This window comes from Ascidiella aspersa, chromosome 2 (assembly GCF_963924565.1).
Source record: "Ascidiella aspersa chromosome 2, kaAscAspe10.2, whole genome shotgun sequence".
In the NCBI taxonomy this organism is placed as follows: domain Eukaryota; kingdom Metazoa; phylum Chordata; class Ascidiacea; order Phlebobranchia; family Ascidiidae; genus Ascidiella; species Ascidiella aspersa.
In genome coordinates this window covers 243,621-774,743 of record NC_139448.1, presented here as the reverse complement: position 1 = coordinate 774,743, position 531,123 = coordinate 243,621, and the positions used below count along the sequence as shown (strand labels likewise).

The 531,123-nt window shown below is 36.2% G+C and overlaps 12 protein-coding genes, 2 long non-coding RNA genes, 1 other non-coding gene and 2 pseudogenes across 21 annotated transcripts; 2 read left to right on the top strand and 15 right to left on the bottom strand.

The window, feature by feature from the left end:
• Nucleotides 1-28,058: 28,058 nt before the first annotated feature.
• LOC146162972 (uncharacterized) lies at nucleotides 28,059-39,637 on the bottom strand. Its single transcript, XM_083382768.1, has 8 exons — nucleotides 39,461-39,637; nucleotides 38,727-39,159; nucleotides 38,324-38,443; nucleotides 35,795-35,998; nucleotides 31,091-32,488; nucleotides 29,611-29,676; nucleotides 28,956-29,035; nucleotides 28,059-28,743 (listed from the first exon to the last, which is right to left on the bottom strand). Exons 1-8 carry the CDS (start codon nucleotides 39,554-39,556, stop codon nucleotides 28,600-28,602), a joined length of 2,541 nt encoding a protein of 846 aa, XP_083238894.1. The 5' UTR covers nucleotides 39,557-39,637; the 3' UTR covers nucleotides 28,059-28,599.
• A 37,904-nt stretch (nucleotides 39,638-77,541) lies between these two features.
• On the bottom strand, nucleotides 77,542-77,616 carry Trnaa-ggc (transfer RNA alanine (anticodon GGC)). The gene has a single exon. It is a non-coding gene; the product is annotated as a tRNA-Ala (tRNA).
• An 11,132-nt stretch (nucleotides 77,617-88,748) lies between these two features.
• LOC146162970 (amphiphysin-like) lies at nucleotides 88,749-102,319 on the bottom strand. The gene is made up of 9 exons (XM_083382766.1): nucleotides 102,312-102,319; nucleotides 100,292-100,472; nucleotides 94,124-94,204; nucleotides 91,228-91,282; nucleotides 90,812-90,906; nucleotides 89,959-90,039; nucleotides 89,672-89,794; nucleotides 88,871-88,993; nucleotides 88,749-88,754 (listed from the first exon to the last, which is right to left on the bottom strand). Exons 1-9 carry the CDS (start codon nucleotides 102,317-102,319, stop codon nucleotides 88,749-88,751), a joined length of 753 nt encoding a protein of 250 aa, XP_083238892.1.
• Nucleotides 102,320-102,662: 343 nt separating this feature from the next.
• On the bottom strand, nucleotides 102,663-113,839 carry LOC146162969 (amphiphysin-like). Its single transcript, XM_083381506.1, has 8 exons — nucleotides 113,622-113,839; nucleotides 110,896-110,976; nucleotides 107,404-107,458; nucleotides 106,987-107,081; nucleotides 106,122-106,202; nucleotides 105,835-105,957; nucleotides 105,034-105,195; nucleotides 102,663-103,415 (listed from the first exon to the last, which is right to left on the bottom strand). The coding sequence occupies exons 1-8, from the start codon at nucleotides 113,703-113,705 to the stop codon at nucleotides 103,392-103,394; spliced, it is 705 nt and encodes a 234-aa protein (XP_083237632.1). The 5' UTR covers nucleotides 113,706-113,839; the 3' UTR covers nucleotides 102,663-103,391.
• Nucleotides 113,840-122,053: 8,214 nt separating this feature from the next.
• Nucleotides 122,054-356,235, bottom strand: LOC146162961 (myc box-dependent-interacting protein 1-like). Of its 4 annotated transcripts, none has more exons than XR_014494516.1 (7): nucleotides 356,054-356,235; nucleotides 353,335-353,415; nucleotides 137,295-137,349; nucleotides 136,882-136,976; nucleotides 136,053-136,133; nucleotides 134,601-134,723; nucleotides 122,054-122,214 (listed from the first exon to the last, which is right to left on the bottom strand). XR_014494516.1 is itself a non-coding variant. In XM_083381516.1 (6 exons), exons 1-5 carry the CDS (start codon nucleotides 356,135-356,137, stop codon nucleotides 136,098-136,100), a joined length of 351 nt encoding a protein of 116 aa, XP_083237642.1. In that variant the 5' UTR covers nucleotides 356,138-356,235; the 3' UTR covers nucleotides 122,054-122,214; nucleotides 136,053-136,097. The 4 variants fall into 4 exon arrangements, 2 of the variants coding, with proteins under 2 accessions (XP_083237642.1, XP_083237643.1); XR_014494517.1 differs by lacking the exon at nucleotides 122,054-122,214 and adding an exon at nucleotides 132,338-133,585; XM_083381516.1 differs by lacking the exon at nucleotides 134,601-134,723.
• Nucleotides 152,405-184,129, bottom strand: LOC146162968 (ribonuclease inhibitor-like). Its single transcript, XM_083382580.1, has 4 exons — nucleotides 184,124-184,129; nucleotides 183,772-183,927; nucleotides 163,667-163,822; nucleotides 152,405-153,018 (listed from the first exon to the last, which is right to left on the bottom strand). Exons 1-4 carry the CDS (start codon nucleotides 184,127-184,129, stop codon nucleotides 152,701-152,703), a joined length of 636 nt encoding a protein of 211 aa, XP_083238706.1. The 3' UTR covers nucleotides 152,405-152,700.
• LOC146162967 (uncharacterized) lies at nucleotides 190,904-191,549 on the top strand (annotated as a pseudogene).
• On the top strand, nucleotides 203,216-203,861 carry LOC146162966 (uncharacterized; annotated as a pseudogene).
• LOC146162965 (uncharacterized) lies at nucleotides 222,365-224,320 on the bottom strand. Its single transcript, XM_083381513.1, has 3 exons — nucleotides 224,163-224,320; nucleotides 222,885-222,964; nucleotides 222,365-222,661 (listed from the first exon to the last, which is right to left on the bottom strand). Exons 1-3 carry the CDS (start codon nucleotides 224,280-224,282, stop codon nucleotides 222,502-222,504), a joined length of 360 nt encoding a protein of 119 aa, XP_083237639.1. The 5' UTR covers nucleotides 224,283-224,320; the 3' UTR covers nucleotides 222,365-222,501.
• LOC146162964 (NACHT, LRR and PYD domains-containing protein 3-like) lies at nucleotides 224,323-229,335 on the bottom strand (the record flags this gene model as incomplete). The annotated part of the gene is made up of 3 exons (XM_083382572.1): nucleotides 229,305-229,335; nucleotides 228,916-229,161; nucleotides 224,323-225,602 (listed from the first exon to the last, which is right to left on the bottom strand). Coding segments are annotated over exons 1-3 (1,557 nt in total), but the record flags the coding sequence as incomplete, so codon positions are not given.
• On the bottom strand, nucleotides 254,193-262,835 carry LOC146162963 (uncharacterized). The gene is made up of 3 exons (XM_083382570.1): nucleotides 262,583-262,835; nucleotides 254,821-254,981; nucleotides 254,193-254,306 (listed from the first exon to the last, which is right to left on the bottom strand). The coding sequence occupies exons 1-3, from the start codon at nucleotides 262,659-262,661 to the stop codon at nucleotides 254,193-254,195; spliced, it is 354 nt and encodes a 117-aa protein (XP_083238696.1). The 5' UTR covers nucleotides 262,662-262,835.
• LOC146162962 (uncharacterized) lies at nucleotides 343,175-344,659 on the bottom strand. The gene is made up of 2 exons (XR_014494519.1): nucleotides 344,503-344,659; nucleotides 343,175-344,035 (listed from the first exon to the last, which is right to left on the bottom strand). It is a non-coding gene; the product is annotated as an uncharacterized LOC146162962 (long non-coding RNA).
• Nucleotides 356,236-360,597: 4,362 nt separating the features above from the next.
• LOC146162959 (uncharacterized) lies at nucleotides 360,598-477,912 on the bottom strand. Of its 3 annotated transcripts, XM_083381492.1 has the most exons (16): nucleotides 477,649-477,912; nucleotides 476,927-477,368; nucleotides 476,397-476,642; nucleotides 474,097-474,258; nucleotides 400,857-400,973; nucleotides 383,653-385,092; nucleotides 382,511-382,576; nucleotides 381,858-381,937; nucleotides 381,537-381,634; nucleotides 381,101-381,209; nucleotides 380,388-380,487; nucleotides 377,595-377,651; nucleotides 376,808-377,040; nucleotides 369,945-370,100; nucleotides 367,213-367,374; nucleotides 360,598-362,742 (listed from the first exon to the last, which is right to left on the bottom strand). In XM_083381492.1, the coding sequence occupies exons 1-16, from the start codon at nucleotides 477,742-477,744 to the stop codon at nucleotides 362,716-362,718; spliced, it is 3,591 nt and encodes a 1,196-aa protein (XP_083237618.1). In that variant the 5' UTR covers nucleotides 477,745-477,912; the 3' UTR covers nucleotides 360,598-362,715. The 3 variants fall into 3 exon arrangements, with proteins under 3 accessions (XP_083237618.1, XP_083237619.1, XP_083237620.1); XM_083381493.1 differs by lacking the exons at nucleotides 400,857-400,973; nucleotides 474,097-474,258 and having other exon boundaries at nucleotides 360,599-362,742; XM_083381494.1 differs by lacking the exons at nucleotides 474,097-474,258; nucleotides 476,397-476,642; nucleotides 476,927-477,368; nucleotides 477,649-477,912 and adding exons at nucleotides 401,259-401,646; nucleotides 401,948-403,020 and having other exon boundaries at nucleotides 360,601-362,742.
• Nucleotides 467,211-471,324, bottom strand: LOC146162960 (protein NLRC5-like). Its single transcript, XM_083381505.1, has 4 exons — nucleotides 470,166-471,324; nucleotides 468,677-468,742; nucleotides 468,013-468,092; nucleotides 467,211-467,789 (listed from the first exon to the last, which is right to left on the bottom strand). Exons 1-4 carry the CDS (start codon nucleotides 471,310-471,312, stop codon nucleotides 467,646-467,648), a joined length of 1,437 nt encoding a protein of 478 aa, XP_083237631.1. The 5' UTR covers nucleotides 471,313-471,324; the 3' UTR covers nucleotides 467,211-467,645.
• An 18,751-nt stretch (nucleotides 477,913-496,663) lies between the features above and the next one.
• On the bottom strand, nucleotides 496,664-500,771 carry LOC146162958 (uncharacterized). The gene is made up of 2 exons (XM_083382762.1): nucleotides 500,190-500,771; nucleotides 496,664-500,080 (listed from the first exon to the last, which is right to left on the bottom strand). The coding sequence occupies exons 1-2, from the start codon at nucleotides 500,769-500,771 to the stop codon at nucleotides 496,664-496,666; spliced, it is 3,999 nt and encodes a 1,332-aa protein (XP_083238888.1).
• A 10,974-nt stretch (nucleotides 500,772-511,745) lies between these two features.
• On the bottom strand, nucleotides 511,746-521,655 carry LOC146162957 (myc box-dependent-interacting protein 1-like). 2 transcript variants are annotated; one of them, XM_083381509.1, is made up of 9 exons: nucleotides 521,602-521,655; nucleotides 520,778-520,858; nucleotides 519,136-519,258; nucleotides 517,878-518,039; nucleotides 515,871-515,925; nucleotides 515,453-515,547; nucleotides 514,599-514,679; nucleotides 514,315-514,433; nucleotides 511,746-511,897 (listed from the first exon to the last, which is right to left on the bottom strand). In XM_083381509.1, the coding sequence occupies exons 3-9, from the start codon at nucleotides 519,247-519,249 to the stop codon at nucleotides 511,882-511,884; spliced, it is 642 nt and encodes a 213-aa protein (XP_083237635.1). In that variant the 5' UTR covers nucleotides 519,250-519,258; nucleotides 520,778-520,858; nucleotides 521,602-521,655; the 3' UTR covers nucleotides 511,746-511,881. The 2 variants fall into 2 exon arrangements, with proteins under 2 accessions (XP_083237635.1, XP_083237636.1); XM_083381510.1 differs by lacking the exons at nucleotides 519,136-519,258; nucleotides 520,778-520,858; nucleotides 521,602-521,655 and adding an exon at nucleotides 518,569-518,927.
• A 374-nt stretch (nucleotides 521,656-522,029) lies between these two features.
• LOC146162956 (uncharacterized) lies at nucleotides 522,030-529,779 on the bottom strand. Its single transcript, XR_014494518.1, has 3 exons — nucleotides 528,395-529,779; nucleotides 525,535-525,614; nucleotides 522,030-522,072 (listed from the first exon to the last, which is right to left on the bottom strand). It is a non-coding gene; the product is annotated as an uncharacterized LOC146162956 (long non-coding RNA).
• Between the last annotated feature and the right edge of the window lie 1,344 nt (nucleotides 529,780-531,123).

The following is a 531,123-nucleotide window of genomic DNA, read 5'->3' as shown; positions in this document are numbered from 1 at the left end:
ACTTGAATGTTGGCCTAAAAATGACCTTGAATATTTGAATAACCCTGTAGCGTACTTTATGCGTTTTACGATGGAATGTTTATTTTGCAACTGAACGCTCTTAATGGAAATTGCAAACCAAATACACATTAGTTGCTCGCTTAACAGCATTTGTTGGACACTTTATGATTATAGGCAAAAGGGTATCGGTAAGTAAAAATGGCCGGCCCGAAAAAACGCTGACGCCGCACTGCATGGCTATGTATGAAGCAGCACAGTAATTACAGCGACAGGCCTTTAACCAAACTTGCCACACGCGAACGGCCAATTAGGCATAACTTTCCACGATAAAACGATTAAAAATGATCTAATATTCTACTTTTAAACATCCCTATACTGACGAGTCAAGCACGTGCCAGAAAATGGGTTACAAAACGTTACAAGCAAGGTTTACAGTCATAACAAAAAACACAAAATTAAGTTAGCTGTAAAATTTTAAAAATAGTGACACTTTGGTTTTTGTAATGTCTAGCTAGAGAGTTATGCCTGTGGCCCCTCAATGACCGCTCCGTGGCCCCCCAGGGGGGCCGAGGGCCACGGTTGAGAAAATCTGTTTAAACAATAGCTAAGAAGAGGCACAGTGAATAATTATATTCAATACGTAATGTATACTGAGCTAAATAATGTACATTATGTAGTGAGTGATGTTACTTTTCACAATTTACATAAGAAAGGTGACAAGCGAAAAATAATTTAAGATAATATAATAACTATGTATTCTAGGTTTATTCCGCAAAATCTATTTTTTTTTTTTGTAATGAAGGCTTTTTATAATTTTTTACTGGCAACCCCACATTGAGTGACTTTATAAAAAGTGCTACCAGACAAATTGTTTGTCAAGATGCTTTTTAACATAGACCGTTGTTATTAAAAGTACATGATTAGGAAAATATATTACTTTTGCATTATATTTCTGTATTTTGTTGTCTAAATTCCAAATATATATATTTTATCGTATTTGCTGTAACCTCCTAATCACCATTGTAATAGTTTATTCGCATTATTACTAGTTTACTTCGGATATTCAACAACTTGTCAAAAAATATTTTTTTAATTTGTTTCTAATATCAACGCAAATAATATCCCGGATGTTATTAACATGAGCTCGCAATATTTTGTTCAAGTTGTTTCGTCTCATCAATGGACCTACTGTTACGTCATAAGCACACAATGCACATTTTGTCCGAGGTACAAACGTCATAAATGACGCGAATTGAGCCGAAACCGTGTTTTTATTTAGTTGCGCATATTTTTGTGTTAATCCTGATATTCTGGGCGAATTTGGTAAAAAAACGTCAATAAAGTGCGGCGCTGTGTTAAAATAATAAGCTTTACTTTCAAGTAAGATTTCTTTTATAAACGCCGAAAACAAAAAAAGTTTATTTCCTTGACTTCTGTTGAAACATTAATTTGTTGTTGTATTTGTTGTTGTTACTCACGTCAAGTCCAAGTTCTCTCAGTTTCGATCTGATCACCTCCTTGCCTTCCTCAGTGATGCCACAATCACCGACATTCAACTCCTCGATGTTTGGGAGGACGCGAGAAAGCTCAAGAGCTCCTTCGTAGCCGATGCGGTTCCCACTCAGAACCAGCCACTTCAACTAAAACAACAAATTGACGAGCGAGGTTAGATTTTGAAAGTGAGCCACAAATGGCGTCAAGGCACCAAATAGCTCCAGGTGATAATGTTCAGCACCTTAATGTCGGATTTCATCACTTACCGAAACGGCAACTAACTGATAAATTTGAGTTTTTTAGATATGGCAGTGAATGTTAATATATCGGGGAAAGAGAAGTGGAATATGATTCAAAGGAAAATAAATATTCAAATAACCAAGTAGATAGTTTAAATATCATGAATGTGAAGTGACATACCGAGTGGTTATAATATGTTACAGACAAAAACAGGTTTTGTGTGGCCACATAAAAATAAACACTGTTGTATGATATTTGTTTTATCAGTTTGGTGGCTTTGGCAAATTATAATTTTTGTGTTTGTTGCAAACTTAAATGGCCTCGAAAAATCACAATTTGACAACAGCAACATTTTCTTACTGTGTTCCCACCTAAGCATTTAAGCAAATACTTTTTATATTGAGACATAAAACTTCAGCAACTGCGAAGTTCCTATTTTCTTGAGGTCAACGAAGGCCTAATTGAAATCATATTGTGTAATTTATAAAAAAAAAGAAACAAATTTTTCAAAAGAACAAACTTAAATTAAAGAAAAATACTTTTTTGTTAAATGCATTTATAATTCATTTCAGTTTGACATTTGTTGAAGTGAAAACAGCAGGTTTAAGTCCACTTTGATTTATGAACTCATCAAGTAATTGGCCGCCCGAAAAAACGCCGACGCCGCACAACATGGATACATATAAAGCAGCACAGTTAATGTTTCGCCACAGCGACAGGCCTTTATCTAAACTTGTCACCCACGTAAACGTAACTTTCTGCGATAAACAAATAAAAATTAACCGATATTCTACTTTAAACATCCCTATACTGCCGGGGCAAAAAACGTGTCTAAAAGCAAAACGTCACAAGAAAGTTTTACAGTCATAATAACTGGCAATTGATAACAGTGGTGACATTTTGGTTTTGCAATACCTAGCTAGAGAGTTGTGCCTGTAGCCAGCCTAAAATGTTTTGTGTGGTCAAATATTTTGAACTAGTGAGAGTATTTGGTTTGGTGCACCGCCTATCGATGCAGAAAAAAACAAGACACGCTGAGTAGGTGAAAGTTGAGGCTGAAGCTGTTACCTCACAGCGATAAATCGACTGTATATAAAACATAAACAAACAACTATTTACTACGAATCCGTAATTACACTACGATTAAAATTCCATTATTCGCTTCCCGCCAGCGAGGCTCGTTACAACTTGATCGCTTTTTCCAGTCCAGTGCATCAAGTGCCGTATCGAAGACAAATAAATATGAAAGCTCAAACCGTTTTGAGCAATAACTGACTGAGTTTTAGCGCAATACTCAAAAACCATTCAGATAGCAGAAACAAAATGACTAAAAATATTAAAGCTACATTACTAAAAGTACAGCAAACATAATAACTATGTTGTCTGTGACGTAACAGTGCATGACAATTGAAGGTGTGGCGTGCCTGTGATTGTTGTGGAACTGTTCATAAATGCTACCAACAAATTAATTATTAGGAGTACAATATTTATATTTTTCGGGGGGAGGGTTTTAGGTATTTTTTTCTTGGCCCCTGTCACCCTCTGGCTACGCCTATGCCCGTGGCCCCCCAATTATCGCTACGTGGCCGAAAACCCTGGGTTAGTTACAAATATATTTTAATTAGTTAATGCAGTATTAATAAACTTCACAGCATTAAGATATTAAAGTTGTTACCCTTGGGCTACACGGCAGTGGATACATATTATTGGTGAATTTGACTCATTAATTAATTATTATTATTTATTTAGGACGGTCTATTTATTTAGTGAGATGTTTATCACAGCTGACACTTTGTGGGTGAATCGGTCGACACAAAACACATTTACAATTAAGGGCACTAAAGCGGTGGAGGTAAAGTAGCAATCATAATAACATGCCACACATTTTTCGTCACGTTTGTTTGGCTAAGGTACAGTTTAAATTATTATCTGCATGCTGAAGGTGCAGTAGCTAAAATCAAAATTGTGACATTAAAAAAAAAAATTAAGAAATTTCGTTGGAAAGGTAAAGTAGCAAAACGTTTCAATGTTTGATTTAAAGTGACATGTGTAGGTACAGTTTAAAATCACTACCCACGTATCAAAGGTGCAGTAGCAAAACACAAGTATATATTATCTTTGATAAAAATTAACAATATTATCATGCCAAATTATAAATTTATCATTTAACTTTCTGAATTTGCTTGTTCGGCAACTGTAGCAAAAAAATGGATTTAATCTTTGAATGAATTAACAAATATTTTTATGGAATGAGCTATTCACTCGGCTAATAAAGTTGTTTAAAATAATGTTTAATAACTAATGGGTGTATGTGCACCTAAGAGAACCGAAAAAAAAAAAACACATTTGTTTTTACTTTTTGCTAAATTTTAAATGGAATATTTCTACTAAATTGTTTGGCTACTGTACCTCTGACTGCTTATCGATACTTTAAAAACAACCTACTTTGCAATCTTTGTTCTTGATGGCGTCGATGAGTGGACTGATGTCTGTGATGCCAGAATTCTCCAACCACAACTCCTCCAACTTGTGAACAATCTCCGACAAACTTTTCACTCCGGCGTTTTCGATTTGGTTGCGGTTGAGGTTAAGCTCCTTCAACTAATTCATAGAAACATAACGTCGTGAGTTTAAATATTTCCATTCAATGTTTCGTTGAAATAAATTATTTTGTAAAGAAACAAAATTTCAAGCAATTTTGGACGAAAATATACAAGTGCTAAAAACACCGCAAAAAGTTTTATTGTTTGTTTCAAGGTGACGTCAGGGAAGGTACAGTTTAAATTATTACCCGCGAATGTATTAGATATTTGAATCAATTACCAAATGTTTTTAATAATGCAGTAGTTATAAACTTAAGCTATTTCCCCGGCTAAAAAGTATTTCAAATTAATGTTTAATCACTACTGGGTGAGGGTGTATATGTTCGCAAGCAAGCCAAAAAAATATTTTTACTTTTATTTCGAAAAAATTCTCTTAAGTTTACAACAAAACAAATTTGAAGTAATTTTGGCTAAAAATTAGAGGTAAAGTAGCAAAACATAGCAATGTTTGATTTACTGCAGAGGTGTGCATGTTAAAGAAAACACAAATGTTGGTGCGCGGCACGTTTTATTGCGGTATCGATATTTCAAGCAGAATGTAAACCGCGGTCTCGTTTGAACTCGTAATAATGACTCTTTGTCCCGTTTTAAAAACATCGCCATTGCTGCAGTGGTAAATAGTTATGAGGTTTATTTTTTAACCTAAACGTTGTTAATTAAAAAAAATGTTTAACCCAGTCGTTGCCTTTGAAAAGTTTATTGGACTTGTGATGTACCCAGCCATAAAAAAATTAACTTTTTTGTATTTATTTAATTGTTTGTATTCGAAAATTATACGCAATTACTGAAGTTTTTTGGTAACAATAAGTTCAATTGTAAATGTCTTAGAATAATGTTTTTAAGCAGTGTTTTTTAAGATGTTTTGAGGGACCGAAACGGTCCACTGAACAATGCGGTATTTAAAAATATCGCATACTTGTGCTACAGCCGAGAATTAGCAATTAGTATACGTAAGAATGTTGTTGCGATCTCTTAAGTTCATAACGGTCAGCCAAGTCAAAGCTTAAAAACTAACTGTCTGTGAATATTTTGTATTGTAATTATGTTTAGATAAGAAACGAAACCATTGCGCACGCCCTTGGAAAGTAGAAACGACCCACTATGGGCGTCACGCAACACAGAACCTCTGTTGCATATGGTTAACTTTGTAAATGGTTTAGTTGTTAATTTAGAATTATTTTGTCATTATTTGCGGTTCAGCCATATAACTGAACAAGTCAGAAAAAATTTTGTGTGGAAAAAGTAATTTATGCGCTACTAAAAAGATTTTCTGTTGGAACTGACAGCTTCGTATCAGCCACAGCGAATACAAGCTTCCCAAGATGGCCTTCATTTGACAAAGTAGAATTAAAAGTAACTGGTTATGGAATAACTACAGTTTTAAGTTTTGATTATTTGTCATATTTTGCACTATTTGGAGATAAAGAAGTGCAAATGATCTGCACACACTATTCCACATTGCTCGTAAGCGCTGGAATAGATAGTGTTATCGTGGCAGAAAAATGGCATCTGCTAAAGATGCATTTATGCAGACGGTATCAGCGTCAATCTAAAAATATAATCTATTTTAGTAATTGCAGTATTTTATTTAGATTCAAGGAATCGGTCGCGAAACTATCTTGGGATGAGGTTGGTCGTTCATTTGGTGACGATTACAGCAACATTTTTGCTCTTATTGATGTACTGCTTTGTTTGCCGGCTAGTTCTTCCGAAAACGAGCGTGGATTTAGCCACATGAAATTGACGAAAACTTGTTTGAGGAACCGTCTAGCCCAGTGGTTCTCAAAAGGAGCCACTTGGCTCACTTTGGGGGAATTGAAAATTTTTGGGAGGAAAACTATAAGACTTAAATTAAAGTATACGTGAAGACTAAATGCTGCTTTAACGGTGACGCCATAAGGAGTCTGTCTGGTTTACAATATCAATATTGTTTCGTCACAGTAAGTAAAGTTTAGTAGCACCAGGTGTCTGTTTCACACTGTTTAAGCAAACACTTCTTCTATTTCCCACTATATATTGATTGCTTGACATTTGCTAAACGCGGAGAATTTTGTGCATAAATGAAATATTGTGAATATTCCTTTTTTGATTTTTGTCGGGGAGGAATTAACGGTGTTTGAGGGGGGGTGGGGTGGGGGTTCGGACCCCCCTTTTCGGAAGTGACATTAACGTGTTTTGTTCGTTTTTGTCAGGGTTTACCTCACCGTCCGAAGCTGCGTGTTTTTTTTCAGTGTAATTGGGTCACACGTCTTGCTCATAGGCGCCGAACGTGGGTGTGCAGAGCGTTTTTTGACGCCCTGGATTTCTTGCAGGGTGTCAAAACGCCCTGAAATTCGACCAGGTTTCATGTGCAATTAGTGTGAAACTCCATCTCTGTAAACACTATATTACAGCTAGCGCAATGTACACCGCTAGTAGCACAATCGTGGTTCACTAACAGTATGCGCGACTTTCCTGAATTGCATGGGGAGAAGTACCATCTGTGAAAGTGTTCGTTCGCACGTATTAATAAACTGAAGCGCTGAAAATACGAAATACCAGGTCGCGCTAACGTAGGTCAAGCTTAAGCTGATGCGAAATTTATGTTTAGTGAAAAATCTTCTGTCATAAAAGATGCGTCAAGCCAATTACTGAGGCTAAAATATACAAGTGTTAACCTATTTCCTAAATTTTAAACGCCGGATAACACACAATGCTTCGTCTAGAGCAGGGGTTCCCAACCTGTGGTACGTGAAGGTTGTTCAGGTGGTACGCGAGTAGTTTTTCGTTTTTAAAAACCTGGATTCACAACTTTTATATTTTGTTTATTTGTTGTTTTACAAAAAAAATCCTGAAGCCTATTCATTGTTACGTAACTATCCCCGTTATTTTGTACCATTATACGATCTTCGAAATACAGGTCATGTCAATAAGTAGCACAGTTGCTTTAAAAAGCCATACAACGCTGTGGGACAGTGGGTCCTAGGGGGCGCCAAGCAATTCTTAGGTAGGCGCAAGGTCTACCTTCCAGTATTTAACTTTTTATACTGATTTATTCAGTTCCATGTTGCGATAGGTATTAAATATGCTTGTATGCCGCCCTATGCATAACATCAAAATTACACGTTTAGAAAAGAAACTGAGAAAAAAATCGAGTTGCGAACTTCGAGGCTGCTTATGTTTAATATAGTTTCTCGAATTTTGGAAGAATATTTGCTACTTATTACCGCCTATTGGGCTGTGTTTAGTCAGAACTGTGTTTAGTCAGCCTATTGGCTGTGTTTAGTCAGAACTGTGTTTAGTCAGCCTATTGGGCTGTGTTTAGTCAGAACAGTATGATATAGTTGAAGAAGATCCACCTTCTCCACAAACTGTGTTTTGTCAATTTTAACAACAAAACTACGTAAACATTTAGCGTTTCGCGCGAACTACGAATTACTTCTTTTTGCGCAACACTAATTGGGGGGAACTCAGACATTTTTGCGCCAATTTTGAATGTTATTTGCAGTAAATAGCCTTCGCATTGTGTGTCATAACACTTTTTAAAACACGATTACCGCAATATGTCTGTCAAAATCAGCTCGATGTAAACCAATATATCGAGCACGAGCAACTTTTGTGTGTCTCCCAAATTAAAGTTTAGCCAATACAAACCAAATGAACGCAATTTATTTCGCTCTTCGCGCCACGAAGAGTTAACTTTTACAGAATAAACACGGGACAATTACCAAAGGGGCGCAGCAGAAAAATAGGTAAGAACCACTGTTCTAAAAAAAGTGGTACGCGTGGCAGTACAGAGTGCCCCAAGTGGTACGAGATCGTAAAAAGGTTGGGAACCCCTGGTCTAGAGTCATAATTCCTAGTGTTCAATATGCTGAGACGTTTGGTCACTCAAATCGATAAATAGACGTAATATTCCGAACAAAGCTTTTCAACGCCAAACTTATATAAAAATAAAAAAAACACTGCTTGTGTGGTCGACCGTAAACACGGAATGCTTTTTTTCTTTCACGTTTCGTTCAGGTTGGCTGATTAGCAAAAATGTATTCGACAATTGACCACCCTAAGTTAAGCCTTTTTTCTTTTCTCGCCAAAAACGTCGAGTTAGGGTACTGTTTAACACTGTTCGCTGTCTGCGATAGTATTCGATGTTGGTGTAACAACGGAATTTTTGTAACTAACGCAATTCCCTTGAAAAGGTAGTCTAACTGTGTTTGTTTAAAGTCGCCTTTTTTATGTAATGATTAGGGCAATTTTTATTTTAAACAAAAAAAAATATTTAACTTTATTTTTATCAAATTTTAACTTTATTTTAACCTAACGAAATTGCTTGTTTCTAGAGGCCACAGTTCTTCCTTGAATTGATGCCAGTTACCCAAACATAATATTTTGTCGATTTCAGACCCAAACGTGATATTTTGTTGCAAAGTCAAGGTGTATTATGGATTTTAAAAAGTGCATCGTTTTTTTTGGGCGATAGATTAAGCTTGCTTAGGCATTTTTGTATTACAGAATGTCAGTAGGCTATTCCTAAAATTCAAACTGTTGATCTTCGAAAAGACCACGTTTATGAAGTGTTTTGTAACAACCAATAAAAAAAATGGACAATTTGCGATAAAAGTTACTGCAGATCCAAATGGTCATTTTGACATTTTGCCTGCTTTTACGGGTTAATATGGTTTAATTGTGTCGCAGTTCCTGATTTACAATGTTTCCACAACGATATTTACATAAACTACTCTCAAGAAACACAAAAACTTTGTCAAAAGCCATAATTTGACAAATTTTGACTTTATTAAAAAATTTTACTTTTATTGTAAATTTTAACTTTATTTTAACCTATAAACTTCTTAGAAACAGTCCCCTAGGTGCTGAAAACAACTTTATTCTTTGATTCGTGGACAGACGAGGTCCTTAAAAATTTTTAACTTTATTGACTTTTGCGGGCCCTAGTAATGCCGCAAAATTATTTTCATATCCAAAGACCACGTGCTTGGTGTGCAATTGACACAACTTATTTTCTCTAAACCGCAGCTTGTATTTAGCTAACTTGACACACTTCTCGGCGCAGATGTGGCATATTTCAACCCGGAAAAACGATAATCGTTTTGCAGGATGCGAAAGACGTGCTTGTAATTTAGCGTGGTCCCTTACATGAAACTAAACTTGGGAAACTGCACTGCTGATAGTCGAATTATGATTCATCCAAAATCAATCACACATACTTACCGTCTTGGTCTAGTTTCTCGCCTGAAGTAAACGATTGCACACTGAGCTGTTTCGACGCACGTGTTCGCTTTACGTCTTAAAGGTTCGCTTTTGCTGGACGTTTATTGGCTGTGTCTGGTTGTATGAGTCATTCTCTTTACTATTTTATAACGTCATTCCCGTCACTATTTTATGACGTCATTAGTGATTAAGCAGACAAAAATTAGGGGAATTCCCTAAGTTGAAATTTCGGGATTCACCTTTTCAAAGACTGTTTCAAAAGACGCCCTGGGATTTCGAAAGTTCGGCGCCTATGGTCTTGCTAATGGAAACCAAAATCAAACGCAAAACGCCGTTTTCCGTTTCTTCTTTGATCGACCGTGAACGCAGGATATTTTTTCTCTTTCGCCTTTTGTTATTCGTTCGGGTTGGCTGATCAACAAGTGTGTGTTCGACAATTAATAACATCAATCAAGCGGTCGCTGTAATTCATCGGGCCCGCTGCCTCTTTAACAAACTATACACGAGTCCATTTTAAATACTTTTTGACTATTTTAACTACGTAAGTGCGAAAAATTTTAGCGCATCGCGCGAATTTTCTTTTTACGTTTTGATGTTGTCTATTGATATAGATTAGCGCTTCTCTATCCTTGCGCCGTGGAAGGCTGCCAAGTGCGTCGCGGACAAACGGAAAACGTATTAAAAAATATTGGACACATATTTTTTAACATTTCTTTTATTTTTATTTTCGACAATGTAATAAAAACTTGCAAGAAATTTTTAAAAATGCCGTTTTCCCCCCAAAAAAATCGCGATCGCTTCGCTCGCCAGGTCTACACCTAGTTTAAAAGGTTAAAAAACTGAACTAGATTAACTATTGAAGTGGCGTTTTTGCAGACGTCGCGCTAATCAAATAACACCGGGGAAAAGCGATCTTCGTTTAGTATTGCAGGTGGCGAAAGACGTGCTTTTAATTTAGCGTAGTCCCGTAAATGGATTTACCAAAATCGATCACATATATTTCTCCTGAAGTTAACGATTGCACACTAAGCGGTCTCGCAGCTGGTGTTACGTGCTTAATCAGCACTACAAAATTATCACCGGTTGCTAATTACGCCGACTGTAAATTCGAACATTCATTATTAATTTAGCGCCTTTGTTCTTAAATGTAGGGCTATAGGAATTAGGTTTTCGCATTTCGGGACATGTATAATGACGTAATATTTTTGTGCGCTCTGGTGTTCGCCGTTAATTGGACTCTAGACATGTTTTTTCCTGTCTCCAAACATTTCTGCAAATCTCACGATCATTTATCGCGTGTTTTCCGCCGCGGTTTAACTTCTCACGAAAAGGTCCGCCCAATGTTATCTTTCCACGAAACGGCCGCCCTGTAAGGCAGGCCTGGGGTTTCCGGGAGCGCGTCGGTTCCCGTGAAAAGGAGTTTTGTTTTAGCGTATATTACGAGCGGCTGACCGCCTAGACCTCAGTAGACGTCTGGGTATAGCCTTGTGAAATTAGCGAGTAAAACTTTAAGTGTCATTATGCTCTGTCTGTCGGTTTTTTGTAAGTAATTGTGTGTGTCTAAGTGTCATTATGGTTTGTGGTGTGGTAATATTCTACTCTTGCAACCAATTCATCTGTACATTGGGTTTTCTTGTTGTGGTCTTTAATATAAGTTCTCTTTGGTAGGTTATCTAATGCCCGAAAATAAGGACTCACTAGCGACTTTACAGAAGGCCGAGGTAATTTTCTAGAATTACTAGTTAAAGTCGTAACACTGGCGCCTGGCAGGATTGTCGGCGACGCACGTGTGTGTTTTGCGTCTAAAAGTTTGCTTTTTGCTGGACGTTAATTGGCTGTTTCTGATGATTTTTTTACAATCGCTGATTTATGACGATTTATGATTACAATCGCTGATTTATGACGTCATATCTGTCACTATTTTATGACGTCATTAACGTCAGACGGAAAAACGGGGAATTCCCGAAGTTGAAAATTCGGAACCCCCCCGTTTTGGATTTCTGGATACGCCCCTGGCTCGGATGAATACGACAAGGACAGTGATTGTGACCAAGCTACAATCGACAAATGTTGAAATGAAAAGCGCTCTCATTAGCTCGTGTAGCTCTCATATCAGCTTGTTAATATTGTCAGTGTTATTTTTTCACTAAAGATTGTAGAAAAAACATATTTAAGAAATTGTTTACATTCTTTACATCGATGTTTTATCGCTTTTATCTCCACTTGATTTTTACACTGATGATGGCATGAGTTATTGCTGAAACGTCTGTAAATTACGAAATGTCGATTTTATCGAATATTATGGCTTTGATATTTTTATTAAAATTACTAAAAACCCGTGTATTGTGTTCCAAATGTTTACATTGTTTTAAGCGTGAACTGCTTTATGGTTCATTAATTTGTTTATCCATGCTTGGAAATAAACGAACAGACTTTTATGAAAACTAATGTTTACGTATAGAAACCACAAGACAGGTTAACGATAACCCAAGAAATGACCGCGCTAGGACGGAAGTTTGCAGACGGCTTGCCAACGAATTTGGCGAGTGTTATTTGGCCAGGCGGGCGAGTGCTGATTGATAGCCGCTCGCCCTTAAATTTAATGAGCGCCAAAGCGCTATGCATACTTTCGCATGTTGCGCCGCGGTGATTCATGAACTCTATAATAGCAATTTATGTTAAATCCCACTATTAATGGCGTTATTGCAAGGAAAATTCGAATGGTGTAAAACGATGAAGGGAAACATATTGTGGCGATCTATTCTGATCCTAACAAAGGTATACTTGCTGTCGTAGGGCCACAAATATTTAATATTTCCGTCATTTAGCAGTTAAACTTTAACTGGTGGTTTTCATTATGACATCACAAACCTCTCCTGTGACAATAACATATTTTATATTTATATTTCTTAAACGTGAATAGGGAACACAAAGTACTTTATAGGTCTTATTGTGTGTTTCCACTCTTACTTCACTGGGCAGTGCTTACATGTTATATTATTGGCGCGATGGTGGGTAAAGTAGCAAGTTTGGGTATAAGAAATAACTTTATTTCTCTTCAAGAATTTTCTGTGATTGAACACATTTTTTATTCTAATTTCCCATATGAATTGACAACTCAAACTTGTACTAATAGGAACGAAATAACTTTGATAGGTTAGTTCAGTGGTTCTCAACCTTTTATGCTTCGTGGCCCCCTTTGAAAGGCTCTCAACCCTCGTGGCCCCTGCTTAAAAATATCTAGCATTGTATTTACTGGTTTTCACTTATCCAGGTTAATAACAAATATAGCCATTAACCAACAAATAAAGGCAGTTAGTTGGAAAAAAATTTAATAAATCAGTTATTTTAATTTAAGTTAACTAATTACTCATTACAAAGCTGGTTCCTGCCAAGGTATTTTTTATATTTGGCGTTATTTTGTACTCAGCCAAGCGAATGATTTATGGATTTTTTACTTTTTTTACATGCATAACCTAGCTGAATATTAGGTCTCGACCAACGCCATTTGACCGACAATTAATATTATCGGCAAGTAATTGGCCGCCCGAAAAAACGCTGACGCCGCACTACATGTCTACATATAAAGCAGCACATTTAATGTTTCGCCACAACGACAGGCCTTTATCTAAACTTGCCACCCACGTACGTAGGATAAGGCGTAACTGTCCGCGATAAACAAATGAAAAGGACCCAATATTCTACTTTAAACATCCCTACACTGACGGTTCAAAAAACGTGTCTGAAAAATGAGTTACAAAACGTTACAAGAAAGTTTTACTGTCATAATAACTGGCAATTGATAAAAGTGGTGACATTTTGGTTTTGCAATACCTAGCTAGAGAGTTGTGCCCGTAGCCAGCCTAAAATGTTTTGTGTGGTCCAATATTTTGAACTAGTGGGAGTATTTGGTACTATCGATGCAGAAAAAAAAAACAAGACACGCTGAGTAGGTAAAAGTTGAGGCTTAAGCTGTTACCTCACTGCGATAAATCGAGTGTATATAAAACATAAACAAATAACTATTTACTACAAATCCGTAATGACACTACTATTAAAATTCCATTATTCGCTTCCCGCCAGCGAGGCTCGTTACAACTTCGCTTTTTCCAGTCCAGTGTATCAACTGACGTATCGAAGACAAATAAATATGAAAGCTCAAACCGTTTCGAGCAGCAACTGACTGAGTTTTAGCGCAATACTCAAAACCATTCAGATAGCAGAAACAAAATGACTAAAAATATTAAAGCTACATTACTAAAAGTACAGCAAACATAATAACTATGTTGTCTGTGACGTAACAGTGTATGACAATTGAAGGTGTGGCGTGCCTGTGACTGTTGTGGAACTGTTCATAAACGCTACCAAGAAATTAATTATTAGGAGTACAATATTTATCTTTTTCGGGGGGAGGGTTTTGGGTCTTTTTTCTTGGCCCCTGTCACCCCCTGGCTACGCCTATGCCCGTGGCCCCCCAATTACCACTCCGTGGCCGAAAACCCTGGGTTAGTTACAGAAATATTTTAATTAGTTAATGCAGTATTTATAAACTTCGCAGCATTAAGATATTAAAGTTGTTACCCTTGGGATACACGGCAGTGGATACATATTATTGGTGAATTTGACCCATTGGTTAATTATTATTATTATTTACTTAGGACGGTCTATTTACTGGTGCGATGGTTTACCACAGCTGACACTTTGTGGGTGAATCGGTCGACACAAAACACATTTACAATTAAGGGCACTAAAGCGGTGGAGGTAAAGTAGCAAACATAATAACATGCCACACATTTTTCGTCACGTTTGGTTGGCTAAGGTACAGTTTAAATTATTATCTGCATGCTGAAGGTGCAGTAGCTAAAATCAAAATTGTGACATTAAAAAAATAAAACAAAACAAAATTTTAAGAAATTTCGTTGGAAAGGTAAAGTAGCAAAACGTTTCAATGTTTGATTTAATGTGACATAGGTGTAGGTACAGTTTAAAATCACTACCCACGCAAAGGTGCAGTAGCAAAACACGACTATATACAATCTTTGATAAAAATTAACAATATAATCATGCCAAATTATAAATTTATTATTTTTGTTAAATTTTCAAAATTTGCTTGTTCGGCAACTGTAGCAAAAAATGGATTTAATCTTTGAATAAATTAACAAATATTATTATGGAATAAGCTATTAACTCGGCTAATAAAGTTGTTTAAAATAATGTTTAATAACTAATGGGTGTATGTGCACCTAAGATAACCTACAAAAAACACATTTTATTTTTACTTTTTGCTAAATTTTAAAAGGAACAGTTCTATTAAATTTCACGAACTTGCTTGTTTGGCTACTGTACCTCTGACAGCTTCTCGATTCTTTAAAAAACACCTACTTGGCAATCTTTGTTCTTGATGGCGCCGGTGAGTGGACTGATGTCTGTGATGCCACATTTGTTCAACCGCAACTCCTCCACATTGTGAACAATCTCCGACAAACTTTTCACTCCGGCGTTTTGGATTTGGTTGCCGATGAGGTAAAGCTTCTTCAACTAATTCAAAGAAACATAACGTCGTGAGTTTAAAGATTTCCATTCAATGTTTCGTTGAAATAAATTATTTTGTACAAAGAGCGAAACAAAATCTCAAGTAATTTTGGACGAAAATATACAAGTGGCAAAATACCGCAAAAAGTTTTATTGTTTGACTTAAGGTGACGTCAGGCAAGGTACAGTTTAAATTATTACCCGCATATGTATTAGATATTTGAATTAATTACCAAATGTTTTTAATAATGCAGTAGTTATAAACTTAAGCTATTTCCACGACTAAAACGTAGTTCAAATTAATGTTTAATCACTAATGGGTGAGGGTGTTATATGTTCGCAAGCAAGCCAAAAAAATATTTTTACTTTTATTCCAAAAAAAAACAAATTCTCTTAAGTTTATAACGAAACAAATTTCAAGTAATTTTGGCCGAAAATTGAAGGTAGAGTAGCAAAACATAGCAATGTTTGATTTACTGCAGAGGTGTGCATGTTAAAGAAAACACAAATGTTGGTGCGCGGCACGTTTTATTGCGGTATCGATATTTTAAGCAGAATGTAAACCGCGGTCTCGTTTGAACTCGTAATAATGACTCTTTGTCCCGTTTTAAAAACATCGCCATTGCTGCAGTGGTAAATAGTTATGAGGTTTATTTTTTAACCTAAACGTTGTTAATTAAAAAAAATGTTTAACCCAGTCGTTGCCTTTGAAAAGTTTATTGGACTTGTGATGTACCCAGCGATAAAAAAATTAACTTTTTTGTATTTATTTAATTGTTTGTATTCGAAAATTATACGCAATTACTGCAGTTTTTTGGTAACAATAAGTTCAATTGCAAATGTCCCATAATATTATTTGTAAGCAGTGTTTTTTAAGATGTTTTGAGGGACCGAAACGTCCCACTGAACAATGCGGTATTTTATCGCATACTTGTGCTACAGCCGAGAATTAGCAATTAGTCTACGTAAGAATGTTGTTGCGATCTCTTAAGTTCATAACGGTCAGCCAAGCCAAAGCTTAAAAAATAACTGTCTGTAAATATTTTATATCGCAATTATGTTTAGATACGAAACGAAACCATTGCGGACGCCCTTGGAAAATAGAAACGACCCACTATGGGCGTCACGCAGCACACAACCTCTGGTGCATATGGTTAACTTTGTAAATGGTTTAGTTATAAATTTACAATTATTTTGTCATTATTTGCGGTTCAGCCATATAACTGAACAAGTCAGCAAAAATTTTGTGTGGAAAAAGTAATTTATGCGCTACTAAAAAGATTTTCTGTTGGAACTGACAGCTTCGTATCAGCCACAGCGATTGCAAGCTTCCCAAGATGGCCTTCGTTTGACAAAGAAGAATTAAAAGTAACTGGTTATGGAATAACTACAGTTTTAAGTTTGATTATTTGTCATATTTTGCAGTATTTGGAGATAAAGAAGTGCAAATGATCTGCACACAGTATTCCACATTGCTCGTAAGCGCTGGAATATATTGTGTTAGCGTGGCAGAAAAATGACAGCTGCTAAAGATGCATTTATGCAGACGGTATCAGCGTCAATCTAAAATTATAATCTATTTTAGTAATTGCAGTATTTTATTTAGATTCAAGGAATCGGTCGCGAAGGGATGAGGTTGGTAGTTCATTTGGTGACGATTACAGCAACATTTTTGTTCTTATTGATTCACTGCTTTGTTTGCGGCTAGTTCTTCCTAAAACGAGCGTGGATTCAGCAACATGAAATTGACGAAAACTTGTTTGAGGAACCGTCTAGCCCAGTGGTTCTCAAAAGGAGCCACTTGGCTCACTTTGGGGGAATTGAAAATTTTCGGGAGGAAAACTATAAGCCTTAAATTAAAGTATACGTGAAGACTAAATGCTGCTTTAACTGTGACGCCATAAGGAGTCTGTCTGGTTTACAATATCTATATTGTTTCGTCACAGTAAGTAAAGTCTAGTAGCACCAGGTGTCTGTTTCACACTGTTTAAGCAAACACTTCTTCTATTTCCCACTATATATTGATTGCTTGACATTTGCAAAATGCGGAGAATTTCGTGCATAACTGAAATATTGTGAATATTCCTTTTTTGATTTTTGTCGGGGAGGAATTAACGGTGTTTGAGTCTTTAAGGGAGGAATATGAAAAAAACTTGGAGAAGCACTGGTCTAGCCACTGACACGATGAACGACTTGACGGTGGTGCAAATGTGCTCCACTAATCTTACACAATTCGACCCACAACCAGCCATTAACGTGTGGCTAAATGGAGCTAAACGCCGCAGAAAAGTAACACAAAAAGAATCGCCATCAAGATCTGTGGTCGTTGACGCTGATTGCAGCTCGGATGAATACGACAAGGACAGTGATTGTGACCAAGCTACAATCGACACTGTCCTTTTTTTAAATGTTTGTAACATTTTTAAAAGTGAAAATAAATTAGTAGGTGCTTGAAGACTTAGTTTTAATTGAGGGTCGGTGTTTAAGTACAAGTTATTTACGATCTACTGTTTGTAAGGATTCTCCCGCATAAAATCAAGGGTAAAGTTTACCGAATTAAATATTTAGACCGCAAGTTTCCAAGAAATAGGCATATTAAACATATTTACTGCAAAACATTTTGCTTATTTCGCGGCCTTTTTAATTTTAATTGAGCAAGTCGGCCTACATGTTTTTGTGAACTTTGTTTTTAATTTACTTTTTCAAATAATAGTTAGACGTAGAATGAATATCAATGTCTATTTACTCTGGGCTGCAAAATATCGGTGCAAAGTCCAAACTACACCAACAAAAGTTGATTCACGTCAATTTATTTTTCCTCTCTATTTGTTACAAACTGCTGCTTCAAACTGTTGTTACTTTCTGTCAAGGGCTGTTCCTATTATTTGTCCTGAAATTTTATGAGGTACTTCAATTACACTGTCCAAACTCGGCTAATAAAGTTGTTTAATGTTTAATAACTAATAGGTGTATGTGCACCTAAGAGAACCGAAAAAAAAAACATTTTATTTTTACTTTTTGCAAAATTTAAATGGAACATTTCTATTAAATTTCACGAACTTGCTTGTTTGGCTACTGTACCTCTGACTGCTTATCGAGAATCAACTTTAAAAACAACCTACTTTGCAATCTTTGTTCTTGATGGCGTCGGTGAGTGGACTGATGTCTGTGATGCCACAACCCTCCAACCACAACACCTCCAACTTGTGAACAATCTCCGACAAACTTTTCACTCCGGCGTTTTGGATTTGGTTGTGGCCGAGGTTAAGCTCCTTCAACTAATTCATAGAAACATAACGCCGTGAATTTAAAGATTTCCATTCAATGTTTCGTTGAAATAAATTATTTTGAACAAAAAGCGAAACAAAATCTCAAGTAATTTTGGACGAAAATATACAAGTACCAAAAACACAGCAAAAAGTTTTATTGTTTGTTTCAAGGTGCATCAGGGAAGGTACAGTTTAAATTATTACCCGCATATGTATTAGATATTTGAATCAATTACCAAATATTTTTAATAATGGAGTAGTTATAAACTTAAGTTTTTCCCCGGCTAAAAAGTAGTTTAAATTAATGTTTAACCACTTATGGGTGAGGGTGTATATGTTCGCAAGCAAGCCAAAAAATATTTTTACTTTTATTTCGACAAAAAATCTCTTCAGTTTATACCCAAACAAATTTCAAGTAATTTTGGCCGAAAATTTAAGGTAAAGTAGCAAAACATAGCAATGTTTGATTTACTGCAGAGGTGTGCATGTTAAAGAAAACACAAATGTTGGTGCGCGGCACGTTTTATTGCGGTATCGATATTTTAAGCAGAATGTAAACCGCGCTCACGTTTGAACTCGTAATAATGACTCTTTGTCCCGTTTTAAAAACATCGCCATTGCTGCAGTGGTAAATAGTTGAGGTTTATTTTTTAACCTAAACGTTGTTAATTAAAAAAAATGTTTAACCCAGTCGTTGACGCCTTTGAAGAAGTTTATTGGACTTGTGATGTACCCAGCGATAAAAAAATTTAACTTTTTTGTATTTATTTAATTGTTTGTATTCGAAAATTATACGCAATTACTGCAGTTGTTCGGTAACAATAAGTTGTCTCATAATATTATTTGTAAGCAGTGTTTTTTAAGATGTCTTGAGGGACCGAAACGTCCCACTGAACAATGCGGTATTTTATCGCATACTTGTGCTACAGCCGAGAATTAGCAATCAGTCTACGGAAGAATGTTGTTGCGATCTCTTAAGTTCATAACGGTCAGCCAAGCCAAAGCTTAAAAAATAACTGTCTGTAAATATTTTATATCGCAATTATGTTTAGATAAGAAACGAAACCATTGCGGACGCCCTTGGAAAATAGAAACGACCCACTATGGGCGTCACGCAGCACACAACCTCTGGTGCATATGGTTAACTTTATAAATGGTTTAGTTGTAAATTTACAATTATTTTGTCATTATTTGCGGTTCAGCCATATAACTGAACAAGTCAGCAAAAATTTTGTGTGGAAAAAGTAATTTATGCGCTACTAAAAAGATTTTCTGTTGGAACTGACAGCTTCGTATCAGCCACAGCGATTGCAAGCTTCCCAAGATGGCCTTCGTTCGACAAAGAAGAAATTCGAAGTAACTGGTTATGGAATAACTACAGTTTTAAGTTTGATTATTTGTCATATTTTGCAGTATTTGGAGAAGTGCAAATGATCTGCACACAGTATTCCACATTGCTCGTAAGCGCTGGAATATATTGTGTTAGCGTGGCAGAAAAATTGCAGCTGCTAAAGATGCAATTATGCAGACGGTGTCAGCGTCAATCTAAACTATAATCTATTTTAGTAATGGGGACTTGACGGTGGTGCAAATATGCTCCACTGATGTTACACAATTCGACCCACAACCAGCCATTAACGTGTGGCTAAATGGAGCTAAACGCCGCAGAAAAGTAACACAAAAAGAATCGCCATCAAGATCTGTCGTCGTTGACGCTGATTGCAGCTCGGATGAATACGACAAGGACAGTGATTGTTACCAAGCTACAATTGACAAATGTTGAAATGAAAAGTGCTCTCATTAGCTCGTGTAGCTCTCATATCAGCTTGTAAATATTGTCAGTGTTATTTTTTCACTAAAGATTGTAAAAAAAAATATATTTAAGGAATTGTTTACACTCTTTACATCGATGTTTTATTGCTTTTATCTTCACTTGATTTTTACACTGATGATGGCATGAGTTATTGCTGAAACGTCTGTAAATTGCGAAATGTTGATTTTATCGAATATTATGGCTTTGACATTTTTATTAAAATTACTAAAAAAGCCGTGTATTGTGTTCCAAATGTTTACATTGTTTTAAGCGTAAACTGCTTTATGGGTCATTAATTTGTTTATCCATGCTTGGAAATAAACGAACAGACTTTTATGAAAACTAATGTTTACGTATAGAAACCACAAGACAGGTTAACGATAACCCAAGAAATGATCGCGCTAGGACGGAAATTTGCAGACGGCTTGCCAACAAATTTGGCGAGTGGTATTTGGCCAGGCGGGCGAGTGCTGATTGATAGCCGCTACCCAGACTGGCGAGTGTAAATTTTTGCTCATGAACAACCCTAGAGAACTATACTTTTTTCGCGTCACGAGCGAACTTTTATCCGTTTTAATTAAGTTCAATGAGCAGTTGAGCACTAAAGCGCTATGCATACTTTCGCATGTTGCTCCGCGGTGATTCAAGAATGCTACAATTAAAATTTCAGTCAAATTACACTATCAATGGCGTTATTTCAAGCAAAATTCGAATCGCTTTTCCAAACCTTTTTTACACTAGTGCCCCTTGCGCTCCATATTGTTTCATATCGCCCCCCCCCCCATCTTGCTTTACAGTTTTTAGGTTGACTAACATGCATTCACTATAGGAATTTACGTGAGCATGTGTATAAATTGAATTAAATTAATGGCGTAACTTAAAAAATAAGGCATGTAGGTAACAGGACAAGAGGACATAAAATTTACATACAACAATATTTTTTTTTATAAGATTTTAAGGAGCTGAACGGGCCATGTTCGAAATTTTATGAAAAAAATATAAATATTGATTAAATAAAAGGTTTATTTTTTATTTTTTAGATATTTCAATATTGAGTTGCTGTTTTTTAATAAGTCACGTAACTTAGATTAAATGACTTACAATTCAAAGATTATTCCCTACATTTATTGACCCACATTTTTAGATTTAACGCAACTTATATTGGATTCGAACCGGAACTTTATGAACCGGTTTTGAAATAACGATGGTCGAACCGGAGCTGAACCGGAACGACCGGCGTTATTTCACAAGGTTATGTTATTATCACGAAAAATTCAACTTTCTGCACCAAGATTTAAATCAGGGGTCGGCAACCTTTTATAGTCGCGGGCAAAACACAAAATGTTAACTGAGAATTGTGTGATTGAAATGTTAGAACAACTGTGAATCAGCCGGGCCTCGGATATTTTTTGCGCTTAAAAACGTGTTTAATTACATTTAAGTGGCAGTAAAGTGTTGGCGCAAAGCGAGAAAAAAGCGTTTGTTTGGTTTAAAATTCGAGTCCACATCATCCATACTACTAATGTTAGTGTAATAAAACTACTTTGAGGAAATGCGACAACCTTTATAGTTTATCTAGTTGAGTGTTTGTTAACCTTTTTAAGTCCGGGCGCACCTGGCGAGCAAAGTGTGCGTGATTTTTTTTGGTACCGCAATTTCTTTTAAATTTCTTTAAAGTTTTTGTTACATTGCCGAAAATAAAAAATAAAAAAATGTTAAAAAATATATGTATATATGCATAACATTTTTGAATACGTTTTCCGTTTGTCCGCGACGCACTTGGCAGCCTTCCACGGCGCAACGGTAAAGAAGCGCTGATATATGACAGCATCAAAACGTAAACAAACCGGAGGTAGAAAATAAAGCACATTGAAATTTTTCGCACTTGCATATTTAAAATGGACTGTGTCTAGTTTGTCAAAGAGGCGGTGGTCGAATGAATTACATTGCCGACCCCTGTTTTAACTATACAAACATTTTCCCGCGTATAAAACGGTTAAGCGCAACAACAACCTTACATAAGAACAATACCCTTACATTGTTACGTCAGAAGTTAAGAATGAGAGAGGGGGGGGGGGAACTTCTACAAGTTCTTAGAACGAAATTTGCCATTTAAGCTCAAATGTTACATACAGTATTACAGTGCTGTTTGTTACTGTTTATATGGGAACTTTTTGTAAAGTTTTGTGGAAAGTACTTTTATGTAACGCCACCTTATGCGTGTTCGGCGCCCCCCCAAACGAGAAAAAAAAAACACCCCCTTGTAACTCGGTACCGCCCACGTTGGGAACTTATGATCTACATGAAGCACATGATGCGCGTCAAGTACAAAATGGCGGAAACCCAGCGAAGTTTAATCCATGTTAACCGTGAACTCCCAGGCACCAATTATCGGATTTTGTTGATTGTCATCATAAATTTGTGGCGATATGTTGTGACCACATCTCTAAGGATACTCTATAACAGGGGTCGGCAACCTACGGCCCGCCGATGTAATTCATCCGGCCCGCCGCCTCTTTGACAAACTAGACACCAGTCCATTTCACATACTTTTTGACCATTTTAACTATGCAAGTGCGGAAAATTTCAATGTGCTTTATTTTCTACGCCCGGTTTGTTTATGTTTTGATGCTGTCTTTTGAACTAGATCAGGGCTTCTTTGCCGTTGCGCCGTGGAAGGCTGCCAAGTGCGTCGCGGACAAACGGAAGACGTATTTAAAATAATGGACATATATTTTTTATCATTTTTTTATTTTCGGCAATGTAACAAAAACTTGCAACAAATTTAAAACAAATGTCGGTTTACCAAAAAACAATCGCGCTTACTTTGCTCATCAGGTCTGCCCTAACTTAAAAGCTCAAAAAACGCTGAGCTAGATTAACTATTAAGGTTGTCGCGTTTCTCAAAGTAGCTTTATTAGACTTTTCATTAGTAGTATGGATGACGATACTACTAATATTAGTAGTATGGATGATGTGGACTCGAATTTTAAACCAAACAAACGCTTTTTTCTCGCTTTGCGCCAACACTTTACTGCCACTTAAATGTAATTAAACACGTTTTTAAGCGCAAAAAATATCCGGGGCCCGCCTGATTCACAGTTGTTCTAACATTTCAATCACACAATTCTCAGTTAACATTTTGTGCGGTCCGCAAAGATCTTTCTGAGTTTGGTTTTGGCCCGCGACTAGAAAAAGGTTGCCGACCCCTGCTCTATAATATGCAGTACTATTTTCAATAAACCTAATTCAAATGGTTAAGTTGTGTAGAAACGATAACTGTCTAAATATAACAATAATTATTTTGTGCAAATATTAATAAAAACACCCATTACCTAATGTGTCCAATGTCCATATACCTATTCTAGCCTAATATGTATATATATATATATTAAAATATTGGTGAAAATATATTTAATAGATAACTGTATGCAAGTAGATGAAATGTTATAATTTTAACAACAAATCGCGAAGTAAACGCCAACCCAAGAGATAGAAATTTGCTGAACACACTTGTTAAGCGACTAACCTACCTCTTACAAACCACCGTATTTAAAAAGTTACCACCGTCTTAAGAATGGCTTGTATTTTTAAATTTTGAAAAAAAAATAATTATATTAATATTCAATATTAATATTCGCCATAAAAATAAAATTACAAATTTTAAAAATGTACACAAATTAACACAAAATAACACGTTTTTTTAATGGTAACAATGGGACGGGTGCACTTGCTTCTTTGCTATCAGCTCGGCTATGTTAACCTCTAACGAATCATTTATTTGAGTGAAGCAATCACGAACAGTCTTAAAACCGTGACCGTATACAGCCCACAGTGTCAGCGCAGCAAGCTGTAAAAACGTAATTCTTATTAGCACAACGCAACACTATGACGTCACAATGGACAATTTAACTTGAAGCGTGCAATGACGTCAATGGACAACTAATAATCAACTTGGTTTGGAAAAGTAAGCTGCCTGAAAAGTTAATTAAACAAAATAATTCTTCTTCAGGAGCGTCGTGTTGATTTTTTGTTAGGTGCTTCGCGGTCCCAGGAAATTGTCTTGCGGCCCCCAAAAGGACCGCGGACCCCAGTTTGAGAACCACTGTCTTAGGCCAAAGCGTCATAAGGATTTCAACTCCATAAAAATATAATTTAATAGATCAATGCGTTTTTGCTTAAAGCGCAATTCCTGTTTAGTCTTTGTAATACAGTTTTAATGTTTTCGAAAAAACGCTACAAACTAACATTCGTAAACCAATCGTTTAACATGTTTGTGGCCCCTGAAGTAAACTAATAAGTTGTCCCGGTAATTAATTTCATATTTATTCTGTACCTTTAAAAACAGGGGGGGGGGGGCGCGATTCTGTTTTAACATGCTCCCTTATATGGGAACCACGCTACAAGTAACTGTTAGCCAGGGTATGGCATTGAAATCTTTATATCAATAATGTAACAAATACAAATTATCTATAAATAAATTAAACGAGACAACATGCTGATAATTACATGAAAGCACTTTACCTTGTGAGTCATTTTCCCGATTCCTTCGCAAATGTGTTCGCAACCTTGACTTGTCAGTTGGCAGTTCCACAGATCCAACACCTCGATTGTTTTGTCGACATGCTGGAGCATCCGCCCCAAAGCGTGGCATGAACTTGTACCGATGGTTAGGCCGCTAAAATAAGCCTTCACAGGGAAGTGCTTTGCGAAAGACTGGATCACTGCTTCATTGCATTCTTGCAAATCAACAATCATTCCAATATCTAAACACAGTTTTTAACAAATATTAAAAAAGCAACAAAAATAACATTGTAGGTTGAACCAGCAATTGGCACTGTGACGTCACAAGTGTGAATTGTTCTAACAATGGTTGTTTAAAGCAGAAGTTTTCAAATTTTTTAGACGAACTGATTAAATAAAAATATGTTCACAGACCGCCAAAAAATCACAATAAATAAAAGAGATAGTACTTGTGTAAGATATTGTAATATTTCTGCCATGTAGGCGGCATGTTTTATGTTGTTGGACAACTAACTTTCAAAATCGTACTAATAGAACTAATAGTAAAAAGTTTACGTGAGTAGATCAACCCGGAGAAGAACTTGTTTCTAACGAAGTCATTTTTACACGAAGATATTTATTTAATGCTAGGTTATCCATAGATTGATGATTTTATATTTTTACCGCCATCTACTTAATGTGTTTCTTTAATCGCGTTCACGGCTAAAGCTTGTAGCGCCTAATATGCTCACGTGTGTTTTACTTGTTTGAATATATATGTCCAGTGAAAATATAGCACAAAGTAAAATAAATGTTGTAAACTTACCTTCGGGCTTTCGCTTGAATTGCTTTAAAGTGCGTTTGTAGAACATCTCAGCCTTGCCTGGAAATATATCAGGAAAACATATTTTACAAACATGTAAGTTTTTTTGTTGACAAACTTTCACTTTTCACACTTTTAAGTCGCCCATCAAGCTTAATTAGATGCTGAGCAGGCGCGGATCTAGGATTTCACTTTGGGGAGGGCCATGAATTTTTTTCAGATATGACGTCACAATTTTTTCAGATATGACGTCACAAAAGTATACCATTGCGTGACGTCATAATTCAGGTAAAAATAACATCGGCTGGCCGAATAAACTAACTCCTGCAAAATAACGCGAAAAACAGACCTTTTGAAAGCACGAAAAAGTAATAAGTTTAGCCTCTACAGTGGGCCGGTTTCCTAGTTTGACCCGGTATGAAGAATATCGCTGAAAGACGCTACCATGTCTATTGTCTACACATCTTGCTTTTTCCCGAAAAGGCGAGGACAACCGCACATGCCACCGAAAAAGCGCCGAGGCCACGTCGCAATAAAACCATAGCGTTGTCTGCTGCGGTCAGCTGTGGTTCTTTCATGACACTTCTCTCAATTTTTAAGTTACTGTAGTTGGTTTTTGCCAAATAAGGTTGCTGAAATGATCAAAACTCTATGCAGAGTTAATCCTAACATTGGATAGTTTATTCAAATCTTTACACAAGGGTCGGCAACCTTTGTGTAGTAGTCGCGGGCCAAAAGCAAACTCAGAAAGGTCTCTGCGGGCCGCACAACATATGTTAAATGAGATTTGGTGTTATTACAACTTTATAACAATTGTGAATCAGGTGGGCCTCGGATTTTTTTGCACTTTAACGTGTTTATAATTACTTTTAAAGAGGCAGTAAAGTCTTGGCGCAAATTCGCTAAAAAAGCGTATACTTGGTTTAAAACTCGAGTCCACACGTCGTCACCCCCTACTACTATTAAAAAGTGTAATAAAACTACTTTGAGAAAACGCGATAAATTTTATAGTTAATCTATTTTAGTGTTTGTTAACCATTTGGGGCAGACCTGGCGAGCGAAGCGCGCGCGATTTTTTTGGTACACCGGTATTTCTTTTAAATTTCTTGTTTTTGTTACATTTAAAAAAAATGGTTAAAAAATATTTGTCGATTATGTTTGAATACGTTTTTCGTTTTTCCGCGACGCACTTGGCAGCTTTCCACGGCGCAACAGTAAAGAAGCGCTGATCTAGTTCAAAAAGAGCATCAAAACGTAAACACACTGGATGTACAAAGATCATTAGCGCGAAGCGCGAACATTTTTCGCATTTACACACTTAAAATAGTCAAAAAGTATTTAAAATAGACTCGTGTCTAATTTGTCAAAGAGGCGGCGGGCCGGATGAATTATATTGGCAGGCTGGTTCTGATACAGATTTGCATTAACAACAAAAAAGCTTTTAATTGTACTTGGATACAAGTTAGTTATTATATAGTCGAGGTCTCTACGGTCACTTAAGCCGTCTCTGCAAATCTGAAAAACGCCGCTTTGCGCGAGTGCGCGAAACGAATTTTACCATTTTTTTGAAATATTCATTATATGGCGCCATAAGGTCGTACACCACTACAAAGCTTGAAAATATGGTTTATTTTGGCGAAAATAGGCCATACTACCTAGGGAACCGCGAAAATAAGCTGCCTATTAAGTAAAAAAAATGTACATAGTTTTTAGTTTTTTTTGGGGGGGGGCCATGGCCATATCGCCCCCCTCTAGATCCGCCCCTGATGCTGAGCATTTAATGATTTCCAAATGAAGGATAATCTGAATCATTGCCAGGTGTAAGTTCATCAAATGGTCGCTTACCTTTATTTGTTTTGTCCGTTCTGCTTTGGTCGACATAGAGTTGGTTTGGTTGATTGACAGGTGGTGCAGCTGCTTGTTGCTTGGCAACCTACATACACACATAGCTGGTGAACAAACAGAACAACTCTTATAATTATAAATGCGTATCAAGCAGAAGCATGGGCGCAAAGTGTGAGGTTACCTGGGGTTTGAAGGGGTGTTACTGGTGACGTCATAGTCACAGTGACGATGACAGCGCTGGAGTGTAAATGATGTTGTCTCACACAACTGATATTTAGTGCTTTAATTTGAATACTGGTTTATTTTCGTCCATTGTAGAAATCTTAACTTACGATGAGTTTGGTTTTCGATATTTGTTATGCGAAATGTTGCTCAGAACTCAAGTTTAACATTTGTTCTAAAATGACAATGTTGTGGCTTAAATTTGACTGGGGTTGGGTAACTAACGACTTATACTTGTTATTTGTTAAGAAAGACTTGAATTGGACTTTAGTTGCTTGCTAATGACTTGACTGGGATTTAGTCATTTTAAATTATCTTGTTTAGAACACTGGGTGTGATGCGACCCCGATGGCGTCTAGCTACAAAACGTTCCCAGATGCCAACCAGTAGGCTATATTTATCCCATTGTATTCATATGCGATCAAACTAAACTGCTACTGATATCAATCACACCAAATTATAGAAAGAAAATAGCAACCTGTTGGTCAGTTTGTTGATGTGTCGCTCGTACAGAAGATGCTTGTACAGCAGTCGGTTGTACTGCAGAGGAATCCTGTGCCAACTGCGACTGGGCTTGCTGTGGGTGGAAGCTCCCGGGTCCCAACTGGCTACAAACAAATAAACTTTCACGTCAAGTAGTTTATTAGTAATTAGTTTTACCAAAGAACCATGATAAAGTGTTGCTACATATCCACACAAGGGCTTACAGGTTTTTTTTAAGGTTTGGTTTGGGTGACGGCAAAGTAGTTTTATGAGACCGCAAGTGTTTCATTTAAATACCAAACAGTTGCAAGTCCAAAATTTTGGAAACCGCTGGAGAAATTTGACCGTTTCGGTCCCCCAAAACACCTTAAAAAAACACTGCTGGCCGCAATCAATACATTTGTCGCAACGTTGTTTTCATTGGGCTTAGGTTACAGACTCCTGATGAAAGCGATTAATCCAATTAAATAAGACCTGAACAACTATGATTTCTATGGATAAATGGGCCATGTCTTAGTCGAGGTGAAATATTCTGGCACGACCAAATTCTAAATATGTTTAGCGTTACACAAAACTTGTGGCAATAAACAGGTTGGTGGTGATAGCAAACCCGTAGCTTGAAGTTGATTGCGCTTCTCTTGGAGCCACGCTTGAATGTTGATCGAGCAGCAAGGAGCTTCTCTGTATCTTCTCCTCACACACAGATGCCTGAAAGAATTCCATTTCAATAAATCACAAAAATACTAAAACTATTCCAAACATCCAAAACAATTTCTTTCATTTTCACTAATTAGTTAGCTAAATTAATTTATATAAAACTTTTAAACAAAAAATTGCACTACTTAAGCAAAACAGTACAAAATGCTACTAAAATTTATTTGTTATAATATATTTTTGTTTGTAAACATCAACTGCAATACTTGTAGTGTGGATGGTGCGCCATCAAGTGGTTGCGGAGTTGCCAAGTGCGTCGATGAACTAGTTGATGGTTCTGACGTTCCTGGGTAAAACATAACATCACACTTTTCACATATGACCACCTTACATGAATATATTTTTCAAACAGCTTCCCAGGATCCATCAAATTATGCTTACATGACAAACCAAACAGAAGCTTTAAGCACCAAGAATTGATTTTCAAATTTAACCTAACTTTTGCATATTTTGTAGCATGGGCGTAACTAAGGGCATTATTGATAAAAAGGAAAACTTAGCCCGGTTGGTAAAGTGGCGGTCCCGTTAGGCCGAGGTCGTGAGGTCGTGAGTTCGAATCTCACCGCATGCAGTTTTCTAAAATTAATAATTAAGCGACTATTTCGGTTTGCCATTAAAACCCGGGATGTAATATTTATTTCAATATTTTTTTTTCACGTTTAAGCTTTACAGAGTTGAGCAAGAAATATATTTCTGATATCTATTTGTACAAGCTATAGTCAGCAAGATTGTGTAGTGTAATAGTTTTGTAAAAATAGATTCATAACCACAAAGTAATTTCAAAAAATAATGAAACAAATTTCGTTTAAATTCCCAACCTAACGAACCGAAGCAAATAGAGATAAAATAGTTAAGACTAACCCTTTAATTGCTTTGTTTTTCGCCGGAATATCGCAAGAAATCTGTTGAAGAACTTCGCAGGCAAACCTGGAAACATTCGGTAACATGATTAATATTGAACACCAGGTTACATGGCAAGCACAAATTGTTAACTGAGGTAGATTGCAAAAATTAGGAGTTTAACAACTAGAAATTCAAGAAATATTTATTCAAGAATAAAGTCGTTTTCGATTCTAATACACAGGATTTAATTAGGAAGGGATATTTATTGTTATTAATTATAACACTCGATTTGGTGACACATTGCACCACGACATAAAAGTAAAGGTTTGCAAATCGCATACATTTTCATCATGAAGATAGCTTCTGTATTGAAATGATGTTTTTTTTATTTTTTTTGTAATAATTTTTACAATGTATTTTAACCGAACTGTTTGCTCAACAATTTTCTAAAATACCCAACGTCTGGTTTTTTTCGGCATTTTAATATTTGTTTTCTTCTTGAAAAGTCAAAAATATCAACGATGAACACTAATGCGGTACTTTTATACAACAAAGCATTGTTTAAATCTTAAGGAACTCCTCTATTTCCCGTCTATCGTTAATGAGTAACGTTAGTGATTTGTTATAACGTCATGAAAAAATAATCAGAAACAGCCAATTAACGTTCAGCAAAGCAAAAGCGAACCTTAGGCCCAAAGCGAACACGTGCGTCGAAACCGCTCAGTGTGCGATCGTTAACTTCAGGCGAAAAACTAAACCAAGACGGTAAAATATGTGTGATTGATTTTGGTAGAATTATGTTTCGACTATCAGCAGCGCAGTTTCCCAGGTTTCATATGCTGGACTAGCACTAAATTGCAAGCACGTCTTTCACCACCTGCAATACTAAATGAAGATCGTTTTTCCTGGGTGTTATTATGCCACGATTAGCGCAATATCTGCGCCGAGCTGTTTGCCAAAGTCCGTAAAATAATAGAAAAATAAGTTGTGTCAATTATACACTAAACACGTGGTCTTAGGATATGGTTATAGAGAATAATTTTGCGGTAACAATCATTAAATGCCAATGTTACACCAACACCAGATATTAGCGCGAACAGCACTAGCTGCGCCTAACTCAACGTTTTTGACGATAAGTAAGACGGTTTGGCTTTGCGTTGTCAATCGTCGAATACTAAACCTGAACAAATAACAAAAGGCGAAAGAGAAAAACATCCTGTGTTTACAGTCCACCAAACAGGAGACGAAAAACGGCGTTTTCAACCCCCTCCCCCCTGGATACGCTACTAGGTTAAAGTTTTGTCAAAATTAATTATTTTTACGTCAGAATTTTAATCTATTAGGTATAAATTACTTATTTTTTAGGCAAAAAAGCGCCTTACATATCGATGCAATACATTTCATACTAGCGAAGTAGTTTGTACTACACCGTGTACTTGCTCATGTCACCAAACCAAAATATAATCTAAGAAATCACGGTTAGAAATAGTGTACATACTTCTTTTTTTCTTTTTTCTTTTATCGGATTCTGCATCACTGGAGGATTCATCGGATTCTGCATCACTGGAGGATTCATCGGATTCTGGAACCGTGAAGTTATCTCCGAGTAGAAGCCCACATTGGAATCTTCTCACCATCGCCCAGTGGGGACTAGCGACCAGTTGCTCGACAAGCTGACTAAAATCGTCCAAACCCATGTTCTGGCTCATATGGAGGGCTGTGAAGAATTCTTGCAGTAACTGATGCGAAAAATAAAACTTTTTGTCCCCGTCGAAAAGTTTCTGGTTAAAGTGAGAATACCCAGGTACTGCGATTATAATATCCTGGACTATGACATCACTTAAACCTTGCTCAGCCATTTGTGGAAAGGTCATAATGACAGTTGAATTCTTTGTAGCGTTGTAAGCAATTTTGGTAAGTTTGACTTTGATTAGGTTGATGTCATGACCCTTGGCATGTTCTGAGCGTCTCAAGTTTTCGAGTAAAACTGTGAAAATCTGAGTGATGTTACAAAGTTCGGTGAGATTATCTGTGCCTAATGCAGCCAAAAGGATCAATTGAAGCATGATTGGGGTAAGACAAAGCTCAAGTAACATGGGTGCAAGTTTGGTAAAGCTTTCCCATATTCTCTGGGCTTCATTTTTAGCAAATGCAAAGAAAAGTTTTTTCATGTTGTCTGGTGTAAGCTCATGTACCAAAACAATTTCCTTGGGGCGAAGTAATTTTTGAAGGGTGACTATAGAATGTGGTCTGGAAGTCAAAACTATAGAAATGCCAGGAAAGAATTTTCCGGTGCATAAATTTGCGACTATCTTTTCAACTAACATGGGAGTATCATATGACGCATTTCTAGGCTTTACATTATCAAGTGACCAAGTTGCTTGATCGTAACCATCAAGTATGATCCCAAATTTTTCTGGGGACTTGGTCATTGCTGCAAATATGGCGTTTCGTTTTCTTTCGCTTAACCATGGGTACGCATGATCAACCACAACCTGCCTTAAAGTTACTTTTTCTGACCCATAGTGCATGTTCATGCACAACAGGAGAATCCAGATTATGGACGAGGTGTTTGACAGTCGTCTGGCAATGGTAGATTTCCCAGAACCAGGAGCCCCAACTAAAGCTGTGAAGCGATTAGGTACTACACTACCATGCCATCGCTTATAACTGATCTCCTTTGAGCCATAACCGACATACCTTTGTTCTGTGGAAGGCTCATATTTTTCAGTTTTACCGGCTCCACCTTGATAAAAGGTTTCCTCTGTCCTTAGAACTGGATGGACACAGGGAAAGTTTTCCTGCTTGTAGTTTAGCCCGAGCGAAACAACTTCTTGCTGTGGTCTCTTGAGATCTTCCTTTATGGTTTCAAGTGAAATATCGCCGGAGGTGGAATCTAAAATAAAGTTTATTTGCGAAATAGGTTAAACAAGCAAAACAATCGATTCAATAAATTTTGAATTCTTGCCCTTGGGAAAAAAATAATATATGTTTATTTGGGTTGATGTTCGAGTTTTATCTCTTAGCAGACATCAACGTCATCGGTTGAACAAATTATTACCACCTATAGCTTTAGTTGCCTTAAACATAAACTTATCTTATTGGATGCAATAAGAACAAAGTATTATCATTAGCTTTTGGTAAAGTAATTCCCTCGAAGAAAGGTATATTATAGCTGCAAAAAAACATTAATCAACTGTGAGAGGTAACACACAATAAGTATAATCAGCCCAGCAATATCTTTATTTACAATGCTTTAATTATAGGCTTTTATAACCCAAGGAGAGGTGCATGTATGCAAGGCCTTAAATTATTTTGGGTCATTCCATCTTTAATTTAAAGTTTTTTAAAATTTGTCCACCCATGTTCTCAGATTTTTTTTATATTTTAAACAATTAAAAACCTCAAAGAAAAAATAAGATTGCAGCAAATTTGAGCGTTCTGTGATGAGCGGTTACAAAGACATGACGTTTTGAAATATTTGACCACTAGGTGGAAATAGGTACTTTTTTGGTTCCGCTTGAGTGCTTTTATCTAACTGGAGGCTTTATTTTGCAGCAGAAGCCTGTAGTAAAATGCTATTTCCACATTTATTAGGGTGGTGGTTTTAAAAATGATGCTTAAACAACTATGTGGCATTTCTTCTATATGAAAACTGCATTTGAAGTTTTATGACTTCCAAAGAGTTTTCCGAAGCTCTCTGCAGTTTTTTTCAATTTTTATGTTGGCAAAATAATCTTTAGACAACATAGTATTTGGACTTTCTATAGTGGTTCTTGGTATTTTACAATTAGTAATTGGTTAAGTTTCAAATTTAAGCCTCTTGTAATAAAATAAAAAGTGACCAAACTTTAAAATGCGTTAATACACTGACTTTTGCAGCTTCTCATACAACTATTGTACAGACATACAATAACACATTGGCTTAAATAATTCTATTCAACAGATTGTATAAAGTTCTAGAAAAAGAAGTAGTTACAATGAGACAATGTACAAAACTTTGCAGATATTTTGTTATGTGTAGATCTGTATTCCATGACATACTGTGTAAACTTAAAAGCAGAAATGCAACTATGTGTAGAGCTGTTTGACATCAAAGCAGATTATATCTTCTAAGCTACAAATATCTCCTAGTGATGGAGTAGGTTACCCTGTTAAAGGCTTATTAAAAAAATGCTCACATTTCAATCAAATACTGTATTGTACAATGCTTTTTATCACTGTAAAATTAGCATTGGTGGAATTAGCCAAGACTCCAGCAAAATACTTAAAGCAACATGAAAGGAGCTAGCAAAATGGTTTAACCATGGAAATACTTTTTTTGAAACAAGATCCTATTATTAGTATATCGCTTCGGCCCCAGACAAACCAGATGACAATACATAATTTTGGACTCCAGCTATAGTAGCACCAAAGTGGTTAATTTTTATGGCTTGTCTAACTTTGACAAAGTAAATTAATGGGTTCGTCAATCTTAGTTTTTTGCCTTTCTCTATTGCTCCATTTCTCGTTTTTGCGCGCGCATAATGGTGCGACGCATCGCATAAGCACACTCACTTAATTAGGCGTGGTAGTGCGCGCCTCTCACGCAAAGAATGCAATTAGCTTCTAGCCTTTGGGGCCAATTTAGTTGCTATATAAAGCTTTTGTTTTGCGAGGCTTGGTGCAGCCATCACCAGCATCATTACTGAAGACGCTATACACCCCAGACATCAAACTTTGGTATGTTTTATTTCGTAACCTTTTTTGTTTGTCTATGAAGTATTGAGCGCTAAATAATTTCCTTTTCCGCCTTACAGAAAACCTGCACCGATTTCTCTACTGTTTTGATTTGTACCGTGCGAAAATTGTACTGCAAAGCTTGATTTCTACAATTATTATATGATATATAACTACGTAGTTGGAGTATTTAAATATAGTTTCTCAGTCTTTTTTGTCTGCCTACCAACTAGTGGCCTGGTTCCAATACTAACCAGTCTTCAAAATTTACTTAATGTAAATAAGCCAAAAAAGAAAAGAAAAATATTGCCCTCAACACAAACCGCAAATTTTAGATTACATTCCGATTTAATGTGGCTAATGACAAAACCCCCACTATTCCTATTAAATTACACTTGCGTTAACTTTTGTAAACTCGGCATAAGAGCTTAAAGCCGCACACTCACTGAAAAGCCTTAACGTTCAACTTGTGCGACGTGCACCACATTTCGTGAACCACTGTCGTAAACCTTAAAAACGTAGCACTTTTAAACAGTATAGAAATCTGTACAAACACTATTTGTATTTAGACGTGACATAGTTTGTTAAAATAACATCATAAATGCAACAGTAACATCTTGCTCAACACCAAAAAACTTTCAAAAGTTGCACAAAATTTTGAAATACTTTTAAACTAATCCCTAATGCTTTACAATAACGTTATGTCAATGTTTAAATATGAGGTACACTGTACAAAGGACAGTTTAAAAAAGGTTGAAAAACATATTTCCACCTTGCAACCAATTGATAACATTGTATAATGTTTTGTGTTTCAGCGAAATCAAACAATTAATGGGGTTGACAAAATGTCACTTTGCTACTTGTCTAATGCAGACCGTGGCAAAAGCATGTTGCAACTAAATTGAAAATCATTTTGCTCTAAAATTATGATAAAGGTATGAACGTATAGAAGCCTGAAACTACTTGTTACTACTTTATCATGGAAAAATTAGTTCTCTGTATTGAAATAAAACGTTAATCTATTTCTTACCAACTAAAACATTCAGACAGACTTATTTCGCTAAGCCTCTATGAAGTAAATTGGTAGATTCTTTAATAAAAACAAATTTGCACCATAATCAATTTTTTTACCTTCCTGATATTTTTTGTTCTATTATGTTTAGCGGAAATTTGCAAAGTTTAACGTTGTTTAAGAATTAACAAAGGTAAAATATTTTAGTTAATATGATATTGGAAAAAATAAAGACTAGCAGTTCAGTCATTACTGTTACAATGGTGACTATATGGATTAAAACAACATAAACTTTGGTGCTTTTTAAGTGCATTTATCAGTAAACAATAACAATTATTCAGGTTTCTGGTTAGGCGCAACATCCTAATAGTGTGCTGGAAAATAGACCACTCAATTTAAGGTAGAAAAAATTTAATTTTTAAAACGCAATTTTGGAAACAAATTTCGTAATATTTATTTTATCTAAAATACCTTGTTGGGGAGTTGATGGTCCAATACTTAGAGGGGTTTCCCCTTGTTGAGAAGTGGATGGCCCAACCCTTAGAGGTGTTTCCCCTTGTTGAGAAGTGGATGGCCCAACCCTTAGAGGTGTTTCCCCTCGTTGATAAGTGGATGGCCCGAGAAGTTGATGACATAGAAGTGCTTCACCTTGGATAGCAGATTGTGGCACCACCACTGTAACATTTATATAGTTTATATGATGCTTGAGAATGAAAAGACTATCACTTCCAAGTCATTACTATCACAATAGTGAATATATGAATTAAAACAATAAAAACTTTGGTGCTTTAAAAGTGCATTCAGTTGCGTATCCAAGGGGGGGTTTGGGGGTTCGGACCTAACCCCCCCCCCCCCCCCCCCCCTTTCGTAAGTGACATTATCGTATTTTGTCGTTTTCGTCAGAGTTTTACTCACCGTCCGAAGCTGCGTGTTTTAAATGTAATTGGGCCACGCGTCTCAAGCTAATGCAAAACCAAAATCAAACGCAAAACGCCGTTTTTCGTCTTTTGTTTGGTCGACCGTAAACGCTTGATAATTTTTCTCTTTCGCCTTTCGTTATTCGTTCGAGTTGGCTATTCAGCAAGTGTGTGTTCGACAATTAATAATATAAATCAACCGGTTTCCGCCTTTTCTCTCTGAAAACATTTGAGTTAGACGGTAATTTAAAAGAAATGCCGTTATACCAAATAAAAATCGCGCGCGCTTCGCTCGCCAGGTGCGCCCAGTCTTAAAACGGTTATCAAACGCTGAACTAAATTTACTAACTATTAAAGTTGTGCCGTTTCTTCGAAGTAGTTTTATATGTCGCGCTAACCGAAAAACATCTGGGAAAAACGATCTCCGTTTAGTATTGCACGTGGCGACAGACGTGCTTGTAATATAGCCTAGTCCCGTACTTGGATCTACCAAAATCAATCACACATATTTCATGGTCTTGGTTTAGTTTTTCGCCTGAAGTTAACGATTGCACACTAAGCGGTTTCGCAGTTGGCGCCTGGCAGGATTGTCGACAACGCACTTGTTCGCTTTGCGTCTAATTTTCGCTTTTGCTTGACGTTAATTGGCTCTTTCGGATGATTTGTTTTCTTGTTTATGACAACATTACCATCGCTATTTTATGACGTCAGTAACGTCAGACGAAAAAACAACGGGGAATTCTCTAAGTTGAAAATTCGGAACCCCCCCATTTTGAATTTCTGGATACGCCCCTGAGTGCATTTATCAGTAAACTTCAAGTTTCTGGTTAAGAGCAACATCCTAAAAGTGTGCTGGAAAATATACCAAGTCAATTTAAGGTAGAAAAACTTTAATCTTTAAGACGCAGTTTTGCAACAAATTGACACTGGTCTAGAACAGTGCGCAACCTTTTCCACTTGCGGCACACAAACAGAGATAAAACCATTTGTGAACGTCGCGGCACACCGGTTGCTGAGCACTGGTCTATAGAATCCTAACACAACGCACATTATTTGGGTTAGGGTGCGGGTTAGCGTTTGGGTTAGGGTGGGTCAAGTATTAATATTAAGTAAATATAATAATACTTGGCCCACTGTTACGACTTTACTAGTAATTCTAGAAAATTACCTAGGCCTCCTGTAAAGTCGCTGTGAGTTCTTATTTTCGGGCATTAGATAACCTACCAAAGAGAACTTATATTAAAGACCACAACAAGAAAACCCAATGTACAGATGTATTGGTTGCAAGAGTAGAATATTACCACACCACAAACAATAATGACACTTAGACACACACAATTACTTACAAAGGCGACAGACAGAGCATAATGAAACTTAAAGTTTTACTCGCTAATTTCACAAGGCTACACCCAGACGTCTCTCTCCGCTGTAGGCGGTGAGCCGCTCGTAATATACGCTAAAACAAAACTCCTTTTCACGGGAACCGACGCGCTCCCGGAAACCCCAGGCCTGCCTTACAGGGCGGCCGTTTCGTGGAAAGATAACATTGGGCGGACCTTTTAGTGAGAAGTTAAACCGCGCCGGAAAACAAGCGATAAATAATCGTGAGATTTGCAGAAATGTTTGGAGACAGGAAAAAACATGTCCAAAATCCAATTAACGGCGAACGCCACAGCGCACAAGAATATTACGTTAATATACAATTATACATGTCTCGAAATGCGAAAACCTAATTCCTAGCCCTACATTTAAGAACAAAGGCGCAAAATTAATAATGAATGTTAGAATTTACAGTCGGCGTAATTAGCAACCGGTGATAATTTTGTAGTGCTAATTAAGCACGTAACACCCACCCACACTCAAACTCTAGCCCGCACCTTAACCCAAATATTGTGCGTTGATTTAAGGATTGTGGTAGAATTCTAAACCAGCGCTGGTCACTAATTTTCCCATATGTTAAAGTAGCGAAGTGCACTTTTTAAACTTGAGTACACCCGGTCACCTCAATTTTTTGGCTCTGTACGCACAAGATTTAGTAGAGATGTGCCAACAAATTTCCTAATATTTATTTTATCTAAAATACCTTGTTGGGAAGATAATGGACCAACACTTAGAGGGGTTTCCCCTTGTTGAGAATTTGATGGCCCGAGAAGTTGATGACATAGAGGTGCTTCACCTTGGATAGCAGATTGTGGCACCACCACTGTAACATTTATATAGTTTATATGATGCTTGAGAATGAAAACACTATCAGTTCCAAGTCATTCCTATCACAATAGTGACTATATGAATTAAAACAATAAAAACTTTGGTGCTTTAAAAGTGCATTTATAAGTAAACAACAACAATTATTCAGGATTCTGGTTAGGAGCAACATCCTAATAGTGTGCTGGAAAATAGACCACTTAATTTAAGGTAGAAAAACTTTAATATTTAAATCGCACTTTTGTTAACAAATTTCCTAATATTTATTTTATCTGAAATACCTTGTTGAGAAGTTGATGGTCCAATACTGAGAGGGGTTTCCCCTTGAATAGCAGATTGTTGTACTACAACTGTAACATTCTGTTGAATGCTTAGTTGCTGATGTACCGTCTGGTGCTGGATACTGGCCTGTTGTTGTAGTCCTTCTACTGCCTGATGTTGTATCATCGCATGTTGCTGTTGTAGTCCTTCTACTGCCTGATGTTGTATCATCGCATGTTGCTGTTGTAGTCCTTCTACTGCCTGATGTTGTATCATCGCATGCTGATGTTGCAGCCCACTCACATCTTGACGTTGGATAACAGCTCGTTGTTGTTGTAGATCTTCTACGTTCTGACGGTTTATTTGTGCTCTCTGTTCGTGCATTCCTGCAACAGTCTGATGTTCGATTCTAGCATCTTGGTGTTCGATTTGTTGATCGCCAGCAATAAAGTTCTACATAAAATATTTAAAATATTTGTAATTAGAAAAAAATATAATTTTAATATAAATGTTTAGCCTAATATAATTTAAACATTTCATACCACGTAGTAAAATAAATTTTAATTCCAACATTTTATTCATATTTTTCTGAGCAAAGGTATGTAAGAAAAATAAAGGATATAATTATGTTCTGCACGCGTGAAAGATGTGACTATTTGAGGCTAAAAAAGCGATATCTTGCTTAGTTAGGTTGATTTATAAGTTTCCAATTACATTGATAAAGAAACTAAGATTTAAAACAAATTCAACTTACTTCACAAGTGATGTTGGTTGTGTTTTCTTCAGCCATTTTTAAATACACAAGTTGAAACAATATATTATTTACATTATCTAAACAAACAGTAAGCATTGTGTGTTAGGGTTAGGGTTATATACAAGTTCTAATTACTTATGGCTTAACCCTTTTCTAAACATAAACTAGCAAAAATGATAAATTTGCAAAAAACAATGATAACAATTAACAACTGAAGCCAAGCGGCAGAATCAGTATTCGTCCGATAATATCGGAGCCGACACACGATACCAAGTGGTATTATCTGTACTCGTCCGATATTTTCGGAGTCCATACACGATACGAAGTGGAAGTATCGGTACTCGTCCGATAATATCGGAGCCGATACACGATACTAAGAGACAGTATCGGTACTCGTCCGATAATATCGGATTCGATACACGATACCAAGTGGTAGTATCGGTACTCGTCTGATAATATCGGATTCGAAGCCAATACACGATACCAAGTGGTAGTATCGGTACTCGTCTGATAATATCGGATTCGAAGCCAATACACGATACCAAGTGGTAGTATCGGTACTCGTTCGATAATATCGGAGCCGATTCACGATACCAAGTGGTAGTATCGGTACTCGTCCGATAATATCACAATAGACATATATTTTTTAAGTGTTTAAAAAATAAGGTAATTTGGGTTGGGGGGATATTATGGGTTAAATTAAGGCCACGTTTGTAAGGTCTAGGGGTCAGTAGGTGTTCAATTTTAAGCTTTTGTAACTCACTCTTCCTAACCGTTGAGGGTTATTGGAGCAAGGAATATTTATATATTAGTTCAACTTTCTTTATTTGGAGATTAATGTTCAACAATTCCTTCAATTATGTCAAAAAGTGCATAAGTACTAAATCTAACACACAATATATTGGTCAACAAAAAAAAACAATGATAAACTGGCTAAATACATTAAAAAACTGCCGCATATTTAGATGTACAAAGACAAATTTAGATGCAGAATTAGGTCATGTCTGAACAAAAGAAAATAATTATAAGCAATGCTTTTAAATAATATTAGCTTACAAACATGAGAGAAACCTAATCATTATTGAAAAAAACAAGCATGTTATTTGCAGAACTTAATAAACCGAAAATCAGTTTGTTTAGATGTTATAATATGATAAATATATTTCACTAATAAAAGCATATAAGCATCGTTGATCCAGGTTGCGGATTGTACAGTGCACCACTTGCCTAGAACAATTGGTTTTTATTTTTTTTATTAGCGTACTTCTTGACTTATATTGTGTTATGTTTTTAGATACTGATGATGCTTTTAGTAGCGAAATATATTTATCATATTATAACATATAAACAAACTGATTTTAAAGTCCTGTATTAAGTTTTATCTTATAATTGATGTGCAACCAGTAGTTTGTTTTCATCATTCGGATTCAGGCAGATTCTGCTATTTGATAGAAAATTCTAATTATTAGCATGTTTTGTGATATGAAACCTTTTTACTTGATACAGTTTTATGGTTAAATTAAGATGCTCATACAGATAAAATATAATGTGAATCTACTAGATTGGGAGTTAGTAACTTTCCTTTACAATCTACAATTCAGTTTCGTTTATATTTTAATAGTTTACTAAATTATTACTCAACTCCGCTTTGTTCAACTAAGGTTGGTTCGGATATTAATATTTCTAGTATCTGGATAAAGGATATATCTGCATATTTGTACTTTAACCTTACCGGTTAACCCAGTGTTTCTTAATCAGGTGAATGGGTCACCCAGGGTGAATAAAATTTTTGCAGGGGTGAATAATGGTGAACCGGCAGAAATGGATGATAGCTTGCGAAACAACCTAAGTCATTTTGTGCTGTTATATATAAACGAGATAGTTTTATCTTATTATGAAAAACAGGGGTGAACAAAACTAAAAAAGTTTAAGAAGCACTGTTTTAACCTGAAAAAGCGATAATTATCAGACTATTAATCTTTCGCAATTTACGTCAAAAAATAATTGTTAAATAACCCGACAGTTACACAGTTTGTTATAAACATTATTACATGCCATAGAAATAAATATATCGCCCATTTAGAATATTTACTTTCTTATAAAGAACAACACATTCATTGTTAAATCATGTAAACGCGACTTGTGAGTCAAAAAGACACAAAATGAAGGGTGTGAATAATGATTGGATTAAGTTAGCAGTAGGTCAGTCATCAATCACTACCATCGCTCCTCCAGTATCTGACAGAAAGCAACACTTCTTGCCGCATTCTACAAATTATTGTCACTAAACCAGGGATTTTGGGCAAACATTCAACCTACAGGAGCTTTGGTGAAAACTGCCTGAAAAGATGAAAAAACAAACTGGCAACGTTCAAAGTGCCATTCGATTAATCGCTATCCAGATAGTACAAGCCTGGTTCCAACCCACATAGTGCAACTTGCCATGAAATCGATTTTCACAAACAGACAATGACAGTTATTGAACAGATGACAGATTGCAAAATATTATAGCACAGTAGGCCATCTTATTAATATAAAAGGGGGTGATGACCAGATAAATCTGCTTGGTGAGCTGGATCTGACCAACAGGTTACCAAACAATGTACTGCAATTAAAACCCAGCATTGCCTTGTTAAATATGGTATTTACAGATTTAATGCTTAAATGGGCTGCTATTGAACCAGCTACTACAACTTGTTGCATACCGAAATTAAACTGAGGTATACAACTAGGGATGCTCAAAGTAGAATATCGAATCCTTGGATTCGAATCCAGATGGGATTCGAATCCAATTCTGCCATTTATTTCGGGTAATTGGAACCGATATTATTTAATGTTTTACCGCGGATTGTTGTGCCTAATTGCACAAACGCGTGTGGTAAGTTGGCCTGTCGCCGCGGCGACCAATTTTTAGTGCTTGCTTTAAATGTAACCTCGTAGTGCAGTGTCAGCGTTTTTTCAGGCAACCAATTACCGCGTCTCGCGATAACGTTCGTCTAATAATTTAGTGTCAATCAAGCGTTATTGGGCGAGCGGCTAACGTGTAATGTCAGGTGTGGAGTTCGCAATTTCCCTAAATGCGTTAAGTTGCATAAGTAACATAGCGTTGCAAAACGTGCTGGCCGTCCACAAAATGCGCTATGGGGTTACTTCAGGTCAACTTTAGGCCAATTATTCAGGAAAGTTATGCAGTTATGCACAACGTAATTGTCAAGAATTCGTTATGTCAATAACAACTTTGTATTCTTTGCAGTACATCATTTGACTGCATAACAGATCATGTTAGTCAAAAAAGAAGCAATAAGACTTAACAATGCTTTCAAAATCAGGACCGAATTGCTTAAGACTTCTGTGAGCAATGTTGCATTTTCTCACTATTGGCAAAAATATAAGTTTTGGACACAACCTGGACAGTTGACATATTACAGTTTACAGAACGGCTTCAGATGACAGTTGTTAAGAATGTTAAACATATGAGAGAGTTTTTTAATTATAATGTACACATGTTAGAAAATTGTTTGGGCGATTTATTGCTGTGATTATGGGACCTGTAGGGTAGATTAAGATTAATCCCTTCCCCAAACAAAATCGAGTTTAAATAATTTAATAAAAATATACTAGGATTCGCTATTCTGGATTCGTTATTCTAGATTCGAAACCTATTATTCTAGAATACCTTGGGATTCTACTTTGAACATCCCTATATACAACCAAGAATGGTTTGCAAGGGTGGATGGTATACAGCTTGACCACTGACCAGTGCTGGTGGAGTTCGCCAGTAGGCGTATGCCATAATGTATTTTTCATTATAAGAATGCTTTAGGAAGTCAGCACATCTTGATCTATATACACCTGCTGATTTAATTTATTAGAATAACAACAGAAACCTTGGTTCTCAAACATTTTTAGCTAAAAAAAAGTTTACTGAACAAAAATCACAGGTAAATTAGTAACAGTTTTAGCATTTTTTGGTTATATAATGACCCCTCTAAGTTAGGAAAACTCACGTGGCAATAATCTGTACATTAATCCAATGAACTTCAACAAATATATTGTATACCCAAGTGTATAGCAGAACTAGGGTGCACAGCTGATAAAAGGTATACAAAGGCTATACAGATTAGGCGATAGATAGTTCAAATTGTGTCAAGGAGTGTGCGTACCAAAATTTTAAGAACTCTTTTTTTAAGCAATAGTGTTTCCACAAAGGTTTTATTTAAAGCAGGGGTTCCCAACCTTTTTTACACCGCGGCCCCCTTTTGAAAATTTGTGGAAATAAATGGCCCCTATTTTTTTAACTATTGAAAAAATTAGGAAACGTCATTTTAATAAAAAAAAAACGTTTATACAATTATCGGTAGTTAGGAATGATAAAACAATCCAATATAACATACAATACACATGATAGCACATTAATTAGTTATCGCATATTCAGTTAATGTGATGGTTGAGCCTGTTTTTGCCCTGAATGTCTTACTTGCTGGTTTAAGATAACTTTCATATTACTTTTAATATTTTTTGGTGGACCCTTGAAAAAGGCTCATGCCTCCCTAGGGGGGTTGGGGACCCTTGATTTAAAAAATCGCAAAAAAAAAACTTTAGCTAAATCCACATTATGCCCAGTTGCCATAATATTCCAAACGCAAATTAGCTATTAAATTAAATAAGCTTGTTTTGAATGCCTATTTTTTGTGGCCAGTGGAACAATAACATTATAAATTCAACAAATAAGTAAATAGCTTTGTTTTACTTTTAGTTCATTCCTGTTTGTGATTGTGAGGTGAATTTAGCCACTTACCTTTGCCGCAATAATTGACTTTACGTCATAATAAGCAGCTTGTGTTTGGATGTAAAGTGACGTCATATAGAGCGACGCGATGTTGAGAGCGAAGATTTGGCCTGGCATAACAAGGGAAGGTTGGCGAAGCGTCCAAACATTCAAGCAACCGACGTTTATACCACGTGACTATGAAGCGGACAAAAAATGGCGCCAATGCTCGGACAAAGAAGGTAGCTACACAAACGACTAACACACAGTAGAATTCGCACGAGAAACACCAAACATGTTGGCCGAATAAAAAATGCGGGTGAAAGTTGATTCAATCGACAAAGTCGTAAGTTTAAAACAGTTCGGAACAAACTTAACCTTCAGACGATTAGCGCGTATAAAAAATGGTTTTGAACTTTTATACCAATGCGAAAGGAATATTAATAACTGATCCCCGAATAATTTGCGGTCGAGTCATATCTCATTTTGAAGAGTAGACTCGTAGCTATCACCCTATGTAAGTCACTAAGGGCACATTTTAATTTAAGGGCCGAATATTACTGAATATGAATATTCATAAATATGAATATTAATATTTTCATGTTTTTTTTTAAAAAAGTCGACTTGCTGGCTAGCTTAGGTTGCTTTAAGTAATGTGTAAAAATTTCTAATCGATATCTTGTTTACTTCCGGAGATATTACGCAATGAATTTCGAGCTGCCAACTTCCCTTTGGTTGCGTAAGCCATGGACACAACATCCATGTTTGGACTAGGGACGTCCGGTAACTAGTGTTTTACTGATATAACTGATATTCTGGGCAAAAAGCACGACCGCCTGTTGCGATATTAAATGGCGTCATTACTGTTGTCAAACACCTTCTTTGACGCGTTAGTAGGCATGTTTAAAATACTTGCCGATAACCTTCGCCTAATCATGAAGTGTGCGTCGAATGCTGTTGGGCGAGTAACCAACCTGTAGCCCAGTGGTCGGCAAGCTGTGGGCCGCACAGTTATTTTTAGTGGGCCGGAGTTATTTTTAAATAGCTTACTATAACGTAGTTATGGGCCGCGTGATAGACATACATACATTGCACTTTATTTTAAAAGTTGGTGTGGCAAGAAGTTTTAAACTGGCTCAGCTTGGAAAGGCCCGCGTGCCAAATGTGGCTCTGAGAGTCAAACTTTGTTTTTGCTAACATTAACTTTTAGTGCGAACTTTTCAGGAGATTACGGGTGCCACCTTTCAGCCGTGGAAATGATTGTTTTCGTTTTGCGCGATAAACTTGGTTCAGTTGTATAATACCACACCGGTTAGCTCGAAAACAACACGTTTCTTAAACTGCGACGCGCACTCTAGCGCCACCAGGAGAGCGCTGCTCACAGTCGTGTATTTTCGACTCTGGGAAAGTAAAAGCTACTATAATTGATTTCAAACAATATTCGAGTCCTTTCATGTGCCATATGCATCTTCACTGGGCCTCTAAAAACAGTACTTTAGGCCGCGACAAAAATGCCGAACAGTGATGTAGCCTAATGCCAGCTAAACAAAGTTTGCAATTTTCTTAAAAACCTCGTTAAAAGCAAGCATGGTGCAGGGTTACTTGAAGTCAATTTTAGACCAATATTCAGCGAGGTTATGGTCAGCGTATTGCTCAAGTAATAGTAACGCATTAACAAAACGAAAATCGAGAAATCATCTCGACGAATGTAGTGACATCGCTTGGCTCAGCACAAAAACAGAGCCGACTCTAAAAAATACCTTTGTAATATGAAGCTTTGTATTGACTAACTATGTTAATTTAAATTAAAAAGACTGGTTTGTTATTTTTTTTAAAAATTACAGATTTTGTTAAATTTTTTTTTTTAAAACTAACATGACTTTCTATCGCCCATGACTATAACAACACACTATGGTGGCAATCTCCTCTCGCGCCACTAAATCGTCGCCCTGTTCCACTGTGCATTGTTTATTAATATTTTTAAAGTTGAAAGTTCATTGCCCAAATGGAGATTACCTTAGTAGGTCATCAGAACCTTGACAGGAGGATTGTAAGTTAAGATTGTAGATATCGTTTTTCCATGGGCGCACTTAATGAAAGACGAAATACATTACGGGGTTACTTAAGGTCAACCTTGGGATTATATCCGGTGGTGTTACACTTGATTGCCAAGCAATGGTAACGTATTGTAGTGTAGGTAAAGTTGTATTCTTTACAGACTCACCTAATTGTTTTACTATAACTATGAAAACAAACTTTTGCAATGCATTTAAAAATCATGGCAAGGTTTTTAAGTTTATTGTGTTGTATGCCGATTATTGCGTGGGCTAAAGTATTGAGCAACATTACGGTATTTTAACTATATGTTTTTTTGTTTACTTTTAATGTGAACATTATTTAAAAAAATAAACAATCATGACAAACATTTTAATAATGTGCAACTAATATCTGTTTCATAATTTGGTTGGTAAGTACAAAACGCTGGGAAAACATTTATTCTTTGACGCAAAATTTTGCCGCCTAATTATAATTTACTCCGCATAGGAATGAATAATTGACCGTTGGTTTTTGCCTCAGCGTTAATCAATATTGCATCTGAAGGGTGGGTACTATAGGGGTTTAGACTATATATATATATATATGTATATAGGATTGCTGGTTCATTGAAAGATGAAACACACAATAAAGAGCAACACCGGCTACAAAAGCAGTGTTCCCTCTCATTTTTTACATGTGCGCGGGTGTCCAAAATTTTGAACGTAAAAGTGCGAAATAGAACCTTTTTTTTATTTCCTTCATCTTTTTCTTGTCTTTAGTTTGCTGCTGACGTCATTATCCGCGGCGTAGATTGAGCTGAAGCGACGCGACAGATCACCCAACAACTGCTTGCTAGCAATTCAACGCACCTTGTCTTTCCTTTTGCTGTCAAAAGAATTATGGAAATTCATCTAAATTAAAAATTCTATCAAAATGTTGCCAGAAACAAAAAATATAATTTTGCGTACTTCTGTTTTGTTAACAAATATAATCTTTCAATATAGGGGCGACCGGGGATAGCGAGTACGCCGGGATACATCGGACAAGGCGTTTCCCGATGCAACAGGGCAAAGTGATTCATTTAAATTAAACCTCCTTGTCCACTCTAAACTTTCGCTGCTTTTTATTGAGAGGATTTGTTCTGCTATAAAATTATAGTGAAAATGTAGGTACAACAATAAAAGTAAAACTTTTTAAGTAAACCTGTAACGGTAAAATTTGTTTACCGATTGCCAAAATGAAAGTTTAGTGGTGGAGCTGGTAGAAGGATGACATTACTTAGAGAAATATACATCCTTTGTATATTATGCAGTGAGTTATGAGACATACATTTTCTTTGATTAAAATCGCGTGGTCGGGGAATACGCCGTGCACAAAATTTAAAGGATTTTAAGGGCGTGTCTGATAGTTTAAGTCAAAATATTGTCCCTAGGGATTTGGCTTTGTTGATCTAGAGCAGGGGTGTTCAAATGATTTCTGCCATGATCCACCACAGTCAAACCTGACAACATTATGATCCACCAAATGCGAATAGTAAACATATAGGACTCGCACCAAGATTGTTTCAGTGAGAAAAATGATGAGTTGGTTTAGACCAGGGGTCGGCAACCTTTTTCTAGTTTTTTTTTTACTAAACTCAGAAAGATCTTTGCGGGCCGCATAAAATGTTAACTGAGAATTGTGTTATTAAAATGTTAGAACAACTTTTAATGAGGAGGACCTTGGACTTTTTTTTTCACTTAAAAGCTTGTTTAATTACATTTAAGGGGGCAGTAAAGTGTTGCGCAAAGCGCGAAAAAAGGCGTTGTTTGGTTTAAAATTCGAGTCCACATCATCCATACTACTAATGTTAGTAGTATCGTCATCCATACTTCTAATGAAAAGTCTAATAAAGCTACATTAAGAAACGCGATAACTTCCATAGTTAATCTTGTTTATTTTTTGTTAACCTTTGTAAGTAGGGGCGCAATTTTTCAGGTATACCGGCATTTCTTTTAAATTTCATTTCTATTACATTGCCGAAAATAAAAAAATGTTAAAAAATATATGTCAAATATTTTTGAATACCTTTTCCGTCAAGGGCAACGAAGCGCTGATCTAGTTGACAGCATAAAAACGTAAACAAGCTGGACGTAGAAAGATCATTCGCGCGAAGCGCGAAAAATTTTCGCACTTTCGTAGTTAAAATATTCAAAAAGTATTTGAAATGGACTCGCATCCAGTTAGTCAAGAGGCGGCGGACCGAATGAATAACATTGGCGGGGCGCGTCCGGCCCGCGGGCCTTAGTTTGCCGACCCCTGTTATAGACTTTAGATCATACAATAGCATCGAATTGGGGCTTTCTGTCGCTTACTGATATCCTCAAACGCTCACAAAGATTAGCATTTGTGAGTCTCGTTCTATGCTTGATTTTTACAAAATTCATCAACACTGACAATTGGTATTCACATGAAAACACTGTAGAAAGTTTTCAAGACTACATTAGAAGATCCGCACAAAACGTTTAAAAGATCCGATCGCGATCCGCCATTTGAACATGACCGATCTAGGGTTTTATGGGGCGGCCATGGTTGGTTCTATAGATGGCGCCACAACGTTACGTCCTAACACAACCGAACAAATGTACGTTAAAACGTGACGTCATGGAGAAGTAAGACCAGCACATAGTTCCTTTGTTTAAGTTTTAGGTTGGAGAGAGGTTACTTTAATACAAAGGCTACACATTAGAAATATGTTATTTATTCACACACAGCGAAAAGTGAAAAAAATATTTGAAAGAGGGCCTTTGACCACGGAAATCAGCTGACGCGTATATGAACAATAAAACTTTGTTTAAAAGCTATTATTAACCTTGGGTAGTTGTATCATTACAAGTTATATTTCGAGCATAATGTTTGGAGGTTTAAGTTAGACGTAGTAAGATGTTGAAAATAAATTAAGCTATATCCAAAGAACCAACCTATTTAGTGAAGCAAAATTTCTACGCATTTGTATTTTTACAAAAGATTTAGAAAGAAACCGTACGAGCCATTGCCGATTTGTGCCCGCCGGACGGATGTTTTCGTTGCAACGGAGAGACTGAGTATTCCGCGCGTATCAAGAGGGGCGTTGCATTAAAGGGCGTATCCATAAATCCAAAAAGAGGAGTCCCGAAGTTTCAATTTAAGGAAATTCCCCATTTCCGCATGACGTTAATTATTAAAGAAATTAGCAAATAGTTACAGGTATGACGTCATACAATAGTGATTGTAATGACGTCATAAATAGGAAAAAAATAATCAGAAACAGCCAATTAGTGCCAAGTGAAAGCGAGCCTTTAGACGCAAAGCGAACACGTGCGTTATCGACAATCCTGCCAGGCGCCAGCTGCGAAACCGCTTAGTGTGCGATCGTTCATGAGTACTTCATGAGTAAATCGAAAACAAGTGAAATATATGTGATTGATTTTGGTAGATCCATGTACGGGACTACGCTAAATCACAAGCACGTCTTTCGCCACCTGCAACACTAGAGGATCTGCTTCAGTTAGAAAAATTTCCCTGTTACACCAACATAAGAAACTAGACGGGGCGCGGTTGTTGTATATTTTCAGGGCTTGGTATTTATGTTCAATTTAAATTTTTTTTTCAAAAATAATCTCGCTTATCGTTAACAGTAAGCAGTTTCCCCTTTAAAACAGGATTCTTAGGGGGAACTCCGTTAGACCCCGGGATTACGTGTTGATGCACCAACCTGAGAATAATTTGATAGCGCTTAAGGTAAAAGCTTAATGGTCTCTTACAGTATGGTTTGGCAAAGTTTGCAAAGTATCGCGTTTAGTGCGGCGGTTTAACAGTAAGCGACATTTTTTTTGATTTTTGTTTTGCCGGACGCAGTTTGGGAGCGGGACTAAGTGTTTTCTTGAATATTACGCAAGGCAAGTAACTTACAGCAACGCGAACATAGCAGCTGGAATCAAACTGGTAAATACTTATTTAACCTTGACAAATCCAGAATTTTTTCTAATACCATATAAAATACCTCACATACTCGAAAAAAGAACCATGCTCGTATAATACTAATTCAAGCACTTGTTTGGTCGTATATAGCTCTAATAAAACCTATTTAAGCACTTTTTTGTGGCGTTTTACTTAATTTATCGCCGGTCGTAATTAACATGGCGTTTACCTTAATTAACATAGAACATTGAAAAGCTTATGCTCCCATATAAGGCAGTGGTTCCTTACCGGGGTGCCGCGGAACCCTGGGGTGACATTTCTAATGCCCAAGGGTGCCGAGAGATATTTAGGAATCTTTAACTCATACAACTTTTTGTAAGATTAGAGTGGAACAATTCCAACTATAACTTCCTACGTTGTGTAGAGTTGATGTGTGTTGTTCCAGAATTTTAAACGCTGTAAGCAGTGTTTGTTATGCTCGGCAGGTTTTGATTCTGTACTGTTTATTTTTCTGCAAATTAATGCGTAAATATTTCGTTAGGTATGGTGATAAAAATTGAGTCATTGTTAAATAGGTATATGTTTCATGTGGAGTTCGTTAATAAACCTTAGTTCGAGTCCCGAGTCCTGCTCCGACTCTACAGCCTGTATTCCACCTCTGTACGGTGGATATTCAGCAACCCACTGATAGTGCCAAAACATGGTTGGAAAGTATCCACCAAATGCTATTTGACCTCTTCAATTTACAGTCAGCGCCATATCTGTTTCGTAATGTGGCGCATGTATTATTTTCTTAAGTAATTTGCGGAAAACTAAACAAAAGTTGATAATGAAGCATTAAAACAACCAGCACAACAAAATTGTATCCACTTTCAATTTTTGTTAGTGCGTTGTCTGTTTGGATGAACACACAATTGATGTTCGAGCAGTTTATTGTATTTAAGCAGCAACATGTTCAATTTAATTCCTACTATTACTCAACGAGTCTTATAAATTATTACATAACAATAAGTTAAGCAAATCATTGGAAACTTTAAGCTAATGATATTGGAAAATACTATTTAGAAAGTAAACAAATCAAATCCATTGTGTAAAACCAGTGATTTTCGACCAATGGTGTGTAGCACGAAAAATTTGTCAAATTAATAATTTCTTGCTGACAGCAGTTGAAAATCACTGCCCTAGAGGTCCGCGAAACAGTTTTATGTGGGCCGTGAGTCAATGATGATCTTTATCAAGGCAAAAAATTAAAACAGGTAAGAAAGAGGTATCTGAAATTATTGTGATCTCCTACGCCAGGGATGGCGAACCTTTTCATCGCGCGGGTCACTAACACGACCTTAATCCTTACAAAATGCACAAGTGGGTCATATATTTATAACTATATGCTAATTTTACGCGAAACTTTGCTGCTGCGTCGTTTTAAGTGTTATTGTCTAGGCCAGTGTTTTCCAAACTTTTTTATTCTGTGGCTCAAATTTTGTTTATAAAACAGTTCGCGGCCCAGCACCATGTGTCGTAAACCTTTCTTGTACGACCTTTAGCCCATTTTCCAAATAAGAAATATCGCCCTGGTTAATATATTAAGTGAAATTAATTCTAACAATAACTGAATAATCCTGTTTACCTTTTATCAACAGACTGAACTTAAAAAGTGAATTGCCGTGTTAACTGCGTAGCAAAAAAACATAAGTGAGATACCAACTGACTCTTGGAGGCGGCAATGTATTTAGTATCTTTCATTCGTTATTTTGTGACAAATATTTTCATATTTTTCTATATTTCTCACGCGATGACTAGTGCACATCAAATAAGACCAGCTTTACCAATAAGAATTTTGTTTCCACTTGATTCTAATTCTATTTAAGAAGTCAGTAAAGGTGAAATGCGTTTGTTTCGTTCAAACTTGAGCGTTTTCGTTTGAATAGTTCTATGGCCCACTAAACATGGCCTTGTGGCCCACTACTCGGCCATGGCCCACAGTTTGGGAACCACTGGCCAAGGCTAATAATAATTTAATGTTTTGGGCCAAATTCGGATTCCCACGAAAAGCAAGAACCAAATAGTTAACAAACGCTTCAGTATTTTTTATAGGATTGCAGGAGTTCAGCAGAAAGCTTTTCAGCTTGGTACATCCAGATTTTTCAGAATTTTTAGTTTGCAAACTCCTTATTTTTCCTAAAGAATCGAAACCCTTTACATTTTACAGCGAAAATGCTTTAAGATGTCTGCTTTTCTGCTCGCATTTGTTGAAGTGCAGTTAAAGCAGGCCTACTCATCATCCTTAAGACACTTTTGCATGGCTATCTGACTAAGAATTCTTTATTTACATTATCCTTTGCTGAAAATGAATGGTAACATTTCGGTATTTCTAGACAGATAAGTGGGTCACTAAAAATGTGTGGTGTCAGTGGTTCGCCATCCCTGTCCTACGCAAATGTAAGTTCAAAAGCGGGCGTCAAACTCAGGCTCGACCCAAAGTAGGGCCGCCATAAACTCACCACATTTTTGTTGTTTTAGTACGGTTTTTGTATTTCGTTTTCCTTACAATAAGATAACATTAACATACGTGACTAAATACATAGAAAAGACAAGCTCTTGTTTCTTCTGCATAAAAAAGGTGTTTTAGCTCTCAAGAGCTGCTATAGGTTTTAAAGGTTTCAGCAAATATTTACTTCTGGATTTCGATGCAATCAACGAACCAGGCTTTGCGCAATTTTGTAAGTTAGCTTCCCTTTTCCATTTCATGGCTTGGTAAAGTTAAAATAGGTGAACAGTATAAGTGGTAAGTTTGAACTGCGCACGTGACCCACTAGCGGCCATTGCTCGCATCACGTTTGAGTGTTGTTCGCTGATTGCAGATATTGCAGTGCAAGGTTCGGCGTAACAGTTAGTGCGATGCACCACGACCAAAGTGCGTCGCTTATCGCAAATTTTCAAGTGTTTTCGGCAAACATTTCGTCTGGAGCTTTGAGAGGTTTGCAAACACTGACGTGGCGCTTTGCTTCATTTATCGCCGGTCGTAATTATAACGGTGTTTACCTTAATTAACAAAGAAAAATGAAAAGCTTATGCTTCCATATAAGGTATGGTTTGATCAGTTGGTGTGCAAACAGTACGAGCCACGCCCGGTGATAAACCAACCTCCTTACACCTAATACAGCCACAGTCACAACATCGACAATAGCAGGTTTCACATGGGAGGCATACTAGGAGTTAAATGTGAATACATAACTATATAAAATCTACCATGTTATTTGAAAACTACAATATTAATGACCACATTTATAAGCTTGCCTTCAATAGAATAAAGAATATATTAGATAAATTTTGTGCGCTAACTCTTACGTAACACCATAAGACAAGATATAAAATGTTTGTCATTTACGTTGCCCGAAGTAAAGACCCTTCCTAAATAATTCCACGCAAAATCAACGAGCAAAGTACGTTATCGCTCACTCACAGATTCTCATAACTTTTCATCAATTCGCCATCTATAATATATTCCGTAGTTTCATCATTTCAATAAGCAAAGTTAATTCACCGAACCTGGTGAATTTGATGAATCTTATATTTGAGTTGAGGTGCGTTAAGTCCATAAACAGACGCTTGGGCTCGGGTGTTAACGGGTTAAGGTTTTAGTTAAATACAATTAAATTAATTTGTAGATACAGCTTCCTATAGAGCCGACCTGGGCAACATACGGCCCGCGGGTCGGATCCGGCCCGCCAAGCATTTTAACCCGGATTGCAGCTTACGTTTTTAACCTTAACTTTTGGTCAACGCGCCCAATAACTTGATAAACGCCAATATATTAAGCAATGTAGATTTTTTATTTGTGCTCAATACGCATCCCCTCTAAATCTTAATTAAAGTTGCATTTTAAAACAAATATAAAAGTCTCCTTTTTTTCAAGCTTCGCGCCTTGTCGTTATTTCTTTAAATTCGACTTAAATTGCACATTTGTGCACAACCCTAAAAGTAATAACAATTCGTTAGCTTATTTGTTTTATAGCGTCAGAGTATGACGTCATATTGCGTGTATTTGAGATCCTTTTTTGACCTTTCCCGCCACAACTTTTAGGTTTCTCAAGCGGCCGGCGGCTAAAAGTAATTTCCCACCCCTGCTATAGAGCAAGGGTTGGCAAACCTCTTCCTAGTCACGGGCCAGAAAGGTCTTGACGGGCCGTAATAAATTTCAACTATTGCTTTCGTTAAAACGTGTAGTTTTAAGCGTTTTGTTATGACAACTTTTAATCAGGGGCTGACCTAGGAGTTTTTGCATTGGGAAATAGGTCGAGTTAACCTACATTTTAAGAAAAACATGCATTTGTGTGGTTTTCGTAGTTTGCCGGCCTCTGCTATAGAGGTTATATAATGTATTTACTCTCTGTGGGACTGAGATTTCAAACATGGCAATATATAATATTGTCAAAACGTGACGTCATAAATCCTAATCCAATAGTTTAGGTAGTTGTCTCTCGAACTTGTGTTCAAATGTGAGGCGGAATACGCTCAAGTAGTTTGCTATGGAAACACACAATAAGACCTGGAAAGCAACAATATCTAAGCAGAATAACCTACAATACCAAATACCATAGTATTAAGACCAACGACATAATAATGCCGAATGCACAGTAATATCCACCGCTGAATAAGAACTAAATCGTCTGAATAAGACCTAAATCTGTCGGAATCTATTATTATAAATGGCGCAAAATTTAGGAAGAGTTCGCAAAATATCGCATTTAATGCGGCGGTTTTAATAGTAACCACTTTTCTTAGTTTCAAACGAGATTTTACTTACGTTGGACGCAACATGGTACAGGGATTACGAAATCGCTTGAATATCACGCAATGCGAACAATGGCTGCATTGTGTGCTCTAGTCGAGCATAGTGTCGTGCCATTACAGAAACAACAGAAATTTAAACGGACTGGTTACAACGTAATATACACAGTGTTAAAGAGCCCACGTCATAATAAATTGCTTTTTTTTATGTTACGCCTAACCACGGTCTTATTTATCAAGATGATTATGGCAAATAGGTTGTGCGGGCCATTAAACCTACAGCAGAATGGCTGCACAGAAACCACGTAAAAATTGCACCAAGCCCGATAAGCGTGTACACGGCGTTTATCTTTGAAAACAAAGGAAGAAAATCACTTACTAAATTAATTTGGCTGGAATTGCATTATTATTGCAAAGTGTCACGGTGATACCCTATGGACGAATGGAAAAGTCAATAAAAATACCATTAAATCACGCGAATTTTTAAACACGGCAAAAGTTCTTTAAATTATTGATATTAAAATAAAATATAAACTCGACAGTCGGACGAATGTCTAACCATCTGCACTCGCCCGGACGAAATAACACTCGCCAAAAATGTTGACACGCTGTCTGCAAATTTCTCCCCAGCTGACTTTACAAATGATACAACTTGCATTCTATTTCGGCGCATATAGTCCTTGTTTGGCTTGTCTTGATTGTTTACCACAGTATTAAATACGCAGAACTTTTTACCACGTGCTATGCGTTTGTTCATCTCGTTTTTGTATTTGCGCAAGCGTGTATTTTTGGCGATTTACGCATTAATTAACCTTCAGTTTGGGGCGTTAAACAGCGAACTATTTTGTCCAAGCCACACGCCAGGAGCAAATTTCACTCTCAATGGCGAGCGCAAAATCTTAACCCTGCTTTTGATGTCATGTTCATATTAAAGAGACGGAAAAGATTTGCATGCAACGCAAATAAAAGGGAAATTTGTGATTTTAGAAATTGTTATTGAAAGCATGGCGCCTTTGGCTGAAGAGATTCTATAAAAACGGACTGTAAGGTAATATTCCCCCAATTACGTAGCCAAAAAAGGTAAAAAAATAGTTTTGGACGCATGGCCGCGGATTTCTCAGCCGTTACTGCACAAATAAATGTCACTAACCTGGGTTTTCACATTTGAAGATGTGTGAGGAAGTCACAGCAACACGTCATCACGGTGTTACGTCATCATGATGTTACGTCATCCATCATGAAGCAAGCAACTCATCTTAGCTTGATATCTTCTCATTTGTTGAACGGGAATCTTTAACAAATTAACAAAAATATGTATTTGGTGAGCACTACAGCCACAAATCAATACAATTTTGCAAGAAATCATTATTCTCCAACCCTGCCGTCATATGTTTAAGATTATAACGGAAAAAATGGTTTTGGTTTGCTTGGTATGTTTCAGACCGGTTTTTGTCCGAAGCTGTATAGAAAAAGTGTCCATCGTGGAACTTTTAAAATTTCAGACATAAAGGGGCATGTGGGTGCGATTAAGATGTTTAAAAGTCCGCCCACCTAGGGGCCTTTAATTTGGCGGACAAAACACTCTCTGTAGCTATCCACTTTCTAGAACATTAAATTATGAGGAGATAGAAACCCAGCTGAAACATGAACATCACGTCTACAAAATATCCCTTAGGTGATGAATTGTCACATTTCTATTCCTCAAATATATATTTCTCTGTACTTTACTGTGGGTTGGGTCATGAATGCAGCGATGTGTCCCCAAGAGATTTAAATAACAGTAAGTTTGATGTGGTGTTAACTGCGCACGTGACCCACTAGCGGCCATTGCTCGCATCACGTTTGAGTGTTGTTCGCTGATTGCAGATATTGCAGTGCAAGGTTCGTCCGTAACAGTTAGTGCGATGCTCCACGACCAAAGTGCGTCGCTTATCGCAAATTTTCAAGTGTTTTCGGCAAACATTTCGTCTGCTGGAGCTTTGAGAGGTTTGCAAACACTGACGTGGCGCTTTGCTTCATTTATCGCCGGTCGTAATTATAACGGTGTTTACTTAATTAACACAGAACAATGTAGCTTTATGCTTCCATATAAGGTATGGTTTGATCAGTTGGTGTGCAAACAATCCGAGCCACGCCCGGTGATAAACCAACCTCCTTACACCTAACACAGCCACCCTCACAACATCGACAATAGCAGATTTCACATGGGAGGCACACTAGGAGTTGAATGTGAATACATAACTATATAAAATCTACCATGTTATTTGAAAACTACAATATTAATGACCACATTTATAAGCTTGCCTTCAATAGAATAAAGAATATATTAGATAAATTTTGTGCGCTAACTCTTACGTAACACCATAAGACAATATATAAAATGTTTGTCATTTACGATGCCCGAAGTAAAGACCCTTCCTAAATAATTCCACGCAAAATCAACGAGCAAAGTACGTTATCACTCACTCACAGATTCTCATAACTTTTCATCAATTCGCCATCTATAATATATTCCGCAGTTTTATCATTTCAATAAGCAAAGTTAATTCACCGAACCTGGTGAATTTGATGAATCTTATATTTGAGTTGAGGTGCGTTATATCCATAAACAGACGCTTGGGCTCGGGTGTTAACGGGTTAAGGTTTTAGTTAAATACAATTAAATTAATTTGTAGATACAGCTTCCTATAGAGCCGACCTGGGCAACATACGGCCCGCGGGTCGGATCCGGCCCGCCAAACAGTTTAACCCGGATTGCAGCTTACGTTTTTAACCTTAACTTTTGGTCAACGCGCCCAATAACAGCTTTTTTATTTGTGCTCAATACGCATCCCCTCTAAATCTTAATTAAAGCTGCATTTTAAAACAAATATAAAAGTCTCCTTTTTTTCAAGCTTCGCGCCTTGTCGTTATTTCTTTAAATTCGGCTTAAATTGCACATTTGTTCACAACCCTAAAAGTAATAACAAGTTCGTTAGCTTATTTGTTTTATAGCGTCAGAGTATGACGTCATATTGCGCGTATTTGAGATCCTATTTTGACCTGGCCCGCCACAACTTTTAGGTTTAACAAGCGGCCGGCGGCTAAAAGAAATTGCCCACCCCTGCTATAGAGCAAGGGTTGGCAAACCTCTTCCTAGTCGCGGGCCAGAAAGGTCTTGACGGGCCGTAATAAATTTCAACTATTGCTTTCGTTAAAACGTGTAGTTTTAAGCGTTTTGTTATGACAACTTTTAATCAGGGGCTGACCTAGGAGTTTTTGCATTGGGAAATAGGTCGAGTTAGCCTACATTTTAAGAAAAACATGCATTTGTGTGGTTTTCGTAGTTTGCCGGCCTCTGCTATAGAGGTTATATAATGTATTTACTCTCTGTGGGGCTGAAATTTCAAACATGGCAATATATAATATCGTCAAAACGTGACGTCATAAATCCTAATCCAATAGTTTAGCTAGTTGTCTGTGGACTCGTTCTTAAATGTGAGGCGGAATACGCTCAAGTAGTGTGCTATGGAAACACACAATAAGACCCGGAAAGCAACAATATCTAAGCAGAATAACCTACAATACCAAATACCGTAGTATTAAGACCAACGACATAATAATGCCGAATGCACAGTGATATCCACCGCAGAATAAGACCTAAATCTGTCGGAATCTATTATTATAAATGGCGCAAAATTTAGGAAGAGTTCGCAAAACATCGCATTTAATGCGGCGGTTTAATAGTAACCAATTTTTAGTTTCAAACGAGATTTTACTTACGTTGGACGCAACATGGTACAGGGATTACGTATTCGCTTGAATATCACGCAATGCGAACAATGGCTGCGTTGTGTGCTCTATAGTCGAGCATAGTGTCGTGCCATTACAAAAACAACAGCAATTTAAACGGACTGGTTACAACGTAATATACATAGTGTTAAACAGCCCACGTCATAATAAATTGCTTTTTTTTATGTTACGCCTAACCACGGTCTTATTTATCAAGATGATTATAGCAAACAGGTTGTGAGGGCCATTAAACCTACAGCAGAATGGCTGCACAGAAACCACGTAAAAATTGCACCAAGCCCGATAAGCATGTACACGGCGTTTATCTTTGAAAACAAAGGAAGAAAATCACTTACTGAATTAATTTGGCTGGAATTGCATTATTGCAAAGTGTCACGGTGATAGCCTATGGACGAATGGAAAAGTCAATAAAAATACCATTGAATCAGGCGAATTTTTTAAACACGGCAAAAATTCTTTTAATTATTGATATTAAAATAAAATATAAACTCGACAGTCGGGCGAATGTCTAACCATCTGCACTCGCCCGGACGAAATAACACTCGCCAAAAATGTTGACACGCTGTCTGCAAATTTCTCCCCAGCTGACTTCACAAATGATACAACTTGCATTTCTATTTCGGCCCATATAGTTCTTGTTTGGCTTGTCTTGATTGTTTAACACAGTATTAAAAACGCAGAACTTTTTACCACGTGCTATGCGTTTGTTTGTCTCGTTTCTGTATTTGCGCAAGCGTGTATTGTTGGCGATTTACGCATTAATTAACCTTCAGTTTTTGGCGTTAAACAGCGACCTACTTTGCTTAAGGCACTCGCCTGTGGTAAATTACACTCTCAATGGCGAGCGCAAAATCTTAACCCTGCTTTTGATGACATGTTCATATTAAAGAGACGAAAAGATTTGCATGCAACGCAAATAAAAGGGAAATCTGTGATTTTACAAATTGGTATTGAAAGCATGGAGCCTTTGGCTGAAGAGATTCTATAAAAACGGACTTTAAGGTACATAATATACTCTCAATTTCGTAGCCAAAAAAGGTAAAAAAATAGTTTTGGACGCATGGCCGCGGATTTCTCAGCCATTACTACACAAATAAATGTCACTAACCTGGGTTTTACATTTGGAGATGTGTTGGTGAGTCACGGCAACACGTCATCATGGTGTTACGTCATCCATCATGAAGCAAGCAACTCATCTTAGCTTGATATATTTTCATTTGTTGAACGGGAATCTTTAACAAATTAATAAAAATATGTGTTTCGTGGTCAATACAGCAACAGATCAATATAATTTTGAAAGAAGTCACTATTCTCCAACCCTGCCGTCATATGTTTAAGATTATAACGGAAAAAAGGTTTTGGTTTGCTTGGTATGTTTCAGACCGGTTTTTGTCCGAAGCTTTATTGAAAAAGTGTCCATCGTGGAACTTTTAAAATTTCAGACATAGAGGGGCATGTGGGTGCGATTAAGATGTTTAAAAGTCCGCCCACCTAGGGGCTTTAATTTGGCGGACAAAACACTCTCTGTAGCTATCCACTTCTAGTTGCACTTTGTTTTTACTGTGAGCATAAATCATGAGGAGATAGAAACCCAGCTGAAATATGAACATCACGTCTACAAAATATCCCTTAGGTGATAAATTGTCACATTTCTATTCCCCTCAAATATATATTTGTCTGTACTTTACTGTGGGTTGGGTCATGAATACAGCGATGTGCCCCCAAGAAGTTTTAAATAACAGTAAGTTTGATGTGGTGTTAACTGCGGACGTGACCCACTAGCGGCCATTGCTCATATCACGTTTGAGTGTTGTTCGCTGATTGCAGATATTGCAATGCAAGGCTCGCCGTAACAGTCAGTGCGATGCTCCACGACCAAAGTGCGTCACTTATCACAAATTTTCAAGTGTTTTTGGCAAACATTTCGTCTGGAACATTGAGAGGTTTGCAAACACTGACGTGGCGCTTTGCTTCATTTATCGCCGGCCATTATTATCGTGGCAGCAGACGCCATAACTTCGCCCAAGCACAAACATTCCCACAAAACGCTAACATACTAGATGTGGCGACAGATTTTACAATTACGTAGTTAAAATAAACAATAAATATGGGAAGGGCTCCCAGTTTGCAAAAGAGGTGGCGTGCCGGTTTTTTACATTGGTGGTTGGTAGTTTGGCGACCCGTGCTAAAGAACAGTGCCCCGCAACCTTTTTCAACTTTCGTCACACCAACAGAGCGGAAGCAACTCGGCGCCGCACCTACACATAAACGCGTAGCTTTTTTCACCACACGCGATACACTAGTTCGTTTTTTGATGGTTGCGCAACCGTGTAGACCTACTGTTAGCGATTCACGCAATATTAACCTCAGTTTCTGGCGTAAAACAGAAACCCACAGTTGCTTAATGCACTCGCCTGGGGCAAATTACGCTCTCAATGGGAGCACAAAACCTTAGCCATACGTTTGATGAGGTTAAATCATGGCGCCTTTTGCTGAAGAGATTCTACAAAAACTGACGAACACATTTTAGAAAGTAACGTGATATTTGCGCAATTTCGTAGTCAAAAATCAAAAGATTAGTTTTGGAGGCATGGCCGCGAATTTCTCAGCCATTACTGCACAAATAAATGTCACTTACCACCGGTTTTCACATTTGGAGAGGTGTGAGGAAGTCACAGCAACACGTCATCACGGTGTTACGTCATCCATCATGAAGCAAGCAACTCATCTTAGCTTCATACCCTCTCATTTGTTGAACGGGAATCTTTAGTAAATTAATAAAAATATGTATTTCGTGGGCAATGCAGCCACAAATCAATATAATTTAAAGAAAATATCACTATTGTGTATAACACTGTCGTCCTATGTTGAATATTATAATGGAAAAAAATGAAAATAATTTTGTTACACGAAACTTGCCAAACTTATATATAAAACTAAAATAGATAGTTTTGTACTTTTCGCCATTTTCTATCGTTGCTGGAGTTGGAAATAAATGTTTATTTTACACATCTGGCATTTTGGAAAGAATAACATAAAAGGCAAAGATTACATCAAGGTCATTATCTTAAAAATACTGCTATAATTTTCAACATTAAACACAGCTTGTACTCTGCGTACCAAGTAAATGTAGGGATTTTTATTTCTAAATATTAGCAAATTCAACAAAGAAATTTATAAAGTAAGTATATAACATATGCCCTACAAATTAAACAACCCAACTGTTGTACGAACCGAGCTGGTGTTTTTGTTTGTGTTGGTTCCCAGCAGCACTTTTAAAATTACCAACGTCTTTCACAAAAGCTCTTGTCATCAAAGTCAGATTTATTTGCGATTCTATGAATAAAAATTCATTTGGGCCAACTCTAGACAAAATAGGATAACAATATAATCATGCATGCAATTGACCAGCAACATTAATATTGAATTATTATATTTATTATAAGTTTTAGTTAAAAATTAACGACAAAATATGTTTGATAAAAGCATATAAATATGTTAATTATGTAGAAACAAAGATGCCCAAAATAAAAGCTAATATTTAGCAAAAAATGCACCTTACCCTACTCAGCTATTCATTTTTAAAATCATTTTTATTCAGTGTGGCTTTAAAATTGTTTTACTGAAGTTTGATTCAGGTTAAAACAGACATGAATTGTATAAAAACACTAAAACATACAAATAAACAAGTGACTATGTAAGTGTAGATATATTTCACACTTACCAACCTTTGGAGTGAAAACACAGTAAGCTTGAGATTCTTTATTTAGGTTCAGCACTTTAACAAACCAAGAAAAAACGAAGATAGTTTATACTTGAACAAGTAAAGAGGAACTTTTTACACCCGGGTCCCCTCTTGCAATGTGTGCCACCGCCTTAAGCCCCCTAATATATAGGAATTGTCCGCCCCACACAAAGTACGTAGACAAAAGCCTTTTTCCCTCATACTATGGAGCACAACGCAGCGCGGCCTTTCAGTTAATAATTAACAAAGTTTCCAATAAATGCTCTCTGTTAAAAAAACGCGCGCAAATCAGAAAAATCTATAAAACCACCATATTAAAACCAACGACCAGTGCTCTCACTTTTAGGGATTTAGTTCCAAATTGGAACTTTTAGCCACTTTTAGGGACAAATCTGGGGATTTTAATGATCTAGGGATTTTTGGCAGATTTTCGCCAATTTTTTGCGAATTGTATTGTATGATTTGTTAACTAGTAAATGTTAACCGAATTGCAATTTTGAAAAAAAACAGGTTTTAACGAACAGTAAGCATACTGAAATTTTTAGGTATGATTACATTTTTCCTGTTATATCATTCAATAAACCATTTCCTACCGCTTACGAAGTTCGGATCCAGGGGGTGGCAAGAAAGATTAATCTTTGGTATGTGTTAGACCGGTTTGAGTGAAGCCACAGTGCGCCGTATGTGGAACTTTCGAAAATGGTGGCTGTTTGCAAACTTATAAGTTATATTTGCGTTTTGTTTTCCGTCTTTTTAATATGAACTAAACATAAAAGTACAACCCTATTACATAGATCACTATTTTTTGTACTTTAAAGTAAATAAACCATAAAATATATGGCGCTGCTGTAAAATATTGTTTCATTTACGCCCTGGCGCTTTCCAAGATGCAATTACAGCCAAATTGATCTGGTTAAAACCTTTTTGCGCGATAACATGTTTATAAAGTTTTAGTAAGGTTCGCACCCAGTCGCACAGTTTCCGCGAACATTCTACGCTTATGAAATGCAGGCTTCTAAATTAAAAGTTTTGTGAAATGCGCAAATTTTTCGCGATAATCTGACAATGCTTTGTGACGTCATTCTAACCATTTCATGCCCCGATCAAACAAAAATCGTTGATCAGCTTCTAGTACGCATGTAGCCTATGCTTTATGTGGCCCGCAAAATATATGCAAGAAATATTATGGCCTGCGATGCTGCCAACTTTGGACAATTCTGGGCCAAACAATGCAGTTATTTGAAAAGATATGGGAATGTCTAAATAGGCTCACTTTTAGCATGTAAACAAAGTTAATTGTTTGTCATTTGTACATATATATCGAAAGTATATATCAGGCTGGCATCTTGCCAGCCTTTTGGTGAATAGCATTTTTGGCCTAAATTATTCGGTTTTTAGTCGCGCCCTTAAAGAAAATGCTGTGTTCGCCCAAGGAATGCATTAACATTGTCATATTTAGGTGATAAACAAGGCAATTGCCAAGTAAATTAGTTAGCAAAAAGTTTCGCCGAAGGAGCAAATTTTTTTGTGACATAAAGAAATAGATAAGGTTCATATGCTAAGGTACAAACTTGGGTCTGGAGATGCACTTGTCGGCTGTTCTTACTCCAACACTGTTACATAGATGAGCTGTTTTGGGGCGAACTTGTGTGCAAACATGCAGCGCAAAATAAGATTAAAAAACGCGAAAATTTTCTTTGGTAAAATTGGGAAAAATTTCAATATTTTCAATATACATATATTGCTTGGCCTTCAAATGATGATATTTATATTCAAATTTAATAGATATTGTTTGCCGAGGTTAAAGTCACGACTATTGTGTATGATTGAAATTGATTACTTTTTAAAATACTAAACAATTTATAAAACTGGCTTTTCCTCGCTAAACAACGTGCTTCGCAATTCCATAACTTTTTTAAAAATGGCACAACAAAATTAATTCCTGATGTTTCTACATTTCTGCATTTCAATATATATGTTGTTAAGTGTTTTTTGTGAGAAATGGATCTTTAAAAAAAAGTAAAAAAAAATAATAATTGAAAAGTAAAATTAATATTTTTTAAATTTGAATTAAAATTACATTTTTTTGTTTTATAGAAAAAAAATTGCACCAATTTCTTCGGTTTTCTGGCTCATTCTTCGGCCGACATAGTCGCTAAGTCGCCAGCATTCTGCCATACTGTTATATATATCTACCCCTACTAGCTTTTAGCTAATGTGATAATATAATGGTTTAAAACGCGCTAATTATGGTTTAGGGATTTTTCATGCCATCTTGGGATTTTCGACATAGCTTTAGGGATTTTCTGGTTTTCATTTGTGAGAGCCCTGGCAACGACATACGTCGTAATATCTACAACAGAATAATAACTTAATCGTCTGAATAAGACATAAACCTGTCAAAATAAGTTATACATTTATAGGAATAAGGCCTAATAGGCCAAAATAACACCCAAACCTGTGGGCAGGGCCGGATTAAGGGTTCTGTGGGCCCAAGGCTATTTACAAGGGAAGGGCCTAATTTTGCAAACGAGGCTACAAAAAGTAGTAAAAATACATGCATGAAAAATTGAAATTATTTAGACTACTGCAAAATAATATAAAAACATGTAATAATTGTAATTAAGTGTCGTAGACTCATTGTAGGGGAGCTGTGGGACCAGTGGGTCACTTTTGACGTTTTTGCATCTGCAGTATTTTTATTTACCTCGTAAAATAGGATTTTGAGGTCGTAACGTGAAGTTTAATCTACCCTTCAACATACCACAGCATTTAACTCAAAATGTATGAAGAGAAAAGTTAAATAAGTGCACCTTCTTTCTAATTATTTAACAAATCAGTCGTTTTAAATTAAACTAACTTAGTTAGTCATTGCCAGGCTTGTTTTTGAACTCCGACGAGGTTTTTTGTATTCGACTAATGTTTTGTCACTAAATTCGCCGAGATGATTCCTAGATTATTATTTTAATAATGCGTTACTATTGTTTGGCAAATAAGCTGTGCATAAGCTAGCTCAGGGACAGTAACCTATTTTCTAATCACGTTTACGGAGGAAGTAAAGTGTTGGCGCAAATTAATATTCGCGTCCACACCTCGTCATCCATACTACTCAGGAAAAATGTGATAAAACTACTTTCAGGAAAGGCAACAACCTTAATAGTTAATCTATTCAGCGTTTGTTAACTATTTTTTAAGCGAAGATCTATTTGAAAAGACAGCATCAAACGGAAACAAACCGGAAGTAGAAAGAACATTTTTGAAAATTTATCGCCCTTACGTATAGTCAAAAAGTCAAAAAATAGGCCTATTTGAAATGGACTCGTGCCAGTTTGTCGAAGAGAACTCTTTAAGGAAATTGGGAAATCTCTGCACCAGGCATTACAAGTTAGTTGCTTGCCCAACAGCATTTGACGGAAACTTAAAGATTAGGCGAAGGTTATCGTAATTGGCTTTATCCCCCAATCTTGCCACTCGCAAACGTATGATTAGGCGTAAAAAAAAAAACGTTATAAAAGGATACAACATTCTACTTTGAACATCCCTACTTGCGAGTAAATCAAAGAACGTGTCAGAAAAATGAGTAACAATGCGTTACAAGAAAAGTCTTAACTAAAATCACAAATTTCAGTTAACAGGCAAATTTTATAAATAAAGACACTTGTGTAGTTGGGTTTTGCAAACTACGACCTAGCTGGAGAGTTATGCCCGTGGCCCCCCAAGGGGACCGAGGGCCACGGTTGATAAAGCCTGTTCTAGATTCTAGAACAAAATACAAATTCTATTAGATGACATAATTTTAATTTTTTGCCTCAAAAATCGTTTAATTGTCTCAACTCCTCAAAAACTATTTTAGATGGAAAGAGGAAAACAGCTCTCGAGTCACTGGTCCCACATCTCCCCTATTACAATGTAGCTTATATGGAAAATTACTTTTTCCTTGCCTTACAGCTAGCATACGTGTATGTTGGTTCACACTAAATGCGTTTTGCTACTAGCGTTAGCGTCTGTCGCAAAACGCTAGCGTTGGCCAGATCACACTTAAACGGTTGCCAGCGTTAACGGCAAATTTCCTCCTTCCGAACCAAAAGCGTCAAAGTTGAACTGTTTCAACTTCTGAAACCGAAATTTTAAAAACGTTTTACGTTAACGCCAGACGCGTCTAGTGTGAACCAACCTTATGAATGATGTTATCGACATTCAAACCTCTAAGAACATCACTATCTATGCTTAAAAGTGACTTCAGCCTTTACCTATCCTCAAACCTCACCCCTAAGTACATCACTAACTCCCCAATAATTTTAACACTAATCCATTTTCTAACCCCACCCATTACCCACCAATAACCCAAAACAGGGTCAAAAATCCAATGCAAAAACAGCGGGGCCCTCATGGCGCAGGTCAAACTAGGGCGTCCGAACGTCGACCCCAAAACGACCCATGCCAGACCTAACACAGCGCCCGATCGACCCATTCCCTCTCCCTACAGTTTCAGGTGTTATTTTGCCCATTTAAGGCAATATTTCGAGGAATTTAGGACGTATTTTGACAGATTTAGGTCTTATTCAGACGATTTTGATCTCATTCTGTAGTGGGCAGTAATCTGCATATTTAAGCTTTATGTCATTGGTCTTTATTCTGTGGGTTTATAAATTTTTCTGCTTTTGGTATTGTTGCTTTTTAGGTTTTGTTGTGTGTTCCTCTTAAAAGTGATAGCACAGAACGTAAATAGTTTTTAACTCAATGAAACGATTTATTTACCTACTCACACACAAGGCACATTGACTCGACTCAGTTATTAGTTTTAAGCAAAAACTGTACTTTACTGATACTGGTTCTGTATCACTATAAGCCTTACAAAAATTTAACCTTAAAAAATTGAGGGCCGAATTTTTCCAGGGCCTAAGGCTAGCCTTATTAGCCTATTGGTTAATCCGGCCCTGCCTGTGGGTAGAAGGTATGGGACGATCGGGGGCATCGGTCTGTTTTGGCACCGGATGGTCCTGTTTGGGATAGTATTAGTGCTATTTTGGTTTTATTGCAAAGTGTGTTTTATTTTGACGTTGATGTTGTTCTTATTTTGTTCTTATGGCTGGAGTCCATGTGTCCTTCTAATATATTAACCAATCCGTTTATTTTCCAATCAGAGGAAAAGCTACTTTACAAACCATTTTAAAACTAAATTTAAACCAATGGAAAATGGTTGATATACTTGTATTACAAAACTGTAGCTTAAAAATGAGTTTGACATTCGAAAAGCGGTTATTTTGACCTCAATGTAAATTCGCACCAAAATGCAACTTGTGTTTAAAATAAATTTAAATTTTAAAAGCGCATTAAATTTGTTCTGTTGCCAGAAGATTGTTCGAGCTTAAAAAGTGGTGTGGGCTGATAAAACCTACATAAATTCAGTGTCAGATGTTTTTTATTTGGCGCTGGTCTAGAATCCTACCACCCGTCTGGAAAGTATGGCAGATTTCAACAAGTCCTCTCGGGTGCGCAACTAAAAATCGCGGTGACCGGGTGCAGCTAAGGTCAAAGGTGGACCCGCAACTATAAAACAAACAATCGTTAAATCCCAGCCTGTTATTTGGGTTAGGGAGCGGGTTAAGTATGGTGCAAAACAGGGTTAGGGTGGGTTAAGTATGGTGCAAAACAGGGTTAGGGTGGGTTATGTTTATTCTCCCAGTTTTAATTTTGACAACTGGTTTTGTAACTGTATTTTAATTAAATATCACTGAGACAAAATGAAAATAGTGAAGTGCATTGTTGGTAGTGCGAAGCGCGAAAAAAATGAATTTTATTTGGTTGAATTAACTAAACTGTAGTTATTCAGGAGGCTTTTCGCATTGGGTACACAACAAATTGCTCGTGCTCCGACACAAGCTGATTTTGATGTTGTGTGGGCATTGACACACAGCTGTGATGTCGAGTGCAAATAAAAATGTTAAGCGCAAAAATTAAGCATTGGTTATCGTTCAATAGGGCCGTTATACCTTCCATGACGCACGTATTAGTATTATACAGAAAACATGCGATGGCACTCAAAGACAGTTTGTGGTAAAAAGTCCCAAAAAGTAATATGTAGAAGATTTGTTGCAGTTTCAATGTTAAAGTTGACAAAAAACAGAGTTTTTTTGTACAAATGTAGAAGTGGCGCCCAACCAAAACGAAACTGTTAAAATCACTGCTGCAAAATATTTAAATTATCAAGTAGGGCTCTTAAAATAGATGTGTCAGCGACAATAGAATGATCTTTTCGCAAAGATGTTAAAGACTTACTTAAACAACAAGAACATATTAACTATTACGAAATATAGTCACAACTGCCGTCACATAGAAAAGGTTCGTCACCAGAATAAGAGCATGTTAAACCAGAATGACATCTCAATCGATTTGACTCTAAATCTCAATTGAAGTACGTGATTGATGTTAATAAATAACCAATATCCATTTTAGCAGCCTTATAAAGCAGTCATTACTGCGCAGGGAATGCTAACACAACCACAAAGTTCTAAACAAGTCGTAAACATCAGCTTCAATGGGAAGCGAGTTCTTTCAAGTTGAGAGCAAACTACTCGGTCACGCGCTCACTTAAGGCCCGTTTACACGACAGCTGCACTGAGCTGAGCAAAAAAAAAGTGTAATTTGCATTGCCCAGTGCAGCTATAGAAAAACGTTAAAAAAATTGTCAATTTATTTTCAAATCGTTTGCTTTTAATAGCGGTCTCCGTACCACAAGATTTAATTTATTTATGTGCATTTTTGCACACTAAAAAAAATAATATCAAGAATAACACAAGGACATGACACATGCGACTATAAAACGTTTCCAAACATTTATAGGGCAATAACCTGCGTGACCGTAAAAATCAAGTCAAGCACATTGCCTTGGTGAAATCAATTATTATGTGGCAAGTTTAGATATTTATGTTTAATAGCTTTTGCACTTTGTTTAACCACCGTAAACGAAGCCTAAGTTCGAAGAATGTTGCGTTTTTTTGCAACGTTTTTTTTTTAACATTCTTTTATGAGACATTAAGACACTCACACAGAAAACGTACAGCAACCCTAACAGAGTTTAAACTACGCAACATTTGGACTGAGTTGAAAATATCGCGTTTATTGCAGCGGGTTGAACACTAAGCAAATTTACTTTTCAAACGGGATTTTCTTTTGTTGGACGCAGTATAGGGTAACCACCGGGAGGGTAACCACCGGGATTACGTATTTGCTTCAATTTCGCGGAATTTGAACATTTCTTGCGACTTTACAGAAGCAATAGGTAAACCGATTTTAGACACATTATGTGACATGATTTAAAACACATCACATGATTTAAAATTTCTATGGAGTGACACGCAGTGCAAACGTTTAGACAAAAGCAAATTTGTTACGACATTTAAAAAAATATGTTTGCATAAAATATGCCTCTTACGAAGATCTCACGCTATCCGTAACATTACTTTTTGGTTATATGCTGACTACCACACTTATCTTCTATAATCATGGTCTATACCAGTGGTTCTCAAACTTTTGTGCCTCGTGGCCCCCTTCGAAGGCTTTTAATCCTCGTGACCCCCTTCGATTATAAAAAAATGAATAAAATTGTGTTTAACGTGTTTTCACTTATTTTATTTCACCACGTTGTTAAAAAACACTTCAATTGGACGAAAGCCAACGAATGAATAAATTAATTAAAATTCGAAATCAGGTGACGTCTATGGTGGCCAATGACTGCCATCCTATTTTTTATCAATTTTTTCCCCAAAAAAAAAATAATAAAAAAAAATAAATAAAAAAAACAAACAATTAATTAAAAAATAATAATAATAAATAAATAAAAAAATCGGACCATCACTGCCATCATAGAATACTTAAGTATACTGTATTATGCAATTATCTATAGTGTTCTGTTTAACTTCAAAGCAAGGGACTCCAGCCATAAGGCCAAGATAAGAACAACACCAACGTCAGAATAAAACACAATTCGGAATAAGGCCAAAATACGAATAACACCTAATGGTATTACTAACGTCTAAATCGGAATAAGTCATAAATCTGTCAGAATAAGACCTAAAATGTCAGAATCAGGCCTAAACAACACTTTAACTAACCCCAAACCCCACCCCTAAGTACATCACTAACTTCCCTAATAATTTCAACCTTAACCCATTTTCTAACCCACCCATTACCCACCAATAACCGCAAACAGGACCAAAAATTCGGTGCCAAAACAGCGGCGCCCTGACGGCGCCGGTCAGACTAAGGCGTCCTAACGTAGGCACCAAAACGGCCGATACAAGACCGATGTCCCCCGATCGTCTCATACCCTCTACTGACAGGTTGAGGCGTTATTTTGGTCATTTAGGCCTTCATCCGATCAATTTAGGCCTTATTCCGATGAATTTAGCACTTATTCCGATGAATTAAGGCCTTATTCCGATGAATTTCGGCCTTATTCCGATGAATTTAGCACTTATTCCGATGAATTTAGGCCTTATTCCGATGAATTTCGGCCTTATTCCGATGAATTTAGAACTTATTCCGATGAATTTAGCACTTATTCCGATGAATTTAGGCCTTATTCCGATGAATTTCGGCCTTATTCCGATGAATTTAGCACTTATTCCGATGAATTTAGGCCTTATTCCGATGAATTTCGGCCTTATTCCGATGAATTTAGCACTTATTCCGATGAATTAAGGCCTTATTCCGATGAATTTCGGCCTTATTCCGATGAATTTAGCACTTATTCCGATGAATTTAGGCCTTATTCCGATGAATTTCGGCCTTATTCCGATCAATTTAGGCCTTATTCCGATGAATTTAGCACTTATTCCGATGAATTAAGGCCTTATTCCGATGAATTTAGGCCTTATTCCGTTGAATTTAGGACTAATTCCGATGAATTTAGAACTAATTCCGACAGATTTAGGTCTTATGCTGCACTGGATATATTCCTGCGTATTTGGCTTTATTTTGTCGTTGGTCTTAATACTATGGTTTTATAGATTTTTCTGCTTTAGGTATTTTGCTTTTTTAGGTCTTATTGTGTGTTCCCAAAGCAAGCGCATGTAGGTTTGCCACTTACCGTAGTCTATTGGCATTTTGCTGGAATTTATAACCTTGCAAGGGATGACGTTTCTTGCTAAGAAGAAAATCCAGTACATATGAAGTCATTTGACGGACACAAAGGTATTTTAATAGGCTATTAAACCGGCGACTCAGATCGAAATTTGGTTAGTTACATCGGGCTTTAAAGTGTTAATAACCTGCAGGTGCATTTACAATAAAGTCAATCTTGGGTATAATTACACTTGAACAGCTTTTGGCAGGTGAACAATGTTCATGCTGTACAATGTAGTAAAAAAGATTTTGTGCAGTATAATATTATTTCCATATACTTGTCATTTTATTTTTTATAGTGTCACAAGTCGCTATTAAAACAGGCAAGATCATGTTGAACAAGATGGAGTTCTACTGAGAAATCACCAGGAGAAACAGTTGGGGATGACAAATTGTAAAACAGTTATTAATCGAAGCCATATTGCTATTTTTAATTAAAAAAATATCTGCCGAATCTTTTTATGCATTGCCCGGTAACCCAACAACTGTCCTGGTCCACTCAATTTCTCAAGAACTGCTTCTCTTACTTATTCAATGGTTGCTGTTGACTTTGCATAAAAAAAATTAAAGTGTCTTAGTCTTCGATCTAAAGTCCTGAGACTCCAAGGATAGCATTAAAAATCTCTCACCATAAAATCTAACAACTCACTTCTGCTAAAATTTTCACTTACATATTTATTAAGACTACTAGCCTTTAGGCTTTCATTAATCTTCCAGTCATTCATTATTAGTTTTTACCACACAAATTAAAAAAAACCTACAAACAAACAGTTTACAGCATTGAAAAGTTCAGGATTTGGCTATAAAAATTGGTCAAAAATTACCTTAACATTTTAGCTACACAAGAAAAAAAAAGCAATATCATATAAACCCTAAATATTTACAAATAACTTTTATTTCAGGCAGTAAAGTGTTCCATTCATATTCCATTTCATTGTTATTTAAACCATTTATTATATCAATAAATTTGCAAAATGTTGAACATTTGTGATTTGACTGAAAGTTGTTAATGGCAGTTACTGAACGATTTCCAGCACAAAACATAAAATCTTTCCCAAATTCATCTACAAGGGTTTTTGAAGAAATTTCTGGGTCATATAAGATATATCCACTACCCTGAATGTCCAAAATCATTAGTTGAAAATCGGAGGTCACATATGAAAAGTGAGATAGGTTTTCAGCTTTTTTCATAATCGTTTCTTTACTACTTATGAAATTTCCATCACTATGATTATACTTTTTAAATTGGCCCTCAATATATGACTCAAGTGCAACACATTCTTGGGAATGCGTATCTTTGCCATAATATACGTCTGTAAACTCTAAACATTGTCCAAACTAATTTTCAATGTTTTTTAAACAGACAAGTTGTTTTAATTTTAAAGCTATATTTTTTGCCAAGAAACTCATTTGAACTATCTTTTTTGCATGGTCCTCCAAGCTTTGATCAAGGGTTAACAGTATATCATCTTTCACTTCTTGATGGTACCTCTTCACTACCCATTTTGTATTTCCAAAAAATGTCTGATTGCTTGTTGCCCTGTATGCTTTTCTGAAAGCTCCTTCCCCAAAAGCTGACGGTCAATTATATTACTGTGCAATTATATTACCCACGACATATTACTGTGATATTGGAAAATATCCAAAACTGTTGGTTTTGCTGTTATCACCTTTCTAAGTTTTATTCTTTCTGCTAAAGTTATACTCTTTGTGACCTGGTTTTCTACTTCATTAACAACACTATTCATTGATGTACTGGGAGTGTCTACTTCAAATGATGTATGACCTTGAATGAATCTTATGTATATAAGCTTTGTTGATAGCAGCTGGGTTATGGCAATACATGAAGGACCCTGTCTCCAGCTAAAACGTCACGAGTAAGACCTGTTTTGGTTAAATTAAAAAAATGTCTTTCACATGATTTGTTTATGCATGGTATACTTAATTGTTCTTCTATTAAAGTAACAAATTGTCTGGGACCTATTCTGGAATATTTCCGAGTCTTTCCTTTTACTTCAGGACTTAATTGTTGTACGGTTATCTCTTTTTTTTTCATTGTCAGTTTTCTCTATTTTCTTCATTCTTTTTTGCTTCATGTTTTTTAAAAAATGATTAAAAAATCGTTTTTGAGCCATTTCAAACTACTACTATGTCAAACACTAAACAATTATAATTTTATGCATATTTAAAATAACTTATACAGTCTATATTTATAAAAAAAGGGCTTCCCTTGCAAGGTTATAAATTCCACCAAAATGCCAATAGACTACGGTAAGTGGCAAACCTACATGCGCTTGCTTTGAAGTTACACAGAACACTATAGATAATTGCATAATACAGTATACTTAAGTATTCTATGATTGGCAGTGATGGTCCGACCGTAATGCGTTTTATATGGGAATGGCAGTCCTGGGCCACGTCGAGTTATTTTTAATTTTTTTTTTTTAGTTTTCGACAATTTTAAACGTTCCAAAGAGAAACTGACTAGAAAAACACAAATGTTGGTTGTATGTGACGTAACAAAGTTTGGCAATTAGGCGAGCAGATAAAGAATTACAAGTTTGACGTCGACTGTTGCACTTCTCACGAAAAGCAAGTAGTAATCAAAGTCCATAGAAATAATACAAGATGTGCAACTCAGATTCATGCGCGCTCAAATGTTTCCCAAATTGCCTCAATTTATAATTAGCCTTTCCACATGGCCAACTTGAAAGGTGGCTTTTTTGGCCACTTTTAGCGGTCAATTCACATGGCCGTTTAGATAAAGTGAACGCTGTTTGTGCGAGAGTTTTATATCATTCGTACTGTTGTCTTTGAGCATACAAGCGATAAGAGATCAAAGAATTATTCCCAAGATGTTGTATTTTGGAGATATACGTGAAATAGTAGATTAAAGAGACAAGTTTATTTGGAAACCGAAAGGAAGATAGAGACGGCGGTTGCTGACTACAAATTGTTATATCCTCATTTTTTCCTATTAAAGATGATTTGGAAAAGCGGATTGCCGTCAAAGTTTCAGATGCACCAAGGATTTTTACAATTTGTTGTATTTTGAATAATATTTGTGAACATTAAAGAACCCCAGACCTTCCATATTTTATAGAGATATATCTAAGCCTGCCATTATACCACAAGGTTACCTGCCATTATGCCACAAGGTTACCTGCCATTATACCACAAGGTACAGGCTCAACAGAGAATAGTTTAGTGAGGAACATCATCTGTCAATACCTTGCTGACAATTGTGCAATGATAACAAGTTATTTATCAATTTTGATATTTTTAAATGTTTATTCAAAATAAAAACTCAAGAATGCATAGAAAATGTAAATAACAAAAATGATATAGCAAGATATAAATTAAAAAAAAAACGTGTACAGTGCATTTGAAAATAGAATGACAAAAACGAACAAGAAAAAACATTTCCTTAATATGTTGACATACAGTGGTTTTAAAAACCATTTAAAAAGAAAGGTATCAACAAATTCAGTGAAAGCTACCAAATTATGGGAAGTTATTTAAAGGAAGGCATCAATAATGTTTGTGTTCTCCCCAGAAATTGCATTGATCATCTTTAAATTTTCTTGTGAAATCTTTGCTCTATCCCTTTCACCCTCATCAGCAATTAATTTTATCATTTCTTCCAAAGACTTTTCTGATTCATTTTCTATACAATATAAAAACAATGATTTGAAGTTCAGTAGTAAGTAAATTTGTCGTTGCGGACAAAACTAAAAGTTTCACTAAATAAACAAAATAAAACTCAAATTTTACCTGTTACCCCAACTGACTCAGCGACTGCTGTGGTGTGCTGGTTCATCAGTTGTCAAGCTTGAGATGAGATCTGATGATCCTGAGTTTGAATTTGTATCAATTTAACACCCTCACTGGCGGATCCCTAAAGACAGCAAGACACTGCTAAACTTTTCACATTATAGAAAATAATTAAATAACCAAAAGTTATCAATAAACAGCAGGATGAAAATAATAATTAAAATTGCAATAAAACGTACCATACTGCTAGGACAGGATGCTAATATCCTGTTTAATAGTTGGAAATATGGTCGAGACATTGCTTTGGTTGATGAGGACAATATTTATTTAAACCACCACAAAGGTCATTGCAAGTTTCTTGATTTTGTTTCCATTTGTTATTTATTCGCAACCTGTTTGATGAACTGTCATTAGAATAAGTCAGCAAAGAAATTGAAAAATCTTCATGCACTTACTTTGAGAAGGAATATCCTTTGTAATTTATCTCTTTTGAAATTGTGTCAAACAAAAAATCCGGCATTTTTCAAATTCATTTTTCCGACAAATTATTCTATTGAATACAATTATAAGATTACAGGTTGCTTGTTCTGACCATTTTGCCCTAGAATTCATGGCAAGCTAATAAAGAGAATTAAAGTTAGGAAATAAAACACTTTTGTTTTGTCACAAAATAATTAAAATACAGAACAGTTGCTAAAACAAACCAAAAATATTGTTGGTAAGTTGTTAACAAAATATAGCATCACATACTTAACGGAGTGATTTAGAAAATATACAATAACTCTCCAAACACCAGATTGGAAAGTTTGGATATTGCGCGGGGGAGATGTTTTGCAGCTGAAAAAATGCGCGGCTGAAAATAAAATTCCAAATTAAACTTGCGCGGGTGAAAGTAAACTACTATCAGTACCGAAAGTCGTAAGCTGTAAAAGTATAATAAACTTAAGGCGTTCATAGAATACTTAAAACACTGCGCGATTTTTGGTTGGTTTACTCGCGCGCGCAGGTAAACATTTTGATGAGCTGAATAATTTGAAATAAGATATTATGTGCAATAATTCCTTATTATGCGTTTTCTATCAATGAATTATCCGCAACTATGGTAACTTCCTTATCTGCAGGTAACATCCCTGCTTTACCTACCGAATAAGAATAAAACCGACATAAATTAAAGCACTATTAGAGGGAATCCAGCATCAAGACCAATGTTAGAACAAATCAACGTCGGAATAAAAGACATTTTTAAATAAGAACAAAATATAACTAATACCAAATAATAACGTCTAAATCGGAAACGAGACCGACACCCCCTGGAATAAGGCCTAAATGACATGGCAAAAAAAAATGGTATGGCAAGACTAAATTGCCAGAAAAATGCCTATATAACCTTTAACTAACCCAAAACCAATCCTATAACTCTAACTATAATAATTTCAACCCTAACCCAAATTGCAAGCCCACCCATGACCCGCCCTTAACTCCAAACAGGGGCAAACAATCCGGTGCCAAACAGCGGCGCCCAAACGTCGACTCCGAAACGGCCGATGCCAGACAGTTGTCCCCCAATCGTCCCATACCCTCTTCCTACAGTTTTAGGCGTTATTTTGTCCTTTTAGACATTATTCCGATAAATGTAGGACTTCTTTCGACAGGTTTACTAGGCTACGTCTTATTCAAACGATTTTATATATTATTCTGTCGTTGCTATTAATGCGTATTTGGCTTTATTGAATCGTTGGGTCTTAATACCATGGTGTATTATAGATTATTCTGAATTAGATAATGTTGTTTTGTACGGTAGGTCTTGTTGTGTGCCCCCTAAAGAGCAATATGAAAACTCGACAAACGTTTTGAATGAAATAGTTTGTTTTATTTTATCAAAGCCTTAGCGGCTAAGTAAAATATAGGACATTAGGCCTACAGGTCATTGCCGTACTTCAAATGAGAAAGTTATTATTTACAGTTGGCACGTTTTGTAATTGCCCAGCCGATTAAATTAGAAAAGGAGGTTTAATTTCTGAATGTGTAAGCCTAGTACACCGAAAGCCATCGCAGACTCACCGAGTCTGTTGATCTATGATGCAAGCAGGGCAGACTAGAAAAACAACTAGCCTGCAGTGAGGTTCGAACTCACGACCTCCGGTCAAGCCGGGACCGTCGCTCTACCAACTGAGCTATGCAGGCTCAGAAGGGAACGAGTCGAGAAACAACCATACGCCAATGCTTGTTCAATTTGTTAGTACAAGCAACCTCATTGAAGGGGATCCACAGTACCATATCATTTATTCAATGAAACATTCACACAAATGTGTGTTAATAACTGAGATCTAGCCCTTCGAAGCTGCTTATTGACCAACGACTACGGCTTACGTATAATTAGTACACCGAAAGCCATCGCAGACTCACCGAGTCTGTTGATCTATGATGCAAGCAAGGCAGACTAGAAAAACAACTGGCCTGCGTAAGCCTATTGATAACTTTTGATGCAATTTCTTGATGCTTGTTCTTAATTGACGTTTTGCTGGAGTAGACCGGAACGTAATGCCGTTTCAGTCCCCGACCTTGATTGCCATTTATATACAGCTCGGAAATCTCCGAGAGGGCCTTTTCACATTGGATAACATAGGGAAAACATCAATCCACCTTAGACCGATTTGATAATACTTTTAGGCTTTGTTTTCCGTCCATGGTTTGCTGTTCTACAACTCTATAAAACGACTCAGCCGGACTGCTTCTGTGCCTGTTTTCGCATACATAACGTCAAACAAGACGCAGAACTCCATGCCAACTCCAGCGTAAAATGTTGGATCTGTGTATAAACTCTGTATAACGGCATCCTCTTGAAGCGAAACACAAATCGGCGTTTGTACGTAATAAAAAATGATCAGAAAGAGTAAAGTTCTTCGGCTGAGCAATTGTGAAACTAACTACGTATTCTCCAACATCTTCACAAGAAAGCTCTTTAACTGAAGTTTTGTAACTCTCCGCTGTGTATCTTTTTTCTTTCTGTTGTTTCACCTTTCTAAAAAAATTCTTAAAATGTGTCTTCTATAAATTTCCCCAAATTACTTCCAATAATGTAGACTTGAATTTCCAGTACGATGCCAGAGATAGCGCTGGACCGAACTCCATATTTGCTTTTTTTATGTGTGGCAGACATGAAGTGAATTTGGCACATTTTTCATAAGCCGCAGCTCCTAGTGAAGAAAACTGAGCATTGTTGACTGGAGGCTTAGATTGTTGGCGTGTTCCACACAGCCCACAGAAGAGCATGCCAAAATCGAGACATTTGTGCAAGAAATCGTTAAGGGGAGGGGAACAACTAGCAAATCTCTTATCTAGTTCACTGATCACCCCCTCTGCCAGCAACTTTAGGTCTTTTATGCAGTCATCTGGGTCACGAACTCCCCACTTGACCGGTTTTCAATTTTTTCCTTCCTCCGTTACAAGCCAACCTTCTTCAAGGTCACTTGTCCCATATTTCATTTTCTTTAAATCCTCCATATGTTGAGCGAAACGGGGATTTGTTAAAAAGGAAAAAGACTTGTTTTCCATTTCCTTTACGAATCTGTGCAGGTGATTACGAACAATTGGAATATATGCTTGTAGTTTCCAACCCGGGCACCATTGTGCTTGTGTTTGTTCCATTAGGACAACTACCGGCCATAACATGTCAAGAATTCCTAGCAAATCAACTACAAAATCCTGGCCATACAACCGATAACCGTAATCTTGCCTGTTGTCATGATCCTTGAAAGTTTCAATATGAGCTTCCAGGCTCTTCTCTAAATTGAGCAACGATAAATAGCTGCAACTGAGAAACCTCTGGTGGGCAAAAGAATTTGTCACCCGAAAAGGTAATCCCAAATTTTGATGTCGCAGCTGCAATGCTATGCATTTTTCCATGGCCAAATAACTGATGATAGAGATTAGTGCGTTTCAGAAGTCTGCTTACAGTTAGTGTATCTTTAAACTTGGAAAATATTTTGTCAAGCCAATGACCTGGGTCCCATTGACATGGCCACCAAAACGGATCAATTACTGGGTTGCCTGGACCCATGTTATCATTTTTTGCAATGTCAAATATGGGCGTGTTCAAAGCCGAGATAAACTTTTTATCCACATACTGACCGTCAACTACCTTTCCTTGCATTTGCATTATTGCATCACCATTAATATTAAAATGTTGGGAAATTTCCTCTATTATAACTTCTCCCGAAATTTCATTGGAGCCACCTAGTCCATCAGATTATACTTTTGCAGATTGGTTGGAATTTCCTGTCTTTTTCCGTTTACAACTGTGCACACCAGCGTAATTTGGTTGTTTTCCCGCATATTTGTGGATTTGTCGGCTGTTACGTGAAAATGTGGAGGAAGTCCAGTGCTTGGAAGTGGAGTTGATAAAAAATCTGTAGTCTTGGTGTCAATGTAAGCACATGCCACAGAAATCATGTCAGGAAATAATTTTCGTGAGTGTCCTACGTCTGCCCCAGCTGCATGAAGTTCGGCAATCCTTGACTCGTACTGCAAAGCGGCTGATTTTGCTTTAACCAATCCCAATGCAGTTCTTAGCTGTTTTTTACGACGAGTTTCTCTCTGTTCATTCTGTTATGCATTGACTTTGAATTCAGTGTTGCTTTGACATGTGTTTTTAAACCAATATGCTCTAGCAGCTTTGCCTTTTGATGATACCACTTGTCACAATGACCTTGTTGTAAAAGTACCAACGTTTCTTCATCTATGTGCAAACCCAAAGACAAAGTTCCAGATCCACTACCAGTGGGCCTTCGAAAAGGTATTTCGCGGTTCTACTACATTATATCAGGGGGTATGGTGCGGTTCTACTACATTATATCAGGGGGTATGGTGCGGTTCTACTATGTTATACCAGGGGGGTATAGCGCAGTTCCACTATACTTTACCAGGGTGTTATTTCTTAGTTATTCTATATTATTTCAACGGGTCTTATTTGTCAGTGTCCATATACTCCCAATGTTGTGCTTCCAGTTTCGGTGTTTTAGCAGGCAAAAGCGGATGTGGCCTGAAGTTGCGTGTTATAGGTTGGACATGGTGCACTTTTACAAGATTGATTGCCAGTGGTCTTAATATAAATTTGGTTGCGAAGCAAACCTATAACTTGTCTTTATAATTAAAAAATATTTGGCAATTTTTTCTTGCACCCCTATACGCCTCTTAATTGGGGACAAAAGTCAACAGTGTGATGTGTTCGATTTAGTTCTTTACAGCTATCTACTTCAATCTAGCGGCAGAAAACCTTCAATGCAGAATTCGTTCATATCGCTTGCTTTATTCTGGCCGCGAAGCGTCTGGCTGCCTACTGTGCTTTTTTTGTCCAGCGTGCAACATCCATTGTGCAAAGTGTCTCGTCTTAGTGAAACTAATCGCGTGCGACTTGCCTTTTGGGGGATGCACCCCGAACGCGTAAGTCTGGGTGAAAATAGGGGTCAGAGGGTAAATGTGATGAAATGCCTTGGATGGTGGAGTGTTCTTAAACCTGTGGTTCCTGAACTGTGGGTAGTTACCTCTCAAAAGTTAATTTTAAATTGTATTAGGTATATAAACTATTGCTACCAGGCATGATATTTACTTAAAGCAACTCGTATTGTATTTGTGTTTCTTCTCAAACATTCGGTTTGTCATGCTTTGTATCACTAGCGTTCGGCGTCATTCGCCCTGAAGAAGGCGACTTGAATAGGTTAAAATATAAATACCAGAGGATCTGTTTTGATATTATTTTGGTGTTATGTTTGGTAAGATGCTTTTTACCGAAAGTGGAAATATGGAAAATACCATAATTGATACATCCGGTTTTAGCGAAAGTAATAAAGTATACAGAGATCCGCTTACGTACAGCATATAAACTGTTGCTACCAGGCATGGTAATATAAATCAAAAACAGCTCCTCTGGTAATTGTAATTGTTAACCAACGTTTCGGCAACCTATACAAGCTGCCTTCGTCAGGGTGAATGGCACTGAAGCTCGTACAATAAATGGAAAGCAAAAAAAGAAAAAAAGCAGAAATAAACGTATAAAAATCCTTATAAAAATCAGTGCATTATCACTATGTTGAAAATGATTACATTAAAGAGATTTTTCGAAACGTTCAAAAGGATCCTACTTTTGTATGGGCTTTGATATTTATTCTCATCATATTAACTGATGATGAGTCAAGTTCGTATCGAAACGTCTTTGTCAAGATGATGTCGATTTACTCGACCTTTTTGGTTTTGACATTCATTATTAAGCTAGTAATTACATATCCGTGCATATTGTACCAATTAGAATTTGCAACGTAAAATAGTAATTTGTCGAGAGCATACTTTTCTTAAATATTTGTAGCATTGATCAGGTAAAGTTACATTAACTGAAGATGATACAAACGTAACCATTACTTAGTTAAACGCTTAACCAATAGCAAAATAATATTTAAACATAATAAAAAAATTGGTTTATTTAATCGTTGTTACAATACAATTTGTCTTTTTGAAGTTATTGTTGTGTATTTTTTTTTACTTTTTATGCTAATTATCTGAAACTTGGTCAAAATTGGGGATGTGTATAGATGTTTCAAATGGTATTTTTTTCTTGTTTAAAATATCTAATTTTGATGGATTTCCCGCTAAATTTCTATGTGTTCAAAGTTAGGTAGGGGGTATTCTAACTTTGAACACTACATATTACAAGCACTCTAGGGCTTAATTGACAAGCTCTGTTCAAATTTAACACTTCACATAGCATTATTAGTAAAAAACTTGGGTATTTAACACAGGTTTAGTGAAATAATTGCCTAAAAAGGGTACTTTTCAGTAAGAAGGGCCGCACTTTCTAAAAAATCAAATCTCCCTCCCCCCAACACACACAAAAAAAAAAGACACCGCGTGGATAGAAAAATAAATATTTTATTTGATAAAAGTTCAATAACAATACATCTAAAAGAACAACGAACAGCTAAAACAATTGCTTATGCAAACACAATATTTAGGGCCCCACTCAATTTTAGGATCAGGAAGCCCGAAAAATCCGCGTTTGTTAATGCTGGTATCTACTATGTTGTGCTTCTTTATCCCACTCATAGTCAACCTCGTCGACACAGTATGGCCATCGCCAGCCTTTACCGTACTTTGCTAAGGTAGAAACCTTGGCACCTTCCATTTCTATCACCTTTCAAGGGAAATTTGACCCTCTATAATTCTCATGTCCAAAACCCCATTTTCCAACGATTTGGATGTGTTCAACGAACGCATCTTCTTCCACTTCGCTAAAAACTGTTAGATGACCGGTAGTACCAGTGTGTTTGTTGCTCAACGTTTCCAAAGGAATGTTGTGCATTTTGCTTGCTTTCTCTAACGACATAGACTTTTTTCTGAACCGGCCCCAACGCTGTTGACAATGTTTGACTCGAATAGGCTGTAGTGTATAGTTTCGTGATCCAAGTGATCGTTTGTATGCACGAACTAGTGCTTATCAATAATCTAGTTCATAAAATATGATGAATTAATGGATGTATTTTTATGCTGAAAAAAAAATTAAACTTCCGTATGCATATCATTTGCATGGTCAACGGAAGTACCACTAAAATATGAAGATTCTAAAGTAGGACATTATTTATCAATGATACTTTAATGCAACAACAACACGTATAGGCTACTTTGAACAGCACTAAAAACGTATTGATGTCGCCAGAAATGTAGGTGGGGCTACTTTGAACACTGTTCAAAATTAGACACACCAAATAAAAAAATGACCCACTTTAGTAATTTTTAGATAATGAACGTTATTCTCAACATAAACCCAGTTTTGAATTATCTTTCGTGAGCTAATACAATTCTTAGCACTTCATTGAAAAAAATAGATCAAAACCTCTTTTACTTTCCGAGATCCAACTAGAAGTTTCCAGACTACTTACAAAGTACCAAATGTTGATAAAAGTCACGTGGTGAAGTTTCAGTATCAAAGCAGTCCTTACTGTCAACATAGAAATCTTGTTTTAAAATATTCGGAAAGAGCGGGTATTGAAGTCTATTTCATGAAATTTTCAGGAAAAACCGATTTATATTGTGTATTTTACAGACCTTAATGTATGGTGCAATGGATTTTTTAGATTAGTGTTCAAAGTTAGAGGGCTGTTCAAAGTAGACCCTCATGACGGTAATGCTTATGGCCATGTTATTACATTTTGGTCAGCTAGCATGTTTAAAAAGCCAATATTTTCATTCTCTCTAAATGATTTAAAGTCCATGTTTGCTATACTTTTTCCAACTTTTACTGGGTAAATTTTTACCATGCCTTGGTCTGAGCAATCACTGTTGAAACAGAGTTTAAATCTGTAGTTTGAGCAATACGCAAACACGTTTATGTGCCTAATAAGCCACGTTTTATATTGAAAGTTTTGCCAATTTAAATCCAATAAACGCAAGATTTATTTATTTATGACGCCATGTTATGACGTAGCTTTGTAACGTCGTCGCTAAGAATGCGTTAAACTTAAGCTTTTTGTTGTTGCGGCCCTTGCATAATTGTAATTGTTTAGGCCTGGTGTTGATATGTTTGCAATTACACCTAAAATGTCGAACTAAACGAAACGTATTTGGCTGGTGTTGTTTGAAATGTTGCTCATACACTTGGTTGGTCGGTAAGGCCTGTGTCACATAGCTCCGGAAACGCCACATACTTGTGAGTTTGGAAAAACAAAGCGCAATCTTCATAGAATAAAAAACAAAAAAAAAAAAAATAAAGCGATGCGATACCAAATGGCGTCATTACTATGCTCAAACTTTCATATCGATTAAATTGAAACTTTCCAAGGTATTTGGCCAAAACATGCTTTATCGCTAACCATTTAGAAGTTTAGTTTCTCTCAGTTGTTGAATTATGTTTTGAACATTTTACCTTGTAAAGCAGAAATCAGCAATGCACAATATTTGGGTTAGGGTCGGAGTTGTGGGATTTAGGATTCTAGACCAGCGCCCAAATCACTGTATTTAATCACAAATCATGGCTCAATATTTCATATAAATTGTTATGGGACCGGCAACTCCACTTTAGTATCGAATGAGTACAACTACTACCACTTGACATCAGGTATCGGCTCCAATCTAATATTATCTCATATCCATATTTCTGACCCAAAGTTTTACCTGGCGTCCCTTGCCTAGCAATTACTAAAAGTGTTTTGGCATCATTTTGAACACATGCAACATGTTAATATGCCAACTTTTATATTTCACCACGTAAAGTTAACGTTGCATTCAGGTTATGCTGTGTGCAACAAATATTCCAAAGGTTGTGAGTTCGAATCCCTGTCCGACACCATAGTTGGACAAGCTTATTAGTATTGGGGAATCCCCACGGAACGTCACCAATTTTATGTTAATTTTACCACTAAGGGTCGCGCTAATTGACTGAAATAATGTTTAGAAAGTCGGGGTTGCAAAATGTGGACGTATTTGGTGAGAATGTGCGGCTTAAGTTAGTTTGGTTCGGTCGATTTTTAATTGAACCTCGACTGGAGTCTCAGTCAGAACAGTTTAGGTGTCTAGTATGTTTTATATTATTAGTACAATAAACATTATCATACTTGATCCACAAAACACACATTGGTTAAATCAAATATTGGCAACAAAAAAAAATAGTTTATCCTCACATCGTAATTTAGTAAAACTAACGAATATTTTTAAATCAAAGCTCAAAAAATTGAAAATGCGTGTAGCACAGGTAATAATAAATATTGAATTTGTTTCAGGCTGACTCAAGCATATCGCCACAATATACATTTTGATAAGGTTGTTTGAATATGACGCAAAAATATATTGAATGCAATTTTTTCTCTACGTTTTCATGTGTTTTTTTAATTGTTTCGCCACCAGCCCGTTAATGTAGATCTATAGCAAAGCCAACTTGATAATCTGCAATGGTTTACTTGTTTTCGTCATGCTTTATATTTGAAGTGGTGGGCCTAAATGAAGCGATTAAGATGAGCATGTGAGACAAAACTTTCGGTGTACGTTAAACCAGAGCTGGCTAACCCACGACTCAACCAGTTTTATGCGGCTCTCGCGTTCCGGTTGGATTTGAGGGTTTTGTCAGGTCAAGTGTGCTTAATTTTTTGTTTAAAACTTTGTTTAATTCCCCGATTTGAGAAACCCTGCCAGTATAAACACGCCTTGCATCTTATGTTAGTTTGCTAGCACTAATCGTCTTTTGTCGCCTTCAATGTACCCAGGCATGATTTCTGTCGCATGCTTTTGCACGATAGTTTTGATATCGACATTTTTTGTCAAATAATATTACGGGATCCAATCCCTAGATCTAGGGATGACCGATAATATCGTATCGGTGCCGATCCGATACCAAACTAATAGAGAAATTTCAGTTAAGATTTCCAAAATCCAACGCATAATTTCTACATTGAAGGCAAATGTATCAAATAATAGTAGATAACAACTGAAGGTAGCTGGACTTCTTAAAGTTGATGCAGTTATGGCCAAATAACCTGGAAAATTTACCTTTTATATATTGTATTTTGCTTATTGAGCACAGTAACGAGCATTTGGTAACAGATCGCGATACTTTATATCTATTATCGGACATACCTACTCATATTTTATAGCTTTATGCAGAATCTATGGTCGACAGATTTCAGAAACTTTCAACAGCGTAATAGAATTTACTCCTCCAGTGTAAATGAAAAATGCTACCGGTGGCCTGAACGCAATATTGTTGTTAATATGCAGCATCTATAATAAATCTACCTGAGCAAAAGTATGTTTGCAAGTGAGAAAGAAACAAAGTGATAATCCAGATAATTTGTATGGTGTGACTCTTTTGCCATTGTGAAATACGTCCGATAAAATCGATATAAACTTGGTAATATTTATTTAGAACAGTGGTTCTCACAAAAGGCGTAAAGGTAAAAATAAAATATGGCAACTAACAATTCGGCATTAGTAGCAAGAATCATCGCCAGATTACCAAGTGTGTTATATTTGCCCTGGTGCTTAATATGACGCCACAGTTGCATTTTCATTAAATAGCCTTGTCCAAGGTTTACTAATTCCACCAAAAGCTACAGCGGATTCTCATCAGTGAAAACAGATCTATTACAAGAATCAAACTGAATAAAGTAAAACAATGCAGTGAACTTGAATGTAAGCGAGATAATTACAAACAACGGTAAAGTATAAAAATATCGACTTAATAAGAACTAGCAAAGTACCGGGGCGGCCACCAAACAAGCGAGGTCGTCATTCTCGTCGAAGCAAAGTTGTGAAGCGACGTTTGGCTTTGGCACAAACTCACTTATTACAAGGCAACGAGCAAAACGGCAAAGCGCTTTGGGGAGACGAACGCTCGCTCAAATAAACACGGCTGTGGTTTGGGAAAGAGTCGGCCAAACATGAACAAAACAAAAGTAACAGCGGTCAATAAGAGAGGTGACGTCATATGTTGCACCTAAACGTCCATAAGACCACACATTTCGTTTATACATGTTTTAGGTGAGAGAGGTGTTAGTTTTGAAACAAAAGCTACATTAAAAGGATGTTATAGAAAAAACGCCTTTATGTATTGTTTAAGTTGCGATGAGACGCAAAGATGCCTTCCAACTAAAACCATTTTATCAAAATGGAACATACTAGAAACCCAATTAAAAAAACTAAAATTACGCACAATAGGTAAATAATACAAGGCGTGGCGTGTTGCCTCACCCCCTGGAACCGCCCCTGCTCCTCAGTTCACTTCCATCAACAGGAAAGCTGATAAATGTTTCGCATCACGGAGGGACGATTGTTGGTCGCTCGAAGCAATCCAAGATCAGTCGAACTTCATTTCTAAAAACGCACTCTGTTGTTCTGCAAAACACAAGATGAAAATTTAAAAGCTGATGAAAGTGTTTTCAACTGAAAGCTATTCCAACCGTCACATCTGTTTACAACAATTGTAATCTAGCCCATCTGATGTTGTTGTATTTACATCGGGGGTAAATTAAAGAAGTGTTGTTAAACTGGGTCCGTAGGTGAGTTGAGACCCAACCAGTCACATCTGCCCCCCCCCCCCCAGTTTATCAAGAGTTTCCATATTAACAACAACTGTTTTGAAACTGACCTTAAATTAGAGCAAACATATTACTTAACTAATTTTCCTTGCTGAGAATGTTACTTCTCATACATTAAGGCTATTATGTCACACTGTTCGTAATTGTGGTTTAAAAAAATAATTGTGGTTTATCTAAAATAATTACAATATTAAAGAACATGTAAAAAAGTGACAACATTCTAAATATTTTTTTAAGTTCAAATTGTATTTCACGGTCGTAGAAAGCTTGTACTAAACATTAATTTAGTTGCAGGGTTGCCAAATTAGACATAAAAAATATAGTATGTAAAATCATTTAAAGATGCATGGTTAGAGAATGAAAATTGAACAATAGGTAAGAAGAGGCACTTTGCATAATAACATCCATTATGTAATGTATACGGAGCTAAATAATGTACATATGTAGTGAGTGATGTTACTTTTCACAACATACATTAGGAAGGTGACAAGCGAAAAATAATTTAGGATAATATAATAAATAGAAAAAAGAAGTCGCGAAGTAACGGTGATAAGAACTGCAACGGAAAAATACACCCGCAAGGCGAAAGTAGTGAGGTCAATGGGAAGCAACAGATACACGCAAGAAGGAATTAGTAATAAAAATAAAATGAAAAAGAACTCGACGATAGAAATGCGCGAATATACCATTCATGTATTAAACAAATACAAGGGGACTGAGAGCGTGTCCACGTTGAGAGCGGGTTTGTTTATACAGCGGCACAAGCCCGCTCTCAATGTTGACACGGTAAGGGGCAAATGGTCTTAAGGGCAATAATATTGCAACTGGGCAGAAAATATATAGTAGTCAAACAATAAATAAAAACACAATGGAACAGGGTTTACAAGACGGGACAAGAAAATCAAGCTGAACCCGATATCATTTTGTCAATATATTACACACAGCGTATTAATTCAGAATTCCCATTAGTAAAGTTGGTTGCTATGTTTTTAAAAAAATAAATTATGAAATATACAAACTACTTTTTTTAAGTGGCTTAAATGCAATTTAGTTATCACAGGGTTTTAAAAGCAAATAAAATTGCTGTTTAACTATGAAATAATTTTAAAAAGATCGGTTATATCCAGTCCTCATAAAAAAACATTTGAAAGTGTAATAATATTTACAAATGATCAAATATTACATAGTTTTGTTTTCAGATAAATTTAAATTAAAAAAGTTTAATAATATATACAAACAATTTCACACCTTAATATTACAAGGTTTTTGAATTTAAACCAAACAAACTTAAATCACAAAATCACCACTGAAAGTTTGTATTACATAAATATATTTTTTTTTTATTTTTTTTCACATAAGTTCACCTCGGAAAGTTCGTTGTAGAAAGCTTTCTCAGCAGTTGCGATGTTCGTAACAATGTCGGCGCACAGGACGACCCGCGAGTCGAAAAGGTCGGGCACTTCTTCGTGAAGTTGTGAGTTCAGCGTCTCTTAAGTATCATGAGCCTCTGTCACGCGATCCTGGGCCTATCACGTGAATATCGTGTTCAAAATATAATCCGCAATAAAACATAAAGTATATGCGGAATGCAAGTTTATTCAAAGTCTACTTTTTAAACAGATTGATTTTGGTTACCTTTTGAAGATCTCCATTTTGTCCAAATATGTAAAAATAAGCATAGTTGCTAAAATTAAAAATTGTTGATTGTTGGCATTTTATAAAACAAGTAGAAATAAACTTTGAACGACCATCTTCCAAGGCAAACTACTAATATTCTGCAGTAAATACATAAGCAGGCCGTATAAGTTGATAGACCGACTCAGCACTTTAAACCTAAATGCAGTGCCTTGCAACTGCAACCTGTAAGTACACAGTAAATATCTGTAAATTTAAATCAGTCAAAATGGCTCTATATGTGGTATACTTGTTAAACAAACATCTTATTCTTTGGAGTATAACGGCTGGGAGTTTTAATTAGACAAAAAATGAATTTTAAAACCCATAAAAAAGCAGGTAGCATTTTAAAGTAACAAAAAGAATGCTTTCTATGTATATATGGGCTTAAAATTAATTCTTGTACAACAAATCTTAATAAGATACGTCCAAAAACATTGTCGGCCCATATAATGTGACAACTAGTGGTCATTGTCACATCGAAATCTCACCCTAGATAATTTTGTTTCCTCGAGTTTTTTTGCTCCCTGTAAACTTGCAAGATTTTGTCGTGCCGCGTCAAAATCCACCAACTTCCGACCTCGCTTGTTCACTTTGACCTTCATCTCATTGCACTAAAAAAATAAACTTTGAAAACAACTATTCAGTTTATTGCAGGGGCCTTCAACTTTTATATTTCCACAAAATTTTGTATCTCAAATGCGATCCCAATTCTTATTCGGCCATTTGATAAAAGTTTTGTAAAACGTCGTTTCTGAAACACTCAATTTATTCGAACCTGAGTGAGATGATCTTGTAGGACAGATATAACCTCTGTGTTCAGTCGGGCGTGAAGGTCACTGTGAAGGAGATTCGTCGTCTGTAAAAAATAAAACTTAAATTGGGTTGGAAGTATGATGTTGGATATTATGTGACTAAAGCTGTTTTCCGATAACAGTTTAATTAAAAAATCCATGATTTGTGGCAAATATATCGAAAATAAAAAGTTAATAACTAAAGCTATGTAAAGTAAAAATAACGCCAATTAGAGCAAAATACAAAGTTATCTTTAAACGTTATAATTTCATAGACTTTGTATAACATTTATATAATGTCATTTGCTATCAGATCAGGTCACAAAACTTTCTATCCAAAATAACAGGCGTCAAGATAAAATGTTGAGTATCAGAAATGCCTAATTAAAAGCAATGTGCAAATTTTTGATTAGCTGGTCAAATTGTTTCGAAACACAAAACGATGTTTGCTATTAAAGGTATATTGCAAACTTTATTGAAATTATAGTTGCAGATGCCATTGCAACAATATAAATGTGCAATCTGTTAAGTTTTGTAAATAAACCACTTAACAATGCAAAAGACCGACCTACAATTAATACAATCTGCCTTTAACGACGCAGTGACAATAGCGTTTTTGATCAAAGTTATCGCGGTTCTGTACGATCAAAACTTCTGTAGTTATACTTCATTGCATTATATTACTTTAAGAAGCTTGAAACAAGAAATGGTAAAAAAAGTTTTTAAAATATATTTGTGAATTTTAGGAAAAATAAAAAAGTTCGCCCAGGTTAAGTGGATTGTGGCACAAGCTAGCATCTGATAAGTATTTCAACTTTAATTTCAATGAATATTTACTTTTGAGAGTGTTGCGACCATATCTTTTCCCATCCAACCGTCTTCGTAAACCTCTCCCAGCGATGCATAGAAATCATTGGCTGCCGACTGCATTGCTAAAATTAAAAAAAGTAAGCAACCTGAAAAAGCTAAAACACTTTTGGTTTTAAAGAATCTCATGCAAACAACTTAATTTTTTTTTACACACAATATATTTTTACAGAAACTGATAATGCTTGTTTTTATGCGACGGAATATTTATTTTTGTGAATTTTGAGAAACAATTTAGGCTTTGCATATGTTTTTTAAATCAACAGTTTAAATATTTAGCTTTATAAAGCAAAAAAAGAAAATGTAACAACTATAATTCTCAAAATATCTTGTTAAAAAAATCAAAACTAATGAATCAGTAGAAATTTAAAAAATTTGAACTTTACCGATTATGGATTGCAGGTATCTTTTCATATCTTGCTGGAACTTTGTAAACTGAACCTGAAAAATAAAGTAAATATTTAGAAAAAGTGATTTTTCAACCCATGGGCAGCGAACTAAAACTTTGTCGCCATTTGATCTGGTCGGGTAAAGACTAAAGTAATTCACATGCTTAGATTTATTGAGGTTGCTTCAAGCAAGATTTCTACAAAATTTAAAAAATTTGGGGAAATCATGAGTGAATTGAGTAAGCAATACAAAGACATCTGACTTGTTAATACTAATTTATTATGTTTTTCCCTTAAAAATGTTCAGCGGGTAGAATTAGGTGTTGTTTTAATTACTTTTGACTGATAAATTACAAGCCAGAGAACACCCATTTCATTAAAAGCAATCACTCTAGTGATTCTTTAAATGTTATATACTTGTTTAAAACATGATGAGGTCTTATGTTTTTCAAAAAACAAACAGGATTGAAACAGTTTTATAATGAATGCTTTCAATAATCTTTGTTAATATTCACTGTGTGGCAGTGAAATAACAAATAATTCAAACTGTTGACACTAGTCTTTGGAAGAATACATTTCATACAATACATTAGGTTTCATTGAAATTAATTTGTGGCTAATTATGTAAAGAAAGCTTAACTGTTGACAAAACACTTCAAACATAATCAATTCTTTATCAAAACACTGAAATCTAGACTCTAAAAGCATTAATATTAATAAACAAGCATTAATGCAATACAGCTAGAAGCATTTAATTTACAAAAACAAAGATAACAACAATTTAACTAATATATATCAAACTGTTGAATCCACTGTAATAGCCCTGGCATAATTCAGCAAAGACAATGTCATACCAAGGTGTGGGTTATTTATTAATGCCTTTGCTGTTTTTTAGTTTTATATTTTAGTGTTTTATTAAAATTATAAATGTTGCCTTGGTGTCCTTCAGATATGTTGAAATATTTATTCAATTAAGCTCGTTGAATATGTATTTGAGTTTATTAACCTATTGGTTAAGTTTTATTTTGCATTACACAAAGTTTGAATTTTTGAAAGCAGGAACACTCATTTTAAATTCTTATGTTTTTCAACAAATTATATAAAACAGATTTCAAAATATCCACGAAAAGCTACAAGAAATGGAGATTGAAGTGGCAACAGGTTTTGGACGATGACTAAATTAACCGAATCTCACTTTCGAACAACAACAACAGTTTGAAACATGAGCTGCTGACAATACACACCACTGTGACATCATAATAGTAACACTTGAGAACACTTCAATAATAGCTAGAGTGAAAAGTAAGGGACTTAATAGACTGCTTTTGTAGCAAATACGTTTCAGTGTTTTTAATTTCCTTTACTACATTTTATTCGTTTTATCTTCACTTTATTTCCACAGTTAATGATGGCATGAGTTATTGCTAAAAGTTGGAAAATATAGAATCTGTTGATTGCATTGAATGTTATGACATTTAAGTTGTAATAGAAACTACTATCTCTTGCAATATACTGTTTTTAAAATTATAAACTCTTTTCAACATTTTTCCAGTAGATTAGAATTTCCAATCTAGAAATTACCTAAAATCATAAGGAATTGCAATTTGTTTCCTGAGAAATGTGAATGACAAAATTCTTAAACCAAGATTGGCAATTTTTAGGCTGTATTTTCAATTGCACTTCAGATATTTGTTTTAAATGAGAAACTTAAAAACACCATTGTACATTTTAAGTAGTTTGGGTCAAAATGGAAATTACATTAGAACTAGAATTTAAACATACAAGGAATCCCTAAATAACATTAGAATTAACTACAAACTGATCCAATTGATCGCAATAAAAACTATAGCTATCTAGTTATTAGCAAACATGTTTCATGGAATAACAACACTATGATGTAATGCTTTGGAATGTGTTTGTAAAGTGGACATATCTTGAGGTAATCATTAATCGAAATGCAGCAGCGGCTGGAAGTAGGCCACCGCAGGGAAATGCAAGCATTTGCAAAAACATATTTCCACCAAATATCACTACTCATAACTTACAACATATATACTTAGTAATTCAAATTTAGTATTTTGAAGAATAAGAGTGATTTGTGCCAATATCAGTAAGAAATCTTTGCCACAACTTTTTATAAAAAAATATAAAGACTTTTCAAAGTTTATTAGCCACTAATTGCAATCTGATTTGTGAAATGATTGTGATTTCTAATTCCACACAACACCAAATAGTTAAAAAATTTGTTTTACAACAAAAACACATAATTTAAGCCAGAAATAAAAATTCAAAGACGATTAAATACTTGGCAGTTCTTACTAGTGATAATATCAACAAATTGTTTGATTTTTAATCTGGTGATCTTAACGTATCCTGATATTATATATGAAAGTTTAATAAGATTAAAAAATATTTACCAGAGATGGTTTTAAGGAAAGCACAATTATGTGGAACATTGGATATTGGGTAAATAGCATGAGCATTTCTTAGTACTAAAAAATATTATTGCTGTGCGCCAAAATTTATTGAAATTTATTTGCTAAAAGTGAGGTTTCTAAATTAAATTTTATTTTCTATTTTGACCTGATGAAGTGTGGTGGTGCAAAATGTCCGGAAACAATAGAATGCCTATACAAACTTTCTTTCAGCAAATTTTCAAGTGTTTTAACCTAAACCATAATAAGTTAAGAGAAATGTCAGTTCAACAAAGAACTTATGTCAATTCGACCAAAGTGCAACTTTTCAAAGTATAAATTTTACCAATTCGCTACAAATCTGGTTTTAAACATTTGTAAGCAGCTTTTCAAAAAGTTCCAGAGTTCACTCAATAATTTAAGTTGAAGACAAAAGTGCAGGAAGTGACTTGTTGTTGTTGTTATTAACCAAGATTCACCTGTTGCTTAGTAACAAGGTGAACGTAATTGTCGATGATTTCATCCTTTGTTTCGTCGCCACGCCCGAGCGAACGCAGCATCTGCAAACGTAAAACACAAAACATATTACAAACACAGCGAATGAATCATATAAGTGAAAACAAATCAATAGGGTGTATTACCAATGTACGACTATAGAATAAAATCGTGAAAATTCAAATCCAACAAGAACACTTAAACACAAAGTAAGTTTTACACATTACATTATTTTCTACAGAAAGTGTAAGATTTTTGAAGTTACAGCAATCATAGCGATATCATTTTGAAAGAAATATTCAAATATACTATATTCAAGATTGCATCTTTCAAATCAAAAGTTTTATTCCGATTAAAATTTCTATTTTTTAGTAAGTGTGTAAAGTATATATATAGTTGGTACAGATAAGTATAGAATCCTAATTAATCTGCCGTTTTCTGCTTTAAAATAATCATGAATTACTCATAATACAAAACAAAAAATTGAATAAGGTTCATTACAAATGTTCTATTATAAAAAGTTAAATCCATTAAAAATTTAAAAACTCAAGTATGAAAATAACGGAATCCTGCTTTAAAAAAATCATGACTGAGTCTGCATTTAATGACACTTTTTGACAAGATCTCCGGTGTTCAGCTTAAGTTTGCCGGTTGGCTTTTTTATGCACACCGGAGGTGCAGAATCTTAACACAACTCAGCCTTTTTATAAAACCTGTCTGCATTCTGTGGCTGTTGCACACCCGATATTTTTATTATGGAATTTGTGTGTACACTACAATTTTATTGAAAAACAACCGCAGTTTGGCGATTTTAGGTGTTTTTTCTGCGGATTGCACAAAACAGAGTATGAAGACTCCAATGTGAAACTCACAAGATGAAGCAAAAAATATGCTAGAGAATATATTATCTTCTGAAATAAAAAAATTACACATAAATTTTGAAAAAAAAAGATAATTGCACACCTGAAAATTTGGCTATGTTCACCAGGTCTCTGCGAAAGGTGCCATTAAATGTAGACAGGTGAATATCTAGTAATATACCGTTGCCAACATTTGATAGTAACCTTTACCGACCTCTGAACGCCATTTTTGTGACGTTGCGCTTCAACCAAGCGCTTCTTTCCCTTCTATTTCCAGAGTCCGACATCTTGTCGCAAATTTATGAAATAAATTGAAATTTAAAGCACAACTGAATTCGTCACTCTTTCACTATTGTACGTGAAAATTAATAAAAAAAATCTTCTTCAAATGCCGAATTTTAGTTTTGCAGCCTGTTTGGAAATAGTAAGTTGATGTTAGACCTGAAAAATTATAAAAAAATATTGCTAATGGTACAGAAAATATTTAAAAACCTGTGCCTAAAGGTTAACTGGAAAGCCAATTGAACTGAAACTTTCAACCCATGATCTTGTAAAACCCAAGATTGCATTCTGTAATTTGTGGCCGTAAATAATTTAAACCAAAAAATATTTTTGCATAAATCTTATTTTAAAATTCGGCATAAGTCTAGAATCCTACCATATTTTTTAAAGTAACCAAAAGAGTTGTCCAAATTAAAACAGCAATAAATAAATAAATAAAGTGGTAAATACTTTGACAAATCCAAACACTTACTCGCAACCTAAAGCAAATAATGTTAGCAATATAAACCCCCGGACAAAAATGTGCTTCAGTTACCGTATTTAACTCCCAGTTTGCAATTTTAATTTTGACGACTGGTTTCATAATTGTTTTTGATTATTGTACAAAAAGGTGGCAGAATTCTTAACCTGTGTCCCAAATTCTGCCATATATTTGAAAGGGTGTTTTTTGCGCGTCTGAACAAACGGTATTTGTAAAAGTTGCACAGCTGTTAATGAAGTGCTATACTGAAAACCGTGCGATGAAGCGTTTGAGGTTTATCGCGGCAGACGGCATTTTACAGCAATGTGCGGCTTATGGGCACTTAATTTATCCCCACGTACGACTTATTTTCCAACCTTGACTATATTGATGAGATTTTACACCAAATGACGTCACTGGGAAGTTTTAGGAAATGTCAAAGATATTTGGCAAAAAGGGGGCGCTGTTCTACAATCATACCACATTTATTTCAACACTAACAAAACAAATTTTGGCGCTCTTTCACTATTGTACGTAAAAATTAATAAAAAATTTTTTTTCTTTAAATGCCGCATACCACAACACATATTGTTTGGGTTAGGGTGCGGGTTAGCGTTTGGTTGAGGGTGGGTCAAGTTATTATTAATAATAAACATAATATTACTCGACCCACCCTCACCCAAACGCTAACCCGCACCCTAACCCAAACAATATGCGTTGTGGTATGCGGTATTACTTTGTTTTGTTTTTTGCATAACTTTTCACGTACATAAGTGAAAGAGCGCCGGATTCTAGACCAGCGCACTTAGCCAGAGCCTAAATAATGTGCATTGATTTAATAATGGTTTTGTTTATTTACAGTTTGAACGCTGTGGTAGAATTGTGGACAAGCGCCCAATTTTTCGCCTTTTGTATTGCTGCATTTCGTAATAGTTTTTAACTGTACAATATTAAAAAGTTTGACGAAAACTTTTGCAAAAGTTTTTATTTTGCTGCAAAATTTTGGCTTCGCCCTTTTCATAGAATACTTAAGCACAGTGTAACTTCGAGTCAAAATCAACACTGACCTCTAAACTACAACCGATTCCCGTCAACAAACGGATTTAAACTGTTGTTAAGCTTCGATTGGAATCAAAAACTTTCTAAACTGACAATTTTGATCGCCTGCAAACATAGTTGTTTGAATAATTTGCTTAAATGTGGCGATTTATCAAGTTAGGTGATTTCTCTAGCACCATCTACCGGTTACTTTTAATCCACCGATAAAAACTCTATTTTTTCTGTTGCTTTAAATCTGTGGTTTGCTGAACTTTTACTCTATCTGAGCAGGTTTGTGTGGCAAAAACACACTTAAGGTATTTACCCTCAGGATCAATTAAATCTGCGTGATTGAGTATTTCCGCATCGAAGGGAGGCTTCAAGTAAAATATTTGGTTTTTAAATCTAACGCTCTTTGACCCCAAAAGCTAGCCAACACACAGGGGTCAGCGCACAAATGTCACGCCAAATTAAACATATTTATCCTAAACACTTAAGAAAAAAATTTTCACTCTAACTATAAGAATGTCCTATATTTTCTAAATTAAAAAAATATTCAAAATATAAAAAAATATTAATACTCAATATTAAAAAAAATATCAATTATGTCGCGGCACCCTTGAGGATTAGAAACGGCACACTAAGGTTCCGCGGCACCCTGGTAAAGAACCACTGCTTTACACACATGGAACAAAGTGAATAATCAATCACTCCATTTCTTACTCACTCCCACAAAGCGATCGGGCGAAGCGCGAAAAAAGTGCCTTTATTTCGTTAAAATTTTAATTTAGGAGACGCGACGCATTCGATAAAAATACACATTTCTCGATATAATGTCCTATATACATATTACTTTGGCATATTTTTTGCGTAACTTATCTTGTTTGAAAAGTGTTACTAATCATACAATGGCCTGAGGAAAACACTCGGAGTCGAAACCGACAATAACTTTACCAAAATTTTTTTCGAAGAAAATGAAAATATACCAAAAATAAGTAGACTAGTAGCACCTAATGACTTCAGGCCAATAGCTGTTACGCGTATTTTTGAAAAAGTAATGCACCATCAACTTCTTAATTTTTTGCACAACATGAAACTATCAGTAAACATCAACACGGATTTAGGAAATAACACTCAACCTCACTTGCAAAAACAAAATTATATAAAAACCTATTAATTAACCAAGAAAAACATGGATATAGCTGTGTAGTTTTCCTTGATTTAGCCAAGGCCTAGACAACCAAATATTACTTAAAAAAACAAATAGTTTTAATTGAAATTCTGTGTTTCAACTGAGTGACTAAGAATGCCGTTGGACAAAGTAGCAGTTTTGGAAAAATACGAATTAGATTAGAACTAGAATTATAGCACACAAGCAATTTAGAAATTAGATTAGAATTAGAATTAGCCGCATTTTGCTCTAATTCAATGAATTAGAAAACTAGAATTATCTAGTTGTCCAAGTCTGGTGCCTACTGTTCAATTGTGGAGTCCAGATCGCGTACGTTATATGTGGTATTGAACACGCATAATACCTTCTGACTAACTAACATTCTAAAATAATTATTATTAACCTATTGTTTTGATTATATCTATTTTAACCTACGCTTTTGTACCTATTTTAGTCCTATTTTTCCGTATGTTATTCTTTGTAAATCGTTTTGTCGAAGAATAACTTATCTACTTTCTTTTCAAAGGTTTCAAGCAAAATTAAAGCTTGCAACGCTAAAACTTCGACTCGACTAGCTGCCATGCTAGGTAATATTAAGAAAGGTAATAGTTTTCCGGGTAATAAGGGCATGAATTCGAACGTTTCTATCAAGCTTCGTCGATCGCAATTAGATATTAGCTCTCTTCCTAAACTTGTTTTTCCGTACTCTAAAAAGAAATTTACAGAAAATGGTGTTCTAATGCCATCGGTTCAAGTTGTTCCACCGATCGCACTGCCATTCTCGTCTACTGATTCAGTTTTGCAACCTACAGCTGCTTCTTCAGCTGAACCGCAGATGGACAACGACTTACCGCATTCAACTTTCGAAGCCGAAACTCGCAACAAAGCGAGTTTACTGCATCTACGACGTTCAAAACATCTATGACGACATGCTATTTAAAGCCAGACTCTATTCGAAAGGCACTTTTAACCTCTCTTTTTCAACTTTTTTTACATAATCTTCTCAGACAGGAATTCTTGTCGATCGATTGTTGATTTTAAGTATCTCGATGACTGGTATCGTCCGCCGGACGTAACAGCTTGCAAGCAAATCTTGCGCATCTGTTGCGACAGAAGCAGCACCTTCCTACGACGTTTACACCTGATGATAACCTAGCAAGCTTTCATTACTTTACTTTGTCTTATCTATCTACGGCCTCTTACTATCCTAACCTTCGACTATTCTAACTTCGTTTCCCCTTATTCTCAGCCTCTTGTTAGTTTTTTTATAGACGTTTGGTTAACATTTTTGGGTAATTTTTAGCGCCTATGGCTTAAGGTTATCGTTAACGCAGGGATGGGCCTTGCATAATCAAATTGAATTATATCATAGGTTCATTACGTAGGATGGCAGCTATAGTTTATTCGTTATTTTTGTGCGCGCTATGCGTTGTCAGTTGACGATGCATGCCTTGTTTACCTTTTTACGCACCACGCCTGTTTTTCTACTTAAGCCGCCGCCATTGTAAGTATGTTGTTGCGTAATTATAAGCTCGTTTTAATGTTGCTATATCAGTCGATCAATGCAGATTTAAAACCGCGTTTGAGCTAAACTAAATTTACGGCATAGCTGTTCAGTCATTTGCAAAATTACGTCTCTTTTTGTTAAGTTAAAGGTGAAACTTTACGTAAGAGAATATTCTTCTCTCGTAAACTATTCTCTAAGCCTATAAACAGATATATTTATCTCTCACACTTACAGAAGTTGCGCCTTTCTAAAGTGCATTTCCGTTTGCAGCTAACCTGCAGTCTGGTCCTATATGGTTTACGGTGTTTGATCAGAGATATCACACCTAAAATAACCTGACCGTTTTGTTTCTATTCCGGGCAAAGATCCGATGATTTCAAGGCCACGTGATGCCGTGATGCCTTTTTACCTTACTGACGGCTGAGGTACCGTCGCATGTTTATTTGGGTTACAAGCTTGCAATAGTGTAACTTTTTAGTTTAACCTTTACGCCAAGGTTATCATGTCTGTCACTTAGGGATTACTTAAAATGGACAAGGCGTTAATTTTGTTTTCGAGTTTCAGAGTTTAGCACCTTTTGACTTTCTTGATTTCGGTATTCTAGAACGATAGATTCTAGGCATTGGACTGACGGTTTTGCCTTTTTACACTAAATTACGATTTTTACGGCTCTATTTCTGCATTGTAGGCTGTACATTTCTTGTATTCGCATGTTGTTAATCGCCGGTGTAAGTATTTTTACACAGATCGTTCAGCTTCAACGAACCAGCTCGATAACGGAGGAATTCTCGTACACATAAGGAGCAGTTCAGTTTCAGCTCTTTGACTACCAACGCGCTTTGTACGAAGTGAGCTTTTCATCGCCGGACAACAGTCATCTATGTCTTGGAGGTTGACACCGCTCCTGACTTGTGCTACAAAGAGCCGGCCGACAAGGAGGACACCATTATCCAATGAACAATGTTTGACATGCAGGAGGAACACCACGAAGATGAAGTTTCTCCAGACCTCTTGTCTTAAAGGCAGGGAGAGTGAAATGTAGAGGTTTTGGACTTTGGAACTGTGATCCCGTAAACTCTGTCCATTCTGTGAACAGCCTGCCGGCTGAATCGCTCATGCTGTCACTTTAATTTCCCGTCGCGTGTTGTATAAATTGGTTCGTGCCTGGTCGATTTCCTAAGTCGTGTTATGTGTCATGTTTCTAACGAATTAGTAACTACTAACATCTGTCCAATGTAGGCTATATAAAAATGTTGTAAATTGTTAATTCAGCAGTGCCTATACTGTTCAATTGTGGAGTCCAGATCGCGTACGTTATACGGAGGTAACTATTGTACGTATATCGTAGGAACCTGTAAGTACTGTTTGTCGTTTGTTTATTGGCAATAAATATTCTTTTATTGTGTTTAAAACCCACACTGTCATTTATATCTCCCATAATGACATAAAACAGCTTCAAAAAATAATTCAAATAAATATAAAAAAATTGAGCACTGGTTTCGGGCTGACAAACTATCAATTAATCATTCTAAAACACATTGCTTGGTAACCAATTCAAATTTGGAAATAGAAAATCAATTCAGTATTAAAATAAGGGATAATAAAGTAAACAGGTAAATTCCGCTAAATAATAGGCCTCATCATAGATGATAAATTGTCATGGATACCTAAATTAAAATGATCGAACAAATAAATTCTATGGGAATTGGACTTTTATCAAAAATGAAACACTATTTAGACCAGGGAGCCGAACCGTTTGGCTTTTCCGGTTCAGGTTCGGTTCGGGTTCAAGGATAATGTCGGATCCGGTTCAGTTCCGATTTCGAGCAATTTAAAAGTTCCGGTTCAGCTCCGGTTCGACTACATTTATTTTCAAAACCGGTTTATAAAGTTCCGGTTCGGTGCAATATGAGATGAAAATGTGGGTCAATAAATGTGGAGGTACGTGACGTAAACATGCAGCTCGTTATTAAAATATCTGAAAAATAGAAACAATGTAATCAGTATTCACTTTTTTTATAAAATTTCGAACATGGCAAAACTCGACTATGTAAATTAGAGGTTGTGACGTCATGCTGGAGTTAACCGCTTTTATTGGCAGGTTCGGGTTCGGTTAAGGTTCTTTTAAAATATAGGGTTCAGTTCCGGTTCGGCTACTTACAATTTTACATAAAACGGTTCAGGTTCGGAAAAATTTGGAGTAAAACCGGTTCATAAAGTTCCGGTTCGACTCCCTGATTTAGACAAGCGGTTCTCAACCTGTGGGCCATAAGTACTTTTCAGGTGGGCCACAGACCAATTTAAAAAAAAGCTAGATTTATGGAAGAATTTAGTTTCATTTGTGTCATTATACCTAAGTTCACAGGAATAATGGCTTGGGGAGGAGTTGAAGGAATGTAAATAAAACGTAAATTAATTGTTCAGAAGCAAGTACCTCACTAATGCACGGTTGAATAAATAATCTGTTTGATACAAAAAACTATTGGACCACAGATTTTTAGTGCAACGAAAATGGGCCACGAAAGAAAAAAGATTGAGAACCACTGATTTAGACTCTCATGCACTTCGCCTTTTATATTATAGCTTAATCAATACTCATCTTCGATATTGTGTTGTAACCTGGGTAGAGCTTATCCAACTAAATTAAAACATCTTGAAGTATTACAGAACAGGGCAATCCACATTTAAAGCGGCACCCTCCCAAAACAAGATTGCTTCCATTTATACCGTAATCACTCAATATTAAAATTACTCGACCTAACCAAATTGGAAATATTGCAAATAGCGCATAACTTCAAAAACAACAAATTACCAGAAACATTGGCAAATTTGATGGCTCCTCTAGAAAACTTACATTCCCATAATACAAGGCTGCGGGGTAAACAAAACTATTTCCAAGTCGGCGCCTCCACCAACTCAGGAAGAAAAACCATAGGATTTTAAGGCCAAAATATTGGGCGAATTTAGAGATAAATATTAAACTATTACCATACAAGTGATTTGTTAAGGCAGTTAAACTAATGTTGTTGAACTCTTACCACGAGGGAACGTAAACACAAAATCTAAACAAGCCCTAGGCAATTGAAATGGTTAAATCATGTAATCTTCGAAACAGGGGTAAGAATGAAGTATTTTACACAAGATAAAAAAATAGTTAAAATTTTAGGTACAAAAACACTGCGTGCAATCAGTTCTGCATCAATAGTTGTTATAAATCATACCCTTTATTTCTCAGACAACTCTGGATTTTACGTAAAAAAACGTTACGAAAATCAAACTGAATAAAATAAAACAATGCAGTGAACTTTAATGTTGACAAGGTAATTACAAACAATAGTAAAGTATAAAAATATCGACTTTGCAAGAACAAACAAGACGCTAAAATGCGTGGGCAGCAAAGTACCGGGGCGGCACTTATTACAAGGCAACGAGCAAAACGGCAAAGCGCTTTGGGGAGACGAGCGCTCGCTCAAATAAACACGGCTGTGGTTTTGGGAAAGGTCGGCCAAACATGAACAAAACAAAAGTAACAGCGGTCAATAAAGAGGAATGACGTCACATCTAAACGCCCATAAGAACACACATTTCGTTTATACATGTTTTAGGTTGAGAGGTGTTAGTTTTAAAACAAAAGCTACATTAAAAGGATGTTATAGAAAAAAATCCTTTATGTATTGTTTAAGTTGCGATGAGACGCAAAGATGCCTTTCAACTAAAACCATTTTATCAAAATGGAACATACTACAACCCCAATGAAAAAAATAGAAATTACGCACAATAGGTAAATAATAAAAGGCGTGGCGTGTTGCCCCACCCCCTGGAACCGCCCCTGCCCCTCAGTTCGCTTCCATCAACAGGAAAGCTGATAAATGTTTCGAATCACGGAGGGACGATTGTTGGTCGCTCGAAGCAATCCAAGATTAGTCGAACTTCATTAGCGAAAACGCACTCTGTTCTCCTGCAAAACACAAGATGAAAATTTGAAAGCTGATAAACGTGTTTTTAACTGAAAGAAGAATTCCAACCGTCACATCTGTTTACAACAATTGTAATCTCGCCCATCTGATGTTGTTGTATTTACATCGGGGGTAAATTAAAGAAGTGTTGTTAAACTGGGTCCGTAGGTGAGTTGAGACCCAACCAGTCACATCTGTCGCCCACAGTTTATCAAGAGTTTCCATAATAATAACAACTGTTTTGTAACTGACCTTAAATTAGCGCAAACCTACTACTTAACTAATTTTCCTTGCTGAAAATGTTACTTCTCATACATTAAGGCTATTATGTCACACTGTTCGTATTTGTGGTTTAAAAAAAATAATTACAATATTAAAGAACATGTAAAAAAGTGACAACATTTTAAATATTTTTTTAAGTTAAAATCGTATTTCACGGTCGTAGAAAGCTTGTACCAAACATTAATTTAGTTGCAGGGTTGCCAAATTAGACATAAAAATGTAGTATGTAAAATTATTTAAAGATGCATGGTTAGAGAATGAAAATTGAACAATAGGTAAGAAGAGGCACTTTGCATAATAAGATCCATTATGTAATGTATACGGAGCTAAATAATGTACATATGTAATGAGTGATGTTACTTTTCACAACTTACATTAGGAAGGAGACAAGCGAGAAATAATTTAGGATAATATAATAAATAAAAAAAAGAAGTCGCGAAGTAACGGTGATAAGAACTGCAACGGAAAAATACACCCGCAAGTCGAAAGTAGTGAGGTCAATGGGAAGCAACAGATACACGCAAGAAGGAATTAGTAATAAAAATAAAATGAAAAAGAACTCGACGATGGAAATGCGCGAATATACCATTTATGTATTAAACAAATACAAGGGGACTGAGAGCGTGTCCACGTTGAGAGCGGGTTTGTTTATACAGCGGCACAAGCCCGCTCTCAATGTTGACACGGTAAGGGGCAAATGATCATAAGGGCAATAATATTGCAACTGGGCAAAAAATGTATAGTAGTCAAACAATAAATAAGAACACAATGGAACAGGGTTTACAAGACGGGACAAGAAAATCAAGCTGAACCCGATATCATTTTGTCAATATATTACACACAGCGTATTAATACAGAATTCCCATTAGTAAAGTTGGTTGCTATGCTTTAAAAAAAAGAAATTATGAAATATACAAACTACTTTTTTAAGTGGCTTAAATGCAATTTAGTTATCACAGGGTTTTAAAAGCAAATAGAATTGCTGTTTAACTATGAAATAATTTTAAAAAGATCGGTTATATCCAGTCCTCATAAAAAAACATTTGAAAGTGTAATAATATTTACAAATGATCAAATATTACATAGTTTTGTTTTCAGATAAATTTAAATTAAAAAAGTTTAATAATATTTACAAACAATTTCACACCTTAATATTACAAGGTTTTTGAATTTAAACCAAACAAACTTAAATCACAAAATCACCACTGAAACTTTGTATTACATAAATATATTTTTATTGAAAAAAGTTTGATAATGTTTACTACAAAATCAAATATTACAGCCTAATCCATATATTAGGGTTTTTAAACAAGAACAAATCAAATCACATAAGTTCACCTCGGAAAGTTCGTTGTAGAAAGCTTTCTCAGCAGTTGCGATGTTCGTAACAATGTCGGCGCACAGGACGACCCGCGAGTCGAAAAGGTCGGAAAGTTCTTCGTGAAGTTGTGAGTTCAGCGTCTCATAAGTATCATGGGCCTCTGTCACGCGATCCTGGGCCTATCACGTGAATATCATGTTCAAAAGATAATCCGCAATAAAACATAAAGTATATGCGGAATGCAAGTCTATTCAAAGTCTACTTTTTAAACAGATTGATTTTGGTTACCTTTTGAAGATCTCCATTTTGTCCAAATATGTAAAAATAAGCATAGTTGCTAAAATTAAAAATTGTTGATTGTTGGCATTTTATAAAACAAGTAGAAATAAACTTTGAACGACCATCTTCCAAGGCAAACTACTAATAGTCTGCAGTAAATACATAAGCAGGCCGTATAAGTTGATAGACCGACTCAGCACTTTAAACCTAAATGCAGTGCCTTGAAACTGCAACCTGTAAGTACACAGTAAATATCTGTAAATTTAAATCAGTCAGAATGGCTCTATATGTGGTATACTTGTTAAACAAACATCTTATTCTTTGGAGTATAACGGCTGGAGGTTTTAATTAGACAAAAAATGAATTTTAAAACCCATAAAAAAGCAGGTAGCATTTTAAAGTAACAAAAAGAATGCTTTCTATGTATATATGGGCTTAAAATTAATTCTTGTACAACAAATCTTAATAAGATACGTCCAAAAACATTGTCGGCCCATATAATGTGACAACTAGTGGTCATTGTCACATAGAAATCTCACCCTAGATAATTTTGTTTCCTCGAGTTTTTTTGCTCCCTGTAAACTTGCAAGATTTTGTCGTGCCGCGTCAAAATCCACCAACTTCCGACCTCGCTTGTTCACTTTGACCTTCATCTCATTGCACTAAAAAAATAAACTTTGAAAACAACTATTCAGTTTATTGCAGGGGCCTTCAACTTTTATATTACCACAAAATTTTGTATCTCAAATGCGATCCCAATTCTTATTCGGCCATTTGATAAAAGTTTTGTAACACGTCGTTTCTGAAACACTCAATTTATTCGAACCTGAGTGAGATGATCTTGTAGGACAGATATAACCTCTGTGTTCAGTCGGGCGTGAAGGTCACTGTGAAGGAGATTCGTCGTCTGTAAAAAATAAAACTTAAATTGGGTTGGAAGTATGATGTTGGATATTATGTGACTAAAGCTGTTTTCCGATAACAGTTTAATTAAAAAATCCATGATTTGTGGCAAATATATCGAAAATAAAAAGTTAATAACTAAAGCTATGTAAAGTAAAAATTACGCCAATTAGAGCAAAATACAAAGTTATCTTTAAAGGTTATAATTTCATATATTTTGTATAACATTTATATAATGTCATTTGCTATCAGATCAGGTCACAAAACTTTCTATCCAAAATAACAGGCGTCAAGATAAAATGTTGACTATCAGAAATGCCTAATTAAAAGCAATGTGCAAATTTTTGATTAGCTTTTCAAATTGTTTCGAAACACAAAAGGATGTTTGCTATTAAAGGTATATTGCAAACTTTATTTAAATCATAGTTGCAGGTTCCATTGCAACAATATAAATGTGCAATCTGTTAAGTTTTGTAAATAAACCACTTAACAATGCAAAAGACCGACCTACAATTAATACAATCTGCCTTTAACGACGATTTTACAGGAAGCGTTTTTAATCAAATTTATCGCGGTTCTGTACAATCCAAACTTCTGTAGTTATACTTCATTGCATTATATTACTTTAAGAAGCTTAAAACAAGAAATGGTAAAAAAAGTTTTTAAAATATATTTGTGAATTTTAGGAAAAATAAAAAAAGTTCGCCCAGGTTAAGTGGATTGTGGCACAAGCTAGCATCTGATCAGTATTTCATTCTACTCACAACTTTATTTCAATTAACACTTACTTTTGAGAGTGTTGCGACCATATCTTTTCCCATCCAACCGTCTTCGTAAACCTCTCCCAACGATGCATAGAAATCATTGGCTGCCAACTGCATTGCTAAAATTAAAAAAAGTAAGCAACCTGAAAAAGCTAAAACACTTTTGGTTTTAAAGTATCTCATGAAAACAACTTAATTTTTTTTTTTCAGACAATATATTTTTACAGAAACTGATGATGCTTGTTGTTATGCGACGGAATATATATTTTTGTCAATTTTGAGAAACAATTTAGGCTTTGCATATGTTTTTAAAATCAAAAGTTTATATATTAAGCTTTATAAAGCAAAAAAAGAAAATGTAACAACTATAATTCGCAAAATATCTTGTTAAAAAAATCAAAACTAATGAATCAGTAGAAATTTCAAAAATATGAACTTTACCGATTATGGATTGCAGGTATCTTTTCATATCTTGCTGGAACTTTGTAAACTGAACCTGAAAAATAAAGTAAATATTTAGAAAAAGTGATTTTTCAACCCATGGGCAGCGAACTAAAACTTTGTCGCCATTTGATCTGGTCGGGTAAAGACTAAAGTAATTCACATGCTTAGATTTATTGAGGTTGCTTCAAGCAAGATTTCTACAAAATTTAAAAAATTGGGGGAAATCATGAGTGAATTGAGTAAGCAATACAAAGACATCTGACTTGTTAATACTAATTTATTATGTTTTTCCCTTAAAAATGTTCAGCGGGTAGAATTAGGTCGGCAAAGCTTTGCTGGTATAGCTCAGTGTTTGGGACGCTGTGAAAAAAGTTAAGAAACACTAATATTCTAAGAATACAGTTGAAGTGTTAAAATTTATATTGAAGATTTTTTGAAACATTTTTACCCAAGGGAGTCTTAAACTGCTTGCAATTTTTTACAAGGGATTCATTTTTGCATATCTGAGTACTGTTAGATCAATTGAGGCCAAAATAAATAAAAAACATGATGAAAAATACAGGTTTTCAACTAATTTTTCGATTTGCCTGCAGACCTGGTAACATTCCATGGAGCAACAAGTGTTGTTTTAATTACTTTTGACTGATAAATTACAAGCCAGAGAACACCCATTTCATTAAAAGCAATCACTCTAGTGATTCTTTAAATGTTACATACTTGTTTAAAACATGATGAGGTCTTATGTTTTTCAAAAAACAAACAGGATTGAAACAGTTTTACAATGAATGCTTTCAATAATCTTTGTTAATATTCACTGTGTGGCAGTGAAATAACAAATAATTCAAACTGTTGACACTAGTCTTTGGAAGAATACATTTCATACAATACATTAGGTTTCATTGAAATGAATTTGTGGCTAATTATGTAAAGAAAGCTTAACTGTTGACAAAACACTTCAAACATAATCAATTCTTTATCACAACTCTGAAATCTAGACTCTAAAAGCATTAACATTAATAAACAAGCATTAATGCAATACAGCTAGAAGCATTTAATTTACAAAAACAAAGATAACAACAATTTAACTAATATATATCAAACTGTTGAAGCCACTGTAATAGCACTAGCATAATTCAGCAAAGATAATGTCACAACAAGGTGTGGGTTATTTATTAATGCCTTTGCTGGTTTTTAGTTTTATATTTTAGTGTTTTATTAAAATTATAAATGTTGCCTTGGTGTCCTTCAGATATGTTGAAATATTTATTCAATTAAGCTCGTTGAATATGTATTTGAGTTTATTAACCTATTGGTTAAGTTTTATTTTGCATTACATTAAGTTTGAATTTTTGAAAGCAAGAACACTCATTTTAAATTCTTATGTTTTTAACAAATTATAAAAAACAGATTTCAAACTATCCACGAAAAGCTACAACAGGTTTTGGATGACGACTTAATTAACCGAATCTAACTTTGGAACAACAACAACAGTTTGAAACATGAGCTGCTGACAATACACACCACAGTGACATCATAATAGTAACACTTGAGAACACTTCAATAATAGCTTGAGTGAAAAGTAAGGGACTTAATAGACTGCTTTTGTAGCAAATACGTTTCAGTGTTTTTAATTTCCTTTACTACATTTTATTCGTTTTATCTTCACTTTATTTCCACAGTTAATGATGGCATGAGTTATTGCTAAAAGTTGGAAAATATAGAATCTGTTGATTGCATTGAATGTTATGACATTTAAGTTGTAATAGAAACTACTATCTCTTGCAATATACTGTTTTTAAAATTCTAAACTCTTTTCAACATTTTTCCAGTAGATTAGAATTCCCAATCTAGAAATTACCTAAAATAATAAGGAATTGCAATTTGTTCCCTGAGAAATGTGAATGACAAAATTTTTAAACCAAGATTGGCAATTTTTAGGCTGTATTTTCAATTGCAGTTCAGATATTTGTTTTAAATGAGAAACTTAAAAACGCCATTGTACATTTTAAGTAGTTTGGGTCAAAATGGAAATTACATTAGAACTAGAATTTAAACATACAAGGAATCCCTAGATAACATTAGAATTAACTACAAACTGATCCAATTGATCGCAATAAAAACTATAGCTATCTAGTTATTAGCAAACGTGTTTCATGGAATAACAACACTATGATGTAATGCTTTGGAATGTGTTTGTAAAGTGGACATATCTTGAGGTAATCATTAGTCGAAATGCAGCAGCGGCTGGAAGTAGGTCACCGCAGGGAAATGCAAGCATTTGCAAGCACACATCTCCACCAAATATCACTATTCATAACTTACAACATAAGTAACTCAAATTAAGTATTTTGAGGAATAAGAGTGATTTGCTGCTGTGCCAATCTCAGTAAGAAATCAAAATTCAAATACTTTTAAAAAGCTTGTAACTTGAAACTCAATTCATGTTTGCTAATTTGACAATTAAGGCCATTTGCCACTATTTAAATTTTAATTTGTGAAATGACTGTTGTGACAGTGATTTCTAAACTCTAGTTTTTATTTTCACCTAAAATGTCTATTGTCCAAAAGCATTCTGAGTTTCTCGTTTGAAAAAATTTTTTGGCCATGAAGCTGAAATGTTAGACCTAAAAATTGCCAATCTTGGTCCAAACATTTCAAATGCGACATAAATTCAAAACTTTTCAAAGAAAAAATTTTAGTTTTTTGAAAAACCTAAATTGGATCGCTCAATAGTTTTTGAATAGAATTCTAAAACAAAAGAGTTTAGATGCCGAGCTTAACACAACAGCAAATATAGTTGAAAATTTGGAAAGAAATGATAATTTAAGCTGACTGACAAAATTCAAAGACAACCAAATACTTGTGGCAACTCTTATTAGCGATAATATTAACAAATCATTTATAATCTGGTAATCTTAACTTATCATGATATGCTACATGACAGTTTAATAAAATTGTAAATTATTTACCAAAGATAGTTTTAAGGAAAGCGCTATTAACACTGGATAAATGACAATACGTTTATTACTATCTAAAAAAAAAAATACTATTGATGTGCGCTTAAATTTGTCTAAATTCATTTGCTAAAAGTTTCTACTTTGACCTGATAAAGCAGCTTGTGCAAAAGCTTGTCGAGGATTTAATACAATTTGTCGTTTTAAATTGACACCTGATTATCCTATTTAGAATCAGACAAATATTTACAAAGAATCAAATGTAAAAATAATTGCAGATATTTATTCGCTTTCTTTTTCTGATTGAATGGAAACAACAGAATCCCTATAGGAACTTCCTGTCGGCATATTTCAAGTGTTAGTGAAAATATTAGGTTAAGCAAAATGTAAGTTTACCAAGAACATAATTATGTATTTAGCTGAAGTGCAACTTTTCAAAATATAAGTTTACCAATTCGCTACAAATCTGGTTTTAAACATTTAGGAGACAAAAGTGCAGGAAGTGACTCGTGGTTGTTATTTAATCAAGATTCACCTGTTGCTTAGTAACAAGGTGAACGTAATTGTCGATGATTTCATCCTTGGTTTCATCGCCGCGCCCGAGCGAACGCAGCATCTGCAAAACACAAAACACGATAACATATGACAAACGCAGAGAATGACTCGTACAAGTAAAAACAAATCCATATGGTTCATTACAAATACTACTGTAGGAAAAAAGCATAAAATTTAAATCAAACAGGAACACTTAAAAACATTATTTTCTCAAGGAATGGTGAGATTTTTGCTAGTTACAGTAACCATAGCGACTTCATTTCAAAAGAAATATTCAAAGAAACTATATTCAAGATTGAATCTCTAAGTCAAAAGTTTTATTCCGATTAAAATTTCTCTTTTTCAAATGTGTAAAGTGTGTAAAGTATAGTTGGTAAGATAACTAGAAAATCCTAGTTAATCTGACAAAGTTTCCGCTTTCAAATAATCATGACTTACTTATAAAACGGAACAAACAATTGGGTTTATTGCAAATGTTCTATTATAAAAATTCAAATCCACTAAAAATTAAAAAACTCAAGTATAAGACTAGGGATGTTTAAAGTAGAATATTGAACCTTGGATTCCAACAAGCTGGACATGTACTACAGTTTCCAAATTGCTGGAAATAGCAGTTGTTAAGAATGTTAACATTTGTTAGAATATATTTTTGATTACAATATACACAGGTTAACACTGTGGGCCTTGTGGGTTGTATGAGCAATGAGTCCTCCTTCAACAGGGTTGGACCTAAGCACTCGCCCGCTCGCCAATGCGAGTGCAAATCCCGACTGGCGAGCGGCTATTGCCAGGAAATTTCAACTTGTGTTAAGCACCACTACTAAGCGAAATATTACTTAGCGCCAGTTATTTTCTCAAACACCAAGGTGCAAATACATTCAACACTACACAAATAATAAGTTTAATCGAAGTCACGTTCGAAGCTCGTATTAAAGATTCTTTGTCCGTGGTAAGATCGTAATAAAGACTCTTTGTCCCGTTTTAAAAAATCGTTTACCGGCAAACAATCAAAGACGCTATTGCTGCAGTGGTAAATAGTTATGAGATTTATTGTTTAACTTAAAGGTTAATTTTTAAAAGTTTAACCAGGTCGTTGATGCTCATGGAAAAGTTTATTGGACTTGCGATGTTCCCAGCGATAAGAATTTTGCTTTTCTGTATTTATTGAATTGTTTGCATAAGAAAATTATAAGCAATTACTGGAGTTTTTGGTAATAATAAGTTTGAATGTAAATGTCTTATATTATTTGTAGGCAGTGTTTTTTAAGACGTTTAAGAGACCGAAAAGGCCCACTGAACACTACGGTATTTTAAAAACCATACAGCTGAGAATTACCAATTAGTTTACGTAGGTATGTTGTTGCGCTCTCTTAAGTTCATAGCCCCGCACAGAAACTCTAGTGCATACAGTTGTTAACTATGTGAAAGAATGGTGTAGTTGTAAATTTACAATTATTTTGTGATTATTTGCTGTTTAACCAGCTACTATACTGTTAGGCGAAGTTTTGCGTTTTGTTTCTAGCGCGAAGCAACCAGCGGTGAAACGTCCTTCAAGCATAGAAAAACCAGAATACGAAAAAAAAAGTGCGAGCATTTAAAAAAAAATGATAAGCGAACAGGCCGTGGCTACTAAATTGTCAGTGTAATTTTTTTCACTGAAGACTGTAAAAAATGTTCACTGCTTAATGGGTCAATAATTTGTTGAACCATGCATGGAAATAAACGACCAGACCCTTAAAAAACAAATGTTTCGCATAGAAACCACAAGACAGGTTAACGATAACCCAAGAAATGGCAATTTGCAGACGGCGTGCCAACCAATTTGGCTATTGTTATTCCGTCTGGGCGAGTGCTGATGGATAGCTGCTCGCCTTGCTGGCGAGTGTAAATTTTTTCTTAGGAACAACCCTGTTCAAACAAAATCAGGGATAAATAATTCAATAAAAATATACTAGGATTCAATATTCTGGATTCGTTGTTCTAAATTTGAAATCCAAAGTTCTAGAATCTCATGGGATTCCACTTTAAACATTCCCCATATAAGACACATTCAGACTATTAAATAAAAAAAAATTCTGCCTAAAAGGTCATTTTTTTCAATTACTTTAACTGTAAAAAAAATAAATACAACACAAAGTAAATAACTCAAACACAATGGAATCCTGCTTTAAAAAATCATGACCGAGTCTGCATTTGATTAAACCTTTCGACAAGATCTTGGGAGTGCAGCTTAAGTTTGCAGGTTGACTTTTTTATGCACACCGGAGGTGCAGAATCTTAACACAACTCAGCCTTTTTATGAAACCTGTCTGCATTCTGTGGCAGGTGCACACCCAACATTTTTATAAAGCAATTTGTGTGTACACTACAATTTTATTGAAAATTTAGCGAGGTTTGGTGATTTTAGGTGTTTTTTCAGCAGACGCTTGGATAAAACAAAGTATGAAGACTCTAATCTGAAACTCACAAGATGAACCAAAACAGATGCTAGAGAATACATTATTTCTGAAATAAAAAATTTACACATAAATTTTGAAAAAAAGTTAAAATGTGGTTGAATCTGGAACGTCGTTGTGCATAAAATCATGATTACACAATTGCACACCTGAAAATTTGGCTCTGCACACCTGATGTCCTCAAAAAGTGTAATCAAGTGCAGACTAGCACACAGTTAGTAAATTGACGCAGCCAACATTTGATACTGACCTTTTCCCGACCTCTGAACGCCATTTTCGTGACGTTACGCTTCAACCGAGCGCTACTTTCCCTTCTATTTCCAGAGTCCGACATTTTGTCGCAAATTTATGAAACAATTTGAAATTTAAAGCACAACTGAATTCTTTGATTTTATACTTTATGTCGTAATACAAAACATATGTTTGACCGAATTTTAGTTTTGCAGCCTGTTTGGAAATGGTAAATTGATGTTAAAACTGAAAAATTATAATAAAATATTGCTAATGGTACGTAAAATTCTTAAAAACCTGTGGTCTAAATGTTAATTGGAAAGCCTATTAAACTGAAACTTTCAACCCATGATCTTGTAAGACCCAAGATTGCATTCTGTAATTTGTGGCCGTAAATAATTTAAACCAAAAAATACTTTTGCATAAATCTTTTTTTCAAATTCGGCATAAGTCTAGAATCTTACAAAGTTTTTTTTAAGTAACCAAAAGAGTTGTCCAAATTGAAACTGCAATAAATAAATAAATAAAGTGGTACATACTTCGACAAACCCAAACACTTACTCGCAACCGAAACCAAATAAAGTTAGCAATATAAACCCCCGGACAAAAATGTGCTTCAGTTACCGTATTTAATTCCCAGTTTGCAATTTTAATTTTGACGACTGGTTTCATAATTGTTTTTCATTATTGTACAAAAAGGTGGCAGAATTCTTAGCCTGTGTCCCAAATTCAGCGCTCTTTCACTATTGTACGCAAAAATTAACTAAAAAAAAACTTTCTTCAAATGCCGCATACCACAACACATATTGTTTGGGTTAGGGTGGGTCAAGTTATTATTAATAATAAACATAATATTACTTGACCCACCCTCACCCAAACGATAACCCGCACCCTAACCCAAACAATATGCGTTGTGGTATGCGGTATTACTTTGTTTTGTTTTTTGCATAACTTTTCACGGACTTAAGCGGATTCTAGACCAGCGCACTTAGCCAGAGCCTGAATAATGTGCATTGATTTAATAATGGTTTTGTTTATTTACAGTATGAACGCTGTGGTAGAATTGTAGACCAGCGCCCAATTTTTCACCTTTTGTATTGCTGCATTCCGACATAGTTTTTTAACTGTACAATATTAAAAAGTTTGACGAAAACTTTTGCAAATGTTTTTATTTTGCTGCAAAATTTTTGCTTCGCCCTTTTCATAGAATACTTAAACACAGTGTAACCATAGAGTATTAGTGCTCTATGGTGTAACTTCGAGTCAAAATCAATACTGACCTCTAAACTACAACCGATTCTCGTCAAATGAAAAAACAAACGAATTAAAACTGTTGTTAAGCTTCGATTGGAATCAAAAACTTTCTAAATTGAAAATTTTGATCGCCTGCAAACATAATTATTTGAATAATTTGCTTAAATGTGGCAATTTATCAAGTTAGGTGATTTCTCTAGCACCATCTACCGGTTACTTTTAATCCACCGATAAAAACTCAATTTTTTCTGTTGCTTTAAATCTGTGGTTTGCTGAAATTTTACTCTATCTGAGCAGGTTTGTGTGACAAAAACACACTTAAGGTATTTACCCTCAGGATCAATTAAATCTGCGTGATTGAGGATTTCCGCATCGATGGGAGGCTTCAAGTAAAATGTTTGGCTTTTAAATCTAACGCTCTTTGACACTAAAAGCTAGCCAACACACAGGGTCAGCACAAAAATGTAACGCCAAATTAAACATATTTATCGTAAATATTTAGGAAAAAAATTTTCACTCTAACTATAAGAATGTCCTATATTTTCTAAATTAAAAAAAATATTAAAAATAGGAAAATATATTAATACTCAATATTAAAAAAAATATCAATATTCATTTGAGGATATCGGCTCTTATCGTCGATAACCGATACTAATATTCATAAGCGATCGCGGTTATTTTTAAACGCTTGTCACTTGCCCAATTCAATTCGCAATCGAGCGAAATTTTACCAAGACACTTCTACAAATCAAATTGAACTGACAAACTCTCCTCAACCGCGAATTAATGTTTATTTAAGTTTTTAACATTTTTTTTAATTTAGAAAATATAGGGCATTCTTATAGATGTGGTGAAATTTTTTTATGAAATATTTAAGATAATAATAAATTGTCAAGCCAAAAAGGTCGAGTAGATCGACAGCATCTTGATTAAGACGTTTCGATACGAACTTGTATCATCTTCAGTTAGTGTCACTGAAAAGCAAATCAAAGCTTCACTTATAAAAGGTGGGACGCAATTGTTATCATCAGAGTTTTTACAGTTGGAGCCTTTAGGTGTTGAATAGGTAGAGCGGTGTAGATAAGGTGTCGACGTTATTATTAAGCTACATTACAGATCCGTGCATAGTGTACCCAAGTATATTAAAGATAAATATGTTTAATTTGGCGTTACATTTTTGTGCTGACCCTGTGTGTTGGCTAGCTTTTGGTAAGAATAGTTTATATAAATGCCTTGTTGCGATATTTTGAACTGCTGGTTTGTATTTGCAACATTATAACTTTTCGACCGAAGGTTTCTAAGAATATACATTCTTCAAAACTAAAATGTAGCAAAAACATTGCTAATTTGTGTAGGGGGAGGTTGCCCGTGTTGGGACATTTTTGTTTCATATCATTGTAGCTTTAAACTATGACAATAAATTCAAACTATTTTTGGTCGAACTGTTAGTTCCGTCATCCCTGCTTGTTTAACACTTTCAAGTTTTCCTTTAGCATTTGAACTTTTTTGGTAAATGGTGATTTAAAAATCGTATTTTTGTCCCGTCTCATGAAACTTTGGACAGCATGAGCCGCGAGATGGGACACATGCAAACTATATTATATTTCCTAACATTCTTGATATACTTATTTTACAACGCCTAATGTATACCATAAAGATACAAAAGCTTTCAATTTACCTGCGACAAAACATGAATTTCAAAACTATAGTCATTTAAAAAAACAGACATTTCCATTTAATTTTAAATTTATTAAAAACAACGAATATTAGAAGTTTAAAACTGACAATCATGAGCTTATGTACATATATCACATATAAAGAGTGGTCCTTCTGGGTCAGCACATTTCTCTAGTGCCCATATTGGCTGCATTGTATCCAGTCTTCTGTGGAGCTCAAATAGCTTTCACCACACACAACGCAGGACCAATCTTTTTTGGGTGAGGTTCCTTTTCCATTTTGTGGTCTGTTTTTTCGGAATAAATTTTGTTTTGTTTTGTATTGTTTTGTTTTTTTGTACTGCAGTGTAATTTGTTGTTTCCAATTCCTTTTTCCTTCAAAGTTTTTTATTCGGTAATCCTGTTAGTAAAGTAGATGACTGCGCCCTTCCACTTCTTTTCTGGTTAGTGGCAACTGGTGGAGGGCTGACATCATAAACCAAGATTGATTCTAACGGCACCCCTCAGAAATAATTAATAGATTGCGACACCCCTACAAGATTTTTCAGTAGATAATTTACTAGAATGTCACAATAAACGGAACTGAAACAACCCACATCAACTCTACACAACTTACGAAGTTTTAATTGGATTTATCCCACTCTAATCTTACACAAAAAGTTGTAAAAGTTGAGCAAAAATCAGATTCTTGAATATTGACAAATATGTCGCGGTGCAGGGCCATCCTTGAGGATTAGAAATGACACATTAAGGTGCCCCGGCACCCCGGTTAAGAACCACTGCTTTACACACATGGAACAAAGTGAATAACCAATCACTCCATTTCTTACTCACTCCCACAAAGCGATCGGGCGAAGCGCGAAAAAAGTGCCTTTATTTCGTTAAAATTTTAATTTAGGAGACGCGACGCATTTGATAAAAATACACATTTCTCGATATAATGTCCTATATACATAATACTTGGGCATATTTTTTGCGTAACTTATCTTGTTTGAAAGTGTTACTAAAAATACAATGGCCTGAGGAAAACAGTCGGAGTCGAAACTGACAATAACTTTACCAAAATTTTTTTCGAAAAAAATGAAAATATACCCAAAAATAAGTAGACCATTAACATCTAATGACTTCAGGCCAATACCTGTTACCTCTATTTTTGAAAAAGTATTGCACCATCAACTTCTTAATTTTTTTGCAAAACATGAAACTATCGGTAAACATCAACACGGATTTAGAAAATATCACCCAACATCGCTTGCCGCAACAGAATTATATGAAACCTATTAATTAACCAAGAAAACCATAGATATAGTTGTGTAGTTTTCCTTGATTTAGCCAAGGCCTTTGATACCATAGACAACCAAATATTACTTAAAAACTAAATCATTATGGTATCATAGACCCACCCTTGAAACTAATAGAAACTTTTTTAAGGCAGAGAAAGCATAGTACAAAAGTATGAAGAATTCTTTCTAATCCAGCGATGCCTGTATGCGGTGTCCCACAAGGTCGTATATTAGCACCTCTCCTCTTTCAAATTTACATTAATGACTTACCAATAAACTCAAATATAAATTGTAATTTATACGCAGATGATGCTGTCATTTATATCTCCCATAATGACATAAAAAAATACAACAAATAGGCCTAATTAAATAAATATAGAAAAAATTGAGCACTGGTTTCGGGCTGACAAACTATCAATTAATCATTCTAAAACACATTACTTGGTAACCAATTCAAATTTGGAAATAGAAAATCAATTCAGTATTAAAATAAGGGATAATAAAGTAAACAGGTAAATTCCGCTAAATAATAGGCCTCATCATAGATGATAAATTGTCATGGATACCTCAATTAAAATGATCGAACAAATAAATTCTATGGGAATTGGACTTTTATCAAAAATGAAACACTATTTAGACCAGGGAGCCGAACCGTTTGGCTTTTCCGGTTCAGGTTCGGTTCGGGTTCAAGGATAATGTCGGATCCGGTTCAGTTCCGATTTCGAGCAATTTAAAAGTTCCGGTTCAGCTCCGGTTCGACTACATTTAGTTTCAAAACCGGTTTATAAAGTTCCGGTTCGGTGCAATATGAGATGAAAATGTGGTTTAACAAATGTGGAGTTACGTGACGTAAACATGCAGCTCGTTATTAAAATATCTGAAAAATAGAAACAATGTAATCAGTATTCACTTTTTTATAAAATTTCGAACATGGCAAAACTCGAACATGTAAAATAGAGGTTGTGACGTCATGCTGGAGTGAACCGCTTTTATTGACAGGTTCGGTTAAGGTTCAGGTTCTTTTAAAATATAGGGTTCAGTTCCGGTTCGGCTACTTACAATTTTACATAAAACGGTTCAGGTTCGGAAAAATTTGGAGTAAAACCGGTTTATAAGGTTCCGGTTCGACTCCCTGATTTAGACAAGCGGTTCTCAACTTGTGGGCCATAAGTACTTTTCAGGTGGGCCACAGACCAATTTAAATAAAAAAGCTAGATTTATGGAAGAATTTAGTTTCATTTGTGTCATTATACCTAAGTTTACAGGAATAATGGCTTGGGGAGGAATTGAAGGAATGTAAATAAAACGTAAATTAATTGTTCAGAAGCAAGTACCTCACTAATGCACGGTTGAATAAATAATCTGTTTGATACAAAAAACTATTGGGCCACAGATTTTTAGTGCAACGAAAATGGGCCACGAAAGAAAAAAGATTGAGAACCACTGATTTAGACTCTCATGCACTTCGCCTTTTATATTGTAGCTTAATCAATACTCATCTTCGATATTGTGTTGTAACCTGGGTAGAGCTTATCCAACTAAATTAAAACATCTTGAAGTACTACAGAACAGGGCAATCCACATTTTAAGCGGCACCCTCCTAAAACAAGATTACTTCCATTTATACCGTAATCACTCAATATTCAGATTACTCGACCTAACCAAATTGGAAATACTGCAAACAGCGCATAACTTCAAAAACAACAAATTACCAGAAACATTGGCAAATTTGATGGCTCCTCTAGAAAACTTACATTCCCATAATACAAAGTTGCGGGGTAAACAAAACTATTTTCAAGTCGGCGCCTCCACCAATTCAGGAAGAAAAACCATAGGATTTTTAGGCCAAAATATTGGGCGAATTTAGAGATAAATATTAAACTATTACCATACAAGTGATTTGTTAAGGCGATTAAACTAATGTTGTTGAACTCTTACCACGAGGGAACGTAAACACAAAATCAAAACAAACCCAAGGCAATTGAAATGGTTAAATCATGTAATCTGCGAAACAGGCGCAATAATAAAGTATTTTACACAAGATAAAAAAATAGTTAAAATTTTAGATACAAAAACACTGCGTGCAATCAGTTCTGCATCAATAGTTGTTATAAATCATACCATTTATTTCTCAGACAACTCTGGATTTTACGTAAAAAAACGTTACGAAAATCAAACTGAATAAAATAAAACAATGCAGTGAAGTTTAATGTTAGCGAGGTAATTACAAACAACAGTAAAGTATAAAAACACCGACTTAATAAGAACAAACAAAACGCTAAATGTGTGGACAGCAAAGTACCGGGGCGGCACTTATTACAAGGCAACGAGCAAAACGGCAAAGCGCTTTGGGGAGACGAGCGCTCGCTCAAATAAACACGGCTGTGGTTTGGGAAAGAGTCGGCCAAACATGAACAAAACAAAAGTAACAGCGGTCAATAAGAGGGATGACGTCATATGTTGCATTTAAACGTCCATAAGACCACACATTTCGTTAATACAAGTTTATAAAAGTTTTAGGTTGAGAGGTGTTAGTTTTAAAACAAAAGCTACATTAGAAAGATGTTATCGAAAAAAATCCTTTATATATTGTTTAAGTTGCGATGAGACGCAAAGATGCCTTTCAACTAAAACCATTTTATCAAAATGGAACATACTACAACCCCAATGAAAAAAATAGAAATTACGCACAATAGGTAAATAATAAAAGGCGTGGCGTGTTGCCCCACCCCTGCCCCTCAGTTCGCTTCCATCAACAGGAAAGCTGATAAATGTTTCGCATCACGGAGGGACGATTGTTGGTCGCTCGAAGCAATCCAAGATCAGTCGAACTTCAGAAGTCAAAATCCACTCTTTTCTCCTGCAAAACACAAGATGAAAATTTGAAAGCTGATAAAAGTGTTTTCAACTGAAAGAAGAATTCCAACCCGTCACATCTGTTTACAACAATTGTAATCTAGCCCATCTGATGTTGTTTTATTTACATCGGGGATAAATTAAAGAAGTGTTGTTAAACTGGGTCCGTAGGTGAGTTGAGAACCAACCAGTCACATCTGCCCCCCACAGTTTATCAAGAGTTTCCATAATAATAATAACAGTTTTGTAACTGACCTTATATTAGAGCAAACATATTGCAAACCAAAACCTATTGATGCATGGTTAGAGAATGAAAATTGAACAATAGGTAAGAAGAGGCACTTTGCATAATAACATCCATTATGTAATGTATACGGAGCTAAATAATGTACATATGTAGTGAGTGATGTTACTTTTCACAATTTACATTAGAAAGGTGACAATCGAAAAATAATTTAAGATAATATAATAAATAAAAAAAAGAAGTCGCGAAGTAACGGTGATAAGAACTGCAACGGAAAAATACACCCGCAAGGCGAAAGTAGTGAGGTCAATGGGAAGCAACAGATACACGCAAGAAGGAATTAGTAATAAAAATAAAATGAAAAAGAACTCGACGATGGAAATGCGCGAATATACCATTTATGTATTAAACAAATACAAGGGGACTGAGAGCGTGTCCACGTTGAGAGCGGGTTTGTTTATACAGCGGCACAAGCCCGCTCTCAACGTGGACACGGTAAGGGGCAAATCATCATAAGGGCAATAATATTGCAACTGGGCAAAAAATATATAGTAGTCAAACAATAAATAAAAACACAATGGAACAGGGTTTACAAGACGGGACAAGAAAATCAAGCTGAACCCGATATCATTTTGTCAATATATTACACACAGCGTATTAATACAGAATTCCCATTAGTAAAGTTGGTTGCTATGTTTTTAAAAAAAAGAAATTATGAAATATACAAACTCCTTTTTTTAAGTGGCTTAAATGCAATTTAGTTATCACAGAGTTTTAAAAGCAAATAGAATTGCTGTTTAACTATGAAATAATTTTAAAAAGATCGGTTATATCCAGTCCTCATAAAAAAACATTTGAAAGTGTAATAATATTTACAAATGATCAAATATTACATAGTTTTGTTTTCAGATAAATTTAAATTAAAAAAGTTTTATAATATTTACAAACAATTTCACACCTTAATATTACAAGGTTTTAAACCAAACAAACTTAAATCACAAAATCACCACTGAAACTTTGTATTACATAAATATATTTTTATTGGAAAAAGTTTGATAATGTTTACTACAAAATCAAATATTACAGCCTAATCCATATATTAGGGTTTTTAAACAAGAACAAATCAAATAAGTTCACCTCGGAAAGTTCGTTGTAGAAAGCTTTCTCAGCAGTTGCGATGTTCGTAACAATGTCGGCGCACAGGACGACCCGCGAGTCGAAAAGGTCGGGAAGTTCTTCATGAAGTTGTGAGTTCAGCGTCTCATAAGTATCATGGGCCTCTGTCACGTGATCCTGGGCCTATCACATGAAAATCATGTTCAAAAGATAATCCGCAATAAAACATAAAGTATATGAGGAATGCACGTTTATTCAAAATCTATTTTTTTAATAGTTTGATTTTGGTTACCACTCAAAAGTTTTGAAGATCCCCATTTTGTCCAAAAAAAAAAGAAAATGTAACAACTATAATTCGCAAAATATCTTGTTAAAAAAATCAAAACTAATGAATCAGTAGAAATGTCAAAAATATGAACTTTACCGATTATGGATTGCAGGTATCTTTTCATATCTTGCTGGAACTTTGTAAACTGAACCTGAAAAATCAAGTAAATATTTAGAAAAAGTGATTTCTCAACCCATAGGTAGCGAACTAAAACTTTGTCGCCATTTAATCTGGTCGGGTAAAGACTAAAGTAATTAACATGTAAAAAAAAAAGTTCGCCCTGGTTAAGTGGATTGTGGCACAAGCTAGCTTTTTTTTCAGTATTTCAACTTTAATTTCAATAAATATTTACTTTTGTGTTGCGACCATATCTTTTCCCATCCAACCGTCTTCGTAAACCTCTCCTAACGATGCATAGAAATCATTGGCTGCCGACTGCATTGCTAAAAGTTTAAAAAAGTAAGAAACCTGAAAAAGCTAAAACACTTTTGGTTTTAAAGAATCTCATGAAAACAACTTACTTTTTTTTTCAGAAAATATATTTTTTACAGAAACTGATAATGCTTGTTGTTATGCGACGGAATATATATTTTTGTCAATTTTAAGAAACAATTTAGGCTTTGCATATGTTTTTTAAATCAACAGTTTAAATATTTAGCTTTATAAAGCAAAAAAAGAAAATGTAACAACTATAATTCTCAAAAGATCTTGTTTTCAGTAGAAATTTAAAAAATATGAACTTTACTGATTATGGATTGCAGGTATCTTTTCATATCTTGCTGGAACTTTGTCAACTGAACCTGAAAAATAAAAATAGATATATAGAAAAAGTGATTTCTCAACCCATAGGTAGCGAACTAAAACTTTGTCGCCATTTGATCTGGTCGGGTAAAGACTAAAGTAATTCACATGCTTAGATTTATTGAGGTTGCTTCAAGCAAGATTTCTACAAAGTTTAAAAAATTTGGGGAAATCATGAGTGAATTGAGTAAGCAATACAAAGACATCTGACTTGTTAATACTAATTTATTATGTTTTTCCCTTAAAAATGTTCAGCGGGTAGAATTAGGTGTTGTTTTAATTACTTTTGACTGATAAATTACAAGCCAGAGAACACCCATTTCATTAAAAGCAATCACTCTAGTGATTCTTTAAATGTTATATACTTGTTTAAAACATGATGAGGTCTTATGTTTTTCAAAAAACAAACAGGATTGAAACAGTTTTATAATGAATGCTTTCAATAATCTTTGTTAATATTCACTGTGTGGCAGTGAAATAACAAATAATTCAAACTGTTGACACTAGTCTTTGGAAGAATACATTTCATACAATACATTAGGTTTCATTGAAATGAATTTGTGGCTAATTATGTAAAGAAAGCTTAACTGTTGACAAAACACTTCAAACATAATCAATTCTTTATCAAAACGATGAAATCTAGACTCTAAAAGCATTAATATTAATAAACAAGCATTAATGCAATACAACTAGAAGCATTTAATTTACAAAAACAAAGATAACAACAATTTAACTAATATATATCAAACTGTTGAAGCCACTGTAATAGTACTAGCATAATTCAGCAAAGATAATGTCATAACAAGGTGTGGGTTATTTATTAATGCCTTTGCTGGTTTTTAGTTTTATATTTTAGTGTTTTATTAAAATTATAAATGTTGCCTTGGTGTCCTTCAGATATGTTGAAATATTTATTCAATTAAGCTCGTTGAATATGTATTTGAGTTTATTAACCTTTTGGTTAAGTTTTATTTTGCATTACACAAAGTTTGAATTTTTGAAAGCAAGAACACTCATTTTAAATTCTTATGTTTTTCAACAAATTATATAAAACAAATTTCAAACTATCCACGAAAAGCTACAAGAAATGGAGATTGAAGTGCCACAGGTTTTGGATGACGACTTAATTAACCGAATCTAACTTTGGAACAACAACAACAGTTTGAAACATGAGCTGCTGACAATACACACCACTGTGACATCATAATAGTAACACTTGAGAACACTTCAATAATAGCTAGAGTGAAAAGTAAGGGACTTAATAGACCGCTTTTGTAGCAAATACGTTTCGCTATTTTTAATTTCCTTTACTACATTTTATTCGTTTTATCTTCACTTTATTTCCACAGTTAATGATGGCATGAGTTATTGCTAAAAGTTTGGAAAATATAAAATCTGTTGATTGCATTGAATGTTATGACTTTTAAGTTGTAATTGAAACTACTATCTCTTGCAATATACTGTTTTTAAAATTTTAAACTCTTTCAACATTTTTTCAGTAGATTAGAATTCCCAATACTAGAAATTACTTAAACAGGGTTGGGCTTAAGCACTCGCCCACTCGCCAAGGCGAGTGCAAATCGCTCCTGGTGAGTGCTGATTGACACCCATTCGCCCGACTGGCGACTGGCTTCGGCGAAAAATGTAATTAGTTGGTGTAGGACAACTTGTGTCAAGCACCACTGATAAGCGAAATATTACTTAGCGCCAGTTATTTCCTTAAACACTAAGACGCAAATACATTCAACACTACACATTTTACACAATTAGTAAGGTTAATGGAGGTCATGTTCGAAGCCGTAATAAAGATTCTTTGTCCCGTTTAAAAAAATCATTTACCGGCAAACAATCAAAGACGTCATTGCTGCAGTGGTAAATAGTTATGAGATTTATTGTTTAACTTAAACGTTTGTTCATTTTTAAATGTTTAACCCAGTCGTTGACGTCTTTGGAAAAGTTTATTGGACTTGCGATGTACCCAGCGATAAGAATTATTTGCATAAGAAAATTATAAGCAATTGCTGCAGTTGTTTGGACACAATAAGTTTTAATACAAATGTCTTATAAAAATATTTGTAAGCAGTGTTTTTAACATGTTTTGAGGGAGCGAAATGGCCCACTGAACACTACAGTATTTTAAAGTATGGCCTAATGTGTAACTACAGCTGATTAGTCTACGTAATTATGTTATTACGAGTTCATAGCGGTACCAAGACAAAATTATTTGCTGTTCAACCAGTAACTAGTTAGGCAAAATTTGGCGTTTTGTTTGCGAAGCGAAGAAACCTGCGGTGAAACGTCCTTAAAGCACAGAAAAACAGATAAAGAAAAAAAGAGATCGCGAGGCTTTTTAGAAAAAAGGAAAACAGGCAGGCCGCGGCTATTAAATTGTCAGTGTTATTTTTTCACTAAAGATTGTAAAAAAATATTTTGGCTAAAAAACATTGTTTTAAGCGTAAATTTCTTTATGGGTCAATAATTTGGTCATTCATGCTGGAAATAAACGACAAGACTTTTATAAAAACTAATGTTTTTGTATAAAAACTAATGTTTTTGTATAGAAACTGTAAGACAGAATAACGATAACCCAAGAAATGGCCGCGTTAGGACGAAAATTTGCAGACGGCGTGCCAACAAATTTGGCGAGTGTTATTTTGTCCGGGCGAGTGCATATTGATAGCCGCTCGCCCGCCTGGCGAGTGTCAATTTTTGCTTAGGAACAACCCTCCTAAAATAATAAGGAATTGCAATTTGTTCCCTGAGAAATGTAAATGGTAATTTGTAAACCAAGATTGGCAATTTTTAGGCTGTATTTTCAATTGCAGTTCAGATATTTGTTTCAAATGAGAAACTTAAAAACGCCATTGTACATTTTAAGTAGTTTGGGTCAAAATGGAAATTACATTAGAACTAGAATTTAAACATATGAGGAATCCCTAAACAACATTAGAATTAACTACAAACTAATCCAATTGATCGCAATAAAAACTATAGCTATCTAGTTATTAGCAAACGTGTTTCATGGAATAACAACACTATGATGTAATGCTTTGGAATGTGTTTGTAAAGTGGAGATATCTTGAGGTAATCATTAATCGAAATGCAGCAGCGGCTGGAAGTAGGCCACCGCAGGGAAATGCAAGCATTTGCAAAAACATGTCTCCACCAAATATCACTACTCATAACTTACAACATATATACTTAGTAATTCAAATTTAGTATTTTGAAGAATAAGAGTGATTTGTGCCAATATCAGTAAGAAATCTTTGCCACAACTTTTTATAAAAAAATATAAAGACTTTTCAAAGTTTATTAGCCACTAATTGCAATCTGATTTGTGAAATGACTGTGATTTCTAATTCCACACAACACCAAATAGTTAAAAATTTTGTTTTACAACAAAAACACATAATTTAAGCCGGAAATAAAAATTCAAAGACGATTAAATACTTGGCAGTTCTTACTAGTGATAATATCAACAAATTGTTTGATTTTTAATCTGGTGATCTTAACGTATCCTGATATTATATATGAAAGTTTAATAAGATTAAAAAATATTTACCAGAGATGGTTTTAAGGAAAGCACAATTATGTAGAACATTGGATATTGGGTAAATAACATGAGCATTTCTTAGTACTAAAAAATATTATTGCTGTGCGCCTAAATTTATTGAAATTTATTTGCTAAAAGTGAGGTTTCTAAATTAAATTTTATTTTTTTATTTTGACCTGATGAAGTGTGGTGGTGCAAAATGTCCGGAAACAATAGAATGCCTATACAAACTTTTTTTCAGCAAATTTTCAAGTGTTTTAACCTAAACCATAATAAGTTAAGAGAAATGTCAGTTCAACAAAGAACTTATGTCAATTCGGCCAAAGTGCAACTTTTCAAAATATAAATTTGACCAATTCTCTACAAATCTGGTTTTAAACATTTGTAAGCAGCTTTTCAAAAAGTTCCAGAGTTCACTCAATAATTTAAGTTGAAGACAAAAGTGCAGGAAGTGACTTGTTGTTGTTATTAACCAAGATTCACCTGTTGCTTAGTAACAAGGTGAACGTAATTGTCGATGATTTCATCCTAATGAATCATATAAGTGAAAACAAATCAATAGGGTGTATTACCAATGTACGACTATAGAATAAAATCGTGAAAATTCAAATCCAACAAGAACACTTAAACACAAAGTAAGTTTTACACATTACATTATTTTCTACAGAAAGTGTAAGATTTTTGAAGTTACAGCAATCATAGCGATATCATTTTGAAAGAAATATTCAAATATACTATATTCAAGATTGAATCTCTAAGTCAAAAGTTATATTCCGATTAAAATTTCTATTTTTTAGTAAGTGTGTAAAGTATATATATAGTTGGTACAGATAAGTATAGAATCCTAATTAATCTGCCGTTTTCTGCTTTAAAATAATCATGAATTACTCATAATACAAAACAAAAAATTTAATAAGGTTCATTACAAATGTTCTATTATAAAAAGTTAAACCCATTAAAAATTTAAAAACTCAAGTATGAAAATAACGGAATCCTGCTTTAAAAAAATCATGACTGAGTCTGCATTTTATGACACTTTTTGACAAGATCTCCGGTGTTCAGCTTAAGTTTGCAGGTTGACTTTTTATGCACACCGGAGGTGCAGAATCTTAACACAACTCGGCCTTTTTATAAAACCCGTCTGCATTCTGTGGCTGTTGCACACCCGATATTTTTATTATGGAATTTGTGTGTACAATACAATTTTATTGAAAAACAACCGCGGTTTGGCGATTTTAGGTGTTTTTTCTGCGGATTGCACAAAACAGAGTATGAAATCTCCAATGTGAAACTCACAAGATGAAACAAAAAAGTTGCTAGAGAATATATTATCTTCTGAAATAAAAAATTTACACATAAATTTTGAAAAAAAAGATAATTGCAAACCTGAAAATTTGGCTCTGTACACCAGGTCTCTGCGAAAGGTGCCATTAAATGTAGACAGGTGAATATCTAGTAATATACCGTTGCCAACATTTGATACTAACCTTTACCGACCTCTGAACGCCATTTTTGTGACGTTGCGCTTCAACCAAGCGCTTCTTTCCTTTCTATTTCCAGAGTCCGACATCTTGTCGCAAATTTACGAAACAATTTTAAATTTGAAGCAAACTGAATTCGTCGCCCTTTCACTATTGTACGTGAAAATTAATAAAAAAAATTTTCTTCAAATACCGAATTTTAGTTTTGCAGCCTGTTTGGAAATGGTAAGTTGATGTTACACCTGAAAAATTATAAAAAAATATTGCTAATGGTACATAAAAATCTTAAAAATATTTAAAAACCTGTGGTCTAAATGTTAACTGGAAAGCCAATTAAACTGAAACTTTCAACCCATGATCTTGTAAGACCCAAGATTGCATTCTGTAATTTGTGGCCGTAAATAATTTAAACCAAAAAATATTTTTGCATAAATCTTATTTTAAAATTCGGCATAAGTCTAGAATCCTACCATATTTTTTAAAGTAACCAAAAGAGTTGTCCAAATTGAAACTGCAATAAATAAATAAATAAAGTGGTAAATACTTTGACAAACCCTAACACTTACTCGCAACCTAAACCAAATAATGTTAGCAATATAAACCCCCGGACAAAAATGTGCTTCAGTTACCGTATTTAACTCCCAGTTTGCAATTTTAATTTTGAAGACTGGTTTCAAATTGTTTTTTATTATTGTACAAAAAGGTGGCAGAATTCTTAACCTGTGTCCCAAATTGTGCCATATAGTAGAAAAGGCGTTTTTTATTTTAAATTTACTATATTCCAGATTAAAAACTTTAGATTTTGACGAATCTTCAGCCTAAAATTGCGCGTCTGAACAACGGTATTTGTAAAAGTTGCGCAGCTGTTAATGAAGTACTATACTGAAAACCGTGCGATGAAGCGTTTGAGGGATTTATCACAGCAGACGGCATTTTACAGCAATGTGCGGCTCATGGGCACTTAATTTATCCCCACGCACGCCTTATTTTCCAGCCTTGACTATATTGATGAGATTTTACACCAAATGACGTCACTGGGAAGTTTTAGGAAATATAAAAGATATTTGGCAAAAAGGGGGCGCTGTTCTACAATCATACCACATTTATTTCAACACTAACAAAACAAATTTTGAAAGTTGAAATTGCAAGGAAAGTGTAAATATGTAAGAATGAATATCATAATAATACTTGACCCACCCAAACACTAACTTTCACCCTAACCCAAATATTGTTAGCAATATAAACCCCAGGATGAAAATGTGGTAGGATTCTAGACCAGCGCACTTAGCCTGAATAATGTGCGTTGATTTACTAATGGTTTTGTTTATTTACAGTTTGAACGCTGTGGTAGAATTGTAGACCAGCGCCCAATTTTTCGCCTTTTGTATTGATGCATTTCGTAACAGTTTTTTAACTGTACAATATTAAAAAGTTTGACGAAAACTTTTGCAAATGTTTTTATTTTGCTGCAAAATATTTGCTTCGCCCTTTTCATAGAATACTTAAACACAGAATAACTTCGGGTCAAAATCAACACTGACCTCTAAACTGCAACCTCGAGTCCAAATCAACACTGACCTCTAAACTACAACCGATTCCCGTTAACAAACGAATTAAAACTGTTGTTTAGCTTCGATTGGAATCAAAAACTTTCTAAATTGACTATTTTGATCGCCTGCAAACATAATTGTTTGAATAATTTGCTTAAATGTGGCGATTTATCAAGTTAGGTGATTTCTCTAGCACCATCTACCGGTTACTTTTAATCCACCGATAAAAACTCTATTTTTTCTGTTGCTTTAAATCTGTGGTTTGTTGAAATTTTACTCTATCTGAACAGGTTTGTGTGACAAAAACACACTTAAGGTATTTACCCTCAGGATCAATTAAATCTGCGTGATTGAGTATTTCCGCATCGATGAGAGGCTTCAAGTAAAATGTTTGGCTTTCAAATCCAACGCTCTTTGACACCAAAAGCTAGCCAGCACACAGGGTCAGCACAAAAAGTAACGCCAAATTAAACATATTTATCCTAAATATTTAAGAAAAAAATTTTCACTCTAACTATAAAAATGTCCTATATTTTCTAAATTGAAAAAAATATTAAAAATATAAAAAAATATTAATATTCAATATTAAAAAAAATATCAATATTCAATATCATATTTAGCATTTATATGCGTATTATCGCGAATTTTCATATCACCAACATCCGACCAAAATAGACCCAAATATCAATTTACACACCGAGAGACCAATAAATTCGTGTGGCGCTTGATCATACCTTTCCAACGATGCCAAACATGACCTGGTGTAATTTGAGGATATCGGCTTTTATCGTCGATAACCGATATTAATATTTATAAGCGATTGCGGTCATTTTTAAACGCTTGTCACTTGCCCAATTCAATTCGCAATCGAGCGAAGTTTTATCAAGACACTTCTGCAAATCACATTGAACTGACAAACTTTCCTCACCGCGAATTTTAAACTTGTTAGCATGTTGCGCAACAAAATTCTTAAGAATACGAACTTTATACTTAATCTCTTTCTTTGATATTTTTCGTATTTTCAATTTGTCAACAAAGTGATCCAGCACCACACGAACGATCAAAATTAAAAGATCCAGTCGCACTCTTTATCAATTTAATTCTATCATCCTGTACGTCACGACTCTTACTTTTCACCATGTTTTTCGCACCATCTGTACGAGACACACCCTGAACATTCAACAAAGCACCACTGTTACTACCGCAACTGTCTGCACAAAACACAGCGCCACTAGTTTTATCACATTGAACTGACAAAATCTCCTCAACCGCCAATTAATGTTTATTTAAGTTTTTAATATTTTTTTTAATTAAGAAAATATAGGGCATTCTTATAGTTGTGGTGAAATCTTTATCTAAAATATTTAAGATAAATATGTTTAATTTGCCGTTACATTTTTGTGTTGACCCTGTGTGTTGGCTAGCTTTTGGTAAGAATAGTTTATGTAAATGCCTTGTTGCGATATTTTGAACTGCTGGTTTGTAATTGCAACATTATTATCTTTTGACCGAAGGTTTCTAAGAATATTCTTCAAAACCTTCTTCAAAACTAAAATGTAGCAAAAACATTGCTATCTTGTGTAGGCTAAGGTTGCCCGTGATGGGACATTTTTGTTTCATATCATTGTAGCTTTAAACTATGACAATTAATTCAAACTATTTTTGGTCGAACTGTTAGTTCCGTCATCCCTGCTTGTTTAACACTTTTAAGTTTTCCTTTAGCATTTGAACTTTTTTGGTAAATGGTGATTTAAAAATCGTATTTTTGTCCCGTCTCATGAAACTTTGGACAGCATGAGCCGCGAGATGGGACACATGCAACTATATTATATTTCTTAACATTCTTGATATATTTATTTTACAACGCTTAATGTATACCATAAAGATACAAAAGCTTTCAATTTACCTGCGACAAAACATAAATTTCAAAATAGTCATTTAAAGAAACAGACATTTTTCCTTTTTTTACATTTAATAAAAACAACGAATATTAGAAGTTTAAAACTGACAATCATAAGCTTACGTACATAAATCACATATAAAGAGTGGTCCTTCTGGGTCAGCACATTTCTCAAGTGTCCATATTGGCTGCATTGTATCCAGTCTTCTGTGGAGGTCAAATAGCTTTCACCACACAAAGCGCAGGACCAATCTTTTTTGTATGATGTTCCTTTTCTATTTTGTGGTCTGTTTTTATTTTATTTTGTTTTGTTTTGTTGTACTATAGTGTAATTCTGTTGTTTCCAATTCCTTCAAAGTCTTTTTATACGGTAATCCTGTAAGTAAAGTAGATGACTGCGCCCTTTTACTTCTTTTCTGGTTAGTGGCAACTGGTGGAGGGCTGACATCATAAACCGAGATGGATTCTAACGGCACCCCTCAGAAATAATTAATAGATTGCGACACCCCTCCAAGATTTTTCCGTAGGTAATTCACTAGAATGTCACAATAAACGGAACTGAAACAACACACATCAACTCTACACAACTTACGAAGTTTAAATTGTATTTATTCCACTCTAATCTTACACAAAAAGTTGTAGCAAAAATCAGATTCTTGAAGATTGCCAAATATGTCGCGACACCCTTGAGAATTAGAAATGGTACATTAAGGTGCCGCGGCACCCCGGTTGAGAAACACTGCTTTACACAAATGGTACAAAGTGAATAACCAATCACTCCATTTCTTACTCACTCCCACAAATCGATCGGGCGAAGCGCGAAAAAAGTGCCTTTATTTCGTTAAAATTTTAATTTAGGAGACGCTACTCTTTGGATAAAAATACACATTTCTCGATATAATGTCCTATATACATACTACCTGGGCATATTTTTGCGTAACTTATCTTGTCTGCGGGATGAACAAAACTATTTCCAAGTCGGCGCCTCCACCAATTCAGGAAGAAAAACCATAGGACTTTTAGGGCCAAAATATTGGGCGAATTTAGAGATAAATATTAAACTATTACCATACAAGTGATTTGTTAAGGCAGTTAAACTAATGTTGTTGAACTCTTACCACGAGGGAACGTAAACACAAAATCTTACAAGAACGTTACTTACAAGAATCAAACTGAATAAAGTAAAACAATGCAGTGAACTTGAATGTTAGCAAGGCAGTTACAAACAACAGTAAAGTATAAAAATATCGACTTTGCAAGAACAAACAAAACGCTAAAATGCGTGGGCAGCAAAGGAGCGGGGCGGCCACCAAACAAGCGAGGTCGGCATTCTCGTCGAAGCAAAGTTGTGAAGCGACGTTTGGCTTTGGCACAAACTCACTTATTACAAGGCAACGAGCAAAACGGCCAAGCGCTTTGAGGAGACGAGCGCTCGCTCAAATAAACACGGCTGTGGTTTGGGAAAGAGTCGGCCAAACATGAACAAAACAAAAGTAACAGCGGTCAATAAGAGGGATGACGTCATATGTTGCATTTAAACGTCCATAAGACCACACATTTCGTTAATACAAGTTTATAAAAGTTTTAGGTTGAGAGGTGTTAGTTTTAAAACAAAAGCGACATTAGAAATATGTTATAGAAAAAACGCCTTTATGTATTGTTTAAGTTGCGATGAGACGCAAAGATGCCTTTCAACTAAAACCATTTTATCAAAATGGAACATACTAGAAACCCAATGAAAAAAACTAAAATTACGCACAATAGGTAAATAATACAAGGCGTGGCGTGTTGCCCCACCCCCTGGAACCGCCCCTGCCCCTCAGTTCACTTCCATCAACAGGAAAGTTGATAAATGTTTCGCATCACGGAGGGACGATTGTTGGTCGCTCGAAGCAATCCAAGATCAGTCGAACTTCAGTATATAAAATTCACTCTGTTCATCTGCAAAACACAAGATGAAAATTTGAAAGCTGATAAAAGTGTTTTCAACGAAAGAAGAATTCCAACCGTCACATCTGTGTACAACAATTGTAATCTAGCCCATCTGATGTTGTTGTATTGACATCGGGGGTAAATTAAAGAAGTGTTTAATGATCTGGGTCCGTAGGTGAGTTGAGACCCAACCCTTAACATCTGTCCCCCACAGTTTATCAAGAGTTTCCATGTTAATAACAACTGTTTTGTAACTGACCTTAAATTAGAGCAAATCTATTAATTAACTTATTTTCCTTGCTGAGAATGTTACTTGTCATACATTGAGGCTATTATGTCACACTGTTCGTAATTGTGGTTTTATGCTGATTTGCATAATAACCATATTTCCAAAGTACCCTTAGAAGAGACCACCGATCAGTGTTTCTTAAGTTTTTACGTCATGGTGCACCTGAAGACCTCTAAAGACATGGTGGCGCACCTTGCGAGCGCGATATCGCTCCTCTCTGAGCCTGCATAGCTCAGTTGGTAGAGCGACGGTCCCGGTACGACCGAGGTCGTTAGTTCGAACCTCACTGTTGTTTTTCTAGTCTGCCCTGCTTGCATCATTGATCGACAGATTCGGTGAAGAGTCGGCAATGGCTTTCAGTGTACTGGCTCTTTATGTGTTATACTTGTTGAACAAACATTTAATCTTTGGTGCATAATGGCTTAAGGTTGTAGATAGACGGAAAATAAAAGTAGGTTGCATTTTGAAAATTCCAATGAATCTTTAAGGTAATGGTTTGAAGTTGAAGTTAGATTTAATAGACATATCAAAGTCCATACAGAAGTTTCGAACAAAATTTTAACATAATAGTTGAAAGTTGTAGTTAGACGTAGAATGAACATCAAAGTCCATATCGAAGAAGGTAGAATTTTGTGTTTGAATATATCTTAAGATAATGACTGGAGGTTGTAGTTAGACATAGTAAGAATACCAAAGCCCAAACAGAAGTAGGTTGCATTTTTTAAGAAATCTCACCCTAGATAATTTTGATTCCTCGAGTTTTTTTGCTCCCTGTAAGCTTGCGAGATTTCGTCGTGCCGCGTCAAAATCCACCAACTTCCGACCTCGCTTGTTCACTTTGACCTTCATCTCATTGCACTAAAAAAAATAAACATTGAAAACAACTATTCAGTTTATTGCAGGGGCCTTCAACTTTTTTCCGCAGACCTCTCAAAAAAATATTTTGCTTTGCGTGGATCACTTTAGGAAAGAAATGTTTAGAGATGACGTCACAAACTTACGACACAAATAAACTTTAGAAGTCTGCTGTTTTCAGACAAAAAAATGTGAAAGTGAAAAGTATTAATAGATTCTGTGCAAAAATGTTTTATTCTTAATTGAAGTCCTTTCTTTAAAAAATGTTGATGTAATGCAAACTAACATTCCAATTAGGTCTTGGACCCCCTAAAACTAGCCCCCGTGCTCCCAAGGGGCGCATGGACCCCAGTTTAGGAACCCCTGGTTTATTGCAACAAATTGATGCCAGCAAGTTCAGGCTTGTTTTATCCCAGAATCGCTTTAGTTCATCACAGTTGCGTAAAATCTTGTCAAGATATAATGCGATTTGTCGTTAAACAGTGCCACGTGATTTAGAATTATCCAAATGCGACTATTAACAATGATAGTTTGCAAGGGTCAATAACGTTGTCAAACTTGGTGAAGCCTCGCGACCACTTTTAAATTCAATTTCCCAAAACTTATATGATCTGGGCGGACTCCGGCCATAAGCTCGAAATAAGAACAACATCAGGCCTTATTTCGATGAATTTAGGACTTACCGATCAGTTTTATTTCTTATTCCGACAAGTTTAGATTCTGTCGCTCATTATACTGGGTTTGGCTTTATTATGTCGTTGGTCTTAATACTATGGTTTTATAGATTTTTCTGCTTTAGGTCTAATTGCATTTTAGGTCTTATTGTGTGTTTCCATTTGGGCATATCCTTTCAAGGTATTGCGATTGCATTTATTTAATATAAGCCTATAAAAGAGGGGCCATATTTTGTCCCACATTTTCTAAATTTATTTCCTGATGAATTATATTTCCACAAAATTTTGTATCTCGCTGCGATCGTCAATTCTTATCAGGCCATTTGTAATAAAAGCATCGTGAGGGCAACTGTTTTACTTAATTGTTTAAATTTTTCTAAAATAACCAGGGTCTTGCTTTTTTTTGGCATTTTTATAGTTGTTTGTCTTTTTGAAATGACAAAAATCTAGAAGCATTTTCAAGAGTTTTGCACAAACCCGAAAAAATAACGGCAGTCAGTAAAACATCTAAAACATTTTGTCCACTCAACCAAGGCCCTAGTAATGCAGTACTTCATGTTGTTTAAATCAATGTTTTTCGAATAGGTTAAAATTTTAATTTTTTGGTCAAAAAGTAATCGCCCTAATCATATGTGTAAAACACTCAATTTATTCAAACCTGAGTAACATGATCTTGTAGGACAGATATGACCTCTGTGTTCAGTCAGGCATGAAGGTCACTGTGCAGAAGATTCGTCGTCTGAAAATTAAAAATTGGGTTGGAAGTATGATGTCCATATCTCATCCCGATAACAGTTTGATTAAAAATTTCAGCCAGCATTTGTGATTGAATGCAGCAATGATACAGGGTGCGCCAAAAAAACCTACCACATTTTAAATTGTCACTGTACCAAAGCTGTAGCAGTCTGACAGGAGGTTGAATTGAAACTTTGCAGCAAATGACTTACCATTTGTGTTTCAGATGTTAGTTTTTATAAGTAAATAATGTTTTGTGCAAATTTAAAAAATTTTGTATCTGTATGTAAAATGGCCTGGACTGGCGAACACTGTGCATTTATTGTGGAAGATTTCGTTAAAAATGGGGAATCTGTGACTCGAGGGCGCCATCTACAGGATGTAATCTTTAAAGCATAGATACATCAAATGGTAACCTTGTGACTTTGAGATGAGACAATAAATGGTTTGATTGCTTAGAAATTTTGTCTCTTTTTCATAGTTTGAAATGCGGTAGGTTTTTCTGCCGCACCCTTCGCCAGTCCAGGCCATTTTACAAACAGATACGAAATTTAAAAAATTTACACAATACATTACAGGTATCTGTACGAACCAAAGGTACATACTTCATTGCATTACTTCACCAAAAGTGTAGAAGCATAAAACAAGAAATGTTTTGAAAAAAGTTCACCCAGGTTAAGTGGATTGTGGCACAAGCTAGCATCTGATCAGTATTTCATTCTACTCACAACTTTATTTCAATTAACACTTACTTTTGAGAGTGTTGCGACCATATCTTTTCCCATCCAACCGTCTCCGTAAACCTCTCCCAACGATGCATAGAAATCATTGGCTGCCAACTGCATTGCTAAAAGTTAAAAAAAAGTTTAAGCAACTTTAAAAAGCTAAAGTACTTTTGGTTTTAAAGAATCTCATGAAAACAATTTAATTTTTTTTTTCAGACAATATATTTTTTACAGAAACTGACAATGCTTGTTGTTATGCGACTTAATACATATTTTTGTGAATTTTAATAAATAATTTAGGCTTTGTATATGTTTTAGAGTTTAAATATTTAGCTTTAAAAAGCGAAAAAAGAAAATGTAACAACTATAATTCTCAAAATATCTTGTTAAAAAAATCAAAACTAATGAATCAGTAGAAATTTCAAAAATATGAACTTTACCGATTATGGATTGCAGGTATCTTTTCATATCTTGCTGGAACTTCGTAAACTGAACCTGAAAAATCAAGTAAATATTTAGAAAAAGTGATTTCTCAACCCATAGGTAGCGAACTAAAACTTTGTCGCCATTCAATCTGGTCAGGTAAAGACTAAAGTAATTCACATGCTTAGATTTATTGAGGTTGCTTCAAGCAAGATTTCTACAAAATTAAACAAATTTGAGTAAATCATGAGTCAATTGAGGAAGCAATACAAAGACATCTGACTTGTTAATACTAATTTATTATGTTTTTTCCCTTAAAAATGTTCAGCGGGTAGAATTATGTCGGCAAAGCTTTGCTGGTATAGCTCAGTGTTTGGGACGCTGTGAAAAAAGTTTAGAAACACTAATATTCCAAGAATATAGTTAAAGTGTTAAAACATTTTTACTCAAGTGTCTTAAACTGTTTGTAATTTTTTTACAAGGGATTCATTTTTGCATATCTGAGTACTGTTAGATCAATTGAGGCCAAAATAAAAACATGATAAAAAATATACGGAAAGTTTTATAAATTAGATTTGTTTTTGACTGCAGACCTGGCATCATTCTATGGAGCATCGGTGAAGAAGTGCTGTTTAAATGCATCATCCGACTAATAAATTATAAGCCAGATAACACCTATTTCTTCGAAATTACTGTAGTTATTCTTTAAATTTTATATACTTGTTTAACTGTGATGAGGTCTTAAGATTTTCAAAAAACCAACAGGATTGAAACAGTTTTATAATGAATTCTATCAATAATCTTTGTTAATATTCACTGTGTGGCGGTGAAATAACAAATAATTCAAACTGTTAACACTAGTCTTTGGAACAATACATTTCATACAATACATTAGGTTTCATTGAAATGAATTTGTGGCTAATTATGTAAAGAAAGCTTAACTGTTGCCAAAACACTTCAAACATAATCAATTCTTTATCAAAACACTGAAATCTAGACTCTAAAAGCATTAATATTAATAAACAAGCATTAATGCAATACAGCTAGAAGCATTTAATTCACAAAAACAAAGATAACAACAATTTAACTAATATATATCAAACTGTTGAAGCCACTGTAATAGCACTAGCATAATTCAGCAAAGATAATGTCATAACAAGGTGTGGGTTATTTATTAATGCCTTTGCTGGTTTTTAGTTTTATATTTTAGTGTTTTATTAAAATTATAAATGTTGCCTTGGTGTCCTTCAGATATGTTAAAATATTTATTCAATTAAGCTCGTTGAATATGTATTTGAGTTTATTAACCTATTGGTTAAGTTTTATTTTGCATTACACAAAGTTTAAATTTTTGAAAGCAAGAACACTCATTTTAAATTCTTATGTTTTTCAACAAATTATAAAAAACAGATTTCAAACTATCCACGAAAAGCTACAAGAAATGGAGATTGAAGTGGCAACAGGTTTTGGATGACGACTTAATTAACCGAATCCCACTTTCGAACAACAACAACAGTTTGAAACATGAGCTGCTGACAATACACACCACTGTGACATCATAATAGTAACACTTGAGAACACTTCAATAATACCTAGAGTGAAAAGTAAGGGACTTAATAGACTGCTTTTGTAGCAAATACGTTTCGCTATTTTTAATTTCCTTTACTACATTTCATTCGTTTTATCTTCACTTTATTTCCACAGTTAATGATGGCATGAGTTATTGCTAAAAGTTGGAAAATATAAAATCTGTTGATTGCATTGAAAGTTATGACTTTTAAGTTGTAATAGAAACTACTATCTCTTGCAATATACTTTTTTTAAATTCTAACTCTTTCAACATTTTTCCAGTATATTCGAATTCCCAATCTAGAAATTACCTAAACAGGGTTGGGCTTAAGCACTCGCCCACTCGCCAATGCGAGTGCAAATCGCCCGACTGGCGAGTGCTGATTGACACCCACGTAATTAGTTGGTGTAGGACAACTTGTGTTAAGCACCACTGATAAGCGAAATATTACTTAGCGCCAGTTATTTCCTTAAACGCTAAGACGCAAATACATTCAACACTACACAATTAGTAAGGTTAATGGAGGTCATGTTCGAAGCCCGTAATAAAGATTATTTGTCCCGTTGTATAATCGTAATAAGGACTCTTTGTCCCGTTTAAAAAAATCATTTACCGGCAAACAATCAAAGACGTCATTGCTGCAGTGGTAAAAAGTTATGAGATTTATTGTTTAACTTAAACGTTTGTTCATTTTTAAATGTTTAACCCAGTCGTTGACGTCTTTGGAAAAGTTTATTGGACTTGCGATGTACCCAGCGATAAGAATTGTTTGCATAAGAAAATTATAAGCAATTGCTACAGTAACGATTTTTGGCCGGCGCACTATGTACTTACCTATTAAGGTTCAAATATGAAAGCCATGGGTATTTTGTTCACTGTTTACCGTAGCGTGGATAATTTGACGCCTTATATCGCCACATTTAAGCAAATTATTCAAACAATTATGTTTGCAGGCAATTTAAATTGTCAATTTAGAAAGTTTTTGATTCCAATCGAAGCTTAACATCAGTTTTAATTTGTTTGTTTTTCATTTGACGAGAATCGGTTGCAGTTTAGAGGTCAGTGTTGATTTTGACTCGAAGTTACTCTGTGTTTAAGTATTCTATGAAAAGGGCGAAGCAAAAATTTTGCAGCAAAATAAAAACATTTGCAAAAGTTTTCGTCAAACTTTTTAATATTGTACAGTTAAAAAACTATGTCGGAATGCAGCAATGCAAAAGGCGAAAAATTGGGCGCTTGTCTACAATTCTACCACAGCGTTCAAACTGTAAATAAACAAAACCATTATTAAATCAACGCACATTATTTAGGCTCTGGCTAAGTGCGCTGGTCTAGAATCCTACCACATTTTCATCCTGGGGTTTATATTGCTAACAATATTTGGGTTAGGGTGAAAGTTAGCGTTTGGGTGGGTCAAGCATTATTATTATATTTATTTTTTACATATTTACACCTTCCTTGCAATTTCAACTTTAAAAATTAGTTTTGTTAGTGTTGAAATAAATGTGGTATGATTGTAGAACAGCGCCCCCTTTTTGCCAAATATCTTTGACATTTCCTAAAACTTCCCAGTGACGTCATTTGGTGTAAAATCTCATCAATGTAGTCAAGGTTGGAAAATAAGGCGTGCGTGGGGGTAAATTAAGCGCCCATAAGCCGCACATTGCTGTAAAATGCCGTCTGCCGCGATAAATCACTCAAACGCTTCATCGCACGGTTTTCAGAATAGCACTTCATTAACAGCTGCGCAACTTTTACAAATACCGTTGTTCAGTCGCGCAAATTTTTTTTTTTTTATTTGATGTAACCTTGTTTTTTTTTTAATTTTTTTCATAACATCAGACTAAACGAATTCAAAACCCAAACTTTTACAAACAATTTTCGAATCAAAAGATGAAAGTTGTTAATCGTTTGGCTTCCACCGGTTCCAACATTGTTGCAACAAGGCAACTATCAACCCAGCTGTTTCAGCAAATTGTGACGCGATATGCAACCGTGGTATACACAGGCGACCTGACGGCATTGACGGTGAAACGTTTGTATCTTGGTTGCTATATTTATATTATTGGAATCCTGAATAGATAGATTAGCAGAACCTTGTAAAGTATATCTTAAAATATTGCTGTAGCTATTTTTAATCTTAAAATATTTTAATTGTGTTTCATTTTTTTTTAGTTTTTTTAAAGAAAATGTAGCTTTAGTAAAGCTAACTTCTAATTTAACCAAGTACCTTTTAAACGCATAACCTATCTTTGCTCTAGAATACAGAGTGGCTAGTGTTTAATAGTATTTTTATTTTGGAAACATCATTTCACTAGGTAGTGCATTTTGCCGAGGCATTTACTTTGCAACAACTGCCCAACATGCTAATTTGTGGCCGTAAATAATTTAAACCAAAAAATATTTTTGCATAAATCTTATTTTCAAATTCGGCATAAGTCTAGAATCTTACAAAGTTTTTTTTAAGTAACCAAAAGAGTTGTACAAAATGAAACTGCAATAAATAAATAAATAAAGTGGTAAATACTTCGATAAACCCAAACACTTACTCGCAACCTAAACCAAATAATGTTAGCAATATAAACCCCCGGACAAAAATGTGCTTCAGTTACCGTATTTAACTCCCAGTTTGCAATTTTAATTTTGACGACTGGTTTCATAATTGTTTTTCATCATTGTACAAAAAGGTGGCAGAATTCTTAGCCTGTGTCCCAAATTCGGCGCTCTTTCACTATTGTACGTAAAAATTAATTAAAAAAAAAACTTTCTTCAAATGCCGCATACCACAACACATATTGTTTGGGTTAGGGTGCGGGTTAGCATTTGGTTGAGGGTGGGTCAAGTTATTATTAATAATAAACATAATATTACTTGACCCACCCTCAACCAAACAATATGCGTTGTGGTATGCGGTATTACTTTGTTTTGTTTTTTGCATAACTTTTCACGTACATAAGTGAAAGAGCGCCGGATTCTAGACCAGCGCACTTAGCCAGAGCCTAAATAATGTGCATTGATTTAATAATGGTTTTGTTTATTTACAGTTTGAACGCTGTGGTAGAATTGTGGACCAACGCCCAATTTTTCACCTTTTGTATTGCTGCATTCCGTAATGTTTTTTTAACTGTACAATATTAAAAAGTTTGACGAAAACTTTTGCAAATGTTTTTATTTTGCTGCAAAATTTTTGCTTCGCTCTTTTCATAGAATACTTAAACACAGAGTAACCTCGAGTCCAAATCAACACTGACCTCTAAACTGCAACCTTAAGTCCAAATCAACACTGACCTCTAAACTACAACCGATTCCCGTCAAATTAAAAAACAAACGAATTAAAACTGTTGTTAAGCTTCGATTGGAATCAAAAACTTTCTAAATTTCAAATTTTGATCGCCTGCAAACATAGTTGTTTGAATAATTTGCTTAAATGTGGCGATTTATCAAGCTAGGTGATTTCTCTAGCACCATCTACCGGTTACTTTTAATCCACCGATTAAAGCTCTAATGTTTTTTCTGTTTCTTTAAATCTGTTGTTTTACTGAAATTTTACTCTGAGCAGGTTTGTGTGACCAAAACACACTTAAGGTATTTACCCTCAGGATCAATAAAATCTGCGTGATTGAGTATTTCCGCATCGATGGGAGGCTTCAAGTAAAATTTTTGGCTTTCAAATCTAAAGCTCTTTGACCAAAATCTAGCCAACACACAGGGTCAGCACAAAAAGTAACGCCAAATTAAACATATTTATTCTAAATATTTAAAAAAAAAATTTTTACCCTAACTATAAGAATGTTCTATATTTTCTAAATTACAAAAAATATTAAAAATATAAAAAAAATATTAATATTCAAATTTAAAAAAAAATATCAATATTCAATATCATATTCAGCATTTATATGCGTATTTCCGCGAATTTTCATATCACCAACATCTGACCAAAATAGATCCAAATATCAATTAACACACCGAGAGACCAAATAATTTGTGTAGCGCTTGATCATACCTTTCCAACGATGCCAAACATGACCTGGTGAAATTTGAGGATATCGGCTTTTATCGTAGATAACCGATACCAATATTCATAAGCGATCGCGGTTATTTTTAAACGTCTTTCACTTGCCCATTTAATTCGCAATCGAGCGAAATTTTACCAAAACACTTCTGCAAATCACATTGAACTTACAAACTCTCCTCACCGCGAATTTTAAACTCGTTAGCATGTTGCGCAACAAAATTCTTAAGAATACGAACTTTATACTTAATCTCTTCTTTGACATTTTTCGTATTTTCAATTTGCCAACAAAGTGATCCAGCACCACACGAACGATCAAAATTAAAAGATCCAGTCGCACTCTTTATCAATTTAATTCTATCATCCTGTACGTCACGACTCTTACTTTTCACCATGTTTTTCGCACCATCTGTACGAGACACACCCTGAACATTCAACAAAGCACCACTGCTACTACCGCAACTGTCTGCACAAAACACAGCGCCACTAGTTTTATCACATTGAACTGACAAAATCTCCTCAACCGCCAATTAATGTTTATTTAAGTTTTTGATATTTTTTTTAATTTAGAAAAACAGGGCATTCTTATAGATGTGGTGAAATTTTTTTTCTAAAATATTTAAGATAAATATGTTTAATTTGCCGTTACATTTTTGTGCTGACCCTGTGTGTTGGCTAGCTTACGGTAAGAATAGTTTATATAAATGCCTTGTTGCCATATTTTGAACTGCTGGTTTGTAATTGCAACATTATTATCTTTTGACCGAAGGTTTCTAAGAATATTCTTCAAAACCTTCTTCAAAACTAAAATGTAGCAAAAACATTGCTATCTTGTGTAGGCTAAGGTTGCCCGTGATGGGACATTTTTGTTTCATATCATTGTAGCTTTAAACTATAACAATAAATTAAAAAAATATTTTTGGTCGAACTGTTAGTTCCGTCATCCCTGCTTGTTTAACACTTTTAAGTTTTCCTCTAGCATTTGAACTTTTTTGGTAAATGGTGATTTAAAAATCGTATTTTTGTCCCGTCTCATGAAACTTTGGACAGCATGAGCCGCGAGATGGGACACATGCAAACTATATTATATTTCTTAACATTCTTGATATACTTATTTTACAACGCCTAATGTATACCATAAAGATACAAAAGCTTTCAATTTACCTGCGACAAAACATGAATTTCAAAACTATAGTCATTTAAAAAAACAGACATTTCCATTTAATTTTAAATTTATTAAAAACAACGAATATTAGAAGTTTAAAATTGACAATCATGAGCTTATGTACATAAATCACATGTAAAGAGTGGTCCTTCTGGGTCAGCACATTCCTCTAGTGCCCATATTGGCTGCATTGTATCCAGTCTTCTGTGGAGCTCAAATAGCTTTCACCACACACAACGCAGGACCAATCTTTTTTGGGTGAGGTTCCTTTTTCATTTTGTGGTCTTTTTTTTTAGGAATAAATTTTGTTTTGCTGTGCATTGTTTTGTTTTGTTTTGTTTTTTGTACTGCAGTGTAATTTGTTGTTTCCAATTCCTTTTTCCTTCAAAGTCTTTTTATACGGTGATTCTGTTAGTAAAGTAGATGACTGCGCCCTTCCACTTCTTTTCTGGTTAGTGGCGACTGGTGGAGGGCTCACATCATAAACCGAGATGGATTCTAAACCCTCAATATTAACGTTTTTATCTTGCATAGAATTAAAAGCTTCTTGGGAAATGTCGGACCTTTGTTCAACAGTTATTGATTCAATTGCAGTTGACGAACCAGGAACATCTGGTTGAATGTTCTGAAAATCCTCAGGAATGTCTGATGTTGCAGAAGCCGCAAATTCATGTTCTTCGAATATATCTTCGTTAATCGGCCAGATTTCACATTTTCTAAATGCATTTACAGCTAGTGATACAGTTGCAGCTTTCCCCAAACGATTGAGAAACAGCTTCGGCGATTTGAAACTGTGTAAATGCGATTTGAAACTGTCTCGTAGTATGCGAAGAATGGCCATCTACAACCAGTAAAATTGGTTTATCCTTTGACGCGTTAGTAATATTGACAAAGAAATCTATGAAGTTTGTAAACATCTCAGAATTATCTGTTGCACCAGATTTTTAAAGTGAGCACAAAGCTGCTTTTAGGTTATATGTCAATTTTTCTTTTTGATAATCGGTTCCACCCAAAAACAAAAATTAATGGAAAATTACGGAGACAAAGAATTAGATCTATAGAGAACACAATTGAAAGTCACATAATTAAACACGACATTTTACTGATACACTAGCTGTGGGGTGTCATTAGATTTTAGACACACGATATGACATGATTTGAAACACATCACTTGATTTGAAATTTCTATTTAGTGACACGCAGTGCAAACGTTTAGGTATGAAACAAAATAAATATATATATATATGTTTGCATTAATTATGCCTCTTACGAAGATCTCACGACAGAAATAGGGACGAGCAGTTTCTTTTACAGTGCAGGCCAAATGCCTTTCGATCACCGCGTGAAGCACAAAAGCACTTTAAATGATTTGAAATTTCAATTTAGTGACACGTAGCCTTGTGCAAACGTTTAAGCAAAAGTAAAATACCATTTAAATAAGTTTTAGTATTTATGGCTCGGACGAAGGTCTCACGTTATCCGTAACTTTTCTGGGGGTAGGTTGATTTTTATAATCATGGGCTATAGCAGGGGTGGCCAACCAATCATACCAAGATCCACATTTTGTTACTTGGTTATCCGCTAAGGGTCGCACCGTTCACCAGTGTTTCAACCTTATAAGGCTGACGGCACCCCTCAGGAATAATTAATAGATTGCGGCACCCCTCAAAGATTTTTCCGTAGGTAATTCACTAGAAAGTCACAATAAACGGAACTGGAACAACACACATCAACTCTACACAACTTACGAAGTTTTAATTGGATTTATTCCACTCTAATCTTACACAAAAAGTTGAGCAAAAATCAGATTCTTGAAGATTGCCAGATATGTCGCGACACCCTTGAGGATTAGAAATGGCACACTAAGGTGCCCCGGCACCCCGGTTAAGAAACACTGCTTTACACACATGGAACAAAGTGAATTGCCTATCACTCCATTTCTTATTCACTCCCACAAAGCGATCGCAGAAAGCGCGAAAAAAGTGCCTTTATTTCGTTAAAATTTTAATTTAGGAGACGCGACGATTGGATGAAATACACATTTCTCGATATAATGTCCTATATACATATTACTTGGGCATATTTTTTGCGTAACTTATCTTGTTTGAAAAGTGTTACTAAAAATACAATGGCGAGAAAAACAGCCCGAGTCAAAACCGACAATACCTTTACCAACATTTTTAAAATGAAAATATACCAAAAATAAGAAGACCAGTAGCACCTAATGACTTCAGGCCAATAGCTGTTACGTGTATTTTTGAAAAAGTAATGCACCATCAACTTCTTAATTTTTTGCAAAACATGAAACTATCAGTAAACATCAACACGGATTTAGAAAATATCACTCAACCTCACTTGCCAAAACAAAATTATATAAAAACCTGTTAAATAACCAAGAAAACCATAGATAGGCCTTATAGCTGTGTAGTTTTCCTTGATTTAGCCAAGGCCTTTGATGCCATAGACAACCAAATATTACTTAAAAAACTAAATCATTATGGTATCATAGACTCACCCTTGAAACTAATAGAAACTTTTTTAAGGCAGAGAAAGCATAGTAAAAAAATAGGAAGAACTCTTTCTAATCCGTCGATGCCTGTATGCGGTGTCCCACAAGGTCGTATATTAGCACCTCTCCAGTTTCAAATCTACATTAATGACTTACCAATAAACTCAAATATAAATTGTAGTTTATACGCAGATGATACTGTTATTCATATCTCCCATAATGACATAAAACAGCTTAAAAAAATAATTCAAATAAATATAGAAAAAAAATGAGCACTGGTTTCGGGCTGACAAACTATCAATTAATCATTCTAAAACACATTACTTGGTAACCAATTCAAATTTGGAAATAGAAAATCATTTCAGTATTAAAATAAGGGATAATAAAGTAAACAGGTAAATTCCGCTAAATAATAGGCCTCATCATAAATGATAAATTGTCATTTAAACTTCATATTAAAATGATTGAACAAAAGTTTCTAGGGAAATTGAACTGTTATCATAAATGAAATACTATTTAGACACTTCTGCACTTCGCCTTTTATATTATAGCTTAATAAATACTCATCTTCGATATTGTGTTGTAACCTGGGTAGAGCTTATCCGACTAAATTAAAACATCTTGAAGTATTACAGAACAGGGCAATCCAAATTTTAAGCGGCACCCTCCTAAAACAAGATTGCTTCCATTTATACCGTAATCTCAATATTAAAATTGCACGGCCTAACCAAATTGGAAATATTGCAAATAACTCATAACTTCAAAAACAACAAATTACCAGAAACCTTGGCAAATTTGTTGGCTCCCCTACAAAACTTCCATTCCCATAATACAAGGCTGCGGGATAAACAAAACTATTTTCAAGTCGGCGCCTCCACCAACTCAGGAAGAAAAACCATAGGATTTTTAAGGCCAAAATATTGGGCGAATTTAGAGATAAATATTAAACTATTACCATACAAGTGATTTGTTAAGTTAAACTAATGTTGGTTAAACTAATGTTGTTGAACTCTTACCACGAGGGAACGTAAACACAAAATCAGAACAAACCCAAGGCAATTAAAAAGGTTAAATCAGCTAATCTGCGAAACAGGAGCAATAATGAAGTATTTTACACAAGATTAAAAACACTAGTTAAAATTTTAGGTACAAAAACACTGCGTGCGATCAGTTCTGCATCAATGATTATTATAATATTGTTATAAATACACAAATTTAGGCGAGGTAAATGTATATTATATATATATTTATTAGGCGATGTGAAGTATATTAAATCACTCAAAGGTAAATGGGAGTATACACTGATTAAAAGTATTCGCTTGGAAATGAATGGAGACTGTCTTTGCCTACTAATTGAAAACAAATCAATAGTTGTTATAAATCATACCATTTATTGATCAGACAACTTTGGATTTTACGTAAAAAAACGTTACGAAAATCAAACTGAATAAAATAAAACAATGCAGTGAACTTGAATGTTGACAAGGTAATTACAAACAACGGTAAAGTACAAAAACACCGACTTAATAAGAACAAACAAAACGCTAAATGTGTGGACAGCAAAGTACCGGGGCGGCACTTATTACAAGGCAACGAGCAAAACGGCAAAGCGCTTTGGGGAGACGAGCGCTCGCTCAAATAAACACGGCTGTGGTTTGGGAAAGAGTCGGCCAAACATGAACAAAACAAAATTAACAGCGGTCAATAAAGAGGGATGACGGCACATGTTACATCTAAACACCCATAAGACCACACATTTCGTTTATACATGTTTTAGGTTGGAGAGGTGTTAGTTTTAAAACAAAAGCTAAATTAGAAATATGTTATCGAAAAAACGCCTTTATGTATTGTTTAAGTTGCGATGAGACGCAAAGATGCCTTTCAACTAAAACCATTTTATCAAAATGGAACATACTAGAAACCCAATGAAAAAAATTAAATTACGCTCAATAGGTGAATAATACAAGGTATGGTGTGTTGCCCCACCCCCTGGAACCGCCCCTGTCCCTCAGTTCAATTCCATCAACAGGAAAGCTGATAAATGTTTCGCATCACGGAGGGACGATTGTTGGTCGCTCGAAGCAATCCAAGATCAGTCGAACGTTATGTCAAAATCCACTCTGTCCTGCAAAACACAAGATGAAAATTTAAAAGCTGATAAAAGTGTTAAAGTCCAAACCCGTCACATCTGTTAACAACAATTGTAATCTAGCCCATCTGATGTTGTTGTATTTACATCGTGGGTAATTAAAGAAGTGTTGTTAAACTGGGTCCGTAGGTGAGTTGAGACCCAACAAGTCACATCTGTCGCCCACAGTTTATCAAGAGTTTCAATAATAATAACAACAACCGTTTTGTAACTGACCTTAAATTAGCGCAAATCTATTAATTAACTTATTTTCCTTGCTGAGAATGTTACTTCCCTAACATTAAGGCTATTAGGTCACACTGTTCGTATTTGTGGTTTTATGCTGATTTGCATAATAACCATATTTCCAAAGTACCCTTAGAAGAGACCACCGATCAGTGTTTCTTAAGTTTTTACGTCATGGTGCACCTGTAGACCTCTAAACACGTGGTGGCGCACCTTGCGAGCGATATCAATTGAGTATACTGGAGCTTATATGTATAGTTTCAACGTAACAAATGCAAAATGCACAAAACAATCTATTTACATCACAGCGCCAAGTTGCACACAATATTGACAATCGCCATTAACATGCTTAATTTAGTGCAATACATTTGCTCAGGGATGCAAGCGTCAGGTTTTTACAACTAAATCTAGTTTTTTATAGTTCATCTAAAATTTCTAGTTTTTTTTCTTCAAAATAAAGAAAACCGTTTTTTATTGACAAATATAGCTTTGTATCTAAAATAATTACAATATCGAAGGACATGTAAAAAAGTGACAACATTTTAAACATTTTTTAAGTTAAAATTATATTTCACAGTCCTAGAAACTTGTACTAAACATCAATGTAGCTAAGTACACTACAGTTATATTTTTGAAGGTAGTTGCAGGGTTTGCCAAATAATTTAAACAATAGCTAAGAAGAGGACGGTGAATAATTACATTCAATACGTAATGTATACTGAGCTAAATCTACATAATAAAAGAGAAAGTTTGTGAGATGTGTGTGGCAACATGTTCGCCCAGTCATTTTACAATATATTTGTGTTGCATCACAATGGAAATGTTACGTCATACTCAATGCGATTTACAGCATGGTACAATGTTACCAGGATTGTGTTTAAGCATGTATCCCAGGCCCCAGCGTTAGTTAATTTAATATAGGTATATTTAGAAGTTTTTGTGGACCCCCGGTTGAGAACCACTGTTATAAACTATGCTAACAAACGTGTGCAACGTTCCAGGTAAAGACTCAAGTTTAACAATGCCAAATTTAGACAGAGTTCGCAAAATATCGCGTTTGTTGTCGCAGTAAGTAAATAAAAAAATAAAACTAAGTACATTTCCTTCATAAAGTAAAATTTTAATGTTTCCAACTAAGACTATTATGTTTAGGAACTTATTGATGCCTGTTTACGCGTAAAATTTAGGTAGAGTTCGCAAATTTACGAAAAATTTAATTTTTATTTTTAAGCCGTTTGTTAGCGATAGTGATTGAGGCCAAAGCCTAATGACTTCTTACAATGTGTTTACCCACGCAATACTTATCAGAGTTCGCGAAATATTGCGTGTATTGCAGCAGTTAACAGTAAGCATTTGTTTTTTCAATGAGGATTTTTCTCACGTTTGACGCAGTTTAGCACCGGGATTACGTATTTGCTTAAACATGACGCTATCAAGCAAGTCTAAGCAATTGCTGCTGCAACCTAAAGTTTTACGTTTGGGAGTTATTCTCAATTGACAAACGTCACGGGTTTTCGTTACTTAAAAGATGTATTGCATGCTTAGCCAAGTGTTGTGTGCTATAGTTAACCGACTTCACATCACATGATTTGAAATTTCTATGTAGTGACACTCAAACGTTTAGGCATAAGCAAATTTGTTTTGACATTTAAAAAAATATGGTTGCATTATTTATGTCATTTACAAAGATCTTACGAATAACCGGTAAATATTGTATTTAACCTGCGCCAGGTATTTCGTCCAGTAATGTATATATGTAGCGAGTGACGTAATTAGTCATAATTTACATTAGAAAGGTGACAAGCGAGAATTTGAAGATAATATAATAAACAGTATGGCAGAATGCTGGCGACTTGGCGACTATGTCGGCCGAAGAATCAGAAAGAAAACCGAAGGAATTGTCCAAAAAAAAATTTAATAATTTTTTTTTTTGAATGATTGACTTTCCAATTAATTTTTTTTATAAATGTTGAATATGTAGGAACATTATGCACTAAAATTGGTAGGAAATAATTTTTTGTGGCATTCTGAAAAAAAGTACGAATCACATTGTTTAGCAGGGAAAAGCCAGTGTTGGGCAAATGTTTATTAGTTGAAAAAGTACTAAATTTCGATAGAACTGTTGTGTATTTGCAGTTATACTTGATTTGGCAAATACTTCTTTATTGAGTTAAAAAGTAATCATAAAAGTCGCGATTACTGTTAAATAGACAGGTATGATATCGCATGGGCAAAACGAGAATGTACTATATGCCATGTTGTTCCATCTAAGGCTTAAACTATATTTTGGGCTGTTTTAATAACGTGAACGCAAAAAATTATCGCGATTCGCGCGACTCTCTCAACTGTATCTGTTCAGCCAAAAGCTATATTATGCATACTATGGCATGTTGCACTTCACTATGTGACTCTAATTTCGGCAAACAATTTCTACTAATTTGGATTATATAACACACCGTTATTTTATTAAAAATTTCTCCCAGTTTAAAAGAAAAAAATTATCCCAATTTTAAGATTTATTTTCTCAATAAATCTTAAAAAAGCTGCATGTGTGCACATAAGTTCGCCCCAAAACAGCGTATCTATGTAACAGTGTTAGATTAAGAAAAGCAGCCTTGTGCACCCCCAGTCCCCCGGGCTGTACTTCAGCATACCCCATATGTATTTCTTTGTGTCACAAAAAATTTTGCGCCCGCGGCGCAAATTTTTCCTAATTCATTTAGTTCTTAATAATCTTGTTCATCGCCTAAACATGGCAAGGTTGATACATTTCTTTGACGAACACATCATTTAAGTTTAAGGACACGACCAACAAACCGAAGACTTTAGGCCAAAAATGCTTGTCACCAGAAGGCTGGCAAGATTCTGCCAGCCTGATAATAAATATGTATTCTAAGTTTATTCCGCAAAATCTAGCTTATTTTATTGTAATTTAGGCTTTTCTATGTTTTTTCACTGCAACTATACATTGGGTGACTTTATAAATTGCCCCACTAGACCAATTGTGTGTCAAGATTTATTAGGCCAATAAATATTTGAATGTTTGTGGGAATATCAACACAACAAAGTTTCACCTTTAAAGTTCGTGTGTAGGTTAGTCGTGAAAAGTTATGATGGGAATTAACATAAACCGTTGTTATTAAAAGTACATGATTAAACAAACACATTGTTTTCGCATTATATTTCTATTAACTTTCAAATATATATTTTAGCTTATTTTGCTGTAACCTCCTAATCACCATTGTAATAGTTTATTTGCATTATTACTAGTTTACTTCGGATATTCAATAACTTATCAAAAAAATATTTTTTAAATTTGTTTCTAATATCAACGCAAATAATATCCCGGATGTTATTAACATGAGCTCGCAATATTTTGTTCAAAATGTTCCATTAATGGACCTACTGTTACGTCATAATCGCACAATGCACATTTTGTCCGAGGTACAAACGTCACAAAATGACGCGAATTGAGACGAAACCGTGTTTTTATTTAGTTGCGCATATTTTTGTGTTAATCCTGACATTCTGGGCGAAGTTGGTAAAAAAACGTCAAAAAAGTGCGGCGCTGTGACGAAATAATAAACTTTACTTCGAAGTAAGATTTCTTTTATAAACGCCGAAAACAAAAACAAAATTATGTTAAGTGTTTGGTGTTTTTATCTAAAGTTTCGCAAAAGATTGTTATACTGTTTGCCGCATGTAAAGTTTTTACATTTTGTAAAAGTTCAAGAAAAGCACATTTTAACATGAAATCTCTCATGCAGCTAATCTTTCTACAACTCCCAGCCCCTTATTTATTTTTATATATTATTTCGCCGCTAGTGTGCGCTGTTTGCTGCGTTGGAGTTGGATAAAAGTGTTTAAAACTGTTTGACCTTGGTGACAAAGGTGACCTTGACTTCTGTTGAAACATTAATTTGTTGTTGTATTTGTTGTTGTTACTCACTTTAAGTCCAAGTTCTCTCAGTTTCGATCTGATCACCTCCTCGCCTTCCTCAGTGAAGCCACAATCCTCGACCCACAACCACTCGATGTTTGGGAGGACGCGAGAAAGCTCAAGAGCTCCTTCGTCGTCGATGCTGTTCCCTCTCAGATACAGCTTCTTGATCTGAAACAACAAATTGATGAGCGAGTTAGATTTTGAAAGTGAGCCACAAATGGCGTCAAGGCACCAAATAGCTCCTGGTGATAAGGTTCAGCACCTTAATGTCGGATTTCATCACTTACCGAAATGGCAACTAACTGATATTTAGAGTTTTTTAGATATGGCAGTGAATGTTAATATATCGGGGAAAGAGAAGTGAAATATGATTCAAAACAAAATAAATATTCAAACAACCAAGTAGATAGTTTAAATATCATGAATGTGAAGTGACATACCGAGTGGTTATAATATGTTACCGACAAAAATAGGTTTTGTGTGGCCACGTAAAAATAACCACTGTTGTATGATATTTGTTTTATCAGTTGGTGGCTTTGGCAAATTATAATTTTTGTGTTTGTTGCAAACTTAAATGGCCTCGAAAGATCACAATTTGACAACAGCAACATTTTCTCACTGTGTTCCCACCCTAAGCATTTAAGCAAATCCTTTTTTTTATTGAGACATAAAACTTCAGCAACTGCGAAGTTTCTATTTTTCTTGAGGTCAACGAAGGCCTAATTGAAATCATAGTGTGTAATTTTTTAAAAAAAAGAAACAAATTTTTCAAAAGAACAAACTTAAATTAAAGAAAAATACTTTTTTGTTAAATGCATTTATAATTCATTTCAGTTTGACATTTGTTGAACTGAAAACAGCAGGTTTAAGTCCACTTTGATTTATGAACTCATCAAGTAATTGGCCGCCCGAAAAAACGCTGACGCCGCACTACATGGCTACATATAAAGCAGCACAGTTAATGTTTTGCCACAGCGACAGGCCTTTATCTAAACTTGCCACCCACGTTCGTAGGATAAGGGGTAACTTTCTGCGATAAACAAATAAAAATTAACCGATATTCTACTTTAAACATCCCTATACTGACGGTTCAAAAAACGTGTCTGAAAAATGAGTTACAAAACGTTACAAGAAAGTTTTACAGTCATAATAACTGGCAATTGATAAAAGTGGTGACATGTTGGTTTTGCAATACCTAGCTAGAGAGTTGTTCCCGTAGCCAGCCTAAAATGTTTTGTGTGGTCAAATATTTTGAACTAGTGAGAGTATTTGGTTTGGTGCACCGCCTATCGATGCAGAAAAAAACAAGACACGCTGAGTAGGTAAAAGTTGAGGCTGAAGCTGATACCTCACAGCGATAAATCGACTGTATATAAAACATAAACAAATAACTATTTACTACGAATCCGTATTTTATCCGTAATGACACTACGATTAAAAGTCCATTATTCGCTTCCCGCCAGCGAGGCTCGTTACAACTTCGCTTTTTCCAGTCCAGTGTATCAACTGCCGTATCGAAGACAAATAAATATGAAAGCTCAAACCGTTTCGAGCAGCAACTGACTGAGTTTTAGCGCAATACTCAAAACCATTCAGATAGCAGAAACAAAATGACTAAAAATATTAAAGCTACATTACTAAAAGTACAGCAAACATAATAACTATATCGTCTGTGACGTAACAGTGCATGACAATTGAAGGTGTGGCGTGCCTGTGATTGTTGTGGAACTGTTCATAAACGCTACCAACAAATTAATTATTAGGAGTACAATATTTATCTTTTTCGGGGGGAGGGTTTTAGGTCTTTTTTCTTGGCCCCTGTCACCCCCTGGCTACGCCTATGCCCGTGGCCCCTCAATTATCGCTCCGTGGCCGAAAACCCTGGGTTAGTTACAAAAATATTTTAATTAGTTAATGCAGTAGTTATAAACTTCACAGCATTAAGATATTAAAGTTGTTACCCTTGGGCTCACAGCAGTGGATACATATTATTGGTGAATTTGACCCATTGGTTAATTATTATTATTTATTTAGGACGGTCTATTTATTTAGTGCGATGGTTTACCACAGCTGACACTTTGTGGGTGAATCGGTCGACACAAAACACATTTACAATTAAGAGCACTAAAGCTGTGGAGGTAAAGTAGCAAACATAATAACATGCCACACATTTTTCGTCACGTTTGTTTGGCTAAGGCACAGTTTAAATTATTATCTGCATGCTGAAGGTGCAGTAGCTAAAATCAAAATTGTGACAAAAAATAAAACAAAACAAAATTTTAAGAAATTCCGTTGGAAAGGTAAAGTAGCAAAACGTTTCAATGTTTGATTTAAAGTGACATAAGTGTAGGTACAGTTTAAAATCACTACCCACGTATCAAAGGTGCAGTAGCAAAACACGACTATATATTATCTTTGATAAAAATTACCAATATTATCCTGAAAAATGGATTTAATCTTTGAATGAATTAACAAATATTATTATGGAATAAGCTATTAACTCGGCCAATAAAGTTGTTTAAAATAATGTTTAAAAACTAATGAGTGTATGTGTACCTAAGAGAGCCGAAAAAAAAAACACATTTTATTTTTACTTTTTGCTAAATTTTAAATGGAATATTTCTACTAAATTTCACGAACTTGCTTGTTTGGCTACTGTACCTCTGACTACTTATCGAGAATCAACTTTAAAAACCACCTACTTTGCAATCTTTGTTCTTGATGGCGTCGGTGAGTGGACTGATGTCTGTGATGCCGCAATCCCTCAACCCCAACTCCTCCAACTTGTGAACAATCTCCGACAAACTTTTCACTCCGGCGTTTTGGATTTGGTTGTGGCTGAGGGAAAGCCCCTTCAACTAATTCAAAGAAACATAACATCGTGAGTTTAAATATTTCCATTCAATGTTTCGTTGAAATAAATTATTTTGTACAAAAAGCGAAACAAAATCTCAAGTAATTTTGGACGAAAATATACAAGTGGCAAAAACACCGCAAAAAGTTTTATTGTTTGTTTTAAGGTGACGTCAGGGAAGGTACAGTCTAAATTATTACCCTCATATGTATTAGATATTTGAATCAAATACCAAATGTTTTTAATAATGCAGTAGTTATAAACTTAAGCTATTTGCCCGACTAAAAAGTAGTTTAAATTAATGTTTAATCGCTAATGGGTGAGGGTGTATATGTTCGCAAGCAAGCCAAAAAAATATTTTTACTTTTATTCCAAAAAAAATTCTCTTAAGTTTATAACGAAACAAATTTCAAGTAATTTTGGCCGAAAATTTAAGGTAAAGTAGCAAAACATAGCAATGTTTGATTTACTGCAGAGGTGTGCATGTTAAAGAAAACACAAGTGCAAAGGCGTTCACTTTGGGTCGCAACAATCTTAAATTTATGTATAGCGGCGTATTTTTGTTACGATTTATGGTTTGCATAAGCACACAAAGGAAATGTGACATCGCTGCCTCTGGTTTTTATTTCAGCGCTAGTATTGTCACACAATATTATTGTCAATGTTTATTATAACGTCACACAGGTCCAGGATTAGCCTTGTACCTTTAAGACAGTGGTCGGCTGTGGTCCGATGTGGAACTTTTTGCAATTTTTAGTGGCCACGAGTTATTTTTTAATATTTCGGTCATATCATGTAGTTGCTGGGCTGCGGTGGGCCGCGTAAGAACCTAACATTCATTGTACTGTATTATATTACGGGTGGTTAAGAGTTTTTGTTTTGGCTCATCGTAAATAATAGTAATAATGACTATTTGTCCCGTTTTAAAAACATCGCCATTGCTGCAGTGGTAAATAGTTATGAGGTTTATTTTTTAACCTAAACGTTGTTAATTAAAAAAAAATGTTTAACCCAGTGGTTGACGCCTTTGAAAAAATTAATTGGACTTGTGATGTACCCAGCGATAAGAAGTTTACTTGTATGTGTTTATTGAATTGTTTGTATTCGAAAATTACAACCAATTACTGCAGTTTTTGGTAACAATAAGTTCAATTGTAAATGTCTTATAATAATATTTTTAAGCAGTGTTTTTTAAGATGTTTTCAGGGAGCGCAACGGTCCAGTGAAGTTTAGATACGAAACGAAACCATTGCGGACGCCCTTGGAAAATAGAAACGACCCACTATGGGCGTCACGCAGCACAGAACCTCTGGTGCATATGGTTAACTTTGTAAATGGTTTAGTTGTAAAGTTACAATTATTTTGTCATTATTTGCTGTTCAGTCAGTAACTATAGTGTTGTTAGGCAAAATGCGGTGTTTTGTTTGTGGCGCTAAGCAACCTGCGGCCAAACGTCTCAAGCACAAAAACACCAGAATACGAAAAAAAGAGAGCGCGAGGATTTTTAGAAAAATGGAAAACAGTCAGGCCATAGAGCATTTTGACAAAATAAAACATTGATCGACTTCCAAAATATTTATCAAATGGTACAAATCTTTTAAGTGAGTCGATTGCTTGTCACGAGCAAAGTGAAGTCCACGCATTAGCTCGTTCGTGTTTTTTAAAACACGATTACTGCAATATGTCTGTCAAAATCAGCTCGATGTAAACCAATATATCGAGCACGAGCAACTTTTGTGTGTCTCCCAAATTAAAGTTTAGCCAATACAAACCAAATGAACGCAATTTATTTCGCTCTTCGCTCCACGAAGAGTTAACTTTTACAGAAAAAACACGGGACAATTACCAAAGGGGCGCAGCAGAAAAATAGTTAAGAACCACTGTTCTAAAAAAAGTGGTACGCGTGGCAGTACAGAGTGCCCCAAGTGGTACGAGATCGTAAAAAGGTTGGTAACCCCTGGTCTAGAGTCATAATTCCTAGTGTTCAATATGCTGAGACGTTTGGTCACTCAAATCGATAAATAGACGTAATATTCCGAACAAAGCTTTTCAACGCCAAACTTATATAAAAATAAAAAAACACTGCTTGTGTGGTCGACCGTAAACACGGAATGCTTTTTTTCTTTTACCTTTCGTTCAGGTTGGCTGATTAGCAAAAATGTATTCGACAATTGACCACCCTAAGTTAAGCCTTTTTTCTTTTCTCGCTAAAAACGTCGAGTTAGGGTATTGTTTAACACTGTTCGCTGTCTGCGATAGTATTCGATGTTGGTGTAACAACGGAATTTTTGTAACTAACGCAATTCCCTTGAAAAGGTAGTCTAACTGTGTTTGTTTAAAGTCGCCTTTTTTATGTAATGATAGTTGCCGCAAAATTATTTTCATATCCAAAGACCACGTGCTTGGTGTGCAATTGACACAACTTATTTTCTCTAAACCGCAGCTTGTATTTAGCTAACTTGACACACTGCTCGGCGCAGATGTGGCATATTTCAACCCGGAAAAACGATATTCGTTTTGCAGGATGCGAAAGACGTGCTTGTAATTTAGCGTGGTCCCTTACATGAAACTAAACTTGGGAAACTGCACTGCTGATAGTCGAATTATGATTCTTCCAAAATCAATCACACATACTTACCGTCTTGGTCTAGTTTCTCGCCTGAAGTAAACGATTGCACACTGAGCTGTTTCGACGCACGTGTTCGCTTTACGTCTTAAAGGTTCGCTTTTGCTGGACGTTTATTGGCTGTGTCTGGTTGTATGAGTCGTTCTCTTTACTATTTTATAACGTCATTCCCGTCACTATTTTATGACGTCATTAGTGATTAAGCAGACAAAAATTAGGGGAATTCCCTAAGTTGAAATTTCGGGATTCCCCTTTTTAAAGACTGTTTCAAAAGACGCCCTGGGATTTCGAAAGTTCGGCGCCTATGGTCTTGCTAATGGAAACCAAAATCAAACGCAAAACGCCGTTTTTCGTTTCTTGTTTGATCGACCGTAAACGCAGGGTATTTTTTCTCTTTCGCCTTTCGTTATTCGTTCGGGTTGGCTGATCAACAAGTGTGTGTTCGACAATTAATAACATCAATCAAGCGGTCGCTGTAATTCATCGGGCCCGCTGCCTCTTTAACAAACTATACAAGAGTCCATTTCAAAAACTTTTTGACTATTTTAACTACGTAACTGCGAAAAATTTTAGCGCTTCGCGCGAATTTTCTTTTTACGTTTTGATGTTGTCTATTGATATAGATTAGCGCTTCTCTATCCTTGCGCCGTGGAAGGCTGCCAAGTGCGTCACGGACAAACGGAAAACATATTCAAAAATATTGGACACATATTTTTTAACATTTCTTTTATTTTCATTTTCGGCAATGTAATAAAAACTTGCAAGAAATTTAAAAAAATGCCGTTTTCCCCCAAAAGAAATCGCGATCGCTTCGCTCGCCAGGTGTACACCTAGTTAAAAAGGTTAAAAACACTGAACTAGATTAACTACTGAAGTGGCGTTTTTGCAGATGTCGCGCTAATCAAATAACACCGGGGAAAAGCGATCTTCGTTTAGTATTGCAGGTGGCGAAAGACGTGCTTTTAATTTAGCGTAGTCCCGTAAATGGATTTACCAAAATCGATCACATATATTTCTCCTGAAGTTAACGATTGCACACTAAGCGGTCTCGCAGCTGGTGTTACGTGCTTAATAAGCACTACAAAATTATCACCGGTTGCTAATTACGCCGACTGTAAATTCGAACTTTCATTATTAATTTAGCGCCTTTGTTCTTAAATGTAGGGCTAGGAATTAGGTTTTCGCATTCCGGGACTTGTATATTAACGTAATATTTTTGTGCGCTCTGGTGTTCGCCGTTAATTGGACTCTAGACATGTTTTTTCCTGCTCTAAACAACGCTGCAAATCTCACGATCATTTATCGCTTGTTTTCCGCCGTGGTTTAACTTCTCACGAAAAGGTCCGCCCAATGTTATCTTTCCACGAAACGGCCGCCCTGTAAGGCAGGCCTGGGGTTTCCGGGAAGCGCGTCGGTTCCCGTGAGAAGGAGTTTTGTTTTAGCGTATATTACGAGCGGCTGACCGCCTACAGCTCAATAGACGTCTGGGTGTAGCCTTGTGAAATCAGGCTGGCAGAATCTTGCCAGCCTTCTGGTGACAAGCATTTTTGGCGAAAATTCTTCGGTTTTTGGTTGCGCCCCTAAACTTAAATGATGTGTTCGCCAAAGGAATGTTCGAACCTTGCCATGTTTTGGCGATAAACAAAATTTGGACATTAAGTCATTAACTAATACATAAGGGACATGTGAAGGTACAACCTTGGGCCTAGGGGTATACGTACATGTCTGCTTTTCTTGCTTTAAAAGTGGTACATAGATAATCTGTTTTCAGGCAAACTTGTGTAAAAACGTGCTGCTCAAAACCAGATTGAAAAGCACGAAAAAATATTCTTTGGATAAATTTTCAATCTATATTGCTCGAAATAATGATATTTATAATAAAATTTAATAGAAATTGTCACAGTCACATAACAACATGCCCCATAGTATGCATATTACCTTTGGGATAGATTTGTTGAAAACAAAGACACATAAACCTTGCAAAACCAGGCTAAAGTACGCGCGAAGCGCGAAAAATTTTTGTATTTGCGTAATTAAACAACCAAAAATATACTTAAGGCTAGGCCTTAGGTGGAGAAGCATAACCTGGTACATCCTTAATATGCTGATGCTAATGTTATACCAGTAAAATTAACAGGAATTGGAAATTCAACTCAATGTAGAAGTACTTGCCAATTCAAAGCAAAACTGCCAACATGTAACAATTGTAGCCTATGATCAAAAGTGTGTACTTTTTTAAATAATAAACAGTCTATAGGCCTTACACTAGCTTTTTCTCACTAAACAATGTGCTTCACACTACCGTAACTTTTTTCAAAATAACACAACAAAATGAATTTCTGCCAATTGTGTTGTGTAATGTTATTACATAATTCCGCTGTTCAAAAATAGATGTGATTAAATATGTTTGGAAACAACCACAAGGTATTTTGTAAATTGGATGTTGAAAAAAACTTATCAAAAAATATTTTTCAAAAAAAAAAAAGTAAAAATATTTTTTTTTCAAATTTTTTTTTTTTACTTAAAATTTTTTTACACCAATTTCTTCGGTTTTCTGGCTGATTCTTGGCCGACATAGTCACCAAGTCGCCAGCATTCTGCCATACTGTTGTGAAATTATCGAGTAAAACTTTAAGTGTCATTATGCTCTGTCTGTCGTTTTTTTGTAAGTAATTGTGTGTGTCTAAGTGTCATTATTGTTTGTGGTGTGGAAATATTCTACTCTTGCAACCAATTCATCTGTACATTGGGTTTTCTTGTTGTGGTCTTTAATATAAGTTCTCTTTGGTAGGTTATCTAATGCCCGAAAATAAGGACTCACTAGCGACTTTACAGAAGGCCTAGGTAATTTTCTAGAATTACTAGTTAAAGTCGTAACACTGGCGCCTGGCAGGATTGTCGGCGACGTACGTGTGACGTTGTGTTTTGAGTCTAAAAGTTTGCTTTTGCTCGACGTTAATTGGCTGTTTCTGATGATTTTTTGTTTTGTTTATGACGTCATTACAATTGCTGATTTATGACGTCATATCTGTCACTATTTTATGACGTCATTAACGTCAGACGAAAAAACGAGGTATTCCCGAAGTTGAAAATTCGGGACCCCCCCGTTTTGGATTTCTGGATGCGCCCCTGGCTCGGATGAATACGACAAGGACAGTGATTGTGACCAAGCTACAATTGACAAATGTTGAAATGAAAAGTGCTCTCATTAGCTCGTGTAGCTCTCATATCAGCTTGTAAATATTGTCAGTGTTATTTTTTCACTAAAGATTGTAAAAAAAATATATTTAAGGAATTGTTTACATTCTTTACATTGATGTTTTATCGCTTTTATCTTCACTTGATTTTTACACTGATGATGGCATGAGTTATTGCTGAAACGTCTGTAAATTGCGAAATGTCGATTTTATCGAATATTATGGCTTTGACATTTTTATTAAAATTACTAAAAAAAAACGTGTATTGTGTTCCAAATGTTTACATTGTTTTAAGCGTAAACTGCTTTATGGTTCATTAATTTGTTTATGCATTCTTGGAAATAAACGAACAGACTTTTATGAAAACTAATGTTTACGTATAGAAACCACAAGACAGGTTAACGATAACCCAAGAAATGACCGCGCTAGGACGGAAATTCGCAGACGGCTTGCCAACAAATTTGGCGAGTGGTATTTCGGCAGGCGGGCGAGTGCTGATTGATAGCCGCTACCCAGACTGGCGAGTGTAAATTTTTGCTTATGAACAACCCTAAAGAACTATACTTTTTTCGCGTCACGAGCGAACTTTTATCCGTTTTAATTAAGTTCAATGAGCAGTTGAGCACCAAAGCGCTATGCATACTTTCGCATGTTGCGCCGCGGTGATTCATGAACTCTATAATAGCAATTTATGTTAAATCACACTATTAATGGCGTTATTGCAAGGAAAGTTCGAATGCTGTAAAACGATGAAGGGGAACATATTGTGGCGATCTATTCTGATCCTAACAAAGGTATACTTGCTGTCGTAGGGCCACAAATATTTAATATTTCCGTTATTTAGCAGTTAAACTTTAACTGGTGGTTTTCATTATCCATCATAGACCTCTCTTGTGACGTTAGGGAACATATTTAATATTTATATTTCTTAAACGTAAATAGGGGGCACAAATAGTTGTTTTATTGTGTAGTTGGTCCTAATACTATAGTATTATAGAGCATCCGGCTTTAAATATTGTTACTTTATATTCAACTGTTACTTCACTGGGCAGTGCTTAAATTGGTCGAAATAAGTTTCGGAATCCTGTGTTCCCATAACTTCGGCAAAGTGAGAACAAAAACATGTTATTTTACTGGCGCGATGGTGGGTAAAGTAGCAAGTTTGGGTTTTAGAAATAAGCTTATTCCTCTTCAAGAATTTTCTGGAATTAAAGTTTTTTATCCCCATATGAATTTTAACAAAAATGGTAGTAATAAATTAATTTTCGATAGGTTAGTCACAGAAATCTTTTAATTAGTTAATTCAGTATTTATAAACTTCACAGCAGTAGGATATTAAAGTTGTTACCCTTGGGCTCACAGCAGTGGATACATATTATTGGCGAATTTGACCCATTGGTTAATTATTATTATTTACTTAGGACGGTCTATTTACTGGTGCGATGGCTTACCTCAGCTGACACTTTGTGGGTGAATCGGTCGACACAAAACACATTTACAATTAAGGGCACTAAAGCGGTGGAGGTAAAGTAGCAATCATAATTATATGCCACACATTTTTCGTTACGTTTGTTTGGCTAAGGTACAGTTTAAATTATTATCTGCATGCTGAAGGTGCAGTAGCTAAAATCAAAATTGTGACATTAAAACAAAATTTTAAGAAATTTCGTTGGAAAGGTAAAGTAGCAAAACGTTTCAATGTTTGATTTAAAGTAACATAGGTGTAGGTACAGTTTAAAATCATTACCCACGTATCAAAGGTGCAGTAGAAAAACACGAATATTTATTATCTTTGATAAAAATTAACAATATAATCATGCCAAATTATAAATTTATTATTTTTGTTAAATTTTCCGAATTTGCTTGTTCGGCAACTGTAGCAAAAAATGGATTTAAACTTTGAATGATTTACCAAATATTTTTATGGTATAAGCTATTTACCCGGCCAATAAAGTTGTTTAAAATAATGTTTAATAACTAATAGGTGTATGTGCACCTAAGATAACCTAAAAAAACACATTTTATTTTTACTTTTTGCTAAATTTTAAATGCAACATTTTTATTAAATTTCACGAACTTGCTTGTCTGGCTACTGTACCTCTGACTGCTTATCGAGAATCAACTTTGAAAACCACCTACTTTGCAATCTTTGTTCTTGATGGCGTCGGTGAGTGGACTGATGTCTGTGATGCCACAAGTGTCCAACCACAACCCCTCCAACTTGTGAACAATCTCCGACAAACTTTTCACTCCGGCGTTTTGGATTTGGTTGTTGTTGAGGACAAGCACCTTCAACTAATTCATAGAAACATAACGTCATGAGTTTAAATATTTCCATTCAATGTTTTGTTGAAATAAATTATTTTGTACAAAAAGCGAAACAAAATCACAAGTGATTTTGGACGAAAATATACAAGTGGCAAAAACATCGCAAAAAGTTTTACTGCTTGTTTCAAGGTGACGTCAGGGAAGGTACAGTTTAAATTATTACCCGCATATGTATTAGATATTTCAATCAATTACCAAATATTTTTAATAATGGAGTAGTTATAAACTTAAGCTATTTCCCCGGCTAAAAAGTAGTTTAAATTAATGTTTAATCACTAATGGGTGAGGGTGTATATGTTCGCAAGCAAGCCAAAAAAACTTTTTACTTTTATTTCGAAAAAAAAAATTCTCTTAAGTTTATACCGAAACAAATTTCAAGTAATTTTGGCCGAAAATTTAAGGTAAAGTAGCAAAACATAGCAATGTTTGATTTACTGCAGAGGTGTGCATGTTAAAGAAAACACAAATGTGGGTGCGCGGCACGTTTTATTGCGGTATCGATATTTTAAGCAGAATGTAAACCGCGGTCACGTTTGAACTCGTAATAATGACTCTTTGTCCCGTTTTAAAAACATCGCCATTGCTGCAGTGGTAAATAATTTAAGTTTATTTTTTAACTTAAACGTTGTTAATTAAAACAAATGTTTAACCCAGTCGTTGACGCCTTTGAAAAGTTTATTGGACTTGTGATGTACCCAGCGATAAAAAAAATATCTTTTTTGTATTTATTTAATTGTTTGTATTCGAAAATTATAAGCAATTACTGCAGTTGTTCGGTAACAATAAGTTTAATTGCAAATGTCTAACAATAATGTTTTTAAGCAGTGTTTTTTAAGATGTTTTGAGGGACCGAAACGCCCCACTGAACAATGCGGTATTTTATCGCATACTATTGCTACAGCCGAGAATTAGCAATTAGTCTACGGAAGAATGTTGTTGCGATCTCTTAAGTTCATAACGGTCAGCCAAGCCAAAGCCTAAAAAATAACAGTCTGTAAATATTTTATATCGCAATTATGTTTAGATACGAAACGAAACCATTGCGGACGCCCTTGGAAAATAGAAACGACCCACTATGGGCGTCACGCAGCACACAACCTCTGGTGCATATGGTTAACTTTGTAAATGGTTTAGTTGTAAATTTACAATTATTTTGTCATTATTTGCGGTTCAGCCATATAACTGAACAAGTCAGCAAAAATTTTGTGTGGAAAAAGTAATTTATGCGCTACTAAAAAGATTTTCTGTTGGAACTGACAGCTTCGTATCAGCCACAGCGATTGCAAGCTTCCCAAGATGGCCTTCGTTTGACAAAGTAGAAATTAAAAGTAATTGATTATGGAATAACTACAGTTTTTAGTTTTGATTATTTCTCATATTTTGCAGTATTTGGACATAAAGAAGTGCAAATGATCTGTACACACTATTCCACATTGCTCGTAAGCGCTGGAATAGATAGTGTTAGCGTGGCAGAAAAATAGCATCTGCTAAAGATGCATTTATGCAGACGGTATCAGCGTCAATCTAAAAATATAATCTATTTTAGTAATTGCAGTATTTTATTTAGATTCAAGGAATCGGTCGCGAAACTATCTTGGGATGAGGTTGGTCGTTCATTTGGTGACGATTACAGCAACATTTTTGTTCTTATTGATTTACTGCTTTGTTTGCCGGCTAGTTCTTCCGAAAACGAGCGTGGATTCAGCAACATGAAATTGACGAAAACTTGTTTGAGGAACCGTCTAGCCCAGTGGTTCTCAAAAGGAGCCACTTGGCTCACTTTGGGGGAATTTAAAATTTTTGGGAGGAAAACTATAAGACTTAAATTAAAGTATACGTGAAGACTAATGCTGCTTTAACTGTGACGCCATAAGGAGTCTGTCTGGTTTACAATATCTATATTGTTTTGTCACAGTAAGTAAAGTCTAGTAGCACCAGGGTTCGGACCCCCCTTTTCGGAAGTGACATTAACGTTTTTTGTTCGTTTTTGTCAGGGTTTACCTCTCCGTCCGAAGCTGCGTGTTTTTTTTCAGTGTAATTGGGTCACACGTCTTGCTCATAGGCGCCGAACGTGGGTGTGCAGAGCGTTTTTTGACGCCCTGGATTTCTTGCAGGGTGTCAAAACGCCCTGAAATTCGACCAGGTTTCATGTGCAATTAGTTTGCAACTCCATCTCTGTAAACACTATATTACAGCTAGCGCAATGTACACCGCTAGTAGCACAATCGTGGTTCACTAACAGTATGCGCGACTTTCCTGAATTACATGGGGAGAAGTACCATCTGTAAAAGTGTTCGTTCGCACGTATTAATAAACTGAAGCGCTGAAAGTACGAAATACCAGGTCGCGCTAACGTAGGTCAAGCTTAAGCTGATGCGAAATTTATGTTTAGTGAAAAATCTTCTGTGATCAAAGATGCGTCAAGCCAATTACTGAGGCTAAAATATACAAGTGTTAACCTATTTCCTAAATTTTAAACGCCGAATAACACACAATGCTTCGTCTAGAGCAGGGGTTCCCAACCTGTGGTACGTGAAGGTTGTCAGGTGGTACGCGAGTAGTTTTTCGTTTTTAAAAACCTGGATTCACAACTTTTATATTTTGTTTATTTGTTGTTTTACAAAAAAAATCCTGAAGCCTATTCATTGTTACGTAACTATCCCCGTTGTTTTGTACCATTATACGATCTTCCAAATACAGGTCATGTCAATAAGTAGCACAGTTGCTTTAAAAAGCCATACAACGCTGTGGGACAGTGGGTCCTAGGGGGCGCCAAGCAATTCTTAGGTAGGCGCAAGGTCTACCTTCCAGTTTTTAACTTTTTATACTGATTTATTCAGTTCCATGTTGCGATAGGTATTAAATATGCTTGTATGCCGCCCTATGCATAACATCAAAATTACACGTTTAGAAAAGAAACTGAGAAAAAATCGACTTGCGAACTTCGAGGCTGCTTATGTTTAATATAGTTTCTCGAATTTTGGGAGAATATTTGCTACTTATTACCGCCTATTGGACTGTGTTTAGTCAGCCTATTTGGCTGTGTTTAGTCAGCCTATTTGGCTGTGTTTAGTCAGAACTGTGTTTAGTCAGCCTATTTGGCCGTGTTTAGTCAGAACTGTGTTTAGTCAGCCTATTGGGCTGTGTTTAGTCAGAACTGTGTTTAGTCACCCTATTTGGCTGTGTTTAGTCAGAACAGTATGATATAGTTGAAGAAGAACCACCTTCTCCACAAACTGTGTTTTGTCAATTTTAACAACAAAACTACGTAAACATTTAGCGTTTCGCGCGAACTACGAATTACTTCTTTTTGCGCAACACTAATTGGGGGGAAGTCAGACATTTTTGCGCCAATTTTGAATGTTATTTGCAGTAAATAGCCTTCGCATTGTGTGTCATAACACTTTTTAAATCACGATTACTGCAATATGTCTGTCAAAATCAGCTCGATGTAAACCAATATATCGAGCACGAGCAACTTTTGTGTGTCTCCCAAATTAAAGTTTAGCCAATACAAACCAAATGAACGCAATTTATTTCGCTCTTCGCGCCACGAAGAGTTAACTTTTACAGAAAAAACACGGGACAATTACCAAAGGGGCGCAGCAGAAAAATAGTTAAGAACCACTGTTCTAAAAAAAGTGGTACGCGTGGCAGTACAGAGTGCCCCAAGTGGTACGAGATCGTAAAAAGGTTGGGAACCCCTGGTCTAGAGTCATAATTCCTAGTGTTCAATATGCTGAGACGTTTGGTCACTCAAATCGATAAATAGACGTAATATTCCGAACAAAGCTTTTCAACGCCAAACTTATATAAAAATAAAAAAAACACTGCTTGTGTGGTCGACCGTAAACACGGAATGCTTTTTTTTCTTTCACCTTTCGTTCAGGTTGGCTGATTAGCAAAAATGTATTCCACAATTGACCACCCTAAGTTTAGCCTTTTTTCTCTTTTCTCGCTAAAAACGTCGAGTTAGGGTACTGTTTAACACTGTTCGCTGTCTGCGATAGTATTCGATGTTGGTGTAACAACGGAATTTTGTAACTAACGCAATTCCCTTGAAAAGGTAGTCTAACTGTGTTTGTTTAAAGTCGCCTGTTTTATGTGATGATAGTTGCCGCAAAATTATTTTCAAATCCAAAGACCACGTGCTTGGTGTGCAATTGACACAACTTATTTTCTCTAAACCGCAGCTTGTATTTAGCTAACTTGACACACTGCTCGGCGCAGATGTGGCATATTTCAACCCGGAAAAACGATATTCGTTTTGCAGGATGCGAAAGACGTGCTTGTAATTTAGCGTGGTCCCTTACATGAAACTAAACTTGGGAAACTGCACTGCTGATAGTCGAATTATGATTCTTCCCAAATCAATCACACATACTTACCGTCTTGGTCTAGTTTCTCGCCTGAAGTAAACGATTGCACACTGAGCTGTTTCGACGCACGTGTTCGCTTTACGTCTTAAAGGTTCGCTTTTGCTGGACGTTTATTGGCTGGTTGTATGAGTCGTTCTCTTTACTATTTTATAACGTCATTCCCGTCACTATTTTATGACGTCATTAGTGATTAAGCAGACAAAAATTAGGGGAATTCCCTAAGTTGAAATTTCGGAATTCCCCTTTTCAAAGACTGTTTCAAAAGACGCCCTGGGATTTCGAAAGTTCGGCGCCTATGGTCTTGCTAATGGAAACCAAAATCAAACGCAGAACGCCGTTTTCCGTTTCTTGTTTGATCGACCGTAAACGCAGGATATTTATTTGTCTTTCGCCTTTCGTTATTCGTTCGGGTTGGCTAATCAACAAGTGTGTGTTCGACAATTAATAACATCAATCAAGCGGTCGCTGTAATTCATCGGGCCCGCTGCCTCTTTAACAAACTATACACGAGTCCATTTTAAATACTTTTTGACTATTTTAACTACGTAAGTGCGAAAAATTTTAGCGCTTCGCGCGAATTTTCTTTTTACGTTTTGATGTTGTCTATTGATATAGATTAGCGCTTCTCTATCCTTGCGCCGTGGAAGGCTGCCAAGTGCGTCGCGGACAAACGGAAAACGTATTCAAAAATATTGGACACATATTTTTTAACATTTCTTTTATTTTTATTTTCGACAATGTAATAAAAACTTGCAAGAAATTTTAAAAAATGCCGCTTTCCCCCAAAAAAAATCGCGATCGCTTCGCTCGCCAGGTCTACACCTAGTTTAAAAGGTTAAAAACACTGAACTAGATTAACTATTGAAGTGGCGTTTTTGCAGACGTCGCGCTAATCAAATAACACCGGGGAAAAGCGATCTTCGTTTAGTATTGCAGGTGGCGAAAGACGTGCTTTTAATTTAGCGTAGTCCCGTAAATAGATTTACCAAAATCGATCACATATATTTCTCCTGAAGTTAACGATTGCACACTAAGCGGTCTCGCACCTGGTGTTACGTGCTTAATTAGCACTACAAAATTATCACCGGTTGCTAATTACGCCGACTGTAAATTCTAATATTCGTTATTAATTTAGCGCCTTTGTTCTTAAATGTAGGGCTAGGAATTAGGTTTTCGCATTCCGGGACATGTATAATGACGTAATATTTTTGTGCGCTCTGGTGTTCGCCGTTAATTGGACTCTAGACATGTTTTTTCCTGCTCTAAACAACGCTGCAAATCTCACGATCATTTATCGCTTGTTTTCCGCCGCAGTTTAACTTCTCACTAAAAGGTCCGCCCAATGTTATCTTTCCACGAAACGGACGCCCTGTAAGGCAGGCCTAGGGTTTCCGGGAGCGCGTCGGTTCCCGTAAAAAGGAGTTTTGTTTTAGCGTATATTACGAGCGGCTGACCGCCTACAGCTCGATAGACGTCTGGGTGTAGCCTTGTGAAATCAGGCTGGCAGAATCTTGCCAGCCTTCTGGTGACAAGCATTTTTGGCGAAAATTCTTCGGTTTTTGGTTGCGCCCCTAAACTTAAATGATGTGTTCGCCTAAGGAATGTTTGAACCTTGCCATGTTTTGGCGATAAACAAGGCTATTAAGTAAATTGGACAACAAAACGTAGCGCCGAAGGCGCGAAAATTTTTGGACATTAAGTCATTAACTAATACATAAGGGACATGTGAAGGTACAACCTGGGGCCTAGGGGTGTACGTACATGTCTGCTTTTCTTGCTCTAAAAGAATAACATAGATAGCTGTTTTCAGGCAAACTTGTGTGAAAACGTGCTGCTCAAAACCAGATTGAAAAGCACGAAAAAATATTCTTTGGATAAATTTTCAATCTATATTGCTCGAAATAATGATATTTATAAGCGGCTGACTTTGATGACCTAACGGTCTTTCGCTGCTCCCTGGGAATCTACTTCCCTAACAATAAACATATCTATCTATCTATAATAAAATTTAATAGAAATTGTCACAGTCACATAACAACATGCCCCATAGTATGCATATTACCTTTGGGATAGATTTGTTGAAAACAAAGACACATAAACCTTGCAAAACCAGGCTAAAGTACGCGCGAAGTGCGAAAAATTTTTGTATTTGCGTAATTAAACAACCAAAAATATACTTAGGGCTAGGCCTTAGGTGGAGAAGCATAACCTGGTACATCCTTAATATGCTGATGCTAATGTTATACCAGTAAAATTAACAGGAATTGGAAATTCAACTCAATATAGAAATACTTGCCAATTCAAAGCAAAACTGCCAACATGTAACAATTGTATGATCAAAAGTGTGTACTTTTTAAAATAATAAACAGTCTATATGCCTTACACTAGCTTTTTCTCACTAAACAATGTGCTTCACACTACCGTAACTTTTTTCAAAATAACACAACAAAATGAATTTCTGCCAATTGTGTTGTGTAATGTTATTACATAATTCCGCTGTTCAAAAATAGATGTGATTAAATATGTTTGGAAACAACCACAAGGTATTTTGTAAATTGGATGTTGAAACAAAAAAATATTTTTTTTTAAATTTTTTTTACTTAAAATTTTTTTACACCAATTTCTTTGGTTTGCTGGCTGATTCTTCGGCCGACATAGTCGCCAAGTCGCCAGCATTCTGCAATACTGTTGTGAAATTATCGAGTAAAACTTTAAGCGTCATTATGCTCTGTCTGTCGGTTTTTTGTAAGTAATTGTGTGTGTCTAAGTGTCATTATTGTTTGTGGTGTGGTAATATTCTACTCTTGCAACCAATACATCTGTACATTGGGTTTTCTTGTTGTGGTCTTTAATATAAGTTCTCTTTGGTAGGTTATCTAATGCCCGAAAATAAGGACTCACAGCGACTTTACAGGAGGCCTAGGTAATTTTCTAGAATTACTAGTTAAAGTCGTAACACTGGCGCCTGGCAGGATTGTCGGCGACGTACGTGTGACGTTGTGTTTTGCGTCTAAAAGTTTGCTTTTGCTGGACGTTAATTGGCTGTTTCTGATGATTTTTTCATTGTTTATGACGTCATTACCATCGCTATTTTATGACGTCATATCTGTCACTATTTTATGACGTTATTAACGTCAGACGAAAAAACGAGGAATTCCCGAAGTTGAAAATTCGGGACCCCCCCGCTTTGGATTTCTGGATACGCCCCTGGCTCGGATGAATACGACAAGGACAGTGATTGTGACCAAGCTACAATTGACAAATGTTGAAATGAAAAGTGCTCTCATTAGCTCGTGTAGCTCTCATATCAGCTTGTTAATATTGTCAGTGTTATTTTTTCACTAAAGATTGTAGAAAAAATATATTTAAGAAATTGTTTACATTCTTTACAGTGATGTTTTATCGCTTTTATCTTCACTTGATTTTTACACTGATGATCGCATGAGCTGAAACGTCTGTAAATTGCGAAATGTCGATTTTATCGAATATTATGACTTTGACATTTTTATTAAAATTACTAAAAAAACCGTGTATTGTGTTCCAAATGTTTACATTGTTTTAAGCGTAAACTGCTTTATGGGTCATTAATTTGTTTATTCATGCTTGGAAATAAACGAACAGACTTTTATGAAAACTAATGTTTACGTATAGAAACCATAAGGCAGGTTAACGATAACCCAAGAAATGACCGCGCTAGGACGGAAATTTGCAGACGGCTTGCCAACAAATTTGGCGAGTGCTGATTGTTAGCCACTCTCCCTTAACTTTAATGAGCACCAAAGCGCTATGCATACTTTCGTATGTTGCGCCGCGGTGATTCATGAACTCTATAATAGCAATTTATGTTAAATCACACTATTAATGGCGTTATTGCAAGGAAAATTTGAATGGTGTAAAACGATGAAGGGAAACATATTGTGGCGATCTATTCTGATCCTAACAAAGGTATACTTGCTGTCGTAGGGCCACAAATATTTAATATTGCCGTCATTTAGCAGTTAAACTTTGACTGGTGGTTTTCATTATGACATCATAGACCTCTCTTATGACGTTAGGGAACATATTTTATATTTATATTTCTTAAACGTGAATAGGGGGCACAAAGTGTTGTTTTATTGTTGTTGGTCTTAATACTATAGTATTATAGAGCATCCAGCTTTAAATATTGTTACTTTATAGATCTTATTGTGTGTTTCCACTCTTACTTCACTGGGAAGTGATTACATGTTATTTTATTGGTGCGATGGTGGGTAAAGTAGCAAGTTTGGGTATAAAAAATAACTTTATTTCTCTTCAAGAATTTTCTGTAATTGAACACATTTTTTATTCCAATTTCCATATAAATTAACAACTCAAACTTGTACTAATAGGTACGAAATAACTTTGATAGGTTAGTTCGGTGGTTCTCAACCTTTTATGCTTCGTGGCCCCCTTTGAAAGGCTCTCAACCCTCGTGGCCCCTGCTTAAAAATAACTAGCATTGTATTTACTGGTTTTACTTCTCCACGTTAATAACAAATATAGCCATTAACCAACGAATAAAGGCACTTAGTTGGAAAAAAATTTAATAAATCAGTTATTTTAATTTAAGTTAACTAATTAGTCATTACAAAGCTGGTTCCTGCCAAGGTATTTTTTTATATTTGGCTCTATTTTGTACTCAGCCAAGCGAATGATTTATGGATGTTTTACTTTTTTTACATGCATAACCTAGCTGAATGTTAGGTCTCGACCAACGGCATTTGACCGACAATTAATATTATCGGCAAGTAATTGGCCGCCCGAAAAAACGCTGACGCCGCACTACATGGCTACATATAAAGCAGCACAGTTAATGTTTCGCCACAGCGACAGGCCTTTATCTAAACTTGCCACCCACGTACGTAGGATAAGGCGTAACTTTCTGCGATAAACAAATAAATATTAACCGATATTCTACTTTAAACATCCTTATACTGACGGGTCAAAAAACGTGTCTGAAAAATGAGTTACAAAACGTTACAAGAAAGTTTTACAGTCATAATAACTGGCAATTGATAAAAGTGGTGACATTTTGGTTTTGCAATACCTAGCTAGAGAGTTGTGCCCGTAGCCAGCCTAAAATGTTTTATGTGGTCAAATATTTTGAACTAGTGAGAGTATTTGGTTTGGTGCACCGCCTATCGATGCAGAAAAAAACAAGACACGCTGAGTAGGTAAAAGTTGAGGCTGAAGCTGATACCTCACAGCGATAAATCGACTGTATATAAAACATAAACAAATAACTATTTACTACGAATCCGTAATGACACTACGATTAAAATTCCATTATTCGCTTCCCGCCAGCGAGGCTCGTTACAACTTGATCGCTTTTTCCAGTCCAGTGTATCAACTGCCGTATCGAACACAAATAAATATGAAAGCTCAAACCGTTTCGAGCAGCAACTGACTGAGTTTTAGCGCAATACTCAAAACCATTCACATAGCAGAAACAAAATGACTAAAAATATTAAAGCTACATTACTAAAAGTACAGCAAACATAATAACTATGTTGTCTGTGACGTAACAGTGCATGACAATTGAAGGTGTGGCGTGCCTGTGATTGTTGTGGAACTGTTAATAAACGCTACCAACAAATTAATTATTAGGAGTACAATATTTATCTTTTTCGGGGGGAGGGTTTTAGGTCTTTTTTCTTGTCCCCTGTTACCCCCCTGGCTACGCCTATGCCCGTGGCCCCCCAATTACCGCTCCGTGGCCGAAAACCCTGGGTTAGTTACAGAAATATTTTAATTAGTTAATGCAGTATTTATAAACTTCGCAGCATTAAGATATTAAAGTTGTTACTCTTGGGCTACACGGCAGTGGATACATATTATTGGTGAATTTGACCCATTGGTTAATTATTGTTATTGCTTTTTGGGTTTAAAAAAAAAAAAAAAAAAATGAAAAAATGTGATTTATTTTAAAAGAATTGGATTAAAACTAAAACATAGGCCAAAAAACTGATTTATTTAAAGGATTAAAAGCCGCCCTGTTCATGAATACTTTGTTGCTTACTTTGTTGCCCAATTTTAACATTCTTTGCAATAAAGAAACAGAACTTTTATTTACACTGATGATGGCATGAGTTATTGCTGAAACGTCTGTAAATTGCGAAATGTCGATTTTATCGAATATTATGGCCTTGACATTTTTGTTAAAATTACTAAAAAAAAACGTGTATTGTGTTCCAAATGTTTACATTGTTTCAAGCGTGAACTGCTTTATGGTTCATTAATTTGTTTATCCATGCTTGGAAATAAACGAACAGACTTTTATGAAAACTAATGTTTACGCATAGAAACCATAAGACAGGTTAACGATAACCCAAGAAATGACCGCGCTAGGACGGAAGTTTGCAGACGGCTTGCCAACAAATTTGGCGAGTGGTATTTCGGCAGGTGGGCGAGTGCTGATTGTTAGCCGCTACCCAGACTGGCGAGTGTAAATTTTTGCTCATGAACAACCCTAAAGAACTATACTTTTTTCGCGTCACGAGCGAACTTTTATCCGTTTTAATTAAGTTCAATGAGCAGTTGAGCACTAAAGCGCTATGCATACTTTCGCATGTTGCGCCGCGGTGATTCAAAAATGCTACAATTGCAATTTCAGTCAAATTACACTATTAATGGCGTTATTTCAAGCAAAATTCGAATCGCTTCTTATACGTCACGTCCATAGGCGCCGAACTTTTAAAATTCCAGGGCGTTTTTTTAAATCAGTGCGAAATTCTTACAAAACAAAACGTAACTTGGGAAAGTGATTTAGCGCTTTCGCGTGTTAGCTGAATCGTACAAAAGAGCGGGGAAACGGATTGATCTACATCAGTGTTTCCCAACCTTTTTTACACTAGTGCCCCTTGCGCTCCATATTGTTTCATATCGCCCCCCCCCCTCATCTTGCTTTACAGTAAAGTATTATTTCAATCGTTTTCTAACATTATACTGTCTGTACTTTTGTTTCGATGAGCTGTCAGTCATGTTTTAGGTTGACTAACATGCATTCACTATAGCAATTTACGTGAGCATGTGTATAAATTGAACTAAATTAATGGCGTAACTTAAAAAATAAGGCATGTAGGTAACAGGACAAGAGGACACAAAATTTACATACAACAATATTTCAGGGAGTCGAACCGGTACCAAACCGGAACTTTATGAACCGATCGATTTTTTCCGAACCGTAACCGGTTTTTATAAGATTTAAGGAGCTGAACGGGAACTGAACCAAACAGTTTAAAAGAACATAAACCTTAGCCGAACCCGGACCTGTAAGCACTCCAGCATGACGTAACAACTTGTATTTTACAGAGTCAAGTTACGCCATGTTCGAAATTTTATGAAAAAAATATAAATATTGATTAAATAAAAGGCTGATTTTTTATTTTTTAAATATTTCAATATTGAGTTTGCTGTTTTTTATACGTAACTTAGATTAAATGACTTACAATTCAAAGATTATTCTCTACATTTATTGAACCACATTTTTAGATTTAACGCAAATTATATTGGATCCGAACCGGAACTTTATGAACCGGTTTTGAAATAACGATGGTCGAACCGGAGCTGAACCGGAACTTTAAAATTGCTCGAAACCGAAACCGGAACTGAACCAGATTCCGAAAAAATCCTTAAACCCAAACCGAACCTGAACCGGAAAATTCAAACGGTTCGACTCCCTGCAATAATTGCGTTAAGCTTTAAACACACTGGTGAATACTTCTTTGCGCTATTGCAATAAAAATGGCTGACAATTCAACATATAGTTTCATAATGCAATCCAGCTTGGCGCTAGCTGAACATGAAAGATTAATTCCTACTGGACATACATTATTTCACAAGGTTATGTTATTATCACGAAAAATTCAACTTTCTGCACCAAGACTTAAATCAGGGGTCGGCAACCTTTTCTAGTCGCGGGCAAAACCAAACTCAGAAAGATCTTTGCGGGCCGCACAAAATGTTAACTGAGAATTGTGTGATTGAAATGTTAGAACAACTGTGAATCACGCGGGCCTCGGATATTTTTGCGCTTAAAAACGTGTTTAATTACATTTAAGTGGCAGTAAAGTGTTGGCGCAAAGCGAGAAAAAAGCGTTTGTTTGGTTTTAAATTCGAGTCCACATCATCCATACTACTAATGTTAGTGTAATAAAACTACTTTGAGGAAACGCGACAACCTTTATAGTTTATCTAGTTGAGTGTTTGTTAACCTTTTTAAGTCCGGGCGCACCTGGCGAGCGAAGTGTGCGTGATTTTTTTGGTACCGGAATTTCTTTTAAATTTCTTTACAGTTTTTGTTACATTGCCGAAAAAAAAAAAAAAAAAATGTTAAAAAATATATGTATACCATTTTTGAATACGTTTTCCGTTTGTCCGCGACGCCCTTGACAGCCTTCCACGGCGCAACGGTAAAGAAGCGCTGATATATGACAGCATCAAAACGTAAACAAACCGGAGGTAGAAAATAAAGCACATTGAAATTTTTCGCACTTGCATATTTAAAATAGTCAAAAAGTATTTAAAATGGACTGTGTCTAGTTTGTCAAAGAGGCGGTGGGTCGAATGCCCACAAAGGGGCGGTATCGCCCACGTTGGGAACTTCTGATCTACATGAAGCACATGATGCGCGTCAAGTACAAAATGGCGGAAACCCAGCGAAGTTTAATCCATGTTAACCGTGAACTCCTTATAGGCACTCAGCCAAGCGAAATGATTTATGGATTTTTTACTTTTTTTACATGCATAACCTTGCTGAATATTAGGTCTCGACCAACGGCATTTGACCGACAATTAATATTATCGGCAAGTAATTGGCCGCCCGAAAAAACGCTGACGCCGCACTACATGGCATATATAAAGCAGCACAGTTAATGTTTCGCCACAGCGACAGGCCTTTATCTAAACTTGCCACCCACGTTCGTAGGATAAGGCGTAACTTTCTGCGATAAACAAATAAAAATTAACCGATATTCTACTTTAAACATCCCTATACTGACGGTTCAAAAAACGTGTCTGAAAAATGAGTTACAAAACGTTACAAGAAAGTTTTACAGTCATAATAACTGGCAATTGATAAAAGTGGTGACATTTTGGTTTTGCAATACCTAGCTAGAGAGTTGTGCCTGTAGCCAGCCTAAAATGTTTTGTGTGGTGAAATATTTTGAACTAGTGAGAGTATTTGGTTTGGTGCACCGCCTATCGATGCAGAAAAAAACAAGACACGCTGAGTAGGTAATAAGTTGAGGCTGAAGCTGATACCTCACTGCGATAAATCGACTGTATATAAAACATAAACAAATAACTATTTACTACGAATCCGTAATGACACTACGATTAAAAGTCCATTATTCGCTTCCCGCCAGCGAGGCTCGTTACAACTTGATCGCTTTTTCCAGTCCAGTGTATCAACTGCCGTATCGAAGACAAATAAATATGAAAGCTCAAACCGTTTCGAGCAGCAACTGACTGAGTTTTAGCGCAATACTCAAAAACTATTCAGATAGCAGAAACCAAAATAACTAAAAATATTAAAGCTACATTACTAAAAGTACAGCAAACATAATAACTATATCGTCTGTGACGTAACAGTCTATGACAATTGAAGGTGTGGCGTGCCTGTGATTGTTGTGGAACTGTTCATAAATGCTACCAACAAATTAATTATTAGGAGTACAATATTTATATTTTTCGGGGGGAGGGTTTTAGGTCTTTTTTCTTGGCCCCTGTCACCCCCTGGCTACGCCTATGCCCGTGGCCCCCCAATTACCGCTCCGCGACCGAAAACCCTGGGTTAGTTACAAAAATATTTGAATTATTTAATGCAGTAGTTATAAACTTCACAGCATTAAGATATTAAAGTTGTTACCCTTGGGCTCACGGCAGTGGATACATATTCATATTATTGGTGAATTTGACCCATTGGTTAATTATTATTATTTACTTAGGACGGTCTATTTATTTAGTGAGATGGTTTACCACAGCTGACACTTTGTGGGTGAATCTGTCGACACAAAACACATTTACAATTAAGGGCACTAAAGCTGTGGAGGTAAAGTAGCAAACATAATAACATGCCACACATTTTTGGTCACGTTTGTTTGGCTAAGGTACAGTTTAAATTATTATCTGCATGCTGAAGGTGCAGTAGCTAAAGTCAGAAATACAACATTAAAAAAATAAAACAAAAAAATTTTTAAGAAATTTCGTTGGAAAGGTAAAGTAGCAAAACGTTTCAATGTTTGATTTAATGTGACATAGGTGTAGGTACAGTTTAAAATCATTACCCACGTATCAAAGGTGCAGTAGCAAAACACGACTATATACAATCTTTGATAAAAATTAACAATATAATCATGCCAAATTATAAATTTATTATTTTTAGTAAATTTTACAAATTTGCTTGTTCGGCAACTGTAGCAAAAATGGATTTAATCTTTGAATGAATTAACAAATATTTTTATGGAATAAGCTATTAACTCGGCTAATAAAGTTGTTTAAAATAATGTTTAATAACTAATGGGTGTATGTGCACCTAAGATAACCTACAAAAAACACATTTTCTTTTACTTTTTGCTAAATTTTAAATGGAACATTTTCTGTTAAATTTCATGAACTTGATTGTTTGGCTACTGTACCTGTGACTGCTTATAGAGAATCCAACTTTAAAAACAACCTACTTTGCAATCTTTCTTCTTGATGGCGTCGGTGAGTGGACTGATGTCTGTGATGCCACAACGCACCAACTTCAACTCCTCCAACTTGTGAACAATCTCCGACAAACTTTTCACTCCGGCGTTTTGGATTCGGTTGAGGCTGAGGTTAAGCTCCTTCAACTAATTCATAGAAACATAACGTCGTGAGTTTAAATATTTCTCTTCAATGTTTCGTTGAAATAAATTATTTTGTACAAAAAGCGAAACAAAATCTCAAGTAATTTTGGACGAAAATATACAAGTAGCAAAAACACCGCAAAAAGTTTTATTGTTTGTTTTAAGGTGACGTCAGGGAAGGTACAGTTTAAATTATTACCCGCATATGTATTAGATATTTGAATCAATTACCAAATATTTTTAATAATGCAGTAGTTATAAACTTAAGCTATTTCCCCGGCTAAAAAGTAGTTTAAAGTAATGTTTAATCACTAATGGTTGAGGGTGTATATGTTCGCAAGCAAGCCAAAAAAATATTTTTACTTTTTATTCCAAAAAAAAATTCTCTTAAGTTTATACCGAAACAAATTTCAAGTAATTTTGGCCGAAAATTTAAGGTAAAGTAGCAAAACATAGCAATGTTTGATTTACTGCAGAGGTGTGCATGTTAAAGAAAACACAAGTGTGGGCGGCCGTACGTTGATACAAATTTTGTCAACTCAATAAAAGTTGGTTTGTGAAACTGACCTAACAGTACACATGTTTTTAAATATAGTCCTAATGCGTCAAGTCTCCTTCTAGTTTAGCTTCGCGCGATTGACGTTAATCAGTTGCAAATGCAAAGGCGTTCACTTTGGGTCGCGACAACCTTAAATTTATGTATAGCGGCGTATTTTTGTTACGATTTATGGTTTGCATAAGCACACAAAAGAAATGTGACATCGCTGCCTCTGGTTTTTATTTCAGCGCTAGTATTGTCACACAATATTTTTTGTCAATGTTTATTATAACGTCACACAGGTCCAGGATTGGCCTTGTACCTTTAAGACAGTGGTCGGCAAACTGTGGCCCGATGTGGAACTTTTTGCAATTTTTAGTGGCCACGAGTTATTTTTTAATATTTCGGTCATATCATGTAGTTGTTGGGCCGCTTAATAACCGAACATTCATTGTACTGTATTATATTACGGGTGGTTAAGAGTTTTTGTTTTGGCACATTGTTGCATCACAGGGCAACCAGGCCATCCCCCACCCGTGCTGATTGACACCAACTCGCCCGACTGTGGCTTCGGCGAGAAATGTAATTAGTTGGTGTAGAACAACTTGTGTTAAGCACCACTACTAAGCGAAATATTACTTAGCGCCAGTTATTTCCTTAAACACTAAGGCGCAAATACGTTCAACACTACCCAAATAATAAGGTTAATCGAAGTCACGTTCGAAACTCGTAATAATGACTCTTTGTCCCGTTTTAAAAACATCGCCATTGCTGCAGTGGTAAATAGTTGTGAGGTTTATTTTTTAACCTAAACGTTGTTAATTAAAAAAAAATGTTTAACCCAGTCGTTGCCTTTGAAAAAGTTTATTGGACTTGTGATGTACCAAGCGATAAAAAAATTAACTTTTTTGTATTTATTTAATTGTTTGTATTCGAAAATTACAAGCAATTACTGCAGTTTTTGGTAACAATAAGTTTAATTGCAAATGTCTCATAATAATATTTTTAAGCAGTGTTTTTTAAGATGTTTTTTTTTTTAAGGATTTTTAGAAAAATGGAAAACAGTCAGGCCACAGAGCATTTTGAGAAAATAAAACATCTATCGACTTCCAAAATATTTATTGTTGAGTGCAAATCTTTTAAGTGAGTCGATTGCTTATCACGAGCAAAGTGAAGTCCATGCATTAGCTCGTTCGTGTTATGAAGGGCAAAAATCACCAGCGACAGCTCCTGCTCTAATAGCATTCAATCAGCTTAATGAGCAATACAGAAAAAGAATGGGCGATTTATTGAGAAACGCTCACGCTCACGAAACGCTCACGCACAGAAGACCGATCTGCCAACTGTTGGTTGTGTGAACTAGGACAGCAGCATAACGGAGCAGACATCCGTTCATGTCCGCTATAGCGTTAGGGGCTTGGTGCAAACTAAGTTTGTCGCCTTCGGAAGCCCAGAGAGTCCGAATGCTGCAGGTATTTATGATAGTATTTTAAAATCCCTTTTAGAAGTGGGTATGAGCAAGGAAGAGATTACGTCAAGGTTAGTTGGCTTTGGCTGTGATGGAGCTGATGTAATAGTAGGAAAGAAAGGTGATCTTTCAGGCTTATTAAAGGGTTTGCAGCCTAGCGTTGTAGTTGTCCACTGCTTTGCACATCGTTTGCAGCTTTCCCTCAAAGACGCTATAAAACAGAACAAGCTATACGAAAATGTTCTTGTCCTGTTAATGGGGCTATACTATCCTTACCATAACAGCCCGTAACAGCGTCTAAACCTTAGACGGGCTTTTGAGGGCCTCAACCAATGTACGGTAATGCCCACGAGAGTGTGTGGCACAAGATGGGTGGGTCATACTCTGCTATCAATCAAGAATGTTATACGAGGGTACAGCGCAATCCGCGCTCAACTTGGAGATCTTACAGCAAAGGAAAGTGTGAAGGAAATTATTTTTCGGTAAATTTGACGGGTGATGTAAAACATAGAGCGGTAGGTTATTTACGGCCGATGAAGATATCTGATGTTATGTCTTTATAGCATTTACTTGCCGATGTGCTAACCCCGATTCATTCGTTATCGCTGTGTCTACAGTCTGACCAGGTAACCTTGGCTGATGTGAGGGAAAAGTTTGACATAACATTAGATGTTCTTCGCATTCTTGAAGAAAGGTAGTTTTCTACAGCAAACGTATACTTTTCAGTTTACATCGATAATTCCCAAGATTGTGTTATTTAAGTTAGTAAATTCATATTTTAGAAATGGTGCTTTTCTAAACAAATATTACGAAGAAGTTAATTTCGAGGAAATAGTTAATGGGGGAGAAATGCGTGACATGCCGATTACTGAACAGGTCAGCATTAATTTTTGGTTGAAAAAGTAATTTATGCGCTACTAAAAAGATTTTCTGTTGGAACTGACAGCTTCGTATCAGCCACAGCGATTGCAAGCTTCCCAAGATGGCCTTCGTTTGACGAAGAAGAAATTAGAAGTAACTGGTTATGGAATAACTACAGTTTTAAGTTTTGATTATTTGTCATATTTTGCAGTATTTGGAGATAAAGAAGTGCAAATGATCTGTACACACTATTCCACACTGCTCGTAAGCGCTGGAATAGATTGTGTTAGCGTGGCAGAAAAATGGCATCTGCTAAAGATGCATTTATGCAGACGGTATCAGCGTCAATCTAAAATTATAATCTATTTTAGTAATTGCAGTATTTTATTTAGATTCGAGGAATCGGTCGCGAAACTATCTTGGGATGAGGTTGGTCGTTCGTTTGGTGACGATTACAGCAACATTTTTGCTCTTATTGATTTACTGCTTTGTTTGCCGGCTAGTTCTTCCGAAAACGAGCGTGGATTCAGCAACATGAAATTGACGAAAACTTGCTTGAGGAACCGTCTAGCCCAGTGGTTCTCAAAAGGAGCCACTTGGCTCACTTTGGGGGAATTTAAAATTTTTGGGAGGAAAACTATAAGACTTAAATTAAAGTATACGTGAAGACTAATGCTGCTTTAACTGTGACGCCATAAGGAGTCTGTCTGGTTTACAATATCTATATTGTTTCGTCACAGTAAGTAAAGTTTAGTAGCACCAGGTGTCTGTTTCACACTGTTTAAGCAAACACTTCTTCTATTTCCCACTATATATTGATTGCTTGACATTTGCTAAACGCGGAGAATTTCGTGCATAACTGAAATATTGTGAATATTCCTTTTGTGATTTTTGTCGGGGAGGAATTAACGGTGTGTGAGTCTTTAAGGGAGGAATATGAAAAAAACTTGGAGAAGCGCTGGTCTAGCCACTGATACGATGAACGACTTGACGGTGGTGCAAATATGCTCCGCTAATCTTACACAATTCGACCCACAACCAGCCATTAACGTGTGGCTAAATGGAGCTAAACGCCGCAGAAAAGTAACACAAAAAGAATCGCCATCAAGATCTGTGGTCGTTGACGCTGATTGCAGCTCGGATCAGTGGCGTATCCAGGGGGGGGGGGGGTTCGGACCCCCCCTTTTTCGGAAGTGACATTAACGTTTTTTGTTCGTTTTTGTCAGGGTTTACCTCTCCGTCCGAAGCTGCGTGTTTTTTTTCAGTGTAATTGGGTCACACGTCTTGCTCATAGGCGCCGAACGTGGGTGTGCAGAGCGTTTTTTGACGCCCTGGATTTCTTGCAGGGTGTCAAAACGCCCTGAAATTCGACCAGGTTTCATGTGCAATTAGTGTGCAACTCCATCTCTGTAAACACTATATTACAGCTAGCGCAATGTACACCGCTAGTAGCACAATCGTGGTTCACTAACAGTATGCGCGACTTTCCTGAATTACATGGGGGGAAGTACCATCTGCAAAAGTGTTCGTTCGCACGTATTAATAAACCGAAGCGCTGAAAGTACGAAATACCAGGTCGCGCTAACGTAGGTCAAGCTTAAGCTGATGCGAAATTTGTGTTTAGTGAAAAATATTCTGTGATAAAAGAACTAAATGGGTGTATGTGTACCTAAGAGAAACTAAAAAACAAAAACATTTTATTTTTACTTTTTGCTAAATTATAAATGCAACATTTTTTATTAAATTTCACGAACTTGCTTGTTTGGCTACTGTACCTCTGACTGCTTCTCGAGAATCCAACTTTAAAAACAACCTACTTTGCAATCTTTGTTCTTGATGGCGTCGGTGAGTGGACTGATGTCTGTGATGCCACAACTGTCCAACTCCAACACCTCCAACTTGTGAACAATCTCCGACAAACTTTTCACTCCGGCGTTTTCGATTTGGTTGTGGCCGAGGCGAAGCTTCTTCAACTAATTCATAGAAACATAACGCCGTGAGTTTAAATATTTCTTTTCAATGTTTTGTTGAAATAAATTATTTTGTACAAAAAACGAAACAAAATCTCAAGTAATTTTGGACGAAAATATACAAGTAGCAAAAACACCGCAAAAAGTTTTATTGTTTGACTTAAGGTGACGTCAGGGAAGGTACAGTCTAAATTATTACCCGCATATGTATTAGATATTTGAATCAATTACCAAATATTTTTAATAATGCAGTAGTTATAAACTTAAGCTATTTCCCCGGCTAAAAAGTAGTTTAAATTAATGTTTAATCGCTAATGGGTGAGGGTGTATATGTTCGCAAGCAAGCCAAAAAAACTTTTTACTTTTATTTCGAAAAAAAAAATTCTCTTAAGTTCATAACTAAACAAATTTCAAGTAATTTTGGCCGAAAATTTAAGGTAAAGTAGCAAAACATAGCAATGTTTGATTTACTGCAGAGGTGTGCATGTTAAAGAAAACACAAGTGTTGGTGCCGTACGTTGATACAAATTTTGTCAACTCAAAAAAAGTTGGTTTGTGAAACTGACCTAACAGTACACATGTTTTTAAATATAGTCTTAATGCGTCAAGTCTCCTTCTAAAAAACCTCTTGCCATTTTGAAACATTTTTCCGCTTCGCGCGATTGACGTTAATCAGTTGCAAATGCAAAGGCGTTCACTTTGGGTCGCGACAATCTTAAATTTATGTATAGGGGCGTATTTTTGTTACGATTTATGGTTTGCATAAGCACACAAAGGGAATGTGACATCACTGCCTCTGGTTTTTATTTCAGCGCTAGTATTGTCACACAATATTATTGTCAATGTTTATTATAACGTCACACAGGTCCAGGATTGGGCTTGTACCTTTAAGACAGTGGTCGGCAAACTGTGGCCCGATGTGGAACTTTTTGCAATTTTTAGTGGCCACGAGTTATTTTTTAATATTTCGGTCATATTATGTAGTTGTTGGGCCGCGTAATAACCGAACATTCATTGCACTGTATTATATTACGGTTGGTTAAGAGTTTTTGAACGTGGGTGTGCAGAGCGTTTTTTGACGCCCTGGATTTCTTGCAGGGTGTCAAAACGCCCTGAAATTCGACCAGGTTTCATGTGCAATTAGTGTGCAACTCCATCTCTGTAAACACTATATTACAGCTAGCGCAATGTACACCGCTAGTAGCACAATCGTGGTTCACTAACAGTATGCGCGACTTTCCTGAATTACATGGGGGGAAGTACCATCTGTGAAAGTGTTCGTTCGCACGTATTAATAAACTGAAGCGCTGAAAGTACGAAATACCAAGTCGCGCTAACGTAGGTCAAGCTTAAGCTGATGCGAAATTTGTGTTTAGTGAAAAATATTCTGTGATAAAAGATGCGTCAAGCCAATTACTGAGGCTAAAATAGACAAGTGTTAACCTATTTCCTAAATTTTAAACGCCGAATAACACACAATGCTTCGTCTAGAGCAGGGTTTCCCAACCTGTGGTACTGTTACGTGTTTATCAACACTTAAACACCCAAATTTAATTAATTGCCATAAGCCAAATCTTAGAGTTCATATTAATATTAAGTTATCTTACGAATTTTTAAATAGGGCTTTAGATTACGCGTTTCAGCTTTCGTTTGCCAAATATGTTCTTCAGTTACATAATATCATATTTGATGATGCAAAGTTTTCCGTATTGTTGTGTGTAAAATTCCTAAGTTTTCCTGCTTCAGTTCGCCTCGTTTCAAACTTGACATGTAACCTTTTAATCCCGTAATCTATAACTGTCAGTCTTGTGGGTGGTTTTCTCACGTTCTGCAAAACAAGCCACTTGTTTCGCTGGCGTCTGACTCCCGCTACAAATTGGCCTTAGAATGGCCGCTGTAATGCCTAGCCATGTTTTCAGAGTGCCGGCCAGTCTTATTGGCCAAATATGACGTAACTTTCGTGTTCTTTTTCTTCCTACGTATTGGCTATATACATGTCGTTTCTTAGCGGCTTTGAGCTTTTCTCTAGAGAAGTCTTTTGCGAAGTTTTAGCCGACAGTCGCTGCAATAGGCGGTGGCTGTCTGTCTCACATTAACTTGAAAATAACGTTTACTAATACTATTTGATAACGTTTTAATTCGTTGTAACAATATACTTTTGATTGGAATTTTAGTTGTGGTTATGACAGGTAGCATATCTGACCAGAAACCTTTGCAAACAACAAGAACTCGCGCGGTTGCGACCCGCCGGGCAACTGTATGGGGTCAGGGGCCAGGCCCCAGTGCACAGGTCGCGGCGGGGGCGCAACAGGTACGTGAAGGTTGTTCAGGTGGTACGCGAGTAGTTTTTCGTTTTTAAAAACCTGGATTCACAACTTTTATATTTTGTTTATTTGTTGTTTTACAAAAAAAATCCTGAAGCCTATTCATTGTTACGTAACTATCCCCGTTGTTTTGTACCATTATACGATCTTCCAAATACAGGTCATGTCAATAAGTAGTACAGTTGCTTTAAAAAGCCATACAACGCTGTGGGACAGTGGGTCCTAGGGGGCGCCAAGCAATTCTTAGGTAGGCGCAAGGTCTACCTTCCAGTATTTAACTTTTTGTACTGATTTATTCAGTTCCATGTTGCGATAGGTATTAAATATGCTTGTATGCCGCCCTATGCATAACATCAAAATTACACGTTTAGAAAAGAAACTGAGAAAAAATCGAGTTGCGAACTTCGAGGCTGCTTATGTTTAATATAGTTTCTCGAATTTTGGGAGAATATTTGCTACTTATTACCGCCTATTGGGCTGTGTTTAGTCAGAACTGTGTTTAGTCAGCCTATTTGGCTGTGTTTAGTCAGAACTGTGTTTAGTCAGCCTATTTGGCTGTGTTTAGTCAGAACTGTGTTTAGTCAGCCTATTTGGCTGTGTTTAGTCAGAACAGTATGATATAGTTGAAGAAGATCCACCTTCTCCACAAACTGTGTTTTGTCAATTTTAACAACAAAACTACGTAAACATTTAGCGTTTCGCGCGAACTACGAATTACTTCTTTTTGCGCAACACTAATTGGGGGGAACTCAGACATTTTTGCGCCAATTTTGAATGTTATTTGCAGTAAATAGCCTTCGCATTGTGTGTCATAACACTTTTTAAAACACGATTACCGCAATATGTCTGTCAAAATCAGCTCGATGTAAACCAATATATCGAGCACGAGCAACTTTTGTGTGTCTCCCAAATTAAAGTTTAGCCAATACAAACCAAATGAACGCAATTTATTTCGCTCTTCGCGCCACGAAGAGTTAACTTTTACAGAAAAAACACGGGACAATTACCAAAGGGGCGCAGCAGAAAAATAGGTAAGAACCACTGTTCTAAAAAAAGTGGTAGGCGTGGCAGTACAGAGTGCCCCGAGTGGTACGAGATCGTAAAAAGGTTGGGAACCCCTGGTTTAGAGTCATAATTCCTAGTGTTCAATATGCTGAGACGTTTGGTCACTCAAATCGATAAATAGACGTAATATTCCGAACAAAGCTTTTCAACGCCAAACTTATATAAAAATAAAAAAAAACACTGCTTGTGTGGTCGACCGTAAACACGGAATGCTTTTTTTTCTTTCACCTTTCGTTCAGGTTGGCTGATTAGCAAAAATGTATTCCACAATTGACCACCCTAAGTTAAGACTTTTTTCTTTTCTCGCTAAAAACGTCGAGTTAGGGTACTGTTTAACACTGTTCGCTGTCTGCGATAGTATTCGATGTTGGTGTAACAACGGAATTTTTGTAACTAACGCAATTCCCTTGAAAAGGTAGTCTAACTGTGTTTGTTTAAAGTCGCCTTTTTTATGTAATGATAGTTGCCGCAAAATTATTTTCATATCCAAAGACCACGTGCTTGGTGTGCAATTGACACAACTTATTTTCTCTAAACCGCAGCTTGTATTTAGCTAACTTGACACACGTCTCGGCGCAGATGTGGCATATTTCAACCCGGAAAAACGATATTCGTTTTGCAGGATGCGAAAGACGTGCTTGTAATTTAGCGTGGTCCCTTACATGAAACTAAACTTGGGAAACTGCACTGCTGATAGTCGAATTATGATTCTTCCAAAATCAATCACACATACTTACCGTCTTGGTCTAGTTTCTCGCCTGAAGTAAACGATTGCACACTGAGCTGTTTTGACGCACGTGTTCGCTTTACGTCTTAAAGGTTCGCTTTTGCTGGACGTTTATTGGCTGTGTCTGGTTGTATGAGTCGTTCTCTTTACTATTTTATAACGTCATTCCCGTCACTATTTTATGACGTCATTAGTGATTAAGCAGACAAAAATTAGGGGAATTCCCTAAGTTGAAATTTCGGGATTCCCCTTTTCAAAGACTGTTTCAAAAGACGCCCTGGGATTTCGAAAGTTCGGCGCCTATGGTCTTGCTAATGGAAACCAAAATCAAACGCAGAACGCCGTTTTCCGTTTCTTGTTTGATCGACCGTAAACGCAGGATATTTATTTGTCTTTCGCCTTTCGTTATTCGTTCGGGTTGGCTAATCAACAAGTGTGTGTTCGACAATTAATAACATCAATCAAGCGGTCGCTGTAATTCATCGGGCCCGCTGCCTCTTTAACAAACTATACACGAGTCCATTTTAAATACTTTTTGACTATTTTAACTACGTAAGTGCGAAAAATTTTAGCGCTTCGCGCGAATTTTCTTTTTACGTTTTGATGTTGTCTATTGATATAGATTAGCGCTTCTCTATCCTTGCGCCGTGGAAGGCTGCCAAGTGCGTCGCGGACAAACGGAAAACGTATTCAAAAATATTGGACACATATTTTTTAACATTTCTTTTATTTTTATTTTCGACAATGTAATAAAAACTTGCAAGAAATTTTAAAAAATGCCGCTTTCCCCCCAAAAAAATCGCGATCGCTTCGCTCGCCAGGTCTACACCTAGTTTAAAAGGTTAAAAACACTGTATTGAAGTGGCGTTTTTGCAGACGTCGCGCTAATCAAATAACACCGGGGAAAAGCGATCTTCGTTTAGTATTGCAGGTGGCGAAAGACGTGCTTTTAATTTAGCGTAGTGCCGTAAATCGATTTACCAAAATCGATCACATATATTTCTCCTGAAGTTAACGATTGCACACTAAGCGGTCTCGCAGCTGGTGTTACGTGCTTAATTAGCACTACAAAATTATCACCGGTTGCTAATTACGCCGACTGTAAATTCTAATATTCATTATTAATTTAGCGCCTTTGTTCTTAAATGTAGGGCTAGGAATTAGGTTTTCGCATTCCGGGACATGTATAATGACGTAATATTTTTGTGCGCTCTGGTGTTCGCCGTTAATTGGACTCTAGACATTTTTTTTCCTGCTCTAAACAACGCTGCAAATCTCACGATCATTTATCGCTTGTTTTCCGCCGCGGTTTAACTTCTCACTAAAAGGTCCGCCCAATGTTATCTTTCCACGAAACGGCCGCCCTGTAAGGCAGGCCTGGGGTTTCCGGGAGCGCGTCGGTTCCCGTAAAAAGGAGTTTTGTTTTAGCGTATATTACGAGCGGCTGACCGCCTACAGCTCGATAGACGTCTGGGTGTAGCCTTGTGAAATCAGGCTGGCAGAATCTTGCCAGCCTTCTGGTGACAAGCATTTTTGGCGAAAATTCTTCGGTTTTTGGTTGCGCCCCTAAACTTAAATGATGTGTTCGCCCAAGGAATGTTTGAACCTTGCCATGTTTTGGCGATAAACAAGGCTATTAAGTAAATTGGACAACAAAACGTAGCGCCGAAGGCGCGAAAATTTTTGGACATTAAGTCATTAACTAATACATAAGGGACATGTGAAGGTACAACCTTGGGCCTAGGGGTGTACGTACATGTCTGCTTTTCTTGCTTTAAAAGTGGTACATAGATAATCTGTTTTCAGGCAAACTTGTGTGAAAACGTGCTGCTCAAAACCAAATTGAAAAGTACGAAAAAATATTCTTTGGATAAATTTTCAATCTATATTGCTTGAAATAATGATATTTATAAGCGGCTGACTTTGATGACCTAACGGTCTTTCGCTGCTCCCTGGGAATCTACTTCCCTAACAATAAACATATCTATCTACATATCTATCTATCTATAATAAAATTTAATAGAAATTGTCACAGTCACATAACAACATGCCCCATAGTATGCATATTACCTTTGGGATAGATTTGTTGAAAACAAAGACACATAAACCTTGCAAAACCAGGCTAAAGTACGCGCGAAGTGCGAAAAATTTTTGTATTTGCGTAATCAAACAACCAAAAATATACTTAGGGCTAGGCCTTAGGTGGAGAAGCATAACCTGGTACATCCTTAATATGCTGATGCTAATGTTATACCAGTAAAATTAACAGGAATTGGAAATTCAACTCAATATAGAAATACTTGCCAATTCAAAGCAAAACTGCCAACATGTAACAATTGTAGCCTATGATCAAAAGTGTGTACTTTTTAAAATAATAAACAGTCTATATGCCTTACACTAGCTTTTTCTCACTAAACATATGCTTCACACTACCGTAACTTTTTTCAAAATAACACAACAAAATGAATTTCTGCCAATTGTGTTGTGTACAAATAAAAATTAACCGATATTCTACTTTAAACATCCCTATACGGACGGGTCAAAAAACGTGTCTGAAAGCAAAACGTTACAAGAAAGTTTTACAGTCATAATAACTGGTAATTGATAAAAGTGGTGACATTTTGGTTTTGCAATACCTAGCTAGAGAGTTGTGCCCGTAGCCAGCCTAAAATGTGTTGTGGCGTACATGGTTCCGCGTCGGCGCGCGCTTAGCGAAGCGTGCAATTTGCTTTTTTTGTGTTGTGCTTTATAATCGAGTGTTGTGTTGCGCTGACCCCCTTATTCGATCTACGCATCTCGCAATAAAGCATCAACCGCTTCACTGGTGACCCCGCAACTTTAAAACGTTCTTTTGAAGTCGAAGATGGAAGCTGAACACGCCGTTTTCGAAGCTTCCTACGTTCTGGCCAACACAGCCACGTGTTTGGCTGCAGCAGGTAGAGGCGCAGTTTGCTATTAAGAAAATTGTTGAAGATAAAACTAAGTTCTATTACATAGTTTCTGCGCTCGACCAAGGAACTGCAGCACGTTTAATTGACCTGCTGGAGCGCCCGCCGGCCGAAGGCAAGTACGACGCAATTAAGCAACGCTTGCTGCAGTCATTTACGCTGCAAGAACGAGCAGCGCAGCTTTTAAACATGCCTCCTTTGGGCGACAAGAAACCCTCTGTTTTAATGGACGAGATGCTTGCCCTACTCGGAGACCACCGTTCTTGTTTTCTTTTTGAACATTTGTTTTTGCAGCACATGCCTGAGGATATCCGGTTAGTATTGGCTCGCGAGGATACCACAGATCTTCGTCGATTGGCTCTGAAGGCAGACATTTTATGGCTTTCTCACCGTAGCAACAACGAGTTCGCTGTAAGCAAGGTGCAACGTGGTAAGCAATTTCGCAATATCAGCGATAAAACTACTGGTAAATGTTTCTACCATAGACGCTTTGGAGCAGACGCACGTCAATGCAGGCCACCGTGTTCTTTTCAGGGAAACGACAAGGCCGGCTGCCTGTGATAGCGAAGACAGACGGCAATACTTTCAGTCTATTTTTTCTTTGGGACCGGGTTACTGGTCTTAATTTTTAGTGGACACTGGAGCTCAAGTAAATGCCCTTCCACCTACCGGTCTCGAACGACGCACAAACCCAAAGGGTTCGGTTCTTAAGGCTGCAAATGGTAGTTTAATCGCCACTTACGGTTACAAAATGGTTACACTCCACATCCCGGCTGGAGTTTTTAAATGGAGGTTTGTGTTGGCAGACGTCGCCCACTGCTCGGTGCAGACTTTCTTCGCGCTAACCGCTTGTTAGTCGATATTGAAAGGAAACGTCTTGTACACTCCGATGCTTTTTCTACTTGCCCGTTAAGAGTATATCGCTGTCCACCGCCTCAACTTAACACACTTAATTCGTTGCTTTCTCCATTTGAAAGATTATTAGATAGGTTTCCTAGTCTGAAAATCCCTAGTTTTTCCGATGCCTTGCCTAAGCATGGCGTCCAACACTATATTGTGACCACTGGCCAACCTGTACACTCCCGCGTCAGACGCCTTTCGCCTGAAAAGTTATCGTTAGCTAGGGCTGAATTTCAAAAGATGCTCGAGTTAGGTATAGTGCGCCGGTCATCCAGCCCATGGTCGTCACCTCTCCACATGGTAGAGAAGCCCTCGGGTGGTTGGCGCCCCTGTGGCGATTATCGTCGCCTCAATGATGCCACTCAAGCTGATCGTTACTCTATACCCCATATCCACGACTTTACTGCACGTGTCTGGCTGGTTGTACCGTATTTTCTAAAATAGACTTAATACGAGGCTATCATCAGGTTCCAGTTGCTGAAGCAGACATCGCAAAGACCGCTGTCATCACGCCATTTGGTCTCTTCGAGTTTCTTCCAACTCCGTTTGGGTTGAAGAATGCCGCGAAAATTTTCAGACGATGATGGACTCGATTTGTCAAGGTTTGCACTTTATTTATGTTTACCTCGATGACATTCTTGTTGCTAGTCCAACTAAGGCTGCTCACATGCAACACTTAACGCAGCTTTCAGACCACGGTCTTGTTTTGAACCTGCAAAAGTGCGAGTTCGGTAAAGAAAGCCTGGAGTTCCTCGGTCATTTCGTTGACCAGCACGGGGTCAAACCTCTGCCTTCGAAAGTTGACGCAATCAACAACTTTCCTGTGCCTCAAACCGTCAAGGGTTTGCAGGAGTTTTGCGGTATGATAAACTTCTATCACAGGTTCATTCCAAATGTCGCAGACATTATGAAGCCCCTGTATGGTTCCTTGGCAAGCCGAGGTCACTCGTTTGGACTCGCGTTCTTCAGGAAGCTTTCGACAAAGCAAAGAATGCACTCGCTAACGCAACGCTTTTGCATCACCCGGAGTGGCAAGCCAGCATCGCGCTCACAGTTGATGCTTCGCAGTCTGCCGTCGGCGCAGTCATCCAACAACTTAAAGAAGGCTGCTGGGTCCCCCTGGCGTTTTTCAGTCGTCAACTGAGAAAACCCGAAACCAGGTACAGTGCCTTCGATCGCGAGTTGTTGTTAGCACTACACCTAGCAATCCGGCACTTTCGCTACTTCCTTGAAGGTCGCAACTTCACAGCCTATACTGATCACAAACCTCTCACTTTTGCATTCAAGAAAGTTTCAGATCCGTGGTCTGCTCGTCAGCAACGTCAACTCTCCTATATTTCCCAGTTTACCACCGATGTCCAACACATCAGCGGTAAGTCAAATACAGTTGCTGATGCGCTATCGAGATCATTTGTCCATTCCTTAGAAGGTTCAACTGCAGACTTGGACTTTGAGGCACTAGCGCGTGCACAACAGACAGACGAAGTACAATCTTACCGCACTGCTGTTACAGGGTTGACTTTGAAGGATATTTCAATTGGTTCTTCCGCAACTACACTCCTGTGCGATGTATCTACAGGTAATCCTCGTCCAATTGTCCCTGCATCATGGCAGAAAAAAGTGTTTGACGCCGTACATGGGTTATCACACCCATCCATCCGCATCACAACAAAAACTGATGGCCTCAAAGTTTGTCTGGCATGGCATGAAAAAGAATGTTGTCCAAAGGCCAAGCAATGCATCTGTTGTCAGCGTTCCAAGGTTCAACGCCATATTCGTTCCCCACTGAAGGACTACATACCTCCGTCTGCTCGTTTTCAGCACATAAATATCGACATTGTTGGTCCACATCCACCGTGTCGAGGCCATATGTATGTTTTTACAATTGTCGACAGGTTCTCACGATGGCCGGAAGCTATACCAATGGAAGACGCTACCACACTCACCTGTGCGCGGGCTCTCATATTTCATTGGCTCTCCAGATTCGGCATTCCAACTCGCATGTCATCGGATCGAGGCCCGCAGTTCACGTCTGAGCTGTGGACTACCGTAGGCCAACTATTGGGTATTCACCTCCACCGCACGACAGCATTCCATCCTCAAGCGAACGGCCTGGTGGAGCGTTTTCACCGTCATTTGAAGAGCGCATTGATGGCACGCTTGACGGGATCAAACTGGATGGACGAGTTGCCTTGGGTGTTGCTGGGCATTAGAACTGCTCTTAAGAAAGACTTAAAAGCGTCATCCGCTGAGTTGGTTTATGGCGCACCTTTAACAGTTCCGGGTCAATTCATTGCTAATGAAGGAGGTTTTACTTCTAACTTTTTACCTGCTTTACAGGACACTCTCCGACAGCTGTTGCCACAACCGATGTCGCGTCACAGCAACCCTCGTATTTCCGTCCCGTCGACATTGAGGAATAGCCCATACGTGTTTGTACGCCGCTCCTCTGACCAAACCGTACGATGGCCCATATAAGGTCCTTCAAGCGTCCAACAAAACCTTCCTTTTAGATGTTGGAGGTCGTCAACAGACCATTTCCATCGACCGCTTGAAACCGGCTCACGTCGACTTAACTAAACCGGTTCCAGTCGCGCAACCTCCGGCCAGAGGACGACCAAGACGCAACGTTCATCCCCCGCAACGCTACGCGGCTTTTTATATGCCCGCTTCTGGAGGGGGGTACTGTGGCGTACATGGTTCCGCGTCGGCGCGCGCTTAGCGAAGCGTGCAATTTGCCTTTTTTGTGTTGTGCTTTATAATCGAGTGTTGTGTTGCGCTGACCCCCTTATTCGATCTACGCATCTCGCAATAAAGCATCAACCGCTTCAGGGTGGTCAAATATTTTAAACTAGTGAGAGTATTTGGTTTAGTGCACCGCCTATCGATGCAGAAAAAAAACAAGACACGCTGAGTGGGTAAAAGTTGAGACTGAAGCTGATACCTCACAGCGATAAATCGACTGTATATAAAACATAAACAAATAACTATTTACTACAAATCCGTAATGACACTACGATTAAAATTCCATTATTCGCTTCCCGCCAGCGAGGCTCGTTACAACTTGATCGCTTTTTCCAGTCCAGTGTATCAACTGCCGTATCGAAGACAAATAAATATGAAAGCTCAAACCGTTTCGAGCAGCAACTGACTGAGTTTTAGCGCAATACTTAAAACCATTCAGATAGCAGAAACTCTGTGACGTAACAGTCTATGACAATTGAAGGTGTGGCGTGCCTGTGATTGTTGTGGAACTGTTCATAAACGCTACCAACAAATTAATTATTAGAAGTACAATATTTATCTTTTTCGGGGGGAGGGTTTTGGGTCTTTTTTCTTGGCCCCTGTCACCCCCTGGCTACGCCTATGCCCGTGGCCCCTCAATTACCGCTCCGTGGCCGAAAACCCTGGGTTAGTTGCAAAAATATTTTAATTAGTTAATGCAGTAGTTATAAACTTAACAGCATTTAAGATATTAAAGTTGTTACCCTAGCTTGCACGGCAGTGGATACATATTATTGGTCAATTTGCCTCATTAATTAATTAATTATTATTATTTATTTAGGACGGTCTATTTATTTAGTGAGATGGTTTACCACAGCTGACACTTTGTGGGTGAATCGGTCGACACAAAACACATTTGCAATTAAGGGCACTAAAGCGGTGGAGGTAAAGTAGCCAACATAACAACATGTCACACATTTTTGGTCAGATTTCTTCGGCTAAGGTACAGTTTAAATTGTTACCTGCATGCTAAAGGTGCAGTAGCTAAAATAAAAAATGTGACATTAAAAAAATAAAACAAAAAAAAATTTTAAGAAATTTCGTTGGAAAGGTAAAGTAGCAAAACGTTTCAATGTTTGATTTAATGTGACATAGGTGTAGGTACAGTTTAGAATCACTACCTACGTATCAAAGGTGCAGTAGCAAAACACGACTATGAACAATCTTTGATAAAAATTAACAATATAATCATGCCAAATTATAAATGTAACATTTTTGTTAAATTTCACGAATTTGCTTGTTTGGCAACTGTATCAAAAAATGGATTTAATCTTTGAATGAATTAAAAAGAAACACATTTTATTTTTACTTTTTGCTAAATTTTAAATGCAACATTTTTCAACTTTCCGAACTTGTTTGTTTGGCTACTGTACCTCTGACTGCTTATGGATACATTAAAAACCACCTACTTTGCAATCTTTGTTCTTGATGGCGTCGGTGAGTGGACTGATGTCTGTGATGCCACAATCGACCAACCACAACACCTCCAACTTGTGAACAATCTCCGACAAACTTTTCACTCCGGCGTTTTCGATTTGGTTGCGGGTGAGGGAAAGCCACTTCAACTAATTCATAGAAACATAACGTCATGAGTTTAAATATTTCCATTCAATGTTTCGTTGAAATAAATTATTTTGAACAAAAAGCGAAACAAAATCTCAAGTAATTTTGGACGAAAATATACAAGTAGCAAAATACCGCAAAAAGTTTTATTGTTTGTTTTAAGGTGACGTCAGGGAAGGTACAGTCTAAATTATTACCCGCATATGTATTAGATATTTCAATCAATTACCAAATATTTTTAATAATGGAGTAGTTATAAACTTAAGCTATTTGCCCGACTAAAAAGTAGTTTAAATTAATGTTTAATCACTAATGGGTGAGGGTGTATATGTTCGTAAGCAAGCCAAAAAAATATTTTTACTTTTTATTCCAAAAAAAATTCTCTTAAGTTTATACCGAAACAAATTTCAAGTAATTTTGGCCGAAAATTTAAGGTAAGGTAGCAAAACATAGCAATGTTTGATTTACTGCAGAGGTGTGCATGTTAAAGAAAACACAAGTGTGGGCGGCCGTACGTTGATACAAATTTTGTCAACTCAATAAAAGTTGGTTTGTGAAACTGACCTAACAGTACACATGTTTTTAAATATAGTCTTAATGCGTCAAGTCTTCTTCTAGTAAACCTCTTGCCATCTTGAAAACCTTTTTTCGCTTCGCGCGATTGACGTTAATCAGTTGCAAATGCAAAGGCGTTCACTTTGGGTCGCGACAATCTTAAAATTTATGTATAGGGGCGTATTTTTGTTACGATTTATGGTTTGCATAAGCACACAAAAGAAATGTGACATCGCTGCCTCTGGTTTTTATTTCAGCGCTAGTATTGTCACACAATATTTTTTGTCAATGTTTATTATAACGTCACACAGGCCCAGGATTGGGCTTGTACCTTTAAGACAGTGGTCGGCAAACTGTGGCCCGATGTGGAACTTTTTGCAATTTTTAGTGGCCACGAGTTATTTTTTAATATTTCGGTCATATCATGTAGTTGTTGGGCCGCGTAATAACCGAACATTCATTGCACTGTATTATATTACGGTTGGTTAAGAGTTTTTGAACGTGGGTGTGCAGAGCGTTTTTTGACGCCCTGGATTTCTTGCAGGGTGTCAAAACGCCCTGAAATTCGACCAGGTTTCATGTGCAATTAGTGTGCAACTCCATCTCTGTAAACACTATATTACAGCTAGCGCAATGTACACCGCTAGTAGCACAATCGTGGTTCACTAACAGTATGCGCGACTTTCCTGAATTACATGGGGGGAAGTACCATCTGTGAAAGTGTTCGTTCGCACGTATTAATAAACTGAAGCGCTGAAAGTACGAAATACCAAGTCGCGCTAACGTAGGTCAAGCTTAAGCTGATGCGAAATTTGTGTTTAGTGAAAAATATTCTGTGATAAAAGATGCGTCAAGCCAATTACTGAGGCTAAAATAGACAAGTGTTAACCTATTTCCTAAATTTTAAACGCCGAATAACACACAATGCTTCGTCTAGAGCAGGGTTTCCCAACCTGTGGTACTGTTACGTGTTTATCAACACTTAAACACCCAAATTTAATTAATTGCCATAAGCCAAATCTTAGAGTTCATATTAATATTAAGTTATCTTACGAATTTTTAAATAGGGCTTTAGATTACGCGTTTCAGCTTTCGTTTGCCAAATATGTTCTTCAGTTACATAATATCATATTTGATGATGCAAAGTTTTCCGTATTGTTGTGTGTAAAATTCCTAAGTTTTCCTGCTTCAGTTCGCCTCGTTTCAAACTTGACATGTAACCTTTTAATCCCGTAATCTATAACTGTCAGTCTTGTGGGTGGTTTTCTCACGTTCTGCAAAACAAGCCACTTGTTTCGCTGGCGTCTGACTCCCGCTACAAATTGGCCTTAGAATGGCCGCTGTAATGCCTAGCCATGTTTTCAGAGTGCCGGCCAGTCTTATTGGCCAAATATGACGTAACTTTCGTGTTCTTTTTCTTCCTACGTATTGGCTATATACATGTCGTTTCTTAGCGGCTTTGAGCTTTTCTCTAGAGAAGTCTTTTGCGAAGTTTTAGCCGACAGTCGCTGCAATAGGCGGTGGCTGTCTGTCTCACATTAACTTGAAAATAACGTTTACTAATACTATTTGATAACGTTTTAATTCGTTGTAACAATATACTTTTGATTGGAATTTTAGTTGTGGTTATGACAGGTAGCATATCTGACCAGAAACCTTTGCAAACAACAAGAACTCGCGCGGTTGCGACCCGCCGGGCAACTGTATGGGGTCAGGGGCCAGGCCCCAGTGCACAGGTCGCGGCGGGGGCGCAACAGGTACGTGAAGGTTGTTCAGGTGGTACGCGAGTAGTTTTTCGTTTTTAAAAACCTGGATTCACAACTTTTATATTTTGTTTATTTGTTGTTTTACAAAAAAAATCCTGAAGCCTATTCATTGTTACGTAACTATCCCCGTTGTTTTGTACCATTATACGATCTTCCAAATACAGGTCATGTCAATAAGTAGTACAGTTGCTTTAAAAAGCCATACAACGCTGTGGGACAGTGGGTCCTAGGGGGCGCCAAGCAATTCTTAGGTAGGCGCAAGGTCTACCTTCCAGTATTTAACTTTTTGTACTGATTTATTCAGTTCCATGTTGCGATAGGTATTAAATATGCTTGTATGCCGCCCTATGCATAACATCAAAATTACACGTTTAGAAAAGAAACTGAGAAAAAATCGAGTTGCGAACTTCGAGGCTGCTTATGTTTAATATAGTTTCTCGAATTTTGGGAGAATATTTGCTACTTATTACCGCCTATTGGGCTGTGTTTAGTCAGAACTGTGTTTAGTCAGCCTATTTGGCTGTGTTTAGTCAGAACTGTGTTTAGTCAGCCTATTTGGCTGTGTTTAGTCAGAACTGTGTTTAGTCAGCCTATTTGGCTGTGTTTAGTCAGAACAGTATGATATAGTTGAAGAAGATCCACCTTCTCCACAAACTGTGTTTTGTCAATTTTAACAACAAAACTACGTAAACATTTAGCGTTTCGCGCGAACTACGAATTACTTCTTTTTGCGCAACACTAATTGGGGGGAACTCAGACATTTTTGCGCCAATTTTGAATGTTATTTGCAGTAAATAGCCTTCGCATTGTGTGTCATAACACTTTTTAAAACACGATTACCGCAATATGTCTGTCAAAATCAGCTCGATGTAAACCAATATATCGAGCACGAGCAACTTTTGTGTGTCTCCCAAATTAAAGTTTAGCCAATACAAACCAAATGAACGCAATTTATTTCGCTCTTCGCGCCACGAAGAGTTAACTTTTACAGAAAAAACACGGGACAATTACCAAAGGGGCGCAGCAGAAAAATAGGTAAGAACCACTGTTCTAAAAAAAGTGGTAGGCGTGGCAGTACAGAGTGCCCCGAGTGGTACGAGATCGTAAAAAGGTTGGGAACCCCTGGTTTAGAGTCATAATTCCTAGTGTTCAATATGCTGAGACGTTTGGTCACTCAAATCGATAAATAGACGTAATATTCCGAACAAAGCTTTTCAACGCCAAACTTATATAAAAATAAAAAAAAACACTGCTTGTGTGGTCGACCGTAAACACGGAATGCTTTTTTTTCTTTCACCTTTCGTTCAGGTTGGCTGATTAGCAAAAATGTATTCCACAATTGACCACCCTAAGTTAAGACTTTTTTCTTTTCTCGCTAAAAACGTCGAGTTAGGGTACTGTTTAACACTGTTCGCTGTCTGCGATAGTATTCGATGTTGGTGTAACAACGGAATTTTTGTAACTAACGCAATTCCCTTGAAAAGGTAGTCTAACTGTGTTTGTTTAAAGTCGCCTTTTTTATGTAATGATAGTTGCCGCAAAATTATTTTCATATCCAAAGACCACGTGCTTGGTGTGCAATTGACACAACTTATTTTCTCTAAACCGCAGCTTGTATTTAGCTAACTTGACACACGTCTCGGCGCAGATGTGGCATATTTCAACCCGGAAAAACGATATTCGTTTTGCAGGATGCGAAAGACGTGCTTGTAATTTAGCGTGGTCCCTTACATGAAACTAAACTTGGGAAACTGCACTGCTGATAGTCGAATTATGATTCTTCCAAAATCAATCACACATACTTACCGTCTTGGTCTAGTTTCTCGCCTGAAGTAAACGATTGCACACTGAGCTGTTTTGACGCACGTGTTCGCTTTACGTCTTAAAGGTTCGCTTTTGCTGGACGTTTATTGGCTGTGTCTGGTTGTATGAGTCGTTCTCTTTACTATTTTATAACGTCATTCCCGTCACTATTTTATGACGTCATTAGTGATTAAGCAGACAAAAATTAGGGGAATTCCCTAAGTTGAAATTTCGGGATTCCCCTTTTCAAAGACTGTTTCAAAAGACGCCCTGGGATTTCGAAAGTTCGGCGCCTATGGTCTTGCTAATGGAAACCAAAATCAAACGCAGAACGCCGTTTTCCGTTTCTTGTTTGATCGACCGTAAACGCAGGATATTTATTTGTCTTTCGCCTTTCGTTATTCGTTCGGGTTGGCTAATCAACAAGTGTGTGTTCGACAATTAATAACATCAATCAAGCGGTCGCTGTAATTCATCGGGCCCGCTGCCTCTTTAACAAACTATACACGAGTCCATTTTAAATACTTTTTGACTATTTTAACTACGTAAGTGCGAAAAATTTTAGCGCTTCGCGCGAATTTTCTTTTTACGTTTTGATGTTGTCTATTGATATAGATTAGCGCTTCTCTATCCTTGCGCCGTGGAAGGCTGCCAAGTGCGTCGCGGACAAACGGAAAACGTATTCAAAAATATTGGACACATATTTTTTAACATTTCTTTTATTTTTATTTTCGACAATGTAATAAAAACTTGCAAGAAATTTTAAAAAATGCCGCTTTCCCCCCAAAAAAATCGCGATCGCTTCGCTCGCCAGGTCTACACCTAGTTTAAAAGGTTAAAAACACTGTATTGAAGTGGCGTTTTTGCAGACGTCGCGCTAATCAAATAACACCGGGGAAAAGCGATCTTCGTTTAGTATTGCAGGTGGCGAAAGACGTGCTTTTAATTTAGCGTAGTGCCGTAAATCGATTTACCAAAATCGATCACATATATTTCTCCTGAAGTTAACGATTGCACACTAAGCGGTCTCGCAGCTGGTGTTACGTGCTTAATTAGCACTACAAAATTATCACCGGTTGCTAATTACGCCGACTGTAAATTCTAATATTCATTATTAATTTAGCGCCTTTGTTCTTAAATGTAGGGCTAGGAATTAGGTTTTCGCATTCCGGGACATGTATAATGACGTAATATTTTTGTGCGCTCTGGTGTTCGCCGTTAATTGGACTCTAGACATTTTTTTTCCTGCTCTAAACAACGCTGCAAATCTCACGATCATTTATCGCTTGTTTTCCGCCGCGGTTTAACTTCTCACTAAAAGGTCCGCCCAATGTTATCTTTCCACGAAACGGCCGCCCTGTAAGGCAGGCCTGGGGTTTCCGGGAGCGCGTCGGTTCCCGTAAAAAGGAGTTTTGTTTTAGCGTATATTACGAGCGGCTGACCGCCTACAGCTCGATAGACGTCTGGGTGTAGCCTTGTGAAATCAGGCTGGCAGAATCTTGCCAGCCTTCTGGTGACAAGCATTTTTGGCGAAAATTCTTCGGTTTTTGGTTGCGCCCCTAAACTTAAATGATGTGTTCGCCCAAGGAATGTTTGAACCTTGCCATGTTTTGGCGATAAACAAGGCTATTAAGTAAATTGGACAACAAAACGTAGCGCCGAAGGCGCGAAAATTTTTGGACATTAAGTCATTAACTAATACATAAGGGACATGTGAAGGTACAACCTTGGGCCTAGGGGTGTACGTACATGTCTGCTTTTCTTGCTTTAAAAGTGGTACATAGATAATCTGTTTTCAGGCAAACTTGTGTGAAAACGTGCTGCTCAAAACCAAATTGAAAAGTACGAAAAAATATTCTTTGGATAAATTTTCAATCTATATTGCTTGAAATAATGATATTTATAAGCGGCTGACTTTGATGACCTAACGGTCTTTCGCTGCTCCCTGGGAATCTACTTCCCTAACAATAAACATATCTATCTACATATCTATCTATCTATAATAAAATTTAATAGAAATTGTCACAGTCACATAACAACATGCCCCATAGTATGCATATTACCTTTGGGATAGATTTGTTGAAAACAAAGACACATAAACCTTGCAAAACCAGGCTAAAGTACGCGCGAAGTGCGAAAAATTTTTGTATTTGCGTAATCAAACAACCAAAAATATACTTAGGGCTAGGCCTTAGGTGGAGAAGCATAACCTGGTACATCCTTAATATGCTGATGCTAATGTTATACCAGTAAAATTAACAGGAATTGGAAATTCAACTCAATATAGAAATACTTGCCAATTCAAAGCAAAACTGCCAACATGTAACAATTGTAGCCTATGATCAAAAGTGTGTACTTTTTAAAATAATAAACAGTCTATATGCCTTACACTAGCTTTTTCTCACTAAACATATGCTTCACACTACCGTAACTTTTTTCAAAATAACACAACAAAATGAATTTCTGCCAATTGTGTTGTGTACAAATAAAAATTAACCGATATTCTACTTTAAACATCCCTATACGGACGGGTCAAAAAACGTGTCTGAAAGCAAAACGTTACAAGAAAGTTTTACAGTCATAATAACTGGTAATTGATAAAAGTGGTGACATTTTGGTTTTGCAATACCTAGCTAGAGAGTTGTGCCCGTAGCCAGCCTAAAATGTGTTGTGGCGTACATGGTTCCGCGTCGGCGCGCGCTTAGCGAAGCGTGCAATTTGCTTTTTTTGTGTTGTGCTTTATAATCGAGTGTTGTGTTGCGCTGACCCCCTTATTCGATCTACGCATCTCGCAATAAAGCATCAACCGCTTCACTGGTGACCCCGCAACTTTAAAACGTTCTTTTGAAGTCGAAGATGGAAGCTGAACACGCCGTTTTCGAAGCTTCCTACGTTCTGGCCAACACAGCCACGTGTTTGGCTGCAGCAGGTAGAGGCGCAGTTTGCTATTAAGAAAATTGTTGAAGATAAAACTAAGTTCTATTACATAGTTTCTGCGCTCGACCAAGGAACTGCAGCACGTTTAATTGACCTGCTGGAGCGCCCGCCGGCCGAAGGCAAGTACGACGCAATTAAGCAACGCTTGCTGCAGTCATTTACGCTGCAAGAACGAGCAGCGCAGCTTTTAAACATGCCTCCTTTGGGCGACAAGAAACCCTCTGTTTTAATGGACGAGATGCTTGCCCTACTCGGAGACCACCGTTCTTGTTTTCTTTTTGAACATTTGTTTTTGCAGCACATGCCTGAGGATATCCGGTTAGTATTGGCTCGCGAGGATACCACAGATCTTCGTCGATTGGCTCTGAAGGCAGACATTTTATGGCTTTCTCACCGTAGCAACAACGAGTTCGCTGTAAGCAAGGTGCAACGTGGTAAGCAATTTCGCAATATCAGCGATAAAACTACTGGTAAATGTTTCTACCATAGACGCTTTGGAGCAGACGCACGTCAATGCAGGCCACCGTGTTCTTTTCAGGGAAACGACAAGGCCGGCTGCCTGTGATAGCGAAGACAGACGGCAATACTTTCAGTCTATTTTTTCTTTGGGACCGGGTTACTGGTCTTAATTTTTAGTGGACACTGGAGCTCAAGTAAATGCCCTTCCACCTACCGGTCTCGAACGACGCACAAACCCAAAGGGTTCGGTTCTTAAGGCTGCAAATGGTAGTTTAATCGCCACTTACGGTTACAAAATGGTTACACTCCACATCCCGGCTGGAGTTTTTAAATGGAGGTTTGTGTTGGCAGACGTCGCCCACTGCTCGGTGCAGACTTTCTTCGCGCTAACCGCTTGTTAGTCGATATTGAAAGGAAACGTCTTGTACACTCCGATGCTTTTTCTACTTGCCCGTTAAGAGTATATCGCTGTCCACCGCCTCAACTTAACACACTTAATTCGTTGCTTTCTCCATTTGAAAGATTATTAGATAGGTTTCCTAGTCTGAAAATCCCTAGTTTTTCCGATGCCTTGCCTAAGCATGGCGTCCAACACTATATTGTGACCACTGGCCAACCTGTACACTCCCGCGTCAGACGCCTTTCGCCTGAAAAGTTATCGTTAGCTAGGGCTGAATTTCAAAAGATGCTCGAGTTAGGTATAGTGCGCCGGTCATCCAGCCCATGGTCGTCACCTCTCCACATGGTAGAGAAGCCCTCGGGTGGTTGGCGCCCCTGTGGCGATTATCGTCGCCTCAATGATGCCACTCAAGCTGATCGTTACTCTATACCCCATATCCACGACTTTACTGCACGTGTCTGGCTGGTTGTACCGTATTTTCTAAAATAGACTTAATACGAGGCTATCATCAGGTTCCAGTTGCTGAAGCAGACATCGCAAAGACCGCTGTCATCACGCCATTTGGTCTCTTCGAGTTTCTTCCAACTCCGTTTGGGTTGAAGAATGCCGCGAAAATTTTCAGACGATGATGGACTCGATTTGTCAAGGTTTGCACTTTATTTATGTTTACCTCGATGACATTCTTGTTGCTAGTCCAACTAAGGCTGCTCACATGCAACACTTAACGCAGCTTTCAGACCACGGTCTTGTTTTGAACCTGCAAAAGTGCGAGTTCGGTAAAGAAAGCCTGGAGTTCCTCGGTCATTTCGTTGACCAGCACGGGGTCAAACCTCTGCCTTCGAAAGTTGACGCAATCAACAACTTTCCTGTGCCTCAAACCGTCAAGGGTTTGCAGGAGTTTTGCGGTATGATAAACTTCTATCACAGGTTCATTCCAAATGTCGCAGACATTATGAAGCCCCTGTATGGTTCCTTGGCAAGCCGAGGTCACTCGTTTGGACTCGCGTTCTTCAGGAAGCTTTCGACAAAGCAAAGAATGCACTCGCTAACGCAACGCTTTTGCATCACCCGGAGTGGCAAGCCAGCATCGCGCTCACAGTTGATGCTTCGCAGTCTGCCGTCGGCGCAGTCATCCAACAACTTAAAGAAGGCTGCTGGGTCCCCCTGGCGTTTTTCAGTCGTCAACTGAGAAAACCCGAAACCAGGTACAGTGCCTTCGATCGCGAGTTGTTGTTAGCACTACACCTAGCAATCCGGCACTTTCGCTACTTCCTTGAAGGTCGCAACTTCACAGCCTATACTGATCACAAACCTCTCACTTTTGCATTCAAGAAAGTTTCAGATCCGTGGTCTGCTCGTCAGCAACGTCAACTCTCCTATATTTCCCAGTTTACCACCGATGTCCAACACATCAGCGGTAAGTCAAATACAGTTGCTGATGCGCTATCGAGATCATTTGTCCATTCCTTAGAAGGTTCAACTGCAGACTTGGACTTCGAGGCACTAGCGCGTGCACAACAGACAGACGAAGTACAATCTTACCGCACTGCTGTTACAGGGTTGACTTTGAAGGATATTTCAATTGGTTCTTCCGCAACTACACTCCTGTGCGATGTATCTACAGGTAATCCTCGTCCAATTGTCCCTGCATCATGGCAGAAAAAAGTGTTTGACGCCGTACATGGGTTATCACACCCATCCATCCGCATCACAACAAAAACTGATGGCCTCAAAGTTTGTCTGGCATGGCATGAAAAAGAATGTTGTCCAAAGGCCAAGCAATGCATCTGTTGTCAGCGTTCCAAGGTTCAACGCCATATTCGTTCCCCACTGAAGGACTACATACCTCCGTCTGCTCGTTTTCAGCACATAAATATCGACATTGTTGGTCCACATCCACCGTGTCGAGGCCATATGTATGTTTTTACAATTGTCGACAGGTTCTCACGATGGCCGGAAGCTATACCAATGGAAGACGCTACCACACTCACCTGTGCGCGGGCTCTCATATTTCATTGGCTCTCCAGATTCGGCATTCCAACTCGCATGTCATCGGATCGAGGCCCGCAGTTCACGTCTGAGCTGTGGACTACCGTAGGCCAACTATTGGGTATTCACCTCCACCGCACGACAGCATTCCATCCTCAAGCGAACGGCCTGGTGGAGCGTTTTCACCGTCATTTGAAGAGCGCATTGATGGCACGCTTGACGGGATCAAACTGGATGGACGAGTTGCCTTGGGTGTTGCTGGGCATTAGAACTGCTCTTAAGAAAGACTTAAAAGCGTCATCCGCTGAGTTGGTTTATGGCGCACCTTTAACAGTTCCGGGTCAATTCATTGCTAATGAAGGAGGTTTTACTTCTAACTTTTTACCTGCTTTACAGGACACTCTCCGACAGCTGTTGCCACAACCGATGTCGCGTCACAGCAACCCTCGTATTTCCGTCCCGTCGACATTGAGGAATAGCCCATACGTGTTTGTACGCCGCTCCTCTGACCAAACCGTACGATGGCCCATATAAGGTCCTTCAAGCGTCCAACAAAACCTTCCTTTTAGATGTTGGAGGTCGTCAACAGACCATTTCCATCGACCGCTTGAAACCGGCTCACGTCGACTTAACTAAACCGGTTCCAGTCGCGCAACCTCCGGCCAGAGGACGACCAAGACGCAACGTTCATCCCCCGCAACGCTACGCGGCTTTTTATATGCCCGCTTCTGGAGGGGGGTACTGTGGCGTACATGGTTCCGCGTCGGCGCGCGCTTAGCGAAGCGTGCAATTTGCCTTTTTTGTGTTGTGCTTTATAATCGAGTGTTGTGTTGCGCTGACCCCCTTATTCGATCTACGCATCTCGCAATAAAGCATCAACCGCTTCAGTGTGGTCAAATATTTTAAACTAGTGAGAGTATTTGGTTTAGTGCACCGCCTATCGATGCAGAAAAAAAACAAGACACGCTGAGTGGGTAAAAGTTGAGACTGAAGCTGATACCTCACAGCGATAAATCGACTGTATATAAAACATAAACAAATAACTATTTACTACAAATCCGTAATGACACTACGATTAAAATTCCATTATTCGCTTCCCGCCAGCGAGGCTCGTTACAACTTGATCGCTTTTTCCAGTCCAGTGTATCAACTGCCGTATCGAAGACAAATAAATATGAAAGCTCAAACCGTTTCGAGCAGCAACTGACTGAGTTTTAGCGCAATACTTAAAACCATTCAGATAGCAGAAACTCTGTGACGTAACAGTCTATGACAATTGAAGGTGTGGCGTGCCTGTGATTGTTGTGGAACTGTTCATAAACGCTACCAACAAATTAATTATTAGAAGTACAATATTTATCTTTTTCGGGGGGAGGGTTTTGGGTCTTTTTTCTTGGCCCCTGTCACCCCCTGGCTACGCCTATGCCCGTGGCCCCTCAATTACCGCTCCGTGGCCGAAAACCCTGGGTTAGTTGCAAAAATATTTTAATTAGTTAATGCAGTAGTTATAAACTTAACAGCATTTAAGATATTAAAGTTGTTACCCTAGCTTGCACGGCAGTGGATACATATTATTGGTCAATTTGCCTCATTAATTAATTAATTATTATTATTTATTTAGGACGGTCTATTTATTTAGTGAGATGGTTTACCACAGCTGACACTTTGTGGGTGAATCGGTCGACACAAAACACATTTGCAATTAAGGGCACTAAAGCGGTGGAGGTAAAGTAGCAAACATAATAACATGCCACACATTTTTGGTCAGATTTCTTCGGCTAAGGTACAGTTTAAATTGTTACCTGCATGCTAAAGGTGCAGTAGCTAAAATAAAAAATGTGACATTAAAAAAATAAAACAAAAAAAAATTTTAAGAAATTTCGTTGGAAAGGTAAAGTAGCAAAACGTTTCAATGTTTGATTTAATGTGACATAGGTGTAGGTACAGTTTAGAATCACTACCTACGTATCAAAGGTGCAGTAGCAAAACACGACTATGAACAATCTTTGATAAAAATTAACAATATAATCATGCCAAATTATAAATGTAACATTTTTGTTAAATTTCACGAATTTGCTTGTTTGGCAACTGTATCAAAAAATGGATTTAATCTTTGAATGAATTAAAAAGAAACACATTTTATTTTTACTTTTTGCTAAATTTTAAATGCAACATTTTTCAACTTTCCGAACTTGTTTGTTTGGCTACTGTACCTCTGACTGCTTATGGATACATTAAAAACCACCTACTTTGCAATCTTTGTTCTTGATGGCGTCGGTGAGTGGACTGATGTCTGTGATGCCACAATCGACCAACCACAACACCTCCAACTTGTGAACAATCTCCGACAAACTTTTCACTCCGGCGTTTTCGATTTGGTTGCGGGTGAGGGAAAGCCACTTCAACTAATTCATAGAAACATAACGTCATGAGTTTAAATATTTCCATTCAATGTTTCGTTGAAATAAATTATTTTGAACAAAAAGCGAAACAAAATCTCAAGTAATTTTGGACGAAAATATACAAGTAGCAAAATACCGCAAAAAGTTTTATTGTTTGTTTTAAGGTGACGTCAGGGAAGGTACAGTCTAAATTATTACCCGCATATGTATTAGATATTTCAATCAATTACCAAATATTTTTAATAATGGAGTAGTTATAAACTTAAGCTATTTGCCCGACTAAAAAGTAGTTTAAATTAATGTTTAATCACTAATGGGTGAGGGTGTATATGTTCGTAAGCAAGCCAAAAAAATATTTTTACTTTTTATTCCAAAAAAAATTCTCTTAAGTTTATACCGAAACAAATTTCAAGTAATTTTGGCCGAAAATTTAAGGTAAGGTAGCAAAACATAGCAATGTTTGATTTACTGCAGAGGTGTGCATGTTAAAGAAAACACAAGTGTGGGCGGCCGTACGTTGATACAAATTTTGTCAACTCAATAAAAGTTGGTTTGTGAAACTGACCTAACAGTACACATGTTTTTAAATATAGTCTTAATGCGTCAAGTCTTCTTCTAGTAAACCTCTTGCCATCTTGAAAACCTTTTTTCGCTTCGCGCGATTGACGTTAATCAGTTGCAAATGCAAAGGCGTTCACTTTGGGTCGCGACAATCTTAAAATTTATGTATAGGGGCGTATTTTTGTTACGATTTATGGTTTGCATAAGCACACAAAAGAAATGTGACATCGCTGCCTCTGGTTTTTATTTCAGCGCTAGTATTGTCACACAATATTTTTTGTCAATGTTTATTATAACGTCACACAGGCCCAGGATTGGGCTTGTACCTTTAAGACAGTGGTCGGCAAACTGTGGCCCGATGTGGAACTTTTTGCAATTTTTAGTGGCCACGAGTTATTTTTTAATATTTCGGTCATATCATGTAGTTGTTGGGCCGCGTAATAACCGAACATTCATTGTACTGTATTATATTACGGGTGGTTAAGAGTTTTTATTTTGGCTCATTGTTGCATCACAGGGCAGCCAGGCCACCCCCCACCCGTGCTGATTGACACCCACTCGCCCGACTGTGGCTTCGGCGAGAAATGTAATTAGTTGTTGTAGGACAACTTGTGTTAAGCACCACTACTAAGCGAAATATTACTTCGAGCCAGTTATTTCCTTAAACACTAAGGTGCAAATACATTCAACACTACACAAATAATAAGGTTAATCGAAGTCACGTTCGAAGCTCGTAATAATGACTCTTTGTCCCGTTTTAAAAACATCGCCATTGCTGCAGTGGTAAATAGTTGTGAGGTTTATTTTTTAACCTAAACGTTGTTAATTAAAAAAAAATGTTTAACCCAGTGGTTGAAGCCTTTGAAAAAGTTTATTGGACTTGCGATGTACCCAACGATAAGAATTTTCTTTTTTGTGTTTATTGAATTGTTTGTATTCGAAAATTACAAGCAATTTTGCAGTTTTTGGTAACAATAAGTTCAATTGCAAATGTCTTATAATAATATTTTTAAGCAGTGTTTTTTAAGATGTTTTCAGGGAGCGCAACGGTCCAATGAAGTTTAGATACGAAACGAAACCATTGCGGACGCCCTTGGAAAATAGAAACGATCCACTATGGGCGTCACGCAGCACAGAACCTCTGGTGCATATGGTTAACTTTGTAAATGGTTTAGTTGTAAATTTACAATTATTTTGTCATTATTTGCTGTTCAGTCAGTAACTATAGTGTTGTTAGGCGAAATGTGGTGTTTTGTTTGTGGCGCTAAGCAACCTGCGGTCAAACGTCTCAAGCAAAAAACACCAGAATACGAAAAAAAGAGAGCGCGAGTATTTTTAGAAAAATGGAAAACAGTCAGGCCATAGAGCATTTTGACAAAATAAAACATTGATCGACTTCCAAAAAATTTATCGAAGGGTGCAAATCTTTTAAGTGAGTCGATTGCTTATCACGAGCAAAGTGAAGTCCATGCATTAGATCGAGGGTTAGTTGGCTTTTGTTTGTGATTGTCCACTGCTTTGCACATCGTTTGCAGCTTTCCCTCAAAGACGCTATAAAACAGAACAAGCTATACGAAAGTGTTCTTGTCCTGTTAATGGGGCTATACTATCCTTACCATAACAGCCCGTAACACCTTAGACGGGCTTTTGAGGGCCTCAACCAATGTGCCTTAATGCCCACGACAGTTTGTTGCACAAGAGTGGTGGGTCATACTCTGCTATCAATCAAGAATGTGATACGAGGGTACAGCGCAATCCGCGCTCAACTTGGAGATCTTACAGCAAAGGAAAGGGTAAAGGAAATTATTTTTCGGTAAATTTGAGAGGTGATGTAAAACATAGAGCGGTGGTTATTTACGGCCGATGAAGAGATCTGATGTTATGTCTTTATAGCATTTACTTGCCGATGTGCTAACCCCGATTCATTCGTTATCGCTGTGTCTACAGTCTGACCAGGTAACCCTGGCTGATGTGAGGGAAAAGTTTGACATAACATTAGATGTTCTTCGCATTCTTGAAGAACGGAATTTTCTACAACAAACGTTTACTTTTCAGTTTACATCGATAATTCCCAAGACTGTGTTTTTTAAGTTGGTAATAAAAAATAAAAAAATGTTAAAAAATATACGTATAACATTTTTGAATACGTTTTCCGTTTGTCCGCGACGCACTTGACAGCCTTCCACGGCGCAACGGTAAAGAAGCGCTGATATATGACAGCATCAAAACGTAAACAAACCGGAGGTAGAAAATAAAGCACATTGAAATTTTTTGCACTTGCATATTTAAAATAGTCAAACAGTATTTAAAATGGACTGTGTCTAGTTTGTCAAAGAGGCGGTGGTCGAATGAATTACATTGCCGACCCCTGTTTTAAATATACAAACATTTTCCCGCGTATAAAACGGTTAAGCGCAACAACAACCTTACATAAGAACAATACCCTTACATTGTTACGTCAGAAGTTAAGAATGGGGGGGGGGGACTTCTACAAGTTCTTAGAACGAAAGTTGCCATTTAAGCTCAAATGTTAACTACAGTATTACAGTGCTGTTTGTTACTATTTATATGTGAACTTTTTGTAAAGTTTTGTGGAAAGTACTTTTATGTAACGCCACCTTATGCGTGTTCGGCGCCCCCCCAAACGAGAAAAAAAACACCCCCCTTGTAACTCGCCAACGCCCACAAGGGGGCGGTACCGCCCACGTTGGGAACTTCTGATCTACATGAAGCACATGATGCGCGTCAAGTACAAAATGGCGGAAACCCAGCGAAGTTTAATCCATGTTAACCGTGAACTCCCAGGCACCAATTATCGGATTTTGTTGATTGTCATCATAAATTTGTGGCGATATGTTGTGACCACATCTCTAAGGATACTCTATAACAGGGGTCGGCAACCTACGGCCCGCCGATGTAATTCATCCGGCCCGCCGCCTCTTTGACAAACTAGACACCAGTCCATTTCACATACTTTTTGACCATTTTAACTATGCAAGTGCGAAAAATTTCAATGTGCTTTATTTTCTACGCCCGGTTTGTTTATGTTTTGATGCTGTCTTTTAAACTAGATCAGCGCTTCTTTGCCGTTGCGCCGTGGAAGGCTGCCAAGCGCGTAGCGGACAAACGGAAAACGTATTTAAAATAATGGACATATATTTTTATCATTTTTTTATTTTCGGCAATGTAACAAAAACTTGCAACAAATTTAAAAGAAATGTCTGTTTACCAAAAAAAAAATCGCGCTTGCTTTGCTCATCATGTCTGCCCTAACTTAAAAGCTTAAAAAACGCTGAACTAGATTAACTATTAAGGTTATCGCGTTTCTCAATGTAGCTTTATTAGACTTTTCATTAGTAGTATGGATGACGATACTACTAACATTAGTAGTATGGATGATGTGGACTCGAATTTTAAACCAAACAAACGCTTTTTTCTCGCTTTGCGCCAACAGTTGACTGCCACTTAAATGTAATTAAACACGTTTTTAAGCGCAAAAAATATCCGAGGCCCGGCTGATTCACAGTTGTTCTAACATTTCAATCACACAATTCTTAGTTCACATTTTGTGCGGCCCGCCCTTTCTGAGTTTGGTTTTGGCCCGCGACTAGAAAAAGGTTGCCGACCCCTGCTCTATAATATGCAGTACTATTTTCAATAAACCTAATTCAAATGGTTAAGTTGTGCAAATATTATTAAAAACACCCATTACCTAATGTGTCCACATTTTTTGTTAACCTCTAACGAATCACTTTATTTGAGTGAAGCAATCACGAACAGTCTTAAAACCGTGACCGTATATAGCCCACAGTGTCAGCGCAGCAAGCTGTAAAAACGTAACTATTATTAGCACAACGCAACACTATGACGTCACAATAGACAATTTAACTTGAAGCGTGCAATGACGTCAATGGACAACTAATAATCAACTTGGTTTGGAAAAGTAAGCTGCCTGAAAAGTTTATTAAACAAAAAAAATTCTTCTTCAGGAGCGTCGTGTTGATTTTTTGTTGCTTCGCGGTCCCAGGAAATTGTCTTGCGGCCCCCAAAAGGACCGCGGACCCCAGTTTGAGAACCACTGTCTTAGGCCAAAGCGTCATAAGGATTTTGAACTCCATAAAAATATAATTTAATAGATCAATGCGTTTTTGCTTAAAGCGCAATTCCTGTTTAGTCTTTGCAATACAGTTTTAATGCTTTGGAAAAAAACGCTACAAACTAACATTCATAAACCAATCGTTTAACATGTTTGTGGCCCCTGAAGTAAACTAATAAGTTGCCCCGGTAATTAATTTCATATTTATTCTGTACCTTTAAAAACAGGGGGGGGGGCGCGATTCTGTTTTAACATGCTTCCTTATATGGGAAACCACGCTACAAGTAACTGTTAGCCAGGGTACGGCATTGAAATCTTTATATCAATAATGTAACAAATACAAATTAATATATAAATAAATTAAACGAGACAACATGCTGATAATTAACATGAAAGCACTTTACCTCGTAAGTCATTTTCCCGATTGCTTCGCAAATGTGTCCCCAACCTTGACTTGTCAGGTCGCAGTCCCACAGATCCAACTTCTCGATTGTTTTGTCGACATGCTGGAGCATCCGCCCCAAAGCGTGGCATGAACTTGTACCGATGGGTTGGTAGCTAAAACGAGCATACACAGGGAAGTGCTTTGCGAAAGACTGGATCACTGCTTCATTGCATTCTTGCAAATCAACAATCATTCCAATATCTAAACACAGTTTTCAACAAATATTAAAAAAGCAACAAAAATAACATTGTAGGTTGAACCAGCAATTGGCACTGTGACGTCACAAGTGTGAATTGTTCTAACAATGGTTGTTGAAAGCAGAAGTTCCAAATTTTTTAAACGAACTGATTAAATAAAAATATGTTCACGGACCGGCAAAAAATCACAATAAATAAAAGAGATAGTGCTTGTGTAAGATATTGTAATATTTCTGCCATGTAAGCGGCTTGTTTTATGTTGTTGGGCAACTAACTTTCAAAATCGTAACTAATAGTAAAAAGTTTACGTAAGTAGATCAACCCGGAGAAGAACTTGTTTCTAACGAAGTCATTTTTACACGAATATATTTATTTAATGCTAGGTTATCCATAGATTGATGATTTTATATTTTTACCGCCATCTACTTAATGTGTTTCCTTAATCGCGTTCACGGCTAAAGCTTGTAGCGCCTAATATGCTCACGTGTGTTTTACTTGTTTGAATATATATGTCCAGTGAAAATATAGCACAAAGTAAAATAAATGTTGTAAACTTACCATCGGGCTCTCGTTTGAATTGCTTTAAAGTGCGTTTGTAGAACATCTCAGCCTTGCCTGGAAATATATCAGGAAAACATATTTTACAAACATGTAAGTTTTTCTGTTGACAAACTTTCACTTTTCGCACTTTTAAGTCGCCCATCAAGCTTAATTAGATGCTGAGCAGGCGCGGATCTAGGATTTCAGTTTGGGGAGGGCCATGAATTTTTTTCAGATATGACGTCACAATTTTTTCAGATATGACGTCACAAAAGTATACCATTGCGTGACGTCATAATTCAGGTAAAAATAACATCGGCTGGCCGAATAAACTAACTCCTGCAAAATAACGCGAAAAACAGACCTTTTGAAAGCACGAAAAAGTAATAAGGTTAGCCTCTACAGTGGGCCGGTTTCCTAGTTTGACCCGGTATGAAGAATATCGCTGAAAGACGCTACCATGTCTATTGTCTACACATCTTGCTTTTTCCCGAAAAGGCGAGAGCAACCGCATATGCCACCGAAAAAGCGCCGAGGCCACGTCGCAATAAAACCATAGCGTTGTCTGCTGCGGTCAGCTGTGGTTCTTTCATGACACTTTTCTCAATTTTTAAGTTACTGTAGTTGGTTTTTGCCAAATAAGGTTGCTGAAATGAGCAAAACTCTATGCAGAGTTAATCCTAACATTGGATAGGTTACACAAGGGTCGGCAACCTTTGTGTAGTAGTCGCGGGCCAAAAGCAAACTCAGAAAGGTCTCTGTGGGCCGCACAACATATGTTAAATGAGATTTGGTGTTATTACAATTTTATAACAATTGTGAATCAGGTGGGCCTCGGATTTTTTTGCACTTTAAAAACGTGTTTATAATTACTTTTAAAGAGGCTGTAAAGTTTTGGCGCAAATTCGCTAAAAAAGCGTATACTTGGTTTAAAACTCGAGTCCACACGTCGCCATCCCCCTACTACTATAAAAAAGTGTAATAAAACTACTTTGAGAAAACGCGATAAATTTTATAGTTAATCAATTTTAGTGTTTGTTAACCATTTGGGGCACACCTGGCGAGCGAAGCGCGCGCGATTTTTTTGGTACACCGGTATTTATTTTAAATTTCTTGTTTTTGTTACATTTAAAAAAATGGTTAAAAATATTTGTCGATTACGTTTGAATACGTTTTTCGTTTGTCCGCGACGCACTTGGCAGCTTTCCACGGCGCAACAGCAAAAAAGCGCTGATCTAGTTCAAAAAGAGCATCAAAACGTAAACACACTGGATGTATAAAGATCATTAGCGCGAAGCGCGAAAATTTTTTGTATTTACACTTAAAATAGTCAAAAAGTATTTAAAATGGACTCGTGTCTAATTTGTCAAAGAGGCGGCGGGCCGGATGAAGTATATTGGCAGGCTGGTTCTGATACAGATTTGCATTAACAACAAAAAAGCTTTTAATTGTACTTGGATATAAGTTAGTTATTATATAGTCGAGGTCAGCGTACGGCAGGCTGGCAGAATCTTGCCAGACTTCTGTTGACAAGCATTTTTGGTGAAAATTCTTCGGTTTTTGGTCGCGCCCCTTAAATGATGTGTTCGCCAAAGGAATGTTTGAACCTTGCCATGTTTTGGTGATAAACAAGGCTATTAACAAGTAAATTAGACAACAAAAAAATTTTGTGACATTATTAACAAGAGTACACAAGGGACATGTGAAGGTACAACCTGGGGCCTGGGGGTGTACGTACATGTCTGTTTTTTTGCTTTAAAAGTGTTACATAAATAGCTGTTTTCAGGCAAACCTGTGTGAAAACGTGCTGCTCAAAACGAAAAAATATTCTTTGGATAAATTTTCAATTTATATTGCTCGAAATAATGATATTTATAATAAAATTTAATAGAAATGGTCACAGTCACAGTGCCATATTACCTTTGGGATAGATTTGCTGAAAAAAAAAGACACAGAAACGTAGCAAAACCAGGCTAAAGAAAATTTTTAGCATTTGCGTAATTAAACAACCAAAAATATACTTTAGGCCTTAGGTGGAAAGTGTAAGTTCATCAAATGGTCGCTTACCTTCATTTGTTGGTTTCTGCGGATTGTCCGTTCTGCTTGGGTCGACATCGACTTGGTTTGGTTGATTGACAGGTGGTGTAGCTGCTTGTTGCTTGGCAACCTGCATACAAACATAGCTGGTGAACAAACAGAACAACTCTTATAATTATAAATGCGTATCAAGCAGAAGCATGGGCGCAAAGTTTAAAGTTTACCTGGGATTGGGAGGAGTGTTACTGGTGACGTCACAGTCACAGTGACGATTATAGCGATGGAGTGTGAATAATGTTGTCTCACACAACTCATATTTAGTGCTTTAATTTGAATACTGGTTTATTTTCGTCCATTGTAAAAATCTTAACTTACGATGAGTTTGGTTTTCCATATTTGTCATGCGAAATGTTGCTCAGAACTCAAGTTTAACATTTGTTCTAAAATGACAATGTTGTGGCTTAAATTTGACTTGGGGTTGGGTAACTAACGACTTATACTTGTTATTTGTTAAGAAAGACTTTAATTGGACTTAAGTTGCTTGCTAATGACTTGACTGGGATTTAGTCATTTTAAATTGGCTTGTTTAGAACACTGGGTGTGATGCGACCCCGATGGCGTCTAGCTACAAAACGTTCCCAGATGCCAACCTGTAGGCTATATTTATCCCATTGTATTCACATGTGATCAAACTAAACTGCTACTGATATCAATCACACCAAATTATAGAAAGAAAATAGCAACCTGTTGGTCAGTTTGTTGATGTGTCGCTTGTACGGCGGAGGAATCTTGTGGCAACTGTGACTGGGCTTGCTGTGGGTGGAAGCTCCAGGGTCTCAACTGGCTACAAACAAATAAACTTTCATGTTGTAAACTTATCTTCAAGCAACCACCAATGGGGAGAAGAATCTTGTTGCACACAAGTGCACAGAGTTATATAATTTAACAACAAGTAACTTATTATTATTAACATGAAGCATCCTTAATTCGAATGAATACATATAGTTAATGATGAGCTAAAAGAAATATAAGTAGGAACACAAACAAAGGCTAACACCTGATAACACAACTACAGCACCAACTAAATAACATTAGGACAGCACTAACATAAATGGCAAGCATGCTGGCACAATGCCACATGTACAAAATCACTCATGCATATAAAATTAGTCATGCATATAAAATTGGTCATGCATAAGAATCAGTCAAGCATGAAATAAAAGTAAATGACACATAAAATACAATTAAGGGAAATTACAGTTAACATACTCATTATCTTTCTTTTTTATTTGTCCATTGTCTAAAACCAATGACAAAGATACAGAAGAAGCACTGTTTTTGGTCAAACAATCCGCAAGCTGTTCGTCAGTTGGAACCCATGATACTGATACCCGATGTTGTTGCTTCATTTCCCTTAAAGAACCAATATCAATTCGAAGCCGTTTATCAGTTACGTTTTTACAAGAATGAACAGCCGCACATAAAGAGCAATTGTCAGTATATACTTCAATGGGTAAACAGGGCAATTCAGGATTACCAAACAGAACCTCATTCCATAAAGTTGTGATGAAAAATGCAGTGTCCAGCCCATCTGACATAGCTAATGTCTCGGCAGCCAAAGTGCTTCTTACAACTCTCCGTATACGTTTGGACTTCCAACTTAATAGATTGCATTTACCATTTTTTCCACCCAGAAACACTAAATGAGCTCCCTGACTTCCACCATCCGATAGATTTGCAAATGCAGCATCAGTAAACACAACCAGCTTTAGATCTGAGTTAAGACCAAGATTTGAATAGTTTAATGTAACTCTATTTGATTTAGCCTTTCTAACAATTTTGTTGCATGCAACCAGATCCCTAACTAAAGCATTTTTGAAATTAGTAGCCGCAACACAGACATCAAAACTAAGATCCGGCCGAGTTTGTGTTGCAATCCAAAGAAGCTGTCCAATCTTCGATCTCAAAACTTCTTTTTCTTTAAATGTTAGTTCATTGTCAAGTTGTTTCTTGCGATAAGGAGAAATAATAATTTCCTGCAAATTGTTGACATAGTCAAATTGACATAATGAAATGCTGTGTGGGCTTTGATTTAGTTCAAGACCGATATACTTAAACTGCTGTTGTTCTTCTTTTCCGATGCGAAATGTTGTCCTGATTTGTTTAATTATAGTGTGCTCAAAATCCAATGTTCCACTCCACAAAAAATCATCGACATAAACACACACAAATCCAAGAAGAACCTTGCCATTGTGCCAGAAAAATATTGACTGATCGAGCAAACTCATTTTAGCTCCATGATCAAGCATAAATTGCTTTACCTTTCTGTACCACGATTTGGATGCATCCACTAAGCCATATACACATTTTTCCAGTTTCCAAAGAACATCTTTAGAACTCTTTGCTTCTTTTGGAGGCTGAACAAAAATATCCCTATCCAAAGCTTCTCCCTGTAAAAAAGCTGTTTTTATATCAATAGAACAAATTGCCCAATCCTGCTGTCTTGCTATACTAAGAAGAACTCGGAGTCCATCTTTTGAACAGGTTGGTGATTCCCTATCAAGTAAGTTGCGGTCTTTTTCCTCAAACCCTCTTGCAACTAATCTAGCTTTAGGTTTAGGACCATTTTCACTTTCTTTCATAGTACAAACCCACCTAACAGAGATGCATTTTTGATTTCTGTTGGGCACAATGCTATAAACTTTATTTTTTTGCCAGCTTCTAAGCTCTTCTTCTTTTGCCTCTTGGAACGAAACATCACAGTTATAAATTTCATCAACAACGTCCACATGCTCTGGAAGTACAGTTAAATCATTAACCTTATCAAAATTAACCCATGTCAATTTTCCAATTAGATCATTTGGAGTCATAAATTCAACATTAAATGAATTTTTATATCTTCCGGTAGCCTTACCAGCTCTACTCAATACCTTTGCAGTACAACTCACACCATCAGAGTTAAAAAAACGAACAGTCTTATGCAAAATGTTTCTATTTTTTGATACTGATTTGCTTAAAGATAATTCAGACTGATGTGTTTGAGTTGTGGGAGTGTCATCTGAGGGAGCTTCATCCTCACTTGAGTCTTCAGTGTCATCATGTGTAGTGGTTGGACTGGGAACTGTAGGTGAAGGTGAATGTGCTTCAACGGACCCTTGATCAATTGATTGGTCTTGGGTGTTATGGTAAGGCTGTACACGGCAAACATGAGCTTTAATAAACTGCCCACCATGTCGAAGAAAAACCACTGCCCCATCTTGTCCTAAAACTTTAGCAGGACCTCTCCATTCCGCCTGCTCATCTCGTTTATAATATACATGATCTCCAATATCATAAGTCTGTCCAGTTTGACGTGTCTGTTTGCGCAAAGCCCGTCTTATCTTTTCAGAAGTCTGTGCTACTATAAATAATTTTCTTGCTGAATGCAATGCAGACAAATGAGATCCAACAGTACCATATCCTTCTTCTAAGGCCGACAGTCCATCGGTTAAAATAGACGGTAAATTGGGGTTTTTCCCAAAAACTATTTGACATGGACTAAATCCACTATTGTTTACAAGTGAGTTTTTAGCTGATAACGCCCAAGCAAGACATGTGTCCCAATCACACGATGTGTCACTTTTTAACTTTTTAAGGATGTCTGTAAGTATCATATTGTGTCTCTCACAGACACCATTACTCCATGGGGAGTAAGCCGGAGTAGTTTTCACCTCTATTCCAAATTTGGAACACATATCTCTAAATTCCTGGTTGTCAAATTCTTTTCCATTATCACTAAGAACATTCTTTGGTGCACCAAAAATGCTTACCCAGTATTTTAGGAAATTCTTGACAATTACTGAAGCGGACTTACTTCTAATTATCACAGCGCAACTAAACCGAGAGAACAAATCTATCATGTGATAATACCACAAACTAGGTTCAATTTCATGTAAATCCATTGCCACGGTTTCATTTACATCATTAGCCCAAGGAAGTGCAACAACAGGTCTCGCAAGCGGCCGTTTGTGAATAGCACATACTTCGCAATCATCAATCGTGCCAGAAATTACATTAGTGAAACCACTTTTCCAAACCTTTGCATTCCTAAGAAGCTTTGATAGGTTTTCTTCCGAAGCATGTCCGAATTGCACATGTAATTTCCGCATACACTTTAGAACTTTATCGGGAGGTAAGTTATCCAACAATAAAACATCATCGCTTTGACAAGTAGTATTAAAATCAGGTAAAATATCAATGCAATAGTGACCACTACTTGTTAAGTGAACTTGAACAGATTTACCAAACATAGTAACCTTATCTTTAGATAAATCAAGCTGAGTCGAAGCCCTTTTTAATGATGCCTTACTTAATAAAAGAGGTATTTCTGAGGGTACAATGCAAACCCTAATAAATATATTCTTTCCAGCAATAACTGCAGGAATCACAGCTTGTTTTAACGAAATGACTTTTTTTCCATCTCCAAATTTGAAGATCGATCTCTGTTTATATATTTTAATTTTATTTCGGAGTTCGTCAGACAAATAGTTACGGTAACAATTAAACCACATTTCTCCACACACAGTTTTAGTACAAGCAGTGTCCAATATGGCAGACCGCGATGATTCAACAACAAATATAGCATTAGATGACAAGTTGGTGGCCAATGTTATCTCAACCTCTTCACATTTATCGTCATCTGTATAATTTTTAACAATTTCCTCAGTACATTGAACATTATCTTTATGTGGACATGTCGGTGCCCAATGCATAATAGAATCACAAATTCTACATCTGGTTGGACGTCCAGATTTATCAAGAGGATTTTGCTTATTTTTGTTACAGCTATTTCTTGAAGTATTTTTCTTTACAAAAAACTTTGAGCCACCAATATAGGACTCTTCTTTAATAGATGGAAAAGATTCTGCATTGTGAAAAACTCTTTTTAAAGCAGACTTCATTGTTACAAATTGCAAGTCACTACCCACTGTGAGAGCCAACTGTCTTTCACTTGGTTCTAAATTAGCACCATCAAGTAATTTAAATGCTAATATAGTATCGGGTAGTTTCATGTCGTGCAATGTAAGTTTGTGGTGAAAATGTTCGAATTCCAAAATATAATCAGTCATTGACATACCTTGTTTCTTGGAAAACTTTGTAAAATTTGTATAGGCAGCATATGCTTCATCTACCTTTTCTGTTTTGAAGGCAATATCCATATGAGCAAGCAACCGCTCCATTCCATCATCATTGTGCAAGAACTCTGTTTGTAGTTCTGAGGCAGCCCTTTCTGCCTTAGCATTTCCCTCCAGCGATTCCAAGACAACAACAATTGCCTGTTCCTTTTTAGGAACAGGTGTGACCAACTGCCACATGCCAATTTTGTTTCTCCAATTGGAGTAAGGAATGTCATTGTTAAATTTTGGTGGCAACTTTTTAACCATCCTCTGCTACCATGTAAACTTATCTTCAAGCAACCACCAATGGGGAGAAGAATCTTGTTGCACACAAGTGCACAGAGTTATATAATTTAACAACAAGTAACTTATTATTATTAACATGAAGCATCCTTAATTCGAATGAATACATATAGTTAATGATGAGCTAAAAGAAATATAAGTAGGAACACAAACAAAGGCTAACACCTGATAACACAACTACAGCACCAACTAAATAACATTAGGACAGCACTAACATAAATGGCAAGCATGCTGGCACAATGCCACATGTACAAAATCACTCATGCATATAAAATTAGTCATGCATATAAAATTGGTCATGCATAAGAATCAGTCAAGCATGAAATAAAAGTAAATGACACATAAAATACAATTAAGGGAAATTACAGTTAACACATGTTAAGTAGTTTATTAGTAATTAGTTTTAACAAAGAACCATAATAAAGTGTTGCTATAAATCTACACAAAGGCATACTGGCCGCAATCAACGCATTTGTCGCAACGTTGTTTTCATTGGGCTTAGGTTACCCACTCCTGATGTAAGCGATTAATCCAATTAAATATGACCTGAACAACTATGACTTCTATGGATAAATGGGCCATGTCTTAGTCGAGGTGAAACATTCTGGCACGACCAAATCCTAAATATGTTTAGCGTTACGCAAAACTTGTGACAATAAACAGGTTGTTGGTGATAGCAAACCCGTAGCTTGAAGTTGATTGCGCTTCTCTTGGAGCAACGCTTGGATGTTGATCGAGCAGCAAGGAGCTTCTCTGTATCTTCTCCTCACACACAGATGCCTGAAAAAATAGCATTTCAATAAATCACAAAAATATTAAAACTATTCCAAACATCCAAAGTAATTTCTTAATGGAATGCATTTTCACTAATTAGTTAACTAAACTAATTTATGCCAAACTTTTAAACCAAATATTGCACTACTTAAGCAAAACAGTACAAAATGCTACTGAAATTTATTTGTTATAATATATTTAGTTTATTTGTAAACATCAACTGCAATACTTGTGGTGTGGATGGTGCGCCATCAAGTGGTTGCGGAGTTGCCAAGTGCGTCGATGAACTAGTTGATGGTTCTGACGTTCCTGGGTAAAACATAACATCAAACTTTTCACACATGACAACCTTACATGGATATTTTTCAAACAGCTTCCCAGGATCTATCAAATTATGCTTAGGGCGCAACACCACCAAAGGGTTGCAACAAACAGAAGCTTTAAGTGTCAAGAGTTGATTTTCAAATTTAACCTAACTTTTGCATACTTTGTAATATGGACGTAACTAAAGGAATTATTGATAAAAAGGGAAACTTAGCTTGGTTGGTAGAGTGGCGGACCCGTTAGGCCGAGGTCGTGAGTTCGAATCTCACCACATACAGTTTTCTAAAATACCTAATTGAGCGACTAGTTCAGTTTGCCAATAAACTCGGGATGTAATATTTATTTTTTCACGTTTAAGCTTTTTAGAGTGAAATATTGTTTGTTCCAGTCCACTGCTGACTTTTTACAGAGTTAAGCAAGAAATATGTTTATGATATCTATTTGTACAAGCTATAGTCTAACAAGATTGTGTAGTGTAATAGTTTTTTTTTAAAAGAGATTCATGAGCACAAAGTAATTTCAGGAAAGTAATAAAACAAATTTGATTTACATTTCCAACCAAACGAACCGAAATAAAAAAAGAGATAAAATTGTCTCGTTTTTCCCGGGTGTTATTATGCCACGATTAGAGCAATATCTGCGCCGAGCTGTTTGCCAAAGTCAGCAAAGTGATAGAAAAATAAGATGTGTCAATTATACACTAAACACGTGGTCTTAGGATATGGTTATAGAGAATAATTTTGCGCTAACAATCATTAAATGCCATGGTTACACCAACATCAGATATTAGCGCGAACAGCGAGGAACATTAGCTGCGCCTAACTCAACGTTTTTGACGATAAGTAAGACGGCTTGACTTTGCGTTGTCAATTGTCGAATACTAAACCTGAACGAATAACAAAAGGCGAAAGAGAAAAACATCCTGCGTTTACAGTCCACCAAACAGGAGACGAAAAACGGCGTTTTCAACCTCCTCCCCCCTGGATACGCTACTAGGTTAAAGTTTTGTCAAAATTAATTATTACGAAAAACGGCGTTTTTAACGATTTTAGGTAAAAAAGCGCCTTACATATCGATACAATACATTTCAAACTAGCGTAGTTTGTACTACACGGTGTACTTTGCTTATGTCACCAAACCAAAATATAATCTAAGAAATCACGGTTAGAAATGGTGTACATACCTTTTCTTTTGTCGGATTCTGCATCACTGGAGGATTCATCGGATTCTGCATCACTGGAGGATTCATCGGATTCTGCATCACTGGAGGATTCATCGGATTCTGCATCACTGGAGGATTCATCGGATTCTGGAACTGTGAAGTTATCTCCGAGTAGAAGTCCACATTCGAATGTTCTCACCATCGCCCAGTGAGGACTAGCGACCAAACCATCGACAATCTGACTAAACTCATCACAACTCATGTTCTGGCTAATATGGAGAGCTGTGAAGAATTCTTGAAGTAACTGATGTGAAAAGTAAAACTTTTTGTCGCCATCGAAAAGTTTCTGGTTAAAGTGAGAATACCCAGGTACTGCGATTATAATATCCTGGACTATGACATCACTTAAACCTTGCTCAGCCATTTGTGGATAGGTCATAATGACAGTTGAATTCTTTGTGGCGTTGTAAGCGATTTTTGCGACTTTAACTTTGATATTTTCGATGTCATGACCCTTGGCAAATTCTGAGCGTCTCAGGTTTTCAAGTAAAACTATGAAAATCTGAGTGATGTTAAAAAGTTCGGTGAGATTATCTGTGCCCAAAGCAGCCAAAAGGATCAATTGAAGCATGATCGGGGTAAGACAAAGCTCAAGTAACACAGGTGCGAGTTTGGTAAAGCTATCCCATATATTCTGGGCTTCATTTTTAGCAAAAGCAAAAAATAGTTTTTTCATGTCGGCTGGTGTAAGCTCATGTACTAAAACAATTTCCTTTGGTCGAAGTAATTTTTTAAGGGTTACTATAGAATGTGGCCTGGAAGTCAAAACTATAGAAATGCCTGGAAAGAATTTTCCGGTGCATAAATTTGCGATTACCTCTTCAACTAACATTGGAGTATCATACGATGCATATCTAGGCATTACATTATCAAGTGACCAAGTTGCTTGATCGTAACCATCAAGTATGATCCCAAATTTCTCTGGGAACTTCATTATTGCTGCAAATATGGCGTTTCGTTTTCTTTCGCTTAACCATGGGTACGCATAATCAACCACAACCTGCCTTAGAGTGACTCTTTCTGACCCATAGAGCATGTCCATGCACAACAGGAGAATCCACGTTATGCAAGAGGTGTTTGACAGTCGTCTGGCAATGGTTGATTTCCCAGAACCAGGAGCCCCAACTAAAGCTGTGTAGCGATGAGGTACTACATAATCATGCAATCGCTCAAAACTGATCTCCTTTGAGCCAGAATCGACATACCTTTGTTGTGTGAAAGGCTTATAGTCTTCAGTTTTACCGGCTCCACCTCGATAAAAGTTTTCCTCTGTCCTTAGAACTGGATGAACACGGGGAAAGTTTTCCTGCTCGTAGTTTAGCCCGAGTGAAACAACTTCTTGTTGTGGTCTCTTGAGATCTTCCTTTATAGTTTCCAGTAAAACTTCAACAGAGGTTGAATCTAAAACATAGTAAAACAATAGATTCAATAAATTCTGTTTGCCTTTGGGACAAATTAAACCTGTTAATTTGAGTTGCTGTTTGAGTTTCAGCCCTTAGCAGACATCTGCTTCATCAGTTGAACAAATTAATGCTACCTAGCTTTAGATGTCCTAAACATAAACTTATCTTATTGGATGTAATAAGAACAAAGTATTATCATTAGCTTTTGGTAAAGTAATACCAACTGTGAGAGGCAACACACAATAAGTATAATCAGCCCAGCAATATCTTTATCTTTATTTACAATGCTTTAATTAGGCTTTTATAACCCAAGGAGAGGTGCATGTATGCAAGGCCTTATTTTTGGCTCATTCCATCTTTAATTTAAAGTTTTTCAAAATTTGTCCACCCATGTTCTCAGATTTTTTTTATATTTTAAACAATTAAAAACCTCAAAGAAAAAATAAGATTGCAACAAATTTGAACGTTCTGTGATGAGTGGTTACAAAGACATGACGTTTTAAAATATTTGATCACTAGGTGGAAATAGGTACTTTTTTGGTTCCGCTTGAGTGCTTTTATCTAACTGGAGGCTTTATTTTGCAGCAGAAACCTGTAGTAAAATGCTATTTCAACATTTATTGGGGTGGTGGTTTCAAAAATGATGCTTAAACAACTATGTGGTATTTCTTCTATATGAAAATTGCATTTTAAGTTTTATGACTTCCAAAGAGTTTTCCGAAGCTTTCTGCATTTTTTTTTCAATTTTTATGTTGGCAAAATAATCTTTAGACAACATAGTATTTGGACTTTGTAAAGTGGTTCTTGGTATTTTACAATTAGTAATTGGTTAAGTTTCAAATTTAAGCCTTTTGTAATAAAATAGAAAGTGACCAAACTTTAAAATGCGTTAATACACTGACTTTTGCAGCCTCTCATACAACTATTGTGCAGACATACAATAACACATTGGCTGAAATAATTCTATTCAACAGATTGTATAAAGTTCTAGAAAAAGAAGTGCAAACAATGAGACAATGTACAAAACTTTGCAGATATTTTGTTATGTGTAAATCTGTATTCCATGACATACTGAGTAAATTTAAAAGCAGAAATGCAACTATGTGTAGAGCTGTTTGACATTAAAGCAGATTAGATCTTCTAAGCTACAAATATCTCCTAGTGATAGAGTAGGTGACCCTGTTAAAAACTTATTGAAAAAATGCTCACATTTCAATCAAATACTGTATTGTACAATGTTTTTTATTACTGTAAAATTAGCATTGGTGGAAATAGCAAAGTACCAAGACTCCAGCAAAATACTTAAAGCAACATGAAAGGAGTTAGCAATATGGTTTAACCATGGAAATACTTTTTTTGAAACAAGATCCTATTATTAGTATATCGCTTCGGCCCCAGACAAACCAGATGACAATACATAATTTGGACTCCAGCTATAGTAGCACCAAAGTGGTTAATTTTTATGGCTTGTCTAACTTTGACAAAGTAAATTAATGGGTTTGTCAATCTTAGTTTTTTGCCTTTCGCTATTGCTCCATTTCTCGTTTTTGCGCGCGCATAATGGCGCGACGCATCGCATAAGCACACTCACTTAATTAGGCGTGGTAGTGCGCGCCTCTCACGCAAAAAATGCAATTAGCTTCTAGCCTTTGGGGCCAATTTAGTTGCTATATAAAGCTTTTGTTTTGCGGTGTTTGGTGCATTTATCACCAGCATCATTACCGAAGACGCTATACACCCCAGACATCTAACTTTGGTATGTTTTATTTCGCAACCTTTTTGTTTATATATGAAGTATTGTACGCTAAATAATTTCCTTTTCTGCCTTACAGAAAACCTGCACCGATTTCTCTACTGTTTTGATTTGTACCGTGCGAAAATTGTACGTTCGCTATTGTCCTTGTAGACGCAAGCAATAATAGAAAGAAGTGCTGAGTATTGCAAAGCTTGATTTCTACAATTATTATATGATATATAACTACGTAGTTGGAGTATTTAGATATAGTTTCTCAGTCTTTTCTGTCTGCCTACCAACTAGTGGCCTGGTTCCAATACTAACCAGTCTTCAAAATTTACTTAATGTAAATAAGCCAAAAAAGAAAAGAAAAATATTGCCCTCAACACAAACCGCAGATTTTAGATTACATTCCGATTTAATGTGGCTAATGACAAAACCCCCACTATTCCTATTAAATTACACTTGCGTTAACTTTTGTAAACTTGGCATAAGAGCTTAAAGTCGCACACTCACTGAAAAGCCTTAACGTTCTACTTGTGCGACGTGCACCACATTTCGTGAACCACTGTCGTAAACCTTAAAAACGTAGCACTTTTAAACGGTATAGAAATCTGTACAAACACTATTTGTATTTAGATGTGACATAGTTTGTTTAAATAACATCATAAATGCAACAGTAACATCTTGCTCAACACCAAAAAACTTTCAAAAGTTGCACAAAATTTTAAAATACTTTTAAACTAATTCCAAATGCTTTGCAATTACGTTATGTCAATGTTTAAATATGGGGTACAATGTACCAAAGACAGTTTAAAAAAGGTTGAAAAACATATTTCCACCTTGCAACCAATTGATAACATTGTATAATGTTTTGTGTTTTCAGCGAAATCAAACAATTAATGGAGTTGACAAAATGTCACTTTGCTACTTGTCTAATGCAGACCGTGGCAAAAGCATGTTGCAACTAAATTGAAAATCATTTTGCTCTAAAATTATGATAAATGTATAAACGTATAGAAGCCTGAAACTACCTGTTACTACTTTATCATGGAAAAATTAGTTCTCTGTATTGAAATAAAACGTTAATCTATTTCTTACCAACTAAAACATTCAGACAGACTTATTTCGCTAAGCCTCTCTGAAGGCATCTTGTTTACTATTTCTAGTATATTGGTACATTCTTTAATGAAAACAAATTTGCACCATAATCAATTTTTTTACCTTCCTGATAATTTTTGTTCTATTATGTTTAGCGGAAATTTGCAAAGTTTAACGTTGTTTAAGAATTAACAAAGGTAAAATATTTTAGTTAATATGATATTGGAAAAAATAAAGACTAGCAGTTCAGTCATTACTATTACAATGGTGACTATATGGATTAAAACAACATAAACTTTGGTGCTTTGTAAGTGCATTTATCAGTAAACAACAACAATTATTCAGGTTTCTGGTTAGGCGCAACATCCTAATAGTGTGCTGGAAAATAGACCACTTAATTTAAGGTAGAAAAACTTTAATTTTTAAAACGCAATTTTGGAAACAAATTTCGTAATATTTATTTTATCTAAAATACCTTGTTGGGGAGTTGATGGTCCAATACTTAGAGGGGTTTCCCCTTGTTGAGAAGTGGATGGCCCAACCCTTAGAGGTGTTTCCCCTTGTTGAGAAGTGGATGGCCCAACCCTTAGAGGTGTTTCCCCTTGTTGATAAGTGGATGGCCCAACCCTTAGAGGTGTTTCCCCTCGTTGATAAGTGGATGGCCCGAGAAGTTGATGACATAGAAGTGCTTCACCTTGGATAGCAGATTGTGGCACCACCACTGTAACATTTATATAGTTTATATGATGCTTGAGAATGAAAAGACTATCACTTCCAAGTCATTACTATCACAATAGTGAATATATGAATTAAAACAATAAAAACTTTGGTGCTTTAAAAGTGCATTTATAAGTAAACAACAACAATTATTCAGGATTCTGGTTAGGAGCAACATCCTAATAGTGTGCTGGAAAATAGACCACTCAATTTAAGGTAGAAAAACTTAAATTTTTAAAACGCAATTTTGGAAACAAATTTTCTAATATTTATTTTATTTGAAATACCTTGTTGAGAAGTTGATGGTCCAATACTGAGAGGGGTTTCCCCTTGAATAGCAGATTGTTGTACTACAACTGTAACATTCTGTTGAATGCTTAGTTGCTGATGTACCGTCTGATTTACTGTCTGATTCTGGATACTGGCCTGTTGTTGTAGTCCTTCTACTGCCTGATGTTGTATCATCGCATGTTGTTGTCGCAGTCCACTCACATCTTGACGTTGGATAACAGCTCGTTGTTGTTGTAGATCTTCTACGTTCTGACGGTTTATTTGTGCTCTTTGTTCGTGCATTCCTGCAACAGTCTGATGTTCGATTGTAGCATCTTGGTGTTCGATTTGTTGATCGCCAGCAATAAAGTTCTACATAAAATATTTGTAATTAGAAAAAAATATATTTTTAATGTAAATGTTTAGCCTAATATAATTTAAACATTTTATACCATGTAGTAAAAGAAATTTTAATTCCAACATTTTATTCATATTTTTCTGAGCAAAGGTATGTAAGAAAAACAAAGGATATAATTATGTTCTGCACGCGTGAAAGATGTGACTATTTGAGGCTAAAAAAGCGATATCTTGCTTAGTTAGGTTGATTTATAAGTTTCCAATTACATTGATAAAGAAACTAAGATTTAAAACAAATTCAACTTACTTCACAAGTGATGTTGGTTGTGTTTTCTTCAGCCATTTTTAAATACACAAGTTGAAACAATATATTATTTACATTATCTAAACAAACAGTAAGCATTGTGTGTTAGGGTTAGGGTTATATACAAGTTCTAATTACTTATGGCTTAACCCTTTTCTAAACATAAACTAGCAAAAATGATAAATTTGCAAAAAACAATGATAACAATTAACAACTGAAGCCAAGCAGCAGAATCAGTATTCGTCCGATAATATCGGTGCCAATACACGATACCAAGTGGTACTATCGGTACTCGTCCGATATTATCGGAGTCCATACACGATACAAAGTGGAAGTATCGGTACTCGTCCGATAATATCGGAGCCGATACACGATACTAAGAGGCAGTATCGGTAATCGTCCGATAATATTGGATTCGAAGCCGATACCAAGTGGTAGTATCGGTACTCGTTCGATAATATCGGAGCCAATACACGATACTAAGTGGTCGTATCGGTACTCGTCCGATAATATCGGAGCCGATGCACGATACCAAGTGGAAATATCGGTACTCGTCCGATAATATCACAATAGACATATATTTTTTTTAAGTGTTTAAAAAATAGGGTAAATTGGGTTGGGGGGATATTATGGGTTAAATTAAGGCCAGGTTTGTAAGGTCTAGGTCAGTAGGTGTTCAATTTTCAGCTTTGTTTAGATGTTATAATATGATAAATATATTTCACTAATAAAAGCATATAAGCATCGTTGATGCAGGTTGTGGATTGTACAGTGCACCATTTGCCTAGAACAATTGGTTTTTATTTTTTTTATTAGCGTACTTCTTGACTTATATTGTGTTATGTTTTTAGATACTGATGATGCTTTTAGTAGCGAAATATATTTATCATATTATAACATATAAACCAACTGATTTTAAAGTCCTGTATTAAGTTTTATCTTATCATTGATGTGCAACCAGTAGTTTGTTTTCATCATTCGGATTCAGGCAGATTCTGTTATTCAAAAGAAAATTCTAATTATTAGCATGTTTTGTGATATGTTACAGTTTTATGGTTAAATTAAGATGCTCATACAGATAAAATGTATGTTAACCTACTAGATTGGGAGTTAGTAACTTTCCTTTACAATCTACAATTCTGTTTCGTTTATATTTTGATAGTTTACTGAATTATTACTCAACTTCGCTTTGTTCAACTAAGGTTGGTTCGGATATTAATATTTCTAGTATCTGGGTAATGGATATATCCGGATATTTGTACTTTAACCCAGTGTTTCTTAATCAGGTGAATGGGTCACCCAGGGTGAATAATATTTTTGCAGGGGTGAACCAATCAAAAGGGGTGAATAAGAGTGAACCGGCCAAAATGGACGATATCTTGCGAGTAGGGCGGATATTCCGGGTACACTGTTACATATATACGAGATAGTTTTATCATATCATTGGACAATAAATATGGAGATAAATGCTAGGAGTGAACAAAACTAAAAAAGTTTAAGAAGCACTGCTTTAACCTGAAAATCAATAATTATCAGACTATTAATCTTTCGCAATTTATGTCAAAAAACAATTGTTAAATAACCTGACAGTTACACAGTTTGTTATAAACATTATTACATGCCATAGAAATAAATATATCGCCCATTTTGAATATTTACTTTCTTATAAAGAACATAATGATTGGATTAAGTTAGCCGCTAACAGTAGGTCAGTCATGAATCACTTCTATCGCTGTTAATTAATTGCAAAATTTTAGTAGACCTAGGCCTCCAGTATCTGACAGTAAGCGATACTTCTCGACTGCATTCTACAATTGTTGCACCATAACTGGCGGATTTTTGGCAAACATTCACCTACAGGAACTTTGGTAAAACAGACTGAAAAGATATAAAAACAAACTGAAAACGTTATATATGCTATTCAAAAAAGACAGATTGCAAAATAGAATAGCACAGTAGGTCATCTTATTAATAAAAAAGGGGCTGAAGACCGGATAAATCTGCTTGGTGAGCTAGATCTGACCCACAGGTTACCAAACAATGTACTGCAATTAAAACCCAGCATTGCCTTGTTAAATATGGAATTTACAGATTTACTGCTTAAATGGGCTGCTATTCAACCGGGTAGTACAACTTGTTGCATACCGAAATAAAACTGAGGTATACAACCAAGAATGGTTTACAAGGGTGGGTGGTATACAGCTTGACCACTGACCAGTGCTGGTAAAGTTCGCCAGTATGACAGAACACGCCTTTTCATTATAAGAATGCTTTAGTAAGTCAATACATCTTGACCTATATATACCTGCTGATTTAATTTATTAGAATAACAACAGAAACCTTGGTTCTCAAACATTTTTAGCTTGTGGCACAGTAAAAAACTAGTTTACTGAACAAAAATCACAGGTAAAACCATTTTTTGGTTATATAATGACCCCACTAAGGAAACTATTGCAGCAATAACTGTACATTAATCCAATGAGCTTCAACAAGTATATTGCATACCCAAGTGTATAGCAGAACTAGGGTGCACAACTGACAAAAGGTATACAAAGGCTATACAGATTAGGTGATAGTTACGTGAGTTTGGACAAATTGTGTCAAGGAGGGTGCGTCCCAAAGTTTAAGCAATAGTGTTACCACCAGGGCTGCGGAGTTGGACTCGGGACTCAGCTTGCTTTTGCTGAAGTCGGACTCGGGACTCGGATAAGACCTTGTAAATATACCCGAGTCCCGAGTCCGACATGCGCATGTGCAGTACCGAATTTTAAAATTGATATGGCCGCCAAATGGAAATTGTAAAGGTGGGATATTATATGGCGAAATATTTTCCGAACATGTATTGTGAGTGAATGAATTATACAACACCCCTGGCACTGTAAGTGAGTTGCTGAATATCCATGTTATTTTGGTTACATAAACTGGTGAAATACAGGCTGTAGAGTCCAGGCCGGCTCGGGACTCGACGAAATCGCACATTTGGCCGGAGTCGGACTTGGGACTCGGGTTTATTTTTTTGACCGGAGTCGGACTCGGGTTATTTTTAATCGACTACGCAGCCCTGGTTTCAACAAAAGTTTTATTTAAAGAATCGCCCGAATTTATAGAGAATAAATATTCAAACTTGAGCTAAATCCACATTATGTCCAATTGACATAATATTCCAAACGCAATTAGCTATTAAATTAAATAAGCCTGTTTTGAATGGCTATTTTTTGTGGCCAGTGGAACAATAACATAATAAATTCACCAAATAAGTAAATAGCTTTGTTTTACTTTTAGTTCATTCCTGTTTGGGATTGTGAGGTGAATTTGGCCACTTACCTTTGCCGCAATAATGAACTTTACGTCATAATGAGCAGCTGGTGTTTGGATGCAAAGTGACGTCATAGTGAGCAGCTGGTGTTTGGATGCAAAGTGACGTCATAGTGAGCAGCTGGTGTTTGGATGTAAAGTGACGTCAAGGCGGTATGGCACGGATTCCACAACGATGGAAAGTTGAACGCGACGCATTATTGCATTTACGCCCAAACATTCGAGCAACCGACGTTTATTCGCACATCACGTGACTATGCAGCGGACACAAAATGGCGCCCGTGCTCTTCAACCGGTGTGTACGATGCACTGTAGGGTGCATCAAAATATACATGGGTTGCAGCAGAACGAAAAGGTATACAAGGGTGCATCACAAACTTTTAATGAAATATTAATATTCACGACAGGACTCTAGTAACAGATCGAAATTGAAACAACATCAAAGTCGAAATAAAACACAAAACCAAACTTAAACCAACAACTATAACGCGGAACAAGGCCTACATCGGAATACGACCACTGACTAGAGTAAGATCTAACCTTTACCCAAAGCCCACCCCTAACCCCAAACCCACTAATAATTTCACCCCTAACCCAAATTCTAACCGCAACTATTGCACAGCCCTAATACCGAACAAGGACACACAGTTTGGTGTCCAAACAGCGGCATTAAAACATGATAAAAGAACAACCAAGTAGTGAACAGTTATAGATAGCGTTACTCATCAGGGTTGCTTTCAAATACTATTAATTTAAATTTGGTTTGTGGTTAAGTATAAACGTTAACTTGCTTCTGCAAGCAAAAACAGATATGGGCCGAAAGTTTCCAGCCTTAATTATGTCTCAGTTACGTAAGGATTAGTTGCCAGGGTTTCATTTTTTTACACGTTAGTTTGGCAAAGACTATGCAAAATTAATTTTCGAATCGTTTTGCCATCAAATATTTAATTTTTTCTCTTCCAAACAAAAATCCTATTTCCAGAGAAAGTGGCAAACTGGCAATCGACGCCTAAAGCCTTTACCTGTGAGAAAAGTTTCAAGCTTTTTTAACTTATGGTCCAATCTGGCGACATAGTTCACGAACGTCATATAAATGAAGTTTCTAGCAATGCCTCCCTGCTTTACGATGGGTGAAACTTTATTACAAGGCCTTGCCTCTTCATGTATTACCGCGATAATAAATTCAAATACGGCGAGGTATTTGGGAAAAAATAATTTACGTAGAGAATGCGTACGGCCATGTAATTAAATTTGGGCCAGGTGGCATGTTTAAAATGCAGATATAATCATTCTCTTAACATAATTTAACGCTTGTGGTTTATGTGCCTAATTCGCCACCTATTAAATCGAAAGTTTGGCCAATTTAAAACAAATAAACGCAGTGGTCTTGAAGATTTGTTCAGTATGAAGCTATGTTATGACGTAGTTTAACGTCGTGTTGATATGTTTTTGGTTGGAGCAACTTCATTTTTGTACGAGGCTTTATAGAAAAAGTATACATCGTAGAACCTTCAAATTTTCAGACATGGCGTAGAGTGGTATGTAGGTGCTTTGTAGAAGATTATGAGGCGCACCCCCTAGGGCCTCTGCTTTGGGGGCAAAAACCTGAAATATTGCGCTTTAGCTTTCTGTAGCTAACGACTGTCATCTAGCAGCAGAAAAACTTTCATACAGAATTCGTTCCTATTCGCTTGCTTTGTCCAGCTTGTGAAGTGACGAAGCGACTCACCGCCTGTTGCGCTTTATTGTCCCGCGCGTGAGACTTTCATTGTGCGAAGTGGCACGTCCTAAACTGGGCTCGTGCGACTTGCATTTTAAAACGAGGCTTCTGTTTAGTAAAATTACTTAATGGTCTTAAGAAACAACTTATTTTACCGCCGCACATTTAAATGCGAAATCTGGTGGCAGTGTACGCCTCTCTATTTGCACCTGTTGCGCATTTTACTCCAATCATAAAAAAAAACAATTTGGGTCGCGGGACCATTCAGTTTGGGTCGCGAAAGCCTTATTAATAGAGGGCTTGTCAATAGAGGCCTATAATTTAAGTTTTCTAATTGTTTCCATTAGTACACTGAATTGTATACAAGAGAGCCGTCTTACTTGGAGCGCGACTAAAATTGTCACGTAAAATATTTACACTAAGCCCCGTAAAAAGTCGTGAGTGTTCGTTCAATCCAGGTGATGGCAAAGAGCGCTTGCAATCCAACACTATTTTGGCCATTACCACACCAAACTGACCTGCTTACCGCAATCTGGGTTTACTTCTTGGTATATGTTTTCAAAGAAACTCTCTTTCATTTTTTATCCCGTTTCTGTAACCAAAGCGTCGTAAGCACGCTGTTCTCTTCGTTACATCGTGTCTAAAACAGGGGTCGGCAACCTTCGGCCCGCAGGCCGGATCTGGCCCTCCAATGAAAATCATCCTGCCCGCAAACTCTCTCACAAACTGTACACAAGGCCAGCATATGCTCAATATTTTTAACTGTTTTAACTATACGAAATTGCACAAACTTTTCCCCGCGCGTATCAAATTTGACTTTTAATTACATTGGCGTTTTGATGTAGTCTTCTCACACCAAAGGTGACGTGCGCATGACAACTATAAGCATAGGAAATTTTTCGTAGCATGAAACTCTTTAAAATCAATTTTTTTCAAATTTAATTCGCTGATGTATTATTTAATGATAAACATTAACAAAAAGAGCATAAGAAATATGTTCGTATTTTATGTCGTGTGTGGAAAATGCGTCACGTCTCCTTGTAAATTTAAAGATTTGCCAATTTAAACATTTTTTTCGCGCTACGCCCGTTGCTTCCTTGTTGTAGTGTAACTAGACTCATTTTCACTGCGTCAAACATTTGGGTTTGTCCCTGGTTAAGAGTTATTATATTAAAGTGCTTAGAGGCCACACGTTTTTATAAAAAAATTGTTAGCGGAAATTTAATACGGCCCGCCGAGAACTTGCTGAGTTTGGTCTGGTCCGCGACTTGGTAAAGGTTGTCGACCTCTGTCTTAAAATTAATATTGCCCTCTGAAAAATCCTTAGATGTGAGCCATATAATATTGAGTTTCCTGTAACGATTGCGATGAGACGTCCGACATTTTTTAGTGATTTGCGCCAAAAAAACATTACACACCTTGCCAGTAATTATTGCACTAAGAAAGCGCAACAGCGGACGCTTGTTGAAGGGGTTATGGCGGGGAATTGGTGGGGCTGCAAGCCCCATATTGGTTGCTACATCATATTTGTCATCCGAATGAGACATCAAAAGTAGTAAAACTCAAGTCTTCTTTTCAGTTGTGTTACAGAACCCTTTTTTTTAAAACGCATACCATGTAGATCTGTCTTAATGAATAGAAACACAATAAACTAGACGGGGGTGCGGTTGTTGTATATTTTGTCAGGGGATATATTTTCAGGGCTTAGTGTTTATTTTCAATTTTTACTTTATATTAATTTTTTTTTTTTAATATTTTGTATTGTGTACTTTATATTATATATTTTGTTTTTCATTTTCCTTAACTTGTTTCTGCAAGCAAAAACAGATATGGGCCGAAAACTTCCCCACTTAAAATATGCCTTTGATGCGAAAGGGGTTCAAATATGGCGTAGAATTTGGGAATGATCGAAACATATATTTGATAAATAGAATTTACTTAGATAATGCATATGGTTATTTTATTAAATTTTGACCAGCTTACGTGTTTGAAAATCAAATATTATCATTCTCTTAAAGACTAAAAATGGTTTAACGCCTATGGTTTGCTATACTTTTGCAAACTTTCACTAAGTAATTGTTTACCATAGCTTGGTCCGAGCAATCACTGTTAAAACAGGCTTTAAATCTGTCGTTTCAAACAATATGAAAAACACTATTACGTGCCTAATACGCAAACTATTAAATCTAAAGTTTTGCTAGATAAGTTTAGGCCTGATGTTGGTATGCTGGTTGGAGCAAGATGCACAACAGGTGCTAACAGAGAGGCGTAGACTGCAGATTTCGCATTTAAACTTGCGGCGGTAAATACACCCTATTGACACTTAATTATTAGGTGAAGCTTATCGCGAAGTAATTGGTCGCCCCAAAAAATGCTGACGCCGCATTTAAAGCAAGCATTATAAATGTGTCGCCGATATTCTGCCTTGAACATCCCTACTCGAAATGCTTCCCTCCGTTAATTGTACGGTGGGTGAAACTTTATTCACGGCCTTACCTCTTTGTGTATTACCGCGACAATACGATGAAATACGATTTGGAGAATATTGGAAACATCGTATTTGGAGAATATTTGCTATTTGCACCTGTTCTGTATGTTACTCCAATCCAACATATCTACACACAATTATAAGTTGTGTATAATAATATAATAACTTATGGCTTTGAAGCGAAGGGGGTTCAAATATGGCGTATATTTTGGCAAATGATCGAAACATACATTTGATCAATAAAAATTTACGTAGATAATGCTTACGGCCATGTTATTACATTTTGGTCAGCTAGCATGTTTAAAAAGTCAATATTTTCATTCTCTCTAAATGATTTAACGTCTATGGTTTGCTATACTTTTTCCAACTTTTACTGTGTAAATTTTTACCATGCCTTGGTCTGAGCAATCACTGTTGAAACAGAGTTTAAATCTGTAGTTTTGAGCAATATGCAAACACGTTTATGTGCCTAATAAGCCACGTTTTATATTGAAAGTTTTGCCAATTTAAATCCAATAAACGCAAGATTTATTTATTTATGACGCCATGTTATGACGTAGCTTTGTAACGTCGTCGTTAAGAATGCGTTAAACTTAAGCTTTTTGTTGTTGCGGCCCTTGTATAATTATATTTGCTTAGACCTGGTGTTGATATGTTTGAATGGTGCAACAATTACAACATGTGCTAACAGAGATGTGTACACTGCCTGTAGGATTCGCATTTAAATTTGCGGTGGTAAAATATTTTGTGTTGTAAGAGCAATAGGTTTTTTTACTTAGAGAGGCCTCTTTATGAAAGGCAAGTCGCATGTGCATAGTTTTACTAGGCAAGCCACTTCCAACACAAATGTTGCACGCGCGGGACAATAGGGCGCAGCAGGGATGCCAGCAGCCGCCTCGTCGCGACGCGAGCTGGACAAAGCAAGCGAATGTGAACGAATTCTGTATGAAAGTTTTTCTGCTGCTAGATGGCTGTCGTTAGCTACAAAGTGCTAAAACGCAATATTTCAGGTTTTTACCCCCCAAGCAAAGGCCCCTGGGAGTGCAGCCTCATAAACTTTTACAAAGCACCTACATACCACTCTACGCCATGTCTGAAAATTTGAAGGTTCTACGATGTCTACTTTTTCTATAAAGCTTCGGACAAAAAGCGGTCTGAAACATACCATAGGAAACCAAAAAAGAACTAGACGGGGGTGCGGTTGTTGTATATTTTGTCAGCGGATATATTTTCAGGGCTTAGTGTTTATTTTCAATTTTTACTTTATTTTTAATTTTTTTTTTTAATATTTTGTATTGTGTACTTTATATTATATATTTTGTTTTTCATTTTCCTTAACTTGTTTCTGCAAGCAAAAACAGATATAGGCCGAAAACTTCCCCACTTAAAATATGCCTTTGATGCGAAAGGGGTTCAAATATGGCGTAGAATTTGGGGAATGATCGAAACATATATTTGATAAATAGAATTTACTTAGATAATGCATATGGCTATTTTATTCAATTTTGACCAGCTTACGTGTTTGAAAATCAAATATTATCATTCTCTTAAAGACTAAAAATGGTTTAACGCCTATGGTTTGCTATACTTTTGCAAACTTTCACTAGGTAATTTTTTACCATAGCTTGGTCCGAGCAATCACTGTTAAAACAGGCTTTAAATCTGTCGTTTCAAACAATATGAAAAACACTATTACGTGCCTAATACGCAAACTATTAAATCGAAAGTTTTGCTAGATAAGTTTAGGCCTGATGTTGGTATGCTGGTTGGAGCAAGATGCACAACAGGTGCTAACAGAGAGGCGTAGACTGCCTTAAGATTTCGCATTTAAACTTGCGGCGGTAAATACACCCTATTGACACTTAATTATTAGGCGAAGCTTATCGCGAAGTAATTGGTCGCCCCAAAAAATGCTGACGCCGCATTTAAAGCAAGCATTATAAATGTGTCGCCGATATTCTGCCTTGAACATCCCTACTCGAAATGCTTCCCTCCGTTAATTGTACGGTGGGTGAAACTTTATTCACGGCCTTACCTCTTTGTGTATTACCGCGACAATACGATGAAATACGATTTGGAGAATATTGGAAACATCGTATTTGGAGAATATTTGCTATTTGCACCTGTTCTGTATGTTACTCCAATCCAACATATCTACACACAATTATAAGTTGTGTATAATAATATAATAACTTATGGCTTTGAAGCGAAGGGGGTTCAAATATGGCGTAGATTTTGGCAAATGATCGAAACATACATTTGATCAATAAAAATTTACGTAGATAATGCTTACGGCCATGTTATTACATTTTGGTCAGCTAGCATGTTTAAAAAGTCAATATTTTCATTCTCTCTAAATGATTTAACGTCTATGGTTTGCTATACTTTTTCCAACTTTTACTGTGTAAATTTTTACCATGCCTTGTTCTGAGCAATCACTGTTGAAACAGAGTTTAAATCTGTAGTTTTGAGCAATATGCAAACACGTTTATGTGCCTAATAAGCCACGTTTTATATTGAAAGTTTTGCCAATTTAAATCCAATAAACGCAAGATTTATTTATTTATGACGCCATGTTATGACGTAGCTTTGTAACGTCGTCGTTAAGAATGCGTTAAACTTAAGCTTTTTGTTGTTGCGCCCCTTGTATAATTATATTTGCTTAGAGTGTTGATATGTTTGAATGGTGCAACAATTACAACATGTGCTAACAGAGATTTGTACACTGCCTGTAGGATTCGCATTTAAATTTGCGGTGGTAAAATATTTTGTGTTGTAAGAGCAATAGGTTTTTTTACTTAGAGAGGCCTCTTTATGAAAGGCAAGTCGCGTGTGCATAGTTTTACTAGGCAAGCCACTTCCAACACAAATGTTGCACGCGCGGGACAATAGGGCGCAGCAGGGATGCCAGCAGCCGCCTCGTCGCGACGCGAGCTGGACAAAGCAAGCGAATATGAACGAATTCTGTATGAAAGTTTTTCTGCTGCTAGATGGCTGTCGTTAGCTACAAAGTGCTAAAACGCAATATTTCAGGTTTTTACCCCCCAAGCAAAGGCCCCTGGGAGTGCAGCCTCATAAACTTTTACAAAGCACCTACATACCACTCTACGCCATGTCTGAAAATTTGAAGGTTCTACGATGTCTACTTTTTCTATAAAGCTTCGGACAAAACTCGGTCTGAAACAAACCATAGGAAACCATAGGAAACCATAGGAAACCAAAAAAGAATAACGGCAAAAACAAGATATGTCCCGAAAATAAATTTTCGGCCCATATAATAACGGCAAAAACAAGATATGTCCCGAAAATAAATTTTCGGCCCATATAATTACTGTGTTTTTTTAGCAAAGCTATTTTATTAAAAAAATTCGAGGTATTTGGGTCGCGAGACCTCGGTACTAGCAATTTTGGGTCGCACCAAAAAGTATTTGCGAAAAGTATTACCCCTGTATTAGGCACATATTGTCCTCAAACCAAATAAAAAAAACAATTTATTTTCCCTTAATAAAAAACCTACAATCAATTAAAAAACTATATGTTTGATGCCCCTGTAACAATTAACAGTCTCCATTCGGGAGTAAATATTTCATTAACAAAAACAGTATTTTTAATTTTTTGTTTTCAAACCTTCTTCAAAAAAATGCACCCCTAACCCTTGGGCCCAAACCACAAAATTCTACAAGCTTTTTGATCATTTTTTTAAATTTCGACTTAAGAACAACCAATAGTTTTTCTTATCAATCAACATTTTGTAGTAATTTTCCATAAAACCACCCGATTGTTGGGTTGTTAACAAATGACAAGGGGTTCGTAGTATCATTTTTATGGTTTACTAGCGGTTTAATTACATCAATAGCTTATTGGCGAACACTACAAAAGGGAGGTATATTGCTAAATATTACTGCCGCTAGGTAGGCGTAGAGAGCTTGAAATAACTTAACGTCACACTTATTTATAGCGAAAAATAAAACCCGCTCATAATTTTGAACGTAAAAACCCAATTAACATAATAAACATAAATTTTAAAGATGAAAGCTGAATATGTTAAGTTTTAAACTTTAACTTTATGAGTACCAGATTATAGACCCTCAAAACTATTTGAGGCGCAATTAACAAAATCCGTTTTTCAAATACGAACAATGAACAGGATATAAACAAAAAACATTGTCGCACTTCACTTAACTTAAGCTGCTTTTTTGCGCACTGTTATGCGTGACAGCAGCAAGGAACTTAAAAAGTTCAAACGTTATGACGTTTCCGGCCTTTTTATGCCCCTAAAACCATCATGTTGTTTATCAGAGGTTATGTAAAAAATATGGCAACCCTAGTAAATAGTATTCCACGACAGATTTTGTTTTGTTTACTTGTGAATATAAAATCATTATGTCATCTTCGTTGTATAAATAGATGGCTGCTTTTACCAATATAGTCAAAAAAAATTACATTTTATTCTTAAAACTGTGAGATTTTTGTCTAGAATTCATTAGACTGTTTCTTACCGTATTCCGTATTTGTTTATTAAGATACAAATTTAGAATGCGTGCACAATTTTAAGATGACGTTACACATTTCGATGAACTGGTTATACTGCGAAATATAAATGCTTATGGTAACATACTAAACAGTTTCCATAAATGCATATGACATCCTATGGCCAGGGAGACTTTTAGGTTTTGTCTGTATTTGTTTGGCATACTGGCTTCTGGCGTTTTAAAGCAAAATACAACGCTTTGACGTAATCTGTTTCGCTGCAATCAAGGTGCCCCTTTGTCATTTATTAGCGCGAAACAGCCTCCACAACTTTTTCCTTTCAACCTATTATGGCTATCGAAATTATAGTCCAAACAGGTGTTACAAATATTAAAGTACAGTGAGATCCCGGCCCTTTTACATCTCAGTACTGGAATTTGGCTGGATTCAATTATAATCCTGCGCATGACTAGACTTCAGCTAGGTGTTCCACCAGAGCCTCTATTAACTCTTCTTTCTGGCGACAAGTTTTTACAACTATACTTCGTGTTTTTTACAACTAAGATTTGAATACAGAGGCTCTAACCATATAACAGCTAAACCAGAAGCAAAAGGTCTGGCTATTATTCCTTATATTCCAGATCTGGGCGAAATGTATTTTGAAAAGCCAAGATATTTTCAACTATAATGGATCTTGCCCAATATTCGACTTTTAACATAACTTATGCCAGCCTTTGCGCTTTAAATGATTATCCTGGTAATGGAGATTGTAATGTTTCTTTGAAGTGCGTGTTTTGGCTAAAAGTGAAAATATTTTGCTCTGTGCATTAATAAAACATTTAGTGCATGTTCCACTTAATAAATTGCGGCAAACTCGTTTAGTTCTTTTAAAACAGGAAACGAAATTTCCAAAAACCACAAAGATTGTGGCGTTATATTCAAAGACTGATTTCGTTTTATAATTGCCCATTATATTCTACCATTGCAAGCGAAAAATTTTGCAGTTTCTGTGTAATTAATTTTTCCAGTTAAAATTCAAAATTGTAATTCTTCCTAATCCTTGCGAATAATTATATTTTTATGGTAGTGAAGCAATAAATAAACGTTGTTGGGTAATCGCAAGCGCGTAAAAGGTTCCGGTTCTGATTAATCGTAGCCTAATTCGGTTCGATTATTATGTTTCGCTATTCATTACGTATTTTCGTTCCCATGAGGTGCATTGGAGGTCACTAGAACCACATCACTGCAGTTTGTACGCGACAATAAACAGAAATCATTTTGCGTTACGCGGTGTCTGTTTAGGGCGGCCAGGCATCAGTTTCAAGATAATGCAGCCAACCTAAAATTATTTCATTCCGCAACAGAGCAGTAGAAATTACTCACCCGACTGCAGCTGCGATCTACACGTCATACGCTTGTGCGCCCAACTGTGACATAGTGGATGAACGACGCTGACAGATTGTATTTTTATTTCAAAAATAAATTTTCCTAAATTTGCAAGACTGTAATTGACATATTATGCTGATATTACATTTGAAAAAATGATTTTACATTTAAAAATAATTTTCCACTCATTGCCTTAATTAAACGGACAATTTTCGTAATTGCAGATAACAGCCGATGGCAGGAAAGATGTTTAGGTTTCGGCTGTAAGTATTGCCATACTTGTGTCTGGCGTTTCAAAGCAGAATGTACTCCCTTAGCAGAATCTGTTTTCCTTTATCGCGTATTAACGCGGGACAGTCTGTGCAACGGGTGTCGTTTTAACCAGATCCTTTTTAGTAAATATTGCCACCGCTAGAGAAGTACAGAGCCAAAATCAATTTTACGATGACGTAATAATTTGTTTGCAATTTGTACCCTCAGCATAAGGCCCCTGGGTAAATAGACTTCTAAACCCTTAAAGGCTCATCTACATATACGCCTCCATTTTGTATGGACATTTGAAGTCTCTCCCATTATAGTTTTTCTGTAAAACTCTGGACAAAAACGGTCTGAAACAAACCAAAAAACCAAAAACCATAAAACAAATCGAGCAAAAACAAGATATGTCCCAAAAATAAATTTATAAAGAATTGCTTCATGAAAACAATTTATTTTAACCAAAGTCATTGGTCCAAATGACTTAGGTCAAGTCAAGTCATTTTGCCCAAAAGACGGGAAAAAATTGAAGACGACCTGATTCGCTGATAAAACGTACTACAGCATAATAGATGCTTTATGATGTCACAAGAGACATGTAAAACACGCTATATGATCGAATAGTAAAGCATAACTGACAAGACAATAACGACAACATATAATGTTTGAATACAGACTAAATCACTGGTTTAGACCAACTTGGAATATAAATAATAAGGACAAACAAAACGTATTCTACAGCAAAATACATTCGCTAGATTTAAACTGAGTTTTTAGCAAATCGTAAATATTTATGCTGCCATAGTTGAAAGTACGAAACCCAATTAACATAAATTAAATCAGCATACAGGCGAGTTATGGCTGACAAATACGAAGTTTGTCTTCCACAGAACACTTCCTCATTGCCTTCTCTAAAGGAGAATATCCTATGGTCGAGCGAGCGCCAAACATTTTAGTCAAGCGAAACATCGGCTTCTTTTTTGCCACAGTGAGGTCACGTTCGGCTGTGCTTGACTGCTACACAAGAACTCCACTGAATTACACCAGCAGGCGAACTGGTTGGCTTGTTAATAAAAAGTCTCAAAGTTGAATTGAATCCTACAGGAATCTGTATATCAATGAAACGTTTTGAACTTTTAAATAAATGAAATTCGCAAAACTGCTAACTGCCGGCGTTTCTCGGTGAGTTTCAATGAAATGAATAAATAAATTGTGAATAAAAAAATATTTATTATTAACATATTGTTATTTTTTTGTTTTGTTGGAAAGGCTTATTTAGCAGTGGTTCTCAAACTTTTTTGAGCGCGACCCAAATCTGAGTTTTATGAGCATCTCACGACCCAAGCCTCAAACATCAAAAAATGTACTTTTTCTGATAAGCATGAAATAGAAAAGACACAGACAACCAGATGTAGTAGCCTACACAGTTCTAGTAAACAATGATTGATTACAAGCAAATGATTGATTTATTTTAGTGTGATTGGTGAAACTGAATTTTTTCCTTTATAATATCAGCGTGGCTTGTTTGGTGACTAAAAGCTTACACCAGTATTAGCAGCTACTGTAGTTGGCTGCCATCAAAACCTTCATAAAACCACTTATGATGCAATAATCCAGGTTACAGATTTGAAGCCTCGTGAAAAGCTTATGATGCCATAATTCAGTGATGATTGAATTGAAAATATTTTAAAGATAAAATGAAAAAAGTTCGTTTGGGCAGGATTGAATCAGCATAGAGCGACCCCTTGACCCTGTGCGACCCATGTTTGGGTCGCGACCCATACTTTGAAAACCACTGCAGATGAGTTTGTAAAGTTACATCTGATGTCACTATACTTTCAGGGGTGGTCAACACGTGGCTCGCGAGCCGCATTCGGCTCTTCATCCAGTTATGTGCGGCTCTTAAGTTTATGTTGCACAATTTTTTTAAATGTTTGGATTTCGTTCGGTTAAGTTATGGAATTTTGTCGGTTACCACTCAGACTATTTGCCTAACGGTCATTATGTTTTTAGTAACACTTTTAAAACAAACAAACAAGTTTAACGCAAACAAGATGCCGAAATAACATTGATAAAACAATAATATCGAGAAATGTGTATTTTTTCATTCAATTCGTCGCGTTGTCTTCTAAACTGAGATCTTGTCTATTTAACGAAATTAAGACACTTTTTTTCGCGCTTTCTGCGGTCACATTTTGGGAGTAAGTAAGAAATGGGGTGAAATGTTATTCTTCTCGTTCCATGTGTGTAAGGTGTGGCTCTTAGCGGTTAACCAAGTAACAAATGCGGCTCTTGCTATCTGAGTGGTTTGCCACACCAGACCTAGAACTTCATAACTTAACCGGTTAAGAAACGGTGTAGGGCGTTTCAGCTCAGCAATGTACAAATGCGACTTGGTCCCGTCAGAACACTATGAGTGCTGCGCTGAAGAACGAGCCTATATCACGTCATTGGGGATTGCCTAATACTAAGAGCATCGCAACAATAAACTGGCTGGCCAACATCTGCCCCAAAATCTAGCTCTCGATATTGGAAAATAGTGATCACACAAAACCATATAACATAGATGTCAACAAGTTGTCAATCGAGCAAAGCTAAAAGATGCCTTTGTATCATTCAAGTTGCAAAAACTTTCATTTCCGATGGCGCAATGAGTCGCATGACGCCTTCGAAATAAAGCCTTTTCATCAAAGTAGGTTATAACACACTAGAAATGTCATTTAATTTGGTTTGCAGTTACGTTGTTGTAATAGGCAGCAAATGCAGTTTAGGTGAAATGGCCTCGTGCCCGCCCCTGGCTCCCACACGTTCGCTGCGCTCCAACGCGTCATAAGCTCTGTAACAAAACACTTCGAGTCACGCTAACACGGCAGTCAAAAACAACACAGATCCACATCGATTCGCAACCTTGGATTCCACGAAGCGGGCGTAAAACTAAACGCCATTTATCCAATGGCATCTTAAATTATTACAGTGTCAACATTTTTCCAATCGCGGCCCAAATTTAAACTGAAAAATGTCTCGGTGAGCTTTAATGCATTAAAGATTAAATGGAATTTTTTTGTGAAAACATATAGTTTTTAGGCTTTTTAAAATAAATCTGTCAATCAGAAGCGGATCTAGAATTGTATTACAAATGAAAATAGGTCCAATTAGATTTAACAAAATCGTTTTCCCAACGTTTCGTATGTTTGGTGTAAAATTTAATTCCACACGGCTTCGCTTTGATCGCAATGAAAAAGGTGTGAAACATACTTTGGGAATCGCAGCTTTGATCTCATTTGTGGTATGGTTTGAATGGGACCCTTAAACGTTCAATGTTATCACGTTAACAGCTTTATCTCACGCAGCAATATTTTACCAACACGAACTCAAAATGTTAACTGTTAGCTCTTTAGTTTCGCGTTTAGCAATCCGTACTTTGTTGAACAGTGGCCATAATGAGTCTGTCATTGCGTATTTCCGCAATAACGTGTTTGGCTCATGTTAAGGAAGGTGGGAGCCTATAGTTCCTTTGGCGTCTCGTTTAGTCATTGTGAAACTGACCAAATAGAACAACAGTTGCGGTAAACAGGTTAAACAGATAACGGTTGCGGTTATTTTTAGGGCTTATTTTCATTGGTGGTGCATTAATTGGGTGATTATTAATAGGTTAATTTACCAAGCTAATTCTTGAAATAATATATCTTACAGTTTGGTTTGTTTTTGTTTTGTGGTATAGATTAAGTTGTACTTTCCCTTAAGGACACGAAAAAGTCTTGCCTTCACCCACAGATGCAAAGGGGAAGTTGGCCAAGAGATACATTTTCTTTGATTGTTTTTTTTGTTAATATTAAGCAAAAATCACTTGTTTTAGTCCTATCAACCCCGCACCCTAACAAATCTCCTTTGATAGACAAATACACCCCCCGAAACTTTTCCCTGATGAGCTGAAAATGTCCCGCTTTTACTTACGACGTAGATGCAAAAGGGATAGTTTGCGTGACAACAGCAGCCAGCAGTTCCTTAAAAACTTAACAACGTTATAATATCTCTGAACTTTTTTGTGCCACTTAAAAAATAATTTTGATGCCTTTAATCATAATTTCTCACAGAAACTGTAAGATTAGTCAAAAATTCATTAGACTGTTCCTTACTGTATTCCGTGTTTGTTTATTCAGACATAAATTAGATCGCTCACACAATTTTAAGGTAGCGTTGTACATTTCGAAGAACTCGTTATACTGCGAAATCTAAACGCTCATGGAAACACATATTAAACAAACTACATATAGTTGCATATAACACCCGATGTACAGAGCGACGTTTAGGTTTTGTGTGTATTAATTGTTGGCATACTGGCTTCTTAAGTTTTAAAGCTTTGGCGTAATCTGTTTCGCTGCTATATCGCAGTGCCTCTTTGTCAGGTATTAGCGCATGACAGCCTCCGCAACGTTTTCCTTTTGACCTATAATGGCTATCGAATAGTCACAAAAGCTGTACACAATGTTCTAAACTTGTAGCCTACTACTACACACTTACAATTGATCTTGTCCAATTTTGGGCTTTAAACGTAAATTTTGCTAAGCTTTTACGTTATAATAATCCTGGTACTAGAGAAGAATTCATTGAAAATCGTTTTTTAAACATTTAAACCAAAATAGACAAATTTTTTACAAAGAGCTGCATGAGATACAAAGTTTACTTTTGTAAATCTGATAGAATTGCACAACGATTCCATTAAAACGAGCTAAATCACGCTAGGGCCACAACGTTATACAATGTTAGCTTTTGGTGTAGAATCCGTAACATACCGTAGCCACTACATACCGCAGTACGTGTTTTTAGAGTAACATGATACATTTCAAAGAATTGATTATATTGTGGTTTGCATAATGCATTAATGAATAAAAATACACAAATCTAAAGGCTTATAAAAACATAATGGACAGTTTTCGTAATTGCAGATAACAGCCGATGGCAGGGAAGATGTTTAGGTGTCGGCTGTAAGTATTGACATATTTGTGTCTGGCGTTTCAAAGCAGAATGTACTCCCTTGGCGGATTCTGTTTCGCTGCTTTAACAGTGCCCCTTTGTCGCGTAACGCGAGGCAGTCTGCCGGTTTCGTTTTAACCATATCCTTTTTGGGAAATATTGCTACCGCTAGGTTGGAGTACAGAGCTAAAACCAATTTTGCGATGACGTCATATTTTGTTTGCAATTTGTACCCTCAGCATAAGGCCCCTGGGTAAATAGACTTCTAAACCCTTAAAGCAGCGTTTCTCAACCGGTGCGCCGCGGCGCACTGGTGCGCCATGGAAGGTGGCCAGGTGCGCCGCGAGACAATGGGGAAAAAATGTTACAAAAATTCTATATTATTTGTAGAATTTGCGAATAATTTTAGAATAAACTCTAGTCACTATTTTCTGTGAATAAACACTGAGCAATATGACTGGATTCGTAGCCCTTATTGAAAATAAGACCTAAATTCGCCCGAATAAGGCCTAAATGGCAAAAATAAGGCCTAACCCCAACCCCACCCATAACTTCAACACGAACAGTAACCCAAATTCTAATTCTACCCATTACTCGCGCCTAACCCTAAACAGAGGCAAACAATCCTGTGCCAAAACACTATGGCACCCAAACGTCGACACCAAAACGGCCGATGCCAAGAATACGTCCTTTTATCGTCGCATACCCTGTCTTTTTTGCAGTTTTGGGCGTTATTTTGTCCATTTAGGTTTTTTTCCGTTACATTTTTGATTTATTCCGAGTTAGATGTTGTTGGTCTTGGGCCTTATTCTGTGTTTCCGTCGAACTTTAACTAACATGCCGTGTGTTTTCATAATTTACAACATGAAAGGCCTATTTCATTTATTTTCTTTCTTTTTAGGCATGTCTTATTGAGCACATCGTATTTTATAGCAGGTATGTGGAGTCGGGAGTCATATTTGAGGAAATCGGACTGATGGAGTCCCGAGTCCGACGTGCGCAGTACCAATTTTAAAACTAATAATGCCGCCAAATGCAAATTGAAAAGGCGAAATACAATGGTGGATATTTTCCAGCAATGTATTGTAGTTGGATGAGATATATGACACCCCTGTGAGGGGATTGTTGAAAATCCACCTTAATTTAGTTACGTAAATGGGAAAATTAAATGCTGTAGGGTGGCAGAAGCACTCGGAATTTGACGAAATCACACATTTGACCGGAGTCGGACTCGGGAGTTGGAGTCGGGTTATTCTAACCAATTCCGCAAGCTGCTTAATAGATAATTGGATTGGGAGCCTGATGTAATAAAAACTGCCAGCAAAAAACAAAGTATCCAAACAAAGTTTGCAGTCGACTCGCTCGTCAGGTGCGCCGCGTTTTGAAAGGTTTACAAGTGCGCCCTGGGGTGAAAAAGGTTGAGAAACACTGCCTTAAAGGCTCATCTACATATACGCCTCCATCTTGTATGGACATTTGAAGTCTCTCCAAATTATAGCTTTCCTGTAAAACTCTGGACAAAAACGGTCTGAAACAAACCAAAAAAAACATAAAAGAATTCGAGCAAAAACAAGATATGTCCCGAAAATAAATTTTCGGCCCATATAACTAGACACCCTGAGTAGGCAAACTATCAACTTAAATAACTTGACACTAGAACTGTTTTTGAACTTGAACTAGTGAGAGTATTTGGTTTGGTGCACCGCCTATCGATGCAGAAAAAAACAAGACATGCTGAGTAGGTAAAAGTTGAGGCTGAAGCTGATACCTCACAGCGATAAATCGACTGTATATAAAACATAAACAAATAACTATTTACTACGAATCCGTAATGACACTACGATTAAAAGTCCATTAGTCGCTTCCCGCCAGCGAGGCTCGTTACAACTTGATTACTTTGGCGATGGTATTAACTGCCGTATCGAAGACAAACAAAAATGCTAGCAAACCGTTTCGCGCAGCAACTGACTGAGTTTCAATTAAATACTCAAAAGCCATTGAAAGGATAAAAACAAAATGACTAAAAGTAGTAAAACTACATTCATGTATGCAACAAACATAATAACTAAATCGTTTGCGACGTAACAGTGCTTGACAAATGGAGGTGTGACATGCTTGTAATCGACAGTTGTGTACTGCTCATAAATGCTACAAAACAAATAATTAAGAGTAAAATATTCATAATTTCTTGCAGAGAAATAGCCCCTGTGTTCCCCTGGCTACGCCTATGACCGCAGACGAAATAACACTCGCAAAAAAACATTTGCACACCGTCTGCGAATTTCCTTTTTACCAAATTGTTTTATACAAATAGTTTAATTTGCCTTTCTATTTCTTAGGGTTTACACAGTTATTGTATGAAACTCAAAACGTTCGAACTTAAAGTTTGCAAATAACGGCAATTGCTGTTCAAAGGTAGAAAACCTTTCGTACGAATTAAATTTAAGAACAGAACTTGCTTCTGTTTAGACAAACTTCTAATATAAATAATAAAACGTATTTTACAACAAACTACATTCTCTATAATTGAACCGAGTTTACAGCAAATCGTAAATATTTATCGTGCCATAGCTGAAAGTAGGAAACTCAATCAAAGTAAATTGAACCAGCATACAGACGAGTTAGGGCTGACAAATATAAAGTTTCTCTGCCACAGAACAGTTCCTCACTTCATTCTCTACATATTATCTTATGACAAGCCCAGACGAAAAATCGGGTTCCTCTTTTCCACAGTAAAATTCCGTTCTGTGCTTGACTGCTACACAATAATGTAGCCAACTATAGCTCACCTCAATAACGCCTGGCTGGTTTAAGGTAGGCCTAGGACATAAACCTCAAGCCATTCAACCATAGCGTTAACTGAACAAGTCAGGTTGTGCTTGACTGCCGTAAATCCCATAAAATCCCAGCATTCCACCAAACAGACTAACTCGTTAAATTTTTAATCAAAAAGCCCAAATGTTGAAAAAGAGAACAGAAATACTCTGCTAAAGTGACTTGTATTGCAACTATTAAATCACAAAAGGAAATATATAGGCATTTCAAGATGAAACAACATTAACTGTTAAATAAATGCAATTCGCAAAACTGCTAACTGCTGACGTTTCTCTATGAATTTTTGTTTGTGGAAAATGTTTATATATAGATGACGTCACAAGGTTACACTTTAACGTGACGTAATAAAAAGTAATTTAAGAACACCACACAGTTCGTTTATTTGGTTAAATGTAAGGCTGGAGAAGTGTTACTTTGAATACAAAGCTACAAAGATGTCAATATGTTAGCGCAAGCAATAAACGCCTTTGTATTATTTAAGTCGCCAAACGCTTAGCACAAAGCTCTGCCGAGTCCAGAGTCAGACATGCGCATGTGGAGTACCGAATTTTAAAACTGATATGGCCGCCAAATGGAAATTGTAAAGGCGGAATATTATATGGCGGAATATTTTCTAACCATGTATTGTGAGTGAATGAATTATAGAACATCCCTGGCACTGTAAGTGAATTGCTGAATATCCACGTTATTTTAGTTATGTAAACTGGTGAAATACAGGCTGTAGAGTCCAGGCCGGACTCGGGACTCGACGAAATCGCACATTTGACCGGAGTCGGACTTGGGACTCGAGTTTATTTTTTTTGGCCGGAGTCGGACTCGGGTTATTTTTAACCGACTCCGCAGCCCTGGTTGATATCTTCCAACCGTTTGCCTACGCAAAAGTTAGTGAAACGAAGAGTGAGTAAAAATTTGTTGTGAGGCAGAGATGAGAAACGAACTGTCCATTGATAGGGACGATGAAGGTCGGCCGGGACATGTGGGCCAACACTATGGCATTGTTCATCATGATGTTGAAAATGAATAAAGAGTCATTCGAAACATCCAAAATGCAACCTACTTCTGTATGGGCTTTGATATTTTTATAATATGTTACTACAACCTCCAACCGTTAGGCTCTAAAATGTAGACAATCTTTCTCACGACCGTGCTTCAGGTCTTATTATTATAAAAGTAGATAACTAAAATGTTCAAAATGTTACATTCAAATTTACAGGATGCTAGCCCGCACTTCTGGGTATTGAGACTAGTTTTTTAGCTCATCCCATTAAAAAATAATAGATCTGCGGTTTCCTAAATTCAATTTAGCAAAAATGTAAATCTGTAAGCACACAAAAACACCTTTTTAAGTGTTATACCGTTTTTACAAGAAAATCAAATATAAAACGCCAAACTTTCGCACAACCGTGCTTAGGTCTTTTCGTTCGTACTTTGTAGGGACACCAATGGTCCAAAGCCCATATTAAAGTAGTTAACTGAAACCTTCAAAATGTTTATAGGATGCTACCTACTTCTGGACTCTGAGACTCATTTTTTTAGCTTATCTACCCTGTAATTAAAATTAATAAATCTTTGGCACCCTAAAGTTTATTTTAGCAAACATTGAAATCTATAAGCACACACAAAAGCATCATCTAATCGTTATTGCGTTTTTAAAATAAAACAAAAATAAAATGCAAATCATAAACCAATATATTTTTGGGCACAATGGTAGGAGGTTGTAGTAAGACTTAGTAAGAATATTAAAGCCCGATGCAGAAAACGTGATGTTGAAAATGAATAAATAATTATTTGAAACGTTCAAACTGCTATACTTCTGTATGGGATTTGATATTCTTACTACGTAAAAAACAATATCTTCCTAAAGCTTTTGTTGAAGGATTTGCTTAAAATTCCGCGAGTTGCGAAATAGCTATCCTTGTATATACAGAGTTATTCCATAACATTAAAATCTTCAGTTGAGCGCTTATGAATCCTCGCGCACTTTCAAGTAGTTTGTCAGTACGGAAAGCACCCTCTTGAGATGCTAGTTTCGTATTACACCACAAAATCACAAGTCCAAAGATTATGCCTTGGAAGGAATATTTTCACTCGCACAAAAATAGCAATATGGGCTTGCATCTCTAGTTTAGGAAAAGCTCTGTAGTTTTTGGCCAAAAAGTACAAATCTTGGCCTATTTTAGACTGCCCTTCTCTCAAGTCCCTATACCGGGTTTGTCGATGGTACGTGTTTCAGATATTTTTCTGCAGTAATAAACGCTGCTAAAAAATCCTTTATTTGTAAAGAAGTATTTAAAAGCGGATCCCGTTTTTCAAAATCGTTTAATGCCAAATGCAAATAACACGTATTTTAGAGCCGTTCATTTAAAAAAAAAACTAACCCCGCAATTGTTTTATCTAAGTACGAACTGCTAAATATCTGTTTGTAGTTACACAACTAGGCTTTGTTTTGAAAAGCCGCTGGAACAAACCGGACAAACCGTTTCGGTGTCTTGAACACCGTAAAGCCTTTAAACACATTATTCAGAAGCTGGCATAAATACATATGTTTTTTATCATATTTTTTAATCAACGAATTTTAAACTTGCATTTAATCTCCTATAAGATCGTCATTTAGAACAGAAACTACAAAACGTAAAAAAACATGTTTTTTAAAAGGCAGCCCTACATTCCAACCTGTTGGAGCGATGAAATATTTTGACTGGTGATCAATGATCCCGAAGTATTAACTCCTTCCAGACGAAGGTCGTAGCTTGTGTTGCTCGACAATCCAGAAATCTAAAACAGCCAGGTAAAAAGGTGTTTAGAAGTTTTTATTCCTATACAACTCTTTACCCTTTGTCAGGGTACGAGACTAATTTTCAATGCACTGTTTTGTTTTAACCTTAGCATGGGACGCACAAAAATTTAAAAATAAAATGATTACTATTGGAGCATAAGGTTGGGGGTTACAGTAAGACGAAGTAAGAAAAACAAAGATATTCAAGTATAGGTGTCATTTTGAACGACTGTGTTGAAAATGAATAAAGAGATATTTTAAACGTTCAAAATTATATCGACTTCTGTATGGGCTTTGATGTGATTACTGTTAAAGTCAAATTGTTTTTCAACTAATTTCACTACTGTCTCTAAAACATTCTGATGTTTGAGAAAAACGGTACAATTACTTTGTTTTGGCGAGTAAGAAAAATATCAAACTCTAAAAACTCTTGTGGAGTGTTGTCGTATGCATCATATTATACGCTAGAAATATCAATATTGATTTTGGCTTCGCACAAAAGTCGCTCTTTACCTGTACTGACGATTCCCCAGCTGCCACGTTTGTTGTTGTGAGGTCTGCAAGATTGCTTCTGTGTTGAGGCCCATATTTGACCTTGACCTCTGTGACCCCGCTGTTGTTGAAGGTCACATTGAAACTCGTGGATGTGACCCCGATAATTGAGGATTCAAAAGCTGTGGAATAATGCTGGTTTAGAGGTTCACTAGAATTTAAAGTAACGAATGCGCTTTTATCGGAAAAGTCGGATTATGTGTGAATAGATGTTTAGTGCTACAAACCAGCCCATGGTAAATTGGTTCTTTTTTATGGAAAGCATTGGCTGCTTATGTGACGCTTAACACACAGTCGTACTTTAAAACTTTTGGTAACATTAAATGTGATATAATATCAAACAATAGTGGGTTAACTAAACTTCTTACGGGAGTAACTAGACGCTAAAGCAAGTTTGGCTTAATAACACAAACAAATAGCCGCTGAACGTTTTATTTTTATCTTTTTTGCTTGTTTCAGCAGTTATGACGTCATATCAGATCGGATCCGATAGTTTTTATCCCAAATATCGGATATCGAAATAAAAGTTTTGGAAATCTCTAATGTATAGGGACTTGTCAATGTTATTGTCGGAAAAGTTGTAAATGTAATGTTGGAATCGCGTGACAAAACTCCTGGTACGATATTCCCAGGAAAAGTCCTTCTTCAAATTCGCCTTATTCCGACAATTTCGTTTTCGCAACTTGGAAATTCGCATGAGCGAAAGACAAAAAGTACGGAAATATGAAATGGGGCGAAATTGAGTTCTTGACTTTCAATACTTCCAAACACTTGTAGTGATACTAAGAATTTTGCGGCTCCTTGCGTTTCTAAACGGAGTTTATAAAACTAACGAGTGCGGTGGAAGATGGTTGTTATGAAAGTCAAGACTAAAACCAACTCTTTACCACAGGTGTTGTAATGTTATTACAGTGCGGTTGAAAAATAGGCTCTTTTGTGTCGAACATTTCGAATAAACTGGAAAGGAAATATACTTATTATTACTCAATGTAATAAGCCTTCTATCCTGGATCTAGAATTCCAATATTCTATTATAATATGTTTCTTTTATGTTTAGCAGTCAATTGAATTTTATCTAAAATTATCATAAAAAAATAAACTAAGGCTTCTAGTTTGTAAAGTAATTAATCTGTGTTAACATTTTCATTTACACATCGTCGTAAGGCTTATATTGTGACTTTAGGCCTAAATATATTTTTTTGTTACTATACAGTATGTTCCTCTATGTTTTTATCATAAAATTAAAAAAGGTTTAAGTTTCAAAAACGAATATTTTAGACTGTGTTTCACATTTGTAATAAAGAACAACAACTGTCCAATGTTGTGATTGAAACGAACAAATGCATTGTCTGTCAACAATCGCAACATTCTAGAACCCCGGGTCAGTTCTTAGTACGTCACGCCTCAATGCGCGCGCACGAATTTCTTCGATGACTGTTTTCGCAAAACCAAAAACATCTGGAGCGTAAAAAGTGCTTACACGGCCTTATTCAACGTTGTATTTGAAACACAAGCTTGCTTTAAATGTAGCGCATCGTACCTCGAAATTTGCAAGGGTCCTTTGAAATCGTTTTTCCCAAATTAACGGTCACGAAGGGTTAAAAAATGACAAAAAATGGGACAATTCAAATCTCCTAAAATTGGACTGCAAAGGTCTTAAAAACCCAAGCTTACTTCAAATGTGGAGAATTGTGTTTTAAAATTTTGCAACAGTCCTTTAAAACAGTGAAAAAGTTTGGGCGGCCACAAAAGTGGAGGCAAAATCCCGCTTTTTTAGAAAGGTAGAGAATATCATTCACAGAACTCTGATTCTAACAAGGCGCCCATACAATAGAAAAGAATGTAGCGAGTTTCAAGCTTTGGTTTATTCTTACAGCACACGACAACATCCTCAGTTGCTTACCGAACAATATTGGAGTATGGAGTATAATTAAATCATTTTAAACTGTTTCCCAACAATTAACTAAATTCACTAAACACTAACCCACTACATATTATAGTTGTTTGAAGCACGCTACTCCAAAAAATAAGCACGCTACTAAAGATCAGGGACAGATCCAGGACTCGGGGGTGAAATCCAAGGTTTTAGAAATAACGTTATAAAATAAAATAAAAACTTGAAAAACAGCTATTTTGTAAGCGCAAAACGTAGCTAAATTAGGTTGAAATTGGCAAGTTAACCACCCTTATTTAATGCAAGCTTTGTCAATTTTTTCGCGTCAGAGCGCACCAGTTATTCACCTTTTAAGCCGTGGTGCATGGCAGCATGAAACGCCTAATTCTGACCCTGCCTGGTAGTTAAGTTTGGTTCACTTGATGGACTTGTAGTAAAATTATTCATTTTGGCTTGTAGTAAAATTATTCATTGAATGATTTACTCTAAGACAGTGGTTCTCAAACTGGGGTCCGGTAAATATAAATAAAAAATTGATAAAGAGCACATTTAGAAACTAAAATAAGACAGCTAAGCACACAACTCTAAAATAAGCACGTTTCTTAGAAATAAGCACATTTGCGTTTTTAAGACACTGCGCCCAAAAATAAGCACAAATCTTAGAAATAAGCACGGTATGGTATAACCCTGCTTATAGCGGCCTAAGTAGCCACAGACAATCGAATGCTGACCGCCGAGATAATCGCGGAACAGCACATTTAGCATTTACACTTTGGTGCGAGTAAACAATAAATCTGGGGCATAAGCCGTTACAGCGTAAATTGCACAATAAACACAAAATCTCTTAGTCGGTAAATAGCCGTGCGCTACACATATTCAGCCCACTTTTTGAAAGGGTCATGGAAATCGACCAACCGCTTAATAATAAAACGTCTACGGAATAAAACTTGTGAGTTACAACCGAAAAATCAACTGCGCTTTCGTATGTAGGCCTACACTAAATATGCTTGATGTGCGTATAATGAGCAATTTATGTTGTGGCCCAACATGCTACCAATTTTGGTCCACATGGGACTAGACCAGGGCTACTCATCTATTTTTAGCAAAGGTCCAGTTCCAAAAGTTTAAAATTTGCTCAGGTCCGTTATAAGCAGGGTTATCCCATACCGTGCTTATTTCTAAGATTTGTGCTTATTTTTGGGCGCAGTGTCTTAAAATATAGAATTAGATTGATTAGATTTACTTGTTAAGGGGACCTCTTCTCAGTTAACGTGTTGTGCGGTTGACAGCGCTGTGTTGTTAACAGTGTTGATTGTCCGCCTACTATAGTTTCAACTGGGTGCTCGCTTATCAGATAATACAATTAATAATCTCCAGAAGTATTGTGGTTGGCTAACGAGTCATACGCACGCAACTTTAAAGCGAGAGTCAGAAGCTCAACTAAATTAATCTCGTGCCCCACATATGCCTGTTAATGTTGAAATGCCTGCATAATCTAGGTAAATGGTTTAAAGAAACATAAAAATGCTTTGAATGGAGCCTAGACATGTTGAATCTGCATGTGAATTGGCAACAGCTGTAAAAGGTTGAAACAGGTTTTTTAAAATGGAAGATCACTATGTTAAAAGGGCCATATAAATTGGCCGGGCTTTCCAAAGTAATGTTGTTTTTAAATTGAAACGGAGTTGGACAATTGCTGGGATATCCCTTATTCCATTTGTGAAATATTTCGCTGTATTGTTTGTATAATTTGACGATGGTTCAGTTTGGTGGGTTCTTACTTTGTATAAATTTGTGTTTTCTTTCGTTGTGTTTATGTCACTGGTTATTTACCTTATTTAAAAATGGCCCATAAAAATACTTTGGGTTTGCGTGGCCCAGAACAAACATGATGTTTTTATTGATGACGTCATAATTGGAACAAGGAGGCTTAGAAACCTTTAGTTCGAACACGCAACGATGAAACTATTTTTTTTAATTAATTATAAACCTAAGATACTCGATATAGGCTAGGTCTTAATGGAAGCCTAAAACTCGCCCGTGTATCCCAAGGGTCCATGGGCTCCAGTTGGAAAACCCCTGATTTGGGGGTGCATGTCCAAAACGTTCTTTATTCTCTGATATATGTATGATTTTCGGCGAAATGCTTACTGGCCACATATTCAGACAAGAAACCAACCAAGGCTTGTATGAGGAAATATTTTGTAGGTAATGCACCAAACCAATATTTTGGTAATTCTGTGTCTACCACTCATGGTCGACCAAAGCTTTGCGAAACAAGATTCTATTATTTGTTTTATGTTACACAATCCACTTTACTTGTTAATTAAATCTACGGAAGAATAACGCTAAAATTCCTACAATTGCTTGAAAAAGAATAAATCTAAATTTGCCGATTTTGCAAAGTTTATTCTGGTATAGGGACTTGTGTGGCAAACAGACTAACGGCCTTTTATTTCAGCTAAATGAATAGATTCGACCACCTTTAGTTTATTTTGCCTTGTCGAAATCAGATCTGGGTGAATGAGGACGCCAATCAAACCGTTCGGTGAATGCTCAGTCGCCCCAAACCACTTTAAAGGGAAACTCTGCTAGAAATTGTGATGTGACATCAATTTTGCTACATCTAGTTGAAAACGGCAACCAAACCTAACCGACCATACAATGTGTTTAAATTTGGACTGAAATTCATAATATACAAGTGTTTTTTTGGGAACACACCATGAGACCTTCAAAGCAAGAATATCAAAGCGGAATATTGTATACTAGACGAAATACCCGGCGTTGCCCTGGTTAAATAGAATATTTATCAGTTATTCTTACTGGTTAAAAATGAATTACACCACAATAATCATCATAATGTACGAAGTCTACCTGAATTTTTTCTGATTAAACAAAATGAAACAATCCACCATACTGTGGCTCTTTATCACTATTGCACATTACGTTGTAACATGTTAAACTAATAGCCTCATGTTATAGCCTATAATTATGGAAGCTAAGTTAGGTAATAAGCATACAACCCGAAAGTAATGTTACGGATAGCGTAAGATCTTCGTAAGTGGCATAAATAATGCAAACATACTTTTTTAAATGTCATAACAAATTTGCTTATGCCTAAACGTTTCTACTGCGTGTCACTAAATAAAAAAATTTCAAATCATGTCATATCGTGTGTCCGAAATCGGTTAACTTATGCTTCCCCACAATCAGAGTAACACTCACAGCCTGTGGGAAAGCGACAATAATGTGAAAGCGGAATGGCGTGTTTAATTATGTGACTTATCTGTGTGGCTCTAAAGATCTAATTCTTTGTCTCCGTAATTTTCCAGTACTTTTTTCATTTGGTTAAAACAATCTAAAGATAAAAAATTAACGCATAACCTAAAAAGCAGTTTTGTTTCTGAAATAGGCCACTAAAGGAAAGTCGCGAACGCGCTGTGACCATTTAGTTACTAATTCACGTGCTACCAGCATTGTATGAGCTTGCTAAAGCCGCATGATATAGCTGATGATTTAAAAAAACATGGGATATTCAACATCAAACCAAATTGCAACGTTGTGTGCTTTTTAAAATGGAGCCGCTAAACACACAACCTTGGCTAACGATGTCTCGCATAATTTACGTAACGAAAACCCGTGAAATATATCGATCGAAAATTACTAACAAACGTAAGTCGTAGCAGCAATTGTTCAAATTTCGCGTAATTCAAGCAAATAAACTTTGGAGCATAATGGTTGGAGGTTGTAGTAAGACGTAATAAGAATATCAAAGCCCATACAGAAGTAGGTATTATTTTGTAAGTTGTCTGTGTAAGTGTCTAAATGCCTCATAAAAGAATGTTAAGGAAAACGCTGCAATTAACGCAATATTTTGCACACTTAGACTATCTTTTACGTGGTTAAACAAACTGCAAAAGCTGTCAAGCATAAAAGTATAAACTTTGCCACATGAAACTTTATTTTTACCAAGGCAATGCACTTTCGTCAGGTTATTGGCTTATAAATGTGTAAAAACGCTTTACCCTTTCCGTCAAGAGGTTTTGCGAGAAGTTACACGCCCGCCCTTTTGAGTTAACATGCAACCATTGTTGTGTGATGTTTTTGAATGGTACGACTAAATAATCGACTATAGCGCACAACACTTGGCTAAGCATGTCATAGATCTTTTAAGTAACGAAAACCCTTGACATTTGTCAATTGACAGTAACTCCCAAACGTAAAACTTTATGTTGCAGCAGCAATTTCTTAGACTTGCCTGATAGCGTCATATTTAAGCAAATACGTAATCCCGGTGCTAAACTGCGTCAAACGTGAGAAAAATCCTCATTGAAAAAACAAATGCTTACTGTTAACTGCTGCAATAAACGCAATATTTTGCGAACTCTGCTAAGTATCGCGTGGGTAAACACATTGTAAGAAGTCATTAGGCTTTGGCCTCAATCAACATCACAACATCGCTGGGAAGGCTTGTTGTACGATATACGTGTAGGTTTCCTGATGTTTATTCAAAGTATGTTTAATATACGACCCGTGTGGTGTGTGGCAGCAGTATTTGATGCCAACGAAAGAAAACCTCTCGTTTGAAAAGTAATCTGCTTAGTGTTCAAACTGCGACAACAAATGCGATGTTTTGCGAACTCTGTCTAAATTTTGCGTGGTTGAATATACTGCTAAAAGTTTTCAACTTAAGTCTTTACTTGGAACGTTGCACACGTTCGGTTACAATAAATTTCATAACATGTTGCGTATTTTTGCGTTTACGTGAGCATATTGTTTACACCAAAGCGCTGGTCGTCCCTTGACTTATAAGGATTGAAATTAAATTACTCTTTTCACGCGGTTTTTTATACACAGCAACAAAATATGTAGCGACAATTATCGATCCAGAATTGCTAAAAAACGCCATAAAAATGAAAGTTGCTACCCGTGACCGGTTTGCGACGGCGCTCGCTTGAGATGCGAGACTTTCTCTCATAGAAAGAAACTAATTTATTTCTGTCTGGGAGCAAACGACTTTATTTCTATTTTCCCACTTGCTCTGCGGCTTGCTTAAGAGGGAGCAGAATGAGCCCTAATCCTAAATGGCGAACATGCAGCTCACAAACATTCCATTTTATTATGTTTAGATTACCATAGTATTAAGACCAACGACATAATAAAGCCCGGAATACGCATTAACACCTACCACAAAATAAGATCGAAATCGTTTAAATACGACATAAACATGTCGAAATAATTACTAAATTCATCGGTATAAAGCCGACATTGACAAAAATAACGCCTCAAACTGTACAGGGAAAAGTGTTTTCTTAACTTCGTTAAAAAATAACATTTTTATGTCTATACAGAGCCGGTTATAACACATTTCAATAAAAAAGTCCTGACATGTGCAACAGCTTAGGCAGTGTTAAACGTTTTTTTACAGTTTGTTATTACTTTATTTTTGTTCGAATGTAGCTCTAACAACACTAATTTGGTCGTTTATTGTTAGGTAAACTAAACACAAAGGGTACTGAAGGTATTATGTTTAATAATCCCTGTAAAATAGTGAGGGGGGCGACTTGAGATCGAATTTTGTAAAAAAACATTCAATTTTTCTTTGGTTGCACACTTTTGTACAAAAGTGCCCAAAAATAAAAACACCCGACTTAAGCAATTAGAAACACGACAATACACCAAGCAATTATAACACAAAGTAAAAATGAAAACTCAAGATTCCCCTAATGTTATTAGCATAATCTGGCGTAGTAATATCAGCTACATGACGCGTGCCATAATTAGTACACAGGTAATGTGAACAGCAAGTAGATATTGCCCATAACTTACCGGAAACTTTGCAGACAAAGCAGATTGCAACGATTAATGAAGTTAAGAGCTGCGCATAAACCCGACTCATCGATGCCATTATGTTCAATGGCGGGCTAGTACATTTGTTAATACAAGATATACTAAGTGTCGACAATATCTAAAATATTAAAACAACCGTTGTATGAAGGTCGATTTCACGTTACTCAACTGCTTTATTCTGTTTCGTGCTGAAATTAAGGCAAATATCTTTATTCAACATGTAACTCTTTCACCAAAAAATGACTATTGACAAAATATAGCTTTTTGAGTGTCTGATTTTATTTACGCCGAAATCATGTGAAACTTGTTCACTCAATAAGTAGCTTTTCACCGACAAATGACTATTTACAAAATTAATGTAAAGCTTAAACTTATATCGAGTAGAAACGGAATGATTAGAATTAAATTTCCGTAACGTTTAGGCCTAATCTAAACCAGTGAAAACAGATTTTTTACTAAAACCCAAGCCCGCTTAAAGCTAGATTTAGCGCATAAACAGGCCTAACACGTTAAAGCTAAAATGCAGTGAAATCCACGAACCGTCATGCAGTTTAAAGCCACGGTTTCGCATCGTTTCTTGTAACCCTTTTCCACTATAGCTAGACTGAACGCATCATAACACATTTGTGCTTTTTCAGCAAAATCTCGTTCCGCTAAACTTAATTTTCCTCGCCAATGGATTCCCGCCGCTTCAACAACCACAAAGGACTTTATTTAACAGGACAATTTTGAATAAAATTTAACTTATTAACTGTGTAGAGAAACGATGCTTTTCTGTTTGTGCTTGCAATTTGTTGTATTCGTAGAAGGATTATTTTTTTATTTTTATTTTTCACTTTTTTCTTATTTATTTTTTTTTTATTTTATTTTATTTTTTTCTTATTATTTTTTTTTTAAGAAGGTTTATTGCTCATAGACGTAGCAGTCAAGTAGAATGAAAGAACGAATAACACGCACTGTTATATAGGGCACAGAATGCAATCACCATTCCAACGTAAGCCAATAATTACTGCGCCTTAGGGACGCTAGCGAAATAGCAACGCGAGAAACACGTGTTCAAGGCGTGTACAAGGCGTGCACAAGGCGTGCACAAGGCGTGCATGCTACATGGTAGTAGACTCATAGAGTGCGACAACGAAATACACGTACTAAAATGATACGGTGGTCGAACTCCATGACACAATTATAGCGTGTTCGACTGGTAAAGTGTTAAATATTTCACCTCGATACTCATTTCCTTTCCTGGCCGTTCTGGCAAATCTAGCCGACATTCGACTCAATTAATCTCCATCGCAGTCGCTCTTGTGCTATATAGTGTCACGCTGCTGTTGGATTAAACACTACAGTCAACAGATGCACTCCTTACTGGCAACACGTTTTTTTACTATTTTATTAAAAGCGAACTATGCTGAATTATGTGAATGTACAATAAATCTATAAGCGACCTGACAGTATGCACTTTGAAATGCAACGACAGCTTGTTTAAGTGGATTTCAGTTAGCACGGTGGCCATGTCTCCCTGTTGATATACAACTGTTTATAGTTTTAGGTATATTGGTTGAAGGTTGTAGTTTGACGTCGAATAAATTTGAAAGCCTGCACAGAAGTGAGTTGTATTTTTTACATATTTCGAATAAATGCGATTGGATAAGCTGTACGCAAAATCTTCATCAGGGCAGTTTTATAAGCGATACAAGCAGCAACATTACATTCAATCAAACATTACTTTCAATTTCCCTAGCGTTGCACAATAGCAGGTCAACACATTCCACACTAAAAATCACACCTACTTTCCCAAATAGTCGAAGGTCCTATAACTATAGTATAGCGAGTTTACCCGCAAATGGCAACACTAAGCTAGCAGAAACCTTTTTCTTTATGATTTGAGAATAAAATCCCCGCATTTCAGAACGTCAGAAATTAAGCTGTAACTTACAACCATTAAACGGTGTGAGGTTCCAATTGCCTTCACCAATAACTTGTTTCCTTAAACCGGTGCTTTACCAATTTTTAATGCTAAGTGTAAGTATAAAACAAGGCTTTGGCAATCCAATTCTCTTCGCTAAACCTTTTGAAAGCTTACCCTAACAACACTTAAGACATTGGAAATATTAACTTCGAATTTAATTAATATGAGCCATATCTTTGTATCGCTCCCATAATTTTCTTACACTTTGACAAATCTTGCTTATAACCTCAATAACCATGTGAACTACTGCAGTCGGCGAACCAACCAAATCAAATGGTGGCACAAAACATGGCTCGGAAGCCGGCAAAACTTAAACATTTGGATTTAAAAGTTTAAATTCAATTATCACGAGCCACGTTTTCGAATCTTGTCTTACAAAATTTCGTAGAAATTCTACTCAGAGCCAATCACTATAAATCCATCCATGTGAAGTAGCAGTCGGTGACCCAACCAAATTAAACGGCCACCCAGTTTTGGGTCGCGACCCATGGGTTAAGAAAAACTGCGCTAACTTATCCTTCAAACTTAATCGCGGAGAAAAGGCGGCTATCATAGTTGCGTCATAATAGAGAGGCTCGAGCGTCGACGAAACCTGAAACTATGGAAGGCGACAATTTAAGAGGAATCTAGGGTAGACTACACTTCCCGTCTGTATACTATTTCTGCTATATGTTGTGCAAATACACGCTTTTGGCGGCAGGTCTAGAATCCTACCATTTTTTCACAGTAACGAAACGAGTTGTCAGCATTGAAATTACCAGCAAGAAATAAATATGAGAGAATAAATATAATATTTAACTAGATCAGTGGTTCCCAAACTGCGGGTCATGGCCCACCAGCGGGTCATTACACTTATTTAAGTGGGCCATAAAGCTATTTGAAAATATTGCAACTACACATTTTTAGTGGGGGTGCTATCTGCAGTGGCATGCAAACGATAGGTAGACGTGAGATTTTTGGCACAGATGTTCATTTTGGCGTTGTATTTTGATTTTTGCCCGAACCCAACTTGATTTCGGTGTACTCCCTCCCGTAAAACCAGTTGAAACCATTCGTAAACCAGTTGAACCAAAAATGGTTGCGTAAACCAGTTGAACCATTCCCATTTAAGCAAAGTGATCGTTAAATATACAACGCCATGTTTTGCCAAACAGCTTTCTGTCTCTTTTATTTTACGCTCCATACACGAGTAGCTTTTATTATCACCTTTGGGTTTTTCAAACTAATGTAAAGTTTTTACAAGACTTCAATGATTCTCAAACTGTGTGCTTTGAACGATTCTCAAGTGACAAAGCCGCGTGAACAAAACCATAAAGCTGCTAATATTCCGGGAAGTTTTTAAATTCGCAAATATTGCTCAGCTGCGCCTATTGTGGCCAAAGGTGTAGCTTCGAAAACTTAACGGCGGCTTGGCGAGCTCATCAGCGTAACGTTAGCGCTGTCTGTAAAGCCACAGCGCAACAATTACGAGAATTTGGAATCCAACCCGGCTCTCTGTCGCCTCTAGCGAACAACGGCGGCTTGAGAGGCTGACAACTTCGCGAGCTCATTAGCATAACGTTAGCGCTGTCTGTAAAGCCACAGCGCAACAATTACGAGAATTTGGAATCTAATTTAGCTCTTTGTCGCCTCTAGCGAACAACGGCGGCTTGAGAGGCTGACAACTTCGCGAGCTCATTAGCATAACGTTAGCGCTGTCCGTAAAGCCACAGCGCAACAATTACGAGAATTTAGAATTCAATTTAGCTCTTTGTCGCCTCTAGCGAACAACGGCGGCTTGAGAGGCTGACAACTTGGCGAGTTTATTAGCATAACGTTAGCGCTGTCTGGAACATTAAAACTTATGTGATAATATTGAACTCTGAAAACGTGTTAGCCTTAAAACGTTAAGTTATCAAACAACTTACTTGGAATAGTCAAATTTTTGTTGCAAAAGATTTACCGATAAAGTCACTCTTACCTTTCAAAATTATTAACAGACCGCGAAGTTTAAAGCAGGGCTGTGGAGTCGGTTTAAAACAACCTGAGTCCGATGAAATAAAGTCGAGTCCCGAATCCTGCTTCACAGCCCTGATTTTAAGTCATACTTTGCACTAAATGTTCTGGGTGCAAAGGTTTTAAACATTTATAGTTGCATCCAACTTTCTAATAGTTATCGTCTCTCGTGTATTTTATGTAAACTATTTCAACCAGTGGTGATAGTAAGCCTGAAAAACATACTGGAAAAATATAAGTTCGCTTTAAACATGTCGCAATCTCCTTGGATGCAATTAGATTAAGATCTCAGATGCAAATTTGCGCACGACATCAAACGATAAGCTAACTTTTGCGATCGCGATCGCGGTCATTTAACGTCTGTCAATTCAATTCACAATCGAGCGAAATTTTATCAAAACACAAATCACATTGATCTGACAAACTCTCCTCACAGCGAATTTTAAACTTGTTAGCATGTTGCGCAACAAAATTCTTAAGAATACGAACTTTATACTTAATCTCTTTCTTTGACATTTTTCGTATTTTCAATTTGCCTAACAAAGTGATCGAGCACCACACGAACGATCAAAATTAAAAGATCCAGTCGCACTCTTTATCAATTTAATTCTATCATCCTGTACGTCACGACTCTTACTTTTTACCATGTTTTTCGCATCTGTACGAGACACACCCTGAACATTCAACAAAGCACCACTGCTACTACCGCAACTGTCTGCACAAAACACAACTCCACTAGTTTTATCACATTGAACTGACAAACTCTCCTCAACCGCCAATTAATGTTTATTTAAGTTTTTGATTTATTTAGAAAATATAGGGCATTCTTATATAGATGTGGTGAAATTTTTTTCTAAAATATTTAAGATAAATATGTTTAATTTGCCGCTACATTTTTGTGCTGACCCTGTGTGTTGGCTAGCTTTTGGTAAGAATAGTTTATATAAATGCCTTGTTGCGATATTTGAACAGATGGTTTGTAATTGCAACATTATTATCTTTTGACCGAAGGTTTCTAAGAATATACCTTCTTTAAAACTAAAATGTAGCAAAAACATTGCTAATTTGTGTAGGGTAAGGTTGCCCGTGATGGGACATTTTTGTTTCATATCATTGTAGCTTTAAACTATGACAATAAATTCAAAATATTTCTGGTCGAATTGACAGTTCCGTCATCCCTGCTTGTTTAACACTTTCAAAGTTTTCCTTTAGCATTTTTTTGGTAAATGGTGATTTAAAAATCGTACTTTTGTCCCGTCTCATGGAACTTTGGACAGCATGAGCCGCGAGATGGGACACATGCAAACTATATTATATTTCTTAACATTCTTGATATACTTATTTTACAACGCTTAATGTATACCATAAAGATACAAAAGCTTTCAATTTACCTGCGACAAAACATGAATTTCAAAATAGTCATTTAAAAAAACAGACATTTTTTCTTTTTTTACATTTAATAAAAACAACGAATATTAGAAGTTTAAAACTGACAATCATGAGCTTATGTACATAAATCACATGTAAAGGGTTGTCCTTCTGGGTCAGCACATTTCTCAAGTGCCCATATTGGCTGCATTGTTTCCAGTCTTCTGTGGAGGTCAAACAGCTTTCACCACACACAACGCAGGACCAATGTTCTTTGGGTAAAGTTTCTTTTCCATTTTGTGGTCTGTTTTTTCGGAAGAAATTTTGTTTTGCTTTGTATTGTTTTGTTTTTTTGCACTGCAGTGTAATTCTGTTGTTTCCAATTCCTTTTTCCTTCAAAGTCTTTTTATACGGTGATCCTGTTAGTAAAGTAGATGACTGCGCCCTTCCACTTCTTTTCTGGTTAGTGGCAACTGGTGGAGGGCCGACATCATAAACCGAGATGGATTCTAACGGCACCCCTCAGAAATAATTAATAGATTGCGACACCCCTCCAAGATTTTTCCGTAGGTAATTCACTAGAAAGTTACAATAAACGGAACTGAAACAACACACATCAACTCTACACAACTTATGAAGTTTTAATTTGATTTATTCCACTCTAATCTTATACAAAAAGTTGTAGCAAAAATCAGATTCTTAAAGATTGACAAATATGTCGCGACACCCTTGAGGATTAGAAATGACACACTAAGGTTCCCGCGGCACCTTGGTTAAGAACCACTGCTTTACACACATGGAACAAAGTGAATTGCCTATCACTCCATTTCTTACTCACTCCCACAAAGCGATCGCAGAAAGCGCGAAAAAAATGCCTTTAATTTCGTTAAATAGAAAACATTTTAATTTAGGAGACGCGACGCATTGGATAAAAAATACACATTTCTCGATATAATGTCCTATATACATATTACTTGGGCATATTTTTTGCGTAACTTATCTTGTTTGAAAAGTGTTACTAAAAATACAATGGCCTGAGGAAAACAGCCTGAGTCGAAACCGACAATAACTTTACTAAAATTTTTTTCGAAATCAATGAAAATATACCAAAATTAAGTAGACCAGTAGCATCTAATGACTTCAGGCCAATAGCTGTTACGTGTATTTTTGAAAAAGTAATGCACAATCAACTTCTTAATTTTTTGCAAAACATGAAACTATCAGTAAACATCAACACGGATTTAGGAAATATCACTCAACCTCGCTTGCCGCAACAGAATTATATGAAAACCTATTAATTAACTAAAAAAAACATAGATAGGCCTTATAGCTGTGTAGTTTTCCTTGATTTAGCCAAGGCCTTTGATGCCATAGACAACCAAATATTACTTAAAAAACTAAATCATTATGGTATCAGAGACCCACCCTTGAAACTAATAGAAACTTTTTTAAGGCAGAGAAAGCATAGTAAAAATAGAAAGAACCCTTTCTAATCCGTCGATGCCTGTATGCGGTGTCCCACAAGGTCGTATATTAGCACAATTTCCTCTTTCAAATTTACATTAATGACTTACCAATAAACTCAAATGTAAATTGTAGTTTATACGCAGATGATACTGTCATTTATATCTCCCATAATGACATAAAAAAATACAACAAATAGGCCTAATTAAATAAATATAGAAAAAAATGAGCACTGGTTTCGGGCTGACAAGCTATCAATTAATCATTCTAAAACACATTACTTGGTAACCAATTCAAATTTGGAAATAGAAAATCAATTCAGTATTAAAATAAGGGTGAATAAACTGAAACAGGTAAATTCAGCTAAATAATAGGCCTCATCATAGATGATAAATTGTCATTTGAACTTCATATTAAAATGATTGAACAAAAGTTTCTATGGGAGTTGGACTTTTATCAAAAATGAAATACTATTTAGACACTCATGCACTTCGCCCTTTATATTGTAGCTTAATCAATACTCATCTTCGATATTGTGTTGTAACCTGGGTAGAGCTTATCCAACTAAATTAAAACATCTTATAGTATTACAGAACAGGGCAATTCGAAATTTAAGCAGCACCCCTCCCCAAATACCTACATTCCCATAATACAAGGCTGCGGGGTAAGCAAAACTATTTCCAAGTCGGCGCCTCCACTAACTCAGGAAGAAAAACCATAGGATTTTTAAGGCCAAAATATTGGGCAAATTTAGAGATAAATATTAAACTATTATACAAGTGATTTGTTAAGGCAATTAAACTAATGTTGTTGAACTCTTACCACGAGGGAACGTAAACACAAAATCAAAACAAGCCCAAGGCAATTGAAAAGGTAATCTGCGAAACATGCGCAATAATGAAGTATTTTCGATAAGATAAAAAACACTAGTTAAAATTTTAGGTACAAAAAACACTGCGTGCAATCAGGTCTGCATCAATAAATCATACCATTTATTTTTCAGGCAACCTTGGATTTTACGTGAAAATAAAACGTTACGAAAATCAAACTGAATAAAGTAAAACAATGCAGTGAACTTTAATGTTGACAAGGTAATTACAAACAACAGTAAAGTATAAAAATATCGACTTTGCAAGAACAAACAAAACGCTCAAATGTGTGGACAGCAAAGTACCGGGGCGGCCATCAAACAAGCGAGGTCGTCATTCTCGTCGAAGCAAAGTTGTGAAGCGACGTTTGACTTTGGCACAAACTCACTTATTACAAGGCAACGAGCAAAACGGCAAAGCGCTTTGGGGAGACGAGCGATCGCTCAAATAAACACGGCTGTGGTTTGGGAAAGAGTCGGCCAAACATGAACAAAACAAAATTAACAGGGGTCAATAAGAGGGATAAAGTCACATGTTGCATCTAAACGTCCATAAGAACACACATTTCGTTAATAAAAGTTTTAGGTGGGAGAGGCGTTAGTTTTAAAACAAAAGCGACATTAGAAGGATGCTATAGAAAAACTCCTTTACGTACTGTTTAAGTTGCGATGAGACGCAAAGATGCCTTTCAACTAAAACCATTTTATCAAAATGGAACATACTAGAAACCCAATAAAAAAAACTAAAATTACGCACAATAGGTAAATAATACAAGGCGTGGCGTGTTGCCCCACCCCCTGGAACCGCCCCTGCCCCTCAGTTCACTTCCATCAACAGGAAAGTTGATAAATGTTTCGCATCACGGAGGGACGATTTTGGTCGCTCGAAGCAATCCAAGATCAGTCGAACTTCAGAAGTAAAAATCCACTCTTTTCTCCTGCAAAACACAAGATGAAAATTTGAAAGCTGATAAACGTGTTTTCAACTGAAAGAAGAATTCCAACCGTCACATCTGTTTACAACAATTGTAATCTAGCCCATCTGATTTTGTTTTATTTTCATCGGGGGTAAATTAAAGAAGTGTTGTTGAACTGGGTCCGTAGGTGAGTTGAGACCCAACCCTTAACATCTGCCCCCCACAGTTTTATCAAGAGTTTCCATATTAACAACAACTGTTTTGTAACTGACTTTAAATTAGAGCAAACATATTACTTAACTAATTTTCCTTGCTGAGAATGTTACTTCTCATACATTGAGGCTATTATGTCACACTGTTCGTAATTGTGGTTTTATGCTGATTTGCATAATAACCATATTTCCAAAGTACCCTTAGAAGAGACCACCGATCAGTGTTTCTTAAGTTTTTACGTCATGGTGCACCTGTAGACCTCTAAACACGTGGTGGCGCACCTTGCGAGTGCGATATCAATTGATTATACTAGAGCTTATATGTATAGTTTCAACGTTACAAATGCAAAATGCACAAAACAATCTATTTACATCACAGCGCCAAGTTGCACACAAAATTGACAATCGCTATTAACATGCTTAATTTAGTGGCATATATTTGCTCAGGGATGCAAGCGTCAGGTTTTTGCAACTAAATCTAGTTTTTTTATATTTTATCTAAAATTTCTAGGGTTTCCTTCAAACTAAAGAAAACTTTTTATTGACAAATATAGCTTTGTATCTAAAATAATTACAATATTGAAGGACATCTAAAAAAGTGACAACATTTTAAACAGTTTTACAATATATTTGTGTTACATCAGAATGGAAATGTCACGTCACACTCGATTCACAACATGGTACAAATCTACCAAGACTGTGTTTAAGCATGTTTCCCAAGCCCCAGCGTTAGTTAATTTAATATAGGTATATTTAGAAGTTTTTGTGGACCCCCGGTTGAGAACCACTGTTATAAACTATGCTAACAAACGTGTGCAACGTCCCAAGTAAAGACTTAAGTTTAACAATGCCAAATTTAGGCAGAGATTGCAAAATATCGCGTTTGTTGTCGCAGTAAGTAAATAAAAAAATAAATAAAACTAAGTACATTTCCTTCATAAAGTAAAATTTTAATGTTTCCAACTAAGACTATTATGTTTAGGAACTTATTGATGCCTGTTTACGCGTAAAATTTAGCTAGAGTTCGCAAATTTACGAAGAATTGAATTTTTATTTTTAAGCCGTTTGTTAGCGATAGAGATTGAGGCTAAAGCCTAATGACTTCTTACAATGTGTTTACCCACGCAATACTTAGCAGAGTTCGCGAAAAAAGCTTTATTGCAGTAGTTGACATTAATCATTTGTTTTTTCAATGAGGATTTTTCTCACGTTTGACGCAGTTTAGCACCGGGATTACGTATTTGCTTGAACATGACGCTATCAAGCAAGTCTAAGCAATTGCTGCTGCAACCTAAAGTTTTACGTTTGGGAGTTATTCTCAATTGACAAACGTCACGGGTTTTCGTTGCTTAAAAGATATTGCATGTTTAGCCAAGTGTTGTGCGCTATAGTTAACCGACTTCACATCACATGATTTGAAATTTCTATTTAGTGACACTCAAACGTTTAGGCATAAGCAAATTTGTTATGACATTTAAAAAAATATGTTTGCATTATTTATGTCATTTACAAAGATCTTACGAATAACCGGTAAATATTGTATTTAACCTGCGCCAGGTATTTCGTCCAGTAATGTATATATGTAGCGAGTGACGTAATTAGTCATAATTTACATTAGAAAGGTGACAAGCGAGAATTTGAAGATAATATAATAAACAGTATGGCAGAATGCTGGCGACTTGGCGACTATGTCGGCCGAAGAATCAGCCAGAAAACCGTAGGAATTGTCCAAAAAAAAAATTAAAAAAAAAATTTAAATTTAATAATTTTTTTTTTTTGAATGATCGACTTTCCAATTATTTTTTTTTTATAAATGTTGAATATGTAGGAACATTACGCACTAAAATTGGCAGGAAATAATTTTTTGTGGCATTCTGAAAAAAAGTACGAATCACATTGTTTAGCAGGGAAAAGCCAGTGTTGGGCAAATGTTTATTAGTTCAAAAAGTAATAAATTTCGATAGAACTGTTGTGTATTTGCAGTTATACTTGATTTGGCAAATACTTCTTTATTGAGTTAAAAAGTAATCATAAAAGTCGCGATTACTGTTAAATAGACAGGTATGATATCGCATGGGCAAAACGAGAATGTACTATATGCCATGTTGTTTCATCTAAGGCTTAAACTATATTTTGGGCTGTTTTTATAACGTGAACGCAAAAAATTATCGCGATTCGCGCGACTCCCTCAACTGTATCTGTTCAGCCAAAAGGTATATTATGCATACTATGGCATGTTGCACTTCACTATGTGACTCTAATTTCGGCAAACAAATTCTACTAATTTGGATTATGACACACTGTTATTTTATTAAAAATTTCTCCCAGTTTAAAAGAAAAAAATTATCCCAATTTTAAGATTTATTTTCTCGCTTTTCAATCTGACTTGCTGCATGTGTGCTCATAAGTTCGCCCCAAAACATCGTATCTATGTAACAGTGTTAGAGTAAGAAAAGCAGCCTTGTGCACCCCGGGCTGTACTTCAGCATACCCAATATGTATTTCTTTGTGTCACAAAACATTTTGCGCCCGCGGCGCAAATTTTTCCTAATTCATTTAGTTCTTAATAATCTTGTTCATCGCCTAAACATGGCAAGGTTGATAGATTTCTTTGACGAACACATCATTTAAGTTTAAGGACACGACCAACAAACCGAAGACTTTAGGCCAAAAATGCTTGTCACCAGAAGGCTGGCAGAATCTTGCTGATAATAAATATGTATTCTAAGTTTATTCCGCAAAATCTAGCTTATTTTATTGTAATTTAGGCTTGTCTATGTTTTTTCGCTGCAACTATACATTGGGTGACTTTATAAATTGCCTCACTAGACCAATTGTGTGTCAAGATTTGTTAGGCCAATAAATATTTGAATGTTTGTGGGAATACCAACACAACAAAGTTTCACCTTTAAAGTTCGTGTGTAGGTTAGTCGTGAAAAGTTATGATGGGAATTAACATAATCCGTTGTTATTAAAAGTACATGATTAAACAAACACATTGTTTTCGCATTATATTTCTATATTTCGTTGCTTAACTACCAAATATATATTTTATCGTATTTGCTGTAACCTCCTAATCACCATTGTAAAAGTTTATTCGCATTATTACTAGTTTACTTCGGATATTCAATAACTTGTCAAAAATTTTTTTTTAAATTTGTTTCTAATATCAACGCTAATAATATCCCGGATGTTATTAACATGAGCTCGCAATATTTTGTTCAAGTTGTTTCGTCCCATCAATGGACCTACTGTTACGTCATAAGCACACAATGCACATTTTGTCCGAGGTACAAACGTCACAAAATGACGCGAATTGAGACGAAACCGTGTTTTTATTTGGTTGCGCATATTTTTGTGTTAATCCTGATATTCTGGGCGAATTTGGTAAAAACACGTCAATAAAGTGCGGCGCTGTGACGAAATAATAAGCTTTACTTCGAAGTAAGATTTCTTTTATAAACGCCGAAAACAAAGAAGTTTATTTCAAGTGTTTAGTGTTTTTTATCTTAAGTTTCGTAAAAGATTTCTATACTGTTTGCCGCATGTAAAGTTTTTACATTTTGTAAAAGTTCAAGAAAAACAAATTATAACATGAAAGCTCTGATGCAGCTAATCTTTCTACAACTTCCAGCCCCTTATTTATTTTTATATATTATTTCGCCGCTAGTGGGCGCTGTTTGCTGCGTTGGGAGTTGGATAAAAATGTTTAAAACTGTTTGACCTTGGTGATAATTAAGTTGACCTTGACTTCTGGTGAAACATTAATTTATTGTTGTTACTCACGTCAAGTCCAAGTTTTCTCAGTTGCGATCTGATCACCTCCTCGCCTTCCTCAGTGAAGCCACAATCATCGACCTTCAACCACTCGATGTTTGGGAGGACGCGAGAAAGCTCAAGAGCTCCTTCGTCCCCGATGCGGTTACCACTCAGACCCAGCTGCTTGATCTGAAACAACAAATTGACGAGCGAGGTTAGATTTTGAAAGTGAGCCACAAATTCAAGGCACCAAATAGCTCCTGGTGATAAGGTTCAGCACCTTAATGTCGGATTTCATCACTTACCGAAACGGCAACTAACTGATATTTAGAATTTTTTAGATATGGCAGTGAATGTTAATATATTGGGGAAAGAGAAGTGGAATATGATTCAAAACAAAATAAATATTCAAACAACTAAGTAGATAGTTTAAATATCATGAATGTGAAGTGACATACCGAGTGGTTATAATATGTTACAGACAAAAACAGGTTTTGTGTGGCCACGTAAAAATAACCACTGTTGTATGATATTTGTTTTATCAGTTTGGTGGATTTGGCAAATTATAATTTTTGTGTTTGTTGCAAACTTAAATGGCCTCGAAAAATCACAATTTGACAACAGCAACATTTTCTTACGGTGTTTCCCACCCTAAGCATTTAAGCAAATATTTTTTTTTTATTGAGACATAAAACTTGAACTTAGGTCGTACGTTTGCTATGGACTGTTTCTTTTGCAAGGGAATTTGAAATCTCTGCACCTGGCATTACACGTTAGGTCTCGCCCAACGGCATGTGACCGACAATTAATATTATCGGCAAGTAATTGGCCGCCCGAAAAAACGCTGACGCCGCACTACGTGGCTACATGTAAAGAAGCACAGTTAATGTTTCGCCACAGCGACAGGCCTTTATCTAAACTTGTCACTCGGTTACGTAGGATAAGGCGTAACTTTCTGCGATAAACAAATAAAAATTAACCGATATTCTACTTTGAACATCCCTATACTGACGGGTCAAAACACGTGTCTGAAAAATGAGTTACAAAACGTTACAAGAAAGTTTTACAGTTATAATAACTGGCAATTGATAAAAGTGGTGGCATTTTGGTTTTGCAATACCTAGCTAGAGAGTTGTGCCCGTGGCCAGCCTAAAATGTTTTGTGTGGTCAAATATTTTGAACTAGTGAGAGTATTTGGTTTGGTGCACCGCCTATCGATGCAGAAAAAAAGACACGCTGAGTAGGTAAAAGTTGAGGCTGATGCTGATACCTCACAGCGATAAATCAAATGTATATAAAACATAAACAAATAACTATTTACTACGAATCCGTAATGACACTACGATTAAAATTCCATTATTCGCTTCCCGCCAGCGAGGCTCGTTACAACTTCGCTTTTTCCAGTCCAGTCCATCAACTGCCGTATCGAAGACAAATAAATATGAAAGCTCAAACCGTTTCGAGCAGCAACTGACTGAGTTTTAGCGCAATACTCAAAAACCATTCAGATAGCAGAAACAAAATAACTAAAAATATTAAAGCTACATTACTAAAAGTACAGCAAACATAATAACTATATCGTCTGTGACGTAACAGTGTATGACAATTGAAGGTGTGGCGTGCCTGTGATTGTTGTGGAACTGTTCATAAATGCTACCAACAAATTAATTATTAAGAGTACAATATTTATCTTTTTCGGGGGGAGGGTTTTAGGTCTTTTTTCTTGGCCCCTGTCACCCCCTGGCTACGCCTATGCCCGTGCCCCCCAATTTCCGCTCCGTGGCCGAAAACCCTGGGTTAGTTACAAATATATTTTAATTAGTTAATACAGTAGTTATAAACTTCGCAGCATTAGGATATAAAAGTTGTTACTCTTGGGCTCACAGCAGTGGATACATATTATTGGTGAATTTGACCCATTGGTTAATTATTATTATTATTCAAAATTGTGACATCAAAAAAATAAAACAAAACAAAATTTTAAGAAATTTCGTTGGAAAGGTAAAGTAGCAAAACGTTTCAATGTTTGATTTAATGTGACATAGGTGTAGGTACAGTTTAAAATCACTACCCACGTATCAAAGGTGCAGTAGCAAAACACGACTATATACAATCTTTGATAAAAATTAACAATATAATCATGCCAAATTATAAATTTATTATTTTTGTTAAATTTTCAAAATTTGCTTGTTCGGCAACTGTAGCAAAAAATGGATTTATTGTTTGAATGAATTAACAAATATTATTATGGAATAAGCTATTAACTCGGCTAATAAAGTTGTTTAAAATAAGTTTAATAACTAATGGGTGTATGTGTACTCGAGCTAGCCGAAAAAAAAAACACATTTTATTTTACTTTTTGCTAAATTTTAAATGGAACATTTCTATTAAATTTCACGAACTTGCTTGTTTGGCTACTGTACCTCTGACTGTTCATCGACAATCCAACTTTTAAAACTACCTACTTTGCAATCTTTGTTCTTGATGGCGTCGGTGAGTGGACTGATGTCTGTGATGCCACAATCGTCCAACCACAACCCCTCCAACTTGTGAACAATCTCCGACAAACTTTTCACTCCGGCGTTTTCGATTTGGTTTTCGCCGAGGTAAAGCTTCTTCAACTAATTCATAGAAACATAACATCGTGAGTTTAAATATTTCCATTCAATGTTTCGTTGAAATAAATTATTTTGAACAAAAAGCGAAACAAAATCTCAAGTAATTTTGGACGAAAATATACAAGTACCAAAAACACCGCAAAAAGTTTTATTGTTTGTTTTAAGGTGACGTCAGAGAAGGTACAGTTTAAATTATTACCCGCATATGTATTAGCTATTTGAATCAATTACCAAATATTTTTAATAATGCAGTAGTTATAAACTTAAGCTATTTACCCGACTAAAAAGTAGTTTAAATTAATGTTTAATCACTAATGGGTGAGGGTGTTATATGTTCGCAAGCAAGCCAAAAAAATATTTTTACTTTTATTCCGAAAAAAATTCTCTTAAGTTTACAACAAAACAAATTTCAAGTAATTTTGGCCGAAAATTTAAGGTAAAGTAGCAAAACATAGCAATGTTTGATTTACTGCAGAGGTGTGCATGTTAAAGAAAACACAAATGTTGGTGCGCGGCACGTTTTATTGCGGTATCGATATTTTAAGCAGAATGTAAACCGCGGTCACGTTTGAACTCGTAATAATGACTCTTTGTCCCGTTTTAAAAACATCGCCATTGCTGCAGTGGTAAATAATTGAGGTTTATTTTTTAACCTAAACGTTGTTAATTAAAAAAAATGTTTAACCCAGTCGTTGACGCCTTTGAAAAGTTTATTGGACTTGTGATGTACCCAGCGATAAAAAAATTAACTTTTTTGTATTTATTTAATTGTTTGTATTCGAAAATTGCAGTATTTTATCGCATACTTGTGCTACAGCCGAGAATTAGCAATTAGTCTACGTAAGAATGTTGTTGCGATCTCTTAAGTTCATAACGGTCAGCCAAGCCAAAGCTTAAAAAATAACAGTCTGTAAATATTTTATATCGCAATTATGTTTAGATACGAAACGAAACCATTGCGGACGCCCTTGGAAAATAGAAACGACCCACTATGGGCGTCAAGCAGCACACAACCTCTGGTGCATATGGTTAACTTTGTAAATGGTTTAGTTGTAAATTTACAATTATTTTGTCATTATTTGCGGTTCAGCCATATAACTGAACAAGTCAGCAAAAATCTTTTGCGGAAAAAGTAATTTATGCGCTACTAAAAAGATTTTCTGTTGGAACTGACAGCTTCGTATCAGCCACAGCGATTGCAAGCTTCCCAAGATGGCCTTCGTTCGACAAAGAAGAATTCGAAGTAACTGGTTATGGAATAACTACAATTTTAAGTTTGATTATTTGTCATATTTTGCACTATTTGGAGATAAAGAAGTGCAAATGATCTGCACACATTATTCCACATTCGTAAGCGCTGGAATAGATAGTGTTAGCGTGGCAGAAAAATGGCAGCTGCTAAAGATGCATTTATGCAGACGGTATCAGCGTCAATCTAAAATTATAATCTATTTTAGTAATTGCAGTATTTTATTTAGATTCAAGGAATCGGTCGCGAAACTATCTTGGGATGAGGTTGGTCGTTCATTTGGTGACGATTACAGCAAGATTTTTGCTCTTATTGATTCACTGCTTTGTTTGCCGGCTAATTCTTCCGAAAACGAGCGTGGATTCAGCAACATGAAATTGACGAAAACTTGTTTGAGGAACCGTCTAGCCCAGTGGTCAAAAGGAGCCACTTCGGAGCGTCTAGAGCAGTGGTTCCCAACCTGTGGTACGCGTACCACCAGTGGTACGTGAAGGTTGTTCAGGTGGTACGCGAGTAGTTTTTCGTTTTTAAAAACCTGGATTCACAACTTTTATATTTTGTTTATTTGTTGTTTTACAAAAAAAATCCTGAAGCCTATTCATTGTTACGTAACTATCCCCGTTGTTTTGTACCATTATACGATCTTCGAAATACAGGTCATGTCAATAAGTAGCACAGTTGCTTTAAAAAGCCATACAACGCTGTGGGACAGTGGGTCCTAGGGGGCGCCAAGCAATTCTTAGGTAGGCGCAAGGTCTACCTTCCAGTATTTAACTTTTTATACTGATTTATTCAGTTCCATGTTGCGATAGGTATTAAATATGCTTGTATGCCGCCCTATGCATAACATCAAAATTACACGTTTAGAAAAGAAACTGAGAAAAAATCGAGTTGCGAACTTCGAGGCTGCTTATGTTTAATATAGTTTCTCGAATTTTGGGAGAATATTTGCTACTTATTACCGCCTATTGTATTGGGCTGTGTTTAGTCAGAACTGTGTTTAGTCAGCCTATTTGGCTGTGTTTAGTCAGAACTGTGTTTAGTCAGCCTATTGGGCTGTGTTTAGTCAGAACTGTGTTTAGTCAGACTATTTGGCTGTGTTTAGTCAGAACTGTGTTTAGTCAGCCTATTTGGCTGTGTTTAGTCAGAACAGTATGATACAGTTGAAGAAGATCCACCTTCTCCACAAACTGTGTTTTGTCAATTTTAACAACAAAACTACGTAAACATTTAGCGTTTCGCGCGAACTACGAATTACTTCTTTTTGCGCAACACTAATTGGGGGAAACTCAGACATTTTTGCGCCAATTTTGAATGTTATTTGCAGTAAATAGCCTTCGCATTGTGTGTCATAACACTTTTTAAAACACGATTACCGCAATATGTCTGTCAAAATCAGCTCGATGTAAACCAATATATCGAGCACGAGCAACTTTTGTGTGTCTCCCAAATTAAAGTTTAGCCAATACAAACCAAATGAACGCAATTTATTTCGCTCTTCGCGCCACGAAGAGTTAACTTTTACAGAAAAAACACGGGACAATTACCAAAGGGGCGCAGCAGAAAAATAGGTAAGAACCACTGTTCTAAAAAAAGTGGTACGCGTGGCAGTACAGAGTGCCCCAAGTGGTACGAGATCGTAAAAAGGTTGGGAACCCCTGGTCTAGAGTCATAATTCCTAGTGTTTAATATGCTGAGACGTTTGGTCACTCAAATCGATAAATAGACGTAATATTCCGAACAAAGCTTTTCAACGCCAAACTTATATAAAAATAAAAAAAACACTGCTTGTGTGGTCGACCGTAAACACGGAATGCTTTTTTTCTTTCACCTTTCGTTCAGGTTGGCTGATTAGCAAAAATGTATTCGACAATTGACCACCCTAAGTTAAGCCTTTTTTCTTTTCTCGCTAAAAACGTCGAGTTAGGGTACTGTTTAACACTGTTCGCTGTCTGCGATAGTATTCGATGTTGGTGTAACAACGGAATTTTTGTAACTAACGCAATTCCCTTGAAAAGGTAGTCTAACTGTGTTTGTTTAAATTCGCCTTTTTTATGTAGTGATTAGGGCCATTTTTATTTTGACCTACAAAAAAAAAATTTTAACTTTATTTTTATCAAATTTTAACTTTATTTTAAGCTAACGAAATTGCTTGTTTGTAGAGGCCACAGTTCTTCCTTGAATTGATGCTAGTTACCCAAACATAATATTTTGTCGATTTCAGACCCAAACGTGATATTTTGTTGCAAAGTCAAGGTGTATTATGGATTTTAAAAAGTGCATCGTTTTTTTGGCGATAGATTAAGCTTGCTTAGGCATTTTCGTATTACAGAATGTCAGTAGGCTATTCCTAAAATCCAAACTGTTGATCTTCGAAAAGACCACGTTTATGAAGAGGAAGTGTTTTGTAACAACCAATAAAAAAAACGGACAATTTGCGATAAAAGTTACTGCAGATCCAAGTGGTCATTTTGACATTTTTCCTGCTTTTACGGGTTAATATGGTTTAATTGTGTCGCAGTTCCTGATTTACAATGCTTCCACGACGATATTTACATAAACTACTCTCAAGAAACACAAAAACTTTGTCAAAAACCATAATTTGACAAATTTTGACTTTATTAAAAAATTTTACTTTTATTGTAAATTTTAACTTTATTTTAACCTATAAACTTCTTAGAAACAGTCCCCTAGGTGCTGAAAACAACTTTATTCTTTGATTCGTGGACAGACGAGGTCCTTAAAATTTTTTAACTTTATTGACTTTTGCGGGCCCTAGTAATGATAGTTGCCGCAAAATTATTTTCATATCCAAAGACCACGTGCTTGGTGTGCAATTGACACAACTTATTTTCTCTAAACCGCAGCTTGTATTTAGCTAACTTGACACACTGCTCGGCGCAGATGTGGCATAATTCAACCCGGAAAAACGATATTCGTTTTGCAGGATGCGAAAGACGTGCTTGTAATTTAGCTTACATGAAACTAAACTTGGGAAACTGCACTGCTGATAGTCGAATTATGATTCTTCCAAAATCAATCACACATACTTACCGTCTTGGTCTTGTTTCTCGCCTGAAGTAAACGATTGCACACTGAGCTGTTTCGACGCACGTGTTCGCTTTACGTCTTAAAGGTTCGCTTTTGCTGGACGTTTATTGGCTGTGTCTGGTTGTATGAGTCGTTCTCTTTACTATTTTATAACGTCATTTCAGTCACTATTTTATGACGTCATTAGTGATTAAGCAGACACAAATTAGGGGAATTCCCTAAGTTGAAATTTCGGGATTCACCTTTTTAAAGACTGTTTCAAAAGACGCCCTGGGATTTCGAAAGTTCGGCGCCTATGGTCTTGCTAATGGAAACCAAAATCAAACGCAAAACGCCGTTTTTCGTTTCTTGTTTGATCGACCGTGAACGCAGGATATTTTTTCTCTTTCGCCTTTCGTTATTCGTTCGGGTTGGCTGATCAACAAGTGTGTGTTCGACAATTAATAACAGTCAATCAAGCGGTCGCTGTAGTTCATCGGGCCCGCTGCCTCTTTAACAAACTATACACGAGTCCATTTTAAATACTTTTTGACTATTTTAACTACGTAAGTGCGAAAAATTTAGCGCTTCGCGCGAATTTTCTTTTTTCGTTTTGATGTTGTCTATTGATATAGATTAGCGCTTCTCTATCGTTGCGCCGTGGAAGGCTGCCAAGTGCGTCGCGGACAAACGGAAAACGTATTCAAAAATATTGGACACACATTTTTTAACATTTCTTTTATTTTTATTTTCGACAATGTAATAAAAACTTACAAGAAATTTTTAAAAATGCCGTTTTCCCCCAAAAAAAATCGCGATCGCTTCGCTCGCCAGGTGTACACCTAGTTTAAAAGGTTAAAAACACTGAACTAGATTAACTATTGAAGTGGCGTTTTTGCAGATGTCGCGCTAATCAAATAACACCGGGGAAAAGCGATCTTCGTTTAGTATTGCAGGTGGCGAAAGACGTGCTTTTAATTTAGCGTAGTCCCGTAAATAGATTTACCAAAATCGATCACATATATTTCTCCTGAAGTTAACGATTGCACACTAAGCGGTCTCGCAGCTGGTGTTACGTGCTTAATTAGCACTACAAAATTATCACCGGTTGCTAATTACGCCGACTGTAAATTCGAACATTCATTATTAATTTAGCGCCTTTGTTCTTAAATGTAGGGCTATAGGAATTAGGTTTTCGCATTTCGGGACATGTATAATGACGTAATATTTTTGTGCGCTCTGGTGTTCGCCGTTAATTGGACTCTAGACATTTTTTTTCCTGCTCTAAACAACGCTGCAAATCTCACGATCATTTATCGCTTGTTTTCCGCCGCGGTTTAACTTCTCACGAAAAGGTCCGCCCAATGTTATCTTTCCACGAAACGGCCGCCCTGTAAGGCGGGCCTGGGGTTTCCGGGAAGCGCGTTGGTTCCCGTGAAAAGGAGTTTTGTTTTAGCGTATATTACGAGCGGCTGACCGCCTACAGCTCAGTAGACGTCTGGGTGTAGCCTTGTGAAATCAGACTGGCAGAATCTTGCCAGCCTTCTGGTGACCAGCATTTTTGGCGAAAATTCTTCGGTTTTTGGTTGCGCCCCTAAACTTAAATGATGTGTTCGCTTAAGGAATGTTCGAACCTTGCCATGTTTTGGCGATAAACAAAATTTGGACATTAAGTCATTAACTAATACATAAGGGACATGTGAAGGTACAACCTTGGGCCTAGGGGTGTACGTACATGTCTGCTTTTCTTGCTTTAAAAGTGGTACATAGATAATCTGTTTTCAGGCAAACTTGTGTGAAAACGTGCTGCTCAAAACCAGATTGAAAAGCACGAAAAAATATTCTTTCGAAAAATTTTCAATCTATATTGCTCGAAATAATGATATTTATAATAAAATTCAATAGAAATTGTCACAGTCACATTACAACATGCCCCATAGTATGCATATTACCTTTGGGATAGATTTGTTGAAAACAAAGACACATAAACCTTGCAAAACCAGGCTAAAGTACGCGCGAAGTGCGAAAAAATTTTGTATTTGCGTAATTAAACAACCAAAAATATACTTAGGGCTAGGCCTTAGGTGGAGAAGCATAACCTGGTACATCCTTAATATGCTGATGCTAATGTTATACCAGTACATTTAACAGGAATTGGAAATTCAACTCAATATAGAAGTACTTGCCAATTCAAAGCAAAACTGCCAACATGTAACAATTGTAGCCTATGATCAAAAGTGTGTACTTTTTAAAATAATAAACAGTCTATATGCCTTACACTGGCTTTTTCCCACTAAACAATGTGCTTCACACTACCGTAACTTTTTTCAAAATAACACAACAAAATGAATTTCTGCCAATTGTGTTGTGTAATGTTATTACATAATTCCGCTGTTCAAAAATAGATGTGAATGTTGAAAAAAACTTATCAAAAAATATTTTTCGAAAAAAAAAAGAAAAAAATATTTTTTTTTTTAAATTTTTTTTTTTTACTTAAAATTTTTTTACACCAATTTCTTCGGTTTTCTGGCTGATTCTTCGGCCGACATAGTCGCCAAGTCGCCAGCATTCTGCCATACTGTTGTGAAATTATCGAGTAAAACTTTAAGTGTCATTATGCTCTGTCTGTCGGTTTTTTGTAAGTAATTGTGTGTGTCTAAGTGTCATTATTGTTTGTGGTGTGGTAATATTCTACTCTTGCAACCAATACACCTGTACATTGGGTTTTCTTGTTGTGGTATTTAATATAAGTTCTCTTTGGTAGGTTATCTAATGCCCGAAAATAAGGACTCACTAGCGACTTTACAGAAGGCCTAGGTAATTTTCTAGAATTACTAGTTAAAGTCGTAACACTGGCGCCTGGCAGGATTGTCGGCGACGTACGTGTGACGTTGTGTTTTGCGTCTAAAAGTTTGCTTTTGCTCGACGTTAATTGGCTGTTTCTGATGATTTTTTTACAATCGATGATTTATGGCGATTTATGATTACAATCGCTGATTTATGACGTCATATCTGTCACTATTTTATGACGTCATTAACGTCAGACGGAAAAACGGGGAATTCCCGAAGTTGAAAATTCGGGACCCCCCCGTTTTGGATTTCTGGATACGCCCCTGGCTCGGATGAATACGACAAGGACAGCGATTGTGACCAAGCTACAATTGACAAATGTTGAAATGAAAAGTGCCCTCATTAGCTCGTGTAGCTCTCATATCAGCTTGTAAATATTGTCAGTGTTATTTTTTCACTAAAGATTGTAGAAAAAATATATTTAAGGAATTGTTACATTCTTTACATTGATGTTTTATCGCTTTTATCTTCACTTGATTTTTACACTGATGATGGCATGAGTTATTGCTGAAACGTCTGTAAATTGCGAAATGTCGATTTTATCGAATATTATGGCTTTGAAATTTTTATTAAAATTACTAAAAAAAACGTGTATTGTGTTCCAAATGTTTACATTGTTTTAAGCGTGAACTGCTTTATGGGTCATTAATTTGTTTATCCATGCTTGGAAATAAACGACCAGACTTTTATGAAAACTAATGTTTACGTATAGAAACCATAAGACAGGTTAACGATAACCCAAGAAATGACCGCGCTAGGACGGAAGTTTGCAGACGGCTTGCCAACGAATTTGGCGAGTGCTGATTGATAGCCGCTCGCCCTTAAATTTAATGAGCACCAAAGCGCTATGCCTACTTTCGCATGTTGCGCCGCGGTGATTCATGAACTCTATAATAGCAATTTATCTTAAATCACGCTATAAATGGCGTTATTGCAAGGAAAATTCGAATGCTGTAAAACGATGAAGGGAAACATATAGTGGCGATCTATTCTGATCCTAACAAAGGTATACTTGCTGTCGTAGGGCCACAAATATTTAATAATTCCGTTATTTAGCAGTTAAACTTTAACTGGTGGTTTTCATTATCACATCATAGACCTCTCTTATGACGTTACGGAACATATTTTATATTAATATGTTTTAAACGTGAATAGGGGGCACAAAGTGTTGTTTTATTGTTGTTGGTCTTAATACTATAGTATTATAGAGCATCCGGCTTTAAATATTGTTACTTTATAGGTCTTATTGTGTGTTTCCACTCTTACTTCACTGGGCAGTGCCTACATGTTATATTATTGGCGCGATGGTGGGTGAAGTAGCAAGTTTGGGTATAAGAAATAACTTTATTTCTCTTCAAGAATTTTCTGTGATTGAACACATTTTTTATTCCAATTTCCCATATGAATCAACAACTCAAACTTGTACTAATAGGAACGAAATAACTTTGATAGGTTAGTTCAGTGGTTCTCAACCTTTTATGCTTCGTGGCCCCATTTGAAAGGCTCTCAACCCTCATGGCCCCCTGCTTAAAAATAACTAGCATTGTATTTACTGGTTTTCACTTCTTCAGGTTAATAACAAATATAGCCATTAACCAACAAATAAAGGCACTTAGTTGCTCAAAAATGTAATAAATCAGTTATTTTAATTTAAGTTAACTTATTACTCATTACAAAGCTGGTTCCTGCCAAGGTATTTTTTTATATTTGGCTCTATTTTGTACTCAGCCAAGCGAATGATTTATGGATTTTTTACTTTTTTTACATGCATAACCTAGCTGAATATTAGGTCTCGACCAACGGCATTTGACCGACAATTAATATTATCGGCAAGTAATTGGCCGCCCGAAAAAACGCTGACGCCGCACTACATGGCTACATATAAAGCAGCACAGTTAATGTTTCGCCACAGCGACAGGCCTTTATCTAAACTTGCCACCCACGTTCGTAGGATAAGGCGTAACTTTCTGCGATAAACAAACAAAAATTAACCGATATTCTACTTTAAACATCCCTATACTGCCGGTTCAAAAAACGTGTCTGAAAAATGAGTTACAAAACGTTACAAGAAAGGTTTACAGTCATAACAACTGGCAGTTGATAAAGGTGGTGACATTTTGGTTTTGCAATACCTAGCTAGAGAGTTGTGCCCGTAGCCAGCCTAAAATGTTTTGTGTGGTCAAATATTTTGAACTTTAACTAGTGAGAGTATTTGGTTTGGTGCACCGCCTATCGATGCAGAAAAAACAAGACACGCTGAGTATAGGTAATAAGTTGAGGCTGAAGCTGATACCTCACAGCGATAAATCGACTGTATATAAAACATAAACAAATAACTATTTACTACAAATCCGTAATGACACTACGATATTCGCTTCCCGCCAGCGAGGCTCGTTACAACTTCGCTTTTTCCAGTCCAGTGCATCAACTGCTGTATCGAAGACAAATAAATATGAAAGCTCAAACCGTTTCGAGCAGCAACTGACTGAGTTTTAGCGCAATACTCAAAACCATTCAGATAGCAGAAACAAAATAACTAAAAATATTAAAGCTACATTACTAAAAGTACAGCAAACATAATAACTATATCGTCTGTGACGTAACAGTCTATGACAATTGAAGGTGTGGCGTGCCTGTGATTGCTGTGGAACTGTTCATAAACGCTACCAACAAATTAATTATTAGGAGTACAATATTTATCTTTTTCGGGGGGAGGGTTTTAGGTCTTTTTTCTTGGCCCCTGTCACCCCCTGGCTACGCCTATGCCCGTGGCCCCCCAATTACCGCTACGTGGCCGAAAACCCTGGGTTAGTTACAAATATATTTTAATTATTTAATGCAGTATTTATAAACTTCGCAGAATTAAGATTTTAAAGTTGTTACCCTAGCTTGCACAGCAGTGGATACATATTATTGGTGAATTTGACCCATTGGTTAATTATTATTATTTACTTAGGACGGTCTATTTATTTAGTGCGATGGTTTACCACAGCTGACACTTTGTGGGTGAATCGGTCGACACAAAACACATTTACAATTAAGGGCATTAAAGCTGTGGAGGTAAAGTAGCAAACATAATAACATGCCACACATTTTTCGTCGCGTTTGTTTGGCTAAGGTACAGTTTAAATTATTATCTGCATGCTGAAGGTGCAGTAGCTAAAATCAAAATTGTGACATAAAGAAAAAAATTTAAGAAATTTCGTTGGAGAGGTAAAGTTGCAAAACGTTTCAGTGTTTTATTTAATGTGACAAAGGTGTAGGTACAGTTTAAAATCATTACCCACGTATCAAAGGTGCAGCAGCAAAACACAAATATTTATTATCTTTGATTAAAATTAACAACATAATCATGCCAAATTATAAATTTATTATTTTTGTTAAATTTCACGAATTTGCTTGTTCGGCAACTGTAGCCAAAAATGGATTTAATCTTTGAATGAATTACCAAATATTTTTATGGAATAAGCTATTCACTCGGCTAATAAAGTTGTTTAAAATAATGTTTAATGACTAATGAGTGTATGTGTACTTGAGCTAGCCGACTTTTTGCTAAATTGGCTACTGTACCTCTGACTGCTTATCGATACTTTAAAAACAACCTACTTTGCAATCTTTGTTCTTGATGGCGTCGGTGAGTGGACTGATGTCTGTGATGCCACAATTCAACAACACCAACACCTCCAACTTGTGAATAATCTCCGACAAACTTTTCACTCCGGTGTGTTGGATTTGGTTGTCGCTGAGGTTAAGCCACTTCAACTAATTCATAGAAACATAACGCCGTGAGTTTAAATATTTCTATTCAATGTTTCGTTGAAATAAATTATTTTGAACAAAATGCGAAACAAAATCTCAAGTAATTTTGGACGAAAATATACAAGTGGCAAAAACACCGCAAAAAGCTTTATTGTTTGTTTCAAGGTGACGTCAGGGAAGGTACAGTTTAAATTATTACTCGCATATTTATTAGATATTTAAATCAATTCCCAAATATTTTTAATAATGCAGTAGTTATAAACTTAAGCTATTTCCCCGGCTAAAAAGTAGTTTAAATTAATGTTTAATCACTAATGGGTGAGGGTGTATATGTTCGCAAGCAAGCCAAAAAAACTTTTTACTTTTATTCCAAAAAAAAATTCTCTTAAGTTTATACCGAAACAAATTTCAAGTAATTTTGGCTAAAAATTAGAAGTAAAGTAGCAAAACATTGCAATGTTTGATTTACTGCAGAGGTGTGCATGTTAAAGAAAACACAAATGTTGGTGCGCGGCACGTTTTATTGTGGTATCGATATTTTAAGCAGAATGTAAACCGCGGTCACGTTTGAACTCGTAATAATGACTCTTTGTCCCGTTTTAAAAACATCGCCATTGCTGCAGTGGTAAATAGTTATGAGGTTTATTTTTTAACCTAAACGTTGTTAATTAAAAAAAATGTTTAACCCAGTCGTTGACGCCTTTGAAAAGTTTATTGGACTTGTGATGTACCCAGCGATAAAAAAATTAACTTTTTTGTATTTATTTAATTGTTTGTATTCGAAAATTATACGCAATTACTGCAGTTGTTCGGTAACAATAAGTTAAATTGCAAATGTCCCATAATATTATTTGTAAGCAGTGTTTTTTAAGATGTTTTGAGGGACCGAAACGTCCCACTGAACAATGCGGTATTTTATCGCATACTTGTGCCACAGCCGAGAATTAGCAATTAGTCTACGTAAGAATGTTGTTGCGATCTCTTAAGTTCATAGCGGTCAGCCAAGCCAAAGCCTAAAAAATAACTGTCTGTAAATATTTTATATCGCAATTATGTTTAGATACGAAACGAAACCATTGCGGACGCCCTTGGAAAATAGAAACGACCCACTATGGGCGTCACGCAGCACAGAACCTCTGGTGCATATGGTTAACTTTGTAAATGGTTTAGTTATAAATTTACAATTATTTTGTCATTATTTGCGGTTCAGCCATATAACTGAACAAGTCAGCAAAAATTTTGCGTGGAAAAAGTAATTTATGCGCTACAAAAAAGATTTTCTGTTGGAACTGACAGCTTCGTATCAGCAACAGCGATTGCAAGCTTCCCAAGGTGGCCTTCGTTTGACAAAGAAGAATTAAAAGTAACTGGTTATGGAATAACTACAGTTTTTAGTTTTGATTATTTGTCATATTTTGCAGTATTTAAAGAAGTGCAAATGATCTGTACACACTATTCCGCATTGCTCGTAAGCGCTGGAATAGATAGTGTTAGCGTGGCAGGAAAATGGCAGCTGCTAAAGATGCATTTATGCAGACGGTATCAGCGTCAACCTAAAATTATAATCTATTTTAGTAATTGCAGTATTTTATTTAGATTCAAGGAATCGGTCGCGAAACTATCTTGGGATGAGGTTGGTCGTTCGTTTGGTGACGATTACAGCAACATTTTTGCTCTTATTGATTTACTGCTTTGTTTGCCGGCTAGTTCTTCCGAAAACGAGCGTGGATTTAGCAACATGAAATTGACGAAAACTTGTTTGAGGAACCGTCTAGCCCAGTGGTTCTCAAAAGGAGCCACTTGGCTCACTTTGGGGGCATTTAAAATTTTTGGGAGGAAAACTATAAGACTTAAATTAAAGTATACGTGAAGACTAAATGCTGCTTTAACTGTGACGCCATAAGGAGTCTGTCTGGTTTACAATATCTATATTGTTTCGCCACAGTAAGTAAAGTCTAGTAGCACCAGGGTTCGGACCCCCCCCTTTTCGGAAGTGACATTAACGTTTTTTGTTCGTTTCGTCAGGGTTTACTTCACCGTCCGAAGCTGCGTGTTTTTTTTCAGTGTAGTTGGGTCACACGTCTTGCTCATAGGCGCCGAACGTGGGTGTGCAGAGCGTTTTTTGACGCTCTGGATTTCTTGCAGGGTGTCAAAACGCCCTGAAATTCGACCAGGTTTTTATGTGCAATTAGTGTGCAACTCCATCTCTGTAAACACTATATTACAGCTAGCGCAATGTACACCGCTAGTAGCACAATCGTGGTTCACTAACAGTATGCGCGACTTTCCTGAATGACATGGGGAGAAGTACCATCTGTGAAAGTGTTCGTTCGCACGTATTAATAAACTGAAGCGCTGAAAGTACGAAATACCAAGTCGCGCTAACGTAGGTCAAGCTTAAGCTGATGCGAAATTTATGTTTAGTGAAAAATATTCTGTGATAAAAGATGCGTCAAGCCAATTACCGAGGCTAAAATATACAAGTGTTAACCTATTTCCTAAATTTTAAACGCCGAATAACACACAATGCTTCGTCTAGAGCAGGGGTTCCCAACATGTGGTACGTGAAGGTTGTTCAGGTGGTACGCGAGTAGTTTTTCGTTTTTAAAAACCTGGATTCACAACTTTTATAATTTGTTTATTTGTTGTTTTACAAAAAAAATCCTGAAGCCTATTCATTGTTACGTAACTATCCCCGTTGTTTTGTACCATTATACGATCTTCGAAATACAGGTCATGTCGATTGTCAACAAGGAGGAGTACAGCTGCTTTAAATAACCGTACAGCGCTGCTGGACAGTGGGTCCTAGGGGGCGCCAAGCAATTCTTAGGTAGGCGCAAGGTCTACCTTCCAGTATTTAACTTTTTATACTGATTTATTCAGTTCCATGTTGCGATAGGTATTAAATATGCTTGTATGCCGCCCTATGTATAACATCAAAATTACACGTTTAGAAAAGAAACTGAGAAAAAATCGAGTTGCGAACTTCGAGGCTGCTTATGTTTAATATAGTTTCTCGAATTTTGGGAGAATATTTGCTACTTATTACCGCCTATTGGCTGTGTTTAGTCAGAACTGTGTTTAGTCAGCCTATTTGGCTGTGTTTAGTCAGAACTGTGTTTAGTCAGCCTATTGGGCTGTGTTTAGTCAGAACTGTGCTTAGTCAGCCTATTTGGCTGTGTTTAGTCAGAACAGTATGATATAGTTAAAGAAGATCCACCTTCTCCACAAACTGTGTTTTGTCAATTTTAACTACAAAACTACGTAAACATTTAGCGTTTCGCGCGAACTACGAATTACTTCTTTTTGCGCAACACTAATTGGGGGGAACTCAGACATTTTTGCGCCAATTTTGAATGTTATTTGCAGTAAATAGCCTTCGCATTGTGTGTCATAACACTTTTTAAAACACGATTACCGCAATATGTCTGTCAAAATCAGCTCGATGTAAACCAATATATCGAGCACGAGCAACTTTTGTGTGTCTCCCAAATTAAAGTTTAGCCAATACAAACCAAATGAACGCAATTTATTTCGCTCTTCGCGCCACGAAGAGTTAACTTTTACAGAAAAAACACGGGACAATTACCAAAGGGGCGCAGCAGAAAAATAGTTAAGAACCACTGTTCTAAAAAAAGTGGTACGCGTGGCAGTACAGAGTGCCCCAAGTGGTACGAGATCGTAAAAAGGTTGGGAACCCCTGGTCTAGAGTCATAATTCCTAGTGTTCAATATGCTGAGACGTTTGGTCACTCAAATCGATAAATAGACGTAATATTCCGAACAAAGCTTTTTAACGCTAAACTTATATAAAAATTAAAAAAACACTGCTTGTGTGGTCGACCGTAAACACGGAATGCTTTTTTTCTTTCACCTTTCGTTCAGGTTGGCTGATTAGCAAAAATGTATTCGACAATTGACCACCCTAAGTTAAGCCTTTTTTCTCTTTTCTCGCTAAAAACGTCGAGTTAGGGTACTGTTTAACACTGTTCTGCCTGCGATAGTATTCGATGTTGGTGTAACAACGGAATTTTTGTAACTAACGCAATTCCCTTGAAAGGGTAGTCTAACTGTGTTTGTTTAAAGTCGCCTATTTTATGTAATGATATGCCGCAAAATTATTTTCATATCCAAAGACCACGTGCTTGGTGTGCAATTGACACAACTTTTTTTCTCTAAACCGCAGCTTGTATTTAGCTAACTTGACACACTGCTCGGCGCAGATGTGGCATAATTCAAACCGGAAAAACGATATTCGTTTTGCAGGATGCGAAAGACGTGCTTGTAATTTAGTATGGTCCCTTACATGAAACTAAACTTTGGAAACTGCACTGCCGATAGTCGAATTATGATTCTTCCAAAATCAATCACACATACTTACCGTCTTGGTCTTGTTTCTCGCCTGAAGTAAACGATTGCACACTGAGCTGTTTCGACGCACGTGTTCGCTTTACGTCTTAAAGGTTCGCTTTTGCTGGACGTTTATTGGCTGTGTCTGGTTGTATGAGTCGTTCTCTTTACTATTTTATAACGTCATTCCCGTCACTATTTTATGACGTCATTAGTGATTAAGCAGACAAAAATTAGGGGAATTCCCTAAGTTGTAATTTCGGGATTCACCTTTTTAAAGACTGTTTCAAAAGACGCCCTGGGATTTCGAAAGTTCGGCGCCTATGGTTTTGCTAATGGAAACCAAAATCAAACGCAAAACGCCGTTTTTCGTTTCTTGTTTGGTCGACCGTAAACGCAGGATATTTTTTCTCTTTCGCCTTTCGTTATTCGTTCGGGTTGGCTAATCAACAAGTGTGTGTTCGACAATTAATAACAGTCAATCAAGCGGTCGCTGTAATTCATCGGGCCCGCTGCCTCTTTAACAAACAATACACGAGTCCATTTTAAATACTTTTTGACTATTTTAACTACGTAAGTGCGAAAAATTTTAGCGCCTTGCGCGAATTTTATTTTTACGTTTTGATGTTGTCTATTGATATAGATTAGCGCTTCTCTATCGTTGCGCCGTGGAAGGCTGCCAAGTGCGTCGCGGACAAACGGAAAACGTATTCAAAAATATTGGACACATATTTTTTAACATTTCTTTTATTTTTATTTTCAGCAATGTAATAAAAACTTGCAAGAAATTTTAAAAAATGCCGTTTTCCTCCAAAAAAATCGCGATCGCTTCGCTCGCCAGGTGTACACCTAGTTTAAAAGGTTCAAAACACTGAACTAGATTAACTATTGAAGTGGCGTTTTTGCAGACGTCGCGCTAATCAAATAACACCGGGGAAAAGCGATCTTCGTTTAGTATTGCAGGTGGCGAAAGACGTGCTTTTAATTTAGCGTAGTCCCGTAAATAGATTTACCAAAATCGATCACATATATTTCACCTGAAGTTAACGATTGCACACTAAGCGGTCTCGCAGCTGGTGTTACGTGCTTAATTAGCACTACAAAATTATCACCGGTTGCTAATTACGCCGACTGTAAATTCTAACATTCATTATTAATTTAGCGCCTTTGCTTTTAAATGTAGTGCTAGGAATTAGGTTTTCGCATTTCGGGACATGTATATTAACGTAATATTCTTGTGCGCTCTGGTGTTCGCCGTTAATTGGACTCTAAACATTTTTTTTCCTGCTCTAAATAACGCTGCAAATCTCACGATCATTTATCGCTTGTTTTCCGCCGCGGTTAAACTTCTCACGAAAAGGTCCGCCCAATGTTATCTTTCCACGAAACGGCCGCCCTGTAAGGCAGGCCTGGGGTTTCCGGGAGCGCGTCGGTTCCCGTAAAAAGGATATTTGTTTTAGCGCATATTACGAGCGGCTCACCGCCTACAGCTCAGTAGACGTCTGGGTGTAGCCTTGTGGAATCAGGCTGGCAGAATCTTGCCAGCCTTCTGGTGACCAGCATTTTTGGCGAAAATTCTTCGGTTTATGGTTGCGCCCCTAAACTGAAATGATGTGTTCGCCTAAGGAATGTTTGAACCTTGCCATGTTTTGGCGATAAACAAGGCTATTAAGTAAATTGGACAACAAAACGTAGCGCCGAAGGCGCGAAAATTTTTTGACATTAAGTCATTAACTAATACATAAGGGACATGTGAAGGTACAACCTTGGGCCTAGGGGTGTACGTACATGTCTGCTTTTCATGCTTTAAAAGTGGTACATAGATAATCTGTTTTCAGGCAAACTTGTGTGAAAACGTGCTGCTCAAAACCAGATTGAAAAGCACGAAAAAATATTCTTTGGATAAATTTTCAATCTATATTGCTCGAAATAATGATATTTATAATAAAATTCAATAGAAATTGTCACAGTCACATTACAACATGCCCCATAGTATGCATATTACCTTTGGGATAGATTTGTTGAAAACAAAGACACATAAACCTTGCAAAACCAGGCTAAAGTACGCGCGAAGTGCGAAAAAATTTTTGTATTTGCGTAATTAAACAACCAAAAATATACTTAGGGCTAGGCCTTAGGTGGAGAAGCATAACCTGGTACATCCTTAATATGCTGATGCGAATGTTATACCAGTACATTTAACAGGAATTGGAAATTCAACTCAATATAGAAGTACTTGCCAATTCAAAGTAAAACTGCCAACATGTAACAATTGTAGCCTATGATCAAAAGTGTGTACTTTTTAAAATAATAAACAGTCTATATGCCTTACACTGGCTTTTTCCCACTAAACAATGTGCTTCACACTACCGTAACTTTTTTCAAAATAACACAACAAAATTAATTTCTGCCAATTGTGTTGTGTAATGTTATTACATAATTCCGCTGTTCAAAAATAGATGTGATTAAATATGTTTGGAAACAACCACAAGGTATTTTGTAAATTGGATGTTGAAAAAAAACTGATCAAAAAATATTTTTCGAAAAAAAAAGAAAAAAATAATTTTTTTTCAAATTTTTTTTTTTTACTTAACATTTTTTTACACCAATTTCTTCGGTTTTCTGGCTGATTCTTCGGCCGACATAGTCGCCAAGTCGCCAGCATTCTGCCATACTGTTGTGAAATTAGCGAGTAAAACTTTAAGTGTCATTATGCTCTGTCTGTCGGTTTTTTGTAAGTAATTGTGTGTGTCTAAGTGTCATTATTGTTTGTGGTGTGGTAATATTCTACTCTTGCAACCAATACATCTGTACATTGGGTTTTCTTGTTGTGGTCTTTAATATAAGTTCTCTTTGGTAGGTTATCTAATGCCCGAAAATAAGGACTCACTAGCGACTTTACAGAAGGCCTAGGTAATTTTCTAGAATTACTAGTTAAAGTCGTAACACTGGCGCCTGGCAGGAGTGTCGGCGACGTACGTGTGACGTTGTGTTTTGCGTCTAAAAGTTTGCTTTTGCTGGACGTTAATTGGCTGTTTCTGATGATTTTTTTATTATTTATGACGTCATTACCATCGCTGATTTATGACGTCATATCTGTCACTATTTTATGACGTCATTAACGTCAGACAAAAAAACGAGGTATTCCCGAAGATGAAAATTCGGGACCCCCCCGTTTTGGATTTCTGGATACGCCCCTGGCTCGGATGAATACGACAAGGACAGTGATTGTGACCAAGCTACAATTGACAAATGTTGAAATGAAAATCGCTCTCATTAGCTCGTGTAGCTCTCATATCAGCTTGTAAATATTGTCAGTGTTTTTTTTTTTCACTAAAGATTGTAGAAAAATATATTTAAGAAATTGTTTACATTCTTTACATTGATGTTTTATCGCTTTTATGTTCACTTGATTTTTACACAGATGATCGCATGAGTTATTGCTGAAACGTCTGTAAATTGCGAAATGTCGATTTTATCGAATATTATGGCTTTGACATTTTTATTAAAATTACAAAAACCCGTGTATTGTGTTCCAAATGATTACATTGTTTCAAGCGTGAACTGCTTTATGGTTCATTAATTTGTTTATCCATGCTTGGAAATAAACGAACAGACTTTTATGAAAACTAATGTTTATGTATAGAAACCACAAGACAGGTTAACGATAACCCAAGAAATGACCGCGCTAGGACGGAAGTTTGCAGACGGCTTGCCAACAAATTTGGCGAGTGGTATTTCGGCAGGCGGGCGAGTGCTGATTGATAGCCGCTACCCAGACTGGCGAGTGTAAATTTTGCTCATGAACAACCCTAAAGAACTATACTTTTTTCGAGTTACGAGCGAACATTTATCCGTTTCAATTAAGTTCAATGAGCAGTTGAGCACTAAAGCGCTATGCATACTTTCGCATGTTGCGCCGCGGTGATTCAAGAATGCTACAATTGCAATTTCCGTCAAATTACACTATTAATGGCGTTATTGCAAGCAAAATTCGAATCGCTTTCTTATACGTCACGTACATAGGCGCCGAACTTTTAAAATTCCAGGGCGTTTTTTTAAATCAGTGCGAAATGCTTACAAAACAAAACGTAACTTGGGAAAGCGATTTAGCGCTTTCGCGTGTTAGCTGAATCGTACAAAAGAGCGGGGAAACGGATTGATCTACATCAGTGTTTCCCAACCTTTTTTACACTAGTGCCCCTTACGCTCCATATTGTTTCATATCGCCCCCCCCCCTCATCTTGCTTTACAGTAAAGTATTATATTAATCGTTTTCTGATATTATACTGTCTGTACTTTTGTTTCGATGAGCTGTCAGTCATGTTTTAGGTTGACTAACATGTATTCACTATAGGAATTTACGTGAGCATGTGTATAAATTGAACTAAATTAATGGCGTAACTTAAAAAATAAGGCATGTAGGTAACAGGACAAGAGGACTTAAAATTTACATACAACAATATTTCAGGGAGTCGAACCGGTACCGAACCGGAACTTTGTGAACCGGGTTTGGATCGATTTTTCCCGAACCGTAACCGGTTTTTATAAGATTTTAAGGAGCTGAACGGGAACTGAACCAAATAGTTTAGAAGAACATAAACATTAGCCGAACCCGGACCTGTAAGCACTCCAGCATGACGTAACAACTTGTATTTTACAGAGTCAAGTTACGCCATGTTCGAAATTTTATGAAAAAAATATAAATATTGATTAAATAAAAGGTTTATTTTTTATTTTTTAGATATTTCAATATTGAGTTGCTGTTTTTTTAATAAGTCACGTAACTTAGATTAAATGACTTACAATTCAAAGATTATTCTCTACATTTATTGACCCACATTTTTAGATTTAACGCAACTTATATTGTATCCGAACCGGAACTTACGAACCGGTTTTGAAATAACGATGCTCGAACCGGAGCTGAACCGGAACTTTAAAATTGCTCGAAACCGAAACCGGAACTGAACCAGATTCCGAAAAAAATCCTTAAACCCGAACCGAACCTGAACCGGAAAAGTCAAACGGTTCGACTCCCTGCAATAATTGCGTTAAGCTTTAAACACACTGGTGAATACTTCTTTGCGCTATTGCAATAAAAATGGCTGACAATTCAACATATAGTTTCATAATGCAATCCAGCTTGGCGCTAGCTGAACATAAAAGATTAATTCCTACTAGACATACATTATTTCACAAGGTTATTATCACGAAAAATTCAACTTTCTGCACAAAGTCTTAAATCAGGGGTCGGCAACCTTTTATAGTCGCGGGCAAAACCAAACTCAGAAAGATCTTTGCGGGCCGCACAAAATGTTAACTGAGAATTGTGTGATTGAAATGTTAGAACAACTGTGAATCAGGCGGGCCTCGGATATTTTTTGCACTTAAAAACGTGTTTAATTACATTTAAGTGGCAGTAAAGTGTTGGCGCAAAGCGAGAAAAAAGCGTTTGTTTGGTTTTAAATTCGAGTCCACATCATCCATACTACTAATGTTGGTGTAATAAAACTACTTTGAGGAAACGCGACAACCTTTATAGTTTATCTAGTTGAGTGTTTGTTAACCTTTTTAAGTCCGGGCGCACCTGGCGAGCGAAGTGTGCGTGATTTTTTTTGCTACCGGCATTTCTTTTAAATTTCTTGAAAGTTTTTGCTACAATCCCGAAAATAAAAAATAAAAAAATGTTAAAAAATATATGCATAACATTTTTGAATACTTTTTCCGTTTGTCCGCGACGCACTTGACAGCCTTCCACGGCGCAACGGTAAAGAAGCGCTGATTAATGACAGCATCAAAACGTAAACAAACCGGACGTAGAAAATAAAGCACACTGAAATTTTTCGCACTTGCATATTTAAAATAGTCAAAAAGTATTTAAAATGGACTGTGTCTAGTTTGTCAAAGAGGCGGTGGGTCGAATGCCCACAAAGAGGCGGTACCGCCCACGTTGGGAACTTCTGATCTACATGAAGCACATGATGCGCGTCAAGTAGAAAATGGCGGAAACCCAGCGAAGTTTAATCCATGTTAACCGTGAACTCCTTATAGGCACTCAGCCAAGCGAAATGATTTATGGACTAATTATCGGATTTTGTAGATCAGCGCTTCTTTGCCGTTGCGCCGTGGAAGGCTGTCAAGCGCGTCGCGGACAAACGGAAAACGTATTTAAAATAATGGACATATATTTTTTATCATTTTTTTTATTTTCGCCAATGTAACAAAAAGTTGCAACAAATTTAAAACAAATGTCGGTTTACCAAAAAAAAATCGCGCTTGCTTTGCTCATCAGGTCTGCCCTAACTTAAAAGCTTAAAAAACGCTGAACTAGATAAACTATTAAGGTTATCGCGTTTCTCAAAGTAGTTTTATTACACTAACATTAGTAGTATGGATGATGTGGACTCGAATTTAAAACCAAACAAACGCTTTTTCTCGCTTTGCGCCAACACTTTACTGCCACTTAAATGTAATTAAACACGTTTTTAAGCGCAAAAAATATCCGAGGCCCGCCTGATTCACAGTTGTTCTAACATTTCAATGACACAATTCTTAGTTCACATTTTGTGCGGCCCGCAAAGATCTTTCTGAGTTTGGTTTTGGCCCGCGACTAGAAAAAGGTTGCCGACCCCTGCTCTATAATATGCAGTACTATTTTCAATAAACCTAATTCAAATGGTTAAGTTGTGTAGAAACGATAACTGTCTAAATATAACGATAATTATTTTGTGCAAATATTAATAAAAACACCCATTACCTAATGTGTCCAATGTCCATATACCTATTCTAGCCTAATATGTATATATATATATTAAAATATTGGTGAAAATACATTTAATAGATAACTGTATGCAAGTAGATGAAATGTTATAATTTTAACAACAAATCGCGAAGTAAACGCCAACCCAAGAGATAGAAATTTGCTTAACACACTTATTAAGCGACTAACCTACCTCTTACAAACCACCGTCTTTAAAAAGTTACCACCGTCTTAAGACTGGCTTGTATTTTTTAAATTTTGAAAAAAAAAATTAATTTAAAAAAATATATTAATATTCAATATTAATATTCGCCATAAAAATAAAATTAAAAATTTTAAAAATGTACACAAAATAACACGTTGTTTTAATGGTAACGATGGGATGGGTGCACTTGCTTCTTTGCTATCAGCTCGGCTATGTTAACCTCTAACGAATCATTTTATTTGAGTGAAGCAATCACGAACAGTCTTAAAACCGTGACCGTATATAGCCCACAGTGTCAGCGCAGCAAGCTGTAAAAACGTAATTCTTATTAGCACAACGCAACACTATGACGTCACAATGGACAATTTAACTTGAAGCGTGCAATGACGTCAATGGACAACTAATAATCAACTTGGTTTGGAATGAAATGTTTATTAAACAAAAAAATTCTTCTTCAGAAGCGTCGTGTTGATTTTTTGTTAGGTGCTTCGCGGTCCCAGGAAATTGTCTTGCGGCCCCCAAAAGGACCGCGGACCCCAGTTTGAGAACCACTGTCTTAGGCCAAAGCGTCATAAGGATTTTCAACTCCACAAAAATATAATTTAATAGATCAATGCGTTTTTGCTTAAAGCGCAATTCCTGTTTAGTCTTTGCAATACAGTTTTAATGCTTTCGAAAAAAACGCTACAAACTAACAATCGTAAACCAATCGTTTAACATGTTTGTGGCCTCTGAAGTAAACTAATAAGTTGTCCCGGTAATTAATTTCATATTTATTCTGAACCTTTAAAAACAGGGGGGGGGGGGCGATTTTGTTTTAACATGCTTCCTTATATGGGAAACCACGCTACAAGTAACTGTTAGCCAGGGTATGGCATTGAAATCTTTATATCAATAATGTAACAAATACAAATTAATATATAAATAAATTAAATGAGACAACATGCTGATAATTACATGGAAGCACTTTACCTTGTGAGTCATTTTCCCGATTGCTTCGCAAATGTGTTCGCAACCTTGACTTGTCAGGTTGCATCCCCACAGATACAACCTCTCGATTGTTTTGTCGACATGCTGGAGCATCCGCCCCAAAGCGTGGCATGAACTTGTTCCGATGGGTTGTTCGCCAAAATCAGCCTCCACAGGGAAGTGCTTTGCGAAAGACTGGATCACTGCTTCATTGCATTCTTGCAAATCAACAATCATTCCAATAATATCTAAACACAGTTTTCAACAAATATTAAAAAAGCAACAAAAATAACATTGTAGGTTGAACTAGCAATTGGCACTGTGACGTCACAAGTGTGAATTGTTCTAACAATGGTTGTTTAAAGCAGAAGTTGCAAATTTTTTAGACGAACTGATTAAATAAAAATATGTTCACAGACTGGCAAAAAATCACAATAAATAAAAAAGATAGTACTTGTGTAAGATATTGTGATATTTCTGCCATGTAAGCGGCTTGTTTTATGTTGTTGGACAACTAACTTTCAAAATCGTAACTAATAGTAAAAAGTTTACGTAAGTAGATCAGCCCGGAGAAGAAGTTGTTTCTAACGAAGTCATTTTTACACGAAGATATTTATTTAATGCTAGCTTATCCATAGATTGATGATTTTATATTTTTACCGCCATCTACTTAATGTGTTTCTTTAATCGCGTTCACGGCTAAAGCTTGTAGCGCCTAATATGCTCACGTGTGTTTTACTTGTTTGAATACATATGTCCAGTGAAAATATAGCACAAAGTAAAATAAATGTTGTAAACTTACCACGGGGATTTCGCTTGAATTGCTTTAAAAGGCGTTTGTACAATTTCTCAGCCTTGCCTGGAAATATATCAGGAAAACATATTTTACAAACATGTAAGTTTTTCTGTTGACAAACTTTCACTTTTCGCACTTTTAAGTCGCCCATCAAGCTTAATTAGATGCTGAGCAGGCGCGGATCTAGGATTTCAGTTTGGGGAGGGCCATGAAATTTTTTCAGATATGACGTCACAATTTTTTCAGATATGACGTCACAAAAGTATACCATTGCGTGACGTCATAATTCAGGTAAAAATAACATCGGCTGGCCGAATAAACTAACTCCTGCAAAATAACGCGAAAAACAGACCTTTTGAAAGCACGAAAAAGTAATAAGGTTAGCCTCTACAGTGGGCCGGTTTCCTAGTTTGACCCGGTATGAAGAATATCGCTGAAAGACGCTACCATGTCTATTGTCTACACATCTTGCTTTTTCCCGAAAAGGCGAGAGCAACCGCACATGCTTCCGAAAAAGCGCCGAGGCCACGTCGCAATAAAACCATAGCGTTGTCTGCTGCGGTCAGCTGTGGTTCTTTCATGACACTTCTCTCAATTTTTAAGTTACTGTAGTTGGTTTTTGCCAAATAAGGTTGCTGAAATGAGCAAAACTCTATGCAGAGTTAATCCTAACATTAGATAGGTTACACAAGGGTCGGCAACTTTTGTGTAGTAGTCGCGGGCCAAAAGCAAACTCAGAAAGGTCTCTGCGGGCCGCACAACATATGTTAAATGAGATTTGGTGTTATTACAACTTTATAACAATTGTGAATCAGGTGGGCCTCGGATTTTTTTGCACTTTAAAAACGTGTTTATAATTGCTTTTAAAAAGGCAGTAAAGTTTTGGCGCAAATTCGCTAAAAAGCGTATACTTGGTTTAAAACTCGAGTCCACACGTCGTCACCCCCCTACTGCTATTAAAAAAGTGTAATAAAACTACTTTGAGAAAACGCGATAAATTTTATAGTTAATCTATTTTAGTGTTTGTTAACCATTTGGGGCACACCTGGCGAGCGAAGCTAGCGCGCGCGATTTTTTTGGTATACCGGTATTTCTTTTAAATTTCTTGTTTTTGTTACATTTAAAAAAAATCGTTAAAAAATATTTGTCGATTATGTTTGAATACGTTTTTCGTTTGTCCGCGACGCACTTGGCAGCTTTCCACGGCGCAACAGTAAAGAAGCGCTGATCTAGTTCAAAAAGAGCATCAAAACGTAAACACACTGGATGTACAAAGATCATTAGCGCGAAGCGCGAAAATTTTTCGCATTTACACTTAAAATAGTCAAAAAGTATTTAAAATGGACTCGTGTCTAATTTGTCAAAGAGGCGGCGGGCCGGATGAAGTATATTGGCAGGCTGGTTCTGATACAGATTTGCATTAACAACAAAAAAGCTTTTAATTGTACTTGGATATAAGTTAGTTAGTAAATATAGTCGAGGTCAGCGTACGGTCACTTAAGCCGTCTCTGCAAATCTGAAAAACGCCGCTTTGCGCGAGTGCGCGAAACGAATTTTACAATTTTTTTGAAATATTCATTATATGGCGCCATAAGCTCGAACACCACTACAAAGCTTGAAAATATGGTTTATTTTGGCGAAAATAGGCCATACTACCTAGGGAACCGCGAAAATAAGCTGCCTATTAAGTAAAAAAAATGTACATAGTTTTTAGTTTGGGGGGGGCCATGGCCATATCGCCCCCCTCTAGATCCGCCCCTGATGCTGAGCATTTAATGATTTCCAAATGAAGGATAATCTGAATCATTGCCAGGTGTAAGTTCATCAAATGGTCGCTTACCTTTATTTGTTTTGTCCGTTCTGCTTTGGTCGACATAGAGTTGGTTTGGTTGATTGACAGGTGGTGTAGCTGCTTGTTGCTTGGCAACCTGCATACAAACATAGCTGGTGAACAAACAGAACAACTCTTATAATTATAAATGCGTATCAAACTGAAGCATGGGCGCAAATTTTGTAGTTTACCTGGGGTTGGAAGGGGTGTTACTGGTGACGTCACAGTCACAGTGACGATTACAGCGCTGGAGTGTGAATAATGTTGTCTCACACAACTCATATTTAGTGCTTTAATTTGAATACTGGTTTATTTTCGTCCATTGTAGAAATCTTAACTTACGATGAGTTTGGTTTTCGATATTTGTTATGCGAAATATTGCTCAGAACTCAAGTTTAACATTTGTTCTAAAATGACAATGTTGTGACTTAAGTTTGACTTGGGCTTAAGTAACTAACGACTTATACTTGTTATTTGTTAAGAAAGACTTGAATGGGACTTAAGTTGCTTGCTAGTGATTTGACTGGGATTAAAGTAATTTTAAATTATCTTGTTTAGAACACTGAGTGTGATGCGACCCCGATAGCGTCCAGCTACAAAACGTTAAAGTTCCCAGATGCCAACCAGTAGGCTATATTTATCCCATTGTATTCACATGCGATCAAACTAAACTGCTACTGATATCAATCACACCAAATTATAGAAAGAAAATAGCAACCTGTTGGTCAGTTTGTTGATGTGTCGCTTGTCCAGCAGTCGCTTGTACAGCAAAGGAATCTTGTGCCAACTGTGACTGGGCTTGCTGTGAGTGGAAGCTCCCGGGTCTCAACTGGCTACAAACAAATAAACTTTCATGTTAAGTAGTTTATTAGTAATTATTTTTACCAAAGAACCGTAATAAAGTGTTGCTACAAATTCACATAAGGACTTACTGGCCGCAATCAATACATTTGTCGCAACGTTGTTTTCATTGGGCTTAGGTTACCGACTCCTAATGTAAGCGATTAATCCAATTAAATATGACCTGAACAACTATGATTTCTATGGATAAATGGGCCATATCTTAGTCGAGGTGAAATATTCTGGCACGACCAAATTCTAAATATGTTTAGCGTTACACAAAACTTGTGGCAACAAACAGGTTGGTGGTGATAGCAAACCCGTAGCTTGAAGTTGATTGCGCTTCTCTTGGGGCAACGCTTGGATGTTGATCGAGCAGCAAGGAGCTTCTCTGTATCTTCTCCTCACACACAGATGCCTGAAAGAATAGCATTTCAATAAATCACAAAAATATTAAAACTATTCCAAACATCCAAAGCAATTTCTTAATGGAATGCTTTTTCACTAATTAGTTAGCTAAACTAATTTATACCAAACTTTTAAACCAAAAATTGCACTACTTAATCAAAACAGTACAAAATGCTACTGAAATTTATTTGTTATAATATATTTAGTTTATTTGTAAACATCAACTGCAATACTTGTGGTGTGGATGGTGCGCCATCAAGTGGTTGCGGAGTTGCCAAGTGCGTCGATGAACTAGTTGATGGTTCTGACGTTCCTGGGTAAAACATAGCAGTTTGTCCTCGATATTATATTTCTATAAATATTTTATACTTTAAAGTGCCTTAAGAGAATTCATTATTCCAATTCATTAATGTGACTTTTATTAAAGTTACCGAAATATTTCCTTTCTACTTTTATTTTTAGCAAATTGAGCGAAATATGACAGACACCAAACCTGTGCACGTTTGGCAAAATCTGGTTAAATGTTGACATTACATCTGATTTAAGGAAGTGCCGTTGCTTTTCAGCATTAATTTGCCGACTTTATATTACCATTGTGTTTGTGCTTTGAACCCACTAATAAACTAATTGCGCCTGGCGTTTGCGTAATTTTGCAACGGTTTGACTTCGACGATAAAAGCGCAACGGTTTTACAACGGAAGTTTTAAAATTACAAAATATAGCTTAGAGTTAGACAGTGGTCCCCAACCGGGGTTCGTTCTAATGCTCAAGTATGCAGTAAAATATCTTGATTTTTTAAAGATTTTATTTATTGGTGTATTGGCAAGACTCTACGATTAGAGGTAAATAATCAAGAATAAGCTTTTTTGACGAATATAAATCTTTCCGAAAAGGGAATGGTGAGCAGTGACGCCATATCTCATGATTGTGGCGTAACACGTGAAGTTTCGATGGAACTGCTGACCGAAGTAAATTGAAAAGGTTTTACGATGATTTGCCAAATTATAGAAGCTGTCAAACTAATTTTCAAACAATATATACGTACGTAATTAGCATTAGCAAATAATTTCAATAAGATAGACATTTCATTCTGATAAATATGAATATTCAGTTATTATTTGAATTTTGAGCCTGCAAAAAGTGTCCCGCATAGAATAAAAGCTACGAGCGTGCTCTTTCAAAATAACCCTGATAATATATCTGCAGTATACACTCTCTTTTTTCAGATCTCTTAGTGTAGGCGATTCAGCCAGCGGAAGTGGCTTAGATGGGCCGACGGTATGCCAAACTTTACATCTCGTACTTATTGAAGTTCTCGGTGTTTCAAATTATACAATTATAAACAAGTACAAGACCTACAAAAACGCATTTAACTTGAAAATGAAGTATTGAACAAAATCCAAAATTTTACATATTTCGAAATTTTCCGCAAAAATTTAATGTTTAATACTATTGCCACTAATAAACGAAACTTTGATTAATCACTGTTGTGGTTACCTCAATATTTAATACCATGCTTTGTTTAAGAAAAGAAAAAAAATAACAGACTGCAATCTCAGCAGGTCTAACGCAATTTCATTATTGTCTAAAAATAAGTGTAAGTCACAGCAAATGAATTTCACTTAAAAAAATAGATTAAACGTAACCTAAATTTTGCATTTTTATTTAATTTTGCAATTTTCGGCAAAAAATAGACTTGATTTCCTCACACAATACAATTTAAATTTTGTAAACAACGGTTTTAGGTGTCTGTCTATCAAAATCCATATGAGGCAGGTGGAATTGAAAAAAGTGATTTCGCGACCCGCCCTAATATACATGCAGTCACAAGCATTGTTACCTTTCAATTGCGTTGGTTGTCGCTGGACTTTTTCACGAAGGATGTTGAAGAGCCGAGCAGGAAAATCTGTAAACATTTCGTTAATTCCTGCGATGTTTGCTGCTTTTACAAATATGCCACAAGTTACAGCTATTTTCTAGTATTAATCAAATATGGGAGCAAAATAGCTATTATGGATTTTTTGGGTTTCACCTAATTTAAAACAAATCATTCAAGAATGCACCAAACGGCAATTGTTTTAAAACTTGAAAGAGCGAGCTGAAAACATAAAAGTTCAACGTACTTGTGGTTTTCTTGAAAGTTGATTCTGGAACTGTGAAGTTATCTCCGAGTAGAAGCCCACATTGGAACCTTCTCACCATCGCCCAGTGAGGATTAGCGACCAGTTTCTTGACAATCTTACTAAACTTATATAAACTCATGTTCTGGCTAATATGGAGAGCCGTAAAGAATTCTTGAAGTAACTGATGCGAAAAGTAAAACTTTTTGTCCCCGTCGAAAAGTTTCTGGTTAAAGTGAGAATACCCAGGTACTGCGATTATAATATCCTGGACTATGACATCACTTAAACCTTCTTTAGACATTTGTGGAAAGGTCATAATGACAGTTGAATTCTTTGTAGCGTTGTAAGCAATTTTGGTGAGTTTGACTTTGATTAGGTTGATGTCATGACCCTTGGCATGTTCTGAGCGCCTCAAGTTTTCAAGTAAAACTATGAAAATCTGAGTGATGTTACAAAGTTCGGTGAGATTATCTGTGCCTAATGCAGCTAAAAGGATCAATTGAAGCATGATTGGGGTAAGACAAAGCTCAAGTAACATAGGTGAGAGTTTGGTAAAGCTATCCCATATTCTCTGGGCTTCATTTTTAGCGAAAGCAAAGAATAGTGTTTTCATATTTTCTGGTGTAAGCTCATGTACCAAAACAATTTCCTTGGGGCGAAGTAATTTTTTAAGGGTTACTATAGAATGTGGCCTGGAAGTCAAAACTATAGAAATGCCTGGAAAGAGTTTTCCGGTGCATAAATTAGCAACTACCTCTTCAACTAACATGGGAGTATCGTATGACGCATTTCTAGGCTTTACATTATCAAGTGACCAAGTTGCCTGATCATAACCATCAAGTATGATACCAAATTTTTCTGGGGACTCCATCATTGCTGCAAATATGGCGTTTCGTTTTCTTTCGCTTAACCATGGATACGCATGATCAACCACAACCTGCCTTAAAGTGACTTTTTCTGACCCATAGTGCATGTTCATGCACAACAGGAGAATCCATGTTATGCAAGAGGTGATTGACAGTCGTCTGGCAATGGTTGATTTCCCAGAACCAGGAGCCCCAACTAAGGCTGTGTAGCGACGAGGTACTACACTACCATGCCATCGCTCATAACTGATCTTTTTTGAGCCAGAATCGACATACCTTTGTTGTGTGGAAGGCTTATAGTTTTCAGTTTTACCGGCTCCACCTCGATAAAAGAACGCGGGGAAAGTTTTCCTGCTGGTAGTTTAGCCCGAGTGAAACAACTTCTTGCAGTGCTCTCTTGAGATCTTCCTTTATAGTTTCCAGTGAAATATTGCCAGAGGTCGAATCTAAAACAAAGTTATTTGCAAAATGTTAAATTGAGCAATGTTAATTTGAGTTGATGTTCGAGTTTTGGCCTTCAGCAGACATCTATGTCATCAGTTGAGCAAATTAATACCACCTAGCTTTAGTTGCCTTAAACATAAACTTATCTTATTGGATGCAATAAGAACAAAGTATTAACATTAGCTTTTGGTAAAGTGCTACCCTCGAAGAAAGGTATATTATAGCTGCAAAAAAAATTAATCAACTGTGAGAGGCAACACACAATAAGTATAATTAGCCCAGCAATATCTTTATCTTTATTTACAATGCTTTAATTAGGCTTTTATAACCCAAGGAGAGGTGCATGCATGCAAGGCCTTAAATTATTTTGTGAATGACTATATATATTTCTTCGCTGGGTTAAGGTTGATTCTTAGGTACTGAGGAGATGCTTTAGCACTTATTTTCTTTTTGAGCGATCAACTCTGAATAACGCAATAACTTTAACTTAAAGCTGGGTGTTGTACGGTGAATATGGGACGGTGGCTAACGTGAAATGCTAAGTGCACAGATTTCACAATTTCCTTGCACATTATCAAATAACCTTTATTTGATTTTAGTTCAATTTTATAAATTTTCTTAAATAAAGTATATTTTATCACCCCTTTCCCTTCCCGTAGTTAAACACAAAAGTAACACACTAGATTTAATATCTACATCAGTGGCCGGCAAACGTTTTTTGTCGGGGCTCAAAGTATTCTTTTCAGCGCTATTGAAGGAAATAACGCTCCCAGAAGTATATTATGAATTTATTGTTGTACATCAGGGGCGGGCAACATACGGCCTGTTGCCGGACCCGACCCACGATTTTGAGCGGCCCGCAGACAGTTTCCGGTCTTACATGATAAAAGGTGGATCATTTTCCCACATCGTCCCGCCGACTGGAAAAGTTACCCGCCCCTGGGCTACGTAGACATTAAAGTAAAAATAGTGTTCAAAGATTCTTTAATGCGCAAATAAATTCAAAGATTATTCTAAGACTTTTGGAAAAACATCCTTTCATTTAATAATTATGCAACAATTAAAAACATTTAAATATTGAAAGACTTTCTGGCAACCCTGAATAGCTAGCCATGCTGCTCAAAACATTCCTATAGCCCTGTGGTCTCCAAACACTTTATTCACCAACGTCAATTTACATGAAATGAAAACAGCATTAGCATGCCACCCCAGTTTGTTTTCTAATAAGTAATGCCTGAATTAAATATCACAAGAGATTGATTATGCTTAAGTTATAAACAATTCCAGAGAACTGTGGCTACACATGTGTAATAAGATGAGAAGTTTAAATTAACACCTAGATTTACACACATGAAAAAAAAAATAAAAAAAAATGTTAAAAAATATATGTCTAATATTTTTGAATAGGTTTTCTGTTTGTCCGCGAAGCACTTGGCAGCGTTTCATATCAAATCATCTTTGATTTGGCAGCATTTTTATATCAAATCATCACAAAAATTGAAATTTTGTAACCACCCGTCCCAGATTTTTATATTATTTACGTTGTGCAAAATATGGATCAAAAAAATATGTTGGCAAAAAAAAAACTGCAAAAATTCCAATCCGTTAAGAAGTTACAGCATTTTGAAATTTGATCACTAGAGGGGGTTTTTGGACACCCGAAAAACGCAAATGTACATTTAAACGCAATAAATTAAGTAAAAATGGAAGCAAAAGTTTGTTTCCTACCATTTTTGGGGTCAAAATTGCATTTGGATGAGTGTTAGAGGCCTTTAGGGGCACTTAAAGAGAAACAATTCTCCACGTATCAAGCTAAATTGCTTAAGTCTGCAAATATTTAGGAACCCATTTTTTTTTATATACCAAGAACTTCCAAAAAAGCTTAAAATGGAAAATTAGACTTGTGGAAAAAATTAGACAATGCACTAATTTGTCTATAAATTGAACTTAATCTTAGCACTGCAAAACGTGAACAAACCAAATGCTGTTATACTATTCTCGCACTTACGTAGTTAAAATAGTCAAAAAGCATTTGAAATGGACTCGTGTATAGTTTGTCGAAGAGTCAGCGGGCCCGATGAATTACAGAGACTACTTGGTTTATTGCTATTAAGACACGTGACCCAATTACATCGAAAAAAACACGCAGCTTCGACTGGTGAGTTAAACCCTGACAAAAACGAACAAAAAACGATAATGACTTATGAAAAGGGGGGTCCGAACCTCCACCCCTGGATACGCAACTGTGCAAAACTAACACCTAAAAACATTCAACAATCGTAACCCCGTCTAGTTTTACTTGGTAATTCAGTAAATGACCCAGCAAATAAAATAATTCTGTAGTTTGGGTTAATTATAGCAAAAATTTACATTGATATCAGAAAAACAGTTGTTTCGTTAAAAGAAACAAATTTGACGATAAAGGGGCATTTCCCAAAACGCAGATAGAACCAAAATGTTGTAGGGAAAATTGCGCACATTGCTTGTAATCACACAAATAGAAGATATCACAAATAAGTCACTAGTTAGACATTGTTTAACGTGTTGATAAACACGTAACACACATATTTCAGGAAACGAAAATTAATTATGAAAGTTTAAATCAAGTAAAATATTTAAGTTTTATCCACCAACCTGCTTCAGTGATGTTGTCATCTGCTTGTGGAAGATGAATGTGAACATCACCGCTGGTGAGAAGTAAGTTTTCAGCTTGTACGTTATGCACATGATGCTCTTTGGTTGTATGAGTGTGAAACTCTTTCGTCTCATGAGTGTGAAACTCTTTTGTCTCATGAGTGTGAAACTCTTTCGTCTCATGAGTGTGAAACTCTTTCGTCTCATGAGTGATTTGTTGTTGAACTTGAGCACCAAGGAAAAGGTTTTGCACTTGAAGTTGGTTCTGTTAATGACACAAACAAATTATATTACTATTGAGCTGAACATCAATTATTGCAACAAATTGGTGTTAAACATCTGTTGCACTTGACTTAATAAAAGTGTCTTTTGCAGCTGTGAAAAAAAAAATTACATTATTAGTTACAAGTGATTGCATTAACCCAGAGCTGCCAAATGTAGGTGTGTAGGTTTATAATAGGGCTCAAACTACCCAGAAATTCGACAAAGTTATTTTGCAATAATTGTACAAAATTAGCTGATAAAACCGCAATAAAGATAATGCAACATCTGAGGCCAGTAGCTAGGTTTTAGTTGAACAATACAACCCGGGTGCTTCCAAATTACTTACACATTAGTTAAACAAACATGACAAATATCTCAACACACTCTATTAGGGCACGTCAAATGATTTAACGCGCATCTAATATCACCTTAAGAAAGGGCAACCGTTAAATCACTACCACATCATTAACATTATTATTACATCACTAACACTAGCGCTAACTAAACGGTTGCACAGTGCACACATTTTGTTTGGCTAAACGAAAGTCACAGATATCAAATATATTTTGCACAATATTACAGTTTTACAACTAAGCATTCTTTTTCACTGAGCATGTTGATATTAATATGAACAAAATGCTTCTATGATATAGATTAGGGGTTCCCAACACCTTTTAAAGGCGACCCATTTTTGAAAAAAAAATCAGTTAGGTAAAATCTCGCGACCCAAGCAATTTGTCACATTTATAAGCCATACAAGATCGCGTTGCATGCAAACAGCACTGCAAAGTGCCTTTTCAGAAAATAATATGTTTAACCTTTCCCGAATATAATATGTTCAAACCTGCTCTAACCACTGCTTTTGTTGAGCAGTTTTATATTGGAGTGGACCCGGTCGGCAAATTAGGGAATTCCAGTAAAAAGACAGAAATCAAAATAACATCAACGTAGAAATAACACATAGTTTGAAATAAAACCGAATTTTGTCAGAATTAAACTTAAACCAATAGAAAAAATTTAGGCAATCTTTTACCAAACCCTAACTTCATCACTAACTCCACCAATAACTCTAACCCGAAGCCAATTTTTAATCCAACCTATTACCCAAACCCAACCCCAAACATGGAAAATCAGTCCGGTAAATGTGGCGGCCAACAAACTGTGCCGGTCAAATTATGTCGTTTAAGTTTTATTCCATAATTTTTATTATTGCCTATTTATTATGTCTATTATCTTAGTGCCATGGACGGTACTATTTATAATTCCGCTTTAACGATTACTACTTTATAGATGAATGTGTGTTCACAAATTATGCAATTGCTAAACTCACCAAGTCAATTTCCTGAACATCTGGAGCTCCGTTGCCTTCTTCTTGATTATCGGCCATTCTCTTTCTTTCAAGCAAACCCTAAGCAAAAGCAACTTAATGAAACAACCTACAGCAAATAAATTACTACTCACAACCCTAAATAAACCAAAAAAAGTCTACACCAGTCATCTTCATTGAATAAAAGGGCAACCAGCAAAATCGTAGAATACTACATTTGGTGTAAAATGTAGTGAAGTTAACAGGTTTTAAATACACAAAATCATATAGAAGTAGATTTTTTGGTACAGACCTTGTATCAAACATCTATTTATGTGTAAATTTAAAGTTACACGCCTTTTCAGTTGTACAATTGAACAGCTATAACAAAACTTAAATTGCTTAAACAGCTTTTTAACATAAGTTAGTGTTATGATGAATGTTGGGTATTAGTTCAGCACTTGCACAAAGCCAAGCAACAAAGCAAACGCTATAGAAATTTATACAGGATTCTTTTGAAGTTCTAATGCTTTGCAAGGCAGTGCTTATAAAAGCCAAAATACTTGGAAATCCGAGTTAATCTTATTGATATATGTACCATTGTTCAGTCTAACTTCACAAAGGTTGGACATTACCATAAATATACTATTCATGTACAGCAGGAGACATTTTTGGGGATGCGACCCCTCAACACAATTTATTAAAACTCATTCCCTTTTTATAGCCACACTGATCAGCATAAACAGGCAGTTTCTTCATATAAATAAAAACATAGCTACCAACAATGAGGGGCTTAAATGAAAAACCGGCAAATTATGTGAAATTATTTTAATACCTATGCTTATCTTTAGGTAAAAGTTAGCTTGAAATATTTTAAAACCCATGTTTTTCTTCAGTAAAGTTAGCTTGAAGTGTAATTATGTTGGCATCTAAAGCACATTCAAGTTGTTTAGAAGGTGAGTTGTAGATTGCTAGGTGCACATTAATTGCCAATAAGATTTTGTACAGCACAGCATGTGCGACCGTCTGCATGGCACATTTTCTTTTAACGGCAAAAAAACTATTTAAACAACAAAATAGTGCACGAAATAAAACAGGAATAAAATAATGTTTTTTTTGGAATAAAATAAAGTTTGTTAGACACAACTGAAAAGTATGTTTCGGAGATATTCTGTTAGCAAACGTTTTTCTTGAAAAGACCTTTGTGCCCCCTTGCAAACCCTTCATGTGCCTGTAGGGGGGCACATCGCCCACTTTACAACCCCTGGTGTACAGTAGTGAGAGTTAAAAGTATAAGCTACTTTAAGTGGTAAACAAATACACAAAACTTAGTTATTGCAGACAGCCACTCACCTCACTAAATACTTTATTTCTTCTTCTTCAGGAAATATCACAAATCACAAGTTTCAACAAGTGCTGGTTTACTTACTACTAACAATAAGAAAAACCTGCAATAAAATACATTTAAATCTTCATGCAATATGAGCTTCATAAGTCTAATTGTTTCAGCATTATACTTTATTGTTTTCACATTCACACTTAGGTAAGCCTGGATGCCTTGGTGCGCAAAGTTGTTAGTTTACAGTAAAGGTCAACTAAGTACGACCTATGCAGCCTGTCCGGTTGATTTTATCGACCAGCGGCAACATATATACTCAACAAACAGAACATATAGTAAGTTAATAAGTTTGACAGCTGTAACTGGCCCGAGCGTCAGGTATTACAGTTATCCAGTTCTTTGTTAAAAAGTATGGTGGCACCAGGTATAGAGGGTTATATTTACTCAAACAGATTTTATTTCAGTAAAGACTGATGAATAAGTTTAAAGAGTGAAATGACAACATTGTTTTGTGTAGATTCCTGTATCCAGGAAAATAATGAATGAATTGTTTTTCGCTTCACTCTAGAAAATCTAAAAATAAAACTGGTTCTTGAGTAACAAACTAATGCCCGTAGGTTAGCATTAAACACAACTCAACCAAACGAACAAACTTAAAAGAGCACAGTGCATGTTTCATTTCTATAGTTGGGCTTAGTAAAGGTAGTACCTGTTATAACATACATACTTAGTATTTGTAAAATTGAAAACAAGGTTGTGAGACTTCTAAGCACCAACAGTTTAAAAACATGGTTGATAATGTTCAAGGCCAAGGGTTAGGCAATTACAAACTTGTAAAATGGGAAACTCACAACAGTACCTAAAGCAGAAAAAATTATAAAGCATAGTGCCAATGACATGATAAAGCCAAATACGAAGTAATATCCATGACAGAATAATATCTAAATCGTCGGAATAAGTATTAAATTCATCGGAATGAGGCCTAAATGGCCCAAATAAAGTTTAAAACTGTAGGAAGAGGGTAGGGGACGGGGGCCATGGGTCTGGCACCGGCCGTTTTGAAGTCGACGTTTGTGTGCCTTAGATTGAATGGCGCCTTTTTTAACAAGGGTTAGGCAATTACATAACTGGATCCGTCCCTGGAAAGAGTGGTGTGTATATAAATGTTCAAACATATAGAAAGTCATGCTTGTTTCCTGAGGTTTGAGTTGCAGATTCCAAAATAAGTGTTTTAAACAAAATAAGCCGGGCTGCATTTGCCCAGGTCTGTTCTAGACAGTCATTATAACTTGGTATAAGCACATATTGTTACAACAACACGGGCTGGCATGTCTAGACTGTTAACAACATTTTAAACACATTTAGAACATAAAAAGGAGAAATTTATTATAGCATCTAAAAATCGGTATTTACACCACGATTATTTTGACTGTTGTAGAAGTGTAACTACTGCAGTGGGCGACCAAACCGAATTAAACGGCGACACACATTCAGGTTGTGACCCATAGAAGCATTGACATATTATTTTCAGTGTTGTCAACCAAGTGTAAGGGAATGGGTAATTGCAAATCACCACCACAAAAAAACACAAATAAATTATGTTGGATGCAGGCTGGTGGCATTGCCTTCTGGTGACAAGAATTGTGGCCCAAATTCTTTGTTTTTTGGGGTGTTCTTAGTTCTTACTAAAGTTGAATTCTGTATAGGCCTAACGATATGTGCTTCTGCTGTTCTGCATATTGTCACTAAAATGTCTGCTCGACAAAAAAAAAGAAAAAAAGTCTGCTCGACAAAAAGTTTAAATAATAGGGTAAATTGGTTTGGGGGGATATTATGGGGTTAAATTAAGGCCAGGTTTGCAACGTCTAGGGGTCAGTAGGTGTTCAATTGACTGTTTTTAACCGTTGAGGATTTTTAGAGCAAGGAATATTTATATATTAGTTCAACTTTCTTTATTTGGAGATTAATGTTCAACAATTCCTTCAATTAAGTCAAAAAGTGTATAAGTATTAAATCTAACACACAATATTTTTGTCAACAAATAAAACAATGATAAACTGGGTAAATACATTAAAAAACTGTCCCATATTTAGATGTACAAAGACAAATTTAGATGCAGAATTAGGTCATGTCTGAACAAAAGAAAATAATTATAAGCAATGCTTTTAAATAATATTAGCTTACAAACATGAGAGAAACCTAATCATTATTGAAAAAAAACAAGCATGTTATTTGCAGAATTTAATGAACCGAAAACCATTTGTTTAGATGTTATAAAATGTTAAGTAAATATATATATATATATTTTTTTTAAAACATAACACAATATAAGCATCGTTGATCCAGGTTGCGGATTGTACAGTGCACCACTTGCCTAGAACAGTTGGTTTTTATTTTTTTTATTAGCGTACTTCTTGGCTTATATTGTGTGTTAGATACTGATGATGCTTTTAGTAGCGAAATATATTTATCATATTATAACATATAAACAAATTGATTTTTTGAGTCCTGTATTAAGTTTTATCTTATCATTGATGTGCAACCAGTAGTTTGTTTTCATCATTCGGATTCAGGCAGATTCTGTTATTCAAAAGAAAATTCTGATTATTAGCATGTTATGTGATATGAAACCCTTTTCTTGTTACAGTTTTATGGTTAAATTAAGATGCTCATACAGATAAAATATAATGTGAATCTACTAGATTGGGAGTTAGTAACTTTCCTTTACAATCTACAATTCAGTTTCGTTTATATTTTAATAGTTTACTGAATTATTACTCAACTTCGCTTTGTTCAACTAAGGTTGGTTCGGATATTAATATTTCTAGTATCTGGATGATGGGTATATCCGGATATTTGTACTTTAACCCAGTGTTTCTTAATCAGGTGAATGGGTCACCCAGGGTGAATAATATTTTTGCAGGGATGAACCAACCAAAAGGGGTGAATAAGAATGAACCGGCCAAAATGGACGACAGCTTGCGAGTAGGGCGGATATTCCGGGTGTACTGTTACATATATACGAGATAGATTTATCATATCATTGGACAAGGGTGAATAAATCTGGAGATAAATGCTAGGAGTGAACAAAACTAAAAAAGTTTAAGAAGCACTGCTTTAACCTGAAAATCGATAATTATCAGACTATTAATCTTTCGCAATTTACGTCAAAAAACAATTGTTAAATAACCTGACAGTTAGTTACACAGTTTGTTATAAACATTATTACATGCCATAGAAATAAATATATCGCCCATTTTGAATATTTACTTTCTTATAAAGAACATAATGATTGGATTAAGTTAGCCGCTAACAGTAGGTCAGTCATGAATCACTTCTATCGCTGTTAATTAATTGCAAAATTTTAGTAGACCTAGGCCTCCAGTATCTGACAGTAAGCGATACTTCTCGACTGCATTCTACAATTGTTGCACCATAGCTGGCGGATTTTTGGCAAACATTCACCTACAGGAACTTTGGTAAAACAGACTGAAAAGATATAAAAACAAACTGAAAACGTTACATATGCTATTCAAAAAAGACAGATTGCAAAATAGAATAGCGCAGTAGGTCATCTTATTAATAAAAAAAGGGGTTGATGACCGGATAAATCTGCTTGGTGAGCTAGATCTGACCCACAGGTTACCAAACAATGTACTGCAATTAAAACCCAGCATTGCCTTGTTAAATATGGAATTTACAGATTTACTGCTTAAATGGGCTGCTATTGAACCAGCTACTACAACTTGTTGCATAGCGAAATAAAACTGAGGTATACAACCAAGAATGGTTTGCAAGGGTGGATGGTACACAGGGAATAACAACAGAAACCTTGGTTCTCAAACATTTTTAGCTTGTGGCACAGTAAAAAACTAGTTTACTGAACAAAAATCACAGGTAAAGCCATTTTTTGGTTAAATAATAACCCACTAAGGAAACTCTTGCAGCAATAACTGTACATTAATCCAATGAGCTTCAACAAGTATATTGCATACCCAAGTGTATAGCAGAACTAGGGTGCACAGCTGACAAAAGGTATACAAAGGCTACACAGATTAGGTGATAGTTACGTGAGTTTGGACAAATTGTGTCAAGGAGGGTGCGTCCCAAAGTTTAAGCAATAGTGTTACCACCAGGGCTGCGGAGTCGGAATCAGTTTGTTTTTGCTGAAGTCGGACTCGGGACTCGGATAAGACCTTGTAAAACTACCCGAGTCCAGAGTCAGACATGCGCATGTGCAGTACCGAATTTTAAAACTGATATGGCCGCCAAATGGAAATTGTAAAGGCGGAATATTATATGGCGGAATATTTTCCGAACATGTATTGTGAGTGAATGAATTATAGAACATCCCTGGCACTGTAAGTGAATTGCTGAATATCCACGTTATTCCAGTTATGTAAACTGGTGAAATACAGGCTGTAGAGTCCAGGCCGGACTCGGGACTCGACGAAATCGCACATTTGACCGGAGTCGGACTCTCGTTTATTTTTGGCCGGAGTCGGACTCGGGTTATTTTTAACCGACTCCGCAGCCCTGGTTTCCCTAAAGGTTTTATTTAATGAATCGCCCGAATTTATAGAGAATAAATATTCAAACTTGAGCTAAATCGACATTATGCCCAATTGACATAATATTCTAAACGCAATTAGCTATTAAATTAAATAAGCTTGTTACCATTTTGAATGCCTACTTTTGTGGCCAGTGAAACAATAACATTATAAATTCACCAAATAAGTAAATAGTTTTGTTTTACTTTTAGTTCATTTCTGTTTGTGATTTTGAGGTGAATCAGGGTTGCTAGATGAAAAAAATAAAAAAAGCCAAACTTACTCTAAAAAAAGCCAAAACTACTACAAACTCTAACAAGCCTAGATGTTTTTCCTTAAATAAATAAAAAATGCAATAAATGGTCTTGCTGGTACATTGAACTTCTGTTTTTGTGGCAAATTTTCTTAATTTTTTTCTCTTTTTGGAATTTTTTCTTGGCAATTTTTTTTGTTTTCGCAAATTTTTCTCTTTTTGTGATATTTTTTGGAATTTTTTTCTCTTTTTGTGTTAGTTTGATCTCTTTTCAACATAACACTCATGACATTTTGGAATAAAACGAAAAAACGCCTAAAAAAGCCAAATTTGATTTGGATTTTTTTTTGAGAAAATAAAATCCAAAGAGGTTCAAAAAAAACCTAAATTTTCAAATTTGACTTTAAAAAATCCTAACTGGCAACCATGAGGTGAATTTAGCCACTTACCTTTCCCGCAATAATTGAATTGACGTCATAATGAGCAGCTGGTGTTTGGATGCAAAGTGACGTCATAATGAGCAGCTGTTGTTTGGATGCAAAGTGACGTCATAATGAGCAGCTGGTGTTAGGATGTAAAGTGACATCAAGGCGGTATGGCACGGATTCCACAACGATGGAAAGTTGAGCGCGACGCATTATTGCATTTACGCCCAAACATTCGAGCAACCGACGTTTATTCGCACATCACGTGACTATGCAGCGGACACAAAATGGCGCCCGTGCTTTTGAACCGGTGTGTACGGTGCACTGTAGGGTGCATCAAAATATACATGGGTTGCAGCAGAACGAAAAGGTATACAAGGGTGCATCACAAACTTTTAATGAAATATTAACATTCACGACAGGACTCCAGTAACAGATCGAAATTGAAACAACATCAAAGTCGAAATAAATCACAAAACCAAACTTAAACCAACAACTATAACGTGGAACAAGGCCTACATCGGAATACGACCACTGACTAGAGTAAGATCTAACCTTCACCCAAAGCCCACCCCTAACCCCAAACCCACTAATAATTTCACCCCTAACCCAAATTATAACCGCAACTATTGCACAGCCCTAATACCGAACAAGGACAAACAGTTTGGTGTCCAAACAGCGGCATTAAAACATGATAAAAGAAAAAAAAGTAGTGAACAGTTATAAATAGCGTTACTCATCAGGGTTGCTTTCAAATACTATTAATTTAAATTTGGTTTGTGGTTAAGTATAAACGTTTATTTGCTTCTGCAAGCAAAAACAGATATGGGCCGAAAGTTTCCAGCCTTAATTATGTCTCAGTAGGGGTCGGCAACCTTCGGCCCGCAGGCCGGATCTGGCCCTCCAATGAAAATCATCCTGCACGCAAACTCTTTCACAAACTGTACACAAGGCCAGCATATGCACAATATTTTTAACTGTTTTAACTATACGAAATTGTACAAACTTTTCCCCGCGTGTATCAAATTTGACTTTTAATTACGTTGGCGTTTTGATGTAGTCTTCTCACACCAAAGGTGACGTGCGGATGACAACTATAAGCATAGGAAATTTTTCGTAGCATGAAACTCTCTAAAATCAATTTTTTTCCAAATTAATTCGCTGATGTATTATTTAATGATAAACATTAACAAAAAGAGCATAAGAAATATGTTCGTATTTTATGTCGTGTGTGGAAAATGCGTCACGTCTCCTTGTAAATTTAATGGTTTGCCAAGTTAAACATTTTTTTCGCGCTACGCCCGTTGCTTCCTTGTTGTAGTGTAACTAGAATCATTTTCACTGCGTCAAACATTTGGGTTTGTCCCTGATTAAGAGTTATTATATTGAAGTGCTTAGAGACCACACGTTTTTATAAAAAAATTGTTAGCGGAAATTTAATACGGCCCGCCGAGAACTTGCTGAGTTTGGTCTGGTTCGCGCCTTGGTAAAGGTTGTCGACCTCTGTCTTAAAATTAATATTGCCCTCTGAAAAATCCTTAGATGTGAGCCTTATAATATTGAGTTTCCTCAAACGATTGCGATGAGACGTCGGACATTTTTTAGTGATTCGCGCCAAAAAAACATTACACACCTTGCCAGTAATTATTGCACTAAGAAAGCGCTTGAAGGGGTTATGGCGGGGAATTGGTGGGGGCTGCAAGCCCCATTTTGGTTGCTAAATCATATTTGTCATCCGAATGAGACATCAAAAGTAGTAAAACTCAAGGCTTCTTTTCAGTTGTGTTACAGAACCCTTTCTCTTTAATAACGCATAATATGTAGATCTGTCTTAATGAATGGAAACACAATAAATTACTGTTTTTTTTTAGCAAAGCTATTTTATTAAAAAAATTCGAAGTATTTGGGTCGCGAGACCTCGGTACTAGCAATTTTGGGTCGCACCAAAAAGTATTTGCGGACCCCTGTATTAGGCACATAAACTTGTTTTATATATTGATCGAAACTACAGATTTAAAGTCTGTTATAACTTTGATTGCTCGGACCACGCCATGGTAAAAAATGACCGAGTAAAAGTTGGCAAAAGCAAACCATGGACGTCAAACCATTTTAAGAGAATGATAAAATTGGCTTTTTAAACATGTTAGTTGGCCAAAGTGTAATAACATGCTTGTACGCATTATCTACGTAAATTTATTTATCAAATATATGTTTCGATCATTTCCCAAATACTATGACGCCATATTTGAACCCCTTTCGCATCAACGCCAGAAGTTAAGTAGGAAGTTTTCGGCCCATATCTGTTTTTGCTTGCAGAAACAAGTAAAGGAAAAAAAATATAAAATATATAATATAAAATATACAATACAAAATACAAAATATCAAAAAAAAAAAAAAAAAGTAAAAAAAAAGTAAAAATTTGAAATTAAAAAAAACACCAAGCCCTGAAAATATACCCCTTGACAAAATATACAACAACCACACCCCCGTCTAGTTCTGTATTGAATCTTTTCAACCGTTAGATGGGAATCGATAGCTACAGCGAATTTAAGATATGACGTCACATTATTGTTTTTTGTCCCCCCAGTCAAAGGCACCTAGGGGTGCAGCCTCAGAAACCTCTACATAGCACCAACATACCACTCTACGTCATGTCTGAGAATTTGAAAGTTCTACCATGTCTACTTTTTCTATAAAGCTTCGGACAAAAATCGGTTTGAAAACAAGTTCTCTCTGCCATCCCTTACGACGTAAATGCAAATATTTTTTCACAAAAAAACGCTTTTTGTTTTAACCCTCTCTCCTCCTTGTCCTCAAACCAAATAAAAAAAAAACAATTTATTTTCCCTTAATAAAACCTACAATCAATTAAAAAACTATATGTTTGATGCCCCTGTAACAATAAACAGTCTCCATCCGGGAGTAAATATCTAAATTCGAATTAAGAACAACCAACAATTTTTCTTATCAATCAACATTTTGTATTAATTTGCCATAAAACCACCCGATTGTTGGGTTGTTAACAAATGACAAGGTGTTCGTAGTATCATTTGTATGGTTTACTAGCGGTTTAATTACATAAATAGCTTATTGGCGAACACTACAAAAGGGAGGTGGTATATTGCTAGATATTACTGTCGCTAGGTAGGCCTAGAGAGCTTGAAATAACTTTAAGTCACACTTTTTTATAGCGAAAAATAAAACCCGCTCATAATTTTGAACGTAAAAACCCAATTAACATAATAAACATAAATTTTAAAGATGAAAGCCGAATATGTTAAGTTTTAAACTTTAACTTTATGAGTACCAGATTATAGACCCTCAAAACTATTTGAGGCGCAATTAAGAAAATCCGTTTTTCAAATACGAACAATGAACAGGATATAAACAAAAAACATTGTCGCACTTCACTTAACTTAAGCTGCTTTTTTGCGCACTGATATGCGTGACAGCAGCTTAAAAATTTAAAACGTTGTGACGTTACCGGCCTTTTTATGCCCCTAAAACCATCATGTTGTTTATCAGAGGTTATGTAAAAAATATGGCAACCCTAGTAAATAGTATTCCACGACAGATTTTGTTTTTTATTTACTTGTGAATATAAAATCATTATATCATCTTCGTTGTATAAATAGATGACTGCTTTTACCAATATAGACAAAAAAAATTACATTTCATTCTTAAAACTGCGAGATTTTTGTCTAGAATTCATTAGACTGTTTTTTACCGTATTCCGTATTTGTTTATTAAGATAGAAATTTAGAATGCGCACACAATTTTAAGATGACGTTATACATTTCGATGAACTGGTTATACTGCGAAATATAAATGCTTATGGTAACATACTAAACAGTTTCCATAAATGCATATGACATCCGATGGCCAGGGAGACTTTTAGGTTTTGTCTGTATTTGTTTGGCATACTGGCTTCTGGCGTTTTAAAGCAAAATACAACGCTTTGACGTAATCTGTTTCGCTGCAATCAAGGTGCCCCTTTGTCACTTATTAGCGCGAAACAGCCTCCACAACATTTTCCTTTCAACCTATTATGGCTATCGAAATTATTGTCCAAACAGCTGTACCAAATATTAAAGTTGTACCAAACTTATAATGGATCTTGCCCAATATTCGACTTTTAACATAACTCATGCCAGCCTTTGCGTTTTAAATGATAATCCTGGTAATGGAGATTGTAATGTTTCTTTGAAGTGTGTGTTTTGGCAAAAAGTGAAAATATTTTGCTCTGTGCATTAATAAAACATTTAGTGCATGTTCCACTTAATAGATTGCGGCAAACTCGTTTAGTTCTTTTAAAACAGGAAACGAAATTTCCAAAAAACACAAAAAATTGTGGCGTTATATTCAAAGACTGATTTCGTTTTATAATTGCCCATTATATTCTACCATTGCAAGCGAAAAATTTTGCAGTTTCTGTGTAATTAATTTTTTCCAGTTAAAATTCAAAATTGTAATTCTTCCTAATCCTTGCGAATAATTATATTTTTATGGTGGTGAAGCAATAAATAAACGTTGTTGAGTAATCGCAAGCGCGTAAAAGGTTCCGGTTCTGATTAAGCGTGTACGCGACAATAAACATAAATCAGATTGCGTTACGCGGTGTCTGTTTAGGGCGGCCACGCATCAGTTTCAAGATAATGCAGCCAACCAAAGATCATTTCACTACAGAGCAGTAGAAACTCCCCCAGACTGCAGCTGCGAAAAAGACGTCAAACGTTTGTGCGCCCAACTGTGACATAATGGATGAAAGACCTGAGAAATTGTATTTTTGTTTTAAAAAGGATTTTCCTAAAATCCTAAGACTGCAATTGACATATTATTGCGACATTAAATTTGAAAAAATAATTTTTCAATTGAAAATCGTTTTTTAAACATTTAAACCAAAATAGACACTTACAATTGATCTTGTCCAATTTTGGACTTTAAACGTAAATTTTGCTAAGCTTTTACGTTATAATAATCCTGGTACTAGAGAAGAATTCATTGAAATTTGTTTTTTAAACATTTAAACCAAAATGGGCAAGTTTGTTACAAACGGCCGCATGAGATACAAAGTTGACTTTTGCAAATCTTATAGAATTGCGCAAGGATTCCATTAAAACGAGCTAAATCATACTATGGCCACAACGTTATACAATGTTAGCTTTTAGTGTAGAATCCATAACATACCGTAGTACGTGTTTTTTAGAGTGACGTTATACGTTTCAAAGAATTGATTATATTATGGTTTGCCTAATGCATTAATGATAAAAATAAAAATACACAAATCTAAAGGCTTATCAAAACATAATGGACAGTTTTCGTAATTGCAGATAACAGCCGATGGCAGGGAAGATGTTTAGGTGTCGGCTGTAAGTATTGACACTTGTGTCTGGCGTTTCAAAGCAGAATGTACTCCCTTGGCGGAATCTGTTTCGCTGCTTTAACAGTGCCCCTTTGTCGCGTATTAACGCGAGACAGTCGGTATAACCGGTGTCGTTTTAACCAGATCATTTTTTAGGAAATATTGCCACCGCTAGGTAGGAGTACAGAGCTAAAACCAATTTTACGATGACGTAATATTTTGTTTCCAATTTCTACCCCCAGCTGAAGGCCCCTAGGTAAATTGGACAAAAAACGGTCTGAAACAAACCAAAAAAAACATAAAAGAATTCGAGCAAAAACAAGATATGTCCCGAAAAATAAATTTTCGGCCCATATAACTAGACACCCTGAGTAGGCAAACTATCAACTTAAATAACTTGACACTCAAACTGTTTTTGAACTTGAACTAGTGAGAGTATTTGGTTTGGTGCACCGCCTATCGATGCAGAAAAAAACAAGACACGCTGAGTAGGTAAAAGTTGAGGCTGAAGCTGATACCTCACAGCGATAAATCGACTGTATATAAAACATAAATAAATAGCTATTTACTACGAATCCGTAATGACACTACGATTAAAATTCCATTAGTCGCTTCCCTCCAGCGAGGCTCGTTACAACTTGATTGCTTTGGCCATGGTATTAACTGCCGTATCGAAGACAAACAAAAATGCTAGCAAACCGTTTCGCGCAGCAACTGACTGAGTTTTAACGAAATACTCAAAAGCCATTGAAAGGAAAAAAACAAAATGACTAAAAGTAGTAAAACTACATTAATGTATACAACAAACATAATAACTAAATCGTTTGCGATGTAACAGTGCTTGACAAATGGAGGTGTGACATGCTAGTAATCGACAGTCGTGTACTGCTCATAAATGCTACAAAACAAATAATTAAGAGTAAAATATTAACAATTTCTTGCAGAGAAATAGCCCCTGTGTCCCCCCTGACTACGCCTATGACCGTGGCCCCCCAATTACCGCTCCGTGGCCCCCCAGGGGGGCCGAGGACCACGGTTGAGAAACCCTGTCTTAACGTAACCGTGCAAAACCTTTTTTCAAGCGCAATTACCTGCGTGGAAATAAAAATCAAATGAAGTATATTGCCTTAATAAAAATAAATTTTTATGTTTCCAACTTGCGACTTTTGTAATTAAGAACTCCTTGAACTATGTTACCGCGCAAAACTAGGTTTATAGAGTTCGCAAAATATCGCATTTAAAGCGGCGGTTTTAATAGTAACCAATTTTCAGTTTCAAACAAGATTTTACTTACGTTGGAGGCAGTATGACACAAGGATTACGTATTTGCTGAATATCACGCAATGCGAACATTGGCTGCTACAACTTAATGTTTTACGTTTGTGGTTCCCTATTGATATATGTCAGTGGTTTTTTACGTAAAAGATGTTTGACGTGCTTAGCCGTTGGGTACTTAGTCGTTCCAAGTAAAAAATAAGGTTTAGACATGTTAGTGATTCCCGATCGATATACATATCACGAAATGTCGTCACATTGAAGCCGATTAGGTTAGCGCTTATTTACTAAAGCATCCCGAGAATGATGTGGCGCCGGCAGTTTTGCTAAAGTTGCAAGATTACAAATATTAACCCCGCTGTGCAATTATTTGTAAATTTTATTTTCGTAATAAGAATATCAAAGCCCATACAGAAGCAACGTTTCGAATAACTCTTTATTCATTTTCAACATAGAGAGAAGTCACAGATGGTAAGTGTATATATAGTGCTAAGACAGACATCAGAAATAACACGGCACAACCCGGAAATTAACGCAGACCAAGCTTCTATACCCCTCTATCTTTTCAACATCTGATCACGTGGATGGCCTTATCTGCTATCGGCGACCTACCTTCTAATCGCCGCACACCCGGTTTAGATTATGTATCTATCCACGTTTCCTTCTTTCTGATGTCTGTCTTAGCACTATATATACACTTACCATCAGTGACTTCTCTCTATGTTGAAAATGAATAAAGAGTTATTCGAAACGTTCAAAATGCAACCTACTTGTGTATGGGCTTTGATATTCTTATTACGTCTTACTACAACCTCCAACCATTATGCTCCAAAGTTTGTTAATTATACTTGATTTTTGTAAAATATATTTTGTCGGATTATACTAAATTCCAAAGTAAGGTAGATCGCTGTTCGGTAGCAACCGGTAGCAACCGTAAAACTAAAGATAGTTATGTTTGTTAAATGCTTATCAGTTTGTATAGAAGCGCAGCTGAACTACGGGCTTTATATTGCCGTACAGTTTAAACCAGGGGTTCTCAAACTGGGGTCCATGGACCCCTTAGGGGTCCGTGAACTAGTTTTATGGGGTCCATGAAGGTCTAATTGAAATATTAGTGTATATTTAAGAAGAAATCAATTTATCAAACAAAACAGTTTAATTAAAAATAAAACGGTTTTGCACTGAATGTATTAAGACTCATTTCATTTTCACATTTTTGGACCAAAATCAGCAGATTTAAGAAGTCTATTTGTATTGTGACGTAATTTTATAACGTCATTTTGCCTACCGTGGTCCACGCGAGTCCCCAAAAACTTTTAGGGTCGGCGGTAAAAAAAGTTTAAGAACCCCTGGTTTAAACACTGCGACAGAATCTCTAGGTACTTTTAAACTAAATACCGTTTTGTTTGGTAATTGCTGCTGTTTGCTAAAGTTGCGAGATTAGTGAGACCTAATACTGTTGCTGCTCTCACAAGGGCCGCATCCTACTTTAATTGTGAAAAAGTATTCACTCTATTTAAAATCGAACTAATAAACCGAAAGAGTTAGTATAGACGCATTACAAGGTCGTATGTTATACAGGCATGATTAAAAACAATTTTGCCATTTCTCAGAAAATATACAATGCGCGTATTGTGATAAGTTAATAAGATAAGTTCACTTTGTCAAATACCAGTGCTAGACAGATTTATGATGAGGGTGACATGGAATTAAAAATCCAAAGCAGCAAAGATTTTTATTATTTTATACGACAAAAACTTACTTGGTTTTGGTTTGGAGTATCGGCCATGTTATTCCTTGTGCTTGATTGGTTGATACAGTTTCTTTTACCAAATACAGTCTGTAAAATGAAACAAGATACCAAGTTAATGACAGCATGGGTATATAGCCTACTGTGATATCTGTGATCTAGCCCTGTTGAACTAGCACTGCCCAACGATTGACATACACATAATATTATACCAGGTACAGAGGTACGCAGGCTCAGTGGGAGCAAGTCGTGAGACGATAATTATAGCAGCGTTGCCTGCTGGATCTTGTTCGTACATACAAATAGTGATTGTCAACCTTTAGAACACGGACCAATGTTACGCGAACAGCTTTCTGGCTGCAATCGAAGTTTTATAGAAATGAACGCAAGTGCATTGCGGTATTGCGACAAGACGACCTATAATCTTAAATGTACGGCTAGCGCTGAAAAAATCTTTATTTGGCTTATTAAATCTAAGTAAACTTGAGTAAAAATGGTTTCTTTTGAAACCAGGTAGCTCGAAGTGACATTAAAAACACCACAGATTGGAGTGTGGCAGGAAAAGGTTGAGATCCACTGATTTAAGGTTTTGATGTTATAAACTAACCTGACATTCCTGTTCATACCTTCACAACATTACACATTTACCTCAGTACAGCAGTAAGGCGCTTGCACCAAGTTGCAGGCAACAACCAAACGCTAGCTCTTTGTTGAAGGCGGACTGGTATTTCCTTGTTCTAAAGGAAATTACGTTAAGGCTCCATCCATCTAGTTTGGCCTCCAACCCCTTTACTCATTTCCTGTCTGGAAATCACGCGAGCTATTGTAAAGGTAAAAAAATCCCAAGCTTCAATTTCGTTTGCATAGAAATGCGTATTTTCATCGTTCTATAGTTAGTTTAGTTGCTTCACTGGCGCAATGATAATAACTCCATTAGACTTTTTTACTTGAATTTAGGAATGTCCGTAATTTGGTTTAGGATCGGCGCCGATACAACCCTAGTATCGGACGAGTATCAACGATACCACCATTTGGTATCGGGTATCGGCTTTGATCCGATTAAACGGAAGGATGTGACCAGTGGAAGATTCAGGGGGAGAGAATGAGATTATGCTCCCCAAACATGTACTTGCACCTGTTAACCGCAACAAAACGAAGTAAATACGGGCCGTTTAAACCAGGGGCGTCCAACATACGACCCGCGGTATTTTTATGTAAATCTTTCGACTTGGTCAAGTTGCCCGTTTCAGTGGCGCAGCCAGCCGAAAATTAGGGTGGGGGGGGGCAAAAAGTATGAATTTTTTTGTTTAGCTTTTGTCTTTGTATTAACTGCCGTAACGAACACAAATAACAATGCTGGCAAACCGTTTCGAGCAGCAACTGACTGAGTGTTAACGCAATACTCAAAAAACAGTCAAAGAGCAAAAACTGTCTAAAAGCAGTAAAACTACATTATTGTGTACCAAACGTAATAATAACTACATCGTTTGTGACGTAACAGTGCATGACAATTGAAGGTGTGACATGCCTGTGATCGACTGTTGTACTGCTCATAAATGCTAAAATAACAAATTATTAAGAGTAAAATATTTATAAATTTTTGGGGGGCCATGCCCCCTGAGGCTCAACCCTGGCTACGTCTATGCCCGTTTGCCCTTTATATTTTTAGGATGTTGTTGCTTTTAACTGGATGGCGATCATTTCTGACTTCGTATTACGTCACAATGCAGTTGAATTTGTTTTTGGTTTCATTTTGTTTAATTTGCTTTGCTGCACTTTACTTTTTGTCCTATTTTGTTTCTTGCCATTACACCTTTACGTTTTTATTTTAGAATAAATACCCGGTGTCAAGTAATGATTAGAGCATGTCAAATTGAAGTCAAACCCTTGTCTATAAAGTAAACGTTAAACATTAAAACTGGTGAACTCGTGCGAATATGAGAAAAATCTCAAGTAAAAAATAACATAAACGCAACATACAGCAATTGAATTGTTTTATCTTTCAAAATTAAGATAAATTAGACGGGGGTGCGGTTGTTGTATATTTTGTCAGGGGGTGTATTTTCAAGGTTTAGTGTTATTTTTTTTAATTTTAAATTTTTATTTTTTTTTTATTTGTTATGTTTTAATATTTTTTTAATTGACCTAATTGAAAATGTTTTATATTCTTCGTTGTATAGTATGTTTAATAATATGGTATGGCAGAGTTTGGGGAATAAAGGCGCCGTGTAATATTTCACCTAAAAATCAAATATTCTCAATCCGACACTGCTTCCTAGTGGTTTTAGTGGGCCTACAATAGCTCTGAAAAAATTACTTTTGGCCGCGACAAAAAAAGTTTGCCGACCACTGTTTCGATGCATTCATAACAATTTGCCGACCACTGCCTTAAACGATATCCCTTTGTTGAGCTATTGTTTTAAAACAACAATGGAGTTATCGCGGCAGTAGCTGTTTCAGTTAATTACTAGTTTGTTCATAATTTTGAGTCAAACTTTATAGCAAAATTCCTTGGTTGACGGAAGCAGAAAGCGAAAGTAATTCCAAAGTAATGTGGCCTGTTCACAAAATAAAACTACAAAAATGTGATTTGGATGCTGTTGCGGGAAGTGTACAAGTTGTGTGAAAGTGTACAAGCCGTGTGAAAGTTGAATGTGTGGATTGCCCTAAGCGCTGCAGTTTTTTTTATTTTTGAAATGGATTTGAATAGCTACTTGCGGTCCATATAGCAAAAGTGTAATAAAGAATGTGGTTAGGTCGTTTTACCTCATTTGAAATGTAATTTTTTTTCAATCAATTTTAATGTTCATGTGAGTTGTAAAAAATAAACAAATTTCTCTCTGCGCAGCTAAAAAGGAATTTTTTTACCGCAAACATCTCGATCTAAATAATTTTTCATAGCTGAGAAAATTTGTTACTTCAAAAAATGCATTGTTCGGTTAAACGTACGTGTGTGAACAATTTTTTTGGGGGGTTCATGAAATCCCCTCATCGCTCAGAACTGACTAATGTACACCTAGTGAATAAACGGGTTGCCAGCAACCTTTCCGTTGATTCTCAATGAACTAAAAACGAAACGGTTTTCTTTTCGTGGTAGTCACTAAAACTTATAGTCGACGATATATATACAAGTGGTCCGTGGTTTAATCCGAATACACATATCTGGCCCGGCAGTATAAAAGGTTGCACACCCCTGGTATAAACAATAAAAAAAACTTTTTCGCGCTTTGCGCAAAAACACTTAACTTAAGCTGCTTGTTTGCGCACTGTTGTTTTGACGTTTCCGGCCTTTTTACGCCCCTTAAATCATTATATTGTTTATTAGAGATTATGTGAAAAACGTGGCAACCCTAGTAAATAGTATTGCACGACAGATTTCGCTCTGTTATCATTTTATCGTCTTTATTGTATAATTTAGATCAGCGGTTCTCAACCAGTTGGCCATGGCTCACTGGTGGGCCTTAACAACATTTGAGGTTGGCCACAGACCAATTTAAAAAAGCTAGATTTAGTTTCATTTGTGTCACTATATTGAATTTTACAGGAATAATGGCTTGGGGAGGAATTAAAAAGGAATGTAACTTTATTGTTCAGCCGCAAGTATCTCACTAATGCACGGTTCAATAAATAATCTGTTTTTAATTATGTTCTGCTGTGTTTTGTTGTAAACCTATTTTACAATTTTTTCTTTTAAAAAACTATTGGGCCACAGAATTGTTTTGCAACGTAAATGGGCCACGAAAGAAAAAAGGTTGAAAACCACTGATTTAAATGATTGCTTTTACCATTACAGTCAAAATATTTTGCGTAGTTTCGATAATTATATTTCCTTCTAAAAACTGTGAGATTTTAGTCTAGAATTCATTAAGACTATCTCTTACCGTATTGCCGTACGCATTTGTTTATTCAGATAAAAATTTAGATTGCGCATAAATTCAAGTTGACGTTATACATTCCGATGAACTGTTTATACTGCGAGAAATCTAAAGGCTTGTGGAAACATATAAAACAGTTTTTTTTTTATCAAACAAAACAGTTTATTTAAAAATAAAATGGTTTTGCACTGAATGTATTAAGACTCATTTCATTTTCACATTTTTGGACCAAAATCAGCAGATTTAAGAAGTCTATTTGTATTGTGACGTCATTTTGCCTACCGTGGGTCACGCGAGACCTTTTTTTGAAGCTAAATGGTTTAACATTAGTTTATTATATTCATTAAAGCTATTTAAAATAGAACTAATAAACCGAAAGAGTTAGTATAGACGCATTACAAGGTCGTATGTTATACAGGCATGTTTAAAAACAATTTTGCCATTTTTCGGGAAATATACAATGCGCGTATTGTGATAAGTTAATAAGATAAGTTCACTTTGTCAAATACCAGTGCTAGACAGACTTATGAGGAGGGTGACATGGAATTAAAAATTCAAAGCAGCAAAGATTTTTATTATTTTATACGACAAAAACTTACTTGGTTTTGGTTTGGAGTATCGGCCATGTTATTCCTTGTGCTTGATTGGTTGATACAGTTTTTTTTACCAAATACAGTCTGTAAAATGAAACAAGATACAAAGTTAATGACAGCATGGGTATATAGCCTACTGTGATATCTGTGATCTAGCCCTGTTGAACTAGCACTGCCCAACGATTGACATACACATAATATTATACCAGGTACAGAGGTACGCAGGCTCAGTGGGAGCAAGTCGTGAGACGATAATTATAGCAGCGTTGCCTGCTGGATCTTATTCGTACATACAAATAGTGATTGTCAACCTTTAGAACACGGACCAATGTTACGCGAACAGCTTTCTGGCTGCAATCGAAGTTTTATAGAAATGAACGCAAGTGCATTGCGGCATTGCGGCAAGACGACCTATAATCTTAAATGTACGGCTAGCGCTGAAAAAATCTTTATTTGGCTTATTCAATCTAAGTAAACTTGAGTAAAAATGGTTTCTTTTGAAACCAGGTAGCTCGAAGTGACATTAAAAACACCACAGATTGGAGTGCGGCAGGAAAAGGTTGAGATCCACTGATTTAAGGTTTTGATGTTATAAACTAACCTGACATTACTGTTCATATACCTACACAACATTACACATTTACCTCAGTACAGCAGTAAGGCGCTTGCACCAAGTCGCAGGCAACAACCAAACGCTAGCTCTTTTTTGAAGGCGGACTGGTATTTCCTTGTTCTAAAGGAAATTACGATAAGGCTCCATCCATTTAGTTTGCCCTCCAACGCCTTCACTCATTTCCTGTCTGGAAATCACGCGAGCTATTGTAAAGGTAAAAAAATCCTCAGCTTGAATTTAGTTTGCATAGAAATGCGTATTCTCATTGTTCGATAGTTAGTTTAGTTGCTTGACTGGCGCAATGATAATAACTCCATTAGACTTTTTTACTTGAATTTAGGAATGTCCGTAATTTGGTTTAGGATTGGTGCCGATACAACCCTAGTATCGGACGAGTATCAACGATACCACCATTTGGTATCGGGTATCGGCTTTGATCCGATTAAACTGAAGGATGTGACCAGTGGAAGATTCAGGGGGAGAGAATGAGATTATGCTCCCCAAACATGTACTTGCACCTGTTAACCGCAACAAAACGAAGTAAATACGGGCCTTTAAACCAGGGGCGTCCAACATACGACCCGCGGTATTTTTATGTAAATCTTTCGACTTGGTCAAGTTGCCCGTTTCAGTGGCGCAGCCAGCCGAAAATTAGGGTGGGGGGGGGCAAAAAGTATGAATTTTTTTGTTTTAACTTTTACCAGTGTATTAACTGCCGTAACGAACACAAATAACAATGCTAGCAAACCTTTTTAGAGCTGCAACTGACTGAGTGTTAACGCAATACTCAAAAAACATTCAAAGAGCAAAAACTGTCTAAAAGTAGTAAAACTACATTATTGTGTACCAAACGTAATATTACTACATCGTTTGTGACGTAACAGTGCATGACAATTGAAGGTGTGACATGCCTGTGATCGACTGTTGTACTGCTCATAAATGCTAAAATAACAAATTATTAGGAGTAAAATATTTATAAATTTTTGGGGGGCCATGCCCCCTGAGGCTCAACCCTGGCTACGTCTATGCCCGTTTGCCCTTTATATTTTTAGGATGTTGTTGCTTTTAACTAGATCGCGATCATTTCTGACTTCGTATTACGTCACAATGCAGTTGAATTTGTTTTTGGTTTCATTTTGTTTAATTTGCTTTGCTGCACTTTACTTTTTGTCCTATTTTGGTTTCTTGCCGTTACACCTTTACGTTTTTATTTTAGAATAAATACCCGGTGTCAAGTAATGATTAGAGCATGTCAAATTGAAGTCAAATCCTTGTCTATAAAGTAAACGTTAAACATTAAAACTGGTGAACTCGTGCGAATATGAGAAAAATCTCAAGTAAAAAATAACATAAACGCAACACACAGCAATTGAATTGTTTTATCTTTCAAAATTAAGATAAATTAGACGGGGGTGCGGTTGCTGTATATTTTGTCAGGGGGTGTATTTTCAAGGTTTAGTGTTATTTTTTTTAATTTTAAATTTTTTTTTTTTTTTATTCGTTATGTTTCTCAATTTTTTTTATTGACCTAACTGAAATTTTTTATATTCTTCGTTGTATAGTATGTTTAATAATATGGTATGGCAGAGTTTGGGGAATAAAGGCGCCGTGTAATATTTCACCTAAAAATCAAATATTCTCAATCCGACACTGCTTCCTAGTGGTTTTAGTGGGCCTACAATAGCTCTGAAAAAATTACTTTGGGCCGCGACAAAAAAATTTTGCCGACCACTGTTTTGATGCATTCATAACAATTTGCCGACCACTGCCTTAAACGATATCCCTTTGTTGAGCTATTGTTTTAAAACAACAATGGAGTTATCGCGGCAGTAGCTGTTTCAGTTAATTAATAGTTTGTTCATAATTTTGAGTCAAACTTTATAGCAAAATTCCTTGGTTGACGGAAGCAGAAAGCGAAAGTAATTCCAAAGTAATGTGGCCTGTTCACAAAATAAAACTACAAAAATGTGATTTGGATGCTGTTGCGGGAAGTGCACAAGTTGTGTGAAAGTGTACAAGCTGTGTGAAAGTTGAATGTGCGGATTGCCTTAAGCGCTGCAGTTTTTTTATTTTTGAAATGGATTTGAATAGCTACTTGCGGTCCATATAGCAAAAGTGTAATAAAGAATGTGGTTAGGTCGTTTTACCTCATTTGAAATGTAATTTTTTTTCAATCAATTTTAATGTTCATGTGAGTTGTAAAAAATAAACAAATTTCTCTCTGCGCAGCTAAAAATGAGTTTTTATACCGCAAACATCTCGATCTAAATAATTTTTCATAGCTGAGAAAATTTGTTACTTCAAAAAATGCATTGTTCGGTTAAACGTACGTGTGTGAACAATTTTTTTGGGGGGTTCATGAAATCCCCTCATCGCTCAGAACTGACTAATGTACACCTAGTGAATAAACGGGTTGCCAGCAACCTTTCCGTTGATTCTCAATGAACTAAAAACGAAACGGTTTTCTTTTCGTGGTAGTCACTAAAACTTATAGTCGACGATATATATACAAGTGGTCCGTGGTTTAACCCGAATACACATATCTGGCCCGGCAGTATAAAAGGTTGCACACCCCTGGTATAAACAATAAAAAAAACTTTTTCGCGCTTTGCGCAAAAACACTTAACTTAAGCTGCTTGTTTGCGCACTGTTGTTTTGACGTTTCCGGCTTTTTATGCCCCTTAAATCAGTATATTGTTTATTAGAGATGATGTAAAAAACATGGCAACCCTAGTAAATAGCATTGCACGACAGATTTCGCTCTGTTATCATTTTATCGTCTTTATTGTACAATTTAGATCAGCGGTTCTCAACCAGTTGGCCATGGCTCACTGGTGGGCCTTAACAACATTTGAGGTTGGCCACAGACCAATTTAAAAAAGCTAGATTTAGTTTCATTTGTGTCACTATATTTAATTTTACAGGAATAATGGCTTGGGGAGGAATTAAAAAGGAATGTAAATTTATTGTTCAGTCGCAAGTATCTCACTAATGCACGGTTCAATAAATAATCTGTTTTTAATTATGTTCTGCTGTGTTTTGTTGTAAACCTATTTTACAGTTTTTTCTTTTAAAAAACTATTGGACCACAGAATATTTCGCAACGTAAATGGGCCACGAAAGAAAAAAGGTTGAGAACCACTGATTTAAATGATTGCTTTTACCATTACAGTCAAAATATTTTGCGTAGTTTCGATAATTATATTTCCTTCTAAAAACTGTGAGATTTTAGTCTAGAATTCATTAAGACTATCTCTTACCGTATTGCCGTACGCATTTGTTTATTCAGATAAAAATTTAGATTGCTCATAAATTCAAGTTGACGTTATACATTCCGATGAACTGTTTATACTGCGAGAAATCTAAAGGCTTGTGGAAACATATAAAATTGTTTTTTTTTTATCAAACAAAACAGTTTATTTAAAAATAAAATGGTTTTGCACTGAATGTATTAAGACTCATTTCATTTTCAAATTTTTGGACCAAAATCAGCAGGTTTAAGAAGTCTATTTTTATTGTGACGTAATTTTATAACGTCATTTTGCCTACCGTGGGTCACGCGAGACCTTTTTTTGAAGCTAAATGGTTTAACATTAGTTTATTATATTCATTAAAGCTATTTAAAATCGAACTAATAAACCGAAAGAGTTAGTATAGACGCATTACAAGGTCGTATGTTATACAGGCATGTTTAAAAACAATTTTGCCATTTTTCGGGAAAATATACAATGCGCGTATTGTGATAAGTTAATAAGATAAGTTCACTTTGTCAAATACCAGTGCTAGACAGATTTATGAGTAGGGTGACATGGAATTAAAAATCCAAAGCAGCAAAGATTTTTATTATTTTATACGACAAAAACTTACTTGGTTTTGGTTTGGAGTATCGGCCATGTTATTCCTTGTGCTTGATTGGTTGATACAGTTTTTTTTACCAAATACAGTCTGTAAAATGAAACAAGATACAAAGTTAATGACAGCATGGGTATATAGCCTACTGTGATATCTGTGATCTAGCCCTGTTGAACTAGCACTGCCCAACGATTGACATACACGTAATATTATACCAGGTACAGAGGTACGCAGGCTCAGTGGGAGCAAGTCGTGAGACGATAATTATAGCAGCGTTGCCTGCTGGATCTTATTCGTACATACAAATAGTGATTGTCAACCTTTAGCACACGGACCAATGTTACGCGAACAGCTTTCTGGCTGCAATCGAAGTTTTATAGAAATGAACGCAAGTGCATTGCGGCATTGCGGCAAGACGACCTATAATCTTAAATGTACGGCTAGCGCTGAAAAAATCTTTATTTGGCTTATTCAATCTAAGTAAACTTGAGTAAAAATGGTTTCTTTTGAAACCAGGTAGCTCGAAGTGACATTAAAAACACCACAGATTGGAGTGCGGCAGGAAAAGGTTGAGATCCACTGATTTAAGGTTTTGATGTTATAAACTAACCTGACATTCCTGTTCATATACCTACACAACATTACACATTTACCTCAGCACAGCAGTAAGGCGCTAGCACCAAGCTGCAGGCAATAACCAAACGCTAGCTCGTTGTTGAAGGCGAACTGGTATTTCCTTGTTCTAAAGGAAATTACGTTAAGGCTCCATCCATTTAGTTTGGCCTCCAACGCCTTTACTCATTTCCTGTCTGGCAATCACGCGAGCTATTGTAAAGTTAAAAAAATCCTCAGCTTCAATTTCGGTTGCATAGAAATGCGTATTTTCATTGTTCTATAGTTAGTTTAGTTGCTTCACTGGCGCAATGATAATAACTCCATTAGACTTTTTTACTTGAATTTAGGAATGTCCGTAATTTGGTTTAGGATCGGCGCCGATACAACCCTAGTATCGGACGAGTATCAACGATACCACCATTTGGTATCGGGTATCGGCTTTGATCCGATACTATCGGACATCCCTATACTTGCAGCATGCCGAATTATTTCCCTAAAATTCGCGCTAAACTTGACACTAGTAATGACATAGGTCTTGCGTAATATGCAGTTAATTTCTAACTTGAACGTTAAGAAGTTAATTCACATTAAATCTGAAATACTGAAAGTCTGGGCAAACACTCACAATCACCTAACTTAAGTTGTTGAATTATGTTTTTTAAGAAAAATATTAACCTAATTGTAAAGTATGATTACTTTTAATTCAATCAATATCTAACTTTTAAAATTTTTCTCACCAGAACAAACCACGAAAGATTGGAGTTTGTTGCGAAAGTCAAACCTAGGCTCAGAATCCAAACGAAGAAAAATGTGTGTTTAATTGTGGTAGCAGCGCAGTTATCAGCAGTGCGGTTTTAAGTTCCACGAACGGAACTAGGGCTAAATTACAAGCAAGCCTTTCACCACCTGCAATACTAAACGAAGATCGTTTTTACCGGGTGTTGTTATGCCACGATTGGCGCAACAATTGCGCCGAGCTGTGTGCCAAGTCAGCTAAATTACAAGCTGAGGTTGAGGGGAAATAAGTCGTGTCGATTGCACACTTAGAACGTGGTCTTAGAGTATGCTTAAAGAGCATAATTTTGCGTTAACTATCATTACTTAAAAATTTATACTTTAAAACGTGCACGACATTATACCTCCTTTTAAGAATCTGCTTCATTTAAACAAATGTCGATGTTACACCAACATCGGATATTAGCGCAGAGACCGAACAGCGAGAAACATACTGCGTATAACTTGACGTTTTTTAGCGACAAAAAAAGAAATAAGGTTTGACTTAGCTTTGTCAATTATCGAATACACACTTGCTAATCAGTCAACCTAAACCAGCGCTTCTCAACCAGTGGGGGGCATAAGAACATTTAAGGTGGGCCACAAACCAATTTAAAAAGCTAGATTTAGTTTCATTTGTGGCATTATATTTCATTTTAAAGGAATAATCGTTTGGGAGGAATTAAAAAGGAATGTAAATTTATTGTTCAGCCGCAAGTATCTCACTAATGCACGGTTGATTAAACAATCTGTTTTGAAATATGTTCTGCTGTGTTTTGTTCTAAACCTATTTTAAAGCTTTTTCTTTCATAAAAATTCTATTGGGCCGCAGAATTTTTTTGCAAGGTAAATGGGCCACGAAAGAAAAAAGGTTGAGAACCACTGACCTAAACAAATAACGAAAGAGAAAAACTATCCAGCGTTTACGGTCGACCAAACTAAAGACGAAAAACGGCGTTTTGCGTTTGATTTTGGATTCGAATTAGATTAAGACGCGTGACCCAATTACTTAAAAAGCACGCCGCTTCAAACAGTTTGTTAAACCATGACAAAAACGAACCAAAAACGATAATATCACTTACAAAAAGGGTGGTAAGAACTCCCGCCCCCACTGGATACGCCACTGGTGGCGATGGATGGTGTATATTATTTTTAACCTTCATAAGTAATACATATTACACTTACAAATAATACTAATAATCACATTTTGAAATTTCAGGGGGGTGGGGAATTCCCGAAAAAAAGGTTGAACTTTTAATGTGTTTCTTGAAAGGAAATATTACTCTGATGTAAACTGCATATGTCCATTACACAAAATGCGTTGTAAAACGAAGGTAAAAACGAACTGAAATTTATGCTTTGCTTGTTCCCAGGAGGCGGCGAAAGACTGTTAAGTCATCCAGTCAGTTGCCCCCTTGCCGTGATTCAATTCGTGTTAAGCATTTTTACAGGAAAACAAAGGCGAAAACATTGCAAAAATAATTATTTATTCGTAAAACCATAACGAACAAAAAATACAAAACAAAACATTTAAAAGCGTTCACACAGGCTGTGGGGTGTTACTCTGATTGTGAGGCATTAGATAAACCTTTTATTAGACACAAGATATGACATGATTTGAAACACATCACAATCATCACATGATTTGAAATTTTTATTTAGTGACACGTAGTGCAAACGTTTCGGCATAAGCGAATTTGTTATGACATTACAAAAATATGTTTGCATTATCTAAGCCTCTTACAAAGTTCTTATCCGTAACATTACTTTTTGGGTATATTCTGATTACCACATTTATCTTCCATAATCATTGGGTATAACATGAGGCCAGCAGTAGCAACGTAATATGCAATAGTGATAAAGAGCAACAGTATGATGGATTGTTTCATTTTGTCAAATCAGACAAAATTCAGGTAGACTTCGTACATTATGATGATTATTGTGGTGTAATTCATTTTTAACCAGTTAAAATAACTGATAAATATTATCTTTAACTTGGGCAACGCCGGGTATTTCGTCTAGTAAATTATACTATGCAATTACTTTTGCAAACCACTTGCACATCTTGACCACCAATTACCAATTGTTTATAATGCGATGAAAATCACTCACCAACTGATAAATCATAGACTTGCTTCACAACATAAATGTAGGACAAGACCCACGCTAACATGTACAGTTTGCATGCTTTGCCACTGTCGCCTCTAGCGAACAACACCGGCTTGAGAGGCTGACAACTTGGCGAGCTCATAAGCATAACGTTAGCGCTGTCTGTAAAGCCACAGCGCAACAATTACCAGGAATTTGGAATCCAATTCGGCTCTTTGTCGCCTCTAGCGAACAACACCGGCTTGAGAGGCTGACAACTTCGCGAGCTCATTAGCATAACGTTAGCGCTGTCTGGAAAGCCACAGCGCAACAATTACGAGAATTTAGAATCTAATTCGGCTCTCTGTCGCCTCTAGCGAACAACGGCGGCTTGAGAGGCTGACAAATTGGCGAGCTCATTAGCATAACGTTAGCGCTGTCTGGAAAGCCACAGCGCAACAATTGCCAGGAATTTGGAATCCAATTCGGCTCTCTGTCGCCTCTAGCGAACAACGGCGGCTTGAGAGGCTGATAACTTGGCGAGCTCATTAGCATAACGTTAGCGCTGTCTGGAAAGCCACAGCGCAACAATTACGAGAATTTAGAATCCAATTCGGCTCTCTGTCGCCTCTAGCGAACAACGGCGGCTTGAGAGGCTGATAAATTGGCGAGCTCATTAGCATAACGTTAGCGCTGTCTGGAACATTAAGACTTTTGTGATAATATTGAACTCTGAAAACGTGTTAGCCTTAAAACGTTAAGTTATCAAACAACTTACTTGGAATAGTCAAATTTTTGTTGCAAAAGATTTACCGATAAAGTCACTCTTACCTTTCAAAATTATTAACAGACCGCGAAGTTTAAAGCAGGGCTGCGGAGTCGGTTTAAAACAACCTGAGTCCGATGAAATAAAGTCGAGTCCCGAATCCTGCTCCACAGCCCTGAGTTTAAGTCATACTTTGCACTAAATGTTCTTGGTGCAAAGGTTTAAACATTTATATTTGCACCCAACTTTCTAATAGTTATCGTCTCTCGTGTATTTTATGTAAACTACTTCAACCAGTGGTGATAGTAAGCCTGAAAAGCATACTGGAAAAATATAAGTTCGCTTTAAACGTGCCGCAATCTCCTTGGATGCAATTAGATTAAGATCTCAGATGCAAATTTGCGCACGACATCAAACGATAAGCTCACTTTTGCGATCGCGATCGCGGTCATTTAACGTCGGTCACTTGCCCAATTCAATTCTCAATCGAGCGAAATTTTATCAAGACACTTTTACAAATCACATTGAACTGACAAACTCTCCTCAACCGCGAATTTTAAACTCGTTAGCATGTTGCGCAACAAAATTCTTAAGAATACGAACTTTATACTTAATCTCTTTCTTTGACATTTTTCGTATTTTCAAATTGCTTAACAAAGTGATCGAGCACCACACGAACAATCAAAATTAAAAGATCCAGTCGCACTCTTTATCAATTTAATTCTATCATCCTGTGCGTCACGACTCTTACTTTTTACCATGTTTTTCGCACCATCTGTACGAGACACACCCTGAACATTCAACAAAGCACCACTGTTACTACCGCAACTGTCTGCACAAAACCCAGCGCCACTTGTTTTATCACATTGAACTGACAAACTCTCCTCAACCGCGAATTAATGTTTATTTAAGTTTTTGATATTTTTTTAATTTAGAAAATATAGGGCATTCTTATAGATGTGGTGAAATCTTTTTCTAAAATATTTAAGATAAATATGTTTAATTTGCCGTTACATTTTTGTGCTGACCCTGTGTGTTGGCTAGCTTTTGGTAAGAATAGTTTATATATATGCACCCCGGTTGAGAACCACAGCTTTACACACATGGAACAAAGTGAATAATCAATCACTCCATTTCTTACTCACTCCCACAAAGCGATCGCAGAAAGCGCGAAAAAAGTGCCTTTATTTTGTTAAATAGACAAAATTTTAATTTAGGAGACGCGACGCATTGGATAAAAATACACATTTCTCGATATAATGTCCTATATACATATTACTTTGGCATATTTTTTGCGTACTTTATCTTGTTTGAAAAGTGTTACTAAAACTACAATGGCCTGAGGAAAACAGTCGGAGTCGGAACCGACAATAACTTTACCAAATTTTTGTTCGAAAAAAATGAAAATATACCCAAAATAAGTAGACCATTAACACCTAATGACTTCACGCCAATACCTGTTACCTCTATTTTTGATAAAGTAATGCACCATCAACTTCTTAATTTTTTGCAAAACATGAAACTATCGGTAAACATCAACACGGATTTAAAAAATATCACTCAACCTCACTTGCCGCAACAGAATTATATGAAAACCTATTTAATTAACCAAGAAAACCACAGATATAGCTGTATAGTTTTCCTTGATTTAGCCAAGGCCTTTGATGCCATAGCCCAGTGCTTCTTAAACTTTTTTAGTTTCGTTCACCCCTAGCATCTATCTCCAGATTTCATTCACCCTTGTCTCATGGTATGATAAAACTGACTTGCACCCCTACGAAAAGCAATTCGGAATTTGTAATTAATATCACTGAGACAACTTGAAAATAGACAAGTTTGTTGTTGGTCGCGCGGAGCTCGAAAAAAATTGGATTTAATTGGTTGAATTGGCGCTAAACTGTAAAATCAGGAGGCTTTTCGCAAAACATTTCGCCCTCTGTTGCTAGCCTGTTATCCAATTTAATAAAATATGGATTGAAAATAGATTGAACGGGGGACGACTTTTATCGTTTATCTATAAGTTAGAAAAATTATAATCAAATAGGGCCGTTACCTTCGATGATATGAAAACATGCAATGGAACTCAAAGAGACATTGTCAAATTTTTTTTGGCAGCTTTAATGTTAAAGTTGGCAAAAACAGAGTTTGTACAGCGCTGTAGGAGTGGTGTACAACCAAAACGAAAACGAAACCATTAGAATCATAGCAAAAAAATTAAATATTAACTTAGAGCTCGCCTCCCCTCTACGAATTGCTTGGAGACCCCTAGAAACCTTTGTTAAACCAGCAATTCAGCATCTTTCATGGCCTAAGTATTTTTTGGAAATAAATGCAACGCCTCGCCTGAAAGTCTTGCTATAAGTATTAGCAACTAACTCGAAATGCGAAAAAGGGGACATTTGGACATTTTTTTTCGGAGGACCATTCAGTTTTCTTAAGAAAGGGGGACAAATCCTCCTAAGAGAACATATGGTAGGCCTAACTTATACACTCAGTGCAAACCAACTCAAGTATTACAATAAACAAAAAAACACCAAAGAACAACAGGTTTTAGTCGATTTACTTCAGAAAGTTGTTTACTAGTGACTATAGGATGCTCCTGAACTTTCGTTCACCCTTATTCACCCCTGCAAAAATTTTATTCACCCTGGGGTGAGTCATTCACCACTTTAAGAAACACTACCATAGACAACCAAATATTACTTAAAAAAACAAATCTTTATGGTATCAGAGGCCCACCCTTGAAACTAATAGAAACTTTTTTAAGTCAGAGAAAGCATAGTAAAAAAATCCGTCGATCCTGTATGCGGTGTCCCACAAGGTCGTATATTAGCACCTCTCCTCTTTCAAATCTACATTAATGACTTACCAATAAACTCAAATATAAATTGTAGTTTATACGCAGATGATACTGTCATTTATATCTCCCATAATGACATAAAAAAATACAACAAATAGGCCTAATTAAATAAATATAGAAAAAATTGAGCACTGGTTTCGGGCTGACAAACTATCAGTTAATCATTCTAAAACACATTACTTGGTAACCAATTCAAATTTCAGTATTAAACTAAGGGTGAACAAACTGAAACAGGTAAATCCAGCGAAATAATAGGCCTCATCATAGATGATAAATTGTCATTCAAACTTCATATTAAAATGATCGAACAAAAGTTTCGATGAGATACAAAGATGCCTTTCAACTAAAACCATTTTATCAAAATGGAACATACTAGAAACCCAATAAAAAAAACTAAAATTACGCACAATAGGTAAATAATACAAGGCGTGGCGTGTTGCCCCACCCCCTGGAACCGCCCCTGCCCCTCAGTTCACTTCCATCAACAGGAAAGCTGATAAATGTTTCGCATCACGGAGGGACGATTGTTGGTCGCTCGAAGCAATCCAAGATCAGTCGAACTTCAGAAGCGAAAATCCACTCTGTTCTCCTGCAAACACACAAGATGAAAATTTAAAAGCTAATAAACGTGTTTTCAACTGAAAGAAGAATTCCAACCCGCCACATCTGTTTACAACAATTGTAATCTAGCCCATCTGATGTTGTTGTATTTACATCGGGGGTAAATTAAAGAAGTGTTGTTAAACTGGGTCCGTAGGTGAGTTGAGACCCAACCAGTCACATCTGACCCCACAGTTTATCAAGAGTTTCCATAATAATAACAACAACTGTTTTGTAACTGACCTTATATTAGAGCAAACATATTGCAAACCAAAACCTATTGATGCATGGTTAGAGAATGAAAATTGAACAATAGGTAAGAAGAGGCACTTTGCATAATAACATCCATTAAATGTAATGTATACGGAGCTAAATAATGTACATATGTAGTGAGTGATGTTACTTTTCACAATTTACACAAGAAAGGTGACAATCGAAAAATAATTTAAAGTTCACCTCGGAAAGTTCGTTGTAGAAAGCTTTCTCAGCAGTTGCGATGTTCGTAACAATGTCGGCGCACAGGACGACCCGCGAGTCGAAAAGGTCGGGCAGTTCTTCATGAAGTTATGAGTTCAGCGTCTCATAAGTATCATGGGCCTCTGTCACGTGATCCTGGGCCTATCACGTGAATATCGTGTTCACAAGATAATCCGCAATAAAACATAAAGTATATGCGGAATGCAAGTTTATTCAAACTCCATTTTTTAATAGTTTGATTTTGGTTACCACTCAAAGGTTTTGAGATCTCCATTTTGTTCAAATATGTAAAAATACGCATAGTTGCTGAACGTTTGTTGATTGTTGGCATTTTATAAAACAAATGTAGAAATAAACTTTAAAAGGCCTACTTACAAAGGCAAACTGCTAGTTCTGTGCTGCAAATACATAAGTAGGGATGTTCAAAGTAGAATCCCAAGGTATTCTAGAATAATAGGTTTCGAATCTAGAATAACGAATCCAGAATAGCGAATCCTAGTATATTTTTATTAAATTATTTAACCTCGATTTTGTTTGGGGAAGGGATTAATCTTAATCTACCCTACAGGGCCCACAATCACAGCAATAAATCGCCCAAACAATTTTCTAACATGTGTACATTATAATAAAAAAACTCTCTCATATGTTTAACATTCTTAACAACTGTCATCTGAAGCCGTTCTGTAAACTAGAATATGTCAACTGTCCAGGTTGTGTCCAAAACTTATATTTTTGCCAATAGTGAGCAAATGCAACACTGCACACAGAAGTCTTAAGCAATTCGGTCCTGTTTTTGAAAGCATTGTTAAGTCTTATTGCTTCTTTTTTGACTAACATGATCTGTTATGCAGTCAAATAATGTACAGCAAAGAATACAAAGTTATTATTGACATAACGAATTCTTGACAATTACGTTGTGCATAACTGCATAACTTCCCTGAATATTGGCCTAAAGTTGACCTTAAGTAACCCCATAGCGCATTTTGTGGACGGCCAGCACGTTTTGCAACGCTATGTTACTTTTGCAACTTAACGCATTTAGGGAAATTGCGAACTCCACACCAGACATTACACGCTAGTCGCTCGCCCAATAACGCTTGATTGACACTTAATTATTAGACGAACGTTATCGCGAGACGCGGTAATTGGTCGCCCGAAAAAACGCTGACACTGCACTACGAGGTTACATTTAAAGCAAGCACTATACATTGGTCGCCGCAGCGACAGGCCAAATTACCACACGCGTTTGTACAATTAGGCGCGACGGTCGGCGGTAAAACATTAAATTATATCGGTTCCAATTACCCAAAATAAATGGCAGAATTGGATTCGAATCTCATCTGGATTCGAATCCAAGGATTCGATATTCTACTTTGAACATCCCTATAACATAAGTAGGCCATAAGTTAAGACCAACTCAGTACAACCTAATATTTAAATGCAACGCCTTGAAAAACAACTTTTTTTAAGTACACAGTAAATATATGTGAAATTAAATATATTGTCAAAATGGCTCTATATGTTCAATGAAACAGATGTACACACATATGTTTCATCGAATAAATGATATGGTACTGTGGATCCCCTTCAATTGAAGTTGCTTGTACCAACAGATTGAGCAAGCATTGGCGTATGGTTGTTTTTCGACTAGCTCTTCTCTGAGCCTGCATAGCTCAGTTGGTAGAGCGACGGTCCCGGCTTGACCGAGGTTGTAAGTTCGAACCTCACTGCAGGCTAATTGTTTTACGAACAGGATGCAGCAGGCAACGGTGCTATGGTTGTTTCTCGACTCGTTCCTCTCTGAGCCTGCATAGCTCAGTTGGTAGAGCGACGGTCCCGGTATGACCGGAGGTTGTTAGTTCGAACCTCACTGTTGTTTTTCTAGTCTGCCCTGCTTGCATCATTGATCGACAGATTCGGTGAAGAGTCTGCAATGGCTTTCAGTGTACTGGCTCTTTATGTGTTATACTTGTTGAACAAACATTTAATCTTTGGTGCATAATGGCTTAAGGTTGTAGATAGACGGAAAATAAAAGCAGGTTGCATTTTGAAAATTCCAATGAATCTTTAAGGTAATGGTTTGAAGTTGAAGTTAGATTTAATAGAGATATCAAAGTCCATACAGAAGTTTCGAACAAAATTTTAACATAATAGTTGGAGGTTCTAGTTGGACGTAGAATGAACATCAAAGTCCATATCGAAGAAGGTAGAATTTTGTGAACTATTTGAATATATCTTAAGATAATGGCTGGAGGTTGTAGTCAGACATAGTAAGAATACCAAAGCCCAAACAGAAGTAGGTTGCATTTTAAAGTAACAAAAATAATGCTCCCTATTTATGCATGGGCTTAAAATTCATTCTTGTATCACAAATATTAACAAAATATGCCAAAAAAATTGTCGGCCCATATATTTTAACAACTAGTGGTCGTTGCAACATAGAAATCTCACCCTAGATAATTTTGATTCCTCGAGTTTTTTTGCTCCCTGTAAACTTGCGAGATTTCGTCATGCCGCGTCAAAATCCACCAACTTCCGACCTCGCTTGTTCACTTTGACCTTCATCTCATTGCACTAAAAAAAATAAGCTTTGAAAACAACTAATCAGTTTATTGCAGGTGCCTTCAACTTTTTTCCGCAGACCTCTCAAAAAATATTTTGCTTTGCGTGGATCACTGTAGGAAAGAAATGTTTAGAGATGACGCCACAAACTTACGACACAAATAAACTTTAGAAGTCTGCTGTTTTCAGACAAAATAATGTGAAAGTGAAATAAAGTATTAATAGATTCAGTGCAAAAATGTTTTATTGTTAATTGAAATCCTTTCTTTAAAAAATTTTGATGTAATGCAAACTAACATTCCTATTAGGTCTTGGACCCCCTAAAACTAGCTCCGTACTCCCAAGGGGCCCATGGACCCCAGTTTAGGAACCCCTGGTTTATTGCAACAAATTGATGCCAGCAAGTTCAGGCTTGTTTTATCCCAGAATCGCTTTAGTTCATCACAGTTGCGTAAAATCTTGTCAAGATATAATGCGATTTGTCGTTAAACAGTGCCACGTGATTTAGAATTATCCAAATGCGACTATTAACAATGATAGTTTGCAAGGGTCAATAACGTTGTCAAACTTGGTGAAGCCTCACGACCACTTTTAAATTCAATTTCCCAAAACTTATATGATCTGGGCGGACTCCGGCCATAAGCTCGAAATAAGAACAACATCAGGCCTTATTTCGATGAATTTAGGACTTTTTATCAATCAGGTTTATTTCGTATTCCGACAAGTTTAGATTCTGTCGCTCATTATACTGGGTTTGGCTTTATTATGTCGTTGGTCTTAATACTATGGTTTTATAGATTTTTCTGCTTTAGGTCTAATTGCATTTTAGGTCTTATTGTGTGTTTCCATTTGGGCATATCCTTTCTTTAGTTTTGATGTTTGTAAACCATTTTGACAGGTAAGGGCTTGTACTGATTTCAATTTTAGTATGAAGATTAGAAGGTAAATAGAAATAAAACATCATTGAATGGCTTGTACTGATTTCTATTTTAGTATGAAGATTAGAAGGTAAATAGAAATAAAACATCATTGATTAAACGCTTTTAAAAACAACTGAGAATAAATATATTTAAAGAGCTTCGACATCAATTTCAAGTTATTGCGATTGCATTTATTTAATATAAGCCTATAAAAGAGGGGCCATATTTTGTTCCACATTTTCTAAATTTATTTCCTGATGAATTATAGTTCCACAAAATTTTGTATCTCACTGCGATCGTCAATTCTTCAGGCCATTTGTAATAAAAGCATCGTGAGGGCAACAGTTTTACTTAATTGTTTAAATTTTTCTAAAATAACCAGGGTCTTGCTTTTCTTTGGCATTTTTATAGTTGTTTGTCTTTTTGAAATGACAAAAATCTAGAAGCATTTTCAAGAGTTTTGCACAAACCCGAAAAAATAACGGCAGTCAGTAAAACATCTAAAACATTTTGTCCACTCAACCAAGGCCCTAGTAATGCAGTACTTCATGTTGTTTAAATCAACGTTTTTCCAATAGGTTAAAATTTTAATTGTTTTGGTCAAAAAGTAATCGCCCTAATCATGTGTAAAACACTCAATTTATTCAAACCTGAGTAACATGATCTTGTAGGACAGATATGACCTCTGTGTTCAGTCAGGCATGAAGGTCACTGTGCAGAAGACTCGTCGTCTGAAAAATAAAAATATTAAATTGGGTTGGAAGTATGATGTCCATACCTCATCCCGATAACAGTTTGATTAAAAATTTCAGCCAGCATTTGTGATTGAATGCAGCAATGATACAGGGTGCGGCAGAAAAACCTACCACATTTTAAATTGGCACTGTACCAAAGCTGTAGCAGTCTGACAGGAGGTTGAATTGAAACTTTGCAGCAAATGACTTACCATTTGTGTTTCAGATGTTAGTTTTTATAAGTAAATGATGTTTTGTGCAAATTTTTAAAATTTTGTATCTGTATGTAAAATGGCCTGGACTGGCGAACACTGTACATTTATTGTGGAAGATTTCGTTAAAAATGGGGAATCTGTGACTCGAGGGCGCCATCTACAGGATGTAATCTTTAAAACATAGATACATCAAATGGTAAGCTTGTTAATTTGAGATGAGACAATAAATGGTTTGATTGCTTATAAATTTTGTCTCTTTTTCATAGTTTGAAATGCGGTAGGTTTTTCTGCCGCACCCTTCGCCAGTCCAGGCCATTTTACATAAAGATACGAAATTTAAAAAATTTACACAATACATTACAGGTATCTGTACGAACCAAAGGTACATACTTCATTGCATTACTTCACCAAAAGTGTAGAAGCATAAAACAAGAAATGTTTTGAAAAAAGTTCACCCAGGTTAAGTGGATTGTGGCACAAGCTGGCATCTGATCAGTATTTCACTCTACTCACAACTTTATTTCAATTAACACTTACTTTTGAGAGTGTTGCGACCATATCTTTTCCCATCCAACCGTCTTCGTAAACCTTTCCCAGCGATGCATAGAAATCATTGGCTGCCGACTGCATTGCTAAAATTAAAAAAAAAAAAGTAAGCAACCTGAAAAAGCTAAAGTACTTTTGGTTTTAAAGAATCTCATGCAAACAATTTAATTTATTTTTTCAGAAAATATACTTTTTACAGAAACTGATAATGCTTGTTGTTATGCAACGGAATATTTATTTTTGTGAATTTTAAGAAATAATTTAGGCTTTGCATATATTTTTTAAATCAACAGTTTAAATATTTAGCTTTAAAAAGCGAAAAAAGAAAATGTAACAACTATAATTCTCAAAATATTTTGTTAAAAAAAATCAAAACGAGAAACAAATCAGTAGAAATTTAAAAAATATGAACTTTACCGATTATGGATTGAAGGTATCTTTTCATATCTTGCTGGAACTTTGTCAACTGAACCTGAAAAATCAAGTAAATATTTAGAAAAGTGATTTTTCAACCCATAGGTAGCGAACTAAAACTTTGTCGCCATTTGATCTGGTCGGGTAAAGACCAAAGTAATTCACATGCTTAGATTTATTGAGGTTGCTTCAAGCAAGATTTCTACAAAATTTAAAAAAATTGGGGAAATCATGAGTGAATTGAGGAAGCAATACAAAGACATCTAACTTGTTAACCCTAATTTATTATGTTTTTCCCTTAAAAATGTTCAGCGGGTAGAATTAGGTTTTAGTCAAAGCTTTGCTGGTATAGCTCAGTGTTTGGGACGCTGTGAAAAAAATTAAGAAACACTAATATTCTAAGAATACAGTTAAAGTGTGAAAACTTATATTGAAGATTTTTTGAAACATTTTTACTCAAGGGAGTCTTAAACTGCTTGTAATTTTTTTTACAAGGGATTCATTTTTGCATATCTGACTGTTAGATCAATTGAGGCCAAAATAAATAAAAACATGATAAAAAATATACGGTAAGTTTTATAAATTAGATTTGTTTTTGACTGCAGACCTGGCATCCTTCTATGGAGCATCGGTGAAGAAGTGCTGTTTAAATGCATCATCCGACTAATAAATTATAAGCCAGATAAGACCTATTTCTCTGAAATTACTGTAATTATTCTTTAAATTTTATATACTTGTTTAACTGTGATGAGGTCTTAGGATTTTCAAAAAACCAACAGGATCGAAACAGTTTTATAATGAATGCTTTCAATAATCTTTGTTAATATTCACTGTGTGGCGGTGAAATAACAAATAATTTAAACTGTTGACACTAGTCTTTGGAACAATACATTTCATACAATACATTAGGTTTCATTGAAATGAATTTGTGGCTAATTATGTAAAGAAAGCTTAACTGTTGACAAAACACTTCAAACATAATCAATTCTTTATCAAAACTCTGAAATCTAGACTCTAAAAGCATTAATATTAATAAACAAGCATTAATGCAATACAGCTAGAAGCATTTAATTCACAAAAACAAAGATAACAACAATTTAACTAATATATATCAAACTGTTGAAGCCACTGTAATAGCACTAGCATAATTCAGCAAAGATAATGTCATAACAAGGTGTGGGTTATTTATTAATGCCTTTGCTGGTTTTTAGTTTTATATTTTAGTGTTTTATTAAAATTATAAATGTTGCCTTGGTGCCCTTCAGATATGTTGAAATATTTATTCAATTAAGCTCGTTGAATATGTATTTAAGTTTATTAACCTATTGGTTAAGTTTCATTTTGCATTACACAAAGTTTGAATTTTTGAAAGCAAGAACACTCATTTTAAATTCTTATGTTTTTCAACAAATTATATAAAACATATTTCAAACTATCCACGAAAAGCTACAAGAAATAGAGATTGAAGTGGCAACAGGTTTTGGATGACGACTTAATTAACCGAATCTCACTTTCGAACAACAACAACAGTTTGAAACATGAGCTGCTGACAATACACACCACTGTGACATCATAATAGTAACACTTGAGAACACTTCAATAATAGCTAGAGTGAAAAGTAAGGGACTTAAAAGACTACTTTTGTAGCAAATACGTTTCGCTATTTTTAATTTCCTTTACTACATTTTATTCGTTTTATCTTCACTTTATTTCCTTGTAACTTGATTAAGTACTGTTTTTAAAATTCTAGACTCTTTCAAATTTTTTTCAAACTAGATTAGAATTCTCAAAACTAGAAATTAACTAAAATAATAAGGAATTACAATTTGTTCCCTGAGAAATGTGAATGACAAAATTCTTAAACCAAGATTGGCAATTTTTAGGCTGTATTTTCAATTGCAGTTCAGATATTTGTTTTAAATGAAAAACTTAAAAACGCCATTGTACATTTTAAGTAGTTTGGGTCAAAATGGAAATTACATTAGAACTAGAATTTAAACATACAAGGAATCCCTAAATACCATTAGAATTAACTACAAACTGATCCAATTGATCGCAATAAAAACTATAGCTATCTAGTTATTAGCAAACGTGTTTCATAGAATAACAACACTATGATGTAATGCTTTGGAATGTGTTTGTAAAGTGGACATATCTTGGGGTAATCATTAATCGAAATGCAGCAGCGGCTGGAAGTAGGCCACCACAGGTAAATGCAAGCATTTGCAAGCACACATCTCCACCAAATATCACTACTCATAACTTGCAACATAAGTAACTCAAATTAAGTATTTTGAGGAATAAGAGTGATTTGCTGCTGTGCCAATCTCAGTAAGAAATCAAAATTGAAATACTTTTCAAAAGCTTGTAACTTGAAACTCAATTCATGTTTGCTAATTTGACGATTAAGGCCATTTGCCACTATTTAAATTTTAATTTGTGAAATGACTGTTGTGACAGTGATTTCTAAACTCTAGTTTTTATTTTCACCTAAAATCTCTATTGTCCAAAAGCATTCTGAGTTTCTCGTTTGAAAAAAGTTTTTGGCCATGAAGCTGAAATGTTAGACCTAAAAATTGCCAATCTTGGTCCAAACATTTCAAATGCGACATAAATTCAAAACTTTTCAAAGAAAAAATTTTAGTTTTTTGAAAAACCTAAATTGGATCGCTCAATAGTTTTTGAATAGAATTCTAAAACAAAAGAGTTTAGATGCCAAGTTTAACACAACAGCAAATATAGTTGAAAATTTGGAAAGAAATGATAATTTAAGCTGACTGACAAAATTCAAAGACAACCAAATACTTGTGGCAACTCTTATTAGCGATAATATTAACAAATCATTTATAATCTGATAATCTTAACTTATCATGATATGCTATATGACAGTTTAATAAAATTATAAATTATTTACCAAAGATAGTTTTAAGGAAAGCGCTATTAACACTGGATAAATGACAATACATTTATTACTATCTAAAAAAAAAATACTATTGCTGTGCGCTTAAATTTGTCTAAATTCATTTGCTAAAAGTTTCTACTTTGACCTGATAAAGCAGCTTGTGCAATTTGTCGTTTTAAATTGACACCTGATTATCCTATTTAGAATCAGACAAATATGGACATTTACAAAGAATCAAATGTAAAAATAATTGCAGATATTTATTCGCTTTCTTTTTCTGATTGAATGGAAACAACAGAATCCCTATAGGAACTTCCTTTCGGCATATTTCAAGTGTTAGAGAAAAAACAATATTAGGTTAAGCAAAATGTAAGTTTACCAAGAACATAATTATGTATGTAGCTGAAGTGCAACTTTTCAAAGTATAAGTTTACCAATTCGCTACAAATCTGGTTTTAAACATTTTGGAGACAAAAGTTCAGGAAGTGACTCGTTGTTGTTATTTAATCAAGAATTACCTGTTGCTTAGTAACAAGGTGAACGTAATTGTCGATGATTTCATCCTTGGTTTCGTCGCCGCGCCCGAGCGAACGCAGCATCTGCAAAACACAAAACACGATAACATATGACAAACGCAGAGAATGACTCGTACAAGTAAAAACAAATCCATATGGTTCATTACAAATACCACTGTAGGAAAAAAGCATAAAATTTAAATCAAACAGGAACACTTAAAAACATTATTTTCTCAAGGAATGGTGAGATTTTTGCAAGTTACAGTAACCATAGCGACTTCATTTCAAAAGAAATATTCAAAGAAACTATATTCAAGATTGAATCTCTAAGTCAAAAGTTTTATTCCGATTAAAATTTCTCTTTTTTAAATGTGTAAAGTATAGTTGGTAAGATAACTATAAAATCCTAGTTAATCTGACAAAGTTTCCGCTTTCAAATAATCATGACTTACTTATAAAACGGAACAAACAATTGGGTTCATTGCAAATGTTCTATTATAAAAATTCAAATCCACTAAAAATTAAAAAACTCAAGTATAAGACTAGGGATGTTTAAAGTAGAATATTGAACCTTGGATTCCTACAAGCTGGACATGTACTACAGTTTCCAAATTGCTTGAAATAGCAGTTGTTAAGAATGTTAACATTTGTTAGAATATATTTTTGATTACAATATACACAGGTTAACACTGTGGGCCTTGTGGGTTGTATGAGCAATGAGTCCTCCTTCAACAGGGTTGGACCTAAGCACTCGCCCGCTCGCCAATGCGAGTGCAAATCCCGACTGGCGAGTGGCTTCGGTGAGGAAATATTAACTTGTGTTAAGCACCACTACTAAGTGAAATATAACTTAGCGCCAGTTATTTCCTTAAACACTAAGGTGCAAATACGTTGAACACTACACAAATAATAAGGTTAATCGAAGTCACGTTCGAAGCTCGTATTAAAGATTCTTTGTCCGTGGTAAGATCGTAATAAAGACTCTTTGTCCCGTTTTAAAAAATTGTTTACCGGCAAACAATCAAAGACGCTATTGCTGCAGTGGTAAATAGTTATGAGATTTATTGTTTAACTTAAAGGTTAATTTTTAAAAGTTTAACCCGGTCGTTGATGCTCATGGAAAAGTTTATTGGACTTGCGATGTTCCCAGCGATAAGAATTTTACTTTTCTGTATTTATTGAATTGTTTGCATAAGAAAATTATAAGCAATTACTGGAGTTTTTGGTAACAATAAGTTTGAATATAAATGTCTTATATTATTTGTAGGCAGTGTTTTTTAAGACGTTTAAGAGACCGAAACGGCCACTGAACACTACGGTATTTTAAAAACCATACAGCTGAGAATTACCAACTAGTTTACGTAAAAACATGTTGTTGCGCTCTCTTAAGTTCATAGCCCCGCACAGAAACTCTAGTGCATACAGTTGTTAACTATGTGAAAGAATGGTGTAGTTGTAAATTTACAATTATTTTGTGATTATTTGCTGTTTAACCAGCTACTATACTGTTAGGCGAAGTTTGGCGTTTTGTTTCTAGCGCGAAGCAACCAGCGGTGAAACGTCCTTCAAGCATAGAAAAACCAGAATACGAAAAAAAAAGTGCGAGCATTTAAAAAAAAATGATAAACGAACAGGCCGTGGCTACTAAATTGTCAGTGTAATTTTTTTCACTGAAGACTGTAACAAATATTCACTGCTTAATGGGTCAATAATTTGTTGAACCATGCATGGAAATAAACGACCAGACTCTTAAAAAACAAATGTTTCGCATAGAAACCACAAGACAGGTTAACGATAACCCAAGAAATGGCAATTTGCAGACGGCGTGCCAACGAATTTGGCTATTGTTATTCGGTCTGGGCGAGTGCTGATGGATAGCTGCTCGCCTTGCTGGCGAGTGTAAATTTTTTCTTAGGAACAACCCTGTTCAAACAAAATCAGGGTTAAATAATTCAATAAAAATATACTAGGATTCAATATTCTGGATTCGTTGTTCTAAATTCGAAATCCAAAGTTCTAGAATCTCATGGGATTCCACTTTAAACATTCTCCATATAAGACACATTCAGACTATTAAATAAAAAAAATTCTGCCTAAAAAGGTCAATTTTTTCAATTACTTTAACTGTAAAAAAAATAAATACAACACAAAGTAAATAACTCAAACACAATGGAATCCTGCTTTAAAAAATCATGACTGAGTCTGCATTTGATTGAACCTTTCGACAAGATCTTGGGAGTGCAGCTTAAGTTTGCAGGTTAACTTTTTCATGCACAACGGAGGTGCAGAATCTTAACACAACTCAGCCTTTTTATAAAACCTGTCTGCATTCTGTGGCAGGTGCACACCCAACCTTTTTATAAAGCAATTTGTGTGTACACTACAATTTTATTGAAAATTTAGCGAGGTTTGGTGATTTTAGGTGTTTTTTCAGCAGACGCTTGGATAAAACAAAGTATGAAGACTCTAATCTGAAACTCACAAGATGAACCAAAACAGATGCTAGAGAATACATTATTTTCTGAAATAAAAAATTTACACATAAATTTTGAAAAAAAGTTGAAATGTGGTTGAATCTGGAACGTCGTTGTGCATAAAATCATGATTACACAATTGCACACCTGAAAATTTGGCTCTGCACACCTGATGTCCTCAAAAAGTGTAATCAAGTGCAGACTAGCACACAGTTAGTAAATTGACGCAGCCAACATTTGATACTGACCTTTTCCCGACCTCTGAACGCCATTTTCGTGACGTTACGCTTCAACCGAGCGCTACTTTCCCTTCTATTTCCAGAGTCCGACATTTTGTCGCAAATTTATGAAACAATTTGAAATTTAAAGCACAACTGAATTCTTTGATTTTATACTTTATGTCGTAATACAAAACATATGTTCGACTGAATTTTAGTTTTGGAGCCTGTTTGGAAATGGTAAATTGATGTTAAAACTGAAAAATTATAAAAAAATATTGCTAATGGTACGTAAAATTCTTAAAAACCTGTGGTCTAAATGTTAATTGGAAATCCTATCAAACTGAAACTTTCAACCCATAATCTTGTAAGACCCAAGATTGCATTCTGTAATTTGTGGCCGTAAATAATTTAAACCAAAAAATACTTTTGCATAAATCTTTTTTTCAAATTCGGCATAAGTCTAGAATCTTACAAATTTTTTTTTAAGTAACCAAAAGAGTTGTCCAAATTGAAACTGCAATAAATAAATAAATAAAGTGGTAAATACTTCGATAAACCCAAACACTTACTCGCAACCTAAACCAAATAATGTTAGCAATATAAACCCCCGGACAAAAATGGGCGCTGGTCTAGAATCCTACCACAGTTCTAAAATCAACGCACAAAATTTGAGTTAGGGTGCGGGTTAGCGTTTGGGTGTGGGTGGGTCAAGTATTATTATATTCTTTGTTTAATAATAATACTTGACTTACCTTAACTAACCCAAACGCTAACCTGTACCCTAACCCAAATGGTGTTTCATTGTGGTAGGATTCTAGACCAGCGCCCAAAAATGTGCTTCAGTTACCGTATTTAACTCCCAGTTTGCAATTTCAATTTTGACGACTGGTTTCATAATTGTTTTTCATCATTGTACAAAAAGGTGGCAGAATTCTTAGCCTGTGTCCCAAATTCGGCGCTCTTTCACTATTGTACGTAAACATTAATTAAAAAAAAAACTTTCTTCAAATGCCGCATACCACAACACATATTGTTTGGGTTAGGGTGCGGGTTAGCGTTTGGTTGAGGGTGGGTCAAGTTATTATTAATAATAAACATAATATTACTTGACCCACCCTCACCCAAACGCTAACCCGCACCCTAACCCAAACAATATGCGTTGTGGTATGCGGTATTACTTTAGTTTTGTTTTTTGCATAACTTTTCACGTACATAAGTGAAAGAGCGCCGGATTCTAGACCAGCGCACTTAGCCAGAGCCTAAATAATGTGCATTGATTTAATAATGGTTTTGTTTATTTACAGTTTGAACGCTGTGGTAGAATTATAGACCAGCGCCCAATTTTTCGCCTTTTGTATTGCTGCATTCCGACATAGTTTTTTAACTGTACAATATTAAAAAGTTTGACGAAAACTTTTGCAAATGTTTTTATTTTGCTGCAAAATTTTTGCTTCGCCCTTTTCATAGAATACTTAAACACAGAGTAACTTCGAGTCAAAATCAACACTGACCTCTAAACTACAACCTCGAGTCAAAATCAACACTGACCTCTAAACTGCAACCGATTCCCGTCAAATTAAAAAACAAACGAATTAAAACTGTTGTTAAGCTTCGATTGGAATCAAACACTTTCTAAATTGACAATTTTGATCGCCTGCAAACATAATTGTTTGAATAATTTGCTTAAATGTGGCGATTTATCAAGTTAGGTGATTTCTCTAGCACCATCTACCGGTTACTTTTAATCCACCGATAAAAACTCAATTTTTTCTGTTGCTTTAAATCTGTGGTTTGCTGAACTTTTACTCTATCTGAGCAGGTTTGTGTGACAAAAACACACTTAAGGTATTTACCCTCAGGATCAATTAAATCTACGTGATTGGGTATTTCCGCATCGATGAGAGGCTTCAAGCAAAATGTTTGGCTTTCAAATCTAACGCTCTTTGACACCAAAAGCTAGCCAAAACACAGGGGTCAGCGCACAAATGTCACGCCAAATTAAACATATTTATCCTAAATATTTAAGAAAAAAAATTTCACGCTAACTATAACAATGTTCTATATTTTCTAAATTAAAAGAAATATTAGAAATATAAAAAAATATTAATATTTAATATTAAAAAAAAATATCAATGTTCAATATCATATTCAGCATTTAATATGCGTATTATCGCGAATTTTCATACTACCAACAACCGACCAAAATAGACCAAATATCAATTTACACACTGGCAGACCAAATAATTCGTGTAGCGCTTTATCATACCTTTCCAACGATGCAAAACATGACCTGGTGAAATTCGAGGATATCGGCTTTTATCGTCGATAACCGATATTAATATTTATAGGCGATCGCGGTCAGTTTTAAACACATGTCACTTGCCCAATTCAATTCGCAATCGAGCGAAATTTTACCAAGACACTTTCTACAAATTCAATTGCTGTTGACGAACCAGGAACATCTGGTTGAATGTTCTGAAAATCCTCCTCAGAAATGTTTGTTGTTGCAGAAGCCGCAAATTCATCTTCTTCGAATATATCTTCGTTAATCGAAAAGATTCCACATTTTCTAAAAGTATTTACAGATAGTGATACAGTTGCAGCTTTCCCAAACGATTGAGAAACAGCTTCGGCGATTTGAAACTGTGTAAATGCTCTTCCTGGATGCTCACGCAACCAACGTTCAATTGCTTGGTCGTAGTACACGCGAAAAGGTTTAAAGAAGGACACATAAAGTGGTTGTAATTTATGAGTGGTATGTGGAGGTAAGCTGACCATCACTATGCCATTATCAGAAGCGTAATCCAACACTACGAGACTCTTAGTATGCGAAGAATGGCCATCTAATACTAGTAAAATTGTTTTTTCCTTCTGGCAACTTTTCCCTAATTTGTCGCACCAGATTTTTAAAGTGAACTATTTCAGACACAAAACACAAAGCTGCTTTTAGGTTATATGTTAATTTTTCTTTTTTATACTCGGTTTTACCCAAATACAAAATATTGGGAATTAACGGTGACCAAGAATTAGATTTTCGAGCCACGCAGATAAATCACATAATTAAACCCGCCATTCCATTAATGCCGCTTTCACACAAGCTGTGGGGTGTTACTCTGATTGTGGGGAAGCATTAGATTAACCGATTTCAGACACACTTAACGTCAAACAGATTAGGGACGACCAGCGCCTTTGCTTTTTGCAGTTTACGCCTAACGCCTTTCGATCACCGCGTGAAGCATAAAAACACATCTCATGATTTGAAATTTATATTTAGTGACACGCAGTTCAAACGGTAAGGCATAAGTAAAATGGCATTTAAATAAGTATTTTCAGTATTCATGCCTCTGACGAAGGTCTTACGCTATCCGTAACATTACTTTTCTGGGGGTATGTTGATTGCCACATTTATTTTTTATAATCATGTGTAATCATGTGCAGGGGGGGCTAACCAATCAGATAACAAGATCCACATTTTGTTACTTGGTTAACCGCTAAGGGTCGCACCTTGCACCAGAGTTTCAACCTTATAAGGCTGACGGTACCCCTCAGAAATAATTAATAGATTGCGACACCCTTACAAGATTTTTCCGTAGGTAATTCACTAGAAAGTTACAATAAACGGAACTGGAACAACACACATCAACTCTACACAACTTACGAAGTTTTAATTGGATTTATTCCACTCTAATCTTACACAAAAAGTTGAGCAAAAATCAGATTCTTAAAGATTGACAAATATGTCGCGGCACCCTAGAGGATTAGAAATGGCACATTGAGGTATGCCGCGGCACCCATTGAGGATATGCCGCGGCACCCTGGTTGAGAAACACTGCTTTACACACATGGAACAAAGTGAATAACCAATCACTCCATTTCTTACTCACTCCCACAAAGCGATCGCAGAAAGCGCGAAAAAAGTGCCTTTATTTCGTTAAAATTTTAATTTAGGAGACGCTACGATTGGATAAAAATACACATTTTTCGATATAATGTCCTATATACATAATACTTGGGCATATTTTTTGCGTAACTTATCTTGTTTGAAAAGTGTTACTAAAAATACAATGGCCTGAGGAAAACAGCCTGAGTCGAAACCGACAATAACTTTACAAAAATTTTTTTCGAAGAAAATGAAAATATACCCAAAATAAGTAGACCATTAACACCTAATGACTTTAGGCCAATTCCTGTTACCTCTATTTTTGAAAAAGTATTGCACCATCAACTTCTTAATTTTTTGCAAAACATGAAACTATCAGTAAACATCAACACGGATTTAGGAAATATCACTTAACCTCACTTGCCGCAACAGAATTATATAAAAACCTATTAAATAACCAAGAAAAATATGGATATAGTTGTATAGTTTTCCTTGAATTAGCCAAGGCCTTTGATGTCATAGACAACCAAATATTACTTAAAAAACTAAATCATTATGGTATCAGAGGCCCACCCTTTGAAACTAATAGAAACTTTTTTAAGGCACAGAAAGCATAGTAAAAAAATAGGAAGAACTCTTTCTAATCCGTCGATGCCTGTATGCGGTGTCCCACAAGGTCGTATATTAGCACCTCTCCTCTTTCAAATTTACATTAATGACTTACCAATAAACTCAAATATAAATTGTAGTTTATACGCAGATGATACTGTCATTTATATCTCCCATAATGTCATAAAACAGCTTCAAAAAATAATTCAAATAAATATAGAAAAAATTGAGCACTGGTTTCGGGCTGACAAACTATCAATTAATCATTCTAAAACACATTACTTGGTAACCAATTCAAATTTCAGTATTAAAATAAGGGTGAACAAACTGAAACAGGTAAATTCCACTTAATATTTAGGCCTCATCATAGATGATAAATTGTCATTTAAACTTTATTTTAAAATGATTGAACAAGAAATTTTTAGGGAAATTGAACTCTTATCAAAAATGAAATACTATTTAGACACTTCGCCTTTTATATTATAGATTAAACAATACTCATCTTTGATATTGTGTTGTAACCTGGGTAGAGCTTATCCGACTAAATTAAAACATCTTGAAGTATTACAGAATAGGGCAATCCACATTTTAAGCGGCACCCCTCCCCAAATACTTACATTCCCATAATACAAGGCTGCGGGGTAAACAAAACTATTTTCAAGTCGGCGCCTCCACCAACTCAGGAAGAAAAACCATAGGACTTTTAAGGCCAAAATATTGGGCGAATTTAGAGATAAATATTAAACTATTACCATACAAGTGATTTGTTAAGGCAGTTAAACTAATGTTGTTGAACTCTTACCACGAGGGAACGTAAACACAAAATCTAAACAAACCCAAGGCAAATATAACGGTTAAATTGGCTAATCTGCGAAACAGGCGCAATAATGAAGTATTTTACACAAGAAAAAAACACTAGTTAAAATTTTAGGTACAAAAACACTGCGTGCAATCAGTTCTGCATCAATAGTTGTTATAAATCATACCATTTATTCCTCTGTTTCCACCCGATCCGTCAGAAATCAGTGCAGTTCTAAGCAAAAAGGTCTATGACAATCAGTGCATTCAAAGTATCAAAAAGTTCGACTTTTAGACCTTGAGGTCTTGGACAATGCACTAATTTGCATTAACAAATGTGCATAAGAAGATTAAGTTTAACAATACTTGACCCAACCAAACCCAAACGCTAACCAGCGCCCTAACCCAAACAATGTGCGATAATTTAATAATTATAACGCTTCAGGCCCCAATACATCAATTTGTGACGTAATAATCTTAAATACAATGGACGAGAAACCATCCGAGTTAGGGCTTTTTTCCCCAGCATTTAAAGAATTATTAAAATAACGCACATTGTTCGGGTTAGCGTTAGGGTTTAAGTGGGTCAAGTGTTATTAATCCTATCTCATACTTTTTTGTTATCTTTTCTGAACTTTTAATGAATATTTTTAATTTATCTACGCCGGGAGTTTACCTAAAGGTCCAAATCAGTGCATTGCCAGGACCTCAAGGTCTAAAAGTCTAGACTTTTCTGCCATTGGATGCCCTGATTGTCGTAGATCTTTTTTCTTAGAAATGCACTGATTTCTAACGGATCGGGTGAATCAGTTCTGCACCAATTACAATTATAAATCATACCATTTATTTCTCAGGCAACTTTGGATTTTACGTGAAAATAAAACGTTACGAAAATCAAACTGAATAAAATAAAACAATGCAGTGAACTTTAATGTTAGCGAGGCAATTACAAACAACAGTAGAGTCGGCCAAACATGAACAAAACAAAAGTAACAGAGGTCAATAAAGAGGGATGACGTCACATGTTGCATCTACACCTCCATAAGAACACACATTTCGTTTATACAAGTTTTAGGTTGGAGAGGTGTTAGTTTTAAAACAAAAGCGACATTAGAAGGATGTTATCGAAAAAACTCCTTTACGTATTGTTTAAGTTGCGACGAGACGCAAAGATGCCTTTTAACTAAAACCATTTTATCAAAATGGAACATACTAGAAACCCAATGAAAAAAACTAAAATTACGCACAATAGGTAAATAATACAGGGCGTGGCGTGTTGCCCCACCCCCTTGAACCGCCCCTGCCCCTCAGTTCACTTCCATCAACAGGAAAGCTGATAAATGTTTCGCATCACGGAGGGACGATTGTTGGTCGCTCGAAGCAATCCAAGATCAGTCGAACTTCATATGTTAAAACGCACTCTGTTCTCCTGCAAAACACAAGATGAAAATTTAAAAGCTGATAAACGTGTTTTCAACGAAAGAAGAATTCCAACCCGTCACATCTGTTTACAACAATTGTAATCTAGCCCATCTGATGTTGTTGTATTTACATCGGGGGTAAATTAAAGAAGTGTTGTTAAACTGGGTCCGTAGGTGAGTTGAGACCCAACCCTTAACATCTGTCCCCCACAGTTTATCAAGAGTTTCCATAATAATAATAACAACTGTTTTGTAACTGACCTTAAATTAGAGCAAACATATTACTTAACTAATTTTCCTTGCTGAGAATGTTACTTCTCATACATTAAGGCTATTATGTCACACTGTTCGTAATTGTGGTTTTATGCTGATTTGTATAATAACCATATTTCCAAAGTACCCTTAGAAGAGACCACCGATCAGTGTTTCTTAAGTTTTTACGTCATGATGCACCTGAAGACCTCTAAACACGTGGTGGCGCACCTTGCGAGCGATATCAATTAAGTATACTAGAGCTTATATGTAAAGTTTCAACGTTACAAATGCAAAATGCACAAAACAATCTATTCACATCACAGCTCCAAGTTGCACACAATATTGACAATCGAACATTTTAAATATTTTTTAAGTTGAAATTATATTTCACAGTCCTAGAAACTTGTACTACAACATCAATGTAGCTAAGTACACTACAGTTTTACTTCAAGGTAGTTGCAGGGTTTGCCAAATAATTTAAACAATAGCTAAGAAGAGGCACGGTGAATAATTACATTCAATACGTAATGTATACTGAGCTAAATCTACATAATAAAAGAAAAAGTTTGTGAGATGTGTGTGGCAACATGTTCGCCCAGTCATTTTACAATCTATTTGTTGTTGCATCACAATGGAACTGTTACGTCACACTGAATGCGATTTACAACATGTTACAATGTTACCAAGATTGTGTTTAAGCATGTATCCCAAGCCCCAGCGTTAGTTAATTTAATATAGGTATATTTAGAAGTTTTTGTGGACCCCCGGTTGAGAACCACTGTTGTAAACTATGCCAACAAACGTGTGCAACGTTCCAAGTAAAGACTTAAGTTTAACAATGCCAAATTTAGACAGAGTTCGCAAAATATCGCGTTTGTTGTCGCAGTAAGTAAATAAAAAAATACTAAGTACATTTCCTTCATAAAGTAAAATTTTAATGTTTCCAACTAAGACTGTTATGTTTAGGAACTTATTGATGCCTGTTTACGCGTAAAATTTAGGTAGAGTTCGCAAATTTACGAAAAATTTAATTTTTATTTTTAAACCGTTTGTTAGCGATAGTGATTGAGGCCAAAGCCTAGTGACTTCTTACAATGTGTTTACCCACGCAATACTTATCAGAGTTCGCGAAATATTGCGTTTATTGCAGGAGTTAACAGTAAGCATTTCTCTCACGTTTGACGCAGTTTAGCACCGGGATTACGTATTTGCTTAAACATGACGCTATCAAGCAAGTCTAAGCAATTGCTGCTGCAACCTAAAGTTTTACGTTTGGGAGTTATTCTCAATTGACAAACGTCACGGGTTTTCGTTACTTAAAAGATGTATTGCATGCTTAGCCAAGTGTTGTGCGCTATAGTTAACCGACTTCACATCACATGATTTGAAATTTCTATGTAGTGACACTCAGTTCAAACGTTTAGGCATAAGCAAATTTGTTATGACATTTAAAAAAATATGTTTGCATTATTTATGTCATTTACGAAGATCTTACGAATAACCGGTAAATATTGTATTTAACTTGGGCCAGGTATTTCGTCCAGTAATGTATATATGTAGCGAGTGACGTAATTAGTCATAATTTACATTAGAAAGGTGACAAGCGAGAATTTGAAGATAATATAATAAACAGTATGGCAGAATGCTGGCGACTTGGCGACTATGTCGGCCGAAGAATCAGAAAGAAAACCGAAGGAATTGTCCAAAAAAAAATTTAATAATTTTTTTTTTTGAATGATCGACTTTCCAATTAATTTTTTTTTTATAAATGTTGAATATGTAGGAACATTATGCACTAAAATTGGCAGGAAATAATTTTTTGTGGCATTCTGAAAAAAAGTACGAATCACATTGTTTAGCAGGGAAAAGCCAGTGTTGGGCAAATGTTTATTAGTTCAAAAAGTACTAAATTTCGATAGAACTGTTGTGTATTTGCAGTTATACTTGATTTGGCAAATACTTCTATTGAGTTGAAACAGTAATCATGAAAGTCGCGATTACTGTTAAATAGACAGGTATGATATCGCATGGGCAAAACGAGAATGTACTATATGCCATGTTGTTCCATCTAAGGCTTAAACTATATTTTGGGCTGTTTTAATAACGTGAACGCAAAAAATGATCGCGATTCGCGCGACTCCCTCAACTGTATCTATTCAGCCAAAAGCTATATTATGCATACTATGGCATGTTGCACTTCACTATGTGACTCTAATTTCGGCAAACAATTTCTACTAATTTGGATTATGACACACCGTTATTTTATTAAAAATTTCTCCCAGTTTAAAAGAAAAAAAATTATCCCAATTTTAAGATTTATTTTCTCGCTTTTCAATCTGACTTGCTGCATGTGTGCTCATGAGTTCGCCCCAAAACAGCTCATCTATGTAGCAGTGTTAGAGTAAGAAAAGCAGCCTTGTGCACCCCCAGTCCCCCGGGCTGTACCAGCATACCCAATATGTATTTCTTTGTGTCACAAAAAATTTTGCGCCTGCGGCGCAAATTATTCCTAATTCATTTAGTTCTTAATAATCTTGTTCATCGCCTAAACATGGCAAGGTTGATACATTTCTTTGACGAACACATCATTTAAGTTTAAGGACACGACCAACAAACCGAAGACTTTAGGCCAAAAATGCTTGTCACCAGAAGGTTGGCAAGATTCTGCCAGCCTGATAATAAACATGTATTCTAAGTTTATTCCGCAAAATCTAGCTTATTTTATTGGAATTTAGGCTTTTCTATGTTTTTTCGCTGCAACTATACATTGAGTGACTTTATAAATTGCCTCACTAGACCAATTGTGTGTCAAGATTTATTAGGCCAATAAATATTTGAATGTTTGTGGGAATACCAACACAACAAAGTTTCACCTTTAAAGTTCGTGTGTAGGTTAGTCGTGAAAAGTTATGATGGGAATTAACATAAACCGTTGTTATTAAAAGTACATGATTAAACAAACATATTGTTTTCGCATTATATTTCTATATTTTGTTGCTTAACTTCCAAATATATATTTTAGCGTATTTGCTGTAACCTCATAATCACCGTTGTAATAGCTTATTCGGATTAGTACACCGAAAATCCATCGCAGACTCGCCGAATCTGTCGATCTATGATGCAAGCAGAGCAAGCCAGAAAAACAACTGGCCTGCAGTGAGGTTCGAACTCACGACCTCCGGTCAAGCCGGGACCGTCGCTCTACCAACTGAGCTATGCAGACTCAGAGAGGAGCGAGTCGAGAAACAACCATGCGCCAATACTTGCACATTTTGTTAGTACAAGCAACTTCACACTGGGGGATCATCAGTCCGTATCAATCAATGAAAGACACACACAAACATATGTGTTTAATGACATCTGTGATCTAGCCCCTCGGAAGTTGCTTTATGACCAACGATTATGGCTTCCGTATCAATAGTAGATCACAGATGTTATTAAACACATATGTTTGTGTGTGTCTTTCATTTATTCGGATTATTACTAGTTTACTTCGGATATTCAACAACTTATCAAAAAAATATTTTTTAAATTTGTTTCTAATATCAACGCAAATAATATCCCGGATGTTATTAACATGAGCTCGCAATATTTTGTTTAAGTTGTTTCGTCCCATCAATGGACCTACTGTTACGTCATAATCACACAATGCACATTTTGTCCGAGGTACAAACGTCACAAAATGACGCGAATTGAGCCGAAACCGTGTTTTTATTTTGTTGTGCACATTTTTGTGTTAATCCTGACATTCTGGGCGAATTTGGTAAAAAAACGTCAATAAAGTGCGGCGCTGTGACGAAATAATAAGCTTTACTTCCAAGTAAGATTTCTTTTATAAACGCCGGAAACAAAAAGTTTATTTCAAGTGTTTTTTATCTAAAGTTTCGCAAAAGATTTTTTTTTTTTTTTTTTATCTAAAGTTTTCGCAAAAGATTTGTTTTTTATCTAAAGTTTCGTAAAACATTGTTATACTCCCCATGTAAAGTTTTTACATTTCTTTTATTTTTTAAAGTTCAAGAAAAGCACATTATAACATGAAATCTCTCATGCAGCTAATCTTTCTACAACTTCCAGCCCCTTATTTACATTTCATATATTATTTTGCCGCTAGTGGGCGCTATTTGCTGCGTTGGAGTTGGATAAAAATGTTTAAAACTGTTTGACCTTCATGATAAAGGTGACCTTGACTTCTGTTGAAACATTAATTTATTGTTGTTACTCACGTCAAGTCCAAGTTCTCTCAGTTTCGATCTGATCACCTCCTCGCCTTCCTCATTGATGTCACAACCAGCGACCCACAAATCCTCGATGTTTGGGAGGACGCGAGAAAGCTCAAGAGCTCCTTCGTCGCCGATGCGGTTATTACTCAGATCCAGCTTCTTGATCTGAAACAACAAATTGACGAGCGAGGTTAGATTTTGAAAGTGAGCCACAAATGGCGTCAAGGCACCAAATAGCTCCAGGTGATAATGTTCAGCACCTTAATGTCGGATTTTATCACTTACCGAAATGGCAACTAACTGATATTTAGAGTTTTTTAGATATGGCAGTGAATGTTAATATATCGGGGAAAGAGAAGTGGAATATGATTCAAAGGAAAATAAATATTCAAACAACTAAGTAGATAGTTTAAATATCATGAATGTGAAGTGACATACCGAGTGGTTATAATATGTTACAGACAAAAACAGGTTTTGTGTGGCCACATAAAAATAATCACTGTCGTATGATATTTGCTTTATCAGTTGGTGGCTTTGGCAAATTATAATTTTTGTGTTTGTTGCAAACTTAAATGGCCTCGAAAGATCACAATTTGACAACATCGACATTTTCTTACTGTGTTCCCACCTAAGCATTTAAGCAAATACTTTTTATATTGAGACATAAAACTTCAGCAACTGCGAAGTTTCTATTTTTCTTGAGGTCAACGAAGGCCTAATTGAAATCATAGTGTGTAATTTATAAAAAAAAAGAAACAAATTTTTCAAAAGAACAAACTTCAATTAAAGAAAAATACTTTTTTGTTAAATGCATTTATAATTCATTTCAGTTTGACATTTGTTGAACTGAAAACAGCAGGTTTAAGTCCACTTTGATTTATGAACTCATCAAGTAATTGGCCGCCCGAAAAAACGCTGACGCCGCACTACATGGCTTCATATAAAGCAGCACAGTTAATGTTTCGCCACAGCGACAGGCCTTTATCTAAACTTGCCACCCACGTTCGTAGGATAAGGCGTAACTTTCTGCGATAAACAAATAAAAATTAACCGATATTCTACTTTAAACATCCCTATACTGACGGGTCAAAAAACGTGTCTGAAAAATGAGTTACAAAACGTTACAAGAAAGTTTTACAGTCTAATAACTGGCAATTGATAAAAGTGGTGACATTTTGGTTTTGCAATACCTAGCTAGAGAGTTGTGCCCGTAGCCAGCCTAAAATGTTTTGTGTGGTCAAATATTTTGAACTTTAACTAGTGAGAGTATTTGGTTTGGTGCACCGCCTATCGATGCAGAAAAAACAAGACACGCTGAGTAGGTAAAAGTTGAGGCTGAAGCTGATACCTCACAGCGATAAATCGACTGTATATAAATCATAAACAAATAACTATTTACTACGAATCCGTAATGACATTACGATTAAAATTCCATTATTCGCTTCCCGCCAGCGAGGCTCGTTACAACTTGATCGCTTTTTTCAGTCCAGTGCATCAACTGCCGTATCGAAGACAAACAAATATGAAAGCTCAAACCGTTTCGAGCAGCAACTGACTGAGTTTTAGCGCAATACTCAAAAACCATTCAGATAGCAGAAACAAAATGACTAAAAATATTAAAGCTACATTACTAAAAGTACAGCAAACATAATAACTATATCGTCTGTGACGTCACAGTCTATGACAATTGAAGGTGTGGCGTGCCTGTGATTGTTGTGGAACTCTTCATAAATGCTACCAAGAAATTAATTATTAGGAGTACAATATTTATCTTTTTCGGGGGGAGGGTTTTGGGTCTTTTTTCTTGGCCCCTGTCACCCCCTGGCTACGCCTATGCCCGTGGCCCCTCAATTACCGCTCCGTGGCCGAAAACCCTGGGTTAGTTACAGAAATATTTTAATTAGTTAATGCAGTATTTATAAACTTAACAGCATTAAGATATTAAAGTTGTTACCCTTGGGCTACACGGCAGTGGATTCATATTATTGGTGAATTTGACCCATTGGTTAATTATTATTATTTACTTAGGACGGTCTATTTATTTAGTGAGATGGTTTAGCACAGCTGACACTTTGTGGGTGAATCGGTCGACACAAAACACATTTACAATTAAGGGCACTAAAGCGGTGGAGGTAAAGTAGCAATCATAATTATATGCCACACATTTTTCGTCACGTTGGTTTGGCTAAGGTACAGTTTAAATTATTATCCGCATGCTGAAGGTGCAGTAGCTAAAATCAAAATTGTGTCAAAAAATAAAACAAAACAAAATTTTAAGAAATTTCGTTGGAGAGGTAAAGTAGCAAAACGTTTCAATGTTTGATTTAAAGTGACATAAGTGTAGGTACAGTTTAAAATCAATACCCACGTATCAAAGGTGCAGCAGCAAAACACAAATATTTACTATCTTCGATAAAAATTAACAATATAATCATGCCAAATTATAAATTTATCATTTTTGTTAAATTTTCCGAATTTGCTTGTTTGGCAAACTGTAGCAAAAAATGGATTTATTGCTTGAATAAATTAACAAAAAAAATATGGAATGAGCTATTTACCCGGCTAATAAAGTTGTAATAACTAATGGGTGTATGTGTACCTAAGATAACCTAAAAAAAACACATTTTATTTTTACTTTTTGCTAAATTTTAAATGCAACATTTTTCAACTTTCCGAACTTGTTTGTTTGGCTACTGTACCTCTGACTTCTTATCGATTCTTTAAAAACAACCTACTTGGCAATCTTTGTTCTTGATGGCGTCGGTGAGTGGACTGATGTCTGTGATGTCACAATTCATCAACACCAACACCTCCAACTTGTGAACAATCTCCAACAAACTTTTCACTCCGGCGTTTTGGATTTGGTTGCGGCTGAGGGAAAGCTCCTTCAACTAATTCATAGAAACATAACGTCGTGAGTTTAAAGATTTCTATTCAATGATTTGTTGAAATAAATTATTTTGTTCAAAAAGAGAAACAAAATCTCAAGTAATTTTGGACAAAAATATACAAGTACCAAAAACACCGCAAAAAGTTTTATTGTTTGTTTTAAGGTGACGTCAGGGAAGGTACAGTTTAAATTATTACTCGCATATGTATTAGATATTTGAATCAATTACCAAATGTTTTTAATAATGGAGTAGTTATAAACTTAAGCTATTTACCCGGCTAAAAAGTAGTTTAAATTAATGTTTAATCGCTTATGGGTGAGGGTGTATATGTTCGCAAGCAAGCCAAAAAAACTTTTTACTTTTATTTCGAAAAAAAAAATTCTCTTAAGTTTATACCGAAACAAATTTCAAGTAATTTTGACCGAAAATTTAAGGTAAAGTAGCAAAACATTGCAATGTTTGATTTACTGCAGAGGTGTGCATGTTAAAGAAAACACAAATGTTGGTGCGCGGCACGTTTTATTGCGGTATCGATATTTTAAGCAGAATGTAAACCGCGGTCACGTTCGAAGTCGTAATAATGACTCTTTGTCCCGTTTTAAAAATATCGCCATTGCTGCAGTGGTAAATAGTTATGAGGTTTATTTTTGAACCTAAACGTTGTTAATTAAAAAAAAATGTTTAACCCAGTCGTTGCCTTTGAAAAGTTTATTGGACTTGTGATGTACCCAGCGATAAAAAATTTAACTTTTTTGTATTTATTTAATTGTTTGTATTCGATAATTATACGCAATTACTGCAGTTTTTCGGTAACAATAAGTTCAATTGCAAATGTCTTATAATATTATTTGTAAGCAGTGTTTTTTAAGATGTTTTCAGGGAGCGAAACGTCCCACTGAACAATGCGGTATTTTATCGCATACTTGTGCTACAGCCGAGAATTAGCAATTAGTCTACGTAAGAATGTTGTTGCGATCTCTTAAGTTCATAACGGTCAGCCAAGCCAAAGCTTAAAAACTAACAGTCTGTAAATATTTTATATCAATTATGTTTAGATACGAAACGAAACCATTGCGGACGCCCTTGGAAAATAGAAACGACCCACTATGGGCGTCACGCAGCACAGAACCTCTGGTGCATATGGTTAACTTTGTAAATGGTTTAGTTGTAAATTTACAATTATTTTGTCATTATTTGCGGTTCAGCCATATAACTGAACAAGTCAGCAAAAATTTTGTGTGGAAAAGTAATTTATGCGCTACTAAAAAGATTTTCTGTTGGAACTGACAGCTTCGTATCAGCCACAGCGATTGCAAGCTTCCCAAGATGGCCTTCGTTTGACAAAGTAGAAATTCGAAGTAACTGGTTATGGAATAACTACAGTTTAAGTTTGATTATTTCTCATATTTTGCAGTATTTGGAGATAAAGAAGTGCAAATGATCTGTACACAGTATTCCACATTGCTCGTAAGCGCTGGAATAGATAGTGTTAGCGTGGCAGAAAAATGGCAGCTGCTAAAGATGCATTTATGCAGACGGTATCAGCGTCAATCTAAAAATATAATATATTTTAGTAATTGCAGTATTTTATTTAGATTCAAGGAATCGGTCGCGAAACTATCTTGGGATGAGGTTGGTCGTTCATTTGGTGACGATTACAGCAACATTTTTGCTCTTATTGATTTACTGCTTTGTTTGCGGCTAGTTCTTCCGAAAACGAGCGTGGATTCAGCAACATGAAATTGACGAAAACTTGTTTGAGGAACCGTCTAGCCCAGTGGTTCTCAAAAGGAGCCACTTGGCTCACTTTGGGGGGAATTTAAAATTTTGGGGAGGAAAACTATAAGACTTAAATTAAAGTATACGTGAAGACTAAATGCTGCTTTAAATGTGACGCCATAAGGAGTCTGTCTGGTTTACAATATCTATATTGTTTCGTCACAGTAAGTAAAGTTTAGTAGCACCAGGTGTCTGTTTCACACTGTTTAAGCAAACACTTCTTCTATTTCCCACTGTATATTGATTGCTTGACATTTGCTAAACGCGGAGAATTTCGTGCATAACTGAAATATTGTGAATATTCCTTTTTTGATTTTTGTCGGGGAGGAATTAACGGTGTTTGAGTCTTTAAGGGAGAAATATGAAAAAAACTTGGAGGAACACTGGTCTAGCCACTGATACGATGAACGACTTGACGGTGGTGCAAATGTGCTCCGCTAATCTTACACAATTCGACCCACAACCAGCCATTAACGTGTGGCTAAATGGAGCTAAACGCCGCAGAAAAGTAACACAAAAAGAATCGCCATCAAGATCTGTGGTCGTTGACGCTGATTGCAGCTCGGATGAATACGACAAGGACAGTGATTGTGACCAAGCTACAATTGACAATGTTGAAATGAAAAATGCTCTCATTAGCTCGTGTAGCTCTCATATCAGCTTGTAAATATTGTCAGTGTTATTTTTTCACCAAAGATTGTAGAAAAAATATATTTAAGGAATTGTTTACATTCTTTACATTGATGTTTTATCGCTTTTATCTTCACTTGATTTTTACACTGATGATGGCATGAGTTATTGCTGAAACGTCTGTAAATTGCGAAATGTCGATTTTATCGAATATTATGGCTTTGACATTTTTATTAAAATAACTAAAAAACCCGTGTATTGTGTTGCAAATGATTACATTGTTTTAAGCGTAAACTGCTTTATGGGTCATTAATTTGTTTATCCATGCTTGGAAATAAACGAACAGACTTTTATGAAAACTAATGTTTACGTATAGAAACCACAAGACAGGTTAACGATAACCCAAGAAATGACCGCGCTAGGACGGAAATTTGCAGACGGCTTGCCAACAAATTTGGCGAGTGTTATTTGGCCAGGCGGGCGAGTCCTGATTTGCTACTCAGACTGGCGAGTGTAAATTTTTGCTCATGAACAACCCTAAAGAACTATACTTTTTTCGCGTAACGAGCGAACTTTTATCCGTTTTAATTAAGTTCAATGAGCAGTTGAGCACCAAAGCGCTATGCATACTTTCGCATGTTGCTCCGCGGTGATTCAAGAATGCTACAATTGCAATTTCAGTTAAATTACACTATTAATGGCGTTATTTCAAGCAAAATTCGAATCGCTTTCTTACACGTCACGTACATAGGCGCCGAACTTTTAAAATTCCAGGGCGTTTTTTTAAATCAGTGCGAAATTCTTACAAAACAAAACGTAACTTGGGAAAGTGATTTAGCGCTTCCGCGTGTTAGCTGAATCGTACAAAAGAGCGGGGAAACGGATTGATCTACATCAGTGTCTCCCAACCTTTTTTACACTAGTGCCCCCTTGCGCTCCATATTGTTTCATATCGCCCAACCCTCATCTTGCTTTACAGTAAAGTATTATTTCAATCGTTTTCTGACATTATACTGTCTGTACTTTTGTTTCGATGAGCTGTCAGTCATGTTTTAGGTTGACTAACATGCATTCACTATAGGAATTTACGTGAGCATGTGTAGAAATTGAACTAAATTAATGGCGTAACTTCAAAAATAAGGCATGTAAGTAACAGGACAAGAGGACACAAAATTTACATACAACAATATTTCAGGGAGTCGAACCGGTACCGAACCGGAACTTTATGAACCGGGTTTGGATCGATTTTTTCCGAACCGTAACCGTTTTTTATAAGATTTAAGGAGCTGAACGGGAACTGAACTAAGCACTCCAGCATGACGTAACAACTTGTATTTTACAGAGTCAAGTTACGCCATGTTCGAAATTTTATGAAAAAATTATAAATATTGATTAAATAAAAGGTTGATTTTTTATTTTTTTAGATATTTCAATATTGAGTTGCTGTTTTTTAATAAGTCGCGTAACTTAGATTAAATGACTAACAATTCAAAGATTATTCTCTACATTTATTGACCCACATTTTTAGATTTAACGCAACTTATATTGGATCCGAACCGGAACTTTACGAACCGGTTTTGAAATAACGATGGTCGAACCGGAGCTGAACCGGAACTTTAAAATTGCTCGAACCGAAACCGGAACTGAACCGAATTCCGAAAAAATCCTTAAACCCGAACCGAACCTGAACCGGAAAAGTCAAACGGTTCGACTCCCTGCAATAATTGCGTTAAGCTTTAAACACACTGGTGAATACTTCTTTGCGCTATTGCAATAAAAATGGCTGACAATTCAACATATAGTTTCATAATGCAATCCAGCTTGGCGCTAGCTGAACATAAAAGATTAATTCCTACTAGACATACATTATTTCACAAGGTTATGTTATTATCACGAAAAATTCAACTTTCTGCACCAAGACTTAAATCAGGGGCCGGCAACCTTTTCTAGTCGCGGGCAAAACCAAACTCAGAAAGATCTTTGCGGGCGGCACAAAATGTTAACTGAGAATTGTGTGATTGAAATGTTAGAACAACTGTGAATCAGGCGGGCCTCGGATATTTTTTGCGCTTAAAAACGTGTTTAATTACATTTAAGTGGCAGTAAAGTGTTGGCGCAAAGCGAGAAAAAAGCGTTTGTTTGGTTTAAAATTCGAGTCCACATCATCCATACTACTAATGTTAGTGTAATAAAACTACTTTGAGGAAACGCGACAACCTTTATAGTTTATCTAGTTGAGTGTTTCACACAATTTTTAGTTAACATTTTTGTCGACCACCGCCTCTTTGACAAACTAGACACAGTCCATTTTAAATACTTTTTGACTATTTTAAATATGCAAGTGCGAAAAATTTCAATGTGCTTTATTTTCTACCTCCGGTTTGTTTACGTTTTAAAGCTGTCATATATCAGCGCTACTTTATCGTTGCGCCGTGGAAGGCTGCCAAGTGCGTCGCGGACAAACGGAAAACGTATTTAAAATAATGGACATATATTTTTTATCATTTTTTTATTTTCGGCAATGTAACAAAAACTTGCAACAAATTTAAAAGAAATGTCGGTTTACCAAAAAAAAATCGCGCTTGCTTTGCTCATCAGGTCTGCCCCAACTTAAAAGCTTAAAAAAACGCTGAACTAGATTAACTATTAAGGTTATCGCGTTTCTCAAAGTAGCTTTATTAGACTTTTCATTAGTAGTATGGATGACGATACTACTAACATTAGTAGTATGGATGTTGTGGACTCGAATTTTAAACCAAACAAACGCCTTTTTCTCGCTTTGCGCCAACACTACTGCCACTTAAATGTAATTAAACACGTTTTTAAGCGCAAAAAATATCCGAGGCCCGCCTGATTCACAGTTGTTCTAACATTTCAATCACACAATTCTTAGTTAACATTTTGTGCGGCCCGCAAAGAACTTTCTGAGTTTGGTTTTGGCCCGCGACTAGAAAAAGGTTGCTGACCCCTGCTCTATAATATGCAGTACTATTTTCAATAAACCTAATTCAAATGGTTAAGTTATGTGAAAACGATAACTGTCTAAATATAACGATAATTATTTTGTGTAAATATTATTAACAACACCCATTACCTAATGTGTCCAATGTCCATATACCTATTCTAGCCTAATATGTATATATGTATATTAAAATATTGGTGAAAATACATTTAATAGATAACTGTATGCAAGTAGATGAAATGTTATAATTTTAACAACAAATCGCGAAGTAAACGCCAACCCAAGAGATAGAAATTTGCTTAACACACTTATTAAGCGACTAACCTACCTCTTACAAACCACCGTCTTTAAAAAGTTACCACCGTCTTAAGACTGGCTTGTATTTTTTAAATTTTGAAAAAAAAAATTAATTTAAAAAAATATATTAATATTCAATATTAATATTCGCCATAAAAATAAAATTAAAAATTTTAAAAATGTACACAAATTAACACGAATTAACACGTTGTTTTTAATGGTATCAATGGGATGGGTGCACTTGCTTCTTTGCTATCAGCTCGGCTTTGTTAACCTCTAACGAATCACTTTATTTGAGTGAAGCAATCACGAACAGTCTTAAAACCGTGACCGTATATAGCCCACAGTGTCAGCGCAGCAAGCTGTAAAAACGTCACTCTTATTAGCACAACGCAACACTATGACGTCACAATGGACAATTTAACTTGAAGCGTGCAATGACGTCAATGGACAACTAATAATCAACTTGGTTTGGAAAAGTAAGCTGCCTGAAAAGTTTATTAAACAAAAAAAATTCTTCTTCAGAAGCGTCGTGTTGATTTTTTGTTAGGTGCTTCGCGGTCCCAGGAAATTGTCTTGCGGCCCCCAAAAGGACCGCGGACCCCAGTTTGAGAACCACTGTCTTAGGCCAAAGCGTCATAAGGATTTTCAACTCCACAAAAATATAATTTAATAGATCAATGTGTTTTTGCTTAAAGCGCAATTCCTGTTTAGTCTTTGCAATACAGTTTTAATGCTTTGGAAAAAAACGCTACAAACTAACATTCATAAACCAATCGTTTAACATGTTTGTGGCCCCTGAAGTAAACTAATAAGTTGTCCCGGTAATTAATTTCGTATTTATTCTGTACCTTTAAAAACAGGGGGGGGGGGGCGATTCTGTTTCAACATGCTTCCTTATATGGGAGACCACGCTACAAGTAACTGTTAGCCAGGGTATGGCATTGAAATCTTTATATCAATAATGTAACAAATACAAATTAATCTATAAATAAATTAAATGAGACAACATGCTGATAATTACATGAAAGCACTTTACCTTGTGAGTCATTTTCCCGATTGCTTCGCAAATGTGTTCGCAACCTTGACTTGTCAGCTTGCAGTTCAACAACTCGATTGTTTTGTCGACATGCTGGAGCATCCGCCCCAAAGCGTGGCATGAACTTGTACCGATGGTTCGGCCGGTAAAACGAGCCCTCACAGGGAAGTGCTTTGCGAAAGACTGGATCACTGCTTCATTGCATTCTTGCAAATCAACAATCATTCCAATATCTAAACACAGTTTTCAACAAATATTAAAAAAGCAACAAAAATAACATTGTAGGTTGAACCAGCAATTGGCACTGTGACGTCACAAGTGTGAATTGTTCTAACAATGGTTGTTTAAAGCAGAAGTTGCAAATTTTTTAGACGAACTGATTAAATAAAAATATGTTCACAGACCGGCAAAAAATCGCAATACATAAAAGAGATAGTACTTGTGTAAGATATTGTAATATTTCTGCCATGTAAGCGGCTTGTTTTATGTTGTTGGACAACTAACTTTCAAAATTGTAACTAATAGTAAAAAGTTTACGTGAGTGGATCAACCCGGAGAAGAACTTGTTTCTAACGAAGTCATTTTTACACGAAGATATTTATTTAATGCTAGGTTATCCATAGATTGATGATTTTATATTTTTACCGCCATCTACTTAATGTGTTTCTTTAATCGCGTTCATGGCTAAAGCTTGTAGCGCCTAATATGCTCACGTGTGTTTTACTTGTTTGAATACATATGTCCAGTGAAAATATAGCACAAAGTAAAATAAATGTTGTAAACTTACGACGGGGATTTCGTTTGAATTGCTTTGAAAGGCGTTTGTAGAACATCTCAGCCTTGCCTGGAAATATATCAGGAAAATATATTTTACAAACATGTAAGTTTTTCTGTTGACAAACTTTCACTTTTCGCACTTTTAAGTCGCCCATCAAGCTTAATTAGATGCTGAGCAGGCGCGGATCTAGGATTTCAGTTTGGGAAGGGCCATGAAATTTTTTCAGATATGACGTCACAATTTTTTCAGATATGACGTCACAAAAGTATACCATTGCGTGACGTCATAATTCAGGTAAAAATAACAACGGCTGGCCGAATAAACTAACTCCTGCAAAATAACGCGAAAAACAGACCTTTTGAAAGCACGAAAAAGTAATAAGGTTAGCCTCTACAGTGGGCCGGTTTCCTAGTTTGACCCGGTATGAAGAATATCGCTGAAAGACGCTACCATGTCTATTGTCTACACATCTTGCTTTTTCCCGAAAAGGCGAGGACAACCGCACATGCCACCGAAAAATCGCCGAGGCCACGTCGCAATAAAACCATAGCGTTGTCTGCTGCGGTCAGCTGTGGTTCTTTCATGACACTTCTCTCAATTTTTAAGTTACTGTAGTTGGTTTTTGCCAAATAAGGTTGCTGAAATGAGCAAAACTCTATGCAGAGTTAATCCTAACATTGGATAGTTTATTCAAATCCTTACACAAGGGTCGGCAACTTTTGTGTAGTAGTCGCGGGCCAAAAGCAAACTCAGAAAGGTCTCTGCGGGCCGCACAACATATGTTAAATGAGATTTGGTGTTATTACAACTTTATAACAATTGTGAATCAGGTGGGCCTCGGATTTTTTTGCACTTTGAAAACGTGTTTATAATTACTTTTAAAGAGGCAGTAAAGTCTTGGCGCAAATTCGCTAAAAAAAAGCGTATACTTGGTTTAAAATTCGAGTCCACACGTCGCCATACTGCTATTAAAAAAGTGTAATAAAACTACTTTGAGAAAACGCGATAAATTTATAGTTAATCTATTTTAGTGTTTGTTAACCATTTGGGGCAGACCTGACGAGCGAACCTAGCGAGCGCGATTTTTTTGGTACACCGGTATTTATTTTAAATTTCTTGTTTTTGTTACATTTAAAAAAATGGTTAAAAAATATTTGTCGATTATGTTTGAATACGTTTTTCGTTTGTCCGCGACGCACTCAGCAGCTTTCCACGGCGCAACAGTAAAAAAGCGCTGATCTAGTTCAAAAAGAGCATCAAAACGTAAACACACTGGATGTAGAAAGATCATTAGCGCGAAGCGCGAATATTTTTCGCATTTACACTTAAAATAGTCAAAAAATGGACTCGTGTCTAATTTGTCAAAGAGGCGGCGGGCCGGATGAAGTATATTGGCAGGCTGGTTCTGATACAGATTTGCATTAACAACAAAAAAGCTTTTAATTGTACTTGGATTTAAGTTAGTTATTATATAGTCGAGGTCAGCGTACGGCAGGCTGGCAGAATCTTGCCAGACTTCTGGTGACCAGCATTTTTGGCGAAAATTCTTCGGTTTTTGGTCGCGCCCCTTAAATGATGTGTTCGCCAGAGGAATGTATGAACCTTGCCATGTTTTGGCGATAAACTATTATAATTAATTTTGTGACATTATTAACAAGAGTACACAAGGGACATGTGAAGGTACAACCTGGGGCCTGGGGGTGTACGTACATGTCTGTTTTTCTTGCTTTAAAAGTGGTACATAGATAGCTGTTTTCAGGCAAACCTGTGTGAAAACGTGCTGCTCAAAACGAAAAAATATTCTTTGGATAAATTTTCAATTTATATTGCTCGAAATAATGATATTTATAATAAAATTTAATAGAAATGGTCACAGTCACAGTACCATATTACCTTTGGGATAGATTTGCTGAAAAAAGACACAGAAACGTAGCAAAACCAGGCTAAAGAAAACTTTTAGCATTTGCGTAATTAAACAACCAAAATATACTTTAGGCCTTAGGTGGAAAGCATAGCCTAGTACATCCTTAATATGCCGATGCGAATGTTATACCAGTACATTTAACAGGAATGGGGAATTCAACTCAATATACAGGAAATCAATTCAATATAGAAGTACTTGCCAATTCAATGTAAAACTGCCAACACGTAACAATTGTATGATCAAAAGTGTGTACTTTTGAAAATAATAAACAGTCTATAGGCCTTACACTACCATAACTTTTTTCAAAATGACACAAACAAAATTAATTTTTTGCCAATTGTAGTATGCAATGTTATTACATATTTCCGCTGTTCAAAAATATATGTGTGGATACAACCACAAGGTATTTTGTAAAATGGATTTTTGAAAAATAAATAAATTTTTTTTTTCAATTTTTTTTTTTGCTTAATTTTTTTGAACCACTTTCTTCGGTTTTCTGGCTGATTCTTTGGCCGACATAGTCGCCAAGTCGCCAGCATTCTGCTATACTGGCGTACGGTCACTCAAGCCGTCTCTGCAAATCTGAAAAACGCCGCTTTGCGCGAGTGCGCGAAACGAATTTTACCATTTTTTTGAAATATTCATTATATGGCGCCATAAGCTCGTACACCACTACAAAGCTTAAAAATATGTCTTATTTTGGCGAAAATAGGCCATACTACCTAGGGAATAAATATAAGCTGTTTGGGGGTATAACTAGGTATAACCGCGAACCCCCCACCCCCTAGATCCGCCCCTGATGCTGAGCATTTAATGATTTCTAAATGAAGGATAATCTGAATCATTGCTAGGTGTAAGTTCATCAAATGGTCGCTTACCTTCATTTGTTGGTTTCTGCGGATTGTCCGTTCTGCTTTGGTCGACATCGACTTGGTTTGGTTGATTGACAGGTGATGTAGCTGCTTGTTGCTTGGCAACCTGCATAGAAACATAGCTGGTGAACAAACAGAACAACTCTTATAATTATAAATGCGTATCAAGCTTAAGCATGGGCAAAGCTTGAAGTTTACCTGGGATTGGGAGGGGTGTTACTGGTGACGTCATAGTCACAGTGACGATGACAGCGCTGGAGTGTGAATAATGTTGTCTCACACAACTCATATTTAGTGCTTTAATTTGAATACTGGTTTATTTTCGTCCATTGTAGAAATCTTAACTTACGATGAGTTGGGTTTTCGATATTCGTTATGCGAAATATTGCTCAGAACTCAAGTTTAACATTTGTTCTAAAATGATAATGTTGTGACTTAAGTTTGACTTGGGCTTAAGTAACTAACGACTTATACTTGTTATTTGTCAAGAAAGACTTGACTTGGACTTAAGTTGCTTGCTAATGACTTGACTGGGATTTAGTCATTTTAAATTATCTTGTTTAGAACACTGGGTGTGATGCGACCCCGATGGCGTCTAGCTACAAAACGTTCCCAGATGCCAACCAGTAGGCTATATTTATCCCATTGTATTCACATGCGATCAAACTAAACTGCTACTGATATCAATCACACCAAATTATAGAAAGAAAATAGCAAACCTGTTTTTGTTGATGTGTCGCTTGTCCAGCGGTCGGTTGTACAGCAGAGGAATCTTGTGCCAACTGTGACTGGGCTTGCTGTGGGTGGAAGCTTCCGGGTCTCAACTGGCTACAAACAAATAAACTTTCATGTTAAGTAGTTTATTAGTAATTAGTTTTAACAAAGAACCATAATAAAGTGTTGCTATAAATCTACACAAGGGCTTACTGGCCGCAATCAATACATTTGTTGCAACGTTGTTTTCATTGGGCTTAGGTTACCGACTCCTGATGTAAGCGATTAATCCAATTAAATATGACCTGAACAACTATGATTTCTATGGATAAATGGGCCATGTCTTAGTCGAGGTGAAATATTCTGGCACGACCAAATCCTAAATATGTTTAGCGTTACACAAAACTTGTGGCAACAAACAGGTTGGTGGTGATAGCAAACCCGTAGCTTGAAGTTGATTGCGCTTCTCTTGGGGCAACGCTTGGATGTTGATCGAGCAGCAAGGAGCTTCTCTGTATCTTCTTCTCACACACAGATGCCTGAAAGAATAGCATTTCAATAAATCACAAAAATATTAAAACTATTCCAAACATCCAAAGCAATTTCTTAATGGAATGCTTTTTCACTAATTAGTTAGCAAAACTAATTTATATAAAACTTTTAAACCAAAAATTGCACTACTTAAGCAAAACAGTACAAAATGCTACTGAAAATTATTTGTTATAATATATTTAGTTTATTTGTGAACATCAACTGCAATACTTGTGGTGTGGATGGTGCGCCATCAAGTGGTTGCGAAGTTGCCAAGTGCGTCGATGAACTAGTTGATGGTTCTGACGTTCCTGGGTAAAACATAACATCAAACTTTTCACACATGACCACCTTACATGGATATTTTTCAAACAGCTTCCCAGGATCTATCAAATTATGCTTAGGGCGCAACACCACCAAAGGGTTGCACCAACAAAAGCTTCAAGTACCAAGAATTGATTTTCAAATTTAACCTAACTTTTGCATATTTTGAAATATGGGGGTAACTAAAGGTAATATTGATAAAAAGGAAAACTTAGCCCGGTTGGTAGAGTGGCGGTCCCGTTAGGCCGAGGTCGTGAGTTCGAATCTCACCGCATGCAGTTTTCTAAAATTAATAATTAAGCGACTATTTCGGTTTGCCATTAAAACCCGGGATGTAATATTTATTTCAATATTTTTTTTTCACGTTTAAGCTTTACAGAATTGAGCAAGAAATATATTTATGATATCTATTTGTACAAGCTATAGTCAGCAAGATTGTGTAGTGTAATAGTTTTGTAAAAATAGATTCATAACCACAAAGTAATTTCGGAAAAATAATGAAACAAATTTCGTTTAAATTCCCAACCTAAGCAAATAGAGATAAAATAGTTAAGACTAACCCTTTAATTGCTTTGTTTTTCGCCGGAGTATCGCAAGAAAGCTGTTGAAGAACTTCGCAGGCAAACCTGGAAACATTCGGTAACATGATTAATATTGAACACCAGGTTACATGGCAAGCACAAATTGTTAACTGAGGTATATTGCAAAAATTAGGAGTTTAACAACTAGAAATTCAAGAAATATTTATTCAAGAATAAAGTCGTTTTCGATTCTAATACACAGGATTTAATTAGGAAGGGATATTTATTGTTATTAATTATAACACTCGATTTGGTGACACATTGCACCACGACATAAAAGTAAAGGTTTGCAAATCGCATACATTTTCATCATGAAGATAGCTTCTGTATTAAAATGATGTGTTTTTATTTTTTTTGTAATTCTTTTTACAATGTACTTTAACCAAACTGTTTGCTCAACAATTTTCTAAAGTACCTAACGTCTTGTTTTTTTTCGGCATTTTAATAGTTGTTTTCTTCTTGAAAAGTCAAAAATATCAACGATAAACACTAACGCGGTACTTTTATACAACAAAGCATTGCTTAAATCTTAAGGAACTCCTCTACTTTCGTCTATCGTTAATGAGTAACGTTATAAAATAGTGATTTGTAATAACGTCCTGAAAAAATAATCAGAAACAGCCAATTAACGTTCAGCAAAGCAAAGTGCGCCGAGCTGTGTGCCAAAGTCCGCAAAATAATAGAAAAATAAGTTGTGTCAATTATACACTAAACACGTGGTCTCAGAATATGCTTATAGAGAATAATTTTGCGGTAACAATCATGAAATGCCAATGTTACACCAACATCAGATATTAGCGCGAACAGCGAGGAACATTAGCTGCGCCTAACTCGACGTTTTTGACGATAAGTAAGACGGCTTGGCTTTGCGTTGTCAATTGTCGAATGCTAAACCAGAACAAATAACAAAAGGCGAAAGAGAAAAACATCCTGCGTTTACAGTCGACCAAACATGAGACAAAAAACGGCGTTTTTAACGTTTTTTAGGTAAAAAAGCGCCTTACATATCGATACAATACATTTCATACTTGCGAAGTAGTTTGTACTACACGGTGTACTTTGCTCATGTCACCAAACCAAAATATAATCTAAGAAATCACGGTTAGAAATGGTGTACATACCTTTTCTTTTGTCGGATTCTGCATCACTGGAGGATTCATCGGATTCTGGATCACTGGAGGATTCATCGGATTCTGCATCACTGAAGGATTCATCGGATTCTGGATCACTGGAGGATTCATTGGATTCTGGAACTGTGAATTTATCTCCGAGTAGAAGCCCACATTGGAATCTTCTCACCATCGCCCAGTGAGGACTAGTGACCAGTTGCTCGACAAGCTGATGGAACTCATCTAAACTCATGTTCTGGCTAATGTGGACAGCGGTATAGAATTCTTGAAGTAACTGATGTGAAAAATAAAACTTTTTGTCGCCGTCGAAAAGTTTCTGGTTAAAGTGAGAATACCCAGGTACTGCAATTATAATATCCTGGACTATGACATCACTTAAACCTTGCTCAGCCATTTGTGGATAGGTCATAATGACAGTTGAATTCTTTGTGGCGTTGTAAGCAATTTTGGCGACTTTAACTTTGATTTTTTCGATGTCATGACCCTTGGCAAATTCTGAGCGTCTCAGGTTTTCAAGTAAAACTATGAAAATCTGAGTGATGTTGCAAAGTTCGGTGAGATTATCTGTGCCTAATGCAGCCAAAAGGATCAATTGAAGCATGATTGGGGTAAGACAAATGTCAAGTAACACAGGTGCGAGTTTGGTAAAGCTATCCCATATATTCTGGGCTTCATTTTTAGCGAAAGCAAAGAATAGTGTTTTCATATTTTCTGGTGTAAGCTCATGTACTAAAACAATTTCCTTTGGTCGAAGTAATTTTTTAAGGGTTACTATAGAATGTGGCCTGGAAGTCAAAACTATAGAAATGCCTTGAAAGAATTTTCCGGTGCATAAATTTGCGATTACCTCTTCAACTAACATTGGAGTATCATACGATGCATATCTAGGCATTACATTATCAAGTGACCAAGTTGCTTGATCGTAACCATCAAGTATGATCCCAAATTTCTCTGGGAACTCCGTCATTGCTGCAAATATGGCGTTTCGTTTTCTTTCGCTTAACCATGGGTACGCATAATCAACCACAACCTGCCTTAGAGTGACTTTTTCTGACCCATAGAGCATGTCCATGCACAACAGGAGAATCCACGTTATGCAAGAGGTGTTTGACAGTCGTCTGGCAATGGTTGATTTCCCAGAACCAGGAGCCCCAACTAAAGCTGTGTAGCGATGAGGTACTACATAATCATGCAATCGCTCAAAACTGATCTCCTTTGAGCCAGAATCGACATACCTTTGTTGTGTGAAAGGCTTATAGTCTTCAGTTTTACCGGCTCCACCTCGATAAAAGTTTTCCTCTGTCCTTAGAACTGGATGAACACGGGGAAAGTTTTCCTGCTCGTAGTTTAGCCCGAGTGAAACAACTTCTTGTTGTGGTCTCTTGAGATCTTCCTTTATAGTTTCCAGTAAAACTTCAACAGAGGTTGAATCTAAAACATAGTAAAACAATAGATTCAATAAATTCTGTTTGCCTTTGGGACAAATTAAACCTGTTAATTTGGGTTAATGTTCGAGTTTTGGCCCTCAGCAGACATCTGCTTCATCAGTTGAACAAATTAATGCTACCTAGCTTTAGATGTCCTAAACATAAACTTATCTTATTGGATGTAATATGAACAAAGTATTATCATTAGCTTTTGGTGAAGTGCAACCCTCAAAGAAAGGCAATTTATAGCTGCAAAAAAATTAGTTAAGTTAAGTGTGGGAGGTAACACACAATAACTATAATCTAGCCAGTAATTTCTTTATTTGCAATGCTTTAATTAGGCTTTGATAGTACAAGGTGAGGTGAATGTATGTAAGGTCTCAAATTATTTTGTGAATGACTCGATATAATACTTCTGCCGGGTAAATGTGAATGCTGAGGTACTGAGCAGATGCTTTAGCACTTCTTTTCTTTTTGAGCAATCAACTCTTTATTTTGTCATTTGTTTTACCATTGTTAGTATATTACTGATTTAAACAAGCGCAATAAAACAAGCAAAGCTGTAGAAATTGGTGAATGATGATGACCCCCAAAAAATGCAAGCAACCGACATGAGGTCGAGGCACATAGGTTGGAGACCACTGACATAGCCAACTAAAGCAGGCCAAACATGGTAATTATTTAAAAATCTACAATTGTTTAAATTATGTTCACATTTAAATAAATATGTGCATTAAAACAAACTATTGATAACATTCAAGACCCTAAACATGGCAATTATTCAGAAATCTAAACTTAAATCATGTTGACATTTAAATAACTATGTGTATTGAAACAAACATGTTGATAACATTCAAGACCCAAAAGGCAAACCAACCTAAACTACTTGATATTTTAGCAAACTTTCTATGCCAGAGTTTCTTAATGGTTGCACGAAACTTTCCTTGGGCAACAAGAATATAATATTTTTATTTGTTAACCAGTTATAATCAAATTTGCGGATTACATTAAGATTTCAAGAATATCCCTTATTACATTCCTTGACACATTTTTTTTCAAAAGAATGAGCATTAGGAGCCCATGAAAGAGGACTACAAAGAACCACTGATATTTACAACACAATAAAGGACCACTGATATTTACAACACAATGAAGAACCACTGATATTTACAACACAATAAAGAACCACTGATATTTACAACACAATAAAGAACCACTGATATTTAACAACACAATAAAGAACCACTGATATTTACAACACAATAAAGAACCACTGATATTTACAACACAATAAAGAACCACTGATATTTACAACACAATAAAGAACCCACTGATATTTAACAACACAATAAAGAACCACTAATATTTACAACACAATAAAGGACCACTGATATTTACAACACAATAAAGAACCACTGATATTTACAAAACAATAAAGAACCACTGATATTTACAACACAATAAAGAACCACTGATATTTACAAAACAATAAAGAACCACTGATATTTACAAAACAATAAAGAACCACTAATATTTACAACACAATAAAGGACCACTGATATTTACAACACAATAAAGAACCACTGATATTTACAACACAATAAAGAACCACTGATATTTACAAAACAATAAAGAACCACTGATATTTACAAAACAATAAAGAACCACTGATATTTACAACACAATAAAGAACCACTGATATTTACAACACAATAAAGAACCACTGATATTTAACAACACAATAAAGGACCACTGATATTTACAACACAATAAAGAACCACTGATATTTACAACACAATAAAGAACCACTGATATTTAACAACACAATAAAGAACCACTGATATTTACAACACAATAAAGGACCACTGATATTTACAACACAATAAAGGACCACTGATATTTAACAACACAATAAAAAACCACTGATATTTACAACACAATAAAGAACCACTGATATTTACAACACAATAAAGAACCACTGATATTTACAACACAATAAAGAACCACTGATATTTACAACACAATAAAGGACCACTGATATTTACAACACAATAAAGAACCACTGATATTTACAACACAATGCAGAACCACTGATATTTACAACACAATAAAGAACCACTGATATTTACAACACAATAAAGGACCACTGATATTTAACAACACAATAAAGGACCACTGATATTTACAACACAATAAAGAACCACTGATATTTACAACACAATAAAGAACCACTGATATTTAACAACACAATAAAGAACCACTGATATTTACAACACAATAAAGGACCACTGATATTTACAACACAATAAAGGACCACTGATATTTACAACACAATAAAAAACCACTGATATTTACAACACAATAAAGAACCACTGATATTTACAACACAATAAAGAACCACTGATATTTAACAACACAATAAAGAACCACTGATATTTACAACACAATAAAGGACCACTGATATTTACAACACAATAAAGGACCACTGATATTTACAACACAATAAAAAACCACTGATATTTACAACACAATAAAGAACCACTGACATTTACAACACAATAAAGAACCACTGATATTTACAACACAATAAAGGACCACTGATATTTACAACACAATAAAGAACCACTGATATTTACAACACAATAAAGAACCACTGATATTTACAACACAATAAAGGACCACTGATATTTACAACACAATAAAGAACCACTGATATTTACAACACAATAAAGAACCACTGATATTTAACAACACAATAAAGAACCACTGATATTTACAACACAATAAAGGACCACTGATATTTACAACACAATAAAGAACCACTGATATTTACAACACAATAAAGAACCACTGATATTTAACAACACAATAAAGAACCACTGATATTTAACAACACAATAAAGAACCACTGATATTTACAACACAATAAAGAACCACTGATATTTACAAAACAATAAAGAACCACTGATATTTAACAACACAATAAAGAACCACTGATATTTAACAACACAATAAAGAACCACTGATATTTAACAACACAATAAAGAACCACTGATATTTAACAACACAATAAAGAACCACTGATATTTACAACACAATAAAGAACCACTGATATTTACAACACAATAAAGAACCACTGATATTTACAAAACAATAAAGAACCACTGATATTTAACAACACAATAAAGAACCACTGATATTTAACAACACAATAAAGAACCACTGATATTTAACAACACAATAAAGAACCACTGATATTTACAACACAATAAAGAACCACTGATATTTAACAACACAATAAAGAACCACTGATATTTAACAACACAATAAAAAACCACTGATATTTACAAAACAATAAAGAACCACTGATATTTACAACACAATAAAGAACCACTGATATTTACAACACAATAAAGAACCACTGATATTTACAACACAATAAAGAACCACTGATATTTAACAACACAATAAAGAACCACTAATATTTACAAAACAATAAAGAACCACTGATATTTAACAACACAATAAAAAACCACTAATATTTACAACACAATAAAGGACCACTGATATTTACAACACAATAAAGAACCACTGATATTTACAAAACAATAAAGAACCACTGATATTTACAACACAATAAAGAACCACTGATATTTACAAAACAATAAAGAACCACTGATATTTACAAAACAATAAAGAACCACTAATATTTACAACACAATAAAGGACCACTGATATTTACAACACAATAAAGAACCACTGATATTTACAACACAATAAAGAACCACTGATATTTACAAAACAATAAAGAACCACTGATATTTACAAAACAATAAAGAACCACTGATATTTACAACACAATAAAGAACCACTGATATTTACAACACAATAAAGAACCACTGATATTTACAACACAATAAAGGACCACTGATATTTACAACACAATAAAGAACCACTGATATTTACAACACAATAAAGAACCACTGATATTTACAACACAATAAAGGACCACTGATATTTACAACACAATAAAGAACCACTGATATTTACAACACAATAAAGAACCACTGATATTTACAACACAATAAAGAACCACTGATATTTACAACACAATAAAGGACCACTGATATTTACAACACAATAAAGAACCACTGATATTTACAACACAATAAAGAACCACTGATATTTACAACACAATAAAGGACCACTGATATTTACAACACAATAAAGAACCACTGATATTTACAACACAATAAAGAACCACTGATATTTAACAACACAATAAAGAACCACTGATATTTACAACACAATAAAGGACCACTGATATTTACAACACAATAAAGAACCACTGATATTTACAACACAATAAAGAACCACTGATATTTAACAACACAATAAAGAACCACTGATATTTACAACACAATAAAGAACCACTGATATTTACAACACAATAAAGAACCACTGATATTTACAAAACAATAAAGAACCACTGATATTTACAAAACAATAAAGAACCACTGATATTTACAACACAATAAAGAACCACTGATATTTACAACACAATAAAGAACCACTGATATTTACAAAACAATAAAGAACCACTGATATTTAACAACACAATAAAGAACCACTAATATTTACAACACAATAAAGGACCACTGATATTTACAACACAATATAGAACCACTGATATTTACAAAACAATAAAGAACCACTGATATTTACAACACAATAAAGAACCACTGATATTTACAAAACAATAAAGAACCACTGATATTTACAAAACAATAAAGAACCACTAATATTTACAACACAATAAAGGACCACTGATATTTACAACACAATAAAGAACCACTGATATTTACAACACAATAAAGAACCACTGATATTTACAAAACAATAAAGAACCACTGATATTTACAAAACAATAAAGAACCACTGATATTTACAACACAATAAAGAACCACTGATATTTACAACACAATAAAGAACCACTGATATTTACAAAACAATAAAGAACCACTGATATTTAACAACACAATAAAGAACCACTGATATTTAACAACACAATAAAGAACCACTGATATTTAACAACACAATAAAGAACCACTGATATTTACAACACAATAAAGAACCACTGATATTTACAACACAATAAAGAACCACTGATATTTAACAACACAATAAAGAACCACTAATATTTACAAAACAATAAAGAACCACTGATATTTAACAACACAATAAAAAAACACTAATATTTACAACACAATAAAGGACCACTGATATTTACAACACAATAAAGAACCACTGATATTTACAAAACAATAAAGAACCACTGATATTTACAACACAATAAAGAACCACTGATATTTACAAAACAATAAAGAACCACTGATATTTACAAAACAATAAAGAACCACTAATATTTACAACACAATAAAGGACCACTGATATTTACAACACAATAAAGAACCACTGATATTTACAACACAATAAAGAACCACTGATATTTACAAAACAATAAAGAACCACTGATATTTACAAAACAATAAAGAACCACTGATATTTACAACACAATAAAGAACCACTGATATTTACAACACAATAAAGAACCACTGATATTTACAACACAATAAAGGACCACTGATATTTACAACACAATAAAGAACCACTGATATTTACAACACAATAAAGAACCACTGATATTTACAACACAATAAAGGACCACTGATATTTACAACACAATAAAGAACCACTGATATTTACAACACAATAAAGAACCACTGATATTTACAACACAATAAAGAACCACTGATATTTACAACACAATAAAGGACCACTGATATTTACAACACAATAAAGAACCACTGATATTTACAACACAATAAAGAACCACTGATATTTACAACACAATAAAGGACCACTGATATTTACAACACAATAAAGAACCACTGATATTTACAACACAATAAAGAACCACTGATATTTAACAACACAATAAAGAACCACTGATATTTACAACACAATAAAGGACCACTGATATTTACAACACAATAAAGAACCACTGATATTTACAACACAATAAAGAACCACTGATATTTAACAACACAATAAAGAACCACTGATATTTACAACACAATAAAGAACCACTGATATTTACAACACAATAAAGAACCACTGATATTTACAAAACAATAAAGAACCACTGATATTTACAAAACAATAAAGAACCACTGATATTTACAACACAATAAAGAACCACTGATATTTACAACACAATAAAGAACCACTGATATTTACAAAACAATAAAGAACCACTGATATTTAACAACACAATAAAGAACCACTAATATTTACAACACAATAAAGGACCACTGATATTTACAACACAATATAGAACCACTGATATTTACAAAACAATAAAGAACCACTGATATTTACAACACAATAAAGAACCACTGATATTTACAAAACAATAAAGAACCACTGATATTTACAAAACAATAAAGAACCACTAATATTTACAACACAATAAAGGACCACTGATATTTACAACACAATAAAGAACCACTGATATTTACAACACAATAAAGAACCACTGATATTTACAAAACAATAAAGAACCACTGATATTTACAAAACAATAAAGAACCACTGATATTTACAACACAATAAAGAACCACTGATATCTACAACACAATAAAGGACCACTGATATTTAACAATAGTGTATGGATGCTGAGTTCTGACAGATACTTTGGGCTTAGGCTACCTATAACGATGATAAATATACCTTTATAATACCATATAACTCTTTATAATAGAGCACCAATCTTCACAGCTTGTTGAAATTTTGACGGTTGGCCACTTTCTTTTATTTCTGCGAATCTTTGCAGTTCGCCAAAAAATTATGAAACGACCGGCAAATGTTAATAAAGCCAAATATGTTTTGAATAAAGCAAACCAAACTAGACGGGTTTGCGGTTATTTGATATTTTGTCAGGGGATATTTTCAGGGCTTAGTGTTTATAGATGGTTTTATTATTATTAATTTCACTTCAAAGGTTCATGGCTTAGTATATAGTATATACACTGCATGTTCTAAAGTTTCCTTAACTTGTTTCTGACAAATATGGGCCGAAAATGTCCCGCCTTAATTTATGTGTTATATGCGAAAGGGCTAGTTGCCAGGGTTTCATTTACTTGTACGTCAGTTTGGTACAGACTTTGCAAAAAATTAAAATTTTCAAAAAATTTCACTAAATATATTTGTCGATTTGAAACCCAATTCCCAGAAACAGTGACAAACAGGTACTTGATGCTTAAAAGCTTTAAAAAACTTTCAAGCTCCTTTTTGCTTATGGTCCAATTTGGCAAGACAGTTTACAAATTCCATATAAACAAAACTTATCGCAATGCCCCCTGCGTTCTACGATGGATTTAACTGGATTTAATGGCCTTGCCTCTTTATGTATTTCTGCCACAATAAATTCATATATGGCGAGGTATTTAGGTTCCCATGCAAATGGAAAAAAATAAATAGAAGTCTTTTTTAAAGTGGATTTTTATCTAAAAAAACAGACCCAAGCAAATAACAATACGAGGAAATAAAGTAAGTATCATCACATCATGGTAAGAAGCAACAGGAATTGCTGGAAATGTGATCTACTAGGCCATTGGACAACTCAATGCCCCAGCAACATCACAAAAGGAAACCAGAAAAAAAAACAGCTACATAGAAGACCTTCCTGCACTATCTTCAAACAACTTACCAACTGAATTACAACTGAAACAACAAGAAGCAACAACAAAAGAACCAATAGAAGAAGCCCACCTAACACCATTCCAAAACCAAACCAAATTATACTGCAAGCACAGAGGCTATCCATGGATTTGTAATATAACGCGGTCGGCGCCATGGCTAAATGGCTGCGTAAAAATGGCACGATCCGCAAAAAATATTTCTTTTGCGTTTGTCTTGCTTACAAATACAGTTATATAGGCGTTATGCACGATGTAGGACCATGTTGTAAACATCTTATATAAATTAGTCAGATAACAAAAACAAACGGCAATAACTAGATTATTTGACAGGTGACAGGACATGCATTTGTAGAATATAAATCCACACGGCGGCAGCGCTTCAATTAAAAGAGCAATGTTTTTCTATTGCTCCTGCAATTCTGTCAATATTTCAAAAATCTTGCTCAAAACCAATCTTAATTTGTCTGACGATGCGAGCTACTGCAGTCAGCGCCCCAACCTAAGCTAACAGCAACCCGATTTTGAGTCGCGACCAATGGGTTGAGAATCAGTTTGCTTATCAAAAAAAATGAGAGGAACATTTAGGACAATAAATAATTAATGAATAACAAAAAATAAGCAATTAATAAAATTATAATAATCTTTCGGGTGTGAACGAAAATCTTTCTTTCGATATTTGTTTCTTTTCGATATTTTTTCAGCCATTTAGCCATGGCGCCAAGGCGTTTAATTAATCGATGTACAACGGGAGAGGAAGTCGAGGAAAAGCGCTGTCATAAATCCGGCAACCTTTTTTTGAAGCCTAATACAGGAGCTATTGTAAATCGTTGGGTAAAAATAATTTAAGGTTTAGGCAGAAACAGAAAAATGAATTCTTTTTTAGGAAAATATTCCATAAAAAAATAAAGACTTTCTTCCTCAAAACATGTTTTTTTAATATCAAGTAAAGCTGTATAAGATAACACCAGTATTTCTTTTTAAACTGATATCAAAGTACATAAGGGCCAACCAGTGATACCAATGGATCAAAACATTACCATAAAACAAACATATAAGCCAAAGGACTGAAAGGACCGAGGTTCCCATGCAAATGGAAAAAAATAAATAGAAGTCTTTTTTAAAGTGAATTTTTATCTAAAAAAACAGACCCAAGCAAATAACAATACGAGGAAATAAAGTAAGTATCATCACATCATGGTAAGAAGCAACAGGAACTGCTGGAAATGTGATCTACTAGGCCATTTGACAACTCAATGCCCCAGCAACATCACAAAAGGAAACCAGAAAAAAAAACAGCTACATAGAAGACCTTCCTGCACTATCTTCAAACAACTTACCAACTGAATTACAACCGAAACAACAATAAGCAACAACAAAAGAACCAATAGAAGAAGCCCACCTAACACCATTCCCAAACCATACCAAATTATACTGCAAGCGCAGAGGCTACACTAAGTAAAAAAAAGGAAAAAACTTCCTGGGACAAAAACGCTAAATCAATTTATGTGTTATGGACTTCAGCAACTTTAGTAGTTCTCCATTGCACCAAACCTACGACTTTTCGAGGTTTCACTGTTATCCTTCTTTGTATTTTTTTTTTTTTAAATCACTGCGCGTCAAACATAATTTTTTAACATAGATTACTGATAGTATTTTAAGACAGATGTTTTCAAGATCCATTTTACACAATTGTGGTTCTTTTCACACATATTTAATCACATATTTTTTTGAAAAGCATAAATATGTAATAACATTACACACTACAATTGGCAGAAATGAATTTTTTGTGCCTTTTTCAATAAGTTACGGTAGTGTGAAGCACGTTGTTTAGTGAGAAAAAGCCAGTGTAAAGCATATAGAATTTTTTTTTATTTTAAAAAGTCACAATTTTGATCATACAATTGTTACGTGTTGGCATTTTACTTTGATTTGGCAAGTACTTCTATATTGATTTGTTAAATGTACCATCCTGTTAAATGTACTGGTATAACATTCGCATCGGCATATTGAGGATGTACCAGGCTATGCTTCTCCACCTAAGGCCTAAAGTATATTTTTGGTGGTTTTAATTATGCAAACGCAAAACAATGTCACACTATGGCGAACTTTAGCCGGGTTTTGCTAGGTTTATTCGTATTTGTTTTCAACAAATCTATCTATCCCAAAGATAATATGCATACGATGTGGCATGTTGCACTGTAACTGTGACAATTTCTATTAAATTTTATTATAAATATCATTTTTTCGAGAAATATAAATTGAAAATTTATCCTAATTTATCCAAAGAATATTTTTTGTCGTGCTTTTCAATCTGGTTTTAAGCTGCTTGTTTTCACACAAGTTCGCCTGAAAATAGCTTATCCATGTAACAGTTTTAGAGTAAGAAGACCCCCAGACCCCAGGTTGTACCTTCACGTGCCTTTTATGTATTTATTATTGACTTAAAAAAATTTGTTTACCGCCAAAATATGGTAAGGTTCATACATTCCTCATTTAACTCTAGGGGAGCGACCAATAAAACAAAGGAATTTAGGCCAAAAGTGCTTGTCACCAGAAGGCTAGCAAGATTGTGCCAGCCTGCTGGTATTCTTAACTTTTTTACGTAGGCCTCGTTATCTTTAAAGTACTTCGTGCTCAATGCGATAAACCAGAAGATAAATAAAAGTAATTAAAAAAGTTTTAAGATTATACACGTAATCAGAGGCGTAGCTAGGGGGGTTGTCTAGAAGTCTTGACACCCCAATTTGAAATGTCAGTAAACAATGATCACAAAACTAAATCCGTGATTAAACAGTCGTCGGTGCTTATCGCTGCAACCGCCTAAGTACTGCTCATTATTATTGTTTAATTTACTATTTTATCTGTTACCGACTTTAGTAATCTCAAGCACGAATATATATTTTATTGGTAAAACTAACAGACTTCTCAAAGACGCAGAGAAAACATACATGTAAGCTACAACAATGTGTATTTTAAAAAAAATTAATTTTCTTATCGATTTCTTATATTATGAAACCCGCTGAACATTCATTAGCGTTAAGCCGGCCAAGCGCTCTATTGATCGTTTTAATCAGCCTCAATCTCAAAAAGAGCGTTCAACCGTCACAGTTGTAACAGGCAGAGTCATTGCACACTTTATGAAATCGGCGCAATCAAACTACAAATCACCAATTTTTTTGATAAGCATTGTTAATTCTGCTGACAAAGAAGTGCAACAGTTTGTGATTGATGCATCACAGAGGCTGTTCTGACACCACAATTCCAAAGTTTTTTCGCGCACAATTGAAATTATGTGATTTGAATGCGCCAACGAGGTATTGCAGTTTTGTAGCCTCGAACAAACAAGTTTAAACAGCTGTAGTCAAATCGTCAAATCGCCGTTTTCAACGTCTAGAATTCACGAAACGTAAGATTTTATTTGGGCTCCGCCCGTACCAGCAATGTTTTTATTGTAATTAAGTCACACATCTTAAGCTAATGCGAAACCTAAATGAAACTCAAAACGCCGTTTATTGCCTTTGGTTTATTCGACCATAAACGCTAGACCCTCGCTGTTCGCTAACGGTCCTCGCTGTTCGCTGTCTGCGCTAATATCCGATGTTGGAGTAGGCATTTTTTAAGTGAAGCAGTTTCCTAATAGGTGAACTGTGACCTTTTTGCGCGTTTCAAAGTCGACATTTTTATGTTATGATAGTTATCACAAACTTTTTCTCTGTAAGCATATCCAAGACCACGTGCTAAGTGTGCAATTGACACAACTTATTTTCCCTCAACCGCAGCTTGTTTTAGTTGACTTGGCACATTGCTCATCGCAGATGTTGCGCTAATCGTGGCATTATAACACCCGGAAAAACAATCTTCGTTTAGTTTTGCAGGTAGCTAAAGGCATGCTTGTAATTAGCGTAGTCCCGTAAATGGAACTTAGGACACTGCACTGCTGATAGTCTAATTATGATTCTTCCAAAATCAATCATACATATTCCAAGGTCTTCGTTTATTGTTTCGCCTAAAGTTACCGATTGCATTAAGCGGTTTCGCAGCTAGCGCCTGGCATGAGTGTAAATGACGCATGTGTTCACTTTTGCTGGACGTTAATTATTTCTGGTTATTTTTTTATGACGTCATTATTCATTACCCAGACGGAAAATGAGTGACGAGCATCACAGACTATTTTAAAGTGTAGGAATTGTTATGTAGAACGCAGAACTATGTTATATGGCGTTTTAAAGTTAGGAAAGTTTGTCAGTTTTGTTTATTTCAGGCTCAGGTGATGACGTCGACACATTTAAGCCAAAACTATGCAACTGGACACAAATACTGCGTAATGTTTTTATAGTTCTATGAGCAGTGAAAATTGCACACTAATTGCATGCATAATTTTTAAATATTCCAGGGCTTTTTACTGTCCATCGTAAACCTCTTAACACAACCGCGTAAAACCTTTTTCTCAACAGTTAACAGGTTTGTCTGACGTTGGACGTAGCTTAACCTGGCATTTAGTGCAAAGGTTTAGCAATTTTCACTTTTTTTAAACATACATTGAATAAACATCAGAAAACCTACACGGACATCGTACAACAAACGTGTTTAACCACGCAATACTTGGCAGAGTTCGCAAAATATTGCGTTTATTGCCGCAGTTTATCAGTAAGCATTTGTTTTTTCAGAGGATTTTTTCACGTTTGACGCAGTTTAGCAACGGGATTACGTATATCACGCTATTAAGCAGATCTAAACAATTACTGCTACAATCCAACCTAAAGTTTTACGTCTGAAAGTTATTCTCAATTGGCAAATGTTATGGGGTTTCGTTACTTAAAAAATGTATTGCATGCTTACTCAAGTGACATGTTATATAGTCGTACCATTTCAAAAACATCACGCAGCATTATACTTTTGTTTACATGTTAAATCCAAAGGGCGCGCGTGCGACTTCTCGCAAAACCTCTAGACTTATAAGGATAGAACAATATTATAGGGCAATACCTTGCGTGACAGAAAAAAACAAGTCAAGTTCATTGACTTAAATAAATTTCATGTGACTTAAATAAATTTCAAGTCAAGTTCATTGGTAAAAATAAATTTCATGTTGAAAAATTTAATTATTTTTAATAGCTTTTTGCAGTTTGTTTAACCACGTAAATAAGGCCTCAGTTCACAAAATATTGCGTTTATTGCAGCGTTTCCGTAACATTCTTTCATGAGGAAGTAGGACACTTACACAGACAACGTACAGCAACCCTAACCGAGTATAAACTACGCAACATTTGGACTGAGTTTGCAAAATATCGCGTTTATTGCAGCGGTTTGAAAACTAAGCAAATTTACTTTTCAAACGTTTTTTTTTCGTTGGATGCAGTATGGTACCTTTATGTATTTGCTTGAATTTCGCGCAATTTGAACAATTGGTGCTACAACTTTTTATGTTTGTTAGTAATTTTTGATCGACATATGTCCCGGGTTTTCGTTACATAAAATATGCGAGACGTGTTTAGCCAAGGTTGTGTGTTTAGAAGCTCCAATTTAAAAAACACACAACGTTGCAATTTGGTTTAATTTTAAATGTTTTTTTTTAAATATCGGCTATAACATGCGGCTTCAGGAAAAAGGTTATACAATGCTTATAACACGTGATTAGTGATTAAATAGTCAGAGCGCGTTCGCGCCTTACCTTTAGTGAGCTATTTCAGACACAAAACTGATTTACACTGTTTTAAACAAATGCAAAAATTAATGGGAGTTAACGGAGGCCAAGAATTAGATCTTTAGAGCCACGCAGATAAGTCACATATATAATTAAACACGACGTTCCATTAATGCCGCTTTCACACAGGCTGTGGGTTACTCAAGCGATTGTGGGGAAGCATTAGGTTAAACCCTTTTTGTTAGACACACGATATCACATGATTTGAAACACATCACATGATTTGAAATTTGTATTTAGTGACACGCAGTGTAAACGTTTAGGCATAAGCAAATTTGTTATGACATTACAAAAATATGTTTGCATTATCTAAGCCTCTTACGAAGTTCTTACGCTATCCGTCACATTATTTTTTGTGTATATGCTGATTACCACATTTATCTTCCATAATCATGGGCTATAACATGAGGCCAGCAGTTTAACATGTAACAACGTAATGTGCAATAGTGATAAAGAGCCCACAGTATGTTGGATTGTTTCATCTTGTTTAACTAGACAAAATTCAGGTAGATTTTATTTATTGTGGTGTAATTAATTTTTAACCAGTTAGAATAACTGGTAAATATTCTATTTAACCTGGGCAACGGCGGGTATTTCGTCTAGTAGTGATGATAAAAAACCTGCACATTTATAAAAAAAATTCAATTTTATTGTCAGGCATGCACAGATTTAAACTTCTGAAAACTTGGTATACCCTCTGCGACCCCTAAAGTTCGTTACGCGACCACGCTTGGGAAGCCCTGGTTTATATGATGCTTGAGAATGAAAAGACTATCAGTTCCAAGTCATTACTATCACAATAGTGAATATATGAATTAAAACAATAAAAACTTTGGTGCTTTAAAAGTGCATTCAGTGGCGTATCCAAGGGGGGGTTTGGGGGTTCGGACCCCCCTTTCGTAAGTGACATTATCGTATTTTGTCGTTTTCGTCGAGTTTTACTCACCGTCCGAAGCTGCGTGTTTTTAAATGTAATTGGGCCACGTGTCTCAAGCTAATGCAAAACCAAAATCAAACGCAAAACGCCGTTTTTCATCTTTTGTTTGGTTGACCGTAAACGCTTGATAATTTTTCTCTTTCGCCTTTCGTTATTCGTTCGGGTTGGCTATTCAGCAAGTGTGTGTTCGACAATTAATAATATAAATCAACCGGTTTCCGCCTTTTCTCTCTGAAAACGTTTGAGTTAGACGGTAATTTAAAAGAAATGCCGTTATACCAAATAAAAATCGCGCTCGCTTCGCTCGCCAGGTGTGCCCAAACTTAAAACGGTTATCAAACGCTGAACTAAATTAACTAACTATTAAAGTTGTGCCGTTTCTTCGAAGTTGTTTTATATGTCGCGCTAACCGAAAAACATCCGGGAAAAACGATCTCCGTTTAGTATTGCACGTGGCGACAGACGTGCTTGTAATATAGCCTAGTCCCGTACTTGGATCTACCAAAATCAATCACACATATTTCACGGTCTTGGTTTAGTTTTTCGCCTGAAGTTAACGATTGCACACTAAGCGGTTTCGCAGTTGGCGCCAGGCAGGATTGTCGACAACGCACGTGTTCGCTTTGCGTCTAATTTTCGCTTTTGCTTTACGTTAATTGGCTCTTTCGGATGATTTGTTTTCTTGTTTATGACGTCATTACCATCGCTATTTTATGACGTCATATCCATCACTATTTTATGACGTCATTAACGTCAGACGAAAAAACAACAGGGAATTCTCTAAGTTAAAAATTCGGAACCCCCCCATTTTGAATTTCTAGATACGCCCCTGAGTGCATTTATCAGTAAACTTCAAGTTTCTGGTTAAGAGCAACATCCTAAAAGTGTGCTGGAAAATATACCAAGTCAATTTAAGGTAGAAAAACTTTAATCTTTAAGACGCAGTTTTGCAACAAATTGACACTGGTCTAGAACAGTGCGCAACCTTTTCCACTTGCGGCACACAAACAGAGATAAAACAATTTGTGAACGTCGCGGCACACCTGGCATGTTCCCGCGGCACACCGGTTGCTGAGCACTGGTCTATAGAATCCTAACACAACGCACATTATTTGGGTTAGGGGGCGGGTTAGCGTTTGGGTTAACTCTAGCCCGCACCTTAACCCAAATATTGCGCGTTGATTTAAGGATTGTGGTAGAATTCTAAACCAGCGCTGGCCACTAATTTTCCCATATGTTAAAGTAGCGAAGTGCACTTTTTAAACTTGAGTACACCCGGTCACCTCAATTTTTTGGCTCTTTACGCACAAGATTTAGTAGAGATGTGCCAACAAATTTCCTAATATTTATTTTATCTAAAATACCTTGTTGGGAAGATAATGGACCAACACTTAGAGGTGTTTCCCCTTGAGAAGTTGATGGCCCGAGAAGTTGATGACATAGAGGTGCTTCACCTTGGATAGCAGATTGTGGCACTACCACTGTAACATTTATATAGTTTATATGATGCTTGAGAATGAAAAGACTATCAGTTCAAAGTCATTTCTATCACAATAGTGACTATATATGAATTAAAACAATAAAAACTTTGGTGCTTTAAAAGTGCATTTATAAGTAAACAACAACAATTATTCAGGATTCTGGTTAGGAGCAACATCCTAATAGTGTGCTGGAAAATAGACAACTTAATTTAAGGTAGAAAAACTTTAATCTTTAAATCGCACTTTTGTTAACAAATTTCCTAATATTTATTTTCTCTAAAATACCTTGTTCAGAAGTTGATGGTCCAATACTGAGAGGGGTTTCCCCTTGAATAGCAGATTGTTGGACTACAACTGTAACATTCTGTTGAATGCTTAGTTGCTGGTGTACCGTCTGGTGCTGGATACTGGCCTGTTGTTGCAGTCCTTCTACTGCCTGATGGTGTATCATCGCATGTTGCTGTTGTAGTCCTTCTACTGCCTGATGTTGTATCATTGCATGTTGCTGTTGCAGCCCACTCACATCTTGACGTTGGATAACAGCTCGTTGTTGTTGTAGATCTTCTACGTTCTGACGGTTTATTTGTGCTCTCTGTTCGTGCATTCCTGCAACAGTCTGATGTTCGATTGTAGCATCTTGGTGTTCGATTTGTTGATCGCCAGCAATAAAGTTCTACATAAAATATTGAAAATATTTGTAATTAGAAAAAAATATATTTTTAATGTTAATGTTTAGCCTAATATAATTTAAACATTTTATACCATCTAGTAAAAGAAATTTTAATTCCAATATTTTATTCATATTTTTCTGAGCAAAGGTATGTAAGAAAAACAAAGGATAAAATTATGTTCTGCACGCGTGAAAGATGTGACTATTTGAGGCTAAAAAAGCGACATCTTGCTTAGTTAGGTTGATTTATAAGTTTCCAATTACATTGATAAAGAAACTAAGATTTAAAACAAATTCAACTTACTTCACAAGTGATGTTTGATGTATTTTCTTCAGCCATTTTTAAATACACAAGTTGAAACAATATATTATTTACATTATCTAAACAAACAGTAAGCATTGTGTGTTAGGGTTAGGGTTATATACAAGTTCTAATTACTTATGGCTTAACCCTTTTCTAAACATAAACTAGCAAAAATGATAAATTTGCAAAAAACAATGATAACAATTAACAACTGAAGCCAAGTGGTAGTATCGGTACTCGTCCGATATTATCGGAGTCCATACACGATACTAAGAGGCAGTATCGGTACTCGTCCGATAATATCGGATTCGGGACACGATACCAAGTGGTAGTATCGGTACTCGTCCGATAATATCGGATTCAAAGCCGATACACGATACCAAGTGGTAGTATCGGTACTCGTTCGATAATACCGGATTCGGTACACGATACCAAGTGGTAGTATCGGTACTCGTCCGATAATATCGGATTCGAAGCCGATACACGATACCAAGTGGTAGTATCGGTACTCGTTCGATAATATCGATGCCGATACACGATACTAAGTGGCCGTATCGGTACTCGTCCGATAATATCGGAGCCGATGCACGATACCAAGTGGTAGTATCGGTACTCGTCCGATAATATCACAATAGACATATATTTTTTTAAGTGTTTAAAAAATAGGGTAAATTTTGTTGGGGGGATATTATGGGTTAAATTAAGGCCAGGTTTGTAAGGTCTAGGGGTCAGTAGGTGTTCAATTTTCAGCTTTTGTAACTCACTCTTCTTAACTGTTGAGGGTTATTGGAGCAAGGAATATTTATATATTAGTTCAACTTTCTTTATTTGGAGATTAATGTTCAACAATTCCTTCAATTATGTCAAAAAGTGTATAAGTACTAAATCTAACACACAATATATTGGTCAACAAAAAAACACACAGAATATTGGTCAACAAAAAAAACTGGCTAAATACATTAAAAAACTGCCGCATATTTAGATGTATAAAGACAAATTTAGATGCAGAATTAGGTCATGTCTGAACAAAAGCAAATAATTATAAGCAATGCTTTTAAATAATATTAGCTTACAAACATGAGAGAAACCTAATCATTATTGAAAAAAAAAAAAAATGTTATTGACAGAATTTAATAAACCGAAAATCAGTTTGTTTAGATGTTATAATATGATAAATATATTTCACTAATAAAAGCATATAAGCATCGTTGATGCAGGTTGTGGATTGTGCAGTGCACCACTTGCCTAGAACAATTGGTTTTTTTTTTTTTTATTAGCGTACTTCTTGACTTATATTGTGTTATGTTTTTAGATACTGATGATGCTTTTAGTAGCGAAATATATTTATCATATTATAACATATAAACCAACTGATTTAAGTCTTGTATTAAGTTTTATCTTATTATTGAAGTGCAGCCAGAATAGTTTGTTTTCATCATTCCGATTCAGGCAGATTCTGTTATTCGAAAGAAAATTCTAATTATTAGCATGTTTTGTGATATGTTACAGTTTTATGGTTAAATTAAGATGCTCATACAGATAAAATGTATGTTAACCTACTAGATCGGGAATTAGTAACTTTTCCTCTACAATCTACAATTCTGTTTCGTTTATATTTTAATAGTTTACTGAATTATTACTCAACTTCGCTTTGTTCAACTAAGGTTGGTTCGGATATTAATATTTCTAGTATCTGGATAATGGATATATCCGGATATTTGTACTTTAACCCAGTGTTTCTTAATCAGGTGAATGGGTCACCCAGGGTGAATAATATTTTTGCAGGGGTGAACCAATCAAAGGAGTGGGTAAGGGTGAACCGGCCAAAATGGACGACAGCTTGCTAGCAGGGCGGATATTCTGGGTGCACTGTTACATATATACGAGATAGTTTTATCATATCATGAGACAAGGGTGAATAAATATGGAGATCGATGCTAGGAGTGAACAAAACTAAAAAAGTTTAAGAAGCACTGCTTTAACCTGAAAAATCGATAATTATCAGAATATTATTCTTTCGCAATTTACGTCAAAACACAATTGTTAAATGACCTGACAGTAACACAGTTTGTTATAAACATTATTACATGCCATAGAAATAAATATATCGCCCATTTTGAATATTTACTTTCTTATAAAGAACATAATGATTGGATTAAGTTAACCGCTAACAGTAGGTCAGTCATGAATCACTTCTATCGCTGTTAATTAATTGCAAAATTTTAGTAGACCTAGGCCTCCAGTATCTGACAGTAAGCGATACTTCTCGACTGCATTCTACAATTGTTGTCACCATAACTGGCGGATTTTTGGCAAACATTCACCTACAGGAACTTTGGTAAAACAGACTGAAAAGATATAAAAACAAACTGAAAACGTTACATATGCTATTCAAAAACGACAGATTGCAAAATAGAATAGCGCAGTAGGTCATCTTATTAATAAAAAAGGGGCTGATGACCGGATAAATCTGCTTGGTGAGCTAGATCTGACCCACAGGTTACCAAACAATGTACTGCAATTAAAACCCAGCATTGCCTTGTTAAATATGGTATTTACAGATTTATTGCTTAAATGGGCTGCTATTGAACCAGCTACTACAACTTGTTGCATAGCGAAATAAAACTGAGGTATACAACCAAGAATGGTTTACAAGGGTGGGTGGTATACAGCTTGGCCAGTGCTGGTGGAGTTCACCAGTATGACAAAATATGTATTTTTTATTCAAGAATTCTTCAGGAAGTGAGCACATCTTGACCTATATACACCTGCTGATTTAATTTATTGGAATAACAACAGAAACCTTGGTTCTCAAACATTTTTAGCTTGTGGCACAGTAAAAAAACTAGTTTACTGAACAAAAATCACAGGTAAAGCCATTTTTGGTTATATAATGGTTATATCTTGTTGCATAGCGAAAACATTTTTAGCTTGTAGCACAGTAAAAAACTAGTTTACTGAACAAAAATCACAGGTAAATAAGTCACAGTTTTAGCATTTTTTTGGTTATATAATAACCCACTAAGGAAACTCTTGCAGCAATAACTGTACATTAATCCAATGAGCTTCAACAAGTATATTGCATACCCAAGTGTATAGCAGAACTAGGGTGCACAGCTGACAAAAGGTATACAAAGGCTATACAGATTAGGTGATAGTTACGTGAGTTTGGACAAATTGTGTCAAGGAGGGTGCGTCCCAAAGTTTAAGCAATAGTGTTACCGCCAGGGCTGCGGAGTCGGACTCGGGACTCAGTTTGTTTTTGCTGAAGTCGGACTCGGGACTCGGATAAGACCTTGTAAAACTAACCGAGTCCAGAGTCAGACATGCGCATTTGCAGTACCGAATTTTAAAACTGATATGGCCGCCAAATGGAAATTGTAAAGGTGGAATATTATATGGCGGAATATTTTCCGAACATGTATTGTGAGTGAATGAATTATACAACATCCCTGGCACTGTAAGTGAATTGCTGAATATCCACGTTATTTTAGTTATGTAAACTGGTGAAATACAGGCTGTAGAGTCCAGGCCGGACTCGGGACTCGACGAAATCGCACATTTGACCGGAGTCAGACTCTCGTTTATTTTTTTGACCGGAGTCGGACTTGGTTTTATTTTTTTGCCGGAGTCGGACTCTCGTTTATTTTTTGCCGGAGTCGGACTCTGGTTATTTTTAACCGACTCCGCAGCCCTGGTTTCCCTAAAGGTTTTATTTAAAGAATCGCCCGAATTTATAGAGAATAAATACTCAAACTTGAGCTAAATCCACATTATGTCCAGTTGCCATAATATTCCAAACGCAAATTAGCTATTAAATTAAAAGCTTGTTACCATTTTGAATGCCTACTTTTGTGGCCAGTGAAACAATAACATTATAAATTCACCAAATAAGTAATTAGTTTTGTTTTACTTTTAGTTCATTTCTGTTTGTGATTTTGAGGTGAATTTAGGGCGCTGGTCTAGAATCCTACCACAACGTTGAAATAAATATTAAGCAATGCATAATATGTGGGTTAGGGTGTCGGTTAGTGTTTGGGTGTGGGTAGGTCAAGTAATATTGTTTAACACTATTACTGGACTCACCCAAACCCAAACGCTAACCGACACCCTAACCCAAATAATGTTCGTTGTGGTAGGATTCTAGACGAGCGCCGAATTTAGCCACTTACCTTTGCCGCAATAATTGAATTGACGTTATAATGAGCAGCTGGTGTTTGGATGCAAAGTGACGTCATAAAGAGCAGCTGGTGTGTGGATGCAAAGTGACGTCATAGTGAGCAGCTGGTGTTTGGATGTAAAGTGACGTCAAGGCGGTATGGCACGGATTCAACAACGATGGAAAGTTGGACGCGACGCATTATTGCATTTACGCCCAAACATTCGAGCAACCGACGTTTATTCGAACATCACGTGACTATGCAGCGGACACAAAATGGCGCCCGTGCTCTTCAACCGGTGTGTACGGTGCACTGTAGGGTGCATCAAAATATACATGGGTTGCAGCAGAACGAAAAGGTATACAAGGGTGCATCACAAACTTTTAATGAAATATTAACATTCACGACAGGACTCTAGTAACAGATCGAAATTGAAACAACATCAAAGTCGAAATAAAACACAAAACCAAACTTAAACCAACAACTATAACATGGAACAAGGCCTACGTCGGAATACGACCACTGGCTAGAGTAAGATCTAACCTTTTCCCAAATCCCACCCCTAACCCCAAACCCACTAATAATTTCACCCCCAACCCAAATTCTAACCGCAACTATTGCACAAACCCAATACCGAACAAGGACACACAGTTTGGTGTCCAAACAGCGGCATTAAAACATGATAAAAGAACAACCAAGTAGTGAACAGTTATAAATAGCGTTATTCATCAGGGTTGCTTTCAAATACTATTAATTTAAATTTGGTTTGTGGTTAAGTATAAACGTTAACTTGTTTCTGCAAGCAAAAACAGATATGGGCTGAAAGTTTCCAGTCTTAATTATGTCTCAGTTACGTAAGGATTAGTTGCCAGGGTTACATTTTTTTTACACGTTAGTTTGGCAAAGACTATGCAAGATTAATTTTCGTATCGTTTTGCCATCAAATATTTAATTTTTTCTCTTCCAAACAAAAATCCTATTTCCAGAGAAAGTGGCAAACTGGCAATCGACGCCTAAAGCCTTTACCTTTGAGAAAAATTTCAAGCTTTTTTAACTTATGGTCCAATCTGGCGACATAGTTCACGAACGTCATATAAATGAAGTTTCTAGCAATGCCTCCCTGCTTTACGATGGGTGAAACTTTATTTTATACTGGCCTTTCCTCTTCATGTAATACCGCGATAATAAATTCAAATACGGCGAGGTATTTGGGAAAAAATAATTTACGTAGAGAATGCGTACGGCCATGTAATTAAATGTGGGCCAGGTGACATGTTTAAAAATCATTCTCGATTTGTTTTGTATGACGCCATGTTATGACGTAGTTTAACGTTGTCGCTAAAAATGCATTCAAATTTAGCATTTTGCTTGCTGCGGTCTTTGTACAATTTTAATATGTTTACGCCTGGTGTTGATATTTTTGGTTGTAGCAATAAGCACAACAGGTGCTAACAGAGAGGCGTTAAATTTTCGGCGTTAAAATATGTTGTGTTGTTAAAGCAATATATTTTATACTATGACAAGCCTCTCTCTGACAGGCAAGTCGCATGTGCGGCTTATTTCCCCAGTGACAATAAAACACGCAGCATGGTTCCAGATTGCAAAACGATTCTAAAATTAATTTTGCATAGTCTTTACCAAACTAACGTATAAAAAAATTAAACCCTGGCAACTACCCCTTTCGTATATAAGACATAAGTTAAGTCGGGTGATTTTCGGCCCATATCTGTTTTTGCTTGCAGAAACAAGTTAAGGAAATAAAAGAACAGGCAACGTTTATACTAAACCACAAACCAAAGTCATATTAATAATATTTGAAAGCAACCCTAGTGACTAACGCCATTTATAACGGTCCACACATCATTTACAAGTAAACCAACATAGAGGCGAGTTAGGGCTGACAAATATAAAGTTTCTTTGTCACAGAACAGTTCCTCACTTCATTCTCATATTATCTTATGACAAGCCCAGACGAAAAATCGGGTTCCTCTTTGTCACAGTAAAGTTTTCGGCTGTGCTTGACTGCCACACAATAATGTAGCCAACTATAGCTCACCTCAATGACGCCTGGCTGGTTTAAGGTAAACCTCAAGCCATTCAACCATAGCGTTAACTGAACAAGTCAGGTTGTGCTTGACTGCCGTAAATCCCCTAAATGCCCAGCATTCCACCAAACAGACTAACTCGTTGACTTGTTAATCAAAAAAGCCCAAATGTTAAAAAAGAACAGAAATGCTCTGCTAAAGTGACTTGTATTGCCTATCAAGATGAAACAACATTCACTGTTAGATAAATGCAATTCGCAAAACTGCTAACTGCTGACGTTTCTCTATGAATTTTATTGATTTGAAATAAATAAATTGTGACTGAAAACTACTTCATATTATTAGTTTTTATTTGTGGGAAACGTTTATATAGAGATGACGTCACAAGGTTACACTTTAACGTGACGTAATAAAAAGTAACTTTTGTTTGCAGTTACGTTGTTGTAATAGGCAACAAATGCACTTTAGGTGAAATGGCCTCGTGGCCCGCCCCTGGCTTCCACACATTTGCTGCCCTACAACGCTCAGCACAAAGCTCTGTAACAAAACACTTCGCGCTAAATGTGGCAGACACAGATTCACACCGGTTCGCACCGCAGCAACCTTAAATTACATGAAGCGGTGTGCAGATGTGTAACGTACACTCGTAGAAGCTACATTGACTAGAGACGACCTTTTGTGAATAAAGCGCGCTTCTGTATTCGCTTAACAACCTCTGAATTCGTCAAGCTAAACGCCCTTCATCCAATGTCATCATGAAATAGTACAGGGGCAACATTTTTCAAGTCACGGTTAAAACCCAAACTCAAAAATGTATCAGCGGCCCGTAATGGACCAAACGGAATATTTTGTTGTTGCACATATAGTTTTTAGGCTTTTAAATATAATAACAATTAATCAGGGGCGGTTTAGAATTGTTTTGCGATTAAAAATGGGTCTAATTATATTGAAAAAAGCGTTCGCGCAAAGTTGCGTTTGTTTGGTGTAAAGTTAAAGTCCACACAGCGTCGTCAAAAACACAATGAAAAGGTGTCAAAAAAAATACTTTTGGGAAACGCAATAAATGAAATCCTTAATCTAGTTTGTGGTGTTATTATAATAGCACCGTTAAACTTTTAGTGTTATGTCCAGATTTGACCGCCGACCATAGTTTAAAGCAGGGGTCGGCAAACTTTTTTGCACTGCGGACCGGTTTAAAAATAAAATTTTGTCGCGGACCGGCCTTAAAAACAACAAACGCCCAGGAAAGGAAATTTATTACAACTTTCAATGTGAACGTTAAGGTTGTTTTGCCGCAAAGAGGCATCTAGGAATTATTGAACTTACTGAAACCAGTGGGCGGCATCCGGCCAACCAAACAATTTAGTTTAACCCGCAGACCGCGGCTCATTTCAATAACATTTTTAGGCGTTAACGTTTTATCTTAAATTCCACTTGTATACCATTATTGCCAATTCCTATGTTCTTACCAGCTTGTCAAAATAAGGATATTTAAAGCATTCGTTTTTTTGGCCAGGTCCTACAAAACACTTTCGATAGTTAGCCTATGTAACGTAAAAACAAAAAAAAAATAATGGAAAAAGTAAGAACCACAGACCGACACCTGAAAAGCATGGGACAGACATACTACAAGGCTTGCCAGAATGATGTCAGAAAAATCATTAGGCTTTTGACTTTTTTGTCATTTTTATAGAGTCTACATTACAACTATAGAGGCTAAAACTAATTAATATGCATACGTTTTTTCGAAAACTTTCCTGCCTGAATATAAAAATAATAAATTATTTCAATGTGGGGCATAGTTTATAAACATTTTTTGCATGAAATTCTATTGTACTTTAAGGTGAGCACGCCTAAAATTAAATCACATGATATTTTAGCCCATTTTTCGATATATTGTAAGTACTAGAAGTAGATTTTGTAATAAAAATTTGCATTATGGATGTTGTGAACGTTCTATGCAACGCATATGGCCAAAGCACACTGGTTGTTTTGAACCTCACGACAGCTTGATACTAATTGTTATTTTTCATCATATCCAATCAACCATGGAGTAGAAGGCTATATTGGAACGAAGCTAAACGTGTTTTAAAAACTTTTTTAGGTTTTACGTACAGTTCGTGTTTAAACAAAATTTTAATCTGACAACCCTGCTACGGACCGGTAGCCAACTCCTCGCGGACCGGCGTTTGCCGACCACTGGTTTAAAGTATGTGTACGTAAACAAATGTAAATATTTACAATAAAGTATAACTTTTTATCGGTATAATGTTTGAAAAACGGCAAACTTCTCAAAAAACATAATCGGCCTTAATGTCAAATATGAACAGCTTTATTTCACACAGCAATATTTTAACAACATGAACTCAAAATGTTATCTGTTGGAATAGTAAAACAATAAGGACACTCCTAACGCAAATACCGCTCATCTTATATCAGGTGTGCACCTGCCACAGAATGCAGACTGACCTACAACCATTTAACGTGCAACTACAGGGCGAATAAATACCAGTCTGCAAGCCTCCTATCTTTATTAAAATACTGTGAGGGTTTAGAAATTGAAATGGCTATTTATCCGGATCGCAAAGGTACACATACACCCATTAATGATTAAGCATTGATTTTGAGTTGTGGTTTGCAGTTGAGTTTAAGTGCGAGTTTTGCAATATTTTCACGATTTGTTGCCGTAGCATCTGCATTGAAAAATAGAGCTGTTATATGAATATTTATTAAAACGTTCAAAATGCTACCTACTTCTTTAGTGGCGTTACTATTAGTTATACATCTAACTAAAACCTCCAGCCATTATGCTACAAAGTTTGTATTATCTAATTATCTGTAACCGTCTTCAACACTTTCTTTCCCAGGAAAGTTCCAGGGTCGACTCACTCGTCTCATCTGCGGGGATTCGAGCCCCGAAACCCCGCCAAGCGTCGCCCCTTAACTCTGTTGACGCAAGTTTTATCAGCCCTGTCGGATTTTCCTTGGCTCGCCACTATTAATCGTGCAGGGATGGCGCTTTTAGAATTGTTATTTTAACTCAAATTTGAGGTTTCGACTCAGATTCGAGCGAAAGAATTTTGCTTATAGACCAAAGACTACCGAAATACAGTTTTGGGGGTGCATGGCCACGCCCCCCTGGATTTTCCTTAGTGCACAGTAGTATATTCTGGAAAAGGCTATTTGCCAGGCAACCGGTTACCGAACTTCGAAGTAAGGTAACCGACCCATTTGTCATATATGTAACAATAAGCCGGTCCCGGAAGTTCGGTAAACGGCTATAGCGTTAGTTTGAGGAAGTACCTCCGTGTAATAAGCCTTACCTTACAGCGTTCAAACAATTAGTAAATCAACGCGCAATATTTGGGTTAGGGTGTCGGCTAGTGTTTGGGTGTTGGTGGTCAAGTATTACTATATTTATTATTTAATAATACTGCTTAACCTACCCTAACCCAAAAGCAAACCTTCATCCTAACCCAAATAATGATCGTTATTGTAGGTCAACTAAATAACCTCTGGCTGATTTACGGCAACACTTATGGCTCACCCAATTTAAGTATAGCGTTAACTGAACAAGTCGGGTTATGTTTCACTGCCGCACAATAACCCAGGGTTAATATTAAATTTCAATCAACGCTCGCAAAAAATATCTGCACATCGTCTACAAATTTTCATTCTACAATATGTTTTAGACCCGGCAAGCCAATGTAATTCAACCGGCCCGCCGCCTGTTTGACAAACTAGACACGAGTCCATTTCAAATACTTTTTGACTATTTTAACTACGTAGGCTAAGTGCGAAAAATTTTCGCGCTTCACGTGAATGATCTTTCAACGTCCGGTTTGTTTACATTTTGATCCTGTCTTTTGAACTAGATCAGCGATTCTTTACCGTTGCGCCGTGGAAGGCTGCCAAGTGCGTCGCGGACAAACGGAAAACGTATTCAAAAATGTTGAACATATAATTTTATCCATTTTATTTTTGGCAATGTAACAAAAACTTGCAATTGAAAAGAAAATAAATTTAAAAGAAATGTCAATATACCAAAAAAATCGCGCACACTTCGCTCGCAAGGTGCGCCCGGACTTTAAAAAGGTTAAAACACTAAACTAGATTAACTATTAAGGTTATCGCGTTCCCTCAAAGTAGCTTTATTATACTTTTCATTAGTAGTATGGATGACGATACTACTAACATTAGTAGTATGGATGATGTGGACTCGAATTTTAAACCAAACAAACGCTTTTTTCTCGCTTTGCGCCAACACTTTACTGCCACTCAAATGTAATTAAACACGTTTTTAAGTGCATTGAAAGATCCAAAGCCCGCCTGATTCACAGTTGTTCTAGCATCTTAACAACACAACTTTTAGTTGATTTGCTGCTTAAAGAGCAATAGAAGATTTTCGTGCGAAATAAATTTACGAAAAGAACTCGTTTCTGTTAAGACAAACCTCCAATATAAACAATAATAAGAAACAAATTGTATTCTAAAGCAAACTTCATTTTGTAAAATTAAACCAACATACAGGCGAGTTAGGGCTGACAAATATAAAGTTTCTCTGCCACAAAACAGTTCCGCATTCCATTCACTACAGAAGCGAACAAAATATCTAAGCGTCGCGAGAGACAAACATAACTTAAGACAAAGACAAGCCCAGATGAACTAACCTGTACTCTTTGTTACAGTAAAGGGCGCTGGTGTAGAATCCTACCACAGTTCAAGCAATTTAAATCAAAGCACAATATTTAGGTTAGGGTGTCGGTTAGTCTTTAGGTGAGGGTGGGCCGAGTATTATTCTATTTATAATTTAATAATAATGCTTAACCCCAACAAACCCAAACACTAACTCCCTGTAAGTGCGCGAGGTTATAAATGCAGGTTTACTTTACGCTGTCTACAGTAGATTTGTTTTGACATTCATTCGCTTGTGATGCGATCAACATTTTGGTCGAGGAGACTGATAAGGTTAGGGAAACGTACCTGTATGTTTTTTTGATCGCGCCGATTTCCACGAGAAACCTACTGTCATGGCATTTCATACAAGTCATACCAGCCATACACGAAGCCTTACTAATTTCCGACCCCCTTCCCAATTTAAAAGTGTGTACTCGCGGTTAGCGGTTGTTTAACAATGAGCCGGTCCCGGAAGTTGAATTTCGTTTGTGGGGAAACGTTTATATAGATGACGTCACAAAGTTACATCTAAACGTGACGTCATAAAACGTAACTTAGATCACCACACAGTTGGTTTATTGGTTAATTTTAAAGTTTGAGAGGTGTAAGCCTACTTTCAATACGAAAGCTATAACAATGTTATCGATTGGCGCAAATCGAAAAAACAGCATTACAACGTTTAAGTTGCCAAAACTTTTATATTCGAAGTTGCGATGAGACGCAGACGCCTTTGGGCTGAAACTATTGAATGAAAATATAGGTTAAGACGGACTAGAAATGTAATTCAATTTTGTTTGTAGTTACTTTGTCATAATTGGCAAAATGCAGTTTTCTCATATACACTTGATTAATGTAAGTCATTTGATTGAACAATCTTTGGTCACGTCTTTTATCCATAAGACTTACGTCACGTTATTTGAAAAAAGTGAAGTGCAAAAAACACCTTACAAACTATGATTAAATATATAAAGTGGAAATTTTGATGAAATTATATTTACATCAGCAATTGCATGAAAGGTACATTTATTTGACGAAATTATTGTAATAACTTGTGCTTTTGCAACTGGCAATGATATGAAACCCAATGAAAAATATGGCATTATAGAAATAAATTACAATAAAAAATAATATAATTGTAGATAAAGACATAAAAAATATTTTGCATGAACGGTATTCTTGCTAAACCGTCCGTAGAACATTTTGTGTTCAATATGGCATCGGTAATAGGCAACCAATGAGTTTTTGTGAGGGAAATGGCCTCGTGGCCCGCCCCTGGCTTCCATAAGTTTTCTGCGCTACAACGCGTAACACAAAGCTCTGTAACCAAACACTTCGCGCTAAATGTGGCAGGCATAACAAAACAGATTCACACCGGTTCGCACCGCAGCAAGCTTAGATTACATGAAGCGGTGTGCAGATGTGTAACGTACACTCGTAAAAGCTACATTGGCTAGAGACGATCTTTTGTGAATAAAGCGCGCTTTTGTATTCGCTTAACAACCTCTGAATTCGTCAAGCTAACGTCCTTCATCCAATGTCATCATAAAATAGTACAGGGGCAACATTTTTCCAGTCACGGGCCAAATCCAAACTCAAAATGTCTCGGCGGCCCGTAATGGAACAAACTGAACATTTTTTTGTAAAAACATGTAGTTTTTAGGCTTTTAAATATAATAACAATCAATCAGGGGCGATTTAGAATTGTTTTGCGATTCAAAATGGGTTCAAATACATGCAAAAAAGCGTTCGCGCAAAGTTGCGTTTGTTTGGTTTAAAGTTTAAGTCCACACCGCGTCGTCAAAAGCACGATGAAAAGGTGTCAAAAAAAATACTTTTGGGAAACGCAATAAATGAAATTGTTAATCTAGTTTGTGGTGTTATTATAATAGGATCGTTAAACTGTTAGTGTTATGTCCAGATCCGACCGCCGACCATAGTTTAAAGCAGGGGTCGGCAAACTTTTTTGCACTGCGGACCGGTTTAAAACTAAAATTTTGTCGCGGACCGGCCTTAAAAAACAACAAATGTCCAGGAAAGGAAACTTATTACAACTTTCAATGTGAACGTTAAGGTTGTTTTGCCGCAAAGAGATGCTCCCGTCTAAGAATTATTGAACTTACTGAAACCAGTGGGCGGCATCCGGCCAGCCAAACAATTTAGTTTAACCCGCAGCCCGCGGCTCATTTCAATAAAACTTTTAGGCCTTCACGTTTTTTCTTAAATTACACTTGTATACCATTATTGCCAATTCCTATGTTCTTACCAGCTTGTCAAAATAAGGATATTTAAAGCATTCTTTTTTTGACCAGGTCCTACAAGACACTTTCGATAGTTAAGCCGTACCTTACAGCGTTAAAACAATTAGTAAATCAACGCGCAATATTTGGGTTAGGGTGTCGGTTAGTGTTTGGGTGAGGGTGGCCAAGTATTATTAGATTTGTTATTGAATAATACTGCTTAACCTACCCTAACCCAAAATCTAACCCTCATCCCAACCCAAATAATGTTGGTTATGGTATGTCAACTAAATAACGTCTGGCTGATTTACGGCAACACTTATGGCTCAACCAATTTAAGTAAAGCGTTAACTGAACAAGTCGGGTTATGTTTCACTGCCGCGCAATAACCCAGGGTTAATATTAAATTTCAATCAACGCTCGCAAAAAATATCTGCACATCGTCTACAAATTTTAATTCTACAATATGTTTTAGACCCGGCCAGCCAATGTAATTCACCCAGCCCGCCGCCTGTTTGACAAACTAGACACGAGTCCATTTCAAATACTTTTTGACTATTTTAACTACGATAGGCTAAGTGCGAAAAATTTTCGCGCTTCACGTGAATGATCTTTCAACGTCCGGTTTGTTTACATTTTGATCCTGTCTTTTGAACTAGATCAGCGCTTCTCTAGCGTTGCGCCGTGGAAGGCTGCCAAGTGCATCGCGGACAAACGGAAAACTTATTCAAAGATGTTGAACATATCATTTTATCCACTTTATTTTTGGCAATGTAACAAAAACTTGCAATTTAAATGAAATGAAATTTAAAGAAACGCCGATATACCAAAAAAATCGCGCTCGTTTCTCTCGCCAGGTGCGCCCTGACTTTAAAAGGTTAACAAACGCTCAACTAGATTAACTTTAAATGTTATCGCGTTTTTTCAATTAGTTTTATTACACTTTTCATTAGTAGTATGGGTGAAAACGTGTGGACTCGAATTTAACCAAACAAGCGCTTGTTTTCGCGCTTTGCGCCAACACTTTACTGCCTCCTCAAATGTAATTAAACACGTTTTTAAGTGCAATGAAAGATCCAAAGCCCGCCTGATTCACAGTTGTTCTAACATCTTAATAACACAACTTTTAGTTGATTTGCTGCTTAAAGAGAAATAGAAGATTTTCGTGTGAAATAAATTTACGAACAGAACTCGCTTCTGTTAAGACAAACCTCCAATATAAACAATAATAAGAAACAAATTGTGTTCTAAAGCAAACTACATTGAGTAAAATTAAACCAACATACAGGCGAGTTAGGGCTGACAAATATAAAGTTTCTCTGCCACAAAACAGTTCCTCATTCCATTCACTACAGAAGCGAACGAAATATCTAACGTCGCGAGAGACAAACATAACTTAAGACAAAGACAAGCCCAGATGAACTAACCTGTACTCTTTGTTACAGTAAAGGGCGCTGGTGTAGAATCCTACCACAGTTCAAGCAATTTAAATCAAAGCACAATATTTAGGTTAGAGTGTCGGTTAGTCTTTAGGTGAGGGTGGGCCGAGTATTATTCTATTTATAATTTAATAATAATGCTTAACCCCAACAAACCCAAACACTAACTCCCTGTAAGTGCGCGAGGTTATAAATGCAGGTTTACTTTACGCTGTTTACAGTAGATTTGTTTTGACATTCATTCGCTTGTGATGCAATCAACATTTTGGCCGAGGAGACTGATAAGGTTAGGGAAACGTACCTGTATGTTTTTTTGATCGCGCCGTTTTCCACGAGAAACCTACTGTCATGGCATTTCATACAAGTCATACCAGACATACACGAAGCCTTACTAATTTCCGACCCCCTTCCCAGTTTAAAAGTGTGTACTCGCGGTTAGCGGTTGTTTAACAATGAGCCGGTCCCGGAAGTTCAATAAACGGCTATAGCGTTAGTTTGAGGAAGTACCTCCTTGTAATAAGCCTTCCTTTACAGCGTTGAAACAATTATTAAATCAACACGCAATATTTGGGTTAGGGTGTCGGTTAGTGTTTGGGTGAGGGTGGCCAAGTATTATTATATTTGTTATTTAATAATACTGCTTAACCTACCCTAACCCAAAAGCTCACCCGCACCCTAACACAAATAATGTTCGTTATTGTAGATCAACTAAATAACGTCTGGCTGATTTAAGGCAACACTTATGGCTCAACCAATTTAAGTATAGCGTTAACTGAACAGGTCGGGTTGTGTTCCACTGCCGCACAATAACCCAGGGTTAATATTAAATTTCAACCAACGCTCACAAAAAATTTCTGCACATCGTCTGCCAATTGTTTTCCACATTTGATTGAACCTGCCCTCATATTTCTTAGGGTTTACATAGTTATTGTATGTAACTCGCAACGTTCGAACTTAAAGTTTGCAAATAAAGTTAGTTTCTGTTTGCAGATGACTGACAAATATAAAGTTGTTTTGCCACAAAAAAGTTCCTCATTTCTTTCACTACAGAAGCGAACAAAATGTCCGAGCGTGGCGAGAGACAAACATTTCCTAAGACAAAGACAAGCCCAGATGAACTAACCTCTACTCTTTGTTACAGTAAAGGGCGCTGGTGTAGAATCCTACCACAGCGTTCAAGCAATTATTAAATCAACGAACATTATTTGACATTCAGTGCACATTGTACCTTTACTGCACATAAATCGCAAATTTTGTGCAGATAAACCACAACTCATTTAAGTGTAGCGTCAACTAAATTTGTGGGGAAACGTTTATATAGATGACGTCACGAAGTTACATCTAAATGTGACGTCATAAAAAGTAACTTAGAACACCGCACAGTTCGTTTATTTGGTTAATTTTAAACTTTGAAAGGTGTAAGCCTACTTTCAATACAAAAGCTATAACAATGTTATCGATTCGCGCAAATCGAAAAAACAGCATTACAACGTTAAGTTGCCAAAACATTTATTTTCGAAGTTGCGATGAGACGCACAACGCCTTTGGGCTGAAACTATTGAATGAAAATATAGGTTAAGACAGACTAGAAATGTAATTCAATTTTGTTGGTAGTTACGTTGTTATAATTGGCAAAATGCAGTTTTCTCATATACACTTGATTAATGTAAGTCATTTGATTGAACAATCTTTGGTCACGTATTTTATCCATAAGACTTACGTCACGTTATTTGAAAAAAGTGAAGTGCAAAAAACCCTTTACAAACTATGATTAAATATATAAAGTGGAAATTTTGATGAAATTATATTTACAGCAGCAATTGCATGAAAGGTACATTTATTTGACGAAATTATTGTAATATCTTGTGCATTTTGCTTTTGCGTCTGGCAAATTAAAAATATGGCAAATATTCAAATAAATTACAATAAAAAATAAATGAACAATATAAATTGTAGATAAAAACATAAAAAAATATTTTGCATGATCGGTATTCTTGCTAAACCGTCCGTAGAACATTTTGTGTTCAATATGGTATCGATAATAGGCAACCAATGAGTTTTTGTGAGGGAAATGGCCTCGTGGCCCGCCCCTGGCTTCCACACGTTTGCTGCTTGCGCTACAACGCTCAACACAAAGCTCTGTAACAAAACACTTGCGCTAAATGTTGCAGACATAACAACGCAGATTCACACCGGTTCGCACCGCAGCAAACTTAGTTTACATGAAGCGGTGTGCAGACTGAAACGTACACTCGTAGAAGCTACATTGACTAGAGACGACCTTTTGTGAATAAAGCGCGCTTCTGTATTCGCTTAACAACCTCTGAATTCGTCAAGCTAAACGCCCTTCATCCAATGTCATCATAAAATAGTACAGGGGCAACATTTTTCAAGTCACAGTTAAAAGCCAAACTCAAAAATGTATCAGCGGCCCGTAATACAACAAACTGAATATTTTTTTGTAAAAACACATAGTTTTTAAGCTTTCAAATATAATAACAATCAATCGTGGGTGAATTTAGAATTGTTTTGCGATTAAAAATGGGTCTAATTATATTGAAAAAAGCGTTCGCGCAAAGTTGCGTTTGTTTGGTTTAAAGTTTAAGTCCACACAGCGTCGTCAAAAACACAATGAAAAGGTGTCAAAAAAATAAAAAAATATATTTGTGAAACGACATAAATTTAATTGTTAATCTAGTTTGTCGTGTTATTATAATAGGATCGTTAAACTTTCAATGTTATGTCTAGATTTGACCGCCGACCATAGTTTGAAGTATGTGTACGAAAATCATGTAATTTTCTACAATAAAGCATAACTTTTTATCGGTGTAATGTTTGGAAAACGGCAATCTTCTCACAAAACATAATCGGCCTTAAGTGTGAAATATGAACAGCTTTATCTCACACAGCAATACTTTAACAACATGAACTCAAAATGTTATCTGTTGGAATAGTAAAACAATAAGGACACTCCTAACGCAAATACCGCTCATCTTATATCAGGTGTGCACCTGCCACAGAATGCAGACTGACCTACAACCATGGTTTAACGTGCAACTACAGGGCGAATAAATACCAGTCTGCAAGCCTCCTATCTCTATTAAAATACTGTGAGGGTTTAGAAATTGAAATCGCTATTTATCCGGATCGCAAAGGTACACATACACCCATTAATGATCAAGCATTGATTTTGAGTTATGGTTTGCAGTTGGGTTTAAGTGCGAGTTTTGCAATATTTCCATGATTTGTTGCCGTAGCATCTGCATTGGAAAATCCAGCTATTATATCAATATTTATTAAAATGTTTAAAATGCTACCTACTTCTTTAGTGGCTTTACTATTAGCTATACATCTAACTAAAACCTCCAGCCATTATGCTACAAAGTTGTATAATCTAATTATCTGTAACCGTCTTTAACACTTTCTTTCTCAGGAAAACTTTATCAGCCCTGTCGGATTTTCCTTGGCTCGTCACTATTAACCGTGCAGGGATGGCGCTAGAGAGCAGTACTTGGCTGGGTTAAGCAGACTCCAACGAGCTGACAAGCATTCACCCACTAAATCACACAAAGCAAGTATATGCCAACGCTATAACCTAGCGGAGGAGTGATTCCTGAACTTTCAACTCAAATTTGAGGTTTCGACTCAGATTCGAGCGAAAGATTTTTGCTTATAGAACAAAGACTACCAAAATACAGTTTTGGGTGTGCATGGCCACGCCCCCCTGGATTTTCCTTAGAGCACAGTAGTATATTTTGGAAAAGGCTATTCGCCCGGCAACCGGTTACCGAACTTCGAAGTACGGTAACCGACCCATTTGTCATATATGTAACAATGAGCCGGTCTCCGAAGTTCGACAAACGGCTATAGCGTTAGTTTGAGGAAGTACCTCCTTGTAATAAGCCTTACCTTACAGCGTTGAAACAATTAGAAAATCAACGCACAAAATTTGGGTTAGGGTGTCGGTTAGTGTTTGGGTGAGGGTGGCCAAGTATTACTATATTTATTATTTAATAATAATGCTTAACCTACCCTAACCCAAAAGCAAACCCTCATCCTAACCCAAACAATGTTGGTTATGGTATGTCAACTAAATAACCTCTGGCTGATTTACGGCAACACTTATGGCTCAACCAATTTCAGTATAGCGTTAACTGAACAAGTCGGGTTATGTTTCACTGCCGCACAATAACCCAGGGTTAATATTAAATTTCAATCAACGCTCGCAAAAAATATCTGCACATCGTCTACAAATTTTCATTCTAAAATATGTTTTAGATCCGGCCAGCCAATGTAATTCAACCGGCCCGCCGCCTGTTTGACAAACTAGACACGAGTCCATTTCAAATACTTTTTGACTATTTTAACTACGTAGGCTAAGTGCGAAAAATTTTCGCGCTTCACGTGAATGATCTTTCAACGTCCGGTTTGTTTACATTTTGATCCTGTCATTTGAACTAAATCAGCGCTTCTCTAGCGTTGCGCCGTGGAAGGCTGCCAAGTGCATCGCGGACAAACGGAAAACGTATTCAAAAGTGCTGAACATATAATTTTATCCATTTTATTTTTGGCAATGTAACAAAAACTTGCAATTGAAAAGAAAATAAATTTAAAAGAAATGCCAATATACCAAAAAATTCGCGCACACTTCGCTCGCCAGGTGCGCCCGGACTTAAAAAGGTTAACAAACACTCAACTAGATAAACTATAAAGGTTTTCGCGTTTCCTCAAAGTAGTTTTATTACACTAACATTAGTAGTATGGATGATGTGGACTCGAATTTAAAACCAAACAAACGCTTTTTTCTCGCTTTGCGCCAACACTTTACTTCCTCCTTAAATGTAATTAAACACATTTTTAAGTGCAATGAAAGATCCAAAGCCCGCCTGATTCACAGTTGTTCTAACATCTTAATAACATAACTTTTAGTTGATTTGCTGCTTAAAGAGCAATAGAAGATTTTCGTGCGAAATAAATTTACGAACAGAACTCGCTTCTGTTAAGACAAACCTACAATATAAACAATAATAAGAAACAAATTGTATTCTAAAGCAAACTACATTTAGTAAAATTAAACCAACATACAGGCGAGTTAGGGCTGACAAATATGAAGTTTCTCTGCCACAAAACAGTTCCGCATTCCATTCACTACAGAAGCGAACATAACATCCTAACGTCGCGAGAGACAAACATAACTTAAGACAAAGACAAGCCCAGATGAACTAACCTCTCCTCTTTGTTACAATAAAGGTCGCTGGTGTAGAATCCTACCACAGCGTTGAAACAATTAGTAAATCAACGCACAATATTTGGGTTAGGGTGTCGGTTAGTGTTTGAGTGAGGGTCGCCAAGTATTATTATTTTTATTATTTAATAATACTGCTTAACCTACCCTAACCCAAAAGCAAACCCTCATCCTAACCAAAATAATTTTCGTTATTGTAGGTCAACTAAATAACCTCTGGCTGATTTACGGCAACACTTATGGCTCAACCAATTTAAGTATAGCGTTAACTGAACAGGTCGGGTTGTGTTCCACTGCCGCACAATAACCCAGGGTTAATATTAAATTTCAACCAACGCTCGCAAAAAATATCTGCACATCGTCTGCCAATTGTTTTCCACTTTTGATTGAACCTGCCCACATATTACTTAGGGTTTACATAGTTATTGTATGTAACTCACAACGTTCGAACTTAAAGTTTGCAAATAAAGTTAGTTTTTGTTTACAGATAACTGACAAATATAAAGTTTCTTTGCCACAAAAAAGTTCCTCATTTCTTTCACTACAGAAGCGAACAAAATGTCCGAGCGTGGCGAGAGACAAACATTTCCTAAGACAAAGACAAGCCCAGATGAAACAACCTCTACTCTTTGTTACAGTAAAGGGCGCTGGTGTAGAATCCTACCACAGCGTTTAAGCAATTATTAAATCAACGAACATTATTTGACATTCAGTGCACATTGCACCTTTACTGCACATAAATCGCAAATTTTGGGCAGATAAACCTCAACTCATTTAAGTGAAGCGTCAACTAAATTTGTGGGGAAACGTTTATATAGATGACGTCACGAAGTTACATCTAAATGTGACGTCATAAAAAGTAACTTAGATCACCACACAGTTGGTTTATTTGGTTAATTTTAAAGTTTGAGAGGTGTAAGCCTACTTTCAATCCAAAAGCTATAACAATGTTATCGATTCGCGCAAATCGAAAAAACAGCATTACAACGTTAAGTTGCCAAAACTTTTATTTTCGAAGTTGCGATGAGACGCACAACGCCTTTGGGCTGAAACCATTGAATGAAAATATAGGTTAAGACAGACTAGAAATGTGATTCAATTTTGTTTGCGTTACTTTTTCATAATTGGCAAAATGCAGTTTTCTCATATACACTTGATTAATGTAAGTCATTTGATTGAACAATCTTAGGTCACGTCTTTTATCCATAAGACTTACGTCACGTTATTTGAAAAAGTGAAGTGCAAAAAACACCTTACAAACTATGATTAAATATATAAAGTGGAAACTTTGATGAAATTATATTGACAGCAGAAATTGCATGAAAGGTACATTTATTTGATAAAACTATGTTAATATCTTGTGCATTTTGCTTTTGCAAACTGGCAATGATATGAAACCCAATGAAAAATATGGCATTATAGAAATAAATTACAATAAAAAATAATATAATTATAGATAAAAACATAAAAAATATTTTGCTTGATCGGTATTCTTGCTAAACCGTCCGTAGAACATTTTGTGTTCAATATGGTATCGATAATAGGCAACCAATGAGTTTTTGTGAGGGAAATGGCCTCGTGGCCCGCCCCTGGCTTCCACACGTTTGCTGCGCTACAACGCGTAACACAAAGCTCTGTAACAAAACACTTGTGTCGCTAAATGTGGCAGGCATAACAACGCAGATTCACACCGGTTCGCACCGCAGCAACCTTAGTTTACACGAAGCGGTGTGCAGATGTGTAACGTACACTCGTAGAAGCTACATTGGCTAGAGACGACCTTTTGTGAATAAAGCGCGCTTCTGTATTCGCTTAACAACCTCTGAATTCGTCAAGCTAAACGCCCTTCATCCAATGTCATCATAAAATAGTACAGGGGCAACATTTTTCAAGTCACGGGCCAAATCCAAACTCAAAATGTCTTGGCGGCCCGTAATGGACCGAACTGAACATTTTTTTGTAAAAACATGTAGTTTTTAGGCTTTTTCAAATAACAACCGTTAATCAGGGGCGGATTTGGAATTGTTTTGTGATTAAAAATGGGTCTAATTATATTGAAATAAGCGTTCGCGCAAAGTTACGTTTGTTTGGTGAAAAGTTTGAGTCCACACATGATCACAATGAAAAGGTGTCATAAATATTTTTTGTGAAGCGCAATTAATGAAATTGTTAATCTAGTTTGTGGTGTTATTATAATAGGATCGTTAAACTTTCAATGTTATGTCCAGATCCGACCGCCGACCATAGTTTGAAGTATGTGTACGAAAATCAAGTTTTTACAATAAAGAATAACTTATTATTGGTGTAAAGGCTGAAAAACTGCAATCTTCTCACAAAAAATAGTCTGCCCTAGGTGTGAAATATGAACAGCTTTAAGCAGCAATATTTTAACAACAAGAACTCAAAGTGTTATCTGTTAGCGTTTTAGGTCCGCATTTGGCATTCCGTACTTCGTTAAGCAGTGGCCATAATGATGCTTTGCGTATTTCCGCACGAAGTTGGGAGCCTTTAGTTCTTTTGGCGTCTCGTTTAGCCATTATGAAACTGACTAAATAGAACAACAGTCGCGGTTAATAGGTTAAACCAGGGGTTCTTAACTTTTTCGCATGTTTTACCCTTTCAACAAAGGGCGATATCAGAATTACCACCAATATATAAAATGGTGCCAAATTATTAAAAAACGAAAGTAGAAATTACATCAGTTATATTCAATGCGATGACTGGCCTTGCTCTTTGGCATTGACCAACGAGAGACAGCGATGTTTTCAATAAACTAAAAAAATTATCAATAATGGCGAATTATCACGTTACCGACACTAGACGATAAAAACTCAATAGGCTACTAGGCTAGCCTCGAATTAGCAGTTAATCTGAACTAGGAAAGTAGGCTACCTGCAGCTTGCACAATTTCTCTGTCCAGTCAACTGATGCGGATAATTTGGCAGAAACCTCATTTACCCCCTAAAACGAAGAAATTCGCCATCTGGGACAAATTTACCTTAAAAAAAAGTTAAAAAGGCTGAGTTAGACATAAGTGCAGGTTTCGTTAACTAAATATATTGGTGTAATAATTTTAGGGATTATTATATGTAGTTGCTATGGGTAACTAGGCACTGGCTTATAACTTTAAAATGACATATCAATTACAATAGCCTATTTATCTTGCAAATTCTTTTACGCCAGGTATGTAGGTTAGAATACTAACTTAGATATATTCCTCATAAACACCTTAACCGGAAGACAAGTAATCATTTAGTTCGGCATATAAAACTCAAAATAATTCAATTTCTAATTCTTTTTAAAAGTATTTAATGTTTTTAATTAAAATAAACTTGATATCAGTTGATTTTATTTGTCCAAATTGAAACAATTGGTGATGGCGCTTAGCTTTAGCAAATTGGTAAAATCCCAGTACTGCATTAAAAGTTAGGCAACGTTTAGCGCGGAAAAATTACATATGAATATACTTAAAAATTAGGGTTAGGGTTACGTTTGACGTGTAGATCGCAGCTGCAGTCTGGGGGAGTTTCTACTGCTCTGTTGTGAAATGATCTTTGGTTGGCTGCATTATCTTGAAACTGATGCCTGACCGCCCTAGACATAAAAAGGCACGTTTAGTCATTGGCGAAAAACAAATGGTAGAACAAAAATTCGCCGACGGTGAGCAATGTCTTTGGCATATGTTATTATGTGGCCCGAAAAAAAAAATTTTTTTTGGACACATGTTGTTTTTATCCGATTTATTTATTTATTTTTTCCAGTCAATTTTTTTGTGGCTCACTTTTGACAAGGAAAAAAACTTAGTTGGAACATGAAAATTTCACAACTGTTAAATACCCTCCCAAAGTTGTTTCTAATTAAAAAAAATTTGCCCAGGTTCTAAGGGGTGGTTTTTAGGGGGGCAAAACTGTCAATTTTTGGTAATTTTGGTTTTAGGCACTTTTCAGAGATAAAAAATTGTAAAAAAAATCTGATATATTTATGGATGATGGATACATGACATATACAATGCTAAGTAACAAAATTTTAAACCTTACCCCTGAACTTTTCATCCAGGGGGTCAAAATGCAAAACACTTTAGGAAATTTCAATAATATATTTACACTGGAAGGAAATGACATAAAAATCTGAAAATTTCACAAATGTTAGAGAACCATTTAAAGCTGATGTTAAAATAAACATTTTACCTCTTGAAAAAGGGGGAGTATGTTAGGGGGGCAAAATTAAAATTCGGCCGTTTTTGTGTTTAGAGGTGTCTAAAAAACGTTTGGGAAGTAACCATCTAATGAAAATAGGTTAAGACAGACTAGGGCGCTGGTCTAGAATCCGTTAAAAATTATTAAAGCAACGCACATTATTTGGGTTAGGGTGTGAGTTAGCGTTTGGGTGATAGTGGGTCAAGTATTATTATTTAATAACATTGCTTAACCTATCCAAAACCAAACGTTAACCCGCTCCCTAACCCAAATATTGTTTGTTGTGGTAGGATTCCAGAACAGCGCCCAGACTAGAAATGTAATTCAATTTTATTTGCGTTCCGTAGTTATAAAAGGCAACAAATGAGCTTTTGTGAGGGGAATGGCCTCGTGGCCCGCCCTGGCTTCCACACGTTTGCTGCGCCATTTTTTGTGAAGCGCAAATTAATGAAATTGTTAATCTAGTTTGTGGTGTGATTTCAATAGCACCGTTAAACTTTCAATGTTATGTCTAGATTTGACCGCTGACCGCAGTTTGAAGTATGTGTACAAAAATCATGTAAGTTTTTACAATAAAGCATAACAATTATTGGTGTAAAGGCTGAAAAACTGCAATGTTCTCACAAAAAATAGTCTGCCTTAGGTGTCAAATATGAACAGCTTTAAGCGGCAACATTTTAAACTTTATCCCAAGCAGCAATATTTTAACAACAAGAACTTAAAATGTTAGCTGTTAGCGTTTTAGTTCCGCATTTGGCATTCCGTACTTCGTTAAGCAGTGGCCATAATGATGCTTTGCGTATTTCCGCACGGCTGCTGGATAAAAAACTACCGTCAACGATGCACTCCTTACTGGCAACGTTTTTTTACTATTTTATTAAAAGCGAACTATGCTGAATTATGTGAATGTACAATAAATCTATAAGCGACCTGACAGTATGCACTTTGAAATGCTATGACAGTTTGTTTAAGTGGAGTTCAGTTAGCACGGTGGCCATGTCTCCCTGTTAAAATATACAACTGTTTATAGTTTTAGGTATATTGGTTGAAGGTTGCAGTTTGACGTCGAATAAATTTGAAAGCCTGCACAGAAGTGAGTTGTATTTTTTACATGTTTCGAATAAATGCGATTGGATAAGGTATACGCGAAATCTTCATCAGGGCAATTTTATAAGCGATACAAGCAGCAACATTACATTCAATCAAACATTACTTTCAATTTCCCTAGCGTTGCACAATAGCAGGTGAACACATTCCACACTAAAAATCACACCTACTTTCCCAAATAGTCGAAGGTCCTATAACTATAGTATAGCGAGTTTACCCGCAAATGGCAACACTAAGCTAGCAGAAACCTTTTTCTTTATGATTTGAGAATAAAATCCCCGCATTTCAGAACGTCAGAAATTAAGCTGTAACTTACAACCTTTAAACGGTGTGAGGTTCCAATTGCCTTCACCAATAACTTGTTTCCTTAAACTGGTGCTTTACCAATTTTTAATGCTAAGTGTAAGTATAAAAACAAGGCTTTGGCAATCCAATTCTCTTCGCTAAACCTTTTGAAAGCTTACCCTAACAACACCTAAGACATTGGAAATATTAACTTCGAATTTAATTAACATGAGCCATATCTTTGTATCGCTCCCACAATTTTCTTACACTTTGACAAATCTTGCTTATAACCTCAATAACCATGTGAACTACTGCAGTCGGCGAACCAACCAAATCAAACGGTGGCACAAAACATGGCCCGGAAGCCGGCAAAACTTAAACATTTGGATTTAAAAGTTTAAATTCAATTATTACGAGCCACGTTTTCGAATCTTGTCTTACAAAACCCAGTTTTGGGTCGCGACCCATGGGTTAAGAAAAACTGCGCTAACTTATCCATCAAACTTAATCGCGGAGAAAAGGCGGCTATCATAGTTGCGTCATAATAGAGAGGCTCGAGCGTCGACGAAACCTGAAACTATGGAAGGCGACAATTTAAGAGGAATCTAGGGTAGACTACACTTCCCGTCTGTATACTATTTCTGCTATATGTTGTGCAAATACACGCTTTTGGCGGCAGGTCTAGAATCCTACCGTTTTTTCACAGTAACGAAACGAGTTGTCAGAATTGAAATTACCAGCAAGAAATAAATATGAGAGAAAAAATATAATATTTAACTAGATCAGTGGTTCCCAAACTGCGGGTCATGGCCCACCAGCGGGTCATTACACTAATTTAAGTGGGCCATAAAGCTATTTGAAAATATTGCAACTATACATTTTTAGTGGGGGTGCTATCTGCAGTGGCATGCAAACGATAGGTAGACGTGAGATTTTTGGCACAGATGTTCATTTTGGCGTTGTATTTTGATTTTTGCCCGAACCCAACTTGATTTCGGTGTAATTCCCTCCCGTATAACCCCCTAAACCTCTCAATGTTAGCTTCAGCCAATTAGCCGTGATTGGTCTCAAACAAACCAGAATGAAAACTGTCTGGAAAGCCACAGCGCAACAATTACGAGAATTTGGAATCTAATTCGGCTCTCTGTCACCTCTAGCGAACAACGGCGGCTTGAGAGGCTGACAACTTCGCGAGCTCATCAGCATAACGTTAGCGCTGTCTGTAAAGCCACAGCGCAACAATTACGAGAATTTGGAATCCAATTCGGCTCTCTGTCGCCTCTAGCGAACAACGGCGGCTTGCTTTACAGAGGCTGACAACTTGGCGAGCTCATTAGCATAACGTTAGCGCTGTCTGAAAAGCCACAGCGCAACAATTACGAGAATTTGGAATCCAATTCGGCTCTCTGTCGCCTCTAGCGAACAACGGCGGCTTGAGAGGCTGACAACTTGGCGAGCTCATTAGCATAATGTTAGCGCTGTCTGTAAAGCCACAGCGCAACAATTACGAGAATTTGGAATCTAATTCGGCTCTCTGTCACCTCTAGCGAACAACGGGCGGCTTGCTTCACAGAGGCTGACAACTTGGCGAGCCAAGAAGTATAACGTTAGCGCTGTCTGAAAGGCCACAGCGCAACAATTACGAGGAACTTAGAATTCAATTTAGCTCTCTGTCGCCTCTAGCGAACAACACCGGCTTGAGAGGCTGACAACTTGGCGAGTTTATAAGCATAACGTTAGCGCTGTTTGTAAAGCCACAGCGCAACAATTACCAGGAATTTGGAATCCAATTCGGCTCTCTGTCGCCTCTAGCGAACAACGGCGGCTTGCTTTACAGAGGCTGACAACTTCGCGAGCTCATCAGCATAACGTTAGCGCTGTCTGAAAAGCCACAGCGCAACAATAACCAGGAATTTGGAATCCATTTCGGCTCTCTGTCGCCTCTAGCGAACAACGGCGGCTTGAGAGGCTGACAACTTGGCGAGCTCATTAGCATAACGTTAGCGCTGTCTGTAAAGCCACAGTGCTACAATTACCAGGAATTTGGAATTCAATTCGGCTCTCTGTCGCCTCTAGCGAACAACGGCGGCTTGAGAGGCTGACAACTTCGCGAGCTCATCAGCATAACGTTAGCGCTGTCTGAAAAGCCACAGCGCAACAATAACCAGGAATTTGGAATCCAATTCGGCTCTCTGTCGCCTCTAGCGAACAACGGTGGCTTGAGAGGCTGACAACTTCGCGAGCTCATCAGCATAACGTTAGCGCTGTCTGTAAAGCCACAGTGCTACAATTACCAGGAATTTGGAATCCAATTCGGCTCTCTGTCGCCTCTAGCGAACAACGGTGGCTTGAGAGGCTGACAACTTCGCGAGCTCATCAGCATAACGTTAGCGCTGTCTGTAAAGCCACAGTGCTACAATTACCAGGAATTTGGAATCCAATTCGGCTCTCTGTCGCCTCTAGCGAACAACGGCGGCTTTAGAGGCTGACCACTTGGCGAGCTCATTAGCATAACGTTAGCGCTGTCTGGAACATTAAGACTTATGTGATAATATTGAACTCTGAAAACGTGTTAGCCTTAAAACGTTAAGTTATCAAACAACTTACTTGGAATAGTCAAATTTTTGTTGCAAAAGATTTACCGATAAAGTCATTCTTACATTTCAAAATTATTAACAGACCGCGAAGTTTAAAGCAGGGCTGCGGAGTCGGTTTAAAACAATCTGAGTCCGATGAAATAAAGTCGAGTCCCGAATCCTGCTCCACAGCCCTGATTTTAAGTCATACTTTGCACTAAATATTCTTGATGCAAAGGTTTAAAACATTTATAGTTGCATCCAACTTTCTGACAGTTATCGTCTCTCGTATTTTATGTAAACTACTTCAACCAGTGGTGATAGCAAGCCTGAAAAACATACTGGAAAAATATAAGTTCGCTTTAAACATGTCGCAATCTCCTTGGATGCAATTAGATTAAGATCTCAGATGCAAATTTGCGCACGACATCAAACGATAAGCTCACTTTTGCGATCGCGATCGCGGTCATTTAATGTCTGTCACTTGCCCAATTCAATTCGCAATCGAGCGAAGTTTTATCAAGACACTTCTACAAATCACATTGAACTGACAAACTCTCCTCAACCGCGAATTTTAAACTCGTTAGCATGTTGCGCAACAAAATTCTTAAGAATACGAACTTTATACTTTATCTCTTTCTTTAACATTTTTCGTATTTTCAATTTATCAACAAAGTGATCCAGCACCACACCAACGATAAAAGATCCAGTTGCACTCTTTGTCAATTTAATTCTATCATCCTGTACGTCACGACTCTTACTTTTTACTGTGTTTTTCGCACTATCTGTACGAGTCACACCCTGAACATTCAACAAAGCAGCACTGTTACTACCGCAACTGTCTGCACAAAACACAACGCCACTAGTTTTATCACATTGAACTAACAAACTCTCCTCAACCGCCAATTAATGTTGATTTAAGTTTTTAATATTTTTTTTAATTTAGAAAATATAGGACATTCTTATAGATGTTGTGAAATTTTTTTCCTAAAATATTTAAGATAAATATGTTTAATTTGCCGTTACATTTTTGTGTTGACCCTGTGTGTTGGCTAGCTTTTGGAAAGAATAGTTTATGTAAATGCCTTGTTGCGATATTTTGAACTGCTGGTTTGTAATTGCAACATTATTATCTTTTGACCGAAGGTTTCTAAGAATATTCTTCAAAACCTTCTTCAAAACTAAAATGTAGCAAAAACATTGCTATCTTGTGTAGGGAAGGTTGCCCTTGATGGGACATTTTTGTTTCGAATCATTGTAGCTTTAAACTATAACAATAAATTTAAAATATTTTTGGTCGAACTGTTAGTTCCGTCATCCCTGCTTGTTCAAATTTTCCTTTAGCATTTCAACTTTTTTGGTAAATGGTGATTTAAAAATCGTACTTTTGTCCCGTCTCATGAAACTTTGGACAGCATGAGCCACGAGATGGGACACATGCAAACTATATTATATTTCTTAACATTCTTGATGTATTTATTTTACAAAGCTTAATGTATACCATAAAAATACAAAAGCTTTCAATTTACCTGCGACAATTAACAGAAATTTCAAAATAGTCATTTTAAAAAACAGACATTTCCATTTATTTTTACATTTATTCAAAACAACGAATATTAGAAGTTAAAACTGACAATCATGAGCTTATGTACATACATCACATATAAAGAGTGGTCCTTCTGGGTCAGCACATTTCTCATGTACCCATATTGGCTGCATTGTATCCAGTCTTCTGGAGGTCAAATAGCTTTCACCACACACAGCGCAGGACCAATCTTTTTCGGGTGAGGTTCCTTTTTCATTTTGTGGTTTGTTTTTTCGGAATAAATTTTGTTTTGTTTTTTGTACTGCAGTGTAATTCTGTTATTTCCAATTCCTTTTTCCTTCAAAGTCTTTTTATACGGTAATTCTGTAAGTAAGTAGATGACTGCGCCCTTCCACTTCTTTTCTGGTTAGTGGCAACTGGTGGAGGGCTGACGTCATAAACCGAGATGGATTCTAACGGCACCCCTCAGAAATAATTAATAGATTGCGGCACCCCTCCAAGATTTTTCCGTAGGTAATTAACTAGAATGTCACAATAAACGGAACTGGAACAACACACATCAACTCTACACAACTTACGAAGTTTTAATTGGATTTATTCCACTCTAATCTTAAACAAAAAGTTGTAAAAGTTGTAGCAAAAATCAGATTCTTAAAGATTGACAAATATGTCGCGGCACCCTTGAGAATTAGAAATGGCACACTAAGGTGCCGCGGCACCCCGGTTAATAAACACTGCTTTACACACATGGAACAAAGTGAATTGCCTATCACTCCATTTCTTATTCACTCCCACAAAGCGATCGCAGAAAGCGCGAAAAAAGTGCCTTTATTTCGTTAAAATTTTAATTTAGGAGACGCTACGATTGGATAAAAATACACATTTCTCGATTTAATGTCCTATATACATATTACTTGGGCATATTTTTTGCGTAACTTATCTTGTTTGAAAAGTGTTACTAAAAATACAATATAAAAAGACTATAAAAAATATAAAAATATGTTTGAAAAGTGTTAATAAAATACATCAGTATAAACTTCAACACGGATTTAGGAAATATCTCTCAACCTCACTTGCCGCAACAGAATTATATAAAAACCTATTAAATAACCAAGAAAAACATAGATATAGTTGTGTAGTTTTCCTTGATTCAGCCAAGGCCTTTGATACCATAGACAACCAAATATTACTTAAAAAACTAAATCATTATGGTATCAGAGACCCACCCTTGAAACCATTTAAAACTTTTTTAAGGCAGAGAAAGCATAGTAAAAAAAATAGAAAGAACTCTTTCAATCAATTCAGTATTAAAATAAGGGATAATAAATTAAACAGGTAAATTCAGCTAAATAATAGGCCTCATCATAGATGATAAATTGTCATGGATACCTCAATTAAAATGATCGAACAAATAAATTCTATGAGAATTGGACTTTTATCAAAAATGAAATATTATTTAGACCAGGGAGCCGAACCGTTTGGCTTTTCCGGTTCAGGTTCGGTTCGGGTTCAAGGATTTTGTCTGATCCGGTTCAGTTCCGATTTCGAACAATTTAAAAGTTCCGGTTCAGCTCCGGTTCGACTACATTTAGTTTCAAAACCGGTTTATAAAGTTCCGGTTCGGTGCAATATGAGATGAAAATGTGGGTCAATAAATGTGGAGTTACGTGACGTAAACATGCAGCTCGTTATTAAAATACCTGAAAATTAAAAACAATGTAATCAGTATTCACTTTTTTTATAAAATTTCAACATGGCAAAACTCGACTATGTAAAATAGAGGTTGTGACGTTATGCTGGAGTGAACCGCTTTTGTTGACAGGTTCGGGTTCGGTTAAGGTTCTTTTAAAATATAGGGTTCAGTTCCGGTTCGGCTACTTACAATTTTACATAAAACGGTTCAGGTGTGGAAAAATTTGGAGTAAAACCGGTTCAAAAAGTTCCGGTTCGACTCCCTGATTTAGACAAGCGGTTCTCAACCTGTGGGCCATAAGTACTTTTCAGGTGGGCCACAGACCAATTTAAAAAAAAAGCTGGATTTATGGAAGAATTTAGTTTCATTTGTGTCATTATACCTAAGTTTACAGGAATAATGGCTTTGGGAGGAATTGAAGGAATGTAAATAAAACGTAAATTAATTGTTCAGAAGCAAGTACCTCACTAATGCAAGGTTGAATAAATAATCTGTTTGATATAAAAAACTATTGGGCCACAGATTTTTAGTGCAACGAAAATGGGCCACGAAAGAAAAGATTGAGAACCACTGATTTAGACTCTCATGCACTTCGCCTTTTATATTATAGCTTAATCAATACTCATCTTCGATATTGTGTTGTAACCTGGGTAGAGCTTATCCGACTAAATTAAAACATCTTGAAGTATTACAGAACAGGGCAATCCATTTTTTAAGCGGCACCCTCCCAAAACAAGATTGCTTCCATTTACCGTAATCATTCAATATTCAGATTACTCGACCTAACCAAATTGGAAATACTGCAAGTAGCCCATAACTTTAAAAACAACAAATTACCAGAAACATTGGCAAATTTGATGGCTCCTCTAGAAAACTTACATTCCCATAATACAAGGCTGCGGGATGAACAAAACTATTTCCAAGTCGGCGCCTCCACCAATTGAGGAAGAAAAACCATAGGACTTTTAGGCCAAAACATTGGGCGAATTTAGAGATAAATATTAAACTATTACCATACAAGTGATTTGTTAAGGAAGTTAAACTAATGTTGTTGAACTCTTACCACGAGGGAACGTAAACACAAAATCAAAACAAACCCTAGGCAATTGAAAAGGTTAAATCAGCTAATCTGCGAAACAGGAGCAATAATGAAGTATTTTACACAAGATGAAAAACACTAGTTAAATTTTAGGTACAAAAACCACACCGTGCAATAAGTTCTGCATCAATAGTTCTTATAAATCATACAATTTATTTCTCAGACAACTCTGGATTTTACGTGAAAATAAAACATTACGAAAATCAAACTGAATAAAATAAAACAATGCAGTGAACTTTAATGTTAGCGAGGCAATTACAAACAACAGAAAAGTATAAAAATATCGATTTAATAAGAACAAACGTTTGGCTTTGGCACAAACTCACTTATTACAAGGCAACGAGCAAAACGGCAAAGCGCTTTGGGGAGACGAGCGCTCGCTCAAATAAACACGGCTGTGGTTTGGGAAAGAGTCGGCCAAACATGAACAAAACAAAAGTAACAGCGGTCAATAAGAGGGATGACGTCACATGTTGCATCTAAACGTCCATAAGAACATTTTTCGTTTATACAAGTTTTAGGTGGGAGAGGTGTTAGTTTTGAAACAAAAGCGACATTAGAAGGATGCTAAAGAAAAAACTCCTTTATGTATTGTTTAAGTTGCGATGAGACGCAAAGATGCCTTTCAACTAAAACCATTTTATCAAAATGGAACATACTAGAAACCCAATGAAAAAAATAGAAATTACGCACAATAGGAAAATAATACAAGGCGTGGCGTGTTGCCCCACCCACTGGAACCGCCCCTGCCCCTCAGTTCACTTCCATCAACAGGAAAGCTGATAAATGTTTCGCATCACGGAGGGACGATTGGTGGTCGCTCGAAGAAATCCAAGATCAGTCGAACTTCATTTCTAAAAATCCACTCTGTTCATCTGCAAAACACAAGATGAAAATTTAAAAGCTGATAAAAGTGTTTTCAACTGAAAGAAGAATTCCAACCCGTCACATCTGTGTACAACAATTGTAATCTAGCCCATCTGATGTTGTTGTATTTACATCGGGGGTAAATTAAAGAAGTGTTGTTAAACTGGGTCCGTGGGTGAGTTGAGACCCAACCCTTAACATCTGCCCCCCACAATTTATCAAGAGTTTCCATATTAACAACAACTGTTTTGTAACTGACCTTAAATTAGCGCAAATCTACTACTTAACTTATTTTCCTTGCTGAGAATGTTACTTCTCATACACTAAGGCTATATTATGTCACACTGTTCGTAATTGTGGTTTCATGCTGATTTGCATAATAACCATATTTCCAAAGTACCCTTAGAAGAGACCACCGATCAGTGTTTCTTAAGTTTTTACGTCATGGTGCACCTGAAGACCTCTAAACACGTGGTGGCGCACCTTGCGAGCGATATCAATTGAGTATACTAGAGCTTATATGTATAGTTTCAACGTTACAAATGCAAAATGCACAAAACAATCTATTCACATCACAGCGCCAAGTTGCACACAATATTGACAATCGCCATTAACATGCTTAATTTAGTGGCATACATTTGCTCAGGGATGCAAGCGTCAGGTTTTTACAACTAAATCTAGTTTTTCATATTTTATCTAATATTTCTAGTTTTTTTTTCTTCAAAATAAAGAAAACCGTTTTTTATTGACAAATATAGCTTTGTATCTAAAATAATTACAATATCGAAGGACATGTAAAAAAGTGACAACATTTTAAATATTTTTTAAGTTAAAATTATATTTCACAGTCCTAGAAACTTGTACTACAACATCAATGTAGCTAAGTACACTACAGTTATATTTTTGAAGGTAGTTTCAGGGTTTGCCAAATAATTTAAACAATAGCTAAGAAGAGGCACGGTGAATAATTACATTCAATACGTAATGTATACTGAGCTAAATCTACATAATAAAAGAAAAAGTTTGTGAGATGTGTGTGGCAACATGTTCGCAAAGTCATTTTACAATATATTTGTGTTGCATCACAATGGAAATGTTACGTCACACTCAATGCAATTTACAACATGGTGCAATGTTACCAAGATTGTGTTTAAGCATGTATCCCAGGCCCCAGCGTTAGTTAATTTAATATAGGTATATTTAGAAGTTTTTGTGGACCCCCGGTTGAGAACCACTGTTATAAACTATGCTAACAAACGTGTGCAACGTTCCAAGTAAAGACTTAAGTTTAACAATGCTAAATTTAGGCAGAGTTCGCAAAATATCGCGTTTGTTGTCGCAGTAAGTAAAAGATAGTCCAAGTTTAATTTACCTGCCGGGAAATAAAAAAATAAAACTAAGTACATTTCCTTCATAAAGTAAAATTTTAATGTTTCCAACTAAGACTATTATGTTAACTTATTGATGCCTGCTACCGCGTAAAGTTTAGGTAGAGTTCGCAAATTTACGAAGAATTGAATTTTTATTTTTAAGCCGTTTGTTAGCGATAGTGATTAAGGCCAAAGCCTAATGACTTCTTACAATGTGTTTACCCACGCAATACTTAATAGAGTTCGCGAAATATTGCGTTTATTGCAAGAGTTAATAGTAAGCATTTCCCTCACGTTGGACGCAGTTTAGCACCGGGATTACGTATTTGCTTGAACATGACGCTATCAAGCAAGTCTAAGCAATTGCTGCTGCAACCTAAAGTTTTACGTTTGGGAGTTATTCTCAATTGACAAATGTCACGGGTTTTCGTTACTTAAAAGTTTGTATTGCATGCTTAGCCAAGTGTTGTGCGCTATAGTTAACCGACTTCACATCACAGCATTTGAAATTTCTATGTAGTGACACTCAGTTCAAACGTTTAGGCATAAGCAAATTTGTTATGACATTAAAAAAAATATGTTTGAATTATTTATGTCATTTACGAAGATCTTACGAATAACCGGTAAATATTCTATTTAACCTGGGCAACGCCGGGTATTTCGTCTAGTGTTAAATATTTCTTTAAGTTCAAATTGTATTTCACGGTCGTAGAAAGCTTGTACTAAACATTAATTTAGTTGCAGGGTTGCCAAATTAGACATAAAAATGTAGTATGTAAAATTATTTAAAGATGCATGGTTACAGAATGAAAATTTAAACCAGTGGTTCTCAACATTTTATGCTTTCTGGCCCCCTTTGAAAGACTCTCGATTGCAAAACCAAATACACATTAGTTGCTCGCTTAACAGCATTTGTTGGACACTTTATGATTATAGGCAAAAGGGTATCGGTAAGTAAAAATGGCCGGCCCGAAAAAAAGCTGATGCCGCACTGCATGGCTATGTATGAAGCAGCACAGTAATTACAGCGACAGGCCTTTAACCAAACTTGCCACACGCGAGCGGCCAATTAGGCGTAACTTTCCACGATAAAACGATTAAAAATGATCTAATATTCTACTTTTAAACATCCCTATACTGACGAGTCAGGCACGTGTCAGAAAATGGGTTACAAAACGTTACAAGAAAGGTTTACAGTAATAATAAAAAACACAAAATTAAGTTAGCTGTGAAATTTTGAAAATAGTGACACTTTGGTTTTTGTAATGTCTAGCTAGAGAGTTATGCCTGTGGCCCCTCAATGACCGCTCCGTGGCCCCCCAGGGGGGCCGAGGGCCACGGTTGAAAAAATTTGTTTAAACAATAGCTAAGAAGAGGCACAGTGAATAATTATATTCAATACGTAATGTATACTGAGCTAAATAATGTACATTATGTAGTGAGTGATGTTACTTTCACAATTTACATAAGAAAGGTGACAATCGAAAAATAATTTAAGATAAGATAATAAATATGTGTTCTAGGTTTATTCCGCAAACTCTATTTTTTTTTGTAATGAAGGCTTTTTATAATTTTTTACTGGCAACCCCACATTGAGTGACTTTATAAAAAGTGCTACCAGACGAATTGTTTGTCAAGAAGCATTTTAACATAGACCGTTGTTATTAAAAGTACATGATTAGGAAAATATATTACTTTTGCATTATATTTCTGTATTTTGTTGTCTAACTTCCAAATATATATTTTTAGCGTATTTGCTGTAACCTCCTAATCACCATTGTAATAGTTTATTCGCATTATTACTAGTTTACTTCGGATATTCAATAACTTATCAAAAAAATATTTTTTAAATTTGTTTCTAATATCAACGCAAATAATATCCCGGATGTTATTAACATGACTTCGCAATATTTTGTTCAAGTTGTTTCGTCTCATCAATGGACCTACTGTTACGTCATAATCGCACAATGCACATTTTGTCCGAGGTACAAACGTCACAAAATGACGCGAATTGAGTCGAAACCGCGTTTTTATTTAGTTGTGCATATTGTTGTGTTAATCCTGATATTCTGGGCGAATTTGGTAAAAAAACGTCAATAAAGTGCGGCGCTGTGCTAAAATAATAAGCTTTACTTCCAAATTAAGATTTATTTTATAAACGCCGAAAACAAAAAAAGTTTATTTCCTTGACTTCTGGTGAAACATTAATTTGTTGTTGTTACTCACGTCAAGTCCAAGTTCTCTCAGTTTCGATCTGATCACCTCCTCGCCTTCCTCAGTGATGCCACAATCACCGACCTTCAACTTCTCGATGTTTGGGAGGACGCGAGAAAGCTCAAGAGCTCCTTCGTCCCCGATGCGGTTACCAATCAGATACAGCAACTTGATCTAAAACAACAAATTGACGAGCGAGGTTAGATTTTGAAAGTGAGCCACAAATGGCGTCAAGGCACCAAATAGCTCCAGGTGATAATGTTCAGCACCTTAATGTCGGATTTCATCACTTACCGAAACGGCAACTAACTGATATTTAGAGTTTTTTTAGATATGGCAGTGAATGTTAATACATCGGGGAAAGAGAAGTGGAATATGATTCAAAGGAAAATAAATATTCAAACAACCAAGTAGATAGTTTAAATATCATGAATGTGAAGTGACATACCGAGTGGTTATAATATGTTACAGACAAACACAGGTTTTGTGTGGCCACGTAAAAATAAACACTGTTGTATGATATTTGTTTTATCAGTTGGTGGCTTTGGCAAATCATGATTTTTGTGTTTGTTGCAAACTTAAATGGCCTCGAAAAATCACAATTTGACAACAGCAACATTTTCTTACGGTGTTTCCACCTAAGCATTTAAGCAAATACTTTTTTTTTTATTGAGACATAAAACTTGAACTTAGGTCGTACGTTTGCTATGGACTGTTTCTTTTGCAAGGGAATTTGAAATCTCTGCACCTGGCATTACACGTTAGGTCTCGCCCAACGGCATTTGACCGACAATTAATATTATCGGCAAGTAATTGGCCGCCCGAAAAAACGCTGACGCCGCACTACATGGCTACATGTAAAGCAGCACACTTAATGTTTCGCCACAGCGACAGGCCTTTATCTAAACTTGTCACTCGCGTACGTAGGATAAGGCGTAACTTTCTGCGATAAACAAATAAAAATTAACCGATTTTCTACTTTGAACATCCCTATACTGACGGGGCAAAAAACGTGTCTGAAAGCAAAACGTTACAAGAAAGTTTTACAGTCATAATAACTGGCAATTGATAAAAGTGGTGGCATTTTGGTTTTGCAATACCTAGCAAGAGTTGTGCCCGTGGCCAGCCTAAAATGTTTTGTGTGGTCAAATATTTTGAACTCTAGTGAGAGTATTTGGTTTGGTGCACCGCCTATCGATGCAGAAAAAAACGAGACACGCTGAGTAGGTAAAAGTTGAGGCTTAAGCTGTTACCTCACAGCGATAAATCGACTGTATATAAAACATAAACAAACAACTATTTACTACGAATCCGTAATGACACTACGATTAAAAGTCCATTATTCGCTTCCCGCCAGCGAGGCTCGTTACAACTTCGCTTTTTCCAGTCCAGTGCATCAACTGCCGTATCGAAGACAAATAAATATGAAAGCTCAAACCGTTTCGAGCAGCAACTGACTGAGTTTTAGCGCAATACTCAAAACCATTCAGATAGCAGAAACAAAATAACTAAAAATATTAAAGACATTACTAAAAGTACAGCAAACATAATAACTATATCGTCTGTGACGTAACAGTCTATGACAATTGAAGGTGTGGCGTGCCTGTGATTGTTGTGGAACTGTTCATAAATGCTACCAACAAATTAATTATTAAGAGTACAATATTTATCTTTTTCGGGGGGAGGGTTTTAGGTCTTTTTTCTTGGCCCCTGTCACCCCCTGGCTACGCCTATGCCCGTGGCCCCCCAATTACCGCTCCGTGGCCGAAAACCCTGGGTTAGTTACAAAAATATTTTAATTGTTTAATGCAGTATTTATAAACTTCACAGCATTAAGATATTAAAGTTGTTACCCTTGGGCTCACAGCAGTGGATACATATTATTGGCGAATTTGACAATTATTATTATTTATTTAGGACGGTCTATTTATTTAGTGAGATGTTTACCACAGCTGACACTTTGTGGGTGAATCGGTCGACACAAAACACATTTACAATTAAGGGCACTAAAGTGGTGGAGGTAAAGTAGCAAACATAATAACATGCCACACATTTTTCGTCACGTTTGTTTGGCTAAGGTACAGTTTAAATTATTATCTGCATGCTGAAGGTGCAGTAGCTAAAATCAAAATTGTGACATTAAAAAAATAAAACAAAACAAAATTTTAAGAAATTTCGTTGGAAAGGTAAAGTAGCAAAACGTTTCAATGTTTGATTTAATGTGACATAGGTGTAGGTACAGTTTAAAATCACTACCCACGTATCAAAGGTGCAGTAGCAAAACACGACTATATACAATCTTTGATAAAAATTAACAATATAATCATGCCAAATTATAAATTTATTATTTTTGTTAAATTTTCAAAATTTGCTTGTTCGGCAACTGTAGCAAAAAATGGATTTAATCTTTGAATGAATTAACAAATATTATTATGGAATAAGCTATTAACTCGGCTAATAAAGTTGTTTAAAATAATGTTTAATAACTAATGGGTGTATGTGTACTCGAGCTAGCCGAAAAAAAAAAAACACATTTTATTTTGCTTTTTGCTAAATTTTAAATGGAACATTTCTATTAAATTTCACGAACTTGCTTGTTTGGCTACTGTACCTCTGACTGTTCATCGACAATCCAACTTTAAAAACCACCTACTTTGCAATCTTTGTTGTTGATGGCGTCGGTGAGTGGACTGATGTCTGTGATGCCACATTCGATCAACCCCAACTCCTCCAACTTGTGAACAATCTCCGACGAACTTTTCACTCCGGCGTTTTGGATTTGGTTGTTGTTGAGGTAAAGCTTCTTCAACTAATTCATAGAAACATAACATCGTGAGTTTAAATATTTCCATTCAATGTTTCGTTGAAATAAATTATTTTGTACAAAGAGCGAAACAAAATCTCAAGTAATTTTGGACGAAAATATACAAGTGGCAAAAACACCGCAAAAAGTTTTATTGTTTGTTTTAAGGTGACGTCAGGGAAGGTACAGTTTAAATTATTACCCGCATATGTATTAGATATTTGAATCAATTACCAAATGTTTTTAATAATGCAGTAGTTATAAACTTAAGCTATTTCCCCGGATAAAAAGTAGTTTAAATTAATGTTTAATCACTAATGGGTGAGGGTGTATATGTTCGCAAGCAAGCCAAAAAAATATTTTTACTTTTATTCCGAAAAAAATTCTCTTAAGTTTACAACAAAACAAATTTCAAGTAATTTTGGCCGAAAATTTAAGGTAAAGTAGCAAAACATAGCAATGTTTGATTTACTGCAGAGGTGTGCATGTTAAAGAAAACACAAATGTTGGTGCGCGGCACGTTTTATTGCGGTATCGATATTTTAAGCAGAATGTAAACCGCGGTCACGTTTGAACTCGTAATAATGACTCTTTGTCCCGTTTTAAAAACATCGCCATTGCTGCAGTGGTAAATAGTTATGAGGTTTATTTTTTAACCTAAACGTTGTTAATTAAAAAAAATGTTTAACCCAGTCGTTGACGCCTTTGAAAAAGTTTATTGGACTTGTGATGTACCCAGCCATAAAAAAATTAATTTTTTTGTATTTATTTAATTGTTTGTATTCGAAAATTATAAGCAATTACTGCAGTTGTTCGGTAACAATAAGTTCAATTGCAAATGTCCCATAATTTTATTTGTAAGCAGTGTTTTTTAAGATGTTTTGAGGGACCGAAACGTCCCACTGAACAATGCAGTATTTTATCGCATACTTGTGCTACAGCCGAGAATCAGCAATTAGTCTACGCAAGAATGTTGTTGCGATCTCTTAAGTTCATAACGGTCAGCCAAGCCAAAGCTTAAAAACTAACAGTCTGTAAATATTTTATATCGCAATTATGTTTAGATACGAAACGAAACCATTGCGGACGCCCTTCGAAAATAGAAACGACCCACTATGGGCGTCACGCAGCACAGAACCTCTGGTGCATATGGTTAACTTTGTAAATGGTTTAGTTGTAAATTTACAATTATTTTGTCATTATTTGCGGTTCAGCCATATAACTGAACAAGTCAGCAAAAATCTTTTGCGGAAAAAGTAATTTATGCGCTACTAAAAAGATTTTCTGTTGGAACTGACAGCTTCGTATCAGCCACAGCGATTGCAAGCTTCCCAAGATGGCCTTCGTTCGACAAAGAAGAATTCGAAGTAACTGGTTATGGAATAACCACAATTTTAAGTTTGATTATTTGTCATATTTTGCACTATTTGGAGATAAAGAAGTGCAAATGATCTGCACACATTATTCCACATTCGTAAGCGCTGGAATAGATAGTGTTAGCGTGGCAGAAAAATGGCAGCTGCTAAAGATGCATTTATGCAGACGGTATCAGCGTCAATCTAAAATTATAATCTATTTTAGTAATTGCAGTATTTTATTTAGATTCAAGGAATCGGTCGCGAAACTATCTTGGGATGAGGTTGGTCGTTCGTTTGGTGACGATTACAGCAACATTTTTGCTCTTATTGATTTACTGCTTTGTTTGCCGGCTAGTTCTTCCGAAAACGAGCGTGGATTTAGGAACATGAAATTGACGAAAACTTGTTTGAGGAACCGTCTAGCCCAGTGGTTCTCAAAAGGAGCCACTTCGGAGCGTCTAGAGCAGTGGTTCCCAACCTGTGGTACGCGTACCACCAGTGGTACGTGAAGGTTGTTCAGGTGGTACGCGAGTAGTTTTTCGTTTTTAAAAACCTGGATTCACAACTTTTATATTTTGTTTATTTGTTGTTTTACAAAAAAAATCCTGAAGCCTATTCATTGTTACGTAACTATCCCCGTTGTTTTGTACCATTATACGATCTTCGAAATACAGGTCATGTCAATAAGTAGCACAGTTGCTTTAAAAAGCCATACAGCGCTGTTGGACAGTGGATCCTAGGGGGCGCCAAGCAATTCTTAGGTAGGCGCAAGGTCTACCTTCCAGTATTTAACTTTTTATACTGATTTATTCAGTTCCATGTTGCGATAGGTATTAAATATGCTATGCCGCCCTATGCATAACATCAAAATTACACGTTTAGAAAAGAAACTGAGAAAAAATCGAGTTGCGAACTTCGAGGCTGCTTATGTTTAATATAGTTTCTCGAATTTTGGGAGAATATTTGCTCCTTATTACCGCCTATTGGCTGTGTTTAGTCAGAACTGTTTTTAGTCAGCCTATTTGGCTTTGTTTAGTCAGAACAGTATGATATAGTTGAAGAAGATCCACCTTCTCCACAAACTGTGTTTTGTCAATTTTAACAACAAAACTACGTAAACATTTAGCGTTTCGCGCGAACTACGAATTACTTCTTTTTGCGGAACACTAATTGGGGGGAACTCAGACATTTTTGCGCCAATTTGGAATGTTATTTGCAGTAAATAGCCTTCGCATTGTGTGTCATAACACTTTTTAAAACACGATTACCGCAATATGTCTGTCAAAATCAGCTCGATGTAAACCAATATATCGAGCACGAGCAACTTTTGTGTGTCTCCCAAATTAAAGTTTAGCCAATACAAACCAAATGAACGCAATTTATTTCGCTCTTCGCGCCACGAAGAGTTAACTTTTACAAAAAAAAAACACGGGACAATTACCAAAGCAGAAAAAAATTAGGGGAATTCCCTAAGTTGAAATTTCAGGATTCAGCTTTTCAAAGACTGTTTCAAAAGATGCCCTGGGATTTCGAAAGTTCGGCGCCTATGGTCTTGCTAATGGAAACCAAAATCAAACGCAAAACGCCGTTTTTCGTTTCTTGTTTGATCGACCGTAAACGCAGGATATTTTTTCTCTTTCGACTTTCGTTATTCGTTCGGGTTGGCTGATGAACAAGTGTGTGTTCGACAATTAATAACGTCAATCAAGCGGTCGCTGTAATTCATCGGGCCCGCTGCCTCTTCGACAAACTATACACGAGTCCATTTTAAATACTTTTTGATTATTTTAACTACGTAAGTGCGAAAAATTTTGCGCTTCGCGCGAATTTTCTTTTTACGTTTTGATGTTGTCTATTGATATAGATTAGCGCTTCTCTATCCTTGCGCCGTGGAAGGCTGCCAAGTGCGTCGCGGACAAACGGAAAACGTATTCAAAAATATTGGACACATATTTTTTAACATTTCTTTTATTTTCATTTTCGGCAATGTAATAAAAACTTGCAAGAAATTTTTAAAAATGCCGTTTTCCCCCCAAAAAAATCGCGATCGCTTCGCTCGCCAGGTGTACACCTAGTTTGCAAGGTTAAAAACACTGAACTAGATAAACTATTGAAGTGGCGTTTTTGCAGATGTTGCGCTAATCAAATAACACCGGGGAAAAGCGATCTTCGTTTAGTATTGCAGGTGGCGAAAGACGTGCTTTTAATTTAGCGTAGTCCCGTAAATAGATTTACCAAAATCGATCACATATATTTCTCCTGAAGTTAACGATTGCACACTAAGCGGTCTCGCAGCTGGTGTTACGTGCTTAATTAGCACTACAAAATTATCACCGGTTGCTAATTACGCCGACTGTAAATTCTAACATTCATTATTAATTTTGCGCCTTTGTTCTTAAATGTAGTACTAGGAATTAGGTTTTCGCATTTCGGGACATGTATATTAACGTAATATTCTTGTGCGCTCTGGTGTTCGCCGTTAATTGGACTCTAGACATGTTTTTTCCTGCTCTAAACAACGCTGCAATTCTCACGATCATTTATCGCTTGTTTTCCGCCGCGGTTTAACTTCTCACGAAAAGGTCCGCCCAATGTTATCTTTCCACGAAACGGCCGCCCTATAAGGCCGCCCTATAAGGCAGGCCTCGGGTTCCGGGAGCGCGTCGGTTCCCGTGAAAAGGATATTTGTTTTAGCGTATATTACGAGCGGCTGACCGCCTACAGCTCAATAGACGTCTGGGTGTAGCCTTGTGAAATCAGGCTGGCAGAAATCTTGCCAGCCTTCTGGTGACAAGCATTTTTGGCGAAAATTCTTCGGTTTTTGGTCGCGCCCCTTAAATGATGTGTTCGCCAAAGGAATGTTTGAACCTTGCCATGTTTTGGCGATAAACAAGGCTATTAAGTAAATTGGACAACAAAACGTAGCGCCGAAGGCGCGAAAATTTTTGGACATTAAGTCATTAACTAATACATAAGGGACATGTGAAGGTACAACCTTGGGCCTAGGGGTGTACGTACATGTCTGCTTTTCTTGCTTTAAAAGTGGTACATAGATAATCTGTTTTCAGGCAAACTTGTGTGAAAACGTGCTGCTCAAAACCAGATTGAAAAGCACGAAAAAATATTCTTTGGATAAATTTTCAATCTATATTGCTCGAAATAATGATATTTATAATAAAATTTAATAGAAATTGTCACAGTCACATTGCAACATGCCCCATAGTATGCATATTACCTTTGGGATAGATTTGTTGAAAACAAAGACACATAAACCTTGCAAAACCAGGCTAAAGTACGCGCGAAGCGCGAAAAATTTTTGTATTTGCGTAATTAAACAACCAAAAATATACTTAGGGTTAGGCCTTAGGTGGAGAAGCATAGCCTGGTACATCCTTAATATGCTGATGCGAATGTTATACCAGTACATTTAACAGGAATTGGAAATTCAACTCAATATAGAAGTATTTGCCAATTCAAAGCAAAACTGCCAACATGTAACAATTGTAGCCTATGATCAAAAGTGTGTACTTTTTAAAATAATAAACAGTCTATATGCCTTACACTGGCTTTTTCCCACTAAACAATGTGCTTCACACTACCGTAACTTTTTTCAAAATAACACAACAGAATGAATTTCTGCCAATTGTGTTGTGTAATGTTATTACATAATTCCACTGTTCAAAAATATATGTGATTAAATATGTTTGGAAACAACCACAAGGTATTTTGTAAATTGGATGTTGAGAAAAACTTATCAAAAAATATTTTTCGAAAAAAAAAGAAAAAAATATTTTTTTTCAAATTTTTTTTTTTTACTTAACATTTTTTTACACCAATTTCTTCGGTTTTCTGGCTGATTCTTCGGCCGACATAGTCGCCAAGTCGCCAGCATTCTGCCATACTGTTGTGAAATTATCGAGTAAAACTATAAGTGTCATTATGCTCTGTCTGTCGGTTTTTTTTTTTTTTTTACATAATTATGTATTCACATTTAACTCCTAGTATGCCTTGTTACGTGCTTAATTAGCACTACAAAATTATCACCGGTTGCTAATTACGCCGACTGTAAATTCTAACATTCATTATTAATTTTGCGCCTTTGTTCTTAAATGTAGGGCTAGGAATTAGGTTTTCGCATTTCGGGACATGTATAATTGTATATTAACGTAATATTCTTGTGCGCTCTGGTGTTCGCCGTTAATTGGACTTTAGACATGTTTTTTCCTGTCTCCAAACATTTCTGCAAATCTCACAATCATTTATCGCTTGTTTTCCGGCGCGGTTTAACTTCTCACTAAAAGGTCCGCCCAATGTTATCTTTTCACGAAACGGCCGCCCTGTAAGGCAGGCCTGGGGTTTCCGGGAGCACGTCGGTTCCCGTGAGAAGGAGTTTTGTTTAAGCGTATATTACGAGCGGCTCACCGCCTACAGCGGAGAGAGACGTCTGGGTGTAGCCTTGTGAAATTAGCGAGTAAAACTTTAAGTGTCATTGTGCTCTGTCTGTCGGTTTTTTGTAAGTAATTGTGTGTGTCTAAGTGTCATTATTGTTTGTGGTGTGGTAATATTCTACTCTTGCAACCAATACATCTGTACATTGGGTTTTCTTGTTGTGGTCTTTAATATAAGTTCTCTTTGGTAGGTTATCTAATGCCCGAAAATAAGAACTCACTAGCGACTTTACAGAAGGCCTAGGTAATTTTCTAGAATTACTAGTTAAAGTCGTAACACTGGCGCCTGGCAGGATTGTCGGTGACGCACGTGTGTGTTTTGCGTCTAAAAGTTTGCTTTTGCTGGACGTTAATTGGCTGTTTCTGATGATTTTTTTATTGTTTATGACGTCATTACCATCGCTATTTTATGACGTCATATCTGTCACTATTTTATGACGTCATTAACGTCAGACGAAAAAACGAGGAAATTCCCGAAGTTGAAAATTCGGGACCCCCCCGTTTTGGATTTCTGGATACGCCCCTGGCTCGGATGAATACGACAAGGACAGTGATTGTGACCAAGCTACAATTGACAAATGTTGAAATGAAAAGTGCTCTCATTAGCTCGTGTAGCTCTCATATCAGCTTGTAAATATTGTCAGTGCTATTTTTTTAGTAAAGATTATAGAAAAAATATATTTAAGGAATTGTTTACATTCTTTACATCGATGTTTTATCGCTTTTATCTTCACTTGATTTTTACACTGATGATGGCATGAGTTATTGCTGAAACGTCTGTAAATTGCGAAATGTCGATTTTATCGAATATTATGGCTTTGACATTTTTATTAAAATTACTAAAAAAAACGTGTATTGTGTTCCAAATGTTTACATTGTTTTAAGCGTGAACTGCTTTATGGTTCATTAATTTGTTTATCCATGCTTGGAAATAAACGAACAGACTTTTATGAAAACTAATGTTTACGTATAGAAACCACAAGACAGGTTAACGATAACCCAAGAAATGACCGCGCTAGGACGGAAGTTTGCAGACGGCTTGCCAACAAATTTGGCGAGCACCAAAGCGCTATGCATACTTTCGCATGTTGCTCCGCGGTGATTCATGAACTCTATAATAGCAATTTATGTTAAATCCCACTATTAATGGCGTTATTGCAAGGAAAATTCGAATGGTGTAAAACGATGAAGGGAAACATATTGTGGCGATCTACTCTGATCCTAACAAAGGTATACTTGCTGTCGTAGGGCCACAAATATTTAATATTGCCGTCATTTAGCAGTTAAACTTTAACTGGTGGTTTTCATTATGACATCATAGACCTCTCTTGTGACGTTAGGGAACATATTTTATATTTATATTTCTTAAACGTGAATAGGGGGCACAAAGTGTTGTTTTATTGTGTAGTTGGTCTTAATACTATAGTATTATAGAGCATCCGGCTTTAAATACTGTTACTTTATAGGTCTTATTGTGTGTTTCCACTGTTACTTCACTGGGCAGTGCTTACATGTTATTTTATTGGCGCGATGGTGGGTGAAGTAGCAAGTTTGGGTACAAGAAATAACTTTATTTCTCTTCAAGAATTTTCTGTGATTGAACACATTTTTTATTCCAATTTCCCATATGAATTAACAACTCAAACTTGTACTAATAGAAATAACTTTGATAGGTTAGTTCAGTGGTTCTCAACCTTTTATGCTTCGTGGCCCCATTTGAAAGGCTCTCAACCCTCATGGCCCCCTGCTTAAAAATATCTAGCATTGTATTTACGTGTTTTTACTTCTCCAGGTTAATAACAAATATAGCCATTAACCAACAAATAAAGGCACTTAGTTGCTCAAAAGTTTAATAAATCAGTTATTTTAATTTAAGTTAACTAATTACTCATTACAAAGCTGGTTCCTGCCAAGGTATTTTTTTATATTTGGCTCTATTTTGTACTCAGCCAAGCGAATGATTTATGGATTTTTTACTTTTTTTACATGCATAACCTAGCTTAATATTAGGTCTCGACCAACGGCATTTGACCGACAATTAATATTATCGGCAAGTAATTGGCCGCCCGAAAAAACGCTGACGCCGCACTACATGGCTACATATAAAGCAGCACACTTAATGTTTCGCCACAGCGACAGGCCTTTATCTAAACTTGCCACCCGCGTACGTAGGATAAGGCGTAACTTTCTGCGATAAACAAATAAAAATTAACCGATATTCTACTTTTAAACATCCCTATACTGACGGTTCAAAAAATGTGTCTGAAAAATGAGTTACAAAACGTTACAAGAAAGTTTTACAGTCATAATAACTGGCAATTGATAAAGGTGGTGACATTTTGGTTTTGCAATACCTGGCTAGAGAGTTGTGCCCGTAACCACCCTAAAATGTTTTGTGTGGTCAAATATTTTGAACTAGTGAGAGTATTTGGTTTGGTGCACCGCCTATCGATGCAGAAAAAAATAAGACACGCTGAGTAGGTAAAAGTTGAGGCTGAAGCTGATACCTCACAGCGATAAATCGACTGTATATAAAACATAAACAAATAACTATTTACTACAAATCCGTAATGACACTTCGATTAAAATTCCATTATTCGCTTCCCGCCAGCGAGGCTCGTTACAACTTGATCGCTTTTTCCAGTCCAGTGTATCAACTGCCGTATCGAAGACAAATAAATATGAAAGCTCAAACCGTTTCGAGCAGCAACTGACTGAGTTTTAGCGCAATACTCAAAACCATTCAGATAGCAGAAACAAAATGACTAAAAATATTAAAGCTACATTACTAAAAGTACAGCAAACATAATAACTATATCGTCTGTGACGTAACAGTGTATGACAATTGAAGGTGTGGCGTGGCTGTGATTGTTGTGAAACTGTTCATAAATGCTACCAACAAATTAATTATTAGGAGTACAATATTTATCTTTTTCGGTGGGAGGGTTTTAGGTCTTTTTTCTTGGCCCCTGTCACCCCCTGGCTACGCCTATGCCCGTGGCCCCCCAATTACCGCTACGTGGCCGAAAACCCTGGGTTAGTTACAAATATATTTTAATTAGTTAATGCAGTATTTATAAACTTCACAGCATTAGGATATTAAAGTTGTTACTCTTGGGCTACACGGCAGTGGATACATATTATTGGTGAATTTGACCCATTGGTTAATTATTATTATTTATTTAGGACGGTCCATTTATTTAGTGAGATGGTTTACCACAGCTGACACTTTGTGGGTGAATCGGTCGACACAAAACACATTTACAATTAAGGGCACTAAAGCGGTGGAGGTAAAGTAGCAAACATAAATAACATGCCACACATTTTTCGTCACGTTTGTTTGGCTAAGGTACAGTTTAAATTATTATCCGCAAGCTGAAGGTGCAGTAGCTAAAATCAAAATTGTGACATTAAAAAAATAAAACAAAACAAAATTTTAAGAAATTTCGTTGGAAAGGTAAAGTAGCAAAACGTTTCAATGTTTGATTTAAAGTGACATAATTGTAGGTACAGTTTAAAATCATTACCCACGTATCAAAGGTGCAGTAGCAAAACACAAATATTTATTATCTTTGATAAAAATTAACAATATAATCATGCCAAATTATAAATTTATCTTTTTTGTTAAATTTTCCGAATTTGCTTGTTTGGCAAACTGTAGCAAAAAATGGACTTATTGCTTGAATAAATTAACAAAAAAATTATGGAATGAGTTATTTACCCGGATAATAAAGTTGTTTAAAATAATGTTTAATAACTAATGGGTGTATGTGCACCTAAGATAACCTAAAAAACAAACACATTTTATTTTTACTTTTTGCTAAATTTTAAATGGAACAGTTCTATTAAATTTCACGAACTTGCTTGTTTGGCTACTGTACCTCTGACTGCTTATCGAGAATCAACTTTAAAAACAACCTACTTTGCAATCTTTGTTCTTGATGGCGCCGGTGAGTGGACTGATGTCTGTGATGCCACAATCGATCAACCACAACATCTCCAACTTGTGAACAATCTCCGACAAACTTTTCACTCCGGCGTTTTGGATTTGGTTGTCGCTGAGGTAAAGCACCTTCAACTAATTCATAGAAACATAACATCGTGAGTTTAAGTATTTCTATGCAATGTTTCGTTGAAATAAATTATTTTGAACAAAAAGCGAAACAAAATCTCAAGTAATTTTGGACGAAAATATACAAGTGGCAAAAACACCGCAAAAAGTTTTATTGTTTGTTTTAAGGTGACGTCAGGGAAGGTACGGTTTAAATTATTACCCGCATATGTATTAGATATTTGAATCAATTACCAAATGTTTTTAATAATGCAGTAGTTATAAACTTAAGCTATTTCCCCGGCTTAAAAGTAGTTTAAAGTAATGTTTAATCACTAATGGGTGAGGGTGTATATGTTCGCAAGCAAGCCAAACAAATATTTTTACTTTTATTTCGAAAAAAAAACATTCTCTTAAGTTTACAACAAAACTAATTTCAAGTAATTTTGGCCGAAAATTTAAGGTAAAGTAGCAAAACATAGCAATGTTTGATTTACTGCAGAGGTGTGCATGTTAAAGAAAACACAAGTGTGGGCGGCCGTACGTTGATACAAATTTTGTCAACTCAATAAAAGTTGGTTTGTGAAACTGACCTAACAGTACACATGTTTCTAAATATAGTCCTAATGCGTCAAGTCTCTAATAAACCTCTTGCCATTTTGAAACCCTTTTTTAGCTTCGCGCGATTGACGTTAATCAGTTGCAAATACAAAGGCGTTCACTTTGGGTCGCGACAATCTTAAAATTTATGTATAGCGGCGTATTTTTGTTACGATTTATGGTTTGCATAAGCACACAAAGGGAATGTGACATCGCTGCCTCTGGTTTTTATTTCAGCGCTAGTATTGTCACACAATATTTTTTGTCAATGTTTATTATAACGTCACACAGGTCCAGGATTGGGCTTGTACCTTTAAGACAGTGGTCGGCAAACTGTGGCCCGAAGTGGATATTTTTGCAATTTTTAGTGGCCACGAGTTATTTTTTAATATTTCGGTCATATCATGTAGTTGTTGGGCCGCGTAATAACCGAACATTCATTGTACTGTATTATATTACGGGTGGTTAAGATTTTTGTTTTGGCCCATTGTTGCATCACAGGGCAACCAGGCCATCCCCCACCCGTGCTGATTGACACCAACTCGCCCGACTGTGGCTTCGGCGAGAAATGTAATTAGTTGGTGCAGGACAACTTGTGTTAAGCACCACTACTAAGCGAAATGTTACTTAGCGCCAGTTATTTCCGTAAATACTAGGGCGCAAATACGTTCAACACTACACAAATAATAAGGTTAATCGAAGTCACGTTCGAACTAGTAATAATGACTCTTTGTCCCGTTTTAAAAACATCGCCATTGCTGCAGTGGTAAATAGTTGAGGTTTATTTTTTAACTTAAACGTTGTTAATTAAAAAAAATGTTTAACCCAGTCGTTGACGCCTTTGAAAAGTTTATTGGACTTGTGATGTACCCAGCGATAAAAAAATTACTTTTTTGTGTTTATTGAATTGTTTGCATTCGAAAATTACAAGCAATTACTGCAGTTTTTGGCAACAATAAGTTGAATTGCAAATGTCCCATAATATTATTTTTAAGCAGTGTTTTTTAAGATGTTTTCAGGGAGCGCAACGGTCCAATGAAGTTTAGATACGAAACGAAACCATTGCGGACGCCCTTGGAAAATAGAAACGACCCACTATGGGCGTAGCAGCACAGAACCTCTGGTGCATATGGTTAACTTTGTAAATGGTTTAGTTGTAAATTTACAATTATTTTGTCATTATTTGCTGTTCAGTCAGTAACTATAGTGTTGTTAGGCGAAATGCGGTGTTTTGTTTGTGGCGCTAAGCAACCTGCGGTCAAACGTCTCAAGCACAAAAACACCAGAATACGAAAAAAAGAGAGCGCGAGGATTTTTAGAAAAATGGAAAACAGTCAGGCCATAGAGCATTTTGACAAAATAAAACATTGATCGACTTCCAAAAAATTTATCGAAGGGTGCAAATCTTTTAAGTGAGTCGATTGCTTATCACGAGCAAAGTGAAGTCCACGCATTAGCTCGTTCGTGTTATGAAGGGCAAAAATCACCAGCGACAGCTCCTGCTCTAATAGCATTCAATCAGCTTAATGAGCAATACAGCAAACGAATGGGCAATTTATGGAGAAACGCTCACGCTATTGCTAAGCACAGAAGACCGATCTGCCATTACTGTTGGTTGTGTGAACTAGGACAGCAGCATTACGGAGCAGACATCCGTTCATGTCCGCTATAGCGTTAGGGGCTTGGTGCAAACTAAGTTTGTCGCCTTAGGAAGCCCAGAGAGTCCAAATGCTGCAGGTATTTATGATAGTATTTTAAAATCCCTTTTAGAAGTGGGTATAAGCAAGGAAGAGATTACGTCAAGGTTAGTTGGCTTTGGCTGTGATGGAGCCAATGTAATGGTAGGAAAGAAATGTGGCGTTTCAGCCTTATTAAAGGGTTTGCAGCCTAGCGTTGTAGTTGTCCACTGCTTTGCACATCGTTTGCAGCTTTCCCTCAAAGACGCTATAAAACAGAACAAGCTTTACGAAAGTGTTCTTGTCCTGTTAATGGGGCTATACTATCTTTACTATAACAGCCCGTAACACCTTAGACGGGCTTTTGAGGGCCTCAACCAATGTGCCGTAATGCCCACGACAGTTTGTGGCACAAGATGGGTGGGTCATACTCTGCTATCAATCAAGAATGTTATACGAGGGTACAGCGCAATCCGCGCTCAACTTGGAGATCTTACAGCAAAGGAAAGGGTAAAGGAAATTATTTTTCGGTAAATTTGAGTGGTGATGTAAAGAGCGGTAGGTTATTTACGGCCGATGAAGAGATCTGATGTTATGTCTTTATAGCATTTACTTGCCGATGTGCTAACCCCGATTCATTCGTTATCGCTGTGGCTACAGTCTGACCAGGTAACCCTGGCTGATGTGAGGGAAAAAGTTTGACATAACATTAGATGTTCTTCGCATTCTTGAAGAAAGGTAGTTTTCTACAACAAACGTTTACTTTTCAGTTTACATCGATAATTCCCAAGACTGCGTTTTTTAAGTTAGTAAATTCATATTTTAGAAATGGTGTTAATCTAAACAAATATTACGAAGAAGTTAATTTCGAGGAAACATTTAATGGAGAAGAAATGCGTGACATGCCGATTACTGAACAAGTCAGCAAAAATCTTTGGTTGAAAAAGTAATTTATGCGCTACAAAAAAGATTTTCTGTTGGAACTGACAGCTTCGTATAACTCTATAACAGCAATTTCAGTTAAATCACACTATTAATGGCGTTATTGCAAGGAAAATTAGAATGCTGTAAAACGATGAAGGGAAACATATTGTGGCGATCTATTCTGATCCTAACAAAGGTATACTTGCTGTCGTAGGGCCACAAATCTACATAATAAAAGAGAAAGTTTGTGAGATGTAAGTGTGATTGTGTTTAAGCACGTATCCCAGGCCCCAGCGTTAGTTAATTTAATATAGGTATATTTAGAAGTTTTTGTGGTAGGCAGAGTTTAAGTAAAAGATAGTCCAAGTTTAAGGTATCGGCGCAAAACTTTTTTTCAAGCGCAATTACCTGCCGGGAAATAAAAAATAAAACTAAGTACATTTCCTTAGTAAAAAAGTAAAATTGTAATGTTTCCAACTAAGACTATTATGTTTAGGAACTTATTGGTGCCTGTTACCGCGTAAAGTTTAGGTAGAGTTCGCAAATTTACGAAGAATTGAATTTTTATTTTTAAGCCGTTTGTTAGCGATAGTGATTGAGGCCAAAGCCTAATGACTTCTTACAATGTGTTTACCCACGCAATACTTAGCAGAGTTCGCGAAATATTGCGTTTATTGCAGTAGTTAACAGTAAGCATTTGTTTTTTCAATGAGGATTTTTCTCACGTTTGACGCAGTTTAGCACCGGGATTACGTATTTGCTTAAACATGACGCTAACAAGCAAGTCTAAGCAGTTGCTGCTGCAACCTAAAGTTTTACGTTTGGAAGTTATTCTCAATTGACAAACGTCACGGGTTTTCGTTACTTAAAAGTTGTATTGCATGCTTAGCCAAGTGTTGTGCGCTATAGTTAACCGACTTCACATCACATGATTTGAAATTTCTATGTAGTGACACTCAAACGTTTAGGCATAAGCAAATTTGTTATGACATTTAAAAAAATATGTTTGCATTATTCATGTCATTTACGAAGATCTTACGAATAACCGGTAAATATTCTTTTGGGTAATATTAATTTACGGAATGATGAATGGTCGAAATGGTCGGAACGCTCACTAATTTAAGTGTTACCCTGTTAAAACAATTATTAAACCAACCCACAATATTTGGGTTAGGGTGGGGTTAGCGTTTGGGTGAAGGTGGGTCAAGTGTTATTATATTTAATAAAATACTGTGAGCGTTCCGACCATTCATCATTCCGTAAATTAGTGTTACCCTATTCTTTGTAACCTGGGCAACGCCGGGTATTTCGTCTAGTATTTAATATTTCCGTTATTTAGCAGTTAAACTTTAACTGGTGGTTTTCATTATGACATCATAGACCTCTCTTGTGACGTTACGGAACATATTTAATATTTATATTTCTTAAACGTGAATAGGGGAGCAAAAAGTGTTGTTTTATTGTTGTTGGTCTTAATACTATAGTATTATAGAGCATCCGGCTTTAAATACTGTTACTTTATAGATCTTATTGTGTGTTTCCACTGTTACTTAACTGGACAGTGCTTACATGTTATTTTATTGGCGCGATGGTGGGTAAAGTAGCAAGTTTGGGTATTAGAAATAACTTTATTTCTCTTCAAGAATTTTCTGTGATTGAACACATTTTTTATTCCAATTTCCCATATGAGGTTACAAGAAAGTTTTACAGTCATAATAACTGGCAATTGATAAAAGTGGTGATATTTTGGTTTTGCAATACCTAGCTAGAGAGTTGTGCCTGTAGCCAGCCTAAAATGTTTTATGTGGTCAAATATTTTGAACTAGTGAGAGTATTTGGTTTGGTGCACCGCCTATCGATGCAGAAAAAAACAAGACACGCTGAGTAGGTAAAAGTTGAGGCTGAAGCTGGTACCTCACAGCGATAAATCGAATGTATATAAAACATAAACAAATAACTATTTACTACGAATCCGTAATGACACTACGATTAAAAGTCCATTATTCGCTTCCCGCCAGCGAGGCTCGTTACAACTTCGCTTTTTCCAGTCCAGTGTATCAACTGCCGTATCGAAGACAAATAAATATGAAAGCTCAAACCGTTTCGAGCAGCAACTGACTGAGTTTTAGCGCAATACTCAAAACCATTCAGATAGCAGAAACAAAATGACTAAAAATATTAAAGCTACATTACTAAAAGTACAGCAAACGTAATAACTATATCGTCTGTGACGTAACAGTGCATGACAATTGAAGGTGTGGCGTGCCTGTGATTGTTGTGGAACTGTTCATAAACGCTACCAACAAATTAATTATTAGGAGTACAATATTTATCTTTTTCGGGGGGAGGGTTTTAGGTCTTTTTTCTTGGCCCCTGTCACCCCCTGGCTACGCCTATGCCCGTGGCCCCCCAATTACCGCTCCGTGGCCGAAAACCCTGGGTTAGTTACAAATATATTTTAATTATTTAATGCAGTATTTATAAACTTCACAGCATTAGGATATAAAAGTTGTTACTCTTGGGCTACACGGCAGTGGATACATATTATTGGTGAATTTGACCCATTGGTTAATTATTATTATTTACTTAGGACGGTCTATTTATTTAGTGAGATGGTTTACCACAGCTGACACTTTGTGGGTGAATCGGTCGACACAAAACACATTTACAATTAAGGGCACTAAAGTGGTGGAGGTAAAGTAGCAATCATAATTATATGCCACACATTTTTCGGCACGTTTGTTTGGCTAAGGTACAGTTTAAATTATTATCTGCATGCTGAAGGTGCAATAGCTAACCTCAGAAATATAACATTAAAAAAATAAAACAAAACAAAATTTTTGAGAAATTTTGTTGGAAAGGTAAAGTAGCAAAACGTTTCAATGTTTGATTTAAAGTGACATAGGTGTAGGTACAGTTTAAAATCATTACTCACGTATCAAAGGTGCAGTAGCAAAACACGACTATATACAATCTTTGATAAAAATTAACAATATAATCATGCCAAATTATAAATTTATTATTTTTGTTAAATTTTCCAAATTTGCTTGTTCGGCAACTGTAGCAAAAAATGGATTTAATCTTTGAATGAATTAACAAATATTATTATGGAATAAGCAATTAACTCGGCTAATAAAGTTGTTTAAAATAATGTTTAATAACTAATGGGTGTATGTGCACCTAAGATAACCTAAAAAAAAAAAACATTTTCTTTTACTTTTTGCTAAATTTTAAATGCAACATTTTTATTAAATTTCACGAACTTGCTTGTTTGGCTACTGTACCTCTGACTGCTTATCGAGAATCAACTTTAAAAACAACCTACTTGGCAATCTTTGTTCTTGATGGCGTCGGTGAATGGACTGATGTCTGTGATGCCACATTTGTCCAACCACAACTCCTCCAACTTGTGAACAATCTCCGACAAACTTTTCACTCCGGCGTTTTCGATTTGGTTGCGGCTGAGGTAAAGCTCCTTCAACTAATTCATAGAAACATAACGTCGTGAGTTTAAATATTTCTATTCAATGTTTCGTTGAAATAAATTATTTTGTACAAAAAGCGAAACAAAATCTCAAGTAATTTTGGACGAAAATATACAAAGTACCAAAAACACCGCAAAAAGTTTTATTGTTTGTTTTAAGGTGACGTCAGGGAAGGTACAGTTTAAATTATTACCCGCATATGTATTAGATATTTGAATCAATTACCAAATGTTTTTAATAATGCATTAGTTATAAACTTAAGCTATTTCCCCGGCTAAAAAGTAGTTTAAATTAATGTTTAATCACTAATGGGTGAGGGTGCATATGTTCGCAAGCAAGCCAAAAAAATATTTTTACTTTTATTCCAAAAAAAAATCTCTTAAGTTTATACCGAAACAAATTTCAAGTAATTTTGGCCGAAAATTTAAGGTAAAGTAGCAAAACATAGCAATGTTTGATTTACTGCAGAGGTGTGCATGTTAAAGAAAACACAAATGTTGGTGCGCGGCACGTTTTATTGCGGTATCGATATTTTAAGCAGAATGTAAACCGCGGTCACGTTTGAACTCGTAATAATGACTCTTTGTCCCGTTTTAAAAACATCGCCATTGCTGCAGTGGTAAATAGTTATAAGGTTTATTTTTAACTTAAACGTTGTTAATTAAAAAAAATGTTTAACCCAGTCGTTGACGTCTTTGAAAAGTTTATTGGACTTGTGATGTACCCAGCGATAAAAAATTTACTTTTCTGTATTTATTGAATTGTTTGTATTCGAAAATTATAAGCAATTACTGCAGTTGTTCGGTAACAATAAGTTCAATTGCAAATGTCTAACAATAATGTTTGTAAGCAGTGTTTTTTAAGATGTTTTGAGGGACCGAAACGTCCCACTGAACAATGCGGTATTTAAAAACATCGCATACTTGTGCTACAGCCGAGAACTAGCAATTAGTCTACGTAAGAATGTTGTTGCGATCTCTTAAGTTCATAACGGTCAACCAAGCCAAAGCTTAAAAAATAACAGTCTGTAAATATTTTATATCGCAATTGTGTTTAGATACGAAACGAAACCATTGCGGACGCCCTTGGAAAATAGAAACGACCCACTATGGGCGTCACGCAGCACAGAACCTCTGGTGCATGTGGTTAACTTTGTAAATGGTTTAGTTGTAAATTTACAATAATTTTGTCATTATTTGCGGTTCAGTCATATAACTGAACAAGTCAGCAAAAATTTTGTGTGGAAAAAGTAATTTATGCGCTACTAAAAAGATTTTCTGTTGGAACTGACAGCTTCGTATCAGCCACAGCGATTGCAAGCTTCCCAAGATGGCCTTCGTTCGACAAAGAAGAAATTAAAAGTAACTGGTTATGGAATAACTACAGTTTTAAGTTTTGATTATTTGTCATATTTTGCAGTATTTGGAGATAAAGAAGTGCAAATGATCTGTACACATTATTCCACATTGCTCGTAAGCGCTGGAATAGATAGTGTTAGCGTGGCAGGAAAATGGCAGCTGCTGAAGATGCATTTATGCAGACGGTATCAGCGTCAATCTAAAAATATAATCTATTTTAGTAATTGCAGTATTTTATTTAGATTCAAGGAATCGGTCGCGAAACTATCTTGGGATGAGGTTGGTCGTTCATTTGGTGACGATTACAGCAACATTTTTGCTCTTATTGATTTACTGCTTTGTTTGCGGCTAGTTCTTCCAAAAACGAGCGTGGATTCAGCAACATGAAATTTGACGAAAACTTGTTTGAGGAACCGTCTAGCCCAGTGGTTGTTAACCTTTTATACTTGGGGGCGCACCTAGAGACGTATAAAAACGTGGCGGGGCGCCTTGCGAGCGAAGCGAGCGCGAAATTTTTGAGGTGTACCGATATTTCTCTTAAATTGCCTGCATTTTTTTTATTATATGGGTTTTATAGTTGCATATCTTTAAAGGGACTTCCAGCCTTTGAGACTAAAAACGTTATTTTGTACATTAAAGTCGTATTCCGATTAATGTTGGACTTATTTCGATATGTTTTTTACTATCGCTTGCTTGTTTTTTACTATCGCCGGTTGAGAAACGTGTGGCTTAATGGAGCTAAACGCCGCAGAAAAGTAACACAAAAAGAATCGCCATCAAGATCTGTGGTCGTTGACGCTGATTGCAGCTCGGATGAATACGACAAGGACAGTGATTGTGACCAAGCTACAATTGACAAATGTTGAAATGAAAAGCGCACTCATTAGCTCGTGTAGCTCTCATATCAGCTTGTTAATATTGTCAGTGTTATTTTTTCACTAAAGATTGTAAAAAAAAATATATTTCAGGAATTGTTTACACTCTTTACATCGATGTTTTATCGCTTTTATCTCCACTTGATTTTTACACTGATGATGGCATGAGCTGAAACGTCTGTAAATTGCGAAATGTCGATTTTATCGAATATTATGGCCTTGACATTTTTATTAAAATTACTTAAAAAAAAACGTGTATTGTGTTTCAAATGTTTACATTGTTTTAAGCGTGAACTGCTTTATGGTTCATTAATTTGTTTATCCATGCTTGGAAATAAACGAACAGACTTTTATGAAAACTAATGTTTACGTATAGAAACCATAAGACAGGTTAACGATAACCCAAGAAATGACCGCGCTAGGACGGAAATTTGCAGACGGCTTGCCAACAAATTTGGCGAGTGGTATTTCGGCAGGTGGGCGAGTGCTGATTAATAGCCGCTACCCAGACTGGCGAGTGTAAATTTTTGCTCATGAACAATCCTAAAGAACTATACTTTTTTCGCGTCACGAGCGAACTTTTATCCGTTTTAATTAAGTTCAATGAGCAGTTGAGCACCAAAGCGCTATGCATACTTCCGCATGTTGCGCCGCGGTGATTCAAAAATGCTACAATTGCAATTTCAGTTAAATTACACTATTAATGGCGTTATTTCAAGCAAAATTCGAATCGTTTCTTATACGTCACGTACATAGGCGCCGAACTTTTAAAATTCCAGGACGTTTTTTTAAATCAGTGCGAAATTCTTACAAAACAAAACGTAACTTGGGAAAGTGATTTAGCGCTTTCGCGTGTTAGCTGAATCGTACAAAAGAGCGGGGAAACGGATTGAACTACATCAGTGTTTCCCAACCTTTTTTACACTAGTGCCCCTTGAGCTCCATATTGTTTCATATCGCCCCCCCCCCATCTTGCTTTACAGTAAAGTATTATTTTAATCGTTTTCTGACATTATACTGTCTGTACTTTTGTTTCGATGAGCTGTCAGTCATGTTTTAGGTTGACTAACATGCATTCACTATAGGAATTTACGTGAGCATGTGTATAAATTGAACTAAATTAATGGCGTAACTTAAAAAATAAGGCATGTAGGTAACAGGACAAGAGGACTTAAAATTTACATACAACAATATTTCAGGGAGTCGAACCGGTACCGAACCGGAACTTTATGAACCGGGTTTGGATCGATTTTTTCCGAACCGTAACCGTTTTTTATAAGATTTTAAGGAGCTGAACGGGAACTGAACCAAATAGTTTAAAAGAACATAAACCTTAGCCGAACCCGGACCTGTAAGCACTCCAGCATGACGTAACAACTTGTATTTTACAGAGTCAAGTTACGCCATGTTCGAAATTTTATGAAAAAAATATAAATATTGATTAAATAAAAGGTTGATTTTTTATTTTTAAGATATTTCAATATTGAGTTTGCTGTTTTTTATACGTAACTTAGATTAAATGACTTACAATTCAAAGATTATTCCCTACATTTATTGACCCACATTTTGAGATTTAACGCAACTTATATTGGATCCGAACCGGAACTTTATGAACCGGTTTTGAAATAACGATGGTCGAACCGGAGCTGAACCGGAACTTTTAAATTGCTCGAAACCGAAACCGGAACTGAACCGAATTCCGAAAAAATCCTTAAACCCGAACCGAGCCTGAACCGGAAGAGTCAAACGGTTCGACTCCCTGCAATAATTGCGTTAAGCTTTAAACGCACTGGTGAATACTTCTTTGCGCTATTGCAATAAAAATGGCTGACAATTCAACATATAGTTTCATAATGCAATCCAGCTTGGCGTTAGCTGAACATAAAAGATTAATTCCTACTAGACATACATTATTTCACAAGGTTATGTTATTATCACGAAAAATTCAACTTTCTGCACCAAGACTTAAATCAGGGGTCGGCAACCTTTTTCTAGTCGCGGGCAAAACCAAACTCAGAAAGATCTTTGCGGGCCGCACAAAATGTTAACTGAGAATTGTGTGATTGAAATGTTAGAACAACTGTGAATCAGGCGGGCCTCGGATATTTTTTGCGCTTAAAAACGTGTTTAATTACATTTAAGTGGCAGTAAAGTGTTGGCGCAAAGCGAGAAAAAAGCGTTTGTTTGGTTTTAAATTCGAGTCCACATCATCCATACTACTAATGTTAGTGTAATAAAACTACTTTGAGGAAACGCGACAACCTTTATAGTTTATCTAGTTGAGTGTTTGTTAACCTTTTTAAGTCCGGGCACCTGGCGAGCGAAGTGTGCGTGATTTTTTTTGGTACCGGCATTTCTTTTAAATTTCTTTAAAGTTTTTGTTACATTGCCGAAAATAAAAAATAAAAAAATGTTAAAAAATATATGTATAACATTTTTGAATACGTTTTCCGTTTGTCCGCGACGCACTTGACAGCCTTCCAGGGCGCAACGGTAAAGAAGCGCTGATATATGACAGCATCAAAACGTAAACAAACCGGAGGTAGAAAATAAAGCACATTGAAATTTTTCGCACTTGCATATTTAAAATAGTCAAAAAGTATTTAAAATGGACTGTGTCTAGTTTGTCAAAGAGGCGGTGGTCGAATGAATTACATTGCCGACCCCTGTTTTAAATATACAAACATTTTCCCGCGTATAAAACGGTTAAGCGCAACAACACCCTTACATTGTTACGTCAGAAGTTAAGAATGGGGGGGGGGGGGGGCCAAACGAGAAAAAAACACCCCCTTGTAACTCGCCAACGCCCACAAGGGGCGGTACCGCCCACGTTGGGAACTTATGATCTACATGAAGCACATGATGCGCGTCAAGTACAAAATGGCGGAAACTCAGCGAAGTTTAATCCATGTTAACCGTGAACTCCTAGGCACCAATTATCGGATTTTGTTGATTGTCATCATAAATTTGTGGCGATATGTTGTGATCACATCTCTAAGGATACTCTATAACAGGGGTCGGCAACCTACGGCCCGCCGATGTAATTCATCCGGCCCGCCGCCTCTTTGACAAACTAGACACCAGTCCATTTTCACATACTTTTTGACCATTTTAACTATGCAAGTGCGAAAAATTTCAATGTGCTTTATTTTCTACGCCCGGTTTGTTTATGTTTTGATGCTGTCTTTTGAACTAGATCAGCGCTACTTTGCCGTTGCGCCGTGGAAGGCTGCAAAGTGCGTCACGGACAAACGGAAAACGTATTTAAAATAATGGACATATATTTTTTATCATTTTTTTTATTTTCGGCAATGTAACAAAAACTTGCAACAAATTTAAAAGAAATGTCGGTTTACCAAAAAAAAATCGCGCTTGCTTTGCTCATCAGGTCTGCCCTAACTTAAAAGCTTAAAAAACGCTGAACTAGATTAACTTAACTATTAAGGTTGTCGCGTTTCTCAATGTAGCTTTATTAGACTAACATTAGTAATATGGATGATGTGGACTCGAATTTTAAGCCAAACAAACGCTTTTTTCTCGCTTTGCGCCAACACTTTACTGCCACTTAAATGTAATTAAACACGTTTTTAGGCGCAAAAAATATCCGAGGCCCGCCTGATTCACAGTTGTTCTAACATTTTAATACCACAATTCTTAGTTAACATTTTGTACGGCCCGCAAAGATCTTTCTGAGTTTGGTTTTGCCCGCGACTAGAAAAAGGTTGCCGACCCCTGCTCTATAATATGCAGTACTATTTTCAATAAACCTAATTCAAATGCTTAAGTTATGTGGAAACGATAACTGTCTAAATATAACGATAATTATTTTGTGCAAATATTATTAAAAACACCCATTACCTAATGTGTCCAATGTCCATATACCTATTCTAGCCTAATATGTTATATATATATTAAAATATTGGTGAAAATATATTTAATAGATAACTGTACGCAAGTAGATGAAATGTTATAATTTTAACAACAAATCGCGAAGTAAACGCCAACCCAAGATATAGAAATTTGCTTAACACACTTATTAAGCGACTAACCTACCTCTTACAAACCACCGTCTTTAAAAAGTTACCACCGTCTTAAGACTGGCTTGTATTTTTTAAATTTTGAAAAAAAAAATTAATTTAAAAAATATATTAATATTCAATATTAATATTCGCCATAAAAATAAAATTAAAAATTTTAAAAATGTACACAAATATACACGAATTAACAGGTTGTTTTTAATGGTAACAATGGGATGGGTGCACTTGCTTCTTTGCTATCAGCTCGGCTTTGTTAACCTCTAACGAATCACTTTATTTGAGTGAAGCAATCACGAACAGTCTTAAAACCGTGACCGTATATAGCCCACAGTGTCAGCGCAGCAAGCTGTAAAAACGTAATTCTTATTAGCACAACGTAACACTATGACGTCACAATGGACAATTTAACTTGAAGCGTGCAATGACGTCAATGGACAACTAATAATCAACTTGGTTTGGAAAAGTAAGCTGCCTGAAAAGTTTATTAAACAAAAAAAATTCTTCTTCAGGAGCGTCAGGTTGATTTTTTGTTAGGTGCTTCGCGGTCCCAGGAAATTGTCTTGCGGCCCCCAAAAGGACCGCGGACCCCAGTTTGAGAACCACTGTCTTAGGCCAAAGCGTCATAAGGATTTTCAACTCCACAAAAATATAATTTAATAGATCAATGCGTTTTTGCTTAAAGCGCAATTCCTGTTTAGTCTTTGCAATACAGTTTTAATGTTTTGGAAAAACCGCTACAAACTAACATTCGTAAACCAATCGTTTAACATGTTTGTGGCCCCTGAAGTAAACTAATAAGTTGTCCCGGTAATTAATTTCATATTTATTCTGTACCCTTAAAAACAGGGGGGGGGGGGGGGGGGCGATTCTGTTTTAACATGCTTCCTTATATGGGAAACCACGCTACAAGTAACTGTTAGCCAGGGTATGGCATTGAAATCTTTATATCAATAATGTAACAAATACAAATTATTCTATAAATAAATTAAACGAGACAACATGCTGATAATTACATGAAAGCACTTTACCTTGTGAGTCATTTTCCCGATTCCTTCGCAAATGTGTTCGCAACCTTGACTTGTCAGCTCGCAGCGGAACAGTTCCAACTCCTCGATTGTTTTGTCGACATGCTGGAGCATCCGCCCCAAAGCGTGGCATGAACTTGTACCGATGGTTCGGCCGTTAAAACGAGCCCACACAGGAAAGTGCTTTGCGAAAGACTGGATCACTGCTTCATTGCATTCTTGCAAATCAACAATCATTCCAATATCTAAACACAGTTTTCAACAAATATTAAAAAAGCAACAAAAATAACATTGTAGGTTGAACCAGCAATTGGCACTGTGACGTCACAAGTGTGAATTGTTCTAACAATGGTTGTTTAAAGCAGAAGTTTCCAAATTTTTTAGACGAACTGATTAAATAAAAATATGTTCACGAACGGCAAAAAATCACAATAAATAAAAAATATAGTACTTGTGTAAGATATTGTAATATTTCTGCCATGTAAGCGGCTTGTTTTATGTTGTTGGACAACTAACTTTCAAAATCGTAACTAATAGTAAAAAGTTTACGTGAGTGGATCAACCCGGAGAAGAACTTGTTTCTAACGAAGTCATTTTTACACGAAGATATTTATTTAATGCTAGGTTATCCATAGATTGATAATTTTATATTTTTACCGCCATCTAGTTAATGTGTTTCTTTAATCGCGTTCACGGCTAAAGCTTGTAGCGCCCAATATGCTCACGTGTGTTTTACTTGTTTGAATATATATGTCCAGTGAAAATATAGCACAAAGTAAAATAAATGTTGTAAACTTACCATTGGGCTTTCGTTTGAATTGCTTTAAAAGGCGTTTGTAGAACTTCTCAGCCTGGCCTGGAAATATATCAGGAAAATATATTTTACAAACATGTAAGTTTTTTTGTTGACAAACTTTCACTTTTCGCACTTTCAAGTCGCCCATCAAGCTTAATTAGATGTTGCATTTAACTATTTCTAAATGAAGGATAATCTGAATCATTGCCAGGTGTAAGTTCATCAAATGGTCGCTTACCTTCATTTGTTGGTTTCTGCGGATTGTCCGTTCTGCTTTGGTCGACATAGAGTTGGTTTGGTTGATTGACAGGTGGTGTAGCTGCTTGTTGCTTGGCAACCTGCATACAAACATAGCTGGTGAACAAACAGAACAACTCTTATAATTATAAATGCGTATCAAGCTGAAGCATGGGCGCAAAGTGTGAGGTTACCTGGGGTTGGAAGGGGTGTTATTGGTGACGTCACAGTCACAGTGACGATGACAGCGCTGGAGTGTGAATAATGTTGTCTCACACAACTGATATTTAGTGCTTTAATTTGAATACTGGTTTATTTTCGTCCATTGTAGAAATCTTAACTTACGATGAGTTAGGTTTTCGATATTCGTTATGCGAAATATTGCTCAGAACTCAAGTTTAACATTTGTTCTAAAATGACAATGTTGTGACTTAAGTTTGACTGGGGTTGGGTAACTAACGACTTATACTTGTTATTTGTTAAGAAAGACTTGAATGGGACTTAAGTTGCTTGCTAGTGACTTGACTGGGATTTAGTCATTTTAAATTGGCTTGTTTAGAACACTGGGTGTGATGCGACCCCGATGGCGTCTAGCTACAAAACGTTCCCAGATGCCAACCAGTAGGCTATATTTATCCCATTGTATTCACATGCGATCAAACTAAACTGCTACTGATATCATTCACACCAAATTATAGAAAAAAAATAGCAACCTGTTGGTCAGTTTGTTGATGTGTCGCTTGTACAGCGGTCGGTTGTACAGCACAGGAATCTTGTGCCAACTGTGACATGGCTTGCTGTGAGTGGAAGCTCCCGGGTCTCAACTGGCTACAAACAAATAAACTTTCACGTCAAGTAGTTTATTAGTAATTAGTTTTACCAAAGAACCATGATAAAGTGTTGCTACAAATCCACACAAGGGCTTGCAGGTTTTTTTTTAAGGTTTGGTTTGGGTGACCGCTAAGTAGTTTTATGAAACCGCAAGTGTTTCATTTAAATACCAAACAGTTGCAAGTCCACAATTTTGGAAACCGCTGGAGAAATTTGACCGTTTCGGTCCCCCAAAACACCTTAAAAAAAACACTGCTGGCCGCAATCAATACATTTGTCGCAACGTTGTTTTCATTGGGCTTAGGTTACCGACTCCTGATGTAAGCGATTAATCCAATTAAATATGACCTGAACAACTATGATTTCTATGGATAAATTGGCCATGTCTTAGTCGAGGTGAAAAATTCTGGCACGACCAAATCCTAAATATGTTTAGCGTTACACAAAACTTGTGGCAATAAACAGGTTGGTGGTGATAGCAAACCCGTAGCTTGAAGTTGATTGCGCTTCTCTTGGAGCAACGCTTGGATGTTGATCGAGCAGCAAGGAGCTTCTCTGTATCTTTTCCTCACACACAGATGCCTGAAAGAATAGCATTTCAATAAATCACAAAAATATTAAAACTATTCCAAACATCCAAAGCAATTTCTTAATGGAATGCTTTTTCACTAATTAGTTAGCTAAACTAATTTATATAAAACTTTTAAACCAAAAATTGCACTACTTAAGCAAAACAGTACAAAATGCTACTGAAAATTATTTGTTATAATATATTTAGTTTATTTGTGAACATCAACTGCAATACTTGTGGTGTGGATGGTGCGCCATCAAGTGGTTGCGAAGTTGCCAAGTGCGTTGATGAACTAGTTGATGGTTCTGACGTTCCTGGGTGAAACATAACATCAAACTTTTCACATATGACCACCTTACATGGATATTTTTCAAACAGCTTCCCAGGATCTATCAAATTATGCTTAGGGCGCAACACCACCAAAGGGTTGCACCAACAAAAGCTTCAAGCACCAAGAATTGATTTTCAAATTTAACCTAACTTTTGCATATTTTGAAATATGGGGGTAACTAAAGGTAATATTGATAAAAAGGAAAACTTAGCCCGGTTGGTAGAGTGGCGGTCCCGTTAGGCCGAGGTCGTGAGTTCGAATCTCACCGCATGCAGTTTTCTAAAATTAATAATTAAGCGACTATTTCGGTTCGCCATTAAAACCCGGGATGTAATATTTATTTCAATATTTTTTTTTCACGTTTAAGCTTTACAGAGTTGAGCAAGAAATATATTTATGATATCTATTTGTACAAGCTATAGTCAGCAAGATTGTGTAGTGTAATAGTTTTGTAAAAATAGATTCATAACCACAAAGTAATTTCAGAAAAATAATGAAACAAATTTCGTTTAAATTCCCAACCTAACGAACCGAAGCAAATAGAGAGATAAAATAGTTAAGACTAACCCTTTAATTGCTTTGGTTTTCGCCGGAATATCGCAAGAAATCTGTTGAAGAACTTCGCAGGCAAACCTGGAAACATTCGGTAACATGATTAATATTGAACACCAGGTTACATGGCAAGCACAAATTGTTAACTGAGGTATGTTGCAAAAATTAGGAGTTTAACAACTAGAAATTCAAGAAATATTTATTGAAGAATAAAGTCGTTTTCGATTCTAATACACAGGATTTAATTAGGAAGGGATATTTATTGTTATTAATTATAACACTCGATTTGGTGACACATTGCACCACGACATAAAAGTAAAGGTTTGCAAATCGCATACATTTTCATCATGAAGATAGCTTCTGTATTAAAATGATGTTTTTTTATTTTTTTGCAATTCTTTTTACAATGTATTTTAACCAAACTGTTTGCTCAACAATTTTCTAAAATACCCAACGTCTTGTTTTTTTCAGCCTTTTAATATTTGTTTGTTTTCTTGAAATGTCAAAAATATCAACGATAAACACTAATGCGGTACTTTTATACAACAAAGCATTGTTTAAATCTTAAGGAACTTCTCTATTTCCCGTCTATCGTTAATGAGTAAAGTTATAAAATAGTGATTTGTAATAACGTCATGAAAAAATAATCAGAAACAGCCAATTAACGTTCAGCAAAGCAAAGCAAACTTTTACGACCCAAGGCTAACACGTGCGTCGAAACCGCTTAGTGTGCGATCGTTAACTTCAGGCGAAAAACTAAACCAAGACCGTGAAATATGTGTGATTGATTTTGGTAGAATCATGTTTCGACTATCAGCAGCGCAGTTTCCCAGGTTTCATGTACTGGACTAGCACTAAATTGCAAGCACGTCTTTCACCAACTGCAATACTAAATGAAGATCGTTTTTCCGGGGTGTTATTATTAGAGCAATGTCTGCGCCGAGCTGTTTGCCAAAGTCCGCAAAATAATAGAAAAATAAGTTGTCACTTATACACTAAACACGTGGTCTTAGGAAATGCTTATAGAGAATAATTTTGCGGTAACAATCATTAAATGCCAATGTTACACCAACATCAGATATTAGCGCGAACAGCGAACAGCACTAGCTGCGCCTAACTCAACGTTTTTGACGATAAGTAAGACGGCTTGACTTTGCGTTGTCAATTGTCGAATGCTAAACCTGAACGAATAATAACAAAAGGCGAAAGAGAAAAACATCCTGCGTTTACAGTCCACCAAACAGGAGACGAAAAACGGCGTTTTCAACCTCCTCCCCCCTGGATACGCTACTAGGTTAAAGTTTTGTCAAAATTAATTATTTTTACGTCAGAATTTTAATCTATTAGGTCAAAATTACTTATTTTTTAGGTAAAAAAAGCGCCTTACATATCGATACAATACATTTCATACTAGCGAAGTAGTTTGTACTACACGGTGTACTTTGCTCATGTCACCAAACCAAAATATAATCTAAGAAATCACGGTTAGAAATGGTGTACATACTTCTTTTTTTCTTTTTTCTTTTATCGGATTCTGCATCACTGGAGGATTCATCGGATTCTGCATCACTGGAGGATTCATCGGATTCTGCATCACTGGAGGATTCATCGGATTCTGCATCACTGGAGGATTCATCGGATTCTGCATCACTGGAGGATTCATCGGATTCTGCATCACTGGAGGATTCATCGGATTCTGGAACTGTGAAGTTATCTCCGAGTAGAAGCCCACATTGGAATCTTCTCACCATCGCCCAGTGGGGACTAGTGACCAGTTGCTCGACAAGCTGACTAAACTCGTCTAAACCCATGTTCTGGCTTATATGGAGAGCTGTGAAGAATTCTTGAAGTAACTGATGTGAAAAATAAAACTTTTTGTCGCCGTCGAAAAGTTTCTGGTTAAAGTGAGAATACCCAGGTACTGCGATTATAATATCCTGGACTATGACATCACTTAAACCTTGCTCAGCCATTTGTGGAAAGGTCATAATGACAGTTGAATTCTTTGTAGCGTTGTAAGCAATTTTGGTAAGTTTGACTTTGATTAGGTTGATGTCATGACCCTTGGCATGTTCTGAGCGTCTCAGATGTTCAAGTAAAACTATGAAAATCTGAGTGATGTTACAAAGTTCGGTGAGATTATCTGTGCCTAATGCAGCCAAAAGGATCAATTGAAGCATGATTGGGGTAAGACAAATCTCAAGTAACACAGGTGCGAGTTTGGTAAAGCTTTCCCATATTCTCTGGGCTTCATTTTTAGCAAATGCAAAGAAAAGTTTTTTCATGTTGTCTGGTGTAAGCTCATGTACCAAAACAATTTCCTTGGGGCGAAGTAATTTTTGAAGGGTGACGATAGAATGAGGTCTGGAAGTCAAAACTATAGAAATGCCAGGAAAGAATTTTCCGGTGCATAAATTTGCGACTATCTTTTCAACTAACATGGGAGTATCGTATGATGCATTTCTAGGCATTACATTATCAAGTGACCAAGTTGCTTGATCGTAACCATCAAGTATGATACCAAATTTTTCTGGGGACTCCATCATTGCTGCAAATATGGCGTTTCGTTTTCTTTCACTTAACCATGGGTACGCATGATCAACCACAACCTGCCTTAAAGTGACTTTTTCTGACCCATAGTGCATGTTCATGCACAACAGGAGAATCCAATTAGAACAAAGTATTATCATTAGCTTTTGGTAAAGTAATACCCTCGAAGAAAGGTATATTATAGCTGCAAAAAAAATTTATCAACTGTGAGAGGTAACACACAATAAGTATAATTAGCCCAGCAATACCTTTATCTTTATTTGCAATGCTTTAATTAGGCTTTTATAACCCAAGGAGAGGTGCATGTATGCAAGGCCTTAAATTATTTTGGGTCATTCCATCTTTAATTTAAAGTTTTTCAAAATTTGTCCACCCATGTTCTCAGATTTTTTTTATATTTTAAACAATTAAAAACCTCAAAGAAAAAATAAGATTGCAGCAAATTTGAGCGTTCTGTGATGAGCGGTTACAAAGACATGACGTTTTGAAATATTTGACCACTAGGTGGAAATAGGAATTTTTTTGGTTCCGCTTGAGTGCTTTTATCTCTCTGGAGGCTTTATTTTGCAGCAGAAGCCTGTAGTAAAATGCTATTTCCACATTTATTAGGGTGGTAGTTTCAAAAATGATACTTAAACAACTATGTGGCATTTCTTCTATATGAAAATTGCATTTGAAGTTTTATGACTTCCAAAGAGTTTTACGAAGCTCTCTGCATTTTTTTTCAATTTTTATGTTGGCAAAATAATCTTTAGACAACATAGTATTTGGACTTTCTAAAGTGGTTCTTGGTATTTTACAATTAGTAATTGGTTAAGTTTCAAATTTAAGCCTCTTGTAATAAAATAAAAAGTGACCAAACTTTAAAATGCGTTAATACACTAACTTTTGCAGCCTCTCATACAGACATACAATAACACATTGGCTTAAATAATTCTATTCAACAGATTGTATAAAGTTCTAGAAAAAGAAGTAGTTACAATGAGACAATGTACAAAACTTTGCAGATATTTTGTTATGTGTAGATCTGTATTCCATGACATACTGTGTAAATTTAAAAGCAGAAATGCAACTATGTGTAGGGCTGTTTGACATCAAAGCAGATTATATCTTCTAAGCTACAAATATCTCCTAGTGATAGAGTAGGTTACCCTGTTAAAGGCTTATTAAAAAAATGCTCACATTTCAATCAAATACTGTATTGTACAATGTTTTTTATTACTGTAAAATTAGCATTGATGGAATTAGCCAAGACTCCAGCAAAATACTTAAAGCAACATGAAAGGAGTTAGCAAAATGGTTTAACCATGGAAATACTTTTTTTGAAACAAGATCCTATTATTAGTATATCGCTTCGGCCCCAGACAAACCAGATGACAATACATAATTTTGGACTCCAGCTATAGTAGCACCAAAGTGGTTAGTTTTTATATCTTGTCTAACTTTGACAAAGTAAATTAATGGGTTCGTCAATCTTAGTTTTTTACCTTTCGCTATTGCTCCATTTCTCGTTTTTGCGCGCGCGTAATGGCGCGACGCATCGCATAAGCACACTCACTTAATTAGGCGTGGTAGTGCGCGCCTATCACGCAAATAATGCAATTAGCTTCTAGCCTTTGGGGCCAATTTAGTTGCTATATAAAGCTTTTGTTTTGCGGTGCTTGGTGCAGTCATCACCAGCATCATTACTGAAGACGCTATACACGCCAGACATCAAACTTTGGTATGTTTTATTTCGCAACCTTTTTTGTTTGTCTATGAAGTATTGAGCTCTAACAATTTCTATTTTCGCCTTACAGAAAACCTGCACCGATTTCTCTACTGTTTTGATTTGTACCGTGCGAAAATTGTACGTTCGCTATTGTCCTTGTAGACACAAGCAATAATAGAAAGAAGTGCTGAGTATTGCAAAGCTTGATTTCTACAATTATTATATGATATATAACTACGTAGTTGAAGTATTTAAATATAGTTTCTCAGTCTTTTCTGTCTGCCTACCAACTAGTGGCCTGGTTCCAATACTAACCAGTCTTCAAAATTTACTTAATGTAAATAAGCCCAAAAAGAAAAGAAAAATATTGCCCTCAACACAAACCGCAAATTTTAGATTACATTCCGATTTAATGTGGCTAATGACAAAACCCCCACTATTCCTATTAAATTACACTTGCGTTAACTTTTGTAAACTCGGCATAAGAGCTTAAAGCCGCTCACTGACTGAAAAGCCTTAACGTTCAACTTGTGCGAAATCTTGCTCAACACCAAAAAACTTTCAAAAGTTTCACAAAATTTTAAAATACTTTTAAACTAATTCCAAATGCTTTACAATTACGTTATGTCAATGTTTAAATATGAGGTACACTGTACAAAGGACAGTTTAAAAAAGGTTGAAAATCATATTTCCACCTTGCAACCAATTGATAACATTGTTAAATGTTTTGTGTTTTCAGCGAAATCAAACAATTAATGGGGTTGACAAAATGTCACTTTGCTACTTGTCTAATGCAGACCGTGACAAAAGCATGTTGCAACTAAATTGAAAATCATTTTGCTTTAAAATTATGATAAAGGTATGAATGTTGAGAAGACTGAAACTACCTGTTACTACTTTATCATGGAAAAATTAGTTCTCTGTATTGAAATAAAACGTTAATCTATTGCTTACCAACTAAAACATTCAGACAGACTTATTTCGCTAAGCCTCTCTGAAGGCATCTTGTAAGTGCATTTATCAGTAAACAACAACAATTATTCAGGTTCTGGTTAGGCACAATATCCTAATAGTGTGCTGGAAAATATACCACTCAATGTAAGGTAGAAAAACTTTAATTTTTAAAACGCAATTTGGGAAACAAATTTCGTAATATTTGTTTTATCTAAAATACCTTGTTGGGGAGTTGATGGTCCAATACTTAGAGGGGTTTCCCCTTGTTGAGAAGTCGAAGACCCAACCCTTAGAGGTGTTTCCCCTTGTTGAGAAGTTGATGGCCCGAGAAGTTGATGACATAGAGGTGCTTCACCTTGGATAGCAGATTGTGGCACCACCACTGTAACATTTATATAGTTTATATGATGCTTGAGAATGAAAAGACTATCACTTCCAAGTCATTACTATCACAATAGTGAATATATGAATTAAAACAATAAAAACTTTGGTGCTTTAAAAGTGCATTCAGTGGCGTATCCAAGGGGGGGGGGGATTTGGGGGTTCGGAACCCCCCAAAAGGGGGGGGGATTTGGGGGTTCGGAACCCCCTCGTTCGGGTTGGCTATTCAGCAAGTGTGTGTTCGACAATTAATAATATAAATCAACCGGTTTACGCCTTTTCTCTCTGAAAACGTTGAGTTAGACGGTAATTTAAAAGAAATGCCGTTATACCAAATAAAAATCGCGCTCGCTTCGCTCACCAGGTGCGCCCTAACTTAAAACGGTTATCAAGCTCTAAACTAGATTAACTAACTATTAAAGTTGTGCCGTTTCTTCGAAGTAGTTTTATATGTCGCGCTAACCGAAAAACATCCGGGAAAAACGATCTCCGTTTAGTATTGCAGGTGGCGACAGACGTGCTTGTAATATAGCCTAGTCCCGTACATGGATCTACCAAAATCAATCACACATATTTCACGGTCTTGGTTTAGTTTTTCGCCTGAAGTTAACGATTGCACACTAAGCGGTTTCGCAGCTGGCGCCTGGCAGGATTGTCAATAACGCACGTGTTCGCTTTGCGTCTAATTTTCGCTTTTGCTTGACGTTAATTGGCTCTTTCGGATGATTTGTTTTCTTGTTTATGACATCATTACCATCGCTATTTTATGACGTCATATCCATCACTATTTTATGACGTCATTAACGTCAGACGAAAAAACAACGGGGAATTCTCTAAGTTGAAAATTCGGAACCCCCCCATTTTGAATTTCTGGATACGCCCCTGAGTGCATTTATCAGTAAACTTCAAGTTTCTGGTTAAGAGCAACATCCTAAAAGTGTGCTGGAAAATATACCAAGTCAATTTAAGGTAGAAAAACTTTAATCTTTAAGACGCAGTTTTGCAACAAATTGACACTGGTCTAGAAGAGTGCGCAACCTTTTCCACTTGCGGCACACAAACAGAGATAAAACAATTTGTGAACGTCGCGGCACACCGGTTGCTGAGCACTGGTCTATAGAATCCTAACACAACGCACATTATTTGGGTTAGGGTGCGGGTTAGCGTTTGGGTTAGGGTGGGTCAAGTATTATTATTAAGTAAATATAATAATACTTGGCCCACCCACACTCAAACTCTAGCCCACACCTTAACCCAAATATTGTGCGTTGATTTAAGAATTGTGGTAGAATTCTAAACCAGCGCTGGCCACTAATTTTCCCATATGTTAAAGTAGCGAAGTGCACTTTTTAAACTTGAGTACACCCCCTTGGATAGCAGATTGTGGCACTACCACTGTAACATTTATATAGTTTATATGATGCTTGAGAATGAAAAGACTATCAGTTCAAAGTCATTCCTATCACAATAGTAAATATATGAATTAAAACAATAAAAACTTTGGTGCTTTAAAAGTGCATTTATAAGTAAACAACAACAATTATTCAGGATTCTGGTTAGGAGCAACATCCTAAAAGTGTGCTGGAAAATATACCAAGTCAATTTAAGGTAGAAAAACTTTAATCTTTAAGACGCAGTTTTGCAACAAATTGACACTGGTCTAGAAGAGTGCGCAACCTTTTCCACTTGCGGCACACAAACAGAGATAAAACAATTTGTGAACGTCGCGGCACACCTGGCATGTTCCCGCGGCACACCGGTTGCTGAGCACTGGTCTATAGAATCCTAACACAACGCACATTATTTGGGTTAGGGTGCGGGTTAGCGTTTGGGTTAGGGTGCGGGTTAGCGTTTGGGTTAGGGTGGGTCAAGTATTATTATTAAGTAAATATAATAATACTTGGCCCACCCACACTCAAACTCTAGCCCGCACCTTAACCCAAATATTGTGCGTTGATTTAAGGATTGTGGTAGAATTCTAAACCAGCGCTGGCCACTAATTTTCCCATATGTTAAAGTAGCGAAGTGCACTTTTTAAACTTGAGTACACCCGGTCACCTTAATTTTTTGGCTCTGTACGCACAAGATTTAGTAGAGATGTGCCAACAAATTTCCTAATATTTATTTTATCTAAAATACCTTGTTGGGAAGATAATGGACCAACACTTAGAGGTGTTTCCCCTTGTTGAGAAGTGGATGGACCAATCCTGAGAGGTGTTTCCCCTTGTTGAGAAGTTGATGGCCCAATACTTAGAGGTGTTTCCCCTTGTTGAGAAGATAATAGACCAACACTTAGAGGTGTTTCCCCTTGTTGAGAAGTTGATGGCCCGAGAAGTTGATGACATAGAGGTGCTTCACCTTGGATAGCAGATTGTGGCACCACCACTGTAACATTTATATAGTTTATATGATGCTTGAGAATGAAAAGACTATCAGTTCCAAGTCATTCCTATCACAATAGTGACTATATGAATTAAAACAATATAAACTTTGGTGCTTTAAAAGTGCATTTATAAGTAAACAACAACAATTATTCAGGATTCTGGTTAGGAGCAACATCCTAATAGTGTGCTGGAAAATATACCAAGTCAATTTAAGGTAGAAAAACTTTAATCTTTAAGACGCACTTTTGTTAACAAATTTCCTAATATTTATTTTCTCTAAAATACCTTGTTGAGAAGTTGATGGTCCAATACTGAGAGGGGTTTCCCCTTGAATAGCAGATTGTTGTACTACAACTGTAACATTCTGAATGCTTAGTTGCTGATGTACCGTCTGATTTACGGTTTGATGCTGGATACTGGCCTGCTGTTGTAGTCCTTCTACTGCCTGATGTTGTATCATCGCATGTTGCTGTTGTAGTCCTTCTACTGCCTGATGTTGTATCATCGCATGTTGATGTTGTAGTCCTTCTACTGCCTGATGTTGTATCATCGCATGTTGATGTTGCAGCCCACTCACATCTTGACGTTGGATAACAGCTCGTTGTTGTTGTAGATCTTCTACGTTCTGACGGTTTATTTGTGCTCTCTGTTCGTGCATTCCTGCAACAGTCTGATGTTCGATTCTAGCATCTTGGTGTTCGATTTGTTGATCGCCAGCAATAAAGTTCTACATAAAATATTGAAAATATTTGTAATTAGAAAAAAATATATTTTTAATGTAAATGTTTAGCCTTATATAATTTAAACATTTTATACCACGTAGTAAAAGAAAATTTAATTCCAATATTTTATTCATATTTTTCTGAGCAGAGGTATGTAAGAAAAATAAAGGATATAATTATGTTCTGCACATGGCTAAAAAAGCGATATCTTGCTTAGTTAGGTTGATTTATAAGTTTCCAATTACATTGATAAAGAAACTAAGATTTAAAACAAATTCAACTTACTTGACAAGTGATGTTTGATGTATTTTCTTCAGCCATTTTTAAATACACAAGTTGAAACAATATATTATTTACATTATCTAAACAAACAGTAAGCATTGTGTGTTAGGGTTAGGGTTATATACAAGTTCTAATTACTTATGGCTTAACCCTTTTCTAAACATAAACTAGCAAAAATGATAAATTTGCAAAAAACAATGATAACAATTAACAACTGAAGCCAAGTGGCAGAATCAGTATTCGTCCGATAATATCGGTGCCAATACACGATACCAAGTGGTACTATCGGTACTCGTCCGATATTATCGGAGTCCATACACGATACAAAGTGGAAGTATCGGTACTCGTCCGATAATATCGGAGCCGATACACGATACCAAGTGGTAGTATCGGTACTCGTCCGATATTATCGGTGCCAACACACGATACCAAGTGGAATTATCGGTACTCGTCCGATAATATCACAATAGACATATATATTTTTTTAAGTGTTTAAAAAATAGGGTAAATTGGGTTGGGGGGATATTATGGGTTAAATTAAGGCCAGGTTTGTAAGGTCTAGGGGTCAGTAGGTGTTCAATTTTCAGCTTTTGTAACTCACTCTTCTTAACTGTTGAGGGTTATTGGAGCAAGGAATATTTATATATTAGTTCAACTTTCTTTATTTGGAGATTAATGTTCAACAATTCCTTCAATTATGTCAAAAAGTGTATAGTACTAAATCTAACACACAATATATTGGTCAACAAAAAAAACAATGATAAACTGGATAAATACATTAAAAAACTGCCGCATATTTAGATGTACAAAGACAAATTTAGATGCAGAATTAGGTCATGTCTGAACAAAAGAAAATAATTATAAGCAATGCTTTTAAATAATATTAGCTTACAAACATGAGAGAAACCTAATCATTATTGAAAAAAACAAGCATGTTATTGACAGAATTTAATAAACCGAAAATCAGTTTGTTTAGATGTTATAATATAATAAATATATTTCACTAATAAAAGCATATAAGCATCGTTGATCCAGGTTGTGGATTGTACAGTGCACCACTTGCCTAAAACAATTGTTTGTTTGTTTTTATTAGCGTACTTCTTGACTTATATTGTGTGTTAGATACTGATAATGCTTTTAGTAGCGAAATATATTTATCATATTATAACATATAAACAAACTCATTTTTTGAGTCTTGTATTAAGTTTTATCTTATTATTGAAGTGCAGCCAGAATAGTTTGTTTTCATCATTCGGATTCAGGCAGATTCTGTTATTCGAAAGAAAATTCTGATTATTAGCATGTAACGTGATATGAAACCCTTTTCTTGTTACAGTTTCATGGTTAAATTAAGATGCTCATACAGATAAAATGTATGTGAACCTACTAGATTGGGAGTTAGTAACTTTCCTTTACAATCTACAATTCTGTTTCGTTTATATTTTAATAGTTTACTAAATTATTACTCAACTTCGCTTTGTTCAACTAAGGTTGGTTCGGATATTAATATTTCTAGTATCTGGATGATGGATATATCCGGATACCTTACCGGTTAACCCAGTGTTTCTTAATCAGGTGAATGGGTCACCCAGGGTGAATAATATTTTTGCAGGGGTGAACCAACCAAACGGGGTGAATAAGAGTAAACCGGCCAAAATGGACGATATCTTGCAAGCAGGGCGGATATTCTGGGTGTGCTGTTACATATATAAGAGATAGTTTCATCATATCATTGGACAAGGGTGAATAAATCTGGAGATAAATGCTAGGAGTGAACAAAACTAAAAAAGTTTAAGAAGCACTGCTTTAACCTGAAAAATCGATAATTATCAGACTATTAATCTTTCGCAATTTACGTCAAAAAACAATTGTTAAATGACAGTTACACAGTTTGTTATAAACATTATTACATGCCATAGAAATAAATATATCACCCATTTTGAATATTTACTTTCTTATAAAGAACATAATGATTCGATTAAGTTAGCCGCTAACTGTAGGTCAGTCATGAATCACTTCTATCGCTGTTAATTAATTGCAAAATTTTAGTAGACCTAGGCCTCCAGTATCTGACAGCAAGCGATACTTCTCGACTGCATTTTACAATTGTTGCACCATAACTGGCGGATTTTTGGCAAACATTCACCTACAGGAACTTTGGTAAAACAGACTGAAAAGATATAAAAACAAACTGAAAACGTTATATATGCTATTCAAAAAAGACAGATTGCAAAATAGAATAGCACAGTAGGTCATCTTATTAATGAAAAAGGGGCTGATGACCGGATAAATCTGCTTGGTGAGCTAGATCTGACCCACAGGTTACCAAACAATGTACTGCAATTAAAACCCAGCATTGCCTTGTTAAATATGGTATTTACAGATTTAATGCTTAAATGGGCTGCTATTCAACCGGGTAGTACAACTTGTTGCATACCGAAATAAAACTGAGGTATATAACCAAGAATGGTTTACAAGGGTGGGTGGTATACAGCTTGGCCAGTGCTGGTGGAGTTCACCAGTATGACAAAATATGTATTTTTTATTCAAGAATTCTTAAGGAAGGGAGCACGTCTTGACCTATATACACCTGCTGATTTAATTTATTGGAATAACAACAGAAACCTTGGTTCTCAAACATTTTTAGCTTGTGGTACAGTAAAAATCTAGTTTACTGAACAAAAATCACAGGTAAAGCCATTTTTTGGTTATATAATGACCCCACTAAGGAAACTCTTGCAGCAATAACTGTACATTAATCCAATGAGCTTCAACAAGTATATTGCATACCCAAGTGTATAGCAGAACTAGGGTGCACAGCTGACAAAAGGTATACAAAGGCTATACAGATTAGGTGATAGTTACGTGAGTTTGGACAAATTGTGTCAAGGAGGGTGCGTCCCAAAGTTTAAGCAATAGTGTTACAACCAGGGCTGCGGAGTCGGACTTGGGACTCAGTTTGTTTTTGCTGAAGTCGGACTCGGGACTCGGATAAGACCTTGTAAAACTACCGGAGTCCCGAGTCCGACATGCGCATGTGGAGTACCGAATTTTAAAACTGATATGGCCGCCAAATGGAAATTGTAAAGGTGGAATATTATATGGCGGAATATTTTCCAACCATGTATTGTGAGTGAATGAATTATACAACATCCCTGGCACTGTAAGTGAATTGCTGAATATCCACGTTATTTCAGTTATGTAAACTGGTGAAATACAGGCTGTAGAGTCCAGGCCGGACTCGGGACTCGACGAAATCGCACATTTGACCGGAGTCGGACTCTCGTTTATTTTTTTGACCGGAGTCGGACTTGGGTTTATTTTTAACCGACTCCGCAGCCCTGGTTTCCCTAAAGGTTTTATTTAAAGAATCGCCCGAATTTATAGAGAATAAATATTCAAACTTGGGCTAAATCCACATTATGCCCAGTTGCCATAATATTTCAAATGCAAATTAGCTATTAAATTAAAAGCTTGTTAACATTTTGAATGCCTACTTTTGTGGCCAGTGAAACAATAACATTATAAATTCACCAAATAAGTAAATAGTTTTGTTTTACTTTTAGTTCATTTCTGTTTGTGATTTTGAGGTGAATCAGGGTTGCTAGATGAAAAAAATAAAAAAAGCCAAACTTACTCTAAAAAAAGCCAAATCTACTACAAACTCTAACAAGCCTATGTTTTTCCTTAAATAAATAAAAAATGCAATAAATGGTCATGCTGGTACATTGAACTTCTGTTTTTGTGGCAAATTTTCTTAATTTTTTTCTCTTTTTGGAATTTTTTCTTGGCAATTTTTTTTGTTTTCGCAAATTTTTCTCTTTTTGTGATATTTTTTGGAATTTTTTTCTCTTTTTGTGTTAGTTTGATCTCTTCTTAACATAACACTCATGACATTTTGGAATAAAACGAAAAAAAGGGCGCTGATCTAGAATCCTACCACAACGCACATTATTTGGGTTAGGGTGTGGGTTAGCGTTTGGGTTAGGGTGGGTCAAGTATTACTATTAAATAATGAATATAATAATACTTCACCCACCAACACCTAAACGCTAACTCGCACCCTAACCCAAATATTGTGCATTGATTTAATAATTGTGGTAGGATTCTAGACCACCGCCAAAAAAAGCCTAAAAAACCCAAATTTCATTTGGATTTTTTTTTGAGAAAATAAAATCCAAAGAGGTTTCAAAATTTTTCAAATGGTTTTAAATTTTCAAATTTGGCTTTAAAAAATCCTAACTGGCAACCATGAGGTAAATCTAGCCACTTACCTTTGCCGCAATAATTGAATTGACGTCATAATGAGCAGCTGGTGTTTGGATGCAAAGTGACGTCATAAAGAGCAGCTGGTGTTTGGATGTAAAGTGACGTCATAAAGAGCAGCTGGTGTTTGGATGTAAAGTGACGTCAAGGCGGTATGGCACGGATTCCACAACGATGGAAAGTTGAGCGCGACGCATTATTGCATTTACGCCCAAACATTCGAGCAACCGACGTTTATTCGCACATCACGTGACTATGCAGCGGACACAAAATGGCGCCCGTGCTCTTCACCCGGTGTGTACGGTGCACTGGAGGGTGCATCAAAATATACATGGGTTGCAGCAGAACGAAAAGGTATACAAGGGTGCATCACAAACTTTTAATGAAATATTAACATTCACGACAGGACTCTAGTAACAGATCGAAATTGAAACAACATCAAAGTCGAAATAAAACACAAAACCAAACTTAAACCAACAACTATAACGTGGAACAAGGCCTACATCGGAATACGACCACTGACTAGAGTAAGATTTAACCTTTACCCAAAGCCCACCCCTAACCCCAAACCCACTAATAATTTCACCCCTAACCCAAATTCTAACCGCAACTATTGCACAGGCCTAATACCGAACAAGGACAAACAGTTTGGTGTTCAAACAGCGGCATTAACACATGATAAAAGAACAACCAAGTAGTGAACAGTTATAAATAGCGTTACTCATCAGGGTTGCTTTCAAATACTATTAATTTAAATTTGGTTTGTGGTTAAGTATAAACGTTAACTTGCTTCTGCAAGCAAAAACAGATATGGGCTGAAAGTTTCCAGTCTTAATTATGTCTCAGTTACGTAAGGATTAGTTGCCAGGGTTTCATTTTTTTTACACGTTAGTTGGTAAAGACTATGCAAAATTAATTTTCGAATCGTTTTGCCATCAAATATTTAATTTTTTCTTTTCCAAACAAAAATCCTATTCCCAGAGAAAGTGGCAAACTGGCAATCGACGCCTAAAGCCTTTACCTTTGAGAAAAGTTTCAAGCTTTTTTAACTTATGGTCCAATCTGGCGACATAGTTCACGAACGTCATATAAATGAAGCTTCTAGCAATGCCTCCCTGCTTTACGATGGGTGAAACTTTATTTTATACTGGCCTTGCCTCTTCATGTAATACCGCGATAATAAATTCAAATACGGCAAGGTATTGGGGAATGATCGAAAGGTATATTTGTTAAATAGAATTTACGTAGATAATGCGTACGGCCATGTAATTAATTTGGGCCAGGTGACATTTTTAAAATGCAGATATAATCATTCTCTTAACATAATTTAACGCTTGTGGTTTATGTGCCTAATTCGCCACCTATTGAATCGAAAGTTTGGCCAATTTAAACCAAATAAACGCAGTGTTCTTGAAGATTTGTTCAGTATGAAGCCATGTTATGACGTAGTTTAACGTCGTCGCTAAAAATGCATTCAAATTTAGCATTTTGCTTGCTGCGGTCCTTGTACAATTTTAATTTGTTTAGGCCTGATGTTGATATTTTCGGTTGGAGCAACATGCACAACAGTGGCACAGAGAGGCGTACACTGCCCCCAGATTTCGCGTTTAAATTTGCGGCGGTAAAATATGTTGTATTGTGAGAGCAATATATTTTATACTAAGACAAGCCTCTCTCTGACAGGCAAATCGCACGCGCGGCTTATTTCCCCAGTGACAATAAAACACGCAGCATGGTTCCAGGTGCCTTCGTCGCTTCGCGAGCTGAACAGAACAAAGCCTTCGAATATGGACGAATTATATGGGCCGAAAATTTATTTTCGGGACATATCCTGTTTTTGCCGCTACTCTTTTTTGGTTTGCTATGGTTTGCTATGGTTTGCCATGGTTTGCTATGGTTTGCTATGGTTTGCCATGGTTTGCTATGGTTTGCTATGGTTTGCCATGGTTTGCCATGGTTTGCTATGGTTTGCTGTGGTTTGCTATGGTTTGCCATGGTTTGCCATGGTTTGCTATGGTTTGCTATGGTTTGCCATGGTTTGCCATGGTTTCCTATGGTTTCCTATGGTTTCATATGGTTTGCCATGGTTTGCTATGGTTTGCTATGGTTTGCTATGGCATGTTTCAGACTGCTTTTTGTCCGAAGCTTTATAGAAAAAGTATACATCGTAGAACCTTCAAATTTTTAGACATGGCGTAGAGTGGTATGTAGGTGCTTTGTGTATGTAGGTGCTTTGTTTATGAGGCTGCACCCCCAGGGGCCTTTGCTTGGGGGGTAAAAACCTGAAATATTGCGTTTTAGCTCTCTGTAGCTAACGACTGCCATCTAGCAGAAGAAAAACTGACATACAGAATTCGTTCATATTCGCTTGCTTTGTCCAGCTTGTGAAGTGACGAAGCGACTGACCGCCTGTTGCGCTTTATTGTCCCGCGCGTGACACTTTCATTGTGCAAAGTGGTTCGTCCAAAACTGGGCTCGTGCGACTTGCATTTTGAAAAGAGGCTTCTCTTTAGTAAAATTACTTAATGCTCTCAAGAAACAACATATTTTACCGCCGCAAATTTAAATGCGAAATCTGGTGGCAGTGTACGCCTCTCTATTTGCACCTGTTGCAAATTTTACTCCAATCATAAAAAAAAAAAAAAAAACCCAATTTGGGTCGCGGGACCATTCAGTTTGGGTCGCGAAAGCCTTATTAATAGAGGGCTTGTCAATAGAGGCCTATATTTTAAGTTTTCTAATTGTTTCCATTGGTACACTGAATTGTATACAAGAGAGCCGTCTTACTTGGAGCGTGACTAAAATTGTCATGTAAAATATTTACACTAAGCCCCGTAAAAAGTCGTAAGTGTTAGTTCGATCCAGGTGATGGCAAAGAGCGCTTGCAATCCAACACTATTTTGGCCATTACCACACCAAACTGATCTGCTTACCGCAATCTGGGTTTACTTTTTGGTATATGTTTTCAAAGAAACTCTCTTTTATTTTTTATCCCGTTTCTGTAACCAAAGCGTCGTAAGCAAGCTGTTCTCTTTGTTACATCGTGTCTAAAACAGGGGTCGGCAACCTTCGGCCCGCAGGCCGGATCTGGCCCTCCAATGAAAATCATCCTGCCCGCAAACTCTTTTACAAACTGTACACAAGGCCAGCATATGCTCAATGTTTTTAACTGTTTTAACTATACGAAATTGCACAAACTTTTCCCCGCGCGTATCAAATTTGACTTTGAATTACGTTGGCGTTTTGATGTGGTCTTCTCACACCAAAGGTGACGTGCGAATTTTCCAAATTAATTCGCTGATGTATTATTTAATGATAAACATTAACAAAAAGAGCATAAGAAATATGTTCGTATTTTATGTCGTGTGTGGAAAATGCGTCACGTCTCCTTGTAAATTTAAAGGTTTGCCAATTTAAACATTTTTTTCGCGCTACGCCCGTTGCTTCCTTGTTGTAGTGTAACTAGAATCATTTTCACTGCGTCAAACATTTGGGTTTGTCCCTGATTAAGAGTTATTATATTAAAGTGCTTAGAGACCACACGTTTTTATAACAAAAATTGTTAGCGTAAATTTAATACGGCCCGCCGAGAACTTGCTGAGTTTGGTCTGGTCCGCGACTTGGTAAAGGTTGTCGACCTGTGTCTTAAAATTTATATTGCCCTCTGAAAAATCCTTAGATGTGAGCCTTATAATATTGAGTTTCTTCAAACGATTGCGATGAGACGTCCGTCTTTTTTAGTGATTTGCGCCAAAAAAACATTACACACCTTGCCAGTAATTATTGCACTAAGAAAGCGCAATAGCGGACGCTTGTTGAAGGGGTTATGGCGGGGAATTGGTGGGGCCTGCAATCCATATTGGTTGCTAAATCATATTTGTCATCCGAATGAGACATCAAAAGTAGTAAAACTCAAGGCTTCTTCTTTTCAGTTGTGTTACAGAAACCTTTCTCTTTAATAACGGATAACATGTAGATCTGTCTTAATGAATGGAAACACAATAAATTACTGTGTTTTTTTAGCAAAGCTATTTTATTAAAAAAATTCGAAGTATTTGGGTCGCGAGACCTCGGTGCTAGAAATTTTGGGTCGCACCAAAAAGTATTTGCGGACCCCTGTATTAGGCACATAAACTTGTTTTATATATTGATCGAAACTACAGATTTAAACTCTGTTATAACTTTGATTGCTCGGACCACGCCATGGTAAAAAATTACCCAGTAAAAGTTTCAAAAAGCAAACCATGGACGTCAAACCATTTTAAGAGAATGATAATATTGGCTTTTTAAACATGTTAGTTGGCCAAAGTGTAATAACATGCTTGTACGCATTATCTACGTAAATTTATTTATCAAATATATGTTTCGATCATTCCCCAAATACTATGACGCCATATTTGAACCCCTTTCGCATCAACGCCAGAAGTTAAGTGGGGAGTTTTCGGCCCATATCTGTTTTTGCTTGCAGAAACAAGTAAAGGAAAAAAATATAAAATATATAATATAAAATATACAATACAAAATACAAAATATCAAAAAAAAAAAAAAAAAGTAAAAAAAACACCAAGCCCTGAAAATATACCCCTTGACAAAATATACAACAACCACACCCCCGTCTAGTTCTGTATTGAATCTTTTCAACCGTTAGATGGGAATCGATAGCTACAGCGAATTTAAGATATGACGTCACATTATTGTTTTTTGTCCCCCAGTCAAAGGCACCTAGGGGTGCAGCCTCAGAAACCTCTACATAGCACCAACATACCACTCTACGTCATGTCTGAAAATTTGTAAGTTCTACCATGTCTACTTTTTCTATAAGGCTTCGGACAAAAATCGGTTTGAAAACAAGTTCTCTCTGCCATCCCTTACGACGTAAATGCAAATATTTTTTCACAAAAAACGCTTTTTGTTTTAACCCTTTATCCTCCTTGTCCTCAAACCAAATAAAAAAACAATTTATTTTCCCTTAATAAAAAACCTACAATCAATTAAAAAACTATATGTTTGATGCCCCTGTAACAATAAACAGTCTCCATCCGGGAGTAAATATTTCATTAACAAAAACAGTATTTTTAATTTTTTGTTTTCAAACCTTCTTCAAAAAAATGCACCCCCAACCCTTGGGCCCAAACCACAGAATTCTACAAGCTTTTTGATCATTTTTTGGTCTAAATTCGAATTAAGAACAACCAACAATTTTTCTTATCAATCACCATTTTGTATTAATTTGCCATAAAACCACCCGATTGTTTGGTTGTTAACAAATGACAAGGGGTTAGTATCATTTTTATCAATAGCTTATTGGCGAACACTACAAAAGGGAGATATATTGCTAGATATTACTGTCGCTAGGTAGGCGTAGAGAGCTTGAAATAACTTAACGTCACACTTTTTTATAGCGAAAAATAAAACCCGCTTATAATTTTGAACGTAAAAACCCAATTAACATAATAAACATAAATTTTAAAGATGAAAGCCGAATATGTTAAGTTTTAAACTTTAACTTTATGAGTACCAGATTATAGACCCTCAAAACTATTTGAGGCGCAATTAAGAAAATCCGTTTTTCAAATACGAACAATGAACAGGATATAAACAAAAAACATTGTCGCACTTCACTTAACTTAAGCTGCTTTTTTGCGCACTGATATGCGTGACAGCAGCAAGGAACTTAAAAATTTAAAACGTTATGACGTTTCCGGCCTTTTTATGCCCCTAAAACCATCATGTTGTTTATCAGAGGTTATGTAAAAAATATGGCAACCCTAGTAAATAGTATTCCACAAGAATTTTGTTTTGTTTACTTGTGAATATAAAATCATTATATCATCTTCGTTGTATAAACAGATGACTGATTTTACCAATATAGTCAAAATATTTTGCGGATTTTCAAAAATTACATTTCCTTCTTAAAACTGTGAGATTTTTCTCTAGAATTCATTAGACTGTTTCTTACCGTATTCCGTATTTGTTTATTAAGATAGAAATTTAGAATGCGCACACAATTTCAAGATGGCGTTACACATTTCGATGAACTGGTTATACTGCGAAATATAAATGCTTATGGTAACATCCTAAACAGTTTCCATAAATTCATATGACATCCGATGGCCAGGGAGACTTTTAGGTTTTTTCTGTATTTGTTTGGCATACTGGCTTCTGGCGTTTTAAAGCAAAATACAACGCTTTGACGTAATCTGTTTCACTGCAATCAAGGTGCCCCTTTGTCATTTATTAGCGCGAGACAGCCTCCACAACATTTTCCTTTCAACCTATTATGGCTATCGAAATTATAGTCCAAACAGGTGTTACAAATATTAAAGTACAGTGAGATCCCGGCCCTTTTACATCTCAGTACTGGAATTTGGCTGGATTCAATTATAATCCTGTGCATGACTAGACTTCAGCTAGGTGTTCCACCAGAGCCTCTATTAACTCTTCTTTCTGGCGACAAGTTTTTACAACTATACTTCGTGTTTTTACAACTAAGATTTGAATACAGAGGCTCTAACCATATAACAGCTAAACCAGAAGCAAAAAGTCTGGCTGTTATTCCTTATATTCCAGATCTGGGCGAAATATATTTTGAAAAGCCAAGATATTTTCAACTATAATGGATCTTGCCCAATATTCGACTTTTAACATAACTTATGCCAGCCTTTGCGTTTTAAATGATAAACCTGGTAATGGAGATTGTAATGTTTCTTTGAAGTGTGTGTTTTGGCAAAAAGTGAAAATATTTTGCTCTGTGCATTAATACAACATTTAGTGCATGTTCCACTTAATAAATTGCGGCAAACTCGTATAGTTCTTTTAAACATGAAACGAATTTTCCAAAACCACTAAAAAAACTGATTTCGTTTTATAATTGCCCATTATATTCTACCATTGCAAGCGAAAAGTTTTACAGTTTTTGTGTAATTAATTTTTCCAGTTAAATTTTAAAATTGTAATTCTTCCTAATCCTTGCGAATAATTATATATTTTTATGGTAGTGAAGCAATAAATAAACGTTGTTGGGTAATCGCAAGCGCGTAAAAGGTTCCGGTTCTGATTAATCGTAGCCTAATTCGGTTTGATTATTATGTTTCGCTATTCATTACGTATTTTCGTTCCCATGAGGTGCGTTGGAGGTCACTAGAACCACATCACTGCAGTTTGTACGCGACAATAAACATAAATCAGATTGCGTTACGCGGTGTCTGTTTAGGGCGGCCAGGCATCAGTTTCAAGATAATGCAGCCAACCAAAGATCATTTCACAACAGAGCAGTAGAAACTCCCCAGACTGCAGCTGCGAAAAAGACGTCAAACGTTTGTGCGCCCAACTATGACATAATAAATGAAAGACACTGAGAAATTGTATTTTTGTTTTAAAAAGGATTTTCCTAAAATCCTAAGACTGCAATTGACATATTATTGTGACATTAAATTTGAAAAAATAATTTTTCAATTGAGAATCGTTTTTTAAACATTTAAACCAGAATGGGCAAGTTAGTTACAAAGAGCTGCATGAGATACAAAGTTGAATTTTGTAAATCTTATAGAATTGCGCAACGATTCCCTTAAAACGAGCTAAATCATTCTAGGGCTACAACGTTATACAGTGTTAGCTTTTAGTGTAGAATCCATAACATACCGTAGTACGGGTTTTTTAGAGTGACGTTATACGTTTCAAAGAATTGATTATATTATGGTTTGCTTAATGCATTAATGATAAAAAAAAATACACAAATCTATAGGCTTATAAAAACATAATGGATAGTTTTCGTAACTGCAGATAACAGCCGATGGCAGGGAAGATGTTTAGGTTTCGGCTGTAAGTATTGACATATTTGTGTCTGGCGTTTCAAAGCAGAATGTACTCCCTTGGCGGAATCTGTTTCGCTGCTTTAACAGTGCCCCTTTGTCGCGTATTAACGCGAGACAGTCTGTATAACCGGTGTCGTTTTAACCAGATCATTTTTTAGGAAATATTGCCACCGCTAGGTAGGAGTACAGAGCTAAAACCAATTTTACGATGACGTAATATTTTGTTTCCAATTTCTACCCCCAGCTGAAGGACCCTAGGTAAATTGGACAAAAAACGGTCTGAAACAAACCAAAAAAAACATAAAATAATTCGAGCAAAAACAAGATATGTCCCGAAAAATAAATTTTCGGCCCCTATAACTAGACACCCTGAGTAGGCAAACTATCAACTAAAATAACTTGACACTAAAACTGTTTTTGAACTTGAACTAGTGAGAGTATTTGGTTTGGTGCACCGCCTATCGATGCAGAAAAAAACAAGACACGCTGAGTAGGTAAAAGTTGAGACTGAAGCTGATACCTCACTGCGATAAATCGACTGTATATAAAACATAAACAAATAACTATTTACTACGAATCCGTGATGCCTCAGTCAAGTTATGATTAGAGCATCCTTGCTTATAAAGTAAACGTTAAACATTAAAACTGGTGAACTCGTGCGAATATGAGAAAAATCTCAAGTAAAAAATAACATAAACGCAACATACAGCAATTGAATTGTTTTATCTTTCAAAATTAAGATAAATTAGACGGGGGTGCGGTTGTTGTATATTTTGTCAGGGGGTGTATTTTCAAGGTTTATTGTTATTTATTTTAATTTTAAATTTTTACTTTTTTTTATTTGTTATGTTTCAATATTTTTTTAATTGACCTAACTGAAATTTTTTATATTCTTCGTTGTATAGTATGTTCAATAATATGGTATGGCAGAGTTCGGGGAATAAAGGCGCCGTGTAATATTTCACCTAAAAATCAAATATTTTAAATCCGACACTGCCTCCTAGTGGTTTTAGTGGGCCTACAATAGCTCTGAAAAAATTACTTTGGGCCGCGACAAAAAAAGTTTGCCGGCCACTGTTTTGATGCATTCATAACAATTTGCCGACCACTGCCTTAAACGATATCCCTTTGTTGAGCTATTGTTTTAAAACAACAATGGAGTTATCGCTGAAGTAGCTGTTTCAGTTAATTACTAGTTTGTTCATAATTTTGAGTCAAACTTTATAGCAAAATTCCTTGGTTGACGGAAGCAGAAAGCGAAAGTAATTCCAAAGTAATGTGGCCTGTTCACAAAATAAAACTACAAAAATGTGATTTGGATGCTGTTGCGGGAAGTGTACAAGTTGTGTGAAAGTGTACAAGCTGTGTGAAAGGTGAATGTGCGGATTGCCTTAAGCGCTGCAGTTTTTTTTGTTCTTGAAATGGATTTGAATAGCTACTTGCGGTCCATATAGCAAAAGTATAATAAAGAATGGGGTTAGGTCGTTTTACCTCATTTGAAATGTAATTTTTTTTTCAATCAATTTTAATGTCCATGTGAGTTGTAAAAAATAAACAAATTTCTCTCTGCGCAGCTAAAAATGAGTTTTTTTACCGCAAACATCTCGATCTAAATAATTTTTCATAGCTGAGAAAATTTGTTACTTCAAAAAATGCATTGTTCGGTTAAACGTACGTGTGTGAACAATTTTTTGGGGGGTTCATGAAATCCCCTCATCGCTCAGAACTGACTAATGTACACCTAGTGAATAAACGGGTTGCCAGCAACCTTTCCGTTGATTCTCAATGAACTAAAAACGAAACGGTTTTCTTTTCGTGGTAGTCACTAAAACTTATAGTCGACGATATATATACAAGTGGTCCGTGGTTTAACCCGAATACACATATCTGGCCTGGCAGTATAAAAGGTTGCACACCCCTGGTATAAACTATTAAAAAAACTTTTTCGCGCTTTGCGCAAAAACACTTAACTTAAGCTGCTTGTTTGCGCACTGTTGTTTTGACGTTTCCGGCCTTTTTATGCCCCTTAAATCATTATATTGTTTATCAGAGATGATGTAAAAAACATGGCAACCCTAGTAAATAGTATTGCACGACAGATTTCGCTCTGTTATCATTTTATCGTCTTTATTGTATAATTTAGATCAGCGGTTCTCAACCAGTTGGCCATGGCTCACTGGTGGGCCTTAACAACATTTGAGGTTGGCCACAGACCAATTTAAAAAAGCTAGATTTAGTTTCATTTGTGTCACTATATTTAATTTTACAGGAATAATGGCTTGGGGAGGAATTAAAAAGGAATGTAAATTTATTGTTCAGCCGCAAGTATCTCACTAATGCACGGTTCAATAAATAATCTGTTTTTAAATATGTTCTGCTGTGTTTTGTTGTAAACCTATTTTACAGTTTTTTCTTTTAAAAAACTATTGGGCCACAGAATTTTTTTGCAACGTAAATGGGCCACGAAAGAAAAAAGGTTGAGAACCACTGATTTAAATGATTGCTTTCACCATTATAGTCAAAATATTTTGCGTAGTTTCAATAATTATATTTCCTTCTTAAAACTGTGAGATTTTAGTCTAGTATTCATTAAGACTATCTCTTACCGTATTGCCGTACGCATTTGTTTATTCAGATGAAAATTTAGATTGCGCATAAATTCAAGTTGACGTTATACATTCCGATGAACTGTTTATACTGCGAGAAATCTAAAGGCTTGTGGAAACATATAAAACAGTTTTTTTTTTGTTTTTTTTTATCAAACAAAACAGTTTATTTAAAAATAAAACGGTTTTGCACTGAATGTATTAAGACTCATTTCATTTTCACATTTTTGGACCGAAATCAGCAGATTTAAGAAGTCTATTTGTATTGTGACGTCATTTTATAACGTCATTTTGCCTACCGTGGTCCACGCGAGTCCCCAAAAACTTCTAGGGGTCCGCGGTGAAAAAAGTTTAAGAACCCCTGGTTTAAACACTGCGACAGAATCTCTAGGTACTTTTAAACTAAATACCGTTTTGTTTGGTAATTGCTGCTGTTTGCTAAAGTTGCGAGATTAGTGAGACCTAATACTGTTGCTGCTCTCACAAGGGCCGCATCCTACTTTAATTGTGAAAAAGTATTTACTCGACCCAGCCCTCTTTATCCACGCAAAACCCAGGCATTGCCCGAATGCGCATGATATATCGCGCTTATTGCGAAAGGCTACATATTATTGGTACAAGTAAGTACCCTATATATAACCTGGGCAACACCAGTTATTTCGTCTAGTAGTTGAATAACCGATTTTAACAAAAATAAACCAACCTCCCAAAATGTCACTATGAAACCTTTTTTTGAAGCTAAACGGTTTAACATTAGTTTATTATATTCATTAAAGCTATTTAAAATCAAACTAATAAACCGAAAGAGTTGGTATAGACGCATTACAAGGTCGTATGTTATACAGGCATGATTAAAAACAATTTTGCCATTTTTCGGGAAAATATACAATGTGCGTATTGTGATAAGTTAATAAGATAAGTTCACTTTGTCAAATACCAGTGCTAGACAGATTTATGATGAGGGTGACATGGAATTTAAAATCCAAAGCAGCAAATATTTTTATTATTTTATACGACAAAAACTTACTTGGTTTTGGTTTGGAGTATCGGCCATGTTATTCCTTGTGCTTGATTGGTTGATACATTTTCTTTACCAAATACAGTCTGTAAAATGAAACAAGATACAAAGTTAATGACAGCATGGGTATATAGCCTACTGTGATATCTGTGATCTAGCCCTGTTGAACTAGCACTGCCCAACGATTGACATACACATAATATTATACCAGGTACAGAGGTACGCAGGCTCAGTGGGAGCAAGTCGTGAGACGATAATTATAGCAGCGTTGCCTGCTGGATCTTGTTCGTACATACAAATAGTGATTGTCAACCTTTAGCACACGGACCAATGTTACGCGAACAGCTTTCTGGCTGCAATCGAAGTTTTATAGAAATGAATGCAAGTGCATTGCGGCATTGCGGCAAGACGACCTATAATCTTAAATGCACGGCTAGCGCTGAAAATAGTTGTTCTTTATTCTTTATTTAGCTTATTAAATCTAAGTAAACTTGAGTAAAAATGGTTTCTTTTGAAACCAGGTAGCTCGAAGTAACATTAAAAACACCACAGATTGGAGTGCGGCAGGAAAAGGTTGAGATCCACTGATTTAAGGTTTTGATGTTATAAACTAACCTGACATTCCTGTTCATATACCTACACAACATTACACATTTACCTCAGTACAGCAGTAAGGCGCTTGCACCAAGTTGCAGGCAACAACCAAACGCTAGCTCTTTGTTGAAGGCGGACTGGTATTTCCTTGTTCTAAAGGAAATTACGTTAAGGCTCCATCCATTTAGTTTGGCCTCCAACGCCTTCACTCATTTCCTGTCTGGAAATCACGCGAGCTATTGTAAAGGTAAAAAAATCCTCAGCTTCAATTTCGGTTGCATAGAAATGCGTATTTTCATTGTTCTATAGTTAGTTTAGTTGCTTCACTGGCGCAATGATAATAACTCCATTAGACTTTTTTACTTGCATTTAGGATGTCCGTAATTTGGTTTAGGATTGGCGCCGATACAACCCTAGTATCGGACGAGTATCAACGATACCACCATTTGGTATCGGGTATCGGCTTTGATCCGATATTATCGGACATCCCTATACTTGCAGCATGCCGAATTATTTCCCTAAAATTCGCGCTAAACTTGACACTAGTAATGACATAGGTGTTGCGTGAGATGCAGTTAATTTCTAACTTGAACGTTAAGAAGTTAATTTACATTAAATCTGAAATACTGAAAGTCTGGGCAAACACTCACAATCACCTAACTTTAATAAGAACAGGTTATGTGTTTGTTAAGCATTATTTGACGGGTGTTGAAGACACTAACGTTAATAGAGAATGATTAAACTGAAGGATGTGACCAGTGGAAGATTCAGGGGGAGAGAATGAGATTATGCTCCCCAAACATGTACTTGCACCTGTTAACCGCAACAAAACGAAGTAAATACGGGCCGTTTAAACCAGGGGCGTCCAACATACGACCCGCGGTATTTTTATGTAAATCTTTCGACTTGGTCAAGTTGCCCGTTTCAGTGGCGCAGCCAGCCGAAAATTAGGGGGGGGGGCAAAAAGTATGAATTTTTTTGTTTTAACTTTTACCAGTGTATTAACTGCCGTAACGAACACAAATAACAATGCTAGCAAACCTTTTTAGAGCTGCAACTGACTGAGTGTTAACGCAATACTCAAAAAACATTCAAACAGTAAAAACTGTCTAAAAGTAGTAAAACTACATTATTGTGTAACAAAAGTAACAATAACTACATCGTTTGTGACGTAACAGTGCATGACAATTGAAGGTGTGACATGCCTGTGATCGACTGTTGTACTGCTCATAAATGCTAAAATAACAAATTATTAAGAGTAAAATATTTATAAATTTTTGGGGGCCATGCCCCCTGAGGCTCAACCCTGGCTACGCCTATACCCCGTTTGCCCTTTATATTTTTAGGATGTTGTTGCTTTTAACTAGATGGCGATCATTTCTGACTTCGTATTACGTCACAATGCAGTTGAATTTGTTTTTTGGTTTCATTTTGTTTAATTTGCTTTGCTGCACTTTACTTTTTGTCCTATTTTGGTTTCTTGCCGTTACACCTTTACGTTTTTATTTTAGAATAAATACCCGGTGTCAAGTAATGATTAGAGCATGTCAAATTGAAGTCAAATCCTTGTCTATAAAGTAAACGTTAAACATTAAAACTGGTGAACTCGTGCGAATATGAGAAAAATCTCAAGTAAAAAATAACATAAACGCAACATACAGCAATTGAATTGTTTTATCTTTCAAAATTAAGATAAATTAGACGGGGTGCGGTTGTTGTATATTTTGTCAGGGGGTGTATTTTCAAGGTGTAGTGTTATTTTTTTTTATTTTTAAATTTTTATTTTTTTTTATTCGTTATGTTTCAATATTTTTTTAATTGACCTAATTGAAATTTTTTATATTCTTCGTTGTATAGTATGTTTAATAATATGGTATGGCAGAGTTTGGGGAATAAAGGCGCCGTGTAATATTTCACCTAAAAATCAAATATTCTCAATCCGACACTGCTTCCTAGTGGTTTTAGTGGGCCTACAATAGCTCTGAGAAAATTACTTTGGGCCGCGACAAAAAAATTTTGCCGACCACTGTTTTGATGCATTCATAACAATTTGCCGACCACTGCCTTAAACGATATCCCTTTTGTCGCAGACTAGATCGGGACACAATCCCCAAAGTAGCTGCTAAGGATAGGAATGACTTTACTTTCTCGAGCAAGACGTTTATTGGACAGAACGACAATCAGTACGGCAAATAACCATGCACACCAAGTGCTCGCATAAGGCTACAGCTTGTCTCTAACCAACGAGATTGCAAACTGTGCTCAAATGCGTCCGATTCTCTCGGTATCCACCCGACGAATAAATCATCAAAATGACACCACGCAATAACAAACGAAATCGACACAAAGATATCACGCAGCGCCGAGAAAACCGAGGCTGCGAAATTCACACAATGTCCTATTCCTGAGGGGAAACCGTGGCGACGGGTAGCCGACCCGGACGGCAGTTCCCGCGGCCTAACACATTAGTTATGCTTCAAAGGGTTACAATAATTAAATTTGTGACATTTACCCCCTCTTAAAGACAATCCTTGCGATTGGCTAATTTAACGAAACACAAATTTAAAGCAAAGAAAAGTAAAAATAAAGTACAATACACACTTTAACCCAAGTTAACTTCGCGATGGCACACAATAAAGTTACAACACAAATTCGAAAGAAAGAAAATTAACTGAACGAAATAAGGAAATGTTCATACACGACACAAGTACAACGTGAATTTAATCCAACCTACTCATATAATCGGCCCCAACGTTATCGGTTCCCTTTATACTTTCATATTTAATGCGATAACTCTGCAAGGCTATTGCCCAGCGCGTTACACGGTCATTAGCAAATTGTGCCGACGATAGGTAAACTAGTGGCTTATGGTCTGTTTGCAGGACAAATTCGGCCCCGTAAAGATATACTTTATGCCGTTTAATTGCCCACACGATTGCCAAGCACTCCTTTTCAATAGTGGAGTACGACCTTTCGGCATTATTCAGCTTTTTACTGGCGTAACTCACTGGAAAGAGCTCGCCATTGTGTGCTTGTAGCAGCACACACCCGATCCCTTTATTCGACGCATCCGTTCGTAGGACGAACGGCCGGTTGACGTCAGGTAGGTGCAAGATGGGCTTGTTCACCAAGCCAGAGCGTAGCTCGTTGTAAGCTTCTTCTTGTGCCGCGCCCCAAACGACCTTCATCGGTTGGCCTTTCCTGGTAAGATCCGTCAAAGGTGCGGCGATGGCCGCGTAGTTTGGAATAAAGTCGCGGTAGTATCCAGTTAGGCCAAGGAAGGATCGCACTTCCTGTTTGGTCTGTGGGCGACCAGCATCACGTATCTTTGCTACGCTGTCATCATTTAAACCGATGATACCATTTTTGATGTTATGGCCCAGAAAATTGACGCTGGACGTACCAATGACGCATTTCGACGGTTTAATAGTTACACTTGCCTCGCGCAGATGAGTAAACAGCTTCTCTAAAGCATCCAGGTGATCGCTCCACGAATCAGTGTGGACCAATATGTCGTCCACGTAGCTTTCTACATGTTTAAGTCCTTTAAGAAGCGTTCGCATGGCGCGCATGAATGTAGCCCCGGAGTTTACCATGCCAAATGGCATTTTAAGAAACTCGTAAGTCCCTCCGTTAGTGACAAAAGCGGTTTTGTGGACGTCTTCTTCGGCGACAGGTATTTGCCAGTACCCCTTTGTAAGATCCACTTTCGTAAAGTAGCTGCTCCTCGACAACTTCTGGAAAACCTCATCGGCTGTAGGCATCGGTTCAGGGTCAAAAATTGAAATTTTGTTCAGCTTGCGATAGTCGATGCAAATCCTGTTTGAGCCATCCTTTTTTTTTACTATCACCACCGGAGAAGCGTATGCAGATCGCGACCTCCGGATGACCCCGAGCCGTACCATGTCATCAATGTCCTTTTGTAATTGCCCTCTCATACTAAACGGGACGGTGTAGGGCTTTGAACGAATGGGTTCGTTGTCAGTCAGTTCAATGCGGTGCTTGATAAAATCAACATCTCCCGGCGCATCGCTGAAAATATCAGAGAACCTGTCGACGAGTGCCGCGATTTCCCGCTTTTCCCTCGCCGACAGTTTGTCGCCGAAGGCGACCTCCTGTGATGTTTCGCGGGGCTCTGACGCGACAAGCCCCGCCGATGCTTCAGCGACCAGTGGCTCTGTTTCTCTCATCACGTACTTTTTTAACATGTTGGCATGAAAAGTTCGATACTTCCCATTAACATCCAAAACATAGTCGTTAATTCCAATCTTGTCATTGACACGGAAGGGCCCTTTCCATTGTAGGAGTAGCTTATTATGGTCGGTTGGAAGCAGTATAAGGACTTGGTCGTCCTTTTCGAACTGTCGCGATTTAGCTTTCTTGTCGAAGTACTTCTTGTATCTGCCTTGACACCTTGTAAGCTCCTCTTTTGCCAATGCTATGGTAGTTTCCATCCGCTTCTTCAAGTCAATCACGTATTGGTAGCTGGTCTTCACTGCTGTTTCCGTCTCCGCATTTGTCCACATCTCGCTCAGGATGGTCATCGGTCCGCGAACTGTACGTCCAAACATCAGTTCAAACGGCGAAAATCCAGTAGAATCCTGCGGCACTTCTCTGCAGGCAAACAACAGCGCACTGATATACCTGTTCCATTGTTTGGGCTGGTCGCAACACAGCCTCTTTAGCATTTTCTTTAGCATCCCGTTGAACTTCTCCACCAATCCGTTGCACATCGGGTGATAGGGAGTTGTAGATAGATGCTTTATCATTAGCAGCCTCTCCACTTCTTTCATACAATCGGAAACGAACTGAGTTCCAAGATCACTTAGGACTTCGTCTGGTATACCAAGCCGACTGTACATGTCCACCAGCGCTTCAGCGACCGCCTCTGTTGTTATCGTCTTTAATGCCGTTGCTTCGGGATACCGTGTGGCGTAATCCACGAGCGTTAAAATATAGCGATGACCGTCTTCACTCGGCGGATGTATAGGTCCAATAAGGTCCACCGCAACCCTCTTGAAGGGAACGTCGATTACCGGTGGTTTCTGCAAAGGCACCCTGATAACGCTTCCTTTGTTAACTGTCCTCTGACACACGTCACAAGATCGACAGAACCGTTTAACCTCGCCTTGAATTCCTGGCCAGTGAAAGCTTCCAAGAATTTTGTCCAATGTCTTCTTTATTCCCATATGTCCCCCCATCATCGAATCATGGGCGACTTCCATGACCTTTTGCCGCAATCGATTTGGGACGACCAGCTGCTTCAGCCACTTCCCGTTGTTAACTTTGGGGTGTAGGTACATTCGGTACAGCAGCCCATCGATAGTCTTGTACTTTGTAACTTGCAGACCCCTTGCGATTTTCTTTGTGGCTTGCCAGAGTTCTTCTATTGATGTGTCATCGAGCTGAGCCTGTCGAAACCCAGGTTTATCTGAGATAGGCCACCTGTCGGCGTCCGGCACGGCTAGAGGTTTTCTCTTCTCAGGCTGTGCCTGTGACCTGGTCATAGCGTTGACTTCAGCGAATAATTTTTCCGGATTAGTTGATCCCTTTATGCCAGGCACGTTGCCTATAAACAAGTCGTGTGATGCATTCGGGAGAGAGAATGCTTCGGTCTTTCCAGAGAAGTATGGCGTGTCGATGTAGATTTGGGCCATCTCCGTCTCGACCAAGCGCCCGTTTGCCATCCTTACCTGACCCTGACGGCCGGTAATTTCATCGTCACGGACAAACTTTCTATCAACTAAGATCCCAGTGCACCCTGTGTCGCGCATCGCAGTGATAGGATGATCTCCCACGAATCCCTTCACGAGTGGTAACCCGTAACCACCTTCCGGCTCCACTTCTCCTTCGGTCTGCAATGCCGCGCTCGTCATCCGGAGTGGTCTCGCAGGAACAGAACGGGACCTACAATCTTTAGCAATGTGCCCTGTCTTGTCACATATGAAGCATCTCATAGGGAACCGTTGTTCCGGCCGTGGGCGCTGTCTCTCTTTTGGGTCTGCCCCTATTGGGTTTCTTGATGTACCCATTGTATCGGCCATTCCACACCCATGTGCTGACAAGAACTGCTCCGCCATTGTCGTCATGGCGTCGTTTGAATCTGGATGCTGCTCCTTAAGGTGAGTTGCAAGTTCCTTTGGGCAGGATTGTAAGAACTGTTCTTTCAGTGTGAGCTCATGCAACACGTTTTCGCAGTTCCTTAGATAACTTAGTCCATTTCGTGAGGTAGTTGTTGAGGCGTACCATAAATTGCTGGGCACTCTCGTCTTTTTCGGGTTTCGCATGACGAAATTTGTAACGATAACCCTCTTCTGTTAACTCGTACCTTTTAAATAGCGCAAGCTTTAACTGCTCGTAATCCACGGCGTCTTCATTAGAGAGTGCAGAATAAACGTCGAGTGCCTTGCCAGTGAGAAGGGTGCTAAGCGACATCGCCCACACTGATTGATCCCATTTGTTGTTTGTGGCGACCCTTTCGAAACGCAAAAGGTATGCATCCATTTCTTCTTTTCCATCGACGAACGTTGGCAGTTTTGGTGCTTTTGTAAAAGGAACAGCGCCGCTTGCTCCTTGCGATATGCGCGACCTGGACATCTCTGCATCCAGGCGTTTTACTTCCATTTCATGTTCTCTGATTTTCCGAGCTTCTTCGCGGTCTTTCTCAGCTTCTTCGGCTCGCCTTTTTTCGGCCGCTGCTTCGCGATCCAAGCGACGTTCTTCGCGTTCTGCGGCCTGCTGCTGCAGCTGCTGCTGATGCTGCACGAACTTCACCAGGTCATCACCTGTGAGTCCACTGCTCTTTCCTGCCTCGACTATCTTGTCCATTTCTACTACGTCTTGAAGAGGTCTCTAAGTCAAACCTTGTTTAAATTCCCGGACGAGCCCCCAATTGTCGCAGACTAGATCGGGACACAATCCCCAAAGTAGCTGCTAAGGATAGGAATGACTTTACTTTCTCGAGCAAGACGTTTATTGGACAGAACGATAATCAGTATACGGCAAATAACCATGCACACCAAGTGCTCGCATAAGGCTACAGCTTGTCTCTAACCAACGAGATTGCAAACTGTGCTCAAAATGCGTCCGATTCTCTCGGTATCCACCCGACGAATAATATCAAAACGACACCACGCAATAGCGAACGAAATCGGCACAAAGATATCACGCAGCGCCGAGAAAACCGAGGCTGCGAAATTCACACAATGTCCTATTCCTGAGGGGAAACCGTGGCGACGGGTAGCCGACCCGGACGGCAGTTCCCGCGGCCTAACACATTAGTTATGCTTCAAAGGGCTACAATAATTAAATTTGTGACACCTTTGTTGAGCTATTGTTTTAAAACAACAATGGAGTTATCGCTGCAGTAGCTGTTTCAGTTAATTACTAGTTTGTTCATAATTTTGAGTCAAACTTTATAGCAAAATTCCTTGGTTGACGGAAGCAGAAAGCGAAAGTAATTCCAAAGTAATGTGGCCTGTTCACAAAATAAAACTACAAAAATGTGATTTGGATGCTGTTGCGGGAAGTGTACATGTTGTGTGAAAGTGTACAAGCTGTGTGAAAGTTGAATGTGCGGATTGCCTTAAGCGCTGCAGTTTTTTTTGTTCTTGAAATGGATTTGAATAGCTACTTGCGGTCCATATAGCAAAAGTATATTAAAGAATGGGGTTAGGTCGTTTTACTTCATTTGAAATGTAATTTTTTTTCAATCAATTTTAATGTTCATGTGAGTTGTAAAAAATAAACAAATTTCTCTCTGCGCAGCTAAAAATGAGTTTTTTTACCGCAAACATCTCGATCTAAATAATTTTTCATAGCTGAGAAAATTTGTTACTTCAAAAAATGCATTGTTCGGTTAAACGTACGTGTGTGAACAATTTTTTGGGGGGTTCATGAAATCCCCTCATCGCTCAGAACTGACTAATGTACACCTAGTGAATAAACGGGTTGCCAGCAACCTTTCCGTTGATTCTCAATGAACTAAAAACGAAACGGTTTTCTTTTCGTGGTAGTCACTAAAACTTATAGTCGACGATATATATACAAGTGGTCCGTGGTTTAACCCGAATACACATATCTGGCCCGGCAGTATAAAAGGTTGCCCACCCCTGGTATAAACAATTAAAAAAACTTTTTCGCGCTTTGCGCAAAAACACTTAACTTAAGCTGCTTGTTTGCGCACTGTTGTTTTGACGTTTCCGGCCTTTTTATGCCCCTTAAATCAGTATATTGTTTATTAGAGATGATGTAAAAAACATGGCAACCCTAGTAAATAGTATTGCACGACAGATTTCGCTCTGTTATCATTTTATCGTCTTTATTGTATAATTTAGATCAGCGGTTCTCAACCAGTTGGCCATGGCTCACTGGTGGGCCTTAACAACATTTGAGGTTGGCCACAGACCAATTTAAAAAAGCAAGATTTAGTTTCATTTGTGTCACTATATTTAATTTTACAGGAATAATGGCTTGGGGAGGAATTAAAAAGGAATGTAAATTTATTGTTCAGCAGCAAGTATCTCACTAATGCACGGTTCAATAAATAATCTGTTTTTAAATATGTTCTGCTGTGTTTTGTTGTAAACCTATTTTACAGTTTTTTCTTTTAAAAAACTATTGGGCCACAGAATTTTTTTGCAACGTAAATGGGCCACGAAAGAAAAAAGGTTGAGAACCACTGATTTAAATGATTGCTTTTACCATTATAGTCAAAATATTTTGCGTAGTTTCAATAATTATATTTCCTTCTTAAAACTGTGAGATTTTAGTCTAGAATTCATTAAGACTATCTCTTACCGTATTGCCGTACGCATTTGTTTATTCAGATAAAAATTTAGATTGCGCATAAATTCAAGTTGACGTTATACATTCCGATGAACTGTTTATACTGCGAGAAATCTAAAGGCTTGTGGAAACATATAAAATTTTTTTTTTTTTTATCAAACAAAACAGTTTATTTAAAAATAAAACGGTTTTGCACTGAATGTATTAAGACTCATTTCATTTTCAAATTTTTGGACCAAAATCAGCAGATTTAAGAAGTCTATTTGTATTGTGACGTCATTTTATAACGTCATTTTGCCTACCGTGGTCCACGCGAGTCCCCAAAAACTTTTAGGGGTCCGCGGAAAAAAAGTTTAAGAACCCCTGGTTTAAACACTGCGACAGAATCTCTGTTTAAATAGGTACTTTTAAACTAAATACCGTTTTGTTTGGTAATTGCTTCTGTTTGCTAAAGCTGCGAGATTAGTGAGACCTAATACTGTAGCTGCTCTCACAAGGGCCGCATCCTACTTTAATTGTGAAAAAGTGTTTACTCGACCCAGCCCTCTTTAACCACGCAAAACCCGGGCATTGCCCGAATGCGCATGATATAACGCGCTTATTGCGAAAGGCTGCATATTATTGGGCAACGCCGGGTATTTCGTCTAGTAGTTGAATAAAATGACCGATTTTAAAAACATAAACCAACCTCCCAAACTGTCACTATGAAACCTTTTTTTGAAGCTAAATGGTTTAACATTAGTTTATTATATTCATTAAAGCTATTTAAAATCTAACTAATAAACCGAAAGAGTTAGTACAGACGCATTACAAGGTCGTATGTTATACAGGCATGATTAAAAACAATTTTGCCATTTTTCGGGAAAATATACAATGTGCGTATTGTGATAAGTTAATAAGATAAGTTCACTTTGTCAAATACCAGTGCTAGACAGATTTATGAGCAGGGTGACATGGAATTAAAAATCCAAAGCAGCAAAGATTTTTATTATTTTATAAGACAAAAACTTACTTGGTTTTGGTTTGGAGTATCGGCCATGTTATTCCTTGTGCTTGATTGGTTGATACAGTTTCTTTTACCAAATACAGTCTGTAAAATGAAACAAGATACCAAGTTAAATGACAGTATGGGTATATAGCCTACTGTGATATCTGTGATCTAGCCCTGTTGAACTAGCACTGCCCAACGATTGACATACACATAATATTATACCAGGTACAGAGGTACGCAGGCTCAGTGGGAGCAAGTCGTGAGACGATAATTATAGCAGCGTTGCCTGCTGGATCTTGTTCGTACATACAAATAGTGATTGTCAACCTTTAGCACACGGACCAATGTTACGCGAACAGCTTTCTGGCTGCAATCGAAGTTTTATAGAAATGAACGCAAGTGCATTGCGGCATTGCGGCAAGACGACCTATAATCTTAAATGTACGGCTAGCGCTGAAAAAATCTTTATTTGGCTTATTCAATCTAAGTAAACTTGAGTGAAAATGGTTTCTTTTGAAACCAGGTAGCTCGAAGTGACATTAAAAACACCACAGATTGGAGTGCGGCAGGAAAAGGTTGAGATCGACTGATTTAAGGTTTTGATGTTATAAACTAACCTGACATTCCTGTTCATATACCTACACAACATTACACATTTACCTCAGTACAGCAGTAAGGCGCTTGCACCAAGTCGCAGGCAACAACCAAACGCTAGCTCTTTGTTGAAGGCGGACTCCAAAGTATTTCCTTGTTCTAAAGGAAATTACGATAAGGCTCCATCCATTTAGTTTGCCCTCCAACCCCTTTACTCATTTCCTGTCTGTCAATCACGCGAGCTATTGTAAAGTTAAAAAAATCCTCAGCTTCAATTTCGTTTGCATAGAAATGCGTATTTTCATTGTTCTATAGTTAGTTTAGTTGCTTGACTGGCGCAATGATAATAACTCCATTAGACTTTTTTACTTGCATTTAGGAATGTCCGTAATTTGGTTTAGGATCGGCGCCGATACAACCCTAGTATCGGACGAGTATCAACGATACCACCATTTGGTATCGGGTATCGACTTTAATCCGATATTATCGGACATCCCTATGCTTGCAGCATGCCGAATTATTTCCCTAAAATTCGCGCTAAACTTGACACTAGTAATGACATAGGTGTTGCGTGAGATGCAGTTAATTTCTAACTTAAATGTTAATAAGTTGATTCACATTAAATTTGAAATACTGAAAGTCTGGGCAAACACTCACAATCACCTAACTTAAGTTATTGAATTATGTTTTTTAAGAAAAATATTAACCTAATTGTAAAGTATGATTACTTTTAATTCAATCAATATCTAACTTTTAAAATTTTTCTCACCAGAACAAACCACGAAAGATTGGAGTTTGTTGCGAAAGTCAAACCTAGGCTCAGAATCCAAACGAGGAAATATGTGTGTTTAATTGTGGTAGCAGCGCAGTTATCAGCAGCGCGGTTTTAAGTTCCATGAACGGAACTAGCGCTAAATTACAAGCAAGCCTTTCACCACCTGCAATACTAAACGAAGATCGTTTTTACCTGGTGTTATTATGCCACGATTGGCGCAACAATTGCGCCGAGCTGTGTGCCAAGTCAGCTAAATTACAAGCTGAGGTTGAGGGGAAATAAGTCGTGTCCATTGCACACTTAGAACGTGGTCTTAGAGTATGCTTAAAGAGCATAATTTTGCGTTAACTATCATTACTTAAAAATTTATACTTTAAAACGCGCACGACATTATACCTCCTTTTAAGAATCTGCTTCATTTAAACAAATGTCGATGTTACACCAACATCGGATATTAGCGCAGAGACCGAACAGCGAGAAACATACTGCGTATAACTTGACGTTTTTTAGCGACAAAAAAAGAAATAAGGTTTGACTTAGCTTTGTCAATTATCGAATACACACTTGCTAATCAGTCAACCTAAACCAGCGCTTCTCAACCAGTGGGGGGCATAAGAACATTTAAGGTGGGCCACAAACCAATTTAAAAAGCTAGATTTAGTTTCATTTGTGTCATTATATTTCATTTTAAAGGAATAATCGTTTGGGAGGAATTAAAAAGGAATGTAAATTTATTGTTCAGCCGCAAGTATCTCACTAATGCACGGTTGATTAAACAATCTGTTTTGAAATATGTTCTGCTGTGTTTTGTTCTAAACCTATTTTAAAGTTTTTTCTTTCATAAAAATTCTATTGGGCCACAGAATTTTTTTGCAAGGTAAATGGGCCACGAAAGAAAAAAGGTTGAGAACCACTGACCTAAACAAATAACGAAAGAGAAAAACTATCCAGCGTTTACGGTCGACCAAACTAAAGACGAAAACGGCGTTTTGCGTTTGATTTTGGATTCGAATTAGATTAAGACGCGTGACCCAATTACTTAAAAAGCACGCCGCTTCAAACAGTTTGTTAAACCATGACAAAAACGAACCAAAAACGATAATATCACTTACAAAAAGGGTGGTAAGAACTCCCGCCCCCACTGGATACGCCACTGGGGGCGATGGATAGTGTATATTATTTTTAACCTTCATAAGTAATACATATTACACTTACAAATAATACTAATAATCACATTTTGAAATTTCAGGGGGGTGGGGAATTCCCGAAAAAAAGGTTGAACTTTTAATGTGTTTCTTGAAAGGAAATATTACTCTGATGTAAACTGCATATGTCCATTACACAAAATGCGTTGTAAAACGAAGGTAAAAACGAACTGAAATTTATGCTTTGCTTGTTCCCAGGAGGCGGCGAAAGACTGTTAAGTCATCCAGTCAGTTGCCCCCTTGCCGTGATTCAATTCGTGTTAAGCATTTTTACAGGAAAACAAAGGCGAAAACATTGCAAAAATAATTATTTATTCGTAAAACCATAACGAACAAAAAATACAAAACAAAACATTTAAAAGCGTTCACACAGGCTGTGGGGTGTTACTCTGATTGTGAGGCATTAGATAAACCTTTTATTAGACACAAGATATGACATGATTTGAAACACATCACAATCATCACATGATTTGAAATTTTTATTTAGTGACACGTAGTGCAAACGTTTCGGCATAAGCGAATTTGTTATGACATTACAAAAATATGTTTGCATTATCTAAGCCTCTTACAAAGTTCTTATCCGTAACATTACTTTTTGGGTATATTCTGATTACCACATTTATCTTCCATAATCATTGGGTATAACATGAGGCCAGCAGTAGCAACGTAATATGCAATAGTGATAAAGAGCAACAGTATGATGGATTGTTTCATTTTGTCAAATCAGACAAAATTCAGGTAGACTTCGTACATTATGATGATTATTGTGGTGTAATTCATTTTTAACCAGTTAAAATAACTGATAAATATTATCTTTAACTTGGGCAACGCCGGGTGTTTCGTCTAGTAAATTATACTATGCAATTACTTTTGCAAACCACTTGCACATCTTGACCACCAATTACCAATTGTTTATAATGCGATGAAAATCACTCACCAACTGATAAATCATAGACTTGCTTCACAACATAAATGTAGGACAAGACCCACGCTAACATGTACAGTTTGCATGCTTTGCCACTGTCGCCTCTAGCGAACAACACCGGCTTGAGAGGCTGACAACTTGGCGAGCTCATAAGCATAACGTTAGCGCTGTCTGAAAAGCCACAGCGCAACAATTACCAGGAATTTGGAATCCAATTCGGCTCTTTGTCGCCTCTAGCGAACAACACCGGCTTGAGAGGCTGACAACTTCGCGAGCTCATTAGCATAACGTTAGCGCTGTCTGGAAAGCCACAGCGCAACAATTACGAGAATTTAGAATCTAATTCGGCTCTCTGTCGCCTCTAGCGAACAACGGCGGCTTGAGAGGCTGACAAATTGGCGAGCTCATTAGCATAACGTTAGCGCTGTCTGGAAAGCCACAGCGCAACAATTGCCAGGAATTTGGAATCCAATTCGGCTCTCTGTCGCCTCTAGCGAACAACGGCGGCTTGAGAGGCTGATAACTTGGCGAGCTCATTAGCATAACGTTAGCGCTGTCTGGAAAGCCACAGCGCAACAATTACGAGAATTTAGAATCCAATTCGGCTCTCTGTCGCCTCTAGCGAACAACGGCGGCTTGAGAGGCTGATAAATTGGCGAGCTCATTAGCATAACGTTAGCTTATTAACAGACCGCGAAGTTTAAAGCAGGGCTGCGGAGTCGGTTTAAAACAACCTGAGTCCGATGAAATAAAGTCGAGTCCCGCATCCTGCTCCACAGCCCTGATTTTAAGTCATACTTTGCACTAAATGTTCTTGGTGCAAAGGTTTAAACATTTATATTTGCACCCAACTTTCTAATAGTTATCGTCTCTCGTGTATTTTATGTAAACTACTTCAACCAGTGGTGATAGTAAGCCTGAAAAGCATACTGGAAAAATATAAGTTCGCTTTAAACATGCCGCAATCTCCTTGGATGCAATTAGATTAAGATCTCAGATGCAAATTTGCGCACGACATAAAACGATAAGCTCACTTTTGCGATCACGATCGCGGTCATTTAACGTCTGTCACTTGCCCAATTCATTTTGCAATCGAGCGAAGTTTTACCAAGACACTTTTACAAATCACATTGAACTGACAAACTCTCCTCAACCGCGAATTTTAAACTCGTTAGCATGTTGCGCAACAAAATTCTTAAGAATACGAACTTTATACTTAATCTCTTTCTTTGACATTTTTCGTATTTTCAAATTGCTTAACAAAGTGATCGAGCACCACACGAACGATCAAAATTAAAAGATCCAGTCGCACTCTTTATCAATTTAATTCTATCATCCTGTACGTCACGACTCTTACTTTTCACCATGTTTTTCGCACTATCTGTACGAGACACACCCTGAACATTCAACAAAGCACCACTGTTACTACCGCAACTGTCTGCACAAAACCCAGCGCCACTTGTTTTATCACATTGAACTGACAAACTCTCCTCAACCGCGAATTAATGTTTATTTAAGTTTTTGATACTTTTTTAATTTAGAAAATATAGGGCATTCTTATAGATGTGGTGAAATCTTTTTCTAAAATATTTAAGATAAATATGTTTAATTTGCCGTTACATTTTTGTGCTGACCCTGTGTGTTGGCTAGCTTTTGGTAAGAATAGTTTATATATATGCACCCCGGTTGAGAACCACAGCTTTACACACATGGAACAAAGTGAATAATCAATCACTCCATTTCTTACTCACTCCCACAAAGCGATCGCAGAAAGCGCGAAAAAAGTGCCTTTATTTTGTTAAATAGACAAAATTTTAATTTAGGAGACGCGACGCATTGGATAAAAATACACATTTCTCGATATAATGTCCTATATACATATTACTTTGGCATATTTTTTGCGTACTTTATCTTGTTTGAAAAGTGTTACTAAAACTACAATGGCCTGAGGAAAACAGTCGGAGTCGGAACCGACAATAACTTTACCAAATTTTTGTTCGAAAAAAATGAAAATATACCCAAAATAAGTAGACCATTAACACCTAATGACTTCACGCCAATACCTGTTACCTCTATTTTTGAAAAAGTAATGCACCATCAACTTCTTAATTTTTTGCAAAACATGAAACTATCGGTAAACATCAACACGGATTTAAAAAATATCACTCAACCTCACTTGCCGCAACAGAATTATATGAAAACCTATTTAATTAACCAAGAAAACCACAGATATAGCTGTGTAGTTTTCCTTGATTTAGCCAAGGCCTTTGATGCCATAGCCCAGTGCTTCTTAAACTTTTTTAGTTTCGTTCACCCCTAGCATCTATCTCCAGATTTCATTCACCCTTGTCTCATGGTATGATAAAACTGACTTGCACCCCTACGAAAAGCAATTCGGAATTTGTAATTAATATCACTGAGACAACTTGAAAATAGACAAGTTTGTTGTTGGTCGCGCGGAGCTCGAAAAAAATTGGATTTAATTGGTTGAATTGGCGCTAAACTGTAAAATCAGGAGGCTTTTCGCAAAACATTTCGTCCCTCTGTTGCTAGCCTGTTATCCAATTATATAAAATATAGATTAAAAATAGTTTGAACGGGGGATGACTTTTATCGTTTATCTATAAGTTAGAAAAATTATAATCAAATAGGGCCGTTACCTTCGATGATATGAAAACATGCAATGGAACTCAAAGAGACATTGTCAAATTTTTTTTGGCAGCTTTAATGTTAAAGTTGGCAAAAACAGAGTTTGTACAGCGCTGTAGGAGTGGTGTACAACCAAAACGAAAACGATACCATTAGAATCATAGCAAAAAAATTAAATATTAACTTAGAGCTCGCCTCCCCCCTACGAATTGCTTGGAGCCCCCCTAGAAACCTTTGTTAAACCAGCAATTCAGCATCTTTCATGGCCTAAGTATTTTTTGGAAATAAATGCAACGCCTCGCCTGAAAGTCTTGCTATAAGTATTAGCAACTAACTCGAAATGCGAAAAAGGGGACATTTGGACATTTTTTTTCGGAGGACCATTCAGTTTTCTTAAGAAAGGGGGACAAATCCTCCTAAGAGAACATATGGTAGGCCTAACTTATACACTCAGTGCAAACCAACTCAAGTATTACAATAAGCAAAAAAACACCAAAGAACAACAGGTTTTAGTCGATTTACTTCAGAAAGTTGTTTACTAGTGACTATAGGATGCTCCTGAACTTTCGTTCACCCTTATTCACCCCTGCAAAAATTTTATTCACCCTGGGGTGAGTCATTCACCACTTTAAGAAACACTACCATAGACAACCAAATATTACTTAAAAAAACAAATCTTTATGGTATCAGAGGCCCACCCTTGAAACTAATAGAAACTTTTTTAAGTCAGAGAAAGCATAGTAAAAAAATCCGTCGATGCCTGTATGCGGTGTCCCACAAGGTCGTATATTAGCACCTCTCCTCTTTCAAATCTACATCAATGACTTACCAATAAACTCAAATATAAATTGTAGTTTATACGCAGATGATACTGTTATTTATATCTCCCATAATGACATAAAAAAATACAACAAATAGGCCTAATTAAATAAATATAGAAAAAATTGAGCACTGGTTTCGGGCTGACAAACTATCAGTTAATTATTCTAAAACACATTACTTGGTAACCAATTCAAATTTCAGTATTAAACTAAGGGTGAACAAACTGAAACAGGTAAATCCAGCGAAATAATAGGCCTCAACATAGATGATAAATTGTCATTCAAACTTCATATTAAAATGATTGAACAAAAGTTTCGATGAGATACAAAGATGCCTTTCAACTAAAACCATTTTATCAAAATGGAACATACTAGAAACCCAATAAAAAAACTAAAATTACGCACAATAGGTAAATAATACAAGGCGTGGCGTGTTGCCCCACCCCCTGGAACCGCCCCTGCCCCTCAGTTCACTTCCATCAACAGGAAAGCTGATAAATGTTTCGCATCACGGAGGGACGATTGTTGGTCGCTCGAAGCAATCTAAGATCAGTCGAACTTCAGTTGTAAAAATCCACTCTGTTCTCCTGCAAAACACAAGATGAAAATTTAAAAGCTGATGAACGTGTTTTCAACTGAAAGAAGAATTCCAACCCGTCACATCTGTGTACAACAATTGTAATCTAGCCCATCTGATGTTGTTATATTTACATCGGGGGTAAATTAAAGAAGTGTTGTTAAACTGGGTCCGTAGGTGAGTTGAGACCCAACCAGTCACATCTGCCCCCCACAGTTTATCAAGAGTTTCCATAATAATAACAACTGTTTTGTAACTGACCTTATATTAGAGCAAACATATTGCAAACCAAAACCTATTGATGCATGGTTAGAGAATGAAAATTGAACAATAGGTAAGAAGAGGCACTTTGCATAATAACATCCATTATGTAATGTATACGGAGCTAAATAATGTACATATGTAATGAGTGATGTTACTTTTCACAACTTACATTAGGTGACAATCGAAAAATAATTTAAAGTTCACCTCGGAAAGTTCGTTGTAGAAAGCTTTCTCAGCAGTTGCGATGTTCGTAACAATGTTGGCGCACAGGACGACCCGCGAGTCGAAAAGGTCGGGCAGTTCCTCATGAAGTTGTGAGTTCAGCGTCTCATAAGTATCATGGGCCTCTGTCACGTGATCCTGGGCCTATCACGTGAATATCATGTTCAAAAGATAATCCGCAATAAAACATAAAGTATATGCGGAATACAAGTTTATTCAAAATCTATATTTTTAATAGTTTTATTTTGACGACCACTCAAAAGTTTTGAGATCTCCATTTTGTTCAAATATGTAAAAATACGCATAGTTGCTGAACGTTTGTTGATTGTTGGCATTTTATAAAACAAATGTAGAAATAAACTTTAAAAGGCCTACTTACAAAGGCAAACTGCTAGTTCTGTGCTGCAAATACATAAGTAGGGATGTTCAAAGTAGAATCCCAAGGTATTCTAGAATAATAGGTTTCGAATCCAGAATAGCGAATCCTAGTATATTTTTATTAAATTATTTAACCTCGATTTTGTTTGGGGAAGGGATTAATCTTAATCTACCCTACAGGGCCCACAATCACAGCAATAAATCGCCCAAACAATTTTCTAACATGTGTACATTATAATAAAAAAACTCTCTCATATGTTTAACATTCTTAACAACTGTCATCTGAAGCCGTTCTGTAAACTGGAATATGTCAACTGTCCAGGTTGTGTCCAAAACTTATATTTTTGCCAATAGTGAGCAAATGCAACACTGCACATAGAAGTCTTGAGCAATTCGGTCCTGTTTTTGAAAGCATTGTTAAGTCTTATTGCTTCTTTTTTGACTAACATGATCTGTTATACAGTCAAATGATGTACTGCAAAGAATACAAAGTTATTATTGACATAACGAATTCTTGACAATAACGTTGTGCATAACTGCATAACTTCCCTGAATATTGGCCTAAAGTTGACCTTAAGTAACCCCATAGCGCATTTTGTGGACGGCCAGCACGTTTTGCAACGCTATGTTACTTTTGCAACTTAACGCATTTAGGGAAATTGCGAACTCCACACCAGACATTACACGCTAGTCGCTCGCCCAATAACGCTTGATTGACACTTAATTATTAGACGAACGTTATCGCGAGACGCGGTAATTGGTCGCCCGAAAAAACGCTGACACTGCACTACGAGGTTACATTTAAAGCAAGCACCATAAATTGGTCGCCGCAGCGACAGGCCAAATTACCACACGCGTTTGTGCAATTAGGCGCAACAATCGGCGGTAAAACATTAAATTATATCGGTTCCAATTACCCGAAATAAACGGCAGAATTGGATTCGAATCTCATCTGGATTCGAATCCAAGGATTCGATATTCTACTTTGAACATCCCTATAACATAAGTAGGCCATAAGTTAAGACCAACTCAGTACAACCTAATATTTAAATGCAACGCCTTGAAAAACAACTTTTTTTAAGTACACAGTAAATATATGTGAAATTAAATCTATTGTCAAAATGGCTCTATATGTTCAATGAAACAGATGTACACACATATGTTTCATCGAATAAATGATATGGTACTGTGGATCCCCTTCAATTGAAGTTGCTTGTACCAACAGATTGAGCAAGCATTGGCGGATGGTTGTTTCTCGACTCGCTCCCCTCTGAGCCTGCATAGCTCAGTTGGTAGAGCGACGGTCCCGGCTTGACCGAGGTGGTAAGTTCGAACCTCACCACAGACTAGTTTTACGAACAGGATGCAGCAGGCAACGGTGCTATGGTTGTTTCTCGACTCGTTCCCCTCTGAGCCTGCATAGCTCAGTTGGTAGAGCGACGGTCCCGGCTTGACCGGAGGTCGTGAGTTCGAACCTCACCACAGACTAGCTTTACAAACAGGATGCAGCAGACAACGGTGATATGGTTGTTTCTCGACTCGTTACCCTCTGAGCCTGCATAGCTCAGTTGGTAGAGCGACGGTCCCGGTATGACCGGAGGTCGTTAGTTCGAACCTCACTGTTGTTTTTCTAGTCTGCCCTGCTTGCATCATTGATCGACAGATTCGGTGAAGAGTCTGCAATGGCTTTCAGTGTACTGGCTCTTTATGTGTTATACTTGTTGAACAAACATTTAATCTTTGGTGCATAATGGCTTAAGGTTGTAGATAGACGGAAAATAAAAGTAGGTTGCATTTTGAAAATTCCAATGAATCTTTAAGGTAATGGTTTGAAGTTGAAGTTAGATTTAATAGACATATCAAAGTCCATACATAAGTTTCGAACAAAATTTTAAAATAATAGTTGGAGGTTCTAGTTGGACGTAGAATGTCGAAGAAAGGTAGAATTTTGAACGTTTCGAATAAAACTTAAGACAATGGCTGGAGGTTGTAGTTAGACATAGTAAGAATACCAAAGCCCAAACAGAAGTAGGTAGCATTTTAAAATAACAAAAATAATGCTCCCTATTTATGCATGGGCTTAAAATTCATTCTTGTATAACAAATATTAACAAAATATGCCTAAAAAATTGTCGGCCCATATAATGTGACAACTAGTGGTCATTGTCACATAGAAATCTCACCCTAGATAATTTTGTTTCCTCCATTTTTTTGCTCCCTGTAAACTTGCGAGATTTCGTCGTGCCGCAAAATCCACCAACTTCCGACCTCGCTTGTTCACTTTGACCTTCATCTCATTGCACTAAAAAAAATAAACTTTGAAAACAACTATTCAGTTTATTGCAGGGGCCTTCAACTTTTATATTACCACAAAATTTTGTATCTCAAATGCGATCCCAATTCTTATTCGGCCATTTGATAAAAGTTTTGTAACACGTCGTTTCTGAAACACTCAATTTATTCGAACCTGAGTGAGATGATCTTGTAGGACAGATATAACCTCTGTGTTCAGTCGGGCGTGAAGGTCACTGTGCAGAAGATTCGTCGTCTGTAAAAAATAAAAGTTAAATTGGGTTGGAAGTATGGTGTTGGATATTAAGTGACCAAAGCTGTTATCCGATAACAGTTTAATTAAAAAATCCATGATTTGTGGCAAATATATCGAAAATAAAAAGTTAATAACTAAAGCTATGTAAAGTAAAAATAACGCCAATTAGAGCAAAATACAAAGTTATCTTTAAACGTTATAATTTCATAGACTTTGTATAACATTTATATAATGTCATTTGCTATCAGATCAGGTCACAAAACTTTCTATCCAAAATAACAGGCGTCAAGATAAAATGTTGAGTATTAGAAATGCCTAATTAAAAGCAATGTGCAAATTTTTGATTAGCTTGTCAAATTGTTTCGAAACACAAAACGATGTTTGCTATTAAAGGTATATTGCAAACTTTATTTAAATCATAGTTGCAGGTGCCATTGCAACAATATAAATGTGCAATCTGTTCAGTTTTGTAAATAAACCACTTAACAATGCAAAAAACCGACCTACAATTAATACAATCTGCCTTTAACGACGCAGTGACAATAGCGTTTTTAATCAAATTTATCGCGGTTCTGTATGATCCAAACTTCTGTACTTATACTTCATTGCATTATATTACTTTAAGAAGCTTGAAACAAGAAATGGTAAAAAAAGTTTTTAAAATATATTTGTGAATTTTAGGAAAAATAAAAAAAGTTCGCCCAGGTTAAGTGGATTGTGGCACAAGCTGGCATCTGATCAGTATTTCAACTTTAATTTCAATAAATATTTACTTTTGAGAGTGTTGCGACCAAATCTTTTCCCATCCAACCGTCTTCGTAAACCTCTCCTAACGATGCATAGAAATCATTGGCTGCCGACTGCATTGCTAAAAGTTTAAAAAAGTAAGCAACCTGAAAAAGCTAAAACACTTTTGGTTTTAAAGAATCTCATGCAAACAACTTAATTTTTTTTTTTCAAACAATATATTTTTACAGAAACTGATAATGCTTGTTGTTATGCGACGGAATATATATTTTTGTCAATTTTGAGAAACAATTTAGGCTTTGCATATGTTTTTAAAATCAACAGTTTAAATATTTAGCTTTATAAAGCAAAAAAAGAAAATGTAACAACTTTAATTCTCAAAATATCTTGTTAAAAAAATCAAAACTAATGAATAAGTAGAAATTTCAAAAATATGAACTTTACCGATTATGGATTGCAGGTATCTTTTCATATCTTGCTGGAACTTTGTAAACTGAACCTGAAAAATCAAGTAAATATTTAGAAAAAGTGATTTTTCAACCCATGGGCAGCGAACTAAAACTTTGTCGCCATTTGATCTGGTCGGGTAAAGACTAAAGTAATTCACATGCTTAGATTTATTGAGGTTGCTTCAAGCAAGATTTCTACAAAATTTAAAAAATTTGGGGAAATCATGAGTGAATTGAGGAAGCAATACAAAGACATCTGACTTGTTAATACTAATTTGTTATGTTTTTCCCTTAAAAATGTTCAGCGGGTAGAATTAGGTCGGCAAAGCTTTGCTAGTATAGCTCAGTGTTTGGGACGCTGTGAGAAAAGTTAAGAAACACTAATATTCTAAGAATACAGTTAAAGTGTGAAAATTTATATTGAAGGTTTTTTGAAACATTTTTACCCAAGGGAGTCTTAAACTGCTTGCAATTTTTTACAAGGGATTCATTTTTGCATATCTGAGTACTGTTAGATCAATTGAGGCCAAAATAAATAAAAAACATGATGAAAAATACAGGTTTTCAACTAATTTTTCGATTTGCCTGCAGACCTGGTAACATTCCATGGAGCAACAAGTGTTGTTTTAATTACTTTTGACTGATAAATTACAAGCCAGAGAACACCCATTTCATTAAAAGCAATCACTCTAGTGATTCTTTAAATGTTACATACTTGTTTAAAACATGATGAGGTCTTATGTTTTCAAAAAACAAACAGGATTGAAACAGTTTTATAATGAATGCTTTCAATAATCTTTGTTAATATTCACTGTGTGGCAGTGAATCAACAAATAATTCAAACTGCTAACACTAGCCTTTGGAACAATACATTTCATACAATACATTAGGTTTCATTGAAATGAATTTGGCTAATTATGTAAAGAAAGCTTAACTGTTGACAAAACACTTCAAACATAATCAATTCTTTACCAAAACACTAAAATCTAGACTTTAAAAGCATTAATATTAATAAACAAGCATTAATGCAATACAGCTAGAAGCATTTAATTTACAAAAACAAAGATAACAACAATTTAACTAATATATATCAAACTGTTGAAGCCACTGTAATAGCACTAGCATAATTCAGCAAAGATAATGTCATAACAAGGTGTGGGTTATTTATTAATGCCTTTGCTGGTTTTTAGTTTTATATTTTAGTGTTTATGAAAATTATAAATGTTGCCTTGGTGTCCTTCAGATATGTTGAAATTTTTATTCAATTAAGCTCGTTGAATATGTATTTGAGTTTATTAACCTTTTGGTTAAGTTTTATTTTGCATTACATTAAGTTTGAATTTTTGAAAGCAAGAACACTCATTTTAAATTCTTATGTTTTTTAACAAATTATAAAAAACAGATTACAAACTATCCACGAAAAGCTACAAGAAATGGAGATTGAAGTGGCAACAGGTTTTGGATGACGACTTAATTAACCGAATCTCACTTTCGAACAACAACAACAGTTTGAAACATGAGCTGCTGACAATACACACCACTGTGACATCATAATAGTAACACTTGAGAACACTTCAATAATAGCTAGAGTGAAAAGTAAGGGACTTAATAGACTGCTTTTCTAGCAAATACGTTTCAGTGTTTTTAATTTCCTTTACTACATTTTATTCGTTTTATCTTCACTTTATTTCCACAGTTAATGATGGCATGAGTTATTGCTAAAAGTTGGAAAATATAGAATCTGTTGATTGCATTGAATGTTATGACATTTAAGTTGTAATAGAAACTACTATCTCTTGCAATATACTGTTTTTAAAATTCTAAACTCTTTTCAACATTTTTCCAGTAGATTAGAATTCCCAATCTAGAAATTACCTTTGTATTACATAAATATATTTTTATTGGAAAAAGTTTGATAATGTTTACTACAAAATCAAATATTACAGCCTAATCCATATATTAGGCTTTTTAAACAAGAACAAATCAAATCACATAAGTTCACCTCGGAAAGTTCGTTGTAGAAAGCTTTCTCAGCAGTTGCGATGTTCGTAACAATGTCGGCGCACAGGGCGACCCGCGAGTCGAAAAGGTCGGGCAGTTCTTCGTGAAGTTGTGAGTTCAGCGTCTCATAAGTATCATGAGCCTCTGTCACGTGATCCTGGGCCTATCACGTGAATATCATGTTCAAAAGATAATCCGCAATAAAACATAAAGTATATGCGGAATGCAAGTTTATTCAAAATCTACTTTTTAAACAGTTTTATTTTGGTTACCTTTTGAAGATCTCCATTATGTCCAAATATGTAAAAATAAGCATAGTTGCTAAAATTAAAAATTGTTGATTGTTGGCATTTTATAAAACAAGTGTAGAAATAAACTTTAAAAGGCCTACTTACAAAGGCAAACTGCTAGCTCTGTGCTGCAAGTACATAAGTAGGCCATAAGTTAAGACCAACTCAGTACAACCTAATATTTAAATGCAACGCCTTGAAAAACAACTTTTTTTAAGTACACAGTAAATATATGTGAAATTAAATCTATTGTCAAAATGGCTCTATATGTTCAATGAAACAGATGTACACACATATGTTTCATTGAATAAATGATATGATACTGTGGATCCCCTTCTATGAGGTTGCTTGTACTAACAAATTGAGCAAGCATTGGCGTATGGTTGTTTCTCGACTCGTTACCTTCTGTTTCTGCATAGCTCAGTTGGTAGAGCGACGGTCCCGGTATGACCGGAGGTCGTTAGTTCGAACCTCACTGTTGTTTTTCTAGTCTGCCCTGCTTGCATCATTGATCGACAGATTCGGTGAAGAGTCTGCAATGGCTTTCAGTGTACTGGCTCTTTATGTGTTATACTTGTTAAACAAACATTTAATCTTTGGTGCATAATGGCTTAAGGTTGTAGATAGACGGAAAATAAAAGTAGGCTGCATTTTGAAAATTCCAATGAATCTTTAAGGTAATGGTTTGAAGTTGAAGTTAGATTTAATAGGCATATCAAAGTCCATACAGAAGTTTCGAACAAAATTTTAACATAAGGAGGTTGTAGTTGGACGTAGAATGAATATCAAAGTCCATATCGAAGAAGGTAGAATTTTGTGAACGTTTTGAATATATCTTAAGATAATAGTTGGAGGTTGTAGTTAGACATAGTAAGAATATCAAAGTCCATACAGAAGTATAGGTAGCATTTTAAAGTAACAAAAATAATGCTCCCTATTTATGCATGGGCTTTCACATAGAAATCTCACCCTAGATAATTTTGTTTCCTCGAGTTTTTTTGCTCCCTGTAAGCTTGCGAGATTTCGTCGTGCCGCGTCAAAATCCACCAACTTCCGACCTCGCTTGTTCACTTTGACCTTCATCTCATTGCACTAAAAATATAAACTTTGAAAACAACTATTCAGTTTATTGCAGGTGCCTTCAACTTTTTTCCGCAGACCTCTCAAAAAATTATTTTGCTTTGCGTGGATCACTTTAGGAAAGAAATGTTTAGACATGACGTCACAAACTTACGACACAAATAAACTTTAGAAGTCTGCTATTTTCAGACAAAAAAATGTGAAAGTGAAATAAAGTATTAATAGATTCAGTGCAAAAATGTTTTATTGTTAATTGAAGTCCTTTCTTTAAAAAATGTTGATGTAATGCAAACTAACATTCCAATTAGGTCTTGGACCCCCTAAAACTAGCTCCGTACTCCCAAGGGGCGCATGGACCCCAGTTTAGGAACCCCTGGTTTATTGCAACAAATTGATGCCAGCAAGTTCAGGCTTGTTTTATCCCAGAATCGCTTTAGTTCATCACAGTTGCGTAAAATCTTGTCAAGATATAATGCGATTTGTCGTTAAACAGTGCCACGTGATTTAGAATTATCCAAATGCGACTATTAACAATGATAGTTTGCAAGGGTCAATAACGTTGTCAAACTTGGTGAAGCCTCGCAACCACTTTTAAATTCAATTTCCCAAAACTTATATGATCTGGGCGGACTCCGGCCATAAGCTCGAAATAAGAACAACATCAGGCCTTATTTCGATGAATTTAGGACTTTTTATCGATCAGTTTTATTTCTTATTCCGACAAGTTTAGATCTTATTCTGTCGCTCATTATACCGGGTTTGGCTTTATTATGTTGTTGGTCTTAATACTATGGTTTTATAGATTTTTCTGCTTTAGGTCTAATTGCATTTTAGGTCTTATTGTGTGTTTCCATTTGGGCATATCCTTTCTTTAGTTTTAATGTTTGTAAACCATTTTGACAGGTAAGTGGCTTGTACTGATTTCAATTTTAGTGTGAAGATTAGAAATAAAACATCATTGATTAAACGTTTTTAAAAACAACTGAGAATAAATATATTTTAAGAGCTTCGACATCAATTTTAAGTTATTGCGATTGCATTTATTTAATATAAGCCTATAAAAGAGGGGCAATATTTTGTCCCACATTTTCTAAATTTATTTCCTGATGAATTATAGTTCCACAAAATTTTGTATCTCGCTGCGATCGTCAATTCTTATCAGGCCATTTGTAATAAAAGCATCATGAGGGCAACTGTTTTACTTCATTGTTTAAATTTTTCTAAAATAACCAGGGTCTTGCTTTTCTTTGGCATTTTTATAGTTGTTTGTCTTTTTGAAATGACAAAAATCTAGAAGCATTTTCAAGAGTTTTGCACAAACCCGAAAAAATAACGGCAGTCAGTAAAACATCTAAAACATTTTGTCCACTCAGCCAAGGCCCTAGTAATGCAGTACTTCATGTTGTTTAAATCAATGTTTTTCGAATAGGTTGACACGGTAAGGGGCAAATCAAATGTTTTTTCGAAATAAATTTTTTTGGTCAATAAGTAATCGCCCTAATCATGTGTAAAACACTCAATTTATTCAAACCTGAGTAAGATGATCTTGAAGGACAGATATGACCTCTGTGTTCAGTCAGGCATGAAGGTCACTGTGCAGAAGATTCGTCGTCTGAAAAATAAAAATATTAAATTGGGTTGGAAGTATGATGTCCATACCTCATCCCGATAACAGTTTGATTAAAAATTTCAGCCAGCATTTGTGATTGAATGCAGCAATGATACAGGGTGCGGCAGAAAAACCTACCATATTTTAAATTGTCACTGTACCAAAGCTGTAGCAGTCTGACAGGAGGTTGAATTGAAACTTTGCAGCAAATGACTTACCATTTGTGTTTCAGATGTTAGTTTTTATAAGTAAATGATGTTTTGTGCAAATTTTTAAAATTTTGTATCTGTATGTAAAATGGCCTGGACTGGCGAACACTGTGCATTTATTGTGGAAGATTTCGTTAAAAATGGGGAATCTGTGACTCGAGGGCGCCATCTACACAATGTAATCTTTAAAACATAAATACATCAAATGGTAACCTTGTGACTTTGAGATGAGACAATAAATGGTTTGATTGCTTATAAATTTTGTCTCTTTTTCATAGTTTGAAATGCGGTAGGTTTTTCTGCCGCACCCTTCGCCAGTCCAGGCCATTTTACAAACAGATACGAAATTTAAAAAATTTACACAATACATTACAGGTATCTGTACGAACCAAAGGTACATACTTCATTGCATTACCTCACCAAAAGTGTAAAGAAATGTGTTGAAAAAGGTTTGCCCAGGTTAAGTGGATTGTGGCACAAGCTGGCATCTGATCAGTATTTCATTCTACTCACAACTTTATTTCAATTAACACTTACTTTTGAGAGTGTTGCGACCATATCTTTTCCCATCCAACCGTCTTCGTAAACATCTCCCAGCGATGCATAGAAATCATTGGCTGCCGACTGCATTGCTAAAAGTTAAAAAAAAGTAAGCAACCTAAAAAAGCTAAAACACTTTTGGTTTTAAAGAATCTCATGCAAACAATTTAATTTATTTTTTCAGAAAATATATTTTTTACAAAAACCGATAATGCTTGTTATGCGACGGAATATATATTTTTGTGAATTTTAAGAAATAATTTAGGCTTTGTATATGTTTTTTAAATCAACAGTTTAAATATTTAGCTTTAAAAAGCAAAAAAAGAAAATGTAACAACTATAATTCTCAAAATATCTTGTTAAAAAAATCAAAACTAATGAATAAGTAGAAATTTAAAAAATATGAACTTTACCGATTATGGATTGCAGGTATCTTTTCATATCTTGCTGGAACTTTGTAAACTGAACCTGAAAAATCAAGTAAATATTTAGAAAAAGTGATTTTTCAACCCATGGGCAGCGAACTAAAACTTTGTCGCCATTTGATCTGGTCGGGTAAAGACTAAAGTAATTCACATGCTTAGATTTATTGAGGTTGCTTCAAGCAAGATTTCTACTAAATTTAAAAAATTTGGGGAAATCATGAGTGAATTGAGGAAGCAATACAAAGACATCTGACTTGTTAATACTAATTTATTATGTTTTTTCCCTTAAAAATGTTCAGCGGGTAGAATTAGGTCGGCAAAGCTTTGCTGGTATAGCTCAGTGTTTGGGACGCTGTGAAAAAAGTTAAGAAACACTAATATTCTAAGAATACAGTTAAAGTGTTAAAACATTTTTACTCAAGTGTCTTAAACTGCTTGTAATTTTTTTACAAGGGATTCATTTTTGCATATCTGAGTACTGTTAGATCAATTGAGGCCAAAATAGAAAATAAAAACATGATAAAAAATATACGGTAAGTTTTATAAATTAGATTTGTTTTTGTTTTTGACTGCAGACCTGGCATCATTCTATGAAGCATCGGTGAAGAAGTGCTGTTTAAATGCATCATCCGACTAATAAATTATAAGCCAGATAAGACCCATTTCTTCGAAATTACTGTAATTATTCTTTAAATTTTATATACTTGTTTAACTGTGATGTGGTCTTAAGATTTTCAAAAAACCAACAGGATTGAAACAGTTTTATAATGAATGCTTTCAATAATCTTTGTTAATATTCACTGTGTGGCGGTGAAATAACAAATAATTCAAACTGTTGACACTAGTCTTTGGAACAATACATTTCATACAATACATTAGGTTTCATTGAAATGAATTTGTGGCTAATTATGCAAAGAAAGCTTAACTGTTGACAAAACACTTCAAACATAATCAATTCTTTATCAAAACACTGAAATCTAGACTCTAAAAGCATTAATATTAATAAACAAGCATTAATGCAATACAACTAGAAGCATTTAATTCACAAAAACAAAGACAACAACAATTTAACTAATATATATCAAACTGTTGAATCCACTGTAATAGCACTAGCATAATTCAGCAAAGATAATGTCATAACAAGGTGTGGGTTATTTATTAATGCCTTTGCTGGTTTTTAGTTTTATATTTTAGTGTTTATTAAAATTATAAATGTTGCCTTGGTGTCCTTCAGATATGTTGAAATATTTATTCAATTAAGCTCGTTGAATATGTATTTGAGTTTATTAACCTATTGGTTAAGTTTTATTTTGCATTACATTAAGTTTGAATTTTTGAAAGCAAGAACACTCATTTTAAATTCTTATGTTTTTTAACAAATTATAAAAAACAGATTTCAAACTATCCACGAAAAGCTACAAGAAATGGAGATTGAAGTGGCAACAGGTTTTGGATGACGACTTAATTAACCGAATCTCACTTTCGAACAACAACAACAGTTTGAAACATGAGCTGCTGACAATACACACCACTGTGACATCATAATAGTAACACTTGAGAACACTTCAATAATAGCTAGAGTGAAAAGTAAGGGACTTAATAGACTGCTTTTCTAGCAAATACGTTTCAGTGTTTTTAATTTCCTTTACTACATTTTATTCGTTTTATCTTCACTTTATTTCCACAGTTAATGATGGCATGAGTTATTGCTAAAAGTTTGGAAAATATAGAATCTGTTGATTGCATTGAATGTTATGACATTTAAGTTGTAATAGAAACTACTATCTCTTGCAATATACGGTTTTTAAAATTCTAAACTCTTTTCAACATTTTTCCAGTAGATTAGAATTCCCAATCTAGAAATTACCTAAAATCATAAGGAATTGCAATTTGTTCCTGAGAAATGTGAATGACAAAATTCTTAAATCAAAGGCAATTTTTAGGCTGTATTTTCAATTGCAGTTCAGATATTTGTTTTAAATGAGAAACTTAAAAACGCCATTGTACATTTTAAGTAGTTTGGGTCAAAATGGAAATTACATTAGAACTAGAATTTAAACATACAAGGAATCCCTAAATAACATTAGAATTAACTACAAACTGATCCAATTGATCGCAATAAAAACTATAGCTATCTAGTTATTAGCAAACGTGTTTCATGGAATAACAACACTATGATGTAATGCTTTGGAATGTGTTTGTAAAGTGGAGATATCTTGAGGTAATCATTAATCGAAATGCAGCAGCGGCTGGAAGTAGGTCACCGCAGGGAAATGCAAGCATTTGCAAGCACATATCTCCACCAAATATCACTACTCATAACTTACAACATAAGTAACTCAAATTAAGTATTTTGAGGAATAAGAGTGATTTGCTGCTGTGCCAATCTCAGTAAGAAATCAAAATTCAAATACTTTTCAAAAGCTTGTAACTTGAAACTCAATTCATGTTTGCTAATTTGACAATTAAGGCCATTTGCCGGGATTTAAATTTTAATTTGTGAAATGACTGTTGTGACAGTGATTTCTAAACTCTAGTTTTTATTTTCACCTAAAATGTCTATTGTCCAAAAGCATTCTGAGTTTCTCGTTTGAAAAAAGTTTTTGGCCATGAAGCTGAAATGTTAGACCTAAAAATTGCCAATCTTGGTCCAAACATTTCAAATGCGACATAAATTCAAAACTTTTCAAAGAAAAAATTTTAGTTTTTTGAAAAACCTAAATTGGATCGCTCAATAGTTTTTGAATATAATTCTAAAACAAAAGAGTTTAGATGCCGAGTTTACCACAACAGCAAACATAGTTGAAAATTTGGAAAGAAATGATAATTTAAGCTGAATGACAAAATTCAAAGACAACCAAATACTTGTGGCAACAATTATTAGCGCTAATATTAACAAATCATTTATAATCTGGTAATCTTAACTTATCATGATATGCTACATGACAGTTTAATAAAATTATAAATTATTTACCAAAGATAGTTTTAAGGAAAGCGCTATTAACACTGGATAAATGACAATACGTTTATTACTATCTAAAAAAAAAAATACTATTGCTGTGCGCTTAAATTTGTCTAAATTCATTTGCTAAAAGTTTCTACTTTGACCTGATAAAGCAGCTTGTGCAAAAGCTTTTGGAGGATTTAATACAATTTGTTGTTTTAAAGTGACACCTGATTATCCTTTATAGAATCAGACAAATATGGACATTTACAAAGAATCAAATGTAAAAATAATTGCAGATATTTATTCGCTTTCTTTTTCTGATTGAATGGAAACAACAGAATCCCTATAGGAACTTCCTTTCGGCATATTTCAAGTGTTAGTGAAAAAACAATATTAGGTTAAGCAAAATGTAAGTTTACCAAGAACATAATTATGTATGTAGCTTAAGTGCAACTTTTCAAAATATAAGTTTACCAATTCGCTACAAATCTGGTTTTAAACATTTAGGAGACAAAAGTGCAGGAAGTGACTCGTGGTTGTTATTTAATCAAGATTCACCTGTTGCTTAGTAACAAGGTGAACGTAATTGTCGATGATTTCATCCTTGGTTTCATCGCCGCGCCCGAGCGAACCAGCATCTGCAAAACACAAAACACGATAACATATGACAAACGCAGAGAATGACTCGTACAAGTAAAAACAAATCCATATGGTTCATTACAAATACTACTGTAGGAAATAAGCATAAAATTTAAATCCAACAGGAACACTTAAAAACATTATTTTCTCAAGGAATGGTGAGATTTTTGCAAGTTACAGTAACCATAGCGACTTCATTTCAAAAGAAATATTCAAAGAAACTATATTCAAGATTGAATCTCTAAGTCAAAAGTTTTATTCCGATTAAAATTTCTCTTTTTTAAATGTGTAAAGTGCGTAAAGTATAGTTGGTAAGATAACTATAAAATCCTAGTTAATCTGACAAAGTTTCCGCTTTCAAATAATCATGACTTACTTATAAAACGGAACAAACAATTGGGTTCATTGCAAATGTTCTATTATAAAAATTCAAATCCACTAAAAATTAAAAAACTCAAGTATAAGACTAGGGATGTTTAAAGTAGAATATTGAACCTTGGATTCCAACAAGCTGGACATGTACTACAGTTTCCAAATTGCTTGAAATAGTAGTTGTTAAGAATGTTAACATTTGTTAGAATATATTTTTGATTACAATATACACAGGTTAACACTGTGGGCCTTGTGGGTTGTATGAGCAATGAGCCCTCCTTCAACAGGGTTGGACCTAAGCACTTGCCCGCTCGCCAATGCGAGTGCAAATCCCGACTGGCGAGTGCCTTCGGCGAGAAGTTTTCAACTTGTGTTAAGCACCACTACTAAGCGAAATATTACTTAGCGCCAGTTATTTTCTCATACCAAGGCGCAAATACATTCAACACTACACAAATAATAAGGTTAATCAAAGTCACGTTCGAAGCTCGTATTAAAGATTCTTTGTCCGTGGTAAGATCGTAATAAAGACTCTTTGTCCCGTTTTAAAAAATCGTTTACGACGCTATTGCTGCAGTGGTAAATAGTTATGAGATTTATTGTTTAACTTAAAGGTTAATTTTTAAAAGTTTAACCCGGTCGTTGATGCTCATGGAAAAGTTTATTGGACTTGCGATGTTCCCAGCGATAAGAATTTTACTTTTCTGTATTTATTGAACTGTTTACATAAGAAAATTATAAGCAATTACTGGAGTTTTTGGTAACAATAAGTTTGAATGTAAATGTCTTATATTATTTGTAGGCAGTGTTTTTTAAGACGTTTAAGAGACCGAAACGGCCCACTGAACACTACGGTATTTTAAAAACCATACAGCTGAGAATTACCAATTAGTTTACGTAGGTATGTTGTTGCGCTCTCTTAAGTTCATAGCCCCGCACAGAAACTCTAGTGCATACAGTTGTTAACTATGTGAAAGAATGGTGTAGTTGTAAATTTACAATTATTTTGTGATTATTTGCTGTTTAACCAGCTACTATACTGTTAGGCGAAGTTTTGCGTTTTGTTTCTAGCGCGAAGCAACCAGTGGTGAAACGTCCTTCAAGCATAGAAAAACCAGAATACGAAAAAAAAAGTGCGAGCATTTAAAAAAAAATGATAAACGAACAGGCCGTTGCTACTAAATTGTCAGTGTTATTTTTTTTACCGAAGACTGTAAAAAATGTTCACTGCTTAATGGGTCAATAATTTGTTGAACCATGCATGGAAATAAACGACCAGACTCTTAAAAAACAAATGTTTCGCATAGAAACCACAAGACAGGTTAATGATAACCCAAGAAATGGCAATTTGCAGACGGCGTGCCAATGAATTTGGCTATTGTTATTCCGTCTGGGCAAGTGCTGATGGATAGCTGCTCGCCTTTCTGGCGAGTGTAAATTTTTTCTTAGGAACAACCCTGTTCAAACAAAATCAGGGTTAAATAATTCAATAAAAATATACTAGGATTCAATATTCTGGATTCGTTGTTCTAAATTCGAAATCCAAAGTTCTAGAATCTCATGGGATTCCACTTTAAACATTCCCCATATAAGACACATTCAGACTATTAAATAAAAAAATATTCTGCCTAAAAAGGTCATTTTTTTCAATTACTTTAACTGTAAAAAAAATAGATACAACACAAAGTAAATAACTCAAACACAATGGAATCCTGCTTTAAAAAATCATGACCGAGTCTGCATTTGATTGAACCTTTCGACAAGATCTTGGGTGTGGAGCTTAAGTTTGCAGGTTAACTTTTTCATGCACACCGGAGGTGCAGAATCTTAACACAACTCAGCCTTTTTATAAAACCTGTCTGCATTCTGTGGCAGGTGCACACCCAACCTTTTTATAAAGCAATTTGTGTGTACACTACAATTTTATTGAAAATTTAGCGAGGTTTGGTGATTTTAGGTGTTTTTTCAGCAGACGCTTGGATAAAACAAAGTATGAAGACTCTAATCTGAAACTCACAAGATGAACCAAACAGGATGCTAGAGAATACATTATTTTCTGAAATAAAAAATTTACACATAAATTTTGAAAAAAAGTTGAAATGTGGTTGAATCTGGAACGTCGTTGTGCATAAAATCATGATTACACAATTGCACACCTGAAAGTTTGGCTCTGCACACCTGATGTCCTCAAAAAGTGTAATCAAGTGAAGACTAGCACACAGTTAGTAAATTGACGCAGCCAACATTTGATACTTTGATTTTATACTTTATGTCCTAATACAAAACATATGTTCGACCGAATTTTAGTTTTGCAGCCTTTTTGGAAATGGTAAATTGATGTTAGACCTTAAAAATTATAAAAAAATATTGCTAATGGTACATAAAATTCTTAAAAATATTTAAAAACCTGCGGTCTAAATGTCAACTGGAAAGCCAATTGAACTGAAACTTCTTTCAACCCATGATCTTGTAAAACCCAAGATTGCATTCTGTAATTTGTGGCCGTAAATAATTCAAACCAAAAAATACTTTTGCATAAATCTTTTTTTCAAATTCGGCATAAGTCTAGAATCCTACCATATTTTTTAAAGTAACCAAAAGAGTTGTACAAAATGAAACTGCAATAAATAAATAAAGTGGTAAATACTTCGATAAACCCAAACACTTACTCGCAACCTAAACCAAATAATGTTAGCAATATAAACCCCCGGACAAAAATGTGCTTCAGTTACCCCATTTAACTCCCAGTTTGCAATTTCAATTTTGACGACTGGTTTCATAATTGTTTTTCATTATTGTACAAAAAGGTGGCAGAATTCTTAACCTGTGTCCCAAAGTCTGCCATATATTTTAAAAGGCGTTTTTTATTTTAAATTTACTTTATTCCAGATTAAAAACTTTAGATTTTGACGAATCTTCAGCCTAAAATTGCGCGTCTGAACAACGGTATTTGTAAAAGTTGCGCAGCTGTTAATGAAGTACTATACTAAAAAACGGGCGACGAAGCGTTTGAGGGATTTATCGCGGCAGACGGTATTTTACAGCAATGTGCGGCTTATGGGCACTTAATTTATCCCCATGCACGCCTTATTTTCCAACCTTGACTATATTGATAAGATTTTACACCAAATGACGTCACTGGGAAGTTTTAGGAAATGTCAAAGATATTTGGCAAAAAGGGGCGCTGTTCTTTTGTATTTACGAATAGCCTTTTTGTTGTAGCCTATCTTGATTCGTATTGCTTTCTTTTATATGAAAAAATAATGAACTTGAATTGAATCACAGCCAGGGGGCAGCTGACTAGATGACTTAACAGTCTTTCGCCGCCCCCTGGGAACTACGGACGCTTCTTTATTATTTCAAATTTTGCATGCATGGTACCGTTGTTCCGAAATAAATTTAAATCTATCTATCTATCTATCTAGAATCATACCACATTTATTTCAACACCAACAAAACAAATTTTTATAGTTGAAATTGCAAGGAAGGTGTAAATATGTAAGAATGAATATAACAATAATACTTGACCCACCCAAACACTATCTTTCACCCTAACCCAAATATTGTTAGCAATATAAACCCCAGGATGAAAATGTGGTAGGATTCTAGACCAGCGCACTTAGCCTGAATAATGTGCGTTGATTTACTAATGGTTTTGTTTATTTACAGTTTGAACGCTGTGGTAGAATTGTAGACCAGCGCCCAATTTTTCGCCTTTTGTATTGCTGCATTCCGACATAGTTTTTTAACTGTACAATATTAAAAAGTTTGACGAAAACTTTTGCAAATGTTTTTATTTTGCTGCAAAATTTTGGCTTCGCCCTTTTCATAGAATACTTAAACACAGAATAACTTCGAGTCAAAATCAACACTGACCTCTAAACTGCAACCTCGAGTCCAAATCAACACTGACCTCTAAACTGCAACCGATTCCCGTCAAATTAAAAAACAAACGAATTAAAACTGTTGTTAAGCTTCTTTTGGAATCAAACACTTTCTAAATTGACAATTTTGATCGCCTGCAAACATAATTGTTTGAATAATTTGCTTAAATGTGGCGATTTATCAAGTTAGGTGATTTCTCTAGCACCATCTACCGGTTACTTTTAATCCACCGATAAAAACTCAATTTTTTCTGTTGCTTTAAATCTGTGGTTTGCTGAACTTCTCTATCTGAGCAGGGTTGTGTCTCTATCTGAGCAGGTTTGTGTGACAAAAACACACTTAAGGTATTTACCCTCAGGATCAATTAAATCTACGTGATTGGGTATTTCCGCATCGATGAGAGGCTTCAAGCAAAATGTTTGGCTTTCAAATCTAACGCTCTTTGACACCAAAAGCTAGCCAGCACACAGGGGTCAGCGCACAAATGTCACGCCAAATTAAACATATTTATCCTAAATATTTAAGAAAAAAAATTTCACGCTAACTATAACAATGTTCTATATTTTCTAAATTAAAAGAAATATTAGAAATATAAAAAAATATTAATATTTAATATTAAAAAAAAATATCAATGTTCAATATCATATTCAGCATTTAATATGCGTATTATCGCGAATTTTCATACTACCAACAACCGACCAAAATAGACCAAATATCAATTTACACACTGGCAGACCAAATAATTCGTGTAGCGCTTTATCATACCTTTCCAACGATGCAAAACATGACCTGGTGAAATTCGAGGATATCGGCTTTTATCGTCGATAACCGATATTAATATTTATAGGTGATCGCGGTCAGTTTTAAACACATGTCACTTGCCCAATTCAATTCGCAATCGAGCGAAATTTTACCAAGACACTTTCTACAAGTTCAATTGCTGTTGACGAACCAGGAACATCTGGTTGAATGTTCTGAAAATCCTCCTCAGAAATGTTTGTTGTTGCAGAAGCCGCAAATTCATCTTCTTCGAATATATCTTCGTTAATCGAAAAGATTTCACATTTTCTAAAAGTATTTACAGATAGTGATACAGTTGCAGCTTTCCCAAACGATTGAGAAACAGCTTCGGCGATTTGAAACTGTGTAAATGCTCTTCCTGGATGCTCACGCAACCAACGTTCAATTGCTTGGTCGTAGTAGACGCGAAAAGGTTTAAAGAAGGACACATAAAGTGGTTGTAATTTATGA

Coding starts and splice junctions, on each gene's coding strand:
- LOC146162972 (XM_083382768.1), bottom strand. CDS start 39,556: ATGCTTACTGTTTGTTTAGATAATGTAAATAATATATTGTTTCAACTT. Junction 32,489..35,794: donor ACCATCAACTCCCCAACAAG/GTATTTTAGATA, acceptor ACTTTATTTTAG/ATTCCACCTCCGGCGATATT. Junction 28,744..28,955: donor GCGCACCATCCACACTACAA/GTATTGCAGTTG, acceptor GAATTCTTTCAG/GCATCTGTGTGTGAGGAGAA.
- LOC146162970 (XM_083382766.1), bottom strand. Junction 90,907..91,227: donor ATACCTGCAATCCATAATCG/GTAAAGTTCAAA, acceptor TTTTAATTTTAG/CAATGCAGTCGGCAGCCAAT. Junction 88,994..89,671: donor AGGAAACAAAATTATCTAGG/GTGAGATTTCGA, acceptor GATACTTAAGAG/ACGCTGAACTCACAACTTCA.
- LOC146162969 (XM_083381506.1), bottom strand. CDS start 113,705: ATGTCGGACTCTGGAAATAGAAGGGAAAGTAGCGCTCGGTTGAAGCGT. Junction 105,958..106,121: donor TACAAGATCATCTCACTCAG/GTTCGAATAAAT, acceptor TTATTTTTTTAG/TGCAATGAGATGAAGGTCAA. Junction 103,416..105,033: donor TCTACAACGAACTTTCCGAG/GTGAACTTATGT, acceptor TGTGTTTTGCAG/GAGAACAGAGTGCGTTTTCG.
- LOC146162968 (XM_083382580.1), bottom strand. Junction 163,823..183,771: donor TCAAGAACAAAGATTGCAAA/GTAGGTTGTTTT, acceptor TCTATGAATTAG/TTGAAGGTGCTTGTCCTCAA. Junction 153,019..163,666: donor TCAAGAACAAAGATTGCAAA/GTAGGTGGTTTT, acceptor TTGTTGTTTCAG/ATCAAGAAGCTGTATCTGAG.
- LOC146162965 (XM_083381513.1), bottom strand. CDS start 224,282: ATGAATCCTCCAGTGATGCAGAATCCGATGAATCCTCCAGTGATGCAG. Junction 222,965..224,162: donor AGAATCCGACAAAAGAAAAG/GTATGTACACCA, acceptor TGTTTTACCCAG/GAACGTCAGAACCATCAACT. Junction 222,662..222,884: donor GCGCACCATCCACACCACAA/GTATTGCAGTTG, acceptor CTATTTTTTCAG/GCATCTGTGTGTGAGGAGAA.
- LOC146162963 (XM_083382570.1), bottom strand. CDS start 262,661: ATGGCATCGATGAGTCGGGTTTATGCGCAGCTCTTAACTTCATTAATC. Junction 254,982..262,582: donor CTTTGTCTGCAAAGTTTCCG/GTAAGTTATGGG, acceptor ATTATTCCACAG/CTTTTGAATCCTCAATTATC. Junction 254,307..254,820: donor CTGGGGAATCGTCAGTACAG/GTAAAGAGCGAC, acceptor TGGCTGTTTTAG/ATTTCTGGATTGTCGAGCAA.
- LOC146162961 (XM_083381516.1), bottom strand. CDS start 356,137: ATGTCGGACTCTGGAAATAGAAGGGAAAGTAGCGCTCGGTTGAAGCGT. Junction 137,350..353,334: donor ACCTTGTTACTAAGCAACAG/GTAATTCTTGAT, acceptor TTGATTTTTCAG/GTTCAGTTTACGAAGTTCCA. Junction 136,977..137,294: donor ATACCTGCAATCCATAATCG/GTAAAGTTCATA, acceptor TTTAACTTTTAG/CAATGCAGTTGGCAGCCAAT.
- LOC146162960 (XM_083381505.1), bottom strand. CDS start 471,312: ATGAACATGCACTATGGGTCAGAAAAAGTCACTTTAAGGCAGGTTGTG. Junction 468,743..470,165: donor AAGAAAAAAGAAAAAAAGAA/GTATGTACACCA, acceptor GAATGTTTCCAG/GTTTGCCTGCGAAGTTCTTC. Junction 468,093..468,676: donor AAAACCAAAGCAATTAAAGG/GTTAGTCTTAAC, acceptor TGTTTCACCCAG/GAACGTCAGAACCATCAACT.
- LOC146162959 (XM_083381492.1), bottom strand. CDS start 477,744: ATGCTTACTGTTTGTTTAGATAATGTAAATAATATATTGTTTCAACTT. Junction 382,577..383,652: donor AGAATCCGACAAAAGAAAAG/GTATGTACACCA, acceptor GAATGTTTCCAG/GTTTGCCTGCGAAGTTCTTC. Junction 381,635..381,857: donor GCGCACCATCCACACCACAA/GTATTGCAGTTG, acceptor CTATTCTTTCAG/GCATCTGTGTGTGAGAAGAA.
- LOC146162958 (XM_083382762.1), bottom strand. CDS start 500,771: ATGGACAAGATAGTCGAGGCAGGAAAGAGCAGTGGACTCACAGGTGAT. Junction 500,081..500,189: donor AGAGTGCCCAGCAATTTATG/GTACGCCTCAAC, acceptor TCCTGCCCAAAG/GAACTTGCAACTCACCTTAA.
- LOC146162957 (XM_083381509.1), bottom strand. CDS start 519,249: ATGAAGGTCAAAGTGAACAAGCGAGGTCGGAAGTTGGTGGATTTTGAC. Junction 518,040..519,135: donor AGGAAACAAAATTATCTAGG/GTGAGATTTCTA, acceptor TTCACGTGATAG/GCCCAGGATCACGTGACAGA. Junction 515,548..515,870: donor ATACCTGCAATCCATAATCG/GTAAAGTTCATA, acceptor TTAAACTTTTAG/CAATGCAGTCGGCAGCCAAT.